At 36.8% G+C, this 440,230-nt stretch overlaps 2 protein-coding genes across 7 annotated transcripts; both read right to left on the reverse strand.

The window, feature by feature from the left end:
- Positions 1 to 23,705: 23,705 nt before the first annotated feature.
- Ccdc141 (coiled-coil domain containing 141) lies at positions 23,706 to 219,848 on the reverse strand. 4 transcript variants are annotated; one of them, XM_046447264.2, is made up of 25 exons: positions 219,506 to 219,848; positions 218,609 to 218,845; positions 216,450 to 216,572; positions 175,801 to 175,992; positions 173,363 to 173,471; positions 167,120 to 167,373; positions 153,307 to 153,423; positions 110,297 to 110,491; positions 98,772 to 98,944; positions 76,202 to 76,343; positions 74,413 to 74,532; positions 71,964 to 72,155; positions 67,115 to 67,294; positions 61,908 to 62,087; positions 61,330 to 61,455; positions 59,358 to 59,546; positions 58,308 to 58,487; positions 56,350 to 56,499; positions 46,593 to 46,733; positions 45,123 to 45,317; positions 43,545 to 43,728; positions 40,316 to 40,428; positions 36,422 to 36,538; positions 28,084 to 28,940; positions 23,706 to 25,642 (listed from the first exon to the last, which is right to left on the reverse strand). In XM_046447264.2, the coding sequence occupies exons 2-25, from the start codon at positions 218,708 to 218,710 to the stop codon at positions 25,375 to 25,377; spliced, it is 4,599 nt and encodes a 1,532-aa protein (XP_046303220.1). In that variant the 5' UTR covers positions 218,711 to 218,845; positions 219,506 to 219,848; the 3' UTR covers positions 23,706 to 25,374. The 4 variants fall into 4 exon arrangements, with proteins under 4 accessions (XP_046303220.1, XP_046303219.1, XP_046303221.1 ...); XM_046447263.2 differs by lacking the exon at positions 219,506 to 219,848 and adding an exon at positions 219,399 to 219,418; XM_046447265.2 differs by lacking the exon at positions 219,506 to 219,848 and having other exon boundaries at positions 36,422 to 36,535; positions 218,609 to 219,066.
- Positions 219,849 to 232,222: 12,374 nt separating this feature from the next.
- On the reverse strand, positions 232,223 to 361,452 carry Sestd1 (SEC14 and spectrin domain containing 1). 3 transcript variants are annotated; one of them, XM_046447411.2, is made up of 18 exons: positions 361,328 to 361,452; positions 316,322 to 316,401; positions 313,448 to 313,556; positions 306,342 to 306,432; positions 303,959 to 304,072; positions 280,295 to 280,408; positions 278,968 to 279,065; positions 274,098 to 274,153; positions 269,094 to 269,305; positions 260,873 to 260,995; positions 252,929 to 253,123; positions 252,291 to 252,405; positions 250,743 to 250,902; positions 246,548 to 246,629; positions 245,728 to 245,850; positions 244,801 to 244,992; positions 242,676 to 242,797; positions 232,223 to 239,932 (listed from the first exon to the last, which is right to left on the reverse strand). In XM_046447411.2, the coding sequence occupies exons 2-18, from the start codon at positions 316,374 to 316,376 to the stop codon at positions 239,803 to 239,805; spliced, it is 2,091 nt and encodes a 696-aa protein (XP_046303367.1). In that variant the 5' UTR covers positions 316,377 to 316,401; positions 361,328 to 361,452; the 3' UTR covers positions 232,223 to 239,802. The 3 variants fall into 3 exon arrangements, with proteins under 3 accessions (XP_046303367.1, XP_046303366.1, XP_046303369.1); XM_046447410.2 differs by lacking the exon at positions 361,328 to 361,452 and adding an exon at positions 354,868 to 355,589; XM_046447413.2 differs by lacking the exons at positions 232,223 to 239,932; positions 242,676 to 242,797; positions 361,328 to 361,452 and adding an exon at positions 354,868 to 355,594 and having other exon boundaries at positions 244,857 to 244,992; positions 245,634 to 245,850.
- Positions 361,453 to 440,230: the final 78,778 nt, after the last annotated feature.

Below are 440,230 nucleotides of genomic sequence, written 5' to 3' on the forward strand. Positions count from 1 at the left end.
TAAATTTACAGGGAATGAGTGAATAGAATCCTGAAACTTGTGTCATGTTGGCTCAACACAGTTCAGGGCATTCAGGAGCCAGGAGAATGACCATATACTATAACCAAGTGAAGTGTCTCTCCCCTAAGCTGCTATCTATTCACTGTTCTTAGATTTCCCTAGATTTTCAGTATTGCCAAGGTCCTTGCCTTTGCATTTACATCCTTATATGGCATTCAGAGTCAAGAAGGAAGAAAGGAAGTAAAAGGAAGAAAACAATAAAGAAAGAGATAGTTTGAAAGTACTAACACACTGCTCTGGAAAGAGGCCTTATTATTGGCTTAGTGAACACTCTTGAACAGTATATGATACTGGTAAGCATTGGTTAAAAATTAAATATGTCGTAGCTGGAATATAGTAAGTTAGGCCAGTGGAAATGAAATACTATTCGGATTTGGGGAGTTTGCTGATGCAGTAAGAGCGTCTTTTACTTTCCTAACAGTGGGGAGGAGCCACAGAGATAATCCAAAACAGCAGATAATTCAGATATAATGCCTCCTTCGTTTTGGAATGCAGGGTATGATTCTCTCTGAGAATTATCTCAATGAAATTCAATAAATATATATTAAACCTATACTCAGTGCTGAACACTGTTAAGTTGTTAGGACTATGAATTCTGGCATTGTTTGTTGACTCAACAAATTTCTACTGAGCGCCTGCCATTGTGCTAGATGATGATGAGACAGAGCTGGGAAAGACACATGTGTGGATTGTGCCCTTGGGGATCGAAGTCTGCATCAACTCCTGATAAATTCTCACTAATCTGCAACTGAAACCTAGACTAGGATATATGCAGAACCCAGGTGGAAACTCCTCTCTATCGCTGTTGGTGTCAAATTTTATTTATACTGCATAGAACCATTTGCCAAAGTTAGAACTTACTGGGAGTTATTTGAGAAATGGGAAGAGTTTTTAAGGTTAACCTAAGAGTACTTTTGGAGAGAAAGAACAAAATTAATGTCTCATAACTAATTAAACCCCATGTGTTCCTACTATGTTCAACCCAGTTCAAATGCTGGGATTGCAGCAATGTACAAAAAAAAGACAATAATCTCTGCCCTCCCTAAATTTACATTTTAGTAAGCACAGAAATACATGTTCATGCAATACCTGTACAGTCCATTTTACTAATAAAATATTTTAAACCTGAAATACCGACTCATCACAGAACTAATTTTACACAAGGAAACAAGAAAAAAGCAAATTAAGGAAATGCACCAAGAAGAAGGTTCTGACAGAACAACTCCTGCTAATGGTGGTAGTCTGTGTTCCTTGAGTTTTGAAGGCAAGTGAAGCTACATGGGGATCCAGGGACAAGAAATTGTGACTTGGAATTTAGGAGAAGACTTTTGGCCCTTTGTTTTCCTATATCCAGTTAAAATTGCTTTAGTAGCAAGACCAAATTAATTGATTTCCACAATTATTCACCAGTGTGCTAATGATTACTGACACACTTAATGCCACATTAAAGACGATTATTTCCAACACGTATGACACTTTCCAAAATAAGTAAGATCAGTAAGTTGAAGTCCTGAACCTCTTGAAGACTTGGATCCCAGTAAGTGTGCATTGACTCCAAGGGCACACAGAATTTTGCTTCTCTCCTAAGTGGGCTTTAGACAACTCACTTGATTCTCAGACTTGTCAGTTGTAAAATGGGGATTATAATATCCACTTCAAAGAACTACTGGGAAGATTCAAAAACAATACGAACATGGCCAGGCCAGGACAGAGAGAATCTGACACTTGATAGGCATTTTGTTTGTTTGATGCTATCAAGCATGACACAAAGAAAACAATGTCTGTGCTTAGTAATACTGATTTGGCCAATCATCTAACTACCTAAATATACAGGATTGTGTTTTCTAAGAAATCTCTGGGAAGCCCAAAAGTGAACTCATAGAAACTGGTCATGCCCTTCCCTGAAGGACCTCAGAAGGTGACACATTTATATGGGGATTAAAACAAAGCCCAAGAAATACTGGAATCTTAGGGAAAAAATAAACTGGGTTTCTGGAAGCCTGGAACAGGAAACCATAAGCCAGATCAAATCCAACCACCAGCAGATGCTCACTGGAGGGAGTATTGCTGTCAAATAATAAGCTTTACACATGCAGAAGGGAGGCAGCTGAGTTCATTCTATCCAGTAATCACAGTAAGCAATAGCTCCTGGGATTAGAAGCTCTTTCAAGGCTAAAAATGTGTTTGGGGGCTGAAAAATATGTTCTGGTCTAAAATTAAAAAAAGAAATTTGCAAAAATGAAAATAATGAATGTTTATCAGAGGCAAACAAAACTGGTTAACTGCATTTCATATCAGTATATTTTATTATGTGTCATATGCTCAGGAGTAGATCCTCCAAAAGTAAGAGAACCTGTGTGGTGAAACATTTAGGCCTATTTACCTCTGTGTTTTAGCTCTTCTGTTTCAGATTCCTAGTTGATTCCTCTTCCCCTTATCACCTCGCCTAATCATAAAAATAGAATTCTTTCTAGCAGGTCCTTGCTGTGAATGAGAAATGTAGATCCTATCATATTCTCTGGTCACCCCTGCCCCATTTCACATATTACCCAATCCTCTCCATCCATCTGTGAGCTCCTTTGTTCTCTGCCTTCTGACAAGGCCCAGCCAACCCAAATGCTGGCAGGAGAGAGTAGGGGTATTTATTCCCCTTTTCCCACCTGCCCGGCTTTAGTTGAGCATGACCTTCTTCCACTTGTGATTTTTTAAAAATTGTTTTCCATGTACCAAAAACTATGGAGGGTACAGAAAATGTAAGGCCCTACACTTAGATATTAGTTGGAAAAACAAGAGAGTGATATAACAATTCGAGGAGAGATAATAAAAAGAGACACAGCATTTGTCTAGTTCATCTTTAAAATTCTGCCTCCAGGCACATATATGATGCTTATTAAACATTAATTTAATGAAAATTCATAGTATACTTGGGGAAGAATACAAAGTCTATTAAAAGCGATTTTTTAAAAAGATAATTGAGTACAGAGGTCTTAAAACTAGGATGAAAAACTTAATTTTCACTTTCTATAGCAGTGTTTTGAGTTTTTACCATGAACATATGTTATTTTCATTTAAAAAGGACTAATTATTATGGGAATGCATCCAAAACCAGTTGTGTAATTATAAAACTTATAACATCTAGTTAATATAAAATAAAAAACTTCTATCAGAAAAGTAGCTGGCAAAAGATTTTCTCCATTCTGTGGGCTTGCTCTTCACACTCTCAATCATTTCCTTTGTTGGACAGAAGCTTTGGAACTTGAAGCCATCCCACTTATTGATTCTTGGTTTTATTTCTGAGTTTAGGAATCTTATTAAGGAAGTTGGTGCTTGCAATAATATGTTTGAGTGTTGACGCTATGCTTCCTTTTGGCAGTTGCAATGTTTTTGGTTTAATTTCTAGGTGTTTGATTCACTATGAGTTGGTTTTTGTGCAGAGTAAGAGTTAGGGATCTAGTTTCTCCTACATGTGAATATCCAGTTTTCCCAGCGCTGTTTGTTTAAAAGGATGTTTTTGGCACCTTTGTCAAGGATCAGATGATTGTAACTGTGTGGGTTTACCTCTGTGTCTTCTATTTTATTCCATTGGTTTATGTATCTGTTTTGATGCCAGTACCATGCTGTTTTTGTTACTCTGGCTCTGTAGTATAACTTGAGATCAGGCATTGTAATGCTTCCAGTATTGCTCAGCATTGCTGTGGCTATTCTGGGTCTTTTTTTCTTCCATATGAATTTTAGAACTGTTTTTTTCTAGTTCTAGAGGAACATCATTGGTACATTGATGGGGATTGCCTTGAACCTGTATATCAGTTTTGGTAATGTGGTTATTTTAACAATATTAATTCTGCTTATCCAAGAACATGGATGATCTTTTCATCTTTTAATGTCTTCAATTTCTTTCTTCAGTGTTCTATAGTTTTAAGAAGATTTATTCCCAAATATTTTTATTCCCAGGCTATTCTAAATAGAATTGTTTTTCTAATTTTTTTCTCAGCAGATTTATTATTGGAGTATAGGAAAATGATTGATTTTTATGTTGATCTTGTTTCCTGCTATTTGCTGAATAATTTCCAGAATATATAAAGAAATACATAAAAAAAAACTTAACACCAACCCCACTAAATTAATAATAAACTGGCATATGATCTGAAGAGAGATTTTTCTCAAAAAAAGGAATACAAGTGGCCAATAAATACATTAAAAAATGTTCAACATTCCTAGTGATCACAGAAATGCAAATCAAAAATACAGAGATTTTATCTCACTCCAGCTAGAATTGCAGTCATCAAGAATACAAATAACAATAATTGCTGGTGAGGATATGGTGGGGGAAATAAAATTATACAGTTGTTGGTGGGACTGCAAATTAGTACAACAAATTTGGAAGGTAGTATGGAGATTCTCAAAAGACCAGGAATGAAACCATCACATGACACAACTATACTACTTATTTATCCAGAAGATCTAAAATCAGCACACTATAGTGATACATGCATACCTATGTTTATAGCAGTGCAATTCACAGTATCCAAGTCATCAAACCAGCCTAGGTGCCCTTCAACAGATGAATAGATAAAGTAAATGTGATAGTACTCAACCATAAAGAGGAATAAAATTATGGCATTTGTGGAAAATGGGTGGAAATGGAAAACATTGTACTAAGTGAATATTTTCACCAGATTCAGAAAGTGAAGAGTGAATTTTGTCTCAAATGAAGAAGTTAAAGAAATGGAGGATAGAAATTTTTAAAAGGGGAGTCTCCTGGAAAGAGTAGGGAGACCAATAAAGAAGAGGAAGGAGATCAAGAGGGAAGGAGTTGGGAAGGGCATGAAGAAGATGGAGAAATACTGGGAAATAAAGAATGAAATCTACAAAATTATACTATGTCCTAGTCTGAGTACACCAAAATTAATCATATATATATATATATATATATATATATATATATATATGTATATGAGAGATCAGTGGAATAGAGAAAGTGGGTGGGGGAGGGAAGAAAAGAGGGAAAGGGAAAGTACTGGGGAACAAGGTTGATCAAACTGTATCATGCACATGTACAAATATAGCATATTGTATCTCACTATTATGTGTGATTGTAATGTACCAGTAAAAAAAAAAAAGGTAAATAAATAAATAACAGAATTTTTCTCCATGAAACATACCCACCCAGTTGCTATTCTGTGAATGCAGTTGACCAAAGTGAGGAAAATTTGACATGAGGATAATGCCAGGATTTCTGGCTTAAGCAGCTGGGATGCTAATAAATGCCTTACACTGAGCTGAGAGGCCAGTTTAAGGAAAGATGGCTTCTGATACAGGCAAAACTGATGTACTAGTGAGAAATTCAATTAGAAGTGCTGAGTAGATGACTGACTCTGAAGCTTGCAACAGAAATCTGGACTAGAGATAAGTATTTAGGAGCTCTTGGCACCTAAAACCTGGGGAGACAGTGATCTATCACTAGGAGACAAGAGAAGCCTAGAAGAGAGCTAGAGTGGAAGTACAATGATTCAAAGGAGGTAAGATACAAAAAGAGATTGAGAATAAGAATAGTAGGAAATCCAGATGAGAATGGTAGCATCAGAGTCAAAGGGAATACGTATACTTCAGGAATGAGGGAGAAGTGAATGGGACTGGAACATGTCCTTTAGATTCACTGTTGGTGTTAGGGATCAGGGATGAGGGAGAACTGATCAGGGAGATCAGTTTCCATGAAATGGTGTGGGATTGAGGTAATATATATATATATATATATATATATATATATATATATATATATCTTCTGAGAAATTTCTTTTGTGAAGGAAAGGAGAAATATAAAATGGTAGCTGGAGGATTCTTCAGGCTCATAATAGGATTCTTGTCCCTATTCCTTCCAGAGAAGTGTGAAGAATCAGCATTTGCACCATGATGAATGGGTTTGTATCTGCTTCAGGCATTCAGCTCATACTCCACAGTGGATGGTGAAAATTTCTGGGGCACATGGCCTCACAGAACAAGATACAGGGATGTGTGTATAATAGTGATGTGCTTCTAAAGATGTGCTACTGACTCCAGAAAAAAATCATCCTTTTAGTTGGGCTCTTGATAGCAAATGAAAAATGACAAAGTGCTGGTTCAATAAAGCCCCACACTAACAGTAGATGAGGTGGGGTTTGGCAATCTGCCTAACAGCCCAGAGTATCACTGAGGCAGCCAGAGAACTTGAAAATAAGGTTGCTATATGAGTTAGACCACTGTTCTTGGATGAAAGAGTTTCAAATTACCTTAATGAGAGAGAATGGCTCTCAGGCTAGAGTAGAATGTAAGAAAATGAATTTTCTAAGTGATCCTTAAAACTTAATCATACCATTTTCTGCCTAAGACCCCAAATTTGAAGAGAATACACTATTATCAGCTTAAAAATTAATTGGTAGTTTTATGTTCAGAGACATTTAAAAAATAACAGATTTTATTTTTTAGAATAGCTTTAGGTTTACGGGAAAATTTAGCAGAAATCACTAAGTTCTGTCTACCCCTCCTCCCAGCATGGTTTTCCTGTTATGAACTCAATTGTATTTAAATTGTGCAGTGCACTTGTTACAATTGATGAGCAAATACTGATGCAGAATTAACTAAAGCCCATAGTTACATTAGGATTCACTCTTTTTGTTGTTTTTTTTTCAGTTCTAAAATTACGTATGTCAAGCCAACTCATTTAGTGCAGTTATGTTATACATTTGTAATGCTGTTGGAGTCATCTGACATACAACTATTTATTTGTTTCTTTTTAGTTATATGTGACTTTAGGATTCATTTTGACATAATTAAAAAAGCATGGAATATAATTTGCTCTAATTCTGTCACCAGTACTTCCTCTTTCCCTTACTTCCTACCCTCCTCCTGTTCCCTTTCCTCTATTTTGCTGATCTTGCTGTTATTTACTTTTTTTTCTTTTTCAGTATGTACTTGATGATGAGATTCACTGTGGTATACTCATATATGTACATAGGAAAGGTAGGTCAAATTCATTCTTCCGTTTTTCTCTTATCCCATCCCTTCTTTCTCCTATTTTGATGGAATCTCCCCTCCCCCACCTCTTTTTCTCTCTCTTTTCCTTTTCCCCCTATTTTGGACTAGCTTCCACATATCTTTACTTATTTATTTTTGTCGTGCTGGGGATTGAACCTAGGTCCTTGTGCATGCAAGGCAAACACTCTACCTACTGAGCTGTATCCTCAGCCCTAGGTTCCATATATCAGAGAGAAACATTTGACCTTTGGCTTTCTGAGCCTGACTTATGCTCTGCTGGGGATGTGTCTAAGGATGTCCAGAGTAAAAAAATCTGCATTCCTGGAGACACAAATGTAAACAGAAATAACATAGATAATAACATAGATGACATTTACAAATATGTATGTGGCCACTAATTACAAACATATATAGGAGCCTCTTTGTCCAAAAAGTGATATCCTCCACACTGTTTTCCTGTCCAGTTCCAGAATAATGTAGATTCAATCTGATTAATTTTCCTGACTTTTATTTGATATATTTAATTTAAATCTTCATTATCATGTGACTGAAAGGTGCTATGACAGGAATGATTATTCTCATAACCAATTTGTTCAACAATAACTACTGTCTTAGGGTAATAATCATCCATTTATGAAGGAGAAGAAGATGAGGAAGTGGAGAGAGGGGGATAAAGAAAAGGGTTAAACAATGAAGAGAAAGTAAAATAGCTTTGTGAAGGCCACGTTGATTCTGAATTTCGCTGGACAAAATACAAGTGTTAAATGGTGTTGACTTGTATTTTTGAAACAGTGACCCTCAACTTGGGAAGATTTCTTAAGCCAGGTGACATTTGACACTGTCTGGAGATCCTGCATAGTTACAAGTGAGAATGGGGGTGTCAAAGGAAGCTCAGATGTGCTGCTGCACATCCTGGGGTGCACAGAACAGCCTCTCACAGTGAAGAATGGTCTGCCCTGTTGTCAACACTGCCAAACTTGAGAAACCCTGCTTTAGAGGAATGTACCACAAATGCCACATTTTCCTCATCTTAGAGTAACTTTAATAAGTATATAGTTATCCTATGGAAATCTCATCTCAAAACCCAAGTTTTTATGTAGAACATTTTCTGGTTCTTATATACACAAGTTGAATATTTTTAGAGAAGCATTTTACCACATTAAAGGACTCAGGGATATATTTATGGCATACATTTATTAAGCATCATTCATTCATCAAGTAAAGCACATCAAAGATACTTCCCTGTATTTATCTTAGCATAAATGGGCATGAAGTCATCATTTACTGCAGTTTATGTTCCACATCAGGGTGTCTCACTGGAAGGATGTAGTTACTTCTGTTTGAAAAGAAGGCTGTTGCTCTGCCCTCTGGCTCACTTTGAAACCTGGTGGTTCTGAAAGCCATTGATACTATTTTTACCCTTCTTATTTGGCCCTGACCTGTGGGACTATGTTCCTGCTTCACAATTCCTTTGGTTTGGCCACACTGGTAGGGTGGGGTGGAGAGAGTTAGGGCTGGGACAGGTTGTGGTCACTTAGGGACACATTTTCAGAGTTGACTTGACTTTACAAACCACAATTTAATATTTTACAAAATCAGATTTCACTTTTAGATATGTGTTTTTAATTAAATATATTATGTCTTCCTATTAAAATTTTAAAACATGGTAAGTAATACCTGAATAGGTTTAGGCACTTGATATTTTTTTAATCTAGGCTTAAGTTTAATTTGTAAGAAAATTATCAATTATGTTCTATTTGTCATTTCAGTTGCAGTAGAGAGATATCATTTTTAAAAGTGACTTAAACACAGTTGTTTCTCCTTGAGAAAGAGATCTAAAGCAGATCAAAGTGAAATAAAAAAATTAAAGCATTAATTTATATGGACCATTCAGAAGAAAAGATTAGAAATGTATAAAAGCTTCTTTCAAAAAGAGATCATAATAGAAAAATAATTTGACTTCATTTCAATATAATAAAGGCTAAGAATTTAAAATTGCCTGAAACTGGTACTGAGCTTTTCTTTAAGGCAGGGATTTCGTGGGTGGACACGTTGATGGCTCTGTTTACAGCACCACAGCCTTATGAAGTCGCCTACCTTATGAAGTCCTTCAGAATTCCACATGCTAGACACGTCAGCGTGACTTTTATGTTCTCTGTTCTATTATACCAGTGTGCATTTTAATAATTACTCATTGCACAAAAAGAGAATGTTCAAGTAGTAGGGTTACATTTCTCTAGAGAATGATAAGATCTATACTAATTAACTGTTTTTTTTTTCTTATACAAGGATAAATTTTAATCAACTCTTAAGGGCTGTATTCTCAGTTTTATCATCATTCATTGGAGTCATTGCTGCATTTAAAGGGCTTTGAGGCTGGGACTACTGGGGGTAAAATAAGAGACTGACTGTGTTTGGGTACAACAGAATTTTAGTTGACTCTATTTGGAATCCTATAGCTTTATATGATTTCTCACTTTCAAATGAAGAAAATATTTTATGACTGCCAAGGAGTATTCTATTCCCAGTAAAGAAATCCCTTTGCTTATATTTCTTATGCTTTCCAGGAAAAATTTCTTCAACTTTTGTTCTAAAACTTGGTGGCCTCTTGATCATTTAGTCCCAAACACCAAGTTCTTAAAAATACCATCTGTCCATTCCAATGACAAAACCCCAGAACACATGGTGTATTTGATGCTCCTTAGAGATCCCTGAGAGTTAGAAGCACTCTTAGAGATGATCTAACTACATTATCATTCACAGGCAAGGAACATGGGGTCAGAGCTTTTACTAAAAAGCTTTTTTAGCTTTTACTATGCCTAAATCTTTAGAGCTTCTCTGTAACAAACCTAGGATTAGGATTTAGGTCTTTGGCTCTTCCACGTAGCAACATTTTAAGAGGAGTGATATAAAATAGTCTATTTCTTTAAGACAAATGCTTATTTCTTTATGAATACAAGATTGAAAAAGAATTAAATGCACATTTTTTTTGTAATAAAATGAGTGTTCCACCATATTAAGGAGCAGTAAGAGCATTCAATTAACTAGTACAAAGATAGGTGACAGCTTCAACAAAAGACCTTTGTTTACCCAGGTAAAAAAGATGCAGATGCCTCTGGGTTTATCAGAGCAACATCAATAAAGGAATTGTTTTACCTCAAATACTTTATATCTAAATGGAAGGCATATCTGTTATAAGAAAATTAAAAGTGAAACTCGGTTATAGTTTATTTCCAATACTGTACATAGCCAGTGTCATATAACTGAAATGTTGACTATATTCTGATTTCAAATTTAAGTGTGAATATCCTAAAATAGCCATTTGAATTTTTTACTGTGTATGGATTCGGGCATCAACATTTATACAAGAATAAGCATCTCCTATCTGAAAAATGCTGAATGAAATAATCAGATAAAAGTTAATATCTTTATGAGAACTTAATGTTAAGGTACTCCCAGTAAAACTAAGAAACATGTTAACTAAATTCTGTTGTTTCCAGATATCTAATAAATATAATACACATTTCCTAATTAGCATGTAAACTATTAACAATATACAAGAGCTGAATACCAGACATTTGTTCCTAAAGCAATCATATATACTTCAATCATATATACTTCAATACTTGAGAAATGAGCTGGGAAAAATCTATATTTAAGGCTCTAGATTAAGTACTTTATATGGAAAATTCAAACCCCATAGGCAAAGGATTAAAACAACAACAATAACAGCTACTTCTCAACCAAGATTTATGATGTTATTCATACATTATAAGTAACCTGTAAGTTCTGTTTAGAAATAATCTTTTCTGGATTGCTATCTGTAAGGAATTTTAATGGATTTATATTTGGAGTTGATATATGTGAATACATATCTTAACAGTGTTTTCCCCCTTCTGACAGCTGTCTGAAAACCTTGTTTGAAATAAACTGGTTTTTAATCGGCCATTTAAAAAACTAGAGTGGTGTTGAGTATTTTATCTGTAGCATGCATATAAATAACTTGGCATGATACCACTGTAAAATTAAGAGAAGCCTATTCTTTAGGAGCTCTTGTCCATAGATTGCTCAGGGCACGGGTGTCATTAGCATGAAGTGCTGATTATATCATACATCATCTAGGCACCATATGAATAGATAAGGACTCATACTGAAAATAGGCACACCCACACATTATCAAAACTCTTCATCCAAAATAATTTCTCATTCATTCTCAATGATGCTACGGTGTCTGACACACATAACTGTGATTAAGTTTGGATTAATTGTGTTATAGTTTGGATGTGAGGTGTCCCCCAAAAGCTCAATGTGAGACAATGCAAAAGTTTGGAGGAGAAATGATTGGGTTATAGCCTTTGCCTAATCAATGAGTTAATACCTGATGGGATTAACTGAAGTGAAAGGGTGTGGCTGGAGGGAGTGGGAATAGGGGTGTAATTTTGGGTATATATTTGTATCTGGAGAGTAGAGTTTTTCTCTCTGCTTCCTGATGTGAGCTGCTTCCCTCTGCCACACTCTTCCACCATGATGTTCAGCCTCACCTCAAGCCCTGAGGAATGGAGCCAGCCTTCTATGGATTAAGACCACTGAAACTGTGAGCCCTCAAATAAACTTTTCCTCCTTATAGTTGTTCTAGTCAGATCCTTTAGTCACAGCAGCGAAAAAGCTGACTACAACACCAGCCAATCACAATTGCTCACATTTAAAGAAGGCATGTAGACTTTTCTAATTTTGAGGTTCTCTGTGACATGGCACCATGTAACTGTTCCATATAACTGGTGCCTATGATAGATTAGAGACAGAGCTCAGAGGAATGAGAAACCTGTGCCAAGAAAAAGCCAGGCTCACCAGAAGAGCAGTCTCTATAGCTCAGATTGTAGTCATAACAAGTATATGTACATCCTGTGACACCTGGGTCATTCACAATGGTGTTCATGATCCCTTTGTATAAGTAAATCAATGTTTGTGCAACTCTGCAATGCACTGACATGGTTTGAAAAACATCTAGAATAAGTACTTTTTCATTTCTGAGTCCTGGAAGGGCTTTACAGTGCTCTACTATTTATGTTTATATAATTGATTATGTTTATGCTTATTATGTTTATGATTATGTTTATAATGATTATGTTTACAAAGCCTCTGATACAATACAAATCTAATACTTGGATTTTGTGCTACCTCAGTGAGTTTTCTTGTAAGTGATAATGTACAGTGCCATTCTACTTTAGATGAATGACATGTAAGACCAAAAATTAGCTTCAGGAGCATGTTTAATGGAAATGAAGAAAGCACTTATATTTAACATTGAGATAATACAAAATAATTAGTTTCATTGAAAAGTTTCTAGTTAACTGTAAGTGCCAAAGTAGCCATTTGTAGTCTTCTAATTAACACACCAAGATAGGACTTTATGAAACATTACTTTTTAAAGTATAATAAGATGTGTGGCATATTTTAGCTTCGGTTTCTAACAAAAAAATCTCAGAAATAAAATTAGCAGCCTGAGTCCATCCTTCCTGCTGGGAAATTACTTACTCATGGTAATGACTTCCATTCTTACAGGGCTGCAACTTACCAACTGACTCAATCATTCACCCAGGAGATGACATCAGAGGTCAAGGGACTTTCTTCTACTATTATTGTGTTAATTGTTGGAAAAAGCTGATCTCTCTAATGCTACAATTACAATTTCTTTCTAACTTTTCCCCTTCAGTCTGTTGATAATGACAATGGCTAGCAAATGATCAGAATTGATTCCTGTTCCATGAAGCATCCTCTTGTTCCGATTAATGTCGTCTTCTTTAAACAATTTACCTCTCTCACCCCTCATCCCCACATGTCACAGGAGGCTGCAAGGAAAAAAAAGTATGAGCTGTTGCCACATGTTTCCAAATATCTCTTATATCTGTAACAAATGTATGCAAAGGGGACAGTTTTTGTGTCTCCCATCTTTGCTGTGGTCTCAGAGGATGACCTGGCATCTTGCTCAAGAAATCCCCAGCTTCTTGCTTCCTCCTGGATGCAGTTGTCACTGTCTTCCTGCTTTTGGTGACCTTGATGTACTCCTTAGTATACTGTAGTTTTTTTTTTTAAAGAATCTTCTGCATAGAAAATCATGACATCTGTGAATGAAGTTAAGTTCTATTTCTTCTTTTCCAACATCTGTAACTTTCATTTCTGTTTTTTATCATAGTCCCTAGCTTGGGATTCCAGACCCATGTAACATAATAGTGATGAGAAAGGACACCTTTGCTTAGCTCTCAATCCTAGGGGAGTGTCCAGTCCTTCTCCACTAAACACAAAATGAGCTGCAGGTCTTTGGTAGATCTCTTTATCAAACAGAAGAATTCTCCTGTTATTAGTTTTATAAGAATTTTTAAAAAATTACCATGCTCATGTACTGTTTTTTTTTTTCAAATGTTATTTCTGCATTAATTCATATCATCATATAACTTTTCTTCTTTGGTATGTGGATATAGTAGATTCAGTGATTGACTTTTTAACTTTTGACTTTCCAGTTTTAAAATTTGGGGCATTTTGTATACCCCAAACAAATTCTACTTCTTATGTGTATACTTCTTATTCATTGCTGGATTTGATTTGTTAGTATCGTGTTGATGATTCGTGTGCTTATATTCATGAGATGTTGGTCTGTAGTTTTCCTTTTTTATAATACCTTTATCTGGCTTTAGTATTAGGGTAATTCTGACCTCATAGAATGAGTTAACAAGAGTTCTCCCTGTTTCTCTTTCTTGGAACAGATTGGTGAGGACTGGTATTGTTTTTTTTTCCTTAGACATTTGGGTCATGAAACTAATTGGGTCTTGTGCTTTCTGTTTTGGAAGGTTATCAACTATTGATTGATGTAAGGTTATTCAGGTTGTCCATTTCTGCTTGTGTTGGTTTTGGTAGTTTGTGTCCTTCAAGGAATTGATCTATTTCATTTTATTTACCAAATTTGTGAGTATAACAAATAATAATTTGTGAGTATAATATAATATAATAGTGGCCCTTATTATTATTTTTTAATTTGTTTATTTTTATTCTAATTTATTATAATGACAGCAGAATGCATTACAATTCTTATTACAAATATAGAGCACAATTTTTCACATCTCTGGTTGTATACAAAGTATATTCACACCATTTGTGTCTTCATATATGTACTTAGAGTAATGATGTCCATCCCATTCCACTGTCTTTTCTACCCCTATGTCCCCTCTTTTCCCCTCCCACCCCATTGCCCTAGAGAAAATGTGGTATATACACAATGGAATATTACTTAGCAATAAAGAGAATAAAACCATGGCATTTGCAGGTAAATGGATGGAGTTGGAGAATATGATGCTAAATGAAGTTAGCCAATCCCCAAAAAACTTATTACCTTTTTAAAGTCCATGGATCAGTAATGATGACTCTTCTTTAATTTCTGATACTAGTAATTTTTGTCTTCTTTATTTTCTTAGCCTGGCTAGAGATGTATCAATTTTATTGATCTTCTCAGAGAATAGGATATGGGGGTCAATTATTTTCTGTACTATTTTCTTTGTCATTGGAATATACTTTTAATTTTTAAATTTTCTTTTCTTTTGTTGTTGGCTTAAATAGCTCTTCTTTCCTTAACCTCCTTAGGAGAAACTCAGGCCATTTATTTTTGATTTTTTTTATTTCCTGATATATGTATTCAGTGCTACAAATTTCCCCCAAACATCACACAAAATTCTGGTAAGTTGTATTTTTACTTATTTCCAAATATTTAAAAAATTCCTCCTGAGATTTGCTTTTTGATCCTTACATTATTTAGAAGTATGTTGTTTAATCTCCAAATATTTTTGGATTTTTGAGCTTTTTGTTTCTAATTTAATGCCGATGTGGCTTGATAATATGCTTTGTATGTTTATTATTCTTTTAAATTTGTTAAGATGAGATTTCTGGTGTAGAATGCAGTCTATTTTGGTAAATGCTCCCATGTGAGCATAAGAAGAGTGTTTATTCTGCTGTTGTTGGATGGCATATTCTCTAAATGTCAATTAGAGCAAGTAGATGGATAAAGTAGTTTAGGTCATGTATATCCTAATGTTTGTCTGTGAGTAATCTCGTTTCTTAAACTTCTCTCCTCTCTTTTCTTATAATGTATTGCACTGTATCTTACACTGTATATTCCTACTTGGTTATATTTCTAACTGCAACTTCCCTTTGCTTCTCACCTACTCCAGAGCCCTTCCCTTTTTTCTTACTTGGATCATACACTGTATTGTTTTATTCCTTTCCGACTCTTGAATGTGCGTCATACAGATCCATGTCTTGAAGGCCTTTTGCTTCTCTCAAACTCCTAGCACCATGGCACACATAGAGGGTGATATTCACATAGGAGATGAATAGCTGTTGATTGAAATGGACAAAGGTGACACCCACCACTCCCCCAAATCAAGAAGAGAACTGAGACATTCCAGCATACCCTGTGAGGGCTGATTTTGAAGCTATGGGTGTCTATTAATAAATATCTCTGGAAATTTTGTTGTCAGAAAAAGACTCATAATGACTATTCTAAAACAGGGGTTTCTTCTCTCCTCCTCCTCCTCCCCCTCCCCCTCCCCTTCCCCCTCCTCCTCCCCCTCCCCCTCCTCCTCCTCCTCCTCTTCTTCTTCTTCTTCTTCTTCTTCTGGCTATTGTAACAAAATACCATAAACAAACAACAGAAATTTATTTTTTCATAGTTCTGGAGACTAGAAATCCGAAAGTACAAAGTGTGAATCAGCAGGACGATGCTCCTCTGAAGTCTCTAGGGATAATCCTTCCTATCTCTGTCAGCTTCTGGTGGTCTCATTCTTTGGTGTTTTCGGGCTTAGAACAGCCACAGAACTCCAGTCTTTGCCTCTGTAGTCACATGACTTTTTTTTTTTTCCCTTAGTGTGGCACCTCTGTGTCTCTGTGCCTGTCATGGCTTTCTTATAAGGACACCAGTCTCCCTGACACTGTTCATTCTCAATATTTTTTTAACGGGGGGAAAAAATAATTGTCCTACAGGTCCATTTTATTGTGGCCTCTGATTTCCTCTCGGGGAGCTATCTCCTCACACACTTTTCTGGAGTCTGTAGGAAATTCACACAGAGGAGAGATGAAACCCCAAACTGACACTTAGTGTCCTCACCCTGTTGTTTGGTCTTCCTGTCCTACATTTCCCAACCACCATCTGAAGTGGAGTACAATATACAAATCTTTCAGGTTCTCATATCCCCCATTTTCTCACTAGAATATACTGTGTTGCTCTATTTTGTTTTGCAGGGGGGAGAGAAGAAGTACTCTCATGTAATCTGATAACCAGAATGTGATAAGAAATTCTATTAGTTCTTGAAGAGTAATAGAAATGGATAAATATGCATTTTAAGAGGCCCCTTTTGGAACTGCATTAAGGGGGAACAAAGGCAGGCCTCGGGGTCCATAGCAGGGGCTGCTCAGAGGACACTTTGGAGCTCATGGGCATTCCTGCCTTTCTGATCCTGCCAGGTGAGCTCTTCCTACTCTGTCTGCATTTCCAGCTGACCCTATGTGCCAACAGCTTGTCTGTGTGAGGGTAAGCATCACACTACAAAAAAGAGGTGACTCTGGCAACCCTAGTATAATGTGTGTTAGGGAATATTTGCCATGGAGAAAGTATGTTCCTTTATATTTCAACCTTTGAATTTTATTTTCAAAGGGTTTTATTATATGATTTTTTATAAACTAACATAAGATAAAAATAACCATTCTATAGTTGTTGGGATCAATGCAATTCTTGGGGAAAATAAAGTTGTTGAATGACAAAGGGAAAAGGTTATTTTATTTTGTTGCCTAGTTCCGGAGCTGTTATTTTGCAGGTATTGATATTTAAGTGGCTTCTAAATGGGAAAAGAGCCACAGCAGGGAGCCCTCTGAATACAAACTGAAAACTTCAAATTATGCAACTACCATTATTCTAGTTTTTTAAAAACATCAGATTTAATCAACGTTTTCCAGTGTCTCCCTATGGCTAAAAATGTATTTTGATTTCACCCAATTCTTATTGTAGTAACTGGAAATACATGCATACAAAAATGCTTATCTATATAATTCTCTCTGCTGTCTTGCTCTTAAAGAGGATAGAGTGAATTTTGTGGTACAGAAAAGGAGGATCCAAAGAATCAGATTTGCCATGAGCTTGTTTATGCCAATGGATATACTTTTTTCTCAGTAGCACATGGATCCTTCTCAAAAATAGACCATATATTATGCCATAGGGCAACCCTCAGTAAATATAAAGGGGTGGAGATAATACCATGCATTTTATCTGATCATAATGGAATGAAACTGGAAATCAATGATAAAAGAAGGAAGGAAAAATCCTACATCACATGGAAAATGAACAATATGTTACTGAATGATCAATGGGTTACAGAAGACATAAAGGAGGAAATCAAAAAATTCTTAGAGATAAATGAAAATACAGACACAACATATCGGAATCTATGGGACACAATGAAAGCAGTTTTAAGAGGGAAATTCATCGCCTGGAGGTCATTCCTCAAAAAAAGGAAAAACCAACAAATAAATGAGTTCACACTTCATCTCAAAGCCTTAGAAAAGGAAGAGCAAAACAACGGCAAATGTAGCAGAAGGCAAGAAATAATTGAAATCAGAGCGGAAATCAACGAAATGGAAACAAAAGAAACTATTGAAAAAATTGACAAAACTAAAAGTTGGTTCTTCGAAAAAATAAATAAGATCGACAGACACTTAGCCATGCTAATGAAGAGAAGAAGAGAGAGAACTCAAATTACTAACATACGGGATGAAAAAGGGAATATCACAACAGATGCTACAGAAATACAGAAGACAATTAGAAATTATTTTGAAAACCTATATTCCAATAAAATAGAAGATAGTGAAGACATCGATAAATTTCTTAAGTCATATGATTTGCCCAGACTGAGTCAGGAGGATACACACAATTTGAACAGACCAATATCAATGGATGAAATTGAAGAAGCAATCAAAAGACTACCAACCAAGAAAAGCCCAGGATCGGATGGGTATACAGTGGAGTTTTACAAAACCTTTAAAGAAGAATTAATACCAATACTTTTCAAGTTATTTCAGGAAATAGAAAAAGAGGGAGCTCTTCCAAATTCATTCTATGAGGCCAATATCACCCTGATTCCGAAACCAGACAAAGACACCTCAAAGAAAGAAAACTACAGACCAATATCTCTAATGAACCTAGATGCAAAAATCCTCAATAAAATTCTGGCGAATCGGATACAAAAACACATCAAAAAAATTGTGCACCATGACCAAGTAGGATTCATCCCTGGGATGCAAGGATGGTTCAATATACGGAAATCAATAAATGTTATTCACCACATCAATAGACTTAAAGATAAGAACCATATGATCATCTCGATAGACGCAGAAAAAGCATTTGACAAAGTACAGCATCCCTTTATGTTCAAAACATTAGAAAAACTAGGGATAACAGGAACTTACCTCAACATTGTAAAAGCTATCTATGCTAAGCCTCAGGCTAGCATCATTCTGAATGGAGAAAAATTGAAGGCATTCCCTCTAAAATCTGGAACAAGACAGGGATGCCCTCTATCACCACTTCTATTCAATATAGTTCTCGAAACACTGGCCAGAGCAATTAGACAGAAGAAAGAAATTAAAGGCATAAAAATAGGAAAAGAAGAACGTAAATTATCACTGTTTGCGGACAACATGATTCTATACCTAGAAGACCCAAAAGGGTCTACAAAAAAACCACTAGAACTAATAAATGAATTCAGCAAACTGGCAGGATATAAAATCAACACACATAAATCAAAGGCATTTCTGTATATCAGCGACAAAACTTCTGAAACGGAAATGAGGAAAAACACCCCATTCACAATATCCTCAAAAAAAAAAAATACTTGGGAATCAACCTAACAAAAGAGGTGAAAGATTTATACAATGAAAACTACAGAACCCTAAAGAGAGAAATAGAAGAAGATCTTAGAAGATGGAAAAATATACCCTGTTCATGGACAGGCAGAACTAACATCATCAAAATGGCGATATTACCAAAAGTTCTCTATAGGTTTAATGTAATGCCAATCAAAATCCCAATGGCATTTCTTGTAGAAATAGATAAAGCAATCATGAAATTCATATGGAAAAATAAAAGACCCAGAACAGCAAAAGCAACTCTAAGCAGGAAGTGTGAATCAGGCGGCATAGCGATACCAGATTTCAAACTATACTACAGAGCAATAGTAACAAAAACAGCATGGTACTGGTACCAAAACAGGTGGGTGGACCAATGGTACAGAATAGAGGACACAGAGACTAATCCACAAAGTTACAACTATCTTATATTTGATAAAGGGGCTAAAAGCATGCAATGGAGGGAGGATAGCATCTTCAACAAATGGTTCTGGGAAAACTGGAAATTCATATGCAACAAAATGAAACTGAATCCCCTTCTCTTGCCATGCACAAAAGTTAACTCAAAATGGATCAAGGAGCTTGATATCAAATCAGAGACTCTGCATCTGATAGAAGAAAAAGTTGGCTCCGATCTACATATTGTGGGGTCGGGCTCCAAATTCCTTAATAGGACACCCATAGCACAAGAGTTAATAACAAGAATCAACAAATGGGACTTACTTAAACTAAAAAGTTTTTTCTCAGCAAGAGAAACAATAAGAGAGGTAAATAGGGAGCCTACATCATGGGAACAAATTTTTACACCTCACACTTCAGATAGAGCCCTAATATCCAGAGTATACAAAGAACTCAAAAAATTAAACAATAAGAAAACAAATAACCCAATCAACAAATGGGCCAAAGACCTGAACAGACACTTCTCAGAGGAGGACTTACTTCTCAGAGGAGGACATACAATCAATCAACAAGTACATGAAAAAATGCTCACCATCTCTAGCAGTCAGAGAAATGCAAATCAAAACCACCCTAAGATACCATCTCACTCCAGTAAGATTGGCAGCCATTATGAAGTCAAACAACAACAAGTGCTGGCGAGGATGTGGGGAAAAGGGTACTCTTGTACATTGCTGGTGGGACTGCAAATTGGTGCTGCCAATCTGGAAAGCAGTATGGAGATTCCTGGGAAAGCTGGGAATGGAACCACCATTTGACCCAGCTATTGCCCTTCTCGGACTATTCCCTGAAGACCTTAAAAGAGCGTACTGCAGGGATATTGCCACATCGATGTTCATAGCAGCACAATTCACAATTGCTAGACTGTGGAACCAACCCAGATGCCCTTCAATAGATGAATGGATAAAAAAAATGTGGCATTTATACACAATGGAGTATTACTCTGCACTGAAAAATGACAAAATCATCGAATTTGCAGGGAAATGGATGGCATTAGAGCAGATTATGCTAAGTGAAGCTAGCTAATCCCTAAAGAACAAATGCCAATGTCTTCTTTGATATAATGAGAGCAACTAAGAACAGAGCATGGAGGAAGAGCAGGAGGAAAAGATTAACATTGAACAGAGACATGAGGTGGGAGGGAAAGGGAGAGAAAAGGGAAATTGCATGGAAATGGAAGGAGACCCTCATTGTTGTACAAAATTACATATAAGAGGTTGTGAGGGGAATGGGGAAAAAAACAAGGAGAGAAATGAATTACAGTAGATGGGGTAGAGAGAGAAGATGGGAGGGGAGGGGAGGGAGGATAGTAGAGGATAGGAAAGGTAGCAGAATACAACAGTTACTAATATGGCATTATGTAAAAATGTGGATGTATAACCGATGTGATTCTGCAATCTGTATTTGGGGTAAAAATGGGAGTTCATAACCCACTTGAATCTAATGTATGAAATATGATATGTCAAGAGCTTTGTAATGTTTTGAACAATCAATAAAAAAAATTGCAAAGAAGTTTAAAAAAAAAAAAGAAAGAAACTGCTGTTGAACAAAAAGAAGAGCCAGCTGATCCAGCACTCAAACTCTGAATCCAAGATGTGTTCACTGGGAGGAATACCATACATTCAACCTCACCATGGTGCTAGGGTGGTTCACCATGGTATATAAACTCACCAACCCAAGAACAGTGGTGTGGAGGAGACTCACAGAAAAAGGCCAAAAGCAGCTTTGTGCTTTCTGTTTGGAGACGGAATTCATGTGCAGCAGATAATGTTTAAATCTCATCTCCTGTGATGAGAGCAGAGAAAATGATGTGTTATTGCTTTAAGCAGGACACTGTTTCATTTAGTGAATGTGAATCTTTTGGCTTTCTGGTACAGCTCAAGATTCTGCTTATTATAAATGGAAAACAGTCTGTCAAGCTTTGGCATTTGCATTGAAATGCACAACATCAGATTGCACAGGGAGGAGGTATTTTATTTTGTTTCAACTAATTTATTTCATGGCCACACTTAAAATGCTGTATGTATAATGGGAATGTTAAAAGCTTCAGATGGCAATTTTTAGTAAGAAATTGTCATGAATACAGACAAACAGAAAGCAGGACAAGATCCAATAGTCTTCCCTTACGTCATTTGGAATTCAAATACTCTAAGGTCTTGGATTTTTTTTTTTTTAATGTATGTATTTACAAGCATCTACAATACACTAGTTTAAAATAAGATCTGTTCATAGCCAGATTACTGAGCCCCAGCTGCAACTAAATATTGATAATTGTAGTGTTCTAAAGAAGTACACAAATTCTGGTTTGGGTTGTTTGGGTTTGGTCACAGAGAGTGGAGATGCCATCCTGTCCCTTACTCCTGATGATGATTTATGCCTTATTACACCTGCTTTAAATGCTGACACAATGATCCTGGACCTTCCCTCTTCCATCCTCTCTATTATTTTAACTCAAGAAATCAGCTATTTTTAAGTTTTTATTTCTAATCACGGTCTAGCCTAAAGGATTTGGAGGGTTTACGTGTAAGTTTTGTACATTGAGTGGAATGTTTCAATCATGTCCCCAACTCATGTACATAAAAAGGAAGATATACATGAGTTGGGGACATTTCCTTCTCCAATATTTCTTAAAAGATATTTGTTTTTTAAAAAAGAAAAACAGCTAGGTTTATTTTTGTCTACCTTTGACAACAATCAACTCAGAAATATTTATTGAGCATGATTTTGTCTTAGGTGCTGGGAATATAATGAACAGAGTTGTCATGGATTCTGCTGATAAAGGTCTCATAGTCTAGCAGGAGGAGACAGATGCTCAGACATGTGATTTTGATGCTGTGTATTGAGGGACGTGGTACGGGCTAGGAGCTGATAATGCACATAGTGGGAATATCCACACTGGACTTGTTAGGTCAGAGGCTTCCTGATGTCTCAAATGAAACCAGAAGATAAGCAAGAGTTGAGTCACAGGAAGACAGGGGAGAACGTAGTAGGGGAATTCCAGGAAAAAAAAGGGTTGGGCAGAAGAACATAATACAGTACATACCTGAAGTTAAATATCAAATTCATAAGAGTATTGGCATGGAAGAGGATGGAATAGAGACTGGGAAGAGAGGGACCGGTAGTGAAAGGCCTGGTATACTACCTGAGGGAATTTAAACTTGCAATAATCTATTTGAAGTCTTATAAATGATAGTTATTATTATTGAGCAGAATAGCTATATCATTTTTCTGCTTGTTTTTCAAATATTTTAGATATTATAAAACATTCAGCAATCCAATTTTAAAGATTCCTATAGTAAATTCTTCCTGGAATTGAGTGTGAAAACTATTACCACATGTTTATACATCCTTTTTTTGGGGGGTGGGGATCAGAACCAGAAATGATTTTTGCCTTATAGGAAGCTGAGTAAGTGCTTTTTTTTTTCTTTGCACTACTTCAAGCCATTAAGTACATATGTTTTAAATCTTTTTTTACATTTTAACTTTTTATTGAAAATATTTTGATATTACTGATAGTTCATAATTTCCTCTAGAATGAGATGATATAAACCATAATGAAAACACCATTTGAACTTCCCGGGTCTTCTATTTTTAACCAGTAATTTTAGTATATACTTTCTTAAGGAGAATTCTTTGAACAAGATAAAAATCCTAGCACAAAGGAAAAATCATACTTGAGTTTTGAAATTAAAATGTAATCAGAAGAATAACCTTAGGGCTTATCTTTTTTTTTTTTTTTTTTTTACTGCTGTGTGAGTAACCCAAAGGGTAGGTAGATACACAAAAAGTTATTCAAACTATATGTTTAATATCATCACAGTATATTTTCCTAGTATTTGAGCTCAGTTGATATGTTCATACATATATGTACATTGGGGTATTTTACATACCTTATTTAGTCATATATCGTGGATGAACATATACCCTAATCTGCTCCCCAAAAAGTTTACATTGACTGGAATGCAACAGGTACTGCAAAAGTGTAATTCCAATGCCTTAAAAATCCCCAAACACAAATTAAACCAAGTTGATAAAATTGGAAAGGAGCTCTTACCAGATTAATAAGAAAGAAAAATTGTGAAGAGAGAATTTGTTACCTTTCCCTGATTGCCTTCTTTGGACATGAATAGGTTTTACTCCTTAGCTTCCACAAGGACAGTGATGGCTGGGTAACATGTAAAATATTTGAAGTTGGACAAAAATGATAGGAGAGTTAAATGACCATGAGTTCCCCAGGATGCTGTGCATATGAGATTTTAATAGGTTTCTGTCAAATTTGGAAGGAAATTAAGAGTTTTAATTTTTTAATTAAATTGAATATGGAGCACAAGAAAGAACATGCCAAGTTTTTACTTGACTAGACATTTCACATGATCAGATAACATTCAGTAACTTTTTAATACCAATCTGAATATATTACACTTAAATATTTTGATTATTTGGAGACAGTCTTCCAGAAATATAATTAATTCCTTTCCTTCATCGAAAATCTGTAATGAATTATTCGTTCAACTAAAGATTTTGCCCTAGCGTGACAGACTATGTGTAAAATATAAAAACAAAATGTCTCTTATTTTTTAAAAGAACAAAAAGATTACCTTCTTTTCTGAATAATGTATTTCAGAAAGACATAGAACATTCTTCAATATTACAGTGATAATTATTTTTTAAAAGGCTAGAATTCATCTTATACCATCTTATTACCCACTTTCCCTCTAGAACATGCTAAATCTATCCTCCTGAGTTTAATTTCAAGTCTTTGAAAGGAATGTAATCTTAAAAAAATTAGAAAGAAATTTAAGCTCCAACTCATAAATTATCATTTTTCCCTACGGGAATAGTTTGAAATTACATACTAACAACACTCCTTTAATTTAATATTCTAAAAAAACAGCATCTGAACAAAAGAGAGTAGTGAGTAGCAGGCCAGTGTGATGATGCATTGTATTAAACAGTAAAATAACCTTCAGCCTTCACAGATGTGTTTTCTATTTTCTAAATCTTTACAAAGCACAAAATGAAAATCCTCAACGGCCTGAGAGGTAGAGATGAAGAACCCATTTTCCAAATGGGAAACTGAGGCAATGAGGTGCATTGCTATAGACCATAAAAGTGGTCAGCAGCAGTGTCAAGATTAGAAGCAGGAGGACTTGATTGCATTTGTTTACATGGATACCCAAAACATATCAATGGAATGACAGGTGTGTTGTGGGTCCATTCCTGCTGCCTGTGTTCCATCTTGCTCTATGACATGAAGAGCTGATGGAAGATTGAAACTCCGTGTGGAGTTGATGGTGCATTTATTCTCCAGTGTCAGACCCATGAAATCAACATGAGGAATGATTATTTATAGTGACATAGCTTCAGGAATGTAGTCTATATCAAAAGTACATAGAATGGATACCAGCAAATAAGATCAAGATATGAAAAATAAAATTGAGGGACGGCTAATGCATGATGGAAAAAATCACAACTTTGGTTCACTATTTCTACTGTCATGCCCTACAAAGAGGTGTTTATGAGTACAATTAGAAATAAATTATAGAACGATTAGATCTGAAAATTAGCTAGCATTTCTATGCTTAAGTGAGCCTTCACTGGCATGTCCTTAAATTGGGAGGGAATAAGTAGGGTCTCATTTTGCTGCATATTATATTAAACACATTTCTTTCTAGAGTACAAAAATATATTCTTATCCACTGCACATGATTTACCAAGCTCCTCAACTACAGTAAATAGTAAAGAAAATTCAATGATTTCACGTAGCAGAGGTATGAGTCCAACAAGCAAGATGGCAACAGTGGAGGTACATTTGTTGGGGGTGGTTTGTAGGAAATGCCAGAAAATAAACAACCATATTGTCCTGTAGGCTCGTAAGAATGATGTCCATCAAGGTCAACACCACAGTCACTGTGTGAGTAGCCAGTACATTAGGGATACACCGACATAGATGACACACAGCATTATCCAGTTTATCCTTGTGATTGGCGACCTGTGGTTACCTGTCACGTGGAGGACGACATTGGAAGAGACAGTGCCACTAGAGTTTTGGGCCCGAGCCACATAGAGGCCTGCATCTGCCTTGCATACCTTCGGAATGAACACGGAATGCTTTGTTTCCTTGTTTAAAACCTGTAAGTGCCCATCTGTAGACAATTTCTGGCCCTTCTTGTACCTAAAGCAGAGAGTCAGTTTTTAAAGTCAGGATCACGATTCATTCACATCATTCCCAAGTTCTAACAAATTGCAAATTAGCTCAAGAGTTCTATAGTGCTCTATAGGATTAGCAGGAGCTTTCATGGCTATGACATATTCCAGGGAGGCTGTTTATCTTTCAAGCAGAGGTTGGCAACTGGAGGTCAGAGAGTTACACTGATTGGCTTAGATCATATTTTTGAAAGATTAAGTTTGACAACATTGAACAATTGGAATATTACATGTAAAAATTCAGATATCCAGCTACTCTTAAAGAAACCAAACCATCTGATCACACTGGGTCACCATTTGCTCTTGGTGATAATTACCAAGAGTGTGAAATGACACCCTCACATTCAACCTGCTTCACTCTTTCTGCAGCTACAGAGCAGCAGCTGTGACGCTGCCTTGGATTCTCTGTTGGAGTGAGACACATTTGCCCCTCAATTTGTATCATCAGATCTACATAACAGCACAAATGTGCCCTAGTAGAGGAAGCGACTTATACATCATTTCCTGGCGAAATGAGTTCATTTAATTTTTGTAAATTAATTTCATTAGGAGAAGATGGCTTCTCATTATAAAAGGCATTTATGTAATTGGATTTTGACTGCTCATGACATATTTCTAAAAGTTTCCTATGAACATGAGCACTTACCTTTTTATAATGCAAATAATTTATTTTGTATATCTTACATTCTTTTTTTTTAAATTTTTATTGTTGGTTGTTCAAAACATTACATAGTTCTTGATATAGCATATTTCACACTTTGATTCAAGTGGGTTATGAACTCCCATTTTTACCCCGTATACAGACTGCAGAATCACATCAGTTACACATCCATTGATTTACATATTGCCATACTAGTGTCTGTTGTATTCTGCTGCCTTTCCTATTCTCTACTATCCCCCCTCCCCTCCCCTCCCCTCTTCTCTCTCTACCCCCTCTACTGTAATTCATTTCTCCCCCTTGTATTTTTTTTCCCTTTCCCCTCACTTTTACATTCTTGATTATTTATTTATATCCACTTTCTTCTCCACAGGGATTAATGACTAACCTGAATCATTTTTTGTTGTTGTTCCATTGCCTAAGTGAGGGATTTGAAGTTTTCTGAGTATACTAAATGTATGTCTCCCTGATAACTTGTCAGTTGTTCACTGAACAAAAGTTTTGTAAATCTGGTGGCAAAATATTTCCACCATTTGCAATGGTTCTCCGACAATATATATGTTGCAGTAGTTCTTCAGCCATATATACTAACCAAGTTGTTTATTCATGTAGACCAAAACAAGAAAGACTTCAGACAACATTTTTCTTTGGGGTGAATCGATATTTAATAAGGAACTAAATATCTTCTAAACTCAAAAATACAAAATTTTTTGACTTATTAAAAAAAACATGCAAATGTAAAATCAACAAAATAAAGCCAAAAAAAATTTCAAAGTTTGCACTACACACAACTGTGGTTTTCCTTACAAATTTGAGAAACCCAAGTTTTCTTGTAAGTTCTTTGGGTACCTCGTTCATACTTCATGTACTATCAATGGGCACACACATTAACTGAAACTATTAATGTCTACTAAAATATATTGCTAAATAAAAGCAAGCTTACTTATCTTAGTAGAAACTTGTTATCACATACTTATGTTGTACTCAAATAAATCTAGTTAAGGATGAAAATTTTTTGAAGGTTTAAAAGTAATCCCCATACTGAGAAATTAGAACTGCATTTGCAGTTAATGACAGTAGAGGTTCAAAACCTAAAACCTACAGTTTACTTTTTCTAAAACAAATAGGTTGAAAAATAATGATATCTCTAGAGTGAAATGATATTGGTCACAGCTCAGCTTTTATGATACCTCTCAAAAATGAGTTTGTTAGCTGTCTCCTGGAGCAACTGTGAAAGAAATGCTCTTATTCCACCTCTCACACTGAAGAAATTTATAAGAAGAAATCTTAGTAAAACAAATATTACAAAGGAGGCGTGTGTGACTGTTGGAAAGAGACAACAGGTGAAACGAAAGGAGAAAACCTAGATTCATGTATTTTAATTGCATAAGGGGTGTTAAGCCAAGAAAATCTCATGCTGATGTAGAAACAGACAATAGGGAAAGTATTTCAACCCACAATCTTCAGATGAGGAACATTAAACTGAAAACAAAAACAAATGCGACCAACTTGCAGTGCTTTTGGAGTCTGTTAAATTATTACTGTATCGGGTTACGTTTTTTTCCTTAAGGGTATTAACCATGCTGCTACTAAAATGAGCACTGGAAGTGAGATGTGAGAGCTGATCATGCAGAGTGGCAGTGTCTAGAACGTTAGCCAGCAAACCCTAAACCTTTAGGTTAGCACACACAGAATAACACCCTCAGGGGTTGGGTTTGTTTGTTGATGGCTTATCATTATAGGCTACCCACCATGTCAGTGTAGGCTCTGGAAATCCTGTTACTTCAACTTCCAATGTCACTGGAGAACCTTCCATGACAGTTACATTGGACAGGAGCCTGGAGAAATTTGGTGCCTGGCCAGCGAGGCTGACCACGCTGTTCTTGGCAGATGTGCTGCTCATCTCTTCTTGGGGAAACATTTTTTGTCTCTGATAGCCCCTGCTGCTGCCTGATGGAAAGTCAAGGCCCTGGAGGGCATCAGGGGAAGCATGCAGCCTGTCTCGGGTTTTAGTGACGTTATGATCAGCATGCATTTTCTCCTGTGTTTCTAGCAAACTTCCCTGAGCCTGAGGGTGCTGCTGTAAAGCTCTCTCATGCACTTCACTCAGCATGCTCTCCGGATGTTTAGCACTGATTTTGTATAAGGCAGAACTTGTTTCCAGAAATCCTCCGGAGGTGAGTGGGGGCTCAGCTTTGAATTGGGGGTAAGGCCTCTCAAAATGACTTGAAAATGTTTCTCTCTTTTCACTGCACTCATCGGCAAAAGCAACGGGTGGTGGAAGAGCAGATTCCTGGGCCTCCCCTGGACCACTGGTCCCCAACTGCATCCTGCAACTGCTGATGTGAATTAGGGGGGAGGAGCTGGGAGGCTCTTCTACCTCCATGTCTGAAGGTGCAAGGGGGGACTCGGGGCTTCCTGGGAGTGGAGGCAAGGAGATGTCATCAGGCGAGACACACTCATATTCTTCTCCTGACAGCATATCTTCAGGCTGAAGCAGGCCCTGGACACTGCTCTCTTCGGCAGAGGACAGAGGCCTCAGGTTCTGGAGAAGTCCATCTTCTCCTGCTCCAACAATGGCCAAAGTATCTACCACCTGCTCCTGATCCTTGGAGAGAAGAAAACCAAAACTGTTAGTTACACACTTTTCTTTTTCCAGGTTTCAATCAGAGGGAAACTCAACTTGCGAGAGGCTCATTAAAAAAAAAAAAAAAAAAAAGCCTCCAGTGAGTTAAAGCCCAGGGAGCTGGCACAGGGAACGTGGAACTTGAAACTATTTTGCCTACCCTGGAAACAGTCCCGTCCCATGACTAAGAATCATCACACTGACCTCCAGTCCCTGTGTAAAATGTGACAGGCCCTGTGAAATAGAAGAGAGAAGGCCAGTTTTCATCTGCAATGAAGGGGTTGGACTGGATCGATATCTTTGAAGCAGTGACCTGAGGAGTCTTCCCTATCCAGCAAATTTGGCTTTGGTCTGGTTTATCTCTACCTCATGTATACATATAGTTCCTAAAGTGTAGTTCACCTTGTTACATGATCCCTCAGACCCTCTCACAATAACCCCTCTTCTTTCTCAAAGAAAGCTATCCCTTGTTTTTAAACATAACATTATGTTTATCATTTTAGCCATTTTTATGCACACATTCCAGTGTTCATATTGTCGTGTGACCAACAGCCCCATCCATCTCCAGAAGTAATTCATCTTTCCAAACTGAAACTCGGCACCTAGCAGATAGTAGCAGATCCTTATTCTCTTTTCCCCAAACTCTGTCAGCTGTGATTCTATTTTCTGTCTAAGACTTTGGCTACTTTGGCTACTCTAGGTACCTCATACAGAGAAAGCCATTCTTTTTTTTTTTTTTTGACATATCATATTTCATACATTAGATTCAAGTGGGTTATGAACTCCCATTTTTACCCCAAATACAGATTGCAGAATCACATCGGTTACACATCCACATTTTTACATAATGCCATATTAGTGACTGTTGTATTCTGCGAAAGCCATTCTTAATGACTGGTTTTATTCTTACATTGAGAAATATTTGTTGAAGCTCTACTATGTACTAGGGACCATGCTAGGCATTGCAGGGATGACCTGATAAGGAAAAGGAGATCCAGTCACTGCACTTGGGGACTTGATTAGTGGGCAAGGCGGAGACTAGCGGTGCAATCACATCACACATTTCACAAGACGGCATGCCAAGATATAAGGAGGGACACTTGGCACTGCCTCCCAGCACCCCTCCTGCTTGAATTGTCCTGGTCTTTCTTCCCAGAATCCACATCTATCTCTGGTTTTAAGGAGAGGCCCACATGTCCCTTCTAGAAAAAACATTGAAGCTAAAGTTGATTTAATCTAAGCAGTCTGATTGTTTTATACACACTTTTTTAGTGCTTCTCCTTAAGATTTGGGGTGTATTCTTACCTTTACTACTTTTTGTCCTGTAGCTTCTATGCAGACATAAGAAAGCCATCCCTTGCCTTGACTTTGCACTTCTCATTTTAGCCCATAGTCCTGCCCTTGCCATTTTATAAATGATTTTTTAGAAAATAAATTTGTTTGGGGGTTGGAGAGTAGAAGCCAAGCAGCGCTCCTTCCACCATCCCAAGAGATGAGCTTGCCTCAAAGAAAACATATGCCCAGTTTACAGAAAGTGCCTTCTTTTGGTCATTTAGTAGAAGTTTAAATTCTGGGTCTAAAACCCCTGAAGTTCAGAGCCTGGTTAGCACAGTAGGTCACACATCAGACTCATAAAATCCAGAAGTTCTTGAAATTCCCTCCTATTTAAGAAAAGGAAAATATAAATTACCACCAGGTGCAGTGTCCCACTTTTGGAAGCCCAGATACCCAGGAGGCTTAGGCAGGGATTGCAAGTTTGAGGCTAGATGGGGTAACATAGACCCCTTCTCACACACACACACACACATACACACAAAAAAAAAACACCCTCAAATTACTAAATAAACACACATCCAGTAAATAATATCTCTACTTCTTTTAGTTGTCCTACCATAGCTTAGCATGAATTCTCTCTTCATCTCTTCCTAAAATTAGAATGTTTATTTTCCTTCTCATAGGGACTTTGATCCAACTGCCTAGTCAGTTTGAGAATTTCCTCACACCAGTCTGCCAGCCTTGAAAACTTCCTGAAAGGCTGCTGTCTTTAAGAATTTTGTGCTTTACTTAAGACTGTCTTCCTATATTCTGCCAAGACCTGCCTTCTTGCAGTTTCTACCAGGGATTCTGTTTTAGCCTACAAAGAGGGAAGCTCAGCAGCCTTTTCAACAGGTCTCTGACTATTTGGAGAATTGGTCCTGCAACCTCTAAACCTCTTTCTTTGTACTAAATATCTCTAGTTTTTCTTCTTCCCAGAACTTTCATCATCTGGTAACTCGAGAGGTCTGACTCCTGTGAGCTCAAGCTCCTTCCCAGGAGAGCAGAGACATTCAGGTCTTAATCCCTTAACACCTTTTCCCATAACCTATGCCTCTCTGCAGAGCAATGATCCTTTGAAACTGTCTGAAATTTTATAAGTTGAAGGAAGAAACTTGACTAAAAGTCCAAGCCACTCACTTTCCTCCTCCTCAATCTCTACCCAGGAGGAATGACTTACCTCATTGGGAGCGTGGAAGAAGGAACCAATCATGTTCATCTCTGGCTAAGGTTCTCTCTCTTGGGATTTGCCTTCCACCAAATGGGTATGTTCCAGGTGGCTCTAAGGCATGAACACCCCTAGAAGCCTGTGGCTGTCTAGCTGTGCACCAAAGTGACTGGGTAGACAGGTCTATCTAAAACATGTGTGAAGTTTGAAAAGTCCAAGTCACACCCTCCAATCTGGCTTTTACTGGCTACCAAATTCGCAAATCCTGTTTTATTTTCATTTGGTGTCAATGCATTAAGGGAATCCAAAGATTAGTGGGTTTGTTTTCTTTTACTTCTTATAATTCCTAATAGAAAAGCTCTTTTCACAGAAAAATAATGCTACCAGATAATGTCTACTAAAACCAAGAGGACTTATTACTTTCTCAAGTATTTTTCTGGAAACATTTCAACTTATTAATGAATGTTACCCTCTCAATATTTACTTTCCAGATGGGGAATAATCAGAGAAATCATCACCTCCTCAATTTCTGTGATAAATTTTTATTAAAGCGATTGAATCAGTTCATGTTTTTACCAGAACCACATGGACCATTGATTTGTAGTGAGTTTTTAATCAACTAAAATTTCCTATCTCCTCTGTCCATTAATATCATTGATAAGAATATTGGAAACTATAGAAATTTTATAACTTGCGGGTACAACTATCACCAACCAATCTCCTATTTCTCCACTTACCAAGAGTGCTATCATGAATATTTATCTAATGACTTTCCAAAATTGCAGCAAATGATATGTAAGGCACTAACCTAGAAGTACCCATCATCTCAGCCAGATGTGGTGGCACACACCTCAAATCCCAGTGGCTCGGGAGGCTGAGACAGGAGGATTGTGAATTCAAAGCCAACCTCAGCAATGGCGTGGCGCTAAGCAACTCAATGAGACTCTGTCTTTAAATTAAAAAAAAAATACAAAATAGGGCTGGGAGTGTGGATCAGTGATTGAGTGCCCCTGAGTTCAATTCCCAGTAACCCCGCCCCCAAATAAATAATCATCTCAATAAGCAAAATAAGATGAGTTGAATGTAAGGTTTTTTTTTTAAGTCCATTTTGCTCTTGGCACTTCTTTCTTTGTTCTCAAATGCAAATGAGCATCAATTTTTAAGTCCTTATGGAATTTTATAGTAGCTACTTTCAAGATTCACCAACATATAGTTTCCTAGATCTATATGTTTTTCAATTATGAAAAAGGTAACTAAACATTCACACGTTCCAAACATTTTCTCTAATTTTCCCACCATGAAACCATCTTTGCTTTTAGAAAAAAAAAAAGTGCATGTTTTCAGAAAGGAGTAAATAAATCTACATATCTTAGAGCAGATAGTACATATTTGCACCAATCTGACACATTCTCAAAAAAATAGCTGGGAAATTATCTAAGTCACCAAAAACATAATTCAGCTCTAAATTTATTTCTCTTCTATCTGTCACTACTCTTTATATGACTTTTTTGGTCAATTTCTTTCTTTTATTCCCCAATTCTAAGTGGATGGGTGACCTATTGTCTCCTCTGAGTCCTCTACTCTTCTCTCTATATTTTTCCCCTCAAAGACCTTACCTACCTTCATCCCTAATGATCAATTGACTTTTAATTAAACCTAAATCTATAGCCTTAGGTCTTATCTCTGCCCTGATTTCTGAACTTTAATTTCCACTGATGGGCGTACTTACTTGGGTTTACAACTATTGCCAGGTAGGCAGAAAACCTATCTGGAAGGGAGAGCAGAATGATATTCTCCATCCATCCAACTGAGTGGGCAGAATCTGTCTTCAGAGCCCATTGAGTGGGGGCCACCTATGTGGCAAATGTAAAGGCATACTACAAGATTCTACCTACCCCCCAATTTCTAGGACAGTTAGTCTTAGTTTAGGATACATAAGACTTGATGAAGGCAAGTAGGAAATAAACAAAGAAAGATACTGGGCAGAGGGATTGGTTTATGAAAGGCCTTTATAAAGAAACCCTTAGAGGATGCTGTCACAGCCAAGAGAGAATGTTCTCTATGATACCTTTGGGCACTCTTGGAGAGGACAAGGTAACAGAGGAAGGAACAGAAAGGGGGAAAGGAAAAGCAGTTTGTTTTCTCCAATTTTTTTCCAAGGCAAATGTGTCTATAACATCTTCTCCTATCTGCCACGTGATCAGGATTGATGGAGGAGGGTCAAGGACTGTCCTCCATTGTCTAAGAGCACCCCACTGAATTGTTTGGTATAAAAGCACTTCTGTGTTGTTGCTTTATTAATCCTGATGCGAACAGATGAACAGAAAGAGGGGAAAGCTTGGCCAGGACATCTACAGTATTGTTATAAAACAGCTTATTTATATGCAGCAGTTCCTTGGAGATCCTCTTTGGTCTTATGGAAAAGGTATCTAGCTAAAATCCACAAGAACTGGGCTGCCTGCCCAGTTCTGACACTACCTTCTGTGAATTTTGGAGTGCAAGATATTTAATCTCTTTTGGCCTCAGTTTCCTCAACTGTAAAATGAGATTTGATTAGATGATTATTAAATCCCTCCCAGCTCTAAAATTCTATAACTTTCAATGCTGGCATCAACCGCCCTCATCTTTTACCAAATAGTTTGATGACTTTAGGCGAGACTCTTAATACTCCATGACTCCATTTAACCTTGGGAGTTTTCAGACATTACTGTGGATTTAGCTCCGGCACCCACCTTGGGGATAAACACCATCACTAATCTGTTTGCAGTGCCCGTGCGCTGCACTGACTGAACTGCCTAATTCCACCTGCTGTGTTTTGGAGTCAGAAAAATGAGAAGCACTTTGCTATCTCCAGGAGAAGATTCCTGTGATGAATATATTCTTGAAATAGTTTGGTAGAACTGTTCTTTCTGACTCAAATAGTTGTCTGAGGAAAATTAACACCATTTAAGGGAATCAGAATTGAATGCCACAATTCCCGGACAAGCTTTTTACTTGTCGCGTCTTGTTATCTGCCCACATGGTATTTTGGAGAATCATTACATCTGACCTATATATACATAATAGAGACAATAAGAGGGTAAATGTGATTGAGCTGCTTAAAAGTGAAGATTACTGCTACCCTTTCATTATTCTGTCTGTACCAATTGCACCAGAATGGGTGTATGAAATGATGTCAAAGAGAATTTTTGACAGCTGTAATTGTGGACCTTCACTTTTATTCTAAATGACTGATGATCTATCTTGTCTTTTAATTTATGTTAAAATAAAAGGAATTTTCAATGAAAATAAATCTCATTTTTTATTTAAAAAGAGATCTTTTTCTTCTAGCAAGAAAATAAAAGCAAGAAATAAAAACATTTTTTTTTTTGCTATGTATAAGTGAGTATATTTGCTTTGGTAGTAAAAACTTTTGTTTCTGGGTTTTTAGTAAATGTGCCTGGTTCATAATATAGCAAAATGTGCAGAATGAAGTAAACTAACAATATAATGTTGGTTTTGGAACTCTTGAAACTTAATTAAGAAAAAGTAGTGTATTTAATATTGTTCTTTATTTCAACTAGTTGTTCTTTTTTATCCACTGGGGTGATTTTGTTCCCTCAGGGACACTTAGCCATTTCTACAGACATTTTATATTGCCACAACTGGGGGTAGCAGTGGTGCTATTGGTATCTGGTGGGAAGCAGCCAGGGATGCTATTTAAACATTCCACAATGCACAGAACAGCCCCCACAGCAGAGAATTCTCTGGACAAAATATTAATAGTGCTGAGGTTGAGAAATCCTGATTTAGATCAGAGTAACTTTAGACCATTTGATGTAAGACTAACAGCCAATGAGATGACCACAGTTGGACAGCTCTCCTTTGACTCAGACAGGGACCAAGCTTTAAGTGGTTCCAGCCTGCACTATAATAACACCAGCTTGCTTAATGTACTGTCAGATGATAATACAATTGTACTGGGCCTTGATATAGATTTAAGTTGAGTGAAGGACCTTTAAAGAAACTGTGAGAAGTATATTGTCTACAAATAAAGCTTTCTCCATGAAATAACTGCAACAAATAGGGGAAGGTTTTGTGGGTCCGTGTAAGCGTGTGCGTGTGCGTGTGTGTGTGTGTGTGTGTGTATTTAACTCGAATATCAAAAGAATTTATTTTATTAATTTGAGTGCTGTTGAGAATCACATTGAGTCTACTGTTCCTCCAGAAGAGAAACACTGAGAAGAGGGAAGCTGGCAAAGCAAAAAGTCAAGTACTAATTATAGTCTGGCAGCCATGAGTAGAGAATGAACAACTTATGCTGGAAAATCCATAAGGCTGCTGTGACTTAAATAATACTTCTGAAAGCAGGATACATTTGTATTTTGTGGGTATTTGTTGCTTTTGCAATTTGCTTTATTTTATCTGTAAATTCCTGGGTTATGAAATAATGTAAACATTTCTCTAAATGCTTTGGTGTTTGTATTTCAGCTGGATTCTATATTTTAGTACAAGTGCCTGGAAATATCATCTAGAAGTAGATAGTATAGGAGAGAGATAGAATCTAATTTAATGTACTAAGTGTTCATGAAATGTACAATGGATAGTGTAAAATAGTTTTAAAATCCTCCTTTGTCAGTATGATAAGAGGAGTAAAATTTGAAGTTGGATTGAATATAAAAGGACAGTGGGGTAGGCAGCTAGAGATGGGAAATAAAGAAGTGGTTTGGGACAACATTATGGTGTTTGCCTGGAATTCTTCAAGCCATTGTGAAATGCTACATCTCCAGCAGTCAGCAGGAGGGACTCAGAGGGAAATGGCAAGAGAGAGAAGGACTAGTAAGAGGCAAAGAAAACGTCAGGGATGAGGAAATTCTCACTAAACTTACGTTAAAAATTTTATCTCAATAGATAAAAAGTCTTCAATTTACTTTTTTTAAAAATATGCAATTAATAATCTCAAAAAAGTAATGAATAGCTGAGGTTAAGTAGTTCTCTTTACCTTATTTCTCTCTTCATTAAATATCATCTGTTTATTTCTCACTGGTTCCTTTAGTAGGTCAATGCCATTGTCATGGAAATCCTCCAGATTGGAATTCATCTTTACAGCATCACCCTGCTGTACAAAGCAATGGTTAGTGAGGGACTGGGCCAAGGAAAGTCAGAGGAACAATGTCATTCTTTAACACTTGCAAGAAAAACAGAAGCCACATGTATGTGGTCTTTCAGCAAACGTATTCTACCTGCGACCAATGTCCACCCATTATGTGATTTATAAAATTATCCCTCCAAGCTCACAATCCCCTGCCTGCCTCATTCCTTTCATAAAGTCCACTGCCAGGAAAAAAAAATTGTTCAAAGGCCCAGCAGGAAAAGAAGTAATTGTTACAACAGGATACTCTTGCAGGAGCTTTCTCTAGAGACCAGAATTCACAGTGTGTGGCAGTTTAAACCATTAGGAGACACTGGGGAGCAGCAATGAGGTATAAATGATAAAAGGTCTCTGGTGGAGAAGAACGTAGAAAATTCAGAGAATCTACACAAGCAAAATGGAAGACTTGACTATCACTGAGTATAGAAAGGAAAAATACAATGGAGAACACAGAATGCCTCAAAGTGATGCTATCTCCTTCCTACATTTCATGGGAATCAGCTTAGTCAGGGAGGTAATGAGGATTTGCAAACTAATATGGAACCAATGTGAGGACCAAGAAGATTTTGTGAAGATAAATAGAGCCACTTGGTACCCCAAATAATAGAACATTGGTTCTGGATGATGATTATACTGCAATAGAAAAGTCTCTATTCCAGGTAGATCATGGACATTAGGTGGCCCTTAAGGAAATAAGCTACTCATCAAAGTTCACCTGCTGTCCTGACTCATGAGATTCATGGAGACCTGCAGGTAGATTCAACTTTTTGTCTCAACTCTAAAACTAAACTGGTGTGTATTACTGGGTGAGTCACTCTGCCTCAGTACACATTTGGTATCTAATTCCATAATGGCAGCTGTTGTGAGAGATCTAAGATCAAATTCCAGATCTACCATTCCCAACTGTGGGGTTCCAAGGAAAGCACCTTTCCCTTCTTTGGACCTGTCCCATTGCTTTTAAAGCAAGGAAAGCAATATCTGTCTTCTTGTCTTACTCAAGGTTTTTTGGAAATCACTGGAGATAAAATATATGAAAGTCCTTTTAAAATCTCAAATTCCTCTACAAACTGAAATAATTTTTTTTCATTATATTAGCCTTGACAAGGATTTCTGGGTCCATTTTGTAATAACCCCACTTTCATTATTGTCTGAAAAACAGAAACTGGACAATTATGCTTTCCATATAGACATCTATAAAGAATTAGTAAACATTCTTTGAGAAGCTTTTATTGAGGCTATAACTCATAAGACTAATACTGATAACTCTCTTGCTGAAAAGACTTCTCCTTGTTTCTGTATTTAGCCACCCACATTCAGCCTTTAGTATCTACTGAATGGTTCTTTCTTCTTTGTACTAGTCCTTTGGGCATTAATTATAAATGTCAATACTCTTTCTGAAGAACTTGCTTTGAAAGGCAAAGCATAGTATTAAATGTCATGTGGGACACTAAACTGACCAGAGCCAGAGGTTTTCCTTAATTATAGTCAAGAGGGATGGTAGCAGGAGTAGTACTATGTGATAATATTGATGTGATTATGGTCTGAAAGTTGATATCCCTTCAAAATTCATATTAAAGTCTTCATCCCAAGGTGATGGTATTAGAAGGTGGAGCCTTTGGAAGGTGGTAAGGTCATAAGGGTGGAGCCCTTGTGAATAGGATCAGTGCCCTTGTAAAGGGGATCTGAGAGAGACCCTTTACCCTCCCACCAAGTGATGTGAGAGTGCGGAGATGACTGACTATGAGGAAGTGGTGCCCTATTAGCCACCAAACTTACCAGTGCCTTGATTTTGAACTTCCCAACCTCCAGAACTGTAAGAAATAATTTTCTGTTGTTTATAAGCTACTTGGTCTATGGTATTTTCTATAGCAGTGGAAACAGACTGGGACAGGTAGAAAAGAATACAAGTGCTATGAAAGATCAAAGAGAGACAAGGCAGGATTTGTGGAAAAGATGTTATTTGGCTTTGGCTTTGAGAGATGGTAAGATTTTGATAAACAGAATCAGAAGGTCATGTACTTGAAGTAATGGTTTAGAAGACACCAGGGAGTGTAGAGTCATAGACTAGTGGGACAGAAACCTATAATGAATGCAGAAGCATAGCATGATCAGTCTCAGAACATTGGAAAGACTTAAGACTGAACTTTTCTTGGTAAGCAAGGTAGAATGTAGGGAAGGGTTCTGAAGCAGCAATGACAGGAGAGGAACTCTACTTAGGCAGGGTAATCTAGGTGAGTATATAGTTAGGGGACTCCTGACTGGCCAAAAAGAGAATACAAGTGATGAGCTTAGAATGAGAAAGAGGACACACTCCTGACAACAAGAAGTTCAAAGGAACAGGAATGAGGAAGGGGGCCAGGTTGTGGGAACAGGTCCTTCAGGAAGAACAGTCATGAAGGCCAGAAGCTGTAAAGGAATGCCACTTGGAGAGAGTAAATACCATTAAGTTGAAGAAGTACACAGAATTGTGAAGGATATTGTAAATAATGGAAGCAAAGAGGCAGAGGAAGCAGGGATTTTCAGCCTGTGTAGGGAAAGATAGGAGCAGGAGATCCTCAAGGGGCAGGTACAGATGAGGAAGAAATGATAAATGTTGAAAAGGATAACTTAGGCACATGGTTCTTTCACTCACTGCTGGTGGTGTTATAATTGTAAAACATCTATGAAAGCAATTTGGCATACATATTAGGAACATTAACAATTTCAGACTCATTATTCCAAATCTGCTTTGGAGAACAGTGTGCACAAAGATGTTCATTGTAGTGTTATTTAAAATGATGAAAAATCTAGAAAAAGATAATTTGGCTGGGTATACACTGAATTAGTCTCACAAATTCTTTGAATGAATAAGACACTCAAATTTATGACAAGGAAAAACAAAATTCTATGCTGAACTAAAAAAACCTCAGTAATAATTCTAAGTACAACAATAATATTGAGTATTTTCACATTCACTCCTGTAAGCCACATAGTAGACAAGGAAACTGAGACTGGTGGAGATTAAAGAATTTACCTAATTCATGACCCAAGTTTGCAAATGAAGTAATTTGAGGGGTTGTTATTCCAAGGCAGCTTTTTTATTCTATACTCTTAATTACCTTGCTATTCTTCATATTCTGTATAGCCAATTCTTTCAGTCAATTGTAAAAACAGTGTTAATCAAACCAGTTTTTGATGTAACATAGGTAAAGTAACGCATGTATTTTTCTTTTAAATGGTTTTCTGCTTATATATAGTACATAAGCATTTACTCTGTTTTTTTTACTATAAAGATTTTTATTTCATGTAAGGTGAAAATGATTAATATTTCCATGAAGCTAAACGTTCAATGAACATAATACCAGAATATTGGCTTTATTTTCTCTGGTGCCACAATTTGAAAGGGGAAAAAAGCCTAATGTCTATTATTTATGAACACAAACAGAAGGCCACTTAATACAGTCTGTACTGTGGCTTTAGTGGCACACATTTATCCTTTAGGATATGATCCATGAAAATGTAAACGAGACATCTTAATTGTAATTAGCCTTCATTCCCAGCAATACTTTACTCTGCAGTGATGGGAAAGAAACAGAATTAATTATCAGCAACACCTCAATAATTATGTTAGAATGCTGTGAAACAAATGTGTATGTTATGTCTCTTGAGAATTTCTATTAGAACATCTTCACACCAGAAGACACTTGATCAACACGTTTTTATTTATATCACTTGAAAGTACATACTCTGGGAAGAAGAGATTACCTTCAGCTTTTCTTTGAGCTCCATGAGAGACCCACATAATTCAGTGATAGATTCAAGAACCTCTTTGTGTTTTGCCACAACTTTCTCAGCATATTTTTGTCCTTCTTCCAAACCTGAGAAGGAGAAAGGATAAAACTATTTTTAAAGGTCAAATCCTTAGCAGGAACATTTTTTAAAAGCCCAGACATTCATTCATCTCCTAAGTGTCTGTTGCTAAGTATTGGTAGACAGTAAGGGTTTGTTGATGGTGGTGGGTAGTGGTAGCAGTGTTTTCTTTTCTTTTTTGTACCAGGGTTTGAAGCCAGGAACACTTAAACACTGAGCCACATCCTCAGCCCTTTTTATTGTTTATTTTGAGATGGGGTCTTAATAAATTGCTGAGGCTGGCTTTGAACTTGTGATCCTTCCACCTCAGTCTCCTGAGCTGGTGGTATTGGAGGTGTGCCCACTGCGCACAGTAATAGTAAGTTTTTAATAGGATACTTGCCAGGGGGATGGGAATAGGAAGGACAGTGGAATGACTCTGATATAACTTTCCTGTGTACATATGTGCATTTACCACAGTAAATCTCAACATCACGTACATCCACAAGATTGGGATCCTAATTAGAATTATATATATTCCATGCATGTATAAATATAAATATGTTAAAATGGATTCTACTGTCACATGTAACTAAAAAGAACAAATACCAATAAAAAGTTGATACTTGCTCAACAAATAAACAAATGAATGAAGGCATTAAAAAAAAAAGAATTCCAGGAAAATGATAACATTTGCTATACGATGTTACTCTTATACAACTTAACCTAAATCATGTTGCTATATTCTTAAAACTCAGTTCTAATTAGTTTCTCCTATTTAGAACATTCAGTGATTCTGCATTGCCTAGTACAAATCCCTGAGGATGATATTCAAGGCCTTCCACAATCTGGTTTCAACCTGCCTCTCCCGAATGTTATCGCAATTATCTGACATATTTCATCTCTGGCCAAACTGAGCCAGCAATTCTTCCCTCAAAAATCCCACAACCAAAGCTGGGCATGGTGGTGCACACCTGTAATCCCAGCAACTCAGGAGGCTAGGCAAAAGGACTGTGAGTTCAACTATGTCTAAGTTATCTTTTTATCAACCACATCCCCTTTTACACAGTAGATATCTCAGCAAAAGTGAGGTGCTTAGCAACTCAGTGAGACCCTGTCTCTAAATAAATTACAAAATAGGGATGGAGATGTGGCTCAGTGACCCAATGTCCCTGAGTTCAATCCCCAGTACAAAAAAAAAAAAAAAAAAAATTCCACAACCAAAAATTGGATAGCTATTTGCAAACGAATTAAGCTAGATCTCTATTCCATACCAGTAACAAAATGAAGTCAAAAGGGATTGAAGACTTAAACATAAGTTCTGGAACTATAACAACTACTAGAAGAAAACAGGAAAAATGCTGCATAACATTGGGAATGAACAAGGATTTTGTAATAACACCTGAAGGAAACAAAATCCAAAATAAACCAATGGGATGCATCAAACTAAGAACAAACAAACAAACATACAAAAACTTATGCAGAGCAAAGGAAAAATGTGAAAAGAGAAAAAAATTAAGAAGAAATGATTAAGTTACAATGAGTTCATTAAGGTCCTACCTTAATCCACTATGACTGATACCGTTCTGAGAAAAGGGAGAGAATCAAGGTCTGCTTGGGTACAGAGAGATACTATGTAGAGACATTGCAGAGATAGTAGAATGAATAGTAGAATGAATCAGACATAACTTTTCTATGTGTTCATATATGAATATATGCCAGTATAACTCCATATCACGGGAACCACAAAAAGGGGAAGTTATACTCCATGTATGCACACTATGTAAAAATACACTCTACTGTTATGTATATCTAAAACAAAACAAAACAAAAACAAAACCAGAGAAATACAAATGAAGCAGAGTATAGGATATTGTATGATTGGAGGGAAATTAATTTTATGGAGTCTGAACTTGAACAGACACAAATACAACATTAAGTATACTCCCCTTGCCCTAAAGGCATCTGTAGTCAGGAGAGAAGACAGACAAATAAACAGCTGTTTATGCTTCCATGTGACAAGTACACCAAGAGCAGCGAACATCTGCATGGGAGCAGAGTACTTCCAAACTCCTTAGTGCTCTATACAATAACCACAGTAATTAGGATATGTCCCATTCGTTTTCATTAATTTTTCAATTTATATTTTAGTATCTTTATATTTCTATCATTTTCCTTTGGAAAGTCATAAATAATTCATTCTAAATAATTTAATAATAGAAAGCACAGTACTTGTTGTTTTATTCTACAGCATTTTTATGGCTATGCATGGGTAGTGCTTCATGTTAGAAGACTATCTATCTGGTGGCAGATGTGGGAAGCCAGAAGAAGTATTTTATACCACCTATTGCTGTCTCTCTTCTAGGCTGCATTTGCCTGGTCTCTGGGAATTACTCTTGATCTCACAAGAACATCAGAAAATGCATGGAACTTATTCCTTAAAGCCCTGGAAGATTGTCACCACCTAGGGACTTCTTTATTGGAGACGGCTTTTAGGAAGAAGGACTTCTCAGGCTGGCAACAATATTACCTTTCCTAATGATGGAGGTAGACAAAAACAGAAATTTTAAGATAAAAATCAGAGTTCTTCCATTTATTACACAAGTGAGAGGTAGATAAGGGAGGATTTTCCAGCTATTTCTCAAATCTGTGAACCAAAACCTTCATAGAAACCAGAGGGTTATAGACCTCAATCTTAGCTTTATGAATGAGTATTATTCATACTTATTATTCTTAAGTATTTTGTATGTTGTTCAAGGAATTACTCTAGTAGAAATTAGATTTGTTGTTGTTGCTGTGTGTGTGTGTGTGTGTGTATGTATGTATGTGTGTATAAGTTGAGTTGTTCTGGTTTTATTTCCCTGGAGATGAATAAGAGGAATGGAGGAGAAAAGCAAATAGAGAAGGACAGTTTATATCTTTCTGGTAGCTAAAAATCAGGAGGCTCCATCTCTTGCTGTCAGCAATCCCTCCCTCCATTCCCTGCTGTTTGTTTTGCTGGATATGAGCTCTAATCATGAGCCTTTCCTCTGAATAATTTTGAACCGGAGGACCCTAAGGCTTGCCTTCCCTCCTTCATGCTAGATAAGGTTCAGTACAGATTGGTTTGTTGGCAAATCACTGCATTGCTTAAGAGAGAACTTACCATATAAGCGCTGAGCAAGGTTCGTGACTTCCTGAATCCTTTCCTCTTGCTGAGGCACTGAGGGTGCAATGAACTTGTTGAACTGCTGGTGGAGAATTTCCACGGCTTCCTTTGTCTTGCACTCCATGGAATATTTCCCAACTCTTACAACTGTGGCACTTGCATCTTCATACCAAAAGTGACACTAAATTAAAATGGGTTAAAGCACAGATTAAAGAGATGTCATCCTTCGAAAGTTCTTAATATTCACCAGTGAAGCATAATATTTTAATTTCCTCAAACTTTGTGGTCACATGGGTTTGAACTTTTAAAGTCATATTAAAGAAAATACCAAAACACTATAATTTTTCACTTAGATACTAAAGGCAGAAATAAGAAAGCATACTATGAAAATAAAATTAAAAACCAAAAAAATAGAAACACCTTTGATTCTCCTGCCTTCTTAGGTTTGTCTAAAAAAATAATTCCTAAGAGGAATGTTGCAGACTCAAGAACAAGAATCATGAAAAACATTTGGCACTAAAAAGAATCCAAACATCAGCTATGAGGAAAGGAAATAGCCCAAACATTCAAAATCCAGCATAATAAAGTAATATCATTAGCAATCCATAGGTAAAATATTGCCTGTTTAATATTGTAATAAATATATTATCTTTTAAGAATGGTATTTAGATTATGGATGGAGGAAATATCGTCCAAAGGATAGAATTTTACCATTTAAAAATAGAAGATAGTCATATTTTCAAAGCACACTGGAGAATTGAAACAGTTTTTCACTAAAAATGAATAATTGTGATGGGAGGAACATTTGACCCAGGCCAGAGGCACTTATGCTAGGAGAGAAATAGCAACACACAACTCTCTTATAAGCTGGTTTTAAATAAGTGCCATGGAGCTGCAGCAAACCCATACATCAGATATAGAAGAATAATCATCTTGATCCTCCTTAATGTAGTGTTAAATCTAAAAACTCAACTGTATTAGTGGTAAAGAAAGATACTCTTTATCTCAGGATAATAGGCAACAAAGAATACACAAGAGCTTCAAGTGTAGTTTCTTCAGTATGAAGTGTGAAATAATAACTTGTCAAACTTATGCCTTTTGTGTAGACCACCATTAATCCTCTTGACAATAATAAAAATTACATGAATAACAAAATCTTGCACCTGAAAAATGCCAGTATCACTTTTTTTATAAATATTTTCAAAATCTGTGAGACAAATAAGCCATTATAAGTATTTTAAACTGCTATCCAGCAGTGAACATAATTTCACAATGGTTAAACATCCTGGGTCGATGAGGTTATAGAGAAATGTGTACTCTTGTGTTTCTGGCAAGGGTAAATTAGTAAAAGCTTTCTGAAGAGCAATTGGATAATACAATCAAAAGCCTTACAACAGCCATCCCCTTTGATCTAGAGATTCTACTTCAAGAAATTATCCTAAGGAAACAATCATGAAAGGGAGTATGATTCCGGGATTTAATGACAATAATATCTAATGCAACATTGTTTTAAAGCAGCAAAATAATTTCTTTAAACATTACAACAAGGATACCATCACAATACTAAGATGATACCTCTTCTATTACTTCTTGGAGATGCTCAGTCAGGTCCAGATTTACTTTGTAATCTGTGACAACTTTCTCAAAGTCCTCCACATGTTTCTGCAAATCCTTCATGGCTTCCAAAAGGACATTAACTTTATTACTTGGATAATTTAAGAAAGAATCACAAGTTTTATTATTAACTTTTTCCATTTTCTTTCTCAAAACCTGTGCAAAAAAAAGTTGAAAAAAATAAGATTTGATTTATGAAGGGTAGCAATAAAATAGCAAGACAATAAGGACAAATTTTTGTAACTTCCACCATTCTGATATGTTAAAATCACAGTTATTATAAATGTATTTTGGAAATAATATGTTTTATTCCAAATATTTTATTGATCCAGTATTCAGCAAATATATAAACAATTTAGAAGGGTTTATTACAGATTTTAAAATATTAGTAGGAATTTTAGAAAAAGAGAGTCATCATAAAATGAAAATCAAATACTTGTTCTTAATAAGCTCACTGTCTCCTGAAAAGGGCATTCACCATTCATGTGGTCATCAAGGGACTGGGAGAGCCTTAAAGGAAGCTGCTGATACAGAGTGGTGCAAGGAAAGTAAGTGGAGGCTTACAGGGTACATATGTCTTGGGGAGAAGAACAGAGGTTGACATGAGCGTAGGTTTGGTAGAAATCATTCTGAAGCTACCTCAAAAGATAAATCTCAATGTCCATCAATGGGTACTAAGTTACAGTCAGACAGGAGAGGAAGCTCTGGTGTTCTAGTGCAGAGATGACTACAGAGAACAATCGTGAATCGCATATTCCAGAAAGCTAGAAGAAGAAATTCTGAAAGTTTTTGTCATAAATATAAAATGATAAGTGTTTGAGGAGACAGATACGTTTTACCTGATTTAAACATTACACAATGTGCGCATGTATTAAAACAGCACCTATCCCCACATAAATATATATAAATACGTATAATTTTTATGTCTTTATGGATCAGTTTTAAAAACTTTAAATTAAAAAAAAACTAATAAAAATTTTAAAATCTGGCTCTCATAAACAATATTTTAAAAAGTAGTAAAAGCAACATTTGACTTTAGATGATAGAATTCCCACTAAGGGTGGCATGCTGTTATCAAGGACAGGATGATACTGTGACTACAGGTGAGTCCACTTAAAATTGGCACCATTTTGCTGAACACCAAAACCAACCAAAAAAAAAAAAAAAAAAGAACATTCAGGAAGGCAGACTCTGGACTATAGGGATAAAATTACTATTTTTGAAAAGAAAAGGAGAAATAAATTAATTTATTACTTATTTTACACAAGAAACCCAAATGTTATGGAAAATGATCTTTTTGATCCAAAAAAAAAAAAAAAACCCAATAGGCACCTTGATATAAAGTACTAAATGATTTTTCAATCATTGTAGTACACACACACACACACACACACACATAAACACACACACACACAAACACTTTTTCATTACCTGCATTTTTTCAACATACATATCAACTTGTTGTATTTGATATTTAAGAGCCTTCAGATTTCGAGCTTTTTCATTTTTCTTAGTGTAGTTAAACTTCAAATTGTTGAATTTCTTTTTGATATCTTTGAAAGACTCTTTGAGCTACAGTTCAATAAAAAGAAACAGAATTCTTAAAATAAGAAAACTTATATTCATTTATGATAAGTCAAGATATCTAAACACTTCAAAATATGTATAACCTTCAAAATGTATTCAGTTAATTTTCAATAGAAATCTAACAAATCAGGTAGGTGGATATGTAGTGTGAATTTAAATATATCCCCCAATATGAGTAGTCATCAGTTGTTCTTAATACATTTTGATTTGTAATTATTAGGATTTAAAATTACAGAATATCCCATTGGTCCCCAAGCAAGACAGTTTCTAACATATTGTGCAAAGGCTTTCACCAACTTTGATTTTCTTATTTTTATTTATTTGGTATCATTTATCCTATTCATTCTGTTCTCTGTGCTAATATTTGTTCCCGATTCTTCCATCTCCCAATGTTCTCTTGCAGCCATCACATTTAAATGTTCTAAGCTCCAAGGAGCTATTCAGGTTGAAGAGGACCATGAAGTGTTGACATTGAGACCACCTTGGAGTGAAAAAGAAGATCTGATAGGACAGTTTTATTTGCCCAGTTAAAAAATATTTTTCCTGAGTAATTTTCAAAGGAGTTCACTTCTTAGACATAGGTTGTTAACTTCAGATGTGCTTCAAAAACAATAAATAAAATAAATAAATAAAATGAGAGTCATTGCCCATGGTGGCAATGCTACCCTGAGGACATGTCTCTGCTCAGAGAACAGGGTACAGATGATGACAGCTTGACTTTACCATTGCACCAGAATTCTAAGCAGTTCAGTTCTATTAGACACATCACTTTCTGTCCCTTCTCTATATTCAAGAAGGATGAGGATATTGACAGGCAACTCTCTCTTTGTGTTATCAGCAAAGAGAAATACAGAGAAAACATTAACCTCAAGATTATACGGAGTCATTTAACAGCAAGAGTGAACAATGTCATGGTTGATAAATTTGAGCTATGATGAGAAAAGTCAGAAAAACATTAAAATTCTTTTCAATGACAACAAATAATTTATTTGGGAGGGAATAAAAGCTGTGCACCAGGTGAGATTTTAGATTCATAATGCAGAAAAATGTATCTGCTCTAGAAAATGCATGCTTTCTCAAAATGCTTATTTCAAATTCTGCATATTTGAAAATAAAGCCTTGATCTTATATTTAACACTTCTTGGAGACAATTGTCTGCAAAGCCTTAGCAGACTTGTGTACACAGAAATTATTATATTCATGTAATTTTGCATCTGTCATACTTATGCTTAACCTTTATTTTATATGGTCATGAAATTGTTGCGCATTAGCTTGAAACTATAACTAAACCAAGAACAGAGACTACATAGAGAATTTTAATTGATAAATCAGTAATGTTTAGAAGGAGTCAAAAGAGCCATAAATTCAAAAATTGAAAACAATTTATCAGAACTCAGAAAATGATTTACAAGAATATTATAATAAATTAGCATATTTGTGCCAATAAATATTTACATACTATGACATTTGATGTTTCAATGTACACATGTTTGATTTTAGCAGGAAAGGATGAGGTCAGTTTATGAGTCTGAGATGTAAAGGAGCTATATCTTTAATATTCAGATAAACCTTAGGCAGGAACTTTTTCCCCATAAGGCTATAATCTACAACTATAAGTATAATAATACTACCTCTGAGCAAGCCTGGAATTCTTGTTTTAAAAAACATATCCCAGTGGTGAGTTATTGTTCATGACCAGAGTTTCTGTTTGGAATGGTTAAAAAAAAAAAAAAAGTTCTGCAGACATGCAGACAGTGCTGATAGATTCACAATGGTGTGAATGTACTAAATAGCACTGAACTATGCACATTAAATGGTTAAGATGATAAATTTTGTTTTCATGCATATTTTATCAAAGGTAGAATAAAGGGGAAAATATATCACTAACATTTATCCATGGAAAATAAAATTTTGTATCTTATTTTTCTTTACTGAAACATGACATATTTTTATACACTTCAGTCTAGAGGAAGGAAGAGGGGCTGTGTCATTAACATGAAAACCATTAAGCACTTTTTAAAAGTTTGTGTGTAATTAAATTTAGTTATATATAATTTTAGCACAATTAGTTAAAATTATTCAAGGGTTGTTTTTTTTTTTAAAGATCAAATATTAATGTAATGCCAGATGCAGTGGCACATGCTTATAATCCCAGAGGCACAGTAGGCTGAGGCAGGAAGATGGAGAGTTCAAAGCTAGTCTCGCAATGGCAAAGCACTAAACAACTAAGTGAGACCCTGTCTCTAAATAAAATACAAAATAGGGCTGGGGGTATGGCTCAGTGGCCAAGCGTCCTTGAGTTCAATCCCTGGTAAACACCCCTACCAAAAAAAATTAATGTACTGATGTAAACCAAAGTTTATTTCTATGTGTTAAAATAATAAGGATTTCTTAAATACATTAATCTGGTCTTATCTGATAAGATCATACCTCCTGGTAGAATAAAAAATAAAAAATTGCTCATCTCTATTGTCATCATCATATTCATGATTTTGCATTAATCTCATTCTAGTACTCATATGTCTTCTTGTTTCTCTCATAGAAGCACTCACCTCCCAGATGACTTTACAACATGTTTTTTTTCCAAACCAGACTCTTGCCACAGACTTCTCGATTGACCAAAGCATTCCTGAGGGGAAAACCCAAACTGCTTGCCCTGTGTCGCCCCCTCTCAGCCTGAAGCAGCCAGAGCAGTCATCACTTATTTCTCCTTACAGCACTGAGGGTTCCCTTACCCAGAGGGAAAAATTCCAACACTTAAAAATAGTCATACCTTAGTTACATTTAAAAAATTAAAAGGAGGGAGATGTGGAGAGTGGTGATTTGAACCATGATCTGATTCCCCCATGGCAGTGTTGCACTGGGAAATGCCTGTGTAGAGGTGCAGGTCAAGATGGCCCAGTTGCTATGCTGACACCAGCCCAGGGAAGCTACATACAAAGGCACAGCGGCAGTTAGCAGTCGAGGCCTTGAGTTCAGACACCAACTCCTGGAGATAGAGGATTTGAACATAACAAGATGACCCTAATGTCTTGCCAGTCCTGCATCCTTTAGATTTCCTGCTTTGCTGAAACTTTTCCAAAAATAACCTTTTGATGAAACTTATATAATAAACATGCTGAGCGAGCTCTGGGTCAGTCAAACTCCAATGGGGTTTGGCTGCTAACCTGGCCCCAGCTTTTTCTCTATGTGTATCTATTTGTCTTTTCTTCATCCCCCATCATCCCTCTCTGGATCCTGAATTAACAGCTGTGATGGTCATGGCAGTTGGCACCTGAACAGAGATGCTTGTTTAAATGAGAAGGTTTAACAGCTAATAAAAAATTATATGAGGAATGGAGAAAGACAAAGCCTTAACACTCTAATCCCAAACCATGAGATTTCAAATAAACTTTAGGTTAAGAAATTTAAGATTGGCTGAGTGGGGTGGCATGCACCTGTGTTTCCAGCAACTTGGGAGACTGAAGTAGGGGAATTACAAATTTGAGGTCAGCCTCCACAAATTATTGAGACCTTCAGCAACTTACAAGACTCTCTTTAAAAATAAAAAATAAAAAGGACTGGGGAGATAGCTCAGTGGTAAAGCACTGCTGGGTTAAATCCTCAATTAAAAAAGAAAAAGAAAAGAAATTTAAGACTGATAACGGATAAGTGTGACTTTATTTCTGTTTGCTTCAGAATGTATGCACTTCCCCTGAACATGATTCATAAGGCTGAAGAATGTTCATGACACTATGGGTATGTGAAATGGGATCATCCTCTTTCTGACACTCGAGCTCCCTTGCCGAAGGTGCTGGCACTTTTCTCTTTTGGTCCCACTGGAAATACATTCAAAATCTAAACCATTCTGCCTTAACCAACTCAAACTCAGTACTTTTGAGGTACATGTGGCAAGCAGCATGGAGAGAGCTACCTCCAGCAACTAAAAAATTTAGCAGTATCTAATTTTTCTTACCTGCGCATTCCAATATGAAAACTTAACTTCCCATCTAATCCCCACATAACTTGGGGTCATATTTTTAAAGGAACTGAGTGCCATGGTTGCTTAGTGTGGTATCATTGTTCATGCAGCTGTTTCTAACTTTAGTTCGCTTGTCAACAATAGGGAATGGTGGAGATGGTTAAGACAACTGTTCGACTTGAGCACATATGCAGAAAAATAAAACACCCAAATTATGAAGCAAGAAAAAAATTACCCAACTGGAAATCTTTAACTGTTGTTACAATTCATATTAATACAATTTCTGAACATCTTTTAAAAATTAGGAAAAAAAATTTCAGTCAATAATTTGATGTTCCTATTTTTGCACTCTCTCAACTCCTCTGTATTTGCCATGGAATAAGTAGACTAGGTTAACAGCTATAATTAGACCAAAAATTATTAAGATTTTAAAACCACGGTCATTTTGAAACTAGAAGAATGAGCATGTTCACCAAATTTTCTAGCAAGCTGTAAACTCCCTTTCAGGATTAGGATGAAAGTGTTGTTGGGAAGAAGCAGAAGAGACTTCTGACCTGAAATCTGACTTGCTATTCTTAGTCTTGACTAAGCTGGTTGAGGCAGCTTTGGCACAAGAATGTATTATCTGTAAGTCTGTTGCTGGCAAGACCAATTGATGTGAGAGACAGGGGATATTTACAACCAAGGAAATGTATTTAAAAACCAAACTAAACAAGAAAAAATTCCATTAGGATTATGACATTCTTGGTCAGAAGTAAAAATTAAAAAAAATGGTAGTCAATTTTCATTTCTCTTAATGTCCACCCAAGAAGCTTCATTTCTTACCCACCATTTTGCCCATTCCTGAAAAAAGAAAAATAAATAAAACTTTTTGATGCTCAATTTCAGTAACAAAAGTCTGTAATGTCACCCTCCAGGAATGCTTGCATTTGAAAGGAAGACACCCAAAGACTTAAAAGTTAACCAAAATGGTTTGCCAAATATAAATGGTAGCATATTCAGTCTTAGTGCTAGAGATGTTCCTGGACAAGAATTTCTTGTTCTCATTCCCTTCAGCAACCATACCACATCGCCCGAGCTTAAGACCCATCTTGTAGCAAGAGAAAATGGAGGAACTGGGAAAGAGAAGATGATTGCACCATCTCAAATTGTAGGTGGCAGCAGGTCTCAATAATAAATATTTTACCCACTCTGCATGTTTCCTATCTTCATAATATATTCTGGATATGATAACTATTATAGTTTTAATCTTCAGTTCTCTATATTCTTCTGGAACTTTCCTACAGCTGTTAACACAAGTTAAACACTGAAATTTTAAGATAGTTTAACCCCACAGGATTTTTCCTGAACAATTGGAAACTTTCCTATTTACTTACGCATACCTTCCAAATAGATATAGAGTGCCGCCCGATTAACAAATGACCATGAAGTAAAGCCTCCTAGGTTTTAATTTTCCCTACACTAAGTTTCCTGTGGTCGTTTGTATTCCTATGGCCTGGCACACAGTAGCCACACATTAAAGATATTTGTTGAATGAAGTCTTTTTAAAAAAATTTTAAATAATAAATTCAGGTTATAAATCTGGAAAATAATTACTGTCTGTACTATTTCATGGTGCTGCCCCAATGGCAGTTTTGCTCTCTATATAAATTTTTTATACTTCCTTTCCTGTCAGTGGGTGGTTATCCATGGTCATTTTGTCAGTAGCAAAGTGCCGCATGATATCAGGTGGTTTTATTTTTATTGATTGTGTATGTGTCCCTAAGGACTCTGTTCCTCTATTCCAATTTACTGTTTCTAATCCAGCTTGTGTCTCTAGAACTCAGATGATGGATTTATCCAAACTGACAGAAGAATTTGTGCCATTGGAACACATGCCTGACACATGGAATAAATATGCTGAGTCCTTTTCTGCTTTCTTCCTGATAGGCAAGATGTTGCTACGTGGAAACACTTTGGGGAACAGTAATATAATTACCTGAAAGCTGATGTGCAGAAAGCTTATTTTGAGAAAATGGATACCAACCTGATTCTGTCACTGCTGTTCTTTTCAGCAGAGGAATTGCTTGTGACCCATAATATGAGCCTCAAGATACACATTTCCATTAACGTCATATAAAGGATTTTTTGGTCAAGTTACAAAAAAAAATACTCGATATTAACTTATTACTTTTCTAAATGTAGATGGGCAAAGAATGAGTAACTAATGATGTTCCTCTGTCATGTCACACAGCAGAGAATATGTTTATGTGTATTAATCACTTATTCACTTAACCAGGCAAGAAAATATACAATGGTATTTAACATTTATGCATCGAAATCCACCTTTGTGTGAAATGGGTAAAAATAAATACCGTAAAATCAGGCAGTTTGACAGCTGTGTTTTCTAGTAGGTAAATACAAAGAAAATAAGGTTTTACAATTTCTAAATATCATTTTTTTAAAAAAGTAATGCAATATTCCTTAAAGACAAAAAATAATAATTTTGTGCCTTGATAATTTTTGAATAAGTTTTTAAAAGTTTTAAAAAAACTGGCAGTTTGACAGCTGTGTTTTCTAGTAGGTAAATACTAAGAAAATAAGGTTTTACAATTTCTAAATATCATTTTTAAAAAAAATGTAATGCAATATTCCTTAAAGACAAAAACAATGATTTTGTGCCTTATTAGCACAAAATCATTGGTTTTTTTGTCTTTAAGGAATATTGCATTACATTTTTAAAAAATGATATTTAGAGTACTTATATACACATTTTGCCTTAAAGTACCAAATCCTTTCGAAAGCACCTTTGGAGCAGATGAGACCACACAAGCTAGTTACAGCACAGTCAAGAAAGAAATATTTTTTGAAATAACTAAATGAACTATGCTGTCACATCCGATCATACAAATATCTTAGAATAGATAGAAAATAGAAATAGAAGAGGAAACCATAGAGAAGAAGATACATTTAACATCAGATCATGTAGTGGGTGGTTGGGCCTGAAACATTTGTGAATGGTAAATTCTGAACTTAGCAACTGACTTTTGCTCAAAAATTAGCCTGATTCAGAGTCAACCCCCGGAATACTATGAGCAGAAACTCTTTGTCCTCTCGTGCATTATTAAGATGAAAATCATATACCTATACTTTCATTTGAAAAACGAAGATATTAAACTAGACATTCTCCAAAATCTACTGCAACCCAGAGTCTGAACTTTCAGGAGGCACTTTAAGCACATTGGAAGCAAAACAATGTTCTAAGATTAACTTAAAAAACAAACAAACAAACAAACAAACAAATACTGTGCATGTTCTAGTTTCCCAGCCAAGTATCTGGTTTTATTCTTAATAAAAGAAAAAAAAATTGTGTACCATACTTCATTTCATTTTATATAATGGTCTAAGTGCCTATATCTAAAGAGCAATAATGATAATAATGTCTAAATTTTTAACATTATTGATATCTAAATATTATTACCACTGTGGAAATTGACCATCTGTTTGTACTCTGATATTTGCAATATAAACTAGAACACATATATATTTATTTTACTAAGAGGCATTGAAAATGTTCTTCTGATATTTTCCCAATAGGCTTGTGGTTGGAAAGTTCAGGATGTGGTTGCTACATTCTTACATTCCTAGTATGTCTTTACCAAAAAAAAAAAAAAGGAGGAGGAGGAGGAGGAGGAAGAAGAAGAGGAGGAGAAGAAGGAAGAGGGGGAAGAGGAGAAGGGAGAAGAGGAGGAGGAGGAGGAGAAAAGAAAAAGACCCAAGGTTTTCAAAGATCCTTTCAATGTGAAACTGTAACTTACATCAAAGATTAGTTGGATTGGAAGTAGAAGCAAATGGAAAGGATACCTCTCTTAATATTCAGGCGTCTGCTAAAATGATATCTGATTCCCAAATCAAACCCACATGTGTCTGATTGTTCATTCCTGAAACGGTACAGACAATCCCGGGGTGTCCCTACTGTGACTGGAAGGGTCATCTGTCATCCCAGCTGGCTGGTTCCAAGTGCAAGTTCATCACAAGATAGTCCCTATAAATAGAACCTGCTGGAAGGGCCTAACAGGGAGACCCAGCTCTATAAATGCCACGGCTCCTCCAGGAGATAGAAACCCAGCCAGAGGGGGCTGGGAACATCTACTCCACTTGTAATGCAAAGCTGGACTATCACTGCCCACTGCCGAGAGGGACAGGGACATTTGGACAAGACAATGGTATACAGAAAGAAGAAGGAGGAGGAGCAAGTGAGGGGTGGAAGAAGACAGGAGGAGAAAGAAAGTAGATAACTTTGGGAGAGATTGTTACAAACTTGTTTCTCTGGCCACAAATCCAAATTTTATAGACTTAGGGAGAAAAACAAGTTCTGACTGTCTCCTTTAACAAGACCTAATAGGAGTGTAAGCTATAGTACAGGAACCAGAAGAGGCCAGACTACATTTTGGGCTCCACTCAGAATAAGTTAACAAGACTTTAGTCGAAAGTGACTCCCTAGAACAAAGACTCTAAGCAGAGACTCTACAGCTTTGTGGCATATTGCTTAAATGAAAAAATGTTTGTAGATGTCATTTTCGGCTTCCCTCCTGTTGGATGGGGTCCAAGTGGCTACTACTGTCCTGCCTTCTTGCTTTCCTTCCAGCCACGCTCCTTCTTGTACCTGCCTGTGCTCTGAAAAAGTGTAGCCTGCAGGGGGTTGTATTTTGGAGCTAGACCACTATTAGAGCTCAGTTCTCAAATTTAGTCCAAACTTGAATGTTGCTTAATAATATTTGATACTTGCTGTGCCCAGATTGTACAGAACTTCAGGTATAATCCAGAAGTTCAAGAAGGTTAACTACCCCCTTTTCACCCTCCTCTCTTTGCCTAGTGGACCTATGTCTTTAGGAGCTCAGAAATCTGTGCTTTCCCCCAAAATTAGTAAATCCATGAATGGAAATTTTAGCTGGGAAAGGGGTGGTGGTGCCTCAGTAAGTGTCTAGGGACTGGAGGTTGGTCACAGTTGATGGGGAAGAGGTGGAATTATGCATGTAGGGGCACATGGACATGGATGGAGGGCCATGTTTATCTTTCTTTTTCACAGAGAGTTTTTTTGCCAGAAAAGCCACTCAGTTTGAGTAAATATGAAACCAACCACTTGACTTTGGTGCTAATACCCTGTAGTAGCCTCTGAAACATAGAGACTGTTCCCCTGTCCTTAGCACCCGCTTCACCATGAGTCAACCATACTTAAATAGACTCTCAGCAGGCTGAGCTGGCTGCCATCAGACAGTGTCACCCTGTCTTCTGTGCCCTAAAAAAGTTGAACCAGCTCAAGCAAGTGACTACTATGAGGGTTGAATAGGAAAAAAAGCAAAAAACAAACAAAAGCAAGTAAACTCACACACATAAAACATACCCGTAATCCTGCCTTCTGGGTTGTGTTCAATGCTTTGACTCAGTTCAACAAAACTGGGAACTTGAAGTTTACTGAAACTTTCAGAACACTGAAGGCACTGTTCTGAGAATTAAAGGACATGGATGAGAAGGAAGTGTCCTGATTCACTCTGTGTGTGTGTGTGTGTGTGTGTGTGTGTGAACGCACATGTGTGTTCACCAAGATGAACACTTCATGTTGGGAACAGCTTTTGTCTGTGTCAGTTCCCACTGCCCCACCTCATTTATTTCATCTCTTGTGGTGCAGTACTCCAAACTGCGACACAGGGCCTGGTCACGCTCCTCAGATTTGGCACGCCACTTCATACTGTCCACCTCAAGGACCTCCAGCTGCTGCTGCACATTCTTTGCAGAAACATTAAAGCAATTCTAAAAATGAAAAGCACTTGGAAGTAACAAATGAACAGTGAAATGGCCATAAGACAAATATGCAATTTACCTGCATTATGAAACCCAGAAGCAACACTTCCCAAAAAAATAAGATATAGGATCCTAATTTATTTTACCTTAAATACATCTGAATATTATTATTTCAGAAGGAAGCCAGACACTCAACACTCCAGGAAAGACATTTCCAGTCTTGAATCTCAAGTTTGGAAGATTTGCTCATCATGCCCAATTCCTCGGAGACACCATTCATTATAAGGTATAATTTTTACTTCAAAAGGCATAAAATATGCATTAGAAACATTCCGCTGCTGCACTATAATTTTCGCGTCAACTTGAGTTTAACCTCGGGTTCATTATGCAAGTGCTCCAATCTCTACCTAGCACAGAGGAGCTGCTGGGGCGAGGGCCAGAAAAGGGCTGGAGAACAATTTACATTATGCCAAGTGTGACTTCTTACTTTCTCCTTTTTAAAGTTCATTTACTAATAAAACTCTTTCAGAAAGAAAGCTCTTTCCTGACAAAAGTAGGTGGCTGTCAGCTTAGAAAGATATACTATAGTTCCCCTGTGTTATGTATACATTGGTGGATTATTTTAAATGAACTTTAAAATTAAATTGGCCATTCTGACATTATTAATGCAATAAAATTTTAGTGGAATAACCATTATCTTTTCTTCCTTTGAATTAAAAATTTGGAGAAGGATTTTTTTTGAAAATCAGAGCCTTCTGTATTATTTATGAAAATTTGATTTGGAAATACTTTCTTTTCTTTTAGGCTCCTCTGTTGAAATCTGACAGTGGGAAAAAATAGATCAACACCTAGTGCCCACAGCCCTGGCTAGAGCCAGGGGGCTTGGGCTCTTCCATTTTGAACTTTTATGGATAAGCATTTCTGGACTTTAAATTCTTCCTCTATAAAATGAGGATGCTCTTATAGATAAACACTAGGATCTAAGGTCTTCCAGATCTGCAATGCCAAGGCAGCACTGTTCAAATATAATAGGAGCCATAAAAATAATCTAAAATGTTTCAGTAGTCATAATAAAAAGTAAAAAAGAAATAAGTGAAATTAATTTTCATATATAGTTTATAAATATTTCCAAGCATCATTTTATAATAAGTAACCAATATAAAAAATTAATAACAATTTTTCATATTAAGTCTTTGAAATATGGTATAATTTCTTACTTCAAGTATATTTCAATTATTGCCAAGTTTCTATCAGAAATATTTGATCTACACTTAAATTTCATAAAATTTAATTTCAAAAGCAGATTCATAAACCAAGTTCTTCCAAACATACTTAAAAGTTTCCTGATAACTAAATTAATTCAGATTAAATACAATTAAAAGTTTTGCTTCTTAGTTGCATTAGGCACATTTCAAATGTGAAACCTAACTGCTATGTGGGACCACACAGCTTTATAACATACTCTCTTTGAAATCAACATGAAAATAGATGTGCTCAATAAGATTTTTATTTTATATTTTTTAGTTGTAGAGGACACAATACATTTATTTTGTTTATTTTTAGATGGTGCTGAGGATGGAACCCAGTGCTTCACACATACTAGGCAAGCGCTCTACCTCTGAGCTACAACCCTAGCCCCACAATAAGATTTTTATATTTGAATATTCTCCTTAAAATTTTTTTCTTTTGACATAGATGGTAGAAGCTCACCACAAATAACTACCCCAATGGTTGAATATATTTTCAAATGAAATATATGCTAAGCAGCCTGCCTGACTTCCTTCTCATTAGGTAGAATGGAGTCCTAAGATGCTTACAGGGTGCTGTGTTGATGAGATAATGTCCACTCCTAAGGAAAAGGCCAGTTGATAGAGCTGCTCCACATGTGCCTTTTGATCCTGAGAGTGACTGAGGTGTATCTGAGCCTCAGGAGCATCACCCAGTTCCTCCAGCTGCTCCAGAAACACCAGTTCTCTTGATTTGATGAGATGTCCCAGCTGGAATTTAGGCCATTAACAATTAACCTGGGTTTCATAGACAGATTTTTAAGTCTATTTTCTATAACATATTATACTAGCTTGATGAAATGCTGCCAAGCCCACTTGTAATTATTAGTTATATGGCCAACTACATGTTATAGTGCTTCAAATCCAACTGGCTAACACTGAGCAGCTAACACTGTAACACTGTCAGTTCTATGAAAGAGGGAAACGCCCTTTTGGTCCTTTACTAAAACCTTAGCAAGGTGTAGGCCTGTGATCTGAGTAAACTCAGAGGCTATATTAAAGGAATATCAATGCACCTCTCTTTCATGTTAATGGAGGCTAATAACTTCAAAGTTCTTGTGAAGAGAGCAACCAAAAAATAATATTTACTGAGAACTCCACAATGCCAGATACTTGAGATAAATAAATATTGAACTTGGTTCCTGCCCTCAACTAGCTTATCTTTGAGTTGGGAAAAATGCTGCACTTAATAAAATGTAATTAAGAATCAAGACACTAAGAATGACAGATGTATGGAATAAAGAGAGCACTAGAGATTTAGAATATATATATATAGAGAGAGGGAGGTCACTCCAAGTAAGGTGGGATTGTTGGAAGGAGGTACAGGTTTATATAACAGAGGAGACAAAGATCTGCCCCACAAGGTAGCCTGAGAGGCAAGGCTTGGAGGTAGAAATATGAGTGCTATCTTTATGGACTGAAGGTAAGGAACACAATGAGGATGGGACATCATAATAGATAAATTAGGTGCAGATTATGTTAGCTTCTTATGCAAGCAATTTGACTTTGATTTGTGATACTAAGATTAATTTAATTCCATAGTGTAAAACCCGGAATCTTTTAGACATCTATAAATCTTACCTCCTCCCTGACTTGGTGGAAGAGGACTACCTTGTGTAGGAGATTGTCATAATCTTGGATGCGCTCTGTCTGTTTCTGATGGAGGTAAATAAGGTCACTCAGTTGTTGAGATTTCTCTTTCACAGGGGCTCCTTTGCCTCTTAATTCTTCCAATTCTCTCATGATGAACTGAACCTCATCATGCAGTTGCTAAAAAATTGAAAGCAATACAAGAAATCCAGCTTTAGAGAGGTTTTTTTTTTTTTTTTCTACCAGCAATCTGATGATCTAAATAAAGACTCATTCTCTCATTTGTTCACAGATACTTCTTATGTGCTTCCCCCTAATCCAGGCATTGTGCTTGCTGTTAGGGGTGCATTAGTTCATCCTTATCTTCTTAGAAATTTATAAGCAATGAAAGAAAGAAAGAAAGAAAGAAAGAAAAAGAAAGAAAGAAAGAAAGAAAGAAAGAAAGAAAGAAAGAAAGAAAGAAAGAAAGAAAAGAAGTGTGTCAAGGCTGGGTCCTGAAATGGAAAGCCGTGCATTCCTATGCCCACCACATATTTCCCCCATCTGTTGAGTAAATGTCTCTGAGATCCTTATGAAGCCCCACGATCAGCTCTGATATTTAATACAGACTAGAATTAAGTGGCATGGTAAGAACATCAAGAGAAGGCAAGTGTACAAATATATCAGGGGAATAACTTGTGCTCTGTGATAAAAGAATGATCAGAATGAGCCACCAGATGAACAGGAGAGTGAACATGCTGCTTCAAAGTGGCTGTCCCTATCCACAAATAGCCACCCCTGCACAGAGGATAAACTGCCTTCCCCTCTACCCAGCACTGTTCAGATGTCCTTTATAGGAACCGGATCTGGTGTAGAACTCATAAGAGTTAACAACTTAAAGGGGATGCTACTATAATTTGGGGGGTGGATCTTATAATAAAGGTGAAAGTAATGGAAATGATTTAGGTTAAGGAAATGATTTTCTGAAGACTGACTTAAACTGGATCTTTAAGTTCAAATTAGCATGTAGCCATCAAATCCCTGCGCATCACAGTGACAGAGCCAGATGAGCTCAGCAGTGATTCCTGATTTAGAGGAACTTAGACATAAACATGTCTAGGCAAACAAAATGCTATTGAGCATATATCATGGGGCATTTCAAGAAACCTAACACAGACTAGTCACATTTTCTGAGAGTTCTGATGAAAGAGTTTGCTGTGGTATGTGTGTGTAGTGAGAGTGGTTATATTTTCTTGTATATAAGTTTTGTCTTAAAGGAACCTTCATTCATCTGATTCTGGGATTCCTTAATGCCAACACTTATAAGTTTTGCAGTAAAAACCAAAAATCCAGGCCAGAGGACAATGGTACTGGCAACCTCTCCTGGCAGTTGAGTTCCATTTAGGAGCAACAGGGCTTGGGGAGCAGGGCATGTGTTCAGCAGTCAGGAGCCAGGAACATGACTCATGGTTTTCTCTCTCCTTTGCTGAGGGCTTGCTGAAGGCTTTCTGAGGGTGAATAAAGAGTGCAGCAAAATTCTTGGGGCTGTGGTAGAAGCTGGGTAGCAGCATGTAGGGACTAAGGGAAGCAGAGCCTCTAAGTTAGAGGTTGCCCATCCTTGCCCTGAGGCATCTCAATTTAAAACACTGCCTAAGAAAATAATTAGAGTATATATATATATATATATATATATATATATATATATATATATATGATAAAAATATTCGACTTTTGCTTCATAATGTAAATTAAATTGATCTATAATGAAAACATATTTATGGCATCTATTTGATGTGTGTCATCAAATAGAGAAGCATGCAGGAAAATACTAAGAAAAACATGTCTTTACAGTGGATTTTCAGGTAAGCAGTGCTTTTGTTTAAAAAAAAAAGATGTTTACCAGACTGTAAAAATTAATTAAGTAAACTTCAAACAGAATAAAAATTTTTCCCAGTCGCCCAAATCCATCAATCTACTTCTTCACCTGGAACTGAGGCTTCATTTCATTCCATTTTTTCCGCAGATCTGAAATGGTCTGGAGGCTCCCTCCGAGGTCAAGTGCAGACACAGGCATGAGTACTTCCTGAAGGAGTTTTACATTGTGGGTTGTCTGAAATAAACATTGGATAACCATGGATGTGTCTTCTTGGACACCTGAGTAAACATCAGTGATCATTCTAGTGATGATGTGGTGTGCCAATACACTTTTTAACTCCCTGAGACATCTGTGATTTTAAATCATGAAAAGTCCTTGGTTTCTCTTGCTATTTTTGCCTTTATGGTAGTAGTACATAATAAACATTTACCATCTTTACCACATTAAAGTGTTCAATTTAGTGGCATAATATATTCTCTGTGAGCATCACCACCATCCATTTCCAGAACTTTTTCATCAACCTACCAGAAGTTCTAGGCACCTTGAACAAGTGGAAGCACATAATACTTAGCCTCCTCACCCAGTTCCTTTCACTTACGGTATTGCTTCAGAAGCTTCATCATGTGTCAGTGTGCATCAGGATTAACTTCCTGTCTAAGGCTTAGTGATATTTCACATTTCCTTACCTTTCTGAGTTTCTCCTTGAACGCCGTCCACTGCTGCTTCACAGACTTGCTTTCAGTTCCTTTAAGTTGCCATGCCATCCGCAGGTGGCTAAGTTCTTCCCATCTAGCCTTCTGGTTTTCCAGAGTGTCCTCCATAATGTGCACTTTATTTTTCACATTTAATATTTCACTCTCCTTTGTCTGTTAAAGGAATAATCCACATAATGACTTTTCTTTCCCAAGAGGCACAATTTTTTTTGCATACAACTATCTTAGGATGCAAAAATACTTCATCACAGCCAAAGCAAATCACCGTTCTGCTATTGGGACAAGGCTGAATTCCTTGTGCAGAGACAATGAGGCCATCAGAACTCATATTCTATTCTTGCTCATTAGGTCTTGAATTCCTTTAAGACCCAAAAGGTGTTTGGAGTCATTAGCATATGTCAGAATCTCAGCCTCAAGGGGTGGATTATTCAAGACCTCTGTTTGTTCCTTTAAACTATCATGTTGTGTATATTACAATTATTTTCCATTTCCCTCAATTTTCCCCATTTTGTGTGAACTGAAATGTGTACCTATATGCATTCATGATTATCATGCAGCAGAAGCACATTGTCTAAACTCCAAGACTTCACTTATCAACTTTCACATGTGTGGCTGCCTGGCTTGAAACCCTCCACAGATTTTAAACAGAGGAAATCTAACTGGTGACAAAAGAATAATAGGGTAAAGCATAAGATGGTGTGCTTTGCTTCTGTGTAAACATAAAAAATGCAGAGGAATATTTTTTTTGTAAAACAATGATTTTTTTTTTACTTCAATGGCCACCTTTTCTCAATAAATTCTCAAATTTCTAATAGATTTCTGTAATCAAACTGACAGCGATTGACTGTGTCTTGAATATTCAAAAGTATTTCAAAAATAGGCCACTTTATCTTTAAATAATTTAAAGTATACTCATAGTGGCCTTTTATATTTTTATATTATTTTAGACATCATGAAGTGACAATTAATTGCAAAACAATAACTGCAGGTCCTAAGTGAATTTCTCCCATGAATGTGGGAATCTAGTAATAAAGTGTTGTATTCTGTAATTATGATTAAGAAAATATAAATTATGAAAGATATTGGACAACTACAGTGTTAGATAATTTAGAAAAATTCTACATTTTGTTTTTATATATGCTATAATATAGTTAGGGTCTCTTTCACATATTATTAAGAAACTATTAAAATATATACTCTTTAATTTAATATAAAATTTAATATAACCTGAAAATTACAGCATGTCAATGACAACTACAATCAGAAGAATATGATGATCTGAACAACATCTAAGAAAAAGAATAGTAGGCTTTGTTGATGAGCAGCCAGCAGGGTCTAAGAAAGGTGATTTTGTATTTGGCAGACTTAGTGTTTTGACCACTCAGGAAGGTTAAATAATTTGCCTGCAGTCTAGCTAGTAAACACAGTGCTCATTTTACTTCTGTGAAGGATGTGGAAAATTCTGCCATAATCCAGTCTAAATAGGCCACTAAATTATCCATTTTCCATTTATATTTATGCACAAAAAATGATCTTCTGATGTCTTGCTTTCCAGATCCTTAGTAATAGGAAGGCTGGTCTCAGTAGCATTCTTGGTATTCACTACTATAAATTAATAAACTGGTACTTTCATCTGCCAAAATTCTGACCTAAATCAATTTCTCTGATCTTGATAATTTTTAGATGAACTCAATTTTTTTTTCAACTTCAAGCTTGAAAACATCAGCCATGGCAATATAACCAGCAGCAGAACACTCAGTGCACAGGCCAGCTGGCCTTCCTCTCAAAAGCCAAAACAGTCACCATATTTCAACAATGTTTGTTTGAAAGCCTAATGGCCCAACAGATATGAAGAGAAAAAGAATGTGTATTAACCACTTTACCAACATCATATCTCAATACATCGCTAAATCAGTATCATTAACTACTATGTGGACTTTTATTTTTGTATATCAGTAAAGTAGAATTTATCGTATAACAATAGAAAAGACTAGGTTAAAGTGACTGCATTTATGATTTCAAGATAAACTATGAAGATGTAGTAGTAAAATGCACACTGTTTCGGGGAAACCTTAAGTGGGAGTTTAAATGTCACAACAATCCAGGTTTATTTAGATATAGATACAAAATATTATTTGGATTGGGTTCCTGCTGCAGATCTTTAAACACGAAAATCTACATGTACAATCTTAACTTTTCTAAATAAATAATTAAGGACTTCTCTTTCTGGGAAGGCTATGGGAGTAACCAATGGGAGAGGAATGCTTCTGCTTAGAGAAACAAGAAAAGCTGGATAAAATGCAGAAAGCACCTAAATGAAGAACAAGACCATAGCAACAAGACCTAGAGAGGCTGAGACTCCAGCAGGAAGACCTCAGGTAGTGAGCTCACCTGTTTCTCACTTTCCCCCAGGGACAGTTCCCTATTCTGTACAGGAGGTAGATCATCAAGGCTTTCCTGGAACAAAGGAACCATCAAGGAAGGGTTTCAAGCACACAGATAGTCTTCTTCTTAAGGACCTTGACAAAATATTGGAGCCATAGAAAACAGTGGGTTTTAATACTTATGTAAGACAGATCTGGAAAACTGGAGTTTTTCAGCTGTCACCCCAAACCAAGAATGGAGTTTGGGACCTGCCCCAGGCAGAGACATCAGAGAAAGCACACCTTCTCAGTTGCAAACCCTGAAAACCCAAGGTGAACAGATGAAACTGAGCCTTGCAGGATGGCATCACAGACAATTCCAGGCTTCTAATTGGCTTAGGCAATCTCTCACTCACACCTACCTGGAGAAAAGGGGCCCATTCTGGAAGATAACACCAACCAAAGCCCCACCAGATGTCTACACATGGTGCCTGGTATTTGAAAAATATTCACCAGCCCTGCCAAAAGACAAGACTACCTAACTGGAAACCAAGAGAAAAAGCACACGACTCCAGATGCAGATTATGGTGTTAATGGAATACTTTAAAACTCCTGTGATTAATATGGTTCAATAAAGTATGGGGAAGATAAAGAGAGGGTGAGAAAGAGAATTTCACCAATGATTAAATCTTATTTTAAAATGAACCAACTAGAAAGTCTAGAAATGAAAAATAAAATTTATGAAATGCATTTAGTAAAGGATAGATACCAAAGGTGTTTGCAAATATATGCTGCCCAAGGGCAAATTGGTAACATATGAAGAGATGAAAGACTATATACTGAACCAAGTAAAAATGCAAACGATCAGAGATAGGTGTTCTAAATGTTCCAGATGAAAAGTGGCTTGAATTTTTTTTTAATAAAACATCGTGTAACATAAGAACACAGGCCAATAGCTTATCAAGGTTTTTTTTCCCTGATGCATAAGGAGAGTATAAAATAAAATTACAACTATATAATGCATGTTATTTCTGTTTCCACAACGGGTTTACAACAATGATCTTCAAACTACAAGAGTTGAAGCAAAGAAAATAAAGAAATGATTTTAGGTCAAAGTAGATTAGGGTAGTTAAAACCTAATTTGTTCAGATAAATTCAGAAAATTATAAATGTCAGTAATCTTTGAAAATCTACAGAAACTAGAAGGCTTAGATAATTCGAGAAAGGAAAATGCCTCATTTTTTTTAAAAAAAAGGAAAAAGGATGGATTATACAATTTAAATACTGATAAATTTCACATTAAAATCCAGTGTAATAAATTCATCACTTATCAAGCACTTTGTGAGCATTTTTTTTAAAGCTTAATCACTAGCATCAGCTTGATTTGTGTAAAATAATTTTTATGTAGTTCACTGGGCAGGCCTTCTGTTGAGCAAATACTTTGAGAAAAGTAACTCATTATAAAATAACTCATTCCCATTATAAAAAGATTATGAAGTCGTGATTGAATTAAAATACAATTGGAACACTGATGATTGTTTAAAAAACTGGTTAATCAATAGATTGTTTTATGAATGAGGATGGTGATCTGCCTTTAGGCATTATTATTAAGGCAGTAATTACAGCCATAAAAGGCTTAATTGCCAAATCTACAGAATAAAACACAGGAGAGATAGCTAATATAGGTTCAAATTAGTTTAACAAGATGGAATCATGGGTGAAGAACAAATGAAATCAAATAAGAACAAACATTTAGGCCCACATCTGCATGAAAAAGACAAATGGTGGACATAAACATACATGGGAGAAACCTGGCTTAGATACAGTTGCAAGAAAATGTTATGAGAGTTTTATTCTATTACAAGCTTAGTATGAAAATAGCAAAGTAAAGTTATTGGTAAAAATGTAGTATCATCTTAGATCTCACTAAGAAAAAATGATGGTCCAGTTCACTGTGCTCTGTGCTACAATTGTACTTCACTTCTTGATCACACTTAATCAATAATTTTAATAAATGGCAGAAAATTCTGGAAAGGAGAATTGGAGAGAAAACTAACTGATAAAAGATTTGTATATGTTTAGCTGCAGAAAAGGCTCTTATTAGATACAGCAATTATTTTCAGTGTGGGAAGGACATTCATATATAAGAGAAACTGAATATGAATACTTTTTGACCTTGTTTAGTTACAGAAAGCTAAGACAGATATGAACACAGATTTATTTAACATTTTTTTTAAAAAATCACAGTTTTCTAACAGATATGTGAGGTACTGAAGGAGAGGAGGATTAACCATCTTTTTAAAAAAGAATTCTTTTAAAAAAGAATAGGGACCTTCATATGAGTCATAGTTGGACAAAAGGATCCTAGGATATTTCATAGATATGCTCATGACAACTAAAGAATGATGGTATATTTCTAAATGCAATGGAGCTTAATTGTGAAAAGATCTGCTAAGGTAAGAGATTCTTCAAAATGAAGATTCATCATAAAAGTTGTCTGTAGCCAATGAAATTTTGTAAGGACCTGGTTATGTGCTCTCCACAGAACTCAGAACTTTGGGGTGGACTTCTGAGTCTATGTAATAATAATGTTGCAATCTCATTATAGTCATCTTTCTTCTTAATAGTTAAAAGGGCCTTTTTGATCCAAATTAACAAGAGCTCAAAGCATATAAATGTTGGGTTTCGGAACTGGTCTAGATTTGATGAACTTCTAAAACCAGCTCAGCTGATTAACAGGTGAACTTTTGAATTTATGATTCTGACTTTGATGAGTAATCCTTGCAAAAGATGTGACTCCTTTAATGACATTCTCACCATTTGTATTAAATTAAGGAAGTCAAGTCCTAGGTCTTGGGTTAAAAAACTCTTCTTCAAAAATAGCTGCCACTGCTTCTCAGCCGAGTCAGACCAATGCTTGATTTTCACATCCTCCTTCTCCTCCCAAAGGATTTGAGTTTGATAAAATTCCTTCAGGCTCTGAAACTGCTCTTCTACCTAAAAAGGAAAAGATAAATTATCTTTTATCATTCTGTTTTAAGAACACTTTAAAACAGAAAAAAAAACCAGAAGATTCCAGTAAAAACCCAGGTAAAAGTTAAATTGAAACCACACTTTCAGAATTCTTTAAATAATTTTGAATATTATCAATTAACCGAAAAGAAGAAATCTATTTAGATTGTTGACATACAGGACTACCACTGGGTATCAAATTGAGTGGACAAGTTTTTAATCCAGAAAAACATTTATCGTAGCCAAAATCATTTTAATGTACTACATATTAGTGTATATTTCACAATTTAGGACAATTTGTGTCAAAGACTAGGTATTTCAGTTTCAAGCGGCTTGATAATTCAGAGGAAAAAACACATATAGAATCAGAGGCTACAAATCAGAAATAAATGTAAATTAATAAAAGATTATTAGTAATTAGTATATTGCCAGTGACTTCTTTATTTTTTTTATATTTTGGTACCAGGAATTGAACCCAGGGGCATTTAACAACTGAGTCACATACCCAGCCCATTTTATTTTTCATTTTGAGATAGGGTCTTGCTAAGTTGCTTAGGGCCTCACTAAGTTGCTGAGGCTGTCTTTGAACTTATAATACTCCTGCCTCAGCCTCCCAAACTGCTGGGATTACAGGTGTGAACCACCACACATGGCTTCATCATCGATTTCTAATCAATGATAAACCAGAATAAAGAGGCACAAATCATTCCTAACTTTCTGAATGGGTTTTAACATTAAGTACATTCATGAGATAATTTTATTGATATGTTACTTTGCTCCCCCCACCGTAGAATTATATTTTCTCTTTTGCCAGTCAATGTAAGCAATATTATTTTAAATTAGTCTCCTTGCATTGAGTTTATATAATATCAAGTGTGTAACTATAGATTAACAAGTAACTGGATGACGTACAAATAGTAGAAGTTATTTGACATAAATTTTTATGCATCTTGAATACTTAATGGCTAAAAAAAAAGGCTCAAAGAGCTTTTAACTACCAAAAGTAATCCAAACAGAATAAGAACTTTCATTCAATAAGTCACCACATTTAAAAGATTTTTTAACTTATTCTCAATTTGAGTGAACTTAATAGGAGAGTCTGCAGATAGCTTTTAGAAACAGAAGTTCTCTCCTGGATCCATGTGCCATTCATTCACATTTCTGTTCTGCTGGTGCTTGTTCAGCTCAGGATGAGTTTTTCTCAATTTTCTTCTATTTATTCTTCATGAGCTAGTTAAAATGCTACCCCTCCATGGAGCCCTTTGAGATTCCCCAGTAGGAATTAAGCATGTATCTTCCTGGATACTCAAAGAAAGTTCTGGGATAAAGAGACCAATATTCAGACCACAACATGAAGAGAGGTGTATATATGATGTTATAGGAACACTCAGGAGAGATCACCACCTGTATACAGAGTAAGTGGGGAAGAACTTCCCAAAGGAAGTGAAGCTTGATCTGGGTCTTGAGGAGCTGTCCAGAGTGAGAGGTAGTAGAAAGGGAGCCCAGGTGGAAGGAAAAGGAGGCATAAAAGACCAAGCTAGAAAACAGTGACTGGCTCAGAGAATGATAAATGATGTTAAACCGGGTGAAGTTCAGGTTGCCCAAGCTCAGAGGTAAGAAAAGAGGCTATGAGGTTAATTGTGCTGGAACAAAGCTGAGCAGCAAGATTCCATTTGTTTTCTACTGAAGCCACCATGACTGTGGCACATTCTTATTTGTCTGAAACAACTGACAGCTCCCCCAATAACTCAGAATCGGCACTGCAATCACCTGGCTTCCAGAGGGTCAACTGCTATGGGCTACTTGTCAAGATGATGGGTAGCCGATTATGTGCAATTCTCAAAACAAGCTTTAATCCATCCTCTTTATCAATAACTCAAAAAAGGCTTGCATGTAAATGAGAACAATGCCATTATAGGAATTCACTTATATCTGTAATAGTTCATTTTTAAGTGAATTAATAGTAAACATTATTTCATCCATTTTTGGTAGAAAAAAATTATTGGCAACTTTCACTAATTACATGTGAAAAATTATTTGAATTTCAAGATGATGAGGAATGTGGAAGAAGGGGAGTTCACAGATCTTTCAGGTTCTCTCAACAGACACAGGAGAGCACAGCCTTTGAAAAGGGGAAAACAAAAAGAGGATGATTAAACTTCAGCTTTGATGTTTAGCAGATGTTTGATATGAATGCCTAATTTTTAGAGTCTCAGTTTTTCTCACTTGTAAAATGGTAATAGTGGTAAGTAACTAAAACATAGCAGTTCGAGGATGAAGTAAAATCAGGAGTGAAAAGCACAGGGCCTGATACAAAATTAATGTTTATTAGAACTGGAAAAGACACTGAAGCCAGGATTGTCCAAAGATGTACACCGAGGCTCTTCTTGGAGGAGTTGGGATATTCTAAAACTGAAGTGCTATAATACTTACACAACTCTAAATATACTAGAAATCATCTCACTATAAAATTGTGAATTTTATGCTATGTAAATTATACCTCAATAAAATCTAGTTTAAAAAAAAAGTCAAAGGACGTGAGAGTGGGTAATGAGGTTAAATAATTTCAACAGGACAAAGCCTGAAAGTACACCATTTCATCTGTCCACCAGTAGGTAGCCTATAGATCATTTTTTTCAGTGGAGTGAAGAGATGGCAAACAGTCAGGGTTGAAAAGGGAAACTGATTTACACGGAGATGAGGACTAAGGAGGAAAGGCAAGTAGGAGCAAGGAATGCCAACCTCCCATTCCAAAATTGTACATGTGAAGGAAAGTCAAATGACAGAGAGAGAGCCAAGGAGAGGACACGACTATGACAATACAACTATAGACCACAGGAAGCCTTGGAAAGAGGCAATTTGAAAAATTAGAGGATGACTGCTAGAGCTAGTTCCAAAAAAAAAAAAAAACTTAAGAGTATACAGGGAGGGACTGGTTACTATTAGGGCTGGACAGGAATAGGGACGTCACTTTATTGGAGCCAGTGGACAATGGGTAAATATGTCAATAAGTTTGGAAGTAGAAGGAAGTCAAGACTGTGAGGCTCAATGGCCTCATTTTTTCCCAATGTATGATATGTAAGGACAATGGCTGAGATTTAGGGAGGGGAACTGGGATAAGACACTTGAAGACCACTATTGAATGGGAATCAACTGGGCAGCATATGGGGGACCCAGCTGAGGTTGAGACCCATAAATAGCTCCAATCAGCATGACTGTATGATTTTCCGTAGGAGCGTCTGGAAGCTTGGAAAGAGAAGATGAGTAAACAGACGTTGGACTGATCTAGTATTGGGAGTTGGCAGTGTTACTCTGGGTGGAAGGCAGGGAGTTGAGAGGAGGAAGAGTGGAATGGAAATGAGTAACCACAACCTGGGGAAGCAAAAAGGAAAAGCCAGAGGGGTAGGGAGGAACAGACCAGAGGCCTTGCTGGGATTAGAAGGGTGAAAGGCTCTGCCAGATAGGGAAAGTGACATAGTGTAAGCAGGGAAACTGAGGGACATGATGTCCTTCTGGGAAACAAAGCTGAGGCTCCAGCCCTAGAGAAGTGCCTGGTCCCCAGGGCCAGATCGGGCTGTGAAAGTGAATGCTTAATGCGAAGCCAAGGAGGAATTTTTTTTTTGACAATGAAGATGTAACAAGAAGTGTTTCATTGTAGCTTCTCTTCCATTTTGAGTCCTGAACAAAAATGTTCATCCACAGGATAATTCTAACAGTCATAATGTCTCTTCAAACTGGGGAGTTTAGGGACCAAGAACTAAAAAGAAGTAAGAAATGACCAACAGTTAAGGAAAGATGTGGAAAAGGACAGCATGGGTATCTGATATTTCTAGGGACTGGACATGAGCTTCCCCCACAGTGGTAAGAATTTAGATCAGACACAGGAAACCTGTGTGAGCAGGAAGGTAGGGAGGGGTGTTGAGAGTGAGGGTGTTAGAAGTTTGGAGATGAGAAAACAGAAATTGAGCATGAACCTTACCCCTGAGAGGACCTTGCTGGTTCTGGCTCCCACGAAACCAGAACCTGTGTTCCTGAATGCAAGAGTCCTCCGCATTGGCACAGGGTGCACAGTTCTCAGGGGTAAGTGAGGTGGATCCAACATTTTTCTATTACTGATGTCGTCTTCAAAGAAACTAACCTTTCAGAGATGAAATCCTAGTGCACTAGAGGGAATGTTAGAGATATCTGGTATGGACTTGTCAAAAAAAAAAAAAAGCCTCAGAAGAAGCTAAGAGAGGTAACTTATTAAAAGGCATCCAGAAAGACAGATGACTGATTGAAGAAATGGCCTGTAATTTCCAATTCTGTATATTTTAAATGACCCACACTAACTGCTCAGTATTCAGATTTCGGTGGTTTAGAAAGTGACTATTTTCAAATAATTTTGTTCTATGCTAGATTATGGTAAATATGGATAAGACATAGTAAATAATGTTGCAATACTTTACTTGTGCATACATCTACATGTACACATTTTTAAAAATGAAACAATTTGCTCTTCAAGCCTTTGTATGGTGCATTGAAGAATAAAAAGCCTGTAAGTGAGAGCATGCACTGGGCAGAAGATAAGGAACTACCTGTCAGGGCAGAGTATTGATCCCCATAGAAAACAGGAGAAAGGCAGAGGTCAACTTGTCAACACATCCTACTGTACCTCCTTTGATGACTTTAGAAATGCTATGTAGCTTTGCAGGACTTGTGACCTGGAGGTGATGCTCTGGCCAAGTATGTTTAATTCTTCCTCTAGCCATTGAGCTTTAAAAGAAAGTGATGCTACTTCATCAGATTCAAATTCATTTTTCTCCAACATGGCTTTTGCAGCTGCTTCCAATGCCTGTGATGTCTCCTGTGAAAACAAAGTACAAGAGGTCAGAAGCTGACAGGGGAATCATGAACGTTCACATTTCATTAGCCTTCTGCACATCCATCTATTATGATTATTAATTGAATTTGTCCTGAGAATTTACTCAACAAAAGAAAGGCACAACTTTTCAAATTCCAAAAAGAGGGAAAAAAGGAACTTAAAATGGAAACCATCTCAAGTCGTTCCTTGGTTCTATCAGCTACACTTCTCATTTAGAATATTCTATTTTCTGTGTCACAAATAGCAGGAAGGTTGTTTCATATAAAGTTTGTGAAACAAAAATGGCAGAAAAGTTTTAAGTAATTTAAGTAAAATAATTATCCATGAGAATTGCTTCATGAAATTTTACAATAGCTCTAACAAATTCATGGGCTAATTTTATTAAATGAGATGACAAGTTTACAAAACTTGTTCATTCCTTCTTAATTTACAAAAAAAAGGCATATCAATCACGCAGTCTTTTTCAAATGCCTATATAGAAGTATTCTTAAACACAGGTAATGGAAATGTACATATCAGATCCAAACAAACCAAATAATTGATGAATTTAACTTGCTTAGGACTCTTTCTTCTTCATGAAATTTCTGGCTGGTGGATTCTTACCATGGATTAAATGGATCAGTAAGTATAGGCACTATAGTAATTTGCCACATAGCAATGTTTCAATGATGGATTGCATATATGAGGGACAGTGGTCCATTTAGATTATAAAGGAGCTGAAAACTTCCTAGTGCCCAGTGATGCCATAGCCATTCTAAATGGAACCACACATTTATCATGTATCTGTGATGATGCTGGTATGAACAACTCTACAGAACTGCCAGTTGTATAAAAGTAAAGCACATACCATTATGTACAGTACATAATATTTGATAATAAATTACTGTTACTGATTTATGTATTTATTATACTATACTTTTTATTATTGAGAGTGAACTCTTCTGTTTATGTTAAAAAAAAAAAAAAACAAGTTTACTGTAAAACAGTGTGCCTGGTTACACTGCCAGCAGCCTCTCAAATCTTGTGTTCACCACATCTCTTGATTGCTCCAAGAAGCCATGTCAAGCAATTGACCTATTCCATTTAGGACTGTGGAGCACACTCTGTAATGTTCACACAACAAAATTGTCCAGCAGTACATTTCTCAATACCCCCCATGGTTAAGTGACTCATGACTGTACAATTGCCATAGAAAAAGCCATGTAAATTTCCATGTGAGAACAAGCTAAGAATCAAGGAGAAATGGGAAAGAAAAGCTTCATTTTCATTTGCAGAAGGAAGCGTTGCTTCCCTGCATGTGATTAATATGCTTCCCCTGTGCTCCACTGAATTAAGGTAATTTTAATTTACAAGCCCTTTTTCATGGTAGCACTCTGGGAAGAAGAGAAGCATGGGATTTCTCCCCATGAAATCTCTTCCCTGCTTCTAAAGTTTTTGAAATAAAAACATTAACATATAAGTGTTATTTTAGACCTTAAATAATAAATTCAAAGTACTCCATTTAAAAACATTGGTGTGTCTGAGTTTTGGGTGGGGGCCATCTGTGAAGAGGGCTCTTCTGCTAAAAACTGGAGTCCCAGGGTTTTTGTTGAGGACCTGGGTGAGTTAGACTTGACTCACGTGTTAGACCTGACCTGCAAGACTTGCTGTGCAGGCAGAGACTTCACTAAAGGTTTGGGGCTGCTGATAGGAATCATTGAACCCAAGTTCCATGAGAAAAGGCAAGAGGGTGCTAAAGAAGGTGCTGAGGCGGGGATGGGGCACTTCTGCCTGAATGCTGACTGCTATTGCCTCCTGGAATCTTGCAATTATGCATGCTCCTTCTGATGATTTTCTTTTGTGACATGCTCTAAGCAGAAAATCACACACACACACACACACACACACAAAAAAAAAAAAAAAAAAAAACCAAAAAAAAAACTGTAGAGAAATACCTCCTCTGGAACCCACAAAAGGAGTTGCTAACATGTTTCAGGAAAGGAAAAAAAGCCAAATGAGTATTTAATACTAGGCTGTAATATTGAGTTTCAGTGAGCTTAAATGCTCTAATAAATGCACATATAAATATAAATAATTTAGACACACATAATAGTATGAGTTTTTAAGTCATTATTTGATACATACTAATCTAGAAATGCATCCCTTAAGGGAGCTATAATTAAGTTTTAGAGCTATGGAACATTTTAAACATAATATTTGCAAAATCAGAGCCATAATAATAATTCTTATTTTACTTTACCTTAGCTTGCATATCTAATTCCAGATATTTATTTAAAATCTTCTCAGATTCAGAAAGACTGGAACCAATATCCATTGCATTGGAAACAACTGGAATGATTTTCTGAATTGACATATCCACCTTTAGAAATAAAGAATATATTGCAATCTTAGTTAATATATTTGCATATATGGATGCATAATATAAAGAAAACAAATACTGCTGTATATATTCTTATTGTGCTTTAAAATATATAAAATTTAATCTAAAATATTTTCAAATACTTCAGCCCTTCATATCTTAATAATGCTCCTCTTCACATGAAGTAAGTCTAGTAATCCACCAACAGAGGGTATATGTTTAAAGATATTTCTTTTATTAAGAGCAATGAGATATCATCAACCATTCACATCCTCTCAGAACTTACTATCTACATTACCTACAAAGGATGATAAATACACTTGCAAATGTATCAATAGAGTTGAATTTATCTGTTAAGTTGATGGGACCAATTTACAGGAACATTTTGAAATAGAATCCAGAGCACAACTTATGAGACAATCCAGAGATGACCCTATAGGTTGCTGCCTTTAGGAATGAAGCGTTCTGGGGAAGCACCAACCCCTGCACATGTAATAGTTAAACACAGGGACATATGTGAATCATTCAATTGAAGAACTTGGGGAATTGTGACTTGATCTTTGGTACGCATGAATCAATGGATAAAGAGACCCTTGAAGGGTTCCATTCCATTCAAGTTACTTCCTTCATTCCCTTGCTCCATCTAGAGTCCATACATCCCACAAACTGGCTGTGAATTGGCAGTAAGACTAGTAGCCAACAGCTGTTTGAATTCCAACAGTGTTTTCCACCTCCACCAAATTAGCTTGCGTTTCAAGCTATAGGGAATGAGGAACCACAGCTGCTCCCGTATTTAGACTCTCCCTGGACTCAATCATCAGAACAAGGCTCACATTCCTGAATGTTTGGATAGATAATAGAAGGAAAGGTAATTTAAAATAGAGACATTGTTATTTAATGTCTTCTGTTGCAAAACGTACTAATTATACTCACTTAAGTTCAAGATTGCAAGTCCACTGTATAATGAAACCATCATTGAAAATTTGAGACCCAGCCTCTGCAGCAAAGTTCATCAGCATTAGTATTACTGGGATATCACTAGTTTTTACTGTCTATGCCAAGCCACAGAGAATTTTTAATTTAGTCAATATGTGGATTCTTATCCTTATTCGCCTTTGAAAATAGGAAATGTTTCTATAACAAGCCAATGTATTCATTTTTTCCATCTTTTTTTTTATGCAGAATGACTGTATCTCTTGAAATGGTCTGGTTCAACGAAGCATGGTAATGTTAATTTACTCCCAGAAAAACCTAAAACCATTATTTCTAGTGTCTATCTATCCATGTATTCATCTGTCTGTAACCCTCACATTATATGGTGCCATGCTAACATATGTGCATATTGGAACCATAGGCAGAACCACATAAAGGACCTTATTCTGATGTGTATGTGGTTCAGTCACACAGAAGTGTGCAAGGTGAGAGCTACCTTGTGTGTATACAATCAGGCCAGAGGTGGCATATTGTATTAGATACCTGTTTTTGCATGATATGATGATTCACGAGTAATAGTGAGTTATGAGTGTTTGGTCAGTTGTAGGACCTCATGTGGCACATGAGAGAAGCTAAAGGAGACACACATGTAACCCTCACCATGTCCACAAATGGCAGTCACAATACCATCTACAATCAACAATTTAGAAGTTTTAGTTTCATTGCATGAAACTACCTTCCTTAGATGATTCTCCACGGAGGCTGTTAATTGCTGCTTCTTAAGAGCAAATTCCTTGTGTGCTGAACACTGTTGGGTCAACTGGTCCACTCGTCTCTGAATGTGTCCCATCATCTCATGGACGCCAGTCACTCGAAAGCTGAACCGAGCAAGCCAGCTGTTAGTTTACTCAACCCAACACAGAAGTCCCAGGAACAGGGAACATTTGAAAACAGTTCTGCTTCCTTACATTAAGTACAAGTTAGTGACACTCATCTGCTTTAGAATAATAGTAGTTATACTGGTGGGGCAGAGAGAAAACCAAATCATGTTCCTTTGTTTTAAATCAGTCCTAAAGGAAAAGATAAGTGATGGGTTTTTGCAACAGGTCTTGTCCTCTTTTGAAAAGTTTACTTTTTAATATTTCTCTAAGATATTTTAAGAACCATATGGCAAAAGGCACAGCATGTTAGCCAAGAGTTTTCCTGAGGGTAATATTTAAAAGGTTAATTTATCTAAATATGTTCTTTTTTTATTATTTGTTCTTTTCAGTATACATGACAGTGGAGTGTATTTTGACATATTATACATACATGGAATATAACTTACTCTAATTAGGTAAAGATGCTCTTTGAACAGAAATATATATCAGCCATTTAACAAAGAATTTACTAACCAATAGGATAAAATATTTATATAACAGTAAGGCCCTTGTTCTCAATGATTCTGAATGCTCATGGCTAGACTTGTTAGATGAGAACTAAGTTATCACCAACAATTAGGTATCAAATACATTTATGCATAAAAAAGAAACCCACTCTCACATTGTCATTTTATTCTCTGGTCTTGTGAAACAAACAAACAAAAAAAGCTACACAAGAGCTCATAAAATAAAAATGCCTTTGAAACAATGAATGAACTTGGAGTTGGACATCTAAACAGGTTTCCAAACCAGTTCCAAGTTGGGCACATCAACAAGGCAAGACAAAGGAAGAACACTGTGGATGGAATGAGCACTTTTAAATCTTTACCCCTATCCCTAAAAGAGGACCTGGCCTACTATTTAAGAAGTTAAAGTCATTAATTCCTATCAGTCATTTCCTTCAAACACTAATAAAGATTAACATGATGACTCTTAATACACAGAGTTAAAAAAAAGATCTTTGAACGAGGTACAGATTTCAGTAATTTTACCTCAAATAATTAATTTATGGCCCTGTAAAAATGAATTTAATTAGTAATGAAATGAGGGCAAGATCCCAAATGGCTAAGAGGTGAAAATAATCTCACTGGAATGACAATGAGGCTGCTGTAAAGGAGGGACACATTCAGATGTGTCCTGTGGGCACCACAGGGGCCCCAGACAAGTGTAATTGGGGGAAATATGGATCCATTGTGAGAAGTCTTATTCCTGGCACATAATGTTCCACAGACATCACACTTCGAACAATTAGTTTTGCATTTGAATACTCAGAGACAGTGAAGTCATCAGGAGAACTTTAAAAGTAATTCTTAATGATACTTATATCCATGAATTTTGTGGAAGCAGTGTACTGGTAATCCTAATCATATTTGACTAGGTTTTAGACTGAGACACTATTTGCTAAAAAGGCACTTAAAAGCCCAGCTGTCCTATACTCTACTGGTTCCAAGTTTTCTGTGAACATGAAAATCTGGAATGAGAAAGATAAAGACAATAAAGTGGCACTGTGAAAAGGTACAAAGGACAACGCTTATAAAAGGAAACTGGCAAGCATGTAGCAAGGAAAGATAGCTTAGAAATGGTAGAAAATGCCGTTGCTAAAATAAAAGGAATTTGGAAATGATTAACAAAATTCAGAAAGAGTAGAACTTGAAAAAGAATTGCATCAACCAAGATGAAAGAAGCTACTCCTACTTCTGGGTGGCTTTCTGCGGTCCCCCAACAGAATGCACTCTGCATCTATGGCAGACAGGGCCTATCTTACTAACCAGATTTACAATGGGGGCCTGTGGGACCCAAAGAAGGTAGCTTGGAGTTAACTACAATTTTTGAATAGGCTGCTCTCTGGGGGAAACCAGTCCTCAGTAACCAGGTCCAGCCAAGCCTCTTGATTCTTGTTCACATCACTTCTTTGTACTTTGGCCATCTCTGAAGAATATAGGTGGCAGCCAAATCTGGGACTTATCCATAAGTCCCAGTCAGGGTGTTTCAGGTACCAGGGCTCAGACCCACTCTCTGATTCTAACCCAAATTTGCTCTAATATCCCCACTCCCTCCTGAATTCCCCACCTGTGTCCCTATTTTGCATTTCAGTCCTGGTGCTCTGACTCTGTTCACACTAAACCAGTCTCCTCTTTGGCCATTCAAATCTATAACGAGCTCCTTCTCCTCTAAACTCATGACACCCAATTGTAGAGTACAAGGCAAATATGGACTGTGATTCTGACAGCTTTGCATATAATTTTAATAACAGCCACTACTTAATAAATTCTTGTAGCAAACATGTCACTTCGAAAGGTACCAATAACTCCAAATTTTTAGCCAATGTAATCGAAGCTCCAGAGGTGAGATAATTTGCCTTACAGACACACAGCTACTAAGTAGGAAAGACCTGACTTAAAGTCAGGTTTCTTAAATACCCAAATATATACACTTATTATATTTAATTTTTTGAATTAATGACTAATTTAATATCTTAATTTTAGAAAATTCAGATGATACTGGTTTTGTTTTTACCATAAGATACTATAATTATAATTAATAAAAGTCATTATTGAAATCTTACTGTGATAAGGTACCGTTCTTAATGTCTCAAATAGTGTCTTTTCTAATTATCCAACAACCCTACCCCATATGTTTTTGAACTATAATCACTATCCTCATTTTACTTATGGGCAGGCTGAGAACAGATGCTCAGAAAGTTGACCAGTTATGAATTGGCAGAGCCAGGATTTATTCATCGATCTCAGAGTTCACACTCTACCACCTTACAGTACCTTATCTGAGTCTGTGACACATGACATAGGGTGAGGGGCATTTTTCCTCTAGAATTAACTTTCCTTTATTGAGTGTTATTGGCTATCATACAAACAGCATAGGCCTGGCTGACGTGCTCTTGAAATTGGCTGGCTTCTCTAGGTAATGCAATGTCTGCCTGTTGTTTTCAAAGTGGCCGCTAGAGGGGCGTGGTACCTTGTCCAAATTACAGGTCTTGCTGGTGCCTCCAGCAAAGAAAATGGAATGAGGATAACAATGTAGTGGAAATAGGAAATAAAACGTTCCTTCAGTAAAAAATACTGGTTTTTTAAGCAATGTACTATTTTAATTTAGATAAACCATAACCAACCAAATAGAACTCTTTCTGCTTTTGTTTTTCAATGACGTAGGAGGCTCTGTTTTATTTTGTGGTGATTTGTTACTTATTATGCACTCTATTAATTACATTGTAAATTCATTAAGTGAAAAAAGATGGTATCTTATTCATTCTTCTATCTCTTGTAGCCCTGAGCATATAGACTTATAAGTAGCAGAAGATTAATGCACAATTTAAAATTAAATAAAGTACAGTCAGATCAATATTTAAGTGAAGAGAATATAGAGATTTAAGGATGGGAAAACATATATATACACAGTTACCGTATTTAAAATGTCACTGATAACAGTGACCAATAGTTTTCAAATAATGATGGCTTTGCACTTTTGGCCACTTACAAACGTCAGGCTTGTCTATTTATTCTTTTTTGCTGTGCTAATCAAACCCAGGGCCTTACACATGCTAGGTAAGCACTCCACCACTAAGCCATGCCCCTGGTGACTTTAGACTGTGTAAAGACTGCCTCATTTCTTCTCTGGTATGCTTTAGCATTTATAGTTGGATTTAACCGAGTTTGTCATATACAGTTTAGTTCATCTGATACTTAACTCTCATCTATTCATAGCCTTAGGAGAAAAGACTGAATTCTTCTGCTATGCAGTACTACCTGTCCATTATTGCCATCCTACTTGTGGCCTATCCTCCTTCCTAGGTATGAGAAGCTCCCAATCATCCTTCTCACCTTAACTAGTTCCTGTTTCCCTCTATGTCCCAACTAGCTCATCTCTGTATGATTGATAGTAATCTCTTCCTTTTCCCCAATTTCTCAGTTGGCATATATCCATCCCATTCCTAGTCTCAGAGCTACTATGGTCTTTTCTATTCTTCCTCAGTAAAACCTTAATCTGCAGATTATAACCAGCCCCTATTCTAGGCCTGATCATTTTCAGGTAGAAAATTTATAGGCTTGATTCCAGACTCTAATTTTCACCATTCTAAAACATTTTTAAAACATGCATAGCATACATATTGGCAATTTCCTCAATGCTTGAAGAGCAAGTGGCTTGATCAAAGGAAAGATCTGACTTCACAATTTGCCAGCAATTCTTATGTGAACTGAAAATAAAGAAATAGAATTCCATCTGTTACCAGCAATGAGTTCTGTTACTTCACAGTCACATTAAATTAATGATGGGACAAGGACGGATGATGAGTAACAGAAATGTGGTAGAACAAAATATGGTACCCTGTTACCCTGTTCTGATTCTGAAGCAACATTGCTTATGTGCATCTGATTGGGAGTTGGAGTGGCAGGGGCTAGTCCAGATCTAATCATCCATGGCCTATGATCTGCACTGGACTGACCTTTGGGCTTTCCCTGTAAGAAAGGATTAAGTTGTGCCTATCAGTAGCATGGGGTGCATCAGATTATTCCTGATGTTGACTTTGACTTTCTAATACTCAGAAACAACAGACTGTGGAGGCTTCCTTCGACATTTGTTAGAAGCTCCATACTGGGAGCCAACAGAGAGAAAGGAAGGGAAAAGAAAAATGATTTTTTTTTTTCTCTCAAGAAGCAAAGACACATTGACTTCTGGTTCAAGAATAGGCTGTTCTATTTACTGTAGGAAAGCAGTTGCCCTATCTTATCTGTCACAAATCAGGGCAGGGGAAGGAGCAAATCCCAATGTTAATATGTTCTAATGATTCTTTCTGGAAAATGGCAACTTACTTTCACCCCTTTCATAAATTACTATTGGCAGCCCATCTGGATTAGGAGCTAAACCAGATGGTAAGTACTTGACAGCTTACTCTGTCTCATCAAAAGGGATCAGCTGACCATATTTTTCTTTCTGTCTGTGGACAAATTATACTTGGAAGATGGAAAAAAGTCTTCCTTGTCTTTAGCTTTCTGTTTCTTTCACCAGGAACCCGAACACTGTCCCTTCATGTTTACGCCTGTGTTTATTTTGGAGGAAACAGCTGCTATTGTCTAGTTTGAATCCTTCTTTGAAAAAATATCATTTGAACTGTAGACATGAAATGCATGTTTTATAACAATTTTTAAGTTATTTGATAACCTCTCTACACCAAACAAATCACAGCATGCACATGCGCGCGCACACACACACACACACACACACACACTGTTGTATATATACATAACAAAGAAGAAACAGTAAGAAGTGGAGCTGAAGCCACCGGGCTCTGGGATTGGGTCCAGATCATATAGAGATGGCTCAAAGTTCCATTCCTGAGGCCACAGAGACCAGCATATGTGTCCTGTGCAAAGGGTGCCGTAACTAGGATTCTACCTGAAATCGGTAACAGGGATATGATTCTCCTTCACTGTTAAAGGAGACTGAAAAATGCAGCCACCTGCTACTGGAGCCATGGCTTATACCTAGCAGTGCAGTCAGGATTTGCACCAAGCCATCTCTTCTCTCCTGGTTTCCTGATCACATCTCTGAGAGCCACAGTATCTGCATGGGCTCCTATATGACCCTGATCACATGATAGAAGACTGATTCTGGACACTGTGTACTGTGAATCAAGGGGGAAACCACTGAAAAGCTGGTGAGAAGAAAAGAGCAAAGAGGAAAGAAGAAAGCAAGCAAGATAGCCAAAGTGCGAGCCCCTCCCCTTCCAAATGAGCGCATAATGCAACATCTCAAACATACAAGAAAAAGCAATCCTAAAACACTCGACCATCAAGAGATGAATGTACTCAAGCTGGAATGAAAATAAGGAGAGCAATTTGAAAATAAATACCTCTGAGCTCATTGGAGATAAAGGAAAAATCAACATTCACAATTAAATAACAAGAAACTCTTAAACAAAAACAGACAGAAATAAAAACAAAACTGGATCTGGAAAAAAAATTAAAATCCTAGAAATGAAAACAACATAACTACTAAAACTAAGGGGAAAAATCAACAAATGGAAACAAAGGGAAAATTTAAAAAGAAAATTCATCCTAAGGTCTCACTGAGCAGGCAACAGGAAGAGCCAGGAATGAAAATCATGAAAGACTGTGTGAGAGAGACTGAGGTTTTCTTATAAGAGGAACAGCAGAAAAGCCATATTTAAAAGACATTTCTTGAGATTTTCTTATTTATGACATACTCAGACAAAAACATACAACAAGAGCTAAACAAATAAATACATTCATTTCAGATAATTTGGAAAATTAAAAAAAAACACACATATTTTGGTGTATTTCCTGCCAAAAAGTTTGGTTTGGGGTTTAGTTTGCAGTCCTCCTACTACCCATAAAGCCATATATATGATTTGGGTTTCACTAGTATCCACTCAGCACCACATTGTAAAGACACTGCCTTGAAATATTCTTCTAACTCATTTCTTTGTTAGGTTGGAGGGTGGGGATTACTTTTGTTTCTTTTCCACTTAAGATCTCTGGTATATATGTTCAGTATGATAGGGGCTTTCTTTGATAACATGCCAGTCCCAGTTCATATCAAGTCACCTGGTGTGTAATGTTAATGATAAAAGAGGTTTCCTGGTTGGTTTAGGCTTGCAAGTTAATATTATGGTCTCAATGTGATGATATTGCCACAAGTAAACAACTATGAATGACTTAGAACAGTACCAAATGAAAAAAGAAGCCACAAGGGGCTTGGGTTGTGGCTCAGTGGAAGAGCGCCTGCCTCACACATGTGAGGCACTGGGTTCAATCCTCAGCACCACATTAAAAAAAATAAATAAAAGAAAGGTATTGTGTCCATCTACAATGAAGAAAATTTAAATATATATATACACACACACACACACACACACACACACACACACACCCCACACACACTTTATATATAAAAGAAGCTACAAGGTAGATATGAGAAATGTAAAGAAATTCAAAGAAAGTATTATGTAGTGGGTGTAGATTCTGTTCATCTTGGCTTAAAGATACAGACCCTATACTCATCTCCACCTTCCAAATTTCACTACCATTCATTACCCTCTCCATCAATCCCACTCCTTCTCTTGTCCTGTCCTGATCCCAGAGCTTGGCATTGTGTCTCCTTTCTCTGCAGCAATATCTCCAGCACTCACTGTGTCCTTGGCTCCTTGTGCCTGGTGCACACTCTTGCTATATGGCTCCTTCACTGAGGTTCTAGAGATTGGGGCCATAGCTTGGACTGGCCCCCTGAGGCTCAGGGGCCAAGATGCTTTTAAGTATGTTCAGTAATTTTTTAAATAAACTGAAAGAGAAAAAGTCCAGAGAAGTTGGGACTTGAGTTGAAACTAGAAGACAGACGCAGTACATCTTTAGCACACTAGAGTACAAATGAATCCAGATCCACCACGCAACCAGGTTCCTTGTCATTGATTGAAGTTAAAAAAAAGAAGATAAAGACCCAGATAGAGCTAGCAACCTAACAGAGCAGTTGAGGCTGACATTCCAATACTCACTTTACCTTTAACTGCTGAGGAACAGGTGCAAGATGCTGAATTTCTCCACAAAACAGGGAAATTAGTAATAGTGGTACCTACCATGAGAGTGAGGATTAAATTAATGAATGAATTAAACACACAGGTGTTTTCCATTATTGTTAACAAGCCTTTGAACACAGTTCAAGTGCTGCCCAACTCTCTGTTCTTGTGTTAGGCCCTTGCCCCCTGCAGCCCTGTCCTTCAGCCACACTGTCCTTCTTTCTGTTATGCTCTTCTGTTGCTCTGTAGGGTCCACTCATCCCCCAGCTATTTGCATGGCAGCCTCTTCTCCTTTTGGAGTTCTCCCTTGACTCCAGGGTCTGCTGCAGTCCTCTCCCTGCACTCACTCTCTTCCCATTTTGCTTTTCTATAGGCTGGTAGTTCTCATTGCTACATAAGAGCACCTCCCTTTTTTATGTGTTAGTTGTTTCCTTCTTTCCAGTAGAATAGAAGCAGCAATATGAGGACAGACACTTCACCTGTCACATTAGATGCTCAAGAGCACCTAAACTATTTTTGGATGAATAATCAAAGACCATGTTCTGTCCTGAGTTCATTAACATCCATAATATCAACCAAGGGAAACAGTGGTAACCAACAGAAATCAAAATATTCGGGAGAGGAAGCAAAATCCTGATTAACTCCTGTTTTTACATGAAAATACATTAAAGAATTTACATTGATATGTATCAAAATGCATTCTACTGTCATGTATAACTAATTAGAACAAATTTTTAAAAAAGAATTACATTTGGAAATATCTATTGCTAAATTCAAAAGTAAAACATATAATTTATACACTAAAAAAAAAAAGAAAAAGAAAAAAAAAACAAGTTAGCTTATTGTGCAGTGCTTAACAGAAATCAGTTTAGCAGATTGATAATCATTGTTCTTGAAAAACATGTTTAAGCCAAATAATTGTAGGGTACTCTATTATGATAAAAACATTTGAATTGGTCCAGTAAATTCTAAAGTGGCATTATAAAAATTTAATCATTTGGAGTTAAAAAATTTTTTAAAGAATTTACATTGAGAAATTAATAAGTTTTGGATCACAACATGTAATATTTAAAGTTAAAACAAAGCAAAATGAGACTTAGAAGCCTAAATCCACCATGAAAAGGCATAATGAACACAGGTATCATCTTTATTTTGGGACAGAAATTGAACTGATATAATTTTACTCATAAATCCTAAATTAATTTTAGCAAAGAGGAAAGGCAAATGAATACTTCATAAGGTTGCCTGGTCCTGCTGGGTGTTTCCATGTTTTTGAGCTCTGAATTAGTAGCTGTACTTGAGGGAAAAAAAAAGGAGTCCCTCTGGAAAACTTTGCCCTCAAACAAGGTCCTAGGATCAGCACTTCCAATCACCACAGCTTCCTGTGGCTTCAAAACTACAGAATTCTTCTTGGGAGCCATCGATGTTTGGTCTATTGCTAGACTCAGTGCTGGAGGAGGATGCCAAGAAAGAGATGAGGAAGGCCAGAAAAGAAAGAGATGTGAGGAAGGCCAGAACCCAGGGCTTGCAAACTTGTAGAGTCTCTGTGTGCCATTCTCACATACGATAACAGGTAACTTGCATCATAACCCAATACAAAGGAATACACTAAAATATCATTAACATTAAGGGATAATTAGGTTATGTGACAGATATTATACTCTGTAAAGATAAAAGCAACTTAACTCAGAATTATCATCTGATTATAGGCCAGACATAGAAAAAGTAAGGAAATATAAAAATAACCACTATTTACTCTGTGAGGCTGCTCCAACTTCAAATGTATTTCAGGAGAGAAAAATAGCGTGAGTCTGTTCCTAATACAATGGTGATTACAGAACAGCAATGACAAAGGTTTCATATATACTGAGAAAGCTTTAGTTCAGAAAACTGAATTTCTGAGGTTTTTTTTTTTTTTTTTGGTACTGGGGATTTAACTCAGGGATACTCAACCACTGAGCCACATCCCCAGCCCTATTTTGTATTTTATTTAGAGACAGGGTCTCCCTGAGTTGTCTAGTGCCTTTCCATTGTTGAGGCTGGCTTTGAACTCACATTTCTCCTATCCCAGCCTCCTGAGACACTGGAATTACAGGCATGCACCACCGCACCCGGCTGAGGTCCTTTCATCAGTTAAAAAAATCAGATTATAGGACCCCTGAAATTCCTACCTGCTCCAATACTTAATTATGTTTGTTGTTACCTTAAGATACATGTTATTCTTCTCTATTTTAATCGTAACCTTCCCAGTTAATTAAAATGAACATGACAATTTGGTACAGCTCACTCTGTTGTAATCATTTGAAACAACCTGTGGTTCTTAGAATTTTGTCTGAAGCTCTTTGTATAGAAGTTTTTAAAAAAAGTGAAGTAATTATTTATTGGGTGCTTTCTATGTGCAAGAAATGGTGCTATCTTATTCAGTTAAAAATTCTATGAATTTATCAATCTCTGTTTTACAGATGAGAAAACTGAGGTTCAGAGAGTTTTCAAAAATTGTATCATTGTTCCAGCTCTCAGACTCATGAAATAAAATTCCTCTGACATGAGGTCCTGAGTTTCTTCTACATGCACGTTTTCAAACGTCCCGTAACAGGAACCTTGGTATTTTGTGTTCTGGTCATGATGCTGACACCCAGAAGTCTAGGAAACCATTTTGTTCTGTTGAAATTTACATTGATTTCCATCCCCACCATTCTAAATTCCACATTCTCTCCTGAATTGACTACAACTTTAAATTTCCATCTTCGGGTCTGCTTCTTTTCTTAGATGGGAACCCAGGTCCATTAGCCAATAGATCATTAGATAAGGAAGGAAATCAAGGCCCAGATGGAATGCCCAGGATTGAGGTCAGTCGCCACTTAGCACTCTAGTTTGCAACTGAGATTCTAATGCATTTCAATTCAGCTTTTAATGGATTTTTATTCTGCATCTACCTTCTGAATCAAAAACGTCCTTTGTCAAGAAACAATTTCACTTTACCTTCAGTTCCTTCTGGCAAAATGGAAGTAGCAGTGACTTATAAAATCTATGTAATTTCAGGGCAATCAAATACCTTGAAACTTCCACGAAAGCTTGAATTTTAAGATATTGACAGAAAACATGCTACCAATTATTTTTAATCCAGTTACCTAAGAATTAAATAGAGCTGGGTGCAGTGGCACACACCTGTAATCCTAGAAGCTCAGGAGGCTGGGGCAGGAGGATCATGAGTTCAAAGCCAGCCTCAGCAAAGGCGAGGCATTAAGCAACTCAGTGAGACCCTGTCTCTAGATGAAATACAAAATTTTGGGTTGGGGATGTGGCTCAGTAGTTGAGTGCCCCTGAGTTCAATCCCCAGTACCCCCTCAAAAAAGAATTAAATCAAGTTTCTTCAAATATTTATGATGATTGTTTTTACTGCCAAGATCCAGTCTGCCTCTTGAAAGCAAAATAATGAGTTTACCTTTGAAAAACAACATGCACATAAAAATTAAGACTAGAGAACTGTGACCACGCACAGAGCAGGCCCAGCGGCCTGCTGAGGGGCAGAGCCGCCCCCCACCCCTCGCGCCTGCCAGGTAGGGGAACTGTGACCACGCACAGAGCAGGCCCAGCGGCCTGCTGAGGGGCAGAGCCGCCCCCCACCCCTCGCGCCTGCCAGGTAGGGGAACTGTGATCATGGACAGAGCAGGCCCAGCGGCCTGCTGAGGGGCAGAGCCACCCCCCACCCCACGCCCCTGCCAGGTGACCACCGACAGAAAAGGCCCAGTGGCCCGCGGTGGGACAGAGCTTCCAATCACTCCTGCAAGGTAGGCAGGCCTGCGACCCACCTGCAGAAGAGGAGCAGCGGCCTGCTGAGAGGCAGATCCGCCCCCTCCCCCTGCACCGGCAAGGTAGAGGGAACTGTGACCACGCACAGAGCAGGCCCAGCGGCCTGCTGAGGGGCAGAGCCGCCCACCACCCCTCGCGCCTGCCAGGTAGGGGAACTGTGACCACGGACAGAAAAGGCCCAGTGGCCCGCGGCGGGACAGAGCTTCCAATCACTCCTGCAAGGTAGGCGGGCCTGCGACCCACCTGCAGAAGAGGAGCAGCGACCTGCTGAGAGGCAGAGCCGCCCCCTCCCCCTGCACCGGCAAAGTAGACGGAACTGTGACCACGCACAGAGCAGGCCCAGCGGCCTGCTGAGGGGCAGAGCCGCCCCCCACCCCCCGCGCCTGCCAGGTAGGGGAACTGTGACCACGGACAGAAAAGGCCCAGCGGCCCTTGGCGGGACAGAGCTTCCAATCACTCCTGCAAGGTAGGCGGACCTGCGACCCACCAGCAGAGGAGGAGCAGCGACCTGCTGAGAGGCAGAGCCGCCCCCTCCCCCTGCACCGGCAAGGTAGAGGGAACTGTGACCATGCACAGAGCAGGCCCAGCGGCCTGCTGAGGGGCAGAGCCGCCCCCCACCCCTCGCGCCTGCCAGGTAGGGGAACTGTGACCACGCACAGAGCAGGCCCAGCGGCCTGCTGAGGGGCAGAGCCGCCCCCCACCCCTCGCGCCTGCCAGGTAGGGGAACTGTGATCATGGACAGAGCAGGCCCAGCGGCCTGCTGAGGGGCAGAGCCACCCCCCACCCCACGCCCCTGCCAGGTGACCACCGACAGAAAAGGCCCAGTGGCCCGCGGTGGGACAGAGCTTCCAATCACTCCTGCAAGGTAGGCAGGCCTGCGACCCACCTGCAGAAGAGGAGCAGCGGCCTGCTGAGAGGCAGATCCGCCCCCTCCCCCTGCACCGGCAAGGTAGAGGGAACTGTGACCACCCACAGAGCAGGCCCAGCGGCCTGCTGAGGGGCAGAGCCGCCCCCCACCCCCCGCCCCTGCCAGGTGACCACCGACAGAAAAGGCCCAGTGGCCCGCGGCGGGACAGAGCTTCCAATCACTCCTGCAAGGTAGGCGGGCCTGCGACCCACCGGCAGAGGAGGAGCAGCGACCTGCTGAGAGGCAGAGTCGCCCCCTCCCCCTGCGCCGGCAAAGTAGAGGGAACTGTGACCACGCACAGAGCAGGCCCAGCGGCCTGCTGAGGGGCAGAGCCACCCCCCATCCCCCGCCCCTGCCAGGTGACCACCGACAGAAAAGGCCGAGTGTCCCGCGGCAGGACAGAGCTTCCAATCACTCCTGCAAGGTAGGCGGGCCTGCGACCCACTGGCAGAAGAGGAGCAGCGACCTGCTGAGAGGCAGAGCCGCCCCCTCCCCCTGCACCGGCAAGGTAGAGGGAACTGTGACCACGCACAGAGCAGGCCCAGCGGCCTGCTGAGGGGCAGAGCCGCCCCCCACCCCTCGCGCCTGCCAGGTAGGGGAACTGTGATCATGGACAGAGCAGGCCCAGCGGCCTGCTGAGGGGCAGAGCCACCCCCCACCCCACGCCCCTGCCAGGTGACCACCGACAGAAAAGGCCCAGTGGCCCGCGGTGGGACAGAGCTTCCAATCACTCCTGCAAGGTAGGCAGGCCTGCGACCCACCTGCAGAAGAGGAGCAGCGGCCTGCTGAGAGGCAGATCCGCCCCCTCCCCCTGCACCGGCAAGGTAGAGGGAACTGTGACCACGCACAGAGCAGGCCCAGCGGCCTGCTGAGGGGCAGAGCCGCCCCCCATCCCTCGCGCCTGCCAGGTAGGGGAACTGTGACCACGGACAGAAAAGGCCCAGTGGCCCGCGGCGGGACAAAGCTTCCAATCACTCCTGCAAGGTAGGCGGGCCTGCGACCCACCTGCAGAAGAGGAGCAGCGACCTGCTGAGAGGCAGAGCCGCCCCCTCCCCCTGCACCTGCAAGGTAGAAGGAACTGTGACCACGCACAGAGCAGGCCCAGCGGCCTGCTGAGGGGCAGAGCCACCCACCACCCCCCGCCCCTGCCAGGTGACCACCGACAGAAAAGGCCCAGTGGCCCGCGGCGGGACAGAGCTTCCAATCACTCCTGCAAGGTAGGCGGGCCTGCGACCCACTGGCAGAAGAGGAGCAGCGGCCTGCTGAGAGGCAGAGCTGCCCCCTCCCCCTGCACCGGCAAAGTAGAGGGAACTGTGACCACGCACAGAGCAGGCCCAGCGGCCTGCTGAGGGGCAGAGCCACCCCCCACCCCCCGCGCCTGCCAGGTAGGTGGAACTGTGACCACCGACAGAAAAAGGCCGAGTGGCCCGCGGCAGGACAGAGCTTCCAATCACTCCTGCAAGGTAGGCGGGCCTGCGACCCACTGGCAGAAGAGGAGCAGCGGCCTGCTGGGAGGCAGAGCCGCCCCCTCCCCCTGCACCGGCAAGGTAGAGGGAACTGTGACCACGCACAGAGCAGGCCCAGGGGCCTGCTGGGGGGCAGAGCCGCCCCCCACCCCCCGCGCCTGCCAGGTAGGTGGAACTGTGACCACCATCAGAACAGGCCAGACCTGCAACCGAGAGACAGAACAGGCCCAGTGGCCTGAGGAAGGGTAGAGCCGCCCCCCCTCCCCCCCGCACCTGCAAGGTAGGCGGACCTGCGACCCACTGGCAGTACAGCCCCAGAGGCCTGCAGAGGGGCAGTGCCGCTGCCTGCACCTGCAAAGTAGACAGAACTGTGACCACCCACAGAAGAAGCCTAGCGGCCCGCAGTGGGACAGAGCCGCCGCCCGCGCCTGCGAGGGAGACTTTGCAACTATACAAGACCAATATAAATATATAGGGGGAAAATTCAATAACACAACAGTTTCACTAAGTAGAAAGGAACGCAAACAGTATGAAGAGACAAGGAAAGAAAGGACCACAAGCAATGCAGGTCAACTCAACATTAGAAGAGGTAATAGCTGCAGCAGATGGAATGTCAGATAAAGAATTCAGGATATACATGCTTCAGATGATCTGGAGTCTCAAGGAAGACATCAGACAGCAAAATCAGACAATGAAAGATCACTTCAACAATGAATTACATAAACAAATCCAAGAAGCAAAAGATCAACTACACAGGGAAATAGAGGTTATAAAAAACAAACAAACAGAAATCCTAGAAATGCAGGAAGCAATAAGCCAGCTTAAAAACTCAATTGAGAATACTACCAGCAGAGTAGAACACTTAGAAGACAGAACATCAGACAATGAAGATAAAGTATTTCAACTTGAAAAGAACATAGACAGCTCAGCAAGACTGTTAAGAAACCATGAGCAGAACATCCAAGAAATATGGGATAACATCAAGAGACCAAATTTAAGAGTCATTGGGATACAGGAAGGGACAGAGTTTCAAACCAAAGGATTGAGCAATCTATTCAATGAAATAATACGAGAAAACTTCCCAGACTTAAAGAATGAGACAGAACCCCAAATCCTAGAAGCCTACAGGACGCCGAATGTGCAAAATCATAAGAGACCCACACCTAGACACATTATAATGAAGATGCCCAACATACAGAATAAGGAGAGAATTTTAAAAGCTACAAGAGAAAGGAAGCAGATCACATTTAGGGGTAAGCCAATCAGGATAACAGCTGATCTTTCAACACAGACTCTGAAAGCTAGAAGATCCTGGAATAACATATTTCAAACACTGAAAGAAAATGGGTTCCAACCAAGAATTGTGTTTCCAGCGAAATTAAGCTTCAGGATGGAAGATGAAATTAAAACCTTCCACGATAAACAAAAGTTAAAAGAATTTGCAGCTAGAAAACCATCTCTTCAAAACATCCTGGGCAAAACAGTACAGGAAGAGGAAATGGAAAATAACAATGAAAACCAACAGTGGGAGGTAGGACACTAAAGGGGGGAAAATAATCAAAGAGGAAAACAAACCATGTTTAGTAACATAAATAAACAAATATGGCTGGAAGAACAACCCATATCTCAATAATAACCCTAAATGTTAATGGCTTAAACTCACCAATCAAGAGACACAGGCTAGTAGAATGGGTCACAAAACAAGACCCAACAATATGCTGCCTACAGGAGACGCATTTGATAGGAAAAGACATACATAGGCTGAAGGTGAAAGGTTGGGAAAAATCATATCACTCATATGGACTTCGGAAACAAGCAGGAGTATCCATACTCATATCAAATAAAATAGATTTCAAGCCAAAGTTAATCAAAAGGGATAAAGAGGGATACTACATACTGCTCAAGGGAACCATACACCAACAAGACATAACAATCATAAATATATATGCCCCAAACAATGGTGCAGCTATGTTCATCAAACAAACTCTTCTCAAGTTCAAGAGTCTAATAGACCACCATACAATAATCATGGGAGACTTCAACACACCTCTATCACCACTGGACAGATCTTCCAAACAAAAGTTGAATAAGGAAACTATAGATCTCAATAACACAATTAATAACCTAGACTTAATTGACATATATAGAGTATACCACCCAACATCAAGCAGTTACACTTTTTTCTCAGCAGCACATGGATCCTTCTCAAAAATAGATCATATATTATGTCACAGGGAAACTCTTAGACAATATAAAGGAGTAGAGATAATACCATGCATCCTATCTGATCATAATGGAATGGAACTGAAAATCAACGATAAAAGAAGGAAGGGAAAAGAATACATCACTTGGAGAATGAACAATAGGTTACTGAATGATCAATGGGTTATAGAAGACATCAAGGAAGAAATTAAAAAATTCTTAGAGATTAATGAAAACACAGACACAACATATCGGAATCTATGGGACACATTGAAAGCAGTTCTAAGAGGAAAATTCATTGCTTGGAGTTCATTCCTTAAAAAAAGAAAAAACCAACAAATAAATGATCTCATACTTCATCTCAAAATCCTAGAAAAAGAAGAGCAAAACAACAGCAAAAGAAGTAGAAGGCAAGAAATAATTAAAATCAGAGCTGAAATTAATGAAATCGAAACAAAAGAAACAATTGAAAAAATTGACAAAACTAAAAGTTGGTTCTTTGAAAAAATAAACAAAATCGACAGACCCTTAGCCATGCTAGCGAAGAGAAGAAGAGAGAGAACTCAAATTACTAACATACGGGATGAAAGAGGCAATATCACAACAGACACTTCAGAAATACAGAAGATAATCAAAAATTATTTTGAATCCTTATACTCCAATAAATTAGAAGATAGTGAAGGCATAGATAAATTTCTTAAGTCATATGATCTGCCCAGATTGAGTCAGGAGGATATAGACAACCTAAACAGACCAATATCAATTGAGGAAATAGAAGAAACCATCAAAAGACTACCAACTAAGAAAAGCCCAGGACCAGATGGGTATACAGCAGAGTTTTACAAAACCTTTAAAGAGGAACTAATACCAATACTTTTCAAGCTACTTCGGGAAATAGAAAAAGAGGGAGAACTTCCAAATTCATTCTACGAGGCCAACATCACCCTGATACCTAAACCAGACAAAGACACTTCAAAGAAAGAAAACTACAGACCAATATCTCTAATGAACCTAGATGCAAAAATCCTCAATAAAATTCTGGCCACTCGGATACAAAAACTTATCAAAAAAATTGTGCACCATGATCAAGTAGGATTCATCCCTGGGATGCAAGGCTGGTTCAATATACGGAAATCAATAAATGTTATTCACCACATCAATAGACTTAAAAATAAGAATCATATGATCATCTCGATAGATGCGGAAAAAGCATTTGACAAAGTACAGCATCCCTTTATGTTCAAAACTCTAGAAAAACTAGGGATAACAGGAACATACCTCAATATTGTAAAAGCAATCTATGCTAAGCCTCAGGCTAGCATCATTCTGAATGGAGAAAAATTGAAAGCATTCCCTCTAAAATCTGGAACAAGACAGGGATGCCCTCTCTCTCCACTTCTGTTCAACATAGTTCTCGAAACACTGGCCAGAGCAATTAGACAGACGAAAGAAATTAAAGGCATCAAAATAGGAAAAGAAGAACTTAAATTATCACTATTTGCAGATGACATGATTCTATACCTAGCAGACCCAAAAGGGTCTACAAAGAAACTATTAGAGCTAATAAATGAATTCAGCAAAGTGGCAGGATATAAAATCAACACGCATAAATCAAAGGCATTCCTGTATATCAGCGACAAATCCTCTGAAATGGAAATGAGGACAACCACTCCATTCACAATATCTTCAAAAAAAATAAAATACTTGGGAATCAACCTAACAAAAGAGGTGAAAGACTTATACAATGAAAACTACAGAACCCTAAAGAGAGAAATAGAAGAAGATCTTAGAAGATGGAAAAATATACCCTGTTCATGGATAGGCAGAACTAACATCATCAAAATGGCGATATTACCAAAAGTTCTCTACAGGTTTAATGCAATGCCAATCAAAATCCCAACGGCATTTCTTGTAGAAATAGAGAAAGCAATCATGAAATTCATATGGAAAAACAAAAGACCCAGAATAGCAAAAACAATGCTAAGCAGGAAGGGTGAATCAGGCGGTATAGCGATACCAGACTTCAAACTATACTACAGAGCAATAGTAACAAAAACAGCATGGTACTGGTACCAAAACAGGCGGGTGGACCAATGGTACAGAATAGAGGACACAGAAACCAATCCACAAAACTACAACTACCTTATATTTGATAAAGGGGCTAAAAGCATGCAATGGAGGAAGGATAGCATCTTCAACAAATGGTGCTGGGAAAACTGGAAATCCATATGCAACAAAATGAAACTGAATCCCTTTCTCTCGCCATGCACAAAAGTGAATTCAAAATGGATCAAGGAGCTTGATATCAAATCAGAGACACGCTGTCTGATAGAAGAAAAAGTTGGCTACGATCTACATACTGTGGGGTCGGGCTCCAAATTCCTCAATAGGACACCCATAGCACAAAAGTTAATAACTAGAATCAACAAATGGGACTTACTCAAACTAAAAAGTTTTTTCTCAGCAAAAGAAACAATAAGAGAGGTAAATAGAGAGCCTACATCCTGGGAACAAATCTTTACTCCTCACACTTCAGATAGAGCCCTAATATCCAGAGTATACAAAGAACTCAAAAAATTAGACAATAAGAGAACAAACAACCCAATCAACAAATGGGCCAAGGACCTGAACAGACACTTCTCAGAGGAGGACATACAATCAATCAACAAGTACATGAAAAAATGCTCACCATCTCTAGCAGTCAGAGAAATGCAAATCAAAACCACCCTAAGATACCATCTCACTCCAGTTAGATTGGCAGCCATTATGAAGTCAAACAACAACAAGTGCTGGCGAGGATGTGGGGAAAAGGGTACACTTGTACATTGCTGGTGGGACTGCAAATTGGTGCAGCCAATTTGGAAAGCAGTATGGAGATTTCTTGGAAAGCTGGGAATGGAGCCACCATTTGACCCAGCTATTCCCCTTCTTGGTCTATTCCCTAAAGACCTAAAAAGAGCATGCTACAGGGACACTGCTACATCTATGTTCATAGCAGCACAATTCACAATAGCTAGACTGTGGAACCAACCTAGATGCCCTTCAATGGATGAATGGATAAAAAAAATGTGGCATTTATACACAATGGAGTATTACTCTGCATTAAAAAATGACAAAATCATAGAATTTACAGGGAAATGGATGGCATTAGAGCAGATTATGCTAAGTGAAGCTAGCCAATCCCTAAAAAACAAATGCCAAATGTCTTCTTTGATATAAGGAGAGTAACTAAGAACAGAGTAGGGTCGAAGAGCAGGAGAAGAAGATTAACATTAAACAGGGATGAGAGGTGGGAGGGAAAGGGAGAGAGAAGGGAAAATGCATGGAAATGGAAGGAGACCCTCAGAGTTATACAAAAGTACATACAAGAGGAAGTGAGGGGAAGGGGAAAAATAATATAAGGGGGACAAACGAATGTCAGTAGAGGGAGCAGAGAGAGAAGAGGGGAGGGGAGGGGAGGGGAGGGGAGGGGAGGGGAGGGGAGGGGAGGGGGGATAGTAGAGGATAGGAAAGGCAGCAGAATACAACAGACACTAGTATGGCAATATGTAAATCAATGGATGTGTAACTGATGTGATTCTGCAATCTGTATATGGGGTAAAAATGGGAGCTCATAACCCACTTGAATCAAATTGTGAAATATGATATATCAAGAACTATGTAATGTTTTGAACAGCCAACAATAAAAAAATAAAAAAAAAAAAAAAAAAAAAAAAAAAAAAAAAAAAAAAAAAAAAAAAATTAAGACTAGAAAGAATAAAGGAGACAAAGAATGAAATTAGCCAAGTAAATAAATATGGCAACCACAGAAAGTGAATAGTTAAAAAAAGCACCCCCCAAAAAAAGAAAAAAAAATATAAAACAAAATCACTTATTTTTGACTATTGATAATAAATATTACTAGGCTGGGGTTGTACCTCAGTGGAAGAGTACTTGCCTAGCACATGCGAGGCACTGCATTTGATACTCAGCACCACATAAAAAAAAAATAAATAAAGGTATTATGTTCATCTACAACTATGTATATATGAAAAGAAAGCATTGCCTCATCCTGATTAGTGCATTTATTATTTATTGGGTGCTTTCTATGTGCAAGAAATGGTGCTATCTTATTCAGTTAAAAATTCTATGAAATTATCAATCTCTGTTTTACAGATGAGAAAACTGATTAGTTTAGCAGTAAAAAATGGTGGCCACCTTATCAACTCTAGGAGTGAAGCATCAAAACTGAACTAGAGATTTGTTTCTAGCCCAAAAGCAGGGACTGGATTTACCCTCATGTTCTAAATGACCCGAAAAAGACAAATGTATGAAATCTTGATTTTCAGATAGTGAACAACCTGTAGCAAAGGACAGTGATCTCAGGGAAGGGTAAACAAAAGAGATGAGCCTTGTGATCACATCAGTTTACTGCCTGGGAGGTAATTACCTGACTAAAGCTCAGGAGAGAGGTGGAGGGGAATCCTAGAGCCCAGAGATCAGAGGTCAGACTTCAGAGAAAGCAAGCAACTACCATTTGTGGAGTGGAATACTATATAGGAAGCAGCAACACAAAAACAGAACTCCAGATATCTGTGCAGGCGCAAGTAACCTGACAGTAGAAATAACATCCATATCTGCGGGTCCTTTCAGATCCACTGGCTAAATTGAGTTTGGATCATTCCCCAAGGATTACAGCCATGCTGACCTCTCCACTTAATGCAGACATCACATGACTCAGATCAACCTCCAACAGTTACCCTGATTTCAGGCACAGTAAGTGCCTATTCTCCCTCATGGTCTATCCTCTGCGTATCCTGAGTCCCTTATACATTCCAGGAAAGTGGACCTGCAGCAGGGGAAGGGAGAGGGAGGAGCACCTGTATGCACATTTGGGTCCAGAAAGGAGCATGTTAGACCCTGGAACTTAATGGACACCCACCGACATGTGGTGCATGGCTTGGAGCTGAAGCGAAGATACTCAGTAGCTACAGTTGTTCTTGTTAGTTTTTCAAAGGAGAAAATTATTGTCCACCTTACCACCTCAACATTTTGGCTCTTGCTAGAAGATATTGGATTATTTCTAGGCTTAGCTTTGAACTTCTGTCCAGTTTCTTTCTTTTTTCTTTTTTTTTTTTTTTTTTTTTTGGTAGTTGTAGATGGACAGCATGCCTTTATTTATGTGCTTAGTTTTGTATGCAGTGCTGAGGATCAAACCCAGTGCCTCATGTATGCTAGGCAAGCACTCTACCACTGAGTCACAGCCCAGTCCTTCTGTCCAGTTTCAGAAGGTTTTTTGGAAGGAAAGTTTCCTAAACATAGACTCTTAAACCAGCACTTTTAAACATATCAAAATAGAGTAAAACAAGGGTTTAAGCAGAAAAACAATTTTTTATCATATTCTACCTACATCATTATTCATCAAATTGAATATCTTTTAGTTTCAAGGTGACTGTAGATATGAAGGAGGGAAAACCATTTGTACAAATCCATGTAAGCTTCTCTCTACCAAAATGTAAGATTGCCTTCATTTCTTCCTAGCCAAAACCTGTTCCTGCTCTGTCATCTCCCCTTTGTCTTCCAACACCAGTTCTTTCCCATGCTTTACTATTGCATTCTTTCTGTTTCTCAAGGTCCCTTTCTCTCCTCATGCCACCCAAGTCTAAGGTCACACTGATGCTTTCACAAAACATGCTCGAAGAAATGACTCTCCAAGCACAGACAGCAGGAAGTCTGGGGCTCATGCACTTGGATTCAAAGTCTGGCTGAGTCACAAACTGTCTATGTGACATTTTGCGAGTTACTTAAGCTCTCTGTGTCTCAGTTACCTTATTTGTAAAAGGTAAACCTTAATAGCCGGTGCTTTGTAGAGTCACCATGAGGATTAATAAGATAATGCTCTGAAAGCTCTCAGCACAGTGCCTAGCACATAGTAGGCCTCAATAAGTGTTATTTAGCTATTGTTTATTAATGTTTATAAATGTGGTTTAGCTATTGTTATTAATAGTCATCTTTTACTTAGGGTTTTGCTTGATCAATCACCAAGATCATGAACGAAAGAGAATTCTGTACTTAATTTTCTTTCTTTTCAGAAAGGGAAAAGGGATAGATAGACCTGAGGTTCATGAACTAAAGGGAGAAAGACATGCTATGAAGATGCTAGGATATGAAAAGCTTGAGAAATAAAGCCCTGTTTATTATTTCATCAATTCCTTCTCCCTCCTCAGAAACATGCAGAGAGAAAGCTTGAGCATATTTAAGTCCTCAGGCTCAGAATATAGCCTCACTTCTCGATGAGCAATGCTGCCTTCGGAATCACTGGTGACCAAAATTCAATGGATCCTTTTAAGCCATATCATAATGCAGCACAACATCAGAAGCAGAAAAAAAAAATCATGCGACTTATTTTTTTAACAGGTTGTGGAAATTGTGGAAAAGCTTGTTACACTGAGGATGAAGGAAGCTTTACTCACCTGCAGGAGTCTACTTGTCTGATTAAGGTTTGGCCCCTTTGCAAAGCATCAGCTGTGCACTCTTTAATTTCTCTGTGTAATTCCTCATGCCTTGCTGCCAAGACAGGCAGACTTAAACCCTCTGATTTAAGGAGCTTAAGGTAAGCTTCAACTCTTCCAAGTACATCAAATGCCTGCCAAAGAAAACAGACTTTTATTTTCTGCTTTTCTAGTTGAAAATCTACAACCATGTGTACACAAAACACTGGCGATTAAACCGGACCATTCAATTTATTAGTTTAATCATCACCAAAAAACAACTATCGTAGCCTTGGAAAACAGCAGTATAGTTTTAAGCCTCCCTTTAGGAAAACTGATCACAGTTTAGTTCAGCATAAATAAATGTCAACACCAGAAATTACCAAAACAGTTTACCTTGAGAATGTATCTGTACAACACAAACAGTTACAAACTGTGGAATTTGGAGAGTCTGGTTTATATTTTGCACATTTTATACTGGATACAGATAAGGGTTGAGCTATTTAAAAAATATTATATAGCCTTTACTGACATCAATTTCTTTGTAACAGTCTTAAAAGGAAGTTTCCTAATAAAGTATACTGTGAACGTGAAACACCATAGGGAACTATGGAGGAAATTACTAATTTCCCTTTTCTCCCTTGCCTGTTCAAAGACCTCAGCCCACTCCCTCCATACCATACCTCTGCCTAGTGAGGAAATTACAATTTAGTGCTAAAGCAGTGCACAGAGGAGGACCAAGGTACTATTTCTTTTCAGATGTGCAAAATAGAATTACGTATAAAAAGTAGCCTTGAATACCAAGATATTGTCTTGAGAGAAGACTTTCAAATTCCTTTATTTTCATCCTGCATTAGCAGCCCAACTACCTGGTACAGGGTATTATGCTTATAGAATAAACACAGGTTAAAAAGTAGTTATCCATTCACTTTTAAGGTTGACTTGGCATTAAAATAGAGGAGCATATGACATCAAGGAAATCAGTCTGTGGTAATATGAGGTAAGAACAGGAAGCAGAGTGCAGTGGTCTTCATAGGTCTCCTGATATTCCATCTCTGATGTTCATCTGGAGAGCAGATGAGTTAGGAAAGTCAAAGAAAAGCTGAAGAGCTCTGTTGCCTTTCAGAAGGACTGGGAGAAACCACCTTGCATAATGCTCCATGCCAATATCAAGAACCGTCCTGATAACAGAAAGCTCCCATAGCTGCACAGTCAGGCCAGGGCTGTGGAATGTGGCCTTCCTGCACTCCTGAGCTGGAAGCCATTGAGCTTGGCAGGGGCCATGGGAATGTAGCAGGAAGACCTCACAGGAGACTCTGGGGAGGATCCCAGACTGTGAGAAATGAGAACAGATGGGTTCATGGGTCTGGTACTACTGAGACCCAAGAGACACCAGGGGAGGCTCTTGGGAAAGGCAATTAAGCCAAACGTAAAAGCTACATACAGTTGTGGAAGAGTTTAAATGCACCCACGTCCCAACACCTGACTGCTTCTTAGGAAATAAGTCTTAGTGGCAGAATTAGAATTGAAATTTTCCAATGGACTCCCTAAAATGCTATATTAACTGGTCTATGGGTATTCTGTTCTCCCAACCAGAGTCCTCATAGGTCTCAAGTCGGCTCTATTTGCTTAGAGTGTTTAAACAAGCTCATTCCCCTTTATTTAGCAGCTGAGAAGAAGTGATAATGACTCAGTTTAATGAGAATGGACTATGTGCTGCTTCCATACCATGAGGGACATATAACTTTTTATTCATTCAGCAAATATTATCGAATGCCTATTCAGTTCCAAGTGTATCATCTCTAAGATCCCCTGGGGTGGGGGCAAGAAGTTATCCCTATTGGGTGATTGGAAAGATTGGGAAAATCAAGTCTCAGGAAGGTTAAGTAAATTGCACTAAGTCACAGTTCTAAGTGACAGATTTGAGATTTACACCCGATTTGTTTGGCCCTGAGGGTTCTGCTCTTAAACCCTGGGCTATAGCTTCATATGGCAAAGAGTTATAATAGGAAGCTTAAGAAAGAAGGAGTATTTCAGAAAAAGGCTGTGATCTTGGGTAAAAAGGTAGGGTTTCGTTTTTTTTTTTTTTAAACTTTATTGTATCTTTAAAAAAATACCTTTATTTTATTTATTTTTATGTGGTGCTGAGGATCAAACCCAGTGCCTCACACATGCCAAGCAAGTGCGCTACCACCAAGCTACCTCCAGCTGCAAAGGAAGGGTTTTTAAACTTATTTTCTCTAACTAAATGTCTGGTTTTCCTTGCTATAGGTGAGGGATACAGAGAAAAGTTAAAAGGTTGATGCAGAGAAAGATGGAGAGAAAGATTTCTTCTACACTATAGGACTATAAAAGAATAAAAGTTGGGTTTTTAGAGGAGATGGGTAGTGGGGATTGAACTCAGGGGCACTCAACCACTGAGCCACATCCACAGCCCTAATTTGTATTTTATTTAGAGACAGAGTCTTACTGAGTTGCTTAGTGCCTCCCCATTGCTGAGGCTGGCTTTTAACTCATGACTCTCCTGCCTCAGCCTTTCCAACCACTGTGATGACGGGTGTGTGCCACCCCGCTTGGCAGAAAGAAAGTGTTTTAAAGAAACTTTGACCCTAAAGAACTCTTTCTTATCTGATACTTCTTCCTTCTTGCAGTTGTCAACAAAGCCAAATGCAACAAGATGCCGACATCAGAAAAGAAGATGACTTTCTGGATTCTTCTAGTGTTCATTGAAATATCACTTGACATTAACTACTGTTTCTGAAGTTTTGTTTTATGTTTTAATTTTTTTATTGATTATTTTTAATAAAGCAGAGCCTCTTGTTAATCGAGGATTTATTATAAAGTCAATGCCTGAAGCAAAAATATGGTGCAATCAAAATTATCCTCTCCCTAAAAATCACCCTTAGAGTTTAAGATATGTGAACTAGTGATTAAGATGACACATCTTCACACTGGAATTGAGAAGCCCTGAGTTACATTAAAAGATGACATGTCAGGGTATTTTCTCCTTTCTTCCTTTAAATAATTCCCAAGATCCTAGTAAGAATGGGAAAAGGATGGAGAACTCCAAAGTGTTGCTTCTTGCCTAGAAGTTGAACTCCATTCTGTTTTCCTATTAAGCCAGTATAACCTTAAGATATATGTTTGTTGTTGTTTTAAAAATGAAAGAAGAAGGAACTATGAAATTAACTAGGCATTATGGCAGATATGCAATAAATACTCCAAAAATATTTGCTGTTTTGCCAAACCTTGATTCATTCATTCAGTGCATATTAAAAAGCCACTGAGGAGGGTGAGGCTGCCTGCTGTGTGTCATTCATCCCAGGGGGCCTGGGGCACTGTTGACACTTTCGTGTCTTCAGGCATTGCTCTCATCTTCCCAGGCCTGAGACACTGAAGCCACAAAGTCATTAAACACATGTGTGATATCACTCTATCCCTGAATGCTATGATAAAAGCATCATTTCCTAATATAATGGAAGTAAAAATTAAGGGCAGAATATTCAACAGGAGGAGATAAACCAGGCTCGGTGGTGCACACCTGTAATCCCAGAGGCTTGGGAGGCTGAAGCAGGAGGACCACAAGTTCAAAGCCAGCCTCAGCAAAAGTGAGGCATTAAGCAACTAAGTAAGACTTTGTCTCTAAATAAAATACAAAATAGGGCTGGGGATGTGGGTCAGTAGTCGAGTGTCCTATGAGTTCAATCCCCAGTAACTACCACCCCCAAAAAGGGAGGAGATAATTCTATCAAGGACAAAAGTAACTCATAACTTGGAAGAGAAATAGCCAAATTTCCTTTCAGAGCTGTTTTTTTTTTAATAGATCCAAGTGTTAGGAAAGCATTGAATTATAAATTGTTCTATGTAGCACACTTAATAAAACTACAGCAGAAAAAGGAAATGAGTGATTTCATTCCTCATTAGCCCAACAAATACATCTGTAGAACACCTGCAGGTGAGGTGGGCAGGATGCTGTAAGAGAACTTATTCTTTAAAGTAAATCTTAATCTAACCCCAAGGGAATAATCTGTAGACAGAAATAAAAGCTAAACTTCTTGACTTTAAGAGGAAGTCTCTTTCAAGATTATAATGTGTGTGATTGTCTAAATTATATGCAAAACTCCTTTCTCTCATTCCCATGAAGAATTAGATGAGAAATCCATGTGCTGATTCCAGAAATGATCTAAGTATCATTGCTCTCACTTAATCTACTCTAAAAATAGAACAGAGGGCTTTTTGATTTACCATATCTATAGAGAACATGATAAACTGGATCCAGCCTGGAAAGAATCTCTTGGTTGCACGTACAGTACAGAATGGGTTATTTCTAGAAATGAGAACACTCTGACCCCCACATAAATTCCTTTGGAATTAATGGTTCCCCTCTAGTTTTTCTCTTCACAGCTCCCTCTTTCTTTAAACCTTATCCACACAGGTCATATAAAGCTTTTATGACTGGATTGGGGGAAAGGATAAGCACAAAGATATTTTCTCCTTCTGAATCCCAGCTCTTCTTGAACATTTCAAATGACACTACTCAGCTCTTAGGCAAGGAAGAGATGGCATGCACTCCTTAGGGCCCTAATTTGGAAAAGACCAAGGAGTTGCTGGGGTTTTGTTCTTTAAGAGGCTAATAAAAACCTTTCCTTTTTCCCTTGTTAAGTACAAGATCCAAGGCAGGCTGCACCACATCAAATACAGATGATATCAGGACATGGCACATTTTATTCTTTAAAAAAATATCTACAAGACTAATGATTTAGACAAGAATCACAGGTTTTCTAGCATGATTCTTATATCATGTTGCTTCACAGAGATGTTTAATAAGAAAATTTTAGCTGTTTCACTAATTTATAAAGAATCAACATTAAACCACAATAAGACAAAACTATGAACTTTGAAATTAACCAAGGACCAAAACTCAACTCAGCTTCTTTCTAATTGGAGTGCTTGATTCTACTACCTATGGAGATCCACATTTCCTCTGGGTTCACTATAGAGACCAAAATTTCATTTTACTTTCTTGAACATGACTGGAGATAACTGCTGGTGGCCCTCAACCTGCCAAGATGATTCTTAATTCAGGTCCTGGCCAGAAAGGCTCAAGCTTTCAAATCCTTGAAGGCTAGGGGCTCCGGGGTGAGGGGTTTCAACTCTGAAGCTCACTGCCCACTGCTGCTGCTCCTGCCTCTTCCTTGTCCCAATGGCCCTTGCTGCTGGGCCCAGGAACCCCTTCCCCTTTCAGGATGGATTAGTGGTGTTAATAACAACAGGTGTTACAGGTACTACTTACTAACGCAGGTTTTGCCCCACAATCTGAAAAATTTGAGGACTGAAAAAGAAGGAGTCTTAGGTTTAAAGTAACAAATATCAAAAGCATTTTATAAACAAGGAATGGAGAGTGTTTAGGTATTGACCATCTCAGTTTCTTCGGGATAAATCCTCCTTAGAAATGGAAACCAGACCCACTAAATAGAACTGTTAGTAATTTATGGTTTCTTTTATCCAAATTGACCTAAATAATTTGTAGGATGATCTTGGGAATATTAATGTAGAAAATGCCCATTTATAATGTATTAAGCATTTGGTTTCCTTTCTTTGTTCAAAAAATATTTACTGAAATCTAGGATTTATATCCTCAGCAATGTGCTGGGGATATAAAAATGAACAAAAGTGTTGAAGTCACACTAGTGTGGCTAGTCTGATATTAAATGCTTGTACAATGACAAAATAATAGCTAACATTTAGTGACTGATGTTATTCGATGCGCTAGCTATATATTAATTTAGCATGATGATCCTGTGAAGTTCATATAATTAGTATTTCTATTTAACAGATTAAAAAAAAAAGAGCCCAGGTGCAAGGGAAGTTAATTTACTACTGTAAGTCACAGGGCTAAGTGTCCGAGACCAGATTCATTCCCAGCCTGACTCCAAAATCCACCATGTTATTCTAGCAAAGGGTCAGCATTGTTTATTTTATATGTTTTTTTTTTTAAAAGAGAATGAGCAACAATAAAACTGGATGTCCTGATTATGACTATTAAATATGGACTGAGTTTTGGACCCTTATGAGAATGTAAGGTGTTAAAGGCATTCTTTCTTTTCTATAATTTTTCTATTATATATATTTTAATGCTTTTATGCTAATAGTACAGTCATAGTTATCAAATATTTGCTGTTGTTTAGATAGAATTCTAAAACCCAAAAGTTTCTAAATCCTACTGTCACCATTCTCTTGGGAATATAAAAGGAGCGTGAATTAACACATGATCTGCTTCTCCTGGTGAGGTCTGCCCTATCATAACTTTTCAAGTCCTTAAACAACTCTGCATATTTAAGAACATTGGGCATAAAGCAGATACTCCTTGACATGGTATCCAAGACCTTCCTGGCCCCCTCGCAGCTCCTACTGCTTTTGATTCTCCTCACTCTGAGCAGACACCCTACACTTCATACAAAATGACCCATCTTTGGGTCCCCAAACATGACATGACTTTGCACCATCCACCTCTCTCCCATTTCTTTTTGCCCTATCCTTCTAGGCTTAGCTCAGGGGTCCCATCCTCTAGAGATGCTGTCCTCAATCCTTTTACCACTGGGCCAGGTTAGAAGTCTCTGCTCAGAGTTCCCTGCTAAATGGGCTAACTCCATTGCTGCTTTGGCAGGATGCTCCACCCTCCTGTTCCCTTGTCTCCTTTCTAAACTAGACTGACAGGGTCTGGAAGATGCAGATGGTACCTGTCGTTGGTTTAGCTCAAATGCCCATTTCATGCCCAGAAACAGAAATGGGAGGACTATAACATCTTAGTTACATGTAAATAAGGAAGAAGGAGAGATGGGGAAGAAGGTTGCTCTAGTTGTTTCCAAGAGAGAAGGAAGTTCTGGGAGAGAAGAATCCGAGTGAGGCTACTAAAGAACTGTACAACTGAAAGTAATTACATCTCCCTTGGTATCTAGTAACAAGCAACTTAATTTTTTGAATTTTCTTATGTCATCTGTCATCTTAATGATTTTTTTTTTGGATAATATTTTCTGGATAATATTCTTTCAATATGTACAACAACTGGACTGTTTTGGTTAATTGTTTTCCATATCTGAGCTTAAAATGTATTTGTTTTAAAAATGCTGAAGTGATGATTGTATAAATGAAATTATACCATACTCCAGATTTGATTATTTTGTTTTCACCTGAAACAAAGATATTGCTGGAGGCATTACTGTTTTGTGTCATTATAAATATCTTGAAAAAGTAACATTATCGTTATAAGAGATAGTAAACTTTTAACAACAATGGCAGAAGCAATGAAAGCTATCACATTATATTTTTAATTAATTTTTGTGTGTTTCTTTGGCTGCCCCAACTTCTGCCTCACCTTTGCTTTAGGACGGACTACCCCAAACTCTCAGACTACATTCATAAAATTGATTTGGTCTCAGTCTCCTCTGCTTGCTTTTCCCAGTGAAATCACATGCCCAGGAGTGGAAGGCATGGGATATGAAAATTTATGGCCCATCATGTATGCTTGACAGCTTTGGGATCAATCACAGCTGTCCTATAAACACCAGCTCATGCTGTTATGTTCTTGAAACATACTATATACTTATCCGTTTGATTCATACTGCCTTCCCTAAACAATGATCAATACATTTTGGATGATCACTCAAGATTGATCAGAGCTATTTTTTCACGAACATGCCAGAAATACAATAGATAAGATAATCTATAATGATGAAGGATGCAAATTTGGGGGCATCGAGATGAGTGTCTGTAATAGGTGCTGTGTTCCCATTTCATGCCATGTCCTTTAACTCATAGCAGCACCTGGTAATCAGAGGTACTCTTTTCCAGTCACTGTTGACCATCAACCCTTTCTTGTACTTGTTGCTAAGTTGATTTAACACACAGTTTCACCAAATACAGTGGGAAACTTCAAAATGAAAAGGAAGTATGTCAGGTTCTTGAATAACATGGCTCATTCTTCACTTGAATCCCTGGCTGATTTTTGACAGACATCAGTAGCAATAATTTCTGACAGGCATCGTCACCTACTTATCAGTCCAGGTTCAAACAGCCACATCTCAAGTCACATGCTGCTTGTACTTCCTCTGGTGGGAGAAACAGATTGACAAACCCTGGGTAATCATCCTCAAACCCTAGCAGAATTAAAGGAGAATCAATTGCACTCCTGAAGTTATGGGGCAAAGACGTTGGGAGAACTGTTGTCCATGTGAACAATTAGGTGATAATTACATTTTATTGAATTTTACAAGTTATAAAATATATTGGCTTATAGATGCTTTGTTTTCTGCTATAGCCTAGTATTTAGAACAATGCCTGACACATGGAATTACTAAATTAAAGAATATCTAAAGAAGGGTATTAGTCTCATGAATTTTACATATTACTTATTCAATGACTTTAATAAAAGGAATTATTCAATGATGTCTAAAATAAGTAGAGAGAGGAATGAATGAGAATGAAAGGAAAAGCTGGGGGAAAATATTTCTAAATGATCGTAACCACAAACATGATAAAAATCTGGATAAATAAATTTAGATCTTAAAAATTTGCTAATGGTCCATTCTTCAGACAGATTTTGACATTCATTCCTTTCTCCATTAAGAAAATATTTTTAAAAAGTAAAATGTATATTTTTAAATCCTGTCTTTCTCTTTTTAGAAAAAATAATATTGACCTAGCTTCCAGAAATTTGAAATAAGAGACTGTTTGCTGAAAAAATAATTCTGCTTATCTAGGGTGGAATTGGATTTTGAGGAAAGTACCTTTTTATTAAAGCATGACTTCCTCTTTGCTCCCAAAGTGCCAACACCTAGATTTGTGGGTGTTCTTTATGGGTGCCTGGTGCTTCCATTTATCTTACTGTTATGCCAAGAGTACAAGATCTTGACCTCTCTTTATTGGAGCCATTTCTGAGTATTGTATTGGCAGCTAGCAACTTTGGGATTGAGGTAATGTCTCCCCATTAAGACAAATAACAGACTTGCTTACTGCTTGCTATAAAACAGCAGATTCCACAAGTTGAGGGTTCCTCTCCTGAATACCATCTTCTGTATCATCCCTGTGGAAACTGGGCCCTATAGAATGGATGTGACATGCTGTCACTCAGCTATGGATTTTGCTGTAATGAAGTCCTTCAACTCTGACCCAGAAGTCATGTGTCTTCTGTTAGCATCCATGAAACTGTGACAAGTTAACATCAGAGCCCTCAAGAGTTCTTGAGAGTATGACTTCATCTAAGGATGGGATGGCTCAAAATTAGAAAATTCTAGCACCCTCAAGATGCAAGAAAGTGAATTTTCAAAAGGAAAATTCAGTGCTTTAGATATTAAAAACAACAACAAAAAAATCCCTGATGCTATATATGAAAAATACCCCTTCACTCATGTAAATAGAAGTTTTAACCTGAAAAAAATTAAGAGATTTTGAAATTATATTAATTTTTTAAAATTCATCCCTCTATTTATTTATGAATGTTATTCAAAAGATTTAATAAAATGGTGATGTTAATAAAATAAAAATTGGAGTTTCCACTGAAAAAATCTAAAAAGGAAAAAAAAAAAACATTTGTAAGTCATGAGAGGATTTCTGTACTACAGGATCTCATGATTTATTGCTTCTTAATAATATAGTGAAGAATTCATATTAAAAGTAATAATTAGACATCCATTTTCCAAACTTCAGCTTCTATTTTTGCTGAGGTAAAAGTATCTATTGTTTTTTTTTTCATTGAATTTGTAGCTTTAAAGCTGGAAATTATTTCTTCTATGCTTTAAAAAGGGAGAAAAAATTCTAAATCTTTTGGAGTACCACTTAGCTATAGAAAATGCTATATAGCATGGATGAATCCTAGTTCAGTTGATCATAATTTGCATAGTTACCAGGCATGGCATTCAAATGAGCAAACTCTAGGGAGTCTAGAAATCAAAAGTCTTGGGGGTTAAGAAATATGAATTCCATTCTCCAGATCTGAATTGTATTACTGAGTGAGGGTGAGAAAGTAACTAACTACTCTTCCCCTTCTCTTCCTCCTCCTCCTCCTTCTTTTTTTCTTTAAATTTTACTAGAGATATTCCTTCTCCTTTAGGGCCAGGAGTAATATTAGAAGAAAAATCTTCCCAGCAAAGTACCAAATAATGAGAGCAGAGAAAATTGGTATAAATGAGAGAGAGAGAGAGAGAGAGAGAGAGAGAGAGAGAGAATGAATGAGAATGAATGAGTGTGTGAGAGAGCAATTCTATATTTGCAAGGCTGTAAACCATAGGATTTGTAATAGAAACACTGTTTTATAGCAACATGTTTTATAACTCTTTTCCTTAGAAACGATAATAATTGACTCGCGGATGACCCACTCAGTTTGTAGATTGAACATGAGACATAAATTCAAGTCTCTTATTCAAATATAGGATACTTAAAAGAAACAACACTTTACATCTACATTCAATATATCCATTAATATGTTATTTCTCTTTTAAAAATAACAAAATCCCAACAACAAATAATTAGACAATAAATACTTCTTTAACGTTTTTATGATAATTCTAGCCTCTGTTTTAGGATTTTCCTATTCATCTTTTCAAAAGTTTCTTACTAGTAAAGAAATTTAAAGTGAAGTTCCTCTTTGAAGGACACTGTACTCAGAGTCTATGTCATGATTTTAGTTCACAATGTAACTAAGCTTCCTGGGGTTTCCCCATTCATTGCCTGCCACAATGTTTATTTTTAAATCAGGGAAATTTAACGTATTAAACAATTCCAACATGGTAATTGGAAGGTATATATTACACTGGCAAAGGTAAAAAAAATTCAAGTACGATCACCATCCTCATATACTGAGACCTACTCAAGTGATGTGACTAGGACATTACCACTCAACAGGAACCACCTGCTATGATCAATATTAAATGAGTCAACAAGAAGCAGCAGAGCACTTCTTGAACTCAAGATGATCCAAAGATGGTCCACAGCAAAACTTCTCTGTGCCTGACTTAAAAAGGCAAGATCAAGCTAGAGCAATCAGGAGGGGCAGTTTCTGGCCTTTTGGTTTGCAAGGTTTTCACTATCCATGTATTTCGACCTAATAAATGAAAGAGGATTTAAAAAAGAACAAAGACCTTTTGGTAAATACTTTTAAGTTTTTTTTTTTTAATCCTTGATATATTTTATGAGACTCCCCTTTCTCTGTTAGAAATACCGCAATGTAGACACAAGCATTCCCCACAAACAACCTATGGTAGCTCTAAAATAAAACTTTCATAAGGTCATTTTCTAAAAGTAACTCTTTACCTGTGAAGGCACAGAGTCTCTTAGGTTTGAGAACCAAATAATGGACATCATGGAATATATTTTGAAAACTCTCCTTTGCTGCTACTAATTTTGAAATTCTACATGGAGTTTTGACTTCTGTGATCTACAGCTATTGTAGTAATGGGTCTGTTACTACTTTGCATGAATACCTAAAATTATCATCTTAACCTTACACTGACCTTATTAGCACTGTTAAAAAAATCATTTGCCTTTTTTAACCAGGTTTTCCTTTCCACCATGAGTCGACCAAATTCTTCTTGAAGCTGATTCAGTTTCTGGTTAGATAGCTGTAGATGTTCTTTCTCCACACAGTCCTTTCCCCGCAGAATCCCCAAGGCCTCACTTTTCAGCTTTTCTGCAATGGAATTCCATTCCTGCAAGAGAGTACTCTCTTTAGTTATTACACACATCCTCTATTATGGATTGAATGTTGGTGTCCCTCCCCAAATTCTTGTGTTGAAATCTAACCTCTGGTAAGATGACATTAGAAGATAGGGCCATTAGATCATGAGGGTGGGGCCTACTTAAATATAATTAGAGTCCTATAAAAGTGGCCCAAGAGAACTCTCTAGCTTTCCCCCCACTATGTGAGAATACAATGAGAGGTTAGTCATCTACAACCCAGGAGAGAGCCCTACCACAACCCAATCAAGGTGGCACCTTGATTTTGGACTTCCAGCTTCCAGAACTATGCAAAATAAATTCCTATTGTTTATAAGCTACACCATCTGTGTTACTCTGTTACAACAGCTCAAACTAAGACACTTCCCCCCTCTGTGATCTAAGATTCAGAGAACATTTACATGTGTTGAATATATCAGAAATCTGTCATATTTTCAAAACATGAAACTATAATAAATAGTATGGTAGTGAATGCTGAATTATAGGTTTGAATACCAACAGGAAGTTACAATACAAAAGGATGCAGAAAAGAGGCTGAAAAGGGAGAGAAGGTGAAAGTAGAAAAAGGCACAGAGAAGAGTGGCTGATGGAGCACTTGGTTGCCTGAATACAGGTCATTTACATTTCTGTTACCTGTACCTGGAAGCAGACCCAACACACAGTCAACAGCATTTTAAAATCTCTAACTCATGTTCTGTTTGTCTCCATTTAAGTCTCAAAAGCTCTCTCTCCCAGAATTCAGTCTCCCTGTCAGCAAATGTGTACAGGAAAGGAAGAGAAATCGCATATCTCTGGGATTTGTTTCTGTGTGTGCCTACGCAAAAAACTCAAAGATGTGTTATTCATCACAAAATTCAGACCCATTAGTGTGCAGTATCCCTCCTTCCTGACCCTAGTTTCTCCTCTCAATGCATCACTCTTAATGATGTATAAACATTTCAAAAAAAGAAAAGAGGTAGTTTTTTAAAAATTTATATTGTTTTGCCGCAGTCTGGCTGGGCACAATCAGGAGCCACTTGTCAAAAGAAACTAACTTTATTTTTAGAACCACACACGACAAACAAAATAGTCTCTCAGGAAAAACCCTCAGAGCCTCAACTGCCACCACCGGCTTTCCACAAGCCTCTCTCTCCCACACAAGCTTCTCTCCACCTCCCACAATCCTCCTGCTCTTGAGGCCGATTGGCTGGGTCACGTGGGCGGAGCCAAAAAAGTCCCCCAATGAGCAGCTCCGTGGTCTGAAAGGGCAGGGAAACAGTCCAATGAGCATCACCGCAGAGGAGCCAATCAGCTAGATGTTGCTGGGGCCGAGGAGCCAATCAGCTAGATGTTGCTGGGGCCGCTGTGAGCCAATCATCAGCCAGCAGCTGGAAGTTTGCTGGCAGCTGGAAGTTTGCTGGGGCCCCTTTGGCTGTGGCTCTCAACATCTCCCCCTCTCTGTTTAAACAACAAGCATGTGGCTTAGGGACCGTGCCTGTTAGGCAGTCCAATTCAACATATGGTCCTTACCCGTCATCGGATGAACTGACCTCTAGGCGTCAGCCTCCTGTCTTAGGTTGGTACCACTGCAATTGGATCATACCCGTCACTGACTACCGGTCCAGCATACAGCCATACTTGTGGATAGGCCTTTGCACCTGTGGGGGGGTGAGGTTCTTTGCCTCACCTCTGTTGGCCCCCAAATTTTAGACCATCACTAGTAGAGGAGGATGCAAAATGCCATGACATTAAGCCAATTGAGGGCTCCTTTGAAAAATTGTACCACCGGTGACACCATCAGCAAAAATACTCCAGCACTACCACAATTCGCTGTACCAACAGATAGTTCACAATGCATACAGGTGAGCTCACAATGTGTCCAGGCAAGTTCTGCAAGCAGTTCAGTGATGGCTATTGTAGAAGCTGTAGATTGGTTTTATCTTTGACTTCACCAGCACTGGGATGAAGATAGGAATTCTGGCAATAATGGCTAAAGAAAAAATTATGTAACATTCCAGAAGGCACTAAAAGAAAACAATTTTCTTAACAATTTACATTGTCTTCACCGGCACTGGGATGAAGATAGGAATTCTGGCAATAATGGCTAAAGAAAAAATTATGTAACACTACAGAAGGCACTAAAAGAAAACAATTTTCTTAACAATTTACATTATCTTTAAGAGAATTATTAAATATAATGAAAAGGAAAGGTAAAAGTAAACAAACAGATCTGTTAACCTTCTTTTTTGTTTACATATTAAAACAATCCTCAACAGTTGTTTACCCAATTTAAATTAAACCATATAAATCACGTGAAAAAAAATATTTGGATCCATTTTATCATGAGCGCTCATCATATATGATATATGGACATACGTACATTCAAACATATAACACAAAACACAAGTGTGCACACATAATATAATACATACAACACATAACATTATAGTAAAGGCCTTATAACTTTTTACAGGTGAAATCTCCATTGCAATGTTTAAAAACTCTATAGTCAAAAAATAGAACTGATCAGCAAAACATTAACCTAGGTCTGTATGAGCTCAAAAAACAAAATAGAACTTCATGATATGGCAAAGGGCAATAATAAAATAGATATTGAAAAAAGCATCCTGGTTCTGTTGCAGATGTAAGAATAGCCAAACTGGAGTTTTGGATATCAGTTGTTATGGATTTGAGCCAAATCATCTTCTTTTTGGTCTGTAGAAATCGCTTTAGTTAATCTTTCTGGAATCCAAATCGGCTGCTGTTCTCCCTGTGGAAACACATAAACAGACCCCCGACTCCAGACAATCACTGGGTCAGGACCTTGGTTAATCTCTCTGGAATCCAAATCGGCTGCTGTTCTCCCTGTGGAAACATACAAACAGACCCCCGACTCCAGACAATTACTGGGTCAGGACCTTTCCATTGTCCTGTTAGAATATCCTTCCAAAGTACCTTGGGCTTATGTACATTTTTTGGACACATATGCCTTTCCGCAGCACTAAGTCCTGATGAATCCAAATTTAAAAAGTTTAGAGTAAAAAGGGTTATTTTAAGTTTATCTTTGGGGAATATATACCCCTTCCCAATTCCTTCTTTTTGCTTTAATAAGTACATTTTAATAGTTTGATGAGCTCTTTCAACTATGCCTTGTCCCTGTGGATTGTATGGGATTCCTGTTATATGAGTAATGCCAAATGTTGAGCAAAATTGTTTAAAAGAGGTAGAAGTATAACCAGGGGCATTATCTGTTTTTAACTGTTTTGGAACACCCACAGTGGCAAAATTTTGTAAGCAATGAGCTATAACATCTTTAGTTTTTTCTCCGGCATGAAGGGAGCCCATCAAAAATCCAGAAGAAGTATCAACTGTAACATGCAAATATTTTAATTTTCCAAATTCTGGCAAGTGTGTGACGTCCATCTGCCAAATATGGTTAGGTATCAATCCTCTAGGATTGACTCCAAGATTAACTTGTGGTAAAAAGGTCACACAATTTTGACATTGTTTTATTATTTGTCTAGCTTGTTCCTTAGTTATTTTAAAATGCTTTTGTAAAGTATTAGCATTGACATGGAACTTTTTATGAAAATTTATAGCTTCTTCTAGTGTAGAGAAAATATGTATGTCATGTGTAGTTTTATCTGCTAAATCATTGCCCAAACTAAGGGCTCCAGGCAATCCTGTATGTGCCCTGATATGTCCTATAAAGAATGGATCTTTTCTGTCCCAGATTAGACTTTGTATAGTGGAAAGCAAAGAGAAAACAGTAGAAGAAGGGGAAATCCTACCAGCATCTTCAAGAGATACTATAGCATTAACTACATACTGACTATCAGAAAATAAATTAAATACAGAATCTTTAAACATCACAAAAGCTTGTAAAACTGCATTAAGCTCTACCTTTTGAGCTGATTGTTTGGGTACTAAAAATGTAAAAGTTTGATCAGGGGTAACTACTGCTGCTGTACCATTATTTGACCCATCAGTGAATATATTTGGAGCATTCATGATAGGTGTTTTTCTTGTCATTTTTGGAAAAATTACAGGATGCAATGACCAAAAAGACAATAAAGGATTAGATGGTAAGTGGTTATCAAATGAAACATTAAATTTACACATGATTATTGCCCAAGTATTTAACTCATTAGCTAACTCATCAATTTGATTCATAGTATATGGAGTAATAATTTTATTGGGAGAAATTCCAAACACTCCCTTTGCTGCTTTTATTCCTTTGAGTATTAATTGTCCTACAGCCTCAGGATATCTAGTAAGAATAGTGTTAGGAGAATAAGATAAATGTATCCATAATAATGGACCTTCTTGCCAAAATACTCCTGTAGGAATATTTTTTGTTGGTAGTACAATAAATAATAAAGGCAAACTTATATCAATTCTATCCAAATGCATATTTTCCATATATGTTTCAATGATTTTTAATGCCTTTCTTGCTTCAGGCGTTAACATTCGGGGTGAATTTGGATCTGATGGACCTTTTAGGATATCAAATAAAGGTCCCAACTCTCCTGTTGGTATACCTAAATAAGGCCTTATCCAATTTATGTCTCCTAATAACTTTTGAAAGTCATTAAGTGATTTGAGTTGATCTACTCGTATATGAATTTTTGGTGGACGGACCATGGTTGAGGATAATAGAACTCCTAAATAATTAATTGGAAAATTTAATTGTACTTTATCTATTGCTATCTCTAGATTATAATTTTTTAATAAGTTTGTAAGTGTGGCATAACATTCTAGCAATGTGTTTTTATCTTTGTGTGCTAATAATACATCATCCATATAGTGAAATATTTGTAGTTCAGGATTTTGATTTCTAAGTGGCTGGATTACTTTGTTAACATAAATTTGACACATAGTTGGGCTGTTAGCCATCCCTTGAGGGAGTACTTTCCATTCATATCTCTGATCAGGACCTTCATGATTCAGTGCAGGGATAGTAAATGCAAAACGTGGACTATCCTCAGGATGAATTGGAATTGAAAAAAAACAATCTTTAATATCTATAACTAAAACATACCAGGTTTTTGGCAAAGCAGACAACTGAGGAATCCCTGATTGAGCAGGTCCCATAATAACCATCTCATTATTAATGGCTCTTAAATCTTGCAATAATCTCCATTTACCAGATTTCTTTTTGATGACAAAAATGGGAGTATTATGGGGAGATACAGAAGGTTGTATATGTCCTTCTGCTAATTGTTGTTTGACCAGGTCATGGGCTGCTTGTATCTTTTCTTTAGTCAGGGGCCACTGAGGAACCCATACTGGTCTTTCTGATTTCCAAGTAATTTTTATTGTCTCAGTGGCCCTTTCTGAAAATCCAACCCATGTCTGTCTGTTCCTTGATCTATTTGTATTGGTGCTGCTATACCTTGTTCTTGTTTTTCTAATCTTTTTCCTTTCCTAAAACCTTGTCTAGTCATAATAGTGGGTGCATTTTGGTTGATGTTATTTGTTAATGTCAAACCTAATTGATCTAGGACATCTCGTCCCCATAAATTTACGGGAAGATGATCCAATACATATGGCTGTATAGTTCCTTCACATCCTTCAGGATCCTTCCAATCTAATACCATTGCACTTCTATGGGGATTAGTCGCCACTCCTAGGCCTCGAAGCGTTTGAGTGGCTTGTTGTAATGGCCAATGTTTTGGCCATTCTTGACGAGAGATGATGCTAAGGTCTGCACCTGTATCCAGTAGCCCATTAAATTCATGTCCTTGAATATTTAGTTTTAGCATGGGGCGAGAATCTAAATTTAAAGAAAGCATAGCCCAATCTACACCTGTGGAGCCTAATCCCTTGGAACCTCTTTCTACAGTACGACTGGAAAATTTATCATGTAGGCTGGGTATTATTAGTAACTGTGCTATTCTATCTCCTGGTGAAATTACTGATATACCCTTTGGAGAACTGGCTATAATTTTTATTTCACCTTCATAATCGGGATCAATTACCCCAGGACTTATCATAAGTCCTTTTAGAGTAGAAGAGATGCGTCCCAATAATAAGCCTACTGTTCCTTTGGGAAGAGGTCCTTTCACCCCTGTGGGAATGATTTGAACTTCCATCTCTGGAGTTAGTACTGCTCTGGCGGAGGCGCAGATGTCCAACCCTGCGCTCCCTCTGGTTTGTCTGATGAGGGATCTGATGGACAATGTGTCCTGGGCACTACCCTGATGGGGTTGCTGGGTTCCTCCAGTGCTCCGTATATTTGTGGTTTGGAGCCCCGGAGCATTGGGCCCCCCTGTCCATTTTTTGGCAATGGAGCCCGATGCCTTTCTCCACGATATCATGGATAAACACCTGGTCCTTGTTCATTTTTTGATAATGGAGTACCCTCTATGGTGGTTTGAGAACGGCATTCATTAGCCCAATGTCTCCCTCTACGGCATCGTGGGCAAATACCTGGTATTCTACTCCTTTGATACCTAGTTTTGTTAAACCCTCCTCCAATGGGGCAATTCCTTTTAAAATGTCCTGTTTGTTCACAATTGTAGCATGTTCTTGGCCTGGCATCTAAAGCCTGTTTTACTGCAGCTGCCACAATTTGCCCTTGTTCATTAATGTCTCTGGCATCTAAAGCCTGTTTTACTGCAGCTGCCACGACTTGCTCTTGTTCATTAATGTCTCTACATAATTTAATATATGTGTTTAAATCTTCATGTTTCCATGGTCTAATGATATCTCTGCACCAACGATTCGCTTGCTCATAAGCCAGGTGTTTTAGTAATGGCATTGCTTGTTCTGTATTCCCAAAAACTCTGGTAGCTGTTTGAATAAGCCTATCTACAAATTCAGCATAAGGTTCATTAGCTCCTTGTATTACCTTAGATAATTGACCTTGTAAACCTCCATGTCCTTGTAAAGTCTTCCATGCCTTAATTGCATCTGCAGCAATTTGTGCGTATACGCCAGGATCATATGCAATTTGTTGCTGCTGATCCTCATAAGGTCCCTTTCCTAACAACATATCTAGATTTCTCTGAGGATAACCAGCTGCTGCATTTCGCCTAGCCGTCTCCTTGCAAAATTCCTCATTGGCAACCTTCCATAACAGGTATTGTCCTCCATTTAGCACAGCTTTACACATATTAGCCCAATCTGCTGGCGTCATGTTCAAGTTGTTAATGGATTCGACCAAGCTTACAGTGAAGGGTGCTTGAGGACCATAGGTTGTTACAGCCTCTTTTAGCTGCTTCACTGTTTTGAAATTTAAAACTTGGTAAAATCGCTGCCCTCCTGCCTCAAATACAGGGCATGTTAATATTTGAGACCTTGTCTCAGGATCCCAACTATCAACTGCGGGGGTTGGGGGCCTCCCAGCATATGGAGGTGGCGCTGTTGGTTGGACACTTACGCCCTCTGGTGATAGAAAGGTGTTAGTAGCAGTCTCCTGTAGAGGTGGTGCTGTTGGTTGGACACTTACACCCTCTGGTGATAGAAAGGTGTTAGTAGCAGTCTCCTGTTGTAACTTTCCCCCTGATGGCTTTTTCTGTTTTACACTTTCTTTCTCTGTCTGACTAGCTTGAGAGGCCTTCTCTTTTACTTGAATCTTTTCCTCTGTCTGACTAACTTGAGAGACCTTCTCTTTTACTTGAATCATTATGTCTTCTCCTTCCTCTACCATTGTCTGAACTGAAGGCTTTGGACTAAGCAAACAAGATACGAATGTCCACAATGGCAATGTGCCAACTGGCAGAGTCCCTGGGCTTTTCTTTTCTATTCTTTTTAAATCTTCACCATGATGGTTCCATTGTGATATATTTAACAACTCCTCCTTAAAAAGCCATGGGCTACATTTTTGCATTGTATCAACATATGCCCTGACTGCTCTTGATTTTACTGGGATGCCTCCTTCCTCTAACAATTTACTTAACACTCTTTCAGTTTGTTTTTTACTAATTTCTGATCCCATATTTCTACTATAATACAACCCAACAAGATGACGCCAAACAAAACCGAGACAGAATGAAATAAAAAGGGAACAACAAAAAGTCATTATAGCCTTTCTATCCTCCTGACATGGGCATCCGTCCTTTCTCCCTATCTGTTCCTCAGACGTAAATAGTTTTTCCTCAGATGTGAGCGGTTTTTCTTCCGTCTCACTCATCTCCAGGGACAGGCAACTTAAAACAAAAGTGAAGCAAAATAAAAGAGGAATCTTAAAATGGCTACCCATCCTCTCGCCCTGCCCTCAGGGGCGAGCAGTTTCACTTACCCTCAGTCGCTCCCCGTGCGAGCCACCAAATGCCGCAGTCTGGCTGGGCACAATCAGGAGCCACTTGTCAAAAGAAACTAACTTTATTTTTAGAACCACACACGACAAACAAAATAGTCTCTCAGGAAAAACCCTCAGAGCCTCAACTGCCACCACCGGCTTTCCACAAGCCTCTCTCTCCCACACAAGCTTCTCTCCACCTCCCACAATCCTCCTGCTCTTGAGGCCGATTGGCTGGGTCACGTGGCGGAGCCAAAAAAGTCCCCCAATGAGCAGCTCCGTGGTCTGAAAGGGCAGGGAAACAGTCCAATGAGCATCACCGCAGAGGAGCCAATCAGCTAGATGTTGCTGGGGCCGAGGAGCCAATCAGCTAGATGTTGCTGGGGCCGCTGTGAGCCAATCATCAGCCAGCAGCTGGAAGTTTGCTGGCAGCTGGAAGTTTGCTGGGGCCCCTTTGGCTGTGGCTCTCAACATTGTTTAAGGATGAGAAAAACCACAAAAAAGAAGGAAAATAACAGTGGGAATAAGCCAAACATTAACATTCCATCTAAATTCTTAAGGGAAATTCAAGTTTCTTGCTAAAGGATTGTAGCCAGATTCAGTTCCATGATTATCTCTAACATGACCATCTTGTTAGTATATTTTCTGGTACCCATTTTAGCTGAGATTCAGCGGTAATCATAAGCTATTTGTTAAAGCATGAGAAATTTATCACCAGATTCACAAATCTCTGTCTGACTCCATCCTGGTTTGTTCCCCTAGTGAAAAATGCCCTATTTTTTTTTATTGGTTGTTCAAAACATTACATAGCTCTTGACATATCATATTTCATACTTTAGATTAAAATGCCCTATTATTAAGTTACATTTTTATATTATGTAGTATAAAATGATTTTAGTGCAATTTACCATTACTGTTTCATTCATTTCATAGATATATTAAGTGCTATGTACATGACATTGTGCTGGGATAGATGTCTTGGGGAATATAAAGAAAGAACAAAATGTAGTTTTTTTCTTTTAACAATATATAAACTGCTATTTTATATAACTTTCCTATAGACTTATATTATGAAATATATTACCTATATGCTGGTCCTATAAACACATACACACACACACAAACACACACTCACCAAAAGTTGGTATTATTTTAAATAACAATTAGCAGGTGTTGAATGTAGAACGTTTACATATTACTTTGTGGTGTCTATAAACCTGTGCTAGTATTTGTACAAGAGAAAAATATTTTAATAAATGGATATGACTATGACAGTAAGAAGGCAGATTAAGGGAATAACTATTTTTATAGTTCCTGTTATAAAATTGTGGCTTGTAACTCTAATACTCAAAAATTCTTATATTATCTATTTTTTTCTGGTATTACACAGGATCATAGAAGTATATTCCTCAAGATTACATATCCAATAAGTGGTAATACCAAGACTAGTTCACAGTTCTGAGTATCATGCTACCTTCCAGAGAATTGAAGATTGAGAGTCCAAAATCTCCACATTTCCAAGTAAATGCAAAAGCAATACTCTTGGGCATGGATATGGGCTACATGAGTTCTCAAAACCTTTGCTTTTTAAAGTGTTTTTTGTCCCCACTTAAGAAAAACTAATACAAGCAGTGAAAGTCTTTCATAAATCAGTGTCAATATCCGTTCTGCTTAAAAAACATTATTTTAACCTATTGAAAGTGAGCAAATATTTTTAAAGTAGCTAGCATAATTTCTGGCACACATAATAGGTACTCACTTCCCATAATAGTACCACTTCCCATCAGTTTTATCATGGTTCATTATCATCCCCAAAATTTGATATTTATTTATGAGAATTCCTTTTTCCCAGTTCTGAGTTAATGGTAGTAGAAGGTTTATCAAAATGTTATTGGCCAGGATTATATATTCATCAGTATTATGAGATAAACAAAGTAAAACATGTTCCTTTACTGAAGCACTTGTCAGAATCCATAACATACTAACGTGGTTTGGACTTTCCTAGTGGCAAATGTGGTATGAAATGTCTTGGACAAGCATTCTAGATCAGGAAACCATTTTTTTCACTAACCATCTCAGGGACCAATGGTTCAGCTGGAACAGTGTGGGGAAATACTGTTCATGGCTAAGCCCTGAATCACCTAGCTGTCTATCTACTAACCAAAGTTTTTGGTTTCTTTCTCTTTTTTCCCCCCATACCTTCAGCTACTCAAGTTAGTTCATTTCTTCTCTCTGTACCATTCTTTCTTCTGTCAAATCTTATTGAATTCAGGTGAAGAAATGGTGAACACTAAGATGCAAAGTAATTTTTGTTTTAATGGCACTGACCAGAAGCTTCTCTGTTTACTCGGGGAACCCTACTTAACAACTGTGGAGACCCTGGGAAATGCTTACAAAGCACAGAAGAAATTGGGATGGAGAAATGGTCATAGCCATTGTACACTCAGGCTGAGGACGTTAATGGTCTACAACACAGTAACGGCTAATTTTCCTTTCCCTGTGTCAACACTGTGCTAAATGGTTACCTGTATTATCTTGCCACACCCCCACAAGGTAGGAACTCTTATTATCTACATTTTACCAGTGATCTCACTGGGGCTCCAAGGGATTAGGAACTTGCACAAGGTCTCAGCACATGTAAGTGAAAAGCCAGCACTCCAAATTCAGGTGGTTTAACTTCACAGCCTGTCAACCAGTACCTTAGCCTCAGCTCTTCATAAAGGAGGATATATGGTTTTTACATGGTTTTCCTCATGACAGAAGAATTTGCCATGTTAGTTTAGAGCTGTTTAGGTAAAACTTCCATAGGTCCCTGATATGGCCCTGAAGATGAGAAAAGTCTTATATGACCCTAGAATTTTTCAATTTGAAATCGTGAGTCTTCCTATTTCAAAATAAACATGATGCTATTATAGATATAATTTAAAAATTTACAGCCCCAACTCAGGCTTAATTTTGCTTAGCAATTAGACCAAAATAATACAGCTCTTCTCTATAAATAAAAGGAGGAGGAGAAATATCTGTTCTCTAACAATGTTCATAAATCTGCCTTTAGTATAAATTTTGCCACAACATCAGAGAGAGACTTTTGGCATAGAGCCAAGCCTTTGAAAAGCCACTCTAACCTTGTGCGGCATATAGTGCCATAAAACGTGGGCTCTGACCTTCCAAAGAAACTGTAAAGAACCATTTTGTGCCTCTTATCTTTTTTTTTACTCTCCATCTCCAGTCTGCTTAATTACATTTTCACATGAACTCTGTAGGTATTAAGTGAAGCTGGACCCATTCAATATTTCTATTCAATCTTCTCAGAAAATTGGTTCTGTTTTCTTTGGGCAATCTGTAGGTAGTTTCTGATGGATTTCGACACCATTCTGATGATGTATTTCCCCAGCCATTTTTCTTAGGGGACACTTCTGCTATTTTATTTTTAAGATAAAACTTTCCAGAGTCATCTGAATCCATCACAGTATTTAAAAAATATAGTTGTCATCCTTGTCAAAGCTGGAGGAACCCAATGGAGAAAATCTTAGTTCGTTTTCTCTAAGCTGCTCCTGCTGCCTGCTAAGTGTTAAACCTCTAACAGGGTTTCAGTCATTTTGCAATGAAATATTTCCAGTACTTGTCCCCAACAGCAGAAAGCCAAAGCCTGCCATTTCCTTGGCTTTCCAATTGACAGAGATGGCGTGAATATCTCTGACCCAATAAAGACATATGGCCTTGTGTGTTCCTGGGCTCAGGGTGTTTCCATAGGTCACTCCATTATTTTCATTTATCACTCACAGTAGTAACCCTTTTAAACTGTACCTTTCAGTATTCCATTTGCTGAGGAAATTGAGCTGCTTGTGCATCCCTTGATTGAAAGGGTACTGTTAAGAGGATTAGACAAGAAGGTGAAAAAAATTTTTCTTTCCTTTTTTTGTTAAAGTCCTAGGTTAACTCTTAAAATGAAGTTATGAACTGGCATAAAAATTATCCAGTAAGTGGGTTCAAAAAGTAAAAATGTTAGCTACTCTGATTTGAAAGATAAATAATAATAATCTGAGTATGTTTAGAAAGCTTTTATTCACACAAAAAATTCCCCGCAGATGAGGTGATTTAATGATCCAACACCATGTGATAAATTTTCATCATCAACTTGACTTTAGAATTTAACTTTTAAGTGGAGGAAGACAGACAAGAAGGAATGGGGATTGTGTTTGTAAACGACTAAGAAATATGGATTGTGCAGATTACTGGCTAACATCAGATCTGGCAGAAGTATGTGGTGATTTCATGTATTGCTCCTGGAGCATGGCTAATTCCTAGGCCATTTTGTTAGTAACAGCCCATTTCTTGTTCAATCCCTAAATCTACACTCCCATTTGGTTTGGCACCAGGAGAATTAACTCATCGACACAAAATCATAGAATTTTACATGATTGCATTAGCAGATGGTACAAACAAAATAAACCTGGCAATTTTAATCAGGAAATATTTGAAAGTCTGCTTTGAACAGAAATTAAAAAAAAAAAATGTTTATGCTTTTGAAGAGTGGCATTGAGCCCTCGAAAAGCTAAAACTCTGATCATGTCAAGTTGGATTGCAAACTGGGCTTCAGTTTCTTTTCCTTTTGCTCCCTTACAGGGCATTTCTGTGCTGACCTGTACAAATTCAAGGGTCATTCTGAGAAATGGCTCACCCCACTCTCCCGGGTGTGCAGAGTTCAATGCCCATCGGCATTTGAACTATGCCCTCACTGTGATGTGATACAGCACAGGCACGTACTGCAAACAAGAAGAACTGCATTTTTTGTCTCACCTAGAGATGAAAGAACTGGGCTATTCAGCCTTGCAATGGAGAATCACAGCCACTGAATCAGGGAAAGCTTGTGGGAAAGAGGAGAACTGGACACAGAAGTACACTTTATTCCAAACTTGTTAAGTGGCTTCAGGCAAGACATTTGCTTTTTGAGCTCTTTTCCTGCAGTGCAATGATAGTCACCACCATTGGGTGTACGCTGCTGCTTCTCTTATGACTCATCTAATTCAATAACTAATTGGGGGCTTGAAATTACTGGACTTCAAGCTCTCCAAAACTTTGGGTTATTGGCCATTTTATCCATAAATTAACCCTGCGTGGATTGGAACCGAATATAGTAAAATGACAAATCGGTTCTGCTGTACTCTTCAATTTTGGCCACTGAGTGGAGCCCATAGTCAGCAGCAAAAGCAGGGTGCACATTGCTAACAGGGAAGCAAATGGATGTGTGGCAAAATCAAATCTCCAATGCAATATAAAGTCACAATAAAGTGTGCTCATAAGCCAATCTTCAAAAGAGTCATTAGTGCAGAAATGTGATTATTTTATCCTTCCTTGTTCAACATAGTTTAATTATATATAAAGCTGGGGGACATTTTCCCAAGATGTGTGTTTTCCATTAACCACTGTCTTTTTCTTCAGTGTTTTGTTTTCCTGACATTCCCTAGATTTCTTGTTCCTCTTATTCACATTTTCATCTAGTTAATTAAGTAAAGACCAGTGTCGAACTGGTGTTTCTATTTTTTTTGGGGGGAAAGGTATTTATCTTTGTTTTTATTTTATAATTTTTTAATTAGTTATACATGACAGTAGAATGCACTTTGATACATCATATATAATGGAGTATAATTTCTCATTGTTCTGGTTGTACGTGATGTGGAATCCCACCAGTTGTACAGTTATGTGTGTATATAAGGTAATAATATATGATTCATTCTACTATCCTTCCTTTCTCCTATACCCCTTTCTTCATTTCCCTACTTAATCTGAAGTAACTATTCTTTCCTAGCTGGCCCCCATTGTGAATTAGCATCCACGTGTCAGAGAAAACATTCGGCTTTTGGATTTTGGAGATCGGTGTTTCCATTTTTAATCAAAATTACTAAAAGCCTGACTGGCAAGAAGATTTTCCTCTAACATAATTTGTCTATAATTGGATTGGAACATAGGCTATTCAGTCCTAGTTTATAGTAATGTCCTCAAAGGACTTCTCCATTTTCTAGAGAACCCACTGGAGATATATTCAGGATTGCATCATATATAGTTCAACTGTGGAGCAAATTATTCAGTTGTGATGTTCACTTCTTGTGGAGATTTTCCTGTATAAACTAGATTAAATTAATAAATGGGAGGGTGTGTTTACGTTTTGCCCAAAATGAGTGTCAGATACAGACCAGAACAATGGTCTTAAACCTGACTATGAGTATTTCCTAGGAAAGTTTTGTTTTGTTTTCTTTCTTTCTTTCTTTCTTTCTTCTTCCTCTTCCTCCTCTTCTTCTTCTTCTTCTTCTTCTTCTTTTTTGTGTGGGTGCTTGGGATTGAACACAGGGCCTTGTGCATGCCAGGCAAGCAATCTACCACCTGAGCTATATCCCCAGCCCCTCCTGGCAAATTTTAAAAACACATATTTTCAGGCTCACCTCATATCAATGAACTATAATTTTTATTGGTAGGGTGAAAAAATGCGTATTTTTTAAAACCTGAAGCATTTTACTTCAAGTCAGAGACAAGCAATAATACTTATAACCAGCCAAATGTTGAAATCACTGATCCATAATATCCTAGGCCTAGAATAGTTTATGTAAAAATCATACTAATAAATGGAGGGTGGGCATTATAATCATGGTAGCTTTAGCTGTAAAACTTTCAACTCATTATTACATTATGTGAACATTACATTATGGCCTTGATGACTTCTAAATCTAAATTTTAATTTGGAATTTATAGATTCGGCAAATATTGAGGTAGCCTATAGAAGATGCAATGAAAATAAATAAAATCCTTGACCAGACACTCATTGAATAGTTAACACAACAATCCACAATAGCACTGATACAATGTTGGATATCATTCATCTTAACTCATAAGGGAGAAACCAAAGCAGACCTTTCTATTTTATGCTTTCTTTACATCACCATCTCAGTCAAAGGGTCATTGATTTGAAAGGACAATCAAGAATAGATAGATAGATAGAGATACAGATAGAGATGTGCTGGGTAAAGGTATAAATCTGTTCAGGTTTTACTTTCTTTCCCATTTTTTTTCTCTCTACTGATAGTTACATTTTAACTTTCCTTCTGAAATTTTTATAACCATACGTATAATATCAACAAACTCCATTATTGGAGAAAAGGCTTCCTTCTACTTGTACAGAAGAAATCATTTGTCCTCTAACAAAATTCAGGCAATACTAGAATTTGTTCAACTCATCTCCTTTTTTGGGGCTCTGGTTTTTGATTTATCACTAAGTATGTACCTAGGACTTAATCCGGTACTCAAAAATCTGTGAATCAGACTGACCCTGGCCCCACATTCAGAAGTGGCAGAGGATACTGACCTCAGCCCAACATGGAGGAGGAGACTGACTGTGCTGTGGGTCCCCCATCTACCAACGCATGCCTCTTCCAGTCTGCTTCCATCTAGAGACAATAACCAGGACCTGGAAGACCATGACCAAGGTCCCTGCAGGCCTGGTTACAACAGAGGTATTCCTACTAGTCTATTTTTCTTGATTCCTCTCTCACTTTTCCTACGGTCTAATACCTCTATATTCCCACCTCCTACCTCATAAACCCCACCCCCACACCCTGCCTTTGTCCACCATTACAAACTGTAGATTCATACGTAAACCTACTGTTGATATTGTAGATATTAATTGAACACATCATTTCTGTTTATTGTGACAAAACTGCAATTGGCTAAATAGGAGCTATTTGGTTTAAGGCTAAACATTCTTTGCATTGGATGCTGTAAATATTTGATCTTTCCCCTAAAGGCAAGGTATTGGTATCCTGCAGGGACATGACAAGATTATAGGGTAGAAACTGTAATACATCAGATCCTCACTGCTAGAGAGGAAGACACATGAACAACATGAAAAAAACAAGGGAAGAAAGTTCATCCAAACAAACCAAGATGTTACCATAACAGAATCTATTGACAGCACAGTAGATGAAATGTCAGAGACGGAGTTCAGAACATACATAATTAAAATGATCTGCAAAGCAGAGAATGACGTTAAGAGAGCAAATAAAGGAATCAACTGATCACTCCAACAAACAGATAAGAAAGCAAATACAGGTAACAAAAGATTACTTCAAGAAAGAGATAGAATTTTTGAGGAAAAAAAGCAGAAATACTTCAAATAAAGGAAAAAAAATAAACAAATAAAAAATTCAACAGAAAGCATCACCAACAGACTAGATCACTTGGAAGATAGAACCTTAGGCAATGAAGACAAAATATATAATCTTGAAAATAAAGTTGACCACACAATGAAGCTGATAAAAAACAATGAACAGAAACTCCAAGAATTATGGGATAACATGAAAAGACCAAATCTAAGAATTATCAAGATAGAGGAAGGCACAGAGATACAAACCAAAAGAATACACAATCTCTTCAATGAAATAATATCAGAAAATTTTCCAAACATGAAGAATGAATTAGAAAATCAAATACAAGAGGATTATAGGATACCAAATGTACAAAACTACAACAGATTTACACCAAAGCACATTATAATGAAAATGCCTAGCATGCAGAATAAGGAGAGAATTTTAAAGTTTCAAGAGAAAAGTTCAGATTACATGCAGGGAGAAACTAATTCCGATCTCAGCAGATTTTTCAACCCAAACCCTCAAAGTTAGCAGATCCTGGAACAACATACACCAAGCTCTGAAAGAAAATGGATGTCAACAAAGAATATCATGTCCAACAAAATAAAGCTTTAGATTTGATGATGAAATAAAAATCTTCCATGATAAACAAAAGTTAAAAGAATTTGCAATGAGAAAGCCTTGAACTACAGAACATTCTGGGCAAAATATTCCAGGAGGAGGAAATGAAAAACAACAATGAAAATCAGCAAAGGGAGGAACTACAATAAAGGAAAATCCAATCAAAGGAGAAACCAAGTCAAGCTAAAAACCAAAAATAAACCAAGATAACTGGGAATACAAACCATATTTCAATAATAATCCTGAATGTTAATTGTCTAAACTCATCAATCAAAAGATACAGACTGGCAGACTGTATTTCTTTAGAAAGACCCCAATAATATGCTGCCTTCAAGAGACTCATCTCATAGGAAAAGACCCTGAAGGTAAAAAGATGGGAAAAACATATCATTCAAATGGACCACATAAACAAGCAGGGTTTTCCATCCTAATATCAGATAAAATGGTCTTCAAACCAAAGTTAGTCAGAAGGGATGAAGAAGGTCACTTCATACTGCTTAAGAGAACCATACATCAACAATACATAAAAATCATAAATATCTTTGCCCCAAACAATGAAGCATCCCCATGTATCAAGCAAACTCTTCTCAATTTCAAGAATCAAATAAACCACAACACAATAATACTGGCTGACTTTAACACCCCTCTCTCATTGCTGGACAGATCTTCCAAACAAAAACGAAACAAGGGAACTATTTGATACAATCAATAACTTAGACTTAACAGACATATATAAAATATTTCATTCTTCAACAAGTGAATATACTTTTTTCTCAGCAGCACATGGATCCATCTTCAAAATAGACCATACGTTATGCCACAAAGCAAGTCTTACCAAATTAAAAAAAAATAGAGATACTACCCTGCATTCTATCTGATCATAATGGAATAAAATTAGAAATCAATAACAAAATTTAAAAAAATAGAACTACTCCAACACCTGGAGACTTGACAATATGCTATTTAATGATACCTGGATAACAGAAGATAAAAAAAATTCTTAGAGGTAAACAAGATCTCTGATATAACATATCAAAATCTCTGGAACACTATGAAGGCTGTGCTAAGAGGAAATTTCATTGCATTGAGCTCATTCATTAAAAGAATAAAACTCAACAAATAAAAAACCTGACAATACATCTCAAAGCCCTAGAAAAAGAAAAAGAAATCAACACCAAAATAAATAGAAGACAGGAAATAATTAAAATCAGGGCTAAAATCAATGAAATTGAAACAAAAGAAACAATAGGTAAAAATGGACAAAACAAAAAGCTGGTTCTTTAAAAAATAAATAAAATTGACAAAACCTTAGCCACCCTAATGATAAGAAGGAGAGAGAAAACTCAAATTACTAAAAATGTGATGAAAAAGGAAAGATCACAACAGATACTATTGAAATACAGAAGATAAGTAAAAACTAAAAAAAAAATTATACTCGAGTAAAATAGAAAATCTCGAACACACTGAAAAATTTCTAGAGGCATATGATCTACCCAAACTGAATCAGAAGGACAAACACAATTTAAACAGATCAATTTCAAGCAATGAAATAGAAGACTCCATCAAAAGTCTACCAACCAAGAGAAGCCCGGGAACAGACAGATTCTCAGCCACGTTCTACAAAGGCATCAGAGAAGAATTAATACCAATATATCTCAAATTATTCCATGAAATGGGAAAGGAGGGAAACTTTCTAAACTCATTCTATAAAACTAGTATCACCATAATACCAAAACCAGACAAAGATATATTAAGGAAAGAAAACTTCAGACCAATACCCGTGATGAAAATAGATGCAAAAATTATCAATAAAGTTCTGAAAAAGTGCATACAAAAACATATTAAAAATATAGTGCAGCACAATCAAGTGGGATTAATCCCAGAGATGCAAGGTTGTTTCAACATATGAAAATCAATAACCATCATTCATCATATCAATAGACTTAAGTACAAGAATCATATGATCATCTCAATAGATGCAATGAAAGCATTTGACACAATACAGCACCTCTTCATGTTCAAAACACTAGAAAAACTAGGGTTAGTAGGAACAAAGCTCAACAATGTAAAAGCTATCTATGCTGAGCCCAAAGCCAATATTATTCTAAATGAAGAAACATTGCAAGCATTCCCTCTAAAAACTGGAACAAGACATAGATGTCCTCTTTCGTCAATTCTGTTCAACATAGTTTTTGAAACTCTAGCTAGAGTAATCCAATATATGAAAGAAATTAAAGGATATGAACAGGAAAAGAAGGACTCAAATTATCACTATTTTCTGACAACATGATTCTGTATTTATAAAATCCAAAGAATTCCACCAGAAAACTTCTAGAACTAATAAATGAATATAGCAAAGTAGCAGGATACAGTGGTAGAGCACTTGTCTAGCATGTGTGAGGCACTGGGTTCGAATCTCAGCACCACATAGAAATCAATAAATAAAGGTCCATTGAAAACTAAAAAAAATAGTAAAAATCAATATCCATAAATCAAATGCATTTCTGTACATAAGCGATGAATCCACTGCAAGAAAAATTAGGAAAACCACTCCATTCACAATAGCTTCAAAAATAAAATAAAAAATAAAATACTCAAGAATCAATCTAAAAAAGAGGTGAAAGACCTCTATAATGAAAACTACAGAACACTAAAGAAAGATGTTGAAGAATACCTCAGAAGATGGAAAGGTCTCCCATGCTCTTGGATAGGCAGAATTAACATAGTCAAATTGGCTATACTACTAAAACTTCTATACAGATTTAATGCAATTCCTATTAAAATCCCAATGACATTCTTCATTGAACTAGAAAAAGCAATCATGAAATTCGTTTTGAAAAATAAGAAACTCAGAATAGCCAAAGCAATCCTCAGCAAGAAGAATAAAACAGGAAGTATCAAAATATCAGGCTTTAAACCACACTACACAGCAATAGTAACAAAAATGGCATGGTATTGCTACCAAAATAGACTTGCAGACCAATGGTACAAAATAGAAGACACAAAGACAAATGCACATAAATATGGTTCTGTCATACTAGACAATGGTACCAAAAACATACACTGAAGAAAAGAAAACCTATTCAACAAATGATGCTGGGAAACCTGGAAATCCATATGTAGCAAAATGAAATTAAACCTCTATCTCTCACCCTGCACAAAAATCAACTCAAAGTGAATCAAAGACGTAGACATTAGAACAAAGACACTGCGACTAATAGAAGAAAAAGTAGGCCCCAATATTCATCATATCACCTTAGGACCTGACTTCCTTAGAAAGACTCCTAAAGCACAAGAAGTAAAATCAAGATTCAATAAATGGGATTGATTTAAACTAAAAAGCTTCTTCTCAGCAAAAGAAAAATCACTAACATGATGAGAGAGCCTACAGAATGGGAAAAAATCTTTACCACACACACCTCAGACAGAGCACTAATCTCCAAGATATATAAAGACCTAAAAAATCTTAACACCAAAAACCATAAATAATCTAATCAGTAAATGGGCTAAGGAACTAAATAGATAATTCACGGAAGGATAAATACAATCAATCAATAAACATATGAAAAAATATTTACCATCTCTCACAATTAGAGAAATGCAAATCAAAACTACTCTAAGATTTCATCTCACCCCAATCAGAAAGGTAATTACCAAGAATACAAGCAATAATAAGTGTTGGCAAGGATGTGGGGAAATAGGTACTATACTTTGCTAGTGGGACTGCAAGTTGGTTCAAACACTATGGAAATCAGTATGGAGATACCTCAGAAAACTTGGAATGGATCCACAAGTTGATCCAGCTATCCCACTCCTCAGTTTATAACCAAAGGACTTAAAAATAGCATACTACAGGGACACAGCCACATCAATGTTTATAGCAGCTCAATTCACGATAGCTAAACTTAAAGGTGTCTAAGGTGAGACCTACAACAATTCATAATAGCTAAACTATGAAGCAATCCAGATGCCCTTCAACAGATGTATGGAGTTAGGTAGACAGAGGGGAATTGGCAGTGAATGGAGCAGAAAGACTGAGAGAAATGAGGGATTAAGAATGAAGAAAGATACTAAATAAAGAAGATGGAAAAGGTGGGATCTAGAATAATAAATGAAGGCTTAAACTTGAAAGAGGAAAAAAGAAAAGAAAAGGGAAGGGGAGGAAAAAATAAGAGAAAAGAGAAAAATTTTGTCCAGAGAAGAAAAGAGTAAGTGATTTCACTTTGGATAATTAAGCAACTTCTTGACTCTATGAAGGTGAGAATTTTAAAAGAGTATGAAGGTTTTGGACAAGTTGTTATGGGGGATAGACTAGGGAATTAACAGATGACAAATAAAAAAAAATTGTAAGGGTAACCAATAATAGATAAATTGTATTTTAAGTGGAGCCAATCAGAACAATTATGCTAATGGCTTCATAATCTTTCTAAATGAGGAAGAAACAGAAACTCAGTGAAAGGGTTTATTCACAACAGTTCTTGTGGCCCAGGCTGAGGAGCACAAGGAATGAAGCCAGGGAGAGGAAAAGAAAGGAGGCATGAGGAGAGCATTTTGGGGTCAGGCCATAAACAAGATGCAATGGCTAAAGGAATGGGAAGCGGAAGAGAGTGGAAAATGAAGGGCTTTGCAGTAAGAAGGTCAAGGCCAAGTATCAAGAAAGTCACCACATAGATGCTAAAACAGCTTGCAGGGAGGTGATAGAGATTTAGGGCATGACATGTCAAGTCATAAGATACAGCTTCTCAGGTGTCCCCTGAGGGTCGACTCAATTTCACTGTCGTTATTATGACAGCAATATTACCATGCATGTAATTAAGAAAATAAAAACTTTTTTTTCCTAGGCATTTAAACATAAATGAGCTGGTGGAGATTCCACAAGCAAAGTGACAGCAGGTATTTCTAAACCTAGTGATTATACAGTACAATCTTCTCTATTGGCTTTCTTAACTCAACCTTTTCCCAAATGGGCATAAATATTTCTGAGGGCCTTTCTAAATTTACCTTGGAAATCAAACCATATGGTTCACTAAGCTTCAAATTAACCCATAAGTTGAGGTAAGAAGAGGACTGCCAGCTGAAAAATTCCATCGTTTTGTAGATTTGTGCAATGCTCACTGGTAAATTCAATACTATTTATACATATTTTGCCTGTTAGTAATTAAATTGTTTCTAATTTATGTTCTGTGAAAAATGACATCTGCTTTTAATTGGGAAGTTCATTTAAAAATCAGACAAGTGAAACAAATTACTCACTAAAATGAAGACAGAGGAATTGAAATGCACTAGTGCAGGTGTCTTTCTGTTTGGAGAACTCAGTTGATTTCTGCCTTGAGACATTTCAGATTCAGACCCCACTTTATTTTTCTTAATTAGATGAAACATTTTAAAAGAAATGGACTCTCTTTCATTTTATAGATTTTCTTTGGAGTCATCAGTTCCTTGGTGAGCCGATTTACTAAAGCAATATATTTTATGGTAAGTTTACGATTTTTTTCACATACCTTCAGCAAAGGAACTTGGGATGTAATGAAAGTTCAAATAGCAGAATAGTTAGTTTCCTTGTACAGGTTAAAATGTGCAGCAATGAAAAGACAGCCATTTGACCATGCTTGTGAAGTACTTAGAAAATATTTGTACAACCTGAAAACTATGTTGTAGGAATTTTGAATATTGCTCCACACTTCCCAAGAGACCTATAAGTAGTTCCCTCTGTACTAAAGAATTCATTTAAATGCTACTTCTGAGGGAATATTCCCATTTTTAAAGAGGAACAATCAGAAAACCTACTTATCTTTTGATCTTCAGTTACTGAGTAATGGGTATAGGAACAAACAAACAACAAAAGGTTAAATTCAAGACTTGGACAATCATGTCAACACTTTAAGAGACTCATAGGTCTATTTTGACCTGCATCTTCCGAGTTCTAACAATGACCCTGGGTTTCTGAACTACTCTACACTGTGCACTTCTTCCCTTCATACCTTTGTCACCCCAAGGATGGTTCAGAGACCAGCAGCATCAACACTCCATACAAGTTTGTTAGAAAATAAAGACACTCAGACCCCCTCTAAAAACCTGATGATCAGAATATACATTTGTAAGTGTCCAGGTAATTTTCAAGTACACTATAGTTTAAGAAGCTCTGGTCTACACAGAAAGTGATTTTTTTTTTACAATGAGACAGAGGGGTAAGGAAATAATACCCATTATTTACAAGGGGAAATTTGCAGATGGCGTCATCTGCAAATTGGTATATTCAATGAAATACTCAAAAGAGTTATTAGATCCAATGAATTATATCAGTAGAGTTGCAAATTATCAGATCAGCATTTTTTTAAAAAATCACTGTGCTGGGCACAGTGGTGCACGTCCATAATCCCAGAGTCAGAAGGCTGGGGCAGGAGAATCATAAGCTCAGAGCCAGGCTCAGAAACTTAGTGAGGACCTAAGCAACTCAGACAGACCCTGTCTCTAAATAAGATACAACAAAGGACTGAAGATATGGCTCAATGTTAAAGCACCCCTAGGTTGAATCCTGGTCCCCCCCCCCAAAAAAAAAAAACAAACTTTGTTTCTGTAGACCTACAATGAACACAATATGAAAGAAAATTAAGAAAATTTACAATAGCATCAAAAAATACTTCAGAATAAATTTAATCAAGAAGGTGCAAGACTAGTATACTGAAAATTATAAATCATTGTTGAAAGAATTAAAAGCCTAAATTAACAGAACGATATCTTATGATCATGAGTTGGGGAACGTAATATTCCTAAGATGCCAGTACTCCCCCAAAGTTATCTATAGATACAGTGGAATCCCCATCAGAATCTCCAGGGCCCATTTTGAAGAAATGGAAAAGCTAAATTTTTATACATGAAATTGCAAGGGATCCTGAAAAGCCAAAACATTCTTAAAAGTTAATTAAAAATTATATAATTCACATTTTCAGATATTGAAACTCACTACAAAGCTACAGGAATTATAACAGTGTGGCATGCAAGCAGAAAGATACACATTTATATCAATGAGATAGAAATAAAAGCCCGAAATAAACCCATACATCTGTGGTCAATTAATTTCTAAGAAATGTGCCATGTCATTCAGCGGGGAAAAATAATTTTCTCCCAGTAAAGTGTGCAGGGACAACTAGATAAACACATATAAAAGAATAAAGTTAGACCCTTACTTCATGCCATACACAAAAATTCATCCCAAATGGAGCAAAGACCTAAATATAAGAGATAAAGCCAGTACATTCTTAGAAGGAAACAGATAGGTAAATCTTTATGACCTTGGATTGGAAAAGCATATTTTTCTTAAATATGATTTCAAAAGTATAAGAAAACAAAATTTAAATAGATAATTTGGGCTTAATCAAAATTAAAAATTTTTGTCCATCAAAGAACACTCTGGGTAAAGAATTAAAGAAACACTTCTCCAAAGAAGGTTCATGAATGGCCAACCAGCACACAAAAAGATCTGCAAGATATTACATATTAGGGAAATGCAAATAAAAAACACAATGAGATAGTACTCACACACAGTAACATGACTATTAAATAGATAAACAAACAAAATGGAAAATAGCAAGTGCTGATGAGGATATGAAGAAATTATAATCTTGTACATTGGTGGTGGGAACATAACATGGTGCAGTTACTGTGGAAAACAGCATAGTGAGTCATCAATAAGTTAAATGTAGAAATACCACATGATCCAGAAATTAAGTACTTCTAGGTATATAACCAGAAGAAATGGAAACATGTATTCAAACAAAATCATATATATGAATGTTCATAGCAGCACTATTCATTACAGACAAATAGTGAAAATGACCCAAACGCCTTTCAGCTGATGAATAAACAACATTTGGTATTTATATATAACAGAATATTATTCAACTAAAAGAAGGAAGAATGAATGATTTATTTGTACTACAACATGAATAGATCTGGAAATAAGTGAAAGAAACCAGACACAAAACATCACTTGTCATGCGATTTCATATAATATATCCAGAATTGGTAAATCTGTAGAGGTATAGAGCAGATCAGTGGTTGTCTGAGGCAGGAGGAGAAAGGAATATAGACTGATTGCTTAATGTGTATTGTATCCACTCTCTCTCTTTTAATTTTTTTATTTTGTTTTAATTATTTATACATGACAGTAGAATGCATTTATGCACTTCGATACATCATACATAGATGGGATATAATTTCTCATTTTTCTGATTATACATGTTGCAGGAGCATATTTGTCATGCAGTCATTTTTATGCATAAAGTAATAATGTCTGTTTCATTCTACTATCCTTCCTGTCCCCATATTCCCCCCTCCCCTCCCTTCACTCCCCTCTATCTAATCTAAGGTAACTCCAGTCTTCCCTAGTGCCCTCCCCTTTATTGTGAATTAGCATCCACATATTTGGGAAAACCTTTGGCCTTTGTTTTTTGGGTATTGACTTATTTCACTTAGCATGATATTTTCTAACTCCATCCATTTACTGGCAAATGCCATAATTTCATTCTTCTTTAAAGCCGAGTAATACTCTATAGAAAAAAAAAATATATATATATATATAAAATGTTACATATATATATTAATTATATATATATATATATATATATATATATATATATATATATATATATAACATTTTCTTTATCCATTCATCTATTGAAGGACACCTAAGTTGATTCCATAGTTTAGCTATTATGAATTGAGCTTCTATAAACATTGATGTGGCTGCACCACTATAGTATGCTGATTTTTAAGTCCTTTGAGTATAAACTTATATTCTCTTTTTAGGTCCTAAAAATATTCTGGAACTAGATAGTCAAGGTAGTGACACAACATCATGAATTTACCAAACATCACTAATTGTAAATTTTATATTTCTTTTGTCACTAACCTCCATCACACACACACACACACAGAAAAAACAGTATAGTTTTCAAAAGAAAAAATAAAAATGGCAACAAATACATGAAAAAATGTTCAACATCATTAGCAAAGGAAAATCCAAATCATAACTACTCTGAGATTTTATCTCACACCAATCTAATGGCAGTCATGGAGAATACAAATAATAGACAATGACCCCAGCCAGACCACATAGAGGAGGAGGAGGAGAGGGACCAGTCTATGACCCTGCCCATCTACCAATGTGTGGCTCTCCTGGAGGGCTTCCATCTAGAGATGACAGCTAGGACCTCGAAGAATATCACCCAGGTCCCTGCAAGAAAGGTTACACCAGAGGTATCCCTAACTAGCCTACTTCTCTTGATTCTTCTTTCACTCTTCCTATGATCAAATACACCTCCATATCCTCACCTAATCCCTTATAAACCCAACATCCTACACCCCACCCCACCCCTGCTCTTTCTTTGCCTACCATTTGAAACTGTAGACCCTTTTGCAAATCTACTATTTATATTGTAGATATTAATCAAAACATCATTTCTGTTTATTGTGAAAAAAACTGTAATTGGCTAAATAGGAGCTATTTGGTTTAAAGCTGCATATTGTTTGCATTGGGCGCTGTAAATATTGATCTTCCCCTTAAAGGCAAGGTATTGGTGTCCTGCAGGGTAGACAACAAGATTACAGAGTAGAAACTGTAATACCTCAGCTCCTCACTGATAGAGAGGAAGACACATGGACAACATGAAAAAACAAGGGAAGAAAGTGCACCAGACAAACCAAGATGCTACCATAACAGAATCCATTGAGAGCACAGTAGATGAAATGTCAGAGAAGGAGTTCAGAACAAACCTAATTAAAATGATCTGCAAAGCACAGAATGACATAAGAGAGCAAATACAGGCAATAAATGATCACTTCAATAAAGAGATAAGAGACCAAATACCAACAAACAGATGAGAGGGCAAATACAAGCAACAATTGATCACTCCAACAAACAAATAAGAGGACAAATAGAGGTAACAAAAGAGTACTTCAAGAAAGAGATAGAGATTTTGAAAAAAAAAACAGAAATCCTTCAAATGAAGGAAAAAATAAATGAATAAAAAATTCAATAGAGGGGCTAGGGTTGTGGTTCAGTGGTAAAGCGCTTGCCTAGCACATGTGAAGCCCTGGGTTCGATCCTCACGACCATATATAAATAAAAAATAAAGGTATTGTGTCCAACTACAACTAAAAATACATTTTAAAAAAATTCAATAGAAAGCATCACCAACAGACTAGAATACTTAGAAGATAGAACCTCAGGCAATGAAGACAAAATATATAAAATGAAAATAAAGTTGACCACACAATGAAGATGATAAGAAACCATGAACAGAAACCCCAAGAATTATGTGATATCATGAAAAGACCAAATCTAAGAATTATCAGGATAGAGGAAGGCACAGATATACAAACCAAAGGAATGCACAATCTCTTCAGCAAAATAATATCAGAAAATTTCACAAACATGAAGAATAAATTGAAAAATCAAATACAAGAGGATTACAGGACACGAAATGTACAAAACTACAACAGATCCATACCAAGGCACATTATAATGAAAATGCCGAACATACAGAATAAGGAGAGAATTTTAAAAGTCATAAGAGAAAAATTTCAGATTATATACAGGGAGAAACCAATTCAGATCTCAGCAAATTTCTCAATCCAGACCCTCAAAGCTAAGAAATACTGGAACAACATATACCAAGCTCTGAAAGAAAATGGATGCCAACAAAGAATCTTATGTCCAGCAAAATTAAGCTTCATATTTGATGATGAAATAAAAACCTTCCACGATAAACAAAAGTTAAAAGAATTTACAATGAGCAAGCCTGAACTACAGACCATTCTGGGCAAAATTTCCATGAGGAGTAAATAAAAAACAACAATGAAAATCAGCAAAGGGAGGAATACACTAGAGGATGAGCTAATCAAAGGAGAAACCAAGTCAAATTAAAAACCAAAATGACCAGGAATACATACCATATTTCAATAATAACCCTGAATATTAATTGTCAAAAATCTGAAATTAAAAGACATAGACTGGAAGATTGGATTTTTAAAAAGACCCAACTATATACTACTTTCAAGAGACTCATCTCATTGGAAAAGGCGTCCACAGACTGAAGGTGAAAGGATGGGAGAAAACATATCACTCACATGGGCCACATAAATAAGCAGATAAAGTGGACTTCAAACCAAAGTTAGTCAAAAGGGATGAAGAAGGTCACTTTATACTGCTTAAGGGAACCATACATTAACAAGACAGAATAATCATAAATAGCTTTGCCCAAACAATGAAGCGTCCATGTGTATCAAGCAAACCCTTCTCAATTTCAAAAATCAAATAAACCATAACACAATAATACTGGCTGACTTTAACACACCTCTCTTACTGCTGGACAGATCTTCTAAACATAAATGAAACAAAGAAACTATGTGATAAATCAATAACTTAGACTTAATAGACATATATAGAATATTTCATTCTTCAACAAGTGAATACACTTTTTTCTTAGCAGCACATGGATCCATCTCAAAATAGACCATATTTTAAGCCATAAGGCAAGTCTTACCAAATACTAAAAAAATAGAGGTACTACCCTGCATTATATCAGATCATAACGGAATGAAATTAGAAATAAATGATAAAATAAAAAATAGAAGCTACTCCTACACCTGGATACTAAATAAGACACTATTGAATGATGCATGAATAAGAGAAGATACCAAGGAGGAGATAAAAAAATCTTAGAGGTAAATGAGAACATATAATACAACATATCAAAATCTCCCGGACACCATGAAGGTAGTTCTAAGAGGAAAGTTCTTTGCATTGAGCTCATTCATTAAAAAAAAAAGAAAAACTCAACAAATGAAAAACCTGGTATTACATCTCAAAGCCCTAGAAAAAGAACAAATAAACACCAAAAGTAGAAGACAGAAAATAATTAAAATCGCTGCTAAAATTCAATAAAATTGAAACAAAAGAAACAGTTGAAAAAGTTGATAAAACGAAAATCTGGTTCTTTTTGAGAAAACACATAAAATTGATAAAGCCTTAGCCACCCTAACAAAAAGAAAGCGAGAGAAAACTCAAATTATTAAGTTTGTGATGAAAAAGGAAATATCACAAGACACTATTGGAATACAGAAGATAATTAGAAACTATTTTGAAAATTTATACTGCAGTAAAATAGAAAATATCAAAGACACCAACAAATTTCTAGAGACATATGATCTACCCAAACTGAATCAGGAGGACATATACATTTTAAACAGATTGATTTCAAGCAAGGCAACAGAAGACACCATCAAAACCCTACCAACCAAGTAAAGCCCTGGACCAGATGGATTCTCAGCCAAGTTCTACAAGAGTTTCACAGAAGAATTAATACCAATACACCTCAAATTATTCCATGAAATAGGAAAGGAGGGAACACTTCCAAACTCACTCTATGAAGCTAGTATCACCTTGATACCAAAATGAGACAAAGACACATCAATGAAAGAAAACTTCAGACCAATATCCCTGATGAATAGAGACATAAAAATTCTCAATAAAATTCTGGAAAAGTGCATACAAAAACACCATAACAGACATTATTATTACTGTGTGTATATATGTGAATGCATGACCAATGTGATTCTGTAATCTGTATACTCAGAAAAATGAGATATTATATCCCATCTGATTCAAATGTATGATATGTCAAGGTCATTGTACTGTCATGTGTAACTAATTAAAACAATAAAAAAAGATAGCACAGCACAATCAAGTGGGGTTCATCCCAGGGATGCACACTTGTTTCAACATATGAAAATCAATAACCATAATTCATCATATCAATAGATTTAAATATAAGAATCATATGATCATCTCAATAGATACAATGAAAGCATTTGACAAAATATAGCACCTCTTCACGTTCAAAACAGTAGAAAAACTAGGGTTAGTAGGAATATACCTCAACATTGTAAAAGCTACCTATGCTGAACCCAAAGCCAACATTATTCTAAATGAAGAAAAATTGTAAGCATTCCCTCTAAAAACTGGAACAAGTCAGAGATGTCCTCTTACATCACTTCTATTCAATATAGTTCTTGAAACTCTGGCTAGAGCAATCTGACAGATGAAAAAAATTAAAAGATAAAAATATGAAAAGAAGTACTCAAGCTATAACTATTTTCCAACAACATGATTCTATAATAAGAAGATCCAAGGAATTCCACCAAAAAACTTCTAGAATTAATAAATTAATTTGGCAAAGTAGCAGAATATAAAATCAATACCCATAAATCAAATGCATTTTTATATATAAGTGATGAATCCACTGCAAGAGAAATTAGGAAAACTACCCCCATTCACAATAGCCTCAAAAATAAAATAAAAAAAAATACTTAGGAATCAATCTAATAAAAGAGGTGAAAGATCTCTACAATGAAAACTATAGAACACTAAAGAAAGATGTTGAAGAAGACCTCAGAAGATGGAAAGATCTCCCATGCTTTTGGATAGGCAGAACTAATATAGTCAAATTGGCCATACTACCAAAACTGCTATACAGATTTAATGCAATTCCTATTAAAACCCAAAGATATTCTTCATAGAATTAGAAAAAGCAATCACGAAATTCATTTTGAAAGTAAGGGACTCAGAATAGTCAAAGCAATCCTCAGCAAGAAGAATGAAACAGGAGGTATCATAATATCAGGCTTTAAACCACACTACAGAGCAATAGTAACAAAAATGGCATGGTATTGCTACCAAAATAGACATGTAAACCAATGGTACAAAATAGAAGATACAAAGACAAACACACATAAATATGGTTCTGTCATACTAGACAATGGTGCCAAAAGCATATATTGGCGAAAAGATAGCCTATTCAAAAAATGGTGCTGGGAAACCTGGAAATCCATGTGTAGCAAAATGAAATTAAACCTCTCTCACCCTGAACAAAAATCAACCCATAGTGGATTAAAGACTTAGATATTAGAACAATCATGCTGCGCCTAATAGAAGAAAAAGTAGGCCCAAGTCTTCATTATGTTGTCTTAAGACATAATTTCCTTAATAAGACTCCTAAAGCACAAGAAGTAAAATCAATAACCAATAAATGGTGTGGATTCAAACTAAAAAGTTTCTTTTCAGCAAAGGAAACAATCAATAATGTGAAGAGAGATCCTGGAGAATGGGAAAAAATCTTTACCACATGCACCTAAGATACAGCAATAAAGAACTTAAAAAAACTTAACACCAAAAAAACCCAAATAACCCAACCATCAAAAAGCTAGGAATTGAACAGATACTTCACATAAGAAGAAATACAATCGATCAATAAACATATGAAAAAATGTTCATCATCTCTAGCAATTAGAGAAATACAAATCAAAACTACTCTAAGATTTCATCTCACGCCAGTCAGAATGGCAGCTATCAAGAATACAAGCAATAAAAAGGGTTCACGAGGGGGGGAAATCCAACATGGCTGCGGACAGACCCTTAGCCATGCTAACGAAGAGAAGAAGAGAGAGAATTCAAATTACTAACATACGGGATGAAAAAGGCAATATCACAACAGACGCTACAGAAATACAGAAGACAATTAGAAATTATTTTGAAAAACCTATATTCCAATAAAATAGAAGATAGTGAAGACATCGATAAATTTCTTAAGTCATATGATTTGCCCAGACTGAGTCAGGAGGATACTCACAACTTAAACAGACCTATAACAATGGATGAAATAGAAGAAGCAATCAAAAGACTACCAACCAAGAAAAGCTCAGGACCAGATGGGTATACAGCGGAGTTTTACAAAACCTTTAAAGAAGAATTATTACCAATACTTTTCAAGTTATTTCAGGAAATAGAAAAAGAGGGAGCTCTGCCAATTTCATTCTATGAGGCCAACATCACCCTGATTCCGAAACCAGAAAAAGACACCTCAAAGAAAGAAAACTACAGACCAATATCTCTGATGAACCTAGATGCAAAAATCATCAATAAAATTCTGGCGAATCGGATACAAAGGCACATCAAAAAAAATGTGCACCATGATCAAGTAGGATTCATACCTGGGATGTAAGGATGGTTCAATATATGGAAATCAATAAATGTTATACACCACATCAATAAACTTAAAGATAAGAACCATATGATCATCTCGATAGACGCAGAAAAAGCATTCGACAAAGTACAGCATCCCCTTATGTTCAAAACATTAGAAAAACTAGGGATAACAGGAACTTACCTCGACATAGTAAAAGCTATCTATGCTAAGCCTCAGGCCAGCATCATTTTGAATGGAGAAAAATTGAAGGCATTCCCTCTAAAATCTGGAACAAGACAGGGATGCCCTCTATCACCACTTCTATTCAATATAGTTCTCGAAACACTGGCCAGAGCAATTAGACAGATGAAAGAAATTAAAGGCATAAAAATAGGAAAAGAAGAACTTAAATTATCACTATTTGCAGTAACATGATTCTATACCTAGAAGACCCAAAAGGGTCTACAAAAAAAAAATAAATGAATTCAGCAAAGTGGCAGGATATAAAATCAACATGCATAAATCAAAGGCATTTCTGTATATCAGCGACAAAACTTCTGAAACGGAAATGAGGAAAAACACTCCATTCACAATATCCTCAAAAAAAATAAAATAATTGGGAATCAACCTAACAAAAGAGGTGAAAGATCTATACAATGAAAACTACAGAACCCTAAAAAGAGAAGTAGAAGAAGATCTTAGAAGATGGAAAAATATACTCTGTTCATGGATAGGCAGAACTAACATCATCAAAATGGCGATATTACTAAAAGTTCTTTATAGGTTTAATGCAATGCCAATCAAAATCCCAATGGCATTTCTTATAGAAATAGATAAAGCAATCATGAAATTCATATGGAAAAATAAAAGACCCAGAATAGCAAAAGCAATTCTAAGCAGGAAGTGTGATTCAGGCAGTATAGCGATACCAGATTTCAAACTATATTACAGAGCAATAGTAACAAAAACAGCATGGTACTGGTACCAAAACAGGAAGGTGGACCAATGGTACAGAATAGAGGACACAGAGACTAATCCACAAAGCTACAACTATCTTTTATTTGATAAAGGAGCTAAAAGCATGCAATGGAGGAAGGATAGCATCTTCAACAAATGGTGCTGGGAAAACTGGAAGTTCATATGCAACAAAATGAAACTGAATCCCCTCCTCTCACCATGCATAAAAGTTAAATCAAAGTGGATCAAGGAGCTAGATATCAAATCAGAGACTCTGCGTCTGATGGAAGAAAAAGTTGGCTCCGATCTACATATTGTGGGGTCGGGCTCCAAATTCCTTAATAGGACACCCATAGCATAAGAGTTAATAGCAAGAATCAACAAATGGGACTTACTTAAACTGAAAAGTTTTTTCTCAGCAAGAGAAACAATAAGAGAGGTAAATAGGGAGCCTACATCATGGGAACAAATTTTTACTCCTCACACTTCAGATAGAGCCCTAATATCCAGAGTATACAAAGAACTCAAAAAATTAGACAATAAGATAACAAACAACCCAATCAACAAATGGGCCAAGGACCTGGACACTTCTCAGAGGAGGACATACAATCAATCAACAAGTACATGAAAAAATGCTCACCATCTCTAGCAGTCAGAGAAATGCAAATCAAAACCACCCTAAGATACCATCTCACTCCAGTAAGATTGGCAGCCATTATGAAGTCAAACAACAACAAGTGCTGGCGAGGATGTGGCGAAAAGGGTACACTTGTACATTGCTGGTGGGACTGCAAACTGGTGCGGCCAATTTGGAAAGCAGTATGGAGATTTCTGGGAAAGCTTGGAATGGAACCACCATTTGACCCAGCTATTGCCCTTCTCGGACTATTCCCTGAAGACCTTAAAAGAGCATACTACAGGGATACTGCCACATCGATGTTCATAGCAGCACAATTCACAATTCCAGATGCCCTTCAATAGATGAATGGATAAAAAAATGTGGCATTTATACACCATGGAGTATTACGCAGCACTAAAAAATGACAAAATCATGGAATTTGCAGGGAAATAGATGGCACTAGAGCAGATTATGCTTAGTGAAGCTAGCCAATCCCTAAAAAACAAATACCAAATGTCTTCTTTGATATAATGAGAGCAACTAAGAACAGAGCAGGGAGGAAGAGCAGGAAGAAAAGATTAACATTAAACAGAGACATGAGGTGGGAGGGAAAGGGAGAGAAAAGGGAAATTGCATGGTAATGGAGGGAGACCCTCATTGTTATACAAAATTATATATAAGAGGTTGTGAGGGGAATGGAAAAATAAACAAGGAGAGAAATGAATTACAGTAGATGGGGTAGAGAGAGAAGATGGGAGGGGAGGGGAGGGGGGATAGTTGAGGATAGGAAAGGTAGCAGAATACAACAGTTACTAATAGGGCATTATGTAAAAATGTGGATGTGTAACTGATGTGATTCTGCAATCTGTATTTGGGGTAAAATTGGGAGTTCATAACCAACTTGAATCTAATGCATGAAATATGATATGTCAAGAGCTTTGTAATGTTTTGAACAACCAATAAAAAAAAGGGTTCACGAGGATGTGGGGGAAAAACACACTCTTACATCACTAGTGGGGCTGCAAATTGGCGCAACCACTATGGAAATCAGTATGGAGATACCTCAGAAAATTTGGAATGGAACCACCATGTTTCCTAGCTATCCCACTCCTCCATTTATACCTAAAGGACTTAAAAATAGCATACTACAGGGATACAGCCACATCAATGTTTATAGCAGCTCAATTCACAATAGCTAAGCTATGGAACCAATCTAGATGCCCTCAACAGATGAATGGATTAAGAAAATGTGGTACATATACTCAATGAAATATTACCCAGCCTAATGAAGAATTAAATTATGGCATTTGCAGGTAAATGGATGGAATAGAGAATATCATGCTAAGTGAAATAAGCCAACCCCAGAAAAAAAAAAAACAAAATCCAAATGTTTTCTCTGATAAGTAGATGCTGATCCCTATTGTTTTGGGGGTGGGGTTATAGAAGACTGAAGGAATTTTGGTTTGTGTAGAAAGGAGTGGGGATAGGGGATGGGGCTGTGGGGATGAGAAGGACGGTGTAACACGACAGTTATTATTACCATATATACATGTATGATTACCCCACTGGAGTGACTCTGCACCATGGACAGCCAGAGGACTGAGAAGTTGTGTTTCATTTGTGTACTAACTGTGTAAGTTAGGTACAATTATTATCCTTTTTTAGAAAAAGGGAATGGAACCCAGAACCAAACACCCAAGGAATTTGCTCAAGATTATGCAAAAAGAAAGCAGAGATCCTGAAATTTAACTGCTGGTCCCTTATGCCAGGACTGCCAGGCTGGACACTGCCTAGGAGTGAACCATTCACTTCATGCCATTTTCTTAAGACACAACGTGTTTCTGGCTGCCTCAGATAATGTATGAATGTCTACAGGGCTTAGGGGCATGCAATCATTAAAAAGCATTTAAAAGACGAACTAAATGGGGAAATGCTATGTCATAATACTAATCGAAAAAATCACATTGCAAAACAACACACACACAGTTGTGTATAAACACACCTACAGCTGGGTGTGGTGGTGCACACCTGTTTTCCAGCAATTTGGGAGGTTGATTGAAGAGAATCACACGTTCAAATCCAGCCTCAGCAACTTAGCAAGATCTTATCCCAAAATAAAAATAAAAAGGACTGGAATGTGATGTGACTCAAGGTAGAAAGCCCTTGGGTTCAGTTCCCAATATTGCAAAAATATGTAAATAAATAACCCCCCCACACACACACATACACACTATATAAATATCAACATATTTTTAGAGAGTCACTTGTACTAGCTCTACTGATGATAATTATGCTTTTAAACCAATCAAACTTGCAGGAGATTCTGCTTTACTTCTTTTTCTCATATTTCTAAATATTTTATAACTTTAAACTTGACTCTCTGAATAAAGTTTTCATGGGACCTAAGCACTGGTATTTTTAAAAAGATCTTTAAATAATATTATATGATGGAACTTGGGGCCAAGATCACAGATCCAATTTATAAAATCACTCAGCAACAACTGGAAAATATTTTCAATGACTTGGAAAATCGGATTAAGTGATGAATCATGGAAGATGGTTTTAATCTTAAAACTGAATAATGTGAATGCTGCTGTACTAAACCATTGAAGATGATGTTTCTTTACGTCATTTTTAGTTTGACTCTCAGAATTTTGAAGATTCTAGTTAATGAAGGACTTTATAACAACATATGTTCATGTTTTGGGGGTGGGGGTATGGAAAACTGAAGGAACTTTGGACATACATGGACATACATGGATTCTATGGTGGAAAAAAGACCCTCAACACCTCTTAAATTTTATCATGAATACTAATATTCTTGGATAAATTATTAAAACACAGATTTTGACTCTACAGGTTTGACTGGAGAGTCTCAGAATCTACATTTCTAACACTCAGATGCTGCTGCGACTGAGAGGCACACCTTGAATAACAAGGCTAACGTCTCCTTTAAATCTTAAAGATGGAGATTAATAACTTCCATCTTAGAAGAGACTTTAAAGTCACTCCTATTCAAATGGAAATAGTTTCCAAAGCGATTTTCCCTGTTTTCAATCTCACTCTTTCCTATTACTATCATTCACATTGTTTTCAAGGTAACTAAAATGCACATCAGCTACTACCTTGCTTGGATGGTATCTCATTGCCCTTCAGGTCACAAACTCAAATTCTCACAAGGGCCAGGAACATAATGCAAATAAGTGGGAGAAGAGATAGGTAATGATGGAATGTGGGGCCTCTGTCCAACGAGAGCACACAAGCCTTCTCTAAAGGAGACAAGTATCCCTGGACTGTAGCCAAGAGTTGTTATGTCTACACGGAAAGGCAGACCTGATAATCTCCAGTTTTTCAGAAGGAGCGAGAAACCCAGCTCCCTGTTTTGATAGAAACTACAAACACTTTAAGATTACACTAATTTTTTTTTAAACAAAACTACATAGACTTGGAGAATGACATCTAGATGTCTGTAACTTTCAGAGCTACCCAGGTAACTCTAATGTGTAGCCACAGTTGAGAAGCACTAATCCAGACTCAACCAAGACACCCACTACAAAGGGCCTGAATTGAACCATGCATTGAAGCTCTGGAAGTCCAGGCTGGTTCCTGAAGGCAGTTCTAAGAAATGGGTTATGCCTCCTCAAAGGAGATCCTGCAATGAGGAAGTATTATTTATAGGTTCTCTTTATACTTCCTACAAATAAGTCTGGGCTCGAAAGGTGAATTTAAGTCATGGGGTATTAATTTGATTTAGGATACAGTCTAAGAGTATTTAAAGTTCTAAACCAAAGCACAATTTATAATCAACCATGTCTGCTTATTTCTTTATCTGTTACATATGTAAAAGGAAAACTATTTTTATATTCAGTAAAGAAAGTACAGTTTAAAATTATTAAACACAAAGTATGTATTAAAAATATCCCTTAGGGGCTGGGGTTACAGCTCAGCAGGACAGCACTCGCCTCGCATATGCAAGGCCCTGGGTTTGATCCTCAGCACCACATAGAAAGAAAGAAAAGAAAAGAAAAGAAAAGAAAGAAAGAAAGAAAGCTATTGTGTACAACTGCAAAAAAATAAATATTAAAAAAATATCCCTCAGTTCAAGGATTTCAACACATGCTGAATAAGGTACCACAGATAAGAGTTGTAAAATTTGTTGGGTATGGTGGTATATGCCTATAATCAAGGCAACTTGGGAGGCTAATGCAAAAGGTCAGCTTGTGCAACTTGGTGAGACCCTGATTGAAAATAAAAAATACAAAGGGGCTGGGGATGTAGCTCAGTAGCTGAGTAAGTTCCCCTGGGTTCAATCCCAGAGAAAGGAAGGGGTTGGGGTTGGGGCAGGGAGAAGAGAGGGAAGGGGGAGAAAAGAAGGAGGGAGAGAGGGAGGGAGAAGAAAAGAAAGGAAGGAAGGAAGAGAGAGGGAGGGAAGAAAGAAATAAGAGAGAGCGGGAAGGAGGGAGGGAAAAAAAGTGGTTATCTTTCTTGTTTTGAATGTATTTCAGCAAGAAATGATAGTGACATTTTTGGAAGTTTATTTGGAAAGAACTTAACTGAATACACTAACAAGCTGTGTAGACCACTCCCTGCTGTTCAATCTCATGGTGGGCAGTAGAAACACCTGCTTTCTCTGTGTATCAGATTACTTATATGAGTTTTACTAATGAATCCCCAGCTTGACGCCCTATTTCTGCTAAATCTTTGAAAGGAACATTCCCCTCCCTCTCTTCATATCCATACCAAACAGAAATTCAAAATGTAATATACTGTTTCCTATATAACAACGTAGAAAATGGGCTTCCTTCTTCAATAAGGAATACCAGTATTGAAAAAGCACAGATGAAAACTATTTGAAATTTCACCCTATAGATTAGAAGAGATACAACACTTGGGGGGCCACCACTAAAAGGAGAGGGCTTTCGCAAATATTTTCCACTTGAATTTTCAAGTTTCCTCCTTTTGGATAAGGAAAGTGAGGCTCAGAGAGGTCAAGTTATAAGTGACACAGCAGGAATTTTTACCAGTTTTTATTTTTTTAATTTAGATGCAACTCATTATAGCATTACAGTCAACTTCTAGGTGTTGCTTTACTCCCTGAAAATATTCTGCTTTAGAGTATGGGGAGGACAAAAAATTATAGCTCTCCTTTCTCGTGTGTGTTAAGAAAATATGAGGTTTATAAAAGTGGCTAAGGAAAATGTCTAAGCAACAAAAGTTTCTAGGTCCCTCCAGCACTCCTAAGGTTGTAAATAGAAGTGGCTTTATCAACTTACCTGTGCAATCACACAGGGGCCTGCGTTTAGAAGGACCCCAGGCTTGGCTTAGTTCTCTGCTGCTGCTATCCTGAAATTCTCAATAATTTTTTTTAAAAGCCTATAAATCTTCATTTTGCACTGAGCTTTCAAACTAGATGCTGTCTTTCTTGTAAAGGCCAACAAAGTGAGAGGTTTAGAGGTCATTTGTTGGGGAGCCAAAGAATGGTTGAACCTCAGTGTCTGGGGCATGTGGCTGAGTTAAATAGAATCATGGTGGATGCCACAGACTGGAGATATGCTGGGGTACGTTTTTAGGTAATGTTTTCTCTTCCCAACTGCCTGCTGGGAATCCCAAGGGATAAGATGCTGTCTTTTCTTTCAATACGGGTTGCCATTTTCCCAACCCGGTCCTACTCCTTCATATCAGCTCTGGAAAAGTGTTTTTACACTGATGTTGCTTTAAATATAGCAAGCATAACTGATGTTGCAATATAATCTGATCTCCTTGATGGGGTTTGAAAGATAAAGGGAGTTTTGAGGTCTTCTAGTCCCACTTCTCACTGCCTCAGGAATCTTGCTAGCCCCCAACCTGTAGAAATTTACTAGGAATGACCATGGATTCTTACTATTGCTTCCAATTGATGGCTGTGGATACATCTATTGCCTCTGAGATGATTCTCTTTATTCTCTCTCATCTGTGTTCATTACTAGGACCTTTCATTGTTTTCATGGACAAACTATTCTGATGCTGTTTGCCTAATTCTGCCTTATTCTGGAAAGAACTCTCCTAACCAACCATACATATTCCATCCACCTGCTCAAACCCTAGAATAGAGTGCCCCTCCATCTTTTGCACTTCCATTGATGGAGCTCTTTCAATGCATGTGATTCAGAGACCCCTGATGCCTTGGACAACCAGTTGTGTTGCCATTGAACAATCTAGTGTCCCAAATTGATGACAAATTCTTAAAAGTGTTTCTATCAAAAAATTATGTTTGTTTCTTTCTCCCTCTCCCTCTCCCTCTCCCTCTCTCTCTCCCTCTCCTTCTCCCTTCCCTTCTCCCTCTCTGTGGTACTAGAGATGGAACCCAGGAGCCCTCTACCACTGAGCCACATCTCCAGCCCTTTTAACTTTTTGAGAGAGGATGTCACTAAATAGTTCAGGCTAGCCACGAATTTGTGATCCTTCTGCCTCAGTCTCCTGGGATTACAGGCATGTTCCACTATACCTGTCTTGAGTATTTATCTCTATTTGTTTGATCCACTCTGCATAGCTGTTCAATGAGTCAGGAGACTGAGGCAGGAGGATTACAAGTTCAAGCCCAGCCTCAGCAAGTGTGAGACTAACCTGGGCAACTTAGACTATGCCTCAAAATAAAAAAAAAGGGGGGGGGCTGGGGATGTAACTCAGTGCTTCTCTGAGTTCAATCGCCTGTACCACAAAATGAATGAATGAATGCATGTATGCATGAATGAATGAATAACTGTTTGATATTTTTGCAGTCTCTAAAGACAGCATTGAGACTGGGGGTTCCATAGGCCAACCTGTAATTTGGAAAGAATTTCACATCAAAAAGAATGCTTAATAGGAAGAAAGAAAACAAGAACTCCTAGTCAAAAACACTAATATTTATTTTGAGAAAATATATTTAGGCTCAGTGATGTAATGGAGAGATTTCTCTGCCTCAATTTCCAGACATAGTTTGCCTTGAAAACCTCTTGCCTGGGGCAATAGTCAGCTTCTGCATGAGATCCTGAATAGCTCAAACCCTAAAGGAAGCAGATAGACTAGTCGGGAACATCATGGAAGTTATCAGGAATTAGTGTCCTTTTTATAATATTTTCTTGGATATTCTTATAGCTTAACTTTTTGTATAATAAAATGAGTAATCCTCCTATTTGAATTTCATCAATATGATGGAGCAAAAGACCATGACTCTCATGTATCTCTAGGGTTATATATGGAAAGACTGAAAGGAAATGTGCAAAAATATTAATAATGATTATTTTTCAGTTGAAGGATTAACTTTTATTTTCCTTCGAGTTTTGAATTTTTCCACAGTTCACTTGGCATAATAAAATGTGTATTACTAAAAATTTATTTCTACTCAACAGTAAGAAAACAAAACACCTCATTAAAATAAGGAGCCAAAGATGTTAACAGATATATCAACAAAGAAGATATAGAGGCAAATAGATGTAAAAGATACTCTGCTACCTGTGTCATCGGGGGAAATACAAATTAAAACAACATTGAGCTACCACTGCACACCTATTTGAACAGCCAAAATCCAGAATACCTACAGTACCAAATGTTAGCAAGGATATGGAACAATAGTAAGTCTTATTCACTTTTGGCAGAAATGCAAAATGGCACAGCCATGTTTGTAATTTAAGGATAATGATGGAAAGGTTATCTGCATGCTTTTCTATTTAGGCATATCAGAGTTTCAAATATGAACTGCAAACTGTGACAGAAATTGTGCCCTGCTAAAACCAAAGTCAGACATTAACAAATATTCTACTTCTCCTCATGGCTGTAAAAAACCATACTAACTCCATGTTTATAGTGACCAAAACTCACGGTAAGTCTAAATTATGTGGTTATACTGGTTTTGCTCACTTGTTTTAAAGGAAGTAGCTATCATACGCAATTCAAACCATCCCTTGTGCTTAGCATTTGAAGATTTTGACAGAATTTTCTCTGATAAAATTTGAGTTTGATACACACAGAATAAATTATTGTATAACCTCAATAAAAATTAACTTTATAAGTAGATTTTTTAAATGCTGAAAAAATGTAAAGAACTTAAAAAAGGAGCATCACTGTTGGATCAACAGACTCCTATAACAGTGCCTTTTATCGATCACTTAGATATTCAAGTCAAACAGTTTGAACACCCAAAATTTACTACAGTATTCAAATAAAAGAAAGAAACTAACACAAAACAAGACAAAAATATGTCATGATCCCTATGAGAAGATTTAAATCTAAATAAATGCAATCTACTGCCTGTCCCCTCCCCATCAATTCCCATCCTAGACATGTGAATAGTTGGTTTGTTTTCACTTTTTTCGACCACTGTTAGGTAGCATTGGTGCCTTGTTTTCCAGAACTTCGTGACGGCTTTACCTACAGCTGCTAACCACCCACTATATTAATAATTCAGAGTTCTTTAAATCTTGATGCTGTATACAGTATTCACAGTTCTCACTCAGTCTATTATGTCGGAATTTGTTTTCTTACAGATCAATATGGAGCACCTATAAAGAATTGTGGAAAGTATTTACAGACCCAACTTGTACAAGTGAGTTGATTTCTAAATAACAAAATTCAATGGAAAGAGGAACAACCATAGTCCAGCTTCCCTGTTCATCATGCTTCCAGCCCTCCATGGGTCTATATTTGCACATTCCAGATATCAACAAGAAATTATCTGGCCAGCAGCCCATACTTCTTATAAAATTGAGAAATTTTGAGTCAAGGAACTAGGGAAATGTAAATGGGAACAGTTATCAAACTATACCTTGAAAGTGATAGTGAGTTGAGATCTCAGGATAGACAAAATTATTTAGAAAACTACCAAAGTGTAAAGACCTTGAGCCATGGACTAGACAAAATCTAGAATTAAATTCCAACACTGTCATTGAGAAGACACTGTAATGGTCAAGTTATTTTGCATCTCCAAGCCTCTGTTTTGTTTCTTTGGTTTGATCCATAATACAAGAAAAATAATACATACTTTTTAGGGTTTTTGTGATAATTTAAAGAAAGCATCTAATATACTCTCTTAGCACAGCATCTGATATGTAGTTCACCATTAAGAATATAGAGATTATAAAAGATGTTGGTTTTCTTGCTGTTCTAGAAGCCCTCCTCTAAATCACTCATACAAACATATTCAAGAGAACCCCATGCATTTTCAATTATTTTTAGTGTCTCTTACCTTTGCTTTTATTGTTAGTTCCTCGTGCTTACAAGTTAGCTCCTCATTGTCTGAAAGTGATGAACCTAGACTTTGTTCCTGCAGATCTCTTATGGTTTTTTGAAACCAGCAAGTAACCTAGGAAAGAAGCAACAAAGAAAGAACAAAATTCAAATGATGCAAATAAGTCAGTATAAACTCAAGAATAATTCCTCAACCTTTTAAAGCTTAAGCCACTTTAATTTCTCCTTCTATAAAGTAATCCCATGTATTAAATGAATATAAGGTTTTATTTCTCTTCATTTCAACTTCTACATTCCTAAGAGAAAAAAAATCATTTCAGAAAAGCACAAAAATTACTTATCAGCTCAGTAAATTACATGGCATAAAGAAAATCTCAAAAAGAATGAAAATGAATTCTTTTGTATCCTATAAATCATGCATTCTTTTCAAATGCTTTCTTTCATTGATATAAATATGAATCTGAATGTAGTTACATAGTCCTAGATGGGGATATTAAACAACATATAAAATTATATTTTCTACTATAAAAAAGACAATGCAAAACTACTTAGATTGCTCTCGTTGCTAGAAATCTGTATGCAGAAATTAAACAGAAAAATTATTAAAATTCCATTGACATTTTAAGTGGCTAAGGGCATGATTCATTCATATAGATTCGATTTACACTACATGCCATACACCATGTTAAAACAACAAATATCAAAGAACTTGAAAGAAGCCATAAATTCACTGTCTCTCTCTCTCTCTCTCTCAATGCTGGGAACTGAACTCATCAAACATGCTAATAAATTACTCTACCACTAAGCTTCATCCTTAATCCTGATACCATACATTTTTCAAACAATGCTATAGTTTGACCTGGGACTTATGACTTGGGACCCCTGAATGCAGGTTCCTTATCCCAATTAAATAAAAGAGTTGAATTTATACTCTCAAATCCAAATCCTTATATCCTTATGATCACATCATGGCCATATATATATATATATATATATATATATATATATATATATATATATACACATATATATATATATTATAGTTGGACACATAGCTTTATTTTTCTTATTTATTTTTAATTTTTTAATATTTATTTTTCAGTTTTCGGTGGACACAACATCTTTATTTTATGTGATGCTGAGGATAGAACCCAGCGCCCCACACATGCCAGGCAAATGCGTTACCACTTGAGCCACATCCCCAGCCCATATTTATTTATTTTTATGTGGTGCTGAGGATTGAACCCAAGGCTTCACATGTGCTAGGCAAGCGCTCTACCACTGAGCCACAACCCCAGCCTGGCTTGATAGAAAACTACAAGCAAAACAGTTGGCTAGTTGATTTGAGGACATAATCTCTATTTTTCTCAACAAGTTTACAATAAGCATGATATAATAATTGTAAAGATAAGATTATCCAGGGCCACATAATTAGCGTCAGAGCAGTATTTGCCTCCAAGTTTATAGGATTTCAAAACACATGTTCTTTCTGCTATTCCCAGATACATGCCTGGGTAACTTGAAGTCTTACAAAACCTTATCATCAAGGAGAACAACTTCAAACCCAAGAAATAGATGCTGGCTGCCCATTCAAAATGGTGGACATATCCCAAACCTGATACTAATTTTCTAGGTTATCTTGCCATAGGATTTCTTCCAAATTCTGAAACAAAAAGAAGTGTGTGAAGCAAGAGTCTAGGATAAAGTTAGATTAAGTCTAAAATTCCACATAATAAGTGTACCACAGACCTACATGCACACACCAGAATTCAGACTTAAAGGCTCATATACAATGGGATACCCCAGGATCATTATTAGGATTGATATTGCAGAGCTGATTATGAGAGCAAAAGTACCAACTCAGTATTTTCCAGCATGGAGCAGGCTGTATGGAGCAAGAGGATTTTTTCAGCTTTCTGATATTGGAAATCTCTGTTAACCTAAACTCTAGTCCAATCTCAATGCAAAGAAAAGCAGTTTTCATGTAAAATATGCTTCATTTTTCCAGATTATTTGGTAATATATATATATATATATATATATATATATATATATATATATATATATAATCTCATAGTTTCTACTTTTAAAATATTGTGTTTATGTATTTACAATTACTTGAAGTCAGTCTGTTTCTCTCATGTCCAAGTTATAACTGGATATGTACATGCACATATTAGAACTCACAGAGAATTTTATCAAGAATAATAAAATCTATTCATTACTTGTTTAATTTTTATAAAACAAAGTAATTTCTCATGAACTTAGTCCATATATAGACAACACAAGGAATGATTTAAGAGCATCCTTAAAGTGAAATGAATCATGAAGTTAGCTGAATTTCAGAGATAATTTATTAAGCACTGGGAGTGACTTTTATTTTATTCTTTTTATTTGTTTGTCTTTTGGTACCAAGGATTGAAACCAGAGGTTCTCAACCACTAAGCTACATCCCCAACTTTTTTTTTTTTTTTGAGATAGAATCTGACTAAGTTACTTAGGGCCCCGCTAAGTTGCTGAAGCTGGCTTTGAACTTATAATCTTCCTGCCTTAGCCTCCCAAACTGTTGGGATCATAGATGTGCACTAGCTAAGTTTCATTTATTCTTAGCTAAAGTGTTGGGAAGGAGGTGCCTAGAAATCTCAAGAATGCTTTATTAGAGATGGTTAATATAGAAGCTGAGTAAATGAAACATGGGTACAAACAGGTGTCCACTAATCTCCCCAAACAGGTGAGAAACCTGAACCTTCAGATGGTCCTATTAAATTTTATGAGTCAAAAACTTGTTATTTAACACATGCTAGTAGTGATGAAAGCCAGTGAGAAGTGAGTTATTTTCATTTATAAATGGTATTAAGTGACCTCATCCTCTAGATTGGGCCAATACTATTTTAACCCCCAAAGGATACTATTCCTATGAGGCAATATTATTCCCTAAAAGAGAATGTAAGTAAAAAACCTGGTGATATGCAGTATTTCCTGTGCAAATACCTGCCTGTTAAAGCATGCTGACTCTCTAGAGCTACACATTTTTTTAAATATTTATTTTTTAGTTACACATAATACCTTTATTTTTTTTTCTTTTTTTAAACATTTTTATTATTGGTTGTTCAAAATATTACATAGTTCTTAACATATCATATTTCATACATTTGATTCAAGTGGGTTATGAACTTCCATTTTTATCCCGTATACAGATTGCAGAATCACATGGGTTACACATCCACTGTTTTACATATTTCTATTCTAGTGTCTGTTGTATTCTGTTGCCTTTCCTATCCTCTACTATCCTCCCTCCCCTCCCCTCCCCTCCCATCTTCCCTCTCTACCCCATCTACTGTAATTCATTTCTCCCCCTTGTTTTTTTTCCCTTTCCCCTCACTTCCTCTTATATGTAATTTTGTTTATGTATTTTATATGGTACTGAGGATTGAACCCAGGGCCTTGCACATGCTAGACAAGTGCTCTACTGCTGAGCCACAACCCCAGCCCAAGAGCTACACATTTCTATTGCCACAACACCCTAGAAAGAAACAAAACAAAAACAGGTTGGCATAAAACTCCAAAGTAAGTAGATTGTGAGGGTGTTACATCTCATCCTGAGGTGCTCACACACACAGAGGCAGCTTCATAATTCAGATTTATCATATATGCCATGGGATGTATGCAAAACAGACTCTCAGAGTCCTTCTCAGGCTAAAATAAGACACCCTAAATAGCCAAAAGCATGTCAACCACAATACTCTGATACCCAGTAAATCAATCATGCCATCCTGTAAGTAGCTACTATAGACAGCTGCACAGATACTCCAAGTGCACTTTAGATCAGCTGCTGTCCCAAAGCCTAAGTGGTAAGTACAGCAAATGATGCATATGGACATGTTTGTAGAATAAGATTCCTGCAAAAGGATGAAAATATGACCCAGGGGTTGACAGAATGTGAAAATGAAGGAAAAACAAAAAACATTCAAAGTGTACACTGAAGTGAGTTCTGGGCATTGCTAGACTAAAAGAGGAAGTGAAAACACTTTTCCTCTCTTTTCTCAGTTCCTATCTCTCAGCCCGACTTAAGCAATATGCTTATGATCATCTTATCAGTTTGACGGAGCTTCTAGGTACTTGAAGGAGATAGAACTAAGTCTGGGAAGAAGTGCGACAGGTATTTTGGGGGGGAGAGGGTATGTGGCATCTATCAGAGGGTGACGAAAGAGAGATAAAGGGAAGTCAACAAAAATACAAAGGAGAATCAGGGATGTTCAATAAAACCAAGAGGCTACCTTGAAAGCTGAAGAAGCCAGAAAAATTCTGCCAAAGAGGATAGACTCACACTGCCCAAGTTATTAGCTTCTAACTCACACATGGCCATCAAGTACTTTGGAATGTGGCTAGTACAATCAGAAATTTGCTCTAAGTATAAAATATACATCAAATCTCATAGACTTCACATAAAAAAAATGAAAGTATCTCATCAAGAATATTAGCATTTTCATAAGCCAAACTCTGAAGGCCAAGGGTCCTATGTTTTTTCTCACATGCAGAAGCTAAATAGGAAAAAGGAAAAGAAAGGTGGGGGTAGATCTCATGAAAGTCAAAGGGAGATCAGTAGAGGAAGGGGACCAGGGGTGGGAGGTGGGAAGGGAAGAGAGAAGTGCTGGGGGAATGATATGGGCCAAATTATATTGCTGTCTTATATGCATGTATAAATATATAACAACAGAGCCCATCATTATGTACAACTATAACACATCAATAAAAAATGCCAGGGGAAAAAAAGAAAGCTCGTATTGCCGGGCAGGGTGGTACATGCTGTGGTCCCAGCAGTTTGCTAAGGCAGGAGGATTGAAGTTTGTTGCCAGCCTGGGCAACTTAACTAGATCCTGTATCAAAATAAAAAAATAAATAAAAAGGGCTTGGGATATTGCTCAGTGATAGAGAACCCTGGGGTTGAATCCCCACTACAACATACACACACACACACACACACACAAGAATATTAGTATTAATTACCTTTTGAAATAATATTTTGAACATTTTGGGTTTAAATATATATGATTACTTTTCACTTTTTGAATATTTCTTTTTACTTGTTTTAAATGGCTACTACAATATTTAAAATCACAGATTTTTATTGGATGGTTCTGTAATTCAAGGATGTTCCAAAAAATCATTTATTTCTTAAATGTAAATGTAAGGAATGAGTTTTAATTAATAGCAAATTAAAACGCAGAGCCAGGAGAATAGTGGAATGAGATATCAGTTGGGTGCATTTATGGATCACTGGTGGGAGCTGGTGAGAAAGAAGAACTAATGACCCATTCAAAGAAGCTGATTGGCTGAGTTCATTGGCTGAATACAGGAGGACAGCTGAAGACAGCTTTGGGGGAAGCACAGGGAACAAATGGATTCCTCCTCACATTTTTTTTTCTATATTTGATTAGATGAAGCATGCATTTATGGCAGGGAGAGAGAACTGAAGATTCATGAGAGTTAATACAGGAGTGTATTAGATTGAGTAGGAAGGATGGAAGGGAATGGTATTGAAGAAGTTATCTGTGGGCAAAAAGGACAAATCTTTGTTGAACTTTCTACCCCACACCTGGAACCCCTGCTGGAAGATAAGAATAAAGAAAGTAAGAGAAGAGTAGACCTTCACAGAGAGGTATAGGGTACTACCTGGGTAGCTTACATCAATATCTCATCTAATCTTTATACCCTTTCTATATGGAGATAATGGCTTTTTCAATAAATGAGTCAATTCAAACCCAGACAGATTAAGTAACTTGCCTAAGTCCTACAGTTGGGGATAGGAATGCCATGGCTGAAGTTTATACTGCGTGATCCAGTAATTATTTTTCCTTTTCATCATATTTATCTATACTAATAAAGAATTCTGGAAAAGAGAAGTGGTTCTTATTAGTCTGTAATGATAACCAGTCTTAAAATCAAAACCACAATGCAAGCCTGTACTTATCAAACCTAATTCTAACATGGAAAATGGCCCTGTGTGCAGTTGTTGGGGCTCAGTGGAAATAGTGCATTGGAGAGGGTAAGGGAAGTATGCCCCAGACCCATCAGGAATGCTGAGAGGAAGAGGCCAGCCATGGGCAGAGGTGACAGCAAGCACAGACCAAGAGAACCAGTTCCCAAATGATACATGCCAAAGATAGGACTGAAACATCAGAACACATGCAATACAAAATGCTCTCAGGTGTTCAAGGATAAACAAACTCAGGTGGCAAGCATGTGAACTGGTGCCACAGCCTGAAGTCATGCATCAGACTGCCACAAACCACTAGTTTCTTTTTCTGCAATTTGTTCTACAATCTGAGATTGGATCTTATTTTTTTAATCTTTATTTAAGACTATATTGAAGGAGGTGAGCCAGCAACAAGCAATTCAAACCACCTTAATAAAAATGCTTAAGGGAAGATGATAATCTCTTCAAATTATTTTCATTTTCTTTTCCAAGAGAACAGTTCTTGCCAAATAACCAGCTATCATTATAGACCAAAAAAAAATGATAAAGAGATGGGCAGGGAGGAATCAGTTATTTATCTTCTTTAACCTAAGACATTTTGACAGTCTAGCTCTCTCTCTCAGCTACCAAAAATACACTCATATATTCCAAAATATTTTCAGCTATAGTTGATGGCCACAGGTGACAGTTCCAATGACTACCTTGATTTTGAAGGCATGTTAGTATTATAGCAGCAATTTTAGCTCCCAAAAGGTTTTAGGTTTTCTCCTTTTCCTTTTTTTTTCCAATGGTGGGGAAACTAGAAACCAGTTGTCTGTATTTTGTGTTAGGCAATCCAGTCAAATGTGCTCTGTACTTAACTGGGCAATAACCAGAATCAAATATTCATTGGCTTCATTTAGGTGACTATGACATTAGAAGAGGTAGTAGAGACATGTTCTGATGTTGTACCTGAGGAATTGGGAGTAGGGAAAAAAAGAACAATTATTGCTGTTTAAGTGAACTGTTTGGCCTAGAACTGCCTCCATACTCTTTAAGTGTGGCTTTTACTAAAGCTTTCTTCATACATGAAGGATTGCAATCTAACTTGATGCTGACTGTGACCTACTCTGGTAACAAGAGGAAGAGTCTCAGTCAGTCACAAGAGTACAACTGTTTAAACCATGTTCAAATAAGACAGGTGTGAGCTGTAACCAGTCCTCTCTCTCTGTGCCTAACTTCCAATCTCTGAATGTCATTTCCTTTTTTCTGGCTATGACTATAACCCACCCCATGTGATGTAGTAGAGCATTCCAAAGCATTTTTGGTCCACACTACTGCCTGATTCTGGAATCACAAATAAAGTCAACTAAGAGCTGAAAACCTGAATTTGTTATAACTTTGTCTCTTAACACTACTAAACATGTAGATTGAGTTTCTTTTACTAAATGTATTTTGGGATCCATCTAACTATAGGCCTATTGCTATTTGGGCTTAGTCTCAGAGATTCAAAGAGGACAATGTTCACAGTTTTCTGCTGTAGAATTTGGGAGCTCTCCTTAAGTCATTGAAGTCAGCTGGAAGGCATTAGTGTCTTCCCAAATTATTGAATCCCAGGATAAATGCTGGTTGTGAGTGGCACATGTCTGTAGTCCCAGCTACTCAGGAAATTGAGGCAGGAGTATCAAAAGTTGGAGTTCATCCTGGGAAGTTTAGTGAGACACTGTCTTGAAAAAATAATTAAAAGGTCTGGGGATATAGCTCAGTGACAGAGTGCTTGCCGAGCAACCACAAGACTCTGGGTTCACTCCCCTGCCACACAAACATACACACACATGCATGTGCACACACACACACACACTAACAACCCTGTTGATTGATAAGGAGGAGAACTAAAATATATTATCATGAGGCAAATTTTGTTATTTTATAAATAGCTTCACAGATCACCTTTGTACCTGTATATAATTATAATATTATATACAATCATATACATAATCTGACTTGTATTGACAAATAATTTCTCTGTGTCTTTATTTCTCAAGAAAGATAAAGACTTCCCTTCCCAACCTTGCCCTCACATCCTATTTTTGTTTAGCTGGGCTCTTCAATTTCAGCTCCTCAGTGGTGCAAAGCTATTTAGTCCAATCAATAAAATTAGTACAGCAAAAGTCTCTGGACCCATATTTTATTTTTAAAATTACCTCCAACTCATTGAGAGAAATTCCCCTAGCTGTAGAAGTCTTCTTTCTAGAAAGGAAACAGAGCCCTGCCCAGTGTCTTGGCAATGTGTGCTCCTGCCAAAAATAACCAAGGCCTGGTTTTCCCAATATAACTTTCCACCCTAATCGATCTGAAGATGGAGAACCAACTACATTCACTATGTAAGACAGAAAAAAGAGACAGACAGACATTAGGAGTAGGACCGAGGTTTGACATTTTCCAAGGTCATGCAGCTTCATAGATTTCAGTTTGAAGCTTTGACCTAAACCCCTGGTTGTTAAAAGAAATGAGAGATAATATCATGTGTCTTCAGAAGACAAATCACTGCTAAATTTTATTTTATTTTTTTTTTACTTTTTTATTGGTTATTCAAAACATTACAAAACTCTTGACATATCATATTTCACACATTCGATTCAAGTGGGTTATGAACTCCCATTTTTACCCCTAAATTTTAAAGCAATGTTGTAATCATTTTAAAGTACAATGGTTATTTTGCTTAATTATAAGTCTCCCTTTAAAATGTATTAAAATTAATTGAGCCTTTAGGTTTGTCTTTGGGGACCCTGAAAGTGAGGGAAAGGAGAGAATGAGTCCCCCTCCCAGACTGGGATGGTGGCAGTGCTGACACAAAAAGGAAAGCAAACTCCAACACCAGGACAAGGAAGAAAAAGAGTTCAGGGAGGAGAAAGGAGATGGATACACAGGCAGCATGGGGCTCAGCAGACAGCTCAGGCAGCACTAGCAAATTTTGTCCCACAACAGGTATGAGGGGTAGGGGCCAAGCACAGCCTTCCAAAGAGAACATAGGCATCACTTTGGAGAATGAATTCAGTCATAGTAAATACCCCACATTCATCCTACCAACTGATTTTGGGAATTAAATAATCAAAATGTTAAAGCATCAGTTTAAATGAACATCCACAATGGATGTTTTCCAAGACCCAAGTGGATTTTTGAAACCAAGGGCAATACTAAATTCTATGCATGCTATTTTTCCTATATATATACTAATGATAGAGTTTATTTATAAATCAGACATACTAAAGTATTAACTATGATTGATAACTAATAGTAAAATAAAACTGGGACTGAGATATAGCTCAGTGGTACCTAGCCCTGGGTTAGATCCCCAGAATGTCAAGGAAAAAAGATAGAACTATTATAATAATCTGCTGTCATAAAAGTTATTTAAAATTTATGAATTTTTCATTTCTGGAATTATCCATTTAATATTTTTAAGCCATGGTTGACTGTGGGTAACAGTAGAAAATGAAACCTCAAATAATGGAGGACAACTGTATATAGAAGTAACATACTAAATTTAATGAAACTGTAGTTAAGTATAATAAATATAAATAAGCTAAAGAAATACCTAAAGGGTGGAGGAAGTTGGTGGATAGCTGAAAAGTTGATTTTTAACTATCTGGGAGAAAAAGCGAAACTTTTGAATAAACTAGGCTGGATATCAAGTCATAAAATGACATTTATTCCCCTGCACATCAGAACATTTTAGAATTCTAGGGTCACATAGTGTTTTAGAGAATGGGTGTGGGATCCAGCTGATATGCAGAATTTTGTGCCAGTGATATCTAAGCTCAGAAAGTGCCATATACCACTATAGTGAACACCTAGAATGTTTACTGAGCAGTTAACATATGCCAGATTGTGCTCTAACATTTGTACATATATGACCCTATTTATTTTGTACAAAATCTATAGGCAGATGCTACTATTGTCCTTATTTTACCAAAAAGAAAACCAAGGCACAGAGGCCGATAAATGGTCCAAATCCATCTAAGCTAGTAAAGGTGAAAGCAGGTTTGGTCCCCTTACTATTTGTATCTGAGTCCCTCTGTTGCTACCTTTGACCTGCAATGTCATTGAAAACAGTAATGATTAGCAAGTACTCCAGCAACGGTGCCTGCTACTTTCAAAATTATATGTTCCTTAGGGCTGGGTTGTGGCCCAGTGGTAGAGCGCTTGCCTAGCATGTGTGAGGAACTAGGTTCAATTCTCAGCACCACATATAAATAAATGAAATAAAATAAAAGTTCATCAACATCTAACAATTTTTTTTAAAAAAATTATGTTTCTCCTACAACATTAAGGTACTTTATATTTCCTGCTGGCATGCTTTAGAGAGAATTCTAGAAGAAGCCTATGTACCAAAATGAAATTCTGGGATAAATCTTAATCTACAAACGGCTAGTTAGATATTGTTATCTTTTACTGAACTAAACTATTGATTCTAGTATCATCAAGATAATTCAACCCTTATTTTGGTTTTATGCCAGACACTGTTTGAAAACTACATTTAGGGGCTGGGTTATAGCTTAGTGGTAGAGCACTTGCCTAGCAAGTATGAGGCACTAGGTCCAATCCTCAGCACTGTATAAAAATAAATAAAAGGTATTGTACTCACTTTCAACTAAAAAAAATTTTTTTAAAGCTACATTCAAAGAAAAATTTTAAAAAAACACTAACATTTCACACATTATATCAATTTAAGATGACCAACCATTCAAGCCCTAAATGCTAGTTAGAAAGTGGCAGCATGCACCAGACAGCACATACATGCACGCATGTGTTCATACACACACAGTTTTACAGATGCCCACCAGGTACAAGACTGGTGCCGTGAGACTGTGCTTTATGTAGACCATCTTGATATCATTTTTAATTGTCTACTGATAGGAAATATACTATATGATTATGATGTATACTGTACTCAAATTATAACCCACAAAACCTTCCAAGTGAATGCAACCTCTCTGACCCTCCCCCAGAAATATGTATCTTACACACACATATATGTGATCCAGATAGTAAAAAAAGATTGTCTCCCTTGTGTCTTAATTCTCCTAGACGTCCTTGACACTGTCTTATACAAACAGGCCATGAATAACTTAGTTTTAATATATTTGTTTGGCTCACTTATGCCTGATTGGAGCAATTGAGAAAAATTACATTCATAAATCTTCTTGCCAAGATAATTAATTATGCACAAAATACTCCAAGCTGCTTCTGATTTTCATTAATGAAACAGATTATCTGAAAAATAAGATGCTGCAGGAACTGAAAAGAAAGGGCAGCTGCTCATCTTTCAATGTAAAACGAGTGCACATTTTTACATCTGAAACATAACGATAAAGAAATAACATGCTATGATTATGTTTACCAGGCTCTCACATCCCAATTAAGACAGAAAAATCTATTGTTTTCATTCTCCTTTTTCTGGAATTGATGTAAATCTTAAGTTGCTATCATGCTGGTCACTTAATTTCTATTCCAAAGGTGAATTAGCTGACTTTTTCAAAAGCATTAGGCCAGAAGCACTTAGAAAGAAGCACTAAATGCATCCTTCAAATGGCCCTAAAGGAGAAGAGAAGCCTCAGATACTCAGGCATTCACATTATTATTTATCAGTCATCTTTGTTCTAATTCTTCACTTAATTTCCCCTTGAGTGGTTAAAATGATTGACAAAGCTGATATTTTATTCATGTAAAGTCTGACAGCTTCTATGATTCTTTAAAATAGATAGGGAATGGACAAAATAAACTTTGCATTCCAAAGAGGAGTGGTTCCACACAGGATGTTCTAGAATTATCAGGAAAATCATCCAGGAACATGATAATCATAGAACTTAAATTACTTGCAGACCTCACTCACCTTGGTGTCCCTGCTGCTCATCAGCAAAACTATAGAATAGAGAAACTTTAAAATTCAGGTAAGAGAATTATGCTAATACCTACCTAGCTTTTTTGAATGTTTTTCTTGTTACATAATTATCAACAGGGTCAGCATTGACTATTGCTTATAACATTGAAAAACTGAAGGGTTTACTTACTCATCAGTAAGGTGTTGCTTAAATTGTGTTACATTCAATTAGCAAAATACAATGTATCTGTTAAAATTATTCTACTTTTGACATAAGAATATGTCTATGATTTGTTCAACTGAATAAAAATCAGATTACAGTAGAATAGATACAGGCAAATTTAGTTGACTTTTGTATATTTGTTTGTTCCTTCAACAAATGTGTATGTGCTTGTGTGTTTAGGCCCCTGTTAGGATAAAAGCCTAAAAGGTGGCTGTAAACCAAAATCCTAATAAAGCATCTACATGGATAATAAGCTCCTCACATTTCTAACAAAAGTTAGAGTGCCCATTAAACAAATATGGCTGAGTGCCCATTAAACAAATATGGCTGCTAAGATTATAAAAGTGACCTTTATTTGATCATACCCTAGGAACTCAAAATAAACAATGAAATTGACCTTCAACTCAAGCCCTGTCTTTACTGGAGCATGACGGTGGAGGGAGCAGGAAAAGGAGAGCAATGACATATTGGCCCTTCACTATCCTTTTCAGACATGATGATAAAAACTCCTAATACTAATACCACAGTTTCTGTGTTCCAGGTACTGTCCTAAGTACTTGTCATATAATAACTCTTGGGTCATCCTAATAACCCTTAAAGGTAGGTCCTATTATTATCCACATTTTTAGAGAAAACTGAGCCTCAGGCAATTTAAATAAATGCTCAGTTACTCACTTGATAAGTAGTGAAGCGGTGATTTAAACCCAGCCAACAGGCTGCCCCAGGATTGTTGCTGTTAACAAGCACAAAGAAGCAACAGTTGTTATTAATTATTCCAGTTGCTGTCATTGCTATTATTGAGAGGATGTGTTAATAGGGATCATTTTAAGATTAAGAGCCTAAATTTTATATTTAGTCATCATCTAAGGTCCCATTTTTCCAGCTTGAAATAAGAACAAGTATTTGCTTCCAGTTATAGGTCTGTCTTTCCAATTTGTGTCAAAGAAAATAAAACATTTAAAAAGACCCCTTTCCTGTGCATCCAAACCAGAAGATCTCTCTCTGTATCCTTTCTCTTAATTCTTTCCCCTTAATATTCATAGATTTGAGCACAGAATTGAGACAATCAGAAATGTTGCAATAAATATACCATCTATATCAGTTGGGGGTTTGCAAAGAGAATTCTGTCCACACTTACCCTCAAATGACTGAGATGAAAGGAATACCTCATAAACATATCAATGGCTGATCAGAGTTTTGCCTGCAGCCTGGGTAGTGAGTTCTAAAGAGCCTACACACCTCCCAGGCCCTCTCACCACTGAGCATTCAGCCATTGGCCAAGGTCAGATTTCTTTACTGACATCAGACCATTCTTCTATTTTGAGGTTACAGACTTTTTAAAATAATAATCACAGCAATCTAGCACAATTCAGCAGCACACTCATGTTTCTCCAACTTTTTAGAAAAGTACTATTAACATTTCAGGACTGCAAAAAAAAATTGTTTTTGGCAGTAGTGACCTGGAAAGAAGTGAGAAAGAGAACCCAACAGTAAAACACAGTCATTTTCAAACTGTCTGTAAGTGTTTTCCCATTCACAAAATCAATATTATAATGACAGTACATAAAAATAGTTTCTTTTGTATTCATATTTACTTGGAAAAACAACATGGTAGTTTGGAAGAAAGCCTTTTGGATCAAAAATAAAAGGATTTGACTATAACAACAGAGACACTGCCCCAGGGTATGGCTGATCCACATATGACCAGTTAGCAGAGGCAGGATATCAGCCAGTGCCCATTGTGTTACCTGGTTTTCTTGTTGGTCCCACAGACATATCTGCAGAACCTGACCCAACTCTTGCCGCTGCTGCTGCAGGTACTTGTCTAGCTGCCTTCTCCTGTCTTGCAGAAGTTCAAGAAGGCTGTCAATCTTCAGACAGCTGCTCTGAGCTCCGTGGATCAACTCGGAACTCACAGTAGGTCCATCACACTTGAATTTCTCTATGAAGTCCGTGAGTTGCTGGCTTTTGTTTAAAAGGGCTAGAGATCGCGATAAGAGTTCTAGAAGAAAATTAAAAAGAAAACGAGATAATGACATAAGCAAGCTTTTATGTAGTAATATTTGGATTCTTCACATAATTTTAAATGCATATAGCTTTAATAGTAATAACAAGCCACACTGCAAGGAATTTAAATGTGTAAACATAAACTGCTTACAAACTTGAAATAGTCAAACACCCTGGCCTAACCATTGCTACAGCCCTAACTGTCGGATGTTAGATGCTAAAGTTGAGCATTAGCATGATTCAGTGTAGGCCATGGAAGGTTGGTGGAATTTTGATATGGTTCACTGTTTTAGTGGTGGGATTCTGGTTATGGTGCCAACCCTCCCTGGACTATTCTGTATTCTGAGCTTGTTGAACTAAATATGAGGTTAAAAGGTAATACCTGTCATGGCCAAACACCCAGTGAAGGTTATGGCCAGCTGTTTCAATGTCAGAGACTATGACAAGGTGGAAAAACTCGCTCAGTCTAATGGGGTCAGTTTTCACTCAGTTCTAGCCAACTGTTGACATGAGAGAATGTGGTTGCAGTGCTAATAGGGCTTCCATTTTTTTTAAAGAGTTATAACTATAGATTTGTATGGAAAAGCTTCTGATTTTAATGTTTTATACTTTGTATATTTTTAATTAAAACTCCCCACAAGATAAAGCATATTTACCTGTCAAATGGGCTATAAGTTTGTGATCTTTGAAATAAATTACATTGTAGGTTTAAGTAACATCTGTCTATTAAAATATTAGATAATAGTACTAGAGCTTACTAATATAATAGTATCTCCAAGCAAGAAGGGTGTGATTATGTGCCCTGGGTAATTTGGGAGTCACCAATACAAAGAAACAAATGAAACACTAAGGATTTGAACTATAACAGAAGAATAGGAGAATTTAAATTAAAAAGTCAGGGAGAACATTGAAATTCATTTTCTTGGACAAAGAAATGGAAGCTGTTAGATTTGAAATGTTCTCTGAAAAGCTCATGCTTTAGAAGCATGGTCCCCAGTATAGCAAGTTATAGAAAGAAGACTATTAGGCAATGATTAGATCATGGGGACTGTACCTCATCAGTGGATTAATCTATTTGATGGATTAATCATTTGAATACTGGGTGGTAATTATACATAGGTATAGGTATAATTATATACATATACATGTATTATTATATGTATAATTTTCTCATGGCTAGAGAAAGTAGGTCACTAGGCTGGGTGAATGCCCTTGGGGACTATATCTTGTCCCTGACTCTCCCTTCCCTCACCCCTCATCCCTGACTGCCCTGTGCGAGCAGCTTTCCTCTGCCACACCTCTTCCTCCATGATGTCCTGCCTCATCTCAGGACTATGGAATGAGATCTCTGAAACTGTGAGCCCAAATCAAGTTTTCTTCCTCTAAGTTGTTCTTTTCAGGTATTTTGGTCACAATGATGAAAAGGTAACACAGAAGAAAACATTACTAAGCTAGCAACAGGGGAAGGGATGTGCAAAAAAAAAAAAAAAAAGACCTATTGTCTAAAACAAGTTTGTTATGGGGAAGTAAAAGAAACAGCAGGAGAAACAAGGTGAAATAGGTTATAGTGCATATAAACTGATGAGTTTAAATTTATATAGCCATAATTTTGCAAACAATGTAATAATCAGAATGAGTGAGTTTAGTTTTGTATATGGAAAAAGAATTTTTTTCCTTTGCATTGAAGAGCTTGTTATGATATTTTGAACAGCAATACACAGGCGTGCGCGTGCACACACAGAAACTATGATTAGGCAACAAATTATCCATATGTCTAATCTTACACATTACACTTTTCAAATAAGGGAGGGAAGGACAACTTTAGGGATTCAGGATATTGCAAACTGACAGTAGATCAAATCATACTGAACTGGCCCTTTAAAATATATATTATTAGCCAAAATTTCAATTTACATTCTTTTTTTTTTTTAGTTTTCTGTCGGGGTTTCTGTCAAAATAGTATAACCACGACCACACTGCTCTAGGCATGCATCCACCAGAGCCAAAGGTAATTTGAGGCTGCGTCAGCCTATTACCGGCTACCTGCTGGTCACCTAAATGGACCAATTCCTCCCTCAGTTCCCTCTGCCAGTTCCCTTGGCCTTCATCTGTCAGTTCCTCATACTCACATTTTTTACAGTCTACATTTATCTAGTTATTTATTCCATCAGGTAGCTGGTCATACCAAATGACATATTTTTCTTCACTGTAAACCATCTAGCTATATGGTGACCTTCAAGAATATAAAAGCTCTACAGTTTGTTTATTGGAAAGATTACACATTTCTGCATATATAAAACCCTAATAGCTGGTCTCAGTGGCACATGCCTGTAATCCCAGAGACAAGGGGTTACAGAGGCCGAGGCAGGAGGATTGCAAGTTCATAGCCAGCCCCAGCAACTTAGTATGGCTCTAAGCAATTTAGAGAGACCATACCTCAAAATAAAAAATAAAAAGTGGTAGTTAAGCACCACTGGGTTTAATCCCCAGCACACAAAATTAAATTAAATGAATAAAAAAAACCCTACTTACCTTATGATGTGAAGTTGGTAAACATTCAGTAAAATTTTCATTGCTTAATTGGTTAGATTAATTTTGTCATATTAAAAAAGTAATACTGATCTCACTGGCTTGGGAGGCAGAGGCAGGAGAATAATGGGCTTAAGGCCAGCCTCAGCAGCAGCAAGGTGCTAAGCAACTCACTGAGACACTATCTCTAAATAAAAAACAAAGGGCTGGGGATGTAGCTCAGTAGTCAAGTGCCTCTGAGTTCAATCTTCAGTACTCCCTCCAAAAAAGTGATACTAAAGTACATTTTATACTAGTATCTATATGGTTTGCCATAATTATTAGGTATAAATAATCAATTTAAATTAGTGAAGGAGGTCAACAAATTAGGTGGGCTTAATAGTTATTAAAATCTTGCCCAAATTAGTGCTTTCAAAAAAGTATCAAGGCCACAGTCATCAAGGTCACTGAGACCACAGATGATATTTCTTCCCAATAAATTTTAAAATATTCTGAAATCTTTCTCAAGAAGATTTTTTTTTCTTAAACTTACTTAATGAGCATTTTGAAATGTATTCAAAAGTAAAGATAACAGTGTAACAATGGGCCCCCATGAGACTATATCTATTTAAAATCTATGACAATGGAGTAATAAGATTCTCCCTGCCTTACAGATCTGTAGGAATTTTATTCATTTTAAGAAGGACATTAAACAGGTAGAGGGTACAGCTGTGATCAAAATTAAAGTAACTATTCTCCTCCTGAACATCCCTGTAGTACCTTGTTTATTGCTTACTTTTTCATCATTCTGCCATGCCTTCCATTGGAATTAAATACAAGAAACATTCAATGAGAAATACACTTTGGGTTGGAAGCTATCTTAAGTTCAGGAGGTGCAGAGATGCTCGAATCCCTGCCACCCAGGCTCTCCCAATCTGGTGATAAATATAAGTAAGGAAATAAGTTATTACTGCACAGTGAGCAGGGTGGTGTACAAGAGACACTCAGAGGAAGCATAGAAGAGTGTGACAAGCAGGTACCTGCCCTGCTAAACCACTGGCTTCCTGAGGCCAAAGTCTGTGCACTCTCCAGACACATGGCTCTAGGTTTCTCACCAGCTCCAGGCTTGGAAAACACTGTTTAAGTATGTGTGGTTGAACTGAGGATGACCAGGTTGGTAGCCAGGTTTATCATGGAAACTATGCTTGCTGGAAAAAAACTTTAACTAACTAGGCTTGTGTAGCCCAAAGGAGAGAAGACAAGAGAAGATATGTTAGTTTTCAACTATTTTAAGGACTGTCTTGTGGAGGAACAGGCTTATTCTGTAACATTCCAGAGGGCAGAAACTTCAACTTGTTCCTGCAGTTCTGACCTCTGCAATGTTACAGGATAAGCTTCTCACAAACAATGCAGCCTGAGCATTGCTCAATTACAGAAAGGCACAGGAGAAGCTAATTGAAGTGAGCCGACTAAGAGGAGTAAGTTAGATCATGGTTCTCAGTTACAGTGTTAGCTTTTGCCATCCCAACATTCTCTGTACTACTCAACTGATGGACATATCAGAGATGTATTACAACTATACTTATACTTCATTTCCTTAAATTTAAAGATAACAGATATGAAGCCCTTAACTACAAACTGGAGTTTCATCCATTAATATGTACTTCAAATCAGCTCATCTTAATCATATCCCACTGAATCAGTTGATGATTATGTTTAATCAACTCCCATTCTATGAAAACAAAGTGCTTGAACCATCATGAGGCATATGAATTAGAACCAGGTATCTTGACCAGCCCTTATGTAATCCTTGGGCTTCTAGTATCACAAAAAGGGGCACAAAAGGGTTCTGGTAAACATCTCATCAGGATGGAAGAATATTTTGTTGTCACAAAAATAAAGCAAGTTTCCTGTCTTCAGCTAGCATTTTTATCCATCTTTTCAGACTAAGAGAAGGCCAGGTGGACTCTGAAACACAATACCCCTGAAAAGCAATCCCCTGTCAGCTGGATGCCAGCAGTGTAGCCTATGGCCTCCAACCAAGCAGTGCACACCCATGTAAACTGGCTTGCTGTGCTGCACATCTGCCAACCTTGTAGGAGCCAACAGGAGCAAGCATACAATGTTTAGACTACTTCACCCCCTTCCAGCTCCATCTCTCAATGTTTCTGGGAAATTTTCTACTTCCATAAGCCCCCATCCCTCTGGAAAACTTCATTTTATTGCTTCAGTAATGAACCTTTTCATCAAAAGTATCAGTCACTCTCAGATTTCCAGGAGTAAAATTGCTGTGTGAAGATCATGCTGGTTGGATAAAGATTGAATTGAGACCAAGAACCCACCTCAGTTAACTAGACTCAATTCACTTTCCAGTCTCTGAGAAAGAATGTCATGTGATTCTGCTCACCCCCTGTGGGGTGGCCAGCTAAATTGTGGCTGCCATGTAAATAATGGATAGCTACTGCTTTAGTGCTGAATCTTTTGATGTTTATGATTCTTGTTAGTGATAGGTTGTACAGAATAATAATCAGTTAAAATTGCATGTATATATTTCATAGGTTCTCATAAGAATTTACCCAGGAAATATTGAATTCTTTAGTCTTTGGGTTTGGGAAAAGTTATGGTAAATTATTAATCATAATGATCTAGGTCCTGTGGAGAATGAATATAAAGACAATACATGTTTGTGGATTTGAAAATGTTCTTTATTCTTCTCTAACATCATCAAATTTGTGGAGCTAAAAGTCATTTCATTCATGCTTAGTTTTAATTAGAAGACACATTAGGCAGAAGTGACTTTCCATATGTATTTATCTACCCTACTTCCCCAAAGATGATAGCAAATAACTACTCTTCCACAAATACCTTCCTTGTTCTAGTACTGGCCATTCCCAAATTTGGCAGTGGAGGGTTAGAGGAGAGGGCTGGCATACAAATTGATGTAACAATTAGACTGTCTTCAGAGCTGTGCAGAGGAAATTGGAAATCTTTTTGTGTAATGCTTTATTACTTGTATCTGGAAGAAGCTCCCTACTTTTTTTCTGCAATAATGAGAGAGGAATTTTCTTTATTCAAAGTGGCTATTTAAAAGACTGGCCTTCATTTATTAGCACTTAAAAGGAATAGTCACTGAATTTAACCAACAAGTATTTAGGACCCACCATCCACATTGCTAGATGCAAGGATAAAATGATGAACAAGGTGAAAACGGCCTCTTTCCTCAAGAATTAAAACTAGAAGACCAGGTAAGGAATCTTCCAGAGGCTCTTCCTCTGCATTGTCTTAGAATCATTTACACTTAGTGCTTGCTTTTAGAAGGTAACCACAAATAAAGCTTTACTTATCCTTTTTTGGGAACAAGTTGGGGGTCTACATAACAAGATGAGTTAAAGCATGCTGTTGTACATAAGCATCTATATTATTAACATCTTTGGAAAATTTTAAAAGTTTATGTGAAGAATAAACATGTCTCTTGCCTTTGGCGTGATGTTCATGAAGCTGAAGAAGTGATTGTAAAGACTCAGCACTTTCAAACTCATGAGGACTCTGGAGGAAATCTTCAGTTTGGTCTATTTTAATAGCAAACTACAACACAAACATAAAGGAAGATATAAGAAATCAATCAAAATCAAAATGATGCTTATTGTTATCTGTGGGTGATTTGATGAATTAATGGCCTAGCTGGCCCGTGTGTTTCTGTAATGGTATGTGTGAGTGTGTGATGATTTGGGTTGTTTTTGTGAGTGGGTGTTTGCATGTTTACAAAGTGTCAAGGTCCCTCTCCTTCCTTTAGATTTCTCTTATATCAAGAAATATTCCCTGAATGTTGAAATAGACCAACTTATTTACTGTTCAGAAATCTATTCAATTTTTCAACCAAAATTATTGTATCCTATGTAATAAATTCAATCACTTTCAACATTCTAAGGAAGTGTCTGAAAGAATCAGCAGAAAGTTTGCAAAGAAAAACCAACAAAAGCTTGGCTAGCCAGTACTTATGAAATTATGAGTAAATTTAACTTAAAAAAATTCAGAGAAGGCTTAAATATAGTCCCCCCCCCCCAATGATTAAACTTAGAAATGAAAAATACAAGTTTTAGTCTAATCTCCTTGTTAGTACACAACAAAATATATATTTATACAGGAAGTAGCCTGAACAGGTATACACCAAAGGGGCACCTTCGTGAGAAATACTGAAAATAATCGTCAAAGAGAAAAAATGAATGACCATCACAGGTGATTTGGTTTTTTTTCCCTCATAGAACATTATGATAAGTTTTAAAGTCACTGTATAACTTATCTCTGTACTTTTAATGCTTATTCAAATTTTTAAAAAATTAACCAATAAGCAAATAATACTTGAAAAATTGCCTTGATGTTCTATTAACTTATGGATATTTTCTTTTCTCCACCAAAAAGTTATACTTTTCCTCTTTCTACAGCTTGTTCAGGGCAGAAGTGGCAACAAGAGGACACTTTTCAAAGAACTTGATATTAATTTCACCCTCTTCTTTTGTATTACTGATGAAAATTGCTTGGTATACAAAATGAGCCTGAACAGTATACAGGAGCTGGTCCAAAAATTGGATTTAGGATAATACAGAAACATTTAGTCATTTCACTAGATCCAATAAATGCTCACTCAAGTAAAAGAATAAGAAATGCTGGGTTGAAATGGTTTGACTTAATATTTCCTTTGACTCCATGTGGAATCTGGAAGTAATTTCCACATCATGGAGAAAATTAGCTAGCATTAACACTAAAACACAGAGAGAAGCAAATATTGAGCCTAATGTTAGAGAAATCATTTCCTGTACTCAGAGGAGCTGAGTTTGGAGGCAGTTGACACCTGTACACCAATTACTAGGACAGAATGAATCAGCTACATCTGTAATTTGGCTTCTGTAGGTGTATTTCAGCTAGTTTATTTATTTTCACAAAAGATGATTGTGTGGAACTTTTACCCAAGAAGATCTGTAAAATAACTTGGAGTTGGACTTCAGTGTTCAAACTGTGGAGAGCAAAACTTGGAAGTTGCAATAAGGTTTTTGCTCCTCCTTTTGGCTTTTAAACGACTTCATGATGCATGAGATTGTCTACCTCAATTCTTATGTTCTGCTACTAATCTTCTTTGCTTCATTATTTTGGATTTAAGCTCTGAATTTTCCATTTAAAAATGTCATATTTTTCAAAGCTAGTGCTTTATCATAATGAAGCAGTGCTATCCCATCAGAACGAATGTGCTGCCACTTGACAGAGAAGTTAAAAGTGAAATTTCCAGTAACTGGCTTATACCAAATACAACACTTCTTTTGATAATGTTCTTTGAGGCTCACATTTTGAAATCTGGAGCCTCAAGAAAATATTACAGAATTCAAGAAAAATTATAGGGGAAATGACCTTCTTAGATCCAGTACTTTTTCCTTCCCTTGTATTTTAATGAGCTCAAACTACAGAAAACTAACGATATATGCATTAGAAAAGTACTCTATAAAGTGCTAACTTTATAAGCTAAGTGTTCTATGAGACATTCTGTGATTGTTTTTTTTTTTTTAATCAGCAGAAGAATTTTATCCTTCCACTTTTAGTCAACAAAAATGCCCTAAACTAGCCTTTCCTAATGACCCTATTAGTTGTAATTAATGGTAATTGTTTGATTGGTAACTGCATTAGTATCTTCTAAAGAGGAAATAAAATCAAAATGACATAAGACTAAGGGTGCTTACTTTACTTAATATTTTATTTATTTTTTAATTTAAAAACTTAAATGTATTCTCTTAAACGTATATACCTTTGTTATTCTGCCATTTTTAAAAATCCAATGGCAATGTCTATTTGTGGAAATAAAACATTTTCAGGAGTGTTGTTTATTGGCTTTGGTGTGGAAAAGGGAGAATTATTTTCAAATACAAACCTCCAAGGCATTTTCAAAAAATTCACAGGTCAACCTAAGGAGTTCCCTTCTTCTTTCAAGCATGGAGACCAGGGCTGCCCACGCTTCACCCAAGGTCTGGGCCATGGCGTCATAAACCTGACTCTGATTCTTGTTCTCTTCAGCTGTCTTGTCTGCTTCCTGCAAGAGTTCCCACACCCGATCTTCCAAAGCCTAAGTCCAGGAGAAAAACAAGGCATAGGCAGAGTGTCACCCAATGCAAGAACACAGAAGCATGGCTTAAACACTTGGATAGTTGAAACTGTAAGTAGCTTGGGAAGATTGAGGAGAGAATTTGTACAATCTGTTGTGTAGGCAAGGAGGAGCAGTGGAGATTGTGGACATCCAGAGAGCATAGCCACGCTAAATACTGTAGAGGTTCATCAAAGTTGCATGCCTACATTCCTGGAGTTATAGATTATTGAGCTAGATCTCACATTTCTAAATAAATAAATAAAAATAAGAAAACTAATTGGAAGACATCCAGAAGAGTAATTAAGAATAAAGTTATAAGAAATGAGCCCAACAAAACTTACTGTTTATTTTGAATTGCTGTCAGTTAGTTGTTAGTATGTTTATAAAGCTTCATGTAAATATTAAGAATAAATTCTTCATATTGTAAAAATTAGAGAATCTGTAACCAACGTTATGAATTGTTTGAACAAACTATGGAGGAGGAAGGAAACATGTGCTTACAAAAGTGTCTCACTGAGAGATAAGAGGAACATTCCATAGATTCTGTTTCACTCTTGAAGTTAGCAACAAAACAAAGATTCAAATTAGTAGGAAGGCATTACAAATATGATCGGGCAAAATGTAACAAAGAAAACATAAGTAGTAAGAGCACATTTATCAGGACACTTACACAAAACCAAATGCAATGATGGGAATATATTAAATATCAGTAAAAACATGAAGTTTTCAACTAAAAAATAAATATCATTAAAGTGAGTGAAACAACAAAGCATCAAAATTCAACTAATTTATATTTTTGCTTGAGCCATCCTTAAACTAAAAAGAAATAACATTTGAAAATAGAGATGAGACATAACAGGCAGAAACAAGCAAAACAAAAAACAGGACTAGCAATATTAATATCAGATAAATTAGAAACAAAACAAAAATCATTCAGGATTAAAGAATTCCTTTTTATATTGATAAATAATATAATCTGCAGCACAGATAAGGCACTTGCTCTTTAGTCTCCATGGTAGAAAAGGGAGATGGAAAGGCTGTATAAAATGCACATGCCGGCTGGCTGCCCCGGCTCTAGGGCCTGCCACCTTCAGGAGATGACCTCTAGCAAGTTGTGGCTGCCCTGCCAAGTTCAAGAGCAAGTTTAGTCAAAGCGCAGGATTGCTCTAAGGAGGCACCTAAAAATTGTGTGTTGCAGATTCCAGCACAGATTCCATGAAGGAACAAATCTAAACTCAAGAGGGCAGCTGTTGTAGCATCTGTTACTCTTGAGAGATTCAACAATTAGCCATACAGTTAATGTTCTGGTTTTAAAAAAAATGAAGAAAAAAAGATAAGGCACTCATGAACTTTCCAGTTATAGCATGGAAATATTTCAAGTAGGTGCAAACAGTCAGACCACATTGTAATAAATATAAATAATATAAAGCCTGGATAATAAAACAAATAATTTTGGAAATTTAAAAAAACTTTGAAGAATTATTCTTAAAGCAAATATATAATAATCATTATAATTTTAAACAGTTTAGAGAAAATAATAATGAAGCTACTATATTCAAAGTCTTAAGGTATACAACTAAATTAATGCTTAGAAAAAATATAGCTTTTGACAAACTTGCTTTTAAAGAAAAAAATAATTAAATATTCAAGTCTAAATTATTGAAAAATAATACGAAATAAATCAAAAATTGAGGGGGAACAATAAACAAATACAAATCCAGATTAAGAAGAATGGAATACTTAATCCCTCAATGCCCAGTCCATGTCATACACCAAGTATAAAATGCTTTCAAGAAACCATGACCTCACCTAATTCATGCCATACACTGACCACATAGTAACTAATATGGGCAAACTCTCAGATGGAGAAATTAAAACATTTAAATAAACTCAAAAAGTTTCAAGTAAACACAGAGAAATGATTCAATACTTTAACAGAGAAACTTAACAGAGACATGGAAGCAATTTTTAAAAGTTAAACAGAAATCTTTGAGCTGAAAATTATACTAAGTAGAATCACAAAAATGGTAGAAGGCATCAATAGTAAAATAGATCAAAGAGAAGAATTAGTGAGTCTGAAGACAGGCTACTTCAAAATACAGAGATTAAGGAGAAAAAAAGAAACAAGAGGAATAAAGAAAATCTATGATAACTTTAGAACAGAATTAAAAGAGCATCAGTCAGATTATTGGGTTTCAAAGGGGACTAGAGAATGCCAAAGGGGTAGAAAGCTTATTCAAAGAGATAAGAAAAAAAAAAAAAAAACTTCTCATACTTAGAGAAGGATACAAAAATTAGGTACAGGAAGGGCAAACGTCCCTATCAGGTTCAACTCAACCAAGTCTATATCCAGACATACTACAATCGAGACTTTACACTAAAACACAAAGAGAAGGTTCTCAAAGCATTAAGAGAAAACAACAACAACAAAAATAACCCATAAGGGTATTACAGCAGACATCTCATTAGAAACTTAACTAGTCGGTAGGAAGTGGCATGAGATTTTCATAGGACTAAAGGGAAAAAATTGCCAACTGAAAGTATAGTACCCAGAAAATCTACAAACCCACCACCTCAAGCCACAGTCTGTCTGCATAGAGTTATCACCCAGTTAATCTCTATTACAGAATTAATGCACTGACTAGGTTAAGGCTCTCATAAGCCAATCATTTCACCTCTAAACTTTTCTGCGCATTGTCTCACACATGAGCTTTTGGGGGTCATCTTATATCTAAACCATAACACCATGCTTAAATCAGACAACACAGACTTTATATCAAAAGCAATAAAAAGAGACAAAGAAGATCATTACATAATAATAAATTGGTAAGCTCAGCAAGAGAAAATAAGAATTCTAAATATGTCAAAGAAATTGATAACTTATAATAAATGAACAAATTCCTTGATACATATGCCTTACCAAGATTGAATTGTGAAAAGAAAACCTAAATAGAGTTCAATGTAGGGGGTGATATTTATTAATATCAATCAATCAATCAAATACCTAGGATTAAATTTAACCAAAAAGGTAAAAGATCTTAACAATGCAAATTGTAAACCATGAATGAAATAAATTTAAAAAGGCATTTAAAAAATTGAAAGGCATTTGTGTCATGAATTGGAAGAATCAATACAGTTAAAATATCCATATTACCTAATGGATCTATGGATTCAATGCAATCCTTATCAAAATTTCAATGTCATTCTTCACAGAATTAGGGGGAAAAATTCTAACTGGAATTTTAAAAAGATATCAAAGAACCAAAATGATCTTAAGCAAAAAGAACAAAGCAAGAGGTATTACACTACTTGACTTCAAAGTATACTATAAAGCTGTTAAATCAGAACAGAATGATATTGGCAAAAAATTAATAGTGGTTTTGCTGAATTATGCTAGTACTGTTTTTAAATTTTTTTATTTGTTCTTTTTAATTTTTAGACAATATGTATTTTGACTTATCATTCATACATGGAGCATAACTACCCATCTTGTGGTTATACATGATGTGGAATTATACATACCATGTATTCATATATGAATATAAGAAAGTTATGTCCAATTAATTCTACTGTTTCATACTCCCCTTCATTTCCCTTTGTCTAATCAAAAGTATTTCTAATATTCTCTCCTTCCCCTTATTGTGTGTTAGCATCCACATATCAGAGAGAACAGTTGGCCTTTGTTTTTTTGGGATTGGCTTATTTCACTTAGTGTGATATTCTCCAGTTCCATCCATTTACCAGTAAATGCATTAATTTCATTCTTCTTTGTGGCAGAGTAATATTTCTCTGTGTGTGTGTGTGTGTGTGTAATTATCTTTATCCATTCATATGTTGAAGGGCATCTACGCTGGTTCCATAGCTTAGCTATTGTGAATTGAGCTGCTATAAATATTTATGTGGCTGCATCATTGTAGTATACTGATTTCAAGTCCTTTGGGTGTATACCAAGGAGTGGTATAACTGGGTCAAATAATAGTTCCATTCAGAATGTCAATGCTGCTTTCTAGAATGGTTGCACCAATTTGCAGTCCCACCAGTAATCTATGAGTTAACATTTTTCCCCACATCCTCGGCAACATTTATTGTTACTTATATTCTTTTTTATATATTGTTTTAGTTGTAGATGGACACAATACCTTTATTTGTTTATGTGGTGCTGTGGATAGAACCCAGTGCCTCACCTATGTTAGGCAAGTGCTTTACCATTGGGCCATAGCCCTAGTCCTATTGTTAATTTATATTCTTGATAATTGCTATTCAAAACCTTAGAGTACTTTTAATTTGTATTCTAATTGCTAGAGTTGTTGAACATTTTTTCATATATTTGTTGACCAATCATATCACCCATAAATCAATTGTGTTTCTATACATCAGTGATGAATCAACTGAAAAATAAATTAGGAAAACTGCCCATTCACAAGTTCCTCAAAAAAATAAAATATTTGGGAATCAATCTAACAGAAGAGGTAAAAGACATCTACAATGAATACTACAGAAACTTTAAAGAAAGAAATTGAAGAAGACATTAGAAGATGGAACTATCTCCCATACTCTTGGATAGGCAAAATTAATATTGTCAAAATGGCCATGCTACCAAAAGTGTTATACAGATTTAATGCAATTCCTATTAAGGTTCCGGCGATGTTCTTCATAGAGATAGAAAAAGCAGTCATAAAACTCATTTGGAAAAATAAGAGACCCAGAATAGCCAAAGCAATCCTCAGCAAGAAAAGTGAATCAGGAGGCATCACAATACCAGGCCTTAAATTATACTAAAGACCTATAGTAACAAAAATGGGATGGTATTGGCACAAAAACAGACACATAGACCAATGGTACAGAACAGAAGACACAGAAACAAATCCTCATATATACAAAGGTGCCAAAAACACACATTGGAGAAAAGATAGCCTCTTCAACAAATGGTGCTTGGAAAACTGGATATTCATATGTAACAAAATGAAATTAAACCCCTATCTCTCACAATGCACAAAATTCAACTCAAAGTGGATCAAGGATCTAGGTATTAGACGAGAGACCCTGTGTCTACTAGAAAACAGTAGTCCCAGCTCTCCATCATGTCAGCTTAGGAACCAACTTCCTCAACAAGACCCCTATAGTATAAAAAGTAAAATCAAGACTCAATAAATGGGACAGTATCAAACTAAAAAGCTTCTTCACAGCAAAGGAAATAATCAAGAATGTGAAGAGAGAACCTACAGAATGGGAAAAAAAAATCTTTGCCACCCTTTCAATAAAGCATTAACCTCCAAGGATATATAAAGTACTCAAAAAACTTAACACCAAAAAATAAATAAATAAATAAATAACCCAACCAATAAATGGACAAAGGAACTGAACAGACACAAATGAAGAAATGTGAACAGTCAACAAATAAATGAAAGGTAGTACTGTTTTTAATTTTATAAGGAAACTTTAAACTGTTTTTAAAAATATTTTTACTAATTTACATTCCTGCCAACAGCAAGCAAGATTAGGATACATAGACTGATTGAACATAATAGAAAATCTGAAAATAAACCACACATCTACGACCAACTAATAAAAGTGTAAAGAATATGCATTGAAACTTAGAATGGAATCACCATTTGACTGAGCTATCCTACTTCTCAGTTTATACCCCCAAAACTTAAAATCAGCATACTATAGTGATGCAATGTTTATTGCAGCTCAATTCACAATAGCTAAACTGTGGAACCAGCCTAGGTGCCCTTCAACAGGTGAATGGTTAAAGAAAATGTATGTATACTCAATGGAATATTACTCAGCCTTAAGGAAGAATGAAATAATGGCATTTGCAGGTAAATGGATGGAGCTGGAGAATATCATGCTAAGTGAAATAAGCCAAACCCAAAAAAACAAAGCCAAGTGTTTCCTCTAACAAGTAGATGCTGGTCCCTAATGCAGGGGGTGGGGGTGGCATAGGGAAGAATGAAGGAATTTTGGATTGGACAAAGGGGAATAAGGTGAGGGGATGGGGTGTTGAGTGGGAAAGACGGTGGAATGAGATGAGCATTATTACCCTATATACATGTATGATTACATGACTGGTATGACTCTGAACCCTGTATAGCCAGAGGAATGAAGAGTTGTGCTCCATTTGTATACTATGTGTCAAAATGCATTCTATTGTCATGTATAACTAATTAGAACAATTTTTTTAATTTAAAAAATAAAATAAAAACAACAAGAAAATAAGATGCTTTGGAGAAATGTCAGTCTTTTCAATAAATGATGCTGGAAAAATTGAGTATCCACATGCAAAAGAATAAATCAGACTCCTACAATCCATAACTACAAAAAATCAAGTGTATGAAGACAAATATAAAACTTTAATAAATGAAAATATTAGAAGGAAAAATGGAGAAATTCTTTAAGGCATTGGATTAGGCAAGGATTTTGGGGAACATGATCTAAAAAGCACAGGAAACAAAAGCAAAATAGATGAATAGATTTAATCCAACTAAAAATCTTCTGAACAGCAATGGAAACAATCATCAGTCAGAAGAGAAATTCTACAGTATAAGAAAAAATATTTACAAACTATATAAGTGATAAGGGGTAAATATATAGGACATCTAAGGAACTAAAAACGTCATAGCAATAAATAAATAAATAGGAAGGAAAGAAAGATATGATTAAACAATGTGGAATAGAATCCATCCATGCATTTTTGTGTGTCCTTTTAACTGTGAAGATATTCTACTGAATGTGTAAGACACAATTTGTTGCTCTAGTTATTGTTGATAAGTATTTCCAATTTGTGGCTATTGTTTATAAACTTGCTATGAATATTTATTTATATGTTTTTTGGGGGTAGACATTTTTTCCATTTCTCTAGGTATTTACCTGAGGTGTTTTCCAACTTAATTTACTTTCTTATCATACCTTTCCATATGTTTTCAATTTTTTAATGAAAATGTCTTTTTTTTTTAAATCATTGGGGGCAAGTGTTGTTTTTATTTTTGTAACTATATAAAATAGCTCTATACTAAAAAGAAAAAAATCATGCCCTTCTTATTTTGGAACAATGGACTGTTATTTCTAATTACTCTTGGAACACTCATTTCCTTTTTCATAACTTTCAAATCATATCATAAGATACATTATACACTTTAATTATATTATTGTGCCATTTAGATAACTTTAAGTGCTAGTTAAGTTTGCATTGTGCATGGTTTTCTTTTTATACTTTTTATCACTAAAATAGATTAACCTAGCCTTAACTTCTACTTGCAATAGGCTTTATTTCTGGGATATATATGAAGAAGAAAAATATTATGTTAGGAGTTTTAACATCTTAAGAAAACTCATTAATACGACTAGAAGTACAATAAGAACTGAGATTAGGGGAGTTTGATAATTACATGGCAGAGATTCAGGGAAGAATAATAGGCAATTAATTAATTCTGGAGAGAGACAGATAAACACTTAACCTTACAGTAATATTTCTCATATTTTAAACAAAGGTGATAAGATAAATCTGAAAATTGGCTATTTTTATATTTAATAGGATTGTCTTTGGAAGCATTTCTACATAGAATTCTCTCAGCTTTGTTAAACATACATGAAATAATTCTTCTTATTACTGTCCTTTCCCACTGAAGTGACACTTTAGAAAGTAATGTAGAAGATAGGGGAACAAACAACTTGAAGAACTACAATTCCAGCTTCCAGTATTTCCTTGGGACTCTCCCATGACCTCTGGTGTGAACCACAAAATGTTATATTCATGGCAGACCCAAGGCCAGAACATTCTTGCAGAACCCTCTGGGTTTGATCTGGTACAAGTTGTGCTTGGGATTTTGTCCAAGAAATCCAGTAAACATTCTGCTTGTGTGATATGCAGAAAATTTTCTGTTCAAAATTCTCTCAAAATTTAGATCACTGTTGGGGTACCAGAATCAGAGGTCAAGAATGGTTCAGTGCATTACAGGATCTACTAAAATACTAAAATGCCATCTAAAATACTTGAGAAGACAGGGACTCAAACAGAGTGAACAAGCAGGATTCAGAGGATAGGGTTATTTCTCAGCCAATCCAAAATCTCGGTGCTTCTTGTGAGATTCTAGAAATAGAGCAAGAACTCAAACCAGAACCTACCACCCAGGTGTTTGATGTCTAGCACTGGGGGCCCCCTACAGTACTATTTCTTCAGCTGTGGTAATGGTGTTAGTAAGGCCACATGGTTCTTTTATTTGTTCCCACCTTTCGATGTTTACCCAGGTACCATGTCATCTCATTGGCCACACCTACCCTTCTGAATCAGATGACTGTTTATATGCTACCAACACTTTGGAAATGCTATTTTAATGTTCATTAATGAGCCTCCAGGGAGACTACCTCCTTTCTTTTCTCTTCTGCTCAAAGAGCAGGGTGTATCAGCTGAGTAGCCTGAAACACAAATGCAATCAATATACTAGTGGAAAGAGAGGAGATCTTTACCCATGCATGCTAATGACAATGATTTCAAGTCCATGAAGGAGATACAAGAGACTTAAAACTCTGTCTTAATAATATTTCCAGCTTAAGCAGCTGTCACTGATGCTCATACCTGTAGGGCATTTTTAGTCACCACAATGGGGAAAGATTGATAAAGGATTGTCCCACCAAATGGTAGCACTACTGAGAAACATTGAATGCCCTGCACATCATAAAGGCTCAGTAAGTGTTCATGGTAGATTGTGTGGGAAAAATCTAAAAGGTTTCTTTCACATTTTCCTGAAAATCATCTCACTTTATTTCACAGGTTATTCAGGTTAGAGGAGACTTTTGACACCAGTTGTTCCAATCCAAACTCAACAACGTTAGGAAACACACATGGCTGCCACTTGTCTCCCCCACCCTTAGAGCAGACCCTTCCATGGATGTTAGAAAAAGTTGTCTTCTATTGGACCAAAATCTGTCTCTTTGTTCCCCAGACTGCCACATCTCCAAGATTTCTAATTGTAGGAAACACCTTGACAGCACCCTTAAAGTCTTCCATTTCTCTTTCTTCTTATTTAGACCTGAAGAGTTCTTTTAGAAATTGAATTTGGCACTATGGAGACTTAGACAAGGAAAACTTGACATATTTTAAGCATCTGAAGTGAGCCTGGCACTCCACCTTCACCCCCTCTCCTCAAATGTCTGTCCATCACTGTCAGCTATAGACTGACTTCTTGCCAAGTGGTGAGAACAGCTCTTCCTAATGGAAGACCATCAAAATCCAGGCAGTAAGAAGGGACAAATTAGTAACTGAAAACACTCTTTAAAATGGAAAAGTCTAATTTTTTCATGTCTTATTTATCAATTCAGTAATGACATGATAATGTCAATAAGAATATTTGTATAGTGCTTTCCAGTTAAAAATATAAATATTATCTTTATGATATTTATGATACCCTCCATCAACATAGTTGTGTAGGAAGTATTTCACTTCAATGGAAAGGGTGCTCTTTTTCCTCCATTAAAGCTAAAATTGAATTGTCACTTGTTCAAACATAACACAATAATACTCTCTATGATGCTTATTTGTGGAACCTAAAGTTATTCATGAATGTATTCACTTATCCATTTGCAAGAATTTTCAAGCACCTCTTAAGCAATACAGATCATGGTGATAGATATTGAAGATGGTGGTCTAGTTATTGTGGCATTGCTTTCCTTTCTTCCATACTTCAGCTTTTTCTAATACTCATCTCCTTTTCAACTCATTCTTGAGTGATTTCTGTCTCCACTCTCCTACTCTTGCAGAGATCCATCTGACCTCACATTTGTCAATGCCATAATCCTCATTTAATCACCTCTTTATAATTGAAAATGTTCAGTGCTCCAGTAAAAATGTTTCTCTTCTACTGGGAACCACTACATGCTCATTCTGTTTCTGTTTCTGCTCCCTTTTACAAATGTATTTCTCTGTCCATTTTTAAGTGTCTAGGTATTCTAGGATATCATGGCCTTTTCTCTTCACACAAAAAGTAGGTGTTAGTAGTGGGGTGGGGTGGGGACTAATCTCAAAATCATTTGGTTGACTTTTTAAAAACTACACTCAACTTCTTTCAGGAATGTTGGTATGGTCCTGAGGGCAGAGGCCCAGTGACTCCTTCTGAATAAAATATTCCAATAAGCCACTAGTATTAATTATATTGTGTCTCTGTACAATCCAATAGAGGGTGGAAGAGAAAGTGTGAAAATTATTATTCAGTACCCTCTTTCCAAGTGAATACCTCGCTCTTGTAACTACAATCACTATAGACATAGTTTATTTCTCCTGATTTTTAAATCCACTGAAAGTTGTCACCCAAAAATCTAACAACCATTTTCACTAAGTTTGCAACTCACTTGGCTGCCAGGAACAGAAATATGAAGGACAACCTTCACTCGCCCACCCCTGCCAAACTATTCAATTTCAAGATCTAGTCAGTCACAAAGACCTACTGAGTTGATCTTTTCCTTATCATTTGAACCCTGGCCTTTCTCTATTTTCACCCCCTTGCCCTAATTTAATCTCCCATCATCTCTCTCCTGATTTCCTCCAATAGCTTGTCAACTCATACCGGTGCCTCTAGGCTTATTATCACCCAATCCATTCTCTACTCTGCTGCCATGTAGAAGTATGATTCTGCTAATCAGCAACTTGTAAATCTTGCCATGCTTCCAACTGGTTTGAAGATAAAATTTAAAGTCTAAGCGTAGCAAACGAGAATCCCAGTACTTGATTCTTTCTATTCTTCCCTCTCTCAATTCACTCTCTCACACTCTTCTCTAACTTCCCTGAAGTTCTTGTGATTCCTGACTCTATGGGTTATTATCCATGTCTCAGCCCAAAATTCTCCCCCATGCAGCTTCCTGCTCATCCTTCTCCTTCCTGTGAATCACCTCTGTCTAAAGAACTCTTCATCATCCTTTAAGATATTTAGGTGCTGTGAGTCTTCCCTGACCCTCATCTGCCTCTCATACATGGGTCTGTGGAATTTGCCTTTCTAAAGTGCTTTTCAGGCCACTGCACCACCTGCCACTACTGCCCCATCTATGAAGGAGGCCAATCCATTGTGGGACACCAGCCAGGGCCTGGAAGCCCAATATAAACATAAGGTACTAGAAACTTTCAGGGACACTATAAGTCTACAGGGTAGAAACTATACAACCTCAGATCCACACTGAAGGTTGGGAAGACACGCAAAACACATGAAAAAATAAGGGAATAAAGTGTCCCAAACAAACCAAGATGCTCTAATAGTAGAATCAACAACACAGTAGAAGAAATGTTGGAAAAGGAGTTCAGAATGTACATAGTTAAACTGATCCATGAAATAAAGGATGATGTAAGGAATGAAATCAGAGAAAATTTTCAGGAGGTGAAAGATCACTTCAATAATGAGATCGAGATTATAAAAAGAAATCAAGCAGAAATACTCAAAATGAAAGAATTAATAAAACAAATTAAAAATTCAATGGAAAATATCACCAACAGACTAGACCACTTGGAAGACAGAACCTCAGGCAATGAAGACAAAATATATAATCTTGAAAATAAAGTTGACCACACAGAGAAAATGGTTAATGAAAAAACATGAACAGAACTTCCAAAATTATGGAACAACATGAAAAGACCAAATTTAAGATTTATCAGGATAGATAAAAGCAAAGAGACACAAACCAAAAGAATGAACATTCTTTTCAATGAAATAATATCAGAAAATTTCCCACACCTGAAGAATGAAATGGAAAATCAAATACAAGAGTCTTACAAGACACCAAATGTACAAAATTCCTAGCATTCAGTATAAGGAGAGAATTTTAAAAATTGCAAGAGAAGAGTATCAGATTACAGGGAGGGGGACACCAATTCGGATCTCAGCTGATTTCCCAACCCAGAGATCCTTGAACAACATATACCAACATCTGAAAAAAATGGATGTCCAACAAGAATGCTATATCCAACAAAATTAAGCTTCAGATTTGAAGATGAAATAAAAACCTTCCATGATAAGAAAAGTTAAAAGAATTTACAACTAGAAAGCCTGCACTACAGAACATTCTCAGCAAAATATTCCATGAGGAGGAAATGAAAACAAAAAAAAAGCAAAAACCAGCAAAGGGAAAGACTACACTAAAGGATGACAGTCAAAGGATAAACTAAGTTAAAAACCAGAAATAAACCAAAATGAATGGTAATACAAATCATATCTCAGTAATAACCCTGAAAGTTAATAGCCTAAACTCATCAATTGAAAAACATAGACTAGAAGATTAGATTAAATAACAAGATCCAACAATATGTTGTCTCCAAGAGACTCACATCATAGGCAAAACCCCACAAAATCACTCACATGGAGCATGTAAATAAGCAGGGGTTTCCATCCTCATATCAGATAAAGTAGACTTTAAGCCAAAATTAATAGGAAGAAACAACAAAGGCTATTTCATACTGCTTAAGGGAATTTTACATCAACAAAGCATAATAATCATATGCCCTGAACAATGGAGCATCTACATACATCAAACAAACTCTTCTCAATTTTAAGAATCAAATAGGCCACAGCACAATAATACTGGCTGATTTTAACACACCTCTCTCACTACTGCATAGATCTTTCAAACGAAAACTAAACAAAGAAACTATAGAACTCAATAATACAAGCAACAATTTGGATTTAATGGACATATATAGCATATTTCATCCATTAACAAGCAAATACGCTTTCTTCTCTGCAGCACATGGATCCTTCTCTAAAATAGACCATATCTTATGCCACAAAACAACTCTTAGCAAATACAAAAAATATAGAGACATTACCCTGTATTCTATTACATCATAAAGTAATAAAATTAGAAATGAATGATAGAATAAAAAATAGAAGCTACTCCAATACCTAGAGACTAAATAATATGCTATTTAATGACGAATGGATAGCAGAAGAAATCAGGGATGATATTTTAAAAAATTCTTAGAGGTAAACAAGCACACTGATACAACATATCAAAATCTCTGGGACACTATGAAGGCAGTGCTAAGAGTAAAGTTTATTACATTGAAATCATTCATTAGAAGAATAGAAAGTCAACGAATAAATGACCTAACATTACATCTCAAAGCCCTAGATGAAGAAGAACAAATCAACACCAAAAAGATTAGAAGACAGGAAATAATTAAAATCAGAGCTGAAATCAATGAACTTGAACAAAAAAGTTTTTTTAATTAACAGAAAAGTTGGTTCTTTGAAATTATAAATAATATTGATAAACCCTGAGCCATACTAACAAAGAGAAAGAGAGGGAAAACTCAAATTACTAAACTTCTTGATGAAAAAGGAAATATCACAATGGACATTACTGAGATACAGAAGATAATTAGAAAATATTCTGAAAATTTATACTCCACTGGAGAATATTATGCTAAGGGGAGTGATAATAGTTGTATTTTGGGACTAAACAGAGGGGAGTGAGGCTCATAGTATGTATACATTCTATGTATGAGAAATGAATACCCTAGCTTGAGTGGTCATTCATCCAGGCCCCTTTCTATACTCTAGAGCAGTGTGTCTCAATATTGAGAACTCAGGAACTCAGAGAACATGCTATGGACTCCCCAGTTGAGGAACCACCAAAGAAAGTCCATCTGCCATTCCACTGGCACCAATAAAATGAAACACAAACACAAGTGAAGGCATTGAAATTTGTCAGCTTAAATTAAATATTTCAAGATAATCACCAAAAACATGGAAATTATTTGAAGTACTAATGGATCTCTCTGAGACTACATTTGTAAACTCCCATGGATCTAGGAAGCACAATTGAGAACAACGCAATAGAAGAAGCTGACAAATGAGTCAGGCTGGGCGGGAGTGATGGCTGACTGTGCGGATGTGCTGCTACAAAAGCTGTGCAGTGCCAAAGACGCTCTGTGCTCAGGAGAGTCCACCAAGAACAAATCACTTATACATTTCCAGGCTTGTGGTCCACTGTTTGTGGGAGGTAAAAAGAGGATAATGGATTCAAGGGGAAAAAGTCATAGAGTTGAATAGAAATGACCTTGGGAAGAGGAATGAAGAGATGGGGGATGTGTACACAGCAAAGCACCAGGAAATCAGAAAACGTCTCAGAGGTGGTGGGAATAAGAAAGCCAGGAAGACACGGGCATTCCAGAGTTTGATGTAAGAGTTGAGACCAGGACACTGTCATTGATGAAGTGAAGCTTCCAAGAAGCATCTCATACCCGTCAGAATGATACAGCTCACAAACACACAGAGTTTGTGATACACTTCTTGTGGAATCACAGCACATATGAAATATATGCTGCTAGAAACATAAGTGAACAGCAGTTGCTTAGAGCCTACTTGAGTGGTCATTTGTCCAGACCCATTTCTACACTATAGAGCAGACAATTTGAAGCAACTTCTTAGACAATTTGAAGGATGCATCCATCCAATCTGGAAAACAGAATAAAGATCTTTTATGCTAAACACTTGTTTATGGATGAAATTGCTCTGATATTTTTCTGGTTTGCTCTAATTTTAAAAACATCATTTTTAACATTTCTTAATGAAATTTGAATTTTTTTCTTATTCTGGCAAGGAGACAAAGTTTTCTCATGAGGCAGCTATTGAGGTAATATCCTTCCTTTTTTTTCACGTATAAAAATGGTGTTTTTCTAACAGTCAAAACATCATACACATTGAGTTGTTTCTCCAGAGATGGAGATGAATTTGCCTTGAGGGGCCACATTCCAAAGTAGTAATGGGTCTCCTTTTGATATCATACAGTATAATGACATCACTAAGAGCCAGGCTGAAGTGGTAGAACATTACTCAGCACACACAAGCTTCTGGGTTTTATCCCCAGCACTGTGAACAGACTCTGGAGTCCACATTCTGGCTCCACCACTGCTCTGCACACTTTACAAGTTAATTTTCTAACCAAATCTCAGCATATCATAAAATGGGAACAATAATAATAACTACTTCATGAGGTTTTTGTGAAGATTAAATGAGTAATCCCTGGAAGCCCTTGGCATAGTGCATGGTATATAGTAAGTGTTCAATATATGTTAGCCATCATTTTAATTATGTTTTTATTTATGTGTGCTTCTTACTAGTAAGATTTTTATTTATTTATAAAACCACTGGATGGAGAACATCATATTGAGATCCTAGTAGGAATAAACTAAATGATACCTGTTCTGATTTGGATCTTGGAACGTCCCCTGAAAAGCTCAGGTGTTACATAATGCAACATATTCAGAGGTGAAAAGATTGGATTATGAGAGATGTAACCTCATCAGTGGATTAATCCATTTGATGGAGTAATAATTTGAATGGATTACTGGGTGGTGATGGTAGGCAGGTGGGGTGTAGCTAAAGGAAGTTAGGTCATTGGGGCATGACCATGAACTACATCTGTCCCTGGCCCTCACCTCCTTCTCTCCCCAGCGCCTGCCACAGCTCTCTCCTTCTTGCTTCCTGGCTACCAAGAGCTGGCACCGTGCCCTGTCATGGTGCTTCTGCAATGGAGTCAGCTGAAAGTGGACTGAACCTCTGAAACAATGAGCTAAAATAAATCCTTCCTCTTCCAAATTGCTCTCGTCAGATATTTTAGTCACAGTAATAAAAAGCTGACCAATAATAACATACTCATAATAGGAAATAAAAAGTTACTTCTGATTTGCAGTATCTATATGAAATGCTAATCACTATAACCATTTCAGAAATGATGACAGTTCAAAACGTAAGATATTTTAATCTGAGACAAATAACAATGATCTATTTCCAAGGAACATGAATATTAGATTATATTTAAAGAACTGGGTTTTTAGAAAATTTCTCTTATTTTGTCCTAATTTTCTATGATGAAATTATTATTTTTATGTATGAAATAATTAATAATTGTATCAGATATGTTGATGAGATGGATAGCACAAATATTCAGTAATTAAATATAGAAATTCAGCATATGGCAAAAATTTATGTTTTATAAGGCTCAAGTCTTAGTATTTTGATATTGCAGTAAATCCAACTATATAATCATGTATAGCCTGTTTTGAAAATCCAAATGGAAGTAAAAATGGAATGTTGTGTTCTAGGATTTGTATTCCTTTGGGCTAAATATTGTATTAATGACGAGGAAGATTGACATAATTGTTTTTATGCATCCTTAGGCATCACTCACTAAAACAAAGTAAACATATCTGAAAGCAAACATATGCTGTAATTATTGAAACCACATTGCCTATGCTCATACAAAAAATGTATTCTCAATCAATTTTTTAAAAAAATTTTTTAGTTGTCAATGGACCTATTTTATTTTGTTTATATGCGGTGCTGAGAATTGAAACCAGTGCCTTGCACATGCTAGGCAAGCACTCTACCACTGAACTATAACCCCAGCCCCCTCCATCAATTTTTATAGTCATCTTTTGCAATTTCTTCTATTGCTGATAATTATCTTCATAAGTTTGTTTAAAAGCCAACGAGGCAATAAATACAAATGATCATTTATTAAGAAAACTAGATATTTGTTGATAGGTGAATTATATGTGTTCATCTGTACGATACAACAGATCTTGGATCAATAGACATTTTAGCTTACTATCAATATGATTGAATTCTAACGCCAAATATTTTTGTTATTAATCTTTAAATTTTGGGATCAGAATGAGAATACCATCTGAATTTTCTATTTAACTAGTGATATTGGGATATCAATTTCTGAATTTTCTTAAAACCACACCTATACTCTCTATCAGGTAATTCAGAATACTTCCTAAGTAACATTTTAAAAAAAGGCAAACTAAACTCCTAAAATCTATATTTTTTTGGCTTCTTGAGGAGTTGTCCCAAGTCACAGATGAGTTGATTGGTTCAAGAGTGAAAACATGATTTTCTCAGGGAAGGAAAATGATCAAAGCCTGAAAAATCAGATTCCACAGAACCTTACCTGCTGAGATGATCTGCAAAGATCTATTCACCAGTTACTAAACTGGTCAGATGTGAGCCTGGTGCGGGTGGTTGGCCACTCTACCAGCTATGTGCACAGCTTACCCAAGAGACAGAGAGACAGAGCCCAACAACATTACTAGCATTCCTGGATCCAGCCTACTTATTAACTGATTCTCCTTCTTAGAAAAATAAATACATTCAGAGACATAATCCACATTTTTGTGGCTTCTCCAAACTTAATAAATATTAAAATCTTAAAATCGTATCTGTTTATGACTTGAGGGATAGAAAAAGAACTGCATCAGATAAACATCATTATTTAGCTACTTTAAAATACATGCTGTTCTGAAATATAGTTTTTAAACAAATGAATTTTCAATTGCTGAAGATCAACTCTGACTCCCCAATATCAACTTTTAGCATCTCTCCAGACCCCAAATGTCAAGACAAGACTTTTATTTTAGATAGTTAAGTATCATAAATAAAAGTCTTAATTTTTTTTTAACTGTCTACCTAGAGTCTCGGGTTTGACATCTATAATAAAATGTCAACTAATGATTATGCAGTTATACTATCTCTTCTGCCAGGCAAGAAGATTAAATGTTTCAAACCATTTATTTCCAAATACTTTTGAAATAAACAACATGAAGTGATTATCAAGTTCAGTCTCAAATGACTTTTTTCCTATCTCCATTATTTAATATATGTCTGGATTAACTACCATTATTACCTTCACCTGTCATCACTTAGATTATCTCTCATAATCACACAGTGATCATAACTAATTCAGAAGGAATACCAGGGAATGCATTTTCTTACTTTAGCATACAAAGTCTCAGTATGACAGTGTTCACAAGGTGACTGATGTCATCCTCTATATTCTGTTATCTTCTTTAGAGCACATATTCTACCAAAATGGTTGAACCCTGGCTTAAGAATTCAGAACTACTGAAAAGTCTGAAAAAATAGCTAGGACCTAGGCTGTCTGTATTTTTTTAAAATATGTTAGTATTTTTGGTGTTTTGGCCAAACAAAAATATACATCCACACTGCTAACCATCTCCTCTGCTAGCATTAGGGTTAAGCAACGTTCGTTCATTTGCCAAATATTTGTGGAATCTTACCATGCGCTTGACTTTTTAATGTTTTCCAAGGATGCAAACAGACATATGACATTGCAGCTTGTACAATGCAGGCTGGTACCATAAATGTGTTCCCATAACATTTGGTAGAGTTTTCCTGGGCATTGACCATTTCTGAGTTCTTTGTATAGACCTCTGAACTGAATCATTCCTATCCTCCTTCTAAAGCTTCATACTCCCAAACCTCATGCATTGAACTGGCCTCACCAGTGCCACAGGAGGGAGAGATTCCAGAGAATGCCAATTCCCAGGTTCCATTATAGCAAATTTTGATTCAATGTGTTTGGAGTAAAAAATGGGGAATCATTCTTTCTCCAGAAACTCCTCACTTGATTCTGATATTCAGTCAAGCACCATCTACTTATTGTTTTTCTAAAGGGCACCACAGTTGGATAGGAGGAATAACTTCAAATGTACTAAAACACAATAGATTATTGAAAACAACTAGCTGAATATTTCAAAATAGGTAGTAGAGAGGATTTTGTATGTTCCTAACACAAGGAAATGATAAATGTCTGAGGTGATGACTATGCCAGTTACCCTGATCTGACCACTATACATTGTATACATGTATTGAAATGCCACAGTGCGCCCCATACATATGTATGATCACTGTATGATTTTTAAAAGAATATTTTTGTAACTTTAGCAACATTGACCTAGACTTCTAAAGGAAAAGGATTGTGTCTTAAATCTCTTTTTATATGTTATGCCTGGCATGTCAACTGACACAAATTAAACTTCAATGAATACTATTGAACAAAAATGCAAAAATCTGCTCTGGGGTTGTGGCTCAGTGGTGGAGCACTTGCTTGGCATGTGTGAAGCACTGGGTTCGATCCTCAGTACCACATAAAAATAAATAAATAAAATAAAGGTATTGTGCCCATCTACAACTAAGAATTTAAAAATGCAAAAAAAAAAATCCCTATTATGAAAAAGAAAGGGAGGGAGGGAAGGAGGGAAAGAAGGAAGGAATATGGTACCAATTCATGGGTAAGATATTATGGCATTTGAAAGCCTATAAGTTCCCACGATATCTTTACTTACACGCTTAACAGAAGGCCTGAAAATTTCCCCCTTTACAGTTATTTCACGTTGAGGCATTCTCTCTATAAAGTTCTGGTGAAAGAATACCAGTTAGGACACTCCTCTGCCAAAACATTTATCAATGTTTTTTTTTTTTTTGTACCCCACAAGAGAAGACAAAAAGGAACCTCCCTTCTGCAGCAAACCTGGCATTCCACACTCTGGATACTGCCCACCTGCCCATCCTCTTTTTTCCCCAGCCCCTTCTTCCTGACTCTTGGTGCAACCTTGCAAAGCCACCTTCTGCTCTCCTAATGCTTCATACTGGCTAGGTCCTGGCGCCATGATTTGTGCTTTTCCTTTTGCTCAAGCTATGCAAATAACCTTTTGCAAAGACTTTCCTGATTCTTTCCTATACCTATCTTTTCCCTATATTTTTATGAGCTTCTGTGTATTTATTGGATTCACTTATTGAAAAGCCCATCTCCTGAAGTCTGAAATTTACTTTTCAATGTTTAGTTCTTTCCACTCCCAATTTTAATAAAAGGATGCATAAACATATTTACATATTTTGAAAGAGAATGAGAAAGAAAAATATAGAACAATTTTAACAATTAGTAAATCTAGATGAAGGATTTCTGACTTTCCCCAGATCTTACTTTCTTCATTTATATTTAAATACTGTTGATTTTTGCTAAAATAAATAAATAACTCTACGTCTATCATTGGCTAGCATTACCTCTGCTAAGAAGCCACATGGTCCCACTGGAGAAACCCATCTTAGAAGGAAGTTTCCACTTCCCACTTACATCTTAACTTGTGAGTCACTGTCTCTGTCCCTTGGGAGTTAAGCATTCTGTCCCCATCTCAAGTCTCAATACCCTTCCTGGGACCCTCATTCCCATATCAATTTTATAGTATATAAATACCTCTCTTCACTGTGCCATCTTCAAACCAAAGAAAGTGGCAGTTGGGTTATACAAAATACCAAAAAGAAAAATTAGACACTGCCTTGGGTGCCAAGAAAATACTTCATTCTATTTTCAAAGTCTAAGGGGAAAAAATCAATTTTTGTCCTTAGTTTTTTTAAAACCAGAAGACAACATTCTCAGATATGAAAAAGTCCATTCTCGGGTTGAAGAGGCCAGGGGACGCCACCAAATAAAACACTTAGATTAATCGACAGTAGCAGTAATAACATTTTTTAAGCTAGTTGTTTAACAGAACAAATGCAATATCCAACTTACAGTGTAAGCAGACTTCATGTTGACAGTGAGATATGGAGCTTTTACAATGAGCAACCCGTGAAAAATGACTTGCCTCGGGATTCAGTCAAGGCCAGCTTAATTTAAGTTTTCCTCTCCCACTTGGTTAGTCATTAAACTCAAGAAAGTATTTTGGAATGGGATCTAAGAAAAAGACATTCTGGTCAATATAATAAAGCTGGTTATTTAAAGAGATGCTGAAGGACTGCTTTCCCTTTTGGTTCCAAAAGGACAGGAAACCAAGAATATTCTATGATCCTGGGAGAATGCACTCTGTCTTTTTAAGTGTGGCTTCGAAATTGCTGATTTTAAGTAGAGCATATTTTATGGTCATTACACCATCTCAACTGCCATGCAGAGCACAAAAAGGATTACGGACTTTCTCTTCAGTGGAGCATTAAATGATCCCCTGAATAGCAATTTACTAAAAGAGAAAATATATGTGGTATGACCTGCATATGTTTTCCTGACAGGAGAGTCTACCTGTAACACAAACAGGTAGCGTCTCCAGCTTGCAGAAATGATCTCAGTTTTATTGCTAAACTGGAAATGATTCATTTAGACTAACGAAGAACAAAAATTTTGAGAATAGCATATAGTTAAATTCAATTATTTCTGTCAGTCTTTTGCACATAACATCAAGAATTTGTTTTAGCGTTTGCTGTTCTTTTTAACTAGAGAACTCCACCCTTTCATTGCTGCCTTTCCAAAACCTGGTAGCCTTCAGGTCCCAATTCCAATTCAGCCTCCTCTAATATGAAACTTTCCCTATCCATCCCAATCAAAAGCAATTTGTCTTTCTTGTGAACCCTTTTTTTCTCTTTCTAACTTTCTCATTTGGATGTTGCACTGCCCTTGATAGTACAATTAAGTGAGCAAATTTTAATTCCTGCAGATTATAAACTAGATGAGAGCAAGGACTATCTTGATCATTTTGTGCTTCCAAGAGGGAAGTTACTGTAAAAAATTAGGCAGCAAAAAATAAAAGAAAAATTCGTGTTCTAAAATTCATATTTTGAGAAGATAAGTCATTATTTTTTTCAGATAATGAATCCATAAAAGCAAATTTTATTAAACAAAAAAAGTCCAATTTCTACTCAATTATAAGTACCCAAAGACCATGTCCTTCTTTTTTTGGTCCAAGTTCAGAGTATTATGTTTTGTCAGTGTTAATCATCATCTGGTAATTCAAAAATATAATTGTGTCTGCCAAGCCATTGTTATATTATAAGATAAAAGTGCCTTTTAATACCAACACTTAATACAAATCCAAATACTTAATATGTATCCCAAATATTTCTATTGAAGTATCTCCCTCTAGACTCCAGGAATAGGAATCAGTAAAATATATTCATAGTCGGCACTACAGATAAGAAAAGCACCTTCATATTTTAAAAGAACACTCAGTTCCATAACCTTATTTCATATATGCAGAGCATTTATGATGAGGGGGAAACATTCTTTCTAAAGACCCATCAAATCCAAGCGCTCACTGTTGCACACTTAGTGCAACACTTGCTCACCACTGTGTCAGTAATTCCAGTTTAACTACACAATATTTATTTGATATTGAAAAGCTTTTAGCAATGTTCAAGTAGCTACTTAGAAACTATTATATATTTTCTTTTCCTTCTATCTTCTTGACTTTACACCATACCTCATATCAAAAGTAAAATGGGTACTCTATAGTAGGAGATTCTAATAATTAATATTGACTTTAAAAGTTGAAGTAATCTAGTTCAAATACATCATATAGTGCTTAGTCTATTTCAGACTGATGGGAAGAGCATTTAAATGGGTAAGATACGAGAATATTATTTCATGTTTAGCAGCAATAAAGACTTTCTTGTTATTACTATCACTTAGAATCTGAAGAGTTCTTTAGAAAGCATTTCCTTGTGTCAAATACAAGTATTTTGTTCTCCCACTCAATATATGGTCTCAGGAGTATTACAGCAAAAATCTGAAAGCATAATTTTCTTTTATTTGACCATTGCCATTTATATCAGATGCGGTACTCCCACACATCTCAGAGTGCCACATGACCTGTCTGGACCCATCCAAACCACCACTGCCCAGGGGACCTAAGGCCCTGGACATCATCATCCACCATGCTGGGCCAGACTTCACATGAGAAAATAAGGAAACCTCACAATTGACAGTGATATTGCAGCACTTTCCATGGAATTAATACGCTTCTAGAAAGATGAGGCTTCAGTGCTCAGCTGGGACCAGGAAGCCACTGGATGCAGCATGGTGGAAAGATCATAACAAACTAGATTTGAGTCCAAGTTGATCCTGTAACTAGATAGAAACAAGTCCCTTAATCTCCCCAAGATTCAACTCACTCACCATAAAAAAGGTATCCATACCACACTGATCCTTATTATGTATGCAAAATGAGAATGTATATGAAAGCAGTCTCTAAAGTAAATGTGAGTTGAACGCTACACGTGTGTGTAATGTCAATTACTCTAACCTAGTTGATGTTCTGGTCGTTTATTTTAAAAATTCAGGGCTATGGCCCAGTTATGAGTGCAAAGCTTGTACATTGTCCTGGCTTCAGTGTTTCCTAATGGCCACTAGAGTGAGCCATAAATGTTGATAAGTAAGCCATGAACATGTGGTGTGACCATAGGAATGGGAGGAAAACCCTGAGAGTCACCATAAATCCTTTTCACATGCTGGCCAATACTAACAACTCTATTAGCTGATTTTTTTTTTTAATTTAAGGATTTTATTTCTTTGAAAATATTCATGCAAACCAAGGACCAGAAAGCCTTTAGGGTCAAGGGAGGTAGAACATGAGGAGAACAGGTTCTGTCAGCAAAAGACCATAAGATGGGAAAGGGCTTGCTTCCCTACTCATATTTAATAAAGAATAATTTTGTGAACAATTTCTTGACAATTTGAAATAATGGCTCTCTAATGGTGGAATCTGTGGCATCAGAAACTGCCTAGATGAGAAGGGTATGGATAGGTGAGCATAAGAAGATTCCTTGTCACCCCAAGTTGTACCAGCAGATGGTTTGTCACTAACTATGGGATCTCACACAACCAAAAAAATGAGTCTCAGTTTTCTCATGTAGAAATGGGCATGAGTGATCTTCCCCTCATACTGTGGTGAGTCTGAAATGGCATGATATATAGAAGATGAATATCATGGCGCCCGGTGGCAATTTAGTGTTCTATAAAAGTTAGTAACAATGAGCATAATCATGATTACTAATTGCAACCAAAATGTAAGATGATTATAAAATAACAGGGCAAATACTTTAGAAGTTACACACTTCCTTTTATAGGCATTTTATGCCTTTAATTCATCCTCCATGTATCAAACCTACCTCTGTAAACCACACATAATTTGGATTTCCACATGCTATATTCAGGCACAATGACTTTTGACTTCAAAACATTTTTCTGATGAAAGAGAAATGAGCACACCACCACTTAATTCTGGCTGTAAAAACCTCATTGCACACGTCTGTTTGGAGGAATCATTACCCCACCCTATTCATATGGGCTGCCCCTAATCCAAATTGGCACACAACACAAAGGGCAGACTAGATTTCTGGTTGGCTTCCAGTTTGAAATAAAGCTGCAGTGAACAGGCTGCAGAAAGCCCAAAGGCCAAGTCCTGAGTAGAAATGGCCTCTACCAGAAAACACCCTCAGCCCTCATGTCATTAAGAATTCTCCTGTCATGCTTTAACTTTCAGGGGTTCCTGTGCTAAAACCAAGTTAGCAAATATCAAAGGGTTCTGCTTTCCATAGAAAACATCAGCAATATAACCAGTTACAGAGACAAAATTTAACAAACTGACTTGTAAAATTCTGAAATTGTGTGGAATCAGTAGGTTTGGATTAAAAAGAAATAAGGATTTGGGTTGTTTGTTGTTTGGTCTTTTTTCAGGCCAGAAGCCTTTAAAGGACCAAAAAAAAAAATCCATTCATAATGGAAATGCCAGAACAACTTTCACCTTTTAAGGCTACAACTTAGTTCCCTTAGAATTAAATGTAAATGCAATCAGATATTTTCTTCTCAATTACTGCGAAACAACTGTTATTCAAAATATTTCTTTTGTGCAATAAAAGATGGTATTTTAAAATAGACTTCAAATGTATCCCCAAACCTCTACAACATTATTTTTCATAAATGCATTTTAAATTTTTTTCTTTTGCATTTGCATATAAATGACTCTTCCAGGTCTCTCTGTGAAATGAAGGAAATAATGTAATTAGAAATAATCTACAGGTGCATGGTTAGATTCTAAATAATGTTTTCTGTTGTTGGAGAGAGTTGTCTGTACCTGTACCCTTGGATTTGTTTAGATTTTCATTACCTTTTCCTCAGAGTTCTGGGCTCTTTTGTGTGACGGAAAAAACAGAGTCCTAGGGGCTTATCAAAAATTCTATTGTGTGTTTTACTGGGGAACTTGAACTCTACCACGTTTGATTAAAAAACAAAAACAACAATAACAAAGAGAATAACCCATTCTTTCAGACTTGATGAAAGCTAGAACATTGGGAAGTTTTTGTATCAAATAGGAGAGTAAATAAATAAGAGTATTAAACTAACATCTGTTCCCAGGATCAAGCCAGAGTAGAAGAAGCAGTCTGCCCCTTCTGACAGTGGACCTCTCTTCCCTCCCAGAAACTAACTTTCATACCACTTACTCCCACATTCTTGCATTTCAAGGTTGACTTAAAATTCCACTTTCTTCATGAAACCTTCCCAGCAAAATAATATCTCTTTTCCCCTGAACTTGCCTGTGGTATTTTCACTATCAGCAGCTTTCATCAGGGGACTTAATTAATCCATCTACTGCCTTGATGTTGTGATTTCACTGTTATTTAATTGCTTCATGGGCCTACCAGGGTCATTTTGTCCTCTATACATTATACATTATAAATTTCTAGAGGCCAAAAGTGCCTCTCGCATTTCTTTCATATTTCTCCCAGTGGCAAGCACAGAGCAGGCAAGAGACTGGGGAATCTAACACCTGATGGAACAGAGCCATACTATTCTACGGTGACATGCATCCTACAAATCCTATGAGATCCAAGGCCACCATATTGAGAAATTATTGAGTGGTCCTTCTCAGTCAGCTGAGAAGTGACTCACACCATCCTTACAACTCTCCTCGCTGGGAGGGACCTTATAGTCCAGCTGAAGATCAAAGGGCATGTAGCAGTACAAAGGCCACACAGGCCCCTGAATCCAGAGATCCAGCTCCCAGCTGTATGAACAGGCAAATAACTTGTACATCAAGGAGACACCTCATTTGTAAAGTTGGGATTAGAAATACTCATAGGTAATAACCATTCAACACTCACAATGTGTTCTAAATGCCTTAACTGTTTCAACTCATTGAATCCTCACGACTACCCTTAAGGTAGGCACAATTATTAGCCCCATTTTATAGATGTGGAAACTGAGGCAGAGCCAGATTAAGTAACTTTCCTCAGTATTAAACAACCAAGTGACAACACTGGAACTCACATCCAGGCAGGCAGAGCAGATGTGCTTGACTAAGGAGGTGAATTGTCACTCACAGAATTTATCTCATGTGGTTATTCTAGGGACAAATTAATAATTTAAAATGCTTAAATAAACTTAATATTTGAAATTAAATATTAAATTTTAAAACTTGGCTGATGTATAGCAAGCACTCAATAAGTGGCCATGTATTATGTTTATACATGGCATGATGTAGGTTCTAAAACTCTAAAACTAATTAAGACAAAAATTACCCAGATAATAACTTAATGTATGCCAACACAACCTCAGCCCAGAAGAAAGCTTATGGTCTTATGAGAAATATATACATATGTTTTTAAAAATTAAGCAAACCAATATGATGAAGAAGAGCCTTAGAGCTACAGGTGCCAAGGGCAAATTCCCTCGCTCTGCCCATAGAGCCTTATCTTGTAGGGGTCTAAAGAGTGGCCCTTTAGTAGGTATCTAGGTGCCTAGATATAAATATTTTATATGACACTTGAAGCACATTATACAGGTCACGCTTGAGTAAGTACCACATTTGTGTGACACTGTACAGAATGTAAGGAGTTTGTGTTGAGAAGCCCAGAGGAGGCACAGTGGAGAAAGAGAGGCCTACGGTGAGCCCAGAGCTCAGGGAAGGCTTCACACAGACTGACTTAGCATTCTGCAAAGAGGGCATCAATAATTTACTTGGAAATTTATCCTCCAGCTCACTTAAAAGAAGAATAATGACACAAATCAGAAAAGCTAATAGTATTAATAATTTATCTGTCCCTCCATGTTCTCTTAGGAGCCCAAATGTTCTATACATTAATAATTAAGTCTTCTTAAAACCCTCAGAACCACTGTGTACAAGAAGAGCAAGGGATGCGAACACCATTTATATCATCACTATTGCATTTCTTTACCCACATTCTTTTTTCTTTTGCCTGTTTCTTTTGTACACACACAAACACACACACACACACACACATAGAGAGAGAGAGAAATTAACTTATTTTTTGTTACTACACAGAGATTTTTTTTACTTCACAGAGATTGTGTAATAGATACATGTATTCATTCATTCATTCCACAAATATTTACTGAACATATTCAAGCATAGGATTAGGCCCCAGGAATAGAAATGTGTTCAGTCTAATGAAGATGATGAAAATGAAATATATGTGGATCTTTAATGAAACAGATACTATAGTAGAGGTAGACTGCCTGCAATTTACAGAAGGTACTCAGAGGAGAACATGGCCAATAGCATAAGTGGAGAATATTCCAGAAAGACTTCAGAGAGAAATAATTTTCTCACTGTCAAATCTAATGGCAGATTCATCATAAACACTGCTGTGTATGTACTTGTGTCTTGAAATTCTATGCTGTTTAGTACTCTGTCTTGAAATTTTCTTTTCCCCAAACTTTTGTGATATGTTCCTAAATATTTTTTAATCTAATTTCCATGGTTCCTTTCTCATTCTATCAAAGACACCTAACTTCAAGACCTTTAATTTGGTCGCTTTGTGGAGGATGTTTTTTCTGGTTTAGGTCAGAGCTTCTTATTCTTCATTGTTCATTGGAATTACTACAAAAAACTTTTAAAATATACAGGTATTCCAGCCTTCCATTGGAATACTTGAAATATGTGAGAACTGGGTTGCTTTTTAAGCATCCAGGTTGAGGCCCACTTAAGTAAACCTTTCCTTCTCTAACTGCTCCTTGTGGAGATGCTTAATTTCCATGCCATTTCCTCTCATTGATTTCCTGAAACAGTCCATCAGAATGAGAACACCAGAATGGGAAGTCACCATCCCAGAATTGCCAACCCAGGATACCAGGGGATAGATGCTGCTGTGATCATTTGCAATCTCAAGGCTGATAAGCTCTATGTTTCCTTACATTCCTTCTGTGCCTGCGTACTTGAGTGAGTCTCTCTGATCATCATCTGTCTGCTTTATATCTTACTTTTACTGTATCCTCTTCTTCCAAACTTCACAATTGTATCTTATGGAAATCCAGGTTCCTAGTAAACAAACTATTCTCCAGCTTGGACTCTACCTCTTCATTGGAGGCTGATCATCTATGCAACCTCTCATTGCTTCCATCCCAACACAAGCTCCTTAGTGGGCATCATCCTCTAGTTCCAGTCATATGTTTTAGAACAGTTTACTTTTGCTAGAGCCAGTTCTTCTCTTCATAGTTGTTCACTAAACAACTACCACTTTGGAGTCCAGCACCATGACTCACTGTAAACTACTCCAGCAAATGGAATCAGGGACCCATGATATGCTAACACACACGATGTCCTGATTAAAAATGGCACCCCTTGGGTCATTGTATAATATATCATTGGAATGTCTTCTTTCTTAATTACACATTTAAAGGTTTGGAGTAACTTTTGACTATTCCCTTATTCTCCATATAAAATAGATTCTGAAATATCTTCTTTATATTAACTCAGCAAAAGTTTTGTTCTATTTATAAAAACATACTGTGCTAACTGCTATAACAAAAAACTGTTAAATTTGATCATTTTTACTCTCTCAGAGTCCTACTCTAAGTCACAGTGTCTATTAATAGCTTCTATTGCATCTCTTAACTCCAGAAATGTTCCAAGCAAATCTACCCTGCAAAATGTTATAAAGGTAACCTTCATGAAACTATTTTATCAAAGAGGTAAAATGGGTTCTGCTTTAAGAACCCATTCTAAACCACAAATCTAACTGTGCAGATCAGTGAGTCCTGCTTTCTAGCCCAGCCCTCATCATTAATACCATGTTAACCTTATCTTCTGATATTTCTGACAGAACTCTTCATGTATCTGTGTGTGTCTTGCTTATATCTATCTCAGATTTGCTAACCATGTCCTCTAATCTAGAATGTCATTCTGATTCCCAATCCTTACAGCTCACTTCCTTTGAGATCCAAATAACTATTCTTCTTTCTTGAGATAATGACTCTTGTATGAACCATCTGTTAGCACTTTGTACGCATTCTTGCACATGTTATCTCTTAATACTTAGATTTTGAATATTAATAATAACTTCTTAAATCAGAGTGGCAATGACTCAGAGTGGCATAAACTATTGTGGGACTTATTCATAAGCCACCTTTAAACCCATTTAATTGTGAATATGTTTGCCTCACAAAGTTGGTTTAAGGATGAAATACCTAAGGCATCTAATATGACTAGCACATAGTAGATGATCAATAAATAGAACTATCATGCTTTTGTAAGTTTTTCAACTTCAATTTGCACAAAGAACTTAAGTTTTGGATTCTGAATGAGAGAGTAAAAAGGTTCAACTTTAAAAGACTTTGTTATAGCCATTGGCACAGTACATTTGTATAATGAAAATACACTTTTGCTGAGTTAATGAGTTATAAAGAAAATAATTAAGAATCAGTTTGCACACTAACTCTGAGCTATGTACACAGAAGATGTCTCATAGTTATATATTCAATCCACAAGATGAAAATTCTAGTAAATATGACAAAATATTATTTGCAATTTTAGCTAGTTTTTATTTTTGGTAGAAAGATAAACCTGACTCATAAAAAGAATCTCTCATGATGACTAATGAATAGGAATTTGAGGGTTGAAAATGCTATTTGGTATCCCTATATTTAATTAACCTTTTATGCAGACTAGTTGTATAAGTCTCAGTTAATAATTTATAATTCCTAATCTTGATTAATTATCCAATACTTTTCCAGGTGGGTGGCTTGGTCCTGGAAAGCAGGCTTAACCAAAGATTTAAATATATCCCCTAATGATACATGTAGTATACAGACGATGGTTCAAAATATTAAATAATAATAAAAATAGGACACTCAAGTTATTAAAGAACATATTTTTTCAATAACATTGTGTTCCCTTTCCATTTATTATTTAGAACATAGGCCATCATCTACAACATAAATGAAAACCAATCAGATGTGAAATATTTATAAATGAATTAAGCAATATCATAAAATTTCAGTTTCTCTAAATACAGAAAGAACATCCTTGCTTATTCCTCTCAAGTAACAAAGTACACGATCTTTAATGATCTGTTAACCAACACACATTAACAGAATCCTTCCAGTTATTTTTAGAATCTGAATTGTATTTGCTCCCATGTTATCATTATTAAGCAAAATAACCATAAAAACTCCACTGAGCAATATTTAATAGATGAACAATGAACAACAAATTAATTATATATAAAATTATTAATGAAATGTGCAATAATGTTTCCAGAATTTGGAACTAGACAGTTCACCATTTAATTACAGTGTTCTACTGTCAGCCTTTCAAACTGGATTACTACAAGGTTTTTTTTTTTTCTATTGTTCAAAATGCTTTAATAATTTATTTGTTCTAAAGAAATTATTTTTTAAGTAAATTTAATTGCAATAATTACCAAACACATATCTTTATTCACATGCATTTTTTAAAAAAAATTAATTACACTAGGAGAAATATTTTAACTCCTCCTATGACAATGTCTAATAATATTGCTTTATAAATGCCTTCAAAAAAATTGCTATTGGAAATAGTTTGGTCTGGTTGTTTTGATTTTTTGTTCCTGAAAGAAATCTTATTTCACAAGTTTCCTTTTCAGACCCTGCATACATTATCTTATTGATAAGTCTCTCCCAAATTAAAATATATATATATATATATATAAGTATATTTATATATTTATATATATATGTGTATATATATATTTATATGTATATACATGTATATATTTTTTTCCCCTATAAGATTTTGACTTTAGTCTCTAAAGCTACCAAATTGGCCAGATGGAAACCACCAACCACTTAAAATGTGCCTAGTTCAAATCATGATGCACTACTGGTTTTGATGACTTAGTACAAAATATGATTAAAATACCTCATAAATAATTTTTATGATGATTACATTCTAAATGATAATTTTATATATACTGGAGTAAATTAAGCATATTATTATTTTTTTCACTTATTTCTTTTTACATTTCTTTTTGAGTGGTTTTGGGCATTTATGGCTTTCAAGGAATTGGTTCATTTCATCTCAGTTGTTCAATCTGTGCCTACAGAGCTGTTCATGGCATTTTTTAATTGTGATTTTAATGACTGTGGTGTTTATGGAGACACCTGTCTTTCATATCTATATTGGCAAATTTCATTTTCTCCTTTTTTCTTTCTCAGTTTAGCTCGAGATTTATCAGTTTTATTAACCTTTTCAAAGAATCAGCTTTTGGTTTTATTGATTTTTTTTCTCTATTGTTTTCCTGCTTTCAATTCCACTGATTTCTACTTTTATCATTATTGTTTCTTTCATTCTGCTTGCTTTGTTTTTAAGTTGCTCTTACTTTTCTAGTCTTTTCAGCTGAGATCATTAACTTGAGATATTTATTCTTTTCTAGCATAAGCATTTAATGCTCTAAAATTTATACATGCCAATTAAAACATTTTAAGTTACAAATATGGTCGGCCATGTAGTTTGCATTATATATTTCTATTTAGTGCTGCTCTAGAAAGTGTAATACTCAGCAAGGTGTTTTCTTTCTGAGACATTAATAAAAATTTAATCCCCTACAGGACCACTGAACCAAAAAACCTCAGGCACTCCAAGAGCAGTCGGCAGCCTTGGGTGGTACGGGTTTTTCTAGTTCCAATTACAGAAAAACTTGGATGCATTCTGATTTGGCTGTTCAAGTGAAAAATGTGTTCTTTGACCTTGAACTTCAGAGTCTGTGGCTCTTCAGAGATCCATGTCTAGCTGACTGTCATTAGGCATAGCCATCTATATAATATGAGTTATGGAGCTGAGAAGTGGGACTGCTGGCTCCCCTTCTCTGACCTCTTACTGCCCTGGTTGACTCAGCATGTGACACTTGTTCCAGGGAAGGCCCCCTTACTAGTCACCTGACCTGAAAGCTGTGCCTTTGGTTTCCTCAGCCTGCCAGGCACTTCCACCACTGCGTCTCACTGAGTAGCAGAAAGTGGTGGTGGTGGGGGGTGGGGGCCAGAGAATACACCCTTAGCGCTGGGGCCACAGTTCCTCTAGACAGAGGTTTAGGCACCTCCTGTTTCTCAGAGGTTTAGGCACAGGCCTGGCTGCCTCTACTTTCACCACTGCCATGGGGGGATGGCCTGGGCTGGGGAAAACACGCTGGACATACTGAAAACAAAATACAGAAGCAGGGATTTTCTCCTTCCTCTTTTAAGCTTGGAGGTCCTTTTTCCTGCTCCTTGGACCTGAAGGTGAGTTTTCTGGGGCTCTTTCTGTCCATATCTGACATATCTCCAAGATATAAATCTGCTTTTGTAGTCAATCTAGGAAATATTGGAGGATGGGGGAAGGTGGGGAAATGTGGGTTTAATAGTATGTGGAATTCTGCTCTCTTGCCCTAATCTGCCTGGGGGCCAGTACTCATCAGCATCCAGGCCATATGCACACCACACCAGGGGTCTTATTCCCAGCAGTGGAGACAGTCTGGAGAGTGTTCATTCCATCTTGCCTAGAACTGGAATCAGTAGAGAAGACAAAAAGTCTAATTTCACTCAAGTATCTGAATTTCTAGGATGTGAGAGGAAAAAGCTAGTAGATACAGATAAGTTGGAGGACAGACTAACCATGGAATCACAAGTTCGCCTTATTCTCCTAAAGAATAATAATAAGATGAACTTGTCATGAGAATGATATAGCCATGTCTTTTGAAAATCCCTTGAGTTTTATGCATTTATACCTTATTAAATATCAAAGGCAAAGTCTATAGTTTAGAAAAGATACATTCTAACTAAGGCCAAGGAGGCAAGAGACATAGTGAACCCAGCAGTACTGAACCATATCCTCAACCCTTTTGTATAATTTATTGAGAGGCAGGATCTCACTGAGTTGCTTAGGGCCTAGCTAAATTGCTAAGGCTGACTTTGAACTTGCGATCCTCCTACCTCGGCTTCCTGAGCCACTATGATAAAAGGAATACACTACTGCACCCAGCCCATGAGTTCTACTTTCCATGAAAAATTTTTGGTTGTAGATTTAACCTTAAAGAACAACTTATCTTCTAAATAAACAACAGCTTGGAGGCTATAAGCCTATGATCTCAAAATGCTAGCTGTGATCCTGGCCTTGGAGCCAGATTTCAGATAGTAATATATTTAGTGGCAAATAACAGAAAGCCCAAGCAGCACTGGATTAAGCACCTAAGAGTTTAAGGCATGGGGCTCACCATAATATTCTACAGTATAGAAGAAGCATATATGAACAGTTTGTAAGTTTATTCCTTTTATTGGATATTGTTTATTTCCAGTTAGGTCATTTTATTAAAAACATATGAAGCCAAGCACAGTGGTACGTGCTTAAAATCCCAGTGACTTGGGAAGCTGAGGCGGGAGGTCCAACTTAGCAAGGCCCTAAGCAACTCAGTAAAGCCATATCTCAAAATAAAAAATATAAAGGTCTGGGGATGTGGCTCAATTGTTGAGTATCCCTGTGTTTGATTCCTAGTACCAAAGGGGAAAAAGAAGTGTAAAGATGCTCAATGTGGCAGCAAAAGCATTACTCTCACTATATCCTGAGCAGTACTTTTATTTCTAGGAACAAATTCTAGGAGTGAGGTTGCTGGGTCCCAGGATGTAAGCATTTTGCATTTTAATGCTTTCTAGTTTCCAAATGGCTATGTCAATCTGAAGTCTCCCCGATGGTACAGGAGAATGCCCTTTTCTTTACATTCTTACTGCCATTAGATGCAATCAATATTTTAAATTTTAAATTAAGCAAGAGGCAAATAATATAGGGAAATAATCTTTTTCAATTACTTTCCTTGGGCTCCTATTGATATTGAGCACCTTTTTACATGTTTATTGATGATTTTCCTCTCTTCTGTGAATTGTCTATTTTGGGTTTTTTGTGTGGGTGTCTTTTTTTTTTTTTTAATCAATTTGAAGGATTTTAACCTTGAGTGTCATGTATATTGCAAATATTTATATCTCTTTCCATTTCCATTTTCATCTTCAGGACAGCTCAGATACCACTTTCTCCATCAAGCTTTCTCTGATTTTCTCTGACAGAATCAGTTATTCCTTCCATGACATACCTATAAGATTTTATGCATATCCCTATAAATAAAATTATAGAATCATAACTACAATGCTTTTCCTTCTGATCAATAAACTATATCAGAATGCATATAGTTCCCTCATTCTTCAAAAAGTAAATCATTCACAAATTTTAGAATTTTCATTTACTTATTTTAGTTCTAACACAACAGCTCTTATTTTAGAGGAACTCAGTGTCATTTCTCAACTGTCTCCCCATGAGAATTCTTGTTTTCTTATGCCTGTGCCTTTTTTTCCCCCTAGTACTGGGGATTGAACAAAAGGCCTTGCACCTGCTAGGCCAGTGCTCTACCACTGAGCACATCCTCTGTTTCTGCTTGTGTCTTTTCTTTCATAAATGCTACCTTCAAAATCCTAGAGGATGGAACCATTGCTGTTACCTCTCATCTTGTTTTCTCCTGGGATAATGAACCTAGTTGCCTAAGCAGCAGTCTTTATTTGTTCAGTTTGGACAGGGCTCAGTGGAGAAGGCTTGTCTCTATTCCACACAGGTAAGCTGAGAAGCTCAATTGGGGCTGGAGTATCTGCTTTCAAGATGATTTACTACATGGTTGGCAGGGATACGGACTTCCATTCTCAGTGGGAATAGAGCCAAATAATTTAAAGTTATCTTTGCTATAATCTTCCTATGAATTGGATCTCTCTAAAATTACCCAGTGGTTTGTCAGTATCTGCTACACCTCAGCCGTGCTCTGTTTCTAGCAGAAATGTAGAGGATGACTCTTTCCCTTACTGACTCTGTGTCACCTGGTGTTGCTCAGCTACAGAGAAATATGGTGTGCCTCCAGTTCCCCATAGGCCCTTCTGTGTCCCTTCTCTTAAAAATTACGTAAAAGCCTTCCCTGTCTTGGCAAATAAAATACAGCACAGATGATGCTATGCCTAGAGAGCCTATAATTTTGTTACCATAATTTGTTCCTGATAGGCAGGAACTCAGATACATCCATTGTCCATGAAGTGTTGATATGAGTTGATTTATTAGAGGAGCAGAAATTCTAAAAAAAAGAAAATATTATAGATATAGAAAAGAGTAATCAGTTGTGGCTGGGCAGTCAATATTGGGCTCCTGGACATCAGGGTAAAGTATGGATCAAAATATTTGCTCTTCTTACTGGTGAGGATGGACTAAAGGATGGGGTTGTGTTGGCTTTCTACTTTCCCCCCTAAAATCTAGCCCTTGGGACCTGCCTGTGAGAGAACTGGATCTGAGGCACAGCTGTTCTCAATGGGATTGTGGCCTATGTCTACCAGGTAGGGACATCTGGCCAGGTCAGCAGAAGAAGAGAGGAGAATCTAGAGCCCATAGGTGGACAGAGGCTTCACAGAGCCCTTGAGGCTGGCTGCTCCATGGTGGCCACTTCATCCCCAAGTCTCACCAGCCCGGAGACACTTTCTCCTCACTTCTGCAAGGAAAAAAAAAATGAAGAGAAAAGATAGGTGCAAGCTTCCCTAACACTTCTGAGAGAGTATAATTCCTGATCTTATGGGCCTTATCAGACAGCAGGGAAAGAGAGGAAATGGATCTCCTCTATGAAATCAATACTTAGGGTAAAACACTGCTATGACACAGTCCTCTTATGACATCACAACATACATGCTATAAAACTGTCTCTAATATTCAAATATTTATAACTCAAGTTATATAACTTTAAAATATGTTCTTGATAGAGATTATCCAAAAAGTGAAAAGCAACCTACAAAATGCCAGAAATATTTGCAAATCACATATCTGATAAGGGATTAATATCCAGAATATATAAAGAACTCCTACAACTCAACAATAAAAAAAAATCAAACCAACAACTTAATCTCAAAATAGGCAAAGAACATGAATAGTACCAAAGAAGATATAAAATTGACAAGTAAGCATATGAAAAGTTGTTGATATCCTTCTTCGTTATAGAATTATAAATCAAAACCACAATGAGATACTACTTTATAGGCAATAGAATGGCTGCAATTTAAAAATAGAAACAAATAGAAAATAACGAACTTTGGTGGGATGTGGAAAATTGGAATGTTTGTATATTGCTGGTGGAAATGTAAAATGATATAGCTGCTGTGGACAGATAAACAGACGTTTTGTAAATGTACTACATGTTGAGCATCCTAAATCAGAAGTGCAGCAGTGACATGAACCCATAGTGGAAAATTCCACATCTGCCTCATGTGATAGGTCAAAGTCAAAACGCAGACACAACAAAAATCCTGTCTAAAATTGCCTGTAGGCTCTGTGTAATAAGGTACAACTAACACACATGAATTTCACAGTTAGAATCAGATTCTATGGTCAAGATATCTCATTAAGCATACACAAATATTCCAAAAAAAAAAAAAAGACCCTTGAAATCAAAACATTTCAAGGGATACTCAATCATTGCAATATATTATCATTCATTATCTACTTATTCATTGTTATTATTCATTATTCAAAAAGAAATGAAGTTCTGATATATGCTACAATATGGGCAAATCTCGAAAATGTTTTAAGCTAAGTAAAATAGCTAAGCCACATACAAGAAGACAAAAGTTATTTATATGAGATGCCCAGAAAAGACAAATTCATAGAAAAAGTCCATCACAGGTTATAAGCAGAGGTCACAATGGGGAGTTGCTGCTTAATGGATACAGATTTTCTGTTAAAGGTGAAGAAAAATTTTGGAAAAGGATAGTAGCGATGGATGCACACACAGTGAATGTAATTAAGGTTACTGACCTATACACCACCGAAATGTTAAAGTGGTAAATCTTATGTTACATATGTTTTAGCACAATAAAAAAATATTTTTGAAATGCATTCTGAGTAAATACTTCAGCTTAACAGCAAGAAAGTTCACAGTCTCTTAGTCAAAGCAAGTTTCAATAAAATGTTTAGCTTTACTACTAATACATTCTATTTATAGTACATTTGCTTCTAGCTCAGGAAACAGAAAGAGGACAAAAATAAGTGTTCATTGAGTCAGAGATTTAGTGAGAACCAGGAAACTAATGGGTTTATGAGAGTCAAATCAGAGGTGAATTTTTTAGTGTTTATACTCTGAAGGCTCATTCTTCAATGAAAGCTGATGTCACATGTCTACAAATACAAGAGCCAGTGCCCAGGAGCTTTCTTTGGCTCATATTGTGCTAATTCCTTTGGACACTAACAATGTAGCTGGAAGACAGACACCGGGCGGAACATTCTCAGTGACATTCTCTTGGTGCCTTTTTTTCTTCCTCCCACCATTTTGTGCCCACCTGAAGGTGCAATGTTCATGGTGGCCCCAGGCAGCTCTTCACCTGACTGACATCTACTCCTGTTCTGTTTCCTGATTGCCTTCTTTCTCATTAGAAATTATTTCAGTAAGATTTGGGAATCCAGATGCCTTTTGGAAGTCAAAAGTTTTTTCCACATGACTGTTTTCACCACTGAAAATAAGGAAGACCTTTTCCTCTGGATACTCCACTGGGATTGTTAAGCACATTACTGAAAGCAAAATAAGATCTCTGGGGTATAGACATTACCAACATTAGAAACACTCATAAAAATTCTGTTTCCTGAATTTTTCCCTTCCATCTGAATTAGTAGGGTTTGAGATCACTTTCAATGGAGGGCAGAAAATAGCTTTTCTATTAAATTAAGCATCCAAATTACTTTGATATATTCATTATTGACATAATAATTATGCCACTTTTCATTTCGAAAGCAGCATATGCTTCTATATATCAGTGCATTTCTCTTTCCACATTTTCTTTTTAGATGTGTGAAGGTAATTGTTATTATCCTAACTTTTCAAATATAGACCCTAACACCAGAGAGGATCAGTGCTATGCTCAAATCAGAGAAGCTTCAGCACAGACTCTCACACCCCCTACACCAAATACCCCTTACAAAGCATTCTTTATAATTAGAACAAATCACAGGGCCCTGTGCATAGGGATAGGGCTGGAATGAACAGTAAATATTAAATATTATTGGCTTCTTAAACTAATATCAACCCTATTCTTTGAAATCTCCATATTAAAAATCAACTTGGATCCAAGAAATTTCTGCTATAGGTTAAGTTTGTACAGACTCCAACGGCAAAATAACTAATACATTGATTGAAATTGTGGTCTATTCATTTGCTAGCTGAAATTCATAATTTTTTATTTTAATAAAGTTGGCATATCTGAAATAGACTTCAGATTCCTTGATAACTTCCTTCCTTTTCTTACTTTCTTTTTCTTAAATACCAGTAATTTTAGAACCAATTCTGTTTGGAAGATAATTCTACTATTTACAATTTCCTGGGGTTGTGGCAGATGAGTGGGGAAGAGATGAACATTAAGAGTTTATGGCTACAGGCCTACATGAAGCCAAAAGATCATTCTGAGGTCTTGTTTTTTTTTTTTTTAGACACATATGCAGGGAGGGAGAATGGCTCCCAAGGCACATTATGAGACGATCCACAATAAATATGAAATTCTGCTATGTCTTCCCTCTTTATTTTATACATAATATTCCTGAAGTCCAGAGAACTTAAGTAGTTGGTATACAGTCCAAGGACAGCCATAAAAAGACAATAAGACATTTAGAATCTAGATCCACAAGCTCCTTCTAAGGAGGGTGGATCCTGTTAAATAAAAAATGCCTTCTGAGCTGAGCAAATAGTCATAGGAGCTGAAGACAACTGTACTGCTCCACCTGAGAAAGCATCCCCCGCTGAAGTTGCCTTGATAGGAACAGAGATGAGGGGGGAGAAGAGAGGCACCCTGAGAGACCCAAACTGCTGTGAGCTCCCCACCACTCACAATTCATCAGTGAAACAGAAAATGCTGCTTAGTATGAATTATTAGTGGAAACTGGGGAAGGAAGGTAGTTTCAAGTCCCAATTAACTTCAGTCACCATTGGCAGGTGAATACAAAGGTTCACTTTCTCTGAGGACTATGAGAAAGCAAACTTTGTGGAATGGGCAGGAATAACAAGGAAGTATTGGGCTTCCGTAGTTAGTAGAATTAGGTATTCAAGACAAGTTTATGCAGTTTTTTTCCTATAACAGGAACACCTTGCATTGTTAATAAAATACACTAGCTTGTAGCATAATTAGAGCTAAATATAGGCATTTGATTCCCAGTTCAATGCTCCTTCAGATTGTAATTTCATTTTTCAATAGACACAAGCCTTCCTGATAACTCCAGCTCCTAGATAAGGATTGCTACCTTGAAAGACAATTCAGAACCCAGAGACCTGAGCAAGGAGCTGTCAAATGGGAGAATAAATTCTGGATCTAATGTCTCCTTCTTCAATAATAATTCTTTCTTTAACGTCTCAGTCTGATTTACCTGGTTACTTTTACTACTGTCTGTATATCTGATGTAGATTATATCTGCCTCTGAATCTAGAAAGCAAGTATGAATTTCAATCTGGATGTTCAAAGAAGCCAGTAATATTAAATACCAAAACTTTAGACCATCTTAGTAATTGTAGGACTGTGAATCTCCATCACTCTCTTTGATCTTAGAAAAGAAATTTGCTCCATTTTCAGAAAGGGACACCATGGGGCTCATGTTCTGCATGTTCCTGACTTGAAATTTTTAAGGATTTTTTTTCTGTCAATTTGTGTTTCATAAGTGAAGTCCCATGGGACAGCAGAGCATATGCTAGGAATTGGAGCCTCAAACACTTGAAGTTCCACCTCCAGGGGATGGGAACTCTCTGTTGTCCTGTCTGCCTCCTCATCCCTTCTCAGTGGGGTCAGGTCCACACAGGTATATTAACTGAGCTTTGGGTGAGGTTGAGCACCTGAAAAAATCAGATATTAAGCAGCAAATAAAAAGAACTATGACAGATCAAGAAAGATATTTGATGCTTTTTTGAGCAAAGGACCCCACATTTTTATTTTACACTCAACCCCACAAATTATGGTATGGCCTTGACCTTTCCTGTCCCTTACTTGGAAATCTCTAATCAATGTTAATTTTGGATCCTTTACTAAATAACTACAACCTATATGGAACAAGTCTGATTTTACTAAAATACTATTTGGCTTCAAGAATTCTAAATACTAAGCACAAAATCAGATATTTTTGATAGTTCAACAGGGGCATAAGACCTCCAAATTAGTCTTATTAGAAGCTATAATTAATAGCAGGAAGTTTGGATCTGTCATTGACTTGAAAATTATGAAGCAAAGAATGCAAGACTTGGAATTTTTTTTTCACTGAGGCAAAGTGTAAAAAACGTTATTTATTCACAGTTTTTTTTTAAGAATATTATCACTCAATATCTCCTATCACATCAAGGAATATTTTTTTTTTAATTTTGTTACTTCTCTCATGTGCTGATGTTTACCCACAGTGACAGTAGTAGATTTACCCATTATTTATCTGGTACCATAGTAAAGTGACCATAACCAGTCAGTGATAGCAAAGGATTCAAAGATGAAGAGTAAGAAAGAGCTTTTTCTTTCTTTTTAAATTGCATCTGCTTTACATCTTAGGCTCTTACCTTGAGTTTGGCCAAAAGAAGTTCATGATCATGAAGAAGTTTTTTGGTTTCATCTTGACTGCTCCCAATCTCTAGAAGATTGGGCTGTGATTCAGCCAATTGAAGTTGTACCCATTTGCCACACTAAAAATAAAAATGGAATAAAATGCACTTTTAGTTCCCCTTACTTCTTCTTCTTTACTCTTCTCCTTTTCTATTTTTATTTTTTTAATTTCCAGTTATAATATGAAATCTCTTTCTATAGAGATAGGCCTTGCTTAAGTTGAAATGTAGCAAGCAGGTCTAATATAAATGCATGCTTTGTCATGTTTTATTCTTATAATAAATTCATCTCTCAGTGTAGATTTAATTTTTTAAATTCCCTAATGAGGAACACATACAATGAATTATGTATTACTGAATATTCCGTAGTTACAGGATAATTAACACAATTGTATTCTCACAAAACTGAACTTCCATAAAAATAGTGAAACTCCATGTGGGCAACGTAGGATGCAAACTTCACCACAATCGGACATGGGCAGTGCTATTGAGTCCACTGAGATGGACTTTCCACCCTGAATACCATCAAGTGTATTTTATATGGAGATGGTAGTAAGGGAAAGGAGTTGGGGAGGGGACAGTGAAGGAACGTTCTAGAAACATAATTCAGTTAAAAATAATAGTATCCAGTGTAAAGTTTTTTTTTTGTTGTTGTTTTTCCTATGTTCATCATCCCTCTGATTCTCCTATAGATTAATTTCCTAAACATTATTCTTTATCCTGTTCTAAGAATGTTTTATTTGAAGAAAAGAAAAGTTAAAATCTTTTAAATAGGAAAATTGCCTCTTTTTCTTCATTGCTGAAATTTACAGTTGCTGGAAGCCTCATTAAATCACATACAAATGATCAGTTCTCACTACTTCTGCATCAGAATTCTCTTCATCTCCACCTACTGCCTTCCGAAAGACCAGAGGGCAAGGGAGTCAGCAGAGGTCCAGTATACATGGGGGGGCAGGTCTCCCCAGCACAGGCAAATAGGCCTCTGAGGAACACTTTGCATTCTGTGCTTCTATAATGAATCATTTTGCTCAATGTCAAGTTCTGTTTTTCTGTTACGAGTTTTCATATGACCGTAAAATTTGCAGCAGTTAAACAGGACTTATTGTTCTTGCTCTAACAAAAGGCTAGAAAAGCATTCAATTAAGTCTGCTGGTGTCCTGAAAGTAACTGGCTGGTGAACACCAGCTCCTTTGCCAGGTTTCCTTTCATTACACACTGAATTCTTCTCCTTCCTTTCTCTCTCTCTCTCTCTCTCTCTCTCTCATTGTTGTTGTTGTCGTTGCTTTTGTGGTATTGTGGTACTTTTGTGAACCCAGGGCCTTGCACATTCTAAGCAAGTGCTCTACCACTGAGTTACATGCCTAGCAAACACTGAATTCTTTAGATGGTAACTTGTCTACCACCCAAGTACAGTGCTTCAGAGGTTTCACAGGCCATTTTCATAGGGAGTAAAGTCATGGTGTCTTCTTAATCCTAAAATGTCTGGTTATCTTTGCAAATGAGAAAATTGCTAGACATAAAACATGTATTTAAGCACCAACAGGCCTCAGCTTCTGACTGTTAAAAGCAAATTTCATACCTGCTTTTTACACCTTCTGTAGCACTCCCCCAGCAATGTGACAAGGATTTAGTAGCACTGTTACCACATTAAAACCAGTGCTGTATGGGGTGCAAGTCAAGCCCCTTCCTAGGTGTCTCCTGTGCTCCATCATCCTCAAAAAAGTGCCACCCTCTAATCTGCCTCCTCCCACCTCCCTCACATCTACTCTCAAACCCACAAGCCATGCACAGCCCTGCCAGCCTCTTCAGCTAGTAAGCATGACCCTCTAATCCACGTGCCTTGCCTTTAAAGACCAAACTGAAAATATATGGTAGGGGTCTTTTAATTCAGCTGCTCTAGATGCTTTCTATCTAACTGAAAGGAAAGAGAAGCTCTGGAAACTGGCTGAAACTTAGTAATAAGTTTCTCTCTTAGTTGCTGATTTCAGAAAGCAAGAGTATATACTGCTCTTTTCTATGTTCTGAGTCCTGCTGATTGCGTGCAGTGCTCTTTAGTGTTATCAGCATGCTGCAAGAAGCCCAAGTCACACAGAAAAAAAATAAAGTTGTTCACTTACCTTTATGACAGCTATCACGATTCTGCAGTCTCCAGCCTGCACAGCCACTGAACTGACAGTTGTTGTTGAAAACTCCACTCCAGGACTTCCTTGGCTAGACATGGTACTTTACAACCAGAGTTTATTCCTTGGGCAGCCTCTGCTCAGATGCTTGTCTGCTGGTCATTTCAGAAAGGAACCACCGGGGTTACTTGGATTCATTCAGGGAAAAGAGCTCTGCTTGCACTGATTACTTTGCTGAAAGTAAAGTACAGGAGGTTAAAAATAGACAGCCCCATTGAGTTTATCATAAGAGAGGAGAGAGAGGGGAGCAATCGCAGAGAAGAGCCACACCCCTAGTATGGTAACACTAAGTGCCTGTTATTTTTTTGCCATTATCTGAAAAGTGAAGGACAGCTTCGAGCTCTTTGCCTATCAGCTGATGTTTGATAGCAAATGGAAAAAAAAAATACATCCTGACAACCCAAATTAGTTTTGCCATTGAAACTAAACAGTTGTAACTACGGACTTTGAAGCCAAAAAGTCATTGACCTGGATATCAATCTTTTCAAAAATTTTCAAGTCTCTCATGAAAAAATAAAAATACCAAAAATGTACTTAAAAGTTCTGGTATTTGTTTTGAGGTTAAGTCACAAAATTGCTTGAAATATATTTTTAGATTAATCTGCTTTTCTAAAACTTACTGCCCTTTGACAAATGAAGTTTATGTGGATTAGTTACATTTTCTCAGAGCCTCAGATTTCTTAGGAGCATTTTAAAAATAGTCCAACCAGCATTTATCAATAGATACCTATCATTTCAAGATTTCTTTGTGACGGTTCTGCTCCATCAAAGAACATTTTTTTTTCAAATTATTCCTCACAATTACTTACAGAAAGCAAAATGCTTTGCTGTTACCTTTTAATTGCAGCAAGAAAAGAGTTTTTAATCTTATTTTTAAATTAAAGGCTAACACTAAGTATACTTAAAAGAAAAAGGATAGCACTGTACTGGCTTGGCTTCTATTCTTTACCCCACCCCCTGAGAAGAAAAATTATAACTGGCTTCAAATCAGAGCCCAAGATCCACAGATCAATCCTATTGCTAGAAACTCCTCATGTGTCACAGTTGTCTGTGGTATTAAGCAGCAGCTGTTGGAGTCCTTGTCAAAGAACAGCTGAAAATAACACTGAAGTTTAGGTCAAAGTTCAGATGAAAACACATCAGAGACTCCAAAGCGGCTGAAACCTTTGGAAATCTCTGGGACAAAGCCAGAATGGAGGATGTGGCAATAAACAAGTTAAATGCAACCACTCACAGTATAAAACCCTAGCCCAGTTTAAAGGTATGTTCAGGTTCAGGTCTGATGTTCACAAGTCTGAGAAGAATTGCCTTGTTTTGCTAATGTTCACAGTAATATTCTTGAATCAAAGGGGTAGAGAAATACTTTTACATAAAACTAGATGTTCAGTAATTGTTTTTGTTTCCAAGAACATGTCATGGCTGCTCTGCCGTTGTGTACGTGTGACCCTCGGCTTTTGCTTTCAGCATCTGCCTGCTGCTCCAGTAAAATGAAACCACACCTGGATCCCAGATCCAGTGAACAAACTTCACCTGGCCCTGAGAGCAGCAGCTGGAGCATGCTACAATGTAGAAAATACTATGAATGGTTTCATTTCATAGCAGGACTGGAGAGCCTGCAGAGAGCGAACTGCCTTGGAATACTGAAGGCTTCCACTTAAGCTATTGCATAGTTGGTCCACACAAAACCAAAACAGATTGCAACTCATTTTTAGTTAATTGTCCTGAAGAAAAAGCAAGACTTGACACTTGTGTCACAGAATATCCACACCCTAAACTAAACTGCCAAAGGGGTATTGCTTAAGCCACTATGTACTTGCCAACCAGAACAGCAAACAGTGACCTGCACTCAAAACCCTCCATGCACTTTGACCCAGAGTTAATCTCACTGCTAGAAACTTGTGTCACAAGTTGCATAAAGGGCCTGAGGACGGAAAGGGACATTTCAACAGCACACTGCAAGGACCACAGGCTAAGTAGCTCTGTCCACAAAGCCCCTCTCAAGAAAGACTGTGTAGGGGCCACAGAACACAGCAGGGAGTGTCTGAAACTGCAGGGCTAGTCAGAGGAAATGGAGCGGTCAGAGCAAGAGCCTGAGAGTCTAGTTAATTCCAAGGTTTAAGGGCAAAGGGAATTAGAAATATTTAAGACTTTGTTAGAAGATTAATCCAGCTATTCAGCAACAAAGGTAGTGCCCTTTTGTGCATGTAGATGACCTTTCTTTCTGTTAATTAGATGGAGCAGGTCCAGGATGTTGCATAAAGAAAATGTTTTCTACTTTGGTGGACACGAGCAATAAAGCAAACGGTGTGGTTTCTGACTAATGTTTTTATTTTAACTCGAATTCTTGGCTTTAATTCTTTCAAAGACTCAAATCATTTTGGCTTTTCCTCTTTCGTTATTCTCTCTCCCTACTTTTTTTCTTGCTTAACTTTTTAAAATCTTTCCTTTACAGAAGCCCTGTTGCTCAGACCTCTCCATCCACATCTAGTTTCCTTAGAACTCTGACCTATTTTTATTCATCTAGAACAATAATTACAAATTGCAATAGTGACTCCAGTAAGCAATTTGGAGAACAGTTAGTACAAAATATATTGTACTAAACGAACTGGTACACCATGCTTAGATGGAAACACTACAACTTGTTTTAATGTTAAAGTAGTAAACATTTCTTGAGTTACAGCTTATTTATACTCTGCCTCCCCTATCATCACCAAATAAGAAAAAGAAAAGAAAGAAACCAAAATAAAACAAAATGAAAACCTTGCAGGCATTCTCAGACCCTTGAAGTTTATAGTGGATCTTGCAGAGGTTATTATGCCTGCTCTGTTTATCCCTCTGGGAAATGCCTGTTTTTATATAAACTAAAATATTCTCCATGGGGAATCACAAAGCTATGACTGGATTCTGTAGAGTTGTGAATAGCACATTTTTAATGAAATAATAAGAGCTAGTAGTCTGAAGATCTGTTCATGTGATTACTTTTCAGTTCTATCAACTAGTTTGCCATTCTTTTTTTTAACATTTTTTTTTATTTTTAGATGTTGATGGACCTTCATTTATTTATATGTGGTACTGAGAATTGAACCCAGTGCCTCACACTTGCTAGGCAAGCACAGCAGTGCATGTAGGGTGTGTTCATTTTTTCATACAGGATCCCATCTATTTGTTTTAACCAATATGAGTGTGTGTGTGTGTGTGTGTGTGTGTGTGTTCCTGGGGATTGAACCCAGGGACCCCAGCATGCTGGGCAATCACTCTACCACCAAACCATATCTCCATTCTCTAATCAGTACTATTATTGGTTAAGCTATATTCAACTTTATAAAGACAAAGTGGATAGACCTGATATAAATAATTCAAAGTCTGTTTACCCAGATTAAAAATTCAATGCAAAATTTTCTCTGATATAATCATTAGTAGTTGTAATAATAGCTACCATGTACAGACTGATCATTATGTGCCAGACTGATCATTATGTGCTTTCTACTTTTATCCCATGTACTCCACATTTTAAGGCTAGAACAACCGATTTTTCTGACTTTATAAATGATGTACTTATACCCACATATCCACACCCACACAAGGATTCCTTGATTTGGCCACCTCTGGTCCAGTTTTGCCTGAATTTCAAGCTGATTCATGATCTGCTCCTCCCTACTGCCTATCACATACATCACTATTCCTAGAACACAAAGATCAGCCATGTACTGTACCTTAGTTCAGTTTTCCATCCAGGAATATCATTCCTTTCTTCCCTCCATCTAAATTCTTCCCATCTCTTAAGACCAAGATATCAACTCTTTGTAGAAGATGAATATAGAAAGAGAACCAAATTCCTCTTTCTTCAAAATTTAATTACATCTCAATATTCAATAATTATTTGCTGCTATTATAAACTTGTATTATTTTCTAGTTATTTCAACTTCTATTAATATTATTTTTCCATTATATTTGAAGATCTTTATGGAGAGGAGCCATGTCCTAACATTTCTGAATCTTTGCCAATCAACTCTTAGGGTTATTGTAGAGATTAAGAACTGTTTCACAGAGTACTTAAGAGGAGGAGCTGGTATTTAGTAAATGCCATGAACCACAGAACCAGACCCCAAACTGGTACTTATAAATACTGGGTGACTTTACTGAGTCACATGAATCATATACAAAAAAAAGAGAGACAGTTTTAATACTATTCATTATTATTCATGCAATCAACAGTTATTGAGCAGAGATACACATCAGGTACTTCTGCATCAGGGATAGAGCAGTGAGAAAAATAAAGAGGCCTCTGCCCTCCAGAAGCTTTTCTCACATTTCAGTGAGAAAAGGCAGGCAATGAAATAAAAAAACAAGGTTAAAACACTAAGAGAAAAACAACTGGCAATGGCTTAAGTAGATTGAGTCACAAAAGTTATGTTTAGAATTTGCCAGAGAAATCATAGAGTGCTGTCAAGGTGTTTGTATCGGAACACAGAGGTTAACAGGAATAATGAATGAATAGTGATTTAACAACAAAAACAGTCAAATCACACCCTATGGCCAAGACAGTGTCTCAACCTCTCTGGACCTCAATTTTCTTGATGTCAGCTGAGATAATGGGAACATTCACACCATAAAGGTTTTTTTGGGAGGATTAAATAAGATGATATTTGTAAACAAAAGAATGTTGACAGTTACATATTACTATTTCTAAGATGACAACATCTGTTAAGGGATTTCCTAAATCTAGCAGCTGCCACAAAATTTAAAAATGAATTTTAAAAATTAAGTTGAATTAATGCACATGGCAGACAACCCGAATGGAATAATCATACTAGAAAGACATAAAATATATTTTCCTATAATCAGATATAAAATTATTCTAGGGAGACATTACTTCTTGATTGCCATCCTAACCGTTCCACTCACTCTTTACAAATATTGTATAAAACTTTTCCTGATACCTCTCAGCTATTTCTTGGATGACAAGCATCTGACTTAATTGCCATCCATAAGTAAATGGAAGTTGCTCTTTCCCCATAAGCCAACCTCCAGTTCTTGCCAGTTTCCTATTCATCTAGGCAAGTGCTCAACCTCACCCATCAAGTAGGGCTACATGCCTACTATGTGTCAAATGTGTAGATGCCAGGCACTTACAATAAATATGACAAATCCCATCTAGCCATGGAACTTGCCCTCCGCTGGTGGAGACATAACAGAAAACATACAAATAAACTGTACGTATATATAACATGGCAGGATGAAATGAATATAATGGAGAAAAATAAGGCATGATAACGAGAGTGAAGAGAGAAAATACTATTTTAGGAAGGGGTCAGGAAAGCTCTAATAGATGAGATTTGAGTAAAATCCTCGATTAGGTGGAAAGAGCCAGGCATGCAGATATCTCAGGGAAGAACATTCCAGGCGGCTGAGACATGCTTGTTATATTTGAAAAGCATCCAGTAGGTCGCTGAGGGTGAAGCTAAGTAGGGGCTGAGAGTAGCCAACAGAGCAAGAACCTGAGACCCCAGAGAGAAGGCTGGCTAGTTCACATGGGGTCTTCTGGTAGGTGCCACTAGGTCTCTGTTGGGACAACCTTGGTTTATACCTCTTGCCCTAGTATAATTGCTCTTAAGGCCCCTTTTATAATCAAAAGCGTCTGCAAGATAATTATGTGATAACCCTACTATTAAGTCAACATGAAGCCTTTGAATTCATTCAAAATGAGATAGAAAAGTACTGCAGGATTCATCTAAAGAATATCATTTAACTTAACATTGTTAAAGAAACTGCAGAGAAGAGACTATTGGAGTTCATAGTGAATGAGGAGGTGGGGAGAATTTTGTAGCATGCAGTACATAAATGCCCACACAGGTGGCTGAGTTTTACTTAAAACACACCTGAGTTTTACTTAAGAAGAATGACATGTCCAAAAGATCATGACCCTCACTGACAGTCTCATTCCCTCTGGGCATTGACTTTCTTATAATGAAACATGTTGATTTACCTGTAAACCCTTAGCTTCCCCATGAGATCTTGGAGAATAGTTATAATCAAGCAACTTTTATACCCAGCAAATTTCCCTTCTCTAGGTAGTAAGAAAAGTAAAACAAAACATGGGCAAATTTAAAAAAGATTTAAGTGGGTCAACAGATCCATGCTGGCTCTGTTATCTATTATACATTTAAGCAATGGTTTCCCCAAAATGATGTGTGAGGTGATATCAATTCTCCTCCAATTATGATGGATAGTTTTTATTGAAAAGCTTCTAATTAAAGCTAGGCATGTTTATAGTCAAATCTGTGTAAAATTAAAATGACTAGTGAACACATGGGCTATCATTGATTTGGGTAAATTTCCTTCTGAATGTGAAAGATGTATAGACTTCTTCATGCAAGAAAATACTTTTTAAAAATTGCTGAAAAACTTGCAAAATTTAGTTTGAAAACTCTGGTCAGCCATAGGCTCCAATGTAGCAGGGCTCCCTTTGTAATGGAATTCCTCTAGATATAAATAAGGGTCCTGAGAATTGTCTCCAGAAGGCAGGCAATTTTATGAAAAAAAATAGGAGCATTAGTCAACTTGGTTTTAAAAAATTTCATTTCTTATGTTTTCCCTAACTGTGGCTTAACTCCTTTCAAGGCTGAGAATTTTCCATCCCAGAATTATCCCTTGGGAGGCCTCAAGAGTAGCAATCGTTCCAGCTGCTTGGGAAGCAAGCAGTGACACCACGAGTGAACTATCACTTCCTCCAGACAGCTATGCTTTTTGCCAAGGAAAGAATAATAATCTGAAACCTAAGGATATAAAAATCTACTGCCCAAATGGCATGACTATTATCCATGGATGCATAGTAGTAAGTGTGTACAAAGTTAAAAATATAAGGTTTTATGAAGAAACATTTAAGATATAACTCAAGGGCTGGGATTGTGGTTCAGTGGTAGAGCACTTGCCTAGCATGTGTGAGGCACTGGGTTTAATCCTCAACACCATATAAATGTAAGTAAATAAAATAAAGACAGTGTGTCCATCTACAACTAAAAAAATTTTTTTTAAAAAGACGTAACTCAAGAGATTAATGTGTATGTGCACGTGCAGATTGTTATATATGGTGAGGTTGTTTTTAGTAAGGTTATACTGAGATTTCTGTTGTACATGGCTGATATTTTGTGATTCACTGAGTTTATTGGCATGTGTTGAATGACAAGTATGTATTTTAACAAATTCTACCGTAGATTTTTTTTAAGTTTATCTGAGTTTTTAAAAATTAGCTATGCTTTTGGAGATTCACATCCTCATTCCAAATAGGAACGCCTCACCCCAACGTTCACACACAAGTCTCTCGCTGTGGGAATCTGTTTGTGTTAATACATCACTCACCCAGGTCATAGAACCCACATGAAAGCAATGATTGCTGAGACTGTCCAGAAGGATAAAAAAGTTACTAACACCTGCAGGAAAAAAGATATTCACATACACGGGCTTTCAGAAAAACAGGAAGCAAGATGAGAGAACCTCACAGAAACCTGGAAATCAAACATGGAAACAAAAGTAGCAGCCATCAACACCCCACCCCACCCCACTCCACCACCCTAACCTAAGCAAACCGGTTTCCTATCACAAATTCCACCCTCATAAAGAAAGGACTTCAAAAGCAAAGCCAAGCTGTGTCATGCAGAGTGCAGATTCTGCTGTTGGCACAACTCTGCTTTGAGCTGCCACTAGCAGCCTCGCCTCTGGGCACAAGGACCCGGTCCCCTTCATCAGCCCATCCTCCTCAAATCCCTTCAGATTTGTAAAACATGAAGTCAATCTAATTCGGCCTCTAAACAACCTTGTACTCTAGGCTATTACTATCTTATGAGTTAGAAAGCCAAGGAAAGTACATGACTTATTCAAAACAATGGAGCCAGTGAGTGAAAATCCCAGACACTTTCCTCTTAGTTTCTTGCTCCAATCCCATAAGGAATAAATTCCATTCTCCTAATGTTAGATTAAAAAAAAATTTACAGACCTCTAAACATACCCATCACTCAGTTAAGCCACACAATTAGACACTTCCTGGGCACAGCCCTGTGAGGCAAAACCATTATCACCACTTCAAAGTCAAAACAAAGAAAACAAAACTGTGTTCTGAGTGACCCCCACTGGCAATGACAAAGCCATAGATGAAGCACTTTGATGTTTTACAAATGAGAAGAACCCTCCTAAGGGATTTCTCAAATCAATGTAAGAAATCATAACATAGGAACAGTTTTGTCCATGGATGTATATTAACAGTTATAATAAAACTACTTTGTGTTTGTGTCATAATTCTTCTTCGTACCTTTAAAATCATTTTTGCCATCTTGGTAAATTCGTGGATAGCATGTGAGGGTGTTTTGGCTGTTTCATTGGTTATTCACAGATCCAAGAAGATTTTAGCAGAACAGAACAAACAGGGCAGGTGAAGCAAGTGGTAGAAAATGTGGACCAATTGTGAAATTAAACATGAAATCTAAGTGTACTGCACTTAGAGGTTCCCCCTAGCCATGGCATCCACAGACTAATTAGGCTGGAGTGCAACTGGGTTATCAAAAGATCTGGAAATTTTCCTTAATTTCCCTTCCTAGTCATTAGAAGGGCTGCATAAGTGATGTGGCTGAGGCAATGTTATTTTCAGTCAAACCCCAGGATGGAATCAAACTCACTTTAAATAAAACATTGAGATCAAGGAACTGAAAGGAAGCTCTCTAGTTTAGAATGTAAGCTCCGGGATAATGGACATGTGTTTTATTGAAAACCTCCCCCAGAATCCCATCTCATAAGTATATTTGGATTTGCAAATTTTGCAGAATAAAGTAGAACCAGTTCATGGAGAATTGCACAGTTAGGGAGGACTGTTTTTGTGCCAGCCTACTGTGCCCTCTGGGTCTCCTCTGCCAGAGCACTTTCCACCTGCCATGCCCTGCCCTCCTTACCTGGTTGATAACCAGACCCCTATGAGGGGCAAGCTCTTGAAATAACGCTGGAGTTGATGAGGACAATGCCTGGCTCCTTCTAGGTGAGTCTGATTTAAAGAGGAATCTGAACATGAAGAAAGGGAGTTTCTGCATCAACCCCTAACATGAGCTAAATGAGCAAAAACCAAACACAACAAAAACTTAATGGCATTTTAGAATCCACAAAAATACTCATTTTCTTTTTCAACATATATTTACTGAACATTTCTAATGAACCAACCATTGATTTAAGCACCAGTGAAACATCAGGAAGAAGACACAGAAGTCCCTTCCCTGACACGGTGGTATCCAGAAGCTTTCAGGGAAAAAAAAAAAAAAAAAGGCAAATAGGCACAGATCATGTGCCAGCTACCCTGCTAAAAATTGTATAAACTACCTCATTATCAGAGAAACAATTTCTATGATTAACCTCATTTTATTGAGGAAAGTGACCTAGATACGTTAAATAACTTACCTAAAATCACAATCCTAATATGGCTTAACTTGTGCCAACATGACATCCAAAATAGGATTGCTGACCCACTGGCTGTAAATCACACAACCAAAGCTTATGTCTCAATTTGTGTGTCATGCTTAAGCAAATCTGATTTTGAATAACTATAGAAAAATATGTACAAATTCATCAAACTGAAAAAGTAAACATACAGCACCCATTTCAGGAAAAGTCCAGGCAAACTCTACACTTATAAATTCTTTGATCATCAATTCAACCACAACAGACAATTGGTTGGGGTTTGCTAGTTTGGGGTCTGAGGTTTCTATTTCTTCTTTCACCAATATTGATATGTCATTTTGTTTTTTCATGTCTGTTATTCCCATGGGTTAGGCCTTGTTTTGTGTTTTTGCATTTTATATGCAAATATGCTACTGTAAATATATGCACTTGAAAAGATGCTCTATAAATAATTGAATAATCATTACCTTCTCACAGATCTTCAGTTGTTTCTCCATTTTCTCCTTCCCTTTGTTTTTGTGCTATTTTCTAACACTGTCTGTTCTTCTTTTCTCATGCATTTTTTCCTCTCTGCATTCTGCAGTTTTGTTCCATGTTGTGTACGGTGCAGGTAACAAACTCCACAAATACTGCTTCTTCCCTCCCCTTATCTCAAACATCCCTAAGTATATTACCCTTTTTATTCACTCCCTAAAGCTGACATCTATATTCTTCATGGAGTTTTCTTTATTTACTATGACACACACACACATACACACACAGAGAGAGAGAGAGAGAGAGAGAGAGAAAGCATTCAGTAGGAAAGAGCCATTTCTATGTAATGTTACAAAAAAAGAAAATTTTAAAAAATTTTGTTGTTTATTTTTAAAGCAATAATGTAAGCAGTGGGATTCTAGCAGAACAATAATCAGACTGATCAACAGAACAGTTGGCTCAAAAGCAGGCCCATAAGACTGAAGAGCTCATATAGTTTCAAAGAGCACCAGAAATCCATGAGGGGCAGTGATTATTCTGTAATTGATATTAAGAACTCTTGAGGGGCTGGGGTTGTGGCTCAGCAGTAGAGTGCTTACCTAGCACATATGAGGCCCTGGGTTCGATCCTCAGCACCATGTAAACATAAATAAATAAAATAAAGGTATTGTATCCAATGGAAACTGAAAAATATTTTTTAAAAAAGAACATTTGATAGTTGGAGAAATCCATATTATATCATTACCTTATTCAACCCACCAAAAATTGACTCTGGATATGAGTTAAATGTAAACACAGTTAATCATTAAATGTAATAAAGATAGAATAAATAATCAACTAGGAAAAATACTTGCTACAAGTATAGATTATTATTACTATTATATAAAAACCTTCTTCAAACAAACAAGGAAAATGCTAGGACTCCAAAAGAAAAGGTAAAAATAGTAACTAAATAACAACTGATAAGTCACCAAAGGAGAAGTACAATGCTACATCATTTTCAGCCTCAATGGAAGTTAAAGAAATATAAACTGGTTTGTCCAAAATTTGCAAAGGCTTGTTTATTAATAGTACTTTGTGGGCTGGGGTTGTGGCTCAGTGGTAGAGCACTTGCCTAGCACGCGAGGCACTGGGTTCAGTCCTCAGCACCACATAAAAGTAAATAAAATAAAGGTATTGTGTCCAACTACAACTAAACAAATATATATATATATATATATATATATATATATATATTTACATATCACTTTGTGCTGGAAAGAGCACAAAGATAGGCACTCTAGATATTGATGGGAGCCTAACCTGGAAAACAACATGGCCATCTCCACAACCCAAGGGAGAGATGCAGTCAGAAAGGCAAATTTTAGGATATTCAGCACAGCATTACTTACAATTCCATTAAGAAAGAAAAGAACTAAAATTTTTGCCAAATAGTCTAATAAATTATGGTACCTATTTATCATCAAATGTTTGAGAATCATTGACTTCCACTGAAGGAAATTTTAATAAAGGAAAATTTTTGATATAACTACTAACTGTAAAAGGCAGTAAATAAAGTTGAATGGTAGTATAATCGTCTTACATAAAAAAGAGGAAATGCATCATATATTAATTGTAAGCTCCCCACACTGATGAACTATGCAAAGTTTTTACTTTTTGAACTTTATTACCAAAGGTACATTTTTACAACAGGAAGTACTCAGTACTCTCATACATAAGCAGAATTGTAAAGCATAAAGGAATTAATTTTCTCCAGTTGACCACAGCCATCAGTCAAGTCATGTGATAATAGTAGAAAATGCCATTTCAGGCTTTACTCTGTTTTTAATTTGATAAAATTTACCATGTGTGGGATGTGTTTATCTTACAGAACTTGATAATTTCATAGCTATGTTTAATTTCTGAGGTCCTTAGGAATACTTCCCAAAATGCCTCTTCTGCTTTTTCTACTCAGGGAAATTAGTTTAGAAGAAGATGCTTAGGCTGGGTGTAGCTCTGCAGTAGAGCACTTGCCTTACATGAAGGAGGTCCTGGATTCCATCCCTAGCACTGGAAAAAAAAAATCGGATAATGTCTTTGAAAAATCCATATATCAATTTTTATAAAGAATTCTCTAGAAGCTTGCAGTAGTGTGTCCTGCAGACTGGCAGCATCAGCAACACCAAGAACCTAGCTGATAATGCAGAACCTCAGGTCCCACTCCAGACTTACTGAATCAAAAACCTGTACTTTAGTAGATCAACTGGAGAGTTGATTTACAGGCACATTGAGGTTGGACATCACTGATGTAGAATACATGTTCTACATAGAGCTACAAGTGAACTATGTTGGTCCTTGGAAACCAATCTATGTTCATGTCTTAAGTACCAGAGATCTGTGTATCTATGGGCTCTAAACATTTGCTTAGGAACCAAGCAGCAATAAATGGGAACAATGGATGAGAAATATTCTAAAACTCTATTGGAAGGTCCCTAGTACACAACTTGCAACACAGTACCATTGTCAATGCTGGCTAGATTTCTAGGTCATCCTAAGAAGCTGGCTTAATCTGTAATGTAGCTGAAGAAATCAATTGTATTTTAATAATTGTTTTTTATTCTAAGAGAAGATTCTGGAAAGCCTGGTTCTGATATTAAGAATAGGATGTCCCCATGGATGCAACTGTTTGTGTGTGTAGACAATCAGACAATCAGTAGAGTGGTACTTCTATTCTATTCTGAGAATGTTCTAAATACAAGAACAACATGGATTAGAAAGATGGGAATACTGAGAGTTGCTATTGAATTATTCACATTTTCTCCCAATATTTGTTTTAACCAATATCTAAAGGTCAAATGTATAATAGGAAATCAAGAAATGTGCTGGACATTGTAACTTATAACATGAAAATAAAAATAAAAGACAGACTATTTTTATATACATATTTTGCTTGTGTTAAATTACCACACAAATGTACTTAACTTTTTATGCTAACTTAACAAAAATTCAGCAACTCAAAATTCCTCATAGCCATTCTGAAGCTACCACTAATTATAGAATATGATGTACTTGTTATTTTAGATAAAGCTAACTTTGTTCTAATATGCTTTCTCCATACCCAAATATACACACACACTTTTATGTCTTAAAAACGAACTTCTTGGACTGGGGATGTAGCTCAGGGGTAGATTACCTGCTTATCAGACATGAGGTTCTAAGTTCTATCACCAGCACAGGGCTGGGGCGGGGGTTGGATAGGAACAGAGAAAATATTTAAGCACTACTTATTGTGACAACCTACCTATTTTTGACAATGCAGGACTTGAAGAAAGCACTGAATTTCTGTGTCAAGACTGAGGGAAGATGGGTTTGGGGCTGTTGGAGAGTGAAGGGGAAGCTTCCATCTTCTGAAATTCCAAATTATCTCACAATAAATGTTACAGTTTCTAGTCAAAGATTTTAGAAAACACTGTTAGAAAAAAAATTTAGTTTTGCAAGAAATAATTTGAATAGATTCAAAAAAGCATAATTCATCAGAATGTTGCAGAGACCAGGGTGATTTAATTTTCCCTAGATATTATGAACAATCTTTATTAACAGCAATCAAACTTATTGTTTAGAGTGACAACATATCAAGGAAATACATATCAAAATCCACTGCCATTATAGTTCTTAACATTTTATTGCATATTTACAATGTGTGGAGCATTATAAGGATTTACAGTAGAAGCCAAAATTCCCAGCCTTTACAAATCTAATAGGAAAGATCAGATAAACCATACACAAATATCTTTGAACATGGGCACTGGAAACATACATACGATTATAATTTTACAGGCTAATACAGGTAAATGCTCTATGTAATAGAATGGGCAGGAAAGATAAAACACAGTGGATAAGAAAGTCACCAGAGTATGAAATAACCACAGCTGGGTAGTACTGAATATAAACACAATATTGAAAATATGGTTTTAAAGGCTAAAATGTCCTGCAAAAGCATAGCTATCCCCTATGCAAAACTGTGAGGTAGAATTCTTCCCATCCCGTTTTCTGCTTTCCTGACTACCACTGGGTGACTTCCGTCACAGGGAGTTCCGGGGGCTCTCTCACATTGCTGGACCTGAGACTGACCGAGTAGTACACATACATTTTACTACCCACTCCACCATCACCACAAAAATGGTCTTTTCTGTTCAATGATGAGAGTCATATTTTACTTACTGAAAACGGGTGGCAAAAGTTAGTAACATTTAAAAAAAAAAAACAATGCTCTTTCTTGTAGCTAATATATCACCATTCTTGGGGTTTAACCTTTCAAAGAATGAAATTAATGCTAAAGTTTCAGGCGTAGGAACCTCTCAAGGAGTTGTTTTGGGCAGATAGGTCTTTGCTTCCCTCAAATGACACTAACTGTCAAATTTAACAATGAACAATGTCATTTCTACCCCCAAACCTACATCTCCTAATATTCAATGTGGATCATAAAAATAGTTTACCTTTCTACACACCTAAAATATAAAATCCAGAGCACAGAACAACTGCATTGGAAAAAGGTAGAGTTTCTTTTTAAACTACCCTATGATCCAGCAGTTCTATTCCTAGGTATCTACACAAGAGAAAATGAAAACCTATGTTCACATAGACATATGTAAGATTGATCATAGCAGCTTATTTATAATTGACAACCCTGGAAATAGCCCAGGTAGCCAATAGGAAACTGGATAAACCAACCGCAATATACAATGAATGGAATACTACTCAGCAACTAAAAGGAATAAACTAGAAATACCCAGACACATTGAGAAATCTCCCAAACATTATGGTGAAGAAGCCTTGTAGAAAAGAGTACATGTGTGATTTTATTTACAAAAACAGGAAATCTGGTAGAAAAAAGAACAGTGGTTGCCTTTAAGAGTCAGGTGAGGGGACAGGGATTGACTGGAAGAGGACCATCTGGGAACTTTCTAGGATGGTGATAATTCTATATCTTGATAGCACAGTATGCATTTGCCAAAACCCAGGCGATGCAAATATAAGTCTTTTACATATCACTGTATGCTAATTTTACATCAAAAGAAAAATGGGAGCAAATACTGAATCCTAATGATATGTATGCTAAAGTATTTAGAAGTGTTCAGATGTCTGCAATTTAAAATGCATCAAAAAAAATAACATGGATTGATGAACTGAGGTACGGATAATTCTGTGATAAAACAAAGAGAGTTAATGCAAATTAGCATTTGGGAGCTAAGAACACCATAACATTATTTTAACATTTTTGTTACACAGTTGAAAATTTTTATTTAAAAAGTTATGAAACATAGGGTGCAATTTTTTAAAACCAAAAGATGCTGGTGAGAATTTCATTATTGATCTCATGACAGTATATGATTACTAAATTCTTCTATTAAATGTAAATTTAGAATCAAGTTTCTCCTAAGTGCTTGAGAAAGGACATCCCAGAGCATGAGGTCAGTGATCGCTTCTCAAATTTACTCTGGTTCAAAATTGCCTAAGTGATATTTCGATCCTCTCACACTTTCGGAAAAAACACATCTTGATGGCATACTGTGAGCAAATCTGTTGGCTGTGAAGACTGATGCCAAAAACCAAGATGAAGAAACATTCTTGTTTTTACCCTACCTTAAAAACTAAAGAATTGGGGTAACTATAATAAAAAAGGTGTTACGCGCCAGGCACCATCTCATTTCTGCACATGCCTGTAATCCCAACAGCTGGGAGGCTGGGGCAGGAAGATTTTAAGTTCAAAGCCAGCCCCAGCCACTTAAAAGGCCCTAAGAAACTTACTGAGACACTGTCTCAAAACAAAAAACAACAACAACAAAAAAATGGGCCGGGGATGGGGGCTCCATGTTTAAGTGCCCCTGGGTTCAATCCCCAGCATCAAATAGTGAATGGGCCACTATATTCTCAGTGGAGGGACACCTTGATCACCCTTCTATATCTAAGTGAGACACACATTTGGACACCCTGAAGACGTGGCATTCAACCTGTAAATACTTTAAAGGTACTTCCTTAAGATGTACTTAGAAGTGGCTTCCAGAGTTCAAGAGCCCTTTTGTCAGAAATAGTTTTCCACATGCCTGACTTAAAATCCCTCAAAACACCGCTCTCAATATATGGACTTCACAACTATTTTTAGTTCTATGTTAAGAATTAAGAATTCCTATATTATGACATATAGGAATTATATGTTTCATATTGCCTCATAGACTTCTCACAAAAATAATCTGATTCTTCAAAAAGTGCACTCACTGGCTGTCATAATATTTAGAGTTTTGGCTTTCTTTTGATCTCAAAGTTCTTCACGTCCTAGTACAGGTTCTGCTTTTACTTGATGTATAGGACTAGTGTTTATTCTCAGGCTTTCAAGTTTGCTTTAAACTACTGCTGTGATATTGAGTCATATTTGGCATCATATCCATGAATCATTTTCCATCTTAAAGCCTCTGCTGTATTTATGTATGCTAAGTCATGCAACACCCTCAGTTCTAAATCTCTGGTAGAAGAACAATCTTTTTCTGTTTATCATCACAACCTGCATTTGCCGAGAAAGCTCTTCTCCAACCATAACCACCAATAACACTATTGGTGTCTCAAACTGTGTTTTCTTAACTCATTATTGGAATACTTTATAAATACCTCAACAGATTTATGTTCTACTAGTTTCTACAAGTGGGTGATTTATTAAGAGACAATCCAAGTATGGCTTTCTTTTCCTTGGGTTTATTAATGGAGTCATGTCATGCCCCGTCAACCTCAAAATAAACAATACTCATCACTAGTCTTCCATCTTATTGTGACATTATCTTCCCCCTCAACAGTGAGTTGGTCAGTTTAAAGCCTTACCATGTACTCACCAACTTCACCTTAATATTTCAGAGATACAATTCTGAATGCATATTTTCCTTGCACACTAGTGAAACAGGAATGGAGCTAAGGGGGTAAACATGAACAGCATGCTGTTCCCCCCGCTATCTCATGCTTATCATCTGAGACAGAACAAGATTAAAGGATACTCTATTTTCTCTTCTGAAGAGATAATTAAAGCAATAACAATTTCCATTTTGTGTAACTTTTACAGTTCCAAAGAAATTTGCTGATTTAATACCAAGTCACAGTACATGACAATGCCAGTTTTTGAAGCCAAGTTTTCAAACTCCAAACTCTTTCCATTATATGCACTATAATTCTTAGTTTAGCTTTTATGATAATTCCTCTACAGTTCTTCCATTATCTTTGTTTCTTAGCTAAACCTAGATTTTTCTGGGGCACACACTAAAGCCAAGTAATGTCAATTGTTAAATTTATTCTTATTTTGTCTCATCAAGGTATTCGTTGGCATCAAACAAGCAGAATATTTTCTACTCCCAACTGAGACGTGTTTATTTCTAGAACTGAAAGTTAACATTGCTAAGTTTAACAATTCGATTAACTGTTCAGTCATGTTCAGCCCATCTTTTTGATCCTAGAGAACTTTCATTTAAGGGCTTAAGTGAAGATACCATAATCATACAAATCTTAGTCACTGGTTACGATATACTTATTGGTGTTTGTTTTCGCCTATGCTATTCTCTATAGACTAGACATGGAGGGCTTTAGCAGCCATAAGTATGTTCAGTTTTTAGTAACCAGTTTACTCTTCTTAGGCTTCTGTGCACTTTGGGTAGATGGGAGGATGGGAGAAGTGCACACCAGCAGCCAATCTCTACTGGCAGGTAACTTAGGTATAGTAGAAAACACTGAATTAGCTCTTCAGATGTACACTGCACAGTGGGACAGACTCAACTCACCTCACTATCATACCAATCATACCACTGATTATAAAGGTTTTGGATCAGAAAATGTGGTTTGCTTAGCACTGTAGTAAAAGTAACCCACTGTCATACTCACATTAAGGAGTGTGACCCTAGTAACAACAATGATAAACTGAATAGCACACCATACAGCAACTGACAAGGTAATGAAGCAAAAAACACACTAAGACTAAATAACATCAGATGCAATAGCCAGTATAAATCCCTTTAAGTGAGAGACATACCCAATCTTCTATCTGGTCATGAAGCCTAGATCTACCATTAGTTTCCCAGCTGGCAAGACTACACACGCAGTTTCACCAATGCCATCAATGAGCCACCCTAGAAGAATAAGGTCACCAACAACAAGGACTGGGAACAAAGCAAAGTGGATCAGAAACGAAGGTGTCATCTTTATCTGATAACCCTGCTGGGTTAGACATGAATAAAGAATAGGTATTAAAATGTCTTTATATATTGAGTTCACACAGCAGCAAATACACAATCAGAAAGCAAGAGAAAAAAAATAAATCCTTCAAGCCCAAAGACAAAATACATAACAAAACTAGCCCAACCAACATTATAGTAATTCCCTGAGCAGGGCTAAAGTAACATGGGAAGTTGTGGCATGTACCATGAGAAATAATTGGTTCTTTTTCAGTTACATTTGCAGGCCAATGTTCATCTACGACACACGAAGGGCTTGTGATTCCAGTCTGTAGCTGCCTCCTTCACATGCGCTGTACGTGAACTATGACCACATGAAAAAAATCATATCTGGGCACTGTTGGGCTTTCATTCGTAACTCTACGAGTATGTACAGAAACATATATAGAAAACAGCAGCAAATTTACAAATGAAGAACAACGGTATTTATTTTTGCTAAAAGTATATCTAGCTTATGTGAAATATTCAAATTACAAATAACATTTCCAACTTTTGTCTTACTATACTCTTTTTGTGGGCAGGAGCGTTTAAAATATATAAAAAATGGCAATTTTGAATCCGTGAGTTGATGGTCTAAATACTAACAAATCAGTTCTTCTTTTAAGAAAGTCTTGATAAAAAAATTCTAACAACTCTGAAATTTAGTAAAAGATGACGAACCTACTAAATATCTGAAGTAGCTACACAACTAAATATATAAAATACCAAATGACTTCCTTGCAAGGTGATGTACTCCTCAGTCTTAACGTTAGGAAATGAGTATGCTGAAAACAAACTTCAGGTTGAAATATGAAAGGGATTATTTTCAGTGATTAAAACGGAACCCATGTAGGAGTAAACAACTATTCCATGTGAGTTAAACCCTGGGAACTGAACTAGTAGGACAAGATCTTTCCCTCAAAAGAGCTTATAACGTAGCAGAATATTACATAGAAGTATAGAATGTGGCTAGCACCATCAGGAAGACCAAAAGAAGAATCACAAAAGTTCATACTCATAGGAGTAAAGTACTAAAAAGCTGAGAGGATTATCAAGTACAGAAAGAACTTCCTTGATGTTCTCAGAAGCAGTGGTAGCATAAGACAAGAAGGAACAGTTGAATTTTTCCCCAGATTATCTGGCATGTTTGACTAGGATAAAGGGCTGCACCATTAACTAACAAAATTATGCCAGGAGGACAGGGTGAGCAGTAGGAGAAATCCTTCCTCTGGGCTGAAATGTTAAGCAGGCAGTTGAAAGAACAAGTCTAGTGTTTTGGACCAGATATGTGATGCACGATGCTGTGATAAAACAGAAACCCTAAGGAGGAGATACCTAAAGAAGAGCCACAAGCATTCTGAGGACAGAATCTAAGAGCACACATGGTTAGTACACATTTTAAAGATGAATTATGTGACTGTACTCACAGTTATGGCAGAGGATAGCATCTTCGAGGGAGGAGATGCTGCCTAGGAAAGGTTGTTCAATTTTATAAATGGAAGGGTTAGAGATGCCAGCTGAGAAAAAACAACACTCAGCTCAGTAGGTGGAAAACCATTCCTGATTTTCAAAAGGCATTAGAGTGCTGTGTGAAACCAGACTGCAAGATGCTCTGCAAGGAGAAATGACGATGTAGGGCAAGGGATATGGACTTCTTCAAGAAGTCTGGCAGTGAAGAAGGCTGGAGAAACCAGAAGGTTCAGAGGGAGGTTTTTGCATCAGAGATACATGAACTTGTTTGTGGATCATGAAAAGGAACCAGCACATAATTCTTTGCATAATGTTGTACTGATCACAAGTCTAAAAAATTATTTTTCATCTTTAAAAAATCTTCTGGCATAAAAATTAACACAAAAATTAAATTATATGCATTTTACAATTTAAACTTAATACAAATGTAAAAACACTATCATTTTGTGATAAATTTTATTTCTAAAGGAGTCGTACGGTTTTTGTTATTAGACTACTTCAGAAATGATTTTGCCTCTAGTCTGTCATGAGAAATTAAATTTTATTAACAATTACTATTTTAGTTCCAGAAAGATTACTTTGATATAAAGGATTACACTGAAGTAATTATGTATGCCTTCTTCCTTAGCCCTCCTCTCCCAAAGACAAAATATCTTCAGGATAGTTAATAATTTGGATAAAATTTTTGAAGTTGAAGAAAAGAAAACTCTGAAATAGTATCCCATTATTAATAAGTTCTTAAAGATCTAAATTATTCTTCACAATTATTTTTCATGATAAAACATGCTTATTTATTATATACACATGCATACATATGAATTTTCTGGCTAAAATACATGCAACAACCTTGAAAAAACAATTATTAAACCATCCTCACAGTTCTAAGAATGCCCTTTTTGATAAGGCACTCATGTTTGAAAATAGGATATAACTACCAAATTAAATAAGATGTTTAAAGAAGCCTTTTATTAAGCACAAACAACTTTAATACATTATCAATACAAATAGGAAAATGTTTTTAATGAATATGATATATCAAAGATCTGAACGATGTTCTTCATATTGACACAATAAAAATAATCAATCTTAAAGAATTACAAAGTAAAATTTTGAGGATGCCAAAATCTACTAATGATAGTTTAACTACAGTCTAAATTTACTACACACCTGGGGAGGAAGGGCGACCATTTTTTATAAGGAGAATTCCTAAACTCTTATTAGCACCATTCAAAGCTTATTATCAGTTGTTCATCTACAAACTGACAGGTCATGTAAAGCTTGAAAGCAAGATTTCAGTGCAATGTTTACAGTTTCCTTCTTTTAAGATACCTGGAGTCTATGATCTCAAAGCATATTAAATAATTATGCCTTGGTAGTTGCGAGGTGTTAGCATGTAGAGAGAAACGTGTTGTGGGAAGAAATGAGGCTTATCCTGCTGTGAGATGTGTCTTAATGGACTGTGGCTAATGCTGCAGAATGCCGACAACATGCGGGAATGTGAACTGTAGGTCTGTGGGACGCTGGTAGCTATTAGCTCTCTGTGGTCACCATTTCAGGATGTCTCAGCTGCTGCCTTTTGAGACTAACTAGTTTCATCCTGTCTCTGATGTGCTCTGCAGCAGAAGCCATGTCACTTGGACTCCCAAAATATTGTTCGGTTCTAAAATCAAAACACAGAAAAATCCCGGATTAATACAAATTCATTTAAGTGCAGCACATGCAACAGGGGGGGGAAATGCCATTAAGAAGAGTCTATATAATATGACCTCTGGGTAGAAATTATTTCATTCACAGTCCAAAATGTTTATCTCTTGAGGGTAATGCTGTAGGAAAAATACTTTTTAAACAGCAAAAAAATATGTTAAGACATGATGAGTTAAATGTTAAATATAAATAAATGTTATATCATTTATACTTATGATAGTCAATAAAACAAATGAAGCAACACTGGCAATATTCTGCCTTTCAGTTCTGGGTCCATAAGCAAACATCAACGTAAAATCTGTACTTGCATGCTAAGAGCTGCATACAGCAATTATTGAATAAAGCAGGCAAGTAAAGAATTATTTTTGATATTAAAATATGGTTTGGAGCCAGGTAAGGTCAAACAGCTCCTTCGAGTAGTGGTAATCTCTACTACTTAAAGGAGCTAAGGCAGGTGAATTGCAAGTTCAAGGCCAGCCTGGGCAACTTAGCAAAATTTTAAAAGGGCTGGAAATGTAGCTCAATGGTAAAGCACTTGTCTAGCATGCACCAGCCCTAAGTTCAATCTCTAGCACACATACACTCACACAAAAAAATATAAAGACATGGTTTGGTACATTAATAGACAAAAGTAATTTCATTTTCTATTATTTGCAAAGATACTACATTCAGAGTCAGAGCTTGAAGGGTTTTTGGAAATTCCTGGTTAACCTCTGTTTTTTAGATCAAAAAATTAAGGCTTAGGGCTGGGAGTCAAGTTCAGTGATAGAATGTATGCACAGGATATGTGAGGCCCTGGGTCTCATTCCCAGCACCATCAAATGAACAAAATAAAAAAAAGGCCTAGAATGATTTAACCAAGGTCACACAATGGGGAAAAAAATAAACCAGGATTTGGGGGGCAGTGGGGGAAATCCAGAAAGACCATTAATTGCTTTTATTTTACCAGGACAATTTATTTAAAAGATAAATCTGAATAATCTGTCATATAAACTTTGCATAACAAAAACAGATTATTATTATTGTATTAGTAATTATGGAAAATACAACTGAGATCATTTGAGAGACATATTTAGTGTAACAAAATACCATATACCAATATATAAATGCATATATAAATGTATACACATATGCGTGGATATATATGAATATAAAATGGAATAAAATAACAACCACAAGTATTAAAAGTGAGTGCTTGTGAAATTTGAATATACAGTTCTTTTCTTTTATCTTAAGAAGAAATGACATCTGGGCTACCCATGGAACACAGGAAGAGAAGTCCAAGTAAAATCACCAAGGGCAGATGCTCCTAACTGACCCAAGAAGTGTGATAACTGACTGTGACAACTGGGAACTCAGGAGAGGGGTGAGGGTCCCTGGCACAGAAGAGCCAGAATCGCCCCTACAATACTATTACTAGCTGAATTTTGTTCTCTTTTATTACAGATGTGTAATATGTCTTCAGATAGTGCAAGTTTAGTATGACTAGAGATTAAGTATACATCATGTATAATCTTCTTTCAAGGTAATGAAATAGTATCTTTTAAATATCAATCTCCAATTATTACCAGAAGTTCATGACACAGCAATAGCTTAATATGTCTCATGTCTGTTTTGAATACTTCCACACATTTAATAGTAGAGAACACCACTGCTCCTATAATGTGAAGAAGCACAATTGTCCCATCCTGTTTTCAGATGAGGGAACCGAGGCACTAAGAAGTGGAGTACCTTGCCCAAGTTGTCACTGCTGGTAAGAGGTGGAGCCCAGGATCCCTGGTACCAGAGTCTGCACTCGCCTCCAACACACTCTAACACAAAGTAAGGACACTTGAACTTTCATTTGATGGTTTGGTTTCTGTATCATTTGAATTAAATATCCTCTGGACTACCTCTAAATTACTTTGATTGAGAAAGTCTAGATCACCAGGGAGGAAGTTCCTTCTGAGACTTTTACTGGCCCATTTATTTTGCATCAGATTATTAATTATTCTTAATTATTCTGGACCATTTGAAATGAAACAGCATGTCAGAATCAGGATGCCATCATTTTACACATGAAAAAATTAGGATGCCATGTAGAACAGTGAAAAGACAATGGGTTTGGAGTCCCACACACCTGAGAGCATCTCCTAACTCCAACACACAGAAGCCTAATTAATCTTTCAGAGTCTTAGTCTCTTCATTTCTAAATCAGGAATAATGATACAGGCCTTGGCACTGTCTGTGAACGTGAAGAGTTTAACTCAAGCTCACTAAACATCAGTCCTTTTCCCATGCCTTCCCTTTCCTAAATGAAGCCCAAAGTCACACTGCTCCTGTCCTCACAGCCAAGCTAAAACCATGGGCCTCAGTCTAGTCAGCAATGGTCTTTCTACAACAAGCTGTCAAGAAGAAACACATCTGATGTCAGCAAGCACCAACTGTGAGTTCTGCTAACAGCTAAGCTTGGATTTTTTTCAGTTTAAACCAATTGAAGATGTGAACCAAACTTAATTTTCTTTACTTTTTAAAGAATAGATTTTTCCAGGCTGGTGTTATAGCTCAGTCAGTGATAGAGCACTTTCCTATCAAGTGTGAGGCACTGGGTTCAATCCTCAGCACCACGTAAAAATAAATAAGTAAAATAAAGATATTGTGTTCACCTACAACAACAACAAAAAAGAAAAGATAAAATTATATGAAAGCATGCACCATACCCATCAGGATAAACTACAGGAACAGTTAATCTATCCAAAAGTGATTTCCCAACTGCTTCAATTTCATCAAATTGCTCCTCATCATTAATAGCTTCAGGCTCTTCCGGACAGTCTTGTAAAATCTGCAACAAACAAAAGGGCAACCTCAATCAAGAGACAAAAAAAGGAAATCAAGTTCATGCAAATGAAGTAAGTGGAAAAGGTGGTTTTTGTTTTATTCGTAGCATCTTCATGTACATCACTATTCAAAGCTGAATTATTACTAGTAAAAATGGCTCAAGAAATTCTAATAAAAAATGAAATATATAATCCCTACTAATAATATATAATTAGAGTACAAAATGGTCTATGGTGATTTTCAAGAAAAAATAAGTAGACTACTATTTGGAAAATAAGTTTGGCCTGTGCTTAAGAAGTATTTTCTCACTCAATAGGCAACCATTTCTTAAAAACTTTTACTGTATGTTTATTTAGCATCTTGGTATGTGAATGAATGATACAATCTGTCTGTCCTTAGGAAGCTCATAGACTTCAGAAATTAAATATAAATTTTTTGGAGGGGCGGGTACCAGGGATTGAACTCGGGGGCACTCAGCCACTGAGTCACATCTCCAGCCCTATTTTGTATTTTATTTAGAGACAGGGTCTCACTGAGTTGCTTAGGGTCTCACTTTTGCTGAGGCTCGCTTTGAACCCATGATCCTTCTGTCTCAGCCTCCTGAGCCACTGGGATTACAGGTGTGTGCAGCTAAATAAGAATTTGAAGCAACATATACTTAGAGCACAAACATGTAATTGATGAGAAGAGATAGGCAGGCACTTTAGTAACTCATCTGCTGAATTTACTGCTTTTCACTCAAATTTAGGAAGCTTTAACACCCCTGAAGACATGCTATTCTTTTTTTTCTCCTCTGAGTTACACCATTTAAATTTAATTACAAGAAAAAAAAATACAAACTTCTTGGGGAGAGAGAAGAAAACAAAGATGGCTTAACTCTTGCAACAACTGTTCTGTTCTACAGACCAGGTTGCCACTTAGGCATCACAACTTAGGTTTTCCTAGTGTGGATTAAGGAAATTTAACTTGGACATCTAAGACAAGGTAGTTAGTATATGCAGACAAATGTCAATAATGGAATTCATACAAAATTTAACAAATAGATTAATCAGATAATTACATTATTAGAATTAACACATTTTTAAACATATGCAGGGTATCTTAAAATATATTTAACATCCCTATAGATAAACTTTCAATGTTAAGAAATCAGAACAAAGTTAACTATAAAGCAAAGCTCCTCTTCAGAATGGAAATGTAAGGCTGGGTACAATATGTAAGAAAAAGATTCTATTAAAAATCTGCCCATCCCAAGTAAATGTGTCCAAATGAAACTATAAATTTTACTGTTGGTTTCTGGAATTCAATGAATAATAAATTAGGGAATGAAGTATAGAGATAACATATGGAAAAAGGTTTTTTTCTTCTTTTAATTCCTATTCTCATTATTTTAGTTGAACAGCCTATACCTTAAGTTATAAAATCACAAAGTGACTTTTTAAAAATTTGTGACAATTAGCCAGATGTGGTGGTGCAGGCCTATAATCCCAGCAACTCAGAAGGTTGAGACAAGAGGCAAGAGGACTGCAGTTGGACACCAGCCTTGGCAACTTGGCAAGATCCCGTTTCAAAATAAAATTTTTTAAAAAGGCAAAAGGCTGGGGATGTAGCTTAGTGGCAAAGTGCCCTGGGCTGAATCACCAGTTTAAAAAAAAAGTGACAATTAGTACTTGTTGTCAAAGCCAAGTTTCCTTTCCTGGTATAAAGAAAGAGACTGATGTAATGACACTCTAGAGAACAGAGCACCTGTGGACATCAGCTCGGAGAGGAGAGGAGCAGAGCAAAGTGAGGTTCTGGGGTTCTCCAACCATAGTCCTCCAACACTCGAGTGGATTAAGGAAATTTAATTTGGACATATAAGACCATGTATTTTATATAAACCAATGTTAATAATGAAACTCATACAATTTTTAACCAATAGATTAATCTGAACATTACATTATTAATGCATACATTTTAAACATATACAATAAATAATACTGAGATTATATTTCAAAAGGGGCAAACCTTTTCAGCATTTGAGTGAAATGCAATGGCCATTTCCAACCTATGTACTCTCTCTTCGGACGCTATTGTAAACTGTTTCCACACCCTGTTCAGTCGAGGAAGTGTGTCCCCAGAAGACCGAGAGGTGCATCGTAAAGACTGGCACAACACAACTGTGGCCTGCAGCAACTGTCTACCATAATCATAAGTACTCTAAAAAAAAAAAGGAAACATAGAATTATAATAAAAAAATTCTGAAGAGGAGGAGAAAGGTTTTGGGAGACTGGTTGCAATTAAGTAAGACCACTGGAAATTAATGCTGAATGAATCTAGTGTCACTTATTACTATAAATGATCTACATGCATAAGTAATGAAGGGGAAGTAATATTTTTAGTTTATAAGTTTCTTCTTTTTTTTAAGGTTTTCCCCATCTCTGCTAAATTCCACTGGCAAAATTCCACAGCTCGTTAATTACCAAAACAAGTGAGTGAAACTAGTCTCATGATAGTCCACATAGGAAGTACTACCTATTACAATGTGAATGAAATCAACAGGGAAAATACATTAAGATACTTTTCAGCACAAAACCAACTTTGTATTATTGTGCTAACATAAGTCAAATACAAAAAGTGGGGTTTCTAATTTAGTGCTATTAATATACATTTCATATTAGCTTCTATGAATGAATATTGGATTGTCTTAAAAATACCATAATGTGTAACATATATCAGAGGGAGCATACAGAACCTGTGTTTGTGGCAATTTAAACCCTCTCAAGTTTATGCAGGATAGTTTTGATGCACCAGCTGACATTTTCTTAATTCTGTGATATTTCTGGAATAACAAAACTAACCTTCTTGGACTTGGAGGGTTAAGTTACATTATAATCATGCAGAAAGCTATTCAAACACTGAGCTTGTAGAAAAGGAAGATAACCAGTTCTGCACCTGTGCAACATCAACAAATTTTCTATGCTTTTCCAGTAAAACTTTCGTTTCCTGAGCATCATCACCCAATCTGATGTGGGTCTTAAGTAGAGCATCCAGAAGTTCACTTAGCCATTCAACCGCCTAAATAAAAATACAAAACAGTGAAGCTGCATTCATAATTCTTTATTACTTACATCAAAACATCACATATACAAAAATTGCTATACTATGGTTGGTTAGTCCATTAATTATAACTAGTTTTCAATGGCTCATTTGATCCAATGCTCCTCAGATTCTTCTCCTACTCTCAAATGTTCTTAAACTCTGAAGGCAAAGCCTACTACAGAAGCACTCTTAAAATACACATCACATAATAGAATATCATGCATTTCTGTAGAACAGACTTACTAGGATCTCATTACAGATGCATGTCACTGTTAAAAATCATAAATTCTTCTACATCAAAGATGAAAGAATGTTCTAATACTAACTTCATAAAAATATCAAACTGTCTAGCATTGGAAGTTCTCCTGTGGGTTAGAAAGCAATGTGCTACAATTGCCTTTATTCTGGAATGTAACTAACAAACTACTAGTCAATAATAATATTAATAAATAATTCCAATCTCTAACACAATAGAGGATTTCATCAAGAGGATAAGCCAAATGAAATCAGTAAGCTAGCTAGAAGAACCAAATTTTATTCTTCAACAGGATAAGCTAGATTTGATTAAGAATTTACTTTCTTAGGAACATAAGAAGTATACTTTTGTTCACAGTTAGATGAAATTGTTCTTCTAAGAAGTGATAGCCATATAATGTGGCCGTCTGGTCCTTACCTGAGCAGCATCTTCTTCACATTTAAACAGCTGCACCATCTGAAGCATCTTTAACCTTCGCACATCTACCATGTCTTCACATCTAATAAATCCAAACATACATTTAGTCTATTGTTTTGGTTTCCACAATAACATCATCATCTGGCACATGTGTTTTATAATATACTAAAATATTTAGTCCTACACTATGGAAACTGCATGTGTTGCTTTGTAAGTTTAAGGATATCTATTCTATATCTATGTTACATCAAAACCTCAAAATACCTGAAAGACAAACCCTTTTGAGGATAGCATAGATTCTGTAAAATATTGAAGCAAAGTATAAATGCAATAGTAACTACAACCCAAACAAACTGCCACTGACAATTAGCATCAAACAAGCTTCATTGATAAAAATATGAAGTTTCTCAGGGCTGGGGTTATAGCTCAGCTGTAAAGCACTTGCCTCACACATGTGAGGCCCTGGGTTCAATCCTCAGCACCACATAAAAATAAATAAAATAAAGATATTGTGTCCATCTTTAAAAAAATCTTTTAAAAAATGTGAAGTTTCTCAACTACTAGCTTTAGGGATAATATTCCAAGGAAATTTTTTTAAATTAATACTTTTCACTGAATTATACTAGCTGGAATAATAGTTAAAACTGAATTCCTTTTTAAACTCTCCATTTACATTCTTAAAGGTGGGGAAAGAACTCCATTGATGTTTGGGTGAAAGGAACACAATTCAGAGCATTTTCTAATCTCTCTGCAGTATGCTTGGATAATATATGGCTGAAACAATAAAAGTATCTTGATCTATCTCAACTCTGACCAATTTCCTTCACTCCCATGCAATTCACGTGCTGCAGAGGATAAGGGGGACTCCTATTGCAGTCCCAAATATCAACAAGAAGTTACCCAACAGGCACTGGGCTCTCCTACAGTTGATGTCCTTAAAGAAAGCTTAATAACAACAAAGAATGGTCCTTCCAGAGTTATCACAGGCTATTAGGGAGATAGTATCAATAAAAGTCATAGCATAATATTAAGATGCAACTTGTGTAAAGTAATTCTATAAGGTATTAAAGAGAAGTGATGATAATTATTTTTAAAATCTGAAACTTATCATCAAGAAGATAAGCCAAATGAACTTAATGTAAGACACCTAAATGATAAAGATATCAAAATATATATTCAAGAGTTGTACCAGGTTATAGGGAAAATGAAACATTTTCTCTGCTATTAAAATAGTTCCAACTTGGAAGAAGCATGGAGATTCCTCAGAAAACTTGGACTGGAACCATCATTTGACCCAGTTATCCCAGTCCTCAGCATGTACTCAAAGGACTTAAAATCAGCATACTATAGTGACATGGCAAAATCAATGTTTATAACACCTCAATTCACAATAGCTAAACTATGGAACCAACCTAGGTGCCCTCTGACAGATGACTGGAGAAAGAAAACGTGGTATATATCCATATGGAATATTATTCAGCCATAAAGAAGAATGACATTATGGCACTTGCCATTTATGGATGAAATTGGAGACTATCATGCTAAGTGAAAGAAGCCAATCCCAAAAATCAGAGGCTGAATGTTCTCTCTGATATAAAGATGATACTCATAATGGGGGGTGAATGTGTGCGAAGGTCTAAATTGGACAGGGCAGAGTGAGAATAAGGGGAGGGGGGATGGGAAAGACAGTAGAATGAATCAGACACAACTTTCATATGTTCATATATGAATACACAACCTAGTGTAACTCCACATCACGTATGACTACAAACATAGGAAGTTATCTCCATGTATATATGATATGTTGAAAGACTTTCTACAGTTATGTATAACTAAAAAAATTTTAAAAAATTTTTAAAAAGATAGTTCCAATTTGGGAGATGAACTTTATACAATGTGACAAATGATATAATGGAGTCACAAAAAAGGTTTAATTGGAGTAAGTGACTAACCTGCCTTAGAAATCCTAAGACTTCCTAAGATAAGTCTATCTGAGTCTTGGAAGATAAGTAGGAATCTGCTAGATAGAAAACGAGAAAAGCAATACTCTCGGTGATGGATGAAACAACGTGATGTTCTCAAGGAAACTGAAAAGAACCATACAATTTAGTGGGAAAGTTAGAAAAGCATGAGACTCTGCAGAAGTGGATAAGAAAAGGTCTCCGGCCATTCCAGTAAGACTGTACTTCATCTGAAAAAAGAGAAAGTCCCAGAAGGAGGTTTAACACCATTCTTGTACTCCATGCGGATTACTCCTGCATACCAGACTGAAGAAGAGCAAGACCAGCGGAACTTGAGATCTAAAATATTGAACAAAAAATCGTGGGATTCAGCAACAACAACACTTGAATATTTGACTAGGTATAAGGAATGAGGAAGATGAAGGACTTTAGGATAAATTCCATGTTTTGTAGCTGACAGTAATTTTACCCTGAATAAGAAATTCAAAGCATGGAACAAGTTTTGGAGGAAAATGTTTCTCAAATTGGGTGTCAACATACTTTATATACCAACAGAGATATGAAAAATTGTGGTATATTTGTGTAATAAGAATTATAATACAAAAAAAAACAACAAAGTACATGTATAAAGGCATGAACTAGCGTAAACATACTCTTTATACAAAAATATGAAAAACTGTACTCTATATGTGTTAATAAGAATTGTAATGCATTCCACTGTCGTGTATTTAAAAAAATAAAATCAATGAAACTAAAAAAATATAGAAAATGATTCTAATCTGAAGATAACAGGCTTGGAGGAGCACATAGAGCATCCCACTGGAGACATGGAGCAGGTGACCGGAACTGAGTCTGGAGCACAGGAGAGGGCTTAGAAAGCGCTGCAACTATCCAACCACATGATATTTTTAAAAATCATTAAAGTAGTGAGATTTGCAGAGAGAGCAAATAAGAAGAGAATTTGGCCTCAGAACAAGCCCTGGAAGCAGTGTTTAGTTACAGAACAAGAAATCTGAGAAGAAAATTAACAAGAAACAGCGCCAGGAGGAGGACCATGGTTTCAGAAAGACACAGCTGTCAGGGAGTCTGGAAGAGAACCTATAAGCTGTGTCCAGTGCCATTCATAATCAAGCAGATCGGACTAAAACATTCTCTGGATTTTGAACAAGATCAATGTTTATCACATAAGGTCTTGTTGGTAACACCAATGAGAACAAAAGGAGTGAAGTGGAGGTCAGAAGTCAGGCTCAAGAGGATAAAAAGTAAGATGGAGTTAGTAAGGAATGCAGTTTAGACCTGCAAACAACTTAGCTGTGAGGAAGAGCTTAATGCCAGAAGACAAAGGGATGAAAGGAAGATGGACCTCTTCATTCAGTCATACCAGGAACGTACTTCATTATATTCCAACAGGAGACAGTTGAGCATTTAAGTGAGGGGCAGGACTCAGAATAGAGAAAGGGAGTTAATGAAGACGGTAAATCAGAACCTAAAAGGCAGGATCCTTTCTCAGAGGATGGCTCTCCCTTTGTGGGGAGGAATCCGCAGATTCAGGACAAGTGCAGAAGGAATTCCAGCCTCGTGACTGTCTACTTTTGTAGGGGAGAGTTTCTGTGAGGTTCTGTTGATGACCTCAACATTTCTAAGTGTATAAGTTTTGATACAACCATGCTAGGTTATGTACGCTTGCCTATGTGATTCTGATCTTTCACTTTGCAATGGCTGTTGCAAATTATGTTTTCAAAGAATCCCTTGAATTCCTAGTCCTATATCAAAGTGAGCATCAACATTAGTCCACTGTGTCTAATCCCTGTACAGCAAACATGAGCACAAACAAGTGTGACATTTCATAAGAAACAGACATGAAGAATTAGATCAATACAGATGGCAGATTTAACAGCAACTCTAAACTAAAACGGAAATGTAAGTTTCTCCAAAAAGATTTTCTTATAGCAAAGCAAAGCAGAGTCCTAGGGTACAGAATGTTAAGCACTTTAGTATAACTCAAAATTTCACTATTAAGTAAAAGAGGGAAAGATACCTGGTAATTGAACAAATTGTCATTAATTTGTTGTAAAATTATATATAATAACTATTATATTCATCAAAAGCCTATTACATGCCTACTATACAACAGGTAAGAACCTTTAGTTTGTATGTAAAATATAAATTATACAATTTTTCATTTTAGTTAGTATGTTGTCTTGGTAAAATTAACATTAACAGTCAAACTTTGCCTTTGTTTCCTAAGTTGCATGTCTTCCATCACTCCTTGTATGTGGTCCACGTTTTCTTTATTTTCAATGGTTACATCCTTTCCATAGGCCCAGGACGCCTGATTGGAGATCTGATCCAGCAGACCTTGACCTTTTTCACGCAAACCTTGCAATCCCACATCTAAAATAAAAGTTATTAGATTTAATCTCTTAACTAAGGTGTTTTTCCCTCCCTCAAATAAATCCTCTCAGCAGATACTGCACTTGGAATCCAAGCATAAAATCTTTATATATTAAACCACATTAGGATGGAGTCCTCCGAACATCTCAAGGAATAAAATCCTTTTAAATGGAGAGCTCTCAAACCAAATTCTCCCTAAAGGGAATGTTTAAAACACAAATCTCCATAGATAATAATTTCTTTTAAAAACTGAAAGCAGGAAGAAAGTATGTTAATTTCTATTTTGACAAATAAATTTTTCTATTTTTTTTCCCTGTTTCATGTGTTCCTATTTTTAGGACAACAATGTAAATATTTTGTTTAAAAACAGTGTAAAATTTGTGAGATTTCAAGACACTCACATGGTGTATTATCAGTGTAAAGGGATGCCGAACGCTGTAAGTCAAGCCCAACTTACGCACCACAGGAGCAACATTAGGATATATTTACAATATTCCAAGTCAGACATGTGTAGAGAAATTCTCTTCTTTTTTTTTAAGGAAAAGTATGACTTAAGGAAACTACTGATATTTTAAAATAAATTTCATTTGGTGTATTGAATATATACTATGTATGTCATCTGTTAAACTAACAATTAGGCTACAAGCAAATAAAATGTCAATACAAAAAATGTTTTTCTGAAACCAATTCCCTGAAACTGTTTTCCACAATTAATTAATCTGATTTGATCACATGTCACCACTTTCTACATCTGCTTCCTCTGCTCCTTCCCTCAATGGACAGTCCCTTCCCATTTTCACATCTTGGCCTAGGAAAGTTCACTGCATTTCTTACTGTGGAAACGTTTAAAAGGTCCTGATGACAAAAGTAACAGAGCTTTCATTAAGAGCTAGCTTAATGAAATGGGACCACTCCCTCCTTAGAAACTAGGTAACCCTGACCATATTCCCAGGCAGAGAAACAAATGCACAGAACCAAACCAACTATTTTTTCACAAGGTTAGGATATAGCAACAACAAAAATCATTGCATAAAACACAGTTCGGGGCATACAGAGTTTACCACAGAACACTTCACAACTAATTACAGTTTATGCATGCACTACAAATAATTTCACTGTTCCTAGGATATGCAAGATATAGCACCTGTAGTAAACAAAAAGGCCAAAGGCCCAATGAAGGGAGGAGTGCCTAATCACAATGAAAAGTAAAAATTTTTAGCAAAAATTAGACTCACTCAAGGGAATAAAACCCCTTTAATACTACTTTTTCCTGTGTTCCCTGCAAATAATAATTAGTTCAGTATAAGCTGACTTAATTGTGTAACCATGATAATGATATTTTTTTTTAAAAGAACTCTTATGTTTCAGCATTTTTAAAATCTGCTTACCAACACTTTTCAGCTTCTCTTCAAGCAGTTTTAAAGTTTGCTGAATCGATGCTCCATCAGCTGGTGCTACATCTACGCACAACATCCCTAATAAGCCATCCAACTGCTGAGACAACTAAAGCAGAGGGACACCAAAGAGACAACCCTGATGTAATCAGCATCTAAAGTGTTTAATGATGAATGAGGTTTATCTAATGAGGTTATCACAATTACACTTGAAAACATTATGCTGTTAAAAGACAAGAACAAATAATCAGAGTACATGTTATCTAGAAGATGGAACACACAGATGCATGCGCCAGAAAGACAAAGGAGAACATCCAGGTCAGCAGAGTGCAAAAAAATTATTGACACTTCCATTTCCATCTATGTTAAAAAGCATACATTTTGAAGAACAGTCAAAATGAAATATATCTACTGGTTTGGAATACTTTAGTTAGACAATCAAAGGTTTAATTGCATGCAGAATGACTTAGAATCATTTGTTAAATCAGAAAATTTTATCACGTTACCCCCACCAGTAAATTATATTATTGTTCAAGGAAAATAATTAGAGGAGACATGCAAACCTGCAAAAATTATGTGTGGATTGTTCAGATTATCTGAGGAAAAGAGAATCGATCAGAGTAGACACTTACATCTTGTGCAACACCATGAAATTCAAGAGCTGCTTGTAAGAGATTTTGCCTGAATTCCAGCTGACTGGCCTGCCGATAACAAACATCACTAAGTTGTTGCTGTAGTGACTTCAGTTCCACAAGATCTTCCTCATCCCCAGCATTCAAGAGTGCGGCAATTTGCTGATTAAGCTCCACATATACTGCAAACCATTCCTGTAATAGAGAGATCACAAAGTATATTAAGGATCAAATTAGCTCCTGGAGGACACATTTTATCATTTCTCCAGACAAACTAAGTAACATACACATGAACACTTTTATAAAGCAACACTGTTTAAGTAGAGAATGTAAAATCCCTATCCTTCCCCACATCCGTCCATCATGATCCCTGGAGCTCACTGCCTGCCAATGGTAGTATCCTGTGTCCTCAGTCTGGCTTCTAGATATTCCCTTCCTTCATACGCTCTAAGTAAAACCTGTTCACCCTCACAGTGCACAGTTACCTCTGCAGCCCCCTAAACTGGTTGCTATCTTTATTTCCACACCAACATACACAAGCCCAGAAGTGGGCTGACTCATTACTATTTCAAACCATTTTTCCCCCCTCTTGTCTGGAAAACCTGTGAAATGCAAGATGCTGGATTACGCCCTTCCAGCCTTTCCTGTGGTATCCCCTCATCCCCCTGAGGGTTCCTCTCTGCATTCCTCTCTGTGCCAGCCTTCTTGGTGATGGCCTCCATGTACACATGCACCAACACTCTGGACTCAGCTCCTCGACTGTTTCCCTCACTTCCACTACTGCATCCTCACCCCACCTCAGCTACCTACTCCACTGGCCCTAAAAGCCTGTCATCATGTACTGCTTACTATGCAACTCTAAACTCTCACTTTTGTGAATTCCATTCTTTCATCAGATACTGACTCCAATGCCCTTCTTTTAGCTACACCCCCAGAGGTCCACTGATTTATTCTCCTTTCATGTCTGACACTGCAGCACTTGGCAGCCTCTCACCCTTGGTCAGAAGCTACAACCACCTCCCGACATACAACCCTGGCCCACCACACCTGCCCTCCTACCTTCCATCAAATTCACCTACTGAAACCTCAAACCTGGCTTCTCTGCCTACTGTGTGCCTGTACCAGAGTGGCTGAACACAGCTAGGTAAAAACCACCACAGACATGCCCTGCATATCATCCGTCAACGATGGACCACACATGTGATGGTGGTTCTGTAAGACTACACAGCCTGGCGACATCATAATTGTCCTAGTTCCTGTAAGTGCACTCTATGTTGCTCATTCAGCAACAAAATCACCTAATGATGCATTTCTTAGAGTATGCTCCAATTAAGCGATACATGACGGATGGTCTGTGCATATTTTTTTTTAAGTTATAGCTAAATAATCTCAAACAGAGGTTCAGTAATCCTTGCAGGTTTCTCTAAGCAATTCACTTTCCCATTCTCGTGATTTTTTTTTTTTTCACTCCTTAAGTCTCCAACTCCCTTTTTACCTCTTTACTCTAGAAGAACTTCTTAATTCTCTGGATGCAATTAAAAGAGAACAGTCTCATCTTCCCACCAACAAATCTACAACCTTCCCTCCTATAGCCCTGTGCTCTGCCTCCCCACTCTATAGGGGCCCTGCTCCTGAGGCCAACACTCCTCCAGAGCATGATACCCTCTCTTCTGCTGCCTGTGCACAACTCTGCTCTTGCAACTATCATCTCTTTCTCTTTGATCAATTCTTCTGTTTCAACTGGATTATTTCCATCAGCACATAAGCAAGCTGTAACACCTATCCTGAACAAAATACACGCTTTAGGATCTATACATTTTAAAATTCTGTACATTAAACCTCAAAAAAACAAACAAAAAAAAACTTTCCTTAAAAGATAATATTCTTTGTTTCATTCCCTATTCTTTTAAAATTCATTCTAAGTCAGGATTTTGTATTTCCCACTCTTCTAAAACCAATCTTGTCAAGTTACCAAAAAATTCCCAGAGCTTGAGTCTTCCACCAGCAAGAATTGCTGGTTCAACCTCGGGAGCCCAACACTTCCTACCACTTCTGCCACCTCCACTCCAAGAGCTCCAGTCTTCCATTTATGCTGCTTGTCCCCCCTCCCTATATCCACCCGATAGCCAGTGATCTTTTCAAAACATAAATCAATTTTTTGTCTCAAAAACCTCTCCACTGATCTCATGTAACATTTAAAATAAACTTTAAGCTCCTGCTCATGGGTTAAAAAGACATTACTTATTTTGGCCCCTAACTTCCTCTCATTTTCTGTGACTCTCTGTCTTGCTCCCGGTACTCCAGTGATGTCCACCTTCTCATTGTTCTTTAGTCATATTCCTGCCTTGAGGTGCTTCCACGCTATACCCTCTATCTAGAGGGCCCTTTGCTTGGATTACTCCATACCAACTTGAGGTTTCTGATTAAATGTCATTTCCTCAGAGGAGGCTTTCTTAAATGCCATACCTTTAGTGCCTCTCTACTCCTTACCTCTCCATCATGATTATAATTCCATATGGTAATCCTGTGCAATAACCTAAGAGCCTAAAACAACCTGTGGCATATCATATGTGCTCGATTAACGTGCTGAATGAATGCATTAAGCACAGAAAACACTGTATATTTGTTGGCATTAAATCATAGAGGAAACAGTGTATTATTCTGCCTCACATGGAATGTTTGGTTACCCCAAGTAAGGAGGAGGGATGCTGCTCCATCTAACAGATAAGACTAGTGTTATGGATACATGTCCTGCAATGCACAGGCCGGCCCCTACAACAATTTTGTATCTGGCCTTAAGTGTTAGTGGTACAGAATTTAAGAAACCTGCTCCATTCAATGGTGATAGTAACACCTGCTATACTTACTTTATTAGTTGCTGTAAGAATTTCATCAAATAATATACATAAAATACTTGTAAAACTACAGTTATCACAATGATTAAGCAGCCTGACAATTTAAAAAGTATAGAATATTACCTGAGAAAATTATCATTGTCATGGTCTCATATCTCATATCTTTAGTAATTAAAATTTAACTAAATGCTCTAAATAAAGATATCCAAATCTCTGAAGTAGTGGCAATGATTCTGAGAAAAGTAGTAAACTAAAGGATCAGAATTCCAGGATGGCACTTCTCAGTGAGAACTACTTACACTAGAACACCTGGGTGTTCATCAAAATACCCAAGTTCTTCCCTCAGCCTCTGAGTCTCTTGGGGTGGGGCCCTGGAAATTGCATTTTTAACAAGCACCTCTGATAATTCTTGACCATTAATGTTTAAGAACCACCACTGTGAAGCTGATTTTTGCCCTGGTTTGAAACCTTAAAATACATGTAAGTTCTAGCAATGTGACCAGGGATGTAAATACAATATAAAGACTAATATGTCTCAATAAATTAATGCCTAGAATTGGAGTTACTGATGTTACTGATTGAGTGTGTCATAAATAAATGACAAACTCTATACCTATGTGGGACTGAGGATGGGGGGGTCTGGCTTACATATATGTACGTGTTTAAAATTAGGCATAATGTTTCTTCATAAAAATAGAATGTATATAACCTTAGGTAAACAGCTGCATTCAATTTACTATGGCCATTCTTGTACTCTGTTCATACACATTTACTGTGTTGAAATTTATTAATTTATAGCAAAATAAAAAGTCAACACCAAGATTTGGGGTTTGGATTAAGATGATAAGTAGGGGGCTGGGGATGTGGCTCAAGCATGCGCAGGTGCTGGGTTTGATCCTCAGCACCACATAAAAATAAAATAAAGATGTTGTGTCCACCGAAAACTAAAAAATAAATATTAAAAATTCTCTCTCTCTTAAAAAAAAAAGATGATAAGTAGGGAAAGCATTTGAATGTTAGAACATGAACAGCCAGGACTGACACTATGATTGTGGTTGAGCCAGTGTCAATACATAGTTGGTGAAATGATCATTTGCACTTTGCACTTTAAACCAAGAACAGGAATCCCAGTCTGGGAGGAAAGAAATACTGCCAACCCAGGGTATGTTATACACTTAGAATATATACTGAGGACAAAGAGGTCTTGATGTGTCAAGTAAACCTGCTCCATTACCATCTATTAGGCTCCACACACCAGCACAGGGCCCTTTGGAGGCAGAAGTCAGCACTGTGGGAAGGTGGGACAGTGACAGAATGCAGAGGCAGCTTCAGAAATACATGCTTCTACACTCTCCTGCTATGTATTTTTGTGTGTGTGTACCAGGGATTGAACTCAGGGGCACTCGACCACTGAGATGCATCCCCAGCCCTATTTTGTATTTTATCTAGAGACAGGTTCTCACTGAGTTGCTTAGCACCTAGCTACTGCTGAGGCTGGCTTTGAACTTGTGATCCTTCTGTCTCAGCCTCTGAGATTACAGGCGTGTGCAACAGCACCAGCATGTGCTCTTCCCAACACACTCCTACCCTACCCAAATGTAAAAGTATATTTACCATTGTAGTCAAATATTTTGAGATTTATAAACAGACTCTACAATCACTTCTATTCACTTTGATATTTTTTGTTGGGTTGTATTCAAAAACCAAGCAAACTTCTAATTCACGGTCATTCACAAATAACTACAAATCAGGAGGATTTTCATTTTTCTATATTAGTGCTAAATATCCTAATAAATTTGAGTTGATAGCTTTATTCTGCATTACACTTTCATGTGGAATGGAAAACATAATACTTGACATGGTACTTCAATACAAAATGGTCTATTAAAGTTTTCCAAATTCTACCCTTGTTAACTATCAATACTAGAAATTTCCTAAGACCTGAACAATTCCAGTAAATACTTGAAGCTGTTGTTTTACTAATAGAGAAAAGAAGTATTAGAATATCTTAAACATCATATATTAACATTCATCCAGCACCAACCTAGTCTTTTTATTTTAAATTTTTTAAATTTACATATGACAGTGGAATGCATTACAATTCTAAGGTGACAATGAATGCAGTGCCACCTACTGGCTAAAACAATGCAATTATCTTTTCTTAAACCTTTTAAAGAATGGAAAATTTTAAAAATCTATTCAAAAGTGGAAAGAATAGCATAATGAAGTCCCATGTGCAATCTAGCTTCAATAATTACCCACTTGTGGTCAATCCTGTTTCAACTATATTCCAATTCAATATGTCCCCACCCTCCAATTTTCCAATATCCCAAATATCACACGTGATTTAAGGAAACAAAATCCACAATAAATCAAGAGTATATTTTTTCCTCTGGGGTCCAGATCTATGAATACAGATGTCAAAATATGTGCATGGGGCTGGGGTTGTGGCTCAGTGGTAGAGTTCTCGCCCAGCAAATGTGAGACTCTGGGCTCGATCCTTAGCATCACATAAAAATAAACAAATAAAATAAATGTATTGTGTCCAACTACAACGAAAAAATAAATATTTAAAAAAATGTGTATGTGTGTCCTCAAATAGCAAGAAAATATAGATACATACATTGTATCTTAAGCATATCTATGCAATTTAGTAGCTTTCCCTAAGAGAGAGACAGAGTGAAGGGATCCTACCTAGATATCAGGATGTCTATGTTTTTAACCTAGTCTAGCAACTTATTGATTTAAAAAAAAGTCTGTTTCTTCATCTATAAAATAAGAAAGGGATATTTTAGTTTATAAGGTCCTTTCCAATATAAAAGTTCTGTATATCTTTTCCACATTATAAGTAAGCTTAAGCACATGAAAAGAGATACCCATACATAATTTATTTTTAAGCTGATTTTAAAAATTCATATAAAAAGTATACATAAACAAACATTTAAACACAGGGGTCTCTATGTATGTCGATGGTAATTTCACCCACACAACATACAATATAAAATGTAATTCCAATACTTTTTGTGAATTTATACATGATATATGTAGAATCCAATTTCTAACTATAACTCTCTTGGTATCTTTTAAAAATAATAAGTACATATATAAACCCTATCTTTGGGCTCCTCAAGTATCATGTATCCTTACTAAGAGGACTTTCAGAACACTTGGTGACTAAATTCTCTTAAATAAAATCTGATATTCTATGCAAATACTGCTTTCAAAAATTTACAGGGAAACAAATTATAGAAACCATCTATACTACAGTAACATGTTCCACCCAGAATAATCAAATAAATCATAATCCATGTAAAAAATATCAACAGTATTTTAAAAGCCTAAGAGAGGGCTGGGGCTGTAGCTCAGTGGTAGAGCACTTGCCTAGTATAGGTGAGGCACTGAGTTCAATCCTCAGCACCACATAAGAATAAATAAATAAAAGTATTATGTCCATACAATAAAAAATATTTTTAAAAGTACAAGATAATTAAAAGATCATAACTTCAGGAACAGGGTTTATAAATCAAATATAAATTATTCTAATTTTTTACCATAAAACGAAGAACCATATTGGAACCTGTGAAATGGATAAACTATATGGGATTTGATTTTTTTTCTTTCTTTTTTTTTTTAGTTATAAATGGACACAATACCTTTATTTTATTTATTTATTTTATGGGGTGCTGAGGATCAAACTCAGTGCCTCACATGGGCTAGGCAAGTGTTCTACCACTGAGTTACCACCCCAGCCCAGGATTTCATTTTTCCAAGTCTCTTACAGGTACTAATTAGAAATGTTAGACTACCTATGTACTATCTTTATATGATTTCCAAATCTTGTGATAGCTCTTTCTACATATTATTGTCTCGGCTAGACTACAACTCCTTTAGGCTATGTTATGTAGATTATCGGCCAGTGCCACTGACAGTTAAGCCTGACTGGGGGAGGAAAAAAAAAAAAACCTAATTGGAGAAAGATTACTAAAAAAAGCAATATGAGGAAAGTAAACAGAATGTATCTCCTTAAAAATAAAGTGATTATTAAAATATAGCTCTAATAAAGATGAGATTTACTCAAATTTATTCGCAAAGAATATTATTTATTCTTTAACCATACTTAGTTAAAATATATATTTCTTAACTGTTCAACTTTTATTACCACTTCAAGTAGAGGAGTTGATGGGTAAAGAAACACACTGTGAAAATATAATGTTTCAATGACCCTTCAAACTCACCTGTTCCAGAGTTTAACACTATTACTGATCAATTTTTGAAGATGGATAGACCAAGGAGATAGAATTTAATGGATCAAATTTTATATTTCCAATTTTGTATTCAATCTATTTAAAATTACCATAAAAAGAAATATGGCTTCAGGGAGGGGGGATGAACTAGCTAATCTACAAACTATATGACTACTTTCTCCACATACAGAACTAACTATAACCAAGCATGAGCTTAATAAACATCTGTTTCTTCCACATAGCAAGTTGTTGCACTTTAAATTCTCTTGAATAATTTTATCTATAATCTGAATAAGGATTGATTTATTTCCCAATCCATACCTGTGATCTGTCTAATTATCCCCTTCACAATTACAAATGTCACCCCTAATGCACAGAGAATGGAAGATACTCTGCCTCCTCTGTACTCCCTCTCCATCAGCTGTGTGTAACACTGCAGTCCTGGTGGTATTCCCAGCATTTAGTTGTACAGCATGCTCCCAATGAAGTAGGGAAGGCCTTCCTCTAGGATTTTAAGAACAGACTTTTCTATTGAAGGGACTAGTGATGAAGGCTCTATTTTTGTACTCTTTTTTTTTTCCATCACTATAGCTTTTAAAATTTCATCTACACTGTGTTAGAGAGGTAACAATAAAATGAAACTGCATTGCAGGTAAAACCTAAACCAACCTTCGAATTAACGTACACTAAGTGGTCAAAATGAAAACTTATAACCTCTAAGGATTCAATAAACTGTATTCTAGGCCCCTATACAAAGTTAACAGCAGCTTAGCACTTAGTACCACCTATGCTAATTATGCACAAGAATAACTGCACTGTAACTTGCAGAGGAAAAAGCCTCTCACACTGTGCTGGCTCTCAATCTCTTCATGCTTCTGCTGTAGGGCCTGGGAAGCCCTAATAGAGTCACCAATCCCCCACTGGGCTCTCAGTTGTTCTGATCCAGGTCCTTCCAGCCAGTTCACAACCTGTAAATGAAAGTTGAGATGAAATTTTAGAATAATCAAAGGCTTTTCAAATTTTCAGTCTAACTGGTTTTCTCTCCCCCAAATTCCTTAAGTATTTTAAACTGAAATTCTTAAGTTCTACTACATAAGTAATAAACATTTCTTTCGGAATTACACAGTTATAATATGACATTTCCAAAATTTACACTTTGAAAGATGTACACTGTAGCCTTAGGCTTACAGTTATCTGATCATTTGTCTAGCTAAAAAGAAATCTGGAATGGTTCTATAAAAGAGGATTAAAAATTAACTTATGATAAGACAATCAGAAAACTACAGAATTTAGAGTTGAAAGGGAAATCAAGGTTATCTAACACTTAATAAAATTGAGTTTCAGGGAGACTAAATGACTTCCCCAAGGTAACATAACCCATTACTAAAAAAAATAGGACTAAAACCTGTGTTATCTGGTCTAATGCTCTTCCCTAAGCACTGAAAAAAAAATTAGATGAACTAACAAAGCTAAAATACTACTTTATCACTTTGAAAAGAAAATTATAAAACTAACTACAGAATTATATTATAATACCTTTAGGTGCTTTCTTAGGATCAACTAAACATTCAGACCCATAAGAAATCCCACCAGCTCCAGTCCACCCAGGATAGAGGGGAAGGCGTACAGCTATAGTTGATCCTGGGTGGCACTTTAGGAGTTCCTCTTCTCCCAAGTCCCTTTTCTGTCCACATGGGAGAGACACAGGAGTCACTCCACCATGAAAAGTTCACATCCCTCAGGGACACACCCATTATGAGTGTGAACTGAATTCATGGATGCCCCCAGTTCTGCCTTCCATCAAATAGTATAGTTCTCCCAGTTCCAGAACTGGGGTAATTTTTACTATAAGCAATACTGCCTGATAACATAGGTGACATTTCAATTTTTATCAGGTTCTCAGGAGAGCAAAGCTAGACAGTTAGGCAAAGAACAAATACTCAGCAGTTTTGTTAAGTCTACACTCTACACACACAATCATGCCATGAAGGAATTTTAACTAAAGAAAACACTACTGCTGAAATTTACCTGTTGCTTCATTAGAATAAGAAATTCAAAACTATATGTAATTTTATGCCTTAAATCTAAACTTATGATAGCTCCCAAGGAGTGAAGGCAGCTTACTATGAGGGTCTGCATGGACAGGCTTGCCTTAGAACTGTGTCAACACAGCCAGTAGCTCCACAGTGCACTCTATCATATCACCAGCTTTACATTGTCTCGTTTTTAAACCTAACGGTACACACATCTTTATTTTTTATAATTATATAAAAGGACATCATAAAAAACAGTCATGTGTATTTTCTTCCATTAATTCTTCACATAGTTTTCATATACTCCTCCAGATTGGGTTGCTACAGTCAGTTTTCAGAGTGTAAGTTCTATCCTGTATTTTTCACTTATCATTAAACTATCATACTCTAATGAGTTTCCAAGTGGCTACAGTTATTACAATTTTCAGTGATCTCAAGAGTCTCTTTTTTAAGAATATCAACCTATTTGCTTGTCTACCTGCCTCTCTCCCATCTAATCAACCAGCCAGCCAGCCACTCAACCAACCAATATTAGGCACTAAGAAATATGGTACCTTAAATAACCATTATATCTGCTACATTCTTATTGTTGGACATTTAAAGTGTTTCCACTCTACATGAATTCTAAGCAATGTGATTAAAACAATAGATAGCAATTACACATGGTATTTTCTCTAATTCTATATCATTTTCCTATGACAGTTTTCTGATACAGAACATTTTTCATCCAATGACAATGAAATAATAATAAAAAAAACTCAAAAACAAAAGAGTCAAAGGATAGAACTGTTGACTCACTGGAATAGCCCTAAGTAGTGGAACTTTCTCTTGGTTAAACTATATTTTCAGAGTGCTAAATTCATAGGCAAGCTATCCTCAGATTCTCTTTAGAATGCAAAGGTTGGTTTGTCCTTCAACATCTCCATTTTTTCTTTTTTAACCTTTCGTATGCGCTGTCTTCAGAAGGGCATGGTACTAACATCCTGTGTCTCTCTATTAGCCTGTCATATCACTCTTTAACAAAAGAGACAGATGAACAGTTTGGTATTAGAGAGGCACTACGCATGAATCTAAATGCTGAATTCTGGCTCTGCTCCCACTAGTCAAAAAACTTTTGTTCCTCACCTTATAAATTATGTTAGTGACGCTCACCTTACAGGGTTATACCAGTCATTGTATGTAAGATACTCAGTGCAATAGACACTAATAGCTGCCAGCCTCTGCTTTTCCCAGGTTTTCTGTAGCCTAGCTTCTTGTTTTTCTCATATCTGCATTTTCCAATCAGATCCCTGGGTTCTCAAGGAAGTCCCTGAACTAACTATGGTATCCAACACTTTAAAATATGGAAATAAAAAAAGAGTAAGCTTTAAGGAAGCTTACATCAACATTTTTAAACAATTTTCCATTTGATCATAAGTTATTTCTCATTTATTACTACATGTTTGACAATGAATATGGACACACTGAGATAAAATGAGATGAAATGAATTTCGGTATTTTAAATATTTCACTAGAAATATCTAAATTCTAAAAGTAATGAAGGCACTTAAGATTTTTAACTAATTAGTAATAAATTATTAACATCAAACATGTAAACTTTGATTTTAGAATACTCTAGAAACTAAAAAAGCAAGTTAATATAACTTGGGAAAAATATATTAGGGAAAAAAATGATGGTACGGATTGAATGTGTTGGAAACTTAGTCCCCAATGAAATGGTATTGAGAGGCAGGAACTTGAAGGGGTGGATAGGTCATGAAGGTTCTGTCCTTATGAATGGATTCATGTCATTATCCCGAGAGTAGGTGTGTTACAGGGGCAAGTGTGGCTGGCTTACTCCTGCACATGTGTTCTTTTTCTTTTTCATCCCACACTCAGGCTCTGCTGCCTTTATACCTCCTACAGTAGGATGACGCATCAAAAAGACCCTGCCAGAAGCAACTCTCAACCTTGGACTTTCCAGCCTTCAGAAGTGTGAGAAATAAATCTGTCCTTTATAATGATTTGGTTTCAGGTATTGTTATAGCAGCACAAAAAGGACTTAAGACAGAATGAAAGTTTGAAGAAACACAAACTTAAAAGTAAATCTTAAGGGGCTAGGGATGTGGCTCAAGCGGTAGCGCGCTCGCCTGGCATGCGTGCGGCCCGGGTTCGATCCTCAGCACCACATACAAACAAAGATGTTGTCCGCCGAAAACTAAAAAAAAATAAATATTAAAATTCATTCTCTCTCTCTCTCTCAGTCTCTCTTTAAAAAAAAAGTAATAAGATTTTTTTAAAAAAGTAAATCTTAAGTATACTAAACAAAGACATCTTGGCACAAAAACCCTGTTACATTGTCAAGTACCCATATAGTTTTAATGTATGCAGAAAATAATTTCCCTTAGTATGCTTCATCAGTAATGTAGACACAGTAAATGGGTGACTATTTCTAATAAAAATAATGCAAATTGAGGTGGATGCCCCAGTAAACAAGTTTATTTAAATGCATTAATGATGGTAGCTTGCCAAACAACTATTATATAAAACTTAATTTCAAACACAACATCTTGCTCAATCTGAATATTAATTTACTGTAAAAAACAGTTCTGTATCCAATCCATAACAATGTGACCCCAGAATGGTTACATTTATATGCAAAGTATAACCTTGGAGATGTGTTCTTAAAATCTACCATGACAAATATTTGCACAGGCCAAAAATGTGACTATCTACTATTCTTTCATGGCCAGGCTGATTTAAAGAATGCATGAGAGAATATCTAGAAGTATATAAGGTCAAACCAGCCAAAAGGATGTGTCAAGCAAATGTTAAGGATCTGCCCCACAAAAAGGGCATGGGGTCTGAGAACATAGCCTCTAGCTACATACTTATGCAACTCAGAGTGTATCTAATTTTGCATCTACAGTTCCTCTCTACACAGAAGAAAAGCACATGAATGATTCTAGAAATAACATTTGCAGTGCTGGTGGTAATTACTTCCATAATAAATAATGGGACTAACAATAGCATATTTCAGTGAAGTGGCATTGTCTTCCAGACAAAAGCATGTGAAATATAATTTTTAACTGCCACAGCAGCAGCAGTATGAAAAACTCTTGCATACTACATGAATCTGATGCTGCTACTTTGAACTGTGGGGAATAAGTGCTGATAACTATCATGTTACTACTTAACCCCTAGTTTATCAGAGCTATGGATTGCTCTTGAATAATGTTTTTAGCGATAAGCTACTGAACAAAGAAATCTGAAGTAATTCATTTTTTAAGAATTTAACACAAACAAAGATATTCAATTTAATGGTGACCTTTATATAAACAAAAAAATTTTACATTTTCCCCAAATTTGCAAATCAGGAGATGGTATAGCTCATACCATGTGATCAGCATATCATCAATTATATAGTTAAATTTAAGTAACCATTTTGGCCGGCGGGGTGGGGGGGAATCTTTCCTTAAGCTGACATCTATGAAAACAAGAATGTAGGAAAACACTGCATGGTGACCACTAATGTTCCAATTGATTGACTGGTGCAGCCAATTTGGAAAGCAGTATGGAGATTCCTTAGAAATCTGGGAATGGAACCACCATTTGACCCAGCTATTCCTCTTCTCAGACTATACCCAAAGGACTTAAAAACAGCATACTACAGGGACACAGCCACATTAATGTTTATAGCAGCACAGTTCACAATAGCTAAACTGTGGAGCCAACCTAGATGTCCTTCAGTGGATGAATGGATAAAAAAAAAAATGTGGCATTTATACACAATGGAATATTACTGAGCACTAAAAAAGAACAAAATCATGGCATTTGCAGGTAAATGGATGGCATTGGAGAAGATAATGCTAAGTGAAGTTAGCCAATCCCAAAAAAACAAATGCTGAATGTTTTCTCTGACATAAGGGGGGTGACTTAAAGTGGGGTAGGGAGGGAGAGCATGGGAGGAAGATTATTTCTAGATAGGGAAGAGGGGTGGGAGGGAGAGGGAGGGGGAAGGGGAATAGCAAGGATGGTGGGATGTGATGGTCATCATTATACAAAATACATGTATGAAGATTTGAATTTGGTGTCAACATACCTTATATACAGAGATATGAAAAATTGTGGTACATATGTATATTAAGAATTATAATGTAAAAAAAGAGAGTACATGTATAATGGCATAATTTGGCGTGAACATACTTTATATAAAGAGTCAAGAAAATTGTGCTGTATATGGGTAATAATCATTCCACTATTGTCATATATTTAAAAAAACAAATTTAAAAAAATAAAAAGAAATTCATTCTTTAACAGAAGTTTAATTTTTTAAACAATAATCTTGTTACCATTATTACTATTATCATAAATATCACCATCATCATTTCCCTTCTCCAATTTCTTTATCCAATTGAGCTGGCCCATCATTTCAAAAATGTGCTTGCTAACACATTAACTCCTGTGTCCCTGACTTTCTGTTATGGCCATTTGTTCCACTTTACCAACGCACAAATGCTGTATGAGTCCTATCACCTGGGTTCTCTGCCTATAGCAATGTCTAGAATAAATATCCAGCAGTAAACACTTTACAAAGACTATCTTTTTTAAATCCACAACAGTCTTATTAAATAGCTATTATAGTCAATGATGATATTGTTGTTATTCTCTGTTGACTAAAGAGAAAACTAGGGCATGGAACATTCTTCCCAAGGTGAAGGTGCTTAAAAGTAGAAGAGGGTGGACCCAGTAACATGGGTTCGAAATCTGAGTTTTATACCATTATGCTATTTCTTCTTTGTAGTTTTCAAAGATAATCTCAAACTAATTAGCCAAAGTTTACTTGAATTAATAGGAACCATTCTTTAATTTACAAATGAGAACATAGAAAAAGTTGCATAAATTAAAGTATCCCCAGAAATCAAGTTTATATGTGGTTATCCATGGACTCAAGCCTTAATTTTTGCCTGGAATTCAACATTTTCATGATCCTTCCTTCCTTTCAACTGTTTTTTCCTATGACATCCTGATACTCTAGTTCAGAGGTCGGCAAACTGTGGCCTGCAGGCCAATTCTGGCCCACCACCTGTTTTTGTACATAAAGTTTTATTGGGGAAAGGCCCTGTACCTTCATTTACACAATACTATGTCTATTCTTGCACAATGATGGCAGAGCTAAGTGGCTGTAACTACAACAAAGACTGTCTGGTCACAAAGCCTAAATCTTAGTCCCTTTACAGAAAAAGTCCACTAACAACTGCAGTAAATATCGAGAGTAGAAACTACTTCAATAGAAATAAAAACAGCTACTATTAATTGAATATTGGGTTCTTCCCCAAACACTAGACTTTTAAAAGAGCTGTTATTATCCCTATTTCAATTAGTGAAAGAAGGAAAAGAAGAAGGGGGTAAAGAAAGTAGACAGATAGAGCAAGTCTTAGATATACGATGGAGACTACCTTTCTGACCATGTTGTATGGTGAAAAGGCCATCAATCCCCTCTGTGCCAATTGCTTCCCTTTTTCCTAGCAAGGCTTAGGATTTCAAGCAGCTGTTTACTCATGCTATGCTTCATCCTCCACAGAATGCAAATCTTTTTTTTTTTTTTTTAGTTGTCAATGGACCTTTATTTATTTACGTGGTGCTGAGAATTGAACCTAGTGCCTCACACATGCTAAGTAAGTGCTCTACCACTGAGCTACAACCCCAGCCCAAAACTCCAGTTTTTCAAAGCCATCATTGCAGAGTGAAATCTTGGAGACAAGCTTAAGTTTTGTTACCCCCACTAAGTCTTCCCAGATTGCCCAAAGCCAGAGAAATAATCCCTTCTATAAATGCCCATGGCATGGCACTTCGGTCATGTCCTGTGACACTTCACATTTTTGCCCCTTAAACATTAACAGCAAAAACCAAGTCTACCTTCATGTCCTGTATAATGTCTAGCACTATCCCCTCTTTTTAACAAGCACTTAATAAATATTTACCTAGTGAATTGAGATAAAAAACTGGGACATTTCTAATTTGCATTTTTAAATATTTAAAGATTTTATTTTCTTAATTACAAAACAGACAAAAATTCAATATAATCAAAAGAACATAAATGTCTTTCCTTAGTATTGACTCTGAGCATTCCTGCCTATATTTCTTATACAACTCAATTTTAAAGGGAACTAAAATTTCTTAAGAAATAAATACATTTAATATTTTCTGTATTAAACAATACATTTAATATTAGAATTACTTACATTACATTTATTTTTTCTAAGAATAAAAAACTCATCATAATTATCAAATTAACAGAAAAGTTATTGGAAATTGAAAATAAATCAGGGGACTGGGCCTGGGGCTGTAGCTCAATGGCATAGCACTTGCCTAGCATGTGTGAGACACTGGGTTTGATCCTCAGTACCACATAAAAATAAACAAAATAAAGGCATTCTGTCCATCCATCTACAACTACAAAAAAAGAAAAAAAAGTTTTCTTTTTTTTTTTTTTTTAAGAGAACCTGAGTATACAAATATCTATTTAAAGAAGAAGAAGAAGAAGAAATCAGCTGGGCACAGTTAGGGCAGGATTGCAATTGCAAAGCCAGCCTCAGTAGCTTAGCAAGGCCCTAAGCAACTTAGCAAGACCCTGTCTCAAAATAAAAAAATAAAAAATGGGTTGGGAATGTGGCTTGATGGTTAAGCATACCTGGGTTCAATCTCTGGTACATTCCCCCCCTCAAAAAAGAGAATAAATCAAATATCAATAATCAGATATTATTTATTGCAAGAATTCTGAAAGCACTCATCATGTTTCCAACTACCTATTTTTAAAACTCATTGTGTTAGAGTAAGCTGAATGCTCAATGTCATCACTGAAGAAATAATATGACTTTAATCTAAATACTATATATAAAAAGATAAAATATTTTTAGAATTCCAGTTTGAAATGTCTATATATTTCTCTATATGGTATAAATAATACTTAGTAAAAGTCACAAAATAGAAATTATCAGGAAAAAAAACATTTAGAATGAAAGAGTTAGATATAGTCCAATCAGATACCTACCTGCATCACTTTTTGCTGAATCTCTTCTAATTGGGTGCGTTTACTACGCTGTCTGCATACTTCCTGGTAGCGGGTGTACTGCTCTCGGAGTGAATCTAATAATTTCATAACCTGTGGCTGCGCAAGCAGTTCATCATCCATAGGAGACCACGAGACCCCACCATCAGAGCCATTAAATCGACGCTGCTGTAATTCGGATAATAATTCATGCCCTTTACAAATAAAAGATACTTGTAATTAATACCCATAAAGAAATACAATTTGTTTTTAAAAACTATCCACCTATCTATCTTCTACGTCATAAGCAGTAAAATACAAAGAAGAAAATTATATCACAATAAATAGAAAAATTGCATATATGCATATAAATACATATATATCAAAAAAATAATCATATATCACAAATACATATGCTACAGATATATGCTATGTAACAGAAAATATAGTATAGCATATATATGGTGATATATAATTTCTATCTGTTTTATCTATCGCATTCTTGTTTTTGGTGGATTTATTACTTAGAACACTATGCCAATCAATCATGTTTTCTGACAGAGCAGAATTATACTCTGGGATTTCTGTATGATGATATTAATCCAAGCTATATAAGATTTCAGTATTGATCCCTATTAATATCTCATTACAACACTTAAAAGTTGACAATGAAACAGATGTATGATTAGCATAAATAAAATTTTCATTACAAATAATCTCTGTAAAATCTCCACAACATATTAACTGTGAATCATAAAACATACTAGTGTGAGAACTGCATTGAATGTGATTCAATTATAGCAAGCTCATGTAGGAAATCAACTCATTTACAAGTAAATCCACTTATTTACAACAAAAGCTGTAAATATATGCACAATTTTAAAAGTAAAGATTATTTTTCCAGGATAAAATGATTCTGTTATTTTGGTACCAAACAATACATGATATTTAAATTCTTTTACTTTTAATTCAGTAAAATATGACTTTTTAAATGACTTTCAATATACAGAAAGAGAGCTATTTCCAGTCTCTAAATAAATAAATAAGTAAACAAAATTTCCTAAACCTCTCCACATTATACTTTGTAATCTCTATCTTAAGAGTTAATAGCACATAAAAAAGACTTAGTGGCATATAAAATTAATTTTAAAATATAAATTTTAGAAGTTTCTTAATTCACCAGGTGCAGTGGTGCACACCTATAATCCCAGCGGCTCAGGAGACTGAGGCAGGAGATCATAAGTTCAAAGCCAGCCTCAGCAATTTAGTGAGGCCCTAAGAAACTCAGCAAGACCTTGTCTCTAAATAAAATATTAAAAGGACTAGTGGTTAAGTACCCCTGGGTTCAATCCCTGATACAAAAAAAAAAAAAGTTTCTTAATTCAATGTCTTAAAATAAGCAATTTTCAAAATATCAAACATATACATGGAATTAAATTTTAAACATAGAGTAGAACTGGTAGTCTATTTTAACATTTAAGCATAATTCAGAGGGTACAAGTATTTCTTTGTTCTCTAAGGAAGTAAGATCTATGACACATTGAACATTAGGACAACAGAGTTACAACAAAGATATTCAAAATTTATTACTCCTCATCACATCTTTTTTTTTTTTTTTTTTTTTATTTAAGCAGTATATTTTATTTTTTTTTTTATTTTTTTTTTTTTTAATTTTTTATTGTGGGTTGTTCAAAACATTACAAATTTCTTGACATATCATATTCCACACTTTGATTCTAGTGGGTTATGAACTCCCACCTTCACCCCATACACAGATTGCAGATTCACATCAGTTACACATCCATTGATTTACAAATTGCCATACTAGTGTCTGTTGTGCTCCGCTGCCTTTCCCATCTTAAAACTGGAAAAACACCTGTTTAAAACACATCTAACTCTTTGCACAAATCTCCGTATATAAAATCAAAAGCATAATATCAGAACACATTTTTTTTTCTATTTTGGCAACTGTTACCCTTAATGTTGGCCTTTTAGATACCACTTCCATTAGAGAAACAGCACGACATCATTATTTCAAAGAACATATTCTGAAAGCACACTGTCTGGGTTAAGATCCCAACTCTAGCATTTACTGGGTGAATAACCTGCAAAAATTACTTAACCTTCTTGTGCTTCCATTTCCTCCTCTTAATACTGGGATGATAACAGTACAGACTTCACAAGGTTGTAGTAAAGAATTAATGAGTTAACATAAATAAAGTGCTTAGAAGAGTGCCTGTCCCACAGTCAGACTAGAATTATGAGCTATTATTGGAAAAAGTGGATAGAAATAAAATTGTGGTATTTCCAATGGGAAGAATTCCAACTTTTTCTCCTGGAATGTGTGACATAACAACTATGGATCTATGGGTAGAACACACATGGCAAGCTCCACAGAGCACTCACTGTGCAAGGTCACTGCAGACAGCTAAGGGGTTATTGCCTCTGCATTTAGACCCGTTTTTTTCTTAAATACATGACAATAGTGGAATGCATTACACTCATTATTACTCATATACAGCACAATTTTTCGTAACTCTGCATATAAAGTATGTTTATGCCAAGTTATGCCATTATACATGCACTCTTTTTTTTTTGCATTACAATTCTCAATACACATATATACCCCGATTTTGAGCTATGGAGAGAATTTAAGCTTATTTGATCTTGTACAAGTTTTCTGTTTGTTTGTATCTCTAAGGCTTGGCTTCGTCAAGTACAAAGTAGAAAGAATAAAACTATCTTAGAAGGTTGTTAGGAGAATGAAAGACGAAAACACAGTACCTGGTACAAGGTGAATATTCAATAATTCTCACAGCCATGTAATGAAACAGAAAGTTTCACCTCCGTATTGCAAAATAGGAAATAAATCTCAACATTTTGAGAGGAAGAAAAATTATCATTATCAATTTTTTAAATATTATACAGTATGTTAACATAGTATTATTAGGTTACACCAAAAAGCAGTTTAAAAGTATGTCCCAGCAAAAAAAACCCATAAATCAGAGGCATTTCTGTGCATCAGTAACAAATCCTCTGAAAGAGAAATTAGGAAAATGACCCCATTCACAGTAGCCTCAAAAAAAAACAACAAAAAAAAAAAACATAAAATACTTGGGAATCAAATTAATGAAAGAGTTTTAGACCTCTACAATGAAAACTTACAGAATGCTAAAGAAAGAAATTAAAAAAGACCTTAAAAGACGAAAAGATCTCCCATGTTCTTGGATAGGCAGAATTAATATTGTCACAATGACCATACTGCATTATACAGATTTAATGCAATTCCAATCAAAATACCAATGACATTCCTCATAGAAAAAGCAATTATGAAATTCATTTAGAAAAATAAGAGACCCAGAACCATCAAAGCAATCTTTATGATATGACATAAATCTTCTTCCTTAGCAAAAAGAGTTCAGTAGGTGGCATCACAATACCAGACTTTAATTATACTATAAAGCAACCAACAAAAATGGCATGGTATTCGCACCAAAACAGACTTGTAGACCAATGGTACAGAATAGAGAACACAGAGCAAACCCACATAAATACAGTTATCTCATACTAGACAAAGGTGCCAAAAACATACATTGGAGAAAAGATAGCCTCTTCAACAAATGATGCTGGGAAAACTGGAAATCCATATGCAGTAAAATAAAATTAAGCCTGTATCTCTCACCATGCACAAAACTCAACTCAAAGTGGATCAAGGACCTAAGAATTAGACTAGAAGAAAAAGGTAGGCCCAAATCTTCATCATGTTGGATTAGGCCCCTACTTCCTTAACAAGACTCCTAAAGTGCAAGAAATAAAATCAAGAATCAACAAATGGGATTGATTCACACTGAAAAGCTTCTTCTCAGCAAAAGAAACAATCAGTGAGGTGAACAGAGAGAGTACAGAATGGGAGCAAATTTTTACCATATGCACATCAGATAGAGCACTAATCTCCAGGATTCATAAAAAGAAATCAAAAAAGTTAACATCAAAAAATCAAATAACCCAAAAGAATTGAACAGACACTTCTCAGAAGATATACAATCAATGAACAAATATATGAAAAAAATGTTCAACATCTCTAGCAATTAGAAAAATGCAAATTAAAACTACACTGAGATTTCATCTCACTCTAGTCAGAATGGCAAATATCAAGAACACAAATAACAATAAGTGTTGGCAAGAATATGGGGGAAAAAAGCACACTCTTACATTGCTGGTGGGACTGCAAATTAATGTAACCAATCTGGAAAACAGTATGAAGATTCCTAAGAAAACCTGAAATGGAACCACCATTTGACCCAGCTATCCCACTCCTTGGTTTACACCCAAAGAACTTAAAAACAGCATACTACAGTGATGCAGCCACATCAATGTTTATAGCAGCACAATTTAGCTATTTTTAATTCACAATAGCTAAATTGTGGAACCAACCTAGATGCCCTTCAATAGATAAATGGATAAAGAAAATGTGGTATATATACACAATGGAATATTACTCAGCATTAAAAGAGAATAAAATCACGGCATTTGCAGGTAAATGGGTAGAATTGGAGGATATCATGCCAAGTTTAGTAAGCCAATCCCCCAAATCCCAAGGCCGAATGTTTTCTCTGATAAGTAGATGCTGATCCATAATGGGGGTGGGGGGAGCATGAGAAGAATGAAGGAACTTTAGATAGGGTAAAGGGGAGGGAGGGAAGGGAGGTGATATGGGGGAAGGAAAAATGGTGGAATGAGATTGACATCAATACCCTAGGTACATGTATGAAGACATGAATGCTGTGACTATACTTTGTGTACAACCAGAGAAATGAAAAATTGTGCTCCATTTGTGTACTATGAATTGAAATGCATTCCGCTGCCATGTATAACAAACTAGAACAAATAAAAAAGACTTTCCCATCAAATTCCTACAATATGTACCACATAGATGCTGACAATGTCTACTTAATGAACAATTGGTTTATTGAATTAGTATCAGTAATACATATGTTTTCATCTTACCTGTCTGAAGAACTGTTTCAGGATCAACTGATGGAAGAAAGTTTAAATCCACAGATCTGGAAAACACCAAAAATGCAACTTTTTAAAAGTTATACTATTTTCATATAACTTAAGAGATCCCTTTACATGTAATATCAAAATGGGTACACAAGTATTCCATTTCCACCATGTTTATCTCTTAAACACAGGGAAATATATTAGAAAAAAAATTAAATTCTAGCAGCCAGAGAAATACCATGTGATAAACCATAAAATTTTAAGATCATAAAATTATACAAATTAGAAAATATAAATTGTGCAATACAGCATTATTTAAAATATACCAAAAAAATACATTATCATGTTAATCCACTGAACATTAGTTTCAAAATGAAGCTTCTAATTATATAGAAACCCAGAACTGTAACATAAAAAATGTATGCAGCTATCCTCCAATCAAAAGCTTTCTTATCTAAGGGCTAAAATGTAGTCAGTGGTAGAGCACGTGCCTAGCATGCATAAGGCCCTGGGTTCAATTCCCAGTACTGGGGAAAACAAAAAAAGTTTATTTATCTATCACAACTTTTCATAGCTTCAAATATTTCTGATACTGCATGTATGTGTGTGTGTCCTACCAATTATATTCTCTTTGCTATTCCAATTATGTTTCTTATACAGCCGGACTTCTGCCTTTATTTTCTTAAACACATATGAGAAAGAGATGCTTGAGGAAAGAAAGGGATCATGTTGCTGTATGCTCTAACTGTTCAGTCTTGAGCTAAAACCCTGCCTTCTGCCAAATGATCTAGGCCCTCCCCTAGAGGGGAGGTTAGCATATGTAGCTTTTAAAACGTTGAGGCATGTTCCTACTATCCCTAATTTTTCTAGTGTTTTGAACATGAATGAATGCTCTATTTTCTCAAATGCCTTTTCTGCATCTATTAAGGAGGTTGATGAAAATTTGCAAGAGAAGGACTTTAGTATCTGGGTATAAAAGAAACAGCATTAACACTTGAGTGCATTGAGGAGGGATTGGCAAATACAAGATTTTATTTAATACTTCATGTAGACATGTAAACCAGCATTTCCAAAATGTTTCTCAAAACATTGAACAAGATGAGGTCAAGTAAAAGGCTTCCCATCACCACATGGAAAGTTTTAAGGAAGCAATGAACAGGTTTCTCGGCTACAGTGCTTCCTCAGAGCTTAGTCTGTAACGTTTACAGTCATTCTCAGGGAGGGAAAATTAACTGACAGCACTAACCTCTCTGACCATGAACTCATTTTCTATAGACATCCTCTTCTAATGTCTTTTCTGGGGAAAGTAACCAAAACATATTAAACTTCTTCTGCAACTAATTAAAAAGCAAGAATACTTGGTTAATGTTTAATCAAGCACCTTGTGTGACATTTTCAATTCATAAACTATATGTGACTGTGTAATAGTTACATACACCATCATATACTTAAATATTTATGTTTTTATATAACATCTCAGGGTAGTAACTTCCTATGATAACTTTAATTAGATTTATATTTAAGCTATTTGTATTCACATTTTGACTGTTTTAATTGAGATTTGGTATTGATACTAAGATTCTCTTATCTCTCTCTGCCCTTATTATTTCAGGTAATTGACTACATCTGGATTCACAGAATAACATGATAGACTTTTATTAATGTTCCACTGTATATTCAAGGTTACAAGCCAAGGAGCTATCCAAGAATCTCTGCTGATTCCTTCAAATTTGCTAATAAAATAAATGTAATTCATCATATCAATAGAATTAAAGATAAAAATCATATGATTACCTTAATAGACACAGAAAAGGCATTTGAGAAAATAGAGCATTCGTTCATGTTCAAAACACTAGAAAAATTAGGGATAGTAGGAACATACCTCAACGTTTTAAAAGCTACATATGCTAAACCCCATTTCTAAATGGAGAAAATTTGAAAGCATTCCCTCTAAAAACTGGAACAAGAAAGGGATGCCCACTTTCACTACTTCTATTCAACATAGTCCTTGCAACTCCAGCCAGAGCAATCAAACAGACAAAAGAAATTAAAGGGAAAAGAATAAGAAGAGCTCAAATTATCCCTATTTGCTGACGACATGATCCTATATTTTGAAGATTAAAAAACTCCACTAGAAAACTTCTAGAACTCATAAATAAATTCAGCAAAGTAGCAGGATATAAAATTAACACCCATAAATTAAGTGCATTCCTATACACCAATGATGAATCAGCTAAAAGAGAAATTAGGAAAACTATCCCATCCACAATAGCCTCAAAAAAAGAAAATAAAATGCTTGGGGAATCAATCTAACAAAAGAGGCAAAACACCTCTACAACAATGAAAACCACAGCAGAACACTAAAGAAAGAAAATGAAGATCTTAGAAGACGGAAAGATCTCCCATGTTCTTGGATAGGCAGAATTAATACTGTCAAACTGGCCACACTACCCAAAGCACTATCCAGACTCGATGGAATTCCTACTAAAATTCCAATGATTTTCTTCATAGAAATAGAAAAAAAAGAGTCATGAAATTCATTTGGAAAAATAAGAGACCCAGAATAGCCAAAGCAATCCTTAGTGAGAAAAGTGAAGCAGCAGGCATCATAATACCAGAACTTAAATTATACTACAGAAGTATAGTAACAAAAACAGCATGGTATTGGCAACAAAACAGACATGAAGGCCAATGGTACAGAATTGAAGACACAGAGACAAACTCACATAAATATATCTATCTCATACTAGACAAAGGCCCCATAAACATGCATGGGAGAAAAGATAGCCTCTTCAACAAATGGAACTAAGAAAACAAGAAACCCATATGTAATAGAATGAAATTTAACACCTCTCTCTCATCATGAAACTCAAAGCAGATCAAAGACCTAGACATTAGACCAGAGATCCTGCTCCTGATAAAAGAATATAGGCCCAAATTTCCATCACGTCAGCTTAGAAAGGGACTTTCTCAACAAGACTCCTAAAGTGCAAGAAGTAAAACCAAAAATCAACACATGGGATAGTATGAAAGGAAAAGGCTTATTTTCAGCAAAGGAAACAATCAGTAATGTGAAGAGGGAGCCTACAGAATGGTAAAAATATCTTTGCCTCCTGCACCTGAGAAAAAGCATTAACCTCCAGGATATATAAAGAACTCAAAAAACTTAACACCAAAAAACCAAATAACCCATCAATAAATGGGCAAAGGAACTGAAGAGGCATTTCAAAGAAGAAGAAAACGAATGGTCAACAAATATATGAAAAAAATGTTCAATGTTTCTAGCAATTAGAGAAATGCAAATTAAAACTACACTGAGATTTTTCTCACTCCAGTCAGAATGGCAATTATCAAGAATACAAATAATAGTAAATATTGGTAAGGATGTGGGGGGAAAAGGTACACTCATACATTGCTGGTGGGACTGCAAATTGGTGCGACCAATCTGGAAAGCAGTAGGGAGATTCCTTAGAAAAACCTGGAATAGAACCACCATTTGACCCAGTTATCCCACTCCTAGGTTTATACCCAAAGGACTTAAAATCAGCATACTAAGTAATGCAGCCACATCAATGTTTATAGTAACTCAATTCACAATAAGCTATGGAAACTTCCTAGGTGTCCTTCAACAGATGGATAAAGAAAATGACACAAACACATACACATACATACACACACACACACACACAACACACACACACGAATATTACTCAGCCATAAAAAAGACTTTATGACTTTATGGCTTTTGCTGGCAAATGGATGGAGCTGGAGACTATCATGCTCAGTGAAATAAGCCAATCTCAAACAAAACAAAACAAAACAAAGGCCAAATACCTCTCTCATATCCAGATGCTAACACACAATAAGTGAAGGACAGTGGTAGAAGTTCATTGGAAGAGGGAAGGGAATAAAAATTCACTGGATTAGACAAAGGGAAATGAAGGGAACAGAAAGGAGATGGGAATAGTAAAGATAGCAGAATGAATCAGGTATGTGAATATATCACTGTACGATGAGTGAAACCCCAAATCCTGTACAACCACAAGAATGGGATCCTAATTAGAGCAGTAATACTCCATGTAAGCATAATAAGCATAATATGTCAAAATACACTCCACTGTCATGTATATCTAAAAACAACAATTTTTTTAAAAAGAATAAAAGAAAAAATAATTTCCTAATGAAAAATTATTATCCCAGTGACCAGTAATAATCAAGAGAATGGAAGCAGTTATTTGCTTCCTTAAGTGCTTTTTATCTAGGGAGAGAGGAACTCACCTATCAAAAGAAAAATGAATACTGGCAAGGTTATAAGTTCAATGATAAATCTGTTAAACCTGTTAAAATGATAAATCTAGGTACTTACATTTAAACAACAGAATTAATTATTACTTCAACAAGTATCATAAAATACCAAGTTCCTTAAGTTAAATTCATGAATATCACATATTTTATAAGGCTAGAGGAAGTTCTTAAAAGTTAGGCATTTAAGCACTAATGTATTTAGATAAAATTATAATTTTATTTCAAGCTGCAACTGTTTTCATATTCTTTAGAGGGAAAGACAAGAACTAAAAAAGGTAGAAAACTATTTCAAAAATATGTTCTTGCAACTTAATATTTTCTGCAGTGTCAGAAAAAGAAGTATATAGCTATTCACAAAAAAAGAAATGGCTTTTGTAAAGAAACTTTGATTCAAATGAGTATGTTTTACGTATAAAGAAAACTCTCATAAATATGTATGTACATCAATTTTGACTGAGTGGAAATTTGTTTATCATAGTTCTTTTAACTTGCACTAACAATACAGGTATCTTTTAACTGACAAATCATAACTTGGCAAGAATATAATTACATACCACCAACCACTTACCTTTCTTTCTCTTGCTGATTTGCTTTATCACTTCCATTATTAATCAAAGCAAGTTCATCCAACAATGATGTAGATTCCTTTGTAAACTTCTCAAAAACCTACAATATGAAATTTTATTAATATACTAAGAATAGTCTTAAAAATTATTATGCAGTAGGATTTTCAGTTAAGAGCCGTAATATTAGCCAGGATTCCCTTTCCTTCCCAGGAAGTCAATTCAGTTCAATCACCAGAGCACAAGAAAGCACAGAACACAAAGCCGCATCCAAAACAGTGAACAGTTTCAATGCAAAAGGGGTTTTTAAAAAGGAACATTAAGAAATTATTCTGATCCCTCATTCAGACAAGTTTATTTTTATCATTGTGTTTCTTGGAGAAAATCTGTAACACCAAATTTCATAACTATATGAATGTTACTTAAACCAGTTCAAGTGCTTTTGTTTTAGTTGGATATTTCTTCCTCTTATTCTATCAACAGTTCACAGTGGTTTAGAGTTTTACAGATAAGCATGTTACATGAAAATAAATTCATTATAATTCTAACATGATAGAGATTTGGACAAATCTTCAAACCTATGTAATAAAGTGGTTGAACACTGTCTGATATCACTATTCAAATACAGTAGAAACGATTATCCAAAGATAACCAAAAGGTCATTATTCTCCAGTAAAATTAGCACATAATGTAATTTGAAGACTATTGCCTCAATAGCTCAATAAAACAAAGTCGTATGAAACACACAGCAGATTTCAGAAGTTTGGATAAACAAGACACTTTTCAGAAATGAAAAGTTTATTGTGTCAGACTGCTCCTCAAGCCGGCAACTCAAATTGATGTTTAAATATCCTCTGAAAATGGTACTTCGACTAGATTACTTCTGAAAATATTGTGTTACTGATATTCTACTTAAAACATTTATAACTTTTATTGATGCTACTAATGGCATCCATAATAGCTAATAGTGTTATTATATCATACTGGGTGCTGTTCTAAATGCTTTAGTGTAGGTATATTCAATTCTTCTTACCCTCAGTCTCACGAGGCAATTCTATTATTATCTACCACATTGAAAATGTGAAACTGAGGCATGAAGAAAGGAAATGCACTGCTGAAAATCATGTACACAGCAACTGCCATGAGGATTCTTTCTAATCAAGTGAGCGTGATTCCAGAATATTTGTCCACAAACACTATGGAATGCAATGTATCTTTCCATTTTTGCAAAAAAGAAAACTAAACTACATTTTAGTTGATTAAAGCAATGAAGTTTTCAAAAATTTCTTATTTACATGCAGCTAACATTTTATCTCATTATAATATACCAACCAGTCTCTTATTTAACCAGTCCATGTGATCATAGGTGAGACTCCCACCAAAATCTTCTGTTAATTGGCATGGTTCTATATAACGGGTCAATTTATTGGCAGATACTAAAATAACCTACAATGAAAAAAAAGAGAGAGAAACATTTAGTAAACCACTATTAAAGTCTATGAAAATAAGTAGAATTAGGTTATATGCAATTTTGTTTCAATGTGATGGCATATATTTAGTTAATGCAACAGCATTTAAAATCAATCCAATAAATTATAGATGTCTGCTAAAAATCTATCAAAAAAACTAGTTTTTTTTTATTAGAGCATCACAGTTATACACAGTCATTGGATTTACCTGACAAAATCATACAAACGTGGAATTTGACTTACTCCCTTTCAGGTCCCACTCCCTTCTCTCTTCTCTCCCTCTATTCTCCTTCCTCTCCTCTATTCATCTTCCTTGCACTCACTTATTTTTGATTGGTGCTTTCTACATACAAAGGTGAAATTCCCTGTGGTATATTTATATATGCACAAACTGATTTTGTTAAATTCATTATGCATTTCCTTCCTTTCCAATCCCTCCTCCCTCCCTCTTGATCTCCTTCTTCCACTCTAATCTTCCCAATGTGTTTATGATATGATCCCCTGCCCTCCACCCCTCACCTTCTTTCCCCATTTTCCACTAGCTTCCACATGACAGAAAACATTCGACCCTTGATTTTCTTTCTTTTTTGATGCTAGGGATTAAACCCAGGGCACTTACCCACTGAGCAACATCCCCAGCCCTTTCTTATTTTTTGAGAGAGGGCCTCACTAAATTGCTAAGGCTGGCTTTGAACTTGTGATCCTCCTGCTTCAGCCTCTCAAGCCGCTGGTATCATAGGTGTGAGCTACATCCACCTCAACCCTTGATTTTTTTTTTTTAATTTTTTATTGTTGGCTGTTCAAAACATTACATAGTTCTTGATATATCATATTTCACAATTTGATTCAAGTGGGTTATGAGCTCCCATTTTTACCCCATATACAGATTGCAGAATCACATCAGTTACACATCCATTGATTTACATATTGCCATACTAGTGTTTGTTGTGTTCTGCTGCCTTTCCTATCCTCTACTATCCCCCCTCCCCTCCCCTCCCCTCCCCTCTTCTCTCTCTGCCCCCTCTACTGACATTCGTATGTCCCCCTTGTATTATTTTTCCCCTTCCCCTCACTTCCTCTTGTATGTACTTTTGTATAACTCTGAGGGTCTCCTTCCATTTCCATGCAATTTCCCTTTTCTCTCCCTTTCCCTCCCACCTCTCATCCCTGTTTAATGTTAATCTTCTTCTCATGCTCTTTGACCCTACTCTGTTCTTAGTTACTCTCCTTATATCAAAGAAGACATTTGGCATTTGTTTTTTAGGGATTGGATAGCTTCACTTAGCATAATCTGCTCTAATGCCATCCATTTCCCTGCAAATTCTATGATTTTGTCATTTTTTAATGCAGAGTAATACTCCATTGTGTATAAATGCCACATTTTTTTTTATCCATTCATCCACTGAAGGGCATCTAGGTTGGTTCCACAGTCTTGCTATTGTGAATTGTGCTGCTATGAACTTCGATGTAGCAGTGTCCCTGTAGCATGCTCTTTTTAGGTCTTTATCAACCCTTGATTTTTTGAGTCTGGATTATTTCACATAGCATGATATTCTCCAGTTCAATTCATATGGTTGAGTGAAATTCCATTTATATATAGCACATTTTCTAAATCCATTCATTTATTAACAGGCATCTGGGCAGATTCTATAATTTGGCTATTATGAATTGTGCTGCTATAAGCATTGTAGTAGCTATATTGCTCTAATATGCTGATTTTAGTTCCTGGTAAAAGTATAGCTGGGTCATATAGTGGTTCCATTCCTACCTTTTTGAGGAATCTCCACACTCTTTTCCAAAGTAGTTGTACTAATTTGCAGTCCTGCCAACAATGTGTAAGTGTATATTTTCCCCCCACATCCTCATCAGCTCTATTATTATTTGTATTCTTAATCATTGCCATTCTGACGAAATGAGATGAAATCTTGTATTTCATTTAAACTAAATTCATTTAGTTTCAATTTGTATTCCCCTGTTGATAGAGATGTTGAATGTTTTTTCATATATTTGTTGGCCATTTGTGTTTCTTCTTTTGAGAAAAGTCCTACTTAGTTCTTTTGCCTGTTTACTGATTGGGTTATTGATGTGTGTTGGGGGAGAGGTGTTGTGTTACAGTTTTTACGTTCTTTGTATATTCTGGATATTAACTCAGAGGAGTAGCTGGCAAAGATTTTCTTCCATTCCCCAGGTTCTTTCTTCATCCTCTTAAACACATCCTTTGTTGTGCAGATGCTTTTTAATTTGTTAAAATACCACTTATTGATGTTATCAATAACATCATGGTTTTATTTCTTGAGGTTTAGGATCAAAAACATTTGATAACACTAACATTTTAAAGAACAAAAGCTATTAGCCACTAGCTGAAATATTTTTAAAAATATTTAATCACTATTAACAATGTCTTAGTAATAAAAACTAATTCCTTAATGTAATGATGCAATCAGCAAAAAAAATTTTATCTTAAAATTAGCTGGGTGGGGCTGGGGCTGGGGCTCAGCGGTAGAGTGCTCGCCTAGCATGTGCGCAGCCCTGGGTTCCATCCTCAGCACCACATTAAAACAAATAAATTAAAGAATAAAGGTATTGTGTCCGACTGCAACTAAAAAATAAATATTTAAAAAAATTAGCTGGGTGTAATGAAATGATAATGAAATATTTTCTAGTCCAATCCTATAGAAACATGTGGTATCCAAACACCATTTCTCATTAAAAGGAATTGGGGTTCCTTGGAGATGAAGAAATATACTTCATGAGCCAGGAACATACTCTCATCCAGATTATATTAAAAAAAAAAAAATCAAAGACCACTACAGTGGTGCCAAAAGAGTTTGAAAAGACCTCCACAGATAAATATGTGACAATCTACACATCAGTAAGGATAACAATGCCATGGATTAAAATATTAAATGTGTTTAAATCATTGACCTTATACTGATACAAAAGAAATGATAAAATTTAGACTAAACTATGGAACAAACTTACTGAAAACCAACAAATAAACAGAAATAAACATTTACCACTGGATGAATAAATAATACAAGTAAGTGTTCAAGTCAGGAAACAAAGAAGGAATAGTAGAACTAGATCACAATTTTGCAATTTTTAATGAACTAAGAGATCAAGACACTGAACATCACTACCGTTAACATCATACACCAAAAAAAAAAGAAAAGAAAATCAACTTCTATCAATCTTGTGGCCCAGGAGCCCATCATTGCCCTATGAATGACCTTGGAAAAATAAGTCAGATCTGAGTGTAACCACTACCTAAATCCAACTTTCAATGTATGGAAATGCAGAAGTTGAAGAAGGCAGAAGAACAGGTCAGACTACACCATAGGGATGCTCGCGACAATATGTACAGGATGGGAAACTATAGGACAGATCAATCTGTCCCAGAAAAGGATGAATTAAAAAGAGAGAGAGAAACTAAAGATTAAAAAGGCTTATCCAATGACAAATATAGAATCTCACAACCAATAACAGGAGAATTATACATTCATTTCAAGCAAACATGAAGTATTTAAAAAACCTGTCTGCACATTAGTCCATAAAGAAAGCCTTCGTAAATTTCAAAGAAATTTACACATTATATCATGACAACAAAATCAGGCTAGAATTCAATAATCTAATCAGAAATCATTAAACTATTCTAAAACCATACTCACTTAGGCATCTCAACCAACCACATTGTGTGGACATTGTTCAGATCATAATAAAAAAATCAATCAATCTCTATGTATGCATGATTTATATAAAAATTTTAAAATAAAACTTAAAATGTATTACACGTAATTAACTTACATATGACAAATAGCATCTATCAGGTAATTAGAAACTCAAAACCTGCTGCCTCTTGATATTAAGAAATTATTTCTTTTAAGGTTAGATAATGGTACTAGGTTATATTTTGTAAAGAGTCTTTATGTTTTAGGAACACTAAAATATTTACAGATAAATTGATATATTACAATTTTTTCAATGTAATATGGATTGGAGAAAGGGGATAAGGGTTAAGGATGGGGCAGGACTAACCATGTGTTGATGGTTGTTGGACTTGAATATGGAAACTCAGAGTTAACTATAATATTGTTTACCTGTTTACATTTTTGTGTTTAAAATTCCTCATAATAAAAAATTATGAGAAAGTAAAAGAAATACATAAATCTCTCTGTTTAAAAAAAAAGAAAAAAAACTTCCCAGTAAGAAAATTTCAGGCACAGTTTACAAGGGAGTTTTAAAGAAAAAAGAACAGATAATTTTAATCTTAAATGTTTCCAGACCCCAGCAATGCCAGGGACATTCCCAACTGGTCTTATCATTCTAGAACAATGCTGATACCCAAGGACAATATAATAAAAAAAACCACAAGAGATCTGTTAAACTTTAAGGCTGCCAATAATAAGTGTTAGCAAGACCATGGAGCAAGAAGAATTCCTATACACTCAAGTGGAAATCTTAATTAGAATGCCTGTTTAGAAAACAATTTGGCATTATCATATAAAGCTGGACATTTCTATAACCTATATGTGGTGCTGATAATCCAACCTGGATATTCAGGAAAAAGAAAATCTTGAACATATTTATTAGGAGACATATACAATAATGTTCATAGTAACATCATACATAATGGCAAGGATGAAAACACCACCAATGTCCACCAATGGAGAGTGAGTAAATTGTTTTCATTCACAATGGAATATCATCCAGCAGTGAATATTAACCTACTACATTGGCAAAAATATGCTTAAATCTTACTAAATATGTTATTTTGGAATAAAAAATATTCATAAATTAATATTCATACAACTACAGATATAACCAAATACTAAGATTAGAAACCCCACATTCTTCTAAGGTTTTGTTTTTTAAAGGTATATCTTTTAACCTACGCACAAAGAATACAAAGATGAACAGATCTGAGTTCGAGGTTGTATCATGTGCTAAGGTGAATGGGGCCAGGAGGGCTCACTGATTTGTTTCAAGGTATAAGTATTTGGGTTCTTGGGCTGGGTGGTAGGTATTGAGGAGGGCTGCTTCATTATTAAGCTTCATTTTATATATTATATATAAAAAAACATACATTTAAAAAAATATACCAAACACTACATTAGAAAAAAAGAAGAAAGAATCAATGGGCTGGGGTGGTGGCTCAGTGGTACAGCACTTGCCTTGCATGTGTGAGGCACTAGGTTCCATTCTCAGCACCACATATAAATAGATAAAGTAAAGGCCCATTAACAATTAAACATAAATTTAAAAAATAAAAGAATCAAGATGAAAGGAGAACAGCTGACAGAACAAGACAGGATGAGATCTCAACCTTAAGTCGAAGAAATGGCAACTCTTCTGAGGTAGCAGGTGAGGAGGTTGGAGAAAGAGCAAGGAAAAACTGGAGGACACAGACAGGAAAGCTGAGGAGGTCATGTGCTTTTTTTCCATTAAAAAATAAGACATAAAAGAACACCAAATTACATTTTGGTTGGTTAAATAAGGGCAAACTATATCACACCTATTTTGAACGGAAATTTAATACTCTCTCTAGTATGAGGAGTTTGCAATACCTCCAATTCACTACTTATTTATGTATTAAGGGAAACCAATTTAAAATAAACATCTTAGAATACAAAAAACACTGAAAATGAATTTCACTTAGTGGAAAACTTGTCACAGAGGGCTTTATTTTATCCTCTTTTGCACTGGAGTCCAGGTAGAGTTAGCCCACAGGAACTATTCAATCTGACAAGAGACTGGGATCCACACACAGACTTTCACACCACGGAGACTGAACACAATCAAATCCCAGGAAGGAGCTTTTCCCTTCTCCAAAAGCTTCAAAAGCTTTTCTTTTCCTCCTTTCCTTTCTACTAACTAGAAATACACAAATAATGAAACCAAGAAATATGTCTATTCCGTAAGGAAAAAAACTACTTGCTAAATTTTCATTTCACATCTGAAAAGATAATCCTCCCTCCCACTCTCTCTTGAAGACAAATGAACAGAAAATGTGAAAATATAATAGATGGTCTTTATGCTCTTCTGCTTGCGTTAATTGGCACAATATTCTATTTAAATACTGACAAAAGTCTCTCTTTTGAAAATTCCTACTATCCTGTCTCTTATAACTTTAAATGATATGCTATTCATTTGTTCAACGATCATTATTTAGTGGAAGCTAAATTGATTCAACAGAAGCATTATTTTTTAGAAGCTGTGTGTCTTAGTGCTGGAAACATAAAGATGAATAAGATAAGTCTCTACCAAAGATATGAATTCTTCATTCACTTCTCTGTAATAATCCAGAGATAGCTGTCCAATGCATTCACAAAAAGAAGTAGATGCAGGTTTTCTGGTTTGTTTCTAAAGCCTTTGTTGAAAACACACTACAGTTGTTGCTCCTCTGGTCATAACAACACATGGATTTACTGGAAGAGCACAAATGATTGTCAAATCCCTTTCTTGGGTAAAACATCATTATTTTACAGCTGGAAATATATTGACCTAGAAGCCAATCATTCCAGGTTGGTACCTGAGCTCTGCCACAAACTCACTACTTTTACAGAAGAGACCCTAAGGGAATCTACCACTGTAGGTTTATTTCACAATCTGTTACAGAAGGCAACTGCAAGAAATGATCTATGTGTCTTTCAGCTCTAAGAGGGCATAATTCTTTTTATTAAATTTTAATTTGTCATATGACAACAGAATGCATTACAATTCATATTACACATATAGAGCACAATTTTTCATATCTCTTGTTGTACACAAAGTAGAGTCACATCCTTCGTGTCTTCGTACATGTACTTAGGGTAATGATGACCATCACATTCCACTCTCTTTCCTACCCCTATGCTCTCTCCCTCTCCCTCCCTCCCCTTTTCCCCTTTGGCCTATCTAGAGATCATTTAATCTTTCCATCCCCTGCCACCACAGCATATTATGGATCAGCATCCTTAAATCAGAGAAATCATTTGGCATTTGGCTTTTTGGGATTGGCTAATTTCACTTAGCATTATATTCTCCAGCTCCATCCATTTACCTGTAAATGGATTATTCTCTTTTAATGCTGAATAATATTTCATTGTGTACCTATACCACATTTCAAGAAGGCATAATTCTAATGTGCTGTCATTATATACATTTGAGTCATTCTCTAACATATTGTCTGTCTTACCCAGGGAGAGGCACCTTTCCCCTACCCAGGTTAACCTCATCATATGTATATTTTTTTCCTACACTTTGTAGTTCCAAAATACATTTGTACTCTTGATAAGCAGGTTTCAAGTTTAATGGACCACAGAGAAAATAGGCCATTAAAAGTTTATTTCCATCTGAATATTATTCTTAAAACCTCTTTTCCTAAAATCAGTTTAAATGTAAACAGTACAGATCCACTTTCTTTTACGGCATAATACATATTTAAGACTATAATATCCTTTAATGAAAATATTTTTAAAGGAAATAGTTGAATAAAATTATGGCTATTATGATATTTTACCTATGCAAAACACATCTGAATAAGTGAAGATCACAATTATGGAGAGCTAAAGTGCATCTTTTCCATATCATTAAATATTTTATAGAATCCATATTCTTATGAAATTCACAGATGGTTATTCTAAGTGAGAACAGTAGACCTGCCATGTTAATATACAGAACTGAAACCAACACCAAAAGCACCTCAAGTTAAACAACATATGTAACTAACCGGGACAGTCTGAACAACAGACTCAAACTCTAGCCATTGCAGATGAACAATTTGGACAACTTCCACTGTGATGAAACACCTCAGTTTCCACAACAATAATCTCATCTTTATTTGAGAGGGTGAGAGTGAGGAAAAGGGGCAGAAGACGCTGGCCAGTTTCTATTTTATTAGAAATATTCTTTTAGGGGGAAAAAACAGTGAAGATTTGGCAACAACAGGAAAGTATCTTAACTCCATGCAGATGCTGTACTCCTAAGAACCACCTTTGCAAAAGAATCAGGAGGAAGAGAGTCTCTCCTCCAGGGCACCACAGCAATGTACTCTGTTTACAAGGGGGAGTAACTGTCCTCTAGCCTTGGGAAATGATACCACTGGCCATGAGGCAGCCCATAAACCACATCTGATTGAGTAGACCATTCATTCAACTCTACTCCACCATCACAGAGAGATGCAATTTCACAAAAAGAGCAAACTCACTATTGAAGAAAAACAAACAAACCAACAAAAAAAAAAAAACATTGTGGGGGGAGAGAGCAGTTTGTAGGCCTCAAGTAAAACCAGAATGCTCAAAGAAAACTAGGTAGAGAAGGAGATTTCTGGAAGTTAGAAAAGCTTGTTTACTTTTAATCAAACTGTACTGGAACCCCCAGCATGAAGGCAGTAATATATAATTTCAGGGGAAATGATTAATTATATTTATCATTTTAAATAAAAATAAATAAAGGATCATGCTATGATGAAAAAAAAGAAAAGCACAAAAACAAATTATAAAGCAAATAATCAACATGAAGAAAACATTCTTTGGGGTGGATGTTGTAAAAGATCAGAAATCCAACACGTAGCTGATTTTCTCTAAATTGTTTCATTACAGCTTCTTAAATTACAAAATAGTGGTAAGACTTCCTATATTCCTTTCTGTTATAGTCAATGAAAAAACCATTACTACAAAAAAATTGGTATAAGAGTTTATTGGAGGGTCATTTCTATCTTATGGGTAATGTTTTATTACCTGGCAAAAAGGGAATCAAAAGCAAAAGAGAAAGGGGGAAGTAAGGGGGAGGGCAGAGAGAGAAGGGGAGGGGAAGAGGTTGGAAATATAGCTCAGAGGTCAAGTGCATTCTTTGCATGGCTGAAGCCCAGCACTGTACACCCAAAAAGTAAAAGAACCAAAGAAACACAATCAGAGTTTTGGTTAAGCTCTAGCCTCAAAGAGCAGTTATCAATAAAATTAAAACCAAAATTAGAAAATAAGCCCCTCCAATCGTATTTAGGTCAATATATTATGTATAATCAATCCCTTTTCATCCAGTGATTCTAAATAGAAAAACAAATGACATGGTTGCTGAAAATTCTAAAGAAACATTTTCCATAACTATAGTGAAAGCCTTCAATGAAATGACTAATGAATAAGAAATAACGCTATGAATTAGACCAAAAATTTGTTTAGTTCTTTATTATCTTCTGAAAAACTTTCAAATATTTATTAACAATATCACCTATTTTAATTGATTACTTCATAGAAACACATATCTAGCTTGAAGGCAAACCTTAAAAACAAAACAATTCCTTACCTGCTGAGAAGACAGAACCATTAACAGCATTTTTATTTCACAGGAAGTATTTTAAAGAGGAAATTTTCCAAAACTATCCGGTATTTCTTTAGACTGGTCTATGGTAACTCACTAAAGCAGTATTTCCCAAATGGTTATGAAAATCTCATGAACACACTCTTTATCATGCCACAGTATTTTTCACAAAACATAATAAAGAAGTAGTAAACAATGAACTTGTCCTAAACTTTTTTAAAAAAGGATTTACTATATTAATTGTAAAACCCTGAATATTAAAGTGAACTTCATAACTATTTAAATGACATTTTATACCAAGATAAAAACAGAACAATTTCTTTTTTCCCACTTAACAGTGACATTAATGATCTTTAGTTAATTTAAAAAATTGTGTAAACAGGGCACAGTGGTACATGCCTGTAATCCCAATAGCTCAGGATGCTCAGGCAGCAGGATCTGAGTTCAAAGCCAGTCTCAGTAACTTAGTGAGGCCCTAAGCAATTTAGCAAGACCCTGTTTCTAAATAAAATATTTAAAAAAGGGTTAGGGATGTTGCTCAGTGGTTAAGCGCTCCTGGGTTTAAAAAAAAAAAAGTTGTGTAAGACACAGAATGATCAGTTATAGTGATTATAAAATTATCAATTGTCATGTTGGATTTTAAGACTATACATATCCAACTGCTATGTATAACTATAACTCTAAAAAATTTTAAGGACTATATGTAAATTACAATGAAAAAATGTTTTTATGTCATCAAGTATGTGGGGAAAGGGGAGATTTTCATAATCTAATATTTGAAATCCTAACTTCTATTCTTTAAAAAAAATCTAGATTATGTTTTATAATTGTTATATATCTTTTTAAACCACAGTATATGAGAAAATGTTTGCTACCCTGTACTGGTAGATAACTCTGTAAATATGCAAAAAGTTTTTATTCTCCATAAATGAAAAAAAAACAAATGTGACTGAACTACACTTTATACAATTTTTACCATAATCTTTATAGTGCTAAAGACATCATACCATGCAATATAACAATTTCTATGAAATGAATGTAATTTATACATAGAGGGATTACTGTCAAGGCAATTAATAAAAAGTCTTCAAACTAATATATTTTAAATGAAAAAGCTACTCATATTTTTAAAAAGGTATTTTTGTTAAAACAATTTCTACTTTTAAATCTTCTGGTTGGAAAATATCCTTGGAAAACATTTTTTTAAAAAAACAACAACCTCTTGGTCTCAGCTTAGAATACAAAATATAAACAGAGACAACTAACATATCAAATTTCAGAAAGCAGATTCTACTATTCTGCAGTGAATGTTATTGATGTCCTCTTATAATAAAAGGTATAATTCATGTGTAAGAAAAATGCCCTTAATTCTGGAAACAGGCAAAAGATACTAAAGCACTGGATGTTCTTTTATGAAGTGCTGGGCTTATACCTTTGACTGGCTTTCTACAGACTGATTCATAGGTATTAACTTCACTAGGGGCAGGAGTCAACTTACAGATCTAGTTCAGAAGAAATGCCAATAATTTGGTGCAAGTGATAAACTTCTGTCCAATGGAATAAGAGATATCCTCAAAGTTTACAATTTATAGATTCATAGGATATTCATTTTGTTTCTAACTTGGTAACTTTATCCACCTATTAAAAATCTTAAATTCCTCAAATGCTTGTTGAACTATACCTTATAAATTATTGGGAACCTCATTAATTAATTAAATAATATATTTTACTTATGCTCTTTTTTATGTGTGCCTGAAATTCATTTTACCTTTAGGAAAATCATATTTAATCTATACTTTATCAATTTAGGAATATGGAAAGAATCCTATTCATATTTTCATCTGGCTGAACTCTAAATGTTATTTTCAAATAGCCATTTCCACAAAGATTCTAGTATGTTAGGTACCACAAAATTTATAAAGGAAAAATTTACTCATTACATTCTAAGCAGCTATCATTTTACTAAGCAGAAATCTAAATTTCAGATCCCTTTACCCAAATAAATTTGAAACCTAGTAACTAGCACAAAATAAAACCAGAATAAAATAGCAGAACGACAGAAAGGAAGAAAAAAGATCACTAACCTGCACACACTGTTCAAACTTGTGCAAATTCCTTTCAGAGGTAATAAAAACCACAGAATTTTTTAATAGTAAAGTCCTACACAAATATTGCCTTTTCCTGTAATTTATATATATTAGAGAGGTCAAGAGAAGACAAATAAATAAACCACAATGTTTTATTAGCTAGTACATAGCATGGTTCCAGAAGTTTGAAGGGAAGGAAATTTACCATATGGTCTTTAATCAAAACATTTGAAAAGGTTTTCTTTATTCTGGAATGTAACTTATAGAATAAGACTCAAAACTTGTTTTCCTTTACTCTCATTTTCCCATCTGCAACTAGAATAGTTATCCTTTCCTAATAAATCATTCATCCTTTCCTAATAAACCATTCCCAAAAAACTAACACTGAAATGTTCACTATGCAGGGACTCAGATGTTTTTTTTCTTTTACTTGTGTTAAAAATGTGTGTGCAAGGTCCAAAAAGAAAATGTGTCTTTGTAGGTTTTTGTGGACTTAGCAGAAATTCACTCGTGTACATGCTTCATACATATACGATTTTGATGTGTACCTCTGCTTGGAATCATCTCTTGGAGAATATTTTTCTCACTACAGGAAAATAAGTCTCTGCAAAAACTAGCAAGAAATCAAATTTGTGAAGCCACGGGTATTCTTGACAGAAGAAAAAGCAAGTATCCTTTGGTCCTGAATCCTACCATTTATTAGGCCTAAAAAAATTAAAAGGATCAGATGCAGAAATAAGAAGAGATAAGAGAAAAAAACAATTTAGATTGGTGGCTGGTTATCATGACTAATAAATAGCACTTTTACTGTCATGACAAAAAAAAAGGAAGGTAGAGATCCTTTTGCTTATAAGAATGAGATTATTTCTTGTGCTAAGTATTGAATCTAGGGCTTTACACATTCTAGGCAAACAGCTACATCCCAAGCTCTTGTGGATTACTCTTTTTTTTTTTTAATTTTTTATTGTTGGTTGTTCAAAACATTACAAATTTCTTGACATATCATATTCCACACTTTGATTCAAGTGGGTTATGAACTCCCACCTTCACCCCATACACAGATTGCAGAATCACATCAGTTACACATCCATTGATTTACATATTGCCATACTAGTGTCTGTTGTGCTCCGCTGCCTTTCCCATCCTCCACCCTCCCCCCTCCCCACCTCTCCCCTCCCCTCCCCTCCTCTCTCTCTACCCCCTCCACTGTATAACCCCGAGGGTCTCCTTCCATTACCATGCAATTTCCCTTCTCTCTCCCTTTCCCTCCCACCTCTCATCCCTGTTAAATGTTAATCTTCTTCTCCTGCTCTTCGTCCCTACTCTGATCTTAGTTACTCTCCTTATATCAAAGAAGACATTTGGCATTTGTTTTTTAGGGATTGGCTAGCTTCACTTAGCATAATCTGCTCTAATGCCATCCATTTCCCTGCAAATTCTATGATTTTGTCATTTTTTAATGCAGAGTAATACTCCATTGTGTATAAATGCCACATTTTTTTTATCCATTCGTCTACTGAAGGGCATCTAGGTTGGTTCCACAGTCTTGCTATTGTGAATTGTGCTGCTATGAACATCGATGTAGCAGTGTCCCTGTAGCATGCTCTTTTTAGGTCTTTAGGGAATAGACCAAGAAGGGGAATAGGTGGGTCAAGAAAGGAAGGAAGGAAGGAAGGAAGGAAGGGGGGAGGGAGGGAGGGGAGAGAAGGAGGGAGAGAGGAGAGAGAGGGAGGGAAAGAGAAAAGAAAAAAAGTACAAGAGTTCCAGTGGAATGATAGAAAGGTTCTGGAGATGGACAGAGGTGAAGATTGCAAACGATATAAATGTACTGAATGTGTACTGAATGGTGTACTTAAAATTGTTAAAATGTTTGTTTTGCTTTGTTTGGTACTGGGGACTGAACCCAGGGGGACTTTATCATTGAACTACAACCCCAGTCCTTTTTATTTTTTGTTTTGACACAGGGTGTTGCTATGTTACAGAGGCTGGTCTGGAACTTGTGATCCTCCTGCCTCAGCCTCCTGAGGAAAATGATAAATTTTATCTTATTTTCTTAAAAAAAAAAAAAAAAGAATGAGAGTATTATCAATTCTACCTCAATTTTATCTTATAATTAGATAGACTATACATGCTGTCATCTAACCAGTAAAATCTGCCAAAGTCATCAGGTACAATGCTGCAGAAGGACAGAAAGAACTCACATATCATAGGAGTTATTATAGGAAATTGAACAGGCAAGTAACTATTTCACAGATAAGAAGGATATGTGAAGAAATATTAAAGTTAGCAATGAGAGAGGACTACCTATGGTCAATGGAAAACACTAGAGAAGAGATGGGAGAGAGGTCACCTGGAAGGAAAAAATACAATGATGGGCAAAAAAGGTTTCAATATAATGATGGCTAGGTGTTTATGACCATTACAACTGGTACTAAATCTTTGTTATTCTTAATGCTAAAGGGTAAAACATACCAACACTCAAAACAAAGTTACACTTTCAAAAGTATATAAACCATACATACAAACATAGGCTGAACTACAATAGCCTAAATTATTCAAATCAACACCAAGCAAAATAATTTTTAATAAAACACCTATATTAAATTTGGGCTTTGTTGTTGCTGGTTTTTTCTCAGTGTACCACAGACTTCAAATTTCTTTAGAATTACTTTGGAGCAATGTTTTTTTCCAGCTTTCTATTTTCTAAGTAGGAGCCAGATCCACCCCCTATGTATCATTTAATGGCTAGTGCTGAATTGACCCTTAGAGTTGGCATGTTTGATGGCAAATTAACTAGCTTTTGAAATCACTGTCATCTCTTTAGGACATCAGGCTTTTAATTAGTGCCTAGTACTTATTTACTTGGAAAGATATCCTAGCTGAATCTCTTCAATGTCTAAGTGAAAACATTGAGATACAAGAAGCTTTAACACTTCTGTTTTAAAATGCAATCTATGATATCAGACCAAGGCAGATAGATAGAAATTGTTTTATTTATCCTCCAAGATACAGGTATTTAGCCACTCTTAATTCATACACCATAAGATCAAACTAGACACAGCATCTCTGAGTGGATGCCTAGGTTTAGACAGGATGAGAAAGGATCCCTTACTCCAGGCTCATAGCTTTAGTTTCTTAACTACTCTGCATCTTCTCAGAGTACTTCCTGCATGTGCCTAGCCACAAACTGCAGACCTCACTGCCTGTGTGGAATACTCACTCTCCATGGAGCTGACTCTTAAACAAAATTCAGGCCTCTGGGTTCAGCTTTTACTCTCTCCCCTCACTACATACCTTTGTCTCTTTTCCTTGGGATGTAGTTTCCCACTCAAATATCAGGGGAATATCCTTTCTACTACAATCCAGCAGCACAGGCCATCTTCCCTCAAACTACTGGCACACATTCTTCCACTAAGTTATAATAGTCAAGCAGGGAGTTTTGGGTGGGGGGCGGGGGGATCTGGCTCCTACTTAGAAAATAGAAAGCTGGAAAGAATATTGCTCCAAAGTAATCCTGGAGAAATCTGAAGTCTGTGGTACACTGAGGAAAAAACAGCAACAACAAAGCCCAAAGCCAGCTCAACTCTTTGCTAGAATAACTCAACATTTTCCCTGTACTGCTTGGCAAAAGACAAGATGGGCACATGTGCAGATATAAATACTAATTACCTCAGTCTTCACTGTCTTAGACAAGATGTCTAATCTTCAATGAAAAATAAGAAAAAAAAAATCCCACTGTCAAGAACCAAAGTAAATTACATAACCAGAGTAAAAATACCCAGATATTAGAAGTATCAAGTAGAGAATTTAAGTTAACTGTGATACAGAGTGTAAGATAACATTCAAGAACAGATGAGAAATTTCAACAAAGAGATAGAAACTAGATCAGTCCCTTGGTATCTATGCAAGATTGATTTCTGGAAACCTCCCTACAGATAATGAAATTCACAGATGCTCTAGTCTTTTAAAACAATGGCAGTCCATTTCCATATAACCTATTTATATCCTCTTGTGTACTTCAAATCAACTCTCCATTACTCATGATAAGTGATAAAATGTAAATGCTATGTAAATAGCTGTTAATACTGTATTATTTAGGGAACTAATGACATAGAAAAACTCCATGATCAGTACAGAAGCAATTTTTTTAAAGTATTTTCAATCAGTGTGTGGCTGAATCCATGAATGCAAACTCTTGTATATGGAGGTCCGGCTGTAAAAGAAGAGTCAAACAGAAATGCTACAAACCAAACACATGGTAACAGAGATGAAGAAACTTGACAAGATTCTCATCAACAAACTCAACACAATCAAGGCAAAAGTGAACTTGAATATGAATCCACAGAAACACCCAAATTCAATACAAAGAGAAAAACAATATAAAAAAATATATATATATATAAATATATATATAAATATATATATATATATATATAAATATATATATAAAAAAAGAGAAAGACAATATAAAATGCTGAGGATATTTCCAGTAGTATGTAACTGAAATTTCAGAAGAAACAAAAAACGAGCATGGGATAAAGAAAATATTTTGAAAAGAAAGTAACTGATAATTTTCCAAAGTGGCAGACATCAAAGCCAGAGATTCAAGAAGTACAGAGAATACCAAATAGAATGAATACCAAATAAAACACATTTAGACATAATGAAATAAAACTGCTAAAAATTAAAATCAAATCAAAATCCTGAGGGTAGCCAAAGGGAGGAAAAGACACATGAACACAGAGGATCAAAGCTACACACAATGGCAGGCTTCTTGTCAGAAATGATGAACACAAGAAGGCAAAGACAGTCAGAAAGCACTTTTAAGTATATCTAAAGTGCTGGAAGGGGCTGGGGACCCTATGAGACAAAATGCTACCCCCACTGAAAATAGCTTTCAAAACCGAAATACACTACCCAGGAGGCTGAGGCAGGGGGTTCTGAGCTTGAAGCAGGAGGATGCGGGGCAATTTAATGGGACCCTATCTCAACAACAACAAAACTGAAATACAAATAAACCTTTTTCTTTGGGCAAACAAAAGCTAAGAAAATTCAACCCCAACCAACTTGCACTGCAAGATATGTTACAAACACTACATGCAGAAGGAATGTGACAACAGACAAAGAGGTAAATCTCCAAAAAGAAATGAAGCATACCAGAAATAGCATAAAGATTAATACGAAACATTCTTAAAGATTTAAATGCTGCAAAACGATTAACATATTGTCTATATCAAGAGTCACAACGTATTGTGTTTAAACCACAGTAAAAGTAAAATGTAGGATGACCCTGGAGGGAAGATACACTGAAGGTATTTCCACTATGTGGTAAGTTAACAATGGTTAATTAAAGAGACAGATTGTAAACCCTAAGATATATTTATTACATTTTAGTATATATAAAGATGGATATTGTAAACCATTAAAAAAATTAAGAGTTATTATTAGGAGATAAGATATAACCATAAAAAACATTCAATTCAAAGGATATAAAAACAAAAAAAATCACATTTAAGAAAATTATATAAAATTTAGCAACACAGACTATCCATATCAAAAACTATATAAATAATCATATGTAAATAATCATACACACTAATGAAAAGAGAGAGATTGTCAAACTGAATATAAAAGCAAAGCCAAACTATATGGCACCTACAAGAAATTAACTTTAAGTATAAAGAAACAGGTAAGACAAAATGATCCTGAATCTTTATGTGCTGAACAATAAAGTTTCGAAATATGCAAAGTAAAATGTAACAGAAATGAAAGGAGAAATAAATCCACAATTATAATTGGAGACTGCAACATTCCTATTTCAATAATTGAAAGAACAGATGGGTAGAAAATTACCAAGGATACAGAAGAGCTGAATGACACCATGGGTCACCTTGACAGCACACTCCACCCAACAGCATCAGAATACATACTCTTTTTTTTTTTTTTTTTTTCAATAATTTTATTGTTTACGCAGTCAAGAAACCTGTGCTCTAGGGCTATAGTTTCTGATCATGGACAGTGTGCTAATGTGGTGTGCACAGCTCTGACTCCAGCAGAAGTGTTTTTTTTTACAATCTTATAAGTAATTCATATAAGCAATGAATAAAACCAGTTATGTTGCAGTTTTACAATAATGTGGTGACAATAACCAGTCAATTTAAAATATAAGATCAAAACTTTAAGCACAGGGGCACTCCTTCTAAATGATTTAGTTGGGTTGTAAATTGTTACTCAGGTCTTGCTTCTTTTTAAAAATGAACTCTCAACAACTTTTCAGTAAGAGATATCATTCTTGACTTCACAGTTGTATTATCAGTTGTTATGTTTTTTTCTTCCTACACACATATTGACAAATTATCAACTGTTGATCACTCTTGAAGGAACTCCATTTCAGGGCTGCTGTGATACCTTAATCCTCAGATAGTGTGCTCTATCAGACACAATGGTTTTCTTTTTTTTTTAATTTTATTTATTTATTTATTTTATTGGTTGTTCAAAACATTACAAAGCTCTTGACATATCATATTTCATACATTAGATTCAAGTGGGTTATGAACTCCCAACAATGGTTTTCTTTATTAGGTCCTACTTCAAAGTTTTCTATTTTTAAAAATCTGTTTTCATATTTCCTTTCAAGCCAAATGGTAATAGATAGAATCCATTAAATTGGTAATAATGTTTTATTACCTACTTCTAATATGATAAAGCCTCATGTTAAATATCACAGAACTAAATGCTAAATATAGGTGACAGAGTCCTATTTTATATAACAAAGTATGTTGATTCTTTTCTAAAATTTTCCCTTGACTTCACAGAATGAAGTCTTTTTCTCCTCAAAGTACTCTCTGTACCCCCAATCTTGTGACAACAGCTTTCACATGGCTTTGAATCAAAAGAATAAGTTTTCAAAAGGGTAGGACCCCAAGAGGTACATTTCCAGTCTTCAGAGACTACCTGGACATGAGAGTCTCCAACTGAGATGGAAAATAACTCTGTGCATCTTACCCTGGAAGAATACATACTCTTGAAAACACACAGAAACTCACCAGGACGGACCATACAGTGGGTGAAAAAACAAACCTGAACAAATTTAAAATGACTGAAATCATAACACAGATTCTCTGGTCATAGCTCACATAAACACTGACTGAAAATGGCTCACAGATCTAAATTTAAATTCTAAACTAAACAACAGCTAGGAGAAAAATATGGGAGAAAAATCTTTGTGACCTTGAGTTAGGCAAAGATTTCTCAGCTGTAACACCAAAATCAGATATGATTCATAAAACAAAAACTGGGCAAATAGACTATTTACAGAATAAAAAGACTAACAATAGACTGGGATGTAATATTTGTACAGTATGTACCTGATAAATTATTTCTACCCAAATTACATCAAGATCTCTCAAAATTCAGAAACAAGAAAACAAAGGGCTTTATTGGGGAGTAGGTGGCAAAACATTTGAAAGACATTATATGATACTGTGATATAAAAAATATTTATTTGCTTTTCATCCTGGTTCAGTTCTTGGCACAGAGCTCCTGGAACCTTTGCAATTTCCCAAGTGATAGGAGAATCTTTTGTTATATTTGGTCTTAATCCTCAGTTCCTGACATTTGTTATCTGATTACATCTTATCTCCATTACTATCTTATCTCTTAAATTTTTTAATGGTTGTACTAGAGTTTACAATATACATCTGTAATTAATCAGTCTTTAGTATGTTATTGTATATTATACTTCAAGTACTACTTATACAAAGAACTCAAAAAATTAGACAATAAGAGAACAAACAACCCAATCAACAAATGGGCCAAGGACCTGAACAGACACTTCTCACAGGAGGACATACAATCAATCAACAAGTACATGAAAAAATGCTCACCATCTCTAGCAGTCAGAGAAATGCAAATCAAAACCACCCTAAGATACCATCTCACTCCAGTAAGATTGGCAGCCATTATGAAGTCAAACAACAACAAGTGCTGGCGAGGATGTGGTGAAAAGGGTACACTTGTACATTGCTGGTGGGACTGCAAACTGGTGCGGCCAATTTGGAAAGCAGTATGGAAATTCCTGGGAAAGCTGGGAATGGAACCACCATTTGACCCAGCTATTGCCCTTCTGGGACTATTCCCTGAAGACCTTAAAAGAGCGTACTATAGGGATACTGCTACATCAATGTTCATACAGCACAATTCACAATAGCTAGACTGTGGAACCAACCTAGATGCCCTTCAATGGATGAATGGATTAAAAAATGTGGCATTTATACACAATGGAGTATTACTCAGCACTAAGAAATGACAAAATCATGGCATTTGCAGGGAAATGGATGGCATTAGAGCAGATTATGCTAAGTGAAGCTAGCCAATCCCTAAAAAACAAATGCCAAATGTCTTCTTTGATATAAGGAGAGCAACTAAGAACACAGCAGGGAGGAAGAGCATGAGAAAAAGATTAACATTAAACAGGGACGAGAGGTGGGAGGGAAAGGGAGAGAGAAGGGAAATTGCATGGAAATGGAAGGAGACCCTCAATGTTATACAAAATTACATATAAGAGGATGTGAGGGGAAAGGGAAAAAAAAACAAGGGAGAGAAATGAATTACAGTAAATGGGGTAGAGAGAGAAGATGGGAGGGGAGGGGAGGGGGGATAGTAGAGGATAGGAAAGGCAGCAGAATACAACAGTCACTAGTATGGCAATATGTAAAAATGTGGATGTGTAACTGATGTGATTCTGCAATCTGTATATGGGGTAAAAATGGGAGTTCATAACCCACACTTGAATCAAATGTATGAAATATGATATGCCAAGAGCTTTGTAATGTTTTGAACAACCAATAATAATAAAAGAAAGAAAGAAAGAAGGAAAGAAAGAAAGCAGCACTTTAGCTAGTGCAGAAACATAAAATAATAATAATAATAATTATAGTATATTATTTGAAGTAGTACTTGCAGTGTAGAGAAAGAACCTTAAAACGGTGTATCTTCATTTCTCTAAGAGCTTCTAAGACCCTTGGCATCTCTAGAATGATTGTTCTTTTATATGCAAATGAGATGATGGGTGGCTGGAGGGGGGGCCCGCCTGGCTCAGGGGTTACTCCAGTTGAACTGGGCTGACTGGGCTGCACAAAATAACCACACAAGAGACACAAATACCTTTTTCTTTGGGGTTGCTGTGATGGCTCCTCTGACCTTAAGGGTCCGCAGGAAGAGAGACAGTGAGAGCACTGGCTGACCCCTTTTATTGAGGAGAAGCTATTCAAATGAGGCAAGGGGTCAGGTTTCAGGGGGCTGAGTCTATCTTCATGATGTCCACTGTCAGCAGGTTGACTGACACCTGGGTAGGCCACACCGAAGGGCACAGTAAGAGAAGGGGACACACACAAGGCACTTCCATGGAAGATTCTATCCTAAACAGGGTAAGGGGTTATATTACAAAGGAACAGGTGAGCAGAGCTTCACCCATGGGGCTGTAGCAAGACACACCCATGCATGAGACACCGACCCTTAAACCCAAGAAGAGTGGGTAACTGAGCGCCTCAGCACGCAGCCGGGCAGTGTGACCCAGTCACGTGCAAGGTTGGTCTCCCACAGGGGCCTCTTCAAGGCTTCAAGATGAGGGCAAGTGACCAAAAAGATAAATGTGACTAGAGAGTTTGAACTTTCAGTCCCATCCTCCTACCTCTCAGGAAGGAAGAAAGGCTAGAGATTGAGTTACCCACTGGTAGCCAAGAATATCATCAATCGTGTCTTCTTAATGAAGCCTCCAGAAAAAGTCCTAAAATTCAGGGTTCAGAGAGCTAGGTTGTTCAGCACATCCATATGCTGAGGGGCTGGGACACTCCAACCCCTTTTAGGGACTATGGCTCCTATGCTCAGGATACTTCTAGGTCTCACTCCATGATATCCTTTCTAACAAAATACAAAATTTAAGTAAAGTGCTTCCTTCTGAGAAGTGTCTGTGAGACCTTATGGCAAATTACTGAGCCTTAAAGGAATTGTGTGAACCCCTAATTTGTAGTCAAATCGAACAAAATGTTGGGTACCCTGGGTATTCAAAACTTGGAACCGGCAACTGAAATGGGGGCAGTTTAGGAACTGAGGCCTTTACTTTTGGGTCTTGCTAGCTGAGGTTGTATCAAAACTGAAAATAAACGACAGGACACCAGATGATGCCCAGAGAGAGAGAATTGGCGGGTGTGGAAAAGAAAATAAATGAACAAATAGCCACACATCTGTTGTCAGAAGTGTTATGAGTAAAGACAGTTTTTCTTTATCATCAAAGAAGGAACATGGATGGCAAATAAGCACTTGAAAAGATCCTAACACCATTAGTCATTAGAAAAATGTAATGAAGGCCACAAAAGAGAAATATCTACACGTGCATTTAAATAGCTATTATTTAAAACAAAGGGGGAAAAAACAACCCTCTGATAATACCCAACACTGACAAGGATACAACTGGAACTTTCACACTTTGCTGGTGGTGGTGAAAAATCATATAGCAACTTACACTGCTATTGGCAATTTCTTATAAACAGATACTTAATATATGACCCCATAATCCTACTTCTAGGTATTTTATCCCTCAAAATAAAAATCTATGTTCACCAAAAAATAACAACAACAACAACAAAAACACCCTACAAATGAATGTTCATAATGACTTTACTTGTAATCAAGAAAAACTGAAAATAGCCCCAAGTGTCTCTCAGCTGGGAACCAATCAACAAGCGGACACATCTATGTCATGCAACACTGGTCAGCAATAAGAGAAACACATGAAACAATAGGAGTGAATCTTAAATGCTATGTGAAAGAAGCCATATTTAAAATGCTACCTGCTATATTATTCCTCTTATATGACCTTCTGGAAAATGCAGGGCTGTTGGGACATAAAGCATATCAATGGCTGATGGGGGCTGTAGATGGAGAAGCTGACTACGGAACACAGGGACTTCTGGGAATGCTGAGACATTTCCTGATTTCTTGATTGTGGCAGTAGTTTTGAAACTATTATATTTTCTGTTTGTTCAGAAAGCTCAGACTTATACCCTCAAATGAATATACTACACATAAACTATAGCTGCATTTTTTTAAGTGAAAGGGGGGAAAAAATCAACATTTTCAAGAATCTTCTAGCTATCTCATTTAAGAATAAACTAGGCTTTCTTAAGTCTTTCTAATATACATTGGCCACCTTTCCTCTCTACCAAAAATATGCTGATATTGATTTCCATGAAAATAAAAATGACTATTATATTACAGCAAGGTCCAAAATGAAACTTTACTATCAAATTCTTATAAGCATTCCCAGTGTCTATATTCTACAGAATGGGTTAGACATTGTTTTTCCAGAGATAGACTTTGGTATCAATCAACTCTTTACTAAAAAACTGGAAATTCAACAGGCTGTAAAAGAAAAACATGACAAAATTGTCTAAATTTATATTCCATCTTAGGGCTTCTTTCTTATTTTTAATAAGATGTATTTTCATAAAAGAAAAGTGAGAGAGAAAGAGAATAGCGTCAATAAGACAAGATGGATACTGTGTTCATCCATCAAAACTAAGTAAGAATTGGGCACAGAGGTGCACACTTGGAATCCCTACTACACAAGAGGCTGAGGCAGGAGGATCACAAGTTCAAGGACAGCCTCAGCATCTAAGAAACTTAGGGGAGACCATGTCTCAAAATAAAACATAAAAGGGGCTAGGGATATAGCTCAGTGGTAAATTGCCCTGGGTTCAATTGCCAGTATCCAAAAAAAAAAAAAAAGAAAGAAAAAGAAAACAACCCAACAAACTAAGCAAGATATTAAAAAATAATTAGATACATCATAGAAAGTACACTTTAATTTCAACTCCAAATGTCTAGAATTTTCTCATAGTTGTTTACTCTGGGTAATGCAATGAAAATTTTTTAAATTAAAAGGTTCTACTTTTTCAAAGAAGTTAATATAAATAAAAATAAAAAGGCTTTTGCAAAAGTCTTTGACAATGAATCAGAATTCATTTAACAACTATACACTAATTGTAGTATTACTTAGGTACTATTTGAGCATTGCTTAGTAACCAACAGGAACAAACTAAAACTAAGAGATATAATACACTTTTTTTTAAAAAAAATATATTTACCTCAAAGCCAAGTCTATCCTTTTCTTTCCAAAAACAAAAATGTGTCACTTTCTTATCCCAAAATTCATCTGGCTTCACAACACAAACAAGGGACACCTCAGCTGGAACAACATTCTGTAAAATACAGAAAAATAAATGTAAATTACACATGTAAAATGAGTAAATTACTAAACTTTCAAATTACTAGATAATCATGAATATGCTAAGAGACTTTGAAAAAGAATTAAAATAATAAAGTAGAAGTAATACTCCAAACTTTAAAACATAAATGGCAATGCAAACAGGAAAGACAAGTTAGCCAGAAAAGATTTCAAACAATATTAAACAGATAGTAAATTTTTTTGTGTATGTCTTCTTCAATCTCTCTACTAGGAATATGCTTAAATTGCAAGACTTAATTTTTAGCTGAGAAATTATTTAAATGGTCTTTCTGTTATATGAAAAAAGCATTTCTAATACTACCATCCTGAAGAATTTCTTCATAAGATATAAATGAATTTTCTCACAAAATAAATTGTCTTATCAGTCAATACAGAGAAAAGGTTGAGATTCTACATGATTATTACTTGAAGAAGACGACAAAGAACTAACTAAGCTTTGATGGAATTCAATTTCACATTCACTAGATAGGGTTATTCTTTATTACCTCAAGAATGGAAATTAACATTTATTGACCTAAATATTGCACACATATTTTATCAGGAAGTCCTGTATAACCTAACTTTAAAATACATCTTAAACCATTCCTACCAACTGTAATGCCAATATCCCCAAACCAGTCGGCTTCTGAAATATCCTACTAACAGACCTTACTTCTTGACATTCTGTCATTCTCAAAATAGAAATTCAAATCCCTTTCCAGGGCCACTGAGGTCCTCCCAGCTTAGTCTCTGTTGATTTCTGGGTTACTCCTCTATAACAGCCGTACCTTCTCCTGGAATATAGGCCTGTCTCCACCTTAGGACTTTCCCTGAGACTTTAGATCATGCTGCTGGTAAATAATCCTTGGCAAGCATAAAGCCAAGGGCTGGTGCTCAGGCTGCACCAATTTCTAGTTTTAAGTTATTTACAATTCTTGGACCTCAATTGACCTTTGAAGATAAAGAACCTGCTCTGCAACATTGTGAAGCTAAAATTAAATGAGATAATTTATACAGAAGCTTAACACAGCACCTGAACCAAATTAAGCATTGAAACTGTTAACTAAAAACTAAAAATAACACTTTGTTCCCACCCCTCAAATACCTTTTTCCCAATTATCCTAAATACATGATAAAACATTGAGACTCTTTCTACTTGGTTATCACTTAAACTTTTAAATTATATTTCTTTCACAAAACCTTAAAGCAACTACCAATTATTTCTCCAATTCACTTAGAATTCTTGATTTTTCTTTCAATATCACTGGTATTCACCTAACTCAATGTTCACTATCCTAGGTTACTGGCAAATTATATTTTCCCCAAACTGGCCTGGTTATCAACTTCCTTCACTGAATTTGCTTCATTTTTGAGCTATCACTAAGTCACAATCCCTTCCAGAAATCATTTTTCATTTGTTCTCATTAAATTAGATAATATCTGTTATTTAACTCAAAGTTTACCATCTCCAGAGCCCTTTTAAGGAAGGCCAGATCCATGAGAACAATCTACCTTCTTCAATCCCTCAGATGTTTTATTTTTCCATTTCATATTACCATATTTTCAATCTACTATAGTAAGATACCTACTACATGCCAGAGTTAGCAGAAATATTCTGTGAGGAACACAGTTAATATAAAACACAAGACTACAGTCAGTTCTCAAGCAATTCATAACTTAAAGTTAATTTTGACCTGTTGAAGTCCCTGAGGACACAGCTGTTAAGTAAATTTCTTCTGGGCTATGAGTGACTACTAAGATCATCATGAATCCTGAAGGCTTTGGAGGAAAAGGGGGGCCAGAATGGAAATACATACCAGAGTCACTGAGAGACCTCTTCAGGCTAAACTTACCCAGGCTTGCTTCCAACTGTGGCACAAGCTGGGAGCACAGGGGCATGATGAGATCAGCAGCCTACCTGCCAGCTCCCTGGAATTCTCCTGGTGCTCACCTGCACACCCGAGAGCCATGACTGCCTTGTTTAAATGACTTGAACGTGACATATTATCTTCACGTATTTACAAATGTGTACTATGGGGCTGAGATTTACTTTACTCATAAATTCAAACATATAAAAATTGAATTCCAACAATCCAATAGTGACATACACATTTTCAGAGTTCGGTCACTGCCAAGAAGTCTGAGCATGGTCCAATAAATTGAATACATTTGTCATTTTCATCATGATTTGTTGTGTATAAAATAAAAAGATTTTCTGATAAACAAACAAAAAAATGACTCACCTGTAGCATTAAGACGACTGTTTTCACCACATTCCACTGTGATTTTCTTCCATCCACTATCACAGTAAATCCTCTAGCCTTACATTTTTCACTGAAATGAAACAAAATTATAACGTATTAAAATGAGCTCTGGATTTTATTCTTCATAATTCTAAATAAAGAAGGTAAAAAATTTTAATAATATAGGGGATTGAATTTACCTTACTTGATTTGGCCTTCATTATCAATAAACAAAATTCTTCACAATTTTCAGAAGCAATTTTTTTTAATTCCAGGAAAGTTAATTTACAAGTTAATGTTGAAAGAAAATTACTCTAAAATCCTGAAAAGTTAATGTCTTAAAAAGTGATGAAATCAAAGCAACATTCAAGCAGTCTCACTAGCTCTCAATTTTTTCATTTGTACAATGGAATCCTGGCAAAGTAGGCAACTACGGATTGTCAAGTGCTTATGTACTTCTTGTCTCTCCTTCCTAATGAAATATAAGATTTGCAAAGTAATAGTTTAAAACAGGAAGAAAATAAGAATGTCATTAAACCTTGGAACCTGGCTTGTTGGTATTCTTTTGGGGAAATTTAATATGATGAAATAGAATTTGCTATACAAAATAATTCAAAGCTTGAATACACCAAATCTGGTCCATCTCTGCTCTTTCTCATTCAGCTACCTGACAAATAAAATACTTAATTGTGGAAAAATAGGTTGAACATGTGCCTCCTCTCTCTCTCTTCCTTTTTTTTTTTTTGTACCAGGGATTGAACCCAGGGCATTCTACCACTAAGACACATTCCCAGCCCTCTTTATTTTGAGACAGGGTTTCACTGGGTTGCTTGGAGCTTCACTAATTTGCTAAGGCTGGCCTCAAACATACAATCCTTCTCTGCCTCAACCTCCCAAGTTGCTGGAATCATAGACATGCCACCGCTCCCGGCATGTTACTGCTATATATTATATCCAATTATTCAAATATGTAGTCTACCCTCATATAGCACAACTTCTGTATGGAAAAACTCCATCCAAAAGACAAAATTACATAACCACTACTACTACTACTTTACTTATCAACTTTATGCAAGCATCAATTGCCTTTACTCCAATACAGAGAAAGAACCTGCAACCTTGCTTAGCAGAGAAGAACTGGAGAGTGAAAGCTGTCCCCACCAAAAGTTCTCTCAATCACCTATACTGTAGAAAAGGTAAACAGCAGACCTTTTTCTAGAATTTAAATCCAACATTCTGGGAGAGTTCACTGGTCCTCCCCATTCCCTCCAAGCATTTATGTGAGTCCCAAGAGGGTCCTTGGAGAAACAAGTCCAGCTGTACTGAGAAACAGTAAGACCTCAAAAATGCTGCTAAAAACTCAGAGGGAGAATAGGCTCTTCTGTAGGTAGAGAGAGAAGCCGAGCTTCCAAAGTAGAGAGAAGTGCTTGAGGAGGCAAAATGAAGTCTTCACATAAAAATTTGCACATAAATGCTCAGAGTAGCATGATTTATGATAGTCAAAAAGCAGAAACAATCCAAATGTCTAATAACTGATAAACGGGGGGAATACAATAAAATTGTATTCGTTCATAAGAAAGAAGGACTGATACGACAATCTATCTACAGCATAGATATACCTTGAAAACATGCCAAGTAAAAGAAACCAGATGAAAAAGGCCACATGTTGTGAGATTCCACTTAAATGAAATGTGTATAACAGGCAAATCCACAGAGATAGAAGGTAGATTAGTGACTGACAGAAGCCAAAGTGGAGAGTGATTGCAAATGTGTAAAAAATTCTCTGGACAGAGGAAAATAAGCTGGAATTAGTGTGATAGTTGCACAATCCTGTGATTATTATACTAAAATCTACTGAATTGTATATTTTATGAAAAGGGTGATTTTCATATATGAATTAAATCTCAACTTAAAGAAAATTTAAGTACTCAATTTTTGAACTGGCATTACAAAATAAAGTATCTACCAGGTGTTCTTGGAGACAAAAAAGGTGACACAACACACTGATTAGTGGATTAGCAACAGCATATAATGACTTGAGGAGGGAAGCGAACCCCACACCAAATTACTATGTTCAGGCTCAGGCAAGGAGGAAATTCCTGGAGTTCCCCCAACAACTAGGTATCTAGAAAGACCACCATGCCTGGGCTGAGATACAAGCCCCAGAATGATCATCCTAGACAGGGCGGCTGGCTGCTGAGTTGTCTCTGGAGAGGTAGCAACAACTCAGGGCCTCCCCCAACGCACTACCACAGAGCTGGCCAGCACAGGGCCTTTCCACCAAAAATGTGCCAGTCCCAGAATTTGATAGTTTCTTGTCATCAGCCTCTACATCTCTGAGAAGCAAGTTACACAACCATTTTGTTAAATGTTTTACAAAACATTTTAAGCCTGAAAGCAAACTATAAATTAATCTGTACATTAAAACTAAGTAATGAAGCTTGCAAATACCATCTGTAGTGATCTTGAATAAAACACATAAATTTATCTTTTAACATACTATAAATACCTTTAATCATAATTTTCTCACATTTTACTAAGTTAACAGATAATGAAAATACACAAAATCCAAAGATATTATTTCAAAATTGCAAGATGAAGTCGTCTTTCAAATTTTTGAAAGGAAATTGTTTGTTGCTGACTTCATTCCTTCAAGTGGAGTGATGGTTTAAACATTTAACAACATATTTAATTTAGAAGCATGTTATGCCTTTAAAAAAGGCATGTTGCAGAACCTTAATAAATTATTACATTACTACTAGCGTGTTTATAACTTTTACAGTAGTAAAAGAAAAAACACCTAGGACCCTGCCTCCTCATGCCTACTCCAGTGGAGCCTCTCAAAAGGTGACATGGCCAAGTTTAAAACAGCTCTGTAAAAGAAGTGAGGCTCCTTAATAAGCTCACTCACTTCTGATGAAGAAAGGGATGGTTGAGAGACTCCCTGGGCTCAGTATCCTACTGCACTCCACTAATTTCTTCAGCTACAAACGAGAGCACCTTCTCGTACATTCACAGAATTCCGCTTCTGCCCACATAACAGCACTAACTTCACTTATGCTTTTATTATAATTACTTGCTTTCAACTCATCTTCATTAGGTAACATGCTTCCAGAGAAAAGAATAATGTCTTAGTAATACTTGAGCAACTTCTAACATGGTGCTTTAACTTTAGAGAGCCTTTAAATTTTTTTCAGATGATGTGTGTTACACAACTTCTGAGTCTGACCTCTTCCTTCTCATTCAGAGCTGAAGCTCTGACTGTGGCCCACATGAGCCTCCATGACTGACTCCAGCCTTTCCTTCTGACCACAGGCCAGCATTCTGCTTCTCTCTCATACTACTCCAGCCACATTCGCCTCCGAGCTGTTTCCACAACATACTAGACTTGCTCCTGCCTCAGAGCCTTTGCATACTCTGCTCCCTCTGTTTTGTTTTTGTTTTGGGTGCTAGGGATTAAACCCAGGAGCACTTTACCCCTGGGCTACATCCCCAGTGGTAAAGTTCTTTTTTTATTTTTTGAGACAGGGTCTTGCTAAGTTGCTGAAGTCCTCAACAGATTGCTGAGGCTGCCCTCAAACTTGGGATTCTCCTGCCTCAGTCTCCTGAGTCAGTGGAATTACAGGTGTATGCCACCACCCCCAGCCTTCTCCCTCAGTCTTAAATGGTCTTTCATCAGATACATGTAGAGCCCCTCACTTCAATCAGCTCTAGTAAAATGTTATCTTTGTAAACTATCACCACATACCCCCTGTACTCTATCAGTCTCCTGATTATGATTTGCTTTCATAACTCAGGAGTGTCAAACACTCTGTGCCTGTGTGTATTATGTCTGTCTGACCTACAGGATGTGCTGACTATGGGGTCTGCTTTGTTCACCCACTACCTCAGCACCTAGAACGAGGAAAAGCTCCCAGTAGGCTCTCATGTATTTACTGAGTGACAAGATTTATGTCCTTAATGTCTCTGTGATTTTCTGCACATCATTAAACCTCTTTATTCTGATGTTTCTTTTTTAATTTATTTACTCTAATTTGTGATATACAACAGCAGGATGTAATTCAATTCATAGAACACATATAGAGCACAATTTTTCATGTCTCTGGTTGTACACACCATTTATGTCTTCATAAATGTACCTAGGGTAATGATATCCATCTCATTCTACTGTCTTTCTTACACCTTTACCCCCTCCTTTGCACTCCCTCCCCTTTGCCCTATCTAAAGTTCTTCCATTCCTCCCATGCCCCCACCCCATCCCCACTATGTATTAGTATCCTCATATAAGAGAAGATATTGGGCATTTGTATTTTGGGGATTAGCTTACTACACTGAGCACGATATTCTCCAACTCCATCCATTTACCTGTAAATGCCATGCTTTTATTCTCTTTTAATGCTGAGTAATATTCCACTGTGTATATATACCACAGTTTCTTTATCCATTCATCCATTGAAGGGCATCTAGGTTGGTTCCACAGTTTAGCTATTGTGAATTGTGCTGCTATAAGCATTGATGTGGCTATGTCACTATAGAATGCTGTTTTTAAGTCCTTTGGGAATAAACCGAGGAATGGGATAGCTGGGTCAAATGGTGGTTCCATTCCAAGTTTTCCAAGGAATCACCAAATCTTACATGAAGTCTGGTTTGGAAATTCAGATGAAAAGCAAAAACTATTTATAGTTTAGATTACTTTTGAAAAATGCCTGAGGAAGGATTAGAGACCTGCGTACTTGTTTGGACAAACTTGCTGGGTTTTCCTCCAGCATCGAGGCTGAGATTCAGAAGACAACAGGTGACTTGTGATGGTAGGTTGATAGGATATGGTGTTGGGGTGCTGCTCAGCCCATGATAGCCAGGAGGCACATGCTCAGGCACTTGCTCCCTCTTCCTCCAGGTAGTCATTCAGTTGTCATCAACCCATAAGGTCAGAGTCCTCATGCCAAAAGCCCCACCTTTGAATATTGCTGCATTGGTAATCAAGCCTTAACCGTTGAGTCTTTTTTTTTTTTTTTTTTTTGGTCTTTTTGGCTACTAGGGATTGAACTCAGGGGTACTCAACCACTGAGCCACATCCCCAGTTCTGTTTTGTACTTTATTTACAGACAGCATCTCACTGAGTTGCTCAGCACCTCACTTTTGCTGAGGCTGGCTTCGAACTCATGAGCCTCCTGTCTCAGCCTCCCGAGCCACTGGGATTACAAGTGAACCCTTGAGCCTTGGGGGGGGGGGGGTACTTCATATCCAAACCCTAACACTGAGCATCTCACATTTGTTGGGATAACTAAACAAACACATAGAAGTTTGAGTTGAGTATTTGTTTGAGTTTGTCTTACCAAATTTTTTTAGAACTAAATTCAGAATAGGCCCCACAATGGATGATGATTGGAGGCCAGATACAGAAAGATTGTCCCACAATTAAGGAAGTGTAATGGGTAGTATTTCCTCATTTAATTCTTATAACTCCCTATAAGACAAACACTATCATCCTCATTCCCATGCCACATTTGAGGGAACTGAGGCCCAGAGGGACAAGCAGCTTAGGTGGCTCCACCAAAAGCATGTGGCCCACAGGGCCAGTGATGGAGTCTGAACCCAGCGGTCCAGCTCCATGCCTGTGCTTCTCAACAGCATTTATACTGTATAATAGTCATCTGAAGTACAAAGAGGTTTTGGATGAGTGTCAGGAATCATAGATTCTAGACCCAGCTCTACTACTAACTGGCTGTGTGATCCTGGACAAGTAACCCTGACCTCTAAGTTTCAATCCCCTCAACCATAAAATAAGGAAGGTGGTTCTGACGTTCTCCAAATTCCCTGAAAGAGTTAACCTTCTACAAACCCATCTATGAGTACTTTTACCATAATCTGTGAGCTGTAACTCTAGCAAATCTCAGTTACCTAAAAAAGAAATTTGTTACCTAATGGTGAACAATATAAATCAAACATCAGCAGTCCAAAGGACTATAAGGTTATTCAATATGAACACACAACTTTGGGGCCTGATAATTTCCTCTCCAGAAAGTGAAAAAAAAATTAAATTTTTAATTTAAGTCTTCTCCAATACAGAAAAAAAATAATCAGCAATATAATCACTAAACTATTGAAATTTTTTCCCAGATATAGTTTTAACCTGTACTCTTAAAGATGGTTTTAAATAAAATAAGTTATTATGTCAATAAAATGCAGATACAGGATAAGAAAAAAGAGAATTGTCTACTGTGACTAAAACATTTTAAATTCACCATCTAGAGCTTAAGGGCATATATATAGATTGGTTTCTTTTTCTGCCTCTAGATTTCACTCACACAAACCTGTGATCACTGTCATGCTTCACTGCTGAGTCTTGCAAATCTAGCTGCATATTAGAATTATATGGGAAGCTTAAAGGATTAAAGAAAAATTCTACTGAGCATACCTTCCAAATGCAATTGGGTCAGAATCTCTGGAAGCGGACCTGAGGCATCAGAATTTTTTTTAAAATATCCCCAAATGATTCTATCATGTGGTCAACACTTTAGTCCCCCAAATATCAACTGTCAGAGAGGAAGTTTGGAGGGTTTGTTTTTGTTTTTGCTGTTGAAGTGATGGGTATACTCAAGCAAATAGGAAGGTGTAAGTTTTGTCTTCACTGAAGAATTGACATTTAAAAGTTCAAAGACCTATGGATTCATACATGAACTTTTTTGAACATTATTTTCTAAAAACAAAAATATTTTGAAAATTCCTAGTAGCCTTCACTCAATATATTATAATCCTATAGTTTCATTTATATCCATACAGTAAAACAGTGACCTAAATAAAAGATGACATCCACTAAATTAACTTCTTCATTTCTGCTAATGTTCCAAGGGGCATAATGACTCTTAATTGTTTAAACACTGGTAGTACATACATTTTAGAACTCTGTATATAGTAAGTGCATGAAAAGCATAAAGTAAGTATTTAATTGCTGTGTGGTCATAACTTACTGATTCTACTGTTTAAATGTAATTTCATTGCTAATTAAAGCAAGTAAGATAGCAAATTATACTTCAACAATAGCAGGAACCAATTGTAAATGAATAAAAACATTGAGATATAAGAAAAGACACCTTTACAGTCACCTTGGAATGCTGAGCAGGTAGTCCAAAGTGACACTCAGCTCATCCATATTTGTTTGTTCAAGGCATAATGGAATTGTCAGAATGAGGCCACTTCGTCGGTCCTTTCCTCCTATAAAGAAAAAAAAAAGATACAAATGTAACATATAATAAGCCAGGTGCAGTGGCACACCCCTATAATCCCATGGACTTGAGAGGCTGAGGTAGGAGGATTCCAAGTTTGAGGCCAGTCTCAGCAACTTAAATGAGGCCTAAGTAACTTAGTGACATGGTGTCTCAAAATATAAAAAGGGCTGGGGATGAGCTCAGTGAAAAAGCGCTCCTGAGTTCAATCTCTAGTACCAAAAAAGAAAAAAGAATAAATCTAAGACATGATAGGTATTAAGGCATCTAATAAATAATACATAATACATATCTAAATCCAATGTTATCAAAACAATTACAAGGTTAAGACATAATTTTAAAAATATCTAATGACTATTTGTAGTTTATAAATGTTTATACTAATCTAGCAAGATTATAGAAATTTAGAAAAAAATAAGAGAAAAAATTCACTCATGAACTCTTCATCCAAACATAGTAGTTATCATCTTAATTTTCTTCCATTTAGTCTGTTTCTTAATGTAATCAATCATCCAACACCTACTGTGTGCCTAGCACAATAAGCATTTACAAGTAAAATAAAATAAATTTCCACCTAGGAAGAAAAGTTTTATGTCCTAAGAAATAACTGGATGAAATATGACCATTTATATGCTAGGGTATGTTATACAAAATACATTAAAACATTATAAAAAGGGATTTAGAAAATGATAAAAGCTGTGATATATGTGAAAAGTTTCACAAAAATGCTAAGACATTTTTAAAAGGAGTTGAATTTATAAATTCAGTCAAGAGAGCGTTCTGTGATAAGGAATGATCTGAGTTGGTTCACCAAGGTCATAGAGGCCTATGTTGTTGATAAGACCATGAAGAGGAAGCCCCATCCAGCAGAGAAGGAGGTTGGGACCTGGGCTCCTAAGGCCTGGGGGCCAAGGCATGAGGCACACACACTCCTTGCATGTCCAAGATCCCTTTAGTGTGCCCTATGCATTAAAATGTAACTTTTAAACTTTTTTATTCACACACAGCTTTTCTGAAAGTTCCCCACAGGCTTGACTTTCATACTGGAACATGTCTCCCCACCCAGCTGACAATTATAGCAGAGTTAAAAGCTTAAAAACCAGCGAATCCTGAGGAGTATGATTCTATATCAGCTTTAGAAATCTATCACCAAGAACTGAAAGGTGTAAAGTAAAAAAAAAAAAGTTTGCATCAGAGACATGACATGCTACTGTAAGTGGTCTTCTGTCCTTCATTAGGGTGACGGTACGAATTATTAATAGTGAACCAATTGCTTGTTTTTATTTAAAATACAGATTTCAGGGCTGGGGATGTGGCTCAAGCGGTAGCGCGCTTGCCTGGCATGCGTGGGGCGCTGGGTTGGATCCTCAGCACCACATAAAAATAAAATAAAGATGTTGTTCTCTCTCTCTCTCTTTAAAAAAAAAAATAAGGAGACAATAATACTAATAGACTTCAATTTCTTATTTCATCTTCCATCATTCATACTAGGTAAACATGCCAATTTATAAGATATTTTGAAAAAAGACATTAGTATTATCAAGGTATTATAACAGGACCTCGTGAGATTAAGAAGGGAAAAGCAGATAATACCATCCAAATGACCCCAAATAGGGTCCATTGTACCCATTATATTTGTGTGGCAGGTTGGGGAGATGAAGGTTGGGGGTCACTGGAGACGGAACCCAGGAGCATTCTGTCTCTTGTCTCTCTACTGCAGCCCTTTGCCTCTGCCTCCCCAGGCTAGGATTATTGTACCTGGCCACAGTGCCTGTTCTGAAGTAGGAATGATTTACTCAATGATCCAAATTCCAGAAAATCAACACTCAACACACCACACCGCTGCTCTCAGGCTAGCAAAATATCTCACAGCTTCTCTTTTACTTGTTTTAGGTGATACAGATTAGTGTTAATAAGCTAAAATAAAGTTAAGCCAGTACAACCCAATTCCAAACAGTTAAAAGTGAAAGCAGAGCCATGCATGGTGGCCCATGCCTGTAATCCCAGCGGATCAGGAAGCTGAGGCAGGAGGACCTCAAGTTCAAAGGCAGCCTTAGCAATAGTGAAGTGCTTAGCAACTCAGTGAGACCTTGTCTCTAAATAAAATACAAAATAGGGCTGGGGATGTGTGGCTCAGCGGTCAAGTTCAATCCACAGTACCAAAAATAAAGAGAGAAAAAAAGCAGCGCAACTGATAATTCTATAACTGCTCTAGTGTACTACAACATTCTCACACATGGAAACAAAAGCCAAGGAACAGGATTTCACAAAGACTAACTACTCTAGATTTCAGAAACAATTATTTAGATGCCACCTATTCAATTATTTTTTTTAAGAGAGAGAGAGAGAGAGAGAGAATTTTTTAATATTTATTTTTTAGTTTTCGGCAGACACATCTTTGTTTGTATGTGGTGCTGAGGATCGAACCCGGGCCGCACGCATGCCACACAAGCGCGCTACCGCTTGAGCCACATCCCCAGCCCTCAATTATTAATTATAAGATTTTTATTTAAGAAGTAAGAAATTTGGCATCTACCTTGTAGAGGTCATTTTAATTAAATTACAGAAGAGAATAAAAATTGCCCTGCCAGGAACCAGCCCTGACAGTCCACTCACATAGCTCTTCACTCTCATTAAGACATACCATTTTAAAATCTTTCACAGAAAAACAAAATGACTTCTGTCAAACTTATCAAAGAAAGGAAGTTTATGTAAACTTATATATCAAACATTTCCAATTTTAAGAAAACATACCTGAAAGGAAGGCTAGTTTTTTCTTCAGAATGGGTAATATTACTGAGGCCTCCATTTCACTCCAGGAAACGTCCTCACTTCTGAAAACACAAAAAGTCAAATGTCAACCACAAAATAACAACCATTCTATGAAATATGTATTTATGATGGTTTATCCCAGGACTTCTGAGAACTACCAATATTTTGAAGCAGATAAGCTCCCAAGCACTGTAGATTGATCAGTTAGCAGTGCTCTGGGTGTCTACCCAGTAAATACCAAGAGCACTGCCCAGCTGTAACAGTCAAGGTATCTCTAGACTTGGTCAATGTCCTCCGGTGGGTAAAATCACAGCTGGGTGAGAATAACCAACTGACTGAATGATTTTTCAGAGCAGTACACCTGGGCTAACATAGTCCCAGTACACAGAGGTAACTCAGTAAATTATTTGTTGAATAATTTGTTGAATAATGTGTTGAATGAATGAATGAATCAATCAATCAATCAGGCAGGCAGGCAGGCAGTCAATCTTCTATTGCATTCTTTATTAATTATACAGTTTAATTCAAATATCTGATTCCTTCTCTTCCAATATTAAATAGCATTTCTGATTTCTTGAATTTTGTCTACCCTATAATACAGACAATGCATTTTAATTTCCATCCATCTCAAGATACTTCCTAATACACTACTTTAGTTTTTGTCCCCACTACTGCCTCCATATTTCTATGGTTTCCAGTTTAAAATTCTCCAGAGGGGGGAAAATAACTCATTTCTTAATAACAAAATCACTGTTTTGTGCCAAATCACAATAGACTGTTCTACCTCTGGTTTTCTGGAGTCTACTTAGTCACAGGCAGAAGTTATGCTAAGGATAAAAAAGGAGTATCCACACGGCAAGGGCCGCGGCCAGCGAGTGCTCCTTAAATGGGGCCTTTGGCATGGCAGGCATTCAGAGGTCTGGCCAGCCCCACATACTCCTAAAACAGAATTGTAGGAGAGCAGGATCTTTTAAAAAAAAAAAAAGAAAGAAAGAAAAGAAAAACAAGAAAACCAGAGGCTCAATTACATTGTCCTTCTCCACGTAGCCTCATGCCTGAGAGCTCTCTGCAGCACATTTTCCATCCCTCCCTCCCACGTCATCTCACTCCCACCAGCCATCACAACACAGGGCAGTTCCTTGGAGTGCTCCATGAAATTTTATTGCATTTAGTAAAAGTATATTCTCTTGAAAACAATTTTCCAGTGGAGTGGAAAATGACTCTTTATACGAAAGAATTTTATTTATTCAGCAAACACCTGCTAGGAACCTCATCCCATTCCAGGCACTGTGCTACCTACCAGATGGAACTAAATGCTCAAGTCCCAGCCCTGCCCTACAAAAAAAAGTATAGGTTTGTTTTGTTTTTTTTCAATCTTGCATAGTAAAAGAAAAACAAAAAAGGATCTCATCTAAACAATGGTCAGACACTGGCCAATTAAAACTAATTAAGCCAGTATATTATTCTACAACTTTTGTATATTTAATAATAAAAAAACACTATTTGCACTTGTCTACACAGAGAACAAGCTGTCAAACTAAATGATATGTTCTTTTAAAGTTTTCTTCCTTAAATATTTGTTTGCAATTTTTGTTCATTCATTTCTCTTCCACATTGGCCCAGTTAATAGACAAGCAGTAGAAAATAGGAAGAAAAGCTCACAATTCACATCTTCATCCAAACCCAGTAAGCACTTCATGTTTCTGGATCAGTGTTATAACTCAATGAGTTATTGAGCTATACAAGAATCCAGAAAGTTTGAATTCATCTCTTGGTTCCCTTGCCCTGTGACCAGCCTGTTGGGGACCTGATTTGAAGTCTGCTAATGATAATAATGATTGTGATACTTAACATTTTCCAAATGTGTACTATAAACTATGCACTGATCTAAATGATTACTTTGTATTAACTTATTTAATGTTCACAATATTTCTGAGGTAAATATTATTATTATTGCCATTTCACAAAAGAGTCAACAGGGGCTCAGACAAGTTAAATGTTGCCCCAATTTCACATGGTTAATAAATGAGATTGTTGGGATTCACACCCAGGCAATCTGGTTCCAGTAAAATAGCTTTCATATCACACTGTCAGCTTCCCAATAAAACAGCTCTGAAAATATCCACTGACATCTGGCCAATTAAGCAAGATGAAGCTCTAGATTATGTGCAGAATAAATATACCTAGAGCATATGTGGCATAATAAAAAATATCCCTGGCTCCTAGCACAGGACCCCTAAAACCCTTGGAATTTCCTGAGTGATAAGTGACTTTTGTCCTTTCTAATGTGCCCTTCCTCTCACACCTGAGTTTGTACTAATAAAGTGACAGGCTGGGTCCTCTACAACCTTAGGATGAGGCTGGTTGCTAAAATACAAACTTTGATTGAAAGCTTAGAACTTCAACCCTACTAACCCCAAGGAGAGAGGAGCTGGAGACTGAGTCAATCATCAGTGATTTAATCAATCATACCTACATGATGAAGTCTCCATAAAAACGCCTAAGCCAGGGGTTCAGAGAGCTTCCAGGTGGGCGCACACAGAGAGGTGATGGAGGGTAGCACACAGGAGCGGGCAGAGGAGCTCTATGCCTTCCTCCAATACCTTGCCCAACAGATCTCTACTATTTGGCTGTTCACATATGGAATCCTTTACAATGATAAATACACAGTTTTCCTAAGGTCTATGAGCACTTTAGTGAATTAGCAAACCTGGAGAGAAAGGGTGTCGTGAAAACCCCTGATCTACAGCCAAGTCAGACAGAAGTGTGGCAACCTGGGAACCCGATATTTGTGACTAGCATCTGAAGTGAGGGCAATCTTATGAGATTAAGCCTTTAAACTCTTTTAGAGTTTGACAACAGCACTGGTGCTTAGTGCCAGAACTGAACTGAATTATAAGACACCCAGTGGGTACCTAGATAGTTGGAAAATTGGCTGATATGAGTCAAAACCCCATATATTTGCTGTCAGAAATTTGTCAGTAAAAACAGTTACATACACACACACAGCCATGTCACTGCCTCCACTCATGCTAAGGTGCCAACACTTTTGCTCACCTGTACTTTTATACCATCAGTGCAAAAGTCAACACAGTAAAAAAGACAAATAATGACCTAAGAATTATCATGAAAAACATTTTTTCAGGGAGTCCATAAACCTTATGGACTCCCTGAAAGCTAGAAACAAGAAAACTGCCAATCCAGCTGTCAAGAGGCAGCTTAAATTCCCACAGTGAATTTAAGCCTAGGGAAGTACCATACATAGCCAGCAGCAAACTGGCTTCCTAACTGGATGTGTCTATCTGGCTATGAGCACAAATTCTCAACCACCTTTAAATCCCTGCTATTTTTTGAGCCTATTTCTCTATCCTTCTCATCAGGTCTATAAATTGTACAACACCCTTGCAGCAAATCTTTTTCTGCATAAGTTAGCTAGAGTAGGTTTCTCTTTTTTACTCTTCAAGTCAATGGAAAAATCTGGAATAGAAAGCAAAACTACAATCTGGAGCTTAGAACACCATGTCTCAGCTCACTTCATGCTTCTTTTGGAAAAATCTAATGCCATTCATTTTCAATGAAAAGATACATCAATACATGGAGGTTTTAACCCTTGCCACCATAAAACCCGATTAAATAGCACCCAAGAGATTAAAACACTGGGAATCCCTAATACCCCACAAGGTATAAGAAACAATAGCTGCAGGTGATCTTGGAGTAAAAATCTTCATATTAAGAGTTTGCAAGTCAGGTTATTGATTATATGCCAAGAAATGCCAAAGTTTAATTCCCAGCATTGAATTCTTCCTATACTCATATTGGAAAAGAGAGATGACTTCAGCCTCTCAGTCTGGATTCACTTTGGAAACTGACATCCTCAAGCTACCCCATTTTTCCATCACTGTCTCCTAAGAGACAGGTATTTGTGAATTCTCCTTTAAAGAACCACCTCAACATGGTAAAATACTCTGCTATTGTTATTAATACAAAAGCTTTATTGTTTCTTTTAGAACATATTGAAAGTGATGAAGAAGTAAAGTAATGAGAAATAAAGGTTTGGAGATGTATTGATCAAAATCAAAATAATAAATGGAAAAAAATGTGAAGCACTCAAGAGAAAGAGACAGATGCAGCTACTCTTTGTATCCTCCTCCTTTCTAGAGTCTTCTATCAATCTCTTTCAATGTTGTCACTAAAGAGATGGTAATGAAAAATAATGACTACTATTCATTCAAATTAAATTTAGTTTTTCAAGTTATTTGTTTTAGATTTTCAAGTCTTCATCACAATCATTTAAAAAAAAGAATTCGCTTCTCTCTGGTTATGTTAATAACTTGTAAAATAGCTAAAATTGACACAACACAAAAATAAAGGAAAAATCCTGCAAAATACAACCAGGTACCACCATCTCTACAATACCATGCTAAATAACATGTAAGTACCAGTTCATGTTCTTCTCCCATGGGAAAGATACAGATTATTATTTTTCACAAGAAAAGCCTTATTCACCCTAACTATATCTGAGAGGATTATGCTCTCAAACTGGAAGAAAGCCAGTAAGAGGCATTTTTTCTGGTATAAAATAAAGAAAAGTGGCTAGGAAAGAGCAGCTTTAAAAAAAAAATGCCAAAAAAAGCAGACTAAGCAATGGAAGAATGAAGGAAACTACAACATTGCTTAACAAAGAAAACACAAGATGTGGCATATGCCTATGATTCTGGCTACTCAGGGGGCTGAGGCAGGAGGATTGCAAGCTTAAGGCCAATCCAGGCAACTTAGTGAGACCCTGTCTCAAAATAAAAAGGGATGGGGATATGCCTCTATAGTTAAGAATTCCTGAATTTTATCCCCAGTACCAAAAAAGAATGAAAGAACATATAAGAAATACACTGCATTTTGCATATTTCATATATGGTCATTTAAAACAAGTTGAAATCACAATTAATTAAATACAAAAAAGGCAAAGAGTGTATTATAGCAGGTGAAGTGTCCTGGAGACTGAATATAAAGGAAAATGCAGCCATGGCTGCATGTTTATTCAATAAAAATCTAGAAACACCTTAATTTGGTTCTTAATATCTTAATTAATTTAATTAATTAATTTCAGTATCATTCCTAGATGCAAAATAAATCCTACCAAAACCAGAGCCCTTATAAAATTAGATGACATATTCTGAGAACTAGAAATAAAGGGAGATTAGGTTTCCACTAATATTTCAACAATTTTCTAGTATAATCATCTTTCCCAATATCTTCATTAAAAAAGGAAAATAAGGACAACCAAGTCTCTCCAAGAGCAAAGTCTTATTTACCTTTACATTTATTCACTCATTCAACAAATCTATATTAAGAACCTAACAGACTGAGGCAAGGCTAGGTACTAAACATACCTGGCATTCAAAAACATCTGATGAATTAATGGATAGATAAATGAGCAAGCACGTGAAGAACAATAAAGCAAAACATTTATTCTAGGGATCTTATCATTATCACAACTACCCGAATGCCAACACCTTGTGCCTGGTTTTCCTGAAAGTCACTCCCTGAAGCTCTATCTCTACAAAATAGCCTCCCCCAGGCCCAGCAGACAAAGAACTTGCTGAATGCTGGAGAGAGGCTGACTGTGGATGGTGGACAGATGGACATCAATGGTGCTACTGATGGGCAGCCATTAGAGGGCAGCAGAGGATGTGCTGAGCAGCAGGAAAAGACAATTACAAGGCTTTTAATCAAGACTGAGCAAATTATACTTTAAAAGAGACTGTAATTCATGATATGAATCGGTGCACTGGAACTCCTCTCCCATGAAGTATAAATCAACCAGCTTGTCTAGAAAATTCAGTTAGATTCTTCGAAGAGCATTTCTTAACCACCAGTGAAAACCCATTAGGATTGCCTAAGGCTAACTAAATCATCTCTAATAAGTCTGTATCATGGAGACACCTAATGGCAACAAGCAAAAGCAGAACGCAGCCTCCCTAGCCCAGTATTGCCAGGAGAAATATGAAAGTACAGCTATCCTTAAACTTAGATCTCAACTGTTGTTACAGAGAAAAGGCAATCTTAGAGATCAAAACAAACACACCCACAAGTACACACAGTACTCACTATCTTAAGGGTTCATCATTCAACAGAACCATACATAAAGTTATGCAGAAACAAATAAGCATCACTCCACTTTAGGATAATGTATCAGTAAAGCAGTATAACAATGGAAAATTTATGCAACTTTTCTGTTATTGCAGGTGCCAGGGTATGATGATTTATCTGATTTTATAACAATACTGACAAATCTAAATGAACGAACAGCAATCCTGTGGACAGAATTTAAATGGAAATGATAAAATGGCTAACTTTCACAATACATATCTACCCAAAAGTGTAACACCTTTCCTAAGCTAAAGTTATCACCTATAATAGCATTTTTACCTCGCGGATCCAGACCTAGTTTATCCTGTGATGGAGGACAAAGGAAGAAAACAGGGAGAAAGGAAAGGGGGCAGATTTTTATAGTTTTCTGGGAAAATAAAAAATTCTACCTTGAGACAAGAAGTCTACATTTAGGAGTCCAGTAGTACATTAAAAGTTCTATACTATACTTAAACTTCAAAAATAAAAAAGTTTTTTTCTAGTGACATTCCACCACTTAGAAACCCTTTTCCAAAATTACAAATAAGCAAACTACCCCCAAACCACCATCCTCCCCGAGTCTCTTCTCCAGAGCCATGGCCACTGAACCTAAGAATTCAGAAGCAGAGGGAAGTCTACCTGAGGGAGCCTAGCAATTACTAAACCCTGAGTAGCTGCAACCCTCCATTTTTGAATGTCCAGAGTCAGAAATTCCTTAACTAAATGATTTTTCTTTTAAATCTTTGACTCTTCTTGTCTATGTTAACTCACTGAAAAATCCTCCAGAGTTTGGCTGATTATTTAACAAAATTGGAGCAGCAACAGAAAAAGGAATATTGTTATAGAATGGCAAATCACATTGGTGGAGTACCATGTGGTTAAAGATACCCCTGGCATACCCAGCTATGGAGAACCCCATGGCTAATCTTCCTTACCTGCTGCCAGAGCTCTCAAAAGAGCTCTCCACCTGGATGGCTGCTGCATCTGAGCCTTGCTCTGAGTTTCAGAAGCCTGGACCACTTTCTATGCATGGCATGCATGTTTCTGAAGAGTCCACCTGGGTGGGTAGGTCTCCCTCCAATATCAGAAAACAAAGCAGGTCCAGTCCCAATAATTATAAATCCCAACATTTCATTTCTATATCCTAACCCCTCTTCATCTGCAGTAGGTATCTCCTGTCCTTGTCAATTCAGAATTCATCTGGGACATCACCAAACTCTTCTCTATTGATTTTCCTTCTGGAGAGAAGTGTTCTCTCTCCTCAGCAAAGCCATACCTGCCTTCTACTGAGCTGAAATCAGACTAAATCCAATATCCCAGATAATTAAGATACATTTCAACAGAGTTGCAGATATACTACAAGGTCTCTAATTCCAAATAACTGGCACACAAATTTTGGTGTCCAATTGCTTATACATTGTATACCAGAAATAAACAAAAGAGTGCTTTTGTTAAAATAATATACCTATGACCTGAATTGAAATTTTGGCACTAAATATTTTGTTTGTATAAGGTAAATATTTGGTGTGTACCAAATACCACATTGGAAAAAGAAATAAAAATAGTCTAAAAAAAGTTGTAACTAAAAATACTGCCCCCCAAATGGAAGATATTATAGTATTACCTAGGCAGAAAGAAGCCAGTAAGATACCTGAATTCCTTTCTGTCAGACAAAAAAAAAAAAAAAAAAAAAAAAAAAAAATCTCATTTTAAAAGTCAATGTACATATTGTAATGTATTTTTTGTGGTAAACCTACCCAAACATTATTGAACATACTGTCAACACTTTAACTTCTTCAATAACTGAAATGCCATTATTTGTTTACCTGGAACAAGTAAGACACATATGAAAATGAAGTATTTATAAAATGATCACTTCCTTTATCCCTCCAAAGAACTGTTGGCAATACTGGCTACCTTCCCCACGGAAGGCCTCTCTGCCATGGGATTTGGTCCCCAGGAGCTGTTCTCTCTGAAAGGCACTTTGTGCCGTGGTAAGGTCACAACTTGGGAGCCAGGGTGACTCACCTCCAGCCACTGACTAGCTAAGTGGTTATAGCAATTCCTTTAATGTCTTTTGTGGGCATAATTACTAAATCTAGCTCATAACACTGAGGGTTAAGTAAGCTAATGTGTATATACAGTGTCTGATACATTCTAGGACAGTAAATACCCAATAAGTGCCATCTATTATTAGTAGCTAAATTTTCCCTTCTCCACCAATTACTGGTTTACTAATTTACTAGTTTACTGCCACTGACTCTCCACTGAGGCCACAGTCAAAACATTCCCATTAAGGCCTTCTCAGTCCAGTAAGACTAAAACAGTCCCACCCTTATTATAAATAACATCTCCTAATCCTTTTTTTTTTGGGGGGGGGGGGGATGGGGAATAGTGGTACTGGAGATTGAATCCAGGAGTGCTTTACTACTGGCTACATCCCCAGCCCTTTTTTCAATATTTTTTTTTTTCTTTTGAGACAGGGTCTCCACTAAGTTGCTTAGGGCCTCACTAAATTTAGGCTGGCCTTGAACTTGCAAACCTCCTGTCTCAGATTCTTGAGTTGCTGGGATTACACATGTGAGACACCTCACCCAATTCTTCTAATACTTTTTTGTTACAAGAATATCATTCCATCCTCATAGTTCTACCAATATTTACAAATAATTCTATTACTATGCCATTTTGTCTGATGAGAAAATGGGGGCACCGGGAAATAATTTGCCCAAGGTCATATGGAAGTTAACAGATTTGTAAATAACGGAGTTGGAACCATAGACCATCTACTCTAACCTTTTCATCATTTCACTGATTATATAATTAAAATGGGTGAATTTATGGTATATAAATATTACCTCAATAAAGCTGTCATAAAAATTTTAAATAAACAACAGAATTGCCCATTTTGAAAATCAGAAAAATCTGGATGAAACGATGTGCATTTTAAGTATTAAAAAAAATAAAAACTAAAAATATGTAAGCAATATGCTCCAGAAAATCTGCAAAATGAATTGCATATGCTTAGCAATTTATCCCCGACTTCCACTATAATTAGAACATACTGCTATGTAAGAAATTCAGCTGCAAAGACAAATTTCTTTCAACATTGTACATTCTAGATGATATTAAGGTTATGTTTTTTAAAAAGAGTCCTTTATCTTTTAGTGACATACACTTTAATGGGTGTCCTAGTTTGCTCATGCTGCTACAACAAAATACCTCAGACTGGTTGATTTATAAGTAATAGAAATTTATTTCTCAAGGTTCTGGTGCTGGAGAGTCTAAGATCAAGGCACCAGGCAATTCAGTGTCTGATAAAGATGGTGTTCTCTAGGTGTCCTTGTCAGCAGAGGTGACAAGAGGGCACAAGGGAGTAGTACATCCTCATGGATGTACCACGTCCTGCTTTGGAGAGCACACCCTTCAACTGCCAGCCTTTAATGGAGGGCGCTAATCCCAATGATGAGGGCAGAACCCCCAAAACTCAATCACCCCTAAAGCTGCACTTCCTTATTCCATCATGAAGGCAATTAAGTCTCCACATGTGAATGCTGGTGAACACTTAAGACCACAGCATGGGATTTGGGAAAGGAAGATATACTTGGAACGGGACCCACCATTTGTCAATTATTGTTGAAAGTGGATGATGAGGAAGCATTGGCTCCTTTTTACCATTCCTTATGTTTCTGTACGCTTGAAAACGTCCATGACAAAACTTAAAAAGACTAAATCTTTATATATATGGAGACTGTATAAGAGGAAGCCATAATTCTTTTAGAAAATTTTGCATTTAGCAATATTTTCTTGATTTCATATACTCCTAAAATATTCTCATAGTCATCATCATATTCTAAAGGTCTTGGAAAAGAAAAATCTGAGTCTTTGGACCCCAGCTGACACTGATAAATGTAGTAGCCACAGGATAAAAAGAAACAGGCAGGGGCAGACAGGCGCAAAACCCCGGCCACTGCCAGCTATAGGCACCGGAGACTTTCAGTGCCTGCCTCTTTGCACCTTTCTCACTTTGTGACTGTAGTCATTTTCTCAGCAGCCTCCCTATCTCTATCACCATCATACATTTTTGTTAAGTGATTAAATTACCAAGAAAAGCAAAAATGTTCATCCATACAAGCAATCACTAGTGGTTGACCAGACGCATAAGCAGAGTTCTTAGGTGAAGAATCAATAAATATTTTAAATATCATATAGCTTGACCCAGAAAAGAAATAGATTTCAAAGATTTTGTGCATGACACACCTTAATACTGGAGAGACTGCTCCATACTCGGTGACAATCTGTTTTACCCTATGTAGTTCAGAAGGCCAAAAAAGTTATTTCTGAAATCCAGAATAGGTGTTGGCTCTGTCACTTGAATGTGTGTATTTGTTTGCCTCGGACAATGCCTGGCACATGACCAATGTACAATCAATATTTGTTAAGTAAACTCCCTCCTTGTGATTCTATGCCTTTCTCATTTAGATGCTATTTAACAGAAAAATTAGGGAGCAAAATAAAAATTCTGGGAAAAACAAGCTAACTTTAAACTTGTCAAATTGCTACGACAGATCATGTATTTACAGAATATTAAATTTGAACAGAATATTAAGTTACATAGTTCAGGGACATTTACTGAAAACCTTGGTTCCTGGCCACTGGGATCAGGAAAGAAGAGAGGCCCTTTATAAAGCCTTCTTTATGGGGAGCTGACTCCAACCTTAGGCTTTTGGAAATGGCTTCTTTGACTTCACTAATCTTGCAACCAAAGAGAGTTTTCATAATCAGTACTTCAACACTTGAAAAAAAAGAATCATATTTAGCTTTCATCTTTTTCCATTTTCTTAAGTGACTTTTTTTTTTCCAGTACCAGGGATTGAACATAGGGGTCATTAACCACTGAGCCACATCCCCAGCCTTTTTTATATTTTATTTAGAGACAGGTCTCTCCAAGTTACTTAGGGCCTTGCTAAGTTGCTAGAGCTGACTTTGAACTTGAATCCTCCTTAACCACTGGGATTACAGGCTTGCACCACCAGGCCTGGCAAAAGGGCTTTCTAAAAGTAGTCACTGCTTCTAATACAAAAGAGGCACTAGAGCAGTACTTCTGTGTGTAGTGACTTCTGCACCACCTAGTGTGCCCCTAGCAGCACATTCTGTTCCCTGAAAAGGAGCAGGGCAGCCTGGTATCATGATTGACTAGAGCCAGGCTGACCTGAGGAAAATCCTAACTCTGTCCCTTATTAGCTGTATAACCTAAAGCAAGTTGCTTTACTTCTCACCCCAGTTTAAGTACCTTCGCAAAACAGGGTGCCACTCACAGTAGGGAAACATGCTAGAATTCTTCTATAAAGTCTCCCTTTTAGCTTAAGCTCACTTGCATTGCCTTTACTGCTCAAAAAAATCAAGGGAACAGAACTAAGATAATCACTCTTGCTGAAGCCCCTCCCCTTAGCATCCCTCTCCTCACAGGAATTCATTATGGCATAGATCAACCACTGAGGCAGCAACCTACCCACAGTCCCTAGGCCCTCACAATTGAGAAGTGTGGGGTCACCTCATACGTTGACAGACAGCCTCTGTGATACAAGAGACATCAGGCATGCCACTATGTGTGTTTCTGCGTGATAGTATACATAGGGAAATGTCTCAACGCTATTTTTGGCCTAAACATCATATTTTTTAACTCAATTACATTTTATACATTGGCGGCATTGGGGGTATCATATTGTCTTTTTAACAAGACTACCCTTGTGTGTAATTGTGTATTGGGTCGGGAGGATTTCCATTTGAAGGTCTGTGACTACAGTGGCAGAAAAACAGATGTTCCAATGATTCTGCCTGAAGATATAGGAATGTGTTGGAAATAAAGCCTGTCCTTCCTGAAAGAGAACACTGTAGTCCTGGGGGCCCCATTTACACCAGAAAAGCACAGAGGCTTCATCTCAAATGCTAACTCAGCCAAGTGGAAGTATGCATTGGAAGAGTTATGGACCAAGATGCCCACTCTGTTCATGGTATGGGGGTTTTGCCATTGAAATGAAGTTTCATAACTTCATCTAGATATTGTGACCATATAAATCCAAATCTCCAAGGTATCTCTCAAAAATTAAACAGACTAACAAGAACAAATAAAACCACAAACCATACAAATCCCATACCTTCAACACAACTGTAAAACAAACTACTAACTTTGAAGTAGAAAATATAAACATCCTTCTAGTGAAGATATTTCTAAAGTTCTTCCCTTAACACCTTACAGAGAGCAAAGGCAGATCTAGAGAAAGGAAAAAATGCACAGAAGGAAGGAGAGGGGAGTACAAATCCTAAAACTAACCTAAAGTCATTCATAGAAAGAGAAAGCCACCCCAATGAGAACATCCCGATAGATAAGAGAAAACTACCAAGAAGGGATTTTAAGTTCACACAGGACTTAAGGAGACTGTCTTGGAAGCGCAATGCTTCAAAGGTGTACAAGTAAATTTTATATGTCAACCTGACTAGGCCACAGGATGCCCAGATACCTGGTTAAACTTTATTTCTGTCCAAGATATTTGGACAAGATAGCATGTTCAGAATAAATTAGCACTGAATTTGCAGACTAGTTAATTAGACTGCCCTCCCCTCCGTGCATGAGCCTCATCCAATCTGTTGAGAGCCCAACTAGAACCAAAGTGGAGAGGAAGGAATTCTCTCCACTGGACAAGCTTGAGCAGAGACACTAATCCTCTTCTGCCTTTGTACTAGAACATATACTGCTTCTCAAATCTCTGGACTCAGAATGGATCTTATAGCATAGGTTTTCCTGAGTCTCCAGCTTGTAGGTAGCATATAAAAGAGCTAAGTCTCCATAATCATGTAAGCCAATTTCTTATTATAATTCTCATTCTAGGGCTAGAGATGTAGCTCAGTGATAGAGCACTTGCCCAGCACATGCAACACCCTGGGTTCAATCCCCAGTACTGGGGGGAAAAAAGACTATAGATTTCATCCTAGATATAAAGAGACAAAAAGGTCTGGGCGATGGGAAAAGAGACTAAAAAGGAAATTTGAGATTCTGTAAGAATTCTGTAACAACAACGTAAATTAAAAAATGAGATCATGAAATAAAAATAAAGAGAAAGCTGTTGAAATGGAAAATAGAAAAAGAGGTACAATTATGCATAAGTAGAATCCCTGAAGAAGAAAAATGAAACACTGGAACAGAACAAACATTTAAGTATAATCCAAGAAAACTTTTTAGAAACAAATACCTGACCCTACATTTAAAAGAAGATAGTAAGGAAAATTGACCTGATTATAATTATCTCTAAGACATAGCCTAGTAAAACTATTAGACTTTAAAAATAAATGGGGAAGTCAGGTATAATGGCTTACAGCTGTAATCCCAGATGGCTGAGACAGGAGATCAGGAGTTCAAAGTCAGCCTCAGCCACTTAGCAAGGCCCTAAGCAGCTTAGCAAGAGCCTGTCTCAAAATTTAATTTTTTTTAAATAAGGCTGGGAACATGGCTCAGTGTTTAAGCAGTGGGTTCGATCCCCAGTACAAACAACAACAACAACAATAATAATAATAATAGGGGGAAATCTCCCAGGAATTCCAAGCAGAAGAATCAAATAATTTGTAAGGGCAGAAAATTTGGGCTGGTATCAAATTACTCAAAAACAACAAGCAAGGCCACATTGTAAACAAGAAAAGGATCTTATTTCCAACCTATCTATACTATAACTATTAAAACTCTGGAAAAACAACCAAGAATTCAGGGAAAAGTGTCCCCATGAACTCCTCTTAAGAAATCCTTAAGAGGAGCCCCCTTTGAAATTGAAAGCAACTTCCTGATAACTGCTTTCCTGCATCTGTACTTCCTCATGCTAAGAGTAATAACTTCCTCGTGCAGAGGCCAAGAAGTTAAGAATGACATTCTCTGGCTAAGACAGCCTAGTGAAATCTACATATGTATAACACCTGGCTTTTCTTTCTATAAATTGTAACCCTCCTGTAGGACCAAAAGAGAAGCAAACTAGCTGCTGCTCCTCAGTTTAATCAAACTGCATAAAATTAATTTTTCCTTTTTACATTGTTTGCTTACTTCTTATGAGGGAAGGTAGCCTGGTTCAGCCAGCCCTGAAATCCAGGCAGGTTCTCTGGCCTGTCTGCCAATAACAATCCCACTAAAATATTAGGATGCATCTAACAGAACCTTCAGCAGACTAATGGTAAGGATTCAATATATTTAACTATAAACTTCAGAGCAAAAAGAAATTACAGTTAAGGGCTTAAGACAAAACAGAATGCAACTGAAAAAGTAGGAAAAGAGAAAAAAATAAACTCATTGATCATAAAATAGCAACAGGTAAGAATCATGACCCCATCAAAAACAAACATGACAGATAATATAATGTTAAGTAAGAAAACAGGAAGCCAAGGACATATCAAAAAGGCATAAACACAGGTAGCTGCTATAATAACAAACAATAATAACAGCAAAGCCTAAAATATACTACAAAATGTTAGAAATGAAGGGCAAAGAAAGCATATTGCAATGCCAAGAAATAAAGAAAAATATAACAATAAATATAACATTGAAAACATAAATAATGGGGCTGGGATATTCTGGTAAAACTAAACCTTACTAGCAAAATCAAGAACAAAAAGAGCATTTTACCTCAAAATTTTAAATATACTATTAAACAATTCAAGTAAAACAGAAAACTAAAAACTCAAAATTATATATGTTCTAAAAAAAATGATGTGAAAATTACACATTTAATAAATTTAAAAAAGGAGTATCTGTAGACTTTAATATCTATATCAATAGTATATATACGTCTCTAAATCAAAAAGAACAAAGTAAACCAAGGAAAAACAGAAGAATAAAAATAATACAGATAAAGGAATTAGTGAGGAAAAAATTTAATAACTCATTATATTTAAATAAAAATCATGGATTTTTTTTTCTTTTGAGAAAATGGACCAGATTAATCTAGAAAAGACAAAAGGAGAAATCGCAAATATCAAAATAAGAAGCAACAAGGGGGAAGAGTATAAAAATACACATTACACAAGACTACGTCACAGCATGATTTGAAACTGGAAGACACAACTGGAAATAGCCTAAATGTCCATAGACAGGAGAGTCGTTGAATAAAGGAGTAAATCCACACAGTGGAGTACATGCAGCTCTAAAATAAACAAAGATCTCTTCACCAGGAAACACTATGGATATCTACAACACACTGCTCAACGGGAAAAGGTGAATAGAATACAGGAGTATTCCATATATGCAGTATGCTTCTTTTTGTGTAGTACAGAAGAAAGATGACTTACAATTATCTGTTCATTCTATACAAAGAGAAACAAAGGAATTAGATAAATGAGAAACTAATCAGAGTAAATGTCTCCTGGAGAGGCCAGGGAGAATAGGTAGAAAAGATAGCAGGAACGGAAAGGCAGTAAAGACATGGGAAGGATGACTAACACGTCTCTGAGTCTAGGTTTCAGAATAGTTCTGAGTTTAGAACCATATTGTTTCACATACTCAAAAGGGGAAAAAAAAAAAAAAGGCCAATGAGGATGGGAGTTGGGGTTTCTAAAGCGGATATCCAACAAAAACAAACATCTCTAATCCTACTTCAGTTGACTACCACAACTACACTAAATGGGGAAGGAGAGAACTAAACCCAATAACTTTTAAGCAGTTTTTTGTCTGTCATGGTACTGTGGATGAACCCATGCCTCACACGCAGGCAGGCACTGTTCCTCCAAGCTACACCCCAGCCTCAAGCATGGTATTTTTACTACATATGCTCATGCTGGAAACAAGAGAACTGTAAATAAACACTAAATTCCAATATATGGGTTTGGTTTTCCCTAGTGTTAAGCAATTCTGAATTGCCTTTGGTGTATTCTAGGATTGAGCAAATAAGTAGACTGAATAACAAGAGCTAGGTGCCTGGCTGTCAAAGGAAGCTTCAAATATGGTAAAGGGGAAGGAAAGCTAGGAGGAGCCCCATAATAATGGCTGGAATAGAAAAAATTAATACATACTCATAGTTTTTAACACAAAGGGTCCTGATGATTAAATTTGCATGCCAATTTGACTAGGCCACTAGTCCAGACACTTAAGCATTATCTAGATCTCTGCAAGGGTATTTTGGGGTGATGCTAACATTTTAATTTGTAAGGTAAAGAAGAATGCCCTCTGTAATGTAAGTGGGCCTCTTTCAATCAATTGACGTCCTGAATAGAATAAAGACCAATCCAGAGAGAGAGTTTTCTCCAGGCCACTGCCTTCACACTTTGAAACTGGCCTTTGAACTGGAACACTGGTTGGCCCATACCACATACCATGTTTGCCAGCCTCCCACCCAAATGACAGAATATGTAAAAAATTATTTACTTCTTCCTGGTGCCTGGATCTTGATTTCTAAATGCCATCCCAAATAAAAAGAATGAGTATTCCTTGAAAAACATGGCAGATGTCAAGGATGGGTAAGGATAATACAAACAACTCTGGAACACTTGTTGCCAGAATATAAGGAAGCACTCAACGATTTACAGAAGGCAGAATGGTTCAGGTAGTACTGGTAACTGTGCATTAAAACCAGTGAGTACACATATAAACAAAAAGAACCAATTTTTTTAAAAAAACAAACTAGTGAGTACAAATTTTATGAGAACAGGAAATCAGATAGTCTCAAAAGTATCACCCCAGAGGGTGATTACTAATTATGAAGGGAAAAAAATAGTAATATTACAGTGGGGAAACCTGGCAGGTGCCACCATAACCGAGTGCTAAGTGCCAGGAGTGGACCTTGCAGTAATGAAACAAAACCCCAGCAGGGACTCCTGATGGGCACACTGGTCACTGCTGGAGAAATGCAGCCAAAGATGCGAGTCTGAGTCTTATCATGAGGAAACATCACCCAAATGGTGGAATGCTTCTAAAAAACAACTGGCCTGTGTTGTTTAAAAATGTCCTATTATGAAGCAAAAAGGAAGGCTGAGGGAGGGACCTACAATAGAGGACAATGAGAGCCCTGACAACTGAAAGGAACTCATAATCCTGAACAGGATCCTGCACCAGGGAAAAAATAAAGTTTCTCTTACTCAAAAGGAAATTAGGGAATTCAGCAAAATGTGAACAGTGCCTTTACAATACTATATTTACAATATTAGATCGATATTAATTTTCTGATGTTGACAATTATACTGTGATCATATAAGAAAAGGTTCTAGGCTGGGGGGCGGGGGGGGCCTGGTGGTTCAATAAAGAGCTTGCCCAGCATATGCAATGCTCTGGGATCAATCCAAGCACAGCAAAAGAAAGGAACAGAGAAAAGAGAAAAGAGAGATAATGTCCTTACTTTTTGGTAAATACACAGAAGTATCTAGGGGTAAAGGACACAATATCTATAAATTACTTTCAAATGGCTTTATGATAAGTTAAATGTAGGAAAAAGTTAACATTAGAATATGTGGATGGAACGCTATATGGGAATTCTTTGAATTCTTTTTGTAACCTTTCTGTAAATCTAAAATTATTGCAAGATAAAACTAATTTAAGTAAAATTACAGTCATGTAACAAGCTTTTTCATGTTTTTTTTTTCCCAGCACACCTGCACACTCCGCAGACACATGATAAAAACCTATTCTTTTTCCATACCTTCTCCATAAAAATGGCCACAAAACATGTTGTCTTCACCCTCTTCTCCTCAACAGCACTACTGCCTCAATTTCCTGGAAGACTTTACCTGCCTCCAGACTCTCCCTTTTCAGTTCTCCCTTCACATACGTGCAAAATTCACCTCCTGGAAGTTTTTTTGTTTTGTTTTGTTTTGTTTTTTTGTTGTTTTTTTAAGAGAGAGAGAGAAAGAGAGAATGAACTTGTTTTTAATATTTATTTTTCAGTTATCCGCGACACAACATCTTTGTTTGTTTGTGGTGCTGAGGATCGAACCCAGGCCGCACACATGCCAGGCGAGCGCACTACCCCTTGAGCCACATCCCTAGCCCTTCTTGGAAGTCTTGAATGGTGAAAATCTCCACAGTCAACTCTTTCAAGTCCGTCTCCTCTAGATGGGGGCCTGTCTCTCCCTCCATCCACCATGTGCTCATCACAAGAGGCCAAGTGCAGGCCTTTGAATTTGCAATGCTGTTTTTGCCATTTGTGCCCCGGACCATGCTGCCAACTCTGCTGAAATATTCTCTTCTACAGCCCCTGTCTAAGAAATCACAACCTGAAACCTTCTCTTAGCTTGCCTTCTTTGTGTGTCCTAGCCTGATACAACTTCAGTGTGAGGATGAGTAACCAGTCTATCTCCTTCTCTAATGTGAGTTCACTGACACAGGATCACATCATAGTCACTGGTCAAACTGCTTAGAATACAATAGTTCCTCAAAGAGTGCTCCTTAATATGAACAATCACACTTACACAGACACATACACTATCTGAGCATAGTGTAAAGGGCAGAAAATGGTAAGAAAGCCTCAATCTTTATGTTAAAAATAAAAGCTAAGAAAATGAAAAGAAATTAATTCTAATTTCTACACATTTTCACAGAGGAGATGGCACATGCTTTTGCTTATTATTTAATGCAAGTTAGAAGAAGTCCTAGCCTTAGATTTTTGGCACTCGTCTTTAGAAAACAAATAACCTAATGTGATTTAATTTTTATTTTCTCTAGTTTTATGCTTAGGAACACATGGTTGTTCATAGGCCTTGAAATGAAACCAAATTAATTTTATGAGTAAAATAATAATATAAAACCGAAAGCAGTTTTACTTTATATTTATGTACAAGAATCATCTTTTTAGTCAAAGTGCTTTAAAAGCAGTAATATCAGATTTCAACTCAATTCTAAGAAAAATCCAATCAGTGTAAATCTTAGTTTCTTGATCTAAAACTAAGCTGATTATATAATCAGAAAAAAAGTTTAAAGAAAAACATTATAAATGTTATACTTGTCTTCCTTCCCATTACATCACAACATAGGGGAAAATCAAATTATTTTCAATCATAAAATAAATATCCTTGTATTTTTTTAAATTTATTTATTTGTTCTGATTTGTTACACATGACAGCAGAAGGCATTTTAGTTCATAATACACAAAATGTGTCATGACACGCGACTGAATCAGGTTCACTCCGTGTGAATTGGGCTGGCAACTAATAACCACACAAACATAGAAAAATACCTTTTGGGGGGTGCAGTGATGGCTCCTCAGCCTCAGCTCCCAAAAAGGGAGGTAAGAGAGGCAGGCAAGAGAGCGAGCATGCCCCAACCCTGGTTTTTATTGGGGAAAGCTGTTCCATAGAACATTCCATCCAAATAAGGCAAAGGGATAATATTACAAGAGAACAAGGGGTCGGGTTTCAAAGGGTGGAGTCTTGCTTGGTGATGTCTTGGTCAGCAGTTTGCTGACATCTTGGAGAGTCACACCCATCTCAGGTGCTGTGTGGGATCATAGGCAGAGTGAGAAAAAAGGCACACATGGGTCGCCCAGCTCAATCAGAGCAGCAATGTCAGTCCTCCCTTCATGTGCTCAAATGTGCATAGCTCACATGCACAGGCCACGGATGGCTTGCAACACAAATGGAGTACAATTTTTCATTTCTCTGGTTGTACACAAAGTAGAATCACACCATTCGTGTCTTCATACGTGTACCTAGGATAATGATGTCCATCTCATTCCACCATATTTCTTACCAGCTTTTCCCCTTCTACCCCTTTGCCCTATCCAGAGTTCCTACATTCCTCCCATGCTCCCTACCACCCCCATTATGGATTAGCATCCATTTATCAGAGAAAACATTCGGCCTTTGGTTTTGGGGGACTGGCTTATTTCACTTAGCATGGTATTCTCTAAGTCCATCCATTTACCTGCGTAACAATCCATGTGAGTCCTTCTGTGAAAAAAGATACTATACATACAATATGCAAAGTCATAACTGGAAATCAGCTCAGGCATGGAAGTCTCTGATACCTCTCTCCTGGTTTTTCTGATGAACACTTTGTCTTAGATTTTTTAAGAGAATATCATGATTTAGTCCTTGCTTCCTAAATATTTCTATAATAGCCTATATTTCTATGCATAAAATTTATCATCTACTCAAAGTACATCCTATGGAGGTCAGAGATTGCCAATTTTATTTACCATTGTATGCCTGCCCATTTCCCATAAATCCCAAGTACAGTGTCTAGAACACAGAAGGAACTCAATGAATGTAAGACAAACAGTTGAATTAGTGTGGAGATTTTTTAAGGGCAATTTTTATAAGGATTTAATTTATTTTCTTTAGGAATAAGAAAAGTAATTATCTTCCAACATAAGCACTGGTAATTAGACATGTATGCTAAACATGCAACAGGTCTACTTTCAATAATGTAAAGGTTAGGTTCAAAATCTCCTCTCCGTGTCAGAGTACAGAGACTCCTTTGCCCCACTTACAAGAAACAAGAGTCCATGAGCCAGTGTCCTAGTCTCCTGTCACAAGGACAGACTGAACCATGACACCCAAATTTTGAAACGATATTGTACGTTATACTAATAAACCCACAGTAACAAAGTGGCATAACAAAGATGAATGCCTTCTGATCTTCACTGAGAAATCCTATTATGATCAATTAAATGCCTTCACAAAATCCTTAGAATCAAAAAATTCTTCAAGCAAAACATTACACTAGCAGCAGGATTTATATTTAGAAATACAGAAAATCTGACAGGTGATTTGACAATAATCCATAACTTTCTTACCATAATTACTTTGCAGTAGTGGCTCAGTCATGCCTCTCTAAGAAACAACTTAGTAAAGTACTAATTATAGAAAGAAAAGTCAATGTCATCTTATAATCCTTTCCGTGTTTTGCTTATTATAGAGGTCATACTATGAACTGGACTGAATATGTATCCCCAAAATAAACAAGAAACTAGTGCACCTAATTTCTTCTTCCTCAGAGGAAAGGCTTTTTTGTTACCAGTTAATTGAATTTGTATCTCTGATCCTATTTTCTTCTCTATGTTCTCTATTCACTGACCTCTTTCCTCCTTTCTTTTTTCCTCCCCCTGCCTTGCCCTTCTTTTCTTAGCCCTAACTGCTTTTATAATTAGCAACCAAAAGTCCTGTCAGTCTTTCAAGTTGAGCACACGCTTGCACCAGCTTTATCATAAGACCTTCCAGAGGGTACTGACCTGGCACCAATGTCTGATTTCTTTACTCCTGCTGCAAGTTCTGTATTTAAAACTAGATGGAATTCCTTACCAGCTATGTAACTTAGTTTTTCCCCGGGAGGGGGTGGGTAAAAATACATACTCAAAATCAGATTAAGACTTGAATAAATAATTCTGTAGTTTAAATGAACTGCATGGGTTGCTACATTCTGTGCACCGTCCCCACCTTTTTAAAACTTAATAGAGAATTAAAACATGTCTTCGAGAGAATAAATCTTGGATTTTATCATTTTAGGTCACCTAAAAATAACATCTTTTCACAAAATGTTGTCCTCTCTTTGCAAACCAGATCGTATTTCATATAATGCTTTATACCGTAATCAAATGGGTGAGTCATTTGCAGGATGCATAACAGGGTTTTTAAAATTTTGCCAAGGTAGAAACTTTAAAAGACAAAGTTCAGAGGTGCACAGATGGAAGCGCTCAAGGATATAACTTTAAAAGTGACTGAAACCACTGGTGTTCACTTATATTTTAACCCAGCATCACACCACAGTCACTTGAGGAGCTTTTCAAAAATGCCAACGCCAAGACTGCATTCCAAAGAGACTGAATCAGAATCCCTGGGCTTGGGCCTGAAATTATTGGGCATAAAAATTATTCTAAAGCTTCCCAGTTGGCTTTAACATGCAGCTAGGATTCAAAACATTGGCCTGGTCTTTGTACTTATTAACATACACGGTTTTTTTTGTTGTTGTTGTTGGTTTTTTGTTGTTGTTGTTGTTGTTGTTTTTTGAGACAGGGTCTCACTAAGTTGCTGAGACTAGCTTTGAACTAGCAATCCTCCTGCCTTAGCTTCCCAAACTGCTGGGATTACAGTTTGTATGCCACCCCACCCAGGTTTTAGCATACACTCAAATATTAAGGTATCAGCACTAATATTACTTTATTCTTAGAGAACTGTCATTCAACTAAATGTAAACCTTTAAATTATCTAGTATTCCAATATTTAAATCCAATACTCAACAACTGATCCCCCATAATCACATGCAGATGATAGATATTTTAGCAATCAAAATTACAATGATTACCTTTCTTTAGAAAAAGTGTGAAATTATTAATAATGCAGAACATATTATTGTGAGATTTCTATGATAATTCCAGCTTCAAATCCTCCCAAACAACTGATAATGCAAACACCTAACAGCTTGCAAGGTACAAGAGGATAGGGTGTACCTCAGATGGAAGACCAGGAATTTCAGGCAGAATAAATCAATCAAGGCCATGACATAGACAGTAAAAAGTGCAGATTCTCATAGAATGGAGGAGAGAATTCCGTATGATAGTGTGATAGAGACAAACAGCAGAAGCTGGAAGAGGGGAGACAGCTAAGATTGTCTGTAGGTTGAAAAGGTCTCAATGACAGGTAAAGAAACTTAGGTATTGGTATAAAGGCAATGGAGAGTTGTTGTTTTTTTTTTTTTTAATCTGGTGCCAGGTGCAGTGGCACACACCTGTAATCCCAGCAGCTCTGGAGGCTGATCAGGAGGATCCCAAGTTCAAAGCCAGGCTCAGCAACAGCAAGCTCTTAGCAACTCAGTGAGACCCTGTCTCTAAATAAAATACAAAATAGGGCTGGGGATGTGGCTCAATGGTTGGGTGTCCCTGAGTTCAATCTCTGGCACAAAAATAAATAAATAATATGGTCTTTTACTTCCAAGATGGTATAGATGTATTTTCTCCTATTCCCCTCGCTGTGCAACTAAAAGCTCTAGATATCACACTCAAAATAAGCATTAACAAGTCTGTGAAAGATGGCGAGAGGAAGGCTGACTGGCTAGGAACCTCAGAACCAGAGGAACAACTCAGCGAGTAGCCTGGGTTTTCTATTTGCCATGCATATCTCAGACTTGCTGGTGAAAAGCTAGCAACCTGGAAGCACCACCAAAAGACAAAGAAAAAACAACAAAAACCACAAGACCAGGAAGGAGCAGTACCACAAGATAATTTGACAGTAACAGGGCTACTCTAGCCAAACAAAACACTGCAGCCCAGAAAGGGCAGAGTAGGGTGCCCAGACCTCTGTATCAAGGTGCCCAAGACCCCCCAAAATGATCATAGAAGGCCAAGATCAGGCTTTCATCTGGTAATGAGCCCCTGCTCCCATTCCCCATCCTATTGGGTAAGTACAGCCCATATGAGGGGCCCTGTTACAATTATCTGGCAAAGATTTTAAAGTAGCACAACAAAAACTTTCAACAAGCATTATGAACATGCTTGAAGCAAATGAAAAAACAAAACACCTCACCAAAGAAACAGAAGATAAAAAGAAGAACTGAATGGAAATGTTAGAATTGAAAAATATAACAGCCAAGTAAAAAAGTTCAGCAAATGAGCTCAACAACATAAAAGTAGGTCAAATGAAAGACTTCAGTGAAGTAAGGGCTGAGGTTGTGGCTCAGTGGTAGAGTGCTTGCCTAGCATGTGGGGGCCCTGGGTTCCATCCTCAGCACCACATAAAATAAATAAATAAAGATATTGTGTTCAACTACAACTAAAAAATAAATATTAAAAAAAATTCATTGAAGTAGAAGATAACAGTGACACTTTTTTTTTCTTTTTTTTTTTTTTTTTTTAGTTTTTAGTTTTTAGTGGACACAATATCCTTATTTTACATTTATGTGGTGCTGAGGATCAAAGTCAGTGCCTCAAGCATTCTGGACAAGCATTCTACCACTGAGCCATATCCCAACCCCAACAGTGACACCATCTTAACAATGAAAGAAAACAGAAAAACAGGTGAACAGATCCTCATTGAACTATGAAACTACAATGGAAGATCTCACATTTGTGTCATAAAGTCTCCGAAGAGAAGAAAGTAACATGAGTGAAAAAGAATTTGGAGACATAATGACTTAAACTCCCCCAATTTGGCAGGATACAGAAGATAAAAAGAAGAACTGAATAGAAATGTTGGAAGTGAAAAATATAACAGCCAAGTAAAAAAGTTCAGCAAATGAGCTCAATAGCATAAAAGTAGGTCAAATGAAAGAATTCACACACACACACACACACACTCAAGAAGTTGAATGATGGCTGGTGTAACACCACTTGTTTGGCAAGTATGAGGTCCTGGGTTCAATTCCCAGTACCAACGAAAAATAAAAAGTTGAAGGAAGCCAAAATAGGTTAGAATCCAAACCACCTGTCCTAAGATGCATCATAATTAAATTTCCAAAAAACTAGGACATCTAGGCACAGTGGCACATGCCTGTAATCCCTGTCACTCTGGAGGCTGAGGCAGGAGGACTACAAATTTAAGGCCAACTTCTGCAACTCAGCAAGGCCCTAAGCAACTTAACAAGTCCTGTCTCAAAATAAAAAATAAAAAGGGAAAAAAGTGGTGGAATGAGATGGACATCATTACCCTAAGTACATGTACAAAGATGTGAATGGTGTGAATATACTTTATATACAACCAGAGATATGAAAAATTGTGCTCAATATGTGTAATATGAATTGTAATGCATTCTGTTGTCATATATAACAAATTAGAATTGAAAAAAAGAAAAAGAAAAAAAAATAAACATAAAAGGGGCTGGGAATATAGCATAGTGGTAAAATACTCCTAGATTCAAGTCCTAGTACCAAAAAATAAAAATAAATAAAACCAAAGACAAAGAAAACATTTAGAAAAAGTATGAAATCTTACCCAATAGGAGAAAGAACAATTCAAATGCAGGCTTCTCATCAGAAACCATAGAGGTAAGAAGGAAGTAGCACAATACAAATACAGAAAGAACAGACTGTCAACCAAGAATCCTACGCTCAACAAAAATATTTTTTTGGAGCCAGGCAGGATATAACATGCCTATAATTCCAGCCACTCTGGAGGCTGAGGCAGAAAGATCACAAGTTCCAGGCCAGCCTCAGCAATTTAATGAGACTCCATCTCAAAAATTTTAAAAAAGGGGGGCTGGGAAATTATCTCAGAGTTAAGAGTACACCTGGGTTCAATCTGTAATTCTGCAAAATAAATAAATAATATAAAATGAATAGATATCTTTTGGGCTTAAGGAAGAAAATCAAGACATTCTGAGATGAAAAAAAATCCAAGCAACCTAGGCACCATGGAGTATGCCAAATTCCAGCAATGGTGGATGCTGAGGCAGGGAGATTCCAAGTTCAAGGCCAGCTGTAACAATTTAGGGAGACCCTGTCCCAAAATAAAAAGGACTAGGGATGTGGCTCAGTGGTAGAGTATTCCTGGGTTCATTCTCCAATACCAAAAACATTTTAAAAAATAAATAAATAAAAGAGAGAAAGGAGGGAGAGAAGAGAAAAAATAAAAACTAAGCAAATTCGTCACCAACAGACATATAGCTAAAAGTAATTCTCTAAATAGAAAAATCATGATAAAAGAGAGAACTGCACACTATTGGAGGAGAAAAGAACAAAGTAAGGAAAAATATGCTGAATATAATAGGTTTTTCTTGTCCTTCTGTTTTCTAAAGTAAGTTCGACAGTTAAAGCAAAGTGGTTCTAATACCTAAAGCAACCATCACTCATTTTGCAAGGATATGCAATGAGGTATACTCAAAAACACAACAGATAAATTAAGATGCAATTTTAAATTATGATCAAGTCACCCACTGGAAAGTAGGAAAAAAGACAACAGAACAGAAAAAGAGAGACAAGCAGAAAACAAAAAATAGAATGGCAAACTTAAGTCCTCACATAACAACTACGTTAAGCATAAACAGTCTAAATACATTGAGATATAAGCAGAATGGATCAAAAAACATGACCCAACTATAGGCTGCCTATAAGAAACTCACTTTAAATATAACCATAAAGACAGGCTGAGATTAAAAGGATGGGAAAAAAGGATACATCATGTAAATATTAACCAAAAAAAAATGCAGGAGTGGCTACAATGATATTTAAAATATTTCTTCAGAGGAAGGAAAATTATCAGAGTCAGAGAGAAACATGACATAATACAAAATTCAATCCATCAAGACAAAACAATACCAAATGTGTATGCACCAAATGACAAAGATGGAAAAAATAAGCTAAAACAATCATCCACAATTACCTTATCATTGCAGACTTCAAAATCTCCCTCTCAACTACTGATAGAACAACTAGAACAGAAAATCAACAAGGATACAGAACTCAACTATTGATTAATCAAGTTTCTAGTCTTCTGGAAACTTAGTCTTCTCTGACTAAAATAGTATCAAACTAGAAATCAGTAAAAAAAAAAAAAAAAAAAAAAGATAAGAGATAAAAGGAAAGTCTTCAATTGCTTAGAAACCAAGTAACACATCTGTAAATAACCTATGGGAAGGGCAAAGCATAAGGCTAATGGTAGACCTCACTGAAAAAAATCTATTAGGCAGTCCACTTAAATCCAACTTTGAGGAACACGTAAAACAGGAAGTAGTCTCCCATTATCAAAATCCACTTGCATGTATATTCTTTTATTAGCTATCTAGGTATTATTTATAACCAGAATACAGTCAGGCACATATTTTCTAAAAGATTAATTCAGGTACGTGGGTGTGGCGCAGTGTTACATGTGGGTTCAATCCCTGCCATGGAAAATAATAATAATTAATTCCAACTTTGTATGAATTACATAAAACCATTTTCCCCAGTAAAAGTCTAAGTTCATTATACTTAGGAAAGTCTAGAAAACTCAGCTTTAGAAAATAAAAGCTACCCAAAGATATTTAGAAAAGTAAATAACTGGAAATAAATTAAATTTCTAAATAAATTTATATAGATAAAGTAAACTGAAAATTTTGCATAATCCATGAGCTTCCAAACAAGAAGCTCCAAGTGAAATCAAAAAATACACTGAACTGGCCAGGTGCCATGACAGTGGCAGACCTGTAATCCCAGCCTCTCAGGAGGCAGAGGCAGGAGGATCCAATTTCAAGGCCAGCCTGAGCAATTCAGAAATACACCATCCCATACTGGAGAAATAGCTCAGTTGGTAGAGAGCTTGCCTCAGATGCACAAGACCCTGGGTTCAATCCACAAAAAATAGAAAGAAAAAGAAATACACTGTCCCAATATTAAAAAAAAGAGAGAGATGAAGATATAGGTAGAGCACCCTGGGTTTAATCCCCAGTACCACCCCTTCCCCAACGCCACCACCAGCAAAAAAGACACTGAATTGAATAAAAATGAAAATACATTATATCGAAAAGTATGAAACACAGCTAAAACAATGCTAAAGTAAAATTTATAGCACAAAAATATGGCCAACTGCATCTGGATATGGTCAACTGCATCTGGGCAAAGATACAAAGATGATTCTATGAAAAAAGACTATCTTTCCAACAAAAGATATAGGAGCAATTGCATATGCCCAGGCAAAAATGAATCTTGAACTAAGTCTCACAACTTATAAAGAATTAACGTGGGCTGGGGATACAGCTCAGTTGGTAGAAAGCTTGCCTCGCATGCACAAGCCCTGGTTTCAATCCCCACCACCACAAAAAAAAAAAAAAAAAAAAAAAAAAACCTTAAAAAAGATCATGGGCTTATATGTAAAATGAAAAACTGTAAAACTTCAAAAGTAAACTTCCAAGATCTAGATTTCTAGATTTAAGCTAGAGTTTACAGCAAAAGCATAATCCATAAAAAAAAAATTGATAAATTGAATTTAAAACTCTTTTATAAATGACCATATTAAGAGAATGAAGACGCAAGCGAAAGATAGGAAAAAACATTTGTGAGCCATATATCTAACAAAGAAACAGTGTTTAGAATATACATAGAATACTTAACACTAAAGAAAGAAAATAAAATCCAAACAGAAAATGAGCAAAAGACATTTTCCAAAGTAGATAGATAACAAATAAGCACATGAAGCGATGGTCAACATATTAGCTACCAGGAAAATACAACTTAAAACAGTGAGATATCACTACATACCTATCAGAATTGCTGAAGTTAAAAACAGTCAAGCCGGTTACCACTGAGCTAAACGCCAGTCCTTGAGCATTATCTTCCAACTGGACTAACTGTTATGTCCTCACATGGTCTTTCCTCTGTGTGCACACATCACAGGTCTCTCTCATGTGTTCAAATTTCTTCTTTTTATGAGGACATCAGTCAAATAGATTAAGGGCTACCCTACAAACTTTAATCACCTCTTATAAGGCCTATTTCCAAGCAGTCACATTCTGAGATACAGCGCTAGGGTTTCAACATATGTATTTGGGAGGACATGACTCAGTCCATAACATTCAAACATTTCTAAAGAGAATTTAAAATCTTACAGACACTCTGAAAGACACTCTGACAATTTCCTTAAAAACCTAAACATGTAACTACTACACAACCCAGAAATTGCACTTTTGAAGAAGCAGCACTTCCAAACTCATTCTATGAGGCCAATATCACCCTGATTCCAAAACCAGGCAAAAACACATCAAAAAAAGAAAACTTCAGACCAATTCTCTAATGAACACAGATGCAAAAATTCTCGATAAAATTCTGCCAAATCAATTACAAAAACATATCAAAAAGATAATGCACCACGATCAAGTGGGATTCATCCCAGAGATGCAAGGTTGGTTCAATATATGGAAATCAATAAATGTAATTCATCACATCAATAGACTTAAAGATAAGAATCATATAATCATCTCAATAGATGCAAAAAAAAGCATTTGACAAAATATAGCACCCCTTCATGTTCCAAACACTAGAAAAATTAGGGAAAACAGGAACATATCTCAACATCATAAAGCCCCAGGCCAACATCATTCTAAATGGAGAGAAATTAAAGACATTCCCTCTAAAACCTGGAACAAGAGAGGGATGCCCTCTTTTACCACTTCTATTTAACATAGTTCTTGAAACACTGGCCAGAGCAATTAGACAGACAAAAAAAAATTAAAGAGATAGATACACATAGGAAAAGAAGAACTCAAATTAGCACTGTTTGCTGATGATATGATTCTACACCTACAAGACCCAAAAAGTTCTACCAGAAAATTTCTAGAATTAGTAAAAATGAACTCAGCGATGTAGCAGGATATAAAATCAACACCCATAAATCAAATGCATTTCTGTATATCAGTGACAAATCTTCAGAAAGGAAAACTATCCCATTTACAATAGCCTCAAAAAAAAAAAAAAAAAAAAACTACTTTGGAATCAACCTAATGAAAGAGGTGAAAGATCTATAAAATGAAAACTACAGAACCCTAAAGAAAGAAATCAAGAAGAAGATGGAAAGATCTACCTTGCTCTTGGATAGGCAGAATTAATATTATCAAAATGACCATACTACCAAAAGCACTATACAGATATAATGCAATTCCAATCAAAATCCCAATGGCATTCCTCATAGAAATAGAAAAAGCAGTCATAAAATTCATCTGAAAAAACAAAAGACCCAGATTAGCTAAAGCAACACTTAGCAGGAAGAGTGAAGCAGGTAGCATCACTATACCAGACCTTAAACTATACTTCAGAGCAATAGTAACAAAAACAGCATTGCATTGGCACCAAAATAGACTGGTAGACCAATGGTACAGAACAGAGGACACAGAGACTAACCCATAAAATCACAATTATCTTATATTAGACAAAGGCACCAAAAACATGCATTGGAGAAAAGATAGCCTCTTCAACAAATGGTGCTGGGAAGACTGGAATTCCATATAGCAACAAAATGAAATTAAACCCCTCTCTCACCATGCACAAAACTCAACTCAAAATGGATCAAGGACCTAGGAATTAAACCAGAGACCCTGTGTCTAATAGAAGAAAAAGTAGGCCCTAATCTCCATCATGTGGTATTAGGCCCCAACTTCCTTAATAAGACTTCTTTGGCGCAAGAATTAAAATCAAGAATCAATAAGTGGGGTGGATTCAAACTAAAAAGTTTCTTCATAGCAATAAGAAACAATCTATGAGGTAAATAAAGTGCCTACATCTTAGGAGCAATTTTTTACCCCTCACACATCAGATAGAGCACTAATCTCTAGGGTATAAAGTATATAAAGAACTCAAAAAGCTAAACACCAAAAAAGCAAATAACCCAATCATTAAATGGGCCAAGGAACTGAACAGATCCATCTCAGAAGATGATATACAATCAATCAACAAATATATGAAAAAATGTTCATCATCACTAGCAATTTGAGAAATTCAAATCAAAACTACTCTAAGATTTCATCTCATTCTAGTCAGAATGGCAGCTATTATGAAGACAAACAACAATTAGTATTGACAAGGATGTGGGAGAAAAAAGGTCCACTCATATACTGCTGGTGGGACTGCAAATTGGTGCAGCCAATATGGAAAGCAGTATGGAGATTTCTTGGAAAATTGGGAATGGAACCACCATTTGACCCAGCTATCCCTCTCCTCGGTATATACCCAAAGGGCTTAAGTACAGCATACTACAGGGACACAGCCACATCAATGTTTATAGCAGCACAATTCACAACAGCTAAACTGTGAAGCCAACCTAGATGCCCTTCAGTAGATGAATGAATTGTTTAAAAAAGGTGGCATATTTACACAATGGAATATCACTCAGCAAAAAAAAAGAGAATAAAATCATGGCATTTGCAGGTAAATGAATGGAGTTAGAGAAGATAAGTGAAGTTAGCCAATCCCAAAAAAACAAATGCTAAATTTTTTCTCTGATATAAGGAGGCCGACTCATAGTGGGGTAGGGAGGGGGAGCTTTGTGCTTCCCCAAATTCATGAGAGAAATAGACAAACTCTAGATAGGAGAGAGGAGTGGAAGGAAAAGGGAGGGGGCACAGGGTTAGAAATGATGGTGGAATGTGATGGACATCATTATTCAAAGTACATGCATGAAGCCACAAATTGGTGTGAATATACTTTGTGTACAACCAGAGATATGAAAACTTTGTGCTCTATATGTGTAATATGATTTGCAATGCATTCCGCTGTCATATATAAATTTTAAAAATTAATTAAAAAAAGAAATTTCATTTTGAACATTTATCCCAGAAAAATGAAGATTCAATTTCTTGAAAAACATGTATGTAGCTGGGCAAAGTGGCACACATCTGTAAACCCAGCAACTTAGGATGCTAAGGCAGGAGTACTGCAAATATTAGGCCAGTCTCAGCAACTTACTAAGATCCTGTCTCAAAATAAAAATAGGAAGGGCTGGTGATGTAGCTTAGTGGTCCTTTTCTGCACTATCTAATATTTGAATAATGTGTTCTAAAATAAAGTACTAGAATAATTATGATGGTATAGGGTTGGATAGAGAAATATAAGTTACCATATGTGGAAGGATTAATGATTAAGGCTGGCCAGGTTCTGTGCTAAGCCAAAACCATTCTGGCTCCAACACTAATGGTTCTCTTCACCAGTCTGTACCCAATGCTTAAGTGTCACCCAAAGCAACTACTGCAATGCCCCGCATGAGCTTCACAAGAGATGTGCTACAGACTAAAGGTGCTTCCCAAAATCATGTTGAAATCTTAACCTCCAATGTGAGGGAATTAGAGAATGAAGCCTTTGAAAGGTGACTGGGTTATGGACACAGAGACCTCATGAATGGGATTAGCACCATTATGAAAGAGATCTCCCATAGCTCTGTCACTCCTCCATGTGAGGACAATGCAAGAAGATGACCATCTATGAACCAAGAACCTGTGCTACCAGACGCAGAATTTATCAGAGCCTTGATCCTGGACTTCCCAGCCTTCAGAAATGTAAGAAATAAATGTTTGTTGTTTATAAGCCACCCAGAAATATGGTATTCTGTTATAGCAGCCTGCACAGACAAGACCAGATATAAATTATAAAAATAATTTCTATCAACATTCTTATTTCCATAATATTGATCTTAGCAAACTATTAAAAAGAAAAGCATTTATCTACTTTACTTAAATGATTCACACTAAGGTATAAATAAGTGATAGGCTTAAATATTCTCATAATATATAAAAGCAGTCAGGTCAAATGACATCTTAACAGAAATTTTATATTCAGGACTTAATTCAAGTGTCGTTATCTGCTTAATCCAGATGACCTAAAGCTTCCACTTACCTTTTTTCTGATTCTGGAGTTCCCAGGTATTCTGAAAGTATAGGAGATGCAAATTCTAAACTACAAAGTAGTATAGCAGCTTTCATTCCCATAACAATTCATGATCTGTGTGTGGTCTGCTCTCTGTCATACAGGGAGGAAATATCTGGAATAGAACTTCTGTATCTGACTGAAGCTAATCCAAACCCTAAAGAACCATGGCTCCCCTTCCTCCTGTCCTCTAGTGCTCTAGGGTGGTATCCCTCCTACCTCCCGCCCCAGGAGTCCACAGTCTCCAGTCTCCCCTATCAGAATAGAAAAAGCCCTCAACAAGAAGTGAACTGTCTTGTAACAACTTAAATGCACATAAGGCAACTAGGAGAAACTATAACCATTGGGTTTGACTTGGCCCAATGGAAGGAGTGGAGGCATTATTTTTTATTTTGCCAAATTAACTTGGAAAATGGCTCTAGTACTGACACTGCACTGGAAAAACTCAGTTGAAAAGGTTAGCAGGTTCCCTGGGCTCTGCTCTGCCCTCGACCCTCTTTTAACTTTAATTATTCAGTAACCAAGAGTCTCAAATTCCAAGGATACAGATTCCATTTTAAAGTGTTTACTTCCTTGTCCAGGTTGATATCCTTCCCTCTTTTCAGCACGGTCACTTTTTTTTTTTTAATCTCTCTCTCTACCTCTCTAATCACAAATAATCTGTGTTTATATCCCAGAGTTCTTATAGCCTCCACCCTGTAAGGAGTAAATCAAAGGCAAATAATATACAGTGGCTACACTGACCTCATAAACACCCCAATTGGAACTCAGATTTAAGGAAGAGAGCAAAGGACCACCACCACCATCCCATTCAGCTGTGTGGCGAGTCGGCTTCCTACCACTATAACAACAAATGACCTGAGATCAGCTTATCAAGAGAAAAGGTTTATTGTTGCTCATGATTTGGAGGTTCCAATCCATAATCAATTAGCCCTGTTGCTTTTAGGCCTGTGACAAGGCAGAAGCTCACCTTATGGCAAGAAAGCAAAAGGGAGAAAGAAGAAAGAACCCAGGTCCCACAATCCCCTTCGAGGCCACACCTCCCATGACCTCAAAATCTCTCACTAGGTCCCATCTCTTAAAGTCTCCACCAACTGCCAAGAGCACCAACCTGAGAACCAAGCCTCTAACACAAAGATATTTGGGGGCATTTAAGATACAAACTATAGCAAGCTGATAAAAAATGTGATTTTTTTTTTTTTTTTTTTTTTTTTAATGGAGGAAGAGAAAGAAGGGTAGGAGAGTGGTTTGGGGGAGAAGGCAACTTAATAACAACCAATAAATAGTTCTCAATATCAGAAAAAAACTGACTGGCAATGATTGCATGCTGTAGAAGAAAATGGGAAAGAAAAACTTCCAAAATTGGATATTAATATTAATTCTAATCATATGTGCAAAAAGCTTTTACTTTCTGCCTAATTATTATGCAAAATAATAAAAATGCATATCATAAAAGAGGTCAACTAATTTTGTTTCACTTAATGTCACTACAAACTTTCCATCGACTCCTGCCTCTGAGTCTCATTCATTGTCATGTGCAAATTTTAGCAGTAATTCCTTTTAAAACTTAAAAACATTTCCAAGATACCACATTATCATACTAAAAGAAAAATTAGCAATTTAATACTCCCAGCTCTCTGATTATCCATCCTGCAATTACAGTTATTTCTTCTAGTTTTTTCCAGGTTCAAACTATTTCACACCTAGTTTCTATAATAATTTCCCCAGAACATTTTATCATTTCCCACTGATGAAGCACAAATGAGTTCACAACATGCAGCACCAAAATCAAAACTCGCAAGGCAAGGTGGTGCATGCCTGTAATCCCAGCCACTCCAGAGACTAAAGCAGGTGGATTCCAAGTTCAAAGCCAGGCTCAGCAAGTTTTCAAGGCCCTAAGCAACTTAGTGAGACCCATCTCAAAATAAAAAGGGTTAGGTGTGGAGATCAGTGGTAAAACAACCCTGGCTCAATCCCAGTACCCCATTAAAAAAAAAAAAAAATCTAAACTTTTAAATGACTCAGTGAGGTGGTGCTCAAATTAATTCACAACAAAAGAAATGGACCTAGAGATCAAAGGTCAAACAATTTGGTGACACAAGGGACACAGAAACACAGATCTTCTCATATATTCCTGGCAAAATAGTGCATCTACAAAGGTAAATGTGGTAATATCTATCAAAATTATAAAAGCAAGTACCTTTGATCCAAAATCCTACTGCTAGGAATTGTCTAAGTCTGCCTCACCACTATGTGTGAAATAACATACACCAAATTATTACTTGCTGTATTATTATAACAGAAAAAAACTGAACAGTAAAATTGTAATAATAGCAAACACTATCCAACACTTAGTTTCATGCCAGACACTGTCCTCAGCACTTCGCACATTTCTTCATTTAATCCTCTCACCGACCCTATAAAGTGGAGCTAGTAATATCCCCATTGTACAGATGGGAAAAAAGAGGCCAAGTTAAAATAATATGAAGTCAAAATGCTAGTCTGGAGCCAGAAATTGAACCCAAGTAGTCAAATTCCAAAGTCTTTTTCCCATTACAATTTACTGAACCACCTAAATATACATCAATAAGGCAGTGATTTCTTAACATAAATGAAAATCCAACAGAGCGCAGTAGCACACGCCTATAAAACCAGCTACTTAGAAAGGTGAAGCAAGGATCACAAGTTCAAAGCCAACCTGGTCAATTTAGGGAGAACCTGTCTCAAACATACATAAATAAATAAATAAATAAATAGGGCTGGAGATGTTGCTCAGTGATAAAAGAGTGCTCCTGGTGCAAACCCCAGTACTGCAAAAAGAAAGAAAAAATATCATTTGTGTAAAAAAGATGGGGAAGCACATTTCTACATGGGGTATTTCTGAAGAACACATATTTTTTTTTAAATTTTTTTTATAATTTTTTAATATTTATTTTTTAGTTTTCGGCGGACACAACATCTTTGTTTGTATGTGGTGCTGAGGATCGAACCCGGGCCGCACGCACGCCAGGCGAGCGCGCTACCACTTGAGCCACATCCCCAGCCCCTGAAGAACACATATTAAACCTGATGATACAAGTCAACTTCATGGAGGAGAAAACCAAATAGCTAAAGAACAGGAATAAAAGGAAGCTCTTTAGGCCTAGTGGGGCATGGTGGCCCAAGTCTATAGAACCAGCTACTTAGGAGGTGGAAGCAGAACAATCATATTGAAGACCAGCCTGGCCAACTTTAGAAGATTCTGTCTCAAAATAAGACAAAAAGGGCTGAGGATGTTGCTCAAGGATAACACACCCTTAGGTTCAATCCCCAGTAATACTACCAAAAAAAAAAAAAAAAGGGAAGCCATTCTAATGTGTCACCTTGTACCTTTAAACATATGAATCTGTTACCTATACAAAAACAACCACCTTTTAAAATGGAAAGGATAGTGAGGACCTGAAATAAGACAAAGACAGTAGAAACAATGTAAGAAATTAGTTAGAAAAACAAAGATTTTTTAAAAATCCAATTTCCTGCATCTATCCTTTAAAGCTGACCCTCTTCCTCACTCTCTGCACCAACTTCTCTTTAACGCAATACAGACATTTTATTCTAGCTGAACCAATCTGCCTGCCAATCCCAACAAATCAGCTTTTTCCTCAAATCCACAATTCTCTCTGCAAAATCTAGCTCTAAACTTAAAAGCCACCCACCTATTGTGCTAGTTAGCATCTTGTATGTTTATCTATACCAGGGATAGCAAACACCAGCACTCATGCAATCACGACTCCTACCCATGACAATAAGCACTGCTCAGTGATCACAGTACCCTTTTTCCACTAAATCCAGATGCTGCCTCTAACTCTCCTCAGTGCAGTGTTCCAGGAAGCCACTATTACAGACACAGCTGGCCCATGAATAAAACCTTTGACCAAATTGTCTTGATAGATTTCATGCATATTTATTTACATATATTCCATTTTGTTCTGAAAAGGATTGAAGATATAGCAATACATGAATGTAAGAAAAATTAATAAATTATAAGAATAAAGTGAAAAATCAAAAAGGGTGCTAAGGAAAAGGCTAACACATGCACAGCATGAAACCTATCTACTCATTCAGGAGTGGGGGGCAAATCTAGCTTTGGCAGCTAGAAGCCTTCACAAAAGGAAAGCCCAGTCCACAGACCAAGTGATAAACAGAAGAAAACTCACAAGGAGAGTTATTATTCTTGGTGCTTAGACCATACAGCAATTTTTATAAAGCAGAGAGAGCTCTATAGAATGACCAAGACATAAAGACACATAGCCAAAAGGCTAGGCTGTTTCTGATAGCATCCCTCAGGAGAGCCCTTTGGCACATTACCAAAGCTCAATTCAACAAAATTGATTTTACAAAGAACAGGCACAAGTTTTCACAGTCCTCTGTGCTTTTACTTGGTTTCCTCCTTCATTGCCTCCCTAATTAGATTACAAACACTTTGAAGACAAGAATCATCTCTTCTAATTCTTACATATAGTTCCAAGGTGTTTTGCATTCTACAAAACAAGCATTCAGTGTCAGCAAGAATTTGCATAGTGCAATTCCAACCTACTCCAATAAAAGCTCCATAACCTAAACATGGTGATTCCCACATTCCTACTAAATAAGTAGGCTGAAATGAAGCCTCGATGGATAGACTTCTAAACCTTCTTTGTGATTACCAAATAAAAATCTCATTTGTGATATCCTATCTGCGTTTTTAGTTTTGCATATACCAAGCACAAAGCTTGCAGAAGTACCAAATCAATATCACTGAATCTGATCCAATAAACTGAAACTCATAAGCAAAAGCTTTAGCAAGCCCTATTAAAGGAAAGACAATATTACTATCTTTCAAGAATATAATCAATAACTCTTTTACAAACCAGCTGACAAAGGCATGTTCTTTGGTTCATTTTCTACATGACTCTGCAAGAACTGTAGAAGACAATGAATTATAACGCAGATTTTCTCTACTTCTTTCCAAGAATCTGCAGTTTCTGCAAACATCAAACTGCCAGAGAAAGGTACTTTCCAGCTCTACACACACACACACACACACACACACACACACACCACTATCAGACAAGCTTATATTTCCTTGTATGACTATCACCTACCCCCTCTTCTTTACCTTGTCATACTGGAAATGCAATGAGGACTAAGTAATAAATTATTGAGGTAAAGGGATATGAGCAACATAAGTATAAAAACTTAAAATTACCACTCTTAACCATAGGCATTAAGGCACATTAACAATCCTGTATTTAATATTCATGGAAACCATTAATAAATAAGCAGTTTCGCCTTACCCTGGCTTGGCTGAATATGCACTTAGTATTTCAGTTTACAGTACACTCCTCATTTGGTATTCCCAGTACACAGGAACAGTCCCTTTCATCCCCAGGAAGGGACAGTAGTAATGAATGAAAGAACTTGGCCAAGCCTGCAAAGAGTTAGTTCTCTTACCCTTTTGTTACAAATAAGGAAAGAGGGATCTGAGCAGTTAGGTGATTCATCCAAGCTCCGTGGCTCATAAGTACAGTACAGACCCAGGATTTAGCCTAATGTTCTAGCAGCCTTATAACAGCAGACCACAGCGGCTCATGTTTGTCCCGTTTGGGAACTCACCACATGAAAACAGTGTTTGACTATTTGAAAACCTATTAAATACCAAACACTATACTAATCTCTTTTCCTCATAACTACCCTATAAAGTAGGTGTTGTTATCCCATTTTACGGAGAAATTAACCTGTCCAAAGTCACAAGGCTAGCAAATTATAATGTAAAATAATCCCAAAGAGCGCAAGAGATCTAGGGAGGTGGCCAGTGGTGGAGCATGAGGCCCTAGGTTCAATCCCCAGCACCACAAAAACAAAACAAAATTAAAAGACCGCCAGTATTTGGAAATCACTGTCTACCAAAAAATTAAATCTAATATAGTGGGAATGTGTCTGCCTATTTGCTGGCACATTCCTAGCTCCACCATTCAATTTCCTTAAATTTGTTCCTATTAGGCCAAAATGTAAATATAAAACCACAATAACTTGCATTCATATAGCATGATATAGTTTATGCTAGAATTTTTTCATTTTTAGAAGATGTAAATACTGAGCGTTTTCATACATTACCTCATATCTCATCTAATACTTTGAAGACTCTTGTGAAGTAGGAACTAATGCTTTGCAGGTGAGAAAACAGAACTTTGCAGAGGATAAAGTAACCTGCTTAAGGTTATACAACTAGTAAAAAGATGCACTGGACTTTATCCTGGCCTACGTGAAAAGCCCATATACTGTTACCTACACTGAGTCATTTAATCATTTACTTCCGTCAACTGACTCAAAATGAAACAGAAAAACAAGTGCCTGCCGAAACCTAATAGAACAATAAAAACTGGAAAAATTAGAAAGGTCATCTCAGATAGTTTCCCTCCCCCACAGTTGTCAGGTGATTTCTAATAAACATTGACAGGGCAGACATTTCAAACTATTCCATAACACAGAAAAAAGCAGAAAGTGTAAATGGGAAAAGGAACTGAACAGATACTTCACAGAAGAAGAAACACAAATGGTCAAAAAATACATGAAAAAATGTTCAATATCACTAGCAATCAGAGAAATGCAAATTAAAACTACACTGAGATTGCATCTCACTCCAGTCAGAATGACAATCATCAAGAATACAAATACAGGGAGGAGGTTAGCAAGGATGGTGGAATGTGATGAACATCATTTACCATGTATGAAGACACGAATTGGTGTGAACATACTTTATATACAACCAGAGATATGAAAAATTGTGCTGTATATGTGTAATAAGAATTGTAATGCATTCTGCTGTCATTTATTTTTTAAAAATCAATTTAAAATTTTTTTAAAAAAAGAATACAAATACAAGTAACAACCGGGTGTAGCACACACCTGTAATCCCAGATGCTCAGGAGGCTGAAGAAGGAGAATCTCAAGTTCAAAGCCAGCAACAGCAGAGGCGCTAAGCAACTCAGTGACACCCTGTCTCTACTGAGTGCCCCTGAGTTCAATCCCTGGAACCCAACCCGTGCCCTGCCAACCGCAAAAAAAAAAAAAAATACAAGAACAAGAAATGTTGGTGAGGATGGAGGGGAAAAGGTAAGCTCATAAATGCTGGGTGGGACTGCAAACTGGTGCAATCACTCTGGAAAGCAGTATAGAGATTCCCTGGCAAACTTGGAATGGAAACACCAATTGACCCAGTTATCCTACTCCGCTGCAAATACCCAAAGGACTTAAAATGAGCATACTATAGTTATATGGCCACATCAATGTTCATAGCAGTTCAATTCACAATAGCTAAGCTACAGAACCAACCTTCAACAGATGAATGGACAAAGAAAATGTGGTACATATACATAAAAGACTAATACTCAGGCATAAAGAAGAATTAAATTATGGCATTTGACAGTGAATGGATGGAACTGGAGATTTTCAAGTAATATGCAGATGCCAACTCACAATGGGTGGTGAGAGGTTTCCGGATTGATTAAACAAGGGGAAATGGGGGGAAGGGAGGGAGAATGGGAATGGGAAAGAATAGAATTAATTGGACATACCTTTCCTATATTCCTATATGAATACACAACCAGCATAACTCCACATTATGTACAATCACAAAAATGGAAAGTTATACTCCATATATGTATGATATGTCAACATACACTCTACTGTTATGTATAACTAAAAAGTTGAAATGAAAAAAAAAATAAACTGATTACAAAAAGGGGGGGAGTACCCCATTCATCCATAAGGGCTGGCTTATTCTTGACACTAAAACCAGGCAAGGATAACCAACTTAATAGCAAACATAAATGTGTTTATCCTGTGTAAATACAGATGCAAAAGTATCAACACACTGTAGTCAAAAATGAAGGGCTACATATGGTATAATCCCATGTGTAAAAGAAAAACCATTCTGAATACACAAATTGCAGGATATGAAATGTGCATTTGTATGTACATATGACCTTGATATGAAATGTGTATGTGTACATAATCATGCACATGCACAAAGTCAAAAATACAGGTTTGGAAATATAAATCACTAACTGTAGATATAGTTGTTATTTAAGACAAAGTGGTCTTAGTGGTGAAGAAAGAAAAGAAACAGGAAGCAAAGGGAGATCTCCAGTTTTTATGTACCCATAAATTACTTAAATTTTTGTATTTAACATGTATTGTTTCACAATTAAAATTATATAAATTAAAAGCAAATTCTAAATATACTTTTCCTTTATCTCCTTAACTTATGATAGCAAAAACTAATTATTTTACTCACTATCTGCTTATTCATTCCTTAAACACTTAGGGTACAACTTCTGTGCAAGGGTACTGAGCTAGGTATCTGGAAAACAAATGTGTGACAGTTATCAGGTAATTAGAATCTCTCATAACGATTACTTCCTTCCGTAAGATATAATATTGAGTTTTAACTCAAATTCTAATTTTTATCACTTTAATCTTTTAGATCATTCCATCTCTAGAATTCTAGATTTTCTGAAATTTATAATGCTTTTCTTCTAAAAAAATTTTTTTTAAGTAGCAGATAATTTTTCCATTTTTTTAATTAAAAAAATGCATCTGTAGTAATTCAATTCAATTCAATGCTGGACAGTGGTATGCCAAGATGAATAACTAACACATGGCTCTACCTAGTTTCTAAAGAGCTAATAATTCTGCATACATGTCTGATGTAGAGTTGTATATAAAAACTGAAATAAGTACCTATCAGCCTGTACTTCAGAGTCAAACTGGCAAATCGCCCTCTTCAAAAATAAAAGTTAATTTCAGTTTAACCCCCCAAAATCTTAATGTTTATACAAAAGGTAATGCCTACTTTACCATTAGAGGAAATCAATTAATGGGAAAATAAAGACCATGGAAGTTGCAGAGGAATGGAATTTCAGTGAAAAGAAATGGGTTCTATTCTCAGCTACATCACTAGAAAGCTCTTACCAAGTTAGTCACTTTGGATCTGTTTCCACCCTATGGCATTCACATCGACCTTATTAGGACAGAAGAAAACAAATATTTGAAAAAAGCATAACAAAAATCTGGTGAATATGGGGCAGTGTGGCCATAGCACCTACTTCTTTTTCATTTGATTTAATTTTTTATTTATTTTCCCCCCATTCTGTCACTGATTAGCCAACGATTTCACAAACACAATGTAACTTCTGTATCCCTTATCAAGTGAAAAGAATGCAGGAAGTAGAGTGAGAAGTTTATAGTCAGACCTTCTTACTAGTTATAAGCTTAAAAAACAAGCTACTGAATTTCTTTGCACTTTCTTTTCTTAGCAGCAGATCAGATAATACCTTATAGGGTTATTGATAAGATTAAATGAGAAAATACATGTGTAAAACATAAACTTAGAAACCATTACAAATATTTCCCCCAAAGCAAATGTACAACAAAACATGAAAAGATACAATACAAAAGAAAAACCACAATGAGACACCACTTAACAGCCACTGGGATGGCAGCCATCAAAAAGTCTAACACTAACAAGTATTGGCAAGAAGTAGAGAAAACAGAACCCTCCTACACTGGTGGTGAGAATGTAAGATATACGGCAGCTATGGAAAACAGTTTAGCAGTCTCAAAAAGTTAAATAGAATCAACATCTAAAACTCAGCAGTTCCTCAGTGAGATACATAGACATGAAAACATATGTCTACACAAAAACATTTATAAATAAGAGTTCACAGAAGCATTCTTTGTAATAGCCCAAAAGTGGGAATAATATAAATGTCCATTAACTGATGAACAGATAAACAAAATGTGGCACAGTCACAAAATGGAATATAATTCTCCATTAAAATCAATAATATGGGTGAAACCTGAAAACATGTCAAGTGAAAGACACAGTGGGCCACACATTGCGTGATTCCATTTATATGAAATTCCAGAATTGGCAAATCCACAAAGACAAAAACTACATAAATGTTTGCCAGGTTCAAGAGAGGGCTGAGAAATGGCAGTGACAGGTCCAGGATAAGGGTTTCCTTTTAGGGTGATAAAGGTTTCCTTTTTTTTAATACCTTTGTTTTATTTATTTATTTTATGTGGTACTGAGGATCAAACCCAGTGCTCATGCATGCAAGACAAGCGCTCAACCACTGAGCCACAACCCCAGATCCAAATGTTCTTGAATTAGTGTGATGTTTATATGATCTTGTGAACACAATAAAAGTACTGAAATATACAATGAATTCTATGGGGCTAGGGTTGTGGCTCAGTGGTAGAGCACTTGCCCCAACACCACATGTAAAATAAATGAATAAAATAAAAGTCCACCAACAAATAAAAAAAATGAATTCTATGACATATAAAATATATTTCAAAAAACTACTACAGAAATTCAAGTTTCTGCTACTTTTTATTAGTTTAAGTATCCTGCTTTTCTCAAGAGGTTGCTCCTGTTGCTTCTAATAGCCATAAAGCTCTTTGAAGTTACATATCAAGCAAATGAATGGTATTTTTAATAAATTACAACTATTATGCCAATAAAACTTTCTACAAATCAGATTAATAAGAAATAATTTCACTTATTCCCCCCAAAGTGTCCTTTATTAATACTGTGTTTAGGGAGTAGAAATAGTTCAAGGAGTCCTAACAAAATACATCTAAAAGATAAAAATTGTGACACTCTGTTTTTTTTCATTAGGGTCTATTTAGTTTCCAGATATATCCTTAGTAAGATTATCTGTTCAAAATGTCATTAAATGCCCATCAATCAGCTCAACTCCCAGTAGATGAAACTTTTCAACATCTATTTACCATTTTCTATGCTCTTCATTCTGCTGCCAGAATTCCAGTCCATTATTAGATCCCCTATCTCTTCCATCAAGTACTCCTCCAATCATTACTCACAGGTGTTAGAATGCTTGTTTTAAATGTAATATATTCTTTTTTTCCCCTTAATGTTAGGGAACTTATTAGAAAAGGCCCAATTTTTTAAGGTTAAATTTAGCCCAGAAGGTTTGAATAAATATTCAGCAAAATAACTTCCTAGAATTTGGGATATAAAAACAATCAACAGAGTTGTGTAATGCTTTCTACCTCCTTTGGGAATTTTTTTCATGTATTTAGTCATGGGGTAAAGACAGTCACCAACTTCTGTCTTCAAAAAGTATTATGCATAAAAGCTTCCTGGTTCTAGAACAAAGAAGTATTTTATTGCTCAAAGCAAAAGGAAGAGATTTTCCTTCTATTTAGTATTGTTGCACCAAAATAGCATACCAATGAAAGGAGCTAGGTATTGGCCTGCCCCAAGGTATGTAAATAAAGATAAATTGTTCTTTATTATGTATTGGGGGGTGGGGGGGAGTCTCAACACTAAGAACATAAGATTTATTGCCAGGTGAGGTGGTTTAACCTGCACCAGTAATACCAGCGACTCTGGAGGCTGAGGCAGGAGGATCACAAGTTGAGGAGACCCTGTATCAAACTACAAAATAAAACGGGCTGGGATGTAGCCCAGTGGTACAGCACTCCCGTTCAATTCCCAGTACCATTAATAATAACACCAACAACATTTATCAAACCATAGAAAACCGTATGGGTTAAGATTTTCAACATGGAGCATACTTTAAGTGGCAATTTTAATTTGAGGAATTGCCAAACTATGCTGGGATGCATGGTAGGTACGCTTGATACAGGAAAAAAACGTGAAGAAAGGGATGACTTATCAAACAACTGCTATCCAGTTGCTCCCTCAACAGCACTCCCAACTTCTCTGGATGATGATGTCTGTGTATGACAGAAAGATGCCAAAGCACCAAGGGAACCACAGGGGCTGTCACGGCAGCAGTAAGTCCAAGCCGGGCAACCCAGGGTGAAATCTGGCCAGTACCCCCAAAGAGCTGGTCAGAATGCGGCTCTTTTCTCAATATGCGTCTGCCTAAATTATAAAAAATAAAGACAGAACCACACATTCCGACCAACTCGCCCTCTCCCTCCCCTTTGTGAGCCCACCACAGGCTGGAGGGACATTAACCTCCCGCAGGCCCTGGGAAGCCAAGCCCCACGCCGCGCGGGAGGCGTCCAGGGTCCTCCGGCCGTGTCCCCCACCCACCGGTCAGGGCTGGTCACCGGTCACACAAAGGAGCCGACCATAGGCGCTGGACACCGGGGCTCGCCCCGCAACCGGGCGACCCCTGTGCCCCCTGCACCCCGGGAGGGCGAGACCCGCCGGAAAATACGGGTTAACGCCCGAACCTGTTGCACGATGCGGGTCCCTTTCACCCAGAAAAGAACAAGGGCGCTCCGGGGGGGAGGAGCGCGCGGCCCCCGGTTCCGCCGGCCGCGACCGCACCCGGCAGGCGGCGAGGAGGTAGGGGCTGCCCGCGGGGCTCCCACCTCAGGCGCTTTGTCTGCGGCGGCGGCGGGGACAGCAGGGGAGGTGGGGGCCGCGGGGGCGGGGAAGCCGGGGGCGCGGGCCGCGCGGTGGAAGAAAGCTCGGCCGCCGCCGCCACCGCCACCCGCCCGCGCTCGCCGCCGGCCGCGGGGCCTGCGCGCTCCTGCCGCCTGGCCTCGCGGCGGCCACACTCACCTGGCTAGCGCTGGCGCTGGCGGCCGGCGGCTCCGGGGCGTTGGGGAGGACACCGGGACGCTAGCGAGGCGCGGGCGGAGGCGGAGGGCGAGGCGGGAGGAAGGCGGGCTGGGGGCGGAGCGGGCCAAGGCGGCGGCGGCGGCGGCGGCAGCAGCAGCAGCAGCGGCAGCAGCAGCTCCAGCTCCAGTCACTCGCGGCAAATCGCGTCCCGGCCCCTCCGTGCGTCATGCGGGGGGCGGCGGCGCGGGTGGCCTGGCCACCTCCCGGCACCCGCGGGCCGACCCGCGTCCGCGCGACCTGGCGTGCTCCCGGGTGGCTGCGGCGTAGCTACCCCGCCCGGCAAGGGAAGAGGGCGAGACCCGGAGTCCCAAGGGGGCTAGGGGCTGGGGCCTGGGCGAGGAGGGGTCTCTGACGCATCCTGCAGTCCCCACCCTCCGGAGCCCCAGCTCCCCAGCCCGGGGCAGTGTGGGTTAGTGGAAAGAGCGGTGGACCTGGGGTCAGAAGTGTGGGCTTAGGAAGGGCCACTGCTTGACACCTTGGCAAGTCATTTATTGCCGTGGCCTCATCCTGAAGTATGTAGAGTCCAATAGATGACCAAGGTCTATCAAAAGTCGAACATGCTAGCTAGTACCCTCTAACGGGAGACGCCAGAAAGGGGCTGTGTGGTATGGCTGAAGGATTCTGGCAGCTGGGGGAAAAGGGTTGCGGTGAGAGGCAGGGCTCTATTCAATATGGTTGTTTTGCCATGAGAATCTTTCTATTGGACACTCCAAAATTAATCCACAAATGGAGCTTTCTGATAATGATTACTTCCCTGTCTTTACCAACCCTACTTATTTTTCTCCAAATGTACTGACTTCAAAGTACTCTTTTCATTTTATTGCACAAATCATTTTTATGTCATTTCCTGATTTCAGTTCGAGTCATCAGCTAATCCCTACAAAACCACAGTGGCCATGTGGTCCCAATCCCAGGCCTTCACAGAACTCACACTTGAGTATCACCTAGTTCCAATAAAGTCTTGCCATTCCAACAACTAGCACCACATTTCTCTCCTTTAAAATTCTCTGTTTGAAAATTCCACGCATCAGCTGGGAGCAGTGGCGCATGCCTGTAATCCCAGCAACTAGGCATGCAGAAGCAGGAGAATCACAAGTTGAGTCCAGCCTATGCAACTTCGGGAGACCTTGTCTCAAAATCTAAAATTAAAAAAGGGTGGGGACTGTAGCTCAGTGGTAGAATGCCTCTGGTTTTCAATCGCCAGTACCAAAAAAAATAAATAAATAAATCTCACAGATGAACTCTTCCTCATAATTGTGTGACTGACAATCTGTTTCTACTACTTTAACCTCTTTGCCATTGTTTGCACCAAGCCTTTCTAATTTCACTTCTGCTTCACTTCCATGTAACTACTGAAGAATAGTCCCAAGATACTGAGCCAAGCTTGATACTTCTCGAAAATCCTCAGAAGCTCTCCATCTCTGAGGCTGACTCAGGGTCATGACCATGGCAGACAAGACATTTATAATCTGATTTCCTTGAACCCTTCAGCTCAAGCTCTACCTCCCACCATATCCACTTTTCATAGGTGAACAGACTTTTTCTTCATCTTTTCTCCCATCTGAAACCCATTCCTCTTTTAACTGTTCTTGAAAATAATGAAAACAGTGCATCACTCTTTGGAATCTTCCCTGACATCCCACCCTTTCACCATGCCCACATCTTCTGCCCACACACTCAATTAAATATTCTTTCCTCTCTGCTCTTATGAAGCCTTTTACCTATTCTCAGTGATAATCCTTAGCACTTTCTTTCCCACCCCACACCCATGCTTTCTTTGGTGGTCTTTTCTTCCTAAACTGTGTGTTCCCCAAAAGATAGGGATTTTTGTCAAGTTCATTTTTGGCTCCTCAGAACATAGCACAATGCCCATCACAAAGAAGGTTCTCTGTTTGTTGAAGTGTTGAAGCATTATCCATTTCAACAAGTAGATATTAAGCAACTACTCAATAAGAAATGCAATGAAATCCATAAGAGTTGTGTTCTGTAAGTTTCCCTGTGTTCTGGTCTTCATTTCTCTACTATGTGGTATTCTCTGCTTATCATTTTAAACATTGTCCACTACCACTCACATTCTTTGCTTATCCTAAAAAAGCAAGACCTTGCCAAACAATCCATTTTAGTAATTCACAAAACATCCCTGCCCTTCCTTTTTCCAGTCCCTCTGGTTCCATATCTCATCACCCAGTTATCAGATGAGGGCCAACTGCTAAAACAACCACCACTACCACAATAGCAAAAACATTGACTGTAAATTCAAAGAAAATAAAGTTTGGGTGCTACATCTTCTGAAAACTTCTGAAACAAATTCAGCTCAATCACTTAAATTCATTAAGCCTCACTTTAGGCATTTCTTTGGCTCTATGATCAGCATGTATTTTTAACATTTTGCCATGTCACCTAAAAATGAATCCTATACCCCAAGTATGAGGAGAGGAGTAGAGGAATACAATTTTCTACTCCTAATGATAATATTTCAAAATTTCAACTTGATATCACATTAATATTTTTCTACCACCCCATTCTGTTGTTCATAAATTCCAAGTTATCACCAAACATAAACAAAATAAAACATAAACAAAAATAAACCCAAATCTTTTTTAAGTTTTTAATATATATATTACTATGAAACTATATCTCAGCCAGGTGCAGTGGTGCATGCCTGTAATCCTAGAAGCTTGGGAGGCTGAGGCAGGAGAATCCTGAGTTCAAAGCCAGCCTCCAGCAATGAGGAGACACTAAGCAATTCAGTGAGACCCTGTCTCTAAATAAAATACAAAATGAGGCTGGAGATGTATTTCAGTAGTCAAGTCTCCTGAGTTCACTCCAGGGTACCAAAAAAAAAAAAAAAAAAGAAAAGAAAAAGAAAAAATTGTATTTCCTCCAATTTGAATTTGTTTTTAATAATTGAGGGCAGATCTTTACATTTATTTCTCTTAAGTGTCCCTTTGGAAGTTACACACTAGAAGTCCCTGCCAACTAGAAGTTACTGTGAGATCAGAATAAAATTTTTAAATATTCTAGGTTGGGGACAAAAGGCACTTCAAGCAATAAGTTTCTAAATTCCTAATTTCTTGCCTACAATTTCCCTTGAACTTTTTTTAAACCACATTTACATGCCATTTAAATTTATAACTTCTCACATTCGTCTGATTTTATTTTTGTAATACATTAATATTGAAAACACTTTTTGTGAGCGTGTTCTATACATTGTTCTCTTGAGACTTCACCAAGGTAAGACAGGTCTTACTAATGCTATGTTCCTGAAACTTAGCAGGTTTGGGTAGCTGCTGAGCATCTACACAGCACCAAAGTCAGCTTTGTGGAGAAACTAATGGCCCTACAGCCCTTCCTGCAAGAGTGGCCCCAGGCTATACTCTTTTGAGCTGTGTGCCTAATCCCTGAATCACTCTCAGTTGCTGCGGGGTGGGTACTGACCTTTATGCATACAAGTCATATCCATTCAAAAAATAATCTGAGAAGATGAGTGTGGGAGTGTATACTTGTAATACCAACTCCTTGGGAGGCTGAGACTGAAGGATCACAAGTTCAAGTGCAGCCTCGGTCCCTGTTCTAAACATAAAAATAAAAAGGGTTGGTTGTAGCTCAGTGGTAGAGGTCTTACCTACCATATGCAAGGTCCTGGATGTGATCCTCAGCACTGCAAATAAGGAAAGCAAATTGTCAAAGTATTATTTTAAAATGCAAAGATACTCTATTAATTTTAATAATCCATAGTTAATACAATATTAAACTTTTAAAAATATTGAATACTTTTTTTTAATTTTTTATTGTTGGTTGTTCAAAACATTACATAGCTCTTGATATATCATATTTCACACTTTGATTCAAGTGGGTTATGAACTCCCATTTTTACCCCATATGAATACTTTTATTAAAAATTACTGAGTACCCAATTTATCAATTTATCAGTTTTTACGTTTGACATCTTAATTTTCAGCTGAAAATTTATTTCACTGAGGTAGGTATAATGACCTGGCTTTGTTTTTAAATGTACTTTCATGATTCTGAAATTATATAAATTATATATAAAAATATATAAAAAAATATATATATATATATATATATTTTAGTGTGGGGGTCTTTGTTCTTTTGCTTTGGCCATATACAGTTCATCACTGAAACAAAAGTCTTTAGACAGCAATACTTTACCAAAGGTCAACATAGTTTACATTCACTCCTGTGGGGTAGTTTTATTTTTTCCCATCACATTCACAAATCTGTTGGGTAGGGCTGGGGCTGTGGCTCAGTTGGTAGAGCGCTTGCCTAGCATGAGTGAAGCACTGGGTTTGATCCTCAGCACCACATAAAATAAAATAAAGGTATTGTGTCTGTCTACTATAAAGAATATTTTTTAAAAAAATATTTTGGGTAAACAGGTAAAAAGCAAAAAGCTGTGTTTGAAAATCAACAAAGCTGCCAGGTGTAGTGGTGCACACCTGTAATCCCAGCCACTTGTTAGGCTGAGATGGGAGGATCACAAATTTGAGACCAGTCTGCACAATTTATTGAAAGGTTATCTCAAAAAATAAAAATAAAAAAGTGCTTGGTATATAGCTTAATGGTAGAGCCCTTGCCTAGCATACACAAGACCTTGGGTTCAATCCTCTGGTCTTTATATCTGCCTCAGTGAAAGAAATTTTCAGCTGAGGATTGAAAGTAAGAAAGAAGGAAAGAAAGAAAAAAAATAAAGAATCAAAGTCTTTTTCTAACAAAGCTAACTTCTTTATCCAGTTGTAAAATCAAAGGACTTTAAAGCTGGAAGACACCCCATCTATTCCAAAACCCTCTTTTTCCAGGGATTCAGATAAATTAGTTAAGTAACAAACTCAACTCTAGAGTTAATAAACAAAATATCCAAGAATAGAATCCAGGCCTCTTGGCTACTGGTTGATATGAACAAAAAGTATGTGAATATTTGTAGTATCAACTGAATGTACATAAATAGATATCATATATAACTTAGGCATAATACAAGTATATCTCTTTCACATCAATGTGCTTTTAAATTATTGAAAGTAATAGAAAATGAAGTAAAATTTTAGACTAAATTTCCTAATTTCAATGATCAATTCACTGTCACTTTTAATTAGCATAAGCTTTTTACTTGATATTAACAAAGGAGGCCAAGTGAAAAGCAAAACATTTAGGCCAATTGTTTTATAAATGTTTCTGGCAATATATAATTCATTACATAATATAATATAGTAAACTGGTTATGCCAATTTTCTATCGTTGTCACCAATAAAACTTCTGCCGGTGCTATCAAATGTCAATACAATGTGTTCAAATGAGTGTTCCTGATTCAGAGCTCTTCTTTTGTAAGTGCCAAAGCCAATCCAAACTGGACTGGGGTGGAGGAATGATGTATTTCTGGAACAATAGTGAGGTAGCTCAGAGCACTGAAGGAAGGATTACATGTCTTCCAGAACCAAGGACCCAAGCAAAATCAGCATGTTTCTTATTGCTCCTTCTGTCAAATCTGTTCCTCTCAGATTTGTTTTCAATCTAACAGCAAATCAGTCTGTTTCGGATTATAAGGAGCAGAGCACTAGATAGCAAAGGCAGTAAATCTTCCAATTTATAGATAGTTCATGCAGAAAAAATATTGAGTAGCTGATATTTTGGATCACAGGAAAGTCCACAAATTGTGGCCAGTAGAACAAGACTGGTTGGGGTATAGAGGGCTGGGCAGCTTAATGGGTACCTCCAGTTGTGCAAAGAAGTTTACTCCTAAGGAGATAAGGGCATTGCCACAAGAAGGAGAGAAAAGTGTGCACCAGGCACATAAAACAGCTAATAGAGGGTTCACTGCAAGATGTGTGCTTCTCTAAGTTTCACACTAGAAGGGTGATTTTTGTGAAATAATTTATTGCCCACTCAAAAACTAAAATTATAATGTGAATCACTCCTATCTTATCCTTTTATATTAAAAACCTATATCCAAATATTTTTTTCTGGCTTGTTGATGCTCCTTTAAAACTAGCCTAGAAAAATTCTTCATTACATTCATAACAGCGGTAGAAAAATACAATTTTGCTTGATCAGACCATTTTTCCTTATTACATGAATTCGAGGTCTAAAAAATTTAAATCTAAACATATTTTATTCAATGCTGAAAAAGGTAAAATACTTGATCATCAAGTTCAATCTGCATAGTGAAATATTCAGGTCTTGTTGAAAAGGTATTAGTTACAAAGAGTTCTTCAGTTTCTGTTACATGGTATTTCAATATGGGGCTAGATCCTAGATATTAGTAAGACAGAAAAGAATGTTAAAAACAAGCTGGGTTCAAGTCATAAGGTTCCCTTTTGTTTTTCTAATGTGTTCCAGTCATCAGCCTTTATACAAAGGTCAAGAATATTTACTCCAGCAATCAAGCAACACTTTCTGCCTTGAGCTCTTAAAACCTGAGTCCAGGGACTAACTTGACCCTTCTAACTTTAATTCTCTGGTGGGCAGAAGGGATCTCTTGTTTGTCTACATTTTTTAAAAAAATCTATGTTCTTGAACAAAATAGGGACAAATCACATTTAAAAATAATCCCCACCCATCAGCCAGGCTGCCTCCCCAGTGTCACTCCTTCCAGCTGCACTGGAGAGGTGTGTGAAACTCTGAGACCAGCAGCTGAATGGCAGCTCGTGAGAAGTCCGGAGGAACAAAGTCGTAGGAGGCACTAGCAACACAGAAGCAAAGAATTGATTTGTTTGTGGGATAAAGTGGAAAATGGAAAGAATTGCCTTTTGTATCAATCCAACTTTTCCTCTCCTTCTGAATAAAACATTATTATGTAACAAAGGGCCTTTAAACAATTTCTTTCTTTTTTAAACTGGCAATATGACAAATACAGATTGTGTCATCCTGGGTTAGAGCCACTTCTTAGGGTGTGGAGTTACTTGATTCTAGCACTGTGGATCAGTGTACTCAAAACATGTGACATGAGCTAGGTTCATGCCTTGTTGATATTATGTTAGATTTAGGAAAAGAAAAGAGTGAAAAGTGTCTTTCTCTTTGGGAATTTGAATAAAAAGAGCCACTGAGTAGGCCCTACTTGACCATTTTATTCTGAATCTTAACTTTTTACATTAAAAATTTTACAAATAAACCAATAATATATACTATCTTTCCTAATGATGAAAAAAAAATCATCTAAACATCTTCATGTAAAGTACAGCAGCAAATTTGAAGTAAGAGGTGTTCGTGCTGCAGTAAACAATCCTGGGTGTTTTACCCAAAGAAAATTGTGCCTAGAGGCTGCAAAGGAAGAAGATCCTACTTTAAAAGTGTTTGGAGGGGCTGGGTTGTGGCTCAGAGGTAGAGTGCTCACCTACCATGCATGAGGCACTGGGTTCGATTCTGAGCATCACATAAAAATATAAATCAAGATATTGTTATAACTAAAAGTAAATATTTTTTAAAAGTGTTTGGAGAGTCCGTTTTCAGGCATCAGCTTGGGTATATCCAGGAAGATGGGCTGTACTAATGTCACATGACCAACTTTAAAAAATACTATTTGGGGAAAAGATGGGAGTGATAAGACTAGGAAAAGGTATTCAAAGATTTCTTTGTTCATGCGACCAAAAAGAGAGTACCAAGACTGCCTCAGAGACCTGGAAACAAAGATGAGGATGTCAGGAGTTTGCTCTTGGTCTAATTAGGAGACAGGAACCTAAAGAAACACTGAATACAACTTGATACATACTAGAGTTGTAATCAAACTCCACCCAAAATGTTACCCTGGACCCAGAGGTAAGTTACTACTGAGTGCCTAGTGGAGGGTTTACAGAAGATTTGATACTTGATCTGAGTATAGAAGAAAGAGCCAGAATTATCTAGGCTAAACAAGGGAGAAAAAGCAAAAGAATGAGTGGCTGAGAGGTACTGAAGTAAGTGCTGTTTGGAGGAGAATTTCGAGTATTCTTGCTATGGCTGCAAAAATAGAGTATCTTCAAGAGAAGGATCAGAATGAGAAAAGTATGGGGCAGGAATGAGAAAAGCAACAGCCTGCCGAGACCAAGCACAAAATGTAAATGATTGAGGTCCAGAAGGTTTAGGGGAAAATTGCATTTGCTGTGAGCCAGAGCTGCTCTCTGGAGGACTTACAATCTCTCAAATTACTACACAAATTATATTCCTCCCCCCACCATCATAGTCTGAGAAATTGTCTCTTTCCTCACATTCATTCAAATAATGGGTATTCTCTCTCTCTCTCTCTCTCTCTCTCTCTCTCTCTCTCTCTCTCTCTCTCTCTCTCTTCATTCAACAAGTATTTATTTAGTGCCTGCTCTTGGTAAAGTATGTACTGGGAATTGAGAATACCACAGTAAATAAAACAAAAATTCCTACCTCATGGAACTTACAACTCAGTGAAGGGAAGACAGAAAAATGCATAAAAAGATCAAATGTGCAGTTGTCACAGAGAGGTGCTATGGAGAACAATATAGAAGGCTGAACAAATAGAGAACAGGAAGTAGGTTGGACTTTGTGTGATCTGAAAGGTTTCACCAAGAAGGTAACCACAAAAGGAAGACCATAGAAATGGAGGGAGGGAGTGATGGGGTAGTTCCTCTGGGGGAAGAGGTTTCTAGCAGAGGAAACTACCAATGAAAGACCAGAAGGTGAGCTCATACCTGCAGGGGCAGGAGGTAACTGGAATGGGGTGAGGGGAAAGAGGCTGTGGAGTCTCTTAGGGAATTGTTAAGACTGAGGCTTCAGCTCTTTCCAAGTTAAAAACTGAACAGTTGCCGGTAAGGGAGTGGTAGGTAGGGTCTGTATTTTTAAAGACTCACTCTCTCTGGCTGTTGTTGACAGCTGAAATAAATGCCTTGGGGGAAGGATAGAAGCACAGAAACCAGCCCAGAGATGAGAGCTACCACTAAGGACAGACAGGATGGTGATTAGGCAAGGAGGGTGGCAGGAAGTGGTTAGGTTCCAGTTTTATGTTAAAGAGAGAGCACCAGGATTTCTTGACAGATTGGATGTGGGATGTCACTAAAAAGGAAATCCAGGGATAACTGAGGTTTTGTGCCTAAGTAATTAGAATGATAACATCCTATTTACTAGGAAGAAGACTATGAGGGGGAGCAGTCTGGGGAGAGAGGGACTGTAATGTGAATTTAGAGATACCCATCAGACAACAAGCATTACGTTAGCAGGGCATGTGAGTTAAGGAAGATATTTGGACTGGAAATGTACACTGGGACTTGATGTATATATAAATATTAAAACCATGGGACTCAGTGAGATTAACAAGAGCAAGTGTTGAGAGAGGTCTAAAGACAGACACGGTTCTGGAAAATGCCAACACTTAGTGGGAAGATGAGGAGGGATCAGCAAGGGAGACTGAGAAGGAACAGCTAATGAGGTGGACAAAACCCAGAGGGTGTGTCGTCCTGGAAACCAAGAAGAGAAATTTGTCCAGGAGAAGGCAGTGCTTGGCTTGGCTCAGAAATGCCAGTAATGGGGCAAGTGATTAGTCAAGGTTCTCTTTTTGGTTTGTGGTGCTGGAGATTGAACCCAGGACCTCAGCACCTATATTCTCAGCTTTTTTTTTTTTTTTTTTTTTTTTTTTTTATGACAGGGTCTTGCTAAATTACCCAATCTGGACTTCAACTGGAATTACCGGCACATACTACCACGATCATATAGTCAGAGTTCCCTAGAGAAAAAGAAGCAACAGGACATACGTATTTCCAGAAGGAGATTGATTTGTAGGATTGGTGCATGTGTTATGGAGGCTGGCAAGTCCGGGATCTGCAGTGTGAGCCAGCAGTTATTCAGGCCTTCAGTTGATTGGTCAAGGCCAATCCACATTATAGAGGGCAATCTGCTTTACTCAGAGTCTACCCTCATATCCTCACAGAAACATCTAGAATAATATTTTCACCTTTTTTTTTCTTTTTTCAGCCCTGAGGATTGAACCTCAAAGCCTCATAGATGCTAAGCATGTTCTCAACCCTGAGCTACACTCCCAGTCTCCTATTTTTATCCTTTTGTGCCACTGGGGATTGAACCCAGGGATGCTTACCCTATGTACCACATTCCCAGCATCACCACCCACCCTTTCTTTTTCCCCAGCCCTTTTTATTTTTTATTTTGAGACAGGGTCTCACTAAGTTGCTAAAGGCCTCACTAAATTGCTGATGCTGGCCTTTAACTTGAGATCCTCCTGCCTCAGCCTCCCAAGGCACTATTTTTACCTTTTTCTTTTATTTATTCTTTCTTGCAGTCCTGGGGATTGAACCCCAGAGTACTTTACTACTGAACTACATCCCCAGATTTTTATTTTATTTTATTTTTTTATACAGAATCTCACTAAGTTGCTGAGGCAGGCCTTGAACTTGTGATCCTCTTGCCTCAGCCTCTCAAGAAACTGTAGGTGTGTGCCATTATGGTATTTGACCAAATATCTGGCTACCATGGCCCAGTCAAGTTGGCATATAAAATTAACCATCACAGGGGATGGGCTTGTGGCTCAGTGGTAGAGAGCTCACCTAGCATACTTTAGGCACTGGGTTTGATCCTCAGTACCACATAAAAATAAATAAATAAACGTATTGTGTCCACCTACAACTAAATATATATTTAAAAAGTTAACCACCACTGCAAGTAATTTGAAGCTGACCAGTGGCATTGTATTTAACAAAATAGAGGTTATTAATGACTTAGGAAATAGTGTCAATAAAATGGTCAGAGGAGAACATTTGACTGGAAGGGACTCATGAGAAAATAGGAAAAAGATCTTTTCTGCTACAAAATACCATATATTTCTAGACTCATAGGACTTGGGGTAGGGAATGAAGCTGTGGGCTATAAATCCCCAGGGCACATTGACCTGATGCCAGTTGCACAGAGAAAGGGAGCCTGGGGCCAGGCTGAGAGACTAAGGGAGACCAACTATCTCATGAAGTCCAAGACCTAGAAAGGGGTCACAGTGGTCCCAGGTCAATAGAGGGCATGTGGCTCCACACTGAAGATTTGGAGAAACACATCCTCAATTTAGGTCACTAGGATTCCTGTAGATTAATAATAACTATAAATATGAGTTCATGATTAATGGTCATAAAATATATAAGCAAGCAAGTTCATGAGCATACCAGAAAAAAACAAACATCAGATTTAATCCCCCAAGAGTTTCAAATATTAGAGTTATCAAAGAATATGAAACAACTATTATAAAATGTTTAAAGAAATAAAAGATGGAAATACACACAAAAAAGCAAGAAATAAGAGACTCTTCTCCAGAAATTTGAAAATCATCCAGATAAAGCTCTTAGAAATAAAAAACAGAATTATTCAAGTAAGATTTTTTAATTGGTTGGTAAGAAACTCATTAGGCACAGCTAAATAAAAATATTAGTGAATCAGAGGAGAAAGATGAAGTGAGTATACCAAATGCAGCATAGAAGATAAGCAGATAGAAAATGTGTAAGATGAAGAGAAATAAAAATACTTATATCCCATTACTAGGATGAGAAAAAGAAAGGCCATTTGCCACATGCCTAGCACCAAACAGATAAGCAGAAGATAAAATCCCTGATGCTCAAGTGGACTGACCCTGATTGGGTACCATCAAATCTTAGATTGATCTGATTAGTCTTTCCTTCTCTGAGAGATGTTGAGGGGGGGCTGGAAAAATGGCAGACCCAGCTTAAGTTCCCTATCCTAGTTATCAATAATGCATGTAATACATAAGCCATGGAACTCTTTTTATTTTTTTTCAATATTTATTTTTTAGTTGAAGTTGGACACAATATCTTTATTTTTATTTATTTATTTTTATGTGGTGCTGAAGATCAAACCCAGGCCCTTGCACATACAAGGAGAGTGCTCTACTGCTGAGCCACAACCCCTGCCCCAAGTCGTGGAACTCTTACAATGTGCATGTTTTAAGATGAGACTGACACCTTCCTATACAACTAATCTTACCATGTGACATCAGAATTGTCCAGTGGATAGTCTTCTTTTATGTCTGTACAAACATTTCATTTTCTTTCATTTATAAAAACCAAAATTCAAAGAATTCTTTCTAGCTTTATCTGCTTTCCTCCTTCCATTCAATAACTAATTTCTCTGTGGGGAGGGAACTTGAAATGATTATTTATTCACTATTCATTCCCTACTTGCTGTTTCTCAACTAAGTCACTTGAAATATTTCTTTCAAAGTTAACAATGACTACTTAATTGTCAAATGCAATTTGATCTGAACAGTATTTCATACTGTTAACCACTCATTTCTTTTTTCCTTTAATCAACAAACATTTATTAGGATTTTGCTCTTCTCTAAAGCAGGCCCTGGAGTAAGAGAAGATATGTTTGCTGAAGTCAAGTGGTTTGCCTCCTATTTATCAAAGGAGACATGTACACAATTAAGTGAAATAAAGAACTGAAGGAAAAAGTAAAACCAGAAACGAAGGAGTCATTACTTGGGCAAAACCCTTATGGTAGATATTTCTGGAAAGAGATTATATGTTGACCAGGTGGATGGGAGACTGGCTATGGTATTATTGAGGCAGAGGAAGCACATGGGCAAAGGCACAAAGACATAAATCATCCAGATACACAAAAAGCACCACAAACCATTCAATAAGCCTGAAATGTATGAACCAAGAAAGGCATTAAAACTAGAATAATGGACAATGAAATATGGTGGGAGGCTTGGGACGAATTCAAAGGAGTTTACACTTTCCCTCATAGGCACTAAACATGGTGCTAAATTGTTCTCCTCCTTTTGCTCCTTCTTCTAAATACATTTGTCACTTAGAAATAATACTTCTGCAGGAAGATGGAGGCTGAACTGAGAGGCTATAACACTGGAGGCAGGAGAGCATTTAGGGAACTCTCCGTTTTCAGTGAGAGAGGGTCAGGATCTGAACTAAGAAAAGGGTGTCGGGGTCTGAGAGATGCTGAACTGAGTGAATGGCAGTCTCATTAGGAGACAGAGGGGATATAGGGCAGAGGAGCAGTCTTGGGTGATGCTCTCAGAGGAGCATGGGCTGAGGATATTCAAAAGATGTCTCCTCCAACTGATGACCAGGCATGCATTCCTTTTAGTCCACTTTTTTGGTTTTTTTTTTTTATAATATTTATCAATTTACTCATTATAAAACACATATCTTTTCATTGCAGATGATTTGAAACATCTTAAAAATATAAAGAAAAAAACATCAGGGATCTCATAATGCAGGTTTTTACTTATTTTATTTTTTCTGGTGCTAGGGATTGAATCGAGGGGTTCTCCACCCCTAAGATATACCTCTAGCCCAGTTTTTTTTTTAAATTATTTTAGTAGTTGATAGATCTTTATTTTATTTATTTATTTATTTATTTATTTATTTATTTATTTATTTATGAGAATCAAACCCAGGGCCTCACACATGCCAGGCAAGTGGTCTACCACTGAGCCCCAGCCCCAGCCACCACCACCCCACCCCCCACCCCCACTTTAATTTTTTATTTTAAAACAGGGTCTTGTTAAGTTCCTGAGGCTGCCCCAAACTTACAATCCTTCTTCCCCAGATATTTTAAAGTATTTAAAAAATGTGAACAATGCATATATGCCCAGTTTTAGAAAATTGTTTCATATCCTAAATAGAATATTATATCCTGATCATAACATATTTGTACCATGAGCAGTATTTCACATATTTTAATTTTTTTTAAATTAAAATTATGGTGTTTTATCCTGTGAATAAACTCCATTGATGAACATTGAAATTGGCTTAAGCTTTGCTATCAGATATAATGCTATAATGAACATCCTTATAATATAATATTAACTAGTACCAGTTATTTTCTTGTTAGATATTGTTGAAAGTGAAATTACAGTGTTAAATTTAGGAACAATTATAAAGTTTTTTGATGCATACTAATGAACTGCTTTCCAAATTTTCTGTCCTGATTGATATTCCCATTAGCACCAAGAATTGCATTTAAAACCCTTTAAAAAATGTATAGGCATATCCTGAATTACAAGTTAATATATTTAATGGCAATTTGGATTTGTGTTTTCTTGTTTCTTAGATTGTTCCTTTTTTAGTTCATTGATAATTTTTTTTAATGGAAAGCTGTTTTTCCCTGATTTGTATTAGTTTGTTATATATAAAAAATACTGAAATCCAGGCACACTGGTATGTACCCATAATCCCAGCACTTGGGAGGCTGAGGTAAGAGGATCATTTAAGCCCATAAATTTGAGATCAGCCTGGGCAATATTGTGAGACCTCATCTCAAAAATATAAGCAAAAACATGGACTAGGGTTATAGTTCAGTGGAAGAACATTTGCCTAATCCGTATGAGGCACTGGGTTCAATTCTTAGCACCCCTAAATAAACAAAATAAGGTCCATATGACAACTAGAAAAAATATAAGCAAAAACAAAAACAAAATTGATTTCTTCTGTCTGTCATACTCTTTCACAGATATTGATAGATAAAATGTATTTATCTCTGGTTTTTGAAACATTTGACTTCCTTCTCAAAACTTATTTCTTTCAATGTCTGTGACACTGTTTTATCCTGTTTCCTGATTCTTAGTCCAAATAATCTGTCCTGGTATCTGCCTCAAACTTCTTCCTTCAAACAGAGATATTATCAAAGCCTTTGACCCTTTTTGTCAGTGTGCTTACACCCAGAGATGTAATCTGTCCCAAATGCTTCACTGTCTTTAAATATTGATGCTTTTAATCTGAAAATATTTTTTTCTGTAACATATGTACATTTACAGTGACTTCAGATAAGATCTTTAATTTCTTTGTGTCTTGTGTTGCAATCTGTATAACAAGAATAGTAATCATATTTATTTAATAGGATTTTTATGAGCATTAAAAAATGAATATAAAGGTCTGTAATATCATCTGTTATATTAATTGACAGCTATGATTATGTCAAACAAATATAATTTAATGTTTTATTTCCTAAAGAACATACAATGAAATGGAAAAATATTGATTGAAGTAGAATCCTTATAATCTATATACAGTGGTACCTGACTGATGGTGGCTACGTATAAGAGGAAACTGTTACATTTTGAAGGCCATGGTAGAAATCTGTCTGGTTTTGGATAGGTAAGAGGACAATTTGATCTCAGAAAGAGAAGGAAAATGACAAATTCTTCAGTTGGGCATTTATTTGTATTGCCAAAGTAATTAATGTGAAACTTTAATATTTAGTAGTTCTTATGATTCTTTTTCAAAGAATTACATTTCTTATTGGGGTGGTGGGTATTGGGGGTTGAGCTCAGGGTCACTCAACCACTGAGCCACATCCCCAACCATATTTTGTATTTTATTTAGAGACAGGGTCTCATTGAGTTGCTTAGCACCTTGCCGTTGCGTTGCTGAGGCTGGCTTTGAACTTGAAATTCTCCTGTCTCAACCTCCCAAATTTCTGGGATTACAGGTCTGTGCCATCGTGCCTAGCTACATTTCTAATTTAAATGCTATCTGATACATGTAGTTGAAATCACTGGATGAGTCCAAATTTCTATTTGTAAAGCTACAGATCTATGAAATTTATAAGTACAGAAATTAAAATCTATTCAATATTGGTGGGCATTATTGGCTTTAATATGTTTTTAAAAAACTTAGAAGATTTGATTTCAGTAGAAGTTAGCCTTCTGTTGCCTTTAGCTTCACTCATTCATTCAATGAAAACTGAGCATCCAAAATGTGCTGCACTCTGCATATTACAGGACTCTATTAGCTGATATTTATGGGTGTGTGTGTATTCGCTTTTGAATTTATTTGAATATAAAATGTTTTATAAAGAGCAAAAGCACTTTACATACATATTGTATTAGCTAATTTCAAAACCATGCTCTTATTGTGGAGAGTGAATATGTGACTTATTTCTATTTAAAAATAAATGAAAAATAATAGTAACTGTTCTTCTGTCTAATTCTCAAGTCCTGCTCGTGTCTATTAAAGCATGTATGTAATCAGTTCTCTGAGACAGACAGCATAGGTATCAATCCCATCTAATAAACAAAGATTCCAAGGCTCTGCAGATTAATGTATGTATTGGAGACTGTGAAACTGTTTAGTAAGCTCAGGTTTTGGGTCCACACCACTGTCTATTTTTTGAATAAAAGAAACATTCAAAACCTACTTCTCTTTTAGAACCTCATCATGTTATAAGAATGACTTCTATTTTCCATTTCTAACAGACAATAAAACAACTGACCTAGTGTCTAGACATTTTTAACCACATAAAATTTCAGTCAGGTATGGTGGTGCACGCCTATAATCTCAGTGACTCTGAAGGCTGAGGCAAGAGGATTGCAAGTTCAAGACCAGCCTCGGCAATTTATCAAGGCCTCAAGCAACTTAGCAAGACCCTGTCTCAGAATTAAAAATAAAAAGGCTGAGGATGTGGCTCAATGATTAAGTGAGTTCAATCCCTGATATTTAAAAAAATTAAAAATTTATATACAGAAAAAAACAACAAAATCTCATGTCAGGATAACTTTGATGCTAAAAGAGTTTGTTTATTTTGTGGTACTAAGATTGAACCCAGGACACTCTACCTCTGAGCAACATCCCCCATCTCTTTGGTTTTTTTTTTTTTTTTTTTTTTATTTTGAGACAGTCTTGCTAAGTTTCTCAGACTGACCGCAAACTTGCAATCCTCATGCCTCAGCCTCCAAGTTGAAAGAGTTTGTTCAAAAAAACATTTTGAAGTAAGGAATGAAGGGTGTCTTCTTGCACATAAGAGTGGGTGGAGCTGCCACCTACTTAATATTTTCCTATTCATTGTTTTCCTAAGTAATATGAATGTAGAGTCTACCATCTGTCTGGAAACTTTTCAGTGATGCCTGAGGCATGAAAATGTTGGACATATTAAATGTAGTTAATGTGTATTTCTGGGCAGCTGGACATTGAAGTTGGTGTGTGACTAGAAAGAAGGAGACAGTTATTTTCCCATTAGATGTTTCCTCACCCCACTTACCATTGCCTACAAATGCTGGTTCCACAGGAAATGAAGATTCTGAGGTATGCTGAAGTAAGCCCTTTAATATTGAACATTTTCAATAAAATGGCTCAGAGAAGAATAGAATGAAATCCTTGAAGGCAAGAACTTCTCTTTGCTTATTGGTTTTTTAATGTACCTACTTTATTTAAAACTGGAGTTCCAGTAACACAAAGGAATTTGCTGTATGATGTAACCCATCTAGGAACACAGAAACTTTCTTGTGTCAGCTGGAGAGTTGATCTACCTGCCCACATTTTCAGACACAGGGGGAAATGCCAACTATTCAGCAGACCTAAAATTTCCAGCTGGGTTAGAGCCTAGTTCTCCCATCCAGTGCCATAGTTGCAATGGAGCTCAGAAGAATAATCTGAAATAGGCAATTATAAGATTCCTGTATTTTTCTGAGAGAAACTGTTTGAGGATTTAGTCTCTTCAAAATTCTCCAGACTTCATGTGCCTTTCAAAATCTCTGGTGAGTCCTGCCTCAGCTCAGTTCCCTAGACATAGCTACCAAGATGGAGGGTTGCAACTTGGGTTGGAGAGGGCACTCAGGAAATACACCTGTGGAGAAGTGGGGCAGAGGAAAAAGCTGAATTGCAGATGGTTACAAATGAAGCCTCAGCCAGTCGTAAGGGAAGCTGTATGTTAGAGGTGCAGCAAATCAAGGAAGGAGGAAAGGCTGCTGTATTTCCTCATTAGCAGTTTTTAGTCCTGGGCCATTCCCATCAATGGATGCTGCCTTGGAGGTGACAGTTCCTGAAGCCAATTCAAGTGCCATTGAAAGACACTTTGTGGCAGCAGCTAGGAATGGCTGTGTCAGCCTTGACAAGATCTGGGTGGAGTTCCATTGCAACCACTACAGGGTCTGCATGATGTGACACCCTCTTCATATGTCTGACCTCATCTGCTCTCTAGCTTCACTGGCATCCTTAATAGTTCCCAAAACTGCTAAGGTATGCTCCCAATCCACGGCCTTTGTTCTTTCTGTTTCCTCTATCTGGAACACTCCTACAGTGACCATCTGTCCTGGTTTGTCAGAGCTGTAACATTTGGCATTAAAAACTCTGGTTTTGGCAATAAAAGTCTTTCACCCTGTGAAAACCCTACAGTAGCCCAGACAAACCAAGATGGTAGGTCACCTAAATCTGCAGATGCCCATGTTTTACTCCCTCACCTCCTTCAAGTCTCTGTTTAGCTGTCTTGTTCACTGACTGTCCCTTTTAAAATTGTACTCCCTTGAAGCAAATCAAAACCACGTGGCAAATTCATCTCAACCAAATCACAGTAGCTGTCATCAAAAATACAAAAAAAAAAAAAAAAAAAAAAAAAGCAATAAATGCTGGCCAGGATTGTGGGAGAGGAACCCTTATACCTGATTGATGGGAATGTGAATTAGTACAATCCTTATTGCAATTAATGTGGAGGTTCCTCAGAAAAACTAAAAATAGAACTACCATAGGGCTGAGATGCAACTTAGTAGTAGAGTACCTTCCTGGTATGTGTAAAGCCCTGTGTTCAGACCCTAGTAGTACCAGAAAAAAGAAAGAAAGAAAGAAGGAAAGGAAGGAAGGAAGGAAGGAAGGACCATATGATCCAGCTATACCACTCCTGGGTACATACTGAAAGGAATTAAAGTCAGCATCCTATAGAGATACCTGCACACCTATATTTACTGCAGCTCAATTCACAATAGCCAACTTAGGGAATTAGCCTAGAAGCCTATGAATGGATAAATGGATAAATAAATTGTATATACACAGTGGGATATTATTTGGCCATAAGGAAGAATTAAATCATTTGGCTCAGAGAAGAGTAGAATGAAAGAGATCATCATGTTAAACAAATAAGCTAGATTCAAAGACAAACATCACGTTTTCTCCTATATGTGGAATCTAGGGGGAAAAAGAGACAACATGAAAGTTGAAGAAAGGGAGGAGGAGGAGAGGGCATGGATGAATGAATATATCACAGTGAAATTCATTGTTCTGCATAATGAGCTAATAAAAAAAAGTTCACCCTCTTACCATTACACATTTACCTATGACTCCCTCTCTCGCCTTTTATTTTTCTCTGTAGAATGTAAAATGCCTTCTTTTTGTTTTTGTTTTTCTCCAGTACTGGGGAGTGAACTCAATGGCACTTTATCGCTGAGATATATCTCCAGCCCATTTTTGTTTTTATTTTGAGACAGGGTTTTGTTAAGTTGCCCAGGCTGGCCTCAAACTTGCCATCCTACTGACTCAGCCTCCAAGTCACTGGGATCACAGGAGTGAGCCACTGGCTACTTAATACCTTCTAAAACACCATGACACATATTTGCTTTATTTCATTTAGGAGTAAAAATTCCTTGATGACTGTTCTTGGTACATAGTAAACACTTGATAAGTATGTGTTAGTGGGTGAAATAAATAAGTACGTCTAATATTTTATAGAAAATACGTACTTGCTAATTAATACAAAATGTATCATGTACTTTAAAGATTAGTTTAAAATATTTCAGATTATACTCATTTATCAGTGTTAATTATTTGGCAATTATGCTTATAAAAAGGTCAAATTGATCATAGAACTGTTTCTTCAGTAAGCAAATAAAGGATTTAAATTTAAAATATTCTACTGGGTGGTTGATGGTAATGACATGCTATTTTTAAATTCTGTGAAATAATTTAAACAGATTACTTATTTAGAATTTGTGGCTGGAAAAAATGGGGCCATCCTGTTGACCGACCTCATTGCTCACTGTAAACTTAATACACTATAGCAGTCTTATTCTAAACACACCCTTCCAAGCAAATGTGTAAATAGGAGCACTGGGAAACTAAGAGACTGAAATTCCCGAAGCTATAAAGTCAAAGCACTAGACTTTGCTTAATCTTCAGTGATCCATATTTTCTTCAATAAGAAGGGTAGAGGAAAAGGAATAAGGATTATTTGGAGAAATAAATATTTATTTGCACATGAAAGAAAAGTTTTTAGAAAATATATTAGATACTCAAACACACATTTTCATTTCTAGAAGATGGAATAGTTGCTTTGATTCCTATTCCTAAGAAGTTTTCCCAAACTGAATTTCCCCCTCCTCTACAAAGAATGAAATTTGATAAGTATGAAATGGTCTCTCACAGTATCTTCAGAGAGCTTTTTGCTTTGGGTTTTAGTAGAGAATTAACATCTCTCCAAAGTTAAAGTTTAATATGAACACATAATTATTCTTAAGCCATGGAGGATTTTTTTAAAACCTAAACTGTAGAAAAAAATTTATTTCATTTTATTTCTAAAATATTTTATTTTAAAAAAGAAAAAAATAAAAGATAAGTGGAACTGGCTATATGTGTGTGAAGGAGACTCTGGGTTTAATCTGCAGCACCAAAAAGGAAAAAAAGGAAGGAAGGAAGGAAGGAAGGAAGGAAGGAAGGAAGGAAGGAAGGAAGGAAGGAAAGGAAGGAAGGAAGGAAGAAAGGAAGGAAAGAAGGGAGGGAGGGAGGAAGAATGAAATACATCTGAACATATTGCACCATAATAGGGATTATGCATCAGCTTTCCATGATTTATACATAGATTTGTACACAATATGGTTGAATTAAAATACAAACTGCATCTTTGTTCTATTTATAGAACAATAGCAGGTGCTAATCCACCAAAGTACTTCACCTGAAAAAGCCTATGGTTGTGACAAATGGCCCAAAGGGTCACTGTGTCAATCATACCTTTGTTCCCTGTTATTTAAAAGGCAGTGTTCAAATAACGGTTATTGCATCTTTGTTGCAATTTTACTAAAGATCATTTTTCTTTTATGCTCATTAGTGAATTTGTATTCTTTTCAAAATTGTAAATTAAACTCCAACATGGGCTCAAGGAACATATGCAGACTTTTTAAAAAATAAAAAACTGTATGCAGTGGCACACACCTGTAATTCTAGCTAGTTAGCAGGCTGAGGCAGGATGATGGCAAGTTTACCAGCTGAGATTGCGTTTCAAATTTTAAGAAAAAAAACAAGAAAGGGCTGGGAATGTAGCTCAGTGGTAAATCAACCCTGGGTTCAATCCCCAGTGCTAGGGAAAAAAAGAAGGGAAAAAAAGGAAATTGATTATTTACTGTTATGGGCTGAACTCTCTCCATCCCCCACCCTCCTACAATTCGTATATTGAAGTCCTAAGCCTCACTACTTCAGAATCAGAATGTGACTGTGTATTCAAGATAGGTCTTTAAAGAGGCGATTAAGTTAAAATGAGATCATTTGAGATCATTGGAGGGCACCAGTCCAATCTGAGTGGGAAGACTCTGGGGACACAGCAAGCAGGTGGCCATTGGCAAGCCAAGGAGAGAGACCTCAGGAGAAACCAACTCTGCAATACCTGACTTCTGATTTCCAGCCTCCAGAACTGAGAGAAATTAAATTGTTCAAACCTCTGTCTGCAGTACTTTGTTAGGCTGCCCAAGCAGACTAATGCAAGTACTTTGAAATGTGGTGGTTATTAACCCTAATTATAACAAATGAGCCACTTTCCTTTTAGTCCCTTATGATTATAATGCAGGTCAGGTTTTTTTTTGTTGTTGTTGTTGTTTCGTGTCTGTCTTGTGGACCTTGTCTGGGGGCTGGATGAATTTCGCCTGCTACTTCCCTCAACAAACATTCCCTGTTTCTTTCTCCCTTACCCATTCTCCCCCTTCTATCCTGCTCCCCGCCCCCTTTTCTTCCTTTTTTATGTCAGGTCTTTTCTCTCCAATGCTTTTGAAGCACTCCACATTCTGCGAGCAGATGTCTTAGATGTCTGAAGCAGGAAAAAAAAATGTGTAGTTTTATTTTAAATGGAAAAAGTAGACTAGCTGAGAGGTAAGAGGAAATGGGTGGTGCCAAAATTTCCTAAAAAGAATTAGGATGGCATTTTTCCTTGCACTGGTAACAAATTTCTTAGCATTCAAACAGACTTCTAGTTAAAGTATCCTTTTTTCCTAGCCACTGAATGAGTTTACATTTCACGACTTTTATACACATCCTTGTCTTAATTTTTTCTCTTTAAAGGAAAAAAAACCCCATTATCTTATTTCTCTCTCTTTTTTAATATCTCTCATTTTTGCTACAACTTTTTCTATACATATTTCTAACCATTTCCCCTTCTTAGAAATCATAACTTGGCAAATAATAGGCATTCAATAAATTCTTGATTAATGAATTTACAAACACCAGACTGCAAATTGACATTTTCCCTTGTTCTACATCCCCACTGCTGTGGTTCTGGTCTGAACCTCATGATTCCTTTGCTGGATCTTGGGGGAGGCTCCTAACTGGTCTCCCTATTCCCCTTGCTCCTGACAGTCCACTCCCAACATAGAAGTCAGAGACTCTTTTGAAACATAAAACAAATGTGTGACTACTAACTTCCCGAAAACCTGAGCATGATTCTCCCATTTCATTTAATAACACACCAAGATTTTACAGTGGCCTATAAGGACCTATGGAATCTGCCCTCCCTCCCATTCTCACCCACTCCAGTCAAGCCTGTCCCTGCTCTTCCTCAAATACCTCTAGTAATTCCCATTTTAAAGCCTTTGTTCTAGCTCTTTCCTTTGCATAGAATATCCCCATGTGGGTTGCATGGTTCTGCTTGACATAATGCTGCCATCTTGAGACATAACCAGTATGATTGCCCCACAGTAACCTGGTCTCTTTTTTCCTGAATAGTTCCCCATTCTACTACAAACATACAAAACCATTAGAGTGGTATGTAGAGCTTTATAACTAAACCCTGTGTCTGCCTCTTTGATATTAGCTTAAGATAAACCAGGTACATCCTGGCTAAGATGAAGTCGCTTTTATCTTGACCAATATATACTCCCTTCCTTCTGACTCAAACTGTGGGGATCCACTTGGATTTGCTGCCACCAAGACTAGTAAGTCCCTTGATAAATTGCACTCTGAGCAATCCTATATCTGTCTGCCTTTTTCTTTGGTCTTATGGCACCTTGGGACCATTTCACATACACTGGAACCAGGCTGTACAACAGGCAAGAATTACATTCCCTTCAAATTCCTATGTTGAAGACCTAACCCCAGTACCCAGGAATGTGACTATTGGAAGTCAGAGCCTTGAAAGAAGTGATTGAGTTAAAATGAACTCATTAGGATAGGCCCCAATCCAATAAGATTGCATCCTATTAGGAGGAGGAAATTTGGACACAGACATTCACAGAGGAATGATGATATGAAGACATAGAAGGAAGATGGCCATCTACAAGCAAAAGAGAGAGGCCTCTGGAAACTCCAACTCTGTACATCTGACCTCCATAACTGTGAGGAAATATCTTTCTGTTGTTTAATCCATCCATTCTGTGGGACATGGGTCAACTCTACAATCTCCAAGTTTCACTCCCTCACCTCTTTCAAGTATTTTTAAAAATGTTAGCTTCTCCATAAGACCAACCCTGATCACTCTACTTAAAATCACAACCTCCTTTAATTCTCAAATATTATTGTTTGTTTGTTTGGTACCCAGGATTGAACTCAGGGGCACTCGGCCACTGAGCCACATCCCCAGCTATATTTTGTATTTATTTAGAGACAGGGTCTCACTGAGTTGCTTACGCGCCTCGCTGAGTTGCAGAGGCTGGCTTTGAACTCACAATCCTCTTGTCTCATCCTCCCGAGCCACTGGGATTACAGGCATGCACCACTGCGCTTGCTTGGCTGTTTGTGTGATCTCTGATGTATCTTCTGTGCCAAATACCAGGAATAGTGTTTGGTTTAGGGTAGTTGTTCAACAAATATTTGTTGAATATTGAATGGGTGAATGAAACAGGATACTTGCATTTTGTGCATAGCTAACAGTGTATTTTCTTTGATAAACACATGTATTTTCTCTAATTTAGTCTGTTTCAAAGTACATTTCTTTTCACAAAAGTATTTCTGTATTGCTGAATCTAGATATTGGGGTACAGGGGAATCAAAGATCCATGCTAGCATTTATCGAGCTCTTCAAAGCATCATTTTTATGAATTGCCTCATTTAATTCTCATAGTAGCCCAATGCTATTAAATGCTATTAAAATGATTCCCATTCTTCTAATTAGAAAGCAGAATGATAAAGAGCTTAAAAAACTTGTTCACAGTTCTTGTGCCCTAATGATAGAACAGAATTTGAACCCAGGCAATCTGGCCAGAAAGTCTGTGTGCTTCTAATTACTGTACTATACACTGTCTGCTAGGATGAGATCACTCATTTTCAGTGATCTTTTATGCTGCTTACAACCAATCTTAACTTTTAGTATTCTCAAAGTAGGGAGTATAACTATATACACTTATGTATGTAGATATAATTCCTTTAAATAAATAATAAGACATAGATTCTGATTTTGACAGGAATATAATTAAATGTCTTATTTGAAAATTCCTTTTATTTGGCCTCAGCTTTCCCCTCCAAAGTTGAGTTTCTCACTCTGAATTACATTTTTCCCCCTAGAAATAAAGCCAGGCATGCTTAATAACATTGTCACATTTGATGATTTTTTTTTTTTTGTTTTGCAATTTTAGCTAAAAAGAGAACAAACAGAAAATATCAGAAAAGAATATTCCTGAGTAAATTTAGATTTATGGTATTCAATAAAAAAGGTAAAAACATCAATTATTTAATCCAGTAAAGTCACAAAGCAGTGAATTGTATTATCATTAGACTAGGATCCTTGGGTGACTTTGATAGTTAGGTTCACAGGATTAGGGTGATTGACTTCCTGTTTTCCACCTGGGCTGCAATCCAGGTGTTAGCACCAGGAGAATGGTGGTGTTTTGAGTTATGGTTGTTTGATCAAACCATCATTTGAGGTTTAACTGAGGTATTCATAACCAATGAAGCAGAAGATGTTATGGGCTGAATGCATCCTACAAACTCACATGTTGATATCTAAGCCCCAGGGGCTGGGGTTGTGGCTCAGCAGTAGTGCTCACCTAGCACATGCAAGGCCCTGGGTTTGATCCTCAGCACTACATAAAAAAAAAAAAAAGTAAATAAAATAAAGGTATTGTGTCCAACTATAACTAAAAAATAAATATTAAAAAAAAGAAAAAAGAAATCTAAGCCCAAGTGTGACAGTATTTGGAGGTGGGACCTCTTGGTAGGTAATTAGGTCATCACAGTGGAGTCCTCATGAATGAGAGCAGTGTCTTCATAAGAACAGGTCAGAGTACACCTCTTTTTCTTTCTGTCAAATGAAGATACAATGAGATACAATGTATACTGCTAACTGAAGTATAGTATACAACTTAGAAGAGGATCATCACCAGGATCCAACCACACTGGCACTCTAATCTAAGAACTGCAACCTCCAGAGTTATGCGAAATAAATCTGTTTTTCATAATCCACCAGTTTATGTATTGTGTTATGACAGTAGATTATCCCAGAAGCTGATAAGTTCTCTATAAAAATTAGTTCTTTATTTACATCAAGTCTGCCTTAAAGCACTTACAGACTAGTGTCTCCTTAGCATCTTGGAGTCCAGTTTAGATGTTCTTCACTCTCTGAATCTGCTGTTGACGGTTCCCTCACACATCCCTCATATTTATACATATTCTTAATCTTGTCAAACATTTTGCAGTACACTATCTTCCTATTTGTCTTAGAGACAATCCTGCTCCTATTTTATGGAGAGAAGAGGGACTTTTCAGGGAAAAGAAGTCCTCAATTTCCTGCCCCTCCATGTCAAATTTATCTGCAAGTCTACACACCTCTAACTTTCCCAATTTCCCTGTTGTGTGTGTGTGTGTGTGTGTGTGTGTGTGGTGCCGGGGATTGTTCATTTTTCTTTGTCTCCTATTCATTCTTCAACCCAAGTTCCTAGTTAATAAATAGAATAGACATATCAGTTCTTATTTCAATTAATTCCCATTTCTTGGACTATGCTTGGGTCTCCATGCTTGGCTTCTTCTTCTTTTCCTGCTCTCCACATCCTGTGTCTTGAGCCTTCTTCTTCTTCTTCTTCTTTTTTCTATGTGCATGCTTCCCAGAAGGAATCCCATTCAATCCATCCCATGACTTTAAACACAGGATCTGTTATATGCTGAGAAAATAAAATTAATATCTTCATCCCAAACCTCCCCTCTGCACTCAACACTTATATACATAATTGTCACTTTAATATTCTCTTGAATGCCATGTTTATGTTTTCTATTTATTTTATTTCTCTCCTAGCTCTGTAATTCATAACAAGATACATCATATGCCCAGCTATTTAAGCCTGGAAGGCTTAAATCTGGAAGTCATTCTCAATTCCTTCCTCGCCCTGTCTACAACATCATCTAGTCTAATAGCAATTCCTATGATACTGACTCCAAAATATATTTCAAACCAATCCATTCTCCACCCTCACTTTCATCTCCTAATTCTAGGTCACAGTTATTTCCCTTCTGAGGAGAGCTCCCTGTCTCGATTCTGGCTCCTTGTGAGCTCTGGGGTCCATAGCCCCTCTTTGCACTTCCCATCTCATCCCTTTTTCCTTGCAGCACTATCGTAGTCTCCTATCTGATTTCATTCTAATCCTGTCTCCATATTGTTGTCATATTTTTAACCCATGAGATTCAGAATCTTTAGCATGGAGTGCAAGGTCTTTTCTGATTTGATGTCTCTTAAATCTCCAAACCTACTTCCCTGCCTTGCTATCAATGTCCACATAACATTACAAACTTTCCCTGAGTCTATGATTTTGCTTGCTGCTCTCATGAACTCAATCCACTATTTATCTACCTTATTCCCTTTTTGCCCTTTAAGAGACTAAGTTAAGGTTTTATCCCTTCTAGAAAATTTCCCGTTACTTCTCACAGTTCAAGAAATGTGGCCCTTGGGTTCCTTATTCGAAATGTGTCACTTATCAGAGACTATGCTATTTCTCCCACAAGACTGAGCAATTTGAGAACAGAGACTCAGACTGTTAATAATTTGCATCATAGTCACTGCTTACTGAATATTTATTTGGTAAACTTGTAGATGAATGATACAGTTTTAAATAAAACTATAGAAATACAAACATTGGAAACAAAATTTTAAAAAACAACATAAAACTGTTAACTCTGGAGAGGATTGTGAATGAAGCAGATTAAATAAAGGAAAAACCTTCAACTTTCTCTGTATGTGCTTAATTTAAAAAAATAATAATAGAGAGAGGCAGGACGGTACATGCCTATAATCCTAGGATTTGGAAGGCTCAGTAAGGAGGATCCTACATTCAAGGCCAGCCCCAGCAATTTAGCAAGACCCTCAGCAACTTAAGGAGACCCTGTATCAAAATAAAAAATAGAATGGAGGCTGGGGATATAGCTCAGTTGATAGAGTGCTTGCCTCTTGTGCACAAGGCCCTGGGTTCAGTCCCAGCACCACAGGGGGGAAAAAAAGGACTGAGAATGTAGCTCAGTGATAAAGCACCGCTGGATTCAATTCTCAGTACCAGAAAACAAACAAAAACTGGCCTGTTTTATGGGAATTATAAAAGCCTGACAGGAGTTATCAGAACTGGGTCTTGTCCCATGTTAGACTGCTAACAAATGGAATAACCCTGACAAACCATTTAACTGATCTGGAATTTCCCCATCTGTAAAATCAAAAAATTGGCTCAAGTACGTGTTCTTTAAAATCTTTTCCAGGTTTAAAATTCTACTATTTTACAAATGGAACAAATTAGCAACTTTATATGGGAACTAAGAGTTCCCTTTTTCTGTTTCAAGACAATTTTTTTTTTTTTTTTTTTTTTTACTATTCTTAAGTTAAAAGCTATTTGATGATTTCCTACAACCAGTTTAATACCTAAGGGAAGTGCCATCACAGAGGTCTAAACTTCTTGCCTGTAGAAACTAGAGAAGAGTATTCATTTGCTCTCTTGGTGCAGCTGATTTTATTATAAAAATTCTGAACAACTTTATGTTTCCTTTGAGAGATGTTCTCTAAGCCCATGTTCTAGTAGATATGGAAATAGATTGTCCTATTAGAAATTTCTCAAAGTAAGTAAGTTTGAGAAATTGTGTCCTCTAAGACTTCTTCTTCTTGGAAATGCATAATTTATTTTAGTTTACTAAAAGCTCAGATAAGTCCTGCAGTATGAAAGTATGCTTGGCCTAGCATTTCCCTAACCAGTAGGAGCATTTTACCAGGGCCTCCAGGTGTTAGGTGAGCACTCTACCTTTTAGTCCCCCCACCCAGCCCTGGGACACACTTATGGCATATGTATTCACATTTTTTTTTTTTATGGCAATAGGTTCTGGCACCAACTTGGAAACTCTTATTTAAAGCAACCTTTCTACTATTTGCTTTAGGCTTTTGTTTCATGAAATTTCTTCTATAAGCAGCTTGACTTAAGCTAGGATTTTCATGGTTGGATAAATACTCCCAATGATTCCTTTCCAATCCAATCATTGTCTTGAATTAAGTTTTTTTAACACTGCCTCAATGTAAAGGTTAATTTCTATTTGTTTGTTTTTAGTACTGTGGATTGAACCCAAGGGTGCTTTTCCACTAAGGCACATCCTGAGCCCTTTTAATTTTTTATTTTGAGAAAGTTGATTACTATGTTGCTTAGAGTTTTGCTAAGTTACTGAGGCTGGCTTTGAACTTGCAATCCTCCTGCCTCAGCCTCCTGAATCACTGGGATTACAGGCATGTGCCATTATACCTGGGAACTTCAAGGTTAATTTCTATGGAATTTCTGAAGTGTCCTTTTGCCACTTTAGTAAACTTGCATTTCACTTTCTTGCTAGTGACCAAAGTGGTGATGACTTTCTTTTTATTACATCTTAAAACACATCTGTATAGATATAGAGTTATAGAAAATTTATAGCTGATCTACTTGGCACTTAAACTTTTCTAAAAAAATACATTATCTTAGAAATTGCTTGAGTTTTTGTCCTTTCACATTTGAACCATATCTTACTGGTAGTTAAAGCACTTAAGTATAGAAGAATACCTTCTTTCCATATCCCTTTGCACATAATAGCGGCTATTCTGAGAAGTCAGTTGAACTCTGAGAATGGTCTATCATCCTGTGGTCGGCAGTGAAAAAATGGAAATTTGTAAAATGTCTTGCTTGTGTTTTATTATTCAAACAACAGCTTCCCACCTCTTTTCTAAGCAGAGGTACTAATGCTTCATCAACTTAAGATCAGAGTTGAGGCCCCCAGCTGAAAAATTATAAAGCTTCAATCACTTATTCTACTTTGGAGGAATTTATTTTAAAAGCAGGCTCAGAGGTGGTTTTCCTATGGTCTGTGTTGCTGGACCTCAGTGCTCAGCAGGACTGCAGACAGCTGCAACCAAAGTTAGCAAGAGGCTAATGGGCTCTGACCTGACTGCAGAACTTCATCAATAATCTGAGGCATAACGCTGGGGGCTCTGGCCAAAGGAGTTGACAGCTGTCTTCTTAGGAGCATTTCAGAAAAATTTCAGTGAGCCTGATTGTAACCTTTTTAAAAAATCCTCTGGTTTTGAATTTTTGGAGAATGAGTAGTTGAATGCAGCTAATTTGAATAATGTCATAATAATGCCATTCAGGACTCAGATGGAACAATACATTTGATGGAGCTGTGAAATAAATTCTGTTTAGAAAGAAAGCAAGGTATCATTATTATTGCCATTGTTTTTGAAAAACAGATTCAGTTCTAAAATCCAAGTTAAAAAAATAGAATTATAGGCATTTTAACATATTTGTAATTAGGTCATTTTATAGGTAGGAAAAATATATTGAGTACTGGCATAAGAACAGAAAGATTAATGGAATACAATATAAACAATCAGAAATTAACTGTATAACAATTTAAAACCAGATGAAGGCAATAGCACAAACTGAAAAGGGATCAGAAGGTTATTGAATAGTATCATCATAACTGGATAGACACAAAAATGGTTATCCTGAACTAGTTTTCCTAGTAGAGGTTAAGTATATGAAAATTGGGGACCTTTAAGGACTAACTAAATAAGTATTTAAATATTATATAAAAGGGGATTTCTTACATAACTAGTGGCATATTTATGAGATGAAGTTGTAAACAACCATTAAAATTATGGTTACAGAGATTATTTGGTAATAAAAAGTTATTATATAGAGTTAAAAAGGCGGAATACATCAAAGTTTATGTACTTATATTACCTAAGATTAAGTTCAAATACGTAAATATATGTGAAGGAAGTCCTAATAACTGTGGGTTAATCTAGATAGAAACTTATTTCTCTGTAAATAAAAGTCCACGTGGTAGCCCAGGGCTGGGATGGAGATAGAGTACATATGTTAATCTTGCTGGTCCATCATGGGTGGGCTCAACCGCACACTGAAGATGGAAGCCTTTCTGTATTTCAGGCAGCCTGATGAAGACAGGGATAAAGGAAAGAAGACAAAGGGAACATGTACTGTCTCTGAAGGATGAGGCCCTTAAGTTGACATGTGACCCTTTGGTTTAAATAAACCCTTTAGATCCCACTGGACTGAACTTAGTCAAGTGACCACTCTTAGCTGCAAGGAAAGCTGCAAAAGATCACCTCCATCCATATGGCCACTGTGTGGCCAAAAGGCAAGGACTCTATTACCAGAAGGCAGAAAAGACTTCAGGGAACAGCCCAAAGTCTCTGTTGTAACATTGTTTTACAACTATGTAAAAAAGTGAAGAAAAAAGATGGAAAGGAAATAAACTAATGGTTGCACCTGGAGGAGTTCCTTTTCCCTGTCCTCATGTTCCCTAGTTCCTGTCTTCTGAGTTTCCCTTCTGAAATATCCAAATTCTATGTGCCTTGTCGTCTGCCTGCTTTAGTGGTCTATGTATATGTAAGTGTTCAGGAGATCTACAGGCTCACAGCAGCATCCATCTTCATGAGGCAAGTATATTTTGTTACTTCTGCTTACTTGTCTTATTTTTTCCAAAAGAAAGCTGTAGCAAATCATGGGATAATATTATACCAATTAACCCCAATGCCTCTCTTGCCCATAAACTCTCCTTGGGGAAAGCTGTTCTACTCCTACCCTAGAACTGAGGGAACAGCCTATAGGTCTTTGATCCCCATGTCCTCCAGGTGACATCTGGTTGGAGTAGAGATAAGCACCTGGTCCAGAATAGCCAGGAGAGAATAGTACAGTGTAAGGAGGTTGAATTGGTCCAGGTGAGCTGGATCAATTAGAGAATATATTCTGAAGGAAAGTAGAATTTCATTATTATATGGTCTGGTAAAAGTGCATCAGTAGAAAGAAGGGAATCAATCATAGTATTTCCATGTGGAAATTTATTCCCAGCCTTGCTCAGGAAATTGATGTTTTTCAGAATGCTGAAACCCCAGAAAAATCATCTGAGAAACTGAGAAAACAAGGAAAAGTATATAATTCTCCTGTGCAAATGAAAATTTATCAGCTTAGAGACATTTTTGTATTTATGGAAACCACTAATGTCAATTTTAAAGCAAGAGCAGGAAATAGTGACACATGGAGTCAAATGCTAATGTCATCATTTCTGGAAACTGGATAGAAGCATGTGGAAGAGTGATGGTCACAATCTAGTCACTCTTGCTTTTAGCTGTGGCCCTGTTACAAGTGTGTTTTGGTGGCCTCAGCTCTTGTTCATGGTATGTTTGCAAATGAAAAGTTTAATGTTTATATGTGTAATACTCTTTATACAAATCTTATGAGTGGTGATTTAAGAAATAAGTTTTGGAAGCAAAATAAGGCCTTAAAATGGCAATTTGCTGAAGTACTATAAGCCTTGCTGGTAGCTCTGAATGTTAAATTACTTGAATATTATCCAATAATGTTACATGTTATTTTCAGTGTTTGAGTATTCACTATAGGATATGGATCTTTAGAAGTCCTGTAATAGAATAATAAAGAGAGAAAAAGATACGAAGTCTGCTACATAAAATCAGAAAAAAATCCAAAATCTGAATTATCAAAGGAGTATTGATTTTAACAGCAAAACCTAAATCAGAGTAAATAGAAAAAATATTTTCATTATAAAACAAAGAAATGAACTTACATGAAGCTACTTATATGAAGTTGGGTCATATGAGTCACATGATCCAAAATGCTCAACCTGCTGCAAGGTAGGCGGGCCTGCGACCCACCGGCAGAAGAGGAGCAGCGGCCTGCTGAGAGGCTGAGCCGCCCCCTCCCCCTACGCCGGCAAAGTAGAGGGAACTGTGACCACGCACAGAGCAGGCCCAGCGGCCTGCTGAGGGGCAGAGCCGCCCCCCACCCCCCGCGCCTGCCAGGTAGGTGGAACTGTGACCACCCACAGAAAAGGCCCAGTGGCCCGCGGCGGGACAGAGCTTCCAATCACTCCTGCAAGGTAGGCGGGCCTGCGACCCACCTGCAGAAGAGGAGCAGCGGCCTGCTGAGAGGCAGAGCCGCCCCCTCCCCCTGCACCGGCAAGGTAGAGGGAACTGTGACCACGCACAGAGCAGGCCCAGCGGCCTGCTGAGGGGCAGAGCTGCCCCCCTCCCCCCCGCGCCTGCAAGGTAGACGGAACTGTGACCACCATCAGAACAGGCAAGACCTGCAACCGAAAGACAGAACAGGCCCAGTGGCCTGAGGAAGGGTAGAGCCGCCTCCCCCCGCGCCTGCAAGGTAGGCGGACCTGCGACCCACTGGCAGTACAGCCCCAGAGGCCTGCAGAGGGGCAGTGCCGCTGCCTGCGCTGCAAAGTAGACAGAACTGTGACCACCGACAGAACAAGCCTAGCGGCCCGCAGAGGGACAGAGCCGCCGCCCGCGCCTGGGAGGGAGACTTTGCAACTATACAAGACCAATATAAATATATAGGGGGAAAATTCAATAGCACAACAGTTTCACCAAGTAGAAAGGAACGCGAACAGTATGAAGAGACAAGGAAAGAAAGGACCACAAGCATTGCAGTTCAACTCAACGTTAGAAGAGGTAATAGCTGCAGCAGATGGAATGTCAGATAAAGAATTCAGGATATACATGCTTCAGATGATCTGGAGTCTCAAGGAAGACATCAGACAGCAAAATCAGACAATGAAAGATCACTTCAACAATGAATTACATAAACAAATCCAAGAAGCAAAAGATCAACTATACAGGGAAATAGAGGTTATAAAAAACAAACAAACAGAAATCCTAGAAATGCAGGAAGCAATAAGCCAACTTAAAAACTCAATTGAGAATACTACCAGCAGAGTAGAACACTTAGAAGACAGAACATCAGACAATGAAAATAAAGTATTTCAACTTGAAAAGAACATAGACAGCTCAGCAAGACTGTTAAGAAACCATGAGCAGAACATCCAAGAAATATGGGATAACATCAAGAGACCAAATTTAAGAGTCATTGGGATACAGGAAGGGACAGAGTTTCAAACCAAAGGAATGAGCAATCTATTCAATGAAATAATACGAGAAAACTTCCCAGACTTGAAGAATGAGACAGAACCCAAATCCTAGAAGCCTACATGACGCCGAATGTGCAAAATCATAAGAGACCCACACCTAGACACATTATAATGAAGATGCCCAACATACAGAATAAGGAGAGAATTTTAAAAGCTACAAGAGAAAGGAAGCAGATCACATTTAGGGGTAAGCCAATCAGGATAACAGCTGATCTTTCAACACAGACTCTGAAAGCTAGAAGATCCTGGAATAACATATTTCAAACACTGAAAGAAAATGGGTTCCAACCAAGAATTGTGTTTCCAGCAAAATTAAGCTTCAGGATGGAAGATGAAATTAAAACCTTCCACGATAAACAAAAGTTAAAAGAATTTGCAGCTAGAAAACCATCTCTTCAAAACATCCTGGGCAAAACATTACAGGAAGAGGAAATGGAAAATAACAATGAAAACCAACAGTGGGAGGTAGGACACTAAAGGGGGGAAAATAATCAAAGAGGAAAACAAACCATGTTTAGTAACATAAATAAACAAATATGGCTGGAAGAACAACCCATATCTCAATAATAACCCTAAATGTTAATGGCTTAAACTCACCAATCAAGAGACACAGGCTAGTAGAATGGATCACAAAACAAGACCCAACAATATGCTGCCTACAGGAGACACATTTGATAGGAAAAGACATACATAGGCTGAAGGTGAAAGGTTGGGAAAAATCATATCACTCATATGGACTTCGGAAACAAGCAGGAGTATCCATACTCATATCAAATAAAATAGATTTCAAGCCAAAGTTAATCAAAAGGGATAAAGAGGGACACTACATACTGCTCAAGGGAACCATACACCAACAAGACATAACAATCATAAATATATATGCCCCAAACAATGGTGCAGCTATGTTCATCAAACAAACTCTTCTCAAGTTCAAGAGTCTAATAGACCACCATACAATAATCATGGGAGACTTCAACACACCTCTATCACCACTGGACAGATCTTGCAAACAAAAGTTGAATAAGGAAACTATAGAACTCAATAACACAATTAATAACCTAGACTTAATTGACATATATAGAATATACCACCCAACATCAAGCAGTTACACTTTTTTCTCAGCAGCACATGGATCCTTCTCAAAAATAGATCATATATTATGTCACAGGGAAACTCTTAGACAATATAAAGGAGTAGAGATAATACCATGCATCCTATCTGATCATAATGGAATGGAACTGAAAATCAACGATAAAAGAAGGAAGGGAAAAGAATACATCACTTGGAGAATGAACAATAGGTTACTGAATGATCAATGGGTTATAGAAGACATCAAGGAAGAAATTAAAAAATTCTTAGAGATTAATGAAAACACAGACACAACATATCGGAATCTATGGGACACATTGAAAGCAGTTCTAAGAGGAAAATTCATTGCTTGGAGTTCATTCCTTAAAAAAAGAAAAAACCAACAAATAAATGATCTCATACTTCATCTCAAAATCCTAGAAAAAGAAGAGCAAAACAACAGCAAAAGAAGTAGAAGGCAAGAAATAATTAAAATCAGAGCTGAAATTAATGAAATCGAAACAAAAGAAACAATTGAAAAAATTGACAAAACTAAAAGTTGGTTCTTGGAAAAAATAAACAAAATCGACAGACCCTTAGCCATGCTAGCGAAGAGAAGAAGAGAGAGAACTCAAATTACTAACATACGGGATGAAAGAGGCAATATCACAACAGACACTTCAGAAATACAGAAGATAATCAAAAATTATTTTGAATCCTTATACTCCAATAAATTAGAAGATAGTGAAGGCATAGATAAATTTCTTAAGTCATATGATCTGCCCAGATTGAGTCAGGAGGATATAGACAACCTAAACAGACCAATATCAATTGAGGAAATAGAAGAAACCATCAAAAGACTACCAACTAAGAAAAGCCCAGGACCGGATGGGTATACAGCAGAGTTTTACAAAACCTTTAAAGAGGAACTAATACCAATACTTTTCAAGCTACTTCGGGAAATAGAAAAAGAGGGAGAACTTCCAAATTCATTCTACGAGGCCAACATCACCCTGATACCTAAACCAGACAAAGACACTTCAAAGAAAGAAAACTACAGACCAATATCTCTAATGAACCTAGATGCAAAAATCCTCAATAAAATTCTGGCCACTCGGATACAAAAACTTATCAAAAAAATTGTGCACCATGATCAAGTAGGATTCATCCCTGGGATGCAAGGCTGGTTCAATATACGGAAATCAATAAATGTTATTCACCACATCAATAGACTTAAAAATAAGAACCATATGATCATCTGATAGATGCGGAAAAAGCATTTGACAAAGTACAGCATCCCTTTATGTTCAAAACTCTAGAAAAACTAGGGATAACAGGAACATACCTCAATATTGTAAAAGCAATCTATGCCAAGCCTCAGGCTAGCATCATTCTGAATGGAGAAAAATTGAAGGCATTCCCTCTAAAATCTGGAACAAGACAGGGATGCCCTCTCTCACCACTTCTGTTCAACATAGTTCTCGAAACACTGGCCAGAGCAATTAGACAGACGAAAGAAATTAAAGGCATCAAAATAGGAAAAGAAGAACTTAAATTATCACTATTTGCAGATGACATGATTCTATACCTAGCAGACCCAAAAGGGTCTACAAAGAAACTATTAGAGCTAATAAATGAATTCAGCAAAGTGGCAGGATATAAAATCAACACGCATAAATCAAAGGCATTCCTGTATATCAGCGACAAATCCTCTGAAATGGAAATTAGGACAACCACTCCATTCACAATATCTTCAAAAAAAAATAAAATACTTGGGAATCAACCTAACAAAAGAGGTGAAAGACTTACACAATGAAAACTGCAGAACCCTAAAGAGAGAAATAGGAGAAGATCTTAGAAGATGGAAAAATATACCCTGTTCATGGATAGGCAGAACTAACATCATCAAAATGGCGATATTACCAAAAGTTCTCTATAGGTTTAATGCAATGCCAATCAAAATCCCAACGGCATTTCTTGTAGAAATAGAGAAAGCAATCATGAAATTCATATGGAAAAACAAAAGACCCAGAATAGCAAAAACAATGCTAAGCAGGAAGTGTGAATCAGGCGGTATAGCGATACCAGACTTCAAACTATACTACAGAGCAATAGTAACAAAAACAGCATGGTACTGGTACCAAAACAGGCGGGTGGACCAATGGTACAGAATAGAGGACACAGAAACCAATCCACAAAACTACAACTACCTTATATTTGATAAAGGGGCTAAAAGCATGCAATGGAGGAAGGATAGCATCTTCAACAAATGGTGCTGGGAAAACTGGAATTCCATATGCAACAAAATGAAACTGAATCCCTTTCTCTCGCCATGCACAAAAGTGAATTCAAAATGGATCAAGGAGCTTGATATCAAATCAGAGACACGCCGTCTGATAGAAGAAAAAGTTGGCTACGATCTACATACTGTGGGGTCGGGCTCCAAATTCCTCAATAGGACACCCATAGCACAAAAGTTAATAACTAGAATCAACAAATGGGACTTACTCAAACTAAAAAGTTTTTTCTCAGCAAAAGATACAATAAGAGAGGTAAATAGAGAGCCTACATCCTGGGAACAAATCTTTACTCCTCACACTTCAGATAGAGCCCTAATATCCAGAGTATACAAAGAACTCCAAAAATTAGACAATAAGAGAACAAACAACCCAATCAACAAATGGGCCAAGGACCTGAACAGACACTTCTCAGAGGAGGACATACAATCAATCAACAAGTACATGAAAAAATGCTCACCATCTCTAGCAGTCAGAGAAATGCAAATCAAAACCACCCTAAGATACCATCTCACTCCAGTTAGGTTGGCAGCCATTATGAAGTCAAACAACAACAAGTGCTGGCGAGGATGTGGGGAAAAGGGTACACTTGTACATTGCTGGTGGGACTGCAAATTGGTGCAGCCAATTTGGGAAGCAGTATGGAGATTTCTTGGAAAGCTGGGAATGGAGCCACCATTTGACCCAGCTATTCCCCTTCTCGGTCTATTCCCTAAAGACCTAAAAAGAGCATGCTACAGGGACACTGCTACATCGATATTCATAGCAGCACAATTCACAATAGCTAGACTGTGGAACCAACCTAGATGCCCTTCAATGGATGAATGGATAAAAAAAATGTGGCATTTATACACAATGGAGTATTACTCTGCATTAAAAAATGACAAAATCATAGAATTTACAGGGAAATGGATGGCATTAGAGCAGATTATGCTAAGTGAAGCTATCCAATCCCTAAAAAACAAATGCCAAATGTCTTCTTTGATATAAGGAGAGTAACTAAGAACAGAGTAGGGTCGAAGAGCATGAGAAGAAGATTAACATTAAACAGGGATGAGAGGTGGGAGGGAAAGGGAGAGAGAAGGGAAAATGCATGGAAATGGAAGGAGACCCTCAGAGTTATACAAAAGTACATACAAGAGGAAGTGAGGGGAAGGGGAAAAATAATACAAGGGGGACAAACGAATGTCAGTAGAGGGAGCAGAGAGAGAAGAGGGGAGGGGAGGGGGGATAGTATAGGATAGGAAAGGCAGCAGAATACAACAGACACTAGTATGGCAATATGTAAATCAATGGATGTGTAACTAATGTGATTCTGCAATCTGTATATGGGGTAAAAATGGGAGCTCATAACCCACTTGAATCAAATTGTGAAATATGATATATCAAGAACTATGTAATGTTTTGAACAGCCAACAATAAAAAATTAAAAAAAAAAAAAATGCTCCACCTGAGGATGCTTTGGACACACTGAACAATTTGACAAATATCAATGCAAAATGAAAGAAATTTTTCTATATCAAATAGGATGATTACTTCTAGGTATATTTTAAAGTTTCAATTTAAGAATAATAATTAAAGTATTAATTATTTATGGCATTCTTGTTTAATTTTTATTTTATTTATTTATAAGTTTGTTTATTTGTTTATTAGTCCTGGGGATTGAACTCAGGGGTGCTTTGCTACATCCCTAGTCCTTTTTTATTTTTTACTTTGAGGCAGGGTCTCACTAACTGCTTTGGATTTACTAAATTGCTATGGCAGGCCTTGAATTTGGAATCCTCTGGCCTTAGCCTCTCAGGTTGCTGGGATTATCGGTGTATGCCACTGCATCAGGTTGAATTTTAAAGTTATTTCTATTGGATATGATTTTTGTCTTATTCTTACTTTCTTTTAGAGTTTCTTTTAAAAATTATCAGATGGCAATTATTTTTGGTTGTTATTGAGATAATATATAATAATACATTAGGGTCATAATGACGAACAACCAAATCTTATTATTATTGTATCAGTTTTATAGAAAATCCCTGAAAATTTTAGTATGATATCAGAGAAGAATTATTCACTGCTTGTTATTATAACTTATTACTTAACAACATATGAACTACTTTGAAAGGTACAGATAACTTATGATTTGGAGAATTTCTGAGAATTTTTCGGAATTGTGATTTCTTGTTTATGAATCCTGAAGACCAAGTTTAGCAGGTCATGGTGAAAGTTAGAGAAACAATGACAGAGATTAGCTGCCACTCATGTGGGAGGTGGAGCCAGTCCTGCAGGGAACCATGAATCCTGCCCTATGCTAGGAGTTACTGAGGGCCTTCCAGTTCCTGAGCCTCTTTGCAGTGTCCTTAAGGCCATCTGTGATGCAGTTTTTATTTTATCCAGGAGAATCCTGTTCTCTTTATTGCCATATAATACCACACTGTAAATTATTGGAGATAATCTGCATGTGTCAAAAGACCCTAACATGCAAAGAAATTTAGAACTAAATCACAGTGTGATTGAAAAGCATTAGCACTCATTTTCAAGCAGGTATAAATGATGAACAAAAAGATTTTATTTCCTCTCCTGATTGGATAGCTTTATTTATTTTGGGGGTGGGGTAGTACCAGGAATTTAACTCAGGGGCACTGGACGACTGAGCCACATCCCCAGTCCTATTTTGTATTTTATTTAGAGAGAGGGTCTCACTGAGTTTCTAAGTGCCTCACTATTGCTGAGTCTGGCTTTGAACTTTCCATCTTCCTGTCTCATCTTCCCAAACTGCTGGGATTACAGGCGTGTGTCCCCGCGTCTGGCTTGAATAGCTTTATTAACAATAAGTATGGTATAGTCCTAGGCTCTACCATCTCACAAGCTTGTATGTTTTATTCAGCCTTTTTGCTGTGACTAAAGGATCTGACAAGAACAATTAATTATAGGAGAAAAAGTTTGTTTTGAGGCTCATGGTTTTAGAGGTCTCAGTCCATAGATGGCTGGCTCCATTCATCAGGACCCAAGATAAGGCAGAATATTATGGCAGAAGGGTGTGGTGTAGAAAAGTAGCTGAGAACATGGAACCAGGAAGAAGAGAGAAAGCTCTGCTGAATAAGGACAAAAGTATACCCCGAGGCATGCCCCCAGAGACCCACCTCCCCCTGCTTTACCCTGCCTGCCTACAGTCACTACCCAGTGAATTCCTGTCAGGGGATTAATGCACTCACAACACAAGCATTTCACCTCTAAACCCTCTTGCATTGTCTCACACATGAGCTTTTGGGGGACATATTATATGTTAACCACAACACTATACTACCTCAGAAGCCTGGAGCTGGCCTCAGCCTATTGTCAGTCAGAACTATTATGTTACAAAAGTCTAATGAATCATGCTGTTTCCCCAGGTAGCCCTGTAAAATGCCTACTACCCTATTTGCTAGTACAATGCATAATTATTTCTGTAGTCTGTAGTCATTATCAGAAAGAATGGCAGCAGTTCCAAAATAGGACCAACCACTGAAAATTGTGCAGATGTATGGAATTTAGGAATAGTCAAAAACTTCAACACACATGCTTCTTCTATTATAACTCATACAATTGTGTTACTAATTATATTATCATTTATCTCTCATAATATGCATCTGGTTATTTCTTTATTCATCTTTTTCTGTCCCTTGATTTTTTGAGGTTCAGCCAAAAAAATTTGACCAAAATGCCCACAAATGAAAATGATGCATAGATTAATTTCCACACCTATTTTTTATTTTCTTCTCTTTTACTAAAAGGATACTGAAACTTTATTTTAAAAACCAGCTGTGTATTTGTTATTGAATGACTAGCTTTTCATTTGGAATATTAGGTCTTATATGTTAACATAATTTATACATTATTTCAATCTCAGATGACTTTATGATATTTTGCTATTTCATTTAAATCAAACATGAACATATTTGTCATTGCTAGGCTATTTATTGCTGGAATCACATCACTGTATATATAAGGTGTCAGTATATTTTTTTAGGTTTTGTGATACCTATAGTTATTTTTTTTTCTTTTCAGACCAAAGATTGAACCTAGGTTCTCTTGCAAACTAGGGAAGTACTGTATCACTGAGCCACATCCCCAGCCCTTCCTATTTTTTTTTTTTGTTTGAGACAGTGTCTCACTAAGTTGTTGAGGATGATTTCAAACTTGCAGTCCTCCTGTCTCAGCCTCCAGAGTCACCTGGGATTACAAGCATCGGCTACCATGCCCAGCTAGTTTCTGTCAAAACTTTTCAAGTTGGCCTTTGTAATGTGAAAGTAACCATAGACCACATGAATGAAGGTGGCTATCTTCTAATAAAACATTATTAATAGACATCAAAATTTAAATTCTGTGTACATTTTTATGTATAGCAAAATGGTATTTCTCCTTGAACATTTTTAACCATTTGAAAATGTGAAAACTGTATTCATGGGCCATACAAAAACAAATGGTAGCCTACATTTGACCCACAGACCATAGACTATCAATCAGTACTATGCTAGAGTCATATTTACTATAAATCATTTCAACACAATACTTCCATCCACTTTTACAGTAAAGAGGGAACATTCCAGTATTACTAGTAGTGAGAAGTCCAGTTTCATAGTTAAACCTCCAACAGTTTTGAATTCGCCTCTTTTTATATTCCAATACTGTGTATCCGACAAACAGGGAGATAATAACTAGCTTTCATTTGAGTCAAAGTGGTTTAGTTAATCATATATAGAAATAAAATTGGATTAATAATGCTTCCCTCTCATCCTCAAAGGAGAATTGAAAGAAGTAATTAGTGATTTTACATCATATAAAAAGCAAAATTGTTATATAAATGTGAAGTTTAATAAGGCATGTGGACTTGGCTTTAATCAAACCCAATGAGAAATGGCTAGATTCATACAAAGGAGACCGAGAGGGGTGATTGCTAACTTTACCAGACAATAAACGCTTGTCTCCCTTTATTCAGCAAGCTCAATGAGCACATTTAAAATATAATTTGGTTTGCACACAGCTTTCCCACAATATATCTATCATGAAAAGTGAAGAACTGTAAAGTGATACAAGAATATCTACACAAATTCCACCCACCTGCTCTCCACCATGCACACTGAAAAGCACAAATTAAAGTCTAAAAGTGTGTGTCATCTGGTTCTTATTTCAAAATGCTCAGCAAAGCCCTGGAAGGCCTTTTGTTTTCACCCTGGGAAGACTCTTCTCCACACCTCACAGAAGCCATTGTAAATTTGTATGTTGACATACAAATGTTCACATGAAGCAGAGTATATTTGTAACGTTGATGTTTTACATTTGAAAAATCCCCAAATACCCAAAAATAATCCTTTCTGCTTGCTAATTCTGCCGTCTTTTTTTTTTAAATAGTCCTCCATTTTTATTTTTTTATTTTTAAACGTTTATTTTTTAGGTGGAGATGGACACAACACAGTGCCTTTATTTGTATGTGGTATTGAGGATCGAACCAGGTCCTGCCCATGCTAGGGGAGCGCTCTACCGCTGAGCCATAATCCCAGCCCTTAATTCTGCCTTCTTGACTACCAGACTTTCCTGCACTCTGTGGCAGCCACTGTTGAATTCAAAATTTGTTGAGTAAGGCTCAAACGACAAACCAGGGACTAAACTTCTGGTCAGGGATGATCTGCTTGCGTTGCCTTTGGAACCAAGGTTTGGAGCAGCCTCTTGATACCACATGTGGAACTTGCTGGAACTAGGTGCTTTCTCACTGGTGGTAAACTTTGTGCTCCTTCTTTATGGTTTTAACATGAACCGTAATGTGGGAACTCCTGTGCCCACCAAGTGTGAGCATAAAAGAGCTAGTCTGACTTTGGCCTGAGTTTCACTTGTTCCTACACGATAGAGGAGCCAGTAGGTGTGATGTGGTGGTTTTTGCAGCCAAACTCTGCCACATATCTCAAGGGTTTTATTATTCTGATGGAAAAAAATCTTGAGCTTCATAAATTTCCATATTCATATTGGGAACATTTCCAATGAGATATTTTGTATTTTCTCTTTTGAGTCTGACCCTTTTAATTATGTTCGTTTCTGGCTTAGCGATAACTAAACTATGCCAACACAAAACTGACCAGGTCTCAAGTGCAATATTAACTTTCTATAGGAAAATTAGATCTTAAATTCCAGATTCCATCATTTCCCACCAAGAATTTTATCTGACAGTAAGTCTTACTCTTGTTAATGATCTTACTGACAAACCATTTTACAGATGGGCACAGTACCACAGGCAAACAAAGTGACTTTTCCACAAGTTGCCAGGGAATCCTGCATTACTTGAACTTGAATGTTTTGTCATATTTAGTTACTTGAGATTTTTAAAACCACCTTAAGCTATTTTTAAGTTAATTGGAATTTTCTTCATGTTGAGTCAAATCTCTTTAAACAGTGCAGAACATTAGGAAAAAAAACACTTAGACATGGCATATATTTTTCCTCTTGAAACATTTTTTTTAATCTTAGAACATAAAATAGCCTCTTAAGTATAGTTTCTCTAATTGGAATATGAATTTTTTTTGCTTATTTTCTATTTAAAATTACATTGCAGATAGGTTTTGGAGAGGTTCACCATTACATCAAGTATTTAACAGGACTCATTTTTCATTTTTAAGATGAAGTCACTTCTACAGAGTGAGTTTCAGAAATAGATTTTTTTAAAGTAGTTTTTTTTATATTCAAGGCTTAGCTCATTAAACCATACAGTCTTTGTAAAGCAATGGGCATAGTAATAGTTCCTTTATGGAAAAAAAATTGTATACTTGTATTCTTACTAAAATAAAAACTCTTTTGACCACATATTTGCCCCATTTGCTTCATTCAGAGTCATGGAAAATTTACTGTAAAGAGGTATCTTTCCTTGCTGGCTCTAGATCTTTTTGCTGTTGGGTGTCTGACATTTTATTCCACCAAAATGGTCGTTTTTTTATTAGTATTCCCCACATTGCCTAATGCAGGGATTATGTCTGTGTCCCCCATTTCCCTTAGCAAGAACCCAGCTCTCCTGATTTCTAACTGCCTCTACCTGCCTTCTACTGAAGCTTTGCAGTTTTGTCTCTAGTTCTGCCTCATCTGCTTGTTCTCTAAATATTGCAGTGTGTTAGAATGTAGTCTTCTCTATTTACACTATTCTCTGTCCCTAGATGATCTTATTTGCCCCATGGCCTTAAAACCATCTGTCTGTTGCTGAATTCCAAAAATGTATCTCCAGGCCTTATCTCCCTCAAGTTCTAGATTTGTAGTGTTCACTGTACACCAGTTATTTTCCCTTGGGTATGAACAGGTGTATTAAACTCAACATGTCTGAAGAAAATGCTGGAGACTAACCTCTCCCACCAACTCTAGGAGCGTTGTTCTCTCTTGGGATTCCCCATCTCAGAAACCCCTTAAAAGAGCTGAGTGAAAAACTTTCTAGAAAAGTGAAAAGCAGGTGAACTGGTCACTTAATATAGCTACATAGCAAGTTGGTGGTGGAACCAGTGCTTATGACCAGGTCATTTGATTCTCAGTTCAAACTTTAAAATATATTCTACACTACTTTGATATTTTTGAGTGGGATATCAGATATGATTCTGGCTATCATTGGTTTCTCTCTTTTTTTTTAAATTTTAGATGTCAATGGACCTTTATTTTATTCACTTATTTGTATGTGGTGCTGAGAATCGAACCAGTGCCTCACACATGCTAGGCAAGCACTCTACCACTGAGCCACAACCCCAGCCCTATCATTGGCTTCTGATAAATCTTTTGAAGTCATTGTATTACAAATAAGGATGGCTTTATTCTAATCTTTCCGTTCTACTTTTACCCCCCTGGGTCAGAGGAACTTGTATAATGATATAAGTCAGCATCCCTACAATTTGTATTTTCTGCTCTTGCCTTTTATGTATCTCTTTATTTTTGTGGTACTGAGCATGGAATCTGGGAACTTGTGCATGCTAGGCAAGAGCTCTACCCCTGAACTACATCCCCAATCCCTCCCTCAGGTTCTTATAGCTATTCCAAATATATATATATTTTTTGCTTATTTTAATTTGCCTTTCTTTTCTGTTTGGCACAGCAGCCATCTCAACCTTTCCTATTCCAACCATTTATATTTATTAAATGAATTTATCTTTAGCTTCTTATAAAAACAAATGATTTGGTAAACAGTCCCTCAATTTCTCACAATCCTGTTGCTAAACTTCCTTTCATTTTCATGATGTTTCCTTCCCCTATATTCTCAAATTGCATTTTTTTTTTTAAATCAAGAGCAAACAAACAAACAAAAAACAACAAAGCTTTGATAAGTAGGCCTCTCTTTCCTTGGAACTCAAAGTTCTGTTTTCTGTTGCATTCTCTATTACATTGCCTCCCCATTTCTTCTTAATTCTCTTAGATTCCTTCACTGAGCTAATCTATCCCTTAAAAGTGTTTTTACTCTGGGCCTCATCCTTAGGCTTTTTTTAGGTTCAACCCTCTTTCCTTGAGAAACCTCATCCATTCCATATCTTTTCCTATCATCTAGGTATGGTCATATTTCCAACAGGGATATGAAGCTGTATCTTTAAATTCCATTTTTTGTTCATATTTATATTTCTCACTAGGCATGGTTAAAAGAAAGATCACCACATAGTGATGGGTGCCCAATGCACTATCCTGATAGCAATTCTCATCAAGATCTGTCTGAAGATGCCAGTTTTCAATCATTGCCTTCAAACAAATTAACAGATACCTATTAAGAATTAAACTCTAGGCTGGGTGCGGTGAGGCACACCTGCAATCCCAGTGGCTTGGGAGGCTGAGGCAGGAGGATCTCCAGTTCAAAGCCAGCCTCAGCAATTTAGTGAGGCCCTAAGCAACTCAGCGAGACCTGGTCTCTAAATAAAATATAAAAAAGGGGCTGGGGATGTTGCTCTGTGGTTAAGTACCCTTTGATTCAATCCCCAGTACCAAAAAAAAAAAAAAAAAAAAAAGTGAGAGAGAGAGAGAAAGAGAGAATTGAGCACTAGGTGGGCATGGTGGCACACACCAGTAACCAAAAGCTCTGGGAAGGTTGAGGCAGGAGGATTATGAGTTCAAGGCCAACCTTGGCAACTTAGTGAGACTCTGTCTCAAAAAGAAAAAAAAAAAGTGGAGCTGGGTATATAGCTCAGTGGTTGTAGATCACTTACCTAGCATGTGTGAAACCATGAGTTCAATCCCCAGTATTGGGAAACAAAACAAAACAAAACAAAAAAACCTGTCAAGGTATTATCCCAAGCCCTTTATTTTCTTCTCCCAACAACCCCAGCAAGGTCTTCTTGACTTTACCTAAACTAATAAAATTGTTTAGAGCTTTGGTGAAATTGAACTAAAGAAAAATTGCATAGAGGGATATTATTCCTAATTAAATGTTGGCAATATTTCTCCTTTTCCCCCTAAGAATTTATTAATGCATGAAAATTGATGTGTTCTACATTGTTGCTGAGCCAACACTGAAGAAGTTTCCACATTCCAACCTGAGGCAAATGAACACATTATAAACAATATCCAAGGAACAACACTGTGCTCTTGTAAGAATCCAAAGTTTGTATTTTGCCTCTAGAAGCTGATCACTTCTGACTGGCCGAGTCTATTTTAACCAACATAGAAGAAAAAGCATATATTCTGGACATCAAAGATAACAAATACTTCATTTCTGATTTCGTTGGTTTGAAGATGTTCCAGGAATGCATAGGGCAGGTGCACACAAGAGATACAGAAATCGAACATCACATGTTCATCTTGTGGTTCTAATTCCCTCAGAAATCTCCTATATTGAATCTTTGCCTATTTCAGTTAGATAGGTGTAAAATAAACCTCAAGACTAGGAATCTTGTTGGGAGGGCTTTTTCCTCCACGAAGCAATGCTTCTTGCTGCTGTGAATGAATATCATTTTGTAATTCAAGAGGAAAATATCTTAAAAGTAGGAGGACATCCAATTCTGTAGAAAAGGAACCCTGGAAAAATTTAATTAATAATACAGTACTTACAATAATTCAAGAACATGAAAGGGATAGATTAATCTCTCATTCAGACTGACAAAAAGGTTTTATCCTGAGATTTCAGAAGTAGGGGTTGTCTGTATGTGGCACTGAGGAAGATTTTAAGTGCAAGCTAAACAGGAAAGATCAATGAGTGCTTTTTGCCCTGGTGTGGGATGGGGGATTTTTTGTTTTGTTTTGTTTTTAGTTATACATGACAGTAGAATGTATTTTTGGCAGAATATGCATACAAAAAGTATAACTTATTCTATTAGATTCCCTCTCTTGTGGTCGTATATAATGAAGAGTTACCCTGGTGGTAAATACAATACAAGACTAGGAAAATTATGACCAACTAATTCTACTGTCCTTCCTATTCCCCTCCCCACTCTCCTCCCTCTGTCACACCCTGTCCAGTCCAATCTATTTCTATTATTCCCCTGCACAAACTCCCTATTTTTGGTTAGCATCCACAAATCAGAGAGAAAATTTGGCCTTTGTTTTTTTTTTTTTTTTTTTTTTTTTTTGGAATTGGCTTATTTCACTGAGTATGATATCCTCCAGTTCAGGATGGGGGACTGATACAAACAGCATATTTGTCTACCTGAGTCTAACAGTATTACTATAATGTCCCCAAAATCTGGAGAGTAAGATTTAAACACAATTTCTGAAAATAAAAGGAAAATTCAGTCTTAAAATCCCTACAGGGCTGGGGTTGTAGTTCAGTGGTAGAGCACTTGCCTCGTATGGGGCACTGGGTTCGATTCTCAGCATCACATAAAAATAAATGAATAAAATAAAGGTCCATTGGCAACTAAATATGTGTATTTAAAAAGCCCTACAAAATATGAAGAGCACTGATTAGGTAAAAAATAAGTAAAAAAAAATAAGTAAAAAATAATTCTGTTATGGAAAGAGATAATTAGTAGCTTTTGAAATAAATTCACACCTTATTAAGATTTGAAGTTTATGAACTTGATATAGTTGAAATAGGACAGTACAAGAAATAGATAACAAATAATGGGAAATATACAAATCCAAACAGAAACTACACATTCTTATTGTACAAAGGTGTGCCACCCAAATAACTCTGATTGGCTCCATTAAATCTGAGATTCAAAGTCTCAAATGAAAAACAATATAAAACCAAAGTGTAAACTAGTAACTAATGTTTGTTTTCTTTCCCACTTTATCTTTTGTTTTCATGATAATACCAAGTAGCAGAAAGGTACTTGGTACTATAGAGAAATATCAGGATGATATCAGATATTTTTGAGAAATATCAGGATAAACAAATGACAGACTTTGTCACTGAAGAAGTTCAGGCTAGTGGAGACTTCAACACTTTTATAAATTTGTGTCTCCCTAAAAAATGTGATAGGGTAAACAAAATATTACCTGAGAAATGAGATCAGAGAATTATCTTGCTCAAGACAGTATATCTTGAGCAAGTGACAGTGATAGGCTTTGATTCCAGGTTTCTCTTTTTTTATTCATTTTTGTTTTTATTTCAAAGGCACCTCTTTACAATTTGGAAAATATTCACTAGCTAGAAATATACTGGAAAGAGCCCTATTAAACGATAGTAGGAAGATGGAATTTGTATGTGTAGGGATAAAACAATAGAATACCCAGCTACATTATTTCCTTGGAATAACAGAGTACAGTTCCAATTTAAATGCAAGAGAGCTGGGTGTAGTGCCACAAGCCTATAATCCCAGCTGCTTGGGAGGCTGAGGCAGGAGGATCACAAGTTCAAAGCCAGCCTCAGCAAAAGTGAGGCCCTAAGCAACTCAGTGAGACCCTGTCTCTCAATAAAATACAAAATAGGGCTGGGGATGTTAGTTGGCTAACCCTAACCCTAACCCTAACCTACTCAGTGGTCAAGTGCCCCTGAGTTCAATTCCTGGCACCTAAATAAATAAATGTAAGAAAATGGTACTGGATTATATACATACATTTTTTTTTTAATTTTAAGGTTCATATTTTCCCTTATTTTAGTATTTCTAAATTCAAGCTTCATCCCACAATTAACATTTACATTGAGAATTCATTTCCAAGAGCCACCTCCTAAAATGTAGATATGTAAAGCTATTATTAAATTGACGTGGCTTCTTATAATCAATGATATCTTAAATGGAGAAATCTTGGTTTTGCTATATGGCCTACTATATGGCCAGGGCTCTCCTGAATCTCCAATTAGCTTCCATATCTACAAACAGGAATGATGATACCTTATGAGTAGATGAAGATTAAGTGAATGATGTAAGCAAATCACTGAGCAGCATGTGGCACACAATAGGTCCACAGCTAAATGTAGTTATAGTTACTTCCTTTTTGTTGATGTTTACTAGCTCATAGGCTGATCAGAGTTCCTAACTTTACTTTCTGTCAGAATTTTATCATCACAAAAGCATGACCATAATCCAGACACAAACCAACTTCTCAAAGGGAAGGGGTTATAATGGTGGTTAGAAAGGCAAATCAGAAAGGGAGGTTGCCAAGTGTTGGAAATGTGGGAAGTGTAACCTCTGAGGGAGAAACTACTCCTCTGAAGGCATGCAGATGCATCACGAGAGCACATCAATTTTCTGTTCTGTCGAGGATGAGCAAATTGTGGCTTCTCATCACTGAATTCAATGGTGACAGTTATCCGATGACAATGGAAGCCACAAATGGGGAGAGAGAATTCAGAAGCAAAACAATTATAATTAGAGCACAAGAAGGAAGCCAGAAAAATACAGAAAATAGAGGGCTACGTACAATATTGCCAAGGTTACCTAGCAACAGGGTAGCATTTCTTTTTGTTAGAAAATGGCAAAATGGAATAGTAAGAATAGGATATAACACTGGGCTCAGGAGGGCTGAAATGCATGACTATTATCAGTGGGGTTATAATTTATATTCATAACAATGCTAATACATCATGGTGTTCTGTGGCACATATTTAAGGCATTGGTTACATAAATAGGTGTGTGTGTGTGTGTGTGTTATACTTTTGTAATTAAGTTTATAGGATTGATGAATAATCCAAATATAAGAAATTTAGAGAGGGTGGAACTGGAACATGCAGGACAAAGAATTAAATTCAAGGAGACATTCTATATAAACCAGATGTGAGTTGGCGAAATATATGACTTTTCCTAGTAATATTTACATTTTAGGAGGTGGCTCCTGGAAATGAATTCTTCAAAGCTGTAAGGTATAGGGCCAGGGATTTCAGCACCTGCAAGGCAGATATTTTTGAAGTACAGAATCTTTGGAACAATTGAGGCGAGTTTACAGCACAGACAATCTGTTCTGATCCTGTCCAAGGTCAATGTGCTCAGATGAAAAACTGCCCTTCTTTACAAAGGGCCAATCCAGTCTGCAGCAGCAGCCACAGAACAGCATACACTATCTGTCAATCTAAGCCAACATGGTGGAAATTATTCAGATCAATCAATTAGAAACAAACCCACATAAATAATGCATTCGCCACCCAACTTTGTTCTGTTTTCCATTCTCATAATCAAGGGAGTTAACATTCTTTAAAATGCAAATATTCGTGTTTTTCATCTTTAAAGACCTTGCTAAATAGACAATAAATAAAGTTCTACCAGGTATAGTTCAGGAAAGCTCTTAGAAGGGAAGCATTTGCCAACTTTCACTGTAAGTCAAAAGAAGATCAAAAAGGGAAAATGACTCACATGTCTTCATAGTAGTACTGCAGACTTAAAAGTGCCATACAAATATTCATCAGCGAGTTCCCAACCCCCACCCTCCATGCTGGCAGGGTGAAAGCTAGCAGAAGGCCAAATCGCTCAGGAAGAAAGTTACCCTAACCCAGCCTGTGGCTATGCCTCAGGGTCTCCAGGTTCCTAAAACCTTCACCTTCTTTGTTCAGTTCTTTCTTCACTGGGTTAAAACAAATACAACAGAATTCTTCAATTCATGTCAAGGGCAACAGCCAGCCACACACTCTCTTCAGCCAGCAGGAATTGACCTCTAACCTGTTCTCCCCAAACAGATCTCTCAGCAAACTGAGTCTGTACATCTGGAAAATATTGTTTGCTGCTTCAAGTATCACTCCAACTGTGTGCTGCTGGCAGGAATTCCCTACTCAAGACTTTTGGTATTTATGAGGAGAGCCTGCATACTGGAGCAAGGATGCTCAGAGGGAGTCCTGGAAAATGCTTTTGAGCTTCACAGCTGGGCTCCCATTCCAGGTTTCACAGCTGGCAGTGTATTTGGGCTTCTGATTGTGGGGGTGGAGAAACCAACCCCTCTGTTGTCTTAAGACCTCCAAGTGCTTCCAGTATCCAGCTTCTGCGGTCACAGTCATGAGGAGAATTCCTGATTGAAACGGCAAAGCATTCAAATAGTGATCAAGGCACTAATGCCCACTGTTAGGTATGGTAACTTTCACTAAAAAAAATACTGTAGATTAATGGATATTGTCTCACTCTGAGAAAATGACCTTGTATATTTTAAATAATTGTATTAGGTAACAGCTATGGAAAGAGAATTAAAAGCGTTTTTTCTTGAGTAGTTAACTGAAATTTTAGTGGATATTAAACTAGTTCCTAAGACTCTTCCTGATGTCAAAGTTCAGAGAAGCAGATAGGTTTTTACAGGGCATCAAAGTTGTCTTCCAAACAATCTTCCTTCCTCAGCATGCTCGGCCCCATTTTCATGTCCAGGCCCTGGCACTGACATGTCTAACCAGTCCAGTGGTCCAGGCCCCTTTGCACCTTTAGTGGTCTAACACCTCAGGCTAGTAGCCAGCCCTTGGGATTGTCCTTATTAAGTGCTCTTTTCTCCTTTGGATGCAAATGAGGAGTAGGTGGCCTCAGGTGATGCCTCAGACATCTTGTAATGCCAGCCTGCCCTCAGAGCTGAGAGGAAGCAAACTCAAAGAATTGTTCCTCAAGTATCTGCCACCCTGACGGAATCTCACCTCAACTCCCACAAAAATCTCTTGACTTTGAGTCTTTTGAGCCCCCAATTCCCATACATTGTTTAATCTAGTGTATGTTGCTTTTTGTTACTTGACTCTAAAAGAATCTCAACCGACATAAATTAGGGTGAAATCCAAGTATCCACAAATTTCCCCAGCCTTCTGTAGCAACTCTTTCTTTTTCTACCATAATTCAGGCCCTCATCCCAGGACAGCTGGAAGTACCACATGCTTCCCAAGTGTTCAGAGGATCGCCAAGAACTGCTTATTCTCTTGATTTCTTGGCACCTTTTTTTCTTTTGGCTGGGGCCCTTTGTACAGATACAAATTGTCTTTCTCTTTCCTTCCTTAGTTCTAGGATGACAATTCAGCTATTTCTGGAATAATTACAACTCCAACCAGGAAGTTCCAAATAAGTTATAACAATCTCTATATTCCATCTGGGAGGATGGCCTTTCATGGTGGGTGGTCTAGCAGCTCAGTCCTTAGACAATCACCTCTCCCATCTGCCATCCAAACACCACCTTGGTTTTGGGCCCCATCTTCCCTAACCAGTAATCCATGAAAAATTTTCCATTTTTCCACAGAAATGGAAAATTTTCCCCAAAGAAGTTGCAATCATCCCCATGAAAGCAGAAGACAGTTGCAGTTTTCTATGCTACCAGCAGTACATATGTCAGTACTAGATTAGAAACATGATTGTGGCTAAATTTTTCTAATGGATAAAATTGCCTTGTGCATTTCAAATAATAATGAATAGAATTTGCAAAAACTAGTAGAGGGTGTGAACGTGTTGACTAACACATATAGTTTGCAGTGCAATAATACTTGGGAATTTAATAAATATATTTAATGTTCAGGTATTGAGTCAGTAAAACAAATATCTTATTGTATTGAGGTCCCTTTCTTGGAATGATTTAGAAGATACAGTTCTTTCCATATTTTCTATTACATTATTTTTTCATTAAGAGAGGCTTTGTTTAAATCTCCCTACTCATCAAAAATGTCTTTATCTGATTTATTTTTGCACTTCATCAGTGAAGGTCTGGGTAAGTAAACATCATTGGGGAAAGTATTGAGTCTGGAAGATAGCACTGTGATTAATAGTATGCTTTAATTAAGTTACATTGACATTCATAATAGATCTCAATCTGGCTAATAAGAACTAATATTTTCTTGGATAAAGAGCAATGCAAATTACAGACAGTGATCAACTACTAGTGCTTGGTTTTAGCACTTCAGATGAAATAGATTATATTCTATGGGGAAATTATGGAACTAATTATGAAGAGTGATGATGCTCTGAAAAAATCAGATTTTCAACAGAAGGTAATTATAGCGGTTACTGATGGCTCTAAAATTTTTAATATCTATGACTTTCCATGAGTGGGTTCGATTTCTACATTGTAGAAATTCAAGAGCCACCATGATCGAGCAGCACAAAATAACTCAATGAATGTGCAAACACGCATCTTAAAGGGGTAAGATCAGACACCATTTCTGTTCATAGTAAAGATCATTCAAACAAGTACATTTCCAAGCATCAATACAACTCCCAAGTCAACCCAGCTCCAACATGCATTGCAACTTTCTTTCCCCAAAGCCATTAATTAATCCCAGGTAGTATGTATAGGTGGCATCTGAGCAGAGCTTGGGTCCTCTGAGCTCTTTACATTGTGCTCTTACATTGTCTCAACCTACCTACATCTTGCACCAGAAATATTTACATGCACGGAATCTTTGCCAACATATTTTTATACATACGGCTTTCCACCTTGATCAATTTGATACAGGCACACAGATTCATTCTGCTCCTCAGACATGCCAAACTCAGTCTTGCCTTGGGGCTTTTTTCTTGGCTGTTCTCTGATTAGAAGTTTCTTCCTTCCAGGCTTGGAGCAAATGTGACATCCTCAGGTCTTGGAGCAAATGTCAAGTTCTCAGAGAGCCTTTGCCTGGCACCTTGCTCTAAGGTTCTTCACTTTCCACATCCACAAACATATTGATTTGCCTATTCTTTGTCTATAACTACCTGAAATAATCTTTGGCTACTATTTGTCTTTTTCATTTCCTACATTCTAGAATTCACTTCCCATTGTTTGTCCTTCTATATTTCTAGCATCCAGAAGATGCTCAAAATATTGAATAAATGAAGAAGAAAGTGATTGAGTGAGTGGAGGGAAAAATGAAATTAAGATGAGGAAGTCACAAAAAGGATAACTTTAGAAAGGAGGAAGGGGCTTTGCACTACCTAAACCTGAGTAATGGGGAAAGCTTGCACTGGTTTTGTGGCTGAGTAATAAGAACCTCCTTTTGCCCTCCAGTGTCTACTTCTACAGTCACTGACCAGTTACCTTGTAATGTTTCAAGGTGGACACTGGGAGACTCACCTCAGCCTGAATAACCCCATCAATTAGACTTCTCTTTCCCCTCCATATATTCTGGCACCTGAGCTAATGGAGAAACCACTCAACCGTAAATCAATTTGAAGTGGTGATTATGGGGCTATACACAAAGCTTAGAAAGACAGGAGACCTCGTATTTTAGACTTTTTAGAGCATTCCAGGGCTTTTTCAATCTCGTGCTCTTATACCTGTTAAAAGGGAAAATACTAATATATCCTTTTGGGTGTTAACTTCCACACCTTGAAGTATACAAGTCATTTTTAATATTTGGCTAGAATAACGATTGATTTTTAGGCCAAGAGACACAAGTATGTTTTGTTCTTTTACTTCGATTTCCATGAGTCCTAGGTGTTCTGAAGCCAGTGAAATTCTTAGGATATAAAATCTTTCTTGATCAGACTATTTATATCTACTTTACTGACTTTGCACACCAAGGGTCTTATATTAGCAGGAGCTGACACCAAAATATGGGGAACAGTCCTTAGAAAGTTCACCAAATATTATAGGAATATTCTCATATGTCTATGTGTGAGAATATATTTATTATGTTTTATTTTATTCCAAAAAATTTTAAAGTAGTTGATACCAAAAAGGCACAGTTAAACCCTTCCCCTTTATCAGACAAGACTGGGTGCATTCAGGGTGGTATGGTCACACACCCCTTACCTTTTATCAAGCCAACAAAATAAAGGATGGCAGAAACAGAAACACTGAGCAGGAAATGTGATTTTTTTTTTGTGTGTGTGTGTGTGCCTGAATAGTTGATCCACTTATCCAACGATTTATTAAAAATCTGTTTATACAAAGCAATATTCTAAGTGATGGAAATTCAGTTATTTGCCCAAGTCATCCTGTTAAAGGAAGAATCTATGCAGCATGACCATAGAATTCATGGGCAAATCTACTTCTTAAAAATTATAAACATGTCAGCCCTATTCCCAGCTCTTCCCAGGAATAGTTGCCAAAGAGAGCCCCAAAGCTTTGAGCCTGTTATTGCTTCTTAAATTTTAATGTATATAAGAATTAATTAGGGGGCTTTGTTAGAATGCAGGTTCTAGTTTAGTGGGACTGGTGTGGGGCCAGAGAATCTGCCTTTCTTATCAGCTCCCAGGAGATGCTGATACTGCTGTCTGAGGACCACACTCTAATGAACAGGGCCCAAGACCTCCTGGGGCTTCAAGTGGTTTTTACAGTTACTAACATGGTGCCCTCTTGTGGCTTCTGGAATAATTGCCCTCTGCACTAGCATTTTCTTCATTCTTTTTTTTTTTTTTTTTTTTTTAATTTTTAGTTGTAGTAGATACAATACCTTCATTTATTTATTGATATGTGGTGCTGAGGATCGAACCCAGGGCCTCAAATGTGCCAGGCGAGTGCTCTACCGCTGAGCCACAACCCCAGCCCCTCATTTTCTTCATTCTTGAGTTGGACATTTGCAATCACTGTCTATCCCAGGTAAATGCTCTTCAAATCTTAGTCCTCTCATTAGTGCTTTTAGGGTTTCACCATAAGCACATATTGCTACATAGTACAATCATCATTTTTAACATATCCAGTATAATCTCATCTCCAAATTTATTATTTTAATTGGCTTTGTTTTCCTTAGATTATTTTCAGAGGGGATTTTTGTATCACTGCCTCAAATGGAAAGACAAATATGGCTTACCTCAAATATAGCATAACTGTAAAAATAATTGAAAGGAAAACAAAACAACACTTAAAAGTCCAGGTAGATGCCGTTTACATCTCCAAGCAAAAGACTTCGTTAAATGGTGATTAACATGTATTAGAGAGTCTTAAAGACTCAAAGCAGTATGCTGGCTTTTACTTCTATAGTATCAGGAGGATCAAAAGGCATCGAGTAGAGATTAACTCCTCTGTAATTCAGTATTATTTAATGCAGTGAATAGGCACCTCTTCAATCATCCCTGAGGAACCTGCTGTAGAGGATGTGTTAAGGACCTAATTTTCCTTCTGTACATTCATGTCCTCTGTACTTGAGAAGTCTACCAGGATCTCAGTGAATTAGTGTCACACAGGATTGGTCAAAGTCAAAGAAGTGTGTGTGAGTGGGGCTCTCTATCTCTCCTTTCTGTATAACCAGAATGTATGGCCTTATGGGCTCTGAAATCAGATAGACTTGGTTTATTTCTGTGCTGACTCACTGTCCATTTTCAGAATACCCACTAGACTTTCTACCTGTAGTCATAAAAAAGCATTTCTCATTTGTTTATCCATTCAAGAGTAGAAATTTAGCTTTAAGGTGTAAAGGTTTGAGGTGGGTAGTGGATGAGTTCTGTTTCCCTTCAGGTGATTAATCTAATTACTTCTAAAAATCCAGCTCCCTTTACCAGTAAATGGTTTGGGTGGGTAAACTAAGTCAGCATGGACCAATGAGAGGCAAGGAGAGACTGACCAGCTGTGTGGGAAATAAATTTTGTAGTCCTTGGAGCCACAGGGAGGCAGCCTTCCTCTCTCCCAGACAGGAATGAAATGTGATCCAATGGTTACTATAGGTTCTCACAAGCCTCCTTCACCAGGGAGGGTAGTTAGGCTTAGGGTAAAACAAGTTTCTAGATGGGGGAGTAGAGAGCAATGAATCAAGGTCCCTAATGACATTATTCATTGATGAATCCAGGACCCCACATGCCTGCCTTGACCATCTTCGTAGGTGAGGCAATTGATTTCCTTCCTGTTTAACTGGCTGTAAGTCTGTTATTCAGAACCGTAATCAATAGCATTCTAACGGACACAAAGAGAATATGAAAGAAGTATGAACTATGGGATTTTGAATCTAACTGGAGGAACCATAACACATTTAAAAAAGTAAATGTCAGTAGTTCTTGGTATAAAGAATGGTATGGTCAAGTTTTGATAATCAGTAAGCAACTAGCATAAGCCAGGCACCGTTCCCTGGTTTCACATGCATGATCTCATGTATGTTCTAACAGTAGATACCATAGGGTGTCTGGGAACAGGAAGTTGTATGAAAGTCAGTGTAGCATATTGCTGAACAGCATAAGTAGAGTGTCTTTTTCTTTGTTTGCAATGCTGGGGATTGGACTCAGGGCCTTGTATATGCTAGGCAAGTACTCTACCCAGCTGCACCCTCAGCCCAGTAGAGTAGCTTTGTGTTCAGATAGACCAGTAATCTGCTTCTTACGGTACTATAATTTTACATAAATTATCTAATTTCTCTGAGTCTTGATTTTCTTATTTGAAATATGGGTTTGTTACGTCTACCTTATATGGTTCTTGTAAGGATGAAAAGGATGATATATTTATAATGAGGAAATATTATTTGAATGATAACTGGAATGATCATTGGGACACAGGAAGGACTTGAGGAAGGTACTGCTGTAATGCTACATTGACACTATTGGATGGAAAGCCTCTCTGGGTTTGGGTAGGACCAATACCCCTTTTCAATCTTTTTTATTTTGCAATATTATTGATTCGCAACATGTGGCCACCAAGACCCTTTTTTGGTGGGGGGAGGTACTGGGGATTGAACTCAGGGACACTGGACCACTGATTTACATCCCCAGCCCTATTTTGTATTTTATTTATTTTGTTTAAAAATTTTTTTTAAAGAGATAGTGAGAGAGAGGGAGAGAGAGAGAATTTTTTTAAATATTTATTATTTTATTTTAATATTTGGTGGACACAACATCTTTGTTTGTATGTGGTGCTGAGGATCGAACCCAGGCTGCACGCATGCCAGGCGATCGCGCTACTGCTTGAGCCACATCCCCAGCCCTATTTTGTATTTTATTTAGAGACAGGGTCTTACTGAGTTGCTTATTGCCTCACTTTTGCTGAGGTTTTGAACTCGTAATCCTCCTGCCTCAGCCTTCTGAGTCACTGGGATTACAGGCTTGCACCACCACACCCAGCCAGGACCCATTTTTAAAGGCAGCATCAAGCTTTTTCTGTATTCTGTTATGCCTTATTCTTTTACTTTAAAAGTTGACTTTTAGTTGAACCACCTTTAGGAAATACATAATTGAAAATTCAAATATATCCAGACTTTGGGTTTGAAGCAGTAGATATCTAAAGATCAATAACTAATTCAAGGAATCCAAAAGCTTAGAACTTCACACACTTGTCCTCTCAGTACCCTTCTATTCCAGGAGGAGTGAGAGTCGTCTTTCCATTTAACTGGTGGAAAACCTGAAGGTGGAGCCAGGACAAGAACTCAAGAGAACTCTGTACAATGCCTGCTAAATAAAGGAATTTTCCATGCACACCATTCTCATTTATGAAATAAGAACTTTCTCAAACTCTGTGAAATGGACTTTGTGCCTTTTACCCTGCATGAACTTCTCGCCCACTTTCCTGATCCTCCTGAATTTACTCACTCTTGAAAGTAACCTTTCAAGTCCTGGAAAAGGATTCTGTTTTCTCAGTTGTTTGTTGCTGCCCACAGAATGTCTGTAGCTCCCCTTAGTGACTCAGCATCTTGTAGAGAAAATTGTTCTGGAGGGAATGTTAGGACAAGGCACACTGCTGTTTGCGTATGTGTGTGGGGCGTGGAGACCAAACATTTGGGAAAAGTTGGGATACCAAAATTTAATAATGAATGGAAAAAACAGCAGATGATGGAAATCCAATGAGGACAAGGAAATGGGAAAGGTGCGACAGGTACAAACAGGGCAGGTTCTGAACAGCTGTGTATAAATTTCTCAGTGCCCACTAACAAAGTGGTCCCAGTCACATATTGACCTGTTGGTGGTTGGCAGAGCCCATTCTTTGTTCTGATTTTTATCTTTGTCTTCACTTTTCTGAAATTAAGAGTCTATAAATGAAGTATGTGCAAAGATGCAATGGAGAATGTGAACTTATAAAACTGCAAAACAACACAGAAAAAAAAGTCACTCTTTCCTGCCTCTATGACTTGTCTATTTGGACATAATGCAGCTGGCCTATTCCCTAAGAAAATAGTCCATTTTAGGAGGTGGCTTCTGTCACAGAGGAACTTGTTGGATCTGTACGCATACCTGGGACTTGGACTCTTTTAATTCTTCTTGAAACCAAGTAGTGAGGGAAATTTTTCCATTTGTTATTTTCTGTATATCAGTTCGTTCTTCGTTTTGAATTACTGTAGATTGTTTTAAAAAAATGGAGCAAGAAAACTCTCCTCCATCCTGTATTATGTGAAATCAGCCATAAATTCCTACCACAGACTTTCTCTTCTTTCATCCCTTCTTTCTCGCTTTCTTCATGCTTTCTTTTCCCCTCCCCCTCCCTGTCCTAGAAGACTTGAAAGAACATATAAAAATAAAGCAAGCAAGCAAGCAGGTAAGAAAGGAAAAAGAGGGAGAGAGAGAGAGAGAGAGAGAGAGAGAGAGAGAGAGAGAGAGAGAGAGAGAGAAAGAGAGTGTGTTAGTTGAGGATGTAGCTCAGTGGTAGAGCACTTGCCTAGCAAGTTAGCATGTGTGAGGCCCTGAGTTCAAGGCTCAGTAGAGGGGAGTGGGGTAGGGAGGACAGGAAGGAAATCAGGACCAAAAGAAAACCAAGGACCATCAAACCACAAACACACCTGGTCATTTACTAGAGGAACACTGCATGTTTGGCCCAGAGCAGAGTTGAAGATTATGTTCTCTGGAAAGGAAACTGTAGTATAGATAATCTTTGATGCCAATGAAGGACATATGGATCAGAATCTATTAATCAGGTGGTAGAACTGATGTTTTCTTTTGAAAACTAAGGATTCTAGTCCAGACAATTCCAGGGATGGAAGGCCAGCTCACCTCTGGAAAGAGGTAGCCATGACTATCACAGAAGAAAACCAAAACAAAACAGATTCCTTTCTGTTTCTAATGCTAGAAATTAGGGGAGATTCACTTTGGGAATTATTGTAATTTGTTCTTCCTTAATTTTTGGATTTCAAAAATCTGAAATAATTGGAAAGAGAAACATAAAGAATAAAATTAAAACAACTCTTTCTCTACTCGTTAGAGACAATCAGCATTAACATACTATTTTCTAATTATATTAGGGTTCTCTAGAGGAACAGAATCAACAGGAAGTATAATTATTAAAAGGGGACGTATTAGGTTAGCCTACATGGTCCACAATGGCCATCAGCAGGCTGGAGAGCTGGAAGAACCAGTACCTGTGTGGTCCAAGAGGCTGAAGAGTGCTACCCTAGTCTCAGACTGAAGGCTTCTGGAGAATCACTGGCAGAGTTCTCTTTGGAAAAGTGGAGAAGTGAAAGTCTAATATCCTCAGACAATCACAGCAGCAATCAAGAACCCATTCAAGAAGAATTGAACTTGCATCTGCTACTGCTTCCTTGTTCTTCCAGTTTTTATTCCATCCAAGCCATCATCTTATTGGACAGTGCTGTCCAGGGAGGGTCTCCATTTCAGTTGGCCATCCCACATGCCAATCATTCCTAGACACATCCTCATTGACACACTCATAACCGTCACCATCTCTTAATCTAATCAAGTTGACAGTTTAAATTAACCATTATACTAATTTTTATTATACCAACAGCTACTATATACTATGGTTTTAGTTAATATTATGTCAAAATATTGGCAGGACTGATTCTGGGGGGCTCTACAGGGAAGAAAAAGTCCAGGCCTCTCTCCTTGGCTCATAGATGACTGTTTTTTTCTCTTTGTTTCTTTACATATTCCCTTTATGTGTGTCTCTGTGTTCAAATTTCTCCTTTCATGAGGACACTGGTCATACTGGATGAAGGTACATCCAAATGACTTCATTTTTTACTTGATTATCTTGGTAAAGATTCTATCTCCTAATAAGGTCACATTCTGAGAACTGGTGATGAGGACTTCAACATATGAATTTGGGGGTGGCACAAGGATGACACAATTCAACTCCTAACAGTTTATTTTACACATTAGAGTAAAATCACGCCATCAAGAAAGAGCTACATCTGTTCTAACAATTTTTTATAGCCCACAATAGCATAAAAAATGTGTGCACAAGGTAAGCTCTCTGAGAGCTATGGGAGATGGTGAAAGGGGTGGATATAGAGTGGGGGAGAGAACTAGACACCATAAGAAAGGAGCCTGTGGGGCCAAAGGGTCTGTAAATCTCTTCTCATTTTTTTTAATGAGTCCTGAAATGTTCATTATATTCTTAAGCAAACTATGTGAACATTTTACAAGACATGCTAAATATGGTGGTATAAAACCTGACAAGATATGAGAAGGTGAATCTCACTACCTCGGTAAAAATGAGAGAACAAAATTGAACTTTTAATGTGATCTAACAATGGCTTGAAAAGACAGGAGAAAAGAGGGAAATCACAGACAAAATGCTTTCTTTTTCTGCTTATTGAAATTAAAATGTTTGGGCTGGGGTTGTGGTTCAGTGGTACAACACTTGGCTAGCACATGTAGGGCACTGGGTTTGACCCTCAACACTGCATGAAAATAAATAAACAAAATAAAGTCATTGTGTCCATCTGCAATTAAAATAAGAAATCAAAACATTTAATAATAATATAGCTGTAGGTTTAATTGGCTGAAGGAAATAAGAATTCTAGGAATAGAATATATAAAGGACTCAAATATTGCAGATATATGTTGGCCTGGGATTCAGGGCACTGGGAGCCCCATTGGTCAGTAGTAACTGAGAACAAGAATCCTTGAGAGGGGGAATGGACTGGCCTATTCATAGCCATTCATCTCAAGTACCATGTTTCAAGTATAGAGTCATGATTCAAATTACCAAATCATCCATGGATTTACAGAAATGCAGAACTTGAAGAGTCATTAAATGTGGAAGTAGCAAGCAAAGAACTAATGACAAAATTATAATTCAGAGCTGAGTTCTTAGTGCCTTTAGAGATTATTCTAAATTTTGTAACTGATACAAGATAGGGACTCAAGCTCTAATCTTTTCTTATTGGTGCATTATAATTATGCATAAGAGTGTGATTCATTATGCCATAGCATACATGCACATAATATAATTTGATCAATCTCATTTCCTCCACCTTGCCTTTCCCTCTTTTCCTCCTTCCCCTGATCCATCAAGCTCTAATCTTCTTGCTTTCATTCCTAAAGTCTCAGAACTGAGCTTATAGAGTCTAGGAGCATGACAGATCCAAAGGCTCCTCCTGCACCTTGGATTTCTGACTTTCCTTGAAGCAACTGTTCATCACAGGGTGGTGTCTAGGATCTCCCTGGCCTTGTGCACAAGTGTGACATGAAACATTATTTAGGGAACCAATTATCCTGGAACTCTGGTTAACATTCAAAGCAGGGGTGAGAATTGAAGCAGCTCTAGAAGGGAGAGGAAACTGAAAGTGGAGCAGTGCAAGAAAGCACGTTTGGCCCAATGGCTTTTGGTGTCTTGTCAGAAGTGGAAATTTCCAGTTTGAGGAGTTTGAATATTTCCTAACCTTTCTAGTTGAAATATGGTTTCCTCCCTTCTAAACATCAAAGGATGATGTCACCACCCTTCCAAGTCATTTAGGAGAAAAGCAGAGAAGTAGATTTTTGGGAAAGTTTTCATCTAGTATTAAAGGGGACTCAGACAGCAGCAAACCACAGTTTTTCCTAAGAAATATTTGCTCTTGTATTTTACATCCAAATTGTCATTTATTCTGATGCGTGCAAACATTAAGGCTATTGGGTAATCTTGCTGCCTCTGAGACAAACTTCTTCTCAGTTTAGTAACAAGCTGAATGTGTAAACATCACTTCCTTGCCTTTGAAATGATGATATTTATAAATATATCGTGATTTATTTCAGAAGCCCTCAATTTAGTGGTTGGGTAATTTAGATCACTTCACCAGAAGACTCAAATGAAGAGAGAGTCACCAGAGTTTTAGTTTTATATTTGAGATAGAAATACACAGAGGGGTCTATAAATAAAGGGGCATGAGTAACTCCAGGCCATAAATATTTTATTCTCAAGTTTATATTTCTCTCTCTATCACACAGACCCATGATATGTGGCTGAAATATGTATATGTGACAAACCCTTCTAGCAGATACACACTACAAGTAGTTAAAAATGTTTTAGCAACTTAGTTTAATTTAGGTGGGGTTTTTATTGGGTGGGGTAAGGTGGTGGGGGTTAAGGTGGGTAAGGACATTCTCTCCCATCCTAAAAAATTGGTCAAATGCATTCTTAATATATTTAAATATAAGAAAGAGCTAGATATTGCCTCCTTCTTGAAAGTCAAAATTAGGATGTCTTTCACCAGGGATTTCTACCATGCTATAAATAGTATTTGCTAATAATTTTAACAAGAAACTGACCTACTTCCTCTTTTTAACCAAGAGATAAAAGGTAACTGACTTTCCAATTACTGAGTACTGCTCATGCTATCAACTTGTCTCGTTTCATAAATATATTAAAATAATTTAAATTTCAAACTTAAGGGAGGAAAAAACTGGTAGAATTAGAATTCCCTGGTTTTCTTATCAGGACAAGCAAAAAATTATGCTTAACATCATGTCTGGCTCTCTGGCATTATAGCTGCAGAGGAAATATTTGGATATTTCAAATAAAACCCGACAAAAGATAAAATATGGTATGAATGGCAGGGAAAACCAAATGCTGATTTTATTAGAAAGCACTCAATAGGGAGACACATTACGACCAGAAACTGATGGCAACAAATGGTTCTAGGAGACAGAAAATGGGTCTGTTGCCACTTAGAAAATGTTTTACAACAATTATAAAATGAGCCCCTCAAGTACAGACAATGTAATTAGATATCTCAGTTCTTCAGATGGATATACTGACCATACACATCACACTGGGCTTGGTATCTGGGTTGCCAGCACAGGACTGTGGGTGCCCTAAGGGCAGAGATTGTGTCTGTCTCACTTTTGATGTCCCAGTGGAAAGTGACATATTCTTATCATAAAAATTCAAAAATCATTCAAAATACACAATGAAGAAAATGAAAGCATATATGATCAACTCCCTTAAGTTACTGTTGATAGCTAAGTCAATCAACTCCTAGCTCTTGTGTGTGTGTGTGTGTGTGTGTGCACGTGCATGCGTGCAGGGGGATGGGTTCTATATTTTTATCATTTTTCTATTTGTATTTATATTAGACAACCCGAAAATTTGTCATGAATGATGACTAGGTTTTGTTTGGAAAAGAAACTTAAAAGATGAAGGAGTTAAAAGGTGAAACCTTAAAGGTGCTGACCAAGGTGTTGGTTGATGCCAAAACAGAATGGTTCTGCATGAACAAGGAGAGGAGTTCTTCCTTTTTTTCTTCCACAAAAGGGCAGAGGATAAAGAATAAATAATCAGGGCGAAATAAAGAAGGGGAGAGAGAGGAGGAAAAGAGGCTATGAGACTGGGCATTGCATGGAGGGGAGGAGAGAAGAGTTCATGCTGCTGGGGTGCCCAAGAAGGGTTTGGGGTCCAGCACTCTCATGGAAGACATAATGGCATTTGCTATGCAGTGGATGGTGCACCAGCTGCCAGCACCCCAGCCCCCAAGTCCCCAGTGATTTAGTGAAGACCATTCTTATGGTTTGGATGTGAGGTATATTTCAAAAGCTCCTGTGTGAGACAATACAGGAATGATCAGAAGTAAAATGATTAAACTAGAGAGCTGTAACCTCATCAGTTGATTAATTCATGTGATGGGTTAATAATATGGCAGGACTACTGTCCTCCGTGATAACTGTAATCAGCATTTGGCTGGAGGACATAGGTCACTGGGGGCACGGCTTTGGGGCTAATATTTTGTGCCTGGTACCTGGATTCTCTGCCTGCTTCCTGGCTGCCATGAGGCAGAGCAGTAGTGTTCCTCACCCACCCTCTTCTGTCATGACGTTCTGCCTCATCTCAGACCTAGAGCTACAGAGCCAGCTGACCATGGACTAAAACCCTGAGTCCAAATAAACTTTCCCGTGTAAGTTGTGCTTGTCAAGTATTTTGGTCACAGTGAAGAAAAGCTAAGACAGCTAATATATTCACAGCCTACTTGTCAGAAGTGAGCTTTTCTTATGGGAACTGTGGAAGGGGCTGAGTGTCTAGACTGTACTGAGGCAGTGTGAAGAAAGACCGGAAGTAGGAAAGCCCCTGAGGTGCTGAGAGGCAGAGGAGGCCTGGAATGTGAATCCCTCCCTAGGTGATTGCCTAATCCCTCAGAATTCACAGAGCACTTGGGAAGATTTTAGAGTCAACAGAACATGGACTTGTGGGGTAGATGTTGAGCCAGTTGTGATTTTAAGGGCTAGAAAGACTCTAGATAATATTTAGGTTACAATTACTCTAATCCAAACCATGATGGTGAGACCTTTCCCCATTCTTCTTTATTAAGATGAAATCTCTTGCAGAATATACCTCAGGTATTTCTAATGGTTCTGGTACCCACCATGTGCTAAACAGCACAACCCCTAGCCAGGTGGGGTGCTGCACACCTATACTCCCAGACACTAGGGAGACTGAGGCAGGAGGATCACAAGTTTGAGGTCAGTCTTAGCAACTTGGCAAGACTCTAAGCAACTTAGAGAGACCCTGTTTCAAAATAAAAAATAAAAAGGGCTGGGGGATGTTGCTTAGTGATAAAGCATCCCTGAGTTCAAAAATGCCTTCTTGGCATCATTCACAGTGGAAAATATCTCTCTTCCTGGGAAACACACCTCCTACATAAAAGAGTGAGAACTGGCTCTCTATGTCCCCAAGAAGAAAATCACACAGGTGATACATTTTCATCATCTTGATTTACCCTTTTTAGCATGATATAATTTTTACAAAATAAATTTATCAAATAATGCAATTTCTCTTTTACTTGACTATGTGTGTGAGTGTATGTGTATGTATATAAATTTATTTATTAATTTTTGTTGTATTGGGGTGCCACAGTCCGGCTGGCTGGGCAAAATAACTGGGGGGTGACGAACAACTTGTGTAGATTGATACAGCAGGAGTAGGAGCCGTTTATTGTAGGACAGGAGCGGTATTTATACATTCCACACAGCTTATCTAATTAGCATAAACTAGATACAGCAGTCAACCAATCAGGAATCTCCACACTTAATGGCTCGCTTTTGTTACTTCTCAAACCACTCCCTCTGGCATTTTGCCAGGCGCCATCCAGACTTGTTTACAGACTCTAACATTGAGGATTGAACCTAGGGGTACACTGCCACTGAGCTACATCCACAGCCCTTATTTTTTATTTTGAGATGGAGTTTTGCTAAATTGCTGAGGCTAGCTTTGAATTTATGATCCTTCTACCTCAGCCTCCTGAGTACCTGGGATTATAGGCATGTAGTTGGTTATCCATAAATTGGCAGTTTTTGCCTTCTGACCATAACTATGGAAGACTTTTATAAGTAATTTCAAAACTTGAATCTGTATAGTGTTACATCTATAGATAGTTTTCTTTATGGCCTCTGGATTTTCTATTATGCTCATAAATGATTTTCCCATTTCAACATTCATTAAAATACTCATTTGTTTTTATTATTTTGTTATGTTTTAAATTTAATTTATGAATCTATCTGGAATAGATTTTGGTATGAAGACAGAAGTAGGATGTTGTATTTTTTTCTTTGAATTGTTAATTAGTTGTTACAATTCCCTTTTCCTCACCAGTTGAAAATGTCAATATTAGTTTTTACTAAAATATCACATGTTCCTATTTTTTTTCCTGTTCCATTGGAACACCTCTCTGAAGTGGTAATATACTATTCTATTTATTGTGGCTTCATATCACTTTTAAACTATTAAATCTAGTCCTTCCCTTTATGACCCTTATTAAAATTTTTGTTGTTCATGGCTATTCTTACTCACAGATTCTTTCAGATAAACTTTAGAAACATTTGTGAAAGTTTATTAAAATTCTATTATAATGCTATTGAATTTACAGATTAATTTGTGGAAATGGACATCTTAAAATACTGAGTCTTTGTATTCAGGAACAAGATGTTTTTATCTATTTATCAAAGTCATTTTAATGAATGGTTATCTCTTGATTACACTCAATTGAAGACAAGTCTTAATTTCAAGTTTTTGTTGAGAACCACCTGTTCTGCTTGATTATCTCTTTTGTTTTTCTTAACTGTTTTTATTCTCCCCCTCTATCTTCAAACTATACCTCATTAGAATTTGGAAGCAAGAACTTTATAATAAAAATGTCTAAATTTCTACCTTAGAAGAAAGGAGACAGAGAGATAGCAGTACTCTTAGTCCTAGCCCTTCCAATGTATGAGCTTTCTCTTGGCTTAAAGATCTGTCCTGGCCCATTTGGGGTCCGGAAAAATGGAGAGTAGGGAAGGCAGAGAAAGACAGGGAGGAAAAGTGGGATGCCAGACTTGGAGCTTCTATATTTTATTTAAAATGTTGTGGATTCTTAGAAAATGAGATGGGTTCATAGCTAAATGTGAATGGAAGAAATATAAATGATGATTTGGGAGATGTAGAATGCTATCCATACTCCCATCATGTGAAAACTGATTATTGACAATATTTTAAAATGGAAGGCAGAAGAATTAGAACCTTTTAAAAGACAGAATAAAATATGAGTTAATAAAGTATGAGGAAAACAAGACAATTTTCCCAAGAAACTATTTTAATGCATTTGTTTTTAAATTTTTTAAATAAGTTTTAGTTGTAGATGGACACACAGTACCTTTATTTATCTTTATATGGTGCTGATGATTGAACCCAGGGCCTCACACATGCCAGGTGAGTGCTTTACCACTGAGCCATACCTCCCAGCCCTATTTTAATGCATTTATAGACACTATGACAAAGCAATACAAATTCTTTTATACTGTGTACTAAATTTACAATAAAAGGCCAAAGAATGAAATAAATATGATTTTAAAAAGAATGTCACAATTGCCACTAGAGGGTACAATAAGCAACCTTTTTTTTCCCCTCAGATATTTGGGCAGAAAAATATTACAGAGAAATAAAAGGCAACTTAGAATCACAGCACTTGAAATACCCTCAATAGGTTATCTGGAAGAGAAATGGCTTTTAGAAACGGCCATTGGATTTGACCTCTAACCATAGTGAAATGTATCAAGTGATTTTCAAGGGCGATATGTGTCTTGGTAGGAGTAAGTGAACTTATTAGTGAAGACAGAAACGTTTCTAAAGTAATTAAACAGGAAAAAGAAAAAAAAAAGAGGTCTTTTATAGGTATGTAGAATTGTACAAACATCTCCTTCCTTAAGCCTGTGGTTTAAAGCTGCTCCTGGAGTGACTTGACTCCACAAAGATAAACTCCTTGAGGTCTTGGAAAGTGGAGCAATATCATAGGTTTTCACAACCTCAGTTAGGACCCAACTTGGCAGCAAAGGAAACCACACTTGTAAGCCAGCAGCTAGATGGTGTGAGTCAGATCCAAGAGCATGGATTCCTCACTCCAGATATTTCACCAGGCTAATGGAGTCCACATCATGAAAAATAAACACATTCCTTATTAGAATTCTAAGAAGAACACTGTTTTGTTTGTTTGTTTAAGTTGGATAACCTCATCCAAAGCACTGCCTAATCTGTGATGTTTGTTTGTGGCAGGGGAGACTTTCTTTAATACAGAATTTCTCCCACATCCCATTACAAATATGCTTTGAACCTTCAAACTTTAAATACTATTCTATATTCCAGAATAACTGTGCTTCTTAAAGAGAAAAATACCAGTGGCTGGGGTTATAGATCAGTTAGAGTGCTTGCCTCACATGCACAAGGCCCTGGATTCAATCCCCAGCACCACCACAAAACAAAAAAACAAAAAAAAAAAAAAAAAAGAAAAAAGAAAGAAAGAAAAACGAGAGAGAGAGAGAGAGAGAGAGAGAGAGAGAGAGAGAGAGAGAAACATTCCAAACTTTGCATTGTAGCTGCAATCTCAAATAGAGGAGAAGCATATTTCATCATAATGAAGAAATTCAGAGTCAGGCATAGTGATGCATGCCTGTGATCCTATTTACACTTGAGGCTGAGGCAGGAGGATTGCAAGTTCAAGGCCAGCAAAAAAAGAAAACTTCATTTATTTATTAACTATTTTTCTAAACACAAGATCACTTATCAGGTATATAGTACTTTGTAATGTACCTTTATGATAATTTTTCTATCTAGTTAGGTGGGGTTTTAATTCACATTTTGAGGCTTGGAATGGTGCAAGAGCCAAATCTTGTTAGCAGAGAGCAGAGCAGAAAGGAGGGAACTTCAGACTCCTTCCTAATTGAGTCCTACTACTGCTAGACCTTGGCTGGTATACAAACGAGACAATTCAGTGCCAGAAATCGTCTTCATGGCACATTTACATCTCCCTGAAAAAACCGCAGACTTGATATGAGAGGATTTTTCTATTTGATTCTGTGTTCCTGTATTTATGTCCAGAGTGTCTAGTCACGTATAGTTTTGATTTCTTGGTCATTTTAGTATCCCAGATTCATTTCATTATGTGGGTATGACACTCAGGTAGTACATTACAAAAGCATTATCATATTTCTCCAGAGGTTGAAGTCCCTTGGCCTTTGTTAAAACATCATCCTGTCTTGTTTTATTGACTACCTGGAAAATTTTCTCTAAATGTACAAAGTTTGCTGAGTGTATGCCTAAATCTTTTCCACCTTTGTTAAAGCATTAGAATAGTTTACATTGTTTATCTATATTGTTAGGCAGCAATTATAATGCCCATATATTGGCTGTAGTAAAACACATATCACATTTTTATATTTTAATATCTAAATTATCAATAATAAGATTAAAGGAAAAATGTCTTCTGCACACTAATAATTTCAACATAACTTGAAATAGAATGCTAAAGATGTATTTTTACCTAAAAAACATTTGCTTTACCTCCAACTTTTGAACCTAATATGACTACTGTGTCACTTTTGAACAAATTTTCAAGGATGTCAGTAATTTCATGTGAACTTTGTATGACAAAGTTTTCTCAAACTAAAATAATTTCTGTTCAAGATTTTTACCATATCTATTTGCTTTATGTACTATTATTTACTCTACACATGTGTTTTCATAAATCAAATCTGATTTTATTTTTCCAACATGAAAAATTATTTTTCCAATGTACAATGTTTAAACATTCAAGATGTTTTTTTTTCATAATCTATTTAAAATAGTCTTGGGAACTCTAATTGATATGTGACTATATTATAATAGATACTGCTCTAGTAGAAAGAGTTCTGAACTAGGAAGTAGATGCCTGAGTTATGGTATAAGAATTACCATTTTGTAACTGTGATTATTGAACAAGTTAATTGACCTCTCTGAGCCTGAATCTTGTAAAGTTGTGAAGATTAAAGGGCTAATAATGGTAAAAATCTTTGCACATGCAGTATTTAATAAATATTTGTCTTTATCCCTCGGAAAGAATTCAACTGATTAAAGATCATGTTTGCTTAAGTCAAGACTGTATGAATTGAATCCAAATACCATCTTCTCTGTGTAATTCTTATCCATATGCTATGCAAAAAAAAAAAAATGCTCATAAAAGACATGGAAGCTGTTTCAGCAGAGCCAGGCTTTTGATGAAACCAAGTGAGGAAGGCCACAGATTGTCACCTTCAATATTTGGTGTGGAAGTTCACAGAATTGTTTATCGAACTCTCTTAGAAACTCTGTTGTTCCTTCCCAGGCTTCAAGAACAGAGGCCCTCTAAAATACACTGAAATCAAAGGGGAGGTGGGCTCTTGTAGGTACTTAGAGGTTTCAGGGATGTTAAAGAAACCTAATGGTATTCAGGTAGATCTCACATCAACTAGACTGGAAAATCAACCTCAATCTTTTGGAGGCTTTGTGATCTCTTCTGTCTGTTGTTTCTGCTCACCTGAGAATTTCTTATCATCATTTTCCCTGCTCACTCATCTTGTTCATAAGCACAAAGTGGTAGTAACAGGAATCTGGTCCAACTTCTATCTAGGTGTCTGCCTATCCAATGGATTGGCTCTTCTGCTCACCCACTTCAGGAACACTGAGCGGCAGCTAGCCTGGGACAGTGATGGAGGGCTGGTATACTTCATATGCTCAGTGATGAATATAAAAATCCCTTCCTTTACCCAACCCTTTCTCCCAAAATATTGGTAACACTTTGATAGGGATTGAAGGACATAGGGAATTGTACATGATTTTAAGAGTGCCATTTTTATATAATATGTAATATGATTGAAAAATATCACATGGTTATAATATCATACTTCATTCTTTTTAATGCTAATTGTTAGCTCAGGTTGTTTTGGCTTTTAAGTTAAATCAATTTTCCTTCTCTGGACTAGGGGACTTTAAAATTTAAGAAATACCTTTTTTTTTTTTTTTCCTCCCATCTGTAAAGTCAGGCTCAAAGAAGACATAATCCCACCAAACCTTTCTAATGTGGAAACTGAGGAAACAGTTCCTGTTTTAATACTTGCCATGATGGCTTACTGACTTTGAAAAATGTCATGATGAAATATTTCATTACTTACGCAAGGAATCGGAAGTTAATTTCCCACCCTCCAAGTATTGGTATCCCATTATGCAGACATAAACTAAAATCACTCATTACCATTAAAGCCATTAAAATTCATATTTTCAGCACTAATGTATATACCAAGTAAATTCAATACAGAATGAGTAATTTTATTATACAAAAGTCTGCTGGACTCTTAACAGCATAGTTGTTAATTTCAGCATGCCTAAGAGTCAGACCAAAGATTCGTATCCAGTGAGTGTGAGAGGACACAAGGAAACCACCTCTTTAGTTAAACATCCCAGATTAGGTTGAGGTAAGTGATATGAGAATTACATTTTGAGAAACATTTTTGAGAAAACTGCTAGGCACAGATGGAATCAATCTGCTTTTCACACTGGAATCATCATATCATACACTTTATATTTGGGTCACTCACATACTAGTAATACTAGCATAAAACCACTTGTCTAGGTGTTAGGGGTGTAGCTCAGTGGTAGAGTGCTTGCCTAGCACATGTGAGGCACTGGGTTCTATCCTCAGAACCGCATAAAAATAAATAAATAAAGTAAGGTGTTGTGTCCATCTACAACTAAAACACACACACACACACACACACAGCAAAACAAACAACCCCCCCAAAACAAACAAACAAACAAACAAAATCCCACTTGTCTAATTTGAATTAATTACTTAACTGAATTTTTGAGAACAGACTTACTTGATGTCCAGGGGGAAAGCCTGGACTCTCCATGGTTATCCACAACCAGGCCAACCTGCTACAGGGAAAATCTGCATTGGTTTAGTGCTAATTCACAACACTTTGTTCTCATGCATTGACTTAGTGGTTTTCTGTGCTTTCAGAGTGTTCTGTGGAGTAAGAAGCTTTATGAAGCTTTGCTCCACTTTGAAACAGGTGTTTTGCTAAGGGAAATGTGTCTTTTGTAATCAGGTACAAAACTTGGATGTTAAAATACATGATTGTGTCAAATGATTATAGAAATGCTATGATATTCTTTGGGGGCTATTTTAAAATGTCATACCATATGGTTTTTGAATCATAAAAGCTTACAAGTGATACCAGTTCAAATTGAATATTGTATAACTCAGGTATTTAAGATATTCTGAAACCCACAGGGGATTTTTTGGTGTTTCTATAGGGAAAAATGTAGGAAAATTGAAGGCATGTAATAGCACGAGAGACTGTAGGTTGTTTATTGTAAAAATCTCTTGGGTTGTAAATGAAATTTCAAACAATGATTGTTCAAACATGAAAAATATTTCAGAAGTCAGTAAAGATAAAACTTATTTTCCAAAGTTTAACCTGTGTTTTTATATCTAATGCTTTCTTCATGTTGGTGATAAAGTCCATTTATTCTTTATCCCTATGTTGACTGTTGACCTCAGGTTTTTAAAATTTTTTTTTTTTAGTTGTAGATAGATACAATACCTTTATTTTATTTATCTATTTTTATGTAGTGCTGAGCCTCGAACCCAGAGCCTTACACATTCTAGGTGAACGCTCCACCACTGAGCTACAAACCTAGCCCTTCATCTCAGATTCTTGAAAAGTTTTATTTTCTTTAAGACTTTTCTTAGTTATGGTTAAACTTGGTTTTGTATATTTTATATTTTAAATTTTTGGATTATGAAGAGATTTAGATTCTGATTTTTAGAAACTTTCCTGATTTTTTTCCTTTGGAGATTTAAATCATCAATTGTAGTACTTTTTCCGACCAAATGTTCAGAAGCCTCTAATGATTCTAGTTCTGATTTAACTCCTAATTGCTCTGAATACCATTAAGGGAAAGCACAATTAATTTTCTCAAACCCATAGATTTGTCTACCAGCGATGCTTCTTTTTCATGGTGTCCCTGCTACCAAGACTGTTATTCTCTAGCCCCCATCTGAAATATATCTGCTTATCTATTCAGTCTCAATTCACTTCTTTTGTCTTTTTAAGTCTTCCCTGAAAATTTCAGACCTCCTTTGGTATTATTTTGTCTTTGTTTTCCAATATCTAGCACTGCCATTAATCCATAGTAATGTGTTTGTTGGTATGTCTATCTCTACATTAGATAGTAGCTCATAGAAGTCAGAGATTATTTTGAAATCCATAATGCCAATGCATTGTCTATGGCAAATAAAATACCAAATAAATACTTAAATAAATATAGCCTTACAAATTATATTTAAATACACATGTTCCAATGCATGAAGTCTACATGTGCTTGTCCATTTTATTGTGGACAAGAATATATGAACAACAAAAGATTCTTTTCAAATGTAAGAAGTTGTGACTTTGCCTGAGAAGGTTTCTAACCTCATTATTCTAATATGGGTTTCTCTGATACTGTAGAATAGGGTATCTCAACTTTGGCTCTATTGATAATTTGGATGGGCTAATTCTTTGTTGTGGGAGGCTGCTCTGTACATTATAAGATGCTCAGATAGTACTCCAAGTTAGGGTACAAATGTGGGAATATTGCACATATTGATTCTAGACTGCTGATCTTGTCCATAGTATCCTTTAGAAGAGAGAGGAGAAGTATAAACTTGGATTTTTCTCATCTATTTGATTTCTATCTTTCTTGAAAGGTATCAGTCCATAGTTTGGATCTGGAATGTTCTTCAAAGGCCCATGTGTAAGGCAAGCCTGGTCCCCAGTTTGGTGCTAATGGGAAGTGGTGGAAACCATTAAGAGGTGGGCCAAAATGGGAGATTTTAGGTAATTGGTGGTATGCCCTTGAAGGGAATTGTAGGACAATGGTCTCTTCTCTCTCTTCATTTCCTGGCTGTCAGGAAGATATGAAGCCTCCTCTACCATTTTCTCCTGCCAAGATGTACTGTGCTGTCACAATCCCAAAACAGCAAGGTCAACCATGGGCTAAAGCCTATGAAGCCATGAGCAAAAATTTCCTTTAAGTTACTTATGTTAGATATATTTTGTCATGTTGACAAAAGCTAATACATTACAGTAATGTAAAGGTAACTACCATAACTAGTATGTCTTGCTGTTGGGCTATAGGTTGATAGTAATCACTGATTTTATCTCCAATCATCTTCTATGTAGCAGCTTTCTCAAAGACCTCTTTTCTTATTTTTGTGGATTTTTAGACTGTCATGGTAAAGCTCTAACATTTCAAGTCTGAAGACAATCCTTAGGCCAGATGTTGGCCTTTGAGAACTACAACATTAGGGATGATCAAAATTCTGGCAATTGGATTTTACGTTTGGCTCCCCTATATTTAGAGAAAGGAAAGTATTGTCCAGACAGTTGCTATTAGCTAATTTACATATGGTTCATAAGGGCTCAGTCTCTTAATAAGTTTTAGTTCAGATCTTAGCAGTGAATGCATTTCTAAGGAATTATGAAAAATTGCTATTTAAGTAATTCTAATTACCAATATATAATTTATACTTGAACCTAGGCTATACCTACTTCCTTGATAATGTTAGTTACTATCCTTCTTACTTCCCAACGTGATATTAGTTGCAAGTCTTGAGTTCCAAGCAAAGAAATGGACTTTGGCTAAAAGCAGAAGGTGAATCTACTGGGAGGATTAAACAACTTGGAAAATATCAGAAATGTGTCTCCTCCAGGAATCTGGATACCACTACACACACATCAGTCTTCTCAGGATGCTGTCCAACCATTCTCTTTCCACTTAAAGTTCTAAATGTTGAGAGAGCAAGAATGTGTCTAAAAGGCCAGCTTTGGTCCCTGGTTACACTTTGGTTAGAGAAGCTTACACTTGTTTTATGTTTCCAGGTTTGGACACAATGAAGACAGTAATTTCCCAAAGAAAACTGGGAAAATGGAGATTGGGGTAGCACAAAGTAACATCTGTCTCCTATAGTGCCCAGTGAAAACATCCTTTTTTTTTTTACAGTTCTAGGGATTGAACCAAGGGCTTCCTCATGCATGCTAGGCAAGTGCTATATCACTGAGCTACCAAGCCAGTTTTCTTTCCTGAATAGTTCTTGCTCTTCAGTACCACAGAGAATCCACTCACCCTAAGTGCAGACTTAGTAAGCCTGAGATGATGTTTGCAAATTTAGAAAGGCTTGCCAGAGCTGGTATGGTGATGCAGGCCTATAATTCCAGTGACTCAGGAGGCTGAGGCAGGAAGATTGCAAATTCCAGACCAGCCTCAACAATTTAGCAAGCTCTTGTCTCAAAATTTAAAAATGAAAAGGTTAAGCCAGGCAGGGTGCTGCATGTTTATAATCCCAGTGACTTGGGAAGCTGAGGCCAGATTGCAAGTTCAAAACCAGCCTCAGCAATTTAGCAAGATCCTGTCTCAAAATTAACAAAATGAAAAGGGATAAGGATGTGGCTCAGTGGTCAAGCACCTTGGGTTTCAGTCCCCTGTAACCACCCCTTCAAATAATATTAATAAAATGGTCTGGGGATATAGTTCATTTGTAAAGCCCCCTGGTTCAATCCCCAGTAGCCCAAAGGGGGGACAAGGAAATTTTGCCAGCCAGGGATAATAATCAATCCTAGGAGAATAAATTTGTTTATGTGCATAAATGGAAACTTCTTTAGCAGAGTATAATTTTCCATATAGAAAGGAGTGGTATAATGTGTGAGGTATAAATTCTTCTCAGAAATTGTACTCTTGACATAACATCATGCCATATGGATTAGAAAAAAAATTAAGAATGATAACTAAGACTGATTTCTGATTACTATAAACTGAAATTATTGTTATTGCATTCTCCTGTCCTCCACCAAATTCATGTGTTGAAGCCCTAACCCCAGGACCTTATCATATGAATGTATTTGAGATAGTGCTTTTAAACAGGTAAGGTGAAATGAGGTCATTGAGGGGCCCCTATTCCAATATGAGTGTTGTTCTTATAAGAAGAGGCAATTAGGACACAGGGACATGCACAGGGGAAAAACCATGTGAAGACACAAGAAAAGAGAGTCAACTATAAGCCAAAGAGAAAGAGAGGTCTCAGAAGAAATAACACTGCCTTCACCTTTTTCTTGGACATCCAACCTGCAGAACTGTGAGAAAAGATTTTTTCCTTTTAGACACCTGGTCCCCTATAAACTGGTATAACAGGTTCACAAATGTGTTGACATCAAAACTTCCATGCAGAAATAAACAATAGCCTCTATATTTTTCAATGATTGATTTGTTTTTCATCACAAACTCTACCTTACTAGATAACAGAAAGAAATACAAAAAGACAATGAAATTTTAGTCATGTTCTATAATGCCAGTCTTATTTAAGAATTTAAATCATGTCTTTAGATTATTTATTTTCCGTTTAACAATTGATCAGGTAAATGCAGATATTTGCACCCTTTTCTGCCTCTCTTTCAAGGGTGGAGTGAGGATGGGAAAAGCATCAAATCCTATATAGCTATAGGAAATTGTGTGGAATGGTGTTTGGAACTGTACAGTATCTCCTGCATCATTTTAGAGTGATCCTTTTGGGCTGCTCTCCTGCTGAATCAGGCAATTGTTGGGATTCCACAGATTTCACATTTGTTAGTCTTGGTACTTCCCTCCCACTGGCATCTGTAGTCTCTGCCATTTGCTCTCTACCGGAAGTCCCAAGCAGGAAGCTCTCTATTGGTTCAGTAGAGCACTCATTGCCTCTCCACTCCTTCACCAGGACATGGAGGATCTTCTGGGTTTCCAATATGGGGAGTCAAGGTCCCATATCTGCCTGCTTTCTGCTTCCTCCTCCATTATACTGTTCCTTTCTATATGGAAAGTGGTTGAGTGCAGGCCTCCCCCTAGGCTTGTAGTGAGGGGTGCAAGCCAATAGCTTCAAGGTATTTTGCACATCAAAAGCTAATTATCAGCACTGTTTTTCCTCTTTGTGTTCCTGCTTTAACAACTCTAAATCTCCCCTCTGCAAATTTATTGGCAGGATATAAAATAGATAATATCATTAACAAATTTTAACATAATACTTTCTTTTTTCCCCAGTACTGGGGAGTAAACCCAGGGCCTCAAGCATGCTAGAAACTGTCTTCTAAAGAGTTCCATCCATAGCTCCCTCATTAACAATATTTTGAAGTCCATGTTATTTCCAGCTCTAAATAACTACTATGGGGTGAATTCTATCTCCACTCCTAGATGTAAATATATTTAACATAAATTCAGTCCATTGTGTTAAGTTTGGTAGCATCCCCTTTGCTCAGAATGGTTCTTTGAGGTAGTTCTACATATCTGAAAGGCTCCGTGCCCTCCATGAGAGATAAAGGAGCTGAACCAGTGGCAACCCATTGAAAAGCGCAGCATTCCTGCTTTTTCCAACCATAGCTGAGAGCTGAGAGTCTCCCTCACATTAATGCATAGCCAGTTCCCCTAAACAGGGCTTCAATTCACTGAAAAGCAACCAACAGAGAGTCAGAGTCTGACAATGTGGTCAAGTACATTTTGTTTCTATTTTGAGAAATGTATCACTTAAGATTTTTACCAGGATTTATTGGATTAATTTTCCCCATTTATATATGGTGTTTAAATAGAATTCACATCATATGGGGGTAAAAACCTCTTTATGGACTCCAAGGGATACTGCTTTCATGAACCCAAAGCAAATTTACTGATTTTTCGTAGGCCAGAGATAGGGAAGGTCAATAAGTGTTTTACCCAGAACACTGGATCACAGTCTCCCTTCTCCTTTTAGATGACTATTGAAAGACATTTGAGTATTTGTTATCATTCTCAATTTATCTCAATTCAAAATATTGATCATCTACTAGGCAAGTAGCTTAGGGCTGAGCATTATGTGGAATGTTAAGTAAGTACCTGAAGCTTACAACATTGTTGAGTCAACTTGACACTTTAGTAGAAAACAACACAAGGCAAGATAAAGTTAGAGATAAAATATACAGTAAATGGAAATAAATTAAAGCACATATCCATACAAATACTTGTATTCTGATGTTCATAACAACTTTATTTATAATAACCAAAAACCTGGAATAATACTTTTTTCTATTAACTTTTTTTTCTATTAACCTTGTGTGTGTGTGTGTGTGTGTGTGTGTGTGTGTGTGTTACAGGAGATTGAATCCAGGGCCTTGTGCATGTTAGGCAAGCACCCTGCCACTGAGCTACATCTCTGCCTTTTTAGTTTTTGAGACAAGGTCTTGCTAATTGCCCAAGGTGATTTTGAATTTGGGATCCCCTGCCTTAGCCTTCTGAGTAGCTGGGATTACAGGCATGAGTCACCATATCTGGCCAAATCACATTTTAGTAACTTAAAACAATAAACATTTTTAAATACACATTTCTGTGGATCAGGAATTTGTGAGCAGCTTAGCTGAGTGGGTCTGGATCTGGATGTCCCTTGAGGTTGCAATTAAACTGTTGAGGGGCTGTACAGTTTACTGTGTATCAATTATACCTCAGTA

This window comes from Marmota monax, unplaced genomic scaffold (assembly GCF_021218885.2).
Source record: "Marmota monax isolate L192 unplaced genomic scaffold, Marmota_monax_Labrador192_F-V1.1 WCK01_AAM20220418_F8-fsc00007, whole genome shotgun sequence".
Taxonomy (NCBI): Eukaryota; Metazoa; Chordata; class Mammalia; order Rodentia; family Sciuridae; genus Marmota; species Marmota monax.

Bases quoted from the DNA above. Each gene is read 5' to 3' on its own strand.
- Ccdc141 (XM_046447264.2), bottom strand. From the start codon at position 218,710: ATGTCTAGCCAAGGAAGTCCTGGAGTGGAGTTTTCAACAACAACTGTC. The intron at 74,533-76,201 runs GTAGTTTCATGC...TTATTTCTAAAG, and splicing joins TGGAGAATCATCTAAGGAAG to GTGGATATGTCAATTCAGAA. The intron at 25,643-28,083 runs GTGGGTAGCCTA...TCTCTGCTTTAG, and splicing joins CCAGAGCCTACACTGACATG to GTACAAGAAGGGCCAGAAAT.
- Sestd1 (XM_046447410.2), bottom strand. The intron at 269,306-274,097 runs GTAAGATGAAAA...TTATTTGTAAAG, and splicing joins TGAAACAGTTCTTCAGACAG to GGCATGAATTATTATCCGAA. The intron at 244,993-245,727 runs GTGCAGAACTGG...TTTTTTTTTTAG, and splicing joins AATTTGTTGATGTTGCACAG to AGTACTTATGATTATGGTAG.